The sequence below is a fragment of the Carettochelys insculpta genome, chromosome 1, assembly GCF_033958435.1.
Source record: "Carettochelys insculpta isolate YL-2023 chromosome 1, ASM3395843v1, whole genome shotgun sequence".
NCBI classification, from domain to species: domain Eukaryota; kingdom Metazoa; phylum Chordata; order Testudines; family Carettochelyidae; genus Carettochelys; species Carettochelys insculpta.
Window position 1 is genome coordinate 349,631,888 of NC_134137.1, and position 576,716 is coordinate 350,208,603.

At 44.4% G+C, this 576,716-nt stretch overlaps 5 protein-coding genes and 1 long non-coding RNA gene across 17 annotated transcripts; 3 read left to right on the forward strand and 3 right to left on the reverse strand.

The window, feature by feature from the left end:
- The first annotated feature begins 750 nt into the window (after positions 1–750).
- Positions 751–274,123, forward strand: CELSR1 (cadherin EGF LAG seven-pass G-type receptor 1). 4 transcript variants are annotated; one of them, XM_075015986.1, is made up of 35 exons: positions 751–4,844; positions 110,742–111,380; positions 147,069–147,291; positions 154,854–154,969; positions 164,608–164,696; positions 199,263–199,420; positions 200,775–200,938; positions 202,650–202,775; positions 212,306–212,472; positions 213,494–213,679; positions 214,031–214,144; positions 214,539–214,713; positions 215,259–215,400; positions 216,352–216,472; positions 219,301–219,484; positions 220,469–220,570; positions 229,085–229,179; positions 231,213–231,422; positions 232,923–233,106; positions 236,597–236,740; positions 238,527–238,728; positions 239,777–239,944; positions 242,668–242,794; positions 243,632–243,832; positions 250,421–250,595; positions 255,359–255,471; positions 256,012–256,091; positions 258,422–258,548; positions 261,334–261,459; positions 264,307–264,443; positions 264,810–264,913; positions 265,575–265,742; positions 268,405–268,647; positions 269,129–269,393; positions 271,859–274,123. In XM_075015986.1, the coding sequence occupies exons 1-35, from the start codon at positions 1,142–1,144 to the stop codon at positions 271,881–271,883; spliced, it is 9,303 nt and encodes a 3,100-aa protein (XP_074872087.1). In that variant the 5' UTR covers positions 751–1,141; the 3' UTR covers positions 271,884–274,123. The 4 variants fall into 4 exon arrangements, with proteins under 4 accessions (XP_074872087.1, XP_074872116.1, XP_074872096.1 ...); XM_075016015.1 differs by having other exon boundaries at positions 1,992–4,844; positions 264,307–264,401; XM_075015995.1 differs by having other exon boundaries at positions 2,022–4,844; positions 271,892–274,123.
- A 19,990-nt stretch (positions 274,124–294,113) lies between these two features.
- Positions 294,114–308,625, reverse strand: TRMU (tRNA mitochondrial 2-thiouridylase). 2 transcript variants are annotated; one of them, XM_075016057.1, is made up of 11 exons: positions 308,378–308,625; positions 306,100–306,265; positions 302,918–303,024; positions 302,332–302,454; positions 299,418–299,590; positions 298,598–298,651; positions 298,418–298,484; positions 297,004–297,104; positions 295,884–296,028; positions 295,553–295,635; positions 294,114–294,521 (listed from the first exon to the last, which is right to left on the reverse strand). In XM_075016057.1, exons 1-11 carry the CDS (start codon positions 308,496–308,498, stop codon positions 294,366–294,368), a joined length of 1,296 nt encoding a protein of 431 aa, XP_074872158.1. In that variant the 5' UTR covers positions 308,499–308,625; the 3' UTR covers positions 294,114–294,365. The 2 variants fall into 2 exon arrangements, with proteins under 2 accessions (XP_074872158.1, XP_074872166.1); XM_075016065.1 differs by lacking the exon at positions 298,598–298,651.
- Positions 308,626–311,095: 2,470 nt separating this feature from the next.
- Positions 311,096–334,684, reverse strand: GTSE1 (G2 and S-phase expressed 1). 3 transcript variants are annotated; one of them, XM_075016044.1, is made up of 12 exons: positions 334,628–334,684; positions 333,309–333,392; positions 330,224–330,281; positions 329,533–330,145; positions 328,155–328,304; positions 327,152–327,299; positions 320,827–321,204; positions 320,532–320,604; positions 318,888–319,139; positions 315,887–316,067; positions 314,848–314,982; positions 311,096–311,227 (listed from the first exon to the last, which is right to left on the reverse strand). In XM_075016044.1, the coding sequence occupies exons 2-12, from the start codon at positions 333,385–333,387 to the stop codon at positions 311,144–311,146; spliced, it is 2,151 nt and encodes a 716-aa protein (XP_074872145.1). In that variant the 5' UTR covers positions 333,388–333,392; positions 334,628–334,684; the 3' UTR covers positions 311,096–311,143. The 3 variants fall into 3 exon arrangements, with proteins under 3 accessions (XP_074872145.1, XP_074872129.1, XP_074872137.1); XM_075016028.1 differs by having other exon boundaries at positions 327,149–327,299; XM_075016036.1 differs by lacking the exon at positions 334,628–334,684 and adding an exon at positions 334,493–334,535 and having other exon boundaries at positions 327,149–327,299.
- Positions 334,685–341,547: 6,863 nt separating this feature from the next.
- LOC142007479 (uncharacterized) lies at positions 341,548–344,279 on the forward strand. Its single transcript, XR_012643946.1, has 2 exons — positions 341,548–341,731; positions 343,254–344,279. It is a non-coding gene; the product is annotated as an uncharacterized LOC142007479 (long non-coding RNA).
- A 26,124-nt stretch (positions 344,280–370,403) lies between these two features.
- TPRKB (TP53RK binding protein) lies at positions 370,404–379,012 on the reverse strand. 6 transcript variants are annotated; one of them, XM_075016100.1, is made up of 6 exons: positions 378,880–379,012; positions 378,014–378,128; positions 376,679–376,865; positions 375,733–375,855; positions 373,274–373,450; positions 370,404–370,884 (listed from the first exon to the last, which is right to left on the reverse strand). In XM_075016100.1, the coding sequence occupies exons 3-6, from the start codon at positions 376,820–376,822 to the stop codon at positions 370,798–370,800; spliced, it is 531 nt and encodes a 176-aa protein (XP_074872201.1). In that variant the 5' UTR covers positions 376,823–376,865; positions 378,014–378,128; positions 378,880–379,012; the 3' UTR covers positions 370,404–370,797. The 6 variants fall into 6 exon arrangements, with proteins under 6 accessions (XP_074872201.1, XP_074872192.1, XP_074872218.1 ...); XM_075016091.1 differs by lacking the exon at positions 378,880–379,012 and adding an exon at positions 378,664–378,845; XM_075016117.1 differs by lacking the exon at positions 378,880–379,012 and adding an exon at positions 378,648–378,845.
- LOC142024253 (dol-P-Glc:Glc(2)Man(9)GlcNAc(2)-PP-Dol alpha-1,2-glucosyltransferase-like) lies at positions 378,578–392,409 on the forward strand. The gene is made up of 3 exons (XM_075016077.1): positions 378,578–378,765; positions 383,740–383,937; positions 384,737–392,409. The coding sequence occupies exons 1-3, from the start codon at positions 378,601–378,603 to the stop codon at positions 385,790–385,792; spliced, it is 1,419 nt and encodes a 472-aa protein (XP_074872178.1). The 5' UTR covers positions 378,578–378,600; the 3' UTR covers positions 385,793–392,409.
- Positions 392,410–576,716: the final 184,307 nt, after the last annotated feature.

Sequence of the window (576,716 nt, forward strand, 5' to 3'; positions counted from 1 at the left end):
GGGAGCCAAACTACACCTGTCCCCTGCAGGGAGGGGAGGTGGAGGATTTCCCAAACAACACAAAGCTGACGCAAAAGGAAATACCGCCCTGGAAGTAACCCGCTCCTCGCAGCCGGCAACCCAGCCCGAACGGGCTTTGAGTTTTAAGCCCAGAGGCAGAGCGCGCGGTGCACCCGCACGGCTGCCCTGACAGCCAGTTAGCCTGGGGCGCTAACTGAGCCGCACGGCTGGAGACTCGCCCCGCTCACTTCCCCGTGGTTGCGCTCTCAGGCTGGGCCTGCAGGAGCGAGCAGGGCCGCAGCCAGGCACGCTGCACCGGAGCGGAGCTGGGGCTGGGGCTCAGCTGCGGGGCAGGTGAGGCTCCCACCCCTCCCGGGGGCCAGGAGCCAGCACGTGCGCGGCACCGGCCTTGCCCCGGCTCTGGCGCTGGCGCTGACCTCCGCGCTCGCGCCCCCGGCCGGCAGGGGGCTGAGCAGCCCGCGCCGCGCCCAGCCCAGCCTCGCCCCCCACCCCAGCTCACTGTCTCTCACATCCGCCCGCGCCCCAGGGGGCGGCCGCGCTGAATGGGAAGGGAGCGAACTCCGCCCCGGGCACTGGCTGCAGCCAACGCCGCGCGCGCTGGAGAGCCCGGGGGTCGCCATAGCGACCAGTCACACCCCGCCCCGCCCCTCCCCTCGCGCCGGCCGGCCGGGAACAGCCCCCGGCAGCGGGCAGGGCCGCGGCAGCTGCTGGAACTCGCTTTGAGCGCGGCGCGCACGTGGGGCTGCCGCCCCCAGCCAGCGCCTCCTGCCGCCGCCGGAGCGGGGCCGAGGGGCTGCGGGTGCGAGGGAGCCGCCAGGGCTGCGGGGGCGGAGCGCGGATCCCGGAGCCTGCGGGCGCGGTGCGGTGCGGCCGCGGCAGGTTTCTGCCGATCGCCCCGCGGGGCGGGGGGAGGCTGCGGCCAGGAGCCATTTTGAACTCCCTGTAAACTTCGGTGGGAAAGTTGCGGCTCCGCAGCCGGTGCCGAGCGCTGCCCCCGCCGCCGGGCGTTGAGGGAGCGGGGCGCGGGGGCCCATGGCCGAGGGCGGATGAGCCGCCTGGGGGGGTGGATGGATTGTGCGGGAGCCCTTCGGCCGGGATCGCCGCCGCCCGAGGCTCGGAGATGCCGCCGGTGCCCGCCACCGCCTGGCTGCCGTGGCTCGCTCTGCTCTGCCGGCTGGTGCCCGCGGCGGGCTGGGGGCTGCGCCTCTCCTGCGGCGCCGGGCGCGCCGGGGACCTGCTGCTGGACGTCTCCCTGGGGCCCGGCTGGCTCTACAGCGTGGACGAGGCGCTGACCGCGCGCCGCGTGCGGGAGGCGGTGGAGCTGACGGCCGCGGGGCAGTTGCGGCGCAGCGGGGCGGCCGGCGGGGGCTGTCCGGCGACCCCGGGGGGCTGCGGGCGGCTGGAGCGCCGCGCGCTGCCTCTCCACGTGCGCCTGGCCGCCCCGCGCTCCGGGGCGCTCTTGGCGCTGCGCCTGCCCGTGTACTGGTACAGCCCCGGCTGTGCCCGCCTGCCCCGGGGGGCGGGCAGCGGGGGCCAGGCGCGGGCCCGGCTCACCGCCCGGCTCTCCGCGGGGCAGCTCCCCGCCCCGCTGTGCTTCCCCGCAGCCAGCCGGCACCTGCCCGCGGGGTACCTGCGCTCGGCCCTCAGCGCCCTCACCAGCTTCCCGGCCTGCAGGTGCTCGGAGCTGCGCCCCCGTGGCGGCGGCGAGCAAGGGGCGGCGGGGAGGGCTCGGTGCTGCCTGCAGCCAGCCGGGGGGGGCCCTCTGCAGCTGGTCTGCGCCTGGAAGAGGACGGCTGGGGAGATCCTCCTCCAGCTGGGGCTGGAGCAGCCCCCCTTCGCGGGGGCTTGGGGGGAGCGGGAGTCCGAAGGTGCGAGGGGAGAGGCGAGAGGAGCGGTGGGGATGGGGCAGGTGGCAGCCACCCTCCAGCTGGGGCCCCAGGGATTGTGGAGAGAGGAGGGGGGCAGCTGGGACCCTTCTCTCCAGGGGGCTCGGAGGAGGAGAAGCGCAAACAGCCCCCCACAGTTCCAGTTGCCCAGCTACCAGGTGTCCATCCCTGAGAACGAGCCGGCCGGGACCCGGGTGATCGCCCTGCGCGCCCAGGACCCAGATGAGGGGGAAGCCGGCCGGCTGGTGTACTCCATGGAGGCGCTCTTCGATGAGCGCTCCAATGACTACTTCTCCATCGACCCGGAGACTGGCAGCGTGGTCACCACACACAGCCTGGACCGGGAGACCAAGGACACCCACGTGCTGAAGGTGACTGCGACTGACCAGGGCTCCCCCCGCCGCCGCTCGGCCACAACCTACTTGACTGTGACTGTGAGCGACACCAATGACCATGAGCCAGTGTTTGAGCAGCCTGTGTACCGAGAGACCATCCGGGAGAACTTAGAGCTGGGCTACGAGGTGCTGACTATCCGTGCCACAGATGGGGATGCCCCAGCCAATGCCAACATGCTTTACCGCCTGCTTGAGCCAGGAGCTGGGGCCGGTGTCTTTGAGATCGACCCCCGCTCTGGAGTAGTGAGGACCTGTGCCCCTGTGGATCGTGAGGAGGTCTCTGAATACCACTTGGTGGTGGAAGCCAATGACCAAGGAAGGGATCCAGGTCCGCGCAGTGCCACTGCGACGGTGTACATCACCGTGGAGGATGAGAATGACAATTACCCACAGTTCAGTGAGAAGCGCTACCAGGTGCAGGTGCCAGAGGATGCCCCTGTGAACAGCCAAGTGCTGCAAGTGCAAGCGACTGACCGGGACCGGGGCAGCAACGCCCAGGTCCACTACAGCATTGTGAGCGGCAACCTCAAGGGCCAATTCTATATCCACTCGCTCTCTGGCGCCATCGACCTGATCAATCCTCTGGACTACGAGACGATCCGTGAGTACACACTGAGAATCAAAGCCCAGGATGGGGGCAGGCCCCCCTTGATTAACTCTAGTGGGTTGGTATCTGTGCAAGTGGTGGATGTGAATGACAACGCACCTATCTTTGTCAGCACCCCCTTCCAGGCTACTGTGCTGGAGAACGTGCCCTTAGGCTACTCGGTGCTGCATGTTCAGGCAGTGGATGCTGATTCTGGAGACAATGCCCGGCTGGAATATAAACTTACAGGCTTGTCCCCCTTATCTGGCATATTGTCCCCAGAGGAGGACCCTGGCTTCCCGTTCCAGATCAATAACAGCACTGGGTGGATTACAGTGTCAGCTGAGCTGGACCGGGAGACTGTGGAGAACTATCACTTTGGGGTTGAGGCCAGGGACCATGGAGTGCCTGTCATGACTTCATCAGCCAGTGTGTCCATCACAGTGCTGGATGTAAATGACAACAACCCAACTTTCACCGAGAAGGTCTATCAGCTAAGGCTGAATGAGGATGCGGCAGTGGGCAGCAGTGTCCTGACCCTGATAGCAGTGGACAAGGACATTAACAGTGTAGTGACCTACCAGATCACCAGTGGCAACACTAGGAACCGCTTTGCCATCACCAGCCAAAGCGGGGGTGGGTTGATCACCCTGGCCTTGCCCCTGGATTACAAGCAGGAAAGGCAGTACGTGTTGACCATCACTGCGTCAGATGGCACGCTCTTTGACACCGTTCAGGTCTTCATCAATGTCACTGATGCCAACACACACCGCCCAGTCTTCCAGAGCTCCCATTACACGGTGAGCGTCAGTGAGGACAAATCCATTGGCACCTCTATTGTGACCATCAGTGCCAGTGATGAAGACACTGGGGAAAATGCCAGGATCACGTACCTTTTGGAGGAGAACATTCCTCAGTTCCGCATTGACCCGGACACGGGCACCATCACCACTCTGATGGAGCTAGACTATGAGGACCAAGCCTCCTACACGTTGGCTATTACCGCTCGTGACAACGGGATCCCTCAGAAATCTGACACCACCTATGTGGAAATCCTCATCCTGGATGCCAACGACAATGCCCCCCGCTTCCTACGTGACCGTTACCAGGGCTCAGTTTTTGAGGATGTGCCACTCTCCACCAGCGTCCTTCAGGTGTCTGCCACTGACCGAGACTCGGGCCTTAATGGCCGCCTCCTTTACACCTTCCAGGGTGGTGATGATGGTGATGGAGACTTTTACATCGAGCCCACTTCTGGCGTGATACGCACGCTGCGCAAGCTGGATCGGGAGAACGTGGCTGTCTACAGTCTGAGAGCCTTTGCTGTGGACAGAGGCAGCCCACCTCTCAAAGCCTCTGTGGATATCCAGGTGACCGTGTTGGACATTAATGATAACCCACCTGTCTTTGAGCAGGACGAGTTTGACATCTTTGTGGAGGAGAACAGCCCAGTGGGCTCCATTGTGGCACGTATCAGTGCTGTTGACCCAGATGAGGGAACCAATGCACAGATCATGTACCAAATTGTAGAGGGTAACATTCCTGAGTTCTTCCAGCTCGACCTGCTCAATGGTGACCTCACAGCCTTGATGGATCTGGATTATGAGAGCCGGACAGAGTATGTGATTGTGGTGCAAGCCACCTCAGCCCCTCTCGTCAGTCGAGCCACCGTGCACATTCGCCTGTTGGACCAGAATGACAACCCACCTGTGCTGCAGGACTTCCAGATCCTCTTCAACAACTATGTGACCAACAAGTCTAACAGTTTTCCTTCTGGGGTGATAGGCAAGATCCCAGCCCATGACCCTGATGTGTCTGACAGCCTGGCCTATGCTTTCGTTCAGGGCAATGAGTTAAACCTGCTGCTCTTGGACTCTGCCACTGGGGAACTTAAACTGAGTCGGGATCTGGATAACAACAGACCCCTGGAGGCTCTCATGAAAGTGTCGGTCTCAGGTAAGAAAGCTTGACAGAATAATAATGTATAATGACGTTGTTTATCACACTAGCATGCAAGTATAGACAGCAATATGCGGTGTACAATACACTGTCCAACTTTTAATTTCCTGAGTCAGAGGCTTATTTATGAAATTTATGCAGTGGAGCCACAAGTGTGTCAAAGCTATATGCTGTGGACCAGAATGAATGTGTTGAGGTGTGTTTAGCAAGTGATACTCGGAATCATAGAGAAAAACATTTTATGGGGGGCAAAATATATTCCCTGGGCCTAGTTAGCTATTTAGGCTGTAGCTTTTTGGTTGTGGAGCATAGAGTTAGTAAGTGATCTGGTGTTCAAAGATTCCAAGAGTGCACTGATTTCATTGATTGACTTGCATTTAATGTTTAGACTTACTCCTACAATTAGTTAAATGAACAGGGAAAAGTAAAGTGTGTGTGTGTGTGTGTGTGTGTGTGTGTTGGGGGTTTGCTACTTATTTAAAAAAAATGATAAAACAGATTTGTCTTTTTCTTTCAAATACAAGGAAAGTTGTCTGGTAAATCTCCTGATCAGGTTTCCTGCTAGTGTAACATGGGCAAAATTCCTGTAAGGTCAGTGGAGCTGTGCCCATTTGCAGCAGCAAGCAAAATTTTTGTCTTTTGTTTACAACTCATGCAGAAATAGTCCGTTATAGCTGTGCAGCAGTTACATTTAGTGGGGTTGCATTGATTTTGTTTAACTGAGGATGGATGTTGGCAGCAGTACTGTTAATATTAAAAAAGTTTTCTTTGTCTTTTGAGCTTAACTGATGTAGCATGTAGTCGCAGTAAAGTATTACCTGTTGTGCTAGCAGGCCCAGTGGCTTTAAATTATTCAGTGAATTGAAATATGTGCAAGTCCTAAATAGTTTCTGTGGTGTTTTGCAAGTGAAAACATCCTCCACTGGAGACTGCAATTTCTGTTTGATTCCTTGTTTATCATCACATTGTTCTTTATAATTCTGGTGCATACGGTGCATCAATAACGCTGTGAGTAATCTCTCCAAATTCCACTATGCTGTCTTCATCAGGATTGGATCCTGTGCAACTCCTGTGGACTTTGAAGGCCCATCATGAGCAACATTTCTCTTAATGCTAATATTTGTCCCCTTTTATGTGAAGTAGTGTATGTAGGTACTAAGTGGGAATAATGCGCTGCCTCTGCCCCGTCCCCAGTCCATCCCCCTGTACTTTTCTTCCTGGCTCAGTGCCTGGTTCTGTGCTGAGATGCTGCACAATGATGTAGGATGGATGTGGGCCCGGGCATGAGCCTGGGCAGGAGGAGGCATGCAGCCATCTCCCACCCCCAGGGCTCTGCACAGCCCTTCAAGGTGGAGCCCCACACTGGGGAGAGGGGCATGGTAGCGTGTGGGGCCGGAGCTGGGGTAGCTCCAGAGTGGGACCTCCCGCTGCCGGCTTTCCCCTTAAGGTGGAGCCTGTGCTGGAAGCAGGGGGGCATCAGGTTCAGCCCGGCTGGAGCAGCTGCTCCACAGTCACCGGAGAACAGGGAGGGAGAGAACAGAGGAGCCTGGTGCTTGTGAGTGCAGCAGGTGGGCTCCTCTGCTCTCTCTGGGCTCCCACCCGGTGTCCCTGACCAGAGCTACTTGGCTCTGAGTTATGCTGGTCATTTGAGAGTTACTCAAATACTGGTTAAACAAGCGTTTACTCTATATGTGATTTACATTGTCCGAATCAGGCTGAACCAGCTGACAGAAAGCAGCACCTTCTTATCCAACAGCAGGAGATAAAGAACGGGACATAAAGCAAGAAGGCTTGAAAGGTTAAAATGGGCTAGTTGGGAGAGCATGTGGGATAGAAGTAGATTAAAGCACTCCCTTCTCTGTCTAACAAAGCCTTCATCCATTTATGCAGATTTCAGTAGGTGAAATGTGTGTGAAACATGGAAATGAAGGCATGAATGTTTGGCTCACTAATTAAACTGCCGTTTTATGAGCTCTCGCCTTGTGACTATGCATTATTACTACATTTTGTGAAAATATGGATGTTGCAGAGACGTTTCAGTGCTCAAAGGTGCTATTACCTATCACAGCTGCGTTGCCTCGGGGGTATTTGAAAGAGGCATTTTCATCCATTACCATTTTGAGTAATCTTGGCCGGCATCAAAGTCAGTTTGTTACTGTTTTTGAAAAGTTTTCTGCGTGTGGGGAAATGATTGCTCCCTGGAGGTATTTCAGAGGGCAGAGGTCTGCAGAGCTCATGATTCCATTTAGGAAACTCTCACCTCTCCACTTTCTCCAGTTATCTAATGCATTCTTTCACAAGTGAGATGGAGAGTGGAACAGGCTTGGAGTGAAATGCTCAACATCCTTTATCTGTGGTTAACTGAAAAATTTGTCTGCTGGGTAATCATTAACCTACCCATCAGCTCAGTCCCGCAGTCCCATTGCAGGCAAAAGTCCTGGCAGAGTCTGGGAGTTTGAGCTGTATGTGCACTCTTGTGGGACACACAGAAATACTGTTATGCAATCACGTTTTCATCTACTCACATAGGATGTGTCTGAGGCCTGTTGGGAGGGTGGTGTGGATACCTGTATGTGTACGAGCAAAACATTAAATTTAGCAGGTGTGATTGTTGTTAGAAAAGTAAGAGGAGATTCTGTTGTACATGAACTAGGTACTCTGACCACTGGCTAAAATGGCATTCTTGTATTTGATTCCTTAATGATGTGAAAAATGTGGTGTTTTTTTATTTATTTATTTTTTTTAATTTGGCAAACAAAAGTCCACAGTTCCTGAAAAAACAGGAAGGAGAACTACAGCTTTATTGATACAGGAAAATGAGAGACCTACTTAATTTTAAAAACATGGTCACCTTCAACAGCATGGATATTTGCAGAAGCCATGTGAAGTCTGACCATCCAGAAAGAGGGGTTCCTCTGTGAGTGGATTTCCCTGTGCTGTTCTGTGATATTTTCTCTCCTTTCCATAGATGACTCTAGAGCTCATAACAAGATCTGGGATACATGCACAGAGAGGAAGCCTAGTGGGGTGAGATAGAGTGGATGGCTTTGTTACTAATGCACATCTTTTCCTGTGGCAATCAGCAGGGAATTTTCCTGAAAGGCAAAGTGGAAAATTAGTTGTTGAGCTAGTTCCCCCCATGTGTGAAAATTCCTGTCATAGGGCAGGGACCGGGAACCCGGACAGTCTTGGATCTCTGGGTCACAGCTTGTTCTGAAGGGAAATGAGAAATAATCCTCTCTCATCCACTACTGCTGGAAAGTTTGCAAAGAAATCTTGCAATTGTCTTCTATTTTGCACTTGCTGTGGGCTTTTCTTCAGGAATGGGTGTTCTGGCCATGTATTTCCCTTGCCTGTCTGGGCATAAGATGATGAGATGAGTATTTCTACCCAACTGTTCAAAGATTTATAACTCACTCAAGTTAGTGGGAGTTTTGCCATTGAGTTCAATGGGTCCAAGATTTCAGGCTGGCCATTCAGAGTGGGTTTTGAATTCTCAGAATCTGCTATTGCTTTAGTGTTGTTCAGTGTGGAGGTATTTTTTGTAAGGGAACTTTTAGTGCTTGGTTTTGTATCGCAAGTTCTTTAAGAGCAAATCATGTTTTATTTTTTTCAGCCCACTTTGTCCCTAGAATACACAATTTTAGATTCTGAACATACATCAGCTTGAAACTGCCAAAATGTATTTATCAGATTGTGAGAACTAGTAACAATTGTCTTGGTGAATTATGTCCTTAAAATATATTTTGAAACAAAGACAAAAGAACATTTCAGTATGTTTTTGAGAGTTTAAATATTGTAAAATTTTAAGCGTGCTGCTAACTCCAGTTGCAGAGATCTGTGAAGACTGAATATTTTTATCACATTCAATCATTCAAGCTTTCAGGAATGACAGGAAACATGGATACGAAATGAAAATAGGAAGGTTTATGGGCCTTTCAGCTGCTTGTTCTGATAAGCTTTCCTACTTGTTGGTGTTAAGTAAATTCAAGTTTGATAAATATTATTTAAAACGATTTCACTAATAAGCCTGTGATTCATCTTCTGGAAAGAAACAGGACCATGGGGAAAAAATAGAGAATTATTAAGTAAAAATATTTAGATGCCAGCAGTCATTTGACACCAGTTGATTGGTTTTTATTATGATTCATTGAAATATTTCTAGTCTGTTCTGACCATCACTTGCTTTGAAATTATTGCTGATAGATTTTTTTGTATTTTGTTTGGTGGTTATTGATGGTACCATTTGCTCACATTTGTAGAAATGAAGCAGAACGAAAGCCATTGCTTTGGGAAAGTAAGAGAAACTTTCTGAAAAGTCACAGAGAGTAGAAAGCAAAGATGGCTGAAACAAAAATTAATTGTAAATTAGAGGGAGTCTTCCACTTTTGATTCGTCTGAAAATGAGGTTGAAGTTTAGGGTCAAATTTTTAAAAACACCTGAGACAGGAGTGAAAATTCCATTTTCAAAAGTCATGTGGAAGCCTAAATTCCAGTGGCTTTCAATGAGTTAGGCTTCTGTGTGCCTGAGTCACTTTGAAAAATGAGGCTTTGGCTTTTAAATCAGGTGCTTTTATTGGCTGTGAATAACTTTTGGTAAATTATTTTTCATTAGGTGCTTGGTAATGTGGTGATGAATGTTACAAAAGGACCTAGGGGACAAGAATGATGAATTATTTCCTATATATCTCAATTCATTGCTAATGTAGCTAAGATTCTGATGCTGCAACTTAGTGTCCAGGTAGACTGCTGTGTCTTTGTGGATCCAGACTTTGGTTAAGAGATCTCTAGCAAGAGCAGTTGTTTTCCTGTCTGATGCAAATTGCAGGATTGGAGCCTAAAATCCTATTTTTCAATTCTGAATGCAAATACCTAAATTCAGTGTGTGTTTTTTCAGGATGGCATGCAATTAATTGACTGCTAATTTTGCACATCGCCTACACTTTTTAATTATAAGTGAATTTTGTTAAAATTATGATGAAATGCGGAAGCAAGGAGCTTCAGTGTTGTTTCCTGTACTATTGTTAGGGTGACCGTCCCTCCCATTTTTGACAGAAAAGCCCTGTATTTTGGGCACCAGAAGGGCGCCGCAACTTATTTTAACAAAGGGGCTAATTGACCCGTGTTTGGTCTCTGCTGGTGCGCAGGCACAGGTGCTGGCTGGAGAGAACGTGGAAAGCCACCTACTCGTGTTCTCTAGCCACACCAGAGGGAGCCAGGAGGGGACCCTGCAGAGGGAGAGGTATGTTGGGGCGGGGGTGGCTGCTTCCTCCTTCCCAGCTCCCTGAGTCACTGGGAAGCCGGGATTCCACCCACACAGCTCTGGCAAGGGAGGCAGAGGGGTCCTGGGCACTGCACAGCACAGCACCAGCCTGTGGGGACAGGGTGTCCCTGGCTGCTTTGTGCAGCTCTGTGCCACCCAGCAGCCCTACAAGCTGCTCAGGGTTCGGGAAGACCAGCACCCAGCCTGATGCGGAGCGAGGGCCACATGCTGCCTGGGGTCCCTGAAGCCAGGGTGCCTGGGGCCCCACACGTGCATCCTGCCGGGGCTGGGGTCATTCCTGCGGGGGCAGCTACAGAGTGTGACATGCCAGGCTCAGCCTGCCCCACAAGTGGGCAGCCCCTAGCCCTGTCCCGGGCTCAGTGCCCTGTGGGCTGTGTGCTGGGGCAGCACAGGCAGAAGCGGTGGAACTCCAGGCCGGGTCAGTGGGGCTGGGGCAGGGCATGGGCCTGTGCTCCAGGCTCTGGCAGGTCTGCAAAGGTCCCACCCTGGATACCGCCATGGGACCGCTCCTCTCGGACAGGGCAGTGCTGCTGTGAGCTGACTGGGAGCGGTGACGTGCCCCTGCCTCGCCCGTGTGCTCTGGGCATTCTGTGGGGTCTTGCCCCTGGAGCATGCAGCAAGCATCCCTCGCCTGGCAAGGATCTCTTGGCTTCTTCCAACCCCCAGGGAGCAGCTGGTCACAGCTCCCTCTCTGATGTGCTCCAGCCACTCTGCATGAGAACCTCCTCCTCCCACCCACCCCCCTCCCCGAGTATCTGAGAGTCTGCATCTCAGGCTGGTTGGATGGACAGGGATCTTCCCCTATACTCCCTGTCCCACATTTGGGATAGGGAGATATGGTCACCCTAACTATTGTCCAGATGGAAGATAAGAGCAGTTCGGTTCTACATGAAGTTGAAAGAAAATTCTTCACTTAGCGCACAGTTAACCTGTGAAGGAGACTAGGAAGGCTAGGACTAGAACAGAATTTGAGAAGGAGCTAGATAAATTCATGGAGGTTAGGTCCATAAAAGGCTATTAGCCAAGGGGAGGAATGGTGTTCCTGGCCTCTGATTGTCAGAGGCTGGAGACGGATGGCGGGAGACAAATTGCTTGATCATTGTCTTTGGTCCACCCGCTCTGGGGCACCTGGCACTGGCCACTTTGGCAGACAGGCTACTGGGCTGGATGGACCTTTGGTCTGACCCAGTATGGCCGTTCTTATGATGATATTGCTGACATTTTATAATTACGTTTAAAGAAGGAATTGCTCAGTTTTTCAACAATGTGCTTTTAATAAAGCACTGTGACCTAACAGTATTTCCTTTTATATTTTTCTTACTTTGTTATGTATGAAGGTGGGATTGAATGGAGTCACTATAACACCAACAAACCCAAATTAAGATAAGACTCGTATAGTGGCACAATAAACATTTATTATTCTAATTCAGTGATCATCAAGAGATAATTTTCATTATAGCAGTTAAAAAGTCATTAAGCCGATGTTTCCCCTTTATCAGTTGGATCACTCTGTACAAATAGAACAGCAGGTTGTGCATGTTTTTTGTTATTTGCATATTGGTGAATGTACGACTGCAGTTTCCTTACAGAGGGCGGCTATTACAAGAAAAGTACTGTATGAACACCAGTGCCTCTTCTTTTTTAAAAATGAGCCCGTACTCAGCTCCCTGCCCTCTACCTTGAGCCAGTCCCGTGGCTGGAGCTGCTGAGGTGCTGGTGTTCCATACAGGCACAAAAAGGTACTGCTAAACACCTGTGGTGTTTTGGGAGGTTTGAGGCTAAAGTAGTAAAAGGTGTGGAAGTACAACAGGAGGGATTGTGGATAACTTTGCCGAGATGTTTTGGGTTTACATGGAAGGTATGATCTGGCCAGAAGTGATGAGGTTCAGTGTTCCATTCCTTTATGGAAGTTTAGTTTGTGGAGGGGTAGCTCAGTGGTTTGAGCATTAGCCTGTTAAATCTAGGGTTGTGAGCTCAATCCTTGAGGGGGCCATTTAGGGATCTGGGGCAACTAGATTTAAAAAAAAAAGATGGTGTTTGGTCCTGCCAAGAAGGCAGGGGACTGGACTCAATGGCTTCATGAAATGTGATGTGGTATTGTTGGGAGTTTTGCTTCTCTATTATAAGGCTCATTTTGCTCTGTTAAATTCCTGAAGAGTTGTGCCAGTGACTTCAGTGATCTCGTATCCTACCCAACAGAGATGCTGAGGGCTTTGGTGTTTTTTGTTTCCACTATGCAGAGTAACCAGTTCCTTCATGAGTGATGTTTCTGCCTTTTTGCAAGAGCTTGCTTCCATTTCAGTCATTCACAAAGGTACTAGCACCCAGGGAAAAGGTCTGGTCTCAGGTATCAATAAAGGAGGGATTAACATGTGAACTGCATGCTGAGACCTTTCTGTAGCCTTTAGGGAAGTGAATTCTTTAAGTGTGGAACATCATTGACTATGAAGTCCCAGCAGGATATATACAATTACAAGATTTTAGTGTACTTACAAATGGATGAACTTTGATGCTCCCCATTCCTATCATGATGCGTAGATAAAGATGTACAGACACTTTGGCTGTTACAGAGACCTGCAGTGCTGACAGCTTCATAGAAGTGAGCAGTCTTGCAATTGCAAATGGCTGCTCATTAACATAATCTCCTGGCTAATTAGCATAGCCACCCAAGATCTTCCTGCTAGCAGAGGCTGCTGCTGGCAGTAAACAAGCTGTGTAGACATGCCTCTGCCAGCTAAAACCCCCTTTGTTGCCAACCCCTTATAGGAAGTTCATGGTACTCAAATGATAAAGCAGTCATCCACAGAGGTTAGAGCACTGGCCTTGTAAACCCAGGGGTGTGAGTTCAATCGTTGAAAGGGCCCTTTAGGGGTCTGGGACAGGTTTAGATTTAAAAAAAAAACAAAAAAGTGAGGGATGCTGGTGGGTCTGGCTGTGAGTGCAGGGGACTGGACTCAATGACTTCTCAAGGTCCCTTCCAGCTCTGTGAGATGTGTTTCTATCTATATATCACATTTTAGAATGTGGTGGTATCTAAATGGCACTTCATTTTGCTGGAAGTATTCAAAGAAGAAGGTGTGCAAGCAATCTCTGCCCTAAAGCACAACCTGACTGCATAATGACAGGAGACACTCCCTGGGGCCATGATCTGTCCCTCTCCTCTGCACATTTTCACCATCAGCTCTGCAGGGAGTGCACAGGTTGAAGCACTTCCTCTTCCCGATAAAAATACTCCCCCATGTTTCTCTGTGTCTCCTCTGAAACCCTCCTATTGGTCATCGGGTTGTCAACTTTCCCGACTGGACAGATCAGACAGCATTTGCTGCAATGGCACCTGGTCAGGAAGGTTGACAACCCTAATAGGCCAATGGCTGCTTCTAACTCAAAGTGTCTTCTAGTTTGGTGTATCAGTTTTGGGTGCTTAGTTTTAAACTACATGATACCTTATTCTCGGAGGTATGAATATTGTTGTCTCCCATTGACTTCACTTGAAGTTTCAGGTGCTCTGTCCTCATGTTGAGTTGACTTGGGTCTGAAACTGTAGCATCCAAAATCAGAGAATTTTGAAAACATTGGTCTCAGTCAGGAACACCTGAGCAAAGAACATCAGTGTTTCAGATCCCGGTATTCCATGGGCCATACACCTAGGCATGATGTTACAAACTTCATTCATTATAATATAGACTGATGCTCTAGGGAAGTGTTTGGGAGAGGAGTATCTGGAGGGGCAGCTCTCCCAAAGTATCCTAGGCTCCCATTGTTTTCCCTCCCCATCTACTTCCTTGGAGGCCACGTAGACATTAAGAGGTGGAGGGAATGTTAACTTCTGGAAATCTCACTGAGTAGACTGAGTGGATAATTGTAGAAAGAGTGGCCCCTTCCCTATCCATGGCGCATTGATAGAGGATGTAAGGTGGGCTCAGGAGAAAGCGGGGTGTATCCACTATGACTGTTGCTTCCCTCTTCCCTTTCTCATCAGTGCAGATTCACTGCTCTTCTGAAAGTCAAGAGGAGCTCTTGGCTCTTTATAAATTGTTTCATATACTATTAGTTTTGGTTGGTTGGCTCATGGGTGTAGAGTAGCACATTAAGACCATACTTTTGTTCTTTAAAAAGTGAGTATTTCTTTCCCTGGTGATCATAATTAATGAGAGAACTACAATAAACTCACTGTTGATATCAGTGAGTTTTCAGTCACTGTGCCTCAGGTTTTTTCACCTTTCTGTAGCGGAGGTCCCTTTATCTCAACACATTATACTATCAATATTTTTCCATGAACTGTTTTGCTCTGCTAACAGCAAATGTTTTCCTGTTTATTGAAACAAAAATATACCACTCCTATGAAATTCGGGAATTAAATGGAAGGAAAAACATAAGTAATAAGACAACAATAACTTTTTGCCAGTTGAAACAGATCATATGATGAGAAGGTTAATATGTCCATCATAATCCTTTTGAAAATAACTAGGGTTGAAGATATATTCATAGAAATATAGAAGAAACAAATATGTTTTATGTACATCTGTTATTTTTGGTACACATCTTTAATAAGACATTTTCACACTATATATCATTGATTGGAATATACTAAACACAATATAATTGTTTTTCTGTCATTCCACCAAGTCAAAACCTTATAACTAGGGCTGTCATATGACAAAAAATTAATTGTAATTATTCAAAATAAAAGGCAATTAATTTCAGTTTTAATTACTCAGTACCAATTTAAATGCATTATAAATCTTTTGGATGTTTTCCTACATTTTTAATTACGCTGATTTCAATTATAATATGACACACAGTGTACAGTGCTCACTTTACAATATTTACACTGTAAAAATAACAATAAAAGAAACTAATATTTCTCAATTCACCAGCGCTGTAGTTTTGTTCAGAATTACAAATAACCTCTGAGGCAGAGCTGTCACATCCAAAAGACAGTTTGGGGTAGCTGCCCCAGGCCCCATGCTTTCAGGGCAGCTGGTGCCTCAACCATCCTATGGAGGACACTATCTTCAATTAGCTGAAGGGCCCAAGGTGGACTGGGAGATTCCTGGGGAAGGAGGTGGTCCTGGTATAGGGCAGAAGTAGGGATTGGAGCCCCCACTCCTTCACCATGGCAGTGAGAATGGCATTGAAGTCTGCTCCACGTGACTGCCCATCTTCTAGCCTGCTGCACTCCTTTTTATCGCAATAGCGGGAAGCAGAGTGTTTGGCCCCAGCCCTGATGGGCCCTGCCCTGGGAGCAGGGGAACAGACTGAGGACAGGGTCAGGGCACTCTGCTTCCTTCTGCCATGATGAAATGAAGCTCAGTGGGCTGGGTGATGGGCGGCAGAGCAGAGTAGGCTGCTGGCTGGTCTGGCTCCCACTGCTTTGAGTGTTGGGAGCCTGACCTCTGCTGCTGTCCTGTGCCAGGCCCCCTGGTAATACCTCATCTTGCGTTGCTTGGGAGAAGAGGCTTTGAACAAGGGGTGCAACAGGGGCCAAACGGGGTGAAGGTTGGGCGAGGGGTGGAGTGGAGGCGGGGCCCGAAGTAGGGCATGTTGCCCCAGGCCCTGCGTTCCCCAGGGATGACCCTGCTCTGAGCTTCTGCTGTATATGGCACATTCTCAATCCCTCCAAATTAAAAAAAAAAAAAACAAAAAAACAAAAAAAGCGCATAAAATACATATTGTCACTCATCTTTAGATAAGAAAAACAGAGTGAAAAGTCAGCTTAGTCAAAATGGCCAATGAAGTACAGAGGTCTTTCCTCGTGAGACCTGTACACTGGCTCTCTCAGTCCAACGTGCTTTGTGTTGGTATTTTAGGACGAGGTTGGTTGTTGTTTAGAATTGTTGAATTGCGTTGGAATAGTTTGTCTCTGTTACTTGTGCTTGCAGAGGTTTAGTGCTCTTTTTCGATACTTTATTGTAGTGGATGCTCTAGATGCTTCTAGTTGTCTAGGCTTAATATTTAAAGGTTGTTGCTGCTGGAAAAGAGCTGCTGGTAACAACTTTAGGATTCATGAACTTTTAGTGAAGCAGATGTGCTGAGAAGAATATCTGAGTTTTTCACTTTTAAATTCACAGACATGGCAAGTGAATGCTTAGCAAACATTTAACTTTATGCAGATGTTTCCTCATTATGCCCATTCCCAGAGCTCAGAATTAAGTCTGTGGTTTGTGTGTTGATGTTGGACGTTTCTGCGTTGGGAGTCCTGACCCAAAAGGAGGTCATAAGGCATCTGGGGGGGGGGGGGGGGGGATGGTCACAAGATCATAAAAATATTGTTTAGGAAAAAACCTGGGAGTGGGGTCCAGCCACCTCCAGTAAGGGCAGCAATATCGTGAGTATATACAATAATTTGCTACCACAGGGCTCATTACAGCCTGAAATATTTGCAAGAAAAGCTTGAGAATCCCTGTTCTATGTGACACACAAAAATGACTGACACTTAAGCAGTTTTATGGGGGTTGGAATTAGGATGGCTTTATGCAGTGAATACGCTTCCCTCAGTATAACAGTGTTTATTTGTGAAGTGTTGACATTATACTCCGGGAAAATAAGGAAGGAGAGGGAGAAAAATGAGGGTAGAAATGTAATTGGTGTTGAGGTAAAGTTGTATAGGACTGCAGCTTTTCAACATCACATCAGGTGTGGTAGTTAGAACTGGAAAAAGCTTTATTGTGAATAATTTGTCTGAAAAATATGGCCATTTTTCTGTTCTCAAATTATTTGCAAACACATAGCAATTTCCAATACATTGTTTCTGATTAGAGTGGTAGTTGTGTGATCATTCATGTGAACAACCTTCCGGTGATGGAGTATTTGAGAATTGGTAGCTTTGTGTACTACGTGAGTAGCACCACATCAGCCATCTCTTAAGTCACATGCTTTTGTTTCTGCCCTTTTATCGGTGGAACTGGAAAAAACTCATATACTGGCTGAAAGCCATTGAACCAAACTGTAAATCCTGTCTATGGCAGAAACCATTTCAAGCCAGGATGTGCACCTTGTTCCAGCACCCTGCCCTTAGTTGCATGACTTGCACTTCTGAAGTAGGACAAGTCCCTTTTATTCTGCTTATGGATTTGTTTGCTGTTCAGAATTGTTTTGTGGGAATAAAATAGAGTGAGAGCAGCCATTTCACAATGCCCCCTAGAGCACATCAGGCCTGAAAACTTTTCCTTGAATTCAGGCTTTGCAGTCAGCAGTCAAAGCCAGTGTGACTTGCAGAGCCCCTGCACCTTTCAGTACTGACCCCAGGAGTTGCAGGGCAAGAGGCCCTCTTGACACTTCCCTAATACCTGGGAAATGCGCAAATGATTACGAAATATAAACATAAAAGGACCTTCTGTACCTTGAACTGCCATACTGTGAAGGTGTAGTTTGCTGTAATTTGGTTGTTGGAATGATAGTAAATTTGTACAACTTAGGGAGAAGCTGTCACATGGGATGTTGGTGTGGGATTGTATACATTTCGTTTTTCAAAATCTTTGATTTTATTTAGAGAAGCAACTTGCTGCTGCTGAAAACTCCTAATTTTACATTTGCTCACTGAATGGTTTATTCTTTTTGATTGTATTCAAACAATGGTGTAACGCCCTTTTTGGTGCAGATGCTGGTCTTTGGAATAAATTGATTTTCTCAGAGTTCTACCTGAAATATTACATTATTCAAGTCTGAATCGAGAAAAATGACACTTAGTTTTAAAGGCAATGGAAGCTCTCATGGTGGTTATTTTTTCCCCATGAGTATGGCAAGCACTCTGTGGGAGGAGAAGCATGTGGTCCCTGCCCCAAAGAGTTTACAGTCAGATGCAGCCCATGATTGAGGCAAGGGAGACAGTCAGAGGGTAAGAGTTGTGGTGTTGGAGGAAGAGTCACAGTAGTTAGACAATGTTGCTTCCCAGTAAAGGCAGAAATATTAACTTGAGGTTATTAAATACCATGTCCTGGCCTGGACTTTTGCCATCATTCAGGAACATAAAGGGAGCCCCTGCTTGTGTCCTTGGATGATCTCTCTGCATCTTGTGTGAAGGTGTGTGTGGTGGGGAGAGGAAGTGAGACCCCAGACCTTCTGTTACTCTTTCCTCCTTACTGTTAGAAAAGCATGAAAAGAGGGGTGATCCCTGGGCTGAGAGCTCCCAATGTACTGTCCAGCTGCTGAGTCACCAAGAAGAAAGTAAATGACTCCCCAGGGAAGGGTTGCTGCAGACTATTCCCTCCTGGAGCAAGGAGGAATCAAGGTCACAGCTCCTCCCTCTAGTTGTCCATCCACTGCCAGCCCTTGTAATATTCTTCCGGTTAACACAACGGTAGGCCCAAGGGTGCATGTGGCCCATCAGAATTCTGGGAGGCCTGTGAGTCATTTTGTTTATTATTGACCACAATTCCACTAATTTCTGTCAACTTAGGTTTTTCCTATCAGTATTACTAAAGTGACACTAACTTGAAGTGAGATGCGTGCTGATAGTACTCAGCGTTGACTGCGAGAGCCGTGTGCTTCCTCTGGTGCCTTTGGCCCATGCTGCAGATTCTAGGTATCCAAGTGTAATTAGCAAAACTACCCATCTTGGTTACAACAATCTTGTGGCCCACTAAGATGGAAGGCCACTCCTGTGCTACAGTTACACTACTTTTTTTTTTTTGGAGAAAGGACTGTAGTGAGAGATGTCCAAAGGCATAAATAGAGGTGAAGTACTTAAATCCCGTGAGTTTGGGTTGTATCTAACCTTTGCAAATCCCAGCCATGATCTTTTTTTTAATGTCTGCAGTAATTCACTGCATAACTGTTGGAGAATGACAAGGTTCTGATGTGCCTGTGGGGCCGACATACAGAACTGAACCTGTGATTTCTGGAGCTTAGTGTATGAGCCTCTACTGCTTGAGTTAAAAGTCCACTGGCTATTAGCTAAGGCTGTAGAGGAGATTAATTTTTTTACTCTGTGTGAGTGGTCCAAGTGCCACTACATGGGACAAGTATCAGAGAGGTAGCCATGTTAGTCTGTATCTTCGAGACCAACAAGAAGTCCTGTGTCACCTTATAGACTAACAGATATTTTGGAGCATAAGCTTTCATGGGCAGCAGGTGCGTGGGTTCATGATTACTGTCTAACAACCCTTTCTGTCAAATTTCCGTAGCATCTTTAGCAGCTTTTATCCATTTTACCTTTATTCTGTACTGATTTCTGATGAATGCATTCTTCTTGGATTTAAGGAAATACACCATTCTAGCTACATTGGCACCTGTGTCAGAAACATGCTTTTCATGAGTATATGGCATTCTTTTGGCTTTTCCTGTTTTTCAGGACTACCTTGCAGTTGGACCAAATAAAACAGAATGCAAGATATGTTGGCTTAATAGGCTAAGTTCTGGAAAGACATACAGTGTTAGCCTCCATTGGGATGCGGATTAGAAAAGTCACACCTTTGCCACCTGGTGTTTCTGTGGCTACTAGTGTATTTTTGTCTCTCTCTCTTTCCAGGAGTGGAAAATGCAAACGTATTTCCTGATGAGGTGAAAGTTTAAAAAACTTTAGCAACAGAATAAAAATGGAAACCGCTTGGAAAATATTGTCTTGTTATATAGAGATTTCCTGTTCATCTAGTACACTCTTGTAGTGTGTCAGGGGTATTTAAATAGAGGCCCAGCCTTCATGGGAATTGTTGACTTTGGTGGAATTCCTGCAGATTTGCAGGAGGCACACTGAGGTCAGAATCTGACTCATCTCTGCATACAGATAGTTGTGCAGATTCTGGGGGAGACTTCTGTCCACGTTTCTAATTATGATTGTCTTGGAGTACCAGTGTTGTGCCACATACTGTACAAAAATACAGTAAAAAATGGCTTCTGCCAGACAGAGCTTACAGTTGAAACAGACAACAGAGAGACTGAAGGAAAGGACTGTAGCATACAGAGGGGTGGTTTGTCAGTGCCCTGTTGGGTCTGTGACTTTTTGTGTGGGATCACCCCTCTTTTCATGCTTTTTGTTTGTTTTTGTTTATGAATTATGTTCCAAATTTCTCAATTTTTGTCACTTCATAGTGGGAAGAAAGAATCCTTTAGGGGAAAAATAGCATTCCCATGGGAAAGAAATTTTTAAAAAATATTTCGTAAGAGTTGTTGTAGTTAAACATTATGGGAGAGATCATCAGGATCCATTTACACTAGAGAAATTATCTGGTTTTAATTTTCTCGCAGTCACCAGTTAAAATTTGTATGTTACAACAGTCTAATGTATTCATCCAGTTACAAACCCAACCATTAACAACCAAAGCAGTAAAAAGTTAAGGACATGTTTAGTCTTATATCCCCTCAATCAGGGATCTGCAACCTGTGGCTCTGGATCTGCATGTGGCTCTTTAAGGACTTCTCTGTGGCTCCTGATGCTATAGTTACAAAGTAAAAAAAAAAAAAAAAAAACCTCACCACTACTGATTATTTTCAATAAACTGTGAATGTCTAAAAGCCACAAAATGAGCAATGCCTGTCTAAATAGCAAACGATATGTGATCGCAAAATGTTGAATAGTTCCCCCAGCGTCCTCCCGTGAGAGAAGAGGTTCGGGAGTGAAAGTCAGGAAGATAGTGGTACAAATGCACACATGAAAAGCGTGAGGGAAATAGAATATGTAAAAAGTTTGTGAAAGACTTGCAGTGATCATGCATAACAAATCACTGTGTGCGCACTGTCTTAAAATAGGATTTACAAAACATATGGTCTGAGGTTATTTATTAAGGATCCTCTCACATTCCCATGTTTCACAGCTCGTGAATTACTGAATTGGAAAAAATGGCTCTTCTTGCTGCTTTCATTGCTGACCCCTGACCTAAGTAATGACTGAACGCATTCTTAGTGAGTATGAAGAAAGTCCTACAGGGCTAATCTATTTACAACACAGTTAAGAAAGCATGAGAGAGACCATGTTTTGTCAGTTCACCTTCACAGTAAACCCTTTAGTTACTTGGGCGTTGCATTCGTGCAACCCCTGCATAACTCACATTTTTGTGTGTGTTGCGGGGGAGAGGGGAACCAGGCAGGTGTCTGGTTCCTGGCTACCCTGGGCTTGCAGGAGCTGGGAAACTGACCAGCTTACCAGGGCTAGTCAGTTTCCTGGCTGCCAGAATGGTGGGGAGCCAGGAACCAGGGACAGCCTGGTTCCTGTCTCCCCGCCACCTGTGGAACTTGGGAAACTGGCGAGGCATGTGCAAGCAGCAGGTAGATGGGAACCAAGTGGCAACCTGTTTCCCAGCTCTCTGCTGCTTGGGGGGGGGAAGGAGGAGGGGGCTGTGAAATTGACCAGCAGCAGCCTGATTCCCCTCCCCTTTCCGAGCTGGGAAACTGACCAGGGCAGCAACTTGCTTCCCACCTCCTCACCATGTGTGGGACCCAGGAAAGTGACCAGCCCACTAGGGCAGGTCATTTTCCTGGCTGCTTCTCCCTGCCTTCCTGCAGCCCTGCAGTCATCAGTCTGACAGCAGTGCCACTGGGGAAAGGCAGGGAGAAGGGGCTCTTAGCTAGGCAGGCTGACCAGCTGCAGAGCAGCTTCCAGTTGTGGTTAACTTGCATTAAAGCAAGTTATGCGCAACTTGAAGTTGTGTATTTTGAGTGTTTACTGTACACTTGAAATATTCTGACCAGATGGAGCCAAATCATCTTCAACACTACTTGAAAGCGGGATGACCCCTTGTTAACACACTGGGTCCCTTTCTTCATCTAGATGTTCTCACAGAACCTGTTGCTTCCATTCATTTATGTGGGGTGAAAAGCCAGGTGGAACTCAGGTGGCAGTTGTGGAGGAGGGTACAATGGGAGTTATCCTGCAGGACTGTGACTGTGCTGGTCAGGTAGAGTGGGCCCACTGCCAGCAATTTCAGGCCCCAGTGCAGGAAGAACAGTCAACGGGCTGCTAGTGGCACCCAGCGAGCCACTGGCTGCGCTGCTGGGCATGCTGTTTTCTTACGGCCAGGGCTTCCACATGCCTGGCCGACTTCCTTCGCTGTCACCAGTACCACCCTGGATATGCCTTTTCCAGGAGGTGCTCAGCCCCTTGCTTTGTCCTAAGCCTCTTTCCTGGTGCTCCACCCCTATTCTGCACTCTCCCCCATGAGGGCACCCCATATGCCTCCCCAATGGAGGGTAATGATCTACAGGGCAGATCATGTCTTCTGCCTCCTGTGCCCAACTCATGGCCACTGAGCTCTCCCTCCTCCATGTTACCTGCAGGGAGGGTACCTTGTCCCCATCTGTGCCTCCCCTCGCCCGGCACGTCCTGCTGCTCTCCCTGGTGGACCAAAGCCCAGGCAAGAAGCTGGAGGGAGCCACTTTGAAGACTGGCTGTGTCACTGCTCTGCAGCCCTGCCCAGCAGCTGCCTGAGAGAGCCTGGGTGAGGAGGAGGCGGCTTCTGCTCCCCTTCCAGCTCAGTAGCTCTGGCAGGGAGTGAAAGTCACCTCCCCAGCCAGGTTCTCTCAGGCAGCCATGGTGCAGGGCTGCAGAGCAGCTTCTTAGTGGCTGGAAGAGGTTGGTCCTGCCTCTTCCATGCCCAGCATCCAGGCCATGTGTCACCCTGGGCTGCCCCTGGCCTGCTTTATCCCACCCCCAGCAGCTCTCGCACACTGCTGAACAGGTGACAGTGGTGGGCAGGAGGCACTGAGGGATACTGGAATGAGCTGGTTGGCAGGCCCTGAAGCTGGCATGAGGCAATGGGGGAGGAGACAGCAAGAGCATGCCGGTGGGTGCTCAGCAACCACTTGGCGCCTAGGCCTAGCGGGCCTGTGAGCCACTCGAGTGATTTTTAAGAACACCTGGGCCTCCTGGCTGTTGTCTGGACCCCTAGGCAATTGCCTCCTTTGCCACCGCTGTCAATGGGCCTTGTATAGCGCATGGCACTTTCTCTTTGCAGCTCACTACCCCCAGACCAGAGGGATTTCTGATTAGAAATCTTCATGGGAGTTAATGCTGCTGCACAAAGGAATGTAGCAGCAGAGCCCCTCCATGGCTGTTATCTACTCCCTGTGGTGGGGCAGGGGGAGGGAGCTAGTTTAAAGACTGAGGAGTAGCCAGGGACAGCAAGTTTTGTGGTGTGAGCAGCAGCAAGTTGTGCATCTGCAGGGTTTGTAGGCTGGAGCATTGATTGCATGTTCTGCCACGCTTATTCCTACTGAGCAGAGCTAACTCATAGCATTAACGTTCACCTCCAAATTGGCCACAGCCTTGCGAAATTTCTAGCACGCACCCAGTCAGATTGTGGTAGTACATCGCCTCTTGCAGAGTACGTTGCCAAACACCCACCAGCCGGTGCCTTCTGTGTGCTGCCCCAATCCCTGGTCAACTTGCTGGGTTTTATTTATTTATTTTTAAATAAAGATTGTCAGAAATTGACTGAAGCAATAATGCACATGTTTTAGGAAGAAATAAACCATATGTCCTCCAGCATTCAGACACTTTTGGGCACAGCTTTGATTACTGCAAGTGCTGTCTATTTGGCATACTCACTCAAGGCAATCTAGTAACTTTCAAGATGGAGGACTAAGATTTTTTTAGAGTGTAAGGGCTGGTTTTCACACACGCATGCACAAAACTAACAAAAGGCACAAACAAATACCAATTTAATTATTTCAGGGCCAAGTCAGTGTGTAAACAAGGCTGGTTCTCTACTTCTGGGACTCATTCTCAACCCCAGTAGGTTGCATAGAAAGACTTCATCTGGGGCATTTTCATCCTGTCAAAACAGTTTTCCCCCCTCCCAATTTGCCCTGTTTGTTTATATTTCTGTTTGATGGAGCCTCATGACTTCACTAGTGGGTTAAAGGGTCTTTTACGAACGAATTCATGGGATCAGCCTAATGAACTCCTCAGCAACTAGAATTTAACGTTTCTTCACCTACAGTTAATCCTTCTCCTCAGTGAGTGTTGTCAGGATGATAGACCTGCTTGTCATTACCTGCATGTTGTTGCTTGTTTCAGAGAGCATGCAGCCTGAGTGGTTAGAAGTTGTCATGATACTTAGAGGAAGGAAGCTATGGCTCTCTTTTCAACTGTGGCTCAATGAAACCTTCTTGAAAAATAAACAAATATGCAATATGTGGGCACAGAAATCTTTAAAAAGAGAGGAGGTCGTTTGAATTCATAGTATTTTTGAGGAAGATGGGCATTTAACACTGACTGATCCGAGACTGTTAGGAGTATGTTTAATATGAATGGTAAATGGATATATCGTGGAAGCTGGCCTCTTTATTTACTGTTCGGTTGACACAGTACAGTGTAACAGTATGTGTGTTTTAATTGAACTTGCCATATGGCTGGTAATTTTTTGCAGATTCAAATCCCTCTTAACTTGAAGAATTTCTAGAATGAACAAAAGCTGCTGGTTTGTTCAAACTTCTTGTTTTAGATACCTTGTTAATCAGAAGAGGGATAATTTCGAGATCTAACATTCTGGTTTAATATATATATTGATGTATTTAAAGAAGAGATGACTAGCTTGGTAGCAGTTATGGTGGAATTGATTCCCACTTATTTCAGCTGTTTTCCAAAGATTTTTAGGGAGGAGTCTGTGCACCATACAAATAGCATAGTCTCAGTAAGTGCTCCAGAAATTGAAGTATGGAAATATAAGAAAGGTGTTGCATTAGATTTAGTAAATGGTTGAGGGATACTAAGAAGTAGCCATGAAGTCTGCTATTTATGTGTTCTTGGTCTCCAGGATAAACAATCTGGGAACTTTCAGAAACATAAAATTAACCAATTTTTTTAAAGTTAAATAATGTGGCAGTGGCAAAAATCTCAGTTTATCTAGCGATGATCAGGATGAAATTCATTGCAGCTTTCTGGTCACAATTCCCTATCCGCTGTGTGTTTGTGCAGCTGCTTGGAGAAACTCTGCCACCACTCAGCTGATTAGCAGAGTGCGGACAGCTAGGTCTTTTCTTCTACTGGTGGTGCACGTACCTCAGTGTACATAAAAATTATTCTGCACACAGATGGAAATAATCTGCACATAGATAGAAAAGATTAGTGGGAACATTGCTGAGGGTTGTCAAAGTGTCAGACAACCTTCCACATGCAGATTATAAATCTAAAATTCTCATTTGGGTATTGATATTCGAGCAATATTTGCAGGTACCATTGGAGGATGCTTCCTCCTGTAAACTTCACCATTACCTGGAATAATAACTAGATTGCAGGAACCAACTAATTTAAGAAGCTCGTGCCGTGTTTTGAATATTCATTCATTCTTTAGTTGATTTTTGTGAAGTACAGCAGAGTAAATATCCAGGCTTGAAAATGTTACCAGGCAGATTGGCTAACTGAAGACTCCTGCCTGTTGTGCAGAAATAAGCTAGTTTACTGCCACCTCATCCTCATCCCCATCCCGCCTGTTTTAACTTGCTGATATAGGTAGTTCTGTGTTCACCCGATTTCTGCCGTGCACTTGGCATGGGCACATACCTTTCTCTAGGTATACAGATCTTTGCAGAGTCAGAGCCCTGAATTGTAAACTCTGTGGGACAGGGTTTGCCTTGTTACTACATGTTTGTAAGAGCCTACAGCAAGGGATCCCTGACTGGGGCCCCTGAGGTGCTACTGTAATACACTTAATTAGTAACCTCGGATAGCGCTAACCAAAAACTCCTGAAATATGGGCAAATAGTGGGCTGGCAGCCTGCTGGGCTGCCCTGGAGCCTTGCTGATGGTGTTCTTGATACTGGAATGTTGAGGCTTGTTAGCTGTTTGCTAAAGTGGGTACTTCCAAGTCTATTGATTGCCGCAAGCAAGCCTGCTCTCCCATTCCCCCTTAGCCTTGCCTCTGGAAGGTCGGGCAGGTTTCACTCTCGCACCCCGCCCCCACCCCTTTTTCTTGTCAGCCTGTCACTCTATCTCCCACACTCTCTCTCTTCCATTGGTCTGTATTCACTCAGTGTATTTTTATGTGGGTTTGCCCTTCCTGGAGTGTGAGGGGGAGGGCAGGTGACAGATGGAAAACTAGGACCATCTGTATAGATTCCCCATTGCCCTGAGGTGTGTACAGGCTGAGGGTCAGGTCTCCTGCCCTGCATCTGGTACAGAAGGTGCAGTCAGTGGCTTTTGGGAGGGAATAATTCAGACCCCACCTCAGGGAAAAAAACAGGTCCTTTGTTTTCACTGAAGTGGTTTTGGGAATCCAGGATTTTTGTAATGCTTTTTGCAAACGGAAAAAAAAAATATATATTTTTTGTCACGGCCATTTAATCCCTACTTCTTGGTTATACATATTAAAATGATGTGTGCATGTTTGTTGGAATATTGCTCTGTAATTTTAATATGCAAATATCTAATGGGATTTCAAGATGCTGCTCTCTTGAAGACAGTGCAAGCTGCACCAGCATCTCTGAGTGCAAAATTTATCCCAGTATGTATTCAAATATTTACTTTGATGCATCCTTATTATATTTACTATTTTCAGTTGTCTGTGGGCTAAATCGCCACACGTATTCCCTGGCACCTCTCCAGTGTATCTGCTCCTTACAATGAAATTAATACTGGTTTTGTAGGTTAGCCTAGATTTGAAGAAGATTCTGAATTCAGCAGTTCCCGTTTTAGTATTGAACAATATTGGTGGGTGTGACTTATTAACATTAGTGAAAGCTAGTGGGAGCAGAGAAGGAAGAATTTATTTTACGCAGTATGCAGTCGCGGGGCGGAGAGGTTGTTTGTTTTTGTGTGTTGCCATTTTACAAGGTTTTAGTACAATTACTCCCAAGCACATGCATCATGTCAGATCATCAGGGATTTCTTAAGCCATGCTAACTAATTTAAGGAACTCTTTGTTGCTGTTGAGTATGTCTACACTTGCACTTGATGGACAAAGCTCATGTTATTCATGGATGCTTAACTGCCCCACTGCTATGCACTACCGAGTTTTATAGCAGCAAGTGGAATTGTAGGGGTGCTCTCCTGCTGAAAAAGTGACAACTCCTCCAAGTGGGAGGCGATATTTTGCCAGCAGAGGTTCTGACAAACTGCATTCACACCAGTCAACTTTTAGCTGCAAGGCTGTGTGGACACCACCTTGTTGCTAAAAGCTGAGTAGTGTAGACATACCCTTATACTGCTGCGGAGCCTATATGCTGAGCTGACATAAATTTATCAGATCCTTTAGAACTCTTAGTAATGGTTTAGTAGCAATGCCTTTGTTTGCTGTTGTTTCTTTCAACTGAGAGAGCTTTACCTGTCTCTGAGATGGTGTCAGTGATGTTCTTGTTTTTGCTGTTTGTCTCTTTAATCAGACTGCAGCCATCAAAACATCCAGCTGCTTTTTTTAAGGTTTAAAGGGAAAGTTAGGAGAGAACTTTGGTGCCCATTTTAAAACGGTTGCCTCACCCTAATTACTAGGTGTGCATCAGACTGAAAAGGGCTCTGTGGAGTAAACAACTAACTTACCAATATGCTGAATCACATATATGTCATTTAGGATTCCATTTTATGATGTCCTGTTGCAAAAAAAGTGGAGGCAGAGTCACATTTTCCCCAAAGTGTTTTAGCAAGTGGGTACAAATCAATGTTAGTAAGGAAGGAACAATGGAATTTTGTGTTGGTGATGCTGAATTTTAGGAAGTTTATCTAGTCAACCTACTGAGCTTCTAAACTACAAGTGTTTCTTTGTTTTATTATTATTATTTGGTCACACAATATCACATAATACACAGTGGAGTAAAGTAAATTACTTGCTTTTTTAAATGGGTGAAACTCCGTAAGACTCAATAGGTATACTTATTTACGTAGCATCTTGACAGCTACAATGTGCTGCTTGTCCATGTTCATGTTGTCCTTTTTCTCTTTTGCGGTGTCTTCCATTTTATAATCTGTGCATGATGCCCTGGTTACCTTTATCACTGAAGAAATTGTGGATCTGACTGTACTTGTACCCCAGGACATGCTCATGATTCCTATATGCTCCCCATTTCCTGCCCCATGCTGGTAATTTGCTGCTAGCCCAGGCGAATAGCTAATGGCTGTGCCAGGCCTTGTCCATCTACTGGGGGGTGTAAGGCACATAGGGAGAATTCTTGTGGTGCAGCCCTAACTCTTACTTGGACAATGTGGGACATGCAACCTGGGTCACAGTCTGCCCTTTAGAGATGAGTTCTCTGCTTGTAAAACCTGCTGGTTTCTCATGACAAGCTGATTCATTAAAGCTGCAGAGTAATTTGATTGCTTTGAGAAAGCATGATAGTTAATAATTTAAGAACACTGACAAACAGCCCCTGCTCCTGGTCTTTATTGGGGACATTTAAATGTTTTAAATGTAATTATAATAACTATCTTGTAGTTTTTAATTTTCTCTTAAATAGGTCATTGTCTTATGCTCTGCCAACCTCTAGAAGACTTTGAAAATAAATATTTTGAAGACAGAACACAAATGCATTTCAGAATCTATATTTATTTTCTCCTCTTCATCATTATGGTCCTTTGAATCAAGATTTGAATTTGGGACAAGAGGGTTCCTTTCTGCTCCCAATTTAGCATTTCCGGAATGGGGAAATACAAAAGTTGAGACAAAGTTGAAACTTATTTCCATTTTTAGGGTGGCATTCCATTTCCTATTCCTTTTTAAAAAATGTGTGGTGCTGGTATTATCACTTAGGGAAAAGGTATTGTTCCTTGGGAAAAGTGCCATTAGGTGCAGCAGGATCATACTGTCTCTTACTGGGGAACATCCAGTAGCTGATGTTTAGTAACTGAGAGGTAGCCATGTTAGTCTGTATTCTAACAAAACAAAAGAGCAGTCCGGTAGCACTTTAAAGGCTAACAAAATGATTTATTAAATGATGAGCTTTTGTGGGACAGACCCCACTTCCTCAGATTTGTCTGTCCCATGAAAGCTCATCCTCTAATAAATCATTTTGTTGGTCTTTAAAGTGCTACATGACTGCTGTTTTGCTTAGCTGATGCTTAGTTTTCCACGGTAGCATTATTTAATAAGGATGTGATTATGACATCACAAACAGGTGTATGATTTCAGGAAAGGAATAACGAACAAAGATCCAAATGTCTTTAATAATCAAAAAAAATTTTTTTAAAAGTGGGACAGTGTGTTACAAGGAGAAGCTGTTTCTATGCAGAAGACCAGCTTGTGTTTACCCTGTGTGTGTATGGGGGGAGGGGGAGGGCTCCCCAAGATTCCTCAAAGGCATCTGCAGTTCTTTAAAGGAGATATGGCAAAAGAACTGGTAATAATCCCTCAAGATTAGTAATGTCTGTGGTGTATCTAGATGATGATCTGAATAATGGGTCTGCTCAGCCTCTATGGGCCCTAGGAAAAAAGTGGGTTTTAAGTAAATGATGTACTAAGTGCTCCTCTGAGCCTGGCTACTGAGCCCATTCATCACATACTGATAAAGCTGAGGGAGCTCGGATAGCTCCCTCTAAGGCATGTGGTAACCCTATAGTGTCTTGTTCTGTATCTCTTGGGTCAAAACTAGAATGAAATATTTCCTGATATGCCCCTGCTCGTGCTTATCACAAGTTACTTGAAGTGTTTAACTGTTCAAACACTCTAGTTTACTTTAAACTTTCATTTCAGTGCTAAAGAGAACATTTAGTTTTGGTCTCAGTTCTGCAAACTCCTACATATGTTCTTAATGTCAGTGAGATTGTTTGCATACTTGAGCACAGACATAAATGTTTGCAGGACTGGGGCCTTAGGTATGATTTTACCAGCAGTTTTGTTTCAGTGTCACAGTGGTCATACTAGGCCAGACCACTTGTCTACCTAGCCCAGTATCCTGTTTTCTACCAGTGGAAAATGTCAGGTGTTTCAGGGGGAATGAACGGAACCAGACAATTACCAAATGATCCATTCCCTGTTGTTCACTGCCAGCTTCTGGCAGTTGGAGGGTTAAGGATACTCAGCACGTAGGGTTGCATCCCGACCGTCTTGGTTAATAGCCACTGATGGACTTGTCTTCCATGAACTTACCAAATTCTCTTTTGAACCCAGTTTTCTTTTGGCCTTCAAGACATCCTTGGCAATGAGTTTCACTGTTTGCCTATGCACTGTGTTAAGAAATACTTCCTTGTGATTTGTTTAATCCTGCTGACTGAATTTAATTGGGTGACCTCTGGTTATTATGGGGAAGGGGTAAATTCCCTTTCTCCACACCATTTATGATTTTATCGACCACCTCTTTTTTTCAGCTGAGCAGTCCCCTTCTTTTTAACATTTTGTTGTCCTCCTCTCTCTCCTTTTTCCAATTCTAATGATCTATTTGTTACTTTTCGTTTATCGACATTGAATTTCATTTGTTGCTTTATTGCTCACACACCCAATTTAGTAAGACCCTTTTAAAATTCTGCAGTCAGCTTTGGACTTAACTATCGTGAGTAATTTTTGTCTCATCTTCAAACTTTGCCACTTCCATGTTTTATCACTTCGTCTAGATCACTGTTTCCCAAGTGTTTTTCCACAGAAAATAAGTGTTCCATTACAATAACATTTTGTTTAGAAAATAATAATATTTAAGGATTTATTAAATTTATTAAAACAATTTTCATGTGCGTTTGCCACAATAAGTATTTCTGTGTAATGCCAGCTTAGCCAGAGGCTGGGGATGATGATGTCATCAGTACTCAGTTCTGCATGCACAGTCAATCAGTGGTGTGATTGCCTGTTATATACCCCCTAAATCCCCATACTCGCTTTTGGGGAGTGTGGATCGCTTGGGTGACTGAGTACAAATATAATACAGTTGTGTGATTTCTTGTATTTAGAAGTTTAACTGTGACAAATATGAAGTGCCTGTGGTCTGCTTTTTGAGCTTCATATATAAGATTATTATTAGTTTGTGTGTGTGTGTGTGTGTGTGTGTGTGTGTGTGTGTGTGTGTGTGTGTGTTTGAAAGGGTTCAGTGGCTAAATAAAATTGGGAAACGCTGGTCTAGATCGCGTAGGAATATATTGAACAGCATAGGTCCAAGTACAGATCATTGGGGGGGGGCCCTCTGTTTACCTCTCTCCATTGTAAAACCAGACTATTTATTCCTCTCTGTTTGGAAAGTACCTGATACACAGTGGTGCTACTGGAATCTAAATCAACAGTAGCTCTCTTCCTGAATTTAACATTGTTTCTGAAGAAGGGTGGTCAAGTAAAATCTGTAAGATATGGATAAAATACTTGCTTTCTATATGAAAAAATATTATTTTTAAATTCAGCTAAAGTAGATTGTCAGAAGAACTTTTCAAGACCGGATTAACAATCCACTTCTGGATTCCTGAATATGGTCATGAAGGAGTCAAATGATGACTGTCATGTTGGACTTTTGATTCCTGTACTCTAAGTAGTCTTCTCTTCCATCCTCTCCACTTCCCCTGTAGAGATAGTGATCTAAGTGGGGATTATAAGTGGGGTCTTAATTTTGGCATGGAAAAAAATTGTATACTGAAGCAAAATGAAGATGCAAAGAAAGTGAACTAATGAATTTATGCTTTATATATCAGTTTTTAAGCAAAATTCGAAAGAAATCTTATTTAAAATAGTTGTAGTTATATCGAAAGAAAGCATAGATGGATTTTTGAGATCTCCTAGTCTTGTTAATCAGTTAACTATTTTGATGTTCTGACAAAGCTCAGTGTGTACATAGGAAAGAAGCATTTGATCTATATAGCTTCATTTCTCATTGAAAGTATTGGGCCATATTATTATTTTTGTATTAAATTGGACATAGCAATTCCAGACATAAACACAGTACAAAGCTATTGATTTTTTTTTTTAAACAGAACTCTTTTACGCCAAATGATCCACTTAAGAATTAGGGTACAATATTGCTCATTATGAAATGCCTTTTAAAATAGTCTTTTGTCCCAGTATGACAACAAAGGGGTTAAAATGGGCATTTTTAGCAGCATCAGTCTGTTTCCATGCATTTATGAGTCACTTGCTGCAATGTGGTGCTTTTTGTATCCTTACATCTCTTCACCAAAGGATCTTAAATTAGATTTGGAAGAGATTAAGCTTTTAAAAAATATTTGAAAATCTACAAAGAGCATTTTGTACTGAAACATGAAAACAAAATAAGTGACTGGGACATATAAAATACAAGGAAAGGGAGAATGACTCCTGAAATGTTACAGTTTGAGCAACTTTACCATCATTACCAGTGCCCCTGGCCTGACCACTGATGCACTCTCTGTTCTGAGCCCAGCTGAAGGGAGAGGGCATGTGTAGAAGAGATGCCTTTTACATGTGGATGTCCAAAGGAGACTCTGGCGCTGATTTTACACATGTTCAACCTCACATAAGGGAGGGCAGAATTTATTCTGATTTGGTTTGCTTTACATGGCTGGCCACTTTCTTTCTCCCTTGTACAGGTGTGAAACCCTATAGCTTGAAGCTGCTGCACAGATCCAAGGACACCAATTTGTGTTATTCATGTCAGCACCATACAAGATTTAACTTGTGGAAAAAATTAAAACTTGTGCATAAATTAGAAACTTCCAGAGTAAAAGAGATCTGTTTAGCTGAAGTATGGATTCAGAAACAAGCAGCTTGATTGCAAACTCACTCCTAGTATGTGCCTGTGCTGCTAGATTCTTTTGTTTGATGTCTGGACCAATCTTTTCTGAAAATATAAGAAATTCTATAGAACCCGGAGCTCAGTATAGTAAAAGTGTGTGTGTGTGTGTGTGTGTGTGTGTGTGTGTGTGTGTGTGTACGTACTTGCTCTGGGTAAGTCCTGTTGTTTTGTCTAGGCACCACTGTAAATGATAAGCAAATGCTGAAGACCTGATAACCCTGGTAATATTTCAGTACTGGCGGTAAGAAGCAGCCAGAAGGGAGCTGTAGTCAGAAAAAGTGATTCTGATTTGAAAAGTCGTATTTCTACGAAGGCACGTTGCAGGACAGAGTTCTGATTTGCTGCACTATTTTGCTGCTTTTGTAGAAATGCAACTTTTCCAACCAGAGTCATCACTGACTCCCTGCTGCATGCTTCTTACCCACAGTGCTCCTGGTGTGTGCTGAAAGAGTCCAGGATTTGGTTTCACAATTCCTGAGCTGAACAAAAGGGGAAGAATAGAAGGAGCTGGGGTCTGACATCTGTTATGCTAGGGAAATGCCTCTGACTTCAGTGGGGTTGCACAAATGACACAGACTGTCTCTATACCTTGAAAGACTCCTACATTTGCAAACTCTGGGAACAGCGCCAGTAATGGTAATGCTGCTGGGAGTAAGTGAATGCAGCTCCAGACGGCCCCTGGTGTATTAAACACTGTGCCATCTAAACCTCTTCAGAGTTCCAGCAGCCTGAGCCTTGCCCACTCTAACACTGCCACTTGTGTTAGCTGTTGGTGGCGCTGAACCCATTCTGCAAGCCATATATGTTTCTCTGAATGTGGCCTTAAGTAGCACATAAGTGCCCAGGACAGCTGGACATCTGCTCGCTGTAATTCTCCCTGGAGTGAAAGTAAGGTGGCATGGCCCACTGCGCCGCTCCAGTAGGGAGGATCTGGACAGCGGGGGGCTCAGCTGCAGGGGAAGGGGTGGTGCGCTTCCAGCCCAGCTTCAGGCTTCCTCACAAAGCAGCAGGCAGGTGAAAGGGGGTGGCTGGGTGTGCCCAGCCCAGGTGCCGTTTAGTGAGGGAAGAGGGGTATGGAAACTCCCCTGCCCCCCATCCCAGACTGACAGAAGGAGGCTGCTCGCTGTTTCCCTCCAGCGCTGTCAGGGAGCAAGGGGAAAGTGCACAGTGTGCTGCGTTTTTCATTCTGGCTGGGGAGGGCAGGCGACAGGAGAGCTGTGCACTTTACTCTTGCTCCCTGACAGAGACAGGAAAGGGAACAGCAAGCTGTGCCTGATAAGAATCTCGGGGGGGGGGCAGCTTCCTGCACACTCCCCAAAATGCACGAACCCTAGCCCCTGCCTTGAGCCCCCCACGTCCTATTCCTTGCCTCGTTTCCTGCTCGCTCCGTACGTGCCCCATGGGACTCTCTGCCCTGAATCCCTCCTTACCCCTAGCCATGATTCCTGCACCCGCCCGCACTCCTAGCTCCTGCCTGAGCTCTTCCTCACCCCAGTGCTGACTCCTGTACCCTCCCACATCAACCTCCTGCCCTTGTCCTTCCACACTACAACACACCACAGTCCCCTGCCTTGAGCCCACCCCCTTACATTTCTTAAAAAGCATAAGGTGGCATTGGCATTCTCATACTTTTGTTGTCAGGCTCCAGGAAGGTATTGATCTCCCAGGCGGTGTCTACACCAGCCCCAAACTTCGAAATGGCCACACAAATGGCCATTTCGAAGTTTACTAATGAAGTGCTGAAATGCATATTCAGCGCTTCATTAGCATGCGGGTGGCCGCGGCACTTCGAAATTGACGCGCCTCGCTGCCGCGCGGCTCATCCCAACGGGGCTCCTTTTCGAAAGGACCCCGCCTACTTCCAAGTCCCCTTATTCCCATCGGGAATACTTCCAAGTCCCCCTCCCCATTGGAATAAGGGGACTTGGAAGTAGGCGGGGTCCTTTCGAAAAGGAGCCCTGTCAGGATGAGCCGCACGGCGGCGAGGTGCGTCAATTTCGAAGTGCCGCGGCCGCCCGCATGCTAATGAAGCGCTGAATATGCATTTCAGCGCTTCATTAGTAAACTTCGAAATGGCCATTTGCGTGGCCATTTCGAAGTTTGGGGCTAGTGTAGACGTAGCCCCAGTGTATGATGCACAACAAGTCATTCTTAACTGCTGCAGTGTAGTTATCACAGCTCTCTCCCATCCCGCCCCCAAACTCTGGCCCTAAGGCCCCCTTCCCCCCATGGCAGGGGTTGATATGCCAGTACTTGTGAGAAATGTTACTTTCACCCCTGATAATTCCTATGGGGCAATAACCACTGAGTAGGATTTTACTACAGGTTGAACCTCTCTAATCTGGCGCCCTTGGGACCTGCCTGATGAGAGTGTGCTGGACCACAGGAGGTCAGTATTGTCTCTCAGCATTACCGATGTTTCCACTCCTTATTGGGCTCTGAGAAGACATATTTAGAGGCAGATTACAGCTAAATAACAGCACAGAACACTGACAGCCAGGACCGGTGACTGTAAACAAACTTTATGGGATCACAGGAAACTTGGCCACACCCATAATAAGTGGTCATACAGCTCACAAATATCATGCCAGATTATGGATGTTGCCGCTCTAGAGAGGTTCAACCAGTAGCGCTAGCTTGCATTTTGTGGATGCTAGTGCAGGCAATCAAACCAAGTAAGACTCGTAAAAGTGAAAATCCTAGATTCAGACTTTGCTTATCCCATAGTTTATGAAATATGAGTACCAGATTCTTAAACCCACGTGAATCTGGCACTGCACTCTCTTGGAGTCAGTATTGTTTTAAAGTTTTGCTGTTTTTTTCAGTTTTTTTGGGACTGGCTGGTTAAATCCATTCGTTTGTAGTGAGAGGAGAAAAAGAAGGTATTGGCTCATTCAGTTAAAAGTATCTAATTATCCTGTATTCCAGCCAGGGATCTGATGTTACAACAAGGCAACCACTGAGGCTAAGGGTTCTCCTCTTTGTGCTAAAATCCTGTGTAGAGTTTGGCTCCTCATCAGAGCTGGTGGCTTTAAAAGAAGGCGGCGTTGGCATTCTCGTGCTTCTGTTGTCAGGCTTCAGGAAGGTACTAATCTCCCAACGTATGGTGCACTACACATTCTTAACCGTGTAGGTAGAGAAATAATTATGCTGTATAATTGTAAGAGAGCTTGGTGAAGCCCAACGAAAAAAAATCTGCTTTAACATCTCATGAGTGGTGGGTTTGTTTTAAATCATAGTGTTCTCCGCACAGAGATCTCCCCCAGTCTGTCCTTTTACAGACACGTCGGCTGACTTTGCAGCTACAAATGGCTGGCTTTGAGTGGGTCTTAGAATTCATGGACTAGCACAGTGACACTCAGCCGGGATACACGTACCTCTGTGGGGCACGCAGGGGTCTTCTTGGGGGTACATCAACTCATCCAGACTTGGGCCTAATTTTATAACAGGCTACATTTGTATGTAGTACTAGCAGAGTGAGTACAAACTGAAATTTCATTAAGTGACTTGTTTATACTGCTCTATATAGTAAGATATAAGAACAGTATTTGTATTGCAATTGACTTATTTTGTAAAAGTCAGCACTTTTTCAGGCCAGCATTCTGGTACTTTTATTATTTTTGTGTATAATTTTGCAAGAAAATTGTTTTTAAGTGAGGTAAAACTTGGAGGCATGCAAATCTGACTTCTGACAGGATACAGTAATCTGAAAAGACTGAGAACCACAGTTTAGATAGGGAGCAAGCTGCAGTGTACAGGACCAAAGGGCACTCACATCATGCTTTCATTGGCCCTATGGAGTTTACCAGGTATAAGTAATGTAGCCAGAGGCCCTCTTCCTTTTTAGTAGGTAAACTCAGGTAGTCTGTCTCCATTTGATCTGCATAGTCAGGGAGCAAGGCAGGTGGGTGCCAGGGTCCCAGAGCCACCATGGAGGCAAAGGCATCTTCAGGCATGACCCTGGCTTCTTGTGGACCCCCTAGAATCCTCAGGATTTGACGACTGAACGTGCAACTTGTTCGGTAGAGACTTATTCTTCCTAAATTCCACCTGCAGGTTTCCCTGTGGAGCGGTAATCTGGCTCCTCCTAAAGAAGTTATATAACTTTCACCAAAAAAAGATGGGTTACGTTAATTAATGCTCCCCAAAGAAGCTTCCAGGTAGTTTATCTAGTTGATCTGAATTATGCCTGGCACATTATACTGGGAAATATTTGTTAGTCTAAAGCAAACTTCCTTCTGATCCTTTCACAAGAACTAAGTTTGAGGGCAGTCAGGTAAACAAAGAGGCTTTTCCGGGGAGAGAGGGAGGGAGATACATAGAGATGATCTCAGACTGAGTGCACTGGAATGGGAATTTACTCTTAGTTTTTTTATTCTATGCTATGTATATCTGATTGGGAAGAACTGTTATTTCCTCGTATATGTGGATGTTTTGTTGAGACTTGTGTCTGACGTTTTTTTTATAGAACTTGGGAAGAGCTTTGCAAGACCACCCATAAGAAAAATAGTGGGAAACCAGCAAGAACGACTGTAGTTCATATTTTCCTGTTGTGGTTTGGAAGAGTGTTGATTGCACATTTAAGCACCGTAAGGTTATATATGGTCTAGTCTTTCTAATCTTCATAGGAAATACGGTTTGCCAAGGGTTGCCGTTTTTGCTGGTTACACACGTTCTCAAACACAGGCTGGCTGGCTAGCTCAGTGTGCTGTGAGTAAAGGCAATTCGCTGGGGAGGCATATATTTGTGCCTCAGCCATGTACACCAGTCACAAATTACAGAGGTGTTCACTGCATTGTTCCAAGATTCTTTGAACTTTGTGTCTTAATGTATCATTTTTACTGTGTTTACATCATTCTTCAAAAATGTCCATTGCAAAGCTTCTGTAGCTTTTCCCTTCGCACCTCCCATCCACTGACATCTGTTGCCTCTTGCTGATGCCTTCTGTCTGAAACGTGCCAGGGCCTTTTCATTTTCTACTTCCTTGTTCTCTTTGTTCATCCTTCAGAGTGTGCAGTTGGGATGTAGTTGCTGCCAGTTTTGGTACTTGAGTATTAACTATACCCCATGCCTCCACTACAGGTTGCATCTCCTTGGTCTAGCACCCTTGGGACCTTGGTGGTCTCAACCCCTGCACCAGGGGAGGCTAATGCCTCAGTGGTCCCTGCCCAGCACCCACTGGCATTCTGGCTCCAGTCCCCTATGGGAGGCTGCCCAGGGAAGCTGGCGCTATGGCCACGGTCTCTCTTAGGGAACTGCTGGGTGGTTGCCCTTCTGCACCAGCTTTCTGGTCCAGGAACATCCCTGACCCTGCCCGATGAGGGATGTTGCTGGACCAGAGTGTGCCGGTTTTAGAAGGTGCGATCTGTACTATGTTTGAGCAGCGCTTACGCGTACTGACCACACAGAGAAATAAAGAACCTGTTGGAGTGGAGGCATTTTTTTATATTTTGATTGGACCCATGGATGGCCAAAAGAAACCAGTGTACAGTCAGGTTATGCCTGGAGCAACAAAACCAGAGCTTCCAGTATCCTCTGTGCTCACTTCTCCAAGGTGACTGATGAGTCTTCTCCTTCTTGTGGATAAATTAGCAGTGACCTTAGCTCATGTCAAGGTTTTGGTGTTTGCTCCTCTAGTGTTTTTGTTTCTCCCACTTTCTTTTTGGTTTCCTTCACCCAGTGCCAGCTTATGTTCCACAAGGTGCTTGATCCGGAAAATGGTAGGGAGGAAGAAAAAGAGTGGCAATGTCTTGAATGCTGAAACTTCTCCTCCCAACCACGGGTAGCCCATTATGTGCCTGTTCAACTGACCCACTACTTTTTCTGCTGGGCTGATAACTAGGAGGAGGACCGTGTATTAATTTGTCCACCCGAGAATGGTTTGGTGCCAGCTGACTTGAAGCAGGCTGTAAAATTCTGTCCGTCCCATTCAGAGAAGTAAGACTGAATGACCTTTTATTTATTCATACCTTTTCTGAGCAGCTAGGCAATGAATCTGAACCTTGTGCAGGTTGAACCTCTCTTGCCTGCCACCCATAGAATCTGACCTGTGCCCAATGAGAGAATTTGCCAGACCACAGGAGGTCCATATTGTCTCACAGCATCACTAACACTGCTTGCAGGGCCCTAAGACATTTAGGGGTAAATGACAGCTAAATAACAGTGTGGAACACTGAGAGCCAGGACTGGTGGCTTGAAACACATTTTATTGGACTGTGGGAATCTTGGCCACACACATGATAAGTGGTTGTCCTGCTAACTAAAATCATGCCAGATTACAGATGTTGCTGGATGAGAGAGTGCTGGATGAGACAGGTTCACCCTGGTTTTTACTAGTTATATGAAGTAAATTTTGAATCACTAAGAAAATTCTCTGTGATTTTTCTTTTATACTCTGTATAGTTTCCCTGGTTGAGACTTCCGATTTGTCTAGATAGTGGAAGACCCTTTAGATGTTTTACTGAAATAGCTTTTCACTCTGAAGGATTCAGCAGTGCACTGTTACATTGCAGAAGTGCTGTATTTTACTAACGTCAGAGAAAACAGAATTTTTGTAGATTTCTTTAAAAATATTATGTAAACTGAATTAATGTAGGAAATCTGAGAGCTGGTGCTTTGGGAGTAGCTTTGTGTAGAGGACAAGTCTTTCTGAAAGTTGGAGCTCAAGGCTTGCTTCTAAAACCAATGGGGGCATGACTGGGTAGATCCTTTCCTTAAAAGATTTAGATTTGAAGCTGTTTCCATTTGCCAGAAGACATGAGCTAGAAAATGTTTGCCCTGCAGTATCTTCCTCTCATTACTGTGGGATATGGGGCTTATATATCTGTAGTGTCTAGTACAATCAGGTCCTGATCCTGACTGGGGCTCGTAGCTGTTTGTGGAATATAAATTCTTATAATAAACATGTTGCATGCTCTTAAAGAGGACATAACTGGACAGTTGTTTTGTTTACAAAACAAAATGCAATATATATGTTTAGCTTTTATTCTACCAGTTCTGTGACTAGCTTGAACGTTTAAAAACATCTTAAATTACATTGTTTACAGATGATCAAAAGCAGTGAATAATTAACTTAGGATGAAAAACTGACAGAAAAATCACAAGAATGCTCTTGACTATGTCAGCTTTGAGTGAAATGTGCTACTGCAAAAGCTGCAGAAAGTTCAGATTGCTCGAGACTCTGCCAAAGGGCTGTCAGCTTTGTCTCTTGATGGACATCGGCCACTTCAAACAGAGCTCACAAAGAGCGTCCGTTTTAGTTAAACTAAACTATACTAATTCTGTATTCTAGAGCTGTATCACAACAACCCCCTTCTAGATCAGTATCATGGCTAATTAAAACTGTAGACCATAATCTCCCCAGGAACAACATCTCCTTCACCCTTTGGTTCTGCAAATGTGTGATTTTTTTTTTTTTTTTTTTTAACAAAAACCTCATGTAGGACCTGCTCCTGCTTCCATTGCCATTAGTGGCAGATCTTAGGTTGTCATTATCAAGACCAGACCTAAACCCATAGTATGTACAAAAGTGATCCTTAAGAATATTTTCTGTGTGAGCATTGCTGCTCATGCAGTCTATAAATACTTACAGGCCCCTCACGGCTTGAATCGTTTCTACATTGTTACGCAGACTAAGATGCTCATGAGTTAGGATATTCTGAAAAGGACACAATAGAGCTGGACTCTCAGCCTACAAAGGAGGAGTATCAATGTATTCCTGTTGCATAGGAATCAGTGTGGAAGAAGGGAGTGTTGTGGTATGTTTATAAATTGCAGCCTCTCGTTTTGTGATGTCTGGCATGTTGTTGTGTTAATGAAGGATATACTTCCTGAAATGATTATTTTTGGGATTACAATGCGGACTGGAGTGCTAGAAAGCAGCCCTCCTAGCCAGAAGGGTTTCCGTAACTCAGTGTAGAAATTAGCAGAGTATTTAAGTCAATAATCGATGTACACTACAAAAACAATTGCCTTTCATTGGTTTAGAAATACACTAGCAATTATTTTGTTATTGCTCAACATACATACCCTATTGGTCTTAAAACTCATTAATTCATATAGGCTATGTCTACACTTGCCCCGTACTTTGAAGGGGGCATGGTAATCAGGCTGATGGGAGATTACTAATGAAGTGCTGCAATGAATATGCAGTACTTCATTAGGCTAATTCTCCCCTGCGGCAACTTCCAAGTGTCGGACTTGGAAGTGCTGGCATTCTGTGTAGCCGTGGGCGCTTTGAAGTGCCCACGCTACTTCAAAGTGTCCTTACTCCCCTAAATTTCCCTTTATTCCCTAAATTGTGGGGAGTAGAGGCACTTCGAAGTAGCACAGGCACCTCAAAGTGCCCGTGCCTCCATGGCATGCCGGCACTTCAAAGTTTGACACTTGCAAGTTGCCACGGGGGGAGAATTTGCCCAATGAAGTGCTGCATATTCATCGAGCACTTCATTAGTCATCTTCCATCAGCCTGATTACCATGCCCCCTTTGAAGTAAGGGGCAGGTGTGGACATATCCATATTGTATATATAATGTATATATTTTGGAGAAAAAAGCAGAGTTGAGTAGTGTACCACCAGTTATTTGTACGTACAGCAGGTGATCTGTCCACCTCACTTCAAGAACCTCAAGAGGTTCTTGCCCTGAATCTCACAGATGTTATATGATGCACAGCTGCACAAAGAAGTGTGAAAATGCTTAACTCATTGAGATTAAACCTTGTCATAAGACACGTTCACCCTTCCCTTCAGTCTCCAAAAGGCCACGCCACATTTATTCTGCACCTGCTCAAGTGACAGCCAAATATTTCTTCTCTTTTTATCTTGCTTACGATGTATTGCTTTGTGAAACAGGGAGGTAAAGAATAGCTATGGACACCCAGAATCACCATTGGCACAGAAGACCATCTGTATTAACTAGAAGGTGCAGAAAAGAAGTCCCTGCTTTGAGGTTTTAACAATGTCTGGTGTTTCTAAAAGCCAAAGTGCTGCAGCCAATATCCATGACAGAGAAGTTTTCAATCATGTTTAAGTCCTGACAAAATAACCATCTTAGTTTATAAACATAGAGGCAAGGTAGGTCATTGAGTGGATGTGCAGAAAAGGGACATACTTCTCATCTTTTGCCCCAGCACAGTTAGGGAAGCCAAATTCATTGAATCTGTTATTTCCTGTACGTTCTCCAGCCTGATGACCATGTCTAGAAGGGCATGCTTCGTTACCTTGCACACATTCATGATGACCACACTCTCCCCCACAGTGGATTTTTCCAACAGTAAATTGATCCCCCACCAATCTGGGGTCGTGAACTTTCACATATTGAATGCTACACATTTCTCCTTTTAGGCTACATCTACACTTACTGGGAATGTTGACGGCTGCTACTCAATTTTAGGTACCACAATTGCATATCTAAATTTGATTTTGCAGCTGTCACCAGTGGTCCCTGTCCTCACTGCAGAATGTCAATGGGAGTGCTTCTCCCGTCGGCCTTCCTTAATCTTTGTGGCACTCAATGAGTTCTGGGTTCGACATTGTTCCCACAATGCACTATTCTCGTATGCCCGAAATGATGCCCTGGAAGGTCAAACCTAAGTTTTCAATCTTCTGCAGCTAGTGTAGACCTAGCCTTAGTGTTTCTGTGCTGCAGGACTGGAACGGACTATGGCGAGGTATTTTTCCATGTCCATAAGAAGTGGAACTGTTGCTGGACATCCCAGAGCTGCATGCTTTTGCCCCTATCAAGGCTGTTGCCTACTCCGACGCTCCAAGTGCAGAAGGTGGCGGGCCTGCAGGAGACTTTAGAAATAACTTTCTCTAGGCGTCCGCTTAACAGCTTCCCAAGGTGTCGGGTCTCCTGACCTTGGGAGGTAGCTGCTATCACCCAAATGAGAGAACCCCTCTTGAGAAGACACACTTGGGATGTCTCTTTGTGGGGTAATCCCAAACTCTTAAACTCCCCCCCGTGCCTCCACCACCCTTAGTGGAGAATTTGGAAACAGAGGGAAAAAAAACCCAAAACTGCAATTTGATAGCTGACCTTTCAGTCTTTGGCATGCGTACATATAGCCCCTTCTCTAGGATACAGCAATCTAATAATTGCCTTCAAAAAGGGTGATTTATTACCAAAACAAAAGGTATATGTGATAAAGCATGCTTGATTGCTAGGTGCTACAGAGCAACTAAAAAAAGGTAGATTAAAGCACAGAAAATTGTCTTCTGGGATTCTGTTTAAAAGCTACAGTGTATGGAGGGACAATATCTGTTTTGAAATAGGCACTATTCCTCATACAGTGAGCTTACCAAATTTAAAATAAGCTGTCTGCTATTTTGAAAATATTTTGAAATAGCAGTTATGTTGTGTAGACACGAAGTTATTTTGGAATAGCTGCTGTTATTCTGAAATAACTTTGCTGTGTAGACACACCCTTAAGCTGTGTCTACAAGAGCCCCCTTCTTTCACAAGGGGCAAGTTAATGAGGGAGTTCAAAAGATGCTAATGAGGTGCTTCCATGAATATGCAGCGCCTCATTAGCATAATGGTGGCCACGGCTATTCGAAAGTGCCGCTTTCAAATCGTGTGCCACCCATGTAGCCGGGGGCCTTTTGAAACAACCCCCAGTCTTTGAAATCTCCTTCTTCCCAAAACAAATAGGAAGAAAGGGCTTTTGAAGTCCTGGGGGTTGATTGGAAAGGCCTCCGGCTACATGGGCAGTGCGCAATTTGAAAGTGGCACTTTCGAATCGCCGTGGCCACCATTGTGCTAATGAGGTGTTGCATATTCATGGCAGCACCTCATTAGCATCTTTTGAACTCCCTCATTAACATGCCCCTTCCGAAAGAAAGGGGCTTGGTAGAGACAGCCTAAGAGACCTTTTCTATTTAGGGCTTCTTGGAATTCTTCCCTACTCCTCTAACTTGATAAAGTTGTGTAATCAGCCTCCCTTCTGGAGGACTGGACGAGGTTTCCCTCTTAAACCCTTCAAGAGTTCTTGACTGGTGGCTCTGTCTTATGTGTACAATTGCTATACATAACCTATTGCTGGATATGTTGCTTACATGCTCTGCCTGCCCCACTGCCCCTGGAGCAAGAGGATAAGTTTCAGGAATGTAATTTAACTCTCTCTGATTCAGATAGGCCTCCTCCGCCAGGCCAGCCCAGGTTTGCATTTGTTCTTGCCCATCTTTGATAATCTGTATTAAAGTGCCTTTCCGCTTGGTCTGTGGAATTGAACGTGCAGCTCTTACTGGATGTCATCTTGAATTGAGGCCTTACTGCCTTTTTAAAAAAAAAAAAAAAAAGGACCAAATCTCTTTGACAATAAAGATGATGGCTGAGGGAGGGCCACGGCAGGAGTTAGGATGGTGAGTTAAAATGCTTACTCTGCAGCCTTATCTATACTACAAAGTTGTCCCAGTAAATTTCTGCCAGCACAGTGCCAGTGACAAAGTTATTTCTGGACAGTGTTCCTTCTCTAGTCCCATGGGGGCAATGTATACTAATGAAGATCACAAATATGGATGTAGAAATATTCAGATTTGAATTCTTGCTGTGCTAAAATGCCCAGGCTTAATATCTGTATGTGTACCTACCTGTTGCTTTTGCAAGAGAAGTTTTAGTACAGTATCACCTGCTTATCTCTCTGAGAATCAAGTGCCATCCAGAGACCTTGCACAATATGCTCTACGCAGAGACCTGGTCTACGCTAGGGAACAGAGTCGATCCTAGATACACGGTTTTAGCTACACCATTAGCTTAGCTAGAATAGACATATCAGGATCAACTTTGTTCCCTAGTGTAGATCAGAACTCTTTGGGCTTCTGCCAACATCCCTTACTCCATGCAATAACGATAGCGTGGAGTACGAGGGTTGAAGGCCAAGCCCAGAGAGATTGATTTTGCTGTGTCTTCACAGACGCAGCAAAATTGAACTCTGGAGGCTTGACTGTGGTGCATAAAACATGCAGTAAGTGTAGACATACCCTCCAGAAGATCTCCACCAGAAAACTGTGCCATTTTTTTTCCTCTAGTGTTGTCATGCCAAAAACTTCTGTCTTTATATTCATGAGCCCTCACTGAAATAAATGTTATACAGTTCTCTCTGGCGCACCTTTTTCATTTAGATCAGCCTGGGACAACAGCAATAGCTTGGATAACAATTTTCATACTTCAGATTTTAGAAGAACAGCTGGTAAGGAATTTTGTGATGGATAGAATATTTGAAATATTAGATGACTCACAAATTTTTCTGGTGTTGGTAGGGTCCTTACATCAATAATGATATTTAGGGGAAAAAAGGTGGTGAAATGTACATGCTCTGTGTAAATGATTGCATTGTTCAAAACTTGCCCCCTACCCAGCTCCTGAGCCCCTCCTCATCCCCCAACCCTCTGCCTTGAGCCCCCATCACATCCAGCCCCCGACCTTGACTCCTGCTCCCCTCCACACAAACCCCAACCTGAATACATTTGCTTGGCAAACTGAGATACTAACAAGTATCAGAGAAGGCCTCTGTTGCAGATTTACAGAATCTGTGGATTTTTTTTATCCCTGCGTGTACGCCTCATCTGTCTGTACACAGAACATTTTTGTTAACTTGCACACATTCAAGATATCACAAGTGTTACTGAACTAATATGGCTTTTTTAAAAAAATGTAATTTACTCTGATCATATTTTTTTCCTCATTAAATATTTTCCTTGCATTTTGAGCCGGGTTCTTTTTGCTAGCACTCACACTAATTTCCCAGTTTTCTTAAAGAACCTATGTTTGCCCAAACAGTAACCTCATAGATTGTTTTCTTGTCAGTAGTGCTTTTGACTGCAGTTTGGCAGAGCCTTGAAACATGCCCTTTCTCAAGAAAGAGCTGTCTGGACTAGGGAGGTATTGGCATTAGAAAAGCGTTGTCATGGTGACAGAAACTTCTTTTATAGACATTCCTCTGGAAAAGTAGGCTGCAAGATGCACCTTTGTAGTGCTGCTTTAAAAGTAAGGGACCCTTTACATTGAAGAGCTCATTTCATTGTCTAAATGCAGATTTCTGCTACTTGTAAAACAGTGATGCTCTGGAGAACTATTTGTGTGTCAATGCTTATTTTAATTACTTTCAACAAGGAGTGTCTCGGTGGGAATTAAGTTTGTTTCCACGCTAGTGCCAGGCTTAGGTTTTTAGGCCTATGTATGGATCACAGCTTGGCTCCTAGATTCATAGAAAAAGCCGCCAGAAGACACTCTGGTCTAATGCTTAGCCATGAATGACCAGCTATGAGCAGGCTTGAAAAGCGCAGCTTGGAAAATGTCCCCTGGTGAATGTTCAGTTGTTTAAGGAGAGCGAGTGAGGGTGCAGCATGGCTGTGATCTCTCAGGCGCACAGACAATGAGTTGGGCCAGAGAGGTGTGTGTGCAGTTTGCTTTCAAATTTTATTTAGAGCCGGAGGAGTCTAAACACCACCTTTTGTAGACTAAACCCAAATGTTTTTACCAAGGAAACACCATTTGGCTCAATGTGCCCTACATATATTTAAGTCCTTGTAACTTCTATGTTGTATTGCTTTTTATGGAAAAAGAACATAAAGATATTCTTAGGGCAGGGTCTTAAAATGCGTAATAACGTATATCTAGCTAGATGAAACAGGATGAGACAAGAGCAGTACCTGTAGCAGGAAAAGCATGACAAATGGGGATATAAAAATTCCGGCAGAGTGTCTGTCAGCCCTCGGGCTGGTATGACTTACTACATGCTTTTATTATGGGAGAAATCAGGACTGAGGTTTGTCAAGACTAAACACTGGTCAACCTGGCCCCAAATGCCAGGACCACCCCACAGAAAAATCCGATCCTGCCCTTTGACTTTGAGGACAATGGCAAAATCCCCATTGATTTGAGATGCACAGAATCAGGCTGTAACACTGCACCACCAACTCAGTCCAACCTGAGGTCCTGTTCCTGCTGACATGAGGGAGCGAAACAGATTTTTGTTGTATATTTAGTGATTTCTGGAAATGCTCAGATCCTGCTGTCCTGAGTATCTAATAAGAAGCTGGCTCTTGCTGCCTCTGAAATCACCAGAAGTTTTGCCCTTGACTTCAACAAGAGCAGATTAGTCCCTACTATATCCCTTGCTTTCTGAAAGAGTTTGTGAAGATTTTCTTTAAAAGTATGTTCTTGCAGGCGTGCCCAGCCTTGACTCACTTGTTTTACTTCCTTTTTGTACACGGAGCTTTGGCAAACAAAAGAGGGTGACTTCATTATTAGTGTGTTGGGGAAAATGCATCTGTGTAGCAGCAGGGCCTGCTCTTTCAACTGCTGTGGCACACAGATTCACTGTGCATTTGAAGGTATTAATAATTAAAGGATGACCATTAAGTGTTTCAGACTGTGCCACACAAGTGCCCTCGTGATAGTGTCTGTTCCCCTCTCCCTCTGATGCCTTTTGGCAATCCCAGTGTAGTTTCCAAAAACTGAATGGCCTGTGGCCAAGAGCATTGAACCTATGCTCCTAGAAGTTCGCCATGGGTCAGCAGAGGAGCATGTGGCGGTGTGGAGAATCTTTCATAATTGCTGCTGCCTCTTTTAAAACTCTACAAATGTCAGTCTGCATAATTGTCTAGCCTTTCTCTGGGGTTCATCAGTAATGCAGTATAATTTCAATGTGGTCTGCTTTATTATCTTAGAGTGCATCTGTGCTCTTCTAACATTCATTTCCTATTTGGTGCCCAGATACCACAATGAATGACTCGCCCAATGCTTAGATTACTATTGTGGTTTACCTAAATTAGTGGTACCCACCAGCCCCACTCAGGTTGCAGAGAAGCTGCTGTTTGTTTCGTTAAAGGAGTCGTGTATTCATAACACAGTAACTACTCTGGTTCCTGTTTTTATTTTACACTCAAAACTTTCGTGCAAGTTCTGTTACAATATTTAACAAGATTAAATGTATGGGTAAACTTAAATTAATTTCAGTGGTGGATTTTTAGGCTGCACAAGATGGTGGTATTTGAAGAAACCGCTTCCTCAAGTTGTTGCTGTAGATAAAATTAATTGTTACTCATGCAGCTCAGGTTATTCCAGACAAAACAGATCTTTCTGCTTCAGTTCCCTGATGTTAAGGAAAAGCCAAGTCTGGATCCAGTGCTGAGTTTTGTAGCCTGAGCATATACATGCTTTATTATTCCATTTATATTTACTGTCCAAATTTCTACCACTGTAAAAGCACCAAAGGCAGTCTGGCAAATCAGCTTTAACATGCTCTTTATTCCTGCTACCACCACAAGCACAGATTCTCTCCAGCTGCAGCTAAAACTTGTAGGTTTCCTTGTCTACCTTCACTAGTCACCATGTGAACACATGTATTTGTTTCATCCTGCAGCCTTTTCTCCATTTCCCTGATCTATCTGGTATTTGGTAATTTGAACAAGTGCTCACTGAATATCATTGTCTCCTTAGTTACTCATAAACAGTCTGATTGGCAGAACTGCTAAATAGAGGAGGACTGAGCCTTTCAGAAGGCTCACCCGTTACTGTGGTAACCACCAGTGCTGTGCTACATTTGTAAATGTGATCTTTGACCATACTGGAGGGGAGCGGAGGAATTTTCACAGCTCTAGAGAAGACAAAACTCTAATAGTTAGGATGTAAAAGGTTATCTGATACAAGCCAGATGAATGGAGACTTGTTCTGTAGAGAAGTATACACTCTGTTTTGCAATGAGAAAAACTTCCAGTGTTCCTTCCTTTACTTTTTCTTTTCTTTCAAAATATGAGTGAAGACTTTTTTCCTCTTTATAATTTTCTTAAACTTTTTTCCTTTAGCTCTAGAATGAACTTCCGGGATGATGATAATGCTTTTTCGTTGTCAATTAAATACAAGATATACAAGTCATCTAAATTGACCCTTATGCCTATGTGTATTAGAAAGAAATCTAATTCCTTTGTTCTCATCAGTACCACCTAAGTGATCTCCTTCAACAGGTGTGATGAGTCTAAGCCTCCAGAGGAGTTATCCTATTTAACGCACTGAGTAAGAAAGTAACAAGAAGTCCTGAGTAAGAAAGTGTTACGTTAAAATAAAAAAAGGCAGCTCAGGGTGGTGTTACCCACAGCCCGAGGGGCTAAATAATGCATAGAACAATGCTTAATTACTTCATGACTGATTCCGCAAACACTGTATTTTAGCATAAAAGATCTGCAGCTACTTCACCTTTGAAGTGTCACAGAGGGAAAGCCGTGCTAGTCTATATACTATCAAAACAAAAAAGCAGTAAAGTAGCACTTTAAAGACTAATTTTCTGTCCATTTTTAAGTAGCCATTGCTTGTCCACAGCAAAAGCACAGGCAGCAGGATAACACAAACCAGTGCTCTGGAATACTTTCTCTTGGACACACTGTAACGTCACTTTAATAAGCTGATCTTTGTTAAGCTTGGTCGTGTTCATTTGAGATAATTAATTACTCAATTTCACATAAATAAGTCTCTGTGTGGATTATTGTTATACCAAAACACCAAGCAGTCCTGTAGCACCTTAAAGACTAACCATTTTATTTATTTGGGAATGAGCTTTTGTGGGCAAGCCCCACTTAAGACCCATGAAAGCTCATTACCTAACAAATAAAACTGTTACCTAATATATAAAACTGCTACAGGACTGCTTCTTTTGTTTGGGAAACTACAGACAAACGTGGCTACCTCTCTCGATTATTGTTAGTTAAAGATAAAATAGTTAAGAGGCAGATTCTGGCTCAGCAGGTTTATAAGAGGCAGGCAGCCCTTGCTGTTCATTCTCTTAAGCCCTTGTAGAAGGGAGCTAAAATCTCAGGGCTTTGCACTCTGTGAGCGCAGAGAGTCCAGAGGGAACAGCAGCTGTGTGTGCAGTTAGCTCTGCCTGTCCCCTTCTGCATCAGATGGCAAATCCAAGTCTGGTTCAGGGATGTGTGAGTGCTTGTGAAAGGAATAGCAGTAACCATCTTGTCATGTGCATGAGGAGGCTTTCTGCGTGCATATGTTTTGGCGGGAGGAACATTTCCAGTCATTAGCAGTAGTGTCAGACCCTCTCACTATCAAGCTGTGCCATTTCGTTTTTAAACTTTTGGTGTAATTCACATTGTTAGTATTCTAATGTGACAGAACTAGTGAAGCTCTGCTGTTGCCTGCCATACACTAGGCGTTTTCAGCAATAATTAACTGCCATTTATGTGCATTGGGAATCCCCTACTTTATTTCATTGAGGACTTTCATCTACAGATAAATGGCAGGCTGTTCTTAATGTTTATTGTTGGGGAGCTCTTACGAATACACTCAGCACTTCAGAGAGAACACTTGAAAAGCAGGTCACTACTCCAAGGATTTTACAAGCCAAATGATGAATTAGATAGACAGACAAGGTGTAAAAGCAGTGCAGTCAGGATGGAGATAACTATGTAGGTACTAAATTTTCAGGCTTATGTACACTTTTGTTTGCTTTGTTGCTAAATGTATTCAGAACCCCGTCCTCAGTCCCCAATATGCTTCGTGATGCATAGGGTACATAAAAGTGCTGTTGCAGGTAAATAAGCATTCCCAGGGCTGCCAGCAGAAGACCAGGCCCCTGAGCAAGGTGTTGGGGGTGGTGTGGAAGGTGGCAGCTTTGGGCCCCTGGAAAAGGTGAGGCCTCAGGCAGAAGGGGTGTGGCAGAGGAGCTACCCCCCTTTCCCCCCAACCACTCCTGTAGCACTGCTTGGGCTTTGGCACCAATTAAAAGGATCTGGGGAGCTGCCCCTTTTCTCTGCTCCATCTATGGCCCTGGGTGTCCCACGCTGCTCCTGGCCCAGTGTGGCACTCTTGCTTGTGTGTGGAGCTTAGACCAAGGGTGATGGCTGGACAGTGCGTGCGTGCGCACGCACACACAAGCCACAGTTGTAATCATGATTTAAAAGCAGCAGGGAGCTTCGGGTGGCCCAGAGCTGCCCCGCTGTGCCTCTAATGCGATTTAAAACTCTTCAACAATCCACTTGGAAAGGGCCCAGAACAGTTTTGGAACACGAAGTACAATGGCATATTATTTATATTATCCCTGCTATGATGGTAATAAACGGGAGTAATTTTGGAAGTTCAAAGAAATCTCTCATGCCAAGAACCTTGTGTCTATACATAGAAAATAGAGGACTATTTTTCAAGCAGTCATGCTTTCATTAGTGGCAAATCTCACTTTGAAAGTTAAGTTTCAGCCTTAACAGTGGAGTATATAGTTCTGGGCCAGCTCTTCACTCAAGACAATTTAAGAGTGTGCTAGTGTGGATGCCTGGCAAAGTTGGCAGCATAAATCATGATTCAGCCTTACTAGTAGGGGTGCAATGCCTGGTTTCCGCTTAAATCAGCACACTTATAAACAGTGAAACTACTCTGTAGTGCAGAAAAGGACTTAGTAAAGATGCCTTAGCACTATTTCATAGTTGTAGAATTCTGGAAAAATTTGGGGTAACTTCCATCAACTTCATACTGAGATCTTGCAAACACGTGAAATCTTCATGTGAATGGTCGTTCTAACCTGAGCAGCGCCCTTAAATTTATTGGGACTATTGGTTTGCGTATACACTTGAAGAATCCTATAGTCATACTTCATATTCTCACAAGACCAGGGAATTTATTATGGAAAGCTGATTGTTCCACTATTTTCTTTCAATGATTCTTTTACAGTTCTGACCAGTTGCTGGCTTGTGGTGTTTTTAGGCTTATTTTGTCTTTTTGGATATTTCTCAGTGGTGATGCTGTTTTTGGTTTTATGGTGTTGTCAGAACTAATGTGGTGATTAAAAATGTCCTAACAAAAGTAACAATTTTTATACCCAAAGTACTAAGCTTACTTCTGCAATGATTCTAAACGACTGCTGTATCCAGTTTATTTGTCTCTGTTCAGGATTAACTTCTTTTGTTCATCCACCAGGAGCATCTGTTCATCATTTATACCCTGTCTGGTTGTTTTGTTAAGGATATTACAGTGAGAAAAATTCCTTGGGACAGGAACTAACTTTATTTTTTGTGCTGTACACACTACTGAGCACATAATAGATGTTGTTGTATTAATAAATTAATAACAACAGTAATAGCAAATTTCACTCAGAAGCCAACAGACTTAATAGGCAAGTTGTGGATTGACAGTTCTTGTGCTCTATAATGGGTTTCACTCAGGAGCTAGCAGGCTCAGGGGAAAGACCATGGCCTGTCAATTCCTTGGTGATGAGGGACAGAGGAGAGGAGTTTGGCAGGGGGACCTGGGACTCCCACCAGAACCTGGCCCATATCTGAAGGGGTAGAGGCATGGAATGACTGTCACCTCTCCCTCATGTACCTGTGGGCTTCCAGCTGCTTCTGGCCTCCCTGCTTTCTCTCCAGTTTGGGGTTTGTCATGGCCTGCCTTCCCTGCAGCAGGCATCAACTCAACATTTCCCCGCTCCCTGCCAATTGACCAGTTATTCTCCCTTAGTAGGGGAAGGGGAAAGGGAAAGGATCAGGTTCCCACCTTCTCAGGTACTGTCTTTGCCATGAGAGATTATGCCTAAATAAATCTGTTAGTTTTTAAGGTGCCACAGAACTCCTTGTTGTTTTTGTGGATACAGACTATCATGGCTAACCCTCTGATACTTACTTACCTTCCCAATTGGGTTTCACTACAATCCAGACCTTCTCCTAGGGACGAGTTTGTCCCCAGAAGCTGTAAACTGGCTTCCTCCCTTCAGACAACCTCGTCTTCACTCGCTCTATCACAGACCCCTTTTGAGCAGATTCTCCTCTTGGTGAATGTGCCACAGCTGCTGAAAGGCAGGGTCCAGTTGACCCAGTACTGTTCCTTCACTGCCTTTATCTCTGTGTGGGGTTTGCAGTCCTTATCGCAGTAATGATATACAATTCTAACTAAACTCCTGTTAAAAAACGTTGTTCTGGAGGTCACTCAGCCCTTTTCAACATCAGGCCTTTTGAAGTCTATTTTACACATGGAAGGTATGACTAGCTTGCTGACTGTAGTAGGCTGATAGATTTCCAGGTCAGAGGGGACGATAATGACCATCTAGTCTGACCTTCTGTATAATACAGGCAATAGGACTTCCCCAGAATGATCCGTAGAGCAGATCTTTTAGAAAGACATCTGGTCTTGATTTAAGAAGTGTCAGTCATGGAAAATCCACCACAACCCTCGTTAAGTTGGTGTGATGGTTAGATAATCTCACCATTGAACAACTTACATCTTATTTCCAGTCTGAATTTATATAGTTTCAACTTCCAGCCATTGGTTTGTGTGATACCTTTTTTTGCTAGGTTGAAGAGTCCATTATTACATATCAATTCCTCATGTAAGATACGTAGAGACTATGATCAAATGCCCCTTTAACCTTCTCTTTGTTAAGCTAAAAAGACTGAGCTCTTAATCTAACCCTGTAAGGCAGGTTTTCTAATCCTTTAATCATTGTTTTGTCTCTTCTTGGACTCCTGCCCCATTTATCAATATCCTCCTTGAATTGTGGGCACCAGAACTGGACATAGTGTTCCAGCTGTGGATGCAGCAGTGCCAAAACCAGAGGTATCCCTCCTTCCCCTTCTGCTCGAGATTCCCTTTTGTGTGCCTCAGGATCGCGTTATTGCTGTAGGCCACAGTGTCAAACTGGGAGATTATCTACCTTTGACCCCTAAATCTTTTTGAGTCGTGCCTTTCCAGAATAGAGGCCCCTGTCCTGTAGATGAACATAGGAAGTCAGTGGTTTCTGTTCTTCCCTGGTTTGCAATGTGTGCAGCTGCAGTGAAGTGAATGGAATTATGCGGTATGTACATCAGTTCAGAACTTGGCCCATTGTTTAAAGACACTAATCGTAATTTGCTCATTTATGGTTTGTGTGGTCACTCAAAGAAGTTAGTAACTCTTTCCAAAGGATTTTGCTTTTGCTTTTTAAAATGTTTTATTTTTTTCTCATAGTTTTTGTAAGAAATTTCTGAAAATATCAGCAGTAGGGTTCATTGGGTGTACATTGCATGTGCTTCCGTTGTCATTTCATATAATTGTCTTGCTAAACATCAAACAATGTTAAGAACCAGAAACCTTCATCAGGATACATTGTGCACTGGAAGTGTGTCTCTGTGGCATCTCACTGACATTTTAAAATATGGTATAATTTCAAGAGAATAACTTTTCTGCCTCAGACTCTTCATTTCAAAACTTCCATATTTCTGAATAGTTGAGACCCAGCAACTTTATGCACAGTGTACAATCCTTCCCTGTTTATTGTCGCCCCATGCAAACTGTGCATACGGAAAGGCAACATGGAAGTTATATGTTCGTGAATCTGGGAAAGTTAAGTTTAGATCTAAATGTCTGAAAGATACAGACTGTCCTCCAGGCTAAACTTTAGAAAAAGAAAGCCGTTTCTGAATTGGTGTGGGCAGAGCTGAGGACAGACATACCAGGCCCCTGGGAAAGGGGTGGTGGTGTCTTCGGGCTCTCTGAGAAGAGGAGCATCCTTAGGGAAGGGGCAAGGTGGGGTGCCAGCCTCCCTCATTAGCCCCTCTATGCTGTCTGGACCACATGGCTAGGAGCGCCAGCAGCAATTTAAAAGGTCCCAGAGCTCCAGCAGCTGCCACAAACCCCAGGACATTTTAATGGTCCTGGGATAGCTGTCACCTTTCTCCCCTTCTACCCCTGTTGGCAGCCCTGGATACAGAATATCCTTGAAGTACATTAATTGTTTGAGCTTGCTATTTTGTATGGCATTCAGGGAGTCAATAAAATGTTGCAGTGGGTCTGATACACCATCACCGAAAGAACCCATTTGAGGAGCAACGATGCTCAAAAAGCAATACAAGGACCTTGGTATAATATGGCTGTCATGTTGCTTCCCTACCAGAGGATGTTTATGGCCCTTTGACAGTCTGTCAATAGCGGATGTGCTATGTATATTGCTACGAGTCTGTCTTTCTTGCAGGACAGCACTCTTCAGGATCACATCCTGATTTAAGCGGGTCTGTCCCACAAAAGCTCATCACCTAATAAATTATATTGTTAGTCTTTAAGGTGCTACATGACTGCTTTTTTGTTTTGGTAGAATACAGACTAACATGGCTATCTCTCTGTCACAGTTTAAGATACTGCTATTTCATTAGTGAGACTTGGGCATCCAAATCTTCTTGGCAGCTTGAACTTCTACATTAAAAAAAAATAAAATAAAAAAAGGCTGCTAAGCTGATATTAAGGGTCTAAATTAAGGCCACAAAAACAAGAGGATTCAGCTTCTTTATGTGTTGTGTTTGGCAATCACTGCTAATATGATTCTTTACAAGAGGGCCTCAAACCACTGTATGTGATCTAGGCCTTAGATACAAAACTGATACTGTTCTGTGTGAGATTTCTCAACTCCCCGTGTTTTCACTGCAGAATCCCTTGCTTTTATTACAAAGATGGTTTAGCTGTGTAGCGTGAGGCTTTCTCAGCTATATACCAAATTGCACCAGTTTTAATGCAGAATCTAGGGCCCAATTGTGCTATACTTAGATTGAGGATTACTCTGCTCAACAGGTAGTCCCAATGAAAGTACTGGAAATAAGGTATTGCTCAGCATGACGCATTGTCTACACTAACCCTCTCTACATACCTCCCTCCCACCCTTCCCTGTTGAGGTCCCCTATGCAACATCACTGATGCAAATAGCATGGCTGAAATTGACATACTCACGGCAGCGCCTTCCATATAGTAAGGTTGGTGGGATCTGCTCTCCCATTGACTCCAGTTACTCATCTCCTCCTGCTGAATTACTGGAATCGATAGAAGAGCGCTTGGAGGTCGATTTATTGCATCTAAGCAGACACAGCAAATCCGTGTCTGGGGGATTGATTGCTGCAGTGTCAACCTACTGTGTAGTGGAGACAAGTCCTGAGATAATGTGGCTATCTCTAGGGGGCTGCGGGACCTGAGACAATTCCTCCTGCCCACGTCCAACCTCTTCCCACCCCTGCTCTGCTGCTGCCCTGCCCTAGTCTACCCCTTCCCCAGGCCCTGCCCCTACTGCACCCCATTCCAACCCCACTCTACCTCTCCCTGCCATTGCCTTGTCCCCTTTCACCTCTCACTGCTGTCCTCCCCCAACGGACTTAACCTGGGACTGTGGGGAGCTTGGCAGCAGAAAGGGTTGCCTCTCCCTCCCCCAAACCCTCCCCTCCCCCAGCTCACCACAGTGGTGGGAGTCAGAGTGCTTCACCAGCCTCCTCTGTTCTACCAGGTCCCAGCCAGGTTGCTCTGATTCACTGCTTCTGTAAGATGGTTGGGGCAGCTGCTATGGGGGCTCCCAAAACACGGGGCCCCGGTCGGTCGCCCTGAGCCATCCTATGGCCAGGCCAGCTCTGGCATTGGGAAATGTGTATTATGGGCTCGATCTTGCACCATTCAAGTTAAAGTGAGTTTTAACCTTACCTTGGGTGGGAGCAAATGCAAGCCTCAGACCTGATCTCCACTAGAAAACTAGGATAATTAAACTACATCAGTCAGGGGGTTAAAAAGTAAGGGGTGTATAAGTCAACCAAATTGTCTATAAGGACAGTCTGTATATTCTCAATGGAAAAGTGTTACACAGACCTAGCTACTGTCTCTTGGAGGTGGGTTACCTGGGCCAATAGGAGAACCCCTTATCTACCAGCACAGGTAATATCTCTGTTGAAGCGCAACGGTAACGTTTTAAATTTAGATAAGCTCTTCCTTGCTGATCCATCTCTGAGGGACCAACTTTGCAACTCTTATGGTAGTGAGCATTTACTCTTTGGAATAATCCCATTGACATCAGTGGGACTATGCACATGAGTAAATGCTTGCCAACTTGAAGAAGAGTTGCACAACTCAGTCTCAGTTAAAAGTCATCAACTGATTTACCTGATCATTTATTTTAAATGATGCAAGACAAGACTTGTGCACCGTATTTCAGCCTGATGAGATCTGAAGAGGTTTATGCTAAAACAGCAACAGATTATAAACTGTAGTAACACTGTAGGGGACAGCTATAATTAGGTGGAGCTGTGAAATGGTGTGCTGTGAGCATGCACTGCCAACATACTTCAGCTTGAGAATTTTAATTAGGGGCTTAGAAGTTTGCATTTTCTGAGCAAAATTCTCTTCTCAAGCTTAGACGCACAGGTCCTGTTGACTTCAGCAGGGTTTGACTTCAATGGGAGTTGCGTGCATGTTTCTGCTATCACACTTGGCTCGATGTATGTTGTTCACAAATCACTCCAAGAGGGAATTTTGTGCCAGAGAACACTTTCTAATCTGACTTCAAGATAAACCTACTTATTGTTCACATGGTTTTCATAACTTTTCTCACTGAGTTTTGCTAAATACCAGAGTTATTGTATTTGACTAATGTCTTTTCCCTGATTGCTCCTTCTCTTCCCAGTTGATCTTCCAGTAGAACTGTAGGGGTAAACTTTGACCTGACTGATCTCTTGGGCAACCTCCTTGACCTCAGTGGATTATGTGGTGTATAAATCAGTACAGAATTTGGCTTGTAGTCCTGAATTTGTAACTTGAATAATGTAATATGCTGAAGGGTAAGAATTTACTGCAGTAGCAGCAGTGCTTGAGGGGAGCATGCCCTAGGTGTCTGCAGTAATGGCAAAAAAGTCACAGAAAACTATTTGCCAAATACAATACATTCCTTTAAAATCACACTTTCAAATTTTTCTGCAATTTAAAAGTCTCTCCGTAATAGAAGCCATTCCAGACCTCAGGACAACTTTTGCACATTTTATACAAAGCTGGGGCACCTCGTTTTACTTTTTCTGTGTTTTTACTGTCTGTTATTGGGAGCTAGGAAAAGAGTGGGATGTGAAGATAACCTGTTTCCATTGTAATCAACCAGTGAGTGTGCGGCAGCGTTGGGATCCCCTTGCACATATTGGTTTGCAGTGACTCACATGTCACTACACCCTTTTCACTTCCATGGCATTGCAAAGGGAGGTATCCTCTGACCGCCATGATATGTAGGACAGCACAGCCCCTGCAGGTTGTCTGCTAGCTATTGCCCTGACTCTTCCCTTCAAAGACTTTGTGCTGCAGAAGGGGAGATTAAGGTTAGCGTTCTCTTTGGGATGGCCTCTGGAGAGGAAAGGCCTCTGAGAGCCTCTCTCCCTATGGAACTTGTTGACAGTTGATGTTATAAGAAGTTATTTCATTACTAGTCCCGTCTTTCAAATTTTTGTGGGGAGAGAAGAGTCCTTTTCCTGGAACGTGCTTCCTTTCTTTGACACAGTCTGGTTTGGAGACCTTCAGGGCATGGCATGAAGCCTTCTGTCTGCTCGGGTTCACAGCCAGCCTTCTGAGTAAGAAGAGCTTTTATACTTACTGGCACCATTTGGAGATACTGGCAGTATCTTGTAGACTGCCGTTGTCATAAATCATGTATTCTGGGGATTGGTTTAACTACTGCCAGTTTGTCGGTGGTGTATCGTTAATATTTATCTTAATAGTGCAAATATCACCAGACTAGTTAATAAAATAAGTCACACCCTCCAGATATTGATAGCCATTCTTTAGCAAAGGCTTCTCTGTGGGTTTGGTACGTAGCGCTAGGTTATTTTCCTTGTCAGTGACACCCATTATAATTAATCCAAATTTTAATCCAAATCACAAACCAGAGAGCTTTCAAGACTGGAGAGCGAAGGAATACAAGCAATTAGCTGTCCATTCAATAAAGAAACTTCTCTAACTTAATTAAAATCAAAACTAACTGTAACTGTCCCACTCTCCTATGGCGCGAGTAACTTGCATGCTAGGCATTATGTTTCTTAACTTTCTAGGAAAGCTGCCTTACACAGAAAGCCAAGTTTGAGTGTAACAATGAGATCCGATCAGGTAGGAGCAAAACCTCTCCAATGTATAGCAATACTTGCTGGTCCCACCTTAACAAAAAAAAAAAAAAGGCCCAAACATGACATGACCAGGATAAACAGGTACATCCGCCTGCCCTATTCGAGGAATGGGATTTGAGCTAAAAAGAGAAACAGCGATCTAAGTTTGTAGCCCTGTGAAAGAAAATCTAAGATGCTGTTTCAATGGAACCAAATATGTGGGTGTATATACAGAGAAAGAGAGATTGAGGAGAAATTGTGGTCAAAAAGGCAATTTTATGCATGTATAGTGGATATATCCAGTCATTAAAGAGAACTGGGATACCATCCGTAATCAAGTATCACAAAGTGTTGGCTATTTATTATCAAATAGCCTTTGGCACAGGTCAGGAGTCGGTAACCAAATTAGCAAGAAAAGCCTTTTTTTTTTTTTTTTTTACAAATTTGGTTTAAAAAAAAGTAATTAATTCAAGAGCTACAATGCATGTGAATAAGACTTTATTAGCAACACAATCAAAACATGGATAGTGTTATATCCCACAATGCACTGCACACATTAAAGGGGGAGTTATCCACCATTTCAAGATCACATATCGTTTGCTATTTAGGTATGAGTTGTTCATTGTTTAGACACTCACCATTTATTGAAAACAGTCAGGAGGGTGGGTTTTTGTTTTTGTTTTTGGACTTTGTAATTACAGCTTTGGGAGCCACACAGAAATCCTTAAAGAGCCACAGGTTGCAGACCCTGGCATAGGTGATACGTGGGAGTATACAGTGGGCCATATGCACCCCAGCCCCACACTCACTGTTAGCACTGCACCACTCCCAGCGAGTGCAGGAGCAGTCCTGCCCCTCCCTTGGCATGGATCGTGCAGTTTTTATGCGAGAAGCAGCCCTTCGGTGGTTACAGTATTAGAGGCACAGTCTCGACTCATCCCCTGAAGCCCCATTGCTATAAATGGCAATGGGCTAGTTCTTCACTCTGGGAATGAACGGGCAATCTCACAGTGCTTGAACTGGCATTGCACAGCTGCTGTTCCTGGGTATGTCAGCTTCCAAGTGCCCAGAGCAGTGGAAGCTGTATGGGGCTTTAAGAAGGAAGAAGTCAGTGCACCTGCTATTCATGAGCTGCTTAACAGTTGGAAAGAAAAGAAGCCTCGGGCTGAAATAAATAAATAGGGGCTGAGCCTGAGACCAAAGGCAGCCAGGAGAAGTACCTGACTGAGTGTGCCTTGTTGGGTGAGAGCTGCAAAGGCCAAGGGACTGAGGAGATCCCTGAAGAGCTTTTTTCAGAGATCTTCTGCAGGTTCCTGGTCCTTGATAGCTCACCAGTAGGTGATACAGGGAGGAAGGCAGCAGAGCAGCAGGCAGTTTGCCAGTCAGAGAGCACGAAGGCCAAAGGGTTGGAGAGGGTAGTAGAGAGCTGTAAAGGAAGTTGCCTGCTAACTTCTAAGCCAGGTAGGGTGCCCAGTTTTCTAATGGCAAAAAATGGAACACCCTTGCCCTGTCTCAGGGTGCACCTCCTGCCCTGCCTACTGTCGGAGGCCAGACCCCTGGCTCATTCCATCGTGTCTCTCTGCTTTGCTTGCTTTCCTCCTCACTCACTCATTTTCACCAGCCTGGGGTGGGGGGAAGTGGGTGAGGGCTGTGGCCTGGGATGCAGGCTCAGAGGTGGGGGAGTGAGAGGTCCAGCAAGGGGTGTGGATTCTGGGGAGGAGGAATTTGGGGTGTGGCGTGAGGGAATGAACAGGCTCCCTGTAAATTTTTCCATTCGTGGGTGGAATAAATTGTGTTATGTGCACCAAACACACACCGCTCACTGTGGGTGCTCTGCTAATCAGCTGGATGGTACCTGAATCTCTGCTGGGCGGCCCCCCAAGAACTCAGTTTACAGGGAACATTGGTGCAGGTAGTGGTTCTGGGCTTGGGCCCAGGGGTTTGGAGTTCAGGAGGGACTCAGGGCGGGGACTGGGGTACACGGAGGGGCTGAGGGATGGAGGCTCCAGGTGGTGCTTGCTTCAGGCAGATCCTGGAAGCAGCCCAGTATGTCTGATTCATAGAAACAGGTGCTCCCATGCAGCTCTGCCTGCTGCCCCAGCCCTGGAGCTCCCACTGGCTGTAGTTTCCAGCTACTGGGAGCTGCAGGGCTGGTGCTTGGGGTCTGGGCAGCATATGGAGTCCCTTGGCTACCCTTACACCTAGGAGCTGAACGTGCCAGCTGCTTGTGGGGTCCACATATTGCCAGGGCAGTCAGGGAGCCTGCCTTAGCCCTGCTGTGCAACCAACCAGAATTTTCAGTGGCAGACACAGGAACTTCCATGGTCTCTTTTCTACTTGGTGTTCCATTAGAAAACCAGTTGCCTGACTATGCCAATGCCAGGGAGCCAAAGCCAAGGGTCAGAGAGGGCTATGAAGTGAAGGGAACAACAGGGGAATTTACCTCCTGTCATATCAGTGCTGGAGAGGTGGAACCAGAGGGCCAGAGAAGGCCAAAGGCAAGTGATGGCTGCACTCTGAATGAGGTTGAATGACCCATTGGGAATCCCCATAGCTTCACTGCAGGAATGGCTGGTAAACGGACAGGAGAGGACTGAGGAAGAACTTAGGTGTGGTGGAAGATTTTGGCAGTGTGCTAGATTCTGTGTGCATAAAATAGTTATAGGATTTAAGGGGTACATGTGTTGGCGTTGCTACGGACTATTAATTTGAAATAAACTGGGCTATTATTGAGGCAGCAGAGTCTGGAATAGAGTCATTGGGACTCGTAAGGAGGGACAGTGAGGGTGGACCACTCGTCACTTTGCAGCTTGGTGTGGACAGGCCCATGCCGTGACAGAGTTGAAGAGGATGTAAATGTCAAAGCAGCACCTGTGTATTAGCCATTGGTGAACATTTAGCCTTCCCTGTGTTTTCTTGAGATGTAGTATTAGAAGTGCATATTGTGGGGCCCACTAGAAAGAAGAAGCTTGAAATAAAGGAGAGTGCTGAAAAAAGAATTACATTTTAAATCTAGTTTCTCTTTTCTTCTCCCCTTCCCTTCTTCCTTTGTATGCACATAGTACACTGAGCTCGGGCAGTAAGAATTAGTACAGCATAAAGACTATGATCTGAATTCGGGACATATCTTTCAAATTTCTGAATGCTGCCTGGAAGAAACTCTGTGCGTGCTCTTCCTCTCATGGGGAAATTCAGCATCTCTTAGTGCAGATGGGCCACAGAAAATGTAAATCAGGATTTCTGTAGTCAAAAAGAACTTTGGGGAATGCTAAGTTTTTAAGGGCCTTCTCTTGGTCCCATTGCGCAATGTGTACAGTTTTAGTATTTGATGGATTATTAATTAATTTCACTCTTAGCGTGCAAAGGGCCAAGTTCTCTTCTCAGTTACATTGGTGTAATCTCCGTCAAGATCAATACAATTACTTCATTTTCACACCAACGTAGATTAGAACAAAATTTGGCATATAATCTTAGTGTTTTAACTGTCCTCAAATATCCAAATGCACATCTAAAAAAAATAGGAGCTCTTTTTTATGTTTAATCTCAAACTGTGCAGCTAGCTTCTCTTCTACCAGTTGTAACTGGTTTCCTGGGACCTCTTTCCTTCTTGTTTCCTAGTGCGTTGTGTAACTGCTCTGCTCTTTTCTTTCCAAACAATACTATTAGTGGACTTATGAATGGTCTGCCTTGCCTGAAAATGTGCATAGACTCAGACAATGACTGCATTCTTCAGGGTCTGACAATACTCTGCCCAAAGCCAGTGACAAAAAGGGTTTTCCCTCCTAAACGTGGAAGTAACTTTTACTTGTGGCTTATTAGATAAATTCACATTCTTTAACGGCCGGTGGTAGCAACTTCACAATGATGTCTACACCTGTGTAACTGTCAGATTCATTCTTGATTGGCTTAGGGGAGCGAGAATATTTGGCAACAAAGAGCACTGGTTAGTGTTATGTAGAGAGGCCCACTTGTTTAAAACATTGTTTCTGCTCCTATAAGCAGCCGTCTGCACTAATTTTGCAATTCCTTTTGACAGACCTAATGAATTAGGGGAGGTGTAAAACGGCGAAGAAATCGTACTTATCTGGCCATGGTCTGGCCTTGCTAGCTGTGGTGTCTTTGAGGTCACTAGCATACATGGTATGCCACAAACAAATTTCAACGCTCACAGCTTTTGTATGGAACCCACCACTTAGTAATGATAAGCTTGACTTTTGGGACAGTTCAATTCATTTACTCTTATTTGTGATATAGTGTAACCTTTATGCCAGTTTTAATTATCCCATACTTAGGCTATGTCTACACTAGCCCCAAACTTCGAAATGGCCACGCAAATGACCATTTCGAAGTTTACTAATGAAGCGCTGAAATGCATATTCAGCGCTTCATTAGCATGCGGGTGGCTGCGGCACTTCGAAATTGACGCGCCTCACCACCGCGCGGCTCATCCTGACGGGGCTCCTTTTCGAAAGGACCCCGGCTACTTCGAAGTCCCCTTATTCCTATCTGCTCATAGGAATAAGGGGACTTCGAAGTAGGCGGGGTCCTTTCGAAAAAGAGCCCCGTCGGGACGAGCTGCGCGGCAGCGAGGTGCGTCAATTTCGAAGCGCCACGGCCGCCCACATGCTAATGAAGCGCTGAATATGTATTTCAGTGCTTCATTAGTAAATTTCGAAATGGCCATTTGCGTGGCTATTTCGAAGTTTGGGGCTAGTGTAGACACGGCCTCAGTTATCCAAAACATCTATTAATTATTCTGACAATTTCCTCCATTAATTGAAGAGCTCAATTATCCACGTATTTCTCAAGGTCTTCCTTTTATATCCAGGATACAGTATTTGGATAATGAAGATTGTATTGTATATCATAAGTTAGGGGATTAATTTGGCACCAAAGTAGCAATGGGGTAAATAGTGTTTTAAAGAATAATTGCAGTGGATGAGTAAGCGCTACCCTTGTAGATAGCTGTGCTTCGCATTCTGATTCACCCTAAACTGTGGTGGGAAAACTCTTCACACAGTTAATAGCTTAAAAATACCCCCCTCGCCCTTCTTTTTCACGAGAACAAGCACTGCATCCTGGTCATTAAGCAATAGTCATCAAGAGAATCACTGCAGAATAGTATCTGTTCTGATGAATAGAAGAACTGGGGAGAATGACCTACTGACTTGTTAGGGTAGTCAAAAGAGATGAAAGAGTTGATTTTAGAGGTTCTGACTCCCCTGAAAATCAGTAGGAGCTATGGGTCTTCGGTACCTCTGAAATCAGGACTCAAGTTGCCTGCAGACTGGTTCAAGCCCCCAAAGTTAATACTTAGTGTGGAGTAATGTACTGGTGAATGAGTGATAAAAAAACAGCTGTAGTATGTAGGAGCAGTAGGTGTAGCTCATAAGCTAACTGCACGACAAAGTAGATGAAGTGCTGTCCATTTCTGTTTTTAACAAAACTAGTCATGCAGTATGAACCATTACCCTGCTATTAATGTGCCTTTATTGATACAGCTAGAGTTGGTAGAACTGGATTTTTGTTTGTTTGTAATTCTGATGGTTAATATTGATTTTTTTAAAATAATATGCCTCTTTATATCAACTTTTAAATATTCACACTTACGGGAAATTGTGCGCATCTGTATTTTCAAAAGTACAAATTTTTAAATTTGTCTTTTCATAGCAATTTTTAAATATTGATACTTATGGGACAGACTATGTGGGGGAACATTTATTTATTGACAGTAGATATTGAGATTCAAAAATTTAGATTTTATAGCTGTTAAAACACAGATATCCCATGCAAAAACACACAAAGCAAATGTCCTTAACTCAAACTAAGAAGTTCTCAAGAAGCATTTCTTCTTACTTTGCCTATGAATAATTTTATTAATATTATTGGCAATATATTTTTACTGCATTGTGTATGTGTTGAATAAGGCATGCACTAGGGAAAAATTGATTCCTTCCAAGGTAAGTATAGTTTACTCTCCTTCCTATATAGAAATATTTATGCCAGTATTAGCACTTTTATATAATTGCACAAATGCATCCACACTGTACCAGTACAGTTATTGTGGTAGAACTTTTGTGTGCAGATAAGGTCTGACAAAGCATTTCCCACCCCTCAAGTATTCTAAATTGTGAATGGATGTTCTTGTAGTTTCGGGTAGATGAAGTGGAGTACGGTCTATCATTACAATGCCTTTTTAGCTCTGGCGAATATGAAAGTTGGTACCATTGTTTATGATTATTTTAAGAATTTCTGAAAAGACTAATGCTTATGAATTTCCCTTTTATTAATATTGTCAAGGATTCTCTGGTAGTATTATAAAGGGAGCTTTTAATGGTTGCTAGAGTGAAGGCAGAATGAATGGCTGTGACCATATCTTTCACTGTCATCTTGCCCTTCCAATCTTCCTTCTTTTATATAACAAGAAGGTTTCCATATAACTCTCTCTTTTTTGCTTGGGTTTATTGGTCATTTATTATTCCTTGCACACCAGGAGCCATGTTGCCTGTAAACTGAGAGTTTTGGCCACCACCCAGGGGAGATTCCCATACTGCCCGGCTAATTAACTGAGTGCCCACACTCACCTACCGCTGCCAGTTTGCATTTCTCTTGGTAGTGAATATCTGTGCATGCCTTGGAGCTCATAACAACATTTATTCCACACGTGCATGAAAAAATTAGAGGGAACACTGGCTAGGAAGTTTCATTCAGTCATCATTGCCCTTAATTGTGTCCCTCCCAGTTGCCAGTTTAAGGTCCTAGGGCTGCATATGCTTGAGAAATTCAAGGGCGCTGCTTTGACTAGAGTGTATTTTGTTTATTTTATGTGATTACTTTGTCCCCTTTTTTAATAAGTTGGCTAACAAAATTCTGACAAGTTTGGGGAGCTGTTCTGTCAAATGTGCTATAGCACTGCAAAAATGGCAGCCTGGGGTTAGTGCTTGGGTAAAGCTCCTTTTTGGCTTCAGTGGAGTTTTTCCCTGACCAGAGACTAGAACACTGGGTTCTTCATTGTTCATCTGCTGGGCAGCTGAAGTTGTTAGACAGAAACCAGTGAAAGAAACCTCCGTTCAGTTGCTGGTCAGATCATTGTTTGGGGTTTAGCAATTTTCTCTCCCCTTTTGGCAGACAAAGTGCCTAATCTAAGTCTATTACTTATTAACCACTCATTTGAAATGGCACTAGGCTTATCGTCTCTCCTTATTTACATAGCCCGGTATAAAAAAAAATCTGGCTAGTGGAAAGTGTTCAGTTAAGAAGAATCAAGTTCCCCCTCTCCCAAACTAAAATTTTATTTCAAAACACACAGAAAATTTTTGGTACAATATGGAGAGAAGAAAAGAAGCATAAAACTGGACGTCTCTCCTGAAGAGAGAGGCAGCAGAAGCTGACTCAGCCTTCTCCTTGAAGGCGCTTGCAGAAACAGTATGGCCCTGGCAGAGTAGGAGTGGGGACAGGGAATTGTGTCAGGGTGGAAAGCCTCAAGGGAAGCATTCTGCACACTGAGATCCTCGCAGTCATTTTCTAAAGAGAAATGGGTTTAGGAGTTAATGCTGCTAGGGTTCCATTCGTGTGTCTCACTGCCAACTTCCTGAGTGCGATGTGATTCTTGCTGACTTGTGCTGTGTGATACAGAACTAGCCATGTCTCCAATGTCTTGCTTGTTTAGTTAGCTCAGTCTGCACTTGTAATTATTTTTCAAGCACCCAAAGATGGACCTTAAATCCTTCGCTCTTAAAAAGCTGAAAACAAAAGTTCCTTAGCAGGTGAGGTTTGAAGTCGGAGAAATTGCTGAGGAGGATAAGGGAAGGCAATAATGCTCATGGCTGCGCGGTTGGTACAGTGGTGGTGATGGTTCTGCTTTTTTCTTTTTCTTTATGTATCATTAGCGTTGCCTGTCCTTGCTCTGTTTCACCTCTCAGAAGTTAGACAGCAGAAACAAATGTAGGCTGCTCCAAAATCTGGAAACACAAGTGGATTTTTTTTTCCTTCCACCTCTGCAGACTGAGGAGCATTCTGCCACACTCCCTTCTTTGAAGTGTGAAAAGTCTGCTCTGGAGGCCTTCTTTGGCCAGGTGTAGAATAGGGTTTGGAAGATGTTTGTGAACACATGTACGAACAGCCTAAGGTAGACAAATCAAGGCACGTGGAAAGGCCTGTTTAAAACTCGTTAGTTGATACCTTACAAATCCTAGTCTAGATGAAGCTGAAGTGTTCATTTCCTGCCTCTCCATGAGAGTGGAGGCATTTTGAATTTTGAATTTGGCTCAGAGAGAATCCAAGAAATAGCTGGTTCTTGTTGTCCCGGGTTCGCTCTAAAGTAATCTTTGAAGACTTGTGCCAGAAGTCATTCAGTTGCTAGAGAGGTAGAAAAGCCAGATAATTTGTTCCCATAGAAGACCACACAAGTAAATCTTACCTTATGCTTAATTTGTAGACCATGTCAAATTTTTATAGTGTCTCATAGTATTCAGTATGAGATCATTGAGTCCATTGCAGATAGATCAGATATTAAATTGAATAACAAAGGAAAGTCTCTAAATCTTTAGTAAATGGTAACACACTTGACATTTATTGAGTCTGTTTTTTCAAAATACTGCTTATGAAAAATAATTGCAGCAATGTTGACACAAAAGCTGCTGTAGGCTTCTTTTCTGGACAGAACTCAATACCTTGAGTACTCCCTCTTCCCCTGTGAGAATATCTTTTGACACTCTCTGTCTTAATCCTTACATGTATGGAGTTTAGTATTAGTGGGTTGTTAGTTGATTTACTTAGAAAGAGAGCTGTTGGGTTTTAATTGCATATTTTATGGAACTCAGATTCACTTGACTTCTCTAGTTTTTTCAGAAGGCCACAGTTTACTTTTCAAATATTTTACTGGATTAGTCAACCATTAGAAATGTAGCTACTCTATAACCACACAAATCTGTTTTTGTTAAGGGCTTGGCTACACTTGAAATGCTTCAGTGGTCCTGTGGCAGCTGCACCAATATAGCTCTCGCTTCAATGTAGACATTGCCTATACTGACAAGAGGGGTTCTCCCATTGGGGCAGGTATTCCATCTCTAGGAGAGGAAGTAATGCTGTCTGAACTAGAGGTTGTCAGCTTATCAGTGGTGCTCAGAGCTAAGTATTTTTCGTTCTCTTGAGTGACCTAGCTGGGTCGACTTAACTTTGTGATGTAAATCAGGCCTGTTCTCTGCAATGGAAGAAGCTTTAACTAGGACTGAAGTACTTGTGTAGTAGAGCATTAGTTGTTAGGGAACAGACCCTGGAAGTTTCTAATGTGGCCTGTAAGTTAATATCACTTTGTTTATTTATTTTATCACATTTGTGGGTGTCTCAGTTTCTGGGAAACTGCACTTGTATTCCTTCCTTGCAGTCCACCAAGGTCACTAACTTTAGACCCTCAGCCATCACTTCTCTTAGGTAGGGATTTGTGTCTGACTCCCTCCTGATTGTGATTTTTTTTTAATGGTTGTACGGTTTCCTGCCTACACTGTGGTATTATCGGCAAGCCAGACTGCTTGAACGGGCCAGCATCTGCCCTTTGCTTTCTCTGTAGAGGTGATGAAGAATGAAATGGTCTATAGTTATAAAGTCAACACACAGCTCTTTCTAAGCAAGCATATTTATTCTTAAGGCGAAAGCATTAAAGAGAAAACATACTAAAAACAATAAAAGGATCTCTGCATGCTAAAAAGCTTACCCAGAGCTCATGGTAACTCGAGCCTTAGCTTTGGTATGTGTCAACCTTTCAAAACCCACAACTGGGATTTTCCCACACTTACAAGTATGTAAGTATGTCAGACCGAGAATCAGAACATTCATGAATAGTTGAGTATTTCCTTGGACCTTGACCTTATATAACAAGTGATCATCAGATGGCATCCACTTCTTCATCAGAGGGTGGTCCCAGCTTTAAAAGGCTGGATTTTGGCATAACTGGAGGTGGGAAATTTACATTCTCCTCCTCCTGGATATTCTCCAGGAAAACCTCTTCATGCTTCTTGTTCCAGAAGTAATTTGTGGCTGCCATGTTGTTCAGTATTGTCCTCTGAATCTCCAGACCTCATATTCATATCTCTCCTTCTCCCCACCCCTGAGGTTGCAGGCAGTGTTGGATCACAATAACACATAAATCAATCTTTTAATACAATGGATGACAAAGATTCTTATATTTAATTCAATCAGGTATCCCAAGGATACTGCAGGAAATAGCCATATCAGTCACAGTAGGTTATAGTTCCTTCGTACATGACTTGTATGTCAAGCAAAACAAACTGATTTCAATCAAGCCCTTTCTGTCACAGATGCAATGCATTTCTTTTTCCAAAAGATGTTGAACAATACCAGTCCTAGAACTGATGCTTGGGGCACTCCACTTGAAACTGCCAAGTAGACCTAGCGCTGTTGATCACTACCCGTTGGGCCCGTCCATCTAGCCAGCTTTCTAGCCACATTATGGGCCATTTATTCAATTCATACTTCCTTAACTTATGGGCAAGAATAATGTGGGAGACTGTACAAAAGGTTTGCTAAAGTCAAGGTGTATCACATCTGTTAACTTCCCCATGTCCACAGGGCCAGTTACCTCATCATAGAAGCTAATAAGATTGGTCAGGTATAACTTGCCTTTGGTGAATCCATATTGACTACTCTTGATCACTTCCCCTCTTCCAGATGCTTCAAAATGAATTCCTTGAGGATCCCCTCCATGATTTTTCCAGGGACTGAGGTTAGGCTGGCTGGTCTGTAGTTTCCTGGATTGTTCTTTCTTTTTTTTAAACATGGGCACTACATTTGCCTTTTTTTCCAATTATCTTGGACCTCTCCTGATCTCCATGAGTTTTCAAAGATAATGGCCAAAGAGTCTGCAATGACATTTGCCAATTCCCTCAGTACCCTTGGATGCATTAAATCTGGACCCATGGTTCTCAACCTGTTCTTCCCCACCGAGGGCTGCCCACCTCCTTCCCATACTGCATTGCCTAGTGCAGTAGTCTGGGAGCTGACCTTGTCCATGAAGATAGAGGTGAAAAAAAGCATTGAGTACTTCAGCTTTTCTCACATCATCTGGCACCAGGTTACCTCCCTCATCCAGCAAGGGCCCCACACCCTCCCTGATAACCCTCTTCTTGTTAACATATCTGTAGAAACCCTTCTTGTTTCCCTTCACATTTCTTCCTAGCTGCAGTTCCAATTGTGCTTTTGCTTTCCTGCTTACTGCCCTGGCATTCTCCAGACATATATTTATACTCCTCCTTAGTCACCTGGCCAAGTCTACACTTTTTATAAGCATCCTTTTTGACTTTAAGCTCACCAAGGATTTTCCTGGTAAGCCACACTGGTTGCCTACTATATTTACTTTTCTTATTGCTCATCATGATGGTTTGTTCCTGTGCCTTCAACAAAGCATCTTTAAAATACTGCCAGTTCTTCTGAACTCCTTTCCCCTTCATATTAGCTTCCCAGGGGATCCTGCCCATCAGTTCTATGAGGGAGTCACAGTCTACTCTTCTGAAATCAAGGGTCTGTATTTTACTGCTCACCTTTCTTACTTTTGTCAGGATCCTGAAATCCACCATCTCATGGTCACTCAGTCCAGGTTGCCAACCAGTTCTGTTTCTCCTACTAGTTCTTCCCTGTTTGTGAGCAGCAAATCAAGGTTTGCATGGCCCCTGGTTAGTTCCTTCAGCACTTGTACCAGGAAGTTATCCCTGGTGTTTTCCAAAATCTTCCTGGATTGTCTGAGTGCTGCTGAATTGGACTTCCAACAAAAGTCAGGGTGATTTGGGATGTTCGGAGCCAGAATTTTGATTCAGGTCTCTTGCCACAATGAGAAGTGAATAAAAGATTAAAAAACAAAACAAAACAAAGCCAGCCAGCTGAGATCTTCAAGGAAGAATAACATTCATACTTTATGCTGAGGGGAGGCACAAATTAACTTACCTAAGGCAGGAAAAGTTAGGAAAAACTCATGTAAGTTTGGCTGCTGTTCTTTTGCCATTAAAATACTTCCTAAACTCATGTAAGTTTGGCTGTTGTTCTTTTGCCATTAAAATACTTCCTAATGGAATCTACACTCCACAGATCATCTCTCTTCCCATTTGCTCCACCAGTATAAGATCTCTCTGAGTAGTTTGGGTGCATCTGTTCTCTCAGAAGTTTGGTTACCTGTGCTCTAGAAGCTTCCATAGGTACTAAAATACAGAAACTCAGCTGCACCCTTACTTGTGAAGTGGCTGTTGGCTGCTATATGATTATGAGCAGTTTAAGTTAGGTGAATAGGCGTAACTTCAACTTCAGCACCATTGTGTACAATTATACCAAGTCTGCATGTTTCCCTTTTAATTGTAGATCCCCATCACTTACAGGCCTGCATATCAGTTATAAGCCGCGTCTACACGTGCCGGCTACTTCGAAGTAGCTGCGCCAACTTCGAAATAGCGCACGTGGCGGGTGCTATTTCGAAGTTGACATCGACGTAAGGCGGCAAGATGTCGAAGTCGCTATCCCCATCAGGAGATGGGAATAGCGCCCTACTTCGACGTTCAACGTTCAGCATTCAGCGTCGAAGTAGGGAACGTGTAGCCGTTGCGCGTCCCGCAACATTGAAATAGCAGGGTCCGCCATGGCAGCCATCAGATGAGGGGTTGAGAGACGCTCTCTCCAGCCCCTGAGCTTGATGGTCGCCGTGTGCAGCGGCCCCTTAAACCTCCCCGCCCCCTGCCTTACTGTGCAGGAAGCTGAGAGCGCGTGCAGGCGGCAGCCCAGCCATGCGGCCAGCCTGCACGCTCCTCTGCAGCCAGAACAACCCCACACCGCTGCGATGGCCACCCTCCCAGCTCCCTAAGCGCCCCCAGGGCACTCCCCCCAAGGGGAGCCAGGGCTCCCAGACCGGCAGCCAGGCTGGGAAGCGGCAGCGGGGCCCCTCCTGGACGGAGGCCGAGCTTCAGGACCTGCTGGGGCTCTGGAGTGAGGAGGAGGTGCTCCAGGTAATGGGGAGCAAGAGGCGGAACGCGGATGCATTCGCTTGGCTGGCCAAGGGCCTGCCCGCCCGGGGTCACCCTGCCCGCACTCCTGACCACGTCAGGAGTAAGGTGAAGGAGCTGCGGCAGGGTTACGCCCAGGCCCGGGATGCGGCCGGCTGATCTGGGGCCGCCCCCGTCACTTGCCCCTTTTACAGGGAGCTCAGGGCCATCCTGGGCCCCCAGCACACCACCTCCCCTCTGGCCACTCTTGGTACCTCAGCTGACAAGCCCCAGCAGGCCCTGGAGGCGGAGTCCGCTCCGGAAGTAAGCCCCGCACCCCAGGGGCCCCCCCCAGGAGCCCACCCCTGGGGCACCGGAGGAGGAGGGGGAATCCTCCTCCAGTGATGGGGGGGCTTCAGATCCACATCCCGTCCCGGAGCTCCAGCAGGGCATCCGCCCACCGGGTGTCCCCTGACCGTGGGAGGGGACCATCAGGTATGTACCCCCCCGGTGCACACCCCCGGGGTTGAGGGGCGGGGGTAACGGATATGACCAGGGCCCTCCCCATGCCCAGATGACAATGGCCCCAAGGACAGCAGTGGCATGTCCCTCAGAAGAGTGCATCAGCCCCTGCCCCCCCAGCACGACAGTGTCATGCCCCATCCCTGGGGATGGGGGGAGCGGAACCTAGGGTCCCCCGGGGGAGTGGGTGGGACACCCATCAGCAGCAGCAGCATCTCCCGGGGACGGGGATGGGGAACCAGCAGCAGAGGGGTGGGGGGACAAGGGCCATGGTTCGGGGGCCACAGTAACGGCTGTCTCCACTCTTCTTCCCCCCCGTGTTCCGCAGCTGCACCATCGGAAGGACCGGAGAGCGCCGGCGAGGTGTCAGTGGTCCCGGAGAGCTCACCGGGGCCATCACTCCAGGCCAGCCCCTCGGTAGAGCACCGACCGGCCCCAGGGCGGGGACGACGGTGAAGCCAGCACCACCCCCGTACGGCGATGGACCCCCAGCTGCTGGCCATCCTTCGTCAGCAGCTGGAGGTCTCCGAGCAGCGTCTGCGGGTGGAGGAGCAGCGCCTCCAGCTCCAAGAGCGGGCGCTGGCCTGGCGCCAGGAGGCATGGGGGGCCTTTATGTGCACTTTTGAGCACATAGCAGACTACCTGGACCCCCATGCCGCGCCGGCCGCCGCTCTGCCCACCCTGCCTGCTCCACCCGCCGTCGCACCGCCATCCGCCACCGAGGGCCCATCTGCCAAGGGGGACTTGGGGCCAGCTGACACCCGCCGGCCTTATCACCTGGTCCGCCTGGCCCCCAGCCAGCCCCGGCGTGGGCTGCGGCCGAGGTGTGGGTCGTGGCTGCCCACCCCCAGCGCTGGACATTAGGGGGTGTGGGGCCCAGGACGTGCCCCCCTCCTTTGTATATATCCCCCTCACCTATGTTTTGTAAATAGTTTGTATTAGACCCCTGTTCTGTTCTGTTATGATGATACCTGCCCCCCCATGTAAACAGTTCTCCCTTTCCTTGTCTTCCCCTTTTTTTTTTTCTTTCATCTTATAATACGTGTATATATATAATATTTATTTTGGCTGTACGTAGTTATAATATAAGAAGAGTTCAACATATATATTCTGGTTTGACGAAAAACATGTCTGTCTTTTTATTTACAAGAAAAGTAGGGGGGGTGCTCTTGGGTGCTCTGTGGTGTGGGCGTAGGGGCAGGGAGTGTTGTGGAGGTTGGGGGGTGCAGTGGGGGGCCTGCCAGCGTTCACCCCGCAGCCTTGTCGAACTGGGCCCGCAGGGCCTCCCGGACCCGGATCCCTTCGGGGTCCACCTGGCAACTGGGGGCAGCAGGTGGCTGCACATCGGCCCTGCCGGCCTCCACAGCCCAGCCCTGAAAGAAGGCTTTCCCCTTGCTCTCCACAAGGTTGTGTAGTGCGCTGCACGTGCCTACAATCTGGGGGATGTTGGTGGGGCCTGCATCAAGGCGGGTGAGGAGACACCTCCAGCACCTCTTGAGGCGGCCAAATGTGCGCTCCACCATCTGGCACACGTGGTTCAGGCACATGTTGAAGCGCTTCTGGCTGGCTGACAGGTGGCCCGTGTAAGGGTGCATGAGCCAGGGCCGGAGCGGGTACGCCGCGTCTGCGATGACGCAGAGGGGCATGGTGGTGTCCCCCACAGGGATCTCCTGCTGGGGGATGTAGGTCCCCGCCTCCAGCCGGCAGCACAGGCCCGAGTTCCAGAAAACCCGGGCGTCGTGGGTGCTGCCAGGCCAGCCCACATATATGTCCAGGAAGCAGCCCCGGCTGTCCACCAAGGCCTGGAGGACTACTGAGTGGTAGCCCTTCCTGTTTAGGTAGCGTCCTCCACTGTGCTCTGGGGCATGGATGGGGATGTGAGTCCCATCCAGAGCCCCGAAGCAATTGGGGAAGCCCAGGGTGGCAAAGCCCGCGATGGCAGCATCCGGGTCCCCAAGCCGCACGAGCCTGTGGAGGAGCAGGGCGTTGATGGTGCGGACGACCTGCAGGGGAAGCACATGGGAGAGCACCAATGAGGGGTGTGCAGGGTGTATGTGGCCCTCCCCTGCCAGGGCTGCCTCCCCCTCCCCCCGTGGGTCCTCTTACCTCCATGAGGACAGCCCCGACGGTGGCCTTGCCGATGCCAAACTGCTGCCCGACGGATCGGTAGCTGTCTGGAGTGGCCAGCTTCCAGACAGCGATGCTGACCCGTTTCTCCACACTGAGGGCACGCTGCATGAAGGTGTCCTGGTGCCTCAGTGCGGGGGTGAGCCACTGGCATAGCTCCAGAAATGTCTGCCGGCTCATGCGAAAGTTCCTGAGCCAGCGGTCGTCGTCCCACTCTCCAAGCACCAGCTGCTCCCACCAGTCGGTGCTCGTGGGGTAGCTCCACAGCCAGCGGCGGGGGAGGGGGGTGCTGCAGGTTTGGGGTTGCTTCCTCCTCCCCTGCGGGCAGCTCCTCCTCTGTGGCTAGGATGTGATCAGCTGCCTCCTGCATGGCATCGAGCAGGGTGAGCACTGCTCCTACAGGGGCGGCTGTGTGGACCTCTGGCAGCGGCTGCTGCTGCTGCTGGGGGTCCATGACTGCGTTGCTCGAGGTGTGCGTGCCTATGGCTCTGCAGACCGCGTGCTCTGCAGGCTTTGTGTGTCTGGGAGGGGCCTTTTAAGGGAGCGGCTTGCTGTTGCCCCAGAAGCGCTAGTCCACCCTGTGACCCTGTCTGCAGCTGTTCCTGGCACCCTTATTTCGATGTGTGCTACTTTGGCGTGTAGACGTTCCCTTGCAGCGCCTACTTCGATGTGGTGCTGCCCAACGTCAATGTTGAACGTCGACGGCACCAGCCCTGGAGGATGTGTAGACGTTATTCATCGAAATAGCCTATTTCGATGTCGCTACATCGAAATAAGCTATTTCGATGAGGCATACACGTGTAGATGTAGCCATACTGTTATAAAGAAAAATACATTTTTGAAGAGAAATATTTCATCTTCCTGAGATTGTGTAATCATAGATGAACAGAGAGAGAGGGAGAGCTCACTGGTTTGAGCACTGGCCTATTAAACCGAGGGTTGTGAGTTCAGCCCTTGAGGGAGCCATTTATGGGTCTGAGGCAAATAAATAAATAAAAAAAATCTGCCAGGGATGGTGATAGCTCCTACTGTGAGTGCAGGGGACTGGACTCAATGATTTCCAAAGGTCCCTTCCCATTCTATAAGATAGGCATAGCTCCATATAAAAGTACTTATGTATTCTTTGGGGCATATTTCTGTGAATGCAGTTTGCAGAGACTTTTCATACTATTAAATGGGGAGGAATTTGCTTTGTGCTGTGGGTATTCTTTTTCTGGCAGAGTGCAGGTTTGTGAGTTTGGGCCAGAGAGTGTTAGTTACTTTGGACCCCCTTCTATTCTCCCTTGTTCCAGTGTTAATCTGGAGTAACTCCATTAAAGTCCATGGAGTTATTCTGGATTTACACCTTTATTACTGGGATCAGAGGTCCCCCTGTTTAATTTCCCAGTTAGCTGTGACTGTTCAAGGCTGACCTTGAGAAGTGTTACAGTAAAATAAACAGTGGCTAGATTCTGAGTTTCTGTTGATAGCCAGAGGCCTGTGTAAATACTGTCTTTCCTGTAAATAATGCATTTGGGAAGATATAATGCTAGCTTGCAGGGGGAATGAGAGCCATGGCTCAGGGCAGGATGGGTCAGGGAGATTGGGGAATGCAATATGGTGGACTTGACTTTGTATTAAAAATACAAACCATTGTGCTCCCTTACGTAGTGCTGGGCATCCTGGGGACTCCAGCAGAATTAATTCATTTTAACTGCTGTGCATAGGCTGGAAGCAATGACCTTGGGCTTTCCAGAGCATTGGTTGAAATCCTAACCTTGGCTGGTTGGGGAAGGGAGACTAGAGAGGGGCAGTAGGGGCAGGTCTGTGTGGCCTTCTTTGTTCCTAAGCGAGGAGGAGCAAGCAGGTTTGTGCCTTTGGCTGTGTTGGTGTATAATTCCACAATCCTGTTTTTTTTCAGTCACAGGCTACATCTACACTAGCACACTACATCGAAGTAGCCTGTTTCAACGTAAGAACATCGAAATAAGCTACTTCGATGTGTATTGTCTACATGTCCTCCAAGGCTGGTGCCATCGACGTTCAATGTCGCAGTAGCGATGGAGAACATCGAAAGGAGTCAACCTGGAAGGAAGTCCAGAGCATCCACACACACAAGCGCTCCTCGTCGAAATAAGGGGCCAGCAAAGCCCCAAGCCGCTCCCTTAAAGGGCCCCTCCCAGACACACTTGGCCTGCACAGCACGAGATCCACAGAGCTGACAGGCAGTTGCGGACCCTGTGAATGCAACATAGACCCCCAGCTGCAGCGGCAGCAGCAGCCAGAAGCTCTGGGCTAAGGGCTGCTGTGCGCAGTGACCATAGAGCCCCACAGGGGCTGGACAGAGCGACTCTCAGCTGATGGCCACCATGGAGGACCCCGCTATTTCAAAGTAGCGGGACGCGGATCATCTACACATGCCCTACTTCAACGTCGAACGTCGAAGTAGGGGGCTATTCCCTTCTTCTGATAGGAATAGTGATTTCAATGTCTAGCCGCCTAATGTCGATTTCAACGTTGAAATAGTACACAGTACATGTAGACGCAACACATGCTATTTCGACGCTGTGCCGGCTACTTCGAAGTAGCCAGCTAGTGTAGATGCAGCCATAATGTTTGCAATGGGTATCATGCCTGTGAAAAGTTCCAGTTCTGGAGAAATTGAATTTTTCTGCTTATGCACAGAGGAGTTAACACCTTGCACACGCTACCTCAGCACATGCCTCAACCATGAGCCTGAGTACACCACCCATCTGAATGAGGAGCTGAGTTTTCATGCAGGCTTTGCCCTCTGCCAAGGCAACCAACCTGTGTCCAAGCGTCAAATTTAGTTGGATTCTTCTCTAGTAAGGGCGAAAGTTGGACTTGTTAGCAATAGCTTTGTATGTCTGGTTTGAGTCCTCCTTGCTATTGTGACTTTCTCTTTAGCTTGTGTTCCACATCTATTTGCCTTTCATTTTCCCTGGCTTCCAATCTGATAAGAATAGCTATTTTACTTCTCTTTGCTTCAGGATCTGTGAACAGTAGGAGGAGAGCTAAAAGGTCTGCATTTTTTTTTCTTTTTCTTTATCTTTTTCTTTTTTTATTGACTATCGTACCAGGAAGACTAACCTGCAGATCTGGTGAAGCAGGAGTTAAAAATAACAAAAGATTGCTCAGCGTTAAAGATTGATGAGGTTTGGACAGAAGCAATGAAAGAAGTCACTGCACTGTCTGAAAGGCTGTATGAGCTGCCACTTGGAATCCCAGAGTCCCATTGTGATAGACAGGGACTGTGATAGACAATGCTGCCGTTTGTATGCAATGACAACTTTCACTAGATAGGAGCTCAAAACAAAAAAGCAGTCCTGTAGCGCTTTGAAGACTAACAAAATGATTTATTAGGTGATGAGCTTTTGTGGGACAGACCCACTTCTTCAGATCTGGAAAGTTCTGATGAAAGCTGTGATGGGCAATGCTGTAATGACTCTACAGAGAGGGGTTTTTAAAAGGTAGAATAATTGAGAATGTCTGTCCTTGTTCTTTCAATTGCTGGATTGATCTATTGTAGGTCTGGCAACATGGATTATTTCTCACTTTTATGATACATGTACAAGATATCTTTTATAGACAAGAATTTAATTTTAAATTTGGAAACCATGTCAGGGGACTTGCTTAAGGTCAAAGAAAAGGAGCCACCGCTGTAGAACTGAAACACCACCACAAAAACGATATGATTTTACATTATTTCTGTGTATGAAATTAACCTGAAGTTCCGTAGCTTCTGGATGCATTTTAATCAAATACAATATGGCGTCTTTTCATAAAATAACGAAACAAAGCGAAAACAGAAGTTGAAACTGCAAGTTCCAGTTTGCTAAAATTGTTCAAAGCATACTTTGGTGACCATGACTGTTTGAATAATGATCCTGTGTACGCACTTCAGAAATCAGTCAGGTTATAGTAATTTTAATATCTTTAATCTGTGTTGGTCACTTGGAGCTGAAAGCCTATTCCCTGCTTTCACGAGATTGGCTGTTACTTAATTGTGGTGAACAAACCAGTGCTTTGTGGGGAAGCGCCATTCAATTCTAGAAGCTAGCAAGGGAAGACTGACATTAGCATTCTGCTGCTGCCTCATTGGCTGAGAAATCTGCCATTGGCGTCTGTTCCGGATTTGAAACGTGAATGTGCCTTCTCTGAATGACTTCATTAAGCACAGTGAGCCAAATCCACATCATGCACTGTAACTGGCTACAAAGAGAGAGAAATTAAACTATACAAGGGACAGTTAAAAGTAGAGAGGTGCAGCTCTTGCTGTCGTGTTTTCAACAGCCGCAGTTGCATACACAACATATTCAGGGCTTACATTCAGCTAGAGCCATCCAGAGTGGAGCCCGGGTGAAGATTTTCAAACCATGGGAGCCCTGGTTCTTACCATGGCACAGAAGCCCTGGTGCCGCGCTCTCTCCTGGCAGGGCTAAAGCCCCGAGACCCTTGCCCCACAGCTGAAGCCTGCAGTACTGAATGGGAGGGGTGCCAGGGGCTCCAGGAAATAGGTCTGTGTGACTTGTTGCTTGGTTTCAAAAAGTCGCCTCCTACTCTCTCTCATAAAATCTTTGATAACTACAATGTGTTCTTTAGGTCGGCTAGTAGTTTAGATATGTAAGAAACAATGTTGAAATACTTGTAAAGCTAAACTAACTCCTATCATCTTTGAATTTTCCAGCATCCTGGAATTAAGGGCTGGAATAACCACTACAATGATATATTTTACTGCTGCATTTTGTGAACCCTTTTTGAATATGCTGAATTCAAAGAGCTCATCATTACTGATACTAAGCTTTCCTGTTCCTCTTCTATTTGCTAGTTCTTTTTTCACATACGTGTATGTTCCAGATCTTTTCTCACTGGCTTTTCTCTCTCACTCGCTTGCTCGCTTTTAACATCATGAAGCTGTCTTCTTTTCTTCCCTAGGAAAAACAGTGTTCTGTTACAATGTGTTAGCTGACCTGGTTAATCCTCTACTTTTTTTGCCCAGTGCGGGCACACCCTTTGTAACCTATACCGATGCCTGTATGAGTGTATTTAATAAAAGACATTTAAGGTCCAGGGATTTTTCATTTGCTTTGTGCTCTATTGGAGTAGTCTGCAGCACATTTCCATTGTAGTTAATCCTTTTGTTTTTCATTTCTTTTGCTGTTACTAAACTACTTCTCCCTCAATCCTTCTCATTGTTATAGTTATCTTGTTAATAGAGCATTGACGCTCTACTTCTTGTTACCTTTTGTCTGTATGCCAGTTGTGAAAATTATTACTTTAAATTTCAATTATGCCTTCTGGACATAAATTGCATTATTTATTGACACTTGTGGATCATTATGCTTACTTGCAATACCCTCTGTATTTGCACACAAGCACTTCAGTAAGCTATGATTGTCCTTTATGTATGTTTCTTAACCCCTGCAACTTTATTATTATCAAGTTTTTTTTAAACAAATAGAAAACTGAGTGGATGTTTCAAAACCTACATATACAGATATTTCTTAAGTGCAGAGAAAAAACAGTTACTTAGAGCTCTGTGTGTGTGTGTGTGTGTGCATTTGTACATGCACGCACATATCTGGGTGAGCAAGCAGATGATGTATATGTAGGCCATCGGGATGCCTGAAATATTCTGTTGGTTTAAATTATACATAATAGTGTTTAGCTCCCCCATTGATAAGGGTGATGCACATTTAGGAAATAATTAAGAGGATGAACACATTCATGTTCTGCTTTATTTTTATGCTGCCAGTAAATGCCAGCTATTTGCATGAAATGGAAGCTGCCTCTCTTCTTCTCATTTGCAGCTCACCTACAATGCCTGGTCAGTTGTCAATCCAAGTGGTTAGCGCCCTACTCTTAAAGTAGACCCCATCTAATCCTAGCAGTGTCCTTTTAGGAAAGCCTTCCTAACTTCCACCAATTCAAGTCTTTCCCTGCTAAGGTTTTGCTGCGCCCATTGGGTGGCATGCAGCCTCAACCTGCTTCTTGTGTTTGCACTTGGCACCAGGAGGAACTCAACAGGTCACCAGCATCAACCCTGTGTTCACTTCCCTTCTCATGTCCCTAAAGTCATCCCTGATGTTACTGACTTTCTCTCCACTCATGTCATTAGCGCCCATATATGGATGAAAATTAGTTGAAATTCCGTTGCACTTCTCAGGTTATCCATTTTCCTTACTACCAAGTTCTCGTTTTCTGTGCTCAGAAGTCAGTATAAAATTCTGTTTTCTTTACTGTGGGTCATGGAGATCTCTGGTCAAGCTCCCTGTTAATCTGTCTTTCTTGTGGTTCCCATCCAGGGTTTGCCTCTTCATCAACAATTTAAAGGGTCTCTTACAGAAGTTTTTTCCATAGACTGACATATGCTGATGGCACAGTTTGATCTGTCTGAAGACAATTTCTACCTGTGCAATAACTTCCAGACAAATACTCTGATTGGAAATATACATGTTCTTTACAAGCCAGTAGTTCGCTGCTGTGGTGTTTGTTTTGTATAACAGCAATTCATGGAGACACCAAGCAGAATTACATGCACAAAAGGAAAAAGTGAGTTGGCTCTTGCACATATCAGCTGAATTAAGACACATGCACTTGAGTGTGTGAGAAAAATGGGAGGGGAGGACAAAGGTAACTGTTTGTATGTGCATGTACTGGATGGTTGGAACCTTTTCTATTTCTGAATTAATAAGTATTAAAGAGTCTAATAAAACAGGAATAAAATTGATCTAAGCCATTCTTACTGGGGCTCTACCTAGCCATTATTCATCAGTTGGCAGTTTCTTTTTGGTACCTCAGTAACAGCAAGTTTTGAGAGAGGATAGGAAAGAAGACTCTGGAGGCCAGGTTAAGGGAGCAGTATTCTGTGTCCAAGGGCATCTTGGAAGGTGGAGCAAAGGTGGAGCAGAAGGGTAAGTGGCAATACATTTGGGTGGCAGAATCTGGCCAGAGAAAGGAGAAAGTGAATTGACCCAGCCTGCGTCTCAGTCCAGGTACGTCTCCTGCATCCTCACAAAGCACAAAAAAGCAGTCCTGTAGCACATTGAAGGCTAACAATGTAATTTATTAGGTGATGAGCTTTCATGGGGCAGACCCACTTCTTCAGATCTAGATAATCCTGGTAAATGACAACTAAGACAAAGTGAATTTAGCAGAGGGGTATTAAAAATTAAATGAAAACTGATGAATCCCATAGCTAGATAGGACAGAAGGTAAGAGGGGAAAGCAGAATAGTTTCTGCAAGTGTCTAAGTTAAGTGGGCTGCCTGGGATCACTACGAATGTCAAAAGTGGAGAAATGTCCTTATAATGCGTAAGGTAACTGATATTTTTTGTTAAGTTTGAGGTGAAGAGTATCAAATTTGAGAATGAACTCCAAGTCAGATGTCTCCCTTCGTAATCTCATGTTAACCTCTTTGCTTTAGAATACACACCATTAAGTCCTGCTGGATTGAAATGCTCACTGACAGATTTATGCGTGTTCAGATTTCTAATGTGTGTTTTGTGTTCGTTCATTCTTTGGCAAAGTGATTGTCCAGTTTGTCCAATATGCACAGCAGAGCGGCATTGCCGGCACATGACTGCGTATATAACGTTGGTGGACGAGCAAGAATATGAGCCCCTGATCGTCCTGTGTCCTGTACATGGCATGCAGGTGGAACATTTGCTGCAAAACTGCTTAATGGATTGCTTTGCTACCCACTGCTGAACCAGTGCTGCCTCCTTTCTGCCCCACTTGTGTGGAGCCACAGCAGAGTAGAGAGAGAAACATTCCTGTATTCTGCAGTTCAGCCTCAGGCCTTGCTAGAATTTGTGCGCCCTTCCTCACCATTGCATCCCTGTACAAGGGCCTGCAGAACCTCTCCCTGACCCCAACAGCAGCAAACGTAAGAAGTAGTTATTGTGATTGCATGCTTACACTAACGTGATTAATTATTGTTGAATTTGTGGTTTTCCCCCACTGCTGCTTTTCAGCTCCACCCCTTTATTGAATATTGACTATTTGCATTTGAATTAGTTGGCTTCACTACCAATAGGCTTTGGTCACAGTTCATGATGCCAAACAGGGTCCTGATTCCCCTCCCAAAACTTGGATCTGTCTCCTTGCCCTGCTTTGAAAATCTGGCAGCTAAGAACAGGGGGATTAGCATCTAGACAGGGCCGTTTAGAAACAGACGTTAATTAAAGGTGCAGCATGGATTACTGGTGCAGATGCTTTAAGAAGAGAAATTAGAGCAACGGAGTATTAAGAGGTGGGTTTTCAGGTCTTTATTATCTCAAGCAATTCAGTCCTTAAAAAGTGATTGGGCCAAATTCGGATCTGTGACCCCAGTGTAAATCCAGTATAGCTCTCATGAAAGCAATGGAGTATCTCTGGCTCAGCCTCTGAGTACATGACATGGAAGGGAAGGGAAGGAATGGATGAATGTATATCCTTTTTGTTTATGTAGATAAGCATTAGGCTATATGCCATATGGAGGAACAATTAGGAAGAATATATTTTGCAACTATTAAACTTCGTCTTTGTAACTGCCCACAGGTGGATTTGAACCTGCAAGCTCTGGAGATTAGTGCAAGAGCCTCTACCGTTTTAAGCTAAAACCCTCTGGCTCTCAACTAAGGCTAATAGAAAACTCATTCTTTTTCTGTGTAAGTGGTCTAGGTGCCACTACATGGGACAGTGAACCTAGGGTGACTATATCTCCCTGTCCCTGATACGAGACAGGGAGATATTGTGGGGAGGGGCAGCTCCTCCTGGTTCCACCAAACCATGGGGAGCCGGGAAGGAGGTGGCAGCCACTTGTGCTCCCCAAGAACCCCGGGGAAGCAGCAGCCCCCAGTGCTCCCCAACCCCTGGGGAAGGGCAGGGACCTGGCAGCTACCCATGCTGCCCCTGCTTACCTGAGGTTCGGGAAAGTGACTCCCATCAGCAGGCAGCTGCTGGTGGAAAAGGTCAGCGGGCGAGGGCCCAAATATGGGACAATTTGTCCCTTTTAAAAAATAAGTCGGGATGGATGGGCATCCTAAGTGAACCACATGGTGCTTGTGTTACATCTGCACTGGTGGTGTAGCAGGCAGGCACTGTGTGTGTAGCTACATGCTTCAGTGAAAAGCTATGGCTCTATTTAGGAGCTAGGGAGTGGGTGGGCGCAGCCCACCCATGACTAAAAGGCCCCTCTCAGAATGAGGGGGAGTCCACTAAAAAGACATGGCCCCAAACAAATACAGGGGACAACTAAAGAGAAAAAACAGGGATGGGAGTGGGGGTCATGGCAGTGGGGAAAGGCTCTTTCCCCACTCCCTCATCCTCAGAGAGCCTTTCACTGCTGCCCCGCTCTTTCTGGCCGCTGGAGAGGGAGTGGGAATTTGTCTTCCTGCCAGAGCCTTTTCCTGCTGTGGGGAAAGGCTGTGGCAGTGGGGAAGCAATGAGACCCAACACTAGTAGAAGAGTGATGTGTACAGGGTTGGCAGCGGCTGGATGTGTAGACATCCATGCAAGGCGCGCAACCTAAGGGTGCAGGCTTGTCTTCACTTGCTGAAGTTATCCTACCCTCTCTCCTGCTGTGTGTGCCTGTTCTAAGGGGGCATGCAGTGTATGTACTCTGCATGCTACCATAAGGTGCATGCCTCATAGATGCACCCTTGGTCTATACAACTATTACAGTTTTTCTTGGAAGAACATTTTCACAGGTTTTCTGCATTAAAAATATCGTTTTGTGTTCCATGGTCTCAAAAAGTTTAAGAAACGCTGCTCTAGGTAACAGTGGCACTTTTAACTAACTCTGTCTAAGGCTCAGTAACCAGTGGTCAGCTAGGATGTTAAAATGTTGAAGTTAAAGGAGACCGACTGATGAAGCTCCTCTGTTTACAGTTTCTCGAAGAACTCGGGGCCTTTCAGTCCACTCAGTCAAATCCACTCAGTTGTACCTCTTTTGGAACCTGAGTGGTCCCAGATGAGGGGAGGTTAGGCCAGCTGTGTGGAGGGGGGCCCCCGCTCCTGCAGGGCTCTGCTAGAGGGCTGCCTGGCTTCCCCCGGCAGGGGTTCCTGCAGTTGTGGGGCTGTCAATGGGGGTCAGTGCCCAGCTGGCTCCCTGCCAAAGGGCTGCTGGGATCTGAGCTGCTGTGGGGCTTCTGGCAGGGCTCCATGCTCCAGCCAGCTCCCGGCCGGGTGCTGCCAGGGTTCTCCCCAGCCCCTACTGGGGTCCTGTAGTGTCCTCAGCTAGCGGCAATTGGCCTTTTTAGGCGGCGCAGGCCTCCACAGCTTGCCCCCTCGGTGTCCGGCCAACCCTGGGGGCCCTGTCCCCGTTAACGGACTGCTCAAGGCAGGCCTGCAGTTAGGAAGCGCAGCCCTCAGTTCAGGGTGGGGCAGCAGGCAAACAGCTAGCCACCAAAATTGGGTGGCTCAGGAGGGGCGAGGTGCTGTCTCTCCTGATGGTGGGGTAGGGGGACGCAGGCCCTGCCACTCCACTGCGTCCTGGCCTGGGGCCTTAATGATTGCTCTCACCCCCAGTGTGGTAGTGGGGATCGAGGCTGCAGTGCACCACCATGGGTTCAGGTGGAGCATCCCCTGGGTCACTTCCTACCTTGACCTCCATCGGTCCTGGATCCCAGTCAGATTGATCAGCATGTCCAGGCAGGTGGGTCTCCTCCGGGTAGGTACCAATCGGTAGGTCTGGCCAGTAGGACAACTCAACGTTATTTGGGTAGTCCAGCGGGGGCAGGACTGTGGGCTCCAGCCGGTTGAACGCCTCAGCGTTGCGGGCATCAGGCAGGACTCCAGGACTGCGCTCACCTGGACCCCGGGATAATTGGCCGTGGGCAGTCTCTCCAGCCCTGGCAGGGCCTTGCGGGAGGGGACCTGCCGCAAGCTCTAGGGCCCTGGTTGATCAGGGAAGTCAAGGTACCAGGTGGGACTGTGGCCCTAGGTGGCTCTCACCAGCCTGCCAGGGTGGCCTGGGTCCCCTGGCTCTGGCACCCAGGAGCTTGGTCAGGCAGATCTGCCCTGCTTGGAGGCCAGTCCTTTAATGGGCCTCGAGCCCCGGCCCTTCTGGCCCAAGGTGCAGCTCTCTGAGGGGCAGGGCACTGGTGTTCTGGCTCAGGGCCCACCCACCAAGATCTCTGAGCAGCCTCCTCTGCCTCTGAGTCAGGGGGAGGCCACAGCACCTCGCTACAGGTCCCCATGGCTGCGGATCCGCTGGACCAGGTCCTCCGACTGCCCCCTGCTCCAGGAACATCCATTGTCCTCTCAGATGAGGGAAGTTGCCAGATGAGAGTGACGAATGAGGGAGTTTCAATGTGTAGTACAGCAAACAGTTAAAATACAGTATGATTTCAGAAGTAGGGTTGTATATGTAGACCCACGACCGTTGTAATTTGAGATGGACAAGCAGCTGTTGGTTGCTGTGACAAATCAGCTTTTTACCTATGGGTCTTGAGTAATGTCCATCATAGAGCAGCAAAAGGAACAAATGCTACTTATGAATGTGCTTGTATGAATTAAAAGGTGGCCTGTTGTGCGAGATGAGAAAGGCTGAAGTGTTTCCACATTTGAGTGCTGCATTGAATTTAACCACCTGTTACAACATTTTCTATCCTCTCAGAAGAATTATCGAAAGAACAGATGTCTGCAGGGAATTGAGAAACCGACTTGAGAGCCTCACAACTTGAGCTTCTCTTAAAAGAGCAGACATCTTTTGAGGCATTTCCGGCACTGCGTAGGAGCACAGTATCAGAGCCCAGGCTTCCTGTTTCTGGGAAGTGGTTTCAAAGTAAAGTGCAAAAGGATTAGTGGTGGGGCATGAAACAGGCGACAATCCTGGAAAGCAAAGGGAGGGTTCATGTTTCATAACATCATCTGAGAGCTTGTAAGATGTCTTCTCCCCCAGTATGCTTCTGAATGAAGCAAAGAATTATTGCTAATGCCAATCTTTCTGAGGAGGAGGTTGCGTGGATAGAATATTTTCATGATTTTGGATCTGGCAAATTGAAAAGGTTTCCTGCTGTTAGTGTTTTTAAAATAATGTAAAGCTTGTTGAAGTTAGAACTTTGGTAAAATTATTTTTAAAATATTGGCCCTTATCTGATCTTGCAAGCGTCATGTAAGTAAATAATTCTTACACAGAGTCACTGTGAAATCCACTCCTTTTTCATTACTCACAACAGTCAATCTGGATGACTTATTTGTACTTTCCTTTGGATGACCTGCTCCTTTTGTTTAGAGTAGACTGTGGGAGGGAATGGCATAGAAAAGCCTGTTGCTGCTGAGGTAGTACTTGTGAATTATCTTTGGGGGGGGGGTTACAGGTCCTTTCCATTCTGTTAAGACTTGTCAGTCTCTGTGTGTGTGTGTGTGTGTGTGTCTGTGTCTGTGTCTGTGTCTGTGTCTCTACGCTATGCAGCTTTTAGCGAAAACGTTGTGTTGAGACAGCCTCGTTGCTAAAAGTCAACGTGTGAATGCTAAGAAAATAGTTCCACCCTCTGAATGAGGGGTTTTCTTGCCCGGGCAAAATTTCATCCTTTAGGATTTGAGCACCTGGAAATGGCAAGTTTTGTTGCTCAAGTGCAAGTATAGACAAACCCCTCAATGACTGACTGTCCATACCAGCAGTTCTCAAACTTCTGTATTGGTGACTCTTTCACACAGGAAGCCTCGGAGTGCAACCCTCTTTATAAATTTAAAATGCCGAGATTTGGGATGGAGGCTGACAGCTTGTGACCCCTCCAACTCCCCACCTCATGTAGTAGCTTTGCAATCCTGTGAGGGGTCCTGACGCCCAGTTTGAGAACCCCTGCATTCTATATACATGATGTGGGGATGATGCCCTGAGATACACTGTGGAACCATGAGTGGAGTTTATTATCACTTTTGACCCTGTCACCTCTACTCTGGGCACTAACCGACTTCTGCCCATATCCCTGGTAACATTCCAAACCTCTGAGCTGCTTCAGGCAGCCCTGGTTCCCTTTTTGCCCATTACACCTGGGCAGTCCTATCCTGAGAAAAATGTTTTCCTTTTCTATGCAAATGTGGAATCCATGCCTCCTCCCCACTCAGATATCACAAGTTTTCAATTCAGAGGTGGTTCTGCAATATTCTGTCCAGGAGCAATTAACCCTAAAAAGTCCTCTCTTGGGGTAGGGTTTATCAGTCGAGAAGCAGGTCTACACTAAACCTGAAAGACAATCTTAGATACACAATTTCAGCTCCAATGATTGGGTCATCGGAATCGACTTAATTTAGGCTCGACTTATCTGGCCATCCTCCCAGAGGGGGAGGTCCCATCAATCTCTCTTAGTCCTCACAATAATGAGCATAGGTGTCGACCATCAAGCTTAACGGTTCGATTTCATGCATCCCCATTAGGTGCATGAAATCAAGCTCTGGTAAGTGTAGATGTACCTTTAGGCACTTGTCTCAATTTTTAATTCTCATCAAATCCCCATGAAGCAGGGAAGCATCATTGATAGGAGGTGGTGATAGGGAAGTGAGAGAAAATGACTCACTCAAGTCTCATAGGAGATCTGGTGTTACATGGACTTAATTCTGGTGTCAGAGGATGGCATCCCAAGTGCTGGGTGAAATACAACAGTACAAAGCTGGGAATCCTCTCTTTCCAGCAGGATACATAACACTAGCTTCCAGGTCAGGAAGGTCCAAAGAGACCATCTCCTTTAAAAATAACATTATTCCATATGGAAAAAGTAAATTAAGGAATCGTTTTTTAAAAAAAAACCCCTCACATGTAACAATTTCAGTATTTTTCTTCTACTGAAGTCTGTGCAGCTAGACATGTGGTAGTAAGTAAATCTGACTTGATGGATGGATGGAGAGATGAAAATAACACTAGTACAATTTTGAAAACTCTTCCAAATTTTGAAGGAGTGTGTAAATTACATGCCACTTCACCCTAAGGGTAAGGTGTTTTGGCCTCACAGGTGTATGCATATGAGGTCATAACGAGATCGATGTTGGCAAGATGCTGTGTCAAGGCGTATTTATGCTGACTGACAAAGGCAGCATTGTAAAGAAACAGAAGTAGAAATGGTTTGGAAGCTAAGTCCTGTAGAACAGTAACTGTAGTTTTTTAAGACCCTGGAAGTAGGCCAGTAACTCCAAGTTCAAGCCAGCTGCTCAGTCATCAGCTTGTGGTAGAAATCTCTATGCAGTTTAGCTGTGGCCACCTCAGTCCCACAGTATCAGAGAAACAAGGTGGGTGAGGTAGTATGTTTTATTGGCCTAGCTTCTGTTGGTGAGAGAGAGATGCTGTTTCCAGCCACACAGAGACCCTAGCGTAATTGCAGGGCAGAGGTCAGCACATGGGACTCCAGCTAGGGCTCTGACGATATGAGGGGTTTAATTCTTGCTCCTTGTTTAACACTCGAATGAGAGAACCTCTGTGACTGACTGAAGCGGCTGCTTTCTGATGGGTCAGCAGGAGGGAGAGACTGTAAACCAAGACTGACAGTGACAAAAGGAATAAAGTGAAGGAACCATTGTCATGCCAAGGCAGCAGCTGAAATATCAGCACCAGTGAGCTCTGGAATGCAGCTCCTACTGGCTTCTTGTACTTAAGCATAAGAAAAGAAAGTAGTTTAGATGCACTAAGGTCATTCACAGGAGGCTGGTATCTGTGCATAGTTCAGGGGTATTTGAGGTTGCAAAGAATGTTCCAATGGTTATATGTGGATTTGCTGCAAACAAAATAGATTCTAGCAACATTTCTGCTGGGATGACAAAATATTATCTGTATGCAGTGTAGTTGTAGCTGTGTCAGTCCGAAGATATTAGAGACAAACGGTGAGTGAGAAGTAATATCTTCTATTGGACCAACTTCTGTTGGTGAAAGAGACAAACTTTTGAGCCACACTGGGAAATTTCCAGATTTGCAGAAGAGCTGTATGTGAGTTTGAGAGGTTGTTTCTCTCACCAGCAGAAGGTGGTCCATTAAAAGATATTACTGCATCCACCCTGTATCTCTGATACCCCAGGACCAGCAGAGCTTACAACAATACTGCTTACGGACTAGCATCATCTGCACTTCTTGGAAAACACTCTGTAGCATGAAGCACTGAACAGAAGTTCAGAGCCACTCTTCTCAAGGACTACCCTCACTTTAGCAAGAGCCATACTATTATTGGAGAGCTGCAACTCTGAATTTCCAGTGTAGCATAAACAAGTTGAATGGATTGGTTTTCATCCCTCGAGTTTTCTTGGTATGGCGAATACACCCAGTGAGCAGTACCACTATTATTTGTACGCTTGTTACTGACATTCATGCTTTTTATGATGTGACAGTGCTCAGAAAAGGACAGAGGGTCAAACAAAAATGCAGGGGCAAATCATGCAGTCCTTCCGCAGAAGGCACTGTCCTGTCTTGGAGTTGTGCTGGAGTATGGAACTGAGGGCTCAATCTTGAAAACAATATGTGAGTAAGTTTTACACACATTGTGGCTCCCTATGCTTCAGTGTGATTCCTGGGAGAGTAAAGACTCCTGCTGCGAGGGAGAGTTTGCCCAATTCACTGGCATTATTTGCAATTTAAGGTTAGAGCCTGCAGAGTTCACACTTTGGTGACTTTTTGTATCACATTTTTTTCTGTATGAAACAACTAAGGCAATGGAAATGTGCTACATTACTGATGGCACCGTGGTTTTGTATACATTACAGTTATTGGAAGATGTACAGATGTTGTAAGACTCAATAAGGAAGGGGAAGTATCTGTGAAACAATTGCTTGAGTAACAAAATTATACTTTGCCCCTTTGAAGGCAGAGTCACCATGAGCAGTGGTAATAATAGGCACTCCCCAGTGCTCTGGCCAGAGCTGGGGAAGGCTGGGGCTGTGCATTGCCCACTCCTCTCCCCTGTGTATTCTGCCCTGTGGTGAAAGTGACTGGCAGGTTTCTCAGTTCATGCATGATGTGGACTTGGTTATAGTAAGGGTTGCACCTCTGAAAATCCACATTATGTCATCTGGCAACATCCCTCCTGTGGCAGGAGCAAGAATGCTCCTGGACTAGAGGGCCTCGGCAGGAGGGCACCCAAGATGGCCTCCCAGCAGCCCCGCAGGGTCTGGAGGTGGCGTCCCTGGCAGCTCCCCCCGCTCCCAGGAGGGGGCAGGCCTGGGGTGTCAACATCCTCCAGCAGTCCGACTCAGAGCCATGGTCATGAAGCTGGCATGCCCTGGTGGGGAACCGGGGTAGGAAAGCTGGCATCTGCTGGCAGCCCGGCGCAGAGCCGTGGTCAGGTATCCAGTGTCCTCCAGGAGCCCAGCGCGGAACCGGGCCCGGGGAGCCCACTGGAACAGGCAACTGGGGGTGGCCCAGGACCCAGGGCATTTACCTTCTCTGGTCTGGCAAAATCCCTCATCTGGGGCCACTGAGGTCCCAAGGGTGCTGGACCAGGAACATGCAACCTGTACAACACTTCAATGGTGTACCTTACAGGAAGGGGCAGAGGAAGCTGCATACCAAATTTGGTGGTCCTAACTCTTACTGTTTAGGGGACATTCTTGAAGAAACTCGCAGGTGGCCACATGGAGAATCACTTCAACTCCCTCAAATATATAGTTGATCTAGAAATCAGCTTAGTAGCAACAAATTTAACTGGAGATTTGCAATCAGTGTTGATAGCCATTTTAATTTTTCATAGTTTGGTATGTAGTTTTCTGTATGCGCCATCAATGATTAGTTACGTAAGTGTGAATCTCTGGGTTTTCAGTTATTCCAGTTTTGTTATCTGATGGGCAGCTTTTCTCTTACGTAGTATGAATCTCAGGAGAAAAGTGCCCATGGTAAAGTGAAGGCTACAGAAACAGGAAACAAATGCTTTTGTCTTTTGATTAGTGTTCAGCAAACTAGCTTAAGGGCAAGAGTCCAGGAATAGCCTCAGTGGACTGTGCAGCCAAAAAAAAAAAGTGATTGCCAGTGGCTAGTGAAGTCAGGCAGGTTTTCACAAGTGATTGAGATGATTGCATCTGAGCAGGGAATTTAGGTAGAATTTAGAGATTTTAATCTAAAGCCTGCCTACGTTTGCAAGCATGGGCCAGAAAATGCAGAATGCAGGGGAAGATGTTTTCTTCTTGACCTTGTATGTGTGTATGTATTTTAATCACACAGGGTGAACAGATACCAATTACTGTCTTTTGTGATTCCGTAAGGGATTCAAGCATGTGGTTAATTTGGAAAATGTGAATAATTCCATTAACTTCCAAGGGGACCAACCCCTAGAATAGGGCTGAGCAAACTTTTTACGTCGGGCCACACTTTTTGTCCCTGCAGTTAGCAGGGCCCCCACCTCAACAGTCTAATGTAATCCAGTTATGTTCATATGGGTGTAGGGTGGGGAAATCTTCCAGCATTTGTAAGAAGACAAGTGTTTAGAATGTAAACACTTTAGTAATCGGTATATAAATATGAATACCCATAATAATAGTAACATATTTCAAGATTTTAATGAGATGGATGAGCCTGAGACCCAGCAGCCAATTGTGCTATGCCCCCACCTTATGAAATTTCACACACCCCCAAGGGGTGTCTGCCCCCCACTTTGCACCTCACTGCCCCAGAGTAGGGGACAGGATACAAACAACTCTGGATTACACAGTTCTCTAAAGTCAGTGAGGCTGCATCTGCTTGCTCACGTGGCTGAATTAGGGCCATGACCTGTTGCTTTTTATTTTTATAGAAGTGCTCCTGAAATTGACTTTCATTAGTACTGTCTCTGTCGGAGAAGGAAACTTGGGTGGTTGGTAAAGTAGTACAAGCACACTGGACAGTTAACTGTTATTTGAAAGGTTCATAAGTTACTTGATAACTCAGGTTTATATGATTTCTTGAACCTGTACCTCAGCATGTCACAGGGGGTGAGGGACACCTCAGAGGCTATGGGCCAACCTGGCTATGTAGGGAGAATGGCAGCCGTCTCCAGAAATTTTATGTAGGTCTTAATTTTTCCCAAAGGGCTTTCTTTCCTCCAGCCGGGTGAAGCATTAGGATTGGACCCAGTCCAGCAGAAAGAGTTTTGTTGACTCCACTGGGAGTTGGATGAGTTCCATTGTGAATAAAATACAGTCTGGAGAAAAAGGAAACATAAGCTCATATAAATACTTGGCTATATTAGAAAAGAATAGTGAAAGGCTCAGCAGTACGAGCACCATTTTGAAAAGAGCCCTCTTAGGTTACTTTTATAATTTTGTGAGCATACATTTCAACACAGGTGCTGCTCACTTCATGCCTGTCCTATTTCAGAAGCTGTCTCTCTGACTTACACTTTTCCTTCTATAGAATAGCATTAACCTAGCCTTGCTTTGAAACTGACAGAGAGATTGAAATTTATTCCTTGCCTTCTCAGAGAAAGTTCTATGTTTAATCAACCACCCTGAGAAAAATGTTGACACAGGAGCTTTAGTAAAGTAGAGAATAAAAATCTTTGGTGGGGACTCCCTCTCTCTGCTGTATTGATTGTGCCAGGTGAGGCAGCCACGCATTCCAAACATGGGCTCTTTCTTTTGAGGTGGAGTTAATGACGTAAAAGCAGGCTTTAGAGTAAACACACTAGCGTTAGCTCCATCTTTACAAAACACATAATTTACTTGGAGTGCCCACTCACAAAAGCAGATGACTAGTTGAGTAACCCAGGACTGTAGCTCACAGTTACTCTGCTGGCGTGTTACTTCAGGAATCCACTATTTACAGTTTCTGAAGGACTTTGTGGGACGGAGACTCATAGGGTGTAAACTGGTGACACAAGAAACCCCTGCAAATACCTTGAGAAACAGAAGCTGGTCTTGTAGCTTAAGGCCACATACTGATCTTGAAAGAAAACATAAATTACTTGAAGATAGGTTTATTTAAAAGTACGATGCTCAGAAAGGTGACTTACCAGAGAATAGGTTTAATCATAAGTGAAAGAAGACAAAGCTGTATGGAAGAGGTTTGAAAACTTCCCCCAGCCCCCCTCTTTCCCAGCAAGTTAACGTTTGCACCTGACATAGTTGTCATGGTGTGAGGTTTGTTTGTAATCTGTGCAGGTGTGGCTAATGTAGTAATACTTACCGTCACCTTAGACTTTAATGTGGAATAGGGAATATTGTCACAATTTCTTCAGCTCCAGGATAAGAGTGTATTAGAACTACCCTGCTGTGAGCCATCTTGTCACGGCAGTGTGATAGTGTTCAATTCCATGGCGAGCATTTGCTACCTTGTTTCCACAGCAGGAAATCAGCCTGGAACTGAGCCATAGTTGCACAAGCCTCCTGCATGCAGCCTCTGTGTCACTGTGGGGCAGGAGCTGGCTCAGCCTACAAATTACGTATGTTGGGATAACCTGGAGGTCCTGGCAGCCTGTGCCAACAAAATTCCTACTGAACACTAGCTGGAGCTTAAAATTGCCCTTGCTGGGTCTCCTGCTCAACCTTGGCTCAGGTGCAGGGAGGAGCTTAATTCCTGTGAGGTGATTCGACCTGTGTCAGTGTATGAGAGAGGAGTGATAATTAATGTTTGACTAGCTATGGGCATGTTGGTCCTCACGTGTACATCATGTTGGAGGTGGTAATAAGTACCCTTGTGCTCAGGACTTTGTCTGGACCCTCCTACTTGATCTCATGACCATCATTGAGGCCATTATCATTCTTCAACAACTTCACTGGGCTGGTCACATGAGTTAGATGTCTGATCAGCACTTCCAAAAGCTGATTCTGCTTTCTCAATTGGAGGAAGGATAGAGAAGCATTGGGGGCCAGCAGAAGCGATATAAGGACATCCTGATGGCACGCATGAAAAAGTGCAGCATTGGTGTTGAGACTTGGGAGAACCTTGCCCAAGACCATACCCCGCAGAGAATGGTAATCCGTGAGGGGGTTGCGCAATCTGAGGGGTCCCGCCAAGATGCAGGCAAGGACAGGCAGAGAAGAAGAAATGAGCATCAAAAGCTGCCCCACGCTCCTCCAATCGCTACTAACACCTACCTCTTCTGAAATAAGATCCAGAATTGGGCTGATCAGCTATCAACAGACTCACAAATAAGAGGGTGACATGAGGACATCCTTCTCATTATTGAGTGACCGCCAAAAAGAAGCAGCAGCTCAGGACTTAAAACTCTCACGGAGTATTCCCCAGAGACCTAGGAGTTGAGGCTTCAAACCTATGGGAGGTGCTGGAGCTTTCATGGTTTTGAAAATATTTACTGGAGCTCTGCTGCAGATGCTCCCAGCTGAATTTAAGCCCTGCTTGTGTTTTGGTCCTAACACCTCCCGCCACCACCTAAGACCACTGCAGCCCCTTTCCATTCAGTTTCTTCTTATCTCCTTTTTCCTGATGTACAGATATTTTGTTCCCATCTGTCTGATTTCCTGCCATAGCTTTCCTACTATTGCCCTCATCAATGTCCTCTGTGCCCCCCACCCCACAACTAACTTCCAGCACATCTGCCAACTAATTCCAGACTGAGCACCCGGGAGCAGGCTGCCTAGAAGTGCAAGTACAGAAAAAGCAGGGGTATTTCATCGGCAGCAGGGTCAAGACACAGGAGAACTCACTTCAGACAAAATATCCCACTTGAGCTGCTACCCTGTTTCTGGAAGTGTCCCTAAATATAGACTAGAATAATTAGTCCACTCTACCTCCCTAATGGTCAATTTCCACGTGTCTGTTTCGTTAGTCACAATCTTACCTGAACAATTTAAGAGGCATACAGGCAATCTTAATCTGGTAACAGGCAGCTAAGAAAATTTGTCTTCAAAGTAGCGTAATGTTTGAAGGACAAGGATTTTCAAGAAAGCATGTGCCCAGGTTTCTCATCTATACTTCAGGAATTGATGACTGAGTTCTGTACAATGCAGAAGATACAGTTCCCATCCCTGCTGTTTTATTTTTTTTTCCTTGAGTTCATCATCTTAATTTAGCCTGTATGGCCATGAATTCCACAGAAGGGAGTTATATGTGAGTGTTTCTAGAAGCTCCAAATTTCACATTGCCTGCCCTTTTTCAGGGCTTCTTGGGCCACCCTATCAGGGCAAGATGATGATTCATCTTTCAAAAATAAATCAACAAAAATTGCATGTTGCGTGTTCTCTGTGTGTCTAGTGCCAGTGTTCGCTGAAGTAGCTTTACCCGAAAGAGCTGCCACAGCCTACATAGAAGAAGAAAGTTGTCATTCGATAAGTGTTGTCTCTGAAACTTGCCCCTTGCTTTCCCTGGATTGACCCCTAATCTGTGTCTAACCATTTTTCATTTTCTCTTTGGACTCAGAAAAGTATTTATAACACCAGGAAAGCTTGTCCCATGATCTGTGAATGGCTAACTCTGTCAGCACAAATCTTGGTCTGTCCTGTTCTGGCATCTGTCTGCCTCCTGTTAGAACGACTGGTGCACTGAATCCCAACTGTTTTCTCTTCCTCTTCCAAGGACAGATACTTTCTCCCCACTTGTACCTCAAGTGACAAATCTAAAATCTGAATAACTATAGCTAGAAATCTGTACTGTGCTTTGGATCTGCACTCCTCTGGGGTTCAAAGCAGACCCCCAGCAAAATTAAGTCGTCTCTGGTGGATGTATTTGATTTATGGTGGTCTGTCTCCAGCTGCCAGTGGGTAGCAGCACTGCCCAGAGGTTTTACAGTGTTATGTGCCTTGTCCCTAACCCTGATAGGCTGGAGTCGGAGAGGCCAGCCCCCTACATCAGGCTTGTGAGGGGATCCTCCTCAATTTCTATGCCAAGAGGATTCTCCCTCAGCTGGAACTTGGATTTTTAGAATCCCTCTATGTTGCTGTGACCATTTTACCTGATGTAAAGAGCCTGGAGAAGGAGTTAGACTCTTGGCCAGTTGTCTAAGGAAAGAGAGAAACACAGAAAAAAGGAAGTGTTTAATTTTGTTTTCATGGGTTTGTGGAAAGCCATGTTAGTAAGGGCCATAGGATGTAATCACAAAGCAAAAAGGTTGGTAGATGCAGCCTTACGTGTTAGTAACATGGTCTTCTTGTCTCAAGCCATAAAGTTTTTGTCCTCTTAGTACTTCTAATAGCTCCTTGCAGGTAGCGCTCGTTAGCTCAGCTTCTGACTTTGGTTGATCTTCAGTGTTAAGAGTCCTAGTTAGGATGATCTAGACTAGAGGTGTCCAACAGGTGGCCTGTGGGCCAGAATCCAACCTGTGGAGCCTTTTTATCTGGCCCGCAGGGCCAGCTGTGGCAGGGCTGGCTGCTGCAAAGCCCCAGCAGCTGGGGCGTGGGGCCAACAGCAGAGCCCCAGCTGGGCCTCGAGGCTGGTGGCAGAGCAGTTGGGTGCGGTGAGGGGAGTTAAGCTGGGAGTGGGCACGGGATAGTTTGGGGCTGTGGGGGGGTTTAAGGCTGGGGAGGTGGTTTGGGGCTGTGGGTGGTTTGTCTGCAGGTAGGGGATGATTTGGGGTTGTGGAGGGTTTAAGCATGGAGATGGGAGGCTGGTTTGGCACTGCGAGGTGTTTAAGCCTGGGGGTGTGGTTTGGGCCTATTTTGTGTTTGCCCCCCTTTCCCCCAGAACACGTAAAAAAAATTGCCATGTGGTCCCTGATGAAAAGGGTTGGACACCCCTGTTCTAGACCAGGGATGGATAATCTGTGGTTCATGAGCTGTATGTGGCTCTTTTACAGATGAAGCAAGGAGGCCTCTACATCCACCTATCCGCTGCCTACCAGACTGGAGGGAGAGCACAGGGCTTTTGCCCTGTGGTGGGGTTTCTGCCAGAGATGACTAATGCCTGCTGGAAGTGTAGGGGGCACAATTTAAAGGTTTGCACCCCACCCCCCAGCAGCTAGAGTCACGCCCCGCCCTCATAGCCTCAGCACCTCCCACAATGCATTGCTTCTGGTTTCTGCCCAGCCGGATGGAAGAGTCAGGGTGTGCCTGCTGGGACCTGGGATTCATCAGGAGTGGGATTTCAGTTTGGAGGGTCATTAAGTTTGGCCAACACTGTTACAGACATTGTGTATTGAGTTTGAACTGAAGAATGAGACAATGTCTTTAACACTTCACAAAGTACTTGCCGGCTTTCCATTTCACAGTGTGAAACCATGGGCTCTATTGGAATCAGTTGCAAAACTCCCAATGCCTTCAGCAGCGCCAGGTTTTCACACACTGTTGCTTTTCCTCCCCAGATGTTTGAGCATTTTAAGTATCTTGGCCCATTTCAAAGTTCTCTGTTGAATTAAGTACCTCTGATACCTAAAGGATATCCTGTTCTTCCTTGAATATTTGGGGAAAGGCCTCTGGTAAGGCCATGTAATTTCATATGTAACCAACTCGCTATCCTATGGAGTTTTCCTATACCGGAAGCCTGCAGCTACTTTCCTAAATGACATTAATACTGATCCCACATGGATAAAAATACACAGAAAATTCAAGTGAGAAAATAATTATTTGCCATAGGATTTTGGCTAAGTTTTTTTTTGTTGCTGCAGATCAGAAAAAAATAACTTATCCTCACGAAAGTCACATGTGCTGCTTTAAAGGCACAAGCTGCTATAGCAACAAAACAAATATGGCAAGTTTGGTTTTGCCAAGTAACACTGTAGTCTTGAGGACCTCTACCTCGGGAACTGTTCAAAGAGAACTTTGAGGGTAAAAGATGATCTAAATCCTTGCTGCAAAAATCATCTACTCTGATACTTGGCACAGCTGTGTTCACTTCCTCCCTGCTGACTCCTCAGAGTCATTTGTGCCCTTTGTTCTTGCTTTTGAGGCTTCCCACAACTTAGCTGCTTCTTTTGTTTAGCATATATTTTTTTTATTTGGCACCTCCATGTTCACCACAACCCACTTGTCCAAATGGCGTTGTTTTCCCCTTGACCAATGTAAGCCTCGTCCTCTTCAATATCATCTTATAGACCAGTAAGCCACCATCTTAACACCATCTGTTATTTCTCCCCCTCTCAAATTTTGCTTCTGCAAGGAGGCTTAAAAATATGGTCAAAATTTTTCAGATTTGGATGTTTAAATCTGAAGTTTTGCACCAATAATCTTTGTTGAAGTCTGTGGAAGTTAGTAAGTCAATACTGCTGAAATTGTAGAGGTGCCCAAATATGGGTTTAGACATTGAAGCTTAAATACTGTAAAGTGCATTTGACTATGTGATCATAGTGTCTTCTTCACCCTTTTCTGCCTCAGCCCTCCTCTTTGTCAAATAGCATTGTCTTGTCCTAGCTAATAAGCCCTGATCCTGAAATAAGCTTTGGCTGTAGAAACCTCTGCATTCACTTGGAGACCCATTGACTTCACTGATGCTCTTTATGAGTGTAGGAGTCTGCTTGCATGGAGTCATTTTTGCATGAAGCCTGTTGAAGTCATTGGGAATCTTTCTGCTGGTTTGGATGGGCTTTGGATCAGGCCTTCAGGGTGTGTCAGGTGTAAATTCAAGATCAGGTAGAGGTATACATGCTAGTTTTGATCAAGGTAACGCTCAAAATAGCAGTGTCGCTGTGGAGACACAGGTTAACCACCTGAGTACTTTTATTTAGGGTCTCAAAAGGACTGTACTTGGACAGCTAACCCATGCTGCCTCCCATGCCCCAATGGCATGCTAAGTTCATCAGTTTTTGTACTGTAAATAGTCATTCCAGCCCCTAAGAAAAAACACAAAGCTTTGGAGACCGCAAATACCTGTTGGACAAGTATTATGTGAAGAAAGGAGCAAAATAGTTCCATTTACTTCTCATGTTGGTTAATGTACTGTCATGCATCTGACGAAGTGGGTCTTTTTTCACGAAAGCTTATGCTCCAAAATATCTGTCAGTCTATAAGGTGCCACAGGACTTGTTTTTGAAGATACAGACTAACTCGGCTACCCCTCTGACTCTTGTGCAGAACATGTTGCTTTTCAGCAGTATTTCTGACCCTTGTGCTGGAGACTGGTAGGCTACAGAAGAATCAGTTAAAGCGGTTCCCAGGGATTGTATTACGTTTATGTGGAACAGATTATGGTCTTCCAAAGGGAGATAACGGGGTATTTTTTAAGGCCCCTGCCGTGATCCTTTTATTTCATGTATTGCACTGTGTGACATCAACCTTTTTGAGAGTCAGATAGAAACTCCAACTTTAATTCATTCAGGCTACAGGATGTGGGCCAAACTCCTGAATTGGCCATGTGCATACACTCGCATCATTGAGTGCCTATGGCTAGTAGTGGAAGTTGGCTGCCCTGATAACCTGCCCTTTGAAACATTTGCAGTCTGTGGGACCTCAGAAAAGATGTTTTCAGGGCTGTGGCCTGGGGCCCAGTTTTTGATTTCCATGGTAATGACCAGCTATGCCTATATTTTTTTGTTTTTGTTTTTAAGTTTACTACCAATTAAACATTTTACTTAGTATCCAGTAACTCATTTTCTGTAGATTTCACCTTCCTTTTGAATGTTTCCATATTGTGGACATCTTAATAGAGAGATGGTCTCATGGATTCTCACCTACTTCCCATTTCTAATTACAGAACATCCCTGTAGAAACCACAGCAATTATCTGTAAGGAAGAAGTAATATTTGGCAAGTATGCTACACATTTTAGCTATATATGAATGGTGTTTGAAAGGTACAGATGCGGAAGGTAATCTTCACCATATGGCTAGCTGTCTTGGACTGGAGGAATATAATCTCTGGTGGATAGGATGCTGGGCTAGGATTTAGAAGTCCTGGACTGAGCCACTAACCAGCAGTGTGAGTTTGGGCATCTCTTTTCTTTGTCTGTCTGCCTTGTCTGTTTTGATTGTAAACTCTTGGCTAGGTAGCCGTATCTTGAAATAAGTTACGCAATTTATGTTGCATAATTTATTTCGAACCTGGTGCTGGCTGCACTGCGCCACAGATAGAAATAATACTTATTTTGAACTTTCCGCTACCCCTTGTACGATGAGAAGTAGCAGGAATGAAATACTGTGCTCAAAATAGTCCTGCTTTTCAAGTGTGGTGTTTGGCCTCAGGGTTTCTATTTCTGGATACATTTGTATCCCGAAATAGAAACCATAGTATAGCCTTAGCCTTTGGGACCCGGACTGTCATTAGCTCAGTATTTGTAGTATGCCTATCGTGGCCATGGAAGGCACTTGTCAGTGCTATTGCACTTCATGGACCACTGCTTGCTGCAGAGGATCGCTGCTCTGTTTGGTGTGGTCTTGTACACAGTATAAAGAAGGTCTTTTGTGTATATATAGTCATCTTTGAATGCACTGGTGTATGGAGAGTCACTCACTTGAAGGCATGTCATCAGGGCACATCTAGTGAAGAGGGATGTTTGCTCCTTTGCTGACAAAACTGAGACCATTTGAACAGCGGCTTCAGAACTAAAAGGTTCTTTTATTTTATTATGAGTCATGGGGTTTGCACAGCTGTGTTGTATACGCTAACATCCATTAGCGGATTCCAGCAGCATCAGAAGGGGGAAACTAGAACAAATGCAAAACTGGGACATCTATGAAAGAAGCCTGTGACACTGGGACATTGCTATGAAATATGTTGCTTTGATTATTGGTCAGACCCCAATACATTTTATAACCAATAAAGCAAAGAACCCACAGTGTTCATTTTATTTTTGCTACATTTAAAAAAAAAAATGTTGCTCTTAAGGAACTGCCAGAGCCTAGTGCACCTTTCAGTTAAATTTTGTTGTGTTTACACTGCTAGATAATAAAATTCTGTGTTTCATGAACTGCCCCTCAGTAGAGAGCTCTAATCCGTCTTTTAATAAAGAAAAGCTGTTGTACAATGGTGATCATTCAATAACTTACCTGCACAGGGTGTGACAAAGCGGGTCTTTGCCCACAAGAGCTTATGCTCCAAAATATCTGCTAGTCTATAAGGTGCCACAGGACTTCTTGTTATTTCTGAAGATACCGACCCCAACCAAGGGACAGCATGGGGCAGCCACTGGGCCATCTGCCAGTGCCACTAGGGCAGGGAGGCTGGGGCCCCTGCCTGCACTGCAGCCCTGCAGGATCTCACGGGCGTGCTGCAGGAGTGGCTTGCCATGGAGCGGCAGGCCTCGGACCGGGTGGCAGCCAACTTGGAAGACCTGACCCAGGCCATGACCAGCCACCTGCCCCTGGACACCGCTCCTTTGTGACCCACTCCCATCCCCCCACCACTATCATCACCCTGTCCTCCCTCCTACCTCCCCCTCTTCTTCCCACTCCACACCCACCTCCCCCGTGAGCCCCTCACTGCCTTGGTCCGAACCCACCTCTCCCTGGCTGGCCTCATGCATGCTGCTGGCCAGGGCTAGCCATGAGGAGGTGGCATCCCCCGCTCCTCCCTCATGCCGACCCCAGTGAAGCTGCGGGGGCTGTGACCCAGCTGCACCCCTACCTCCCTATGCTCCCAGCCCTGACCCAGCCCCCACAGGGCCCCCAGGCACAGGGGGGTAGGGGCAGCAGTGGGCGATGGGGATCCCATCCCTAGACCCCCATTGAGGGGTAAGGCCCCCTGCCTTAATCCCCGGCCCTCCCAGGGCATTGTAGTCTTCCCATGCTGGGTCGCACCACCCCTGTACATAGTACCTTCCAGCCCCCAGTTCACAGTTCTTCCAACCCGCCTGCACGTTGTACCTCACCATAACCATGGGAACCGATGGTTATAAAGTGCTCAGTAAACAGTTTATTGGTGTTTCACCTTGTGTCCTCTGTGCATGTGTGGGAGTGGTGTGGTTGGAGGTGTGTGTGCGTTCGGGTGGTGGTGGGATGTGTGTTCAGGGGGGTCACTATGACCCCTGTCAATGGCTTGGTGAAGGGTCTCCTGTACCCACACCCAGTCCTGCTGGGCCTGGCAGCACAGGACAGTGAGTGGCTGCTCATATCCACACCCTGTCTCAGTGGCCCACCCTGCATGAACAGCTTTTGTTTCGCCTCCACCAAGTTGTGCAGTGTGCAGCATGCCCCGACGACCACCAAGACGTTGGGGAGGCCCACCTCCAGCCGGGTGAGGAGGCATCTGAACTGCCCCTTCAAGCATCCAAATGTCCACTCTACTGTATTGCAGGCCTGGTTGAGACGCTCATTAAAAACGTCGTGGGTAGGCTAGGTGTGACCCATGGATGGGCTCATGAGCCAGGCCTACAGGGGGTGGGCCTCATTTCCCACCATGCAGAGCAGCGGTGTGGTGTCCCCGACTGGGAGCTCCCACCGAGGTGTGAAGGTCCCCATAACTGTCCAGGGGCCCAGCCCTGAGTTCCGGAATGCCCTGACACCTTGGGCGTGCCTGGACCAGCCCACACGGTTGTCCTGGAACCATCTCTTTGCATACACAAGCATCTGCAGGACCATGGCGTATTAGCCCTTGCGATTCGTGTAGGCCCCGCCACTGTGCTCCGGGGCCCGGATGGTGATGTGTGTGCCATCCAGTGCCCTGAAGCAGTTCAGGAAGCCCAACTCCTCGAAGCCCAAGATGGCATCGTCTAGGTCCCCGATGCAGATGAGCTGTCGCAGGAGGACCTTGTTGATGGCCCAGAAGACCTGCAGGGCGTGGGCGGAGAATACACTCTTGGGTGTGGGGTGGGGAGCAGTGTGTCTGCCCGTCCCTGCTGCCCCGTCTCCATCCCCATCCCCTACAGGGCATGCCTTCCTGGGGCACCATCCCCCTGCATGCCTGCCTGTCCCCTCCCCCATCCTTGGCAGGGGCTGCCCCCCTGTTCCCGATGGTGCCCCTTGCCAGGGAGCCTCCTCTCCTCTGCCCCGTCCCCCACCTGTGGTGGGAGTGTGACCTGGGCATGGCATACCTTGTTCAGGACAGCTCTGAGAGTGGCCCTGCCCACCCAGAACTTCTGGCCGATGGGTCAGTGGCTGTTTGGGCGGTCAGTTTCCAGAGGGCGATTGCCAACCTTTTCTGTAGGGGGAGCACTGATATGATGCAGGTGTCACAGTGCTGGAGGGCTGGGGCGAGCTGTTGGCACAGCTCCAGGAATGTCCCCTTGGTCGTCTGGAAGTTCTGCAGCCACCAGTCGTTGCCCCGGTCCTCCAGCACCAGCCGGTCCCACCAGTTGCTGCTTGTGGGGAAGCTCCACAAGTGCCAGATGACCTGGGGGACTGCGCAAGGGCGTTGCGCCCTGAGGACGGCCTCCAGGAGGGTGGCCACCTGGAGCTGCTGTAGCACTGTGGCCAGCACCGCAGCCAGCGCACTGGCCACAGCCTTGAAGTGGTGGCGGGGAGCTGCCTGGGGTCCATGGGCTGTCCGGGGTGCAGCCTCCACTCATTCTCCCTCTGCCTGCCTGCAGACAGCTAGCTGGCCCTCAGTGCATGCAGACCTAGGCTCCGGGGGGGAGGGGCCCTTTACAGGGCAGCTGGCGACAGGCCAGGAAGGGCTTGGCCACCATGCGACCTTACCCGCAGCATTTCCCAGCCCTGTGCTTTCGAAAGGGCACCCTGGGACATGTGACAGCTCTCTTTCAAAAGAGCAGTGGGGCCTTTCGAGGTGACGGGTCGCACCTTCGCTCCCTGTTTGCTAATGTGGACGCTCCTTGTCCAGAGGCCGTCTTCTGACATTTATTTTCGGAAGCCGTCCTTTCAAAGGGAGCTGTAGTGTAGAGGCAGCCTAACTGTTTACAGTGTAATGCAGTGCAACCCCATGAGCAATGAGATTTACATTTGTAAGAGGCACTGCTATTAGGCAAGAGCACAGGCCGTGTGCGTTTGTGCCAGGCATTTGTACATATTAACAGTGCTTACTTCTAAAACAAAACCAAAATACAAAAAAAAAAACAAAAAACCAAGGAGCCAGTATGACTCCTTGCCTCTTCCAACACCCCTGCCCCCCCCCGCCACCCGCCAGGTTCCTGTGGCTGGGGCTGCCAGAGGGGCAGTGGGGGATGGGCTTCCAGTCCCTGCTGCTGTGGGCTAAGCAGGGGATCTGCCTCCCAGCCCTGCTCTGCTGTGGGGCATGAGAGCTCCTGGCCCCTGTGCTGCTGCAGGGCCGGTGGTGGTGATGGGCTTGAGCAGCCCTGCTACTGGGAGCTGGTTGGGGCGCTGAGTCCTGGCACCAGTCCCCGCCAAGGGAATCCTGGTGAGGAAGTGCCAGTACCTAGTACTGGCACATACCGCCAGAAGAAAAGCCCTGTATATTAGGCATGTTATGTAGTACAATGACAGTTACGATGTGTATGTGTATAATATAACTGTATTTCATGAAACAGCCTTGTATAAAACAGTGTTGTATTTTGTAATGATAATACGTAGCAATGTCTTTCATGTGAAGATCTCAAAGCATTTTGCAAATATTTTGTGAGTTCAATCCTTGAGGAGGCCATTTAGGGATTGGGACAAATAGATGTCAGGGATGGTGCTTGGTCCTGCCAAGAGGGCAGGGGACTGGACTAGATGACCTCCTGAGGTCCCTTGCAGTTCTAGGAGATGTGTATCTCCAATTATTATATTTATTATTAAACAGGACTTAATTTGACTTCTGTTGAAGTTGAGGGGCAAATTCTCATTGATTCTATTGTGCTTGTGACTGCTCTCTCTATGCAGTTTCACTGATGAAAATAGAATAGATACTAGATACAAAAAGTGGCATTGGTTTTTAAAAAGAGCTCTCCAATGAATGGAATAAATCATCCAATAAGAATTTCTCTGTTCAAACTTGATGGTATGATATAAACACTTTGTTACCTTTGCTTTTAATCTTTTTGCAACAGCTCTACATATGAGTGTATTTGCTTTTAAAACTTCACTGGTGATTTCCAAGTGTCTGTAGCTATATGCGTGTCTTTGGTTTTCTTTTGTGCTCTCTTCAGAACAACAGAGCTGTGCTACTTGGAGCTTTTTATAGTGATTTATTAACCGTGTCAGAATGGTTGCTGTGAATGCTGAGAAGCTCTTGTATATTGTGGCAGTTGATATTGATTATGACAGTTTGTGAGCTCCAGTGAGTTATCAGACAGTAGATAGTATTTTTTCTTCTTAGTTCACATACCATGAGCTATACATCAGGGTTTCCATAAGAAAAAGGCCTTTTGTTTGACACCCTTTCCTACATGTTACAAGAGAACTTGTGGAATATATCGTCCAGCAAATCACAAAATAGATGAGGCACCCTATGGACCAGCCAACAAAAATGACAATAGCTGTAGAAACTTGCATGAGTAGTTAGTTCTGCTGCTTTTCTCTGGTGAAATAGACTGTATAGTTGACAGAAATGGTAAGGTAGTCTGATTCTGTCATGTATGAAAAAAATCATTAATTACTGTAATAAGTGTCCTGTATTCTGTTTGGGAACCTGCCGACTATGCACTGGAAATGTTTACAAGTAGGGTTTTGAATATTGAAAAGCATTGTAGGTGATGTATGGAGGCTTTGCCTCTTCTGCACAAATGCAAACAGGGCAGTCTGTCTGGAGGCAGTTGAGGAGGTGATGGAAAATTTCTGTGGAATACACTTCTTGGGGAAATAGAAGCTTAGGAGGAGTCCTACAAAAAGATCACTCTAAATAATGACCATTTGCAAGTAATTCCGCCACTGTTTGTTTTTAGCCATGAAGTAGTAAAGTAGCACCCATGAGAAAATATTTTATTTGCTTTGCAATTGCCTGATATCAAGAGAAAATCAATTAGCAGCTCAGGTTTTCTAGACTGCCCTGGTTGAGTGGAAAATGCTTAGTTCAGACCCACCTGCATGACCCTACTGGAAAAGAAATCGTCTACAGCAGTGGTTCCCAAACTTTTCAGCATCACGTCCTCCTTTTGATTTTTGAGAAAGCCTCACGCCCCCTTACCTCTTCTTTACCATCATCTGACCCCCCCTTTTAACAAAAATTCAATTAATAATTTAAAATAAACACAAAAACTTGATATAACATGTTATTTAAAATTAAAAATAAGCACAAATAGCTTTTCTTGGCTCCTGCAAGGTGCCTGGTGCAGCCCCAGCTGGCCAGCTGTCTGAGCCCCATGCCAGCCGCCAGAGCTGATCATGCAAGCTGCCTGCCCGCTTGAGACCTGCGCTGCCAGAGCTGCTCATCAGAGCCCTGCATCACCGGGGCCAGCCACCTGCCATCCGCCTGCCTGCCCACCGGTTGCCTGAGCCCCGCACTGCTGTGGCCAGCTGTCCACCCACCAGGCACCTGCCCCAGCCACTAGCCAGCTGCCTGAGCTGCACACCCAAGTCCCATGCTGCCAGGGCCAACTGTGTGCCTGCTATCCCGAGCCCCACGTTGCTGGGAACCAGCCACATGCTTGCCAGCCCAAGCCGCCCGAACACCGCGCTGCCAGGGCCAGCTGCCAGCCCAAGCCACCTGAACCCTGCGATGCCAGGGCCAGCTGCTCAAGCGCTATGATTCCCACAAGCCAGCCAGCCACCCAAGCCCCATGAGCGGCCCTTCTAAGCTCCTCCTATCCCACAAAGCCAGGCGCCACCGGCCTGCTGCTCTTACCCCGTCCGTAAGCCAGGCACCCCCAGCCTCCCATCTAACCCCATTCTTCTTCTCCCACCAACCCACATTCACTCATTTTTGCAGGAGGCAGCTAGCTTCATGCGGGTCTTAGCCGGCTGCCTGCTTTTTGTAGCAGCTGCGCCAGGGCACTGATGTGAAATGGCAGGGGCTGAGAGCCGGAAGCAAAGGCTGGGTCTTTCTGCAGGTGGGGAAAATGATAGGGAGGGGCTGGGTTGCCTCGTGCCCCCTTTGGAATTTCTTCACACCCCCAGGGGCATGCCCCCTAGTTTGGGAAACCATGTTCTACAGCATCTTTAAATCTAGATTGAATCACTAGATACCCAATGATGTTACTAGATAATAGATAGTACTTTGTTTTCTAGGTGGTTACTTTAAACTCATCTCAGCTTCTCTGCTTATCACTCCATTAAAAGCAGATAAAAAGAAAGGGGAAAAAATGGATTATTAGGAAGTGGTGGAACCTAACCCTGATCTTGCATTTGGTTTCCTATTGATTCAAATGTGGTTAATGCTGATTTTCACCAAAGTGATTCAAAAATCACACCTAGTGTGTTTATCTGGAATAGATGTGCATGGTATGTTCGAAAGGACCATAGATCAAGTAGTTTGTGGCTGAGTCTACAGTTGCTGCCAACTTTGGAGGGGGCGTGTTAATCAGGGCGATGGGAAATTACTGATGAAGTACTTCAGTGTGCGCACAGCACTTCTTTAGGTTAAATCTCCCCCGTGACAACTTCGAAGCTTCAAACTTCGAAGTGTCGCCATGCATGTAGTCGCGCATGCTACTTCGAAGTCCTTTTACTCTTCAAAATTTTGAAGTAGCCATTTGCAGCTCCTTAACCCTGCCACATCCAGCAGCCATCTCTATAAATAGAGAAGCAATTACTCATTACAAAAACAGCTTCTCCACCTTTGATATTCGCAGTCATCCCAGGCAAGCCACTTTATAGACCCTAACAGTAAGTAATTTCCCCCACCCCTGTCTTTTGCCCCCCCCCTTTTGTTCTATGTAGCAGATTTGTCATTTTTTGCTTGTATCTTACCACAGCCCCTGAGTGTGAGGTTTAAGCTGATGGAGCTGGCGGGGAGCAGTTTGGGGGTGAGGATCTTTCCCCCACCACAATTCAGATCAACTATAATAATATAATAATAATAAAACTGTAATAAACATAGTTGTATTATTGTATTATTATCAATGTATTTTCCCTTTTCCTATGAAATAGCTGCTATGAATATATAAACACAAGGGGGCGCAATTATATATTCTTGCCTCTGGTGCAAAATTAGCTAGTCATTGTACTGTCCCCCGGCCCTGTTTTTCAATTGCCTTGGGTCACCAAGTCTTCCTGGATTGTCAAAATGGATCCCCATCTGGAAAAGGTTGGGAACCACTGTTCTAAATAAAACAAGATCTGTTAGTGTAAAACAATGGCAAAGTCCCTCAAATCAGCAAGGAGACAGCCCCAAACAGGATTTGATCTCTGTTATGTAGCTGTTCATTTATGTTTGCACTGAATGTAATCAAAGCCAATTTTTAGTCATGGGTATTTTTAGTAACAGTTATGAACAGGCCATGCATGGTCAGTAACAAAACTTCAGGGTGCATGATCTGTTCATGACTTGTCCTATATGCCCTGACTAAATCTTAGGTTGGGGGAACTGCAGGGATTTTGAGGTGGGGGTGCTCAGGGAGGCTAAAGGTGCTCTGAGGAGCGGTTGATCTGTGCCCTCATTTGCGCATGCTCTGGTGAGGGGGCAGGCAGCAGCAGGTGGCATAGGACTCCCACCAGTGCGGGGGGTGGGGGGAGCATCAGTGGTGCATGGCAAGGGAAGCTGCTGGTGCTGGGAGCAGGACGGCTGGCAGGGCTGGCAGGCTCCTGGCCTTACCCAACTCCGCACAGCTCCCTGGAAGAGGCTGCCATGGCCTGTGGCTTCTCAGCGATGGGAAGACCAGGGGATTTCGCGTGTGCTGTATCACCACAAGCTCCCGCTCCACAGTTTTCATTGGCCAGGAACCACAGCCAATCACAGCTGCAAGGACAACGTGCAAAGGAGCTCCCTCCTTCCCGCTTCCTAGGAGCTACAAGGTTATGCTGGATGCTTCTAGAGATCTTCCCCCAAGGTTGGCGCTGTGCCTAAACCCCCCGCCTCTGCCCTGAGACCCCTTGCACACCCAAACTGCACTAGCAGTGGCTGGCATGCCTGCCTCAGGGGCTGTCTGATCTGCTCAGGCCACCCCAGAGCCAGCTGCACCAACTGCTGTGGAAGTCAAGGAGGTTACAGAAAGTCTTGGAATCCGTGACCTCCATGATACGTACCCTTGCAGATAATGGCTACGTCTACACGTGCAGCCAACATCGAAATAGCTTATTTCGATGTTGCAACATCGAAATAGTCTATTTCGATGAATAACGTCTACACGTCCTCCAGGGCCAGCAACGTCGATGTTCAACTTCGACGTTGCTCAGCCCAACATCGAAATAGGCGCAGCGAGGGAACGTCTACACGTCAAAGTAGCACACATCGAAATAGGGATGCCAGGCACAGCTGCAGACAGGGTCACAGGGCGGACTCAACAGCAAGCCGCTCCCTTAAAGGGCCCCTCCCAGACACAGTTGCACTAAACAACACAAGATCCACAGAGCTGACAACTGGTTGCAGACCCTGTGCCTGCAGCATAGATCCCCAGCTGCCGCAGAAGCAGCCAGAAGCCCTGGGCTAAGGGCTGCTGCCCACGGTGACCATAGAGCCCCGCAGGGGCTGGAGAGAGAGCATCTCTCAACCCCCCAGCTGATGGCCGCCATGGAGGACCCAGCAATTTCGACGTTGCGGGACGCGGATCGTCTACACGGTCCCTACTTCGACGTTGAACGTCGAAGTAGGGCGCTATTCCTATCTCCTCATGAGGTTAGCGACTTCGACGTCTCGCCGCCTAACGTCGAAGTTAACTTCGAAATAGCGCCCGACGCGTGTAGATGCGACGGGCGCTATTTTGAAGTTGGTGCCGCTACTTCGAAGTAGTGTGCACGTGTAGACGCAGCTTTAGTCCAGTAAACCCCTGATACGCACAATTTCAAATTGCGCTTAACTTGTGTTAACGTGAGCTCAGCGGAAGTCAAAATCCTGGGGCTGGCAGGAGCACCGCTCTCCCACCAGCTCCCTGCTCCAGCCCCTGACTCCCCCGGACACGAGACAGACAGCCACAGCAGTGTGGCTTCTTCCTGGCCGGCCTGGCCTTGTAGGAGCTGGGGAACTGACCAGGGCTGGTCAGTTGTGTGGGCCCCCTCCACCTGCCCACAATCTTGAACTAAATCTGAGTTATGTGAGGGTGCGCAGAAGTGCAACCCTCACGTAACTCGAAGGTCTCCTGTATACAGAGCCCATAGCATTGCCCCAGTCAGTAATTACGTTTCATCATGAAATGATGCTGTAAAGTTTTCAAAGGCGTTGTACTAAAATAAGTGTAACTTCATGCTGGGGGTTGTAGTGTCATCCATCACTTGCTAGTATCAGATATCATTGCTATGTATTCATAGAAATGTTTTGTGGCAAAGCAAACTTGGATATGTCAAAGACACAATGGAGCAGTTTGAAATGCCTCCTTGCATTAGCGATTGGCTTCGTTTGGCCCTCTCTCTTACTTTAATATAAGGTTCTTGAAGGAAATCAAATGTTTAGCTCTTATTCCTTGTGATAACCATTATCTAAAGCCCTGATAACCCTTTCTCGCTCTGGGTAGTTTTGGTACTTAAAGCCTGAGCCCACTCCGGGAGCAGATCATTTTGGTGTAGTGCTGCAGAAAGTGACAGTTTCACAGGCGAGTCGGGACGTGTGTAAGAGATGTTCGGTTCTGTCAGAAGTGTTCTGCCCTTTGCCCTTTCACAGGTATTTGTCTTGCTAGCAGTTTGTGTTTGGCTGGAATGTCCTTCCAGGTGTGCTGGGACTGTCTGGAATAGTGCACACCTGAGTGTCCCTCGTACTGTAGTTACGAGCCTTAGCTAGGTTCTTTCCAGTGCAGGTGCGAAAGCACTTTCCCTGGCTCACATTCTCCCATCCCAACAGGTTGGAACGTCTCACATCTCAGTGGTGTTTGCTGGAGAATGCCTGAGGAGCCCGGTCTGTGTGCCAGAGCGCTTCAGAGGAAGCTGTTTGAAATAACTCTTATCTCTTTCTCTCTCTCTTTCTTTTCTCTCTCCCCAACCCCGGCCCATAGATGGTGTTCACAGTGTGACAGCAGTCTGTACCCTGAGAGTGACTATCATCACCGATGACATGCTGACCAACAGTATTACAGTGAGGCTGGAAAACATGTCCCAGGAGAAGTTCCTGTCCCCACTTCTCTCTCTTTTTGTGGAGGGTGTGGCAACGGTGCTGTCTACGACCAAGGATGGCATCTTTGTCTTCAACATTCAGAATGATACAGACGTCAGCTCCAATATCCTGAATGTGACGTTCTCTGCCTTACTTCCTGGTGGTATTCGAAATAAATTCTTCCCCTCCGAGGACCTCCAGGAACAGATCTACCTGAACCGGACTCTTCTGACCATGATCTCTATGCAGCGGGTCCTGCCCTTTGACGACAATATCTGTTTGCGAGAGCCTTGTGAGAACTACATGAAGTGTGTCTCAGTGTTGAAGTTTGACAGCTCTGCTCCGTTTATTAGTTCAAACACTGTCTTGTTCCGACCCATCCATCCCATTAATGGTCTGAGGTGTCGCTGTCCCCCTGGGTTTACAGGTGACTATTGTGAAACAGAGATTGACCTCTGCTACTCCAACCCTTGTGGCAATAATGGGCTTTGTCGAAGCCGAGAAGGAGGCTACACGTGTGAATGTTACGAAGACTACACTGGTATGTGTTTATCTTATCTATTATGCTCATGATTTATATGTTAGGCCATCCGCTGCGTTGGTTCTGTATCAAGCTGAAATTGTTGACATTCTTACTCAAATGGAGAAAACCTGTGGCACTAAACTCTGGTAGGGAGAAGGATTTGATGTGTCACATTTGCGAGTAGCGTACATCCCATATCTTCATGCACAATTCAATATGAGAGACACTTGTTAAAAGTGACTTCCACTAAAGTTGGCAAGAGTTAAATAAGAAGGGCCTATGGCCACTGTAGTTACTACACTTGTGTGATTCTTTGTTTTAAAATATGTTGTTTGGACACATGTATTGTATATTTGTGTTTCTGGACAGGGCAAGAGAGTCCCTGATTGCACATATATCTTCTATCCCTTAAGTAATACTCAAGACAACCAACCGTGCTAGTAGAAATCAGTTTCATTTGAGTTCAGGATGTTATGATGAGTCACTCCTTAGTTTGAAGAACTATAGTTTCTTACTGTTTGCGTTGCGGTTGTGCTTAGAAGCTCCAGTCATGGACCAAGATCTTGTAGGGCTAGCTGCCGTACCTACAAAAACTAGAACAAAAAGATGGTCCCTGCCTCAAACAGCTTACAATAATGTAAAGATATGGGAAATACCCTATGTAAGCTTCATTTGCAAATACCCACCCAGGCAAATATAAGAAGAGAGAACTTGTCTCTCATTTCCACAATTTCCTTTGTAGAAACTAACAGATATTTTGGAGCATAAGCTTTTGTAGGCAAAGACCCGCTTCAGCACATGTATCTTAATTAATCTGTTTATTAAAAGTGTACTTATTTGCATTTTCATCTGTTCAGAAATTTCTTTGCTGGAGCTCTCTGGGGGAAAAGTAGGGTGGGCTTGCCAGATAAATAGAAGAACAGATAAAAATTCAAAAGTTTTTTTTTTAAATGCTTAACTCATAAACTAATTATTTTCTTTGCATAGACGCTCTGCATTCAGAGTGTAGGACAGGGGTCAGCAACCTTTCCAAGGTGGAATTTGACCTTTTGATCCCTATGTGCCACCAGGATGTCAATGATAATTTTTAAAGTCACTGATTCGCAGACGGCATGGTTTTGAGCAAGCTCCCAGCTGCATGGGGGTGGAAGGGCATGGCTCATGTGCCACTCTTGGTACACGTGCTGGGTGGCCCCCTGATGTAGGGGATATAAATATGGAAAGGATAAATTCACACACAAATTTTATTGCAACCTTAAGTTAAATTGTCTCACTTTTTGTATTTTCAAAGCCAGTTGTTATATTAGTTGAAGGTTTGTGCTAAAATGATCAACAGTAAAATACTTAAGTGTTGACATTTGAATAGGCATCAGTACTCTTCATATTAACCACACGATTAACCACATCTCTCAGATTTTATTTCTTCAGACTTGTTGCAGGCTTAGGGAGATAAGTAACACTGTACTGATTTATATTCGTTTAAGCTTTTTTTTTGAGATTTTCTTTAAAAAACATGAAGTCTGGAAGCGATTTCTTTAAAATAATAAAAGCTTGAATTCTGCAGCATCCTTCTGACTCACGGATTTAGCAATCATAATGTTTGACAAACACATTCATAATGTTAAGTAGTGTAAGTACATTTATTTTTGTTAAAATTTAAAGTAGTTCTTGTCTTAGATTTCATCCTCTTTTAGAAGTAAGCCTAGTTTCACATATGCAAAATAGAATTTTGTTTGCTGGATGGAATCGCAAAGGTACACATCAAACCAGAAAAAGTTGAGTCCAGTTTTCATTTATTTTAGCTTAGTTATAAAATTCATTCTGTAGAGTAAGAGCTGTAAGTTTGGAGAAGTTACACAGTAACAGTCACACATACTAAGGAAGTTTTTAATCCTTGCTTTTCAGTCTGCCCTGAGGTTTGCAGTTTAATGTGCCCCCTCTGTAGTATCGCCACAATATTTTTGGTTGCTGATTCAATAAGAATATCAACGTATTCCTGTTTGTTAATTGAATACAGTAAAAATACATTCTTTACAGCATGATCAAGTTGATACCTTAGGAGCTTTATGCCCACATAATATCGTAATATGCATTTCCCATTGAAATTGATGTGACTAACGTTGTGGTCCCCACACTTTTTATGTCATGCCCTCCTAGCTATAATCAGTCCAATCTCCTTACCCTGCTGCCGGGGTCTGGGAGCAAGGCCAGGGCCCTAGACAGGGGCTGTAGCTGCAGTTACAGCAGGGAGCAGGGCCAGAAGGTGGGATCTACAGCTGCAGCTGGGAGTCAGGCCCCAGTTGGGAGCTGAGGTTGGGGCCAGGGTTGAGCTGCGGGTGGGACTGGGAGCTGAAACCAGGGCCTAGGCTAGGAGATGGGTAGATGTCAGAGCCAGAGCGGAGATGGGGCAGAGCCTGGCTGTGTTGTGCTTCTCTCTCCTTGCCTCACCTTCTTCCAGTGGGGACTTCCTCCTCCAAACGTTTTTCTGCACCCTCCTATGGCAGTTCGTCCCACAGTTAGGGAGTCACTGAACTAACGTATGGTGGCCATTGGCCAGAGCTTGTTTCCCTCCTTTACCCACTTACAGGACCAGGTGGAAAATATTATCGGCAAATAATTGATTGTCAGAAATAATCTTAGAGATATTTTTACTGAGTAGCTTAGCCCCTGCCAGTCGGATACCCATCTCCTTGGAGGGGAAAAGTTTAGGTTTTATCATTATTATTGATTACTAGTATTACCATAGTGCCTGTACGCTCTAATCATGAACCATGAGTGTTTTGTGCATGGTGCTGTACAAACACAAAACACAAAGATGTCCATTGTCCCATTTTTTGTCTTAAGTAAAATAAGATTTCAGCCATTTTACATGTTTGACTTATGCCTATTAATATTCCATTATATTTTATTTTAAAATGTTAACAACATTAAAAATACACAACAAATTGTAAAATTTAATATATATTGTTTAAATAATACAGGTTTTTTCCAATGCTAGCATTGCCTGTGTACTTGAATGCAAAATTAGTAAATGTTAATAAATACCATTAACATTTACCTGGTGGTATGTTTGGAAAATGGCACAGGTTGAAAGTGGAGGAATGCTGGCTCTGCAGAAATGCCATCATGATGTTGATTCAGTGCAGTATCATATTAATATGAGCCATTGTTGAATATTTGAATAAACTTAAAAGTTGGATTTATCCCTTTGGAGTGGTGCTGCTCAGTGGAATGTAGCCTGCTCTGAAAGTTTTAAAATCTCTCTTTCCCTAGCAAGAGCCCTATTTACAGAAATAATTAGAATGAAATAGTCAAATCTGTCATCTCTTTGAGGAGCAGGAAATCTTGATACATCATAGAATAGACATAACTCAGCATAAAAGCACTATGGTTACCTGCTAAAATATAGTATTTATGTGCTATAGAAGATAATTATATCCTAATAACTTGGAATTTCCCTACATTTTTTCCTCCACTGCTTTGAAGTCCTCCATTTGTTTTGCTGTAATTATTAGTCATTTAAACTTGATGAAAGTTTCTCTGTCTTCAGGAGTCTTCAGTTACTAGCACAAATGTAAACCAAGCTTTTGCAAGGCATTTTTGAAATTGGAATACTGGCTAATTGTTGATTGGCTTCGCTTCCTGTGATAAAAGGACACGAGTGACAGAAGATCTATATTGGTAACAATCTCTTTGGAGTTGCTACCGACGATCTTCATTTTGTACAAATATGAGCGCTCCAGTAGCGTAAGCAATCAGTACACAATAATAACGCAACCACTGGTTTTGATGGGACTCCATGCATTATTGAGGGGTTGAAAGAACATGCTTTGTGACCGATGTAATTTCACTTAAGGAAACATTGAGATTAACTGGAGTAGTAACAGAGAGGTAGCTGCATTAGTCTGTACTCCAACAAAACAAAGCAGCAGAAATGTAGCACTTTAAAGACTAACAAAATTATTTATTTGATTATGAGCTTTCGTGGGGCAGACCTGCCTCATCTGTTCAATCTTATTTCCAATGCAGACTGACATAAGAACAGAGGAAAAAAAAATTGCAATAAAAACTGACAAATTAAGTACATAGGACTGAACTAGGTGGCAGAGAGTTGGGGGTTGTTAAGTGTCCTGTAGAAAAACTAGTTCATGTGTCTACTTCCATCTGTATTTCATCCTGTATATGTGCCTAATATAGGGAGCTTTGTTTGAGAGCTGAAGAAGCAGTTAAGATTGGTGGGAACTCAAGTGAACAATCCCTAGGTGTGAACATGAGTCGGGGTGTGCCAGATGTTAAAATGGTATTATAGCTCTTGACATACCTGGTGCTCTTGAGGCAGGGACCTAATCCTGGGGACCTGCCTGGTTGTTGGAGGCTAGATGAAATCCAAAGGAGGAGACTATGTTAAAAGGATTTGTCCCCACTGGTGTTCTACACTCCCAGTGGAGGATATTCCTTCTGCTGTTTCTTTGGCCATCCAAACACCAAGTGGGAGCAGTTGTTGGAAAAATTGGTGCTTCACAGTTTCCTGGGCCCTCTGCAACCTTTGTTTGGCTTTTATTTCAGAGAGGGGAATGTAAATCTTAACTCATCTGGGTAATCAAGTAAAGTGGTCACAGAGAGCTGATACATGTTGCGCTGCAGTTTTTCTCTGAGCTTCACTGTCAGAGTTACTGTAATGATCTGAGGAAACATGACATGAAACCTTATCCTCCTAGTGTGTGTCACACAGCTCATCCCTACTGTTATTTTTTTTAACATCTCTACTGTAGTAGCCCCCAAAAGCTACAACTAGGCTGGGTCCCGCTGTGTATAGTGCTGTAGAATTGTGTGATAGAGTCCCTGTCCCAAGTAGCTTTCTGTCTAAAAGACAAAACATAATAGGTGTGCGAGACAAACAAATGAGGTGGGGTAACAAAGATTGTAGAATATTTGCAATTCTTAGTAAGTTGCTCACAAATAATCACAGCGGTCCACTTGCCTAATCAAGGACACAGTCTCTAAGTATCACTGTTCACACTGTTTCTATATGAGATGTTTAATGCAGATTAAAACAAAGTGGTTTTTTCACTGCAGACGGTACCACTGTTGCACCATTAATTTACACTTTTGTGGCTCTTACATCGTTAGAGATAGCTAAGAATATGTCTACACTTGGAATGCTGCAGTGCAACAACTGCTGGGGTACCGCTGCTCCACTGTAGAGTTTTTCCTGTTGCTGTTATTAATCCTCCTCCTGGACAGGCTGTAGCTTGGGTAGACAGAAGACTGCTGGGGGTTAAGGTCTCTTAAGATGGGAATTTTTCAAACCCCTGAGAGGTGTCACTCTGTTGCTGTCAGTGTTTCATGCAGCCTATGCTTCACATTCTGTACAGTAACGCTGTACTGACATATTCAGAGCATCAGGATTTATTGTGTCCATCTTAGGCCTTGTCTGGGCTAAAACATTTGGTCGACCCAGCTGCGTTGCTCCAGCATGTGAAAAATCCATTCCCTGAGCAGATGTAGGCAAGCCAGCCTAACCCCTGGTGTAGACAGCAATGTTCTTCCATTGACCTTGCTACTGCCTTTTGGAAGTAACTGTGCCAAAGGAAGAGTCACTGTATGCTGAAGCACAACCACAGGGCAGTTGCAGTACTGTAGTTGTGCTGCTGCAGCGTTTGCAAGTGTAGCCCTGAAAGTTTGGCTGTTTAGTTTTGTTTGTGTTGCATTTGCTAGTGTTTAATAGCTGGTCTTTACTTAAGAGATCCAGATCATGCTGGAAGAACCACTCAGATTCTTCGCCAGATGCAAAATGCAGTAAATCCCTAATCCACTAATGAATCTTTTAAGCTATATACAAACAGTAAGAGAAAAAGCAGAGATTCATTGAGTTCTGTGATATCAGGAATTTTTGTTCTTTAGCCAGTAATATCCCTACTTGGTTTTCTTCTGACATGAGATTCTAATTTTTCAAGCCAGGTACACTTACCTGGGAGGTTTTCGGCCTTCACAAATGTGATGAGTCTGGAAATCAGGCAGTCAGACTTGCCATAATGAACATATTTTTAGGGGCAGAATGTTTTAAATTCTGTTTTAAATTGTGTGGCTCCATTTAAGTCAGAGGCATTGCTTGTGTGTAACAGCAAAATCTTGTCTTATGTGCCTTAATATGATTCCTTCATGCACCTCACTGTAGTCCTAAAGTCGGGTGTTGGTTATTAGAGGTGCTCCACTTTTCGTAACTGTTAGGCTCATCCTTACACTGCTTGGAGCCTCCTAGCTATACGGATTACAGCTCTCTAAAACAATTTTGATGATGACTAAATGAATCTCTGACACATAAGAATGACAATGAACAGATCCTGTTATTCAGAATGTTTCTCTAGCTCTTGAAATTGTTTAATGTATCATCTTTGTTACCAGGTGCAAGTGTTAAGCAATGACAACAATGTGGATGAATCTTAAAACATCTTTCTACTGTCTCCATCTCAAAAGAGTGACCATTGGCCCTCTATATATAGCTGACTGTACTGTTAATGTTGAAGTGCACATGTAATAGTATGGTGTCACTTGTGTGTGATCAATATACTGAAAATAGTGGAAACTCTTCCTGTAAAGGAGTCTTTTTCAACAAGCCGTGCTCGCTAAGCTGTGTTCTTGGCCAGCACCCCAAGAGAGATTCGCTGGCATCATGTGTTTCTACTGGCAGTGCACATCGCACATGCCTTGGTGCAGATAACAAAAAATATTCTGCACCTAGATGGAAAAATTAGAGGGAACATTGTCAATTATGATTATTATTTGATTCCAGACACCAAGAAGGGCAGTAATGGTTCACAATGTTTTGATAATGTGCATAATACACCCTTCCCCACTTCTAATGCATCTAAACTTTTGAAATAGCCTCTTAACTTTGTGTGAAAGTCCAGGCGAGTGTTGAGTGTTGCTCTTGCAATTCCTTGGATTGTTGCCTGAAGATGTGGAGGTACACTGATTAGTTTTACTTCTGTTCTCAGCATGGCATAGAAATAGGACAGCTGATTTTAAAACGAGAGCAATCCTTGAAGTAAGTCCTGTGTCCTATTAAAGTTCCACAAATTCTCCTCTGTTTGCCTGGCAGGGTGTCATGTTGTTATCATGGTCCAGTTTTAGTCCTTTGCTCCCTCTGGCCCTGGCTGAAGTGTTTGTGACTGTCATGCAGTTCTAACAAAGCATCCCTGTGTGCACATGGAAAAAAAATAATGTCTGCGCTGCTGCCTGCCTCCTCTGCATCACCATAACTCAGTCTGGTGTCTGCACCTGTTGTCAGTATAAATTAAAATGCCCTTGCAGAACCAGAACAGGCCCTTCTAGTGTTAGTGGTTCTAAGCCTCTTTACTGCTGTATGGCTGTTCTCTAGCTTCTCCTTCTGCCTTCTTTCTGTCCGTGAGGGAAAATCACCTCTTCTTTTAATTGAAATGAACTGAGGTTTTAACTGCTCTGAGGCTGATGTTGGAAGGCCTCTTATAGAAAGTCTGTACCAAAGTGCTCAGGGTGTAGCGAGTACACTGGTTGTTTCCCACTTGTGTTCCTTTTAAAACCAGCAACTCTAAAAGAACCATTCAGTGGGTTGAAACTTTGGGCAAACGGTAGCGTTTGGCTTCTACAAACAGCTTATGGGGTATGATCAGCACAAAAGCTGGAAAAACTATCCACTTCTTTCCTGTAATATCTATGCACGTTCTGTCTTCATGCCTTGTAAATCTTATTTCTTGGTGCTTTGAAGTTTTCCCTTATGACTGTTACAATTAACCATCTTGAGGAGCAATGAACCCCAGATGTTTCTTTGTGAGCAGACATAATATCTGGATGTGTGAGCAATCTCTACAACAACTTCTTTGCAATTAACCCAGCCAAGGAGTCTTCCTTCTGTTGTTCTGCATCCCAGTCCGCATTTCAGGAGGGCAGTGCTCATTTGTGATATTTAATTAACTTTCTTTCCCTTTTTGTACTGTTATAGCCTCTGCCCCTTTGTATCATATAGTCATGAAAGTAAGCTGATGAGTTTTCAACACTTACTATAAAAGGAATTTTAATGCTGATGTATCATTTGGCGAAAACTGTGTTTTTTGTAAAAAAACTTCTTTTCTTATAATTATATGTTGTACATACAAAGCTTCTTCCATCAATGGCCTTTGCAAATAATTAAGTTTAAAAAGCTGATCTTTGAGGTAGAGGAGAGGTGTTACCTTCAGTTTACAGGAGGGGAAACTGAGGCACAGAGAGGTTTGAACTTCCAAGGGTCATTCTTCAGTTCCAGGGAAAACCAGGACTATAACCCTCCCTTGCCTTCTGGCTGCCCCATGCTACTCTCCTCGCACAAGTGGCCATAAGCCTGGAGGATTTCACACATGAAGAGGCATTCGCTGGTGGCATAGTGTGTCTCTGTAAAGTCCCACTGTCTTTAAACCACCAGGGTTTGGGCTGTGGCCTCGACAGATAGTTTTCCTTTACGCTGGTAGTTCCTGGCTGGGACAAGAGGGATTCCAGTTGACCTAAGAAGAATCCCTGCAGGGTCTCTGAGGAAGCCCCCACTGAATCAACTGCAGCAATGTCTTTTCAAAGGATGCAGCATGTGCCCTGCTCCTCCCTGCATTCCTGGGGTGTTATTCCTAATGGTGGGGCTAACTAGCAAAGAGCAATGGCTTCACATCTTAGCCACATCATGATACGACCTAGAGTACATTGGAGAAGGAGGCAGTTTTCCCCAGTTATCACTCACACAGGACCAGCCCCACTCTTGCCTGGAGAACAGTCATTTTGTTATAGTCCCAGCCTTCACAACCTGCTCTGGCAAGGAGTTCCACATTTTGACTATGCGCTGCGTGAAGAAGAATTTCCTTTTATTTGTTTTAATGGGCAGCATTAAATAACAGGAGATTCTTCTTCAGATAGCACATGGTCGACCTGTGGAACTCCTCACCAGAGGAGGCTGTGAAGGCTAGGACTATAACAAGGTTTAAGAAAGAGAGAGAGAAATTCGTGGAGGTTAGGTCCATTAATGGCTATTAGCCAGTGTTGGTAAGGACTGGTGTCCCTAGCCTCTGTTAGAAGCAGGAGATGGATGGCAGGGGAGAGATTGTTACCTGTTTGGTTCACTCCTTCTGTGGCACATGGCATTGGCCACTATTAGCAGACAAGATACTGGGCTAAGTGGACCTTTGGTCTGAACCAGTATGGCCAGGCTTATGTTCTTATGTAGTGCAGATGCTTGACAACTCTCCTTAGGTATCCATCTACAGATTTAGTAATCTAATTTTAGGCTTCCCTTTTGACCATTTGAGTTCTATATATATTTTATTCATTACTCAGGCAACAAAATGCAGGTTCATTGTATTTATCATCACATTGAAGTTAATATTTTAAACAGTGAAGTTGATGCTATGGAAGGGGAAAGTAAGCTCATGACCTGTTTTTAAAACTTGAGATAAAACCAAGACAGAAGTCATTCTTACGCAGAGTTTCTATTTAGAAAACCTGCATCTGGCTTTCCTAAAATGTGAAACTGCGACATTTTGTATGCAGTGTTTGTCATCTGCCTACGTCTCCAAGCTGTCCAGGGACAGTGTTCCCTTCCCCTGTTCTTTTCTCCATTTTTACTGGTGCAATAGTGTTGGCGATGAAGGCTTTTTCACAGCCCTGGATTCTTCCTTTTTATACATACAAAAGTGTTTTGATTGACAGGGGTCTCCAGGAAAGAGCTCATTGAAGACTCTGGGGAGGAAACCTATTCTTCTGGGGAGGGAGGCTTTGACCCTCTGCAGCCAGTGAAATGGGCAGTTGATTTGCTCCCAAATACCACAGATCACAAGCTGCAGCTAGAGGCATGAGACATCTGTATTAGCTCTGGAATCCCTTTCCTTCACTTTGGTGCATTTCCCAGGATGCACTCGTAACAGGCCAGTTGTCTGGAACACAACATATTGGGGGGCTGAGATAAGGGTTATAGCACATCTAGCTGCACTGATATTTTGGCAAATTTCTTGCAGAGCCGAAAATACAGGACATACACATCTCAAAATTGAGAGGGCTTTTTATAGGTTCATCGTAGCTGCGACGGGGGTGTCTGGGAGAGGCTGATCCTCTTCTTCTCTTTCAGGCAGAAAGAGTTATCATAAATCATAGAACATAGGGGTGGAAGGGACCTCAGGAGTCCAGCCCCCTGCTTTAAGCAGGATCAACCCCAACTAAGTCATCCCAGCCAGGACTTTATCAAGCTGGGACTTAAAGACCTGTAGGGATGGAGATTCCACCACCTCTAGGCAACGCATTCCAATGCTTCACCATTCTCCTGGTGAAGTAGTTTTTCCTAATATCCAACCTACTGCTCTCCTTCTGTAACTTCAGACCATTGCTCCTTGTTGTGCCATCTGTCACCACTGAGAACAGTTTCTCTCCATCGTCTTCAGAGCTCCCCTTCAGGAAGGTGAAGGCTGCTATTAAATCACCCCTCAGTCTTCTCCTCTGCAGACTAAATAAGCCAAATCCCTCAGCCTCTCCTCATAGGTAGTGTGCTCCAGTTCCTTAATCATTTTCGTTGCCCTCTGCTGAACCTGCTCCAGCACTTCCACATGCTTTCTATAGTGGGGGCGGGGGGGCGCAAAACAGTACTCCAGATGTGGCCTCACCAGTGCCAAATAGAAGGGAACAACAACAACTCTAGATGTGCTCTAAATGCTCCTCCTAATGCTCCCCAATATGCTGTTAGCCTGCTTGGCTACAAGGGCACACTGTTTACTCATCTCCAGCCTTTCATCCACCATAATCCCTAGGTCCCTTTCCACTGTACTGCTGCTTAGCCAGTCAGTCCCCAGCCTATAACAATGCTTGGGATTCTTCTGTCCCAAGGGGAGGACTCTATAATTCTCCTTGTTGAACCGCATCATATTTCTTTTGGCCCAACCCTTCAATTTATCCAGATCACTCTGGTTCCTGTCTCTACCCTCCAACATATCTACCTCTCCCCCTAGCTAAGTGTCACCCACAAACTTGCTGAGGGTGCAGTCCAGTCTTTTATCCAGGTCATTAATAAAGATGTTGAACAACACCAGCCCCAGGACTGAGCCTTGGGTCACTCCTCTTGAAACCACCGACCATCCAGATATTGAGCAGTTGGCCACCATATAACAAATCAATACTTCCTTAACTTATGGGCAAGTTGGAGTGCCAACTTCTGCCTGTGCAGAGTGGCCGTGATGTATTTGCCACTGTCAGGTCGCAATTCTGCATGTATACTGAGGTTTTACCAGCCACACTGGGCATGTGTAAATAATTACACAAAGACAGTTGAGATTCAGACCCTTAGCCAGAGCCATCATAATCAGCAGAATCTTCAGAATCAGCAGAATCTTCATAGTTAGTGTGCAGCCCAGTGTAGAGTTTGCTGATATTTCTGATGCACGAGCATTGCAATTTGCTGGTGAGTGTGGATATTCTCTGGTTTTTTCCATTTCTTTCATTGCTACCAATGATTTAGCAGGATCAGTTATGTCCTATTAAACTCCTCTGTTTGTTTTAAGATACCTTCTCTTTCCCCTCCTCCTCGCCCCTGCAGCTGAGGATATACTTGGCCGGTGGGTGACCGTATGGCTTGGGATGGCAAGCTCTGCCAGCCTTATCACTTCCAAGCCTACCATAGCCCACTGTGGCTGCTGGACCAGGCTCCCTGCCCAAGGGTAGCATCAGCCTGGGGTAGCATGGCCCCAACCTGCCCCAGCACTGGAGAGCCAGTGGGTGGCTTGGCCACAGCCTGCCCCAGGCCAAGCCTGCGGGCAGTACCCCCTGACCAGCAAGACACCTTCTCCTCTCCCACCTCCCTCACCCCTGCGGCCGAGCCACCAGCCCCAGCACTGGGCAGCCACAGCAATCCCAGTGCTCAGAGGACATGCGGCGTGGCCCTCAGCCTGCCCCAGCCTATGGCATCACAACAGTAGGCTAAGGGAGGGCACCTGGAAGGCCTCCAGTGGCGCATGGGCATGGCCAGGTCAGGCAGTTTGGGAAAGCATTGCCGTCCCCTGCCTGTGACACCTGTGGCTCACGAGGATATAATGATAGATTCTGTATGATAGCAAATGAACCTGGCTTGACTGCAAGGCCCAAAGGTGAATTTATGGAGCGAGTAGTTAGCAAAAAATAATAATAGTTTTATTTGCAAAATGACCAAATATGTGGAAGTCAGTGAGTGACAGTGAGTAGGGAACCCTTGAGTTCATGTGTTTTTAGGACAAACCACACTGTAAGAAATAAGAACAGCACTAAAAGCCTTAACGTCTTCTTAGGATTTTACATAAATCATTAACGCTAATGTAAAATCAGAACGGTTTAATACATTACTGATTCTAGGCTATATTCACCAGCTATTCCACTTGTTTTGTTATGTGAAGACTTTGCAGAATTGTACCTTCATTCAAGAGGATTGAATTTAAAAGAGTTAAAAACTACAATTAAAAATGCATTTAATGAGTGAAGAGGCGGAATTTCCTGTACCTCTTCATCGTAGACACTAATTCTCCCTTTCACATAACACTTTATTTTACCAGAGCATCTATATCTATTATTTACTGCCATGGGGCAAATAAGGTGATTGATACTCCTTTAAAGCCTGAATGAATTGGCATGTATAAGTTCTGAGCTAACTTTCTAAATGGCTTTAAAGAGTTGGCAGCCTGCTAACCTGATCAGCTGTGTCTGTAATTGCATGGGATTGCTTAGTGCAGTGGTGTCCAATAGGAGTTAAAAGACTGCCACAACTGTGGTAGTCATGTTTCCCCATTCACCACATTCACCCCCTCCCTCAGAGCCAAGTACCCCCAAGCCCAGGGGTCAGCAACCTTTCTGAGGCAGAGTGCCTGCCTAGGCCTTCTCACCCCTCTGCCCTTCATCCCCCCAGAACGGTGGGGGATCCACTGCAGGGGGCCTGGACTCTGGCACTGGCACCACATTCTGGTAGTGGCCCATGGCAGGGGCTCTGGCTCTAGCACTACATGCTGGCAAAGGCGCCATGGCAGGGGCCTGGGCTGTGGCCCTGGCACTGTGTTCTGGTGGGGCCCTGTGGTAGGGGCTTGGGCTTTGGCCCCAGTGCTGTGTTTTGGCAGGAGCCCCATGGGAGGGGCTCAGACTCCAGCCCCGGCGCCATGTTCTGGCAGGGACCCCATGTCAGAGGCTCAGGCTCTGGCTCTGTGCTCCAGAGGAGGCCCTGCCCCATGGCAGGGGCTCAGGCCCCGTGCTCTGGCAGGAGTTCCACAGCAGCATCTCAGGCTCTAGCCCCATATTCTGGTGGGAGCCCTGTGGAAGGGGCTGGGGGCACTAGCCCCGGTCCCGCACTCCAAGAGCTCCATTTGCCATAATATGTTCTCCTATTTGCCACATGTGGCGAGTGGAGACCGTATTGGACACCACGGGCTCAGCGTTCCATTCTCACACTGGCCTTCTCTGGCTTTTATGGACTGTTGTGCAGATTCTCCTCATGGTTCCTGTAGATCCTTGTCATGTGGTTTCACACTGAAATTTTTCTGATTGGGAGTGACTGTCCAAATCATAACATTTATTTTTGGTTGATCCATAATGGTTGACCTATATTTTTTGTCCATACTGTCTGATGGGCAAAACTTAGTCAGAACGGTAGAAACTCACATTGGAAATCTGGACTTTTTATGGGTTTCACAGGTGTACATGGAGATTTCCTGCAGCTAATTCTACAATGAATGCTTTCTTGACAGAATGCAGGAATTCTTGGTGATGTCTGCATTGGTCACATCATGATTAGATTACTATGGTGCTGTTGTCCTTGACTGTTCATTCTGTAAACTGCCTCCAATTTTAACATCAATCTACCATGAGTTTTCCTAAAAGGGGGAAATAGATTTATCTTGTTAACCCCAGTTCTGATGTACCTCCCTGTCTAACCATGTGACTTGAAAGTTTATCAGGTTTATATAAAACTTCCCTTTATTTTCATCCATCTATCACAGAGCACTTCTTTTCAGCATGTTCTTTGGCAATCTTTGAATTCAGCTTGTTGAAAGAGCTTGAGTTTCAGACTTCCTCTTCTGAACCTTCCTGCTTTATGTGTTATGCCTCTTGCCAGTAGAAATACTTGCACAGATTTAAGTCCTTGGCTTTCTGTTAAAGTGAGGCTGAACACTTAATGTTTTGTTTGTTCTTTTCGATTAGTTTTATAGTGATTTGACAGGATTTCTGTTGTTACAAAGCATTTTAAAGTGCCTGTATTAAGGGTACTTTGTAAAAGAAAGTGATAGACCAAACACCAGTGTAATCACTTAACCTCTGCCCTGGAAGCTGTGTGCGCTGCCTTGATAACTGATCTACAGTCATCCTCTATCTTTATCTCCTAAATTGCTGAATGGTATGTAGATTCCACTTTACTTTCAGATTTTTGCTTGAGAAGGTGGGAACTTGATTAGATTTTAAAAGACATATTTATTGCAGGTATAAGAAGACTGAGGGGCGATCTGATAGCAGCCTTCAACTCCCTGAAGGCGGGCTCTAAAGAGGATGGAGAGAGGCTGTTCTCAGTAGACTAACAAGTATTTTGGAGCATAAGCTTTTGTGGGCAAAGATCCACTTCATCTTCAATGTGAATGAAGCGGGTCTTTGCCCACAAAATCTAATGCTCCAAATATCTGTTAGTCTATAGGGTGCCGCAGGACTTCTGGTTGTTCTCTAAGATACAGACTAACACAGCTACCTCTCTGATACTTGTTCTCAGCAGTGACAGATGGCAGAACAAGGGGCAATGGTCTGAAGTTCCAGAGAGAGAGGTGTAGGTTGGATATTAGGAAAAACTGTTTCACCAGGAGGGTGGTAAAGCAATCAAATGCTTTACCTAGAGAAGTGGTGCAAACTCCATCCCTAGAAGGTTTTAAATCCCAGCTTGACAAAGTCCTGGCTGGGATGATTTAGTTGGGGGTGATCCTGTTTTAGGCAGGGGGCCGGACTCGATGACCTCCTAAGGTCCCTTCCAGCCCTAGGATTCTATGATTCTGTGATGCTATAAGTGGATACAGTCAGGGTGGATTGATTTTTTTTTTTAAATTGTTGTTTTACATTACTATATAAATCACAAAAAAAAATCATTTATGTAAATCAAGTTACTAAAAAAGCTAAGACTGACTGGAGCAAGCCCCATTGAACCCACGGGCAACTCGTTTTTTTTTCTTTGCTTTTTGTTTGTTTTTGGTTTGTTTCTTTAGTTTTTGAGAAACCAAGTATAGAATGGGGTTCCCTTGGAAAAGCTCAGTTGCACTGAAGTAAAATACGGAAGAGACTTATAGCATCACCGTTATGGTTTGTGGCCATGGTGCTCTAAAATAGGGGATGTGCTACGTAATAAAATGACAGTGGCAACTGGCAACTCTAGATTCCTTTTACTGCAGCTTTCTATACTGTATACTTGAATGATAGAGTAAATCTAGCTAACTGATTAAACAAGCCATAAGGATTAGCTAAGCTAAACTTTTTTTTTTTTCCTAGCAACATCCAACACGCCAAACAACTTGGGAATTTACATTTCAAATGACACGTATACTAAAAGGCTCAAAGAGAGTTTTAAAGAATTGTGCATTGCAAAGTGAACTATTTAAGTGACTAACCACTTGATCTACTCAGCCATAACCACATCTTCGTTCATGTAGTTTTCTCCCAATAAGCAGTTGTCCTTGTGATGATTCATCCTTGCAACTAGGCCCTGCATCATCATCTTAGGCTGCTTACACTTACCACGTTTTCTGTTTTTATCCAGGAAACTAATATCTTTAAAAAATTTCCAGTTAGGGTCCATCTTTACACCCAGAAGCCATGACAGTTTTTCTGTTATGACTCTGTGACAAAAGTGGGGGGGGAGGGGAGAATATAGGAAGCTGTGTGTCTGCTGAATGATGTCTTCCCTTTTTCTAGTCCACTCCACTGTTCCTTTCTATGCTGTTGCATCCTTTCCTATATAGTGTGTCTCTGTTTTAAGACAATGTCTTAACTAACTCCTGAGCTGTGCTTGGACAAGGTCCACCATCACATAAGCACGGAACTAAAAAAATCTGATCTAGCTTGTGTCTTTCTTTGCAAGTTTCCTTTTAAGTAGGGTTACCAGCTGTTTAGAAAGATTCTGCAGGCTGGAAAGCCCTGCTGGCAGCCCTGGCCAAGGGACAGGGGGACTTGGGCAGCCCCTCAGCTGGGAGGCAGCTGAGGCGCAGAGCCCCACTCTTAGCCCCCAACCATGGACTCCCCAGATTTCAGTTGGCAGCCCCACAGGACATATTTGTGTAAATGAAGGACGTGGGACTGCAGAATGATTGAAATGCAGGAGGGATGTGTGACATCCCTACCTTTTAGTCTTCAGAGAAACAGAAATTGAAAACCCAGAATTTTCAAGAAGTAAGAGCTTGGAGTGAGGCTGAACAGACTAAGGCCGTTAATTCATTTTTATGAGGCTATATGTGTATGTGTAACATGTTTGTGATGAGATTTAATTATAACTGTTATTTTAAATGAGAAATTTTGTATTTTACTGGTGTTTTAAAAATAAAAATCTGATTTAAATTAAGAAAATCCAATTTTTAAATAAAAAATACATTTTTAAAATCCACCCTGGATGTAGTTTGCTTGTTCTAAGTAGAGTTGTGTTGCTTTGAATCTGGTGCAGTAATTTGATCTTAGAACACTGCATCTATCTGTGTAGGCCTGAGTTCCTGGCATTGGGACTAAAGGGGGCAGAAGTTCTTCAGCCATGTTGAGAATCTGATAGAAGGTCTGTTTCTGACTTAGGCTGGGATTTTCTAAAGAGTTTAAGGGCGGTCAGTGCACAAATGTCAATAAAATACAGTAGTGACTGATGGTCTAACTGGTGAAGGGGGTCTTTAAAAATCCCAATTTTAATGCATTTTTTACCCTCTCCTAGAAATCATGATAGCTTTTCTCAGTGCACAGCTGAGAGGGACAGTTTTGCATTATCCAGCACATTCAGTATATTTTAAAGCTGTATACATAAAGTTGCCTGTTTACTGTAATACCTGAGTTGCCTCAAAATGAAATATCAGGTACATAAGTAGGCAAGAGGACAAGAATATGTATAAATTCACACAAATAAAAACAGTGCAGGAGGGAGGGAATATGAACCAACATGAGGTTCAACTAATACACCTTTGATTTGAAATAAAATTATTAAATAACTCCAAATACAGTAATGTTCTGCCATAGCTCTTGAAATGCTTCAGGAGATGCCTTTGAACATGAAAAGAGAGAAATTAAGACAGCGGGAAGTAGGGGGAAGCAAATCCTAACAGTGTGAGCCCTGAAAGACATGTGGGCTGTGTCTACACTAGCAAGTTCTTTAGAATGATTTTTCAAAAGAAGGGAGCTCTTTGAAAGATCCCATGGAGCGTCTGCATGCAAAAAGCGTTCTTTCAAAAGTAAATTGAAAGAATGTGGTGGTCCTTTCGAAATCACTCTTCCTTTCCCATTTCAGGAAGAGCGCCCCCTCTCAAATGTGTCTTTCGAAGGAAAACGTGTAGATGCTCCACAGGGCCCTTCTTTAGAAAGAACAGTCTTCATTTTTGGTCCCTGGCTCATTCTTTCGAAAGACTGGGGGCTTTGCAGATGCTCTCTTTCAAAAGATCAGATCACTCTTTTGATATGCTTTCTTGTGTGTGGACGCACTCTTTCGAAAGAAGTTGTTTCAGAAGAGATCTTCCAGAAGAGCTTCTTTTGAAAGATTTCTGTAGTGTAGACATAGCCATGATGTGTGAATGAGATTCCAGAAGGAGGTTTCAGGTACATCGAAAGCTTTAAATCGGTCCACTTTTTGATAGGCTATGAGTATAGGTAATTTAGCATGCAGTCTGTGCTCACGAAAGCTCATGCTCAAAACTTTTCTGTTAGTCTGTAAGGTGCCACAGGACCCTTCGTTGCTGTTACAGATCCAGACTAACACGGTTACCCCTCCGATACTTGACATAATATTTATCATGACTGTTCAACCAATGAGGAAAAACTTATGTTTTCAACAAGTTGCATTGTGTGTATTTGTATATAATAGTAAATGCATATATATTAAAACAAAAAGCAATCAAGTAGCACTTTAAAGACTAGCAAAATAGTTTATTCGACCTAATAAACTATTTTGCTAGTCTTTAAAGTGCTACTTGACTGCTTTTTGTTTTGATAGTGTATAGACTAGCACGGCTTCCTCTCTGTTACTATTCAACACGTATATTAGTGTGTGTGTCAATGAATGTACAATATGTGTGTGGCTGTCAACAAACTTTATGGGGCCATGGGAAAGTTGACCACACTCATAAGTGGTCATTTGGCTAACTAAAATCATGTCAGATTACGGATGTTGCTGGAGGAGAGAGTTCCAGACTAAACAAGTTCCGCCTGTATTTTGTTTGTACTTGGTTTAATTTACGGGGTGATGGATGTGGATGTTATATTCTTCATGATTCAAGCTATGTATTTATTTATGTTGAAAGAACACCTTTTAGTTCCTATGGTGGTGGTGTGGGAACAATGCATCAAGACAAATAGAGGTGTATTTGTCATTAAAGGTGAATCAAAGTCTTTATATTCAGCTCAGTGATACTTTAGTCTCATTATGAGCTATGCATGTGTTTTCAAAGACTAGTAAGGATAGATTTCTGCAAGACCTAGATAAGATGCATCAAGCATTTTCCCAGAATGTTGTGTCTTAATGGTTTTACCCCTTTGTTTTGCATGTCATTACTTGCCCATTCTTGGTTCAAAAAGCTGGCAGGTTCCTGTATAGTGATGTCTGATATTTCCATATTAATTATTGAATGAATGTTACAAAAATGAGGGACCCATCCAGTTACAATTTGCAGACATATTCTTGTGAGTTTTGATGCATCGTTCTGTTAGCAGTTTGCTTCCATCTCATTGCTGTTGACATCAAGATTCTTTGAACTGTCACATCAGTGAGTGGCACATTCTATCATATATCATTAAGCCTGTCTCCAATAAGAGAGATTATCTCTGCCACCTTGTCTCATTAAGTCCTTTTTGCTCTTTGACACTTGCTTTCAGGGGTGACTCATGCCTGTGGGGAGAGGGGTGCAGGGAGAGCCCCTCCCTGCTTTTTGGCAATTGGTCAGTGACACAGGGGATCAGTGCACTTCCTGAGTGCTTGCTTTGCTTGATTAACAAATTTCAGCTGCTATCACTTTTTTCTGTAATTGTAGAACATAGCTCTGAGCATTCTTCTTCATTAAAAGCACATACTGGTTAGAGCCCTGCATGGGTACAAAATTGGATCCACATCTGCAAAAATGATCTGTAGGTACAAAGCAGAAACCCGCAGATTTGCTCGGCTCTAATAATGGTATTCCACAATATAGGTCCAACCCACTGTGATTAAAAGTAATATTACTGTAATATTTGATGTCAATATTATAGACAACTATAGTACTTGGATAAGATCTGTCAATGGCTGAAAGGAAGTGGCAAAGCTATCTTTAAAAGACTTGTGCAAAGTTGAAGTTTGGATGTTGCAGAACAGGCAGCGGTAAAGTGAAGACAGTTATGGGAGTGATTTGTCAGCAATACAAATTATTTATTACTACCAACTAGTGTAATTTGAATACAAATATGTCACAGCTTTGCCTTAGCAGAAGCTTAAACTTTCTCTCAGTATGAAACTTGCACTAATTTAATTAAAAATCAGTGTATTATTTTAGTGTAAATCTCTGTGTAGACTTCTATTGGTTTTGCAGCTGGTTATATTAGTTTAACTTTATTCGTCATAATATATTAATGTACACAACTGGCTTTTTTCATAATCGTCTTTAGAAGACATGTTCCAGACAGCTAGTTGCATGAAATTCTCAACTGCCTGTGGACATCAAAATGCTAAATACCTAATGAGGACGTCTGGAAACATAAAGAGCTTGTCTACACTGGCTCCCTCGTTTGAAGGGGGCATGTAAACTAGACCGAGCGGAGAATAGCAATGAGGTGCTGTGCTGCATAAGCAGCACCTCATTAGCCTAATTCTCACTGTGGGAACTTCGAAGTTGCAAACTTTGAGATGCTGGCAAGCTGTGTAGCCGTGGGCACGTCAAAGTATCTATGGAACTTAGAAGTGCCCTTACTCCCAAAATGTTTTGTCCCATCTCCAAGAACCGGGAAACAAAGTACAGTAAAAGCTTAGTTATCTGGCACCCAGATGACTGGCATGTGTTAACAGACATGCTGTAGGCTGGCCAGGGCCAGCTAATGCAGGGCTAGTTACCTGGCTGACTGGCTGGTAGCAGCGTGGCTACTGGCCCTGCTTCAGCATGCAGCACATTTGATTATCGGGCACCCTCAGTTCCCCAGGGTGCCAGATAATTCAGCTTTTCCTGTATCAATGAAAATAAAACAAAATTATGGGAACTAATAAGGGGCTTCTTGACATTTTTTCCCATTCTCGGATAAAGCGACTCCTTTTTTACCAATGGTCAGACAGCATATGGTTCACTATATAGGAAATCCAAACTTAGAGGTGAGAGATTCTAGTCTTCAAAATGCGAGGAAAGAGGTGATGATCAAGAAGTCTCATGTTAAAGAAGACAAAGTTTAAGGTAGTTTTGTGGGCATATACTATGAGTTACAGTGGCTGAAATTTTCGACCATTGAGCAACGAAGTGAGGCACTTGGACTTGAACATCAAGATAATTTGAATTCTGAAATACAGTTGTGTGAGGCATTGTGGGAACTGCATTTTCATTATTGCTGTGAACTCTCCTTTGTTAGTGTGTCATGGTTCAGTTACTACATCTAATTCCCATGCTACTCATACAGGTTGTTTTTGTTGTGCAAGAGTAGACTGAACTGTGCTATTGTTATGTGTCAAGACTGAAACTTCTAATGTAGTGTAAAGCAATCACTATTCTATATTTACAGTTTATTTTTTTAAGGCGAAAACTGAAAATCCCTTTCCATAAGTAATCTTTCAGATGCACTAAGCATATGGGAGACTATACATTGTTTAACAACACACTTGCTTGTTCCCTGAGGAGCAATAATTTAGGTAGCTATCGGCCACCCACCCTGAAGACAGCTGCACGCTGACTTGCATATTGTAAACAATGTAAACATGAATATAAAAGAGTGTTAAACTAATCATTAAAACTGGTCCAGATGACATAATAAAATACCCTTGCTGTAACTGCATATGGCAGTGATAATCCAGGTAGTATATTGTAGTTGAACTTTCAGAAAGCCTTTGATAAGGGCCTTTACCAGGGCTGTAAAGCAAAGAGGGAGGAGAGGGAAAGTTCTCTGGTGGATCAGCAACTGGTTAAGCAGTGATTCCCAAATCTTTTGTATGGGCCACTTTTCATACAGCAAGCTTCTCAGTGTGACCTCTTGTAAATTAAAACCACGCTTTGTATATTTAACCCTATTTTAAACACTAAATTTGGAATTTATACATTTTGAAATACATTTACCTTTTCTCCCTCTTTTAAATTAAACCCAAAACACATCTCTGTCAAATTATTGTGGTAAGCAGAAAAGGGAATTTTTTTTTAGTAGTTACTGTTTAATACTGGAAGAGGTGCAATGACATCAAAACCACTTTTCACAGCAGATATTGTATTCCATTTGCCCCCGCCCCTTCCCCGTATTTCTGAGCTACTGCTGGCAGCAGCACTGCCTTCAGAGCTGTGTGGCTCACCACCCCACATAATAACTGTGGAACCAGTCCTCCCGGTAAAGTGTGCACTCGTGTGACCACTCTGGAGAGATTTAAATGCCGCCCAGCTGATTAGCAGAGTGCCTTTGTTTCTATTGGTGGTGCACATTTGCACATGGCTCAGTGCACATAAAAATGTATTCTGTACATGGATGGAAGAAATCTGCACATGGATGAAAAAGATGAGAGGGAGCTCTGTTTGTGACCCCTGAGGGATCATGACCCTCTTCTGAGAATTCTGTGGGCTAAAGGATAGGAAACAAAGGGTAGAATAAATGGTCAGTTTTCACAAAGGAGGAGAAAATATAGCGTGGTTCCCTCAGAAGCAATACTAAGGCCTGTGCTGTTCAGTCTGTTCAGAAATGATTTGGAAATGGGCAATGCTTTTTTTTTTTGGTAAATAAAAGAGGAGCTGGTATTCAGACAGCTCCCCCTCCCATCCCCACACCCAACCAATCCTGTGGCTGGGATTGGTGAGGTGCCAGTACTCAGTACCAGCAAGTGATTTACGTGACTTAAACACTTGTACTCCGAGTGGAGAATAGGTCATTTACACATCTTTTCCACTTCACTCTATCTCAGGACAAAGCTTGTAGCTGACCCCAAGAGTACCCCAGCTGTTGTCCTTCAGTCTCCGTAGATCTTTTCCACGTTGTTCGAGGTCGTTCTCTTTTGCTTTTTCCCTGCAGGTTCTATCTGAGAGCTTGCCAGACTTTGCTGGATGATGGGTTTCTGAGAGTGTGGCCTAGGCATCCAGCTTTCTTCTCTTGATTTCAATGTCAATTGGTTCTGCTCCAAAGTTCCTTATTTGTGACAGTCTTTCCATTTGATGTGAAGGATGTACCTCAGGCATCTGTTTATCAGTGTCTGTAGCTTGTAGCGTGAAGACTTTTTAGTGTGCCATACTAAAAAGTACCATCAAGTGCTGGCACAAAAGAAGCACTGGAAAAGGGGGCAAACGGTTAGCGGGGAAGTTTGCAGAGGATACAAAATTAGTCTTACTCAAGATAGTTAAGTCCGTAGTTGACTGGGAAGAGTTAAAAAGGGATCTCGCTAAACTGGGTGACTGGGAAACGAGAAGGCAGATGAAATTTAGTGTTGTCAACTACAAAGTAATGCACGCTGTAAAACATAATCCCAGATACAGACACAAAATGATGGAGTCTCTTTTTTCCACTCAAGAAAGGGATTGTGGAGTCAGCATGCAAACATCAGCTCAATGTGCAGCCGCAGCTGAAATAGCTAATAGAATTCTAGAAAAGGGACAGCTAAGAAGACCGAAAATATCATACCACTATATAAATATGTATTTTAGTGTGTTCAGATGCTTGAGTTGTTAGAAAGAATGATAATGCAGGTACTCCAAGAGTAGTGTTATTTTTATTTGATTTCGTATTAAATAAACATCATATAAGCATTGATCCTTGTTAGTCATCCCTTATTTTAATATATTTTCTTCCACACCTATATGCTGTGAAGAGTCCATATTTATATCTAGGTTTTTTGTTCATGCTGGTGGTGCATATAAGAAATTTTCATGTGCCCAAAAGAAAATCCAACCCATCCAAGCATGGAAAATCTTAGCAGAAACACTGCTCCCCTGCCCTGTGCACTGTCAGGAGAGCCCTGGTGCATGCAGAGGCCTGGGGGCAGCTAGGAGAGCCCTGGGTGTGCAGCAGCCGGGACACCAGCAAACATGGTAACGTGAGATGAGAGAGGGGTAGGGCAGCAGAAGCCTCCGTGTGCACAGGCGCATCCACCAGCAGCAGGGATGCTGTGGGGATAAGGGCAAGGGAAAGGTATAACAGGACCAGCTGGAGAGCTGGGAGTTCCGGGGGGAAAGGCGGAGCCCAGGGAAGTGGGGAGGGTAGTCCCCAGAAATTCCTGTGTATGGATGTTGTGACACACTTATAGACAGCAGGGAATTACAGGTCTGATAATCCTGGTCTCCATGTTTTAATTATCCTCATAGATATCTTTTAAAGGTGTTTTTAATGACACCTGATTGATTATTTTATTGTTTATTTCACCGCTACCCACTATTCTTACAAATAGGTTGTGACCCTTCTTTTGAAGAAAGCTGCCAAAAATATTCAGGAGGCAGAATACTGCAAACTCAACAGACCTGTTTTTATCTGAGGTCTGCTAGTCTCCTAATATTACAGCTTTATTTTTATAGTCCTGTTAGGTTACATGGAACATTTGAAATTAAGCCTTTGTTGGGAAAAACTTTGAATTTCGCATTTCCCGCAATTTAGGCTCTTACCATCTTTTCACTTATTTATTATATGTGTGGAGAGAGAAAGAGAGACATAGAGAGAGAGACCAGAGCAATCTGCCTTGCTAATTTGGACAGAAAAGAGCAGCGGGCAGGTGAGGGAGCTGGTTGGAGACTTCTCTGTTGCTCTTCTTGAACTCTGTTATCCTAAATCTGCAGATGAGACTAGTAAGAGCAGCAGGAAGAGAAGGGAAGAAAGTAAACAGGCCCTTAGGAGGAAGTGGACTAAACTCTTCCAAAGAAAACAATAGGGTTTTCCTCTGAGGAGAAGAAACCAGGTCTCCTGTCTCCTAAGTGCTTGTATCACCTTTGCCCTCCTCATCCTGCAGCTGTACGTAGTCTGTTTGCAGGACAGGCTCCTACTTTTCACTTCTAAAGGGTGCTAAACCTTTCAGAAGTAGTTGACAGGCAGACAAAGCTCAAGAATTTAGGAGACAGGAATCCAACCCTGTAGGTAAAGCAGCGTTCACAAAATAAAGCGCCAGCTAGCTGAAACGCTGGGCAAAAAGCCTTTGTTTCCTGATTTATGCACCTAATGGAACATTGTTAACACCATACAAAATCACTGAGTGATTTGAAACTGGCAATTAAGCCATGTCTTTGTGAACTATATGGTGCCATTTTTCTCCAAGATAAATTGTCTCTATTTTTGTTGGATATGTAGCTTTGACCTCCATTACTGCTATCTGGGGAAATGTTTAAGAGTGAAGTAGTGCAACCCTGACTTACATTGAAGGCAGTGGGATTGATTGACTAAATGCTCACTAACGTGAGAAAGGGTTGCAAAATTTGGCCCTTAGGTAGCATGTCCAGTTCAGCAGTACAGTCAATATAGTTTCCCATTCTTTTTTCTCCTCCTTCTTTAAAGTAGCTATGTTTAATGAGTGTCAAGAAGGTGTAAAAGGAAGACACTAATGACATATCAACTGATCATCAGGCCCATGGTCTTCATCGCAGAGTAAGATTTCTTCTCTTCTTAACTCTATTATTTCCATTACAAATGAACTGACTAAGGGATATACCTGCAAACCATTCTGTAAGGCAAACCAGCTTTTTGTGGCACACTGGATGAAATGCCTCAGTCTCATCACAGAGAAGCTCATTGTTGATCACACCCTGCATCTGGACGTGCTACAAGCTAGCCAAGGTTCTGGACCCAGCACTAATGGCACATTCCACATTCTCCCTCATCTGTGTGTGTTATCCCCAAATCTGATAGCGCGTTGGTGTCCAATAGGAGTTCAAAGACCAGACACTTTTGGTAGTCATCTTACCACATTTGTGCCTCCCTGCCTCTAAATTAATGACCTGCACCTCCCCCCCAGAGCCAGGTACCCCCTAGCCCAGGGGTCAGCAACCTTTCTGAGGCAAAGTGCCTGCCTAGGCCTTCCCACCCCTCTGCCTTTCATCCCCCATTACTGGTGGTGGATGCGCTGCAGGGGGCTCAGGCTTGCCCTCTGGCCCCACGTTCTGATGGGAGCCCCATGGCAGAGGCTTAGGATCCAGCTCTGCACTCCAGAGGGGACCTTGCCCCAGCTCTGCGCTCTGGGGGGGGCCCCGTGGCATGGGCTTGGGCTCTGGCCCCGGCTCGGCACTCCAGGGGGAGCCTGTGGCAGGGGCTCAGGCTCTAGCCCCAGCACCACACTGCAAGAGCTCCGTTCTCCACAACATGGGCTCCTGTTCGCCCCATGTGAAAAGTGGAGACTGTATTAGATGCTGTGGTGACAGTGCCTTCTGGGGGGAAGAGATATGTTTGTTCATGCTCAGTTCCTAGCAGACCGGGAACTAGGTGGATAGTTTAGTTCTCTGCCCCGTGTGTTTTTTGTTCGGGTGCCCCGCAAAGGCTCTCTTCTTTGCGGCTGAGGTTAGAAGGGTCTATAATGTGCAAGAGTTTATAGGTATTAGTCCTACTATGTGACATACAAAACTAGTTCAGTTGCGAAAGCAAGCTAGCTTTTATTTTCTTAGCAGAGGGAGGAAGGATGGGAGAAGTCTGAAGTGGAACTGGCATTGGAGTGGCCTACAGAGGCTCATTAATCGCAATTTAAAGAGAATTCTCCCAACCCGTCAGTGAGATTCCATAAACTCTCAAGCTTCTGCCTTGCTTCTTGTTTTCTAGTACCTCCATTTTGGCCTCCAAAGTATTTTTTTCTCCTGCTGGACTGTGGTTGAGGCATGGTTACCTTTACCACCATCTCTAATCCCTTCTTTTTCAGCTCAGCCTGGTTACCTTTGAACGAAGCTTTCCACATTTCAAACTTTATTTTTCCTGACATGTATCGTTCTGAGCAATTCCTGATCTTATGGGTTCAAACCCTGCAGCACTTACTCAGGTAAGGTCCATATTGCAGTATCGGGGTAACTACACTGAAGTAAATGGAATCCCTGGGAATTTAATTGAAAATAGGTTAGCCTCCAGTGTTTTCTTCCTACAGCTTCCTATGGGCTTTCTCCTGTTGAATAGCACCTGACTGCAAAAGTGCCCTGAACTGCTGACGGGCTGCTTGTGCAGCACGGCATAATTCAGAAGGAGTAATGGCATCAGAATCTGCACGAAGGTGTCTGCATTTCTGCTAATTGTTTTCCATTCAGGAGCAGAATAAATTTTATGTGCACCCAGGCATGTGTGGACATGCACCACCAATAGAAACTCATGTGTCTCTCTCTGGGTGGCTGTGGGCACTCTGCAAATGAGCTGGGTGGCACCTGAATCTCTCCTGGGCAGCACTCAGGAGAGTGTAAGCACTCAGCTTACAGGGGACACTGTTAGCTGTCAGTAGCATGAAGGCACCCTGTGAAACCCATCTCTAGGTTGTCTGTTTAGAGACTTGTACGTAGCACTGCAAACTTGATCGAGCTAAATTGCCTGCCTTTATCGGACTGATGTTCCATCATGAATTTAAACATTGGCTGGTCTCGTAAAAAGGTGGCAGATAATGCCTTGATGGGTTGAATCTAAGGGTCTAATGCTGCTAATAACATCATTCAGCTACATAGTCTTGTACCCCCCCACCCAGCCCTGCTTGTACAAGTAAAATATCTTGCTGGCTTAAGTGTTTACAGTATCAAGCATGAGGACAGCAGGCAGATGCACAGAGAAGCCCAGAAGAATCAACACTTTGTACTGCTAAAGTTTGTGGGGTTGATCCAAAGTTCATTGGAATCAGCTGGCGGAGTGCCATTGATTGCAGATGGGCTTTGGATCAGGCTCTGTGTGTAATTTGGGTGACTTCCAGGCAGTGCGGAAGTGTCTGTCTATGAGGGGCTTGAATGTGGGGAGGTAATGAACTGTGATGAGGGCTGCATTGCATGTGGAAAAAGGCCCAAGAGACTAAGGTGTGAGGTGAATGGGTCTAATGCTGACCTACCTGTTAGAGTGACAGTAGTATTGCATACTTCATCCTTCGCTAGTGAGAGTTTTACTGCGCATCCTGTCTGCTACTACAGTGATCTCAGGTCTAGAGATGATATTGTGAGGAATGAGAGTACAGTACAGCCCTTGGTAGTTTAGTAATGGTTTTTGTGCTATATCTGTTACCCAAAACAATCCATAACAAGTTTGTTCCTTGCTCTAACTGTAAAGAGATCTCCCTGAGGAGAGGTAGCCGTGTTCGTCTGTATCTTCAGATCTGGAAAATACTAATAACCGAGAGGAAGATAGGGCAGCAGGAAGGGGGGCGAATGGGCAGAGAAAAATGCTGTACGTTTTAAAACAAAAAGATTTTAACGCCAGATTACAAAAGGAGACATCTGAATTGGAATTTATTTTCAAGTTTGGTACCTATCACCTCGGACTCAAAGGTATCAATTCTCTTTGCAGTGACCGAAGACTTAACTTAATAGACACTTGCAGAGGCTCTTTTTCTCCACCCACCTTGCCCCCGCTTCCTTCTGCCCTATCCAGCTGACTTGTCAGGTTTTTTTCTTTCACTTTTTTCTCAAATTCTCTTCTTCTCAGTTATCAATTATCACTGTTCTCCAGATCTGAAGAAGTGAGTCTGCCCCACAAAAGAGCATCACGTAATAAAGGTTCTACCGGACTCGTTTTTTGTTTTGTAAACGAAGTTGAAACCGAGCAAGAGAGTGTACATAGCAGTTCAACCCAAACACTGAAGTGGAATGTCCCCACACTTCAGACAGTTTGGATCAAGTCTCAGCTTTATGGACCAGCCCGGTCGTTAGGCGGAGGTGGGAGGGACTGGTCAGCTTCTGATTTAAATTTGGAATAATTTATCAGCTTCATTGAGTTATTCTGGATTTGCTCTATTGCAACTGAGATGAGAATCAGCCCCAAAGTGCTTTACAACTATGTCAATCTGAAAAGAAAAGAGAGAGAGAGAGAAAAAGGAAGGGGCAATTTTTTGACATATGGAGCAAAATTGTAGCTTCGATGAAGACAGTGAGAATTTTTGCCATTGACGTCTATGCGACCAGGATTTTACCCATACATTCCAGGGAAGACACAGTTGTGTGTTTTTCTTTCCTTCTGTTGTTCCGGGGTTATACATTCACAAATTCTCTGACCGTGTCTGCACTACAGAATCCAGAATCTTCTTCGTCCCAGCTGGCCGGTTTAGTCGCTTTCTCTGCTTCACTGCCATGATTTTTCCCCTAAGGTAGAAGATAGATTTATGCAATGTTTTAATTTGTCCGTGAAACATACCCAGAGCTAGTGCAAAATTATCCACTCCAATCTACACCGAGACCTATATTCATGCCTATTAGAGTCAATGAAATCACGAGTTTGGCTCTGTATATATTGCCAAACATAAATTTGTCTCTAGGTATCTCTTACCCCAGTTCTCTGGTACATTTTCTGCACTACTCCTGTAGATGAAATGAATGGAGAATATAGATTAGACACCTGCACAGTAGATTGGAAAGGGAAAAAAAATCCTTTTACTGGTTGCACATCACCTTCTTTGTTCATTTTGTTGGACATGGTCTTACTTGCCTCTGCAAAGAGCCTCGCTCACTTCTTAACAGGTATCAACAAGATTGGAACTGCTAGAAGTCAGTTTCCCTGCTCACTGTAACTGTATATCCCTAACTTCTTGTAGTGGCTATTCACACAGCCTATCAATGTTTAACTTGGAGGTCTGATGAGATTCTAATGGAATCCTAACCTTTTTTTAGTGTTGTATAGAATGTTAAGAGTCCTGCTTTGTAGATTTTGTTGCTTGGATATTTGTCCCATGAGTATTCATGTTACTTAGGCTTTCTGCCAACCAATACACAGTTCAGAAGTAGTGAAGACTTCACATTAATGAAGTACATTTTTAAAATAGATATTTATTACTTTTGGAGCATTTCCCCCTTTTATTTTTATGGTTGGTCTCTGGTTGTTTTGTGCTGTAGTCAGATTAATTTTTCAGTTGTATTTGTTGGAGGAGGAAGAGGGTTTTTTTTTAATATAATGCTTAACCTGTAAGGGAGAGTTATACATCAACGGTTGGTTCTCCTTCAAGGAAACTGCTCACTGGGAATTTCTTTTGAAGGAATTTTGATGCCCTATACTTTGGCGTGTCTCCTTTTTCACTAAAATACTGAGAGAATGTATTTCTTTTCAGACTTGCAATTGCAGTTCATTTAGCAAAGTGCTTGTAGCTCAGGTGAAGCATTTACGGATAGTGAGTAAAAAATTAATATGTATTGAGAGCATAATGAAAAAGAATGTGAAAAAAGCAATTCAGTGCATAGACTTGCTGTTTCAGCCTAGATTTGTCTAACACAGTATTTCCAATTAAAACAGTCGTGAAATGGTATAGTATTCAGAGATACCCGAATTATTCGGTTTAAACTTTTAGAATAATTCCTTATTTTTCTCAATGTCATTTAAGCTGTCTCTGGAAGAGTTGCTGACTTTATCCTTTGCCATTTTCGAGTCAAGCTGACTAACCAAACCAGGAGCATTTCTTCAAAGATTCATTCTTTGATTCAAATTAGTATATAGTTGGATAATCAAAAGTTAACTTTTCTGCTCACAATTTATTTGCAGTTATGAGCTTATTCTCTGTTTTGAAAAAAAACCTCATTTCTCCATGGTTTACTTCTTTTAATTTTTACCACTGATAGTACTTGTTTGTTTAAATCCTTTAATACCTACCATATCTTACAGAGAGATCCATCCAGGAAGACAAATCAGTAATTACTTGATTTCATTATAGAGTGGAACCCTTTATAGGAGATCAAACAACAGCATGCTGAAATTAGACACCTCTGGCTGACCCATATCATCCGACTCTGGTTTGCTTGTCTCAGGCTAAGGAACTGTTTAATTGCTTATAGATGTTTGGGTACAGGGTAGCACTCTGGGAGGATCCCAGGGATCTGGCTGCAGCCCAAGACTGAAGGTCTACACTAGTCTGCTTCTAAGAATGTTATGTGGGGTTATGCCAAATGCTTTATTAAAATTAAGATGTATCATGTATATTGCTTTTTTTTTTCTATCCACTAGGCAGGCCAGTCACCCTGTCAAAGAAGGAAATTAGTTTGGTTTGACTTGATTAGTTCTTGGCAAATACATTCTGATGATTTCTGATTATCCTCCGGTGTTTACAAATTGATTAACATATAGAGGAATGGTTGCTTATTAGAGATTTCTCACAGTCTGCATGAGAGATGATAGCCATACATAAGGCAGAATTATCCAAAGGTGCACACTTTAGGTTTCACTGTGGGGGAAAAAAAGAATTAACTACATGTTCTGAGATCAAAAGATCTGTGTAGCATTACAGCCCTTGCCTGGATTTCACAGAACTGTGCCACATTAGAAGTATGTTGAGTGATTTCCCCCAAGTACTAGCTGTATAGGAAATATTAAATTGTATTAATAGAGAAAAGGTTGCCAGTAACAGTCAGGGACAGACTGGCTGAGTAATAAGCCAGACTACTACCTATAAACACCAGCTGCGGCAGCTGTTCCTTATTGCAGTGCAGATCCCCTAGTTTTCTGATCACCATTGCCAATCCCAAATTTCAGATAAGATCTCCTTTTCTGTGGTTTATTAAATGAGTTTACGTTTGGCTGCTATACACAGGAATTATACCTGTATCTAAGTCACCAATCTTTGGTGCAGAACCTCTGGTACAGAAGGATTAATGAAAGCAGCCTTAGACTCGTATATTGTGAGAAACCTCTCTATTCCCTTCCCCCGCCCCATTTGTCATATTTGTACCTTGTTTGCTTACATCAAGTAAATTGTTCTCTTGTATATTGTTCTCTCTCGGCAGCCCTGGAGGAGTTCATCCCTTTAGAGTTGGAGATTTATATAACCAGACATCCTACTCTTAAAATGGGGCACGTTCCTGCTTAATCTTTTCTACAGAAAATGTGACATTCTAATTCTCGAAAAGTTTTGGTATAAGAGCAGGAGCGTGTGAAAGTTTCTTTGAGTATGTATCTACCAGTGGTTCCCAAACTTTTCAGCATCACTCCCCCTTTTTGATTTTTGAGAAACCCTCATGCCCCTCATCCTGGGGATCGGGGCAGGTACTTGAGGAGGTCTGTGCGAGGGGAGGGATTAGCTCAGCTGGTACCTGGGGATCCTGCAATTGCAAACCAGGTCCGGGGTCTCAGGAAGCATGTGCACTGCTTCCCCTCCCCAAACAGCCAGTGCGTTTCCTGAAAAGCCGGGTCTGTTGTCCACTGGCAACTTCCTTCCACCTGCTGCCTTCCTTGATGGGGAGCGAGTGGGAGGGAGTGAGAGCCCTGGGTCCGCGCTAGCTCCAACTGCTCAGGCAGTGGGCTCCCTGCTCCTCGCTCCCCATGCCAGCTGCATGCTGCTGCCTGAGCAGTTGGAGCTGTAGCGACCCAGGACTCCCACTCCCCTCTTCCCCCCCAAGCAGGAAAGCAGCAGGCGGAAGGAAGTCGCTGGAGGGCAACAGCCACAGCTTTTCAGGAAATGCACTGGCTGTTTGGGGAGGGAAAACAGTGCATGTGCTTCCTGAGACACCAGCTCTGGCATGCAGCTTTGGACTTCCCCCAGCAACACTGCAGGAAGCCAGCGCTACCTCCATTTTTGCAGGAGGTAATGCCAGCATGGGCTCTTTCTCGGGGTGGCGGGGAATTGATGAGGGGGCTGAGTCACCTTGTACCTCCCCTGGAATTTCTTCATGCCCCTCTGGGGGGGCATGCTCCCCCGTTTGGGAGCCTATGATATACCCTGATTATAGAAGCAAGCCTCCCTGCCTGGGTCAACAACAAAATAGTTCTGTCAACAGCACTTTGAAGATGTGACTCAGGCTGGACTTCGTTTTGTGGTTCTATGGGTGCGGAGGGATTGACTATGATTGTAAAGCAACTCTCCGGTAAATTCACTCCTTGATGTCTTCTTAGTCAACTTGTCAGTTTAATTATTTTGTTTCTTCATATCCAATACATCACCAGAGAGTTTTCTCATCAACTAAGCAGATTTATAGATGAGGGAACCATATTGTGTATCAGTGTAATCTACCTGACTTCCTTGTTTGGCTAATGCTGAGTGCCTGTTCAGATAGTTCTGGCTGAACTGGTATCCACAGCTGCAAGTCGGAAACAGGAATTTAAACAAAAAAAAAAAGTTTGTTAGAGAATTCGAATATTAACTTGATAAAACAAGAGTTTGGGAACTTGGGCTCTGCTTCAGAAAATTACATGCTTAAAGTTTAGCTCTAGCTTGAGTGATTTCCTCAGCCATGGTGCTTTTCTCTAGTAGGGTCAGTGTTCCCTTTTGGCTGAGCACTTGGGCTGCTGCCCAGAAGAGATTCAGGTGCTGCCCAGCTGATTGTCAGAGTGCCCACAGCCAGCAGCATGTGCACCTCTGCACATGCCTCAGTGCCCATAACAAAATTTATTCTGCCCATGGATTAAAAAAATGAGAGGGACCACTGAGTGGTGCTCTAATTTTTCCTTTCTGGTTGAGAGATGGTGGCTCTTGCTCTTTCTAGATTTGAGTGGAAGATGCCTTCGTAGGATTTCTACCTGTCCAGGTTTTACCCTATGTGTTGGGTATTTGGCTTCTGTGTCTGAGTGCTATTTAGGATTGTGAGGTGCCTGGTTTCAACCACAAAGTCCAGTTGAAGAGGGGACCTGGCAGTGTCCGGTCAGATGTGTTGGTGGGACACCAAGAGTCCCATTACCACAGAGTGGGGAAAGGCACCAGGTCAATAACCTACACCCGCCCCTACTACGCTGAGGGCACCTCAGGCAGGTTCATTGTCAGTCTGCTGCAGCTCCTGTCACTAACCTGGAACAGAGGGAGCCCAGCTGGGTGTGGGGAGAGGCTCAGAGAAGATCCAGTGAGAGAGAGGGGAAGAGGAAGACGTGGAATAGGTGCGGTGCCTTGGGAAAAAAGGCAGAGTGGGGCCAGGGCCTAGGGGAAAGAGGCAGAGCAGGAAGGAAGCCTTGATGGTGCGTGTAGCCAACCAGGCTCGGGTTCCCCAGAGACGAGGCTGCACCCAGAAGGTGAGAGCTATATTTGGTTTATTGAAAGCACGTGACGCCTGCGACGGGAGCCCCGGAGACGCCACAGTCACCAGTGGGGGAAAACCCAACACGCCGGAGCTTCGGTCAGGGAGAGGCTCTGTAACAGGCCTCCTAACAATAGCTGATAAAGCTGAACTCATTAACATAAGATTGCCTAAAATTGCCTATGCATTTCTTATCACTATCTCTTGTGGCCTACTGCCAGCGTAGCCTTGAAGTTTTGGCAAGCGCGGCTTGTTCTGCAGCTGTTCCCATGGCAGTTATTTTGCAGCTTTTCACCTTGCACAGACTGGTCTGTTTAGATTCTCCTGAGGATTCACAGAGGGGTCGGACTGCACTCTCTACCATTACGTCTTCTCGCACCCTACAGTACGGGTACCAGCAGTTAGAAAGGTGGAACCCTATTTGTTTTATAGTTCCAGGTTATACAAATATTTGACAGTGCTGGGAGAGAGTTGTTTGGTTAGCTCCAGCATACCTCACAGCAGGAACTTTTTAAGACACCCGTTTTCGGGCTGTTTGCAAGCACACTGCTACAGGTACCTACTTTAGACACCTGTGTAATATCTTTTATCATAACCAACAATACAGTCACTGGGCAACATTAAGATCTGATGTAGTAGGTTATACTGGAGCTGTGCCCTTTTAATACAAGTCTGGATTTGACTTGCTGTGTGATAATGGGTTGTGCATGCATGGGTGTTCTGTATGTGTGAGAGACAGTTCCCAAAATATTGGTTTGAATGCTCTAGGAATATGCTTGTAAAGTTTTCCATGAGGGTTGAAGTAACAAAATTGAGACCTGTGGAAAGTAATTATGCAAATATTCTAGTGTTGGCAACTTCTTTCTTCAGTTGAGTGGTGCCACAGCTTTGCTCTATATTTAGTTGTCTCACTGTTTCTTGGATCAAGTTAATTACATAAACCCACTTCAGTTTCTGTGAAAACTTTTTGCGTGGAGGCTCTTGGTAGATGGGAGGGTAGCTCAGTGGTTTGAGCCTTGGCCTTGGAAATCCAGGGTTGAGAGCTCAATCCTTGAGGAGCCTGTTTGGGGCAAATAGATTTAAGAAAAAAGTCTATCAGGGATGGTGCTTAGTTTTGCCGAGAAGGCAGGGACTGGACTTGATGACCTCTCAAGGTCCTTTCCAGTTCTATGAGATATGATCTGGTAATCAAACATAAAAATGGCAGTTATCTCACAACCCACATTCCTATATAGAAATGGTAAACAACAGAGAAAAAGCACTGGTTTTCTGTAGAGCAGTTAATTCTGCACATTTTATATGGTGTAAAGAGTTAAAGAATGTCTCCTAAAAACCTTATAAACTGGAAACTCGTTAAGCATTTTTGGTTGTCTTGACCAAATTTGAATGCACGTGCAAAAGTCATAGGGACTAAGGCTGTATAACTTACCTTTACTATTTCCTGAATTTTGAATGTATAAATGTAACAAATCTTAATACAGAGTTTGTTTGATATGGAATAAAATTACAGCATTTGTAGACCAAAATCTCCGGTACTTTGTAAATCGGTATACATGGTACTTAACAAGAGAATGAAATTACTGTGATCTTCTTTGGAAGGCTCGGCAAATGTCTGCGCAACACTGAAAATAATGGAAGTACTGTGCATGCCTTCTGTATCATGCCCATCTTTTATGTAATGCACATGCTGTAAAAAGATTATGTTCCTGGCTCAGCTGTGCGTAGTCAGTGACACCTGAAAAAAACTGAATTCCCGTAAAGGGGAAAAGAGCCACTTATCTATTTACACCATTCACGGTCTGTAGTGAGTATTTGCTCCTGGGTGGTTGAAAACAATGTCAAATGCTGGAACCGTTACCATATTTTTAGTTGGCAGGAAGTGAATAGGTTTATATGTAATAATGTCACCTCCTTCCTGATATATATTCATCACCATTTCTGAAAGCAGCCTAATAATCTAAAAAAATGAGTCAACTTTGTCAAGTATTTGAGAAAGAATCACTGAGGAAACAATATCGTGAACTATGCAGAAAATTAAAATTTGAAAAACGATGCAGCACATACACTCTGCTTTAATTACAACTACTTAACTTGATGTACAGATGCATAAAAACATGCTAGCTTTTTTTTTTTTTTTTTGGGAAAAAAACATAATAACTGATCTCTTTTGTTGGTATTTCTGGCAATTTGTTGTTTAATTGGAATTTAGCACCAAATCTTTCTTGCTGATCTTTGTTTCTCGTTCCTCCAGGCGAGTATTGTGAAGTGAATGCCCGCTCTGGCCGCTGCGTGCCTGGAATCTGTAAAAACGGAGGAACCTGTGTTAATCTTCTAGTAGGAGGTTTCAAATGCGAGTGTCCCCCAGGGGAGTATGAGAGACCTTACTGTGAGATGACCACAAGAAGCTTCCCTCCGCAGTCATTTGTCACCTTCAAAGGATTACGGCAGCGCTTCCATTTCACTGTTTCCCTCATGTAAGTTTGTTTCCTGTCTGCCTTGGTAGGAGAAGTTTCCAGTCCAGCCCTAACTTTGATTTGGATTAAGAGCCAAGTGGTGATGTGTATTTGTCACCCCCAGATTTAAATACTATGAGAATTCTGCCATCAACACCCCTGGGAGAAGAATCAGGGCCACTCTACTAGAGGCATGTCACTAATCATGTTTTATTATGGTAGTGCCCAAAGGGCAGCTAAAAGCAAAACCCCGTTATGCTCATCACTGGATGAGTCCAGAGTAGTTAGATGGTTCCTGCCCTGAAGAACGTTTTCTTTGAAAGCCAGATTGTAAGCAGGCGTTAAAAGCAGTCATGGTATATCTAATATGAAGTGACGACTGTCCCGCCTGCCATAGACTATTCAGAATATTCAGCTCCTCTGCCATACATACTTGTGTTTATATTGTGTAGGGGTTTTTTTTGTTTGTTTGTTTTGTAACTGAAGTATTAAAAAAATCCTGTAGATAGAGGGAGTGGGCTCCTTCAAGCCCTCACAGCTCAGGAGAGAACAGCTGTGGTATCAGGAGGCATGTGTCCAGAGACAGGAAATGGGAGTTCTGCTGGATGCAGGGGGGCATATTCAATTTGCAGCTGGTACAGGCTGTCGAGGGGATGGATTAAAACAGCAAGTACCACAGTTGGCCTTGTCGTGCCGCTGCCCAACTACTGCTGCCCACTTTTGGGTCTGTGCCGATCACTAGGTGAGCAGCCCTGAAGTAATGATGGAATGGTGTGGTGTTGCCACCCTTAGTTCTGTGCTGCTGCCTGCAGAACTGGTCCCTCAGTCAGCAGCCGCCACTCTCTGGCCACCCATCTCTGAAGGCAGCCACAGTGCTGAAATAAAGGTGACATGGTATATCCACCTGTACTTCTGTGCTGCTGCTGGCAGGTTGCTGCCAGCAGCCGCCCCTTTCCAGCTGCCCAGCTCTGAGGGCAGCGCAGCAGTAAGGGTGGCTATAACGTAACCTCCCTAAAATAGCCTTATGACCCCTTTTGGCTCAAGGACCTCCCCCCACATTTGAGAAATGGTCTGCCCCATGTAATCTGTACAGTATAGGGTAAAGCGCACACAAAGCCAGATTTTGTGTCATAGTCTGTCATTTTTCAAAGCTGTGAATTTGGCAAGACTTTATGTATAGCACAGGGACAGATGCAGCTGCATATCATTGCTGCCTTGGGCTCGGGACTGGGGATTGGAATAAAGGGGAAGTTGCGCAGGGCCTGGCGATTCATAATAGCCCAGAGTTCCAGGCTACCTCCACCACAGGGGTGGAGGCAGCCTGAGCCTCGGGCCCTTTAAATTGCTGACTGAGCACCACTTGGTACACTCGGGCCGGCTGTCAGGGCTGGGTGTGGGGAGGGGATCTGTGAGGCATGCTCTAGGCAGCACTGGGGGCTGGCAAACCTCAGCCCTGCCCCTTCCAAAGTTTAGAGCTGGCCCTGCCCTCGTCTTGCCCAGGAGCCTGGCAAGTCTGTTGGCCCCCCACTTGGGCTGCATTAACTTCATGGCAGAGTCCCTGAAGACTTTTGAGCAAGGAGGTGATGGCATCTGTTTCTGCTCCCAGACCTTTTGCCACAATCATCTTCAGCTTGCATCTACATGCACAGGCTCGCCCAGGGAGCTCTGTGAGCTCCAAGGACTGGGAGAATGGTTCTTTGGAAGCCCCATAAAGGGTGACTTCATGCAAGAAAGTTCCCTCCACAAATGTATCCTGTGGGAAGAATCCCCCATCTCCTCTCTGTTGTACCCACAGGTCTGGGAAGGAGACCTCCTCTCTTGTTCAGACTTTTAATTTAGATTAGAATAAAAGCCTGCTCCGGATTAGCTAAATTACTGTGTGCGCTAGCTCTGAAATAAGCACAATTTGCCCCTAGTGCAGTTGCAGGCTAACACTTTGTACCGTGATTTAGTTGACTTTGGCTGAGTCGAAGTAAAATGTGCTAAGCTGTGTCTTCCAGCAGTGAAGGACTAGGGTTAGTTAATACGGGTAAAAGCAACGACAAGAGGCTAATTTAAGTTGTTTGCTTAAATTAGAAAAAGATGTCTAGGTTAACTGTCATGTTAGCTAACTTCAGTCACTTTTTATAGGAAAACCTTCATAATTAGCTTGTTCTTGTTACACAACCCAGGCTTAGCTGCTGGTTTTTCAGAATGTTTCCATTTTACTCTTGACTTTGCCTTAATGCTACAATCATCATATCTTTTTGTGGAGTTGAAACTATAGTTAAAACAAAGCACTCAGTTACAATAAGTATAATTTATCAAGGTTAGTATGGAAGGTTGTGAAAATTGAAGAACACGTAGAATGTTCTTGCACTGATTCTGATCAAATTACATCTCAGAACAGAGTAGGAATGTTTTCAAGAACAAACTCTGCTGAACAAAAGAAAGCTGAGAGGGGGGGACAATAGACTTGGACCTGTCAGATTTACACTAAATGCAAATTAAGGCGTGTTGGAGGCACCTGTGCTACCAACTGCACAAGCCTATGAGGCATTTCCCCTTGCATCTGCTCCACCTCTGTTCTAAGGCCCATCCTGGCAGCAGGGCAGAACAGGCTGCTGGGCTGCTCCAGCTCCCGCCATCCACACGGTGGGGGAGATGAACCCAGCAACGGCTGTGCTCGGCACTTCTAATTTCCCAGGTCACATTGCTCACGGGTGAGGGCAGGGCTTGGCATTACAGCCTGCAGCAGGAGTTCTCTCTGGACTCCGTGGGCTGGGGGTGTTGTCCCAGGCCCCACGCTCCCGCTTAGGGTGGCGGTGGGGGTAAGGTGTGTGGGCTCCTGCTTGGCAGCACTTACCTTGGACGGTTCCTGAAAACAACCAATATGTCTGGTTCCTACACTGATGGGCACCCAGGTGGGTCTGCACACTGCGCTTGCTTGTAGGCACCACACCCCCCAGCACCCGCTGGCTATGGTTCCTGGCCAATAGGAACTGGCGAGTCAGCACTAGAGGGTATGGGAAGCATGTGGCGACCTCTTGGTCACCCTGGTGCCTAATACATGCCAGTTGCTTCTGGGAGCTATGAAGAGCCAGGGCAGGTAGTGAGTCTGCCTTAGCCCCACCGCACTATTGAGCACAACATATTAAAATCTCCTAGGTTGATTTCATCAGCCCCTGGGAGATGAATTCTGCTTCTGGGGGACTCCTGGCCAACCAGAAGGATTGTTGCGCATGGTGTCATTTTACAGGCATCCAGGAAGATTGTCAGAGGGTGGTGTGTGAAACAGTTCTGTTGCCGGCTAGCATGGCTCAGACTCAGCTTGTGGGACCTCTGGGGGAAATAGCAAACAATATGGCTTAGCCCTCATCCTTTTCACACCAGACAGCCACTTCAAAATCTGTAAAAACTCAGCAAGCATATTTAGTGCTGAATTAAATATGATGCAAACCCATTGACTTTATAGCATAGGCACTGGATGTAAATTAGCACAGAATTTGTCCCTGTGTGATCAGGATAAATGAAGAGTTTTTACGCTGAATATTTTCTTGCACCTTATTCTCCAACACTTGTGGGAAAAGTTACATCAGGAGAGTCAGGAAGTAGAAGTTTGGCTCGGCAAAGGGCTTGCCAGTTATATACTTTACTGATTTGTGAATGGTCTGATAATCCGAGATGTGGAACATCCTTCAGCCCCACTTTCCCCCATGAGATCAAAGTGTGGGATGTTTTCTGCTTCATCCTCATGACTAACATGGAATATGTTCACTGACTGCTGCAAGCTAATGAGGCATTTCAAGCATTTAAATGGTGTGAAACCTATAGCTTATACTTACCATATGCTCTTACAGAAGGGAAAAGGAACAAGAACAAGTAGTCAGATGCTTATTTACCATAAATCCTATTTCTGCATCTTAAACCTCGCTTATTTTGAGACACTGATGAGATGTGCACTGCCCACTCTCCATCTCTCCTCTCAACAGTTCTTAGTCATTCAGGCTCATCTAAAGGAAATTGTCAACTGAATATTTTTTAGGTTTCATTTCAAGTTGTCTCAAAAAAAGCACTCTTTAAGTAGTGTGTCCTGAACTTAAACAGAAGGAAGAACCCGAACCCTCCTATAAAAAAAAAATGGTGTTTTTCTTCTGCCCAGCTGAGGTGTGTAAATGGTTCTTTGCAGCAAAGACAGCCACATCAACATCAGCAAATTGCGAGTTCATGAGACAGGACATTCAAGTACCCATTAACAGAACAGTGAAACTGAATATACACAAAGTATTGTTAAATGCGCAAGGGAAACAAACAGGAAAATATAGAAAAATATATATTTTACCCACTTACAGTTATTGTACTCTTAGTACTAGTTCCTGGTAATGTTTTCAGACACAAATTTGAAGTTGACGCTGTTATGCAATTAACTAATCGTTTCTGCCCTCAAGGAAAGCAAGTGCTTTCTTGTTTCTTTCCTCTTTTCTTTAGATATATTCTGTTTTAGAACTGGTTGAAATAGTTGTGGTGGAACAGTTTTCTCTGAAAGTATACTTCAGTCAGGAACTGAAATATTTCATAGAAATGTGCCAGTTTTGAGATTTTTTTTATATTTTAATTGTCTTATTTTTATAATATAGAAACAATTTATTTCAGTGTTATCATTTTGATTATATTTAATTTCTAATTCTGTATTGCAATAAAATATTAATTTCAAAGCTGCATTAATCTTTAATATTTAATAGATTAATATAATTTAAAAGCTTGAACAAGTCTTAAAATTATAAAATCAAAATGATGCTTTACCATATCAAAATGATACATTTCAGTTTCTCCAATCAAAATTCTTCTGAATTTTTGTTCCATGAGAAACTTTAGAATTTCAGCTTTAGATTTAGATCTGATTTAAATTTGATTTCAATAATTCTTCACCCTTGAAGTGTCACACTTTCCCACAGAATAGAAATTCTGGTTTCCAGACAGCTCTGATTCCAGCATCTTTTTTTTTTTTTTTTTTTTTCCTAAGGGGGAGCATATGGTAAGTATACCTTGGTAACTTGTCTTGTTAAGAATTAAAATATAGTCTGGAAATAAAATATAGTCTGGAAACTAAAGATGCCAAGCCACAGTGCTCTGAAATACCTGCTTCTTCCTAATTTTCTGGAGTCAGGATTTAGAAGAATGTGGTCATTTCCAGTGGAGCCGACAGCCTCACACAGTGGGCGGGGGGGAGAGCTGTGGCCGCGGGGGGGCTGAGTCAGGCAGGGGACGGGTTGAACAGGGTGCACCAGGGCAGGGTGCTTGAGCTGGGCTGGGTTTGGAGCCGCGTGCTGCGCCAACCACACGGGGTTGGGTCTGGGTCCGTGGGGGTTGGAATGGAGCCCTAGGCATGCAGCTGGAGCCCCGTTCTGGGGAAAGTGATGAGGGGTGCATGGGGGGTTGAGCTGGGGGCAGGGGAGTTGTGGGGGTTGAGCCAGTGGGAGGGTTTAATGGGGATGAACCGACATGGCTGTCAAGTGGCGCCACTCTGAGAAGCAGAGGAAAGGGGGTTTTAGCTCACCTGGTTGCCCACAGAGGTAGGCAGGTTAGAAGCCTTCCCTCTGCCTTCCCATAGCAGTGCCTAGTGTCGCTCTGGGAAGGCAGGGGAAAGGGGCTCTTGTGCTGCCTAGCTGCCCACAGCTGCAGGAAGCTAGGCAGGCTGAGAGCCCACAGCTTCACATTGTGCAAAACTCGCATTAAAGTGAGTTTTGCACATAGTGAAGCCACGTAAGCAGGGGTTTACTGTATGAACCGGGGGTCAGCCACATAAGTGTGGAGTCGTGTACTCTGGATTTGTGTACTCTGAGCTGTTACTGTATCTGAGTGTCTGCAGATCCATGTAACTCGGACCTGTGTAAGTTGGGGGCTTACTGTACACATCACTCCTGGGCTATGTCTACGCTAGCCAAAAACTTCAAAATGGCCATGCAAATGGCCATTTCGAAGTTTACTGATGAAGTGCTGAAATACATATTCAGCGCCTCATAAGCATGCGGGCAGCCACGGCACTTCGGAATTGACGCGGCTCACTGCCGCGCAGCTCGTCCAGATGGGGCTGCTTTTAGAAAGGACCCCGGCTACTTCGAAGTCCCCTTAGTCCTATGAGCAGATGGGAATAAGGGGACTTCGAAGTAGGCATCATCCTTTCAAAAAGGAGCCCCATCTGGACAAGCTGCGCGGCGGCGAGCTGCATCAATTTCGAAGCGCCGCGGCCACCCGCATGCTAATGAGGCGCTGAATATGTATTTCAGCGCTTCATCAGTAAACTTCGAAATGGCCATTTGAATGGCCATTTCAAAGTTTTTGGCTAGTGTAGACATAGCCCTGATGTATTAGGTTGCCATCCTCTGACATTACCTAAATACCACCCATTACCTTGTACATAAAGATTCAATTCACTGTCTATCATGCTATCCTAAACCTGGGGCAGTATGTTCTTGTTATCTGTAGGGGAGGGAGCATGGTGGGGTTGATACCCAAATGTTTCTTACTGAGGTGTTCTGTTATGATCCATCTGAAATGTGTTTATGGCTTGTGCTTAGTACCTCTTAGTTATGAGTGTTTCTGTACTATTAGCCCTATTTGTGCCAAGTGTTGTGAGCAGGGACATGCCTCTTGCTCACAGCTTCACTTTGCCTCTGATACATGGGCTACGTCTACACGTGCACCCAACTTCGAAATAGCTTATTTCGATGTTGCGACATCGAAATAGGCTATTTCGATGAATAACGTCTACACGTCCTCCAGGGCTGGCAACGTCGATGTTCAACTTCGACGTTGCTCAGCCCAACATCGAAATAGGCACAGCGAGGGAACGTCTACACGCCAAAGTAGCACACATCGAAATAAGGGAGCCAGGCACAGCTGCAGACAGGGTCACGGGGCGGACTCAACAGCAAGTCGCTCCCTTAAAGGGCCCCTCCCAGACACACTTTCATTAAACAGTGCAAGATACACAGAGCCAACAACTAGTTGCAGACCCTGTATATGCAGCACGGACCCCCAGCTGCAGCAGCAGCAGCCAGAAGCCCTGGGCTAAGGGCTGCTGCCCACGGTGACCACAGAGCCCCGCAAGGGCTGGAGAGAGAGTATCTCTCAACCCCCCAGCTGATGGCCGCCATGGAGGACCCCGCTATTTCGATGTTGCGGGACGCGGATCGTCTACACGTCCCTACTTCGATGTTGAACGTCGAAGTAGGGCGCTATTCCCATCCCCTCATGGGGTTAGCGACTTCGACGTCTCGCCGCCTAACGTCGATTTCAACTTCGAAATAGCGCCCAACACGTGTAGACGTGACGGGCGCTATTTCGAAGTTACTGCCGCTACTTCGAAGTAGCGTGCACGTGTAGACGCAGCTATGGACTTACATTTTAAGCCCTTATTCTACTACAAGGGAAACAAAGGAGAATGACTTTTAGGACAATGCATTGCGCAGTTACAGTGGTACATTCTGCCTGGGGACCAGGGTTATTTTGTAGCTTTTATGTTACTGGTTTTGAGTGGTTTTGATTGTATGGTCTTCACTTCGTAGATCATTAATTATGAAATTTGTGTCTGCATGTTACAGGTTTGCCACCAGAGAAAGGAATGCTCTACTCCTCTACAATGGCCGTTTCAATGAGAAGCATGACTTTATTGCCCTTGAGATCATCGAAGAACAAATCCAACTAACATTCTCTGCGGGTAAGGTGTTCCTTGCCTGCTTAGGTTGATACCCTTTTATGCAAATAATAGCAGTAACTTTACGCTGATGAGAACATCTCACTACATTTTGAAATGGACCTCACTGAGTTTAAAAAGTTACCATTTTATTTCTCTTTTTGTACAAATGCCTGACATTGCACTGTTGTATAATATAACAGTTAATTTACCCAGATCTTTTTACTTTTTTTTTTTGTATGTTTTTTATTTTGTGGTTTGGTTTCAGCTGTCATTAGAACACAGGGCATTTATTAAACTATTTGAACTACAGAACACATAGAGGGCATGGTTCAAATCCCATTGAAGTCCACTGAAAAATTCCTTTTGGCTACGTCTACACTAGCCCCAAACTTCGAAATGGCCACGCAAATGGCCATTTTGAAGTTTACTAATGAAGCGCTGAAATGCATATTCAGTGCTTCATTAGCATGCGGGCGGCCGGAGCACTTCGAAATTGACGCGCGGCGGCGAGGCGCGTCAATTTTGAAGTGCCGCGGCCACCCGCATGCTGATGAAGCACTGAATATGCATTTCAGCGCTTCATTAGTAAACTTTGAAATGGCCATTTGCGTGGCCGTTTCGAAGTTTGGGGCTAGTGTAGACATGGCCGTGGAGACTCCAGAGGTCTAATTATACAGGCTCATGAAAAGGAGGGAGTCAAGAAGGCCAGAGATAACGAGGTCAATTCAGTCAGGAAGGGTATGGCCCACGTCCAGCAACTAACGTGGAGGTGTGAACACCAAAAGCAGCTGGGGCGGGAGGTGTCTTGTCAGATGGAAATCCCCCTTCCGGAAGACCCCTTATTCCTCAGATATTTGAGGAAGGGTGGTGCAATGTAGATGCGACCAGACATGTTGGGGGAATGAACCAAAACTTATCTGGTTGATCCCCACTAGCAGCCTGTGGCAAACTTGCTCTCGAAGAATCCTAGTTGCTGAGACCTATAGCCTAGGGCAGGAAGGGAAGCTGAAAGCCCAGGTGGGCAGACCCTGAGCCTTATCTCATCACAGACCTAGGGAAGTAGGTGGAAGAGAATCCAATAGCCCTGGTGAATGTGAGCACCCTTTTGCCATCCACGCTGAATGCTTTGTTTCTTCTCTCCTGCTCCCCTGAGTCCATAGCTTGGGAAATTCTCAGTATTAATTAATTGGAGCACAATGTTCAAAACCCTGGCAATAACTGTAGAGCAATTAGGCCAAGGCATCTCTACGTGGTAACTGTAGCAATGCAGCCTCCCTGGAGCTGCTTCTCCCAAACCCTAGGCTGGCTGGCTCCATTCACAGCTGGGTTGCAAACACTCTGCCTGCTCCCAGCCTGAACCCGCCCCCATAAGGAGAGAGCTTACCTTGCCAGTGAGTGGCAGTGCCAGGGCTGGCTGGCAGCAGAAATGCTGCCAGCTGGAGGGGCTGAGCTCCTGGCCTGAACCCACCCCCAAAAATGAGGGACTTTACCATGCCAGGGATAGCAGTGGCTTGACTGGCCGGCCTGGTTTGCAGCTGGGCTGCAAACATGCTGCCTGCTGGGGGGCCGAGGTCCCAGCTTGAACCCCCTGCCACCACACACACAGATCTTATTTCCGTAAACAGATAAAGGAGGGGAAGAAGCCTCCTACTATCTCCTAGTACAGCTCCGCTCCTGCCCACTTCGTTTCTGACTTTGCTCCCTGCCGACTAGCGCGAGTAGGTGTAACTTGAGCTGAGGCAAACAAAACCTGGAATGAACTCCTGGGCTGCAGAAGGGGCTGAGCAAAACCCCAGACATTTTCAAATTTTGTAAAACCTGGCCAGACAGAGCTAACTGGATGTATGGGAAGCCTAATTCCAGCATCCGGGGCTGCAGGGGAGTCAGTGCTTGGAGACTCCAGTGACTCCTCAAATAGCCGCATGCAGCTCTAAAGTCACCAGTTGCTGAGCCTGCCGTAGGGCATTTATAACTCTGTCATAAAGCCCAAAAGCCGTCCTGTAGCACTTTAAAGACTAACAAAATGATTTATTAGGTGATGAGCTTTCACGGGACAGATCCACTTCTTCAGATCTGGAAATTCTGAATGAGCAGAAAAGAATCATCAAGTCCTCTGCTGTCCAGTCCCAGCTTCTGGCAATCAGAAATATTCAGAATTTCCAGATCTGATGAAGTGGGTCTGTCCCACAAAAGCTCATCACCTAAAAAATCATTTTGTTAGTCTTCAAAGTTCTGCAGGGTGGCTCTTCTATTTTGTGAAGGTCCAGACTATCATGGCTTTCTTTCTAGGACTCAGCAATAAAGGAGTCAGTTGGCCTTTCTCCAATGTGTAGGGTTTTTTGTTTGTTTGTTTTTCTAGTTAGTGGTGGTGGTATCTTTTGGTGACTGAATACTGTTATTGATCTTATACAATGCACCACCAAGGCAACAAACTGTATACATCTTATCCAAAAATTATTCCCCTGAGAAAGGAAAAACATAAACATGAGATAGAAGGGGAAAAAATCACCCTTTATTCTGTTGTATGTAAAGTTCACTGGTGTGTACATATATCACAACTTCAGATGGTAACAAGTAGTAAACCGCAACTAACAAATCATTATCACAATAAAAATGGACATGAAACTGTCAATACGTGGCTTAGGGCTTCAAAAAAGGCCTACTGAGGATGCTGGGAGTCTTTCCATTGACTTCTGTGGATTTTGTCTCAAGTTCTAATTAAAATCTCCCATCTCTGTACTAGTCCATGAATAGGTTTAACATATCTGGCTGACAGGAATTACTTAAAGGTTTGCTAAATGCCACAGTACAGATAAACAATAAGTGACAAAAGGGTTAGGTGATGATTTTCATCTGGATAGCACCAGTTGTTTGGCAGTGCCTCAAACCCTTTCTTTATTGAGAGGAAGAAGAGAGTGGCATTAAAAATAGAAACAACTGTGGTATAAGAGAAGGTTGTTTATCTTGTTGAGTTTATTTTAGCCTGACGCTCTTCAGTATGGGTCGACCTGTTGTCCATCTAGCCCAGTATCCTGTTTCTTCCAACAGAGAGTCCAGTGTCAGATGTTTCATGGGGAATGAACAGAAGAGAATCATTATTGAGTGATCTGTCCCCTGATGTCCAGTCCCAGCTTCTGGCAATCAGAAATATAGGGAGGCCCCAAATAGGGGGCTGTGTTCCTGACCATCTTGGCTAATAGCTGCTAATGGCCCCATTCTCCGTGAACATAACTGGTTCTTTTTTGAGACCACTCATGTTTTTGGCCTTCACAACATCCTCTGGTGATGAGTTCCACAGCTCAACTGCATTGTGTGAAGAAACACTTCCTTGGACTTGATTTAAAGCTGCTGCCTTATAATTTCATTGCGTGACACACCACCACCACCAGCGCTTCCATGTAATGAAAGAGATGCCAGGGCTCAAGCAATTTTTTTACTTTCATACCTGATGGAGAAGCCCAGAGGTGCCGTGGGGGCAATGCACTACCAAGTCTAGTGATGCTGAGGCTCAGCCCTGGTACAAACTAAGCACTGGCAATGCTTGATTTGTGTGTTGTGTGAAGGGGAAAGCGACACTGCCTTATTTCTGTTCCCTACACCATTCCATCATATCACTCCCAAGTTAACTCTTTTCTAATCTGAAGGCTCCCATTCTTTTTAAAAATTCTTCTTATATGGAAGCAGTTTCATAACCCTGATTATTTTTGTTGCATTTCTCTGTACCTTTTTTAGTTCTCGTAGTATCATTATATCGCCTGTCTTATTAGTTATCCTTTTTCCAGTGGTTCCTCATATTCTGTTAGTTCTTTTAACAGCATCTGCACACTGAGCAGATGTTTTCTGAGAGTTACCCATGATGATTCCAAGATCTCTTTCTTGACTGCTAGCACCTTAATTTAGACCCCATCATTTTGTATGTATAGTTGGGATTTCAGTATGCATTACTTTAACTTTAATTTCATGTGCCATTTTGTTGCCCCATCACCCAGTTTTTGAGATCCTCTTTAACTCTGCACAGTCAGGCTGGGACTTAACTGTCTTGAGTCATTTTGTATTTCCTACAAACTTTGATATGAACACCACAAGTTGTAGTACAGATTGTGGAGGGATCTTCTGTTTTTCTTCTCTACGTTGTGAAAACTGACAATTTATTCCTATCCTTTCCCCTAATTCTAACCAGTTGCTGATCCATGAAGTCTCTTTTAACTCATGACTACTTACTTTCCTTAAAAGCCTTTGGTATGGGACCTATTAAAGGCTGGTTTTGATAGTCCAAGTACACTATACCAACTGTATCATCCTTGCCCACCCCTTCTGAATTGAATTTTAATAGATTGGTGAGGCGTGATTTCCCTTTACAACAGCCACGTTGCTAGTTTCCCAACATACCAAGTTTCACTGTGTCTGATAATTCTGTTCTTTGCTACAGTTTCAGTCACCTGGCCTGGTACTGAAGTTAGGCTTACTAGTCTGTAATTGTCAAGACAGTTGCTGGACACTTTAAAAAAAATCAGTGTCATATAATCTATCCTCCAGTAAGCTGGAAAAGAGGATCATTTAAGCAGTAGTAATATACCACAATTTAGTAGTTCTACAATTTCATATTTGAGTTCCTTCAGAACTCTTGGCTGATGCTATGTGGTCCTAATGACTTATTTAACTTACCAGTTTGTTCCAAAACCTGGCCTCTATTGCCAACTCAAGTGGGGACAGTTCCTCAGATTTGTCACTGAAAGGAATGACTCAGTTGTGGAAATCTCCCTCCCATCCTCTGCAGTGAAGATCTATGCAAATAATTCATTCAGCTTCCCCGCAATAGCTATATCTTCCCCGAGTTCTCCTTTAGCATGTTTGCATATATATACACACATATGCACATGTAAAAACACACATTTTCTAAAGGAAATAATGCTATTATTTTTCTTTCTTCTACCGTAAAATGGGTGTTATTGGATCACATCTGGCTGCAATTTGGGTTATATTTAAAATAGGGTTGTACAGCGTTAGACCAATGGAATTCAAAACCTAACTTCCCCTGGAGTCTGGGTGCTCTCAGATGCTGTAAATCCAAAATGACTCCATTGATTTACACCAGTTTATTTGTGAACAGACATCAGCAATTTGTGTTCAAAGACTTCTACTTTTATTTCTTTATTATTACCTACAGAGCTCAGAAACATGTTCTACAAGGACATCTGTAAATGGGTGTTTTATGAAATACTGTGTTTCTGTCTTGAGAGTTTTGTTTTATTCTGTATTGTCTGTCCTTCACTTGTCTAAACAAGAATTGGGTTGTTAGGAAGACCCTCTGAAGATGAATGAGAATAGGCTAATTTCAGCTGTTATTTATACTGGTGTAAATTCAGAGAACCCATTTAAATCAATGAAGTTTCATCTGGATTTGCACCAGTGCAAATGACAACTGAATATGGCTGAATATATTTAGAGATGCAGTTCTCTTTTGAAGGAGAATGGTTTGTTTTGTATCTATGGGTAAAAATTAACAGGAAGGTTCTAGTTTTAGAAATGCTGGCAGTCACTTTTCCCTGTGTCGTAACATTTCACAACAATGTCTGTTTTTAAGGAGAGATCAAGACAAAATAATTAGGGGTCAATGTGTCTTTCTTCCCAAAGCGTGTTTATGAATTTTTAGCATAATGCTGTCATGGGGTTCTAAGGTCCCCAGGCACTGCACCCAATCCGCAGGCAGGAGTGACTCTTAACTCAGCAGGCAGAAGGAGAAGTTTATTAGTCGAGAGAGACGCAACATGGTGCAGAGGTGTTGGTACAGCAGGCAGAGACGTCATTCCAACCCATCTTGGGGAGAGGAGCCTGAAGGATGCCCCTTATGGGGTTTAGCCTCCCCTCATTCCAGGCTGGCTGCCTTCCTACTCATCCCCCTGCTTCCCGCTGCTGCCTCCAATTCAAAATCCAGCTTGGCTCCTCCTTGCTCTTTGTTCAGGGACCGGTGTTACCTGACAGCTTATGTTACGCCCCCAGGGCGTCATCCTTAGCCACTGTGAGCTGCTCCACCTCTCACATACACACACAAGAATGTAAGAACGTCCATACTGGGTCAGACCAAAGGTCCATTCAGCCCAGTAGCCTGTCTGCCGACAGTGGCCAATACCAGGTGCCCCAGAGTGGGTGGACCGAAGACAACGATGAAGTGATTTGTCTTCTGCCATCCATCTCCAGCCTCTGACAATCAGAGGCCAGGGACACCATTCCTACCCTTGGCTAATAGCCTTTTATGGACCTAACCTCCATGAATTTATCTAGCTCTTTCTTAAATTCTGTTACATTCGTAACCTTCACAGTTTCCTCTAGCAAGAAGTTCCACAGGTTAACTATGTGCTCAGTGAAGAAGAACTTTGTTGTATTAGTTTTAAACCTGCTACCCACTAATTTCATTTGGTGTCCTCTAGTGCTTGTATTAGGGGCACAAGCAAATAACTTCTCCTTACTCACCCTCTCCACACCTGTCATAACTCTATATACCTCTATCATGTCCCCCCTCAGTCTCCTCTTTTCTAAACTGAAAAGTCACAATCTTTTTAGCCTCCATCCAGCCTGACTCTCCCACTCCCAGCCCACCCCATCCCATCTCTCCCCACTTCCAGACCAAACTGAGTGGGGCCACTTAGCTAAGAAGTTCAGGGGCCTCCCTGCATGACAGGGCATCAGCTATGATATTGTTGTTCCCCTTGACATGGACCACCTCCATGTCGTAGTCCTGCAGGAGCTTGGCTTTGGCCCCTTTCATGTGATGCAGCCAGGTTGGGGTGAAGGATCCGTGTACACGGTAAAACATCATCCAAACAGGTATGGCTACAGCTTTCCCAGAGCCCACACCATGACCAGACATTCTTTCTCTATGGCCATGTAGTTCTGCTCCTGGGGCAGCAGCTTCTTGCTCAGGTACACAATGGGGTGTCTCTCTGTTGTTGATCACCTGCATTAGCACAGCGCCCAGCTGTCTGAGGCATCAGTGAACACCATGAAGAACTTGTCAAAATCTGGGTTTGCCAACACTGGGGCCTTGCCCAGGGTCTCCTTCAGTGCACAGAGAGCCTCCTGACGCTGCTCAGTCCAGACCACCTTGTCGGGCTTCCCCTTCTTACACAGCTGCATGAGGGGGGCTGTGATGGAGCTGAAGTGGGGCACAAACCTCTGGTAGTACCCTGCCATCCCGATCAAGGCCTGGACCTGCTTCTTAGTCTGGGGCACCGGCCAGTCTCTGACTGCCTCCACTTTAGCCAGGTAGGTCACCTCAGCCATCCCCACCTTGTACTTTCCTGCTTTGATAGTCAGTCCAGCACCTGGCTGACCTGAGACACATGGTCCTCCCATGTCTTTGTTACTGATAATTGAGGCCCTTTTTGAGGTAAATTTAGACCACATACAAAACTGTAGTGTGTGCTGTTTGAATAATCAAGGTGTATTAGCAGTAAGGCATAGTCACAGACGCAGAAGAGAAGAGTGAAAGGTTACTTGTGAAAGTAGAGGAGAATGCACACTTGCTCGGTGTGTGGAACTATCAGCTTTGTTAGCTTGTGGGAAGGGAGGAGTTTTTTCTGTGAGTTGTTATATAGGTAGTTCCTCTAATGTTCATTCTTCTCTTCTTCCTCTGTAACTGGAATGTTTGTCCAAGCGTTTTTTTTTTTTAAAAAGGGAGTGCGGGGGCTGGGGAGTAAAGAAAAGAAAAGGAGAGCAGGAATCCAAAACACTTTGCCAGGCCCTTATGTACACTTTTGCTGTAAGTGTTTGCTATGTCATTACTCACATCAGCAATGAATAGTCACTGTGCTAGTTGTTCTGGTTTGCATACCTGACTTAACATCTCCTACACTTAATACACAAAAAAATCCTGATTTTAAACAATGACTGGCTGCAAACAGTACAGCTCAATCACAAGGTTAGAAATAAAAAATTCTTCTGAGATAAGTGTTTTGTCTCCATCCAGTAGGGCTTTCAGATTCTAGCTTCTTGCCTTGACCATAAGTAGATTTCACTGATATGCTTTTAGCCAGCAAGACAATGTTCAAACCAGAAGTCACAACAGATTTTAACAGATAGGAAAAAGAATGAAATAGAAACTGATGAATTAGCTAGATAGGACAGAAGGAGAGTAGGGGGGAAGGGCAAGAAAAATAGTTTCTGCAAGTGTCTATTAAGTGGGCTGTTTGGGATCACTATGAATATCAAAGCTGGAGGCATGTAGGTAAGAGTAGCCATCAGTGGGTTTCCAGTGGAGAATGGTATTGACTTGACCATCAGTGATTTGTACTGTGGTATCCAGGAAAGGGATCTCTCGTGTGGAATGGTCAAGGCTGAGATTGATGATGGGGTGCAGGTCATTCAAATCCCTGTGGAATGGTATTATCCATTATCCAGCACATTATCAACAATCTACAACCAATACTGAAACATAATGCTGCACTCTCACAGGCCCTGGGTGAGAGGCCAGTCCTATTCTACAGACAACCACCTGACCTCGAGAAAATTCTTACTAGCAACCACATGTAACACCACAGAAATACTAATCCTGGAACTTTTCCTTGCAATAAACTCCGCTGACATATTTACGCTGAAGACAACATCACTGGACCTAACCATGTCAGTTACATTATCAGGGACTCATATTCCTGTACCTCCACCAACATGATATATGCCATCATGTGCCAGCAGTGCCCCTCTGCTATGTACATTGGACAAACTGGATAGTCACTTCACGCAAGGATTAATGGATGCAAATCAGACATTAGGAATCCGAATACACATAAACCTGTCAGTGAGCACTTCAGTCTAGAAGGTCATAGCATCCAAGACTTAATGGTGTGCGTTCTAAAACAAAGAGACTTGAACACCAGATTATAGAGGGAGGCATCTGAATTTAAGTTTATTCTCAAGTTTGTTGAGTCCAAGGTGAAAACTATCAAAGTTAACAAATACTTTATGCATTACTAGGACAGTTTCCCCACCTTTCATGTTACTAGTGACCCCAAGCAGCCCACTTAACTTAATAGACACTTTCCTCTCCATTCGGCCCCTCCTCCCCCCACGACTTCTGTCCTACCTGGCTGAGTCGTCATTTTTATTTCATATTTTTCTATCTTTCTGACAAATTCTCTTCATGTCAGTTACTATCAAGATTTTCCAGATGTGAAGAAGTATCTCTGTCCCACTAAAACTCACTACCTAATACATTATATTGTTAGTCTTTAAAGTGCTTCAGGACTTCTTTTTTTACTTTTGTTGAAGGCAAACAAAGCACCAAAACGCATGTCAATACTTTCTAACTTGACAATTTTTTCGGTAGCTCTGTTTGTCCTGCACATCTCCTTTTACATTCAACAGCAGTGAAAAAGAAATGTTTCACTGATGTGTTACAAAAGTCACTCTTCCATTTGTGCACCCAAAATAAACTCTAGTAAAGCTGTGAGTACTTAGCAACTCACAGACTCGCATTCCAAATTCTTCCATGTTAAATTGCCATTAGGACGTAGTGTATTAGGCCTGGATGTCATGGGTGGGTGGTAAACTATTGTCTTTTGGGCGGGACTGTCTTTATGTATGTGTTTTGTGCAGTGCTGAACCGGTCACTAAATCCTGGTCATTTTTTTTTCCCCCTCCTCATGTCCCAACTAACCTTTCAGGAGAGACCACTACAACAGTTGCACCATTTGTTCCAGGAGGGGTCAGTGATGGACAATGGCACTCTGTTCAGGTGCAGTACTACAACAAGGTAAGGCAGAACATTTCAGTGATGCTCTATGCAAGGTGGTAAAGACAATGAGCTAGCTAGTGTGTTCTCAAGAACAGTTTAACTAATTTGAATGGAATAACCCCAATTTATACTACACAAGGATCTGGCCCAGGATGTGCAGTTGCTCTGAGATTTCTGTTTTGTTTTCATTTTTCACAAACCCTGGCACCAGTCCTGCTCACCTGGGGCAGAATTCCCTTTGAGGTTCTTCTAGAGGCTAGTCATGGTAGGAGCACAGGCTTGGGTCCAGAATGTCTTTTGAGGAAGAATAAAATTGAAAATACTCAAGTTATTTTGGGCTTTTCTAATTTTCCATTCTTTTAAAACCACTAATGGTTCAGCAAGCCCCAAACTAACCGTTCGCTAACTGGGATCCCTTTGAGGCTTAGAAATCATGAGTGATGCACTTGCTTTCAATTTACTGGCTGAAAACCAGTTTACGAATTTTAATAAATTAAAGGTTTGTTTCCAAAAATTGCCATTTGTAATTATGAGGAAACAATACAGTTGTTGCTGGCTTATTTGTAGTCACCTGTCAGGAAGTGTGTATGTTACATACCTGCTTTTAATGATATGTTATCCTCATGCATTTTCTCATTCACTTTCTGGCATTATCACTCTCATTCTCTCATACAAGGTGTTCCCATGTGTGCCTGCATCTCCAGCAAACACGCTGCTGAGTCCCTGCTATGCTGAACCCATTATAACCTTTCTTAGAAAAATAAACCATCCCTGAAGAACTGAAAGTCCTAACACACACTTCTAATGAGCCTGAACTGCAATTACTTTCTTGGGCTGTTTGATATTGAGCAGAAACTTTATTTCTTAATAAAACAATGGTTAAGCTCTGGCTAGTGCTCTATAGAAGCCATACTGATAGAAGCTGCTGGGGGGATGCCTCCTCTTCATGCCTTTTGCATTGTCAAGACCACTCACTTTGGGGTTTCCTCAGACTCTCAATGGAGGGAAGACCATGTCTCCTTTGTGACTGATAGACTTTCTTTCTGCGAGCCCTCTAACAAGGTCTGCTATCGCCTTTTATATTTTTTACCAGATTTTAATATTAATATTTTTTGTAAAAGCTAAACACTGAAAAAGCAGGCAGCACTGCATGCCTTGGTTTTCTGTTTTGGTGCCTTCTCCTCTGAAAAGTCAAGTAAAAGAAGTGACATACTGTTGTATATAGAGAATTGGAAAGTTAAGGTATGATGTAGTAATTTGTACCAATCAGTGATGACCCTACTAAATAATTTTCATTTGCTGTGTAGAAAGTTACAAGAGATTAGGTTTGATGGGGAAAAGCCTATTCCATACACTCAGCAAACTAAAGGGATAGTTATGTGCACTGTGGATAGCTTACAGGAAATGTTAGTTGCTGTTTGATTACATCAGGGATCTAGGTGCGCAAGCCATTTCAGTAAAGAACAAAGGAGGCTTTGAGATTAAATTTTCAGTCATAGTTTAGACAAAAATTTCAGAGCTCCAGTATCTGAAATGGAATTGAATAATTTGTATGGTTATTCAGAATTGATGCTTTTTAGTCTAACATAATAGTAGTATGAAGGATAAATAAAGACACAAGAGGAGTACTGTTGGTTGTGTTAAAAAGGACAAATGAGACTACAGTAAACCCTTGATTTAACAGACCTTGATATAACGGACTTCAGAAGTAATGGGCGCTGTCTGCCAGCCTCCCTGCCCCCCCACCCCAAATAAATGCCAGAGACTCGCCAGAGACTCACCAGAGCCACTGCTGGGGCTGGGGCTGGGGGAGCTGCTGGAGTAGCTGGGGCCATGGGGGCTTTAGTGCAGTGGCTGGGGCCAGAGAAGTCTGGGGAGAAGCTGTGGGGGGGCTCCGGTGCTCTCATCCCACCCAGCCCTGTGTGTGTGGAGCATGTTGGTGCTCGGCCACTGCTGCCTGGAAAGGTGTTGTGCAGCTGCCATGGTGTCGGAGGCTGCTGCCTGCTGGGGGCAGCCACACTATACCTTAGCGCGCGCGGCTCGGAGCCAGGGGCTGGAGGAGCTGCAGCGCTGAGAGCTGTAGGAGGTGGAAGGAGCCAGGCTGGTACTCAGCTCCTCTCCTGGTAATTGGGAAATGGAGAGGGAAGCATGAGGGGAAGAATGGGGCAGGAGGGGGGAAGAAAAAAGTGGGGTGCTGAGGACAAGAGTGAGTGATGGGCTGGGAAGGTCAGTGCATCGTCATACAGTATAACCATTTGAATATAACGGACTTGCAGCCTTAACAGAAACCCCTTCCCCCATTAGTCTATTAAATCAAGGGTTTATTGTAATGTGAGAAGAAAAATAGAAGATGAAGGATTAATATAGTCAACAAATTCTTCTTCCCATTGCAGTGTTCTTTCAGCACTATTTTTGTGCGACTTTGAATGAGAAGATTAGGATTTTCATCATATACCTGTCTTCTCGCCTAAGGATGTGTTAGGGAGAAAATAAAATCATATCCAGTAATACACTCATCTCCATATTATGTGCCTTTATTTTCACTGTCTAACAGAGAAACAAAAGTGTAATTCATTGTATGTTTGTGATCCTGGGCACAGTGTAAATTGTTCTCGTAATCTGTAAAAAAAAACACTGTTTCTGCATGCTCTTGGCTTTTTACCCCCCAGTAAATAGCTTTAATATAAAGAGAACTAGTTAGTGAAATGATAAAGAAACCTTTAACATCTTTCATGGTGAGCCATTTCTTTTCATGGGCCAGCAAGCATGGGAAAGGAACATGCATCAGCGAAAGGCTGGATTGCATAGCATGTGTACTAGTTTAAAATTCTTAAGTGCAGCCAAAAAGATAAGGAGCTGAGACAGCTCCAGGATAGTCTTTAAAAGGAAAAGTGAGCCAATGTAGCGGTTAAAAATAAACCTTTGCTGCACTTTCAGGGTTTGCTTCTGTTTTTTAAAAGGATTATATATGTTAATTTGCTGGGATAGTGTAGGACATTTTATTGTTTTAAAGCATAAGCATTTGCTTTTTTCTGTCTCTCGGACTATGGAACCCCACCCTCTGAGCTAGGGTGGAGGGATCCCCACTGTAAGAACAGCCCTCAGTTTGAGGGGAACTCTCCAGGCCTATGCGCTGTCCTGTTTCTTCTAACTGCAGATCACAGGCTCATTGGCAAGGGAGGACAGACTGACCTCTGTCAGCTCTGCAGTGCCAGGAGGAGAGCATAGGGAACTCACCACTCAGGCCAGGGGCAGTAATTGGCCTGCTGGGCTTTCCTGAAATACCCTCCCTGCTTTGCCATCTTCTTGGGAGGAGATTCCTGGAGCAGGAAGGGTCACAGCTTCTTGGTTCTGAGCCCTTCAGTGTGTGCACAGGTCTTTCCCCTTCTACCTTCCAGACTGTTCCAGCTCCTTGGGGGAAGGGGATACTCAGGTGTTCCCTCCTGTTTCTCTGATGCTATTCCCTAGGGCGTGATAATTCCCACCCCACTCCTAGTCTTTTGATAAAAATGCACCATTGTATTTCTGGGGTAAGCAGGGGACCAAAGATGGGACTTTTCTCCCTTCCCTGATCAACTGAGAGCTATTAACATTAAAAGAAGTGGCAGTCTCTTCAGGTTGGCCCTGCCCTGTGAGAATGATGTAGGATTTTGCCTGCAATCAAGTGAAATGAGAGGTCCAGCAAGGGGCAGGGTGCTAGGCTAGCGCAGTTGATACACATTTTTGTAAAGAGAAGTCAGCATTGGGCATTGGCCTCTGCTTTTATAGAAAGTGGTGGCTGGAAAAAGAGCAGTGAAATTTAAGAGTAAAATTGAGCACGGGAGAATGCAATAAATGACATGGTTCCTTTTACTAAATTCTAAGACAACAATATAGTTCAACAGTCTGATGTGATAAAGTGGGACAATGAGGAAGGATGATTGAGTTTTTATAGGCAAAGGCAGAAGGAATCGAAAATTTTCACTCTCACTTCTCAGCCAATAGTCTCGTCTCATCTTCTATAAACAGACCAATGGGATAGTGAACAGAAGACATCTTCTCTGGCTCATACTATTGATTTAAAGGTCTGATATTACTTTTAATCACCCCAGTCCTGTACTTTTGTTTTAGGAGCCCTGACCAGTCACTCTCCCTACAATGATTCCAGGAATGGAAACTTACTGCCATGGTTATTTTTATTGATTTTATAACCCTATTGGAGATCATCATCAGTCCCTTGACTGAGGTCGTTGGGGCGCCTTCATGACAACGTTCTTTATAGTGTCTCTCCATCTTTGGCGGTCACATGCCAATTCTTGAGTTGCGGCCAAGCTCATCCCTGTCCATTCTTTAATGTTGTCTATCCATTGCTTTTTCTGTCTGCCACGTCTCCTTTTGCCATTGACTGTGCCTTGCACTATGGTCTTGGACAGGCCTGATGATCTCGTTGCGTGTCCATACCATCTTAGTTTGCTCTTTTTCACTCCAGATAGTAGGTTGTGATGAGGTCCTGTTGCTGAGTTGGTGATGTTTTTGACCTCTTCATTACTAATATGTGCCGTGTAGGGGATGTTAAGAAGCTTGCGATATAGCCTCATTTCAAGGGCCTTGATCGTGTGCTCTAGTTCTGCTGTCAGAGTCCAGGTCTCACAAGCATATAAAAAGATAGAGTGTACAAGAGCTTGCATGAGCCTTACTTTTGACTTTAGGGATATGTTTTTGTCTTTCCAGATTGGTTTTAATTTTGCAATTGCTGCAGTTGTTATTGCTGTTCTGGCGAGTAGTTCTGGTTTAGTACCTGCATCAGAGATGAGCAACCCTAAGTATTTAAATTGTTTTACTTCTTCCAATTTCTGTTGTTTTATGGATGTTTGTGCAGATATACCCCTAGGATTGTTGGTCATGAGTTTTGTCTTTTCTGCGTTTTATTTCCATTCCATATTTTGTTGAAGTTTTATCTAGGCATTTAACAAGGTTATCTAGTTCTCTTTCACTCCCTGCCAGTCCAACAATGTCATCTATGAAACGTAAGTTGGTTATAGATTGACTGCCAATACTTACAGTTCCAGAGTGGTCATCTAGAGCATCCATCATGATACATTCCAGAAAGATGTTGAAAAGGGTAGGAGAGAGTATGCAGCCCTGTTGTACTCCTACAGTGGTATGGAACCAGGCACCAACGGCACCATTGAATAATACCGCGCTACTGGCCTTTTCATATAAATTTTTCCGTTCTACAGGAGGAAGTTGACGCAGCCATTAAATCGCTAAAGGCAGGCAAATCACCTGGCATAGATAACATCCCCTCTGAACTTGTAAAAAATGGAGGAAGCAGTATGGTTGACATACTCATGATGATTTGCAACAAAATATGGCAGAGTGGAGAATGGCCAACAACTTGGACTAAATCACTAATTATAACGCTTCCTAAAAAAGGAAACCTACAGTTATGTGAAAATTACAGGACCGTCAGCTTAATTAGCCACCCTCGTAAGGTGATGCTGAAAATCATACTGAACAGACTAACACCCCAGGCCGAGAAGATTATTTCTGAAGAACAAGCTGGTTTTTGATCAGGCAGGAGTACCACTGAACAGATTTTCAACCTATCTGTACTCTGTCAGAAATATAATTTACATCAGCAGGACCTGTACCTTATTTTTATTGATTTTAAGAAGGCCTTCGACAGAGTTTGGCACACAGCACTGTGGGCAACAATGAAGCAATTTAACATCAAAAGTAAACTCATTGACATAATTAAAAATTTATATTGGAGATACTAGACATCAAAATATAGGGCCTGATTCATCACTTTGCTCCTATTTTGTGCCAGCTTAGCTTTGTTGACTTCTGGGTCTTTGAACTGACATAAAACACAATAATGAAGCATGCATACAGTGGGGTAACCACTCTATTGAGTGGTTGTATTGCAGCATTTTAATATAAAAGACTGATGCCATCTTATTGTGGTAAATCAAGCTTTGGTTTCTCCAGATATTTATCTGGGGAGCCTCTAGCACTGGAGTTGGGGAGATGAAGTAGCATACACATTTCAAAATTAGTTGCATGCAGTCGCACTCAACAAATAGTGCAGATAGTGCAGGCTCCGAGAGTACTGCTCTGAGGCAGCGTCGGGAGTGCACATCTAGCATTATATTTCAAGAATGCTGTAGCATGCTCTTCAGCAGCCAGTCCTGCTAGGCATTGGTGGCAAGGTAGAGCCATGGCCCTGTCTTCCCCTGGACCTCCCTCTTGAGGCCACCCTGGTTTTACTGAGGGGAGATTTAGGTCTTTGCTTCTGGTAACATTTATTTGCAGACAATTCCTTGGCAGGCTTATGTTTTAGCAAGGTTTGAAGATAAAAAGTCCCTGTGAGGCGTTTCCTAAGGCAGATAATTTAGGGATTTGTGTTATGCCAAGATAAATGGGATGTTATGTCTAAATTCGATGCAACTCAGACATGTCTGAGAAATAGACTGCCTAAAACTTATGACTTCATTTGAATTACACACACAATCAGGTTTTGAGGGGCAGATAACAACACCATATTGTTTACAGGACAGTGTATGTTTTTCAGCTTTGAACCACTTCCAAAACTCCTGCCTTTTCTCCAGCCACGCTACACAAGCTCTCATCCAGCACCTCAACATCTACTCTCTTGACCACTGAACCCTCCTGCTCTCTGGTGTCTCAAAAACACACATTACCTCCCAGCAGAAGGCCAGAACGTAGCTACTTAGCTAATCAGCTTGCCTGTCATTTGGATCATCTCCCTCACCAAATCCCTCTACAGGCTCCCCCTTCACTGCATCAGACTCCAGTGTTGTGTTCTCATCGTCAAGGCCCTCCCTGTTTATTTGCTGTGGGATCTTGCTGAATTGCAGCTTACCTTCCCAGTCTGCTCTGCCAACAATAGCAGCCTCTAAACTGTCTTCTCCCCACACTCCTCTTTGCAACTTCAGCGCTGGTCTGTGCCCATGGAACTCTCTCCATGAGCTAGTCTGTGTAGCTTCTACCAGGTCCTCTTTCAAATCCCTTCTCTTTTGAGTCCTACCAGGGTATTTTGTGGGAAACTTGCAAGTGATAAATAAATGCATAGGTGGCCATTTGTAACTCCTGGTTTCTTTATTTTACAGGTCAGTGTTTTAGCATTAAAAACATTAAATGTCTCAATTCAGCTTCACCCTACTTATTCTCTCTCGATGAGCTTATCGTCCACCCTTCCATCACCCTTGTCCCTACCCATTTGCCTCATTCTAGTCCATCCATTTGTTGGTCCTGTTTTATGTACCTGTTTCCGTTCCCCCCACTCCACCCTCTTTCACACGCAGTGGTGTTATTAAAATTATGCCATATAGGGTAGTGATCAACCCTGACATCACTCTCTTACAGAGTGCAGGTGAGGGAAATAGAAAAGGGTAACTGTGCTTCAAGCTATAGCACATGTTAACCACAATACTTCTGAATGGTACTTAATGCCTCCATTACCCCAGTGACCACTGAACAGTGTAAATCCACAACAGACTTTGGCAACTTGCAGCTGTGTTTGCTAGGAAACACCACAGCAGCTCTGCATTCATTCAGATGTTCACCATTCTGCTACAAACATTGTGTTTGTGCAAAAGCATCACAATAGCAAACATACAGTTATCAGAGGAGAGACAGGAATAATGTTTTAATTGACGTTTAGTGAGGAAAATGATTCTACCCCTTCCTCCCTGCCTTTGGCATCAGTTGACTGCTGCCTTGATGTCAGTGTAAATGCCTGAGGATCTCTTAGTGGTGGCACTGTGATTCTGAATTGAATTTCCTGGCTAACAAAACACTGAAGAGAGAGAACGAGGAGTTTTGAGCCAGCAGAGGTGATCCAGAGGTGTTTCACAGCTTTGCTTTAGTTTTGATCTCCTATTTAAAGTCTTGTCAGAAACCCATTAACAAGATACATGTTTAGCTGCCAGTCAAGTTTCTTGCAGTAATAGAAGTTTGGTGAGTTTTTGAGGGGAAGGGTGGGTGGGAATTAACATGCTTGAAAGTCTTTTCACTTCTTCTCTACCAGTTCAACTGATGAATATGTGCAAATTGTTTATATGCAGGGGCTCAAAGCTTGCTAAAGTAAATGGGAGTTGTGCTGTTGAGTTTAACAATGACCCGCTGTAAACCATATTATTTTAAAACACTTTTAATATCCTTTTTTTTTGTTCCTTAGCATTGAATAAAGAAAACCTTCAAATTTTGGGGGGGTTTGCTTTAACTTTGCATATTTTTGCATTATCACTTCAGGTCTTACCTACCTTCTTCTAGCTGGAAGAATTTTTGGACATCTAAAGAAGTGGTAGGAATATGATAGTGGTAGATATCAAGCAAGTAAAACCTGGTTGGTTGTGATGGGAGAGGTGATTTTTATTCAGACTGTTGAATAACTGTTGCAGTTTTTGTTGCTTTACACCTGTTCAGTTGACTGGTGAAGCAATCTTCATTGTATTCCTGTGTCCAATATGGCTAACAGAGATTTGGAAATCAGAATCCCCCTACTAGATTCAAGTGATAGTTTAATTAATAATACATTGCAAAAGTCTCTACTTACCTTATTTAAACATCAAAAAACCTCTATTTTCCAAGGATGGTATCTCTGACAGGCCTTCTCAGAAGATAGTTTGCTGTATTTTAAACACCAGCTTGGAAGTGAGCTAGCTGATCTTCCTTTGGATTTCGTAGTTTCCAACTATCACATCTGCTTTGTGTAATTTTTAGGTAATTGTTGTATTGTCCTATTGCTGTTTCTTTCACTTATTTGCGCTTTCAATCTGGACACACGGCTTGGGAAGGAGGAAAACGGGTGTGTCTTTGTGTCTTTTTTTGCCTATTTGCTTTTTAGTGCTGAACATTCTTTCATATCTTCCATGTGATGGGCATGGCCAACTTCCCCACGACTGAAGTTTTCATATGTACCAGGGCTTCTCTGCCTGGTGCAGTTGTACCCATCAGTGGGCTGTGAATTCTAATATACAGCAATGCATCACTAACTGGCCCATTTTGACCTTTCTGTCATGTACTAAAACACTCCCTACTGTAAGCTAATACAGTCTTGTATCAAACAGAACTACGTTAATGTGCACTGGGGAACTTTCACAAGCCAGACTGTAGGACAGTGAGGTTTTTAAGCAACCCTGACCTCGTTTGCATATATGCACATGCTTTTCACACTTTCAGTGTACGGTCTACACAAGCCAGCTGGTGTACATTAAAATTCTCACCTCACTGATGTGCACCACGTCACCATGTAGAGACGCACTCTGATTTATTTGTTTCTTAGGTAGGGTGATCATCCATCCTATTTTGGATGGGACAACTCTGTGTTTGAGACGCCTTCCCGGCATCCCGTTTTATTTTAACAAAGAGGCTAATTGCCTTGTATTTGCCCAGGGAGCTTGGAGTTCAAGGGCCCGGCTGCTGCCTGGTTCCCTCATGTACCCCTACCCTAACTGGAGGGAGCCCAACTAAGGTGAGGCATTAGTTTCTCCTTCATAAATACTAAGTTCTTCCCTCTGCCAACATGAAAGGCAATGCATCAATTTAGTAATGTTGATGCTCTTCCATCAGGAATAGGAACAAAACCATCAGACCACCCAATGATAACTAATTTCAGTAATAATAACGTTGATTTCAGAAATCCAGGGTTAATTTTGCATGCAGCACCAGACCTGATCACAGCTTATGTTAGTCTAAAGAGGTATTATTAAATCAAATAATAGATTGCTTTTGAAAAAATCAGCCTTCTCACCCCCCCCCCCAGGTTTTTTATACAAAATGCAGTTTTATTCAGAGTTCAGGTTACATCATTAAATTTATATTCAGTTATTCCAGACTGACTCATCACTTAAGGGTGTTGTTCATCATTTGTCAGGAGATAAAAATGTTTTTAAGTACAGACATGTTCTTGGATTCTTGCAGGACATGTATATGTATATTTATATGGCATGTACATATATATTTATATGTAAATGAGGCCACGGTTGCTTAAAAATCTTACAGGCTGTGTGTGCTTTTTCAGCTGCTCAGTAAAACATAAGGTAATTTCCCTGCAGGCCAGGAATCCTGCATAGAACAGAAAATCTTTATGGCAATTCTGAGTGTGTAGGTACAGCGTATGTAACAATACTTCAGTTAAACCACAGCATGACTGGAGCATTTCACTGAATGACTCATCAAATGAATCACAGAAAAGAGGGGAACAAACTATGGCCCGTGGGCTGCATCCCGACTGCCAGCTGTATTAATCCGGGCCTCAGGCTCCTATTGGGGAGCAGGGTCTGGGGCTTGCCCTGCTCCATGTGGCTGCTGGAAGCAGAAACATGCCCCGCTTCTGGACATGTCCTAGGCACAGGAGCAGCTAAAGGGCTCCATATGCTGCCCCCACCCCAAGCACCACCCTGCAGCTCCCTTTGGCTCCAGTCCTCTGACCCCTTTGGTCCCAGCCTGGAGCCTCTTCCTGCACCTCAGAGCCCACACACTGAGCCAGAGCAGTAATCTCCCCACGCTACAACCTCCTGCCATAGCCTGGAGCCCCCTCCCGTCCTCCAAACACCTGGGTCCCAGCCTGGAGGCACCTTCTGAACCCCAAATCCCTTATCATTGCCCCCACCCCAGAGACCACACACTCCTCCACACACTCTAATCCTTATCCCCAGCCCAGAGCCCACTCCCACATCAAGAAGTAATTTCTGACTCCAACTTAGAGCCGGAACCCCCCAGCCAGAACCCTCACCCCCTTCAACACTCCAACCCCAGTCTCATGAGCATTCACGGCCCTCCATGTCATTTCTATACCTTGATATGGCCCTCCTGTCAGAGTTCGCTCAGCCCTGCCTTAGAGTTACAAGATCCAGCCGTGTCTCTGTGAGAGAAGCTGTTCAGTCCTCTACTAGTGGTCAAAGATTTGTTCTTTGCAATTGCTCAGGACCCCAAAAATGTAACAGCAGGAGGAATAAATACATACTGGCCCACTGACATGGGGGAAGGGGGCCAACGGGGTCAGTTGCCCCTGGGCCTGACATTTCAGCGGGTCCTGGAGCTCCAGCCACTGCTGCTGCTACGTTGGCTGAAGCTCCCAGCTGCTTTGAATTACCACAGCGGCGCTGCTGCACCACTGTGAGGGAAGGTGGGTGGGTCTAACGCTGCAGTCTGGGCAGTACTGAGGAGCAAATGCCATAGGCCCCACCCTTTCTGGTGTGCTGAGCCAGGCCCGCCTGCCACCTTGCCCTAGGAACCATGGCTGCTGTCAACACCACTGAATACTTAAGAGAGAATCTGGAATGTAAGTGTTGCTTGAGCCATAAGACTTCCAGTAAGTAAGTGTGTCTAATACCAACACCACACTCCTTACTGTAAATGGGTGAAGGATGTTGTGGTATTCTCGATAATATGCAGTAAGGTGTCAGTCCTTGGTTTCTTTAATTCACATAAGTCTTAAGACTTTTCTCTAGTCTGGCTTTTCCTATCTTTATCCAGCTTGCAGTCACTTGGCTCAGTCCTGCAAACTCTCACATAAATAGCCTGCGCTCACCTGTGTAATATCCTGGAAATATTATTTTTATTGGACTACCCTTTGTGAGTAAAGAATTGATTGCAGCTCCCACCTCTTAGAGACTACTGAACTTTATTTCTCTTTATTTCCAAACTAAACATGCAAATTCTTTTATGCAAGATAAGCTTAAAAGTAGGCATGGCCAATTACAGCTTGTGTTCACTGCAGAGTGAGCAGTTTTCTTTCTCCACTGACTCCTGTTCACATTGAGAAATCTGTAGCTGGAGTTAAGTAGCACTTGAAGTTCAAAGTAGCAGGTCTCTCTAGGGCATTGGAGGGAGCTTTTGTGCCAGTTAAGCTTGTGTGGGTAAAACAGTGGAGACTCAGCTTAAAGTTCATTTGTGTGTTGGAAGTCCCTCCAGTGCCTTCCCAGGCCTCCCACCAAGGGGTGTTTCTTGTCCTCTCAGCCTCCTGATTGGCTGTCTTTCTGTCTAGTACTAATACTTCAGCATTTGGGCCATGCCTTGCATGCATCTGTCTGCACCTCTGGTCTTTGTCCTAGCTCTGGCTCTGTGATTGTGCTTGGTCATTCAGAGGGTGCCTTATGAAAGGAGGGGAGCTTTTTCCCAGCATGCAGTTAGCTGGTCTCAGGCTGACACCAAGCTGCCTGTTCAGTTGTGAAGCACTTCCAGCAGGGCTTATGGATTTGGATCCAAGGCCCCAGGTGAGGAGGCGTATGGTGATACTTCATCCAAACTAAGCACAGGATACACCACATTGGCCACCATAGATGGTGGGTGACGCCACAGCTTGGGGAGGCAAGACCCCCAGCCATGCTCCTTCCACCCCAGGCGCTGTGCCCACTATGGCCACAACCAAACCTCCCCTCCCATCCCTCGCCCCACACATAATGGGGCCAGTGGGCGGCACAGCTGCAGCTGACCCTGAAGCTCCCAGGAGCAGGCAGGCAGTGTGGCTGCCCAGCCTGCTTTCTCTAGCCCCTACCACCCCACCCACAAGAGCAGGCTGTGGGAGGGAGCCTGGAGGCCTCCGGTAGAGGGTGGGCAGCACCAGGTGAGGCAGTTAGGGAAGGCAATGCCCTACTCGGCCTACAATACCCACCGCCCATGCTGGCCACCTGTGTCAGGACAGGATCAAACCCCTGAAGACACCACTGCTGGGCAAAGGACCAAATCTCCCAGTTTGGTGAAACCTCTGCCTACTTCAAGGAGCTCAAACAGGTGCCACAGAATGCAGCCACTTTACACCCTGGACAGCTCCAAGGCCCCCAGGAAGTTTCTGTGTGATCAACCATGGATGGAGGACCCTGAAGTCAACCTGGGGCTGTCACCAGCTGCAGAGTTTTGGTACGTGGCAGCTTCACCTCACGCAGTGGCAGTCACAGCCACTCTTCCTAGTCTGGGACTCTGGGGAGAAAGTGCCAAATGAATCGGCCTTGCCTTAGGCAGACAGAGGGTGGCAGTTGCTGGATAGAGTGGGAAGACCCTTTTTGGCATAGGTACCACCATTTCCACCACAGCTTCCAGAGCGTTTCTGATGGTTTTTCTTTAATACATGTAAAATATTTACCACTGTAACTGTGGTCAGGAGCACTGGAATTTAGGAGCTGCAAAGTGGAGGAGTTTCAGTTATGGGGCACATGAAGGCCTTGAGATAAGTTGTAAAGCACCTCTTGTCATAATGGAGAGTGTTAAAGGGACGATACTTTTCTTATCCGGAACAGGGAAGTTTTACAAACTTCATTCCCAGGCTTCATCCCAGAAAGTCACTGACCATCAGCACTGGGTGCAAATTTGAACCAGAGAATCAGAAGGAAGAGGGCATGATAGGGCCTTTTGATAGAGGCTCGTAGGGACTTGTGCAGGAGATGGCTTCAAAGAAGGATTTTGGAGCATGAATAGCAATCCTACCAGTTGCAGCTGAGAGGATGCTGGAGTGGGAAGAGCTGTGTTCATCACCCATGACTGTGCCATGCAAGAGCATGCAGAGCCAGCCGAGAATGGCAATGTTTGAACACTCCCTGGGCATTACAGCCAACAAGTGCTAGAGCAGCCTCACCTCTTCACTGACCTGCTGTTAGGTCATCCTCCTCCTGCAGTTGTGAATTCTTCTGTCTGAAACCACAGGCTGCAGCCGGCGGTCACCGGGTGGAGGCTTAGCCAGTCCATGGAAGGATTGCTGTCATCCCTGCCCCCTCCATGCAGGGTCAGTGGCATGATGGCAGGTACCCTGACAACGTACACATCCCATTCAGTGACATCACACTGTGCCAGTTGCGCGTTACCCCTAGGTGAAGTGAATTGCTGCCCTTGCTCGCTGTTTCAGTGTCAACAGTTCTGAGCAGCAGTGGGGAAGGTATTTTTCTCTTCTAATACATCTGTACCAATAGCATTGGTCACTAATGCACAGTGTTAATGTTAATTCGGCCACACTGCAACTGCTTTTACTGCTGTCGCTGTTGGATGCTTAAGTTGATATTGATAATGGTATGTATTTTGAACCTTTCCTCTGTTCAGTCCCTTTATGTTGTGTTTTGACTGCACTAGAGACATCTGGGACACTTAACACAATTGTACTTCAGCCTCACCGTCGCAATAAGTGCATGCGTGGAGAAGGATTTCTGATATTGGAATGCAGATACAGAGCCACAAGCTCACCCTGATCCTCCAAGCCAGGCAAGGGGATTAGGATCGGGGCAGGAATAAAAAAAGGATCAGTACCCAAGAGCTGTTGCGTCTGGCTAACTAGAGAGGAAGAATTCCGGTGTAACCATTTGAACTAACAAGGCCATGAAGACAAGCCCTTAGCTTCACTCTCACGTGATTCTTACTGTTATTTCAGTAAGAAAAATTATTCTGCTTGTAATGGCCCAGCAGGACTTGGTTTCACCCTCTCCCTGGACGGTGAACAGTTATCTTTCTTCACTGACGAAAGACTTGACGTGCTAAGGGTTGTGTTTTGGCTCTCAGAGCTTGTGCTGTGCAAGAGTGTACATGGAGATACAGGCCGTGTCTACACGTGCCCCAAACTTCGAAATGGCCATGCAAATGGCCATTTCAAAGTTTACTAATGAAGCGCTGAAATGCATATTCAGCGCTTCATTAGCATGCAGGCGGCGGTGGCGCTTCGAAATTGATGCGCCTTGCCGCCGCGCGGCGCGTCCAGACGGGGCTCGTTTTCAAAAGGACGCCACCTTCTTCGAAGTCCCCTTATTCCCATGAGCTCATGAATATGCATTTCAGCGCTTCATTAGTAAACTTCGAAATGGCCATTTGCATGGCCATTTCGAAGTTTGGGGCACATGTAGACGTAGCCGCAGTGTGTGAGTGGCAAAAGCCAGAGAGAGAGTGCTTCCCCGGGAATTGGGCATGGTCAGCCTCAGAGATCAAGTATATGCAGTGCGACAGGGACCTGGTCATGGCCCCAGTTCACTTACTGAGAATGTGAACATCTCCAGCTCTGCCAGCTGCATTCTGCTCTCTTGGAGTCGGGGCAATGAGTGTCTGGTTGCCCATTGCGCAGGTGTGCTGATGGGGCACAGAGGCTTCCTGAGCATGCCTTCCCCACCTAAGGGCAGCCCAGGTCCGACCTTTCATCTAAACTCCTTATACCAGGGTAAGGAGTAAGAGATGACAGATGTACTAGCCTGCATTAGAGAGGTTAATGTTGCCGCTTGTTTTGAGTAGGATTGGATGAAATATGTCTCTACCACCACAGTCTGCAGTGGAGATAGTCATGCGAGTCCCATTCATTGTGGTGTACGTGTCCCACAGTGCTGGCTGCTGGTGGAGCTGATAGATGGGCTGTCATGTTTCCATCTGCAAACACAGGCCTTGTGTGGCGAGAGCAAATTCACCTGTTATGGAAACAGAATAATTCTATGCCTAGGAATGATGACTGACCTCACCCCCATGATATCCCACTGCTACCTTTGGAAGAACAAAGCAAGCTGTCAAATGCCATTACCATTAAACTCAGATCACAAACTATACAATTGCTTCAAAAGCTGTTGATGGCAGTGCTGGATCTTCTGTCTCTCTCTTTTAAAGTGAATTTAATGCTTGTGAAAATTGCTGGCTTGACAGCCCTGCAATCTGAAGTCCTCTGTTCCCACATAACTGATGCACAACTACAAAAACAATGCCCACTTCTCTCTGCTGCCCTAGCAGTGCACCTCGGTCCTGTCTGGAGAGGCCCCTTTTGTGAGTGAAAGCGGAGTTTGCTGTCCACACCCTTTCACTCCATGTTTTCTTTACTGAAGCTGCCAGTTGTGATAGTGACTTTTTCTGATTCAGCTACAAGGGATTGAACAGAGATTGACTCAGAGGTAGGCCACCAAATAGCCATCAAAGAGCGTCACTCTTCAGTCGCTATTTGAACCTACAATGATAGGTTTTTTAACAGTTCCTTTTGCTTGGTAGTCTGCACGTGTCATTGGAAATGTTGTAGGCAATTATAGTCTTAAATAGAAATTAACAGTTTTCAATAATATGATGTGTGCTTGGAAAGGCCACAGGTACACGTGTATTGGGGAAGGAAATGATTGTTTATTATCTTCGTAAGTATCTTTTATGAATACCAAATTAGACCCTTATTGAAAAGCATACTTCAGAAGAGAAGTCTGATCATTAGTAGGTGTAATTTAGCAGAAACATTTAGTTATGTAGTTGTCAATCATTCATTACATTTGATGAGAGACAATTGTGACCACAGAGAGAATTCATGAAATAAATCCCAATGGTGAAATGAATCCCAATGGCTTCAGAACTAATTTGTTAAAGGATTAAGAGGGATTCTCTGCATAAACAATGCGGTTGTAGAAGATTATCTTCATGCCCTTCTGAACAGAATCCACAATTAGGATCAATGGGATTTTTTTTACCTTGACTTTAGTAGGAAGTGGAGCTCCTATTACAATAAAAATTAGGAAATTTTACTAAACTTGCCAAGAACTGCAGATATTAAATATGGAAATTTACAACCTCTTGAAATGTTTGCTCAAGATGGGCCCAAAACAGCTCATTTCCCCCAACTAAGCGAGATCCGAAACCAACCAGGGAAATCCATGGAAAGCTATGGACTAAACAGCATGTGCCAGATTGTGACTGGTTTTAATTAGGGGCATGAGGAGCAGGGGGAAACCTGAATAGGTCTGTCCCCATGTCCCAAATGGGGACTTGTCACATTACCATTTCTGTGCATGGGGGTATGAAGGGATAGCTGCTAACTACCTAGTGCCCCAAAGGGAGCAGGAGAATGCAAAGCTATGGACTCACCTCCTTCCCTTTCATCTCAGCTCACCGGAAACAAGGATAAGGCTGCCTGTATAGTTCCCCTGTGCACTCATCTGAGAGATGGTGCAGTGCCAGACCTCTGCTCACTCTGCCAGTGGCTAAGAGAGTGTCTTTGCTTGGAGCCGGGGCCATGATTTTGCGCTCCAGAGACATACTTGTGTTAGGTTTTACACAGCTAGAGTGTTAGCACTAGAATGGAGTCAGGCCGGTGGCCCAGAGTATGGACTAATCTGAGAGCCTGGGCATTTCTTCCGCATAGCTAGTGCCTCCTGCCACTTGCGCTGCCACAGCTGTTTTTAGCAGGCTAGCGTGATGGAAGTGACATATCTAGCTCAAAGTATAGACAGACCCTTAGTGGCCCAGTTTGGCGCCACGCGGGTCAATGTTGTATAGGTACTAAATAACTCCATTTCAGTCCTCTGACTTTTGCTGGCTATTGGTGAGATGCAGCTCAGGCTCAAAAGATTAACAATGATATCAAGCAATATATTTGTGGAGAAAAGATATTTGAAAAGTGGGAAATGACATGCAGTCAGGAACACCACAGCTGCTTTGAGTACGTGTCTGCAGCAGCCTTCCCCATCTACTGAGTCCAGGCTTCTAAATGTACATTTGTTTTGGCTCCAAGGCTTACAGATGCACACAAATCCTCTTTCTAGACTGGAGCATGGTACTGAAATAGGTGGACAGGATTGGTTTTGTTCAATTCATTTCCAAAATGGACTTTTATCTGGAACAAATCAGATGTTCCAATCATCAGTAATATAGTATCCAGTGACCTGTGCATCTTGTGTCCCTTGTATATCTCTTCTCATTGTTAATGGTTAGTAACCAATGAAATGCATTCTCAGACTGTTGGGGTGAGCTGTCCTGCCGCAGGCAAGCTGGCAATCCTCAGCACAGCACCAAAAGAGCTCTCAGCAGGAGCCCGTTCGTACTGAATGACTTTTCCTCTTCAAAGCCACAGTGGGATCAAATTTGTTGCCATGGATTTCAGATAAGGAGGTTTACAAGACACAAAAAACGTGAAGAATTTGACTGAGTTTGAAACCATCATTTGTAATTCTAGAAGGGCCCCTTCTGAGGCTATTTGCATAAGGGGAGAGCCTACGCTTCCCGGGGAGACTTGTGGGAAGCCTTTCAGATGTACAAAGCTCAAATGCAACTCAAGTGATTCAGCTAAAAAGCCACTTTGTTGACTTATCATGCACAATGCGTTTATCAGAATCCTGCAGGGGCCTGTTAAATTTACTCTCACACTCAAGCACCCAAGGAGTTTTTGTCTCGAGTTAATGATATGGTAGTCAGATAGGTTTATGTTGGTCCTGGGGAGCCCCTTCCAAGAGCAAGATTATTGTGCTTTTTATTTGGGTGAGTTTGTGTCAGCTGTACAATTACTGAACAGCATGGCGTTTAGAGTGTGAGGCACGCATACAGCATCTGTCACATGAATCAGAGGAGGTTATAGATGTCATAGGTCATTTGTATTATTCTGTGGCACTAAGTGGCATTGCTCTTTTTGAAAAATGTGTAGCTGTTACAATTACAAGCCTATGGAGGAGAATTTAGATGCTCTATTGTTGAATGCATTTCAAGGAAATTCGTTAAGAACTGACTGAAACTTCAAACCATTTTTTGGTTTATCAAACACATAAAATGGTACTCTGAGTGCAAAATACAGCTAATTAAACAGTGTTCAAATATATGCTCGCAGACAAAGTGATATTTGGTTTTGTTCTCTGGCATTCCAGTATGGAGGCCCACCCTCAAATCTGCCCGATCCTAGTCCCTCCAGACAAAAGCCCTGGGACTCTATTGTAATTCTATAACCAGCCATTTCTATCACCCAGCAAATGAAGGGTCCCTGAGAATTCCCTTAGGCTAAAGAGACATAGCGGGATTAGTGGGAAACTAACGTGAGACAAATTCAGGTATGAATAAGAAGCAGGAAGGATAATTATCTTCTAGAATAATTTACCACGAGCTGTGATGGATTCTCCATCACTTGTAATCCAGAAATGCAACACTGCATGTCTTGCCTGCAGATATGTTCTAGCTCAGCCACGAGTTATGGACTCAATGCGGGAATCACTGGTGATGCTCATGACTTGTACTACTTAAGAGGTCAGACTAGATGATCATAACAGGGACCTCTGGTGCTGTAGAGGCAGGTGTTCTCCATTTCTGTGTGATGGGAACAGCCCATATGTGAAGTACCCCCTTTGTCTGTAGAAGGCCATCTATTTCACGGAAGCTACGTCTACACCAGCACTTAAATTCAAAAAAATTGGCTCTCTTTCAAAAGACCACGTAAAGCATCTATGCACAAAACACTTTCTTGAAAGAAAATAGGAGGAACGCGATGCTGCACAGCCAGGAAGAGGAGGAGGGGTAACGGTTACCACCCCAGCACCAAGAAGAGGGCTTGCAGATGGAGGTTGACACGGCAGGCGAACACCACAGAAGCACCCTGCTAGCTCATGGAGGTTGCTGAGCGTTGCCCCCAAATGGACCATGGCCAGTACACCTAGCAGAGGGAAGCAGGGGAAGACATGGGAGGCACCTCAGGGATGTAACAGAAGTCCTGAGGGAGCACACTGGGCTCCTTGGACAAATCCTGGCCTCCTCCCCCACCACACACACTCCCACCCATGTCCCCCACTCTGTGCGCTCCACCAAGCAGGCCTCCTCCTCTGTCCCCACAGCTGACTCCTCTGCAGAGCCCGCTCCCACCAGACCACCCTCCTGGCCCTGCCTCCCTGTGCTGCCCACTCCTTCACAGCCCAACTGGGGACCCTGTACCAGAGGTGGGAGGGGAGCATGGAGCCAACAGGGTTTGCAGCCATCCATTCCAACCCTGGTGTAGCATATGCTTCCCGCCTCCTGGTTAAGATCCCCACCATAATATTCCCTCCTCCCCACTCCTGGTTAAGGTCCTGAATTCCCCCCATCCCTGTTGAGATCTCCCCTCCCCACTACCATTGAAGTCCCCCTCCTCCAAGTTTCAGTTCTCCACTTTCCAGTCTGGCTTGAGGTTCCCCCCTTTTTCCCCCAACCCCCACTGCATAGGCCAACCTTGTGTATAGTTTTTCCCCGTTTTGTACAGAATGTTTTTACAATTTTAAATCAAACTGTTTTTATTCAAATGTAAATGGATATTTTTGGACCATCCCATTGTCCCATAATGTTGGTGGGAGTGGATATGGGTGTGTGGTGGGGTCGGGGTGAGGGGTGTATGTGTGTAAAAGTCCTTCGGGGACATGGAGCTGTGAGGTGTATTCTGCTCTAGAGAGCTACATTGCTCAGATATTGTGCATACAAGGTCAAATATAATCCATAATAGCTTTAAAGGACCAATTATGCTTTTAGGTAAGAAATGGGCCATACAAAATCATAATCTTTTAAAGTATTTCTCCTCTTTAAATGCTTTTTCATTAATTATTGTCTGTGACGTACGCTGGCTTGCCAGCATCTAAAGGATTTTTTTCTTTTATTCTTTATGCACAAATAAAAAAAACTTAAGGAACAACGTTTTCATTTAAGAGGTCTGTATATTGCAAGCTAGGTCAGGACCTGAAGCCTTTATTCGATCCTAAGCAGACAAAACTGTCATTGAAAGACTGTGCACAAAGAGTAACTATTAATGGTTTGCTATCTAGTGGGGCACTGTAGGGGTCAGGCTGTATGGTACTAGTCAACATTTGCATTGGATAATGACTTGGATAATGGAGAAGAGCACATGCTTATAAAATTGGCAGATGACTCCAAGCTGGGAGGGATTGCAAGCACTTTGGAAGATAGGATTAGATTTCTGTACAATCTTGAAAAATTGTAGAATCAGCCTGATATCAACAAGACGAAATTCAGTAAAAAACAGTGCAAAGTACTTCACATAGGAAACGTATCAAATGCACAGCTACAAAATGAGAACAGTGGGTAGGTGGTAAAATTGCTGAAAAGAATTTGAGGGTTATGGTGGATTACAGGTTTAACAAGGGTCATCAATATGATGCAGTTGGAAAAATGGCTAGGATTACTGTGAGGTATATTAATAAAAGTGGTTGTATGTAAGATGTCAGAATTGGTTTTACAGTTTGAACTTCCCTAGTCAGGCACTCTCTGAACCAGTGACATCCGTAATCCAGCATGATTTTAGTTAGCTGGATGCCACTTATTATGTATGGCCAAGTTTCCCAAGGTGCCATAAAGTTTGTTTACAGCCACCCATCCTGACTCTGTTTTCTGTGCTGTTTTTTAACTGTAATTTTCCCCTTAATGTCTTCTAAGAGCCCTGTAAGTAGTGGAAGTGAAGATAATGCTGCTAGACAGTATCGACCTCCTGTGGTCCAGCAAATTCTCTCGTTCTGCACAAGTCAGGTCCTGAAAGTGCTGGACTTGAGAGGTTCAACCTGTACCTCTTTACTTCACAGCGATGGAGTGCTGTGTTCAGTTCTGGGTGTCACGCTTTAATAAAGATGCAGACTAATTGGAGAGAGTCCAGAAGAGAGCAGTAGAAGTTACAAAAGGTTTAATAAACCTGATCTGTAAGGAACAATTAAAAAAAACTCTGGACATTTAGTCTTTTGGAACATCTGGAGAAAAGACTGAGTGGAGACCTGTTAACAGTCTGCAAATATATTAAGAATCGTTGTAGAGAAGGTGATGATCAACTATTCTCCCTGTCTGCTGAAAGTAGAGCAAGAAATAATGGGTTTAATTTGCATCAGGGTGATATAGGCTAGATGTTAGGGGAAAATTACAATTTAGAAAGTATCGGAGGGGTAGCCATGTTAGTCTGGATCTGTAACAGCAACAAAGGGTCCTGTGGCACCTTATAGACTAACAGAAGAGTTTTGAGCATGAGCTTTCGTGAGCACAGACTCGCTTCATCAGATGCTGACCAGCATCTGATGAAGTGAGTCTGTGCTCACGAAAGCTCATGCTCAAAACTTTTCTGTTACTCTATAAGGTGCCACAGGACCCTTTGTTGCTAATTTAGAAAGGTGGCAAAGTTCTGGAATAGGCTTATCAAGGGGTTGTGGAATCCCCTAATTGGGGAGGGGGGTTAAAAATAGCTAGATGAACACCTGTCCTAGATAATCTGTTTATTTGGTCCTGCCTCTGTGCAGGGGATTTGACTTGATGACTTCTCAAGGACCCTTTCAGCCCTTCTGTTTCCTTTTGGAAAGTCAGCTCTTGAGTAGGCAGACACAAGCATATGGCAACGTGCACCAAATGTGGGTGTGAAGGATTAAGGTTTTAGCCCTGGTCATTCTGTAGCTACTGTATTAGACGGTATTCTTTTATTGACTATTAGTGGTTTTTTTCCACATTAATCCTGGCTGAACATTGTCTCTTATAAACATCAAAAACCAGGGCTGGAAGCCTTTGGCACTTCCAGTCCTTTCAGACTACATTACAACTTTTTACCAAGTGCAGTGCATGTAATAATAAAAGGACATTTAAAATAGTAATCTTCAATTTTACTACTCTTCTGTTTCAAAGCAGGTGTGACCTTTATTGCAGCAGGTCTCCTTGCTGTTGTAATTAGAGCAGATCTTCTTTGTAATCTACTTTAATGAGAAAAAAAATAGCACTGTGCATGGCTTCTAGAAGAGTCATTTAAATGGCACCTCAGGAATTCAGTGCAGCACTTTGAAGTGCACTCTTATCTGTATTTAGTCGCACAGAAACCTAGAGGAACTCACTGATTTACAGAGGAGTTCTTAAAGTATTTCACATCTCTGGCAGTGAAGATCAGTGTGTTAGAGAAACTGTTTTGCACCTGGCCACACAGGAATCATCCTGAACTGCTCTGGGACCCTTCCAAAAGCCATTAATGTGAAACAATCATGGAAAGTACGTTTATTGAACCAAGAGAGAGGGGGTGAGCTCATTTCTGAAGGCCAGACTGTCACTTTTACTCATACTGAATGATACTTAGCAAACAAGGTTGTCACATGATTTTTAAAAATAGTGATTAATCACATGATTTTTTTTTAAAAATCACAATCATGATTAATCATACTGTTAGAATGCCATTTGTGTGTATATATATATGTATATATATATATATAGAGAGAGAGAGAGAGAGGATGTTACCTACATTTTCAAATATTTTTTATTTTAGTTACAAGACAGTACACAAAACATACAGTGTTCACTTTATATGTATTTTTGATTACAAATACTTGAACTGTAAAAAAAAAAAAAGTATTTTTCAGTTCACCTGATACAGGCACCCTTTATGGTGAATTCACTGAATTTACGAATGCAAAATGTTGTACAAAATAATGACATTAAAAATAAAACAGTGTAAAACTTTAGAGCCCATAAGTCCACTCAGTCCTGTTTCATACTCAGCCAGTCTCTCAGATAAAAAAATTTGTTTATATTTGCAGAAGATAATGATGTCTTCTTCGTACTCAGAATGTCACTGGAAAGAGAGAACAGGTATTCACATGTCACTGTTGTAGCCAGGGTTGCAAGACATTTACATGCCAAATTCATGTGTCCCTTAATGGCTCAGTCATCATTCCAGAGCACATGTCCATGTTGGTGATGGTTTCTGCTCGATAACAACCCAGTGAAGTTCAGCTCAACTCTTGTTCATTTTCATCATCTGAATCAGATGCCCCTAGCAGAAGGTTAAATTTCTTCTTTGGTGGTTCCACTTCTGTATTTTCTATGCCAGAATGTTGTTCTTTTGACTTCTGAGAGCATGCTCCACACCTCCTTCCCCTCAAATTTGGGAAGGCTTGTCAGATTTTTAAATCTAGATGTCAAGTACTGGAGCTATCTTTAGAAATCTCATATTGGTACCTTTGTTGTCGTTTGTCAAATCTTCAGCAAAAATGTTCGTAAAATGAACATGTACTAAGTCATCATATAAGATTACTCGAACATGAAATAAATGGCAAAACAGAGCTAGTGACCTACAGTTCTTCCCCAGGGTTGTTCAGTCACAAATGTAATTAAAGCGCTCTTTTTAATAAGCATCTTCAGCATGGGAGCATGTCCCCTGGAATGGTGACCAAAGCATGAAGGAGCATATGAATGGTCATTATATTTGGCATGTAAATACCTTGCAGTGCCAGTTACAGGAGTCCCAGGGGATGCCTTTTCTCATTTTGTGGTGACATTGTAAATAAGAAGTGGGCAGTATTATTTCCCATAAATCTAAACAAACTTATTTGCCCTAGTGATTGGCTGAAAAAGAAGTAGGTCTGGGTGGACTCGTAAGCACGACAGATAAGAATTGTTTTGGTTCTGAGTGCAGTTAAGTTACACAAAATTCCACATTTGTCAGTCGCACTTTTACAATAAAGAGATTGCACTATAATACTTTTAGGAGGTGAATGAAAAATATTATTTTTATCATTTTTCCAGTGCAATTATTTGTAATCAAAAGCAATAATATAGAGAAAGCTGTGTATTGTACATGTACTTTGTATTCTATGGTGTAATTAAAGTCAATATATTTGAAAATGTAGAAAAACATCCAAAATATTTAATACATTGCAATTGGTATTCTCTTATTTAGCAGTCTGATTAAAACTGTGATTAATTGCAATTAATTTTTAAATTGTAATTAATTTTTGCGTTAATCACAAGTTAACTGGGATGAATCAATAGCCTTCTTAACAAATTGGTCTATGGAAGGAAATGGAACTATTCCTATCTCCTAAGTGAGATATTCTTCAATGTGAATAAGAGTAGCACATTTTGCTATTTGTAAGTATTGTAGGACACTGATACAGCAATGGTTGGGCTCCAAACCCACAATGATAATAGACAGCAGCTTCTCATGCAACTTGCCATCCTGCCTGCCCCCACAGTTTCTACCTGCTATGATTCACAACCTGCTTGTTCCTCTCCTCATGCTTCCCATCCTTTCTAAGCTTCCTTCCTAGACCAGCAATCCCTTCCTCACCCCCACTTCAGCCACAGCCTCATTTTCATTCTCTAAGAATCCCATAACGTGGTATGAATTGTAACTCTATAAATATACAGACAAACATCGTACTATATAAAGGTTCTGTTTTAATATGTCTTTTGCTGGAGGTTTGTCATACCTGTGAGGATGTTGGTCATTTGTTCTGGATAGGAAATGTACAGTTTAGTGCCACCAGAGCATGAGTGGCATTGCAAAATTTCTTCCCAAGATGTCACGTGTTGAAAAGGAGAGAGGACAGAAATAGTTCTGGGGGACTCCATAGGTGAGAGCTTGTGAGGATGAGAAGCTGCTGCCTATGATCATTTTTGTGTGTGGTTGGAAGATTTGATGAAAACCAGGGGAGAGCTACACCATTCACTTCAGCTCGATCCGCAGTGTCCTGTTCACCACGTGTGGCACACAGGACACCACGGTGTGGAAAAATGCAGCTCATCAGAGTCGCACATGGGGAGTGTCCGCTATCCACTCTGCGGATGCGCCCCACCACTTGGTGGGACAAGCACGTGGTGGCGGCAGCAGAGACGGCCCCTGCAGCTCTTTCCCCAGTGTGGCTTCTGCAGCTCCAGCTAGGAGCAGCCCTGCTCCTTCAGCCCCAGCACATCCCCGCTGCTCTTGCAGCTGCTTCCGCCCTGGCACAGCTGCACTGCTCCTGCAGCTTCTCTGGCCCTGGCATGGCTCTAGTGCAGCTCCTCCGGTTCCTGCTGCCCTGCTGCTTGTGGCCGAGCCTGGCTCTGGAGACCTGGCGCAATGTCTGAGGCCCCGGAGACCCCAGCCCGGAACAGCACAGTTCCTGCGACCCTGGCGGCCCAAACTCCAATGGCAGCAGCTCTGGGGGTGCCTAGCTCTGGGGGAGGGCATTCATTTAGAGCTGGGAGGGGGGCTTGGTGTGCCTGGCCGTGGGGAAGGGGGAGGTCACTGATAGAGCCTGCAGGGAGGGGACCTGTGGCAAATATAGAAGGATGACAACCTCAAGTGTGGCAGTCCTTGAATTACTGTTGAACACTGCTAAGCTAGATCTTGTAGGGAGATGAGCAGCATCTCATAATTGACCATGTAGAAAGCCACCAGTGAGTCAAGCTGTATGAACTTCTAAGTTCAGGCTCTGTACAGAGCCATAAGGAGTTGACCACTCCATGCAATCTGAGGGTCATGACCCAGCCTGAACCCCTGGGTATGCGGCATCCAAAGACGTCCCTATGTCTTTGCCTGGGAAAAGGAATAATATGGTTATTTGGTCTTTGGTTTTTGCAGCCTTTGATCCATTGACTGGAAAGTGCTTTTTTGCTATCAAAAATTCTTACAGATGTGTACAGAATCAAAATGAAAATCCAAGCGTGTGCCAAAAATTGCCTTGTTGATGAATGAAAGAATAATGCACATCAAAGGAGTGACAAGTGTGTGTGTAATAGTTTGTCGTACTTGCCCTTGGTGACTATTGGAATGCATTAGCGTGGAAATATGTGATGACTTCTCCATTCTTTTTACTGGCTTGTTTTAAAGGCGCTGTTCATTTTTTCTCTACAAATCACCAGTTGGTAGTTTTCCAAAGCAGAAATTAACTTTAGTTTGTTTGTCCGAATGTGGCCCAGTTTCTGGTTGCCTGACTGACTTCTGATCAGTGCAGTCTATAAGTCCAAGTAGCAGCATTTAATTTGTTTGGCATTCCTCAATTTCTTTCCCCCTGTGTTATAAATGTCACACTTTTTTGGTTCCTGCTGCTTTATTTGTTGTTTCAAATTTGTTTATTTGCTGCTGCCTTACTTGGGGAGGGTTGAGTCCCACTACTGTGCCCAACAAGATGGTGTCCATAGCTGGCAGTTAACGAGCTTTTTGACCAATGAAGCAGTGAAGCATTGCCTGGGAATCTGAAGGGTTTCCCCCCGCCCGACTTTCCTGGGTAGATAGTTGAACTGAGGCCAATAAGCTAATGAAAGGATTCTCTCAGCATGGCTAGCTGCCTAATGAGACTGAGCATATTTAAACCAAAACAGCACCACAAACCTTCAGCGTCTGCAGAAGACTTTGGAGGGTGCTCAACTTTCTGCTGATTATTACTAGGGCTAGATTACTGGGAAATAAGTTGGTTTGAAAGTATATGAACATGCTGCATTTCACCCTAGAAAACCACTAATATTTTTTGAGCTAAAACAAGTCTGGAAAAATGTTAATTTAAAAAAGGACAGCTAGGAAGCAGATTTTTTTTAACCTTTAGCCCCGGAAAACTCTCAATATATCATTAGCTACTCATTAACAAAAACAATGTGTGACTTATTGACTAAAAGGCAAAAAACTTGGAAGCTTTCATAGAGAAAAGATAGTGTTGTGTTTGGAATGGCTTTTCTTTTTAAAAATAAGTTGTGATAATGACAAACAAGTTAAACTGTATATTTAGTCTTGACACTGAAAAGCACATAGGTCTAATAGCTTCGCTATTTAAAATAGATGTTTTTGTGCAGTGAGTTAAAGAAAGAGTATGTTTATAATGTGCACCATCATATCTGTCCTCTGAGAAGAATGGATTGCCATATGCCAAGCTTAACTGGGTTTGTTGTGTCTCCCTTTCAAGGGTACTCATTTATATTTTTCAGACTGTTGTTCTTGTCTACAGTTTGCTGTAAAGTAGTTTTCCACTGTTGTCAGTTGCTTCAAAGGAAGCCAAGAGGCCAGAGCAAACTGATGTATTTATAATAGAAATGTTTATTGTTGAAATGAGTCTGGGTTGAGTTCCTGAAACAGCCATGAAAGTGGAGAAGTTTTATGAGGTTGAGTGAAAAAATATTTTTTACTCTTGGGATGTTTGCGAAAATGAAGTGGGCACTTCCACTCTAAAAGGTACACATCTGAATTTTGTGAAAGGTGACACTAATGAAGGAAATTATGGGGATTCCACCATAAAAGCCAGGGGCTCTGGAGAGGCTTAAGCACATAGAAGGAAATCTAGAGTTGTGGTCCAACCTCTGCCACTCACTCTCCAAAAAATATGGCTTTTACTTTGCAGACATTATTGTTAAGTACAATTTTGTGGATCTCATTTATTTACAAATAAATAAATCCACAGAAGCTTGGACTATTTTGTTAAACTAGACATTGAACTGAAGTTGTGACATTTGAGAAATATAATTGATACTTAAAAAAAAATTGTAGCCATTAAGTGTTTAAGACAGAGCCTGCATTATCCCTTAATCTGTGCATCTCTTGTCTACAGTATTTACTGTGAGACCATCTGTACCCTTAATGGATAACTGACTGGAACATGAGTGATTTAAATGCTTGCATTCAGTGGCTGGAACTTTTAAATCATACTGAAATACATCAATTAGCATAGTTTCTGACTTTTAAAGTGAGATGCTGACAGAAAAGACAGCTCATTTGCAGACTATAAAACAGACACACATTCTGATTACACTATCGCTGCAAAACTGAAATTTCACCCTTTCAGATTAACAGCATTTTAGTGTCTGAATATACATCTGTGAGAGTACCTATATGTATATTGAAAAATAAGGGGGAGGGCCAGATCGAGTGCTACTCCTCAGCTGGCTCTTACTAGAATCTGACCTACATCTTGAATAGAAAATGTGTGGTGTTGTCTCTTACAGTCTGTTATAGGCCCTAGAACTAGAAAATTGGTACCTAGAAGAATATGATCTTTATCTCTGGGCCATGAGAAGATGGTTCCTCCAGATCACATTTGATGTCATTTATTGAGCCAGAGGCATCTCACAGGTTCCTTCATCATGGTCTGAAGAAGAGAGGCAGTCTGATTAAACAGGCCAGGGGCTTGGGAATGTGTCCATTATAATCATAGGGCTAACAATCATTCCCTCTATGTTATAGGGAATGTCGTGAATTAAACCCTAACCCTCAGATAGCCTCTCCTTAAAATGGCTACATAATATTTATTTCCCTCGAATAATGGCAATTAGCATACACAATTTCCACAGAGCTTTAAAAATGTGAACAGTGCCACTCAACATTCCATTGCTGATAATTTGCATTGTTATTGCTATTTTACAGGTGGGGGGAAGTAAAATACATGGAAGCTAAGTGACATGTCTAGGCTGTAGAGTGAGTCATTGTGCCAAGTGGGATTAGAAATGAGGGATTCCTGGCTTCCAAAGGAATATGGCTCATTGCTTAGTCAGGGCTGCTCTTAAACTTGTGTAATCAAGATGGGAATCTGTAAGGTTGTTCACAAATAAGAATTGGTGCAACACGTTTGAACATGGGACACAATATTGACGAGAATACTCTGTAAACTGCAGCTTTTTGTTATGAAACCAGGAAGAATCAGCTTCTTTCCTGATTTGTGTTCATAGAATGAATTCTTCTACATAGTTTTTTTTATTTCTTGTGTTGTTGATACTTCTGCACATTTCTCACTTTTACAGCATGTGGTCTTCAAAGGTTGAACCCCAGCCTATCTCCACACAAACACTATGTGCAAAGGCAACCCTTAGGGCTAGAGCAAAGGTACATTTTCAGCTCTGTGAGCGGGGACTTAGTTACATGACTTCTATTAACATTAATGGGAGTCATGCTGGTAAATTCCTGCACACCACACTGGACATTTACTCATGAATGCAGAATTACTGAACAACAAAGCTAATGCAACTTGGCTTTTAGGTAGCAAGATATTTCAGGGGGAGATTTTCAAAGGCACAAAGGGCAGGATGTTGTCCAGTTCCCTTTAAAATCATGGGAACGGTGCACCTAGCTCGCACTTGTGTCCTTGAAAATCTCCCTTCATCATGGTCCTAAGAGAAGTCAGAGAATAATAGTTTGGCTATTGCTATTTTGTGCCAAATGAACCTCTCTTTGGTAAGGCTCCAGCCCAGCTCCTGTTGAGGTCAATGGCAGAACTCCCATTTCTCTTCCATAGGAGTGAGGTCCAAACCCAAATGCTTTTGTTTTCTGTCATTTAGTCTCACCAGTTTACCTTCTCTTATTCCTGACATGTTTTGCTTTGCACCCTTCATAAAAGGGAGCAGCTTAAATATTTACTTATGATTTTAAATGTTTTGTTTTAATGTACGCCCCATGCTTGGTGTTGGGCAGATGGGTATTATAGCCATATTGAAAAAGGAAAAAAGGACACCACATATCCCACTAAATCACCTACAACTCTGTCTCTTTAAGGCCAGCTAACCTGGAGTGGGTTTGAGGAGGGCAATTTCCGCCAGGCCCAGCAATTCATAGGGATCTAGGGATTCTCTGCTGTTACTGCAGCAACATCTGGTGCCTGGGGCCCTTTAAACTGCTGCTGGAGTGCTGTGTGGGCAGCTCTGAAGGCTGCTGGGGGACAGGGGACAGGAGGAATAGTGCACTTCTGGCAGTGCTGTAGGCTGGCTGCCCCAGCCGTTCCAGCTGAAGGCCCTGCTCCTTCCAGGAGCTCAGAGCTGACTCCTTCCCTCTGCCACACGCACACCTGGCTAAGGGCCCAGCCAGTCTGTCAGATATCCTGCCCCTTCAGGGGAAGTGTGGGAGAATAAACAGCGTAATGAGGAAGTCAGAAAATTCAGGCTTCCTTGAACTGAGGTGAGAAGCAAGTTCTGTAATTGGGGACCCCTCGGTAACCAAAAGCCTGCCATAGTCTGCATCAGTTTAAGCTTCCAAGCTCTTAAGGACTTAAGATGTAGCTCTAAGAACCGTAGTAGAGTATATGTCGGTCATCTGATCTTAAGATGTCAAAGGTCAGGTTCATTGTGGCAAAGTATCAGTTAAAAGAAGAAGGTGCAACTCCTAGTCAAATACAAGGGACAAAAAAAGCTGCGGTGGCCACTGGAGCCATCTGATATCCAGAGGCAGCTGTGGATTCAATAGGAAATCAAGGTTGCAAGCCTGGCTAACTGTTGGCAAACTCCTCCAGTGGAGGGAGATGTCCTCTCTACCAATTTCTCTGGTGCTTCTAATTTAATACAAGACTTGTTTTAAGAAAACATCTTGAACTTAAATATGAAGTTTTTCCTCCAGATGTGTAACATTAGTACCAAAAATGTAAATTATAATTTTGTAGAAGGCGGCCTTGCTATTAGCTAGAATATTTTTATTTATTAATTCCTTACTTTTGACCATCTTGTTACTAACATTTTCAGAATCGCATCAATGTGTGCTCCCAATCAATTGTGAATTAGACTGCCATGTATCTTACAGAATGTAGGAAACAAAGCATGCCTTAATATCATGTAATCTTTCTGTAAACAGCTGCCAAACTATGTAGTCATGTTAGCTGGTGACAGAGGAAATGGAAAATACTTTTCCACCAACTGGAATTGTTTGATACCAGGAAACTTAGTTTTAAAATGTTTTTGTGCACCAGTATATTTAACTTCAGAACTGCTGTTCTTTGCAGATGATGCAACTGGTAGTCATTTCAGTACCTTTATACATACAAAACCTGAAATTGACAGAACTGATCTGTTATCCCATTGTTCCTTGCTAGGTGGCAATATAAAGGGGGAATAGAAGTCTTGTTTTTTAAGGGTCAATACTATATTTAATCCCTCCTGTAGGAGTCCTTATTTTTTCTTAAAAATGAGCAAATTGTCCCATATTTTCTGTCTTCTCCCCAATCTCTCTCATCATTACTGTCATGTCACTGTCCAGATCTGTGCTCGCCAGCCACCCGCCCAGTAGTTTTGAGAGGGGAGGTTCAGTGGCCAGTGGAGTGGGGTGTGTGTGGCAAGCTTGTGGCAGGGAAAGATGCAATGTGTGGGATCAACCACTTCCCTGCTGCTCCATTAGCACAGCCCTTGCTACATGAGGGCTGTCCGCCAGCAAGGCCCTGTCCTTTCTCTGGACAGCCTGGCTATGCCCTCTCAGCTGTGGTGGTTAGTTAGTATCGGCAGGCACCAGATGGTGACCAGTTATGTGTCTTCTCTGTGCCACACCCATCAGCTCTTTAGACGCTGTCCCCTCTCACTGTCTTCTCTCTGCTTTGCTCCTTCCCTCCAGCCCTGCTGTTCCTCCATAATCTCCATCCCACCCCAACAGGTGTGTCCCACTCACTCACAGCAATGTTCAGAGAACTAGTCCCTGCTCAGAGCACTCAGTGCACCAACAGCCTGGCCAGCAGGCTCATTACTTCCCCTACTGCCTCTGACTGGGCCGGCACCCCAGGAAAACCCAGGATCCTCCAGCCTGGGGCACTGGCCCAGAGCAGTTTAGCCCTGCATGTGCCAAATCATCACTTAGCACTGGCACTGAGTTGCTTCTCTGCCCCTCAGCTAAGCTCTGAAGTGTTGTGGGTTCAGGGAAGCAATTTCCATCCTGTTTGCACCCATGAAGGCTCTACAGCAGTCCCCAGGACACGGCCTTAGCATCTTCTTTGCCTGCGCCCCACTCTGGATCCCAGCACTTGGGAGAATGAGCTCTGTCCGCTAGGCACCCGTCCATGCTGCCCACCAGGTTCACTAAAACCTGGTTCACCAGTCAGGCTCTCTGGGCCCTGATTCACAACATATCATTTAACCCCTTACCACCTGCACTGTAGTCAGGGTAGAGAAGGCGGCTGGGTTAAGTTGTTGGCCAGCAGCTTCCTAGAAGTGTTAATGCCTTTGGAAACTGGAGGCAGGAAAAAAACAAGCTGCTTCCAGTCGCACAGGTGCAAGGAAAGAGAAGATCTCTGCAAAGACACGAGCCAAATCCCTTCCCTGCAGCTGAAGGCATCTGCCATCTCCTCCCTTGCTGCACAGTGTTGAAAGGCTGCTGCTGGCCTCATCCTGGGGGGAATGTGTCTTGGGTAGATGCATTGCCAGGTAGCATTAGAGGCAGGTATAGTCCAGGGGCTCAGCCAGGCATGGAGGGTGGAGAGCACCAGGCAGGGCAGGCTGGGTCAGTCGGTCTCCCCACTGTGTTAGAGAGGTATATGGGAGTGTGTGCATGTCACCCCTCCTCGTGTTTGTATGCGGGTGGAGTGCGGGGGTAGTAATGTATGTTGCCCTTCCCCATGTGAACTTTAAAGATGAGAAGGTAAATGAAAAGACTCCAACTTTGCAGTATTTCTTTTTAACAGGGTCTCAGTCAACTTGATGTTAATTTGAAGGTTTGTATGGCTGCCATTGAATTCACCTGAATAAGAGTAATTTTTCCTTATTCAGCATAAGGAAATGCAGTCACCCTATAAATTCAGTACTGGAAGAAAGGTGTCATGACAGGAGTCCATCTCCGGTTAAAGCATCCTTATTTTTTTCAACAGTTGCTAATATTGATGATCAAAGGATCATCAGAATAGCTGTCTGATTTCAAATATGTAATGTGGTGGACTTTAAATGCTAAGTAGCCCATTGACCCAACTGGGACATGAATAAAATTATTTGGCTCATTCTGCACAGCAGCTTATATACAGTTTTCACATAGAAGATGTAAAATTAGAGCACTAGGATTCAGTTGCTTTTGACAGGTATGAAATACGAAAAATGACTTTATTCAGTTGTTGTTATTTGGTTAGATGAATAAGATATTACCTCCCTCACCTCATTGCATTCTTACTTTGTATCTTGCAAAGATGTATTCCTCTGTCAGTCTGTACCACAAATCTTTAACTTTTTGTGTTCTGCTCTGAGTTACTCAGAAGTCAGACTGAACTAATTTCTTTGAAGTTCATGGAGCTATAAAGAGACAAAGGATATTTTTGTGGTTGGAAACTGAAGCTGGGCTTTGTGTTCAGTTCCTGGTGTTACCGTTGACTTTTGTGACTATAAATCCTTTAATTTCTCCCTCCCTCATTTCTCTGTTTACAAAGTCCCATCCCTCTGCCTCATGGGGTGTTGAGGAGAAAGTTATTTTAATGCTAGTGAGGAGCTCCAAGCTGTAGTGGTGAGGGCATTGTGAGTATCTAGATAGACAGAAATGGCCTTACAGCGTGTTGCCAACCCTGCAAAATATTTTTGATCAGTCCTCCCGGCACCCACAAAACTATTTGAAAACATTGGTCTGTGTGATTGAAGCAAGGTGGTTGAAGGACTGATTGTCAGAGCTGGGAGAGGTCCCCAGCCCAGACCACTACACACCATGCTGCCTCTATAGAACTGCCTCTCCTTGTGGCCAGAGGTCATTCTGTCTCCTTGCAGAGGGGCTAGCTCAGCTGCTGGCAGGAGCTGGAGGGACTCTGAGGTAACCCTAGTGCTATCAGCAGTAGTTGGGTGATGCAGTGGTATACGATAGTGACCCTGATCTGAAATTTTCCCAAAATCAAAGTAACTGTCACTGTGAGGGTTTGTTCTTTGTTTGTTGGTGTTCGCACTCTAAAACCCAGTGCTGGGTTATGGCAAGGGGGCCATCAGTAACTTTTTAGGTGCAAAACTGATGTCATGTGTTTAACTCTACTAAGATGTATCGTGTCTGTTCATATTATGGAAGCTGTTTTTGCAACAAAAAGAGTGGACCCATACTATTTTAAGTGAGCCCTTCAATTTAGATGAGAGGAGAGAGTTGGTGACAGGAGTTAAATTGTTTGGAGACTGTTCTGCATTGGTGAAATGGAACTGTTTGAAGTGAGCTTGGCCAGATCTCTTCAATAGAAACGAGGCATAAGTAGCTTTTGGCCAAGCTACCCACCTATTTTTCAAATTCAGACAAGAGTGAAAAATCATCATCTTGCCCTTCTGCATGCTTCCTACTATTCTCAGAGGAAGTAAGCTGTTTTGTTTGAGTTGGAAGTGAGATTGCCTTAACTAATGCATGCTTGGTGGCACAGCCTGCTTTAATAATCTTAAAAGCAGGAAGACGCTTCCCTGGGTATATTGCAGGTATACTAGTTCATCTGAGCATATAGCATTATTTACAGACATGTTGTTTATGTTTTGAAGCCCCACATTGGACGCTTAGGAATTCCTCATGGGCCTTCCGGAGAGAAGGTGGCAGTAGTGACTGTGGATGACTGTGACACAGCAGTGGCTGTGCGGTTCGGAAGTCTCATTGGAAACTACACGTGTGCGGCCCAAGGGACTCAAAGCGGCTCTAAAAAGTAAGGTCTTTTTACAGAAATGTATTATTCCTTCTCATATGTAAAAAGAGTTGAGCAATCAAAAGGCTACCGCCTGGACAGTGAGAAGAAAAGAACGCCTAGCACAGAGTTTATAAGAGAACAAATTGACTATAATTTGGCAGATGAAATTCAGAGCACAGACAGAAGAGGTAGTGCATATCAGAAGGGAGTATTTGGATGGCTAGACGTGGTTAGGTCTAAAATAACAGTAAAGATACAAGAAATATGGTTGGGAGTCATTGTTGAAAACTCCCTGAAAACATCTGTTCATTGTACAGCAATAGTCAGAAAAGCAAATAACGTGAAATTGCATAAAGAAAAAGAAAACAGTATGGAAAATATTACATGACTCATCATTCAAATGAATTGTGGTACATCGTTCTGTCTCAGAAAACAGTAGCAGAAATAGAAAAAAATCTAGGGGAAGGCAATGGAAGTCATTAGCTAGGTGAAAAGGCTTCTGTCTGAGGCAGCATTGAAAAGATTAGTTTTATTTAGTTTAGAGAAAATATGAACAGTGGGTGACATGATAGAAATGTATAAAATAATGAATTGTATTGAAAAGGCCAGTCAGTGAATAAGATTATTATGCATAGCTACACCAACTAGAATAAAAGTGTATATATCAACCCTCCTTCTTTAGTCTATAAATTAACATCTCACTGCCTGCGATAAGGAAAAAACTTCCATAGATGCCTTTTTTCAGAATTTTCCAAGTGCACCTTTTGACATGGCCAGTACTGACCACTATCAGATACCAATACTAGACCCTGTTGGCGTGGTTCGTATGGCAACTCCTACCTTCCTAAATTACAGATTTGCAGCTAATTTTATAATGATTCCTTTTGATTATTGAGATCAATTCTTACAGTCTTGTGAAGGTAAGCGCTGCCAATAATCACCTTTCTGAGTTAGTATAGGGGCTCTTTTGCATACTTGGCTTAATCTAACCTACTCCCCACCCCACTCTTCTGCTCCTCTACTCTCTGATTTGCTCACCTTGATAATTTTCTTCTGATTTGTCAACCTTGATTACTTTTTTGGTTATCTGTGCCTTAAATATTGAGTCTGTTTTGGTATGGCTATGGTCTGAAGAAGTGGGTCTGTCCCACGAAAGCTCACCTAATAAATTATTTTGTTAGTCTTTAAAGTGCTACTGGACTGCTTTTTTTGTTTTGATAGTATACAGACTAGCACGGCTTTCTCTCTGTTCCTGTTCTAACAGAAAACAGATATCTCAGGGTTCTTTCCTCAGATTTGCCTGTAAATAAACTGTAAAAGAGGCCAAAAGAAATAACATTAAAATAATCCAATTAATATCTTATTTCTTTAGGTCTTTGGACCTGACTGGACCACTCCTGCTTGGGGGTGTTCCAAACCTTCCTGAAGACTTCCCTGTGCACAACAGAGAGTTTATTGGCTGTATGAGGAACCTCACCATTGATAACAAGCCGATCGACATGGCTAGTTTCATTGCCAATAATGGCACTCTTGCAGGTATAAAGTCACAAATATTCAAAAGGTCGCAAGAAAAAGCTTTCTGTCATTCTGAGCGTGCTTGTTCACACCAAGAACCAGATTTACAAAAGAAGGTGTCTGGGGTGGGCATGAAATCTGCAAGTGAAGCCTTTCCATGTGAAAATTGCTGCTTGATTGGCAGGGCACAAATTGGTGTAAGTCAGCTAATTGCACGTGTAAACCTCTGTGAGACCTATGCACGTTTGAACCGCTACAGTCCTTGCAAAGTTTCCCCTCTGAAGAAAATCTGCCCTCCTCCTTCCTTCCACTCCCTCATCACTTCAATGCTGCCACTGGGTACAGAAGGCTCAGCAGGTCTTCAAGTTATCTCAGCTCAGCTGTGAGTCGGGAGGATTTAGGAGTATGAGTTAGGTATCTGCCACACCTTAGTGGGCAGCAGGTTGGATAGGTTTATGAGGAGGAGGAAGCTTTTTGTCTTCACTAGCTAACCCTCAGCCATCTTTCTGGGAGGAATGGGACAACCACAGAAGCGGTTGCACATGTGGAACTGTGGTAGCCAACATGGAGTAGCTGAGAAAATAAAGGAGAACTATCCTGTCTAGCCTGATCACTGTGTAAATCCTCTATATGTGCCCCATTTGTTTGGCACTTGGTCATGCAAGTGCCAAAGATCTACACAATGTCCTGCAGCCCAGTGTACCACTTGAAGAATTAAAAGGCACATAAGAGGCGCTAAAAGCTTCTCTGGGTCTTCTGAATGGTGTAAGATGTCACCTGGAGATATGCACATAGAATTTAGCCCTAAGTGAACCTTGCTCTAAGTTGTTTCATGCAGTCTGGTGGCAAGATGACTCCCAAGGGACACATGTGCCCTGACCCATAATAGTTGAACCACAATTTCTCTCAATAACCTTGTATTTCATGTGTTCGCAACTCGTCTATTAAAACTCTCTACTCTGATGCTGAGTGAAAGGAGGTCAAGAAGAGTGGACTATTTTAATCAATTCTGGTTGTGCATTAGAACAAATGCAGTGCCTCGCCAAACATCAAATGCAAGCTGCTCAGAAGCATGTACATGTTTATCATGAGTTTTTAAAAGAATATGTGGTTTAAAAATGAAACATGGGCTGCACTTCTGGTCTGCTGTGTACTGCTGGACTGCCTTATAAACAGAGCTAATCACTGTTGTGTAAGAGTGGTTAGCTTCTTCTCACAACCTGGTAAAGGTCTAGTTCAGTGACAGAGTGGAAGCGATGCTGAGTGTTCTTTTCAGGTACTATCAAGTACAGGATGGAGCTTCAGCACTAACATTGAATTACTTAGCTTTTACCAGGTTGTGTCTTTACCTTAAAATTAGCTGAACACAACCCAGTTTTCCATCTGTATAAGTAAGTTCTTGTTTCAGCGGAAGCAGGTGAAAGGAAGATTTCAGTTTGGTTGCTTTCTTATCAGAAGGTACATTCCTACATACTATAACTCCACTGGCTTCAGTAGAGTTACATCATGATTTTAATGTAAGCCCTTTGTCTTCATCTGAGAAGTTTCTCGGTCTCTTTTGATCATGTGGCTCTCGAATGCTATGATAATTTTCTTTCCCTTCTATATTGACAAAACCCCAGAGACTGTCACTCTCAGACATAGTTAGTCATTTGAAGTCTCTTTTGGTGCAGCCAGCTTTACCAAATGCACAAATGGTTTATGCTAAATAGCTCTGCTTTCTAAATTCCAGGTTGTGCAGCTCAGAAGAACTACTGTGGTACTAACTGGTGTCAAAATGGAGGAACATGTGTGAATAAATGGAACACCTACACTTGTGACTGCCCCTTGCGGTATGGTGGGAAAAACTGTGAGCAAGGTAGGTCCAGCAGGCTTCCGGTGCATGTGTCCCCAGGCCCACCAAAAGGGGAAGGAGCAAAGATGACGATTGCCCCCAGGCCTGACATTTCAAAGGGGTTGGAGTGCTAGCCACCGCCACAGCCGAAGCCCTGTGTGCTGCTCCACAAGTGGCTTTGGGACCATGGGAAGGGGGTGGCCCAGGGCTACCTGCCACTTCCACCCTGGGCCCTGCCCCTTCCAGAGGTGGAGAGCTGGGCCCCGCTCCCAGCTCCTGGCCCATGGCACCTGTCAGTGCCTCCATGTATCCTCCAGTTTACTTGTATGTTTTGGCCTTTTGTTTTTAGTAGTTAACATCTCATAATAATGTTTGAGATACTTTAGGGGGCAGATTTTGGAATATTGCAATTAAGCATAACATTCATCCTTTAACAGCAATGAAGGGTCCTGTGGCACCTTATAGACTAACAAAAAAGTTTTGAGCATGAGCTTTTGTGAGCACAGACTCACTCCTTTATATATTTAAAGTATCTGTGGGCTCATCTTTATATTAAAAATGGTTTCTGACTTGGTTCAAAAATCAGGAAAATCAGAAATCCTGTTGGGACAAACTGCAACAGCTCTTACCTTTTTTCCTATTATCTATTTGCTAACATTAGTAAATTAGTTCCACAAAGCTTGGCAGTAATCGTAAGTTGGTTAAAGTAAAATGATACGATCCAAAGCATCCTGAAATCAAAGGAAGACTCCCTTTGACTTTAGTGGGCTTTGGATCAGGCCCAAAATGAAAGTGGATTTAATTACCACGTCAGTGGAAGGCAGTCTGTCTTTAGTAAGAACACTTTACATTTTATTGAGCTTTACTTATGACTAGAAAGTCTGGGTAGATGTCTGTAAAACATAGGAAAGGGTAGAATGTGTGCACTGAAAAGGAATGAAAAATAGGGACCCAGTTCCAGAGGTTACACATGGGAGGTGCACAGGGGTTCACATGCACCCCTAGCATCTGGGGTTCCCCCATACACACACTCACCCTCAGCACCATGTCACTTCCTGTGAGTGTGGGGGCAGTCCCACCTCTGCCCCAGAGTGCTACTCTGTGTGTGTGGGAGGGAGGGAGAGAGGGAGGTACTGTCCCCGCACTGACCAGAAGCTGTGTGGTGCTGCCTCAGGAGGAGGTGGGCAGGAGCGCAGCAAGGAGAGCGGGCAGAGCTGAGGTGGGAGAGGCACATGGGCAGTGAGGGAATGGAGCATTGTCAGGGTAGGGGCCCATGGGCAGTGCCTCTCCTGGAATCCCCATACCAGTTACCTCTGCCAAGTTCCTTTTTTGGGGAAGTAATTGTAGTTCCTCATTAAGAAAACTATAGCAGGAGGCTGGGATTGAGTTGACGTTACACACCCGTAGACTGTACGTCTGTGTAGTGCCTAGATTGGGTTAGTACAGGTTGCTACTTTGTAGTGATGCACCATAGAAGCATTCTAAGAGGAAAATCCCAGCAAAACTAATCCCAGTTAGTTGCTTTCTAAGAAATAAAAGTTCAGATACTGTCCTACTCTACCTTAGTGAATATCTGGAGTGACTCCATAGAAGTAAATGGAATTATTCCAGGTTTACATGGGTGTAATTTGACTCAGACTTCTTTGCAGTTTGAGCAGGGGTATCCTAATTATGCTGTTACCAAAGAAATTACACTCTGGCTTCCCACTAGGATGAAATACGTGCTGAAGTGGTGATTGTATAATGGTTTCTCAAAAAAAGGACCTCATTTGTCATGTTGTCTGATGACAAGTTGTGTTATCAACCCTTTGCTGGTTTCCATCATGTGGTGTTTAGCATCTGACTGGTTAATCTGTCAAGGGAGATTAACTGTGCTGAAACTACAGGATAGGACGATAGGTTAAACTGCTGGGGGTCTAATTCTGTTATCATTCATACTGGTGTAAATGTGGAGTAATTTCATTGAAGGCAAGAGGCCTGATTTTCTTCTCTCTTTCTCCTGGTTTTGGTAGAAAGATCAGGAGTTGTATTGTATCACATTAATATTTTCTTGACCAATTATACCAAGAAAAAAAGTATCCGATCATTAGGTTTTTGGAGTAAAATGAAATTAACCTTATTGGTTATCTCACATCATAAAAAGGTATATTTTAATATCTAATCATGATTTGAATCAGAACCAGTATGATTCATAGTAAATGCAACAGTATTATCACCCATTGGAAAGTTTTCTCATGCATTAAATACAGTTCTGTGATGCTTATTCTTGCAAAAACTTCCATTTCTTGAAGAATTTTCAGTCCGTAGGCAACAGGCCACACACAACTTATTTCTCATAATATAGCTAAGGGGCAAAATATCCATTAAAGACCATTCAGAAATTCAAAATGAAAGCAACTCTTAAGTTGTGTCTACATATGACCCCTCCTTTCGGAGGGGACATGTTAATGAGACAGTTTGGAAGATGCTAATGAGGCATGGTCCTGAATATGCATTGCCTCATTAGCATAATGACAGCTGTGCACAATTCAAAAGTTACACTTTTTGGAACATATGCTGCCCATGTAGACAGGGGCCTTTCAAAAGGACACCCCAGTCTTCGAAATCCCCTTCCTAAAACTAAACAGGAAGCCTTAGAGAATGTAGGCAAGGATTCAGAAGCCTAAAATCAGTGGTAGCCATGGATGCTCAGCACTTTTGAAAATCAGGCCACTCATTTGATATAAAAATAGACTTGGGAGGCTTCTACTTTTGAAAAGCTCAGACTAAGTGTAAAACCCTTTTTTGAGCTTGCTTGGCTAAGATATCCTGAACAGCCATTTTAGCCATTTTGCATCTCTTTTAACCTCACTGAGAATATTTCAATGAAGTTGGCTAGGCCAAGAATCTAACTTTAATAAGCTCTTTAATAAGTGTTAAGCTCTTCCGAGCCATACCTACGTCATCTTGCGTGTTTGTACCGTGTCTAGCACAATGGGACCTCTGCTCCTCATAGGTACTTTTGGACGCTAAATTAATTATACCAATAATTAGGAATCCCCTGGTTGGTTAGGGGAGGACAAAGCATCAATGGAAGAAGAAGCCTTCATCTAGCTCCTTGAGTGTGTGGAAATCCAAAAGGAGTATTAGCAAACCCAACAGCAAACCGGTATGTTTACATTTGTCATCTGTCGACAAGGCTTTGTGTCCTCCATAGCAGGCTGGTATTAAATTCCGCAGCAGTGTCTAGGTTCTGTGGCCCTTTGATGAGGCAGACTGGATGTTTGGAGATAGCTTCATTTAAACTACCGAGTTATTTTAACAAATTAATTATGAAAAAGAATGAAGGTAGCATAAAAGTCGCCCATCTATTGTTTACATTCCCCATGTTTTCAGATTTCCAGAAATTATAGTACTGACCCACATACAAGTGTGCACAGAAGGGAGGGAGTTGCCGGATAGGGGGCATTTGGAGTTTTTGACATACATGGCAGTGTGGGAAGCCATTTGAGGTGGTGTGCTAAATGATACTCCTAGATGTTTCTGCAAAAATGATTAGCAGTGAAACTGTTATCAGTGCTGATATTTAAATAACCGTGTTTATGGTACAGTATTAGCTGCCCCATTCCCTGGCACCCCATGATGGTGACCCCTGCTGCTGGCAAACTCCACAATGGGGCAGCTGCCTCGTTCCCTGGTGCCCTACACTTAGGGGAGGCTGCTCCTGCTGCCAGGGAACCCTTCCATGGGTCAGCTGCCTCACTCCGTGGTCTCCCATGCCTCAGGAAGGCAGCTCCTGCTTCGTTCCCTGCCCCCCCACCAACACCACTGGGAGGCTTTGGAACATCTCCCCCACTGGCGGGACTCAGTGTTTCTGGAGCCTCCATCCTCCACTCCTCTTCAGCCCTGGTGCCCCCACATTGGAGGCTGCAGAGCCCCCCTCCCTTCTGCCTCAGCCTGAAGCAGCAGCCCCCATCACCAAGGAGCCCTGACATGGGACAGCAGCCCCACCCCCAACCCCGGAAGCTGGTGTCCCGTATGGTGTCCCCTGTCATGGAAGGGTATAAACTGCTCAGGGAGGACAGGCGGAGGGGAAGAGGAGGAGGAGTGGGGATTTATGTGAGAGAGCAGTATGATTGCTCAGAGCTCCAGTATATGGAGGGAGAAGAGACAGTTGAGTGTATTTGGGTTAAGCTTAGAAGTGGAAGCAACAGAGGCGATGTAGTGTTTGGTGTCTGCTGTAGGCCACCAGGGCTACGTCTACACGTGCAGCCAACATCGAAATAGCTTATTTCGATGTGGCGACATCGAAATAGTCTATTTCGATGAATAACGTCTACACGTCCTCCAGGGCCAGCAATGTCAATGTTCAACTTCGACGTTGCTCAGCCCAACATTGAAATAGGTGCAGCGAGGGAATGTCTACACGTCAAAGTAGCACACATCGAAATAGGGATGCCAGGCACAGCTGCAGACAGGGTCACAGGGCGGACTCAACAGCAAGCCGCTCCCTTAAAGGGCCCCTCCCAGACACAGTTGCACTAAACAACACAAGATCCACAGAGCTGACAACTGGTTGCAGACCCTGTGCCTGCAGCATAGATCCCCAGCTGCCGCAGAAGCAGCCAGAAGCCCTGGGCTAAGGGCTGCTGCCCACGGTGACCATAGAGCCCCGCAGGGGCTGGAGAGAGAGCATCTCTCAACCCCCCAGCTGATGGCCGCCATGGAGGACCCAGCAATTTCGACGTTGCGGGACGCGGATTGTCTACACGGTCCCTACTTTGACGTTGAACGTCGAAGTAGGGCGCTATTCCTATCTCCTCATGAGGTTAGTGACTTCGACGTCTCGCCGCCTAACGTCGAAGTTGGTGCCGCTACTTCGAAGTAGCGTGCACGTGTAGACGCAGCTCAGATCAGGTAGATGAGGTAGACAAGAATTTCTTCAGACGACTAAGAGAAGCTTCCAAATCACAGGTGCTAGTTCTCATGGGATACTTTAATCGTCCAGATGTTTGTTGGGAGACCAATACAGCAGCACACAGACAATCCAGGAAGATTTTTGGAGAATGTTGGGGATAACTTCCTGGTACAAGTACTAAAGGAACCGATCAGGGGCCATGTGCAGCTTGACCTGCTGCTCACAAACAGGGAAGAACTAGTAGGAGAAATAGAAATGGGTGTCAACCTGGGCTGCAGTGATCATGAGCTCATAGATTTCAGGATCCAACAAAAGGAAGAAAGGTGAGCAGTAAAATACAGACCCTTGATTTCAGAAGAGCAGACTTTGACTCCCTGAGATAACTGATGGTCAGGATCCCCTGGGAAGTTAATATGAAGAGGAAAGGAGTTCAGGAGAACTGGCAATATTTTACAGAGGTCTTATGGAAGGCACAGGAACAAACCATCCCAAAGCGCAGTAAGAAAAGCAAATATGGTAGGCAACCAGCTTGGCTCACAAGGGAAATCCTTGGTGAGCTTAAACTCAAAAAGGATAAGTGTAAGAAGTGGAAACTTGGACAGATGAGTAAGGGGGAGTATAAATATATGGCTGGAGAATGCCAGGGGATAATCAGGAGAGCAAAAGCACAGTTGGAACTGCAGCTAGCAAGGAATGTGAAGCGAGACAAGAAGGGCTTCTACAGGTATATTAACAATAAGAGGGTTATCATGGAGGGTGTGGGACCATTACTGGATGGGAGAGGTAGTCTGGTGACGGATGATATGGGAAAGGCTGAAGTACTCAATGCTTTTTTTGCCTCAGTCTTCACAGACAAAGTCAGCTCCCCGACTATGGCACTAGGCAATGCAGTATGGGAAGGAGGTGGGCAGCCCTCGGTGGGGAGAGAAGAGGTTAAGAGCTATTTAGAAAATCTAGATGCACACAAATCCATGGGTCTGGATTTAATGCATCCAAGGATACTGAAGGAATTGGTAGATGTCATTGCAGAGCCTTTGGCTATTATCTTTGAAAACTCATGGTGCTCAGGAGAGGTCCCGGATGATTGGAAAAAGGCAAATGTAGTGCCCATCTTTAAAAAAGGAGAGGATAATCCAGGGAAATATAGATCAATCAGCCTCACCTCAGTCCCCAGAAAAATCATGGAGGGAGTTCTCAAGAAATCCATTCTGGAGCACTTGGAAGATTGAAAAGTGATCGAGTAGTCAACAAGGATTCACGAAGGGCAAGTTGTGCCTGACCAATCTGATTAGCTTCTATGATGAGGAAACAGGCTCTGTGGACATGGGGAAGTCAATGGATGTGATATACCTTGACTTTAGCAAAGCTTTTGAAACGGTCTCCCACAATATTCTTGCCCAAAAGTTAACGAAGAATGGGTTGGATGCATGGACAGAAAACTGGCTTGACAGACGGGCCCAGTGGGTAGTGGTCAATAGCTCAGTATCTGGTTAGTGGTCAGTTTCAAGTGGAGTGCCCCAAGGATCAGTTCTAGGGGCAGTACTGTTCAACATCTTTGTTAATGAGCTGGATGAGGGGATGGATTGCACCCTCAGCAAATTTGCGAATGACACTAAACTAGGGGGTCAGGTAGATACGTTGGAGGATAGGGATAGGGTCCAGAGTGATTTAGATGAATTGGAGGATTGGGCCAAAAGACATTTGATGAGGTTCAACAAGGACGAGTGCAGAGTCCTGCATTTGGGGCAGAAGAATCCCAAACATTGTTACAGGCTGGGGACTGACTGGCTAAGTAGCAGTGCAGCGGAAAAGGACCAGGGGATTACAAAGGAGGAGAGGCTGGTTATGAGTCATCAGTGTGCCCTTGTAGCCAAGAAGGCTAACGGCATATTGGGGTGCACTGGGAGATTCATTTCCAGAAGATAAAGAGAAGTTGTTATTCCCGTTTATTCAGCACCGGTGAGGCTCATCTAGAGTATTGCGTCCAGTTCTAGGAGCCCCAGTATAGAAAAGATGTGGATGCATTGGAAAGGGTTCAACGAAGGGCAACGAAAATGATTAGGAGTCTGGAGCACATGACTTATGAGGAGCGGCTGCATGATTTGGACTTATTTAGTTTGCAGAAGAGAAGACAGAAGAGCAATTTGATAGCAGTCTTCAGCTTTCTGAAGGGGGGCTCTCTAGAGGATGGAGAGGGACTGTTCTCAATGGTGACAGGTGGCAGAAGAAGGAGCAACTGTCTGAAGTTACAGAGGGAGAGGTGTAGGTTGGATATTAGGAAAAACCATTTCGCCAGGAGGATGGTGAAGCCCTGGAATACGTTGCCAAGAGAGGTGGTGGAATCTCCATCCCTAGAGGTTTTTAAGTCCCAGCTTGACAGAGTCATGGCTGGGATGTTTTAGATGGGCTTGATCCTGCTTTAGGCAGGGGGCTGGACTAGATGACCTCCTGAGGTCCCTTCCAGCCCTACAATTCTATGATTTGCCATAGTACAATGCGGTCACCCTACTCAGAGCTTTTGTTTCAGGATGTCTGCAAGGTCATCAGATCTCTCTGAATCATTTACATGTGGTTCATACTGCCAAGATGTCTTTGCAAACATGAGATCTAGAAACCTAAATTGTTGTTTTAAAAATGAAAGCTTGGATGTTAGAGCACAGTCCTGTAACAAAGGGTAGGCAAAGAGTGGATCCTGGGGCAGATGCCACAACTGGAATTCGTGAGGTTCTGATTGCAGACCAGTGGTGCTCAGAGAGTTTGATTTTTCCCTCCACTGCCTGCATTCCTGTGGAGCTTTGACCGAACATTAAAGCTGCTCTCTAGTGGTGGCTGTAGGAGCTGTGAGCGGTGCGAATATGTAGACAGGAGGGAATCGAGTGTATGCAACTGTAACTGTGGAGTGCTGATTATTTACAGAAAACCATTAAAAATAGTGAAGCTACACTGAGTTCTGTAATCTGCTTCTTTCCCCATCTGCTTGCAGTGAGCGTGCACCATATATTGCTATAATGCATGAAAAAAATAGGTGTTAGAAATGAAGCGTGACTAATAAGAGGATTATGTTTAAAATGCAAGCAGCCTTTAGAGCCGTATAGGCTTAATATCCCTTGACCTGATCTTGTGCCTCTGTTGTAACTGACTCCAGGTCACAGAGCTGCTGCTCAGCCTGGGGTGCAGAGCTGCCGTGACCAACCCTGGGGCACAGAGCCACAACGGACCCAGGGGCATGGAGCTGTCACTGGCCCTGAGGCAGGGAGGCCCGTCTGCCCCCAGTCAGGCTGCCAGCTGCCCTAGTGCCATCTCACCTTGCCAGTTCCCTGGGTGGTCAGCCCATGTCGCCCTGGATGGGCAGCCACCACCAGCTTGCAGGAAGTCCAGCTGGCCATGGCCAGGAGCTGCTGCTGGGCCTTGTGGGGCTGCCAGCTGCACAGTGCTGGGAGAGATTATCCAGCTCCCCAGTTATCAAACATATGGTTTCATCCTACACGCTCAGGTTAACCAGGGGTCAAATAACTAAGGTTTGTCTGTATTATGATACAATGTTTGTATAGTATCAGAGGGGTAGCCGTGTTAGTCTGGATCTGTAGAGCAACGAAGGGTCCTGTGGCACCTTATAGACTAACAGAAAAGTTTAGAGCATGAGCTTTTGTGAGTTAACTCACTTCTTCAGATGCTGGGCTTCCTCGTGAGATTGCATCTGAAGAAGTGAGTTAACTCACGAAAGCTCATGCTCTAAACTTTTCTGTTAGTCTATAATGTTTGTATAGTTACATCATGCACCTCTTAAGAGTTTGATAACACATCATCAAAAGGAGGAAAAGACCCTGTTTAGTATAAAATGTTAATGAAGATCTGCTTTCCATGTTGAGCTGAGCCCTTGAGTTGAGACCAAAAAATAGTAATTTAACAGACAGCTTGATTCTCTATCACTTTTTCTAGTTTTTAGGGCCCTAGTTCAAAACGTAGGCACACTTTTGGCATGGGTTTAAGTTCTAATGACTTCAAAGTATGTTCATATATGCCCTTCCTCAGATAAAGCCTATAAGGACAATTGTGGCCTTTTCACTCTAGGACAAAACATGTTTACAGTATTTTATTTTTGTATTCCATAATGAACAATGATATACACAAATGCGGTAACACATTTGATTAAAATCAAATAAGCAATAGAACTTTATTTTCAATAGACATGGAGAAATCATTTTGCAAGAATAATCTAAACTTATTTATATTATGATTTTAGGATTTAATTTTTTATTTTAAGCAAATCCAGCTGTCACCATTATGAAGACAACATAAAGTTTTCTGAAATAAATGTTTTCTATTTAAAACAGGAAATAACTGTGATAGCCGTGATATTTGCTGTGTGGTATCTTTTGGCAAATGATGCCATAATTATTGGGATAATTATAGTATCCCTGGTAATTGATCGGTTGTTCACTATATAAAAATATGGCCAAATTTAGCCCTCAGATAAGCAGGAACAATCCCAATTGGCTTCAGTGTTGTGGGTATCATCCTTAGCCAAGCAATGAATATAGTCCATTTATTAAAACAAATTACAAATGAAAAAGTCATGGGAAATTATTGTTTTTCTTTAGTCCTTGCGTCAAAAAACACATTTAAAAAAAAAAACCTCTTGTCTGTTGATTTTCAGTAATGCCTTCTCCCCAGCGTTTCAGTGGTGAGAGTATCATTGTTTGGAGTGACCTTGATATTACTATCTCAGTACCGTGGTACATTGGACTCATGTTCAGGACCCGGAAAGTTAATGGTATGTTAATGCAAGCTAATGCAGGAACTTCATCCAAGATCAACATTCAGGTAAGGGTGTCATATTCTTCATCTGGAACAGAATTTAGAAAATCCCCCCAAATACCAACTGACAGAGCTAGGCTGAATATGTATTTTAATGCATGTAGCTGTAATATCCTATACTGTAGATTGGCCTCCTTGGTCACTTTCCAGTTAAAAAGATTTGGGTAACAAGATGCATTTCTTGAAAATGCAAAAACTTAGGAACCATAAATAGTCGTTAATATAAACTGCCAGAACATTGTTCTGTGTATCATAGAATACATGTAGTCAGGGTTAGTAGTCAACCAATGATGTTTGATGTGTTCACCTGCCCACTGAATTTACTCTTTCCCTGAATAGGTCAGAAACCAGAAGTATCTACTGAAGCTTAATATAAAAACTTATAGTTTTAAATTGAGTCATTAAGAAAGGTGTCTTAGGCCAGGTCTATAGGAGACCTGAAAGTCGATTTCAGATATGCGCTTCTAGCCATGACAATTGCGTAGCTAGAATTGAAGTAACAGAAATCAGCATAAGTAACTGTCTTCACTAAGGGAGGTCAATGGGAGCATTTCTCCTATCAACCTCCTTTACACCTCACAACAGTGAGGCGTACAGGGATCAACTGCTAAACCCAGGCAGATCGATTTTGTGCAGCTGTACCAGACGAACTCTGACTGTGTCAATCTTCCCAGGAGTGTAGATAAGCCCTTAGCCTCCCAGTCCCAGATGTGCCAACTTCTGTCCTGATAGAAAGACTTGACCTGTGTCTCTAACTCAAACTCTGTATCATTTTTATTGTCTGTCATTGTCATCATCTTCATCTTTGTCATCGTCTTTTCTTTCTCCTTCTTTGTGGGTTAGATGCAGAACTCCCTAAACTGTGTTGGGAGGTGTTGCAGCTTATGAGTTTGAGTTTCTTGAGTTTTTCCCAGGTTACAGCTCGTTACTCTAGGGGGTAGTTTGCCTGCACATGTTAGTGGCCCATTGTGAGCTTCATTTAAGAATAGTTTCGTATTTTAACATTGAATTTATTTGTTTCCTACAGATTTTGAACAGCTATGTGCAATTTGATGTTTACAACGGCCTGAACCAAGCTGCTAGTTTGAGGATGACCCAGTCACGAGTCAGTGATGGTGAATGGCACCATTTGTTAATAGAGCTGAAGAGTGCTAAAGATGGCAAAGATATCAAGTACCTGGCTGTTATATCCTTGGATTATGCGATGTATCAGGTGAGAAAGCATCAGAACCAAACCTTTATTTCACCATTGAGAATGTCCGTTTAAAAGAAAGGAATAGGTAACAGATGATAAACAAATACCATATAGTGCTCCTACTGCAATCAGTATATGGTCCAGATTCTTCAGTGACTTACACGTTGTGTGAACCCATTCAAATCAGTGAAGTTTTTATCTTTTGACCATACCTGTGAAATAAAAATCAGATGAGCAGCTCTTCATTTCACTGGTATTTTTGTTTCTGTTTTTAGCCTGATAGTGCATCTGTGAGGAAAGCACTGCTCTGTGTTAGAAAGAGTATGTAGTCCCCTTACCCACTGTCCTTTATGATTATATTTTTCACAGAGCACTGTGCAGATTGGAAATCAGCTTCCTGGACTCAAAATGCAAAGCATCATTGTGGGTGGTATATCCGAAGATCAAGTCTCAGTGCAGCAAGGTTTTTATGGGTGTATGCAGGTGAGAATGAAAAATAATAATTAAAAACAAGAGTAGCTTGCATTTATGAGAAGATACCTGAAAGAAATAATGCATTTCCTCCCAAATTTTGTTTTCTGCATAACTTTTAAATCCTTATAAGATATTCAAGTACTAAAATATTCAAGATTTTCCATTTCTTTGTGAACGAACCCAGTCTCTTCTGACCAAAAAATGTATTCTTTCCCTTCTTGTTTTAAATCAAAGTCCAGCACTTCAAAAAAAAAAAAAAAAAAAGTCTGGTGCCTGACAAGCCATATTGCTGTAAAAACAGGAAAGATTAAGGAGTTCAGTGAATTGTGTCGTTTGGTGCATGTACTGCTAAATCGTAAAGGAAAAATCTCTTAGCTGAAGGTTACTGTTTTTCTTTGCTCAGGGAGTAAGAATGGGGGAGACCTCTACAAACGTAGCTACATTAAACATGAAACAGGCAGTCAAGATCAACGTAAAGGAAGGCTGTGAAATAGACAACCCTTGTGACTCCAGTCCATGTCCCCAGCACAGCTACTGCACTGACGACTGGGACAGCTACTCCTGTGTCTGTGACCCAGGTAAAGGAGTCTGCATGAAAATTGGGTATAATAGATCATCGGAACAGTAATTGGTTTTAGTTATGTTGCAAAGGGCTTTGATATTTTTGGGCATTTTTTAAGTCCCTCTTCTGTGTGCTCTCATATTTCTCTCACAGCCTTTCCTAGTTTTAGATTTATGTTTTACACACCAAGTCCCCTAAGGGACATTTGGAAACTTTTCTCATCAATCTTCATCTTGAGGTGTGTGCCCTGCATAAATTCAGTGACCTCCTGAACTCACAGAAAGAAAATATGAGAGCTATTTGTAATGAAAGATTTGAGCAAACAGTCAGAAGCCGCTGATCCAAGGGCACCCAAGGTGTTTTTGCAAACTTTTGAAAAGCATACCCCGTCATGTTTTCTCTCACAGTAAGAAACTATCTTTCTTGACAATATCTGTGGGAAAATCTGTGAATTATCCAAGATGTGTTATTAGGGTACAAACTTAAAATATATGGTCTTTCTGAGACACGCAAATCGTAAATTACTGTCGGTGCTGTAATTATATAACTTTGTCTCTCAAGGGTATTTCGGCAGAGACTGCATTGATGTGTGTAACCTAAACCCATGTGAGCACATTTCCACCTGTGTCCGTAAACCAAGCTCATCCCATGGATACACCTGTGAATGTGGACAAAGCTATTACGGGCAGTACTGTGAGAGCAAGTAAGAGAATTATTTTAACCGTTCAATTTCTTGGTCTTTCCCAGTTCCTCCATTTCTTCTGTCTTTCTTTTTTTTTTTTTTTTTTTTGGTTAATAAAAATTCTCTTGATCATTTGAGAGCATGAAACAATCAAGCTTGGCAGATCTTTTGTGCCGCAGAGCTGCTAAGGAGAGCAGGAGTACAAATCTGTTCCTGCAGGATTTAGGAGTTTGACAGAAGCGATGCTCCTTGATATCCTACCCTTACCTATGGTGAGGAGCCAGCTGGCCTCTCCAAGGCCAGCAGCAGCCTAGCACTTCTCATCTATTGTCCTATTAATGTGTAATTTGGGTAATTCATAAACTCATAGGAAAATGGGAAATATCATATAATGTACTGTCTTGGTCCCCTTTTGTGTGTCACCTTGGAGTGGTTTTTATCTGATTCTTCTGTCATCTTGGAACCTGCAACCCTCTCTGTTGTTGCATTGTAGCTACATATATTGGTGGCACTGTTTCCAAAACCAGCCCCATTGCTTGGGCTGGAAAGACAAATACTCCATTTAGCATCACTTACACAGATGGCTGTTAGAATCCTTTAGTCCTCATCATTTACATTTTACTCATAACAATATTTAGGAGTATGGGCTCTGTATTTGCAGTGAATAACAGAATTCAGCTTGATCTCTGACGTGCTTTGGAAGCAGCCTGTTTTACCATAACTGAGCACCAGGTAGGAGATCATTGTGATGCACAGAATCAGGAGTGTGGGTCTGTGGACGCAACACCAGTTTGAGAAGGGATCCTGCAGCACAAAAACCACTTCTGTGTTTTATTATATGTGCTGAATTTTAGCAACTGCAGGAGGATAAATTGTATGCTCAGTAATGTAACTATGAGCAGATTTTGGCCCAATTTCTTTTTCCTCTTAGAAGTGAACATAAAAGTGCTTCCTTTTCATTTTATTTTGTAGAATTGACTTGCCTTGTCCCAGGGGCTGGTGGGGAAATCCTATTTGTGGTCCCTGTAATTGTGAGATCAGTAAAGGATTTGATCCTGACTGCAATAAAACCAATGGAGAATGCCAGTGTAAGGTAAGTGAAAGAATTTCCGTGTTTGCGGGAAATATTCTTCAAGTTAAAACATAATTGTTTGGATAACTAGAACATACAATATACGGTCCTGTACGTATGTGATTTGTATCATATCGAATATAATTTTTGTCAGAGAAAATCATGTGTTCTGATTTTAGTCACATAACAGCTCTTTTTTCCTTGTTTTCATGAGTAACTATTATTATTGGAAGCAAAGGCAATAGAAAAAGGGGCCAGATTCTGATTTTCTGTTTTACAATTGATAAGATCAGAATATGACCCTGGTCTCAAAAAAGACAAGGTGGGTGAGATGATATCTGTTAGTGGACCAGCTTCTGTTGGTGAAAGAAACTAGCTTTTGAGCTTACACAGTGAACTCAGACAGCTTTTGAGCTTACAAAGAGCTTCTCTTCAGGTCTGGTCTGATCGTTATTGGTGTCTCAGGATCCCTTGTGCAAGATGAATGGGACGACGTAAAAAGCATTCTTATTGGTTTACCCTCTCTTCAAATTAGAGCAAAATCAGCAGGTCAGAAAATGAGAAATGTTGTAATCGTGTGCTGATTGACCACATAAACTGAATGCGGGAGAAATAATTTAGGCATATCCTTGGTCTCAGCTCCATTTTATTTGTCCTAACTCAGCTGCACAGCAGCATGAAGCAGCTAGACAGCTGCCCTAAAGGGGCAGGCCAGGATTCCCCTGACCGAGCTGGGTATGGCAGTCCTATATCAGCCAAGCTCTTGGCCTGTTGTAAGTTAGGCAGGGGCTATATCACATGCTAGCAATCCCAGGGTCAGGAGACAGGAAGGTGGCCCTCTGCTCTACCTCTCTGAGTTGAATGTAAACTCAGCAGATTTGAGGATCAGACTCTACATCATGACATGACATCGATTGTAGATTTGTTCTCCAGTGCAGAGCTAATGTCCAGTCAGTATGCCTATCTAGTGGGATCCCTACTCTCAGAAGTACCCTGCTACTCACAAAACCTGCTTCCAGAAGTGGAAACATTTCTATTCCTGATGTCCTCTTCACTTGACTCATCAGCAATTCCCTTCTCCAAGATCCTAGACTGCCTATTTAACTTAAAGGCACTGGGTGCTTCAGTGAGTAGCTGAGACAGAATACACCTTGCAGCTATCCCAGACTTCCAGTCACTCACTGTGAACAGATCAGTTTTGGCCCATCTTGTCACTAAGAGATTCCTTAGGGCCTGCACAGCTTGTTCCCCCTGTACGAAACCCTGCTCCTCCATGAGACCTTAATTTAGTCCTCTGTGCCTTGTGAACATCCTTCCTTCCCCTGAACCAATGGATTTCTGTTCTCCCCTCCACCTCTCCCTCCAAGCTTCATTCCTTATAACTATCGCTTTAGATAGACGAATGAGAGAACTGTGTGTCCATGAGAGATCCACCGTTCTGCCACTAAACCTTCATGCTTACTTTGTCCCTAAGCTCTCTTTGGATTAACACGTTAATGAGGAAGTCCATCCAAATCCTCCTACTTCCGGAGAGGAATCTCGTCTACTTGCAACAGATGACAGATGGGCTCTTATCTTCTATTCAGACAAGACCAAGACCTCTAGGATCTCTCCCAGACTCTTTCTGTCCTTTGCTGAAAGAGTGGTGGGACAGCCACTTTCATGCAGAGACTGCCACAGTGACTCAGTTGCATTTTAACAGGCTAAGAGACTGCTCGGATAAAGCTCCCTCGTAGAGTGACAATACAGCTCGCTATGGCTCCCTCCTTATGTAGATCCCTTCTGAAAGATGTTTCATAGCATCGTTTTACCTGTGTTCATGGCTGGTGCTACCTTTGGTGATGCAGTCTTTCCAACTGTCTTGGATTTGCCTCATCAGCTCCCACCTGAAGGCTGAGTTACTGGCTGGGAGCCTCTAACAGTGAAGTATTCATGGGGATATACATATGGAGAAGAAAACCCAAGTTATTTATTTGCACAGTGACTTGAATTCTTTGAGATGTTTTGTCCCTAGGGTGCTCCACTCCACCACTCCTTCCCCTCTGCTGCAGTTGAGAAGGAAATGGAGGTTGCCTCCCTCCTATGGGAGCATGAGGAGCTGCTCTGCATAAGCACAGGCCCACAGGGGCTGTGTCTACACGTGCCCCAAACTTCGAAATGGCCATGCAAATGGCCATTTCGAAGTTTACTAATGAAGCGCTGAAATGCATATTCAGCGCTTCATTAGCATGCGGGCGGCAGCCGCGCTTAGAAATTGACGCTCCTTGCCGCCGCGCGGCGCGTCCAGACGGGGCTCCTTTTCGAAAGGATGCCGCCTACTTCGAAGTCCCCTTATTCCCATGAGCTCATTGGAATAAGGGGACTTCGAAGTAGGCGGCGTCCTTTCGAAAAGGAGCCCCGTCTGGACGCGCCGCGCAGCGGCAAGGAGCGTCAATTTCGAAGCGCGGCTGCCGCCCGCATGCTAATGAAGCGCTGAATATGCATTTCAGCGCTTCATTAGTAAACTTCGAAATGGCCATTTGCATGGCCATTTCGAAGTTTGGGGCACGTGTAGACACAGCCAGACGCTGCTTTGCCATCTCTGGTTGAGGGTGCACAGACACATGAACATCCTGTTTTAGTGGCTCACAAACTGGGGAAAAACATCTCAGAGAACTCAAGTTACTGTACAGCTAAGTAACCTCTCCACCTGTGCACTCTTTAAGTCCCCGACGTCATAGTATCTAGGCACTCAGTAATTCTTTTCAGACTTACAAGCCATCCAGGAGGAATTTAAGAAATATAAGTAATAAGGGGATATAAAAGTGTGGCAGAACTAAAATACTATGTTTCTGTCTTTATTTTTCCAGGCAAACTACTACAGGCCACAAAGCAGCGACACCTGTTATCCATGTGACTGCTTCCCTTCTGGTTCTCATACTCGCTCTTGTGACATGGAGACAGGGCAGTGCCCTTGTAAACCTGGGGTAGTTGGGCGACAGTGTAACCGTTGCGACAACCCTTTTGCGGAGGTGACCATTCAGGGCTGTGAAGGTATCCTACGTTTTAGCCATCAACTGCTTCTAACATTTTTTTTTAAATCTACGAGTGTTGTCATTACAGAAAGAGAAGAAAATTAATCAAAACTAATATTTTATCTGAATTTTACCATATGAGTTAAGGAAAAAGCAAAATATTCTTGTCCTATTTTTTCAAGACATAGATACATGAATCAGGCTGCTAGCATCATAGTAACTTCAAATCGTGAGGCTATGCAAGAAGACCTTAACAGCTCCTGCTCCCAATGCCTGCTAAGATCAGTTGCGTGAAGAGTCTGTAGAAGAGAATAACAAGAAGTCTTTTGGCACCTTATAGACTAACAGATATTTTGGAGCATAAGCTTTCGTGGGCAAAGACCCGCTTCATGAGATACATGAGTGCCACTTGTGCATCTGATAAAGTGGGTCTTTGCCCACGGAAGCTTATGCTCCAAAATATCTGTTAGTCTATGAGGTGCCACAAGACTTTTTGTTGTTATCAAAGCTACAAACTAACACGGCTCCCTCTCTGATACTTGTCAGTCTGTAGAAGGACATGATTGCACCATGCCTGTGGTGCTCTCTGCTGATCTAGCCAGGAAGCCACATTGACAGTGGTTTCCAACTTTTATTTATCATTTCACCTGCCCACACAGGTGCTTGGTCTCACAACCATGTTAGGGTAAGTCACACCAAGAATGATAGCTAAGGCTCTGAAGTGTGTATGGTCTGACATCCACAGTCCAAAATTCATAATGGTCATTCCATGGAACATGTGTCTTTGATTGCAAGAATGAATAGCCCTCCAGTTAAAGGTTGGGGCACGCTGGTTTTGAAAAGAGAACAAATATAGATGGTTCCCTGTGGAAACTGTTGGAGATTCCAGTAAAGTTCTAAGTTCAGGGAAAGTTTTTCTGTAGCAGTAAATGTTTTCTTGCTATTACTTCCCTGACTTTACATATTTTAAAAAACTTGCATTATTTCTTTTCTCCTGTCACAGTGATTTACAATGGGTGTCCCAAAGCATTTGAGGCTGGCATTTGGTGGCCGCAGACCAAGTTTGGACAACCAGCTGCTGTGCCATGTCCCAAGGGATCAGTGGGTAAGTTGACTGGATAGAATATTGACATCTTTATCTGAGGCTATAGCACGGGAAAAATGAGAGTGAAAACGTGTGTATATGCATACATAAGAATTTGTTTATAAAGTCTGACTAGTAGCCGGTGGCTGTCACAAGCTGAAGGGTTTATCTTAGTGTAACTTCTATATCAAGAATTAATTGAAGCACGTTCAGGTTAACCATTGAAAGGTAGAATATTAGAATGCAGTAAATAGGTAAACAAGTGAATGTAGTACAGAAAAAAAGAGTCTAAAATGGTATCTGCAAATGAGTACACTCAAAATTTTTGCTTTCCATTCATTCTGTAAAGTAATAATATGTTTTGTTTTCAGAACCTAATGGCTTACACATCACTTTTAGCGATGTAACCCATGTAGACAGAGATAAAATGCTCAGAGCTATTTATATGGTGTTGGCTTTATTACATTTCTGGTAATAGCTCAAGAGGTACAACGTAACTAACATTTTCCATCAAGAACTTTGCCGTTACACATTATTTTAGATTCTTGATGATTGCCTTTTATCACAAATATAAGCGTTATTTCTCCTTCTGTATGAGCATTAGTAGCTGCAGGTTTTGGCTGCACAAATGTTTCTAAATAAAACATTAATTCTAATGGACACATCTCTGTTTCCACCATTTTGTTATGACTACTATCCTTTGTATCTAAATAGGATGGATCACGTGTGACAAGAAAGTACGTGTGTGGGATGAAGGAGACAAGTGAATGATGATCAAATATGAAAATTAAACAATACTCTAATGCACGTTTCCAAGCAAAATTCTTTTATTAAAATCCATTCTATCTTTGGGGACTCTGAGCTAATTTCTTAAATAAGTATTATTGAGGAAGAGAATAGGCATAAATCGAGGCTTCTGAACAGCAAACATTAGCAGCTGTTTAGTCTGAGTGTTTCACTGTCTGCTAGACTACAGCAGTGAACGAAAAATTTAAAATTATTCACCCATAGCTCATGGAGACTATTTAGTGGGAAATGAAATCCTTGTAGCTACTTATCTCATTTCTCCACTTGACGACTCTCATCATTCTTCTTCCATTCAGCATAGGTGTGTGTACTCGGCACGTGCACCAGTGCCAGAAGGTTTTTCCCTCAGGGGACCCTGGAGTGGTGCACGAATACCCTCTCCCTCCTCGTTTCCTTCTAGCCGCCAGTGAGCCAGTGACGGTGCTTGGAAACTGTGCACTCAGCTTAGGCTTTAGTCTTAGCGTAGGGCTCCCTTGTTTTTCTCTTGTAAATAGTTTTGTTTTGTTAAGTCCCTGTAAACAATTCTAGATTGCTGGAGATTGGTGCTGTTATTCCCCCTTTTGGGACTTACCCCAGGGATGGGACGTGCCTCTCTCCCCCGACCCTACTTCAAAGCCCATGCGTTGTGTTGCAGGCCTGGGCTCTTCAGAGATCCTGAGTGCTTTTGTTGTGTGGGTGAAGGTCATATCTCAGATAACATCAAGTCCTTTCATTCGAGGACAATTAAAGATAGCGTGACCTGCTTAAAGGCCCTGCTCATGGAGTCTGCACTTGCATTGCAAGACAAGCAGTTGGACTCAGGGCCGAGCGCAAGTGCTTCAGTGCAGAGTGCCAAACTGGAACCGTGGGCTCAGAAGTGTACGTTGTGGGCACCGAGACACACGAAGAGCACAGAGAAGGACAAGTCACTGGCTCCTGGTAAAGAAGGAGCCAAGACAGCAGACTGTGCCATAGACCATGCACCAGGGAAGACACCAGCTTTGGCGGAGCAGCATAACCCACACGCTCACCGGCACCTTCCCCAATAACCCGTCCATGCCCGAGGCCTTCAAAGTGACTCAAGACACTATGGAGATGCAGATGCCATTGACACCCGTACTGATGGGCCTTAGGCATAGAGGGAAGCCACCATTTGTCCCTCGATTACCAAGCGCCCATCGCTCTTGTACTCGTGTGAGGAAAGAGAGGAGAGCCACCCTTAGCCCCACACAGTCTGTGAGAGAGAAACCTGGGCTGGATGCCATCTTCAGGCATCATGGACGTGGAGTGCAAGCCTGTGGCCCCATTTCCTGCCATGCTGTCATTTGAGGGAGGGTTCCCCAAGATCTCAGTGCTCCTGCTATTCACCAGTGTCATCACATCGGTGCCAAAGAAGCAGCTCATGGAAGTCAAGGACGTCTGCCTAGCACTGAACGTCTACTTCTCAGTGATGCTTCCTGCTGGACAGGGGCAAGTCCTGGGACCAGAGGTCTCCATACTGCAGACGCAGGCATCCAGGGCAGCCGCTGGCATGGTCCATCTCAGATCACTCCCCATACCGAAGGGGTTGGAATGCCCAGTCTTCATCATGGGCATTGCACATCCGCAACTTGGCAAGTGTGGCCTTGGAATCCATCTCCATTCCACCACCACAGCCCTTGGCACTGCCCCCAGCACTGCTTTTGGTACTGTTGACACTTCAGCATCCCATGGGCTGAGGCCCAGTGGCTGTCTTAATTGTCCTCTTGGACCCCATGGGGCTTCCCCAGTGGAACTGCAAATGACCCACTTGGCCACTGGGGCCTCGGAAGCACTCAGTGACCCACAAAAGCCATACTCAGGGCTCGGAGGCAGCAAAGCTGGTCACCCCACTAGTGGAGGAAACAGGAGACCCTCCACAGGGATTGGAAGGACAGGTTGCCCCTGATAAGGGCCACTATGATGTCCCCTCCTGTGGTCCTCCAGGAAGGATGCTAGGGCTCACCAGGACTTTTTAAAAAGGGTGGCCCAAACCTGGACCTCCCCACAAAGGATGTAGAGGAGCTTTCGGACTTGGTCTTGTGAGTGTTGGACCAGGCACCTCTAGCAGGAGTCACACTGCCGCTGCAGCGAGTGGTGGTTAAGACTGCCAACTCCCTCTGACATATCCTGTCCTCAATTCCACAAATTTCAAAGAGGATGGAGAGAAAATACTTTGTGCCTGCAAAAGGGCACAAATACAGGTTCATCCTCTCTAGTCCAGCACCCTCAGGACCTGACTGGTGTTGAATAAGAGAATTTGCTGAACCACAGGAGGTCAATATTGTCTTGCAGCCTTACCAACACTTCCACTGCTTACTCGACTCTTAGAAGATATTTAGGGGTGAATTACCACTAAATAACACAGGACACTGACAGCGACTGGTGGCTGTAAACAAAGTTTATGGGACTGTAGGACACTTGGCCACATCTATGAAAAGCAGTCATGCCAGGTTATGGGTGTTGCTGGACAAGAAAGTACTCGACTAGAGAGGTTCAACTTGTATCTGTATACCCACCCAGCACTGAACTGACTAATCATGGAATCCGTAAATCACAGGGAACACCAGGGCCAGCCTGCTCCCACCCCCAAGAATAAAGACTCAAAATGTTTAGACTTGTTTGGTCACAAATTTTATTCATTGACCAGTTTCCAGCTACAGGTGGCAAACCAACAGGCTCGTTGGCTGCTTCCCCTTGAATGTCTGGCAGGCAGTGTACAAGTGTGAGGCAGTTCTGCCCAAGACCTCCAAAAAGGAATTCAAGGTGCTCAGAGAGGAAGGCTCCTCAATGGCCAACTCGACACTGCAGGCGGTCTCTGGTGTGGCAGACTCTGATGCCAGATCTATGGCCTCTGCGATAGCCACGAGGAGGGTTTCATGGTGCCTTCTGTCAGGGCTGTCCCCAGAGGTGCAGAACTCCATTCAGGGCCTCCCATTTGATGGTGTGGCCCTGTTTCCACAAGATATGGATACTAAACTACATGGGCTGAAGGGCTCCCGTGCCACTTTGAAGACCCAAGACCTCTATATCCTGGGTCCAGACAGGAAGAAATTTAAGCCCCAGATGTTTCAACCTAAAGGTTCTTATCCCCAGCATGAGCAACCTGTGAGGAGAGAGGGGAGAGCCACCCTTAGCCCCACACAGTTCACGATGCATGTGAGGTGTTGCTGCTTTGTCAGTCAGGCAAGGTGGTCTGAGTCTTTACAGACAACATGTCCCCCATGTACTACATCAGCAGACAGGGAAGGGCCCTCTCAACATTTGTTCGGCACCTTAATTAGCATGGTGGCTCAGCAGCACTACCCTCTCCTCCTGCTTGCAGATGTCACAGGATGAAGGGCATCTGTTTCATCCAGACTTTCAGACATTCCATCTCACAGCATTGCTGATTCAGGGCTGAACCCTGACGAACAGGCATGCTCATGAGTGTTCCAACATGTGTGCCTCGAAAGCAGAAGGCCCTCCACTTGTGCTGCTTATGCCACCAAGGGGAAAGTAGAAAAAGCAGTGAAATGACTAAAGAACAACAAGAGCCCCGGAAATGATAAGATCACGAGAGAGATGATCAAATATGGCGGAGAAAGCATGATTCAGGAAATACACCGACTATTTAATATAGCATGGAAAGAAGGGAAGGCGCCTAAGGAATGGACAAGATCTGTGCTAGTGACAATACCCAAGAAAGGACATACATTGGAGTGCAAGAACTACAGAATGATTGTCCTAACAAGTCATCTGCGTAAGGTGCTGATGATGATGCTGACTGAGAGATTAAGATCGCAGCTCGAGGAACATATAGCAGACGAGCAAGCAGGGTTCAGAAAAGATAGAAGTACCATACAGCAGATATTGGCACTAAGACTGATAGTGGAGAAAACTTGACGAAAGAACAAAAACGTATACGCTTGCTTTGTCAATTTTCAAAAGGCATTTGACAGTATAGAGCAGGAAGTGACTTGGGCGGTGTTGGAGTCATACAGAGTGGATAGCAGACTAATACTGTTGTTGAAAGATATCAATGATAATGCGGAGGCAGCGGTGAGAATATGCAGGGAGTTGGGAAGTTGGTTTAAAACAAGTAGGGGTACAAGACAAGGAGATCTAATATTGCCAAGTATCTTCATCGCACATCTGGAGAGAGCGATGGACAAGATCAAGGAAGAGAGAGAAGGGATATCTGTGCACGGGAAAAGAATTAACAACTTGAGATTCACAGATGATATAGTTATCATTGAGGAAGATGAGGAGAAGCTAGTGAAAACGGTGTGAGTGTTAAACGAAAAAGGGAAGTGGTATGGACTGATTATGAACATCGATAAACAAAAACAATGGTATTTGGAGATAAGGAAATAGAAAGGAAGATCAGTGTGGATGGTATTGAACTAGAAAATGTAGAGAAGTTTGCATATCTGGGGAGCAACATAACGTATGATCTAGACTATAAGAAGGAAATAGTGACACTAGAATAGCAAAAGCAAGAGTGAGTTGGAAGGCAATGGATAAGATCTGGAAAAGCAAAGCAATTAGCTTAAGAACGAAGCTGGGTGTCTTGAAAACGTGTATTCAGCAGCATGTTGTACGGATGTGAGACATGGGTGATAATGAAAGATTCGAAAAGAAGAATATTAGCGTTCGAAAGGAGTTGTTATAGAAAGATTCTGAGAATAGGATGAATGCAGAAGGTCACCAGTGAGGAATTATATAGAAAGATACAGTTGAAAGAGAACCTGCTGCAGAAGGTTATAAAACGGAAGCTACAACTATTTGGACATGTTTGCAGAATGAACGACGAACGAAAAATCAAGACTCTAGTATCTGTCATAATGGATGGTTCGAACAGGAGAGGCAGACCCCACAGAGAATGGATAGATGAGGTAGTAGATTGGTGCGGAGCTAGTCTACAGAAACTAAGCCACTCTGCCCTGGATAGGGAAAGATAGGAGGAAATAGTGAGAGAGGCATTAGACACCAATGGGTGGTGAGCCCACGGTTCCTGATGATGATGATGGTAATGATTTTCCATTTGGGTCTCTCAAAGGTGCTTAAACCCGATGAAGGCCTCACTTCCTTCCATTTTGAGCTACCTCAAGCACAAGGGCTTAGCATTAGCCTGTATTCCTTTTGCATCAGATGGCCATTTCCTCTTTTCATCCCTGGGTACAGGGCTGTTCCATCTTCTCCCATGAGATCACAGCCACCTTTCTTAAGGGCCTGAAGGAGCTCTTTCTGCAGGCCTTGGCCTCATTTCCGCACTGTGATCTCAGTCTAGTCCTGTCTAGACTTACAGATTCTCCTTTTGAGCCACTGGCTCCTTGCTCCATTTCAATTCTCTTGGCAAAGGTCGCTTTTCTAGTGGCTATTACATCAGCCACTTAGGTCTTGGAACTCTGTGCCTTGACATCCAAGTGTCTTTATATGGTCACCTGTAAGGAAAAAGTTCAGCTTTTACCATGGCCTGCCTTCCTCTCAAAAGTGGTTTCGGCTTTCCACGTCAATCAAGACATCTTCCTCCCAGTTTTCTACCCCAAGCCGCCGAGAACCAGATGAGACGACTCTACGCCCCCAATTTTCATAGGGCACTTGCTTTTTATCTAGAGTGGACCAAGCCCTTCTGCAGATCACTGCAATTCTTTGTAGTGTATGCAGAGTGAGTTAAGGCCTCCTGAGATCCTGTGAGAGGATTTCTAAATGGGTCACTGACCTCATCCACACTTGCTTTGAGTTAACAGGAGTTCAGCTGCCTGCTATTATGAGGGCCCACTCAACTAGGGCTCAGGCCTCTTCTGCAGCCTTCCTTGCTCATGTGACCATCCAGGATACCTGCAAGGCAGCAACATGGTCGTCCATCTGCATGTTTACATCCCATTGTGCCATCATGCAATGTGCAAGGGACGGTGCAAGCATTGGGAGAGCAGTATTGCAATGTTCATGTTTTTAAGAAAACCCCTCCTACCTCGGGACTACTTGCAGCCCCCTTTGTTGAATGGACGCGTGCACTCACTCGAAGAAGAAAGACTGTTACCTTTTTTTGTAACTGGAAGTCTTCAAGATACGTTGCTTATTCCATTCAAACTGCCTCCCTCTTCCCCTCTGTCAGAAGGAACTGAGGAGGGAGGGGGCTGGAGGCAACCTATAGCATATGGCATTTTTGTGCCACTCCAGTGAGCCCCTAGGACAGCTCTCCTATGAGTAAGGCTGAGGGAGAACCTTTTGGCACCGGTGCACGTGGCGAGTACACACACCTACGTCAAACGGACGTGGTCGTTAGCCCACATGAAGTGAACTGTGAATGATTGTGTAACTCTTAAAATGAGCACCATGGAGTATCAGCATGATATGTTTTGGGAAAGTTGGTAGCCCTTGAGTTCTGACTCACTTCAGAGGCCCCACGGGTGGGATGGGGGAGTAAATTTAATTGTTTAATATTAGTTAAATTTTCAACTAAGATAAATTTTTTGTATAAAATAAATTTTCGTCGGTGATATTTGTTCTCTTGTGATTGTTCAGTCATTTGCTAGAAGATACATATACAGATAGAGATGTCTGTGGAAATAGCAAATTTTAAGTGATCATTCTAGAACAGCCACAGAAAACAAATTTTGTACTTGCAAATGTGGCTATTTGAACTGGAAATCTCAGCATGGGATAGGGTGACCATAACTCCCTGTCCCAAATACGGAACAGGGAGATATGAGGGAGAGGGGCAGCTCCTCCCAGCTTCACCAAGCCCCTGGGAGTTGGCACTTGTTCACCCAGGCCAAGGAAAGTGGTGGCCACGGGCGCTCACGACCCAGAACCCCAGGAAAGTGGTGGCCATGGGCACTCCTAGCCCTGGAGCTCCAAGAAGCAGCAGCTGCAAGCACTCCCGGCCCCGGGACCCTGGGAAAGCGGTGGCTACAGGCGCTCCCACCCCAACCCCCAGCCCCTCATGGAGTAAATATGGGACAATTTGTCCTTTTTAAAAAAAATTAGTAGGGGGCACCTTTTTGGCGTCCCAAATACAGGACCATCCTGTCCAATATGAGATGGTTTGTCACCCTCACCTGGGAAGCACTCAGTCAGTCAGGAAACAACAACGACACAAGATTATGTATCCAATCAGAGATAACAAACATAGCTAAAATTATGAGAAATGGATACCCACAATCAACTGTTCACAAGGAGTCTACAAACCAAGAATCGTGTAGAAATTGGCAAATAATTTCAAATCATGAATAAATTAAATAAAAAGCTGCATTCAAACAAGTCAAAATGAAGCTACATTTCCTACTGAAAGTACTGACTATGAACTGTATTCTTGACTGTACTACTGTCAGTGCTCACGTGTTGTGAAGCCCAGCGAGCATTTATCCAAGAGACCCACTGGAACGATTGATGAATTCTCAAGTATGTAGGATAGATGTTTCTCTCATCCTAGGTGTTTAAGAATTGCATGATCTTTCTTAGATTTGCTGTGTATAAGTTGCTTAATTCATCAGATTGTGCTTTGGCAGCTAGCAAGAGAGGTTTAGAAAGAAATTTAGAGGCAACATAGAGCAAGAAGAAATCTATTCATGAACAATAAACTGTCTAATTTTCCTGAGGCTGACAAATACTAGTTTGCAAAGTGAAATATGTGCTTTTCTTTAAGAGATTTGTAAGTAAAAAGCTGATTTTTCTAACAAATTCTGTGTTGGTTTATGCTGAACTGTTGTAGGCTTTGTTAATCCTTTGTTTCCTTTTCTTCAGGGAATGCAGTTCGGCACTGCAATAGTGAGAAGGGCTGGCTCCCTCCGGAGCTTTTTAACTGCACCACCCTTAGCTTTGTGGATCTTAAACTTATGGTAGGCAATGTTTCTTTTTACTTAGCAGGCCAGAATCTTATCAGTGTGTCCAACGCATGTTCGTGTCTGTGCATAATGAACATATTTTGGACAGGAAGGCTAGGGTTACGCTGTAGCTATAACCCAAAATAACTTACACAATTTGAGCAACACAAATTGCATAGTTTATTTCAAGTTAACTTATTTCAAACGTGGTGCCAGCCATATGGCACTGAAGTTCGAAATATGCAGCTATTTCAAAGTCTCTGCTGCCGCTTGTACGAGGAAGGTTACCAGAACCAGAATACTATGCTCAACATATGCTGCTATTTTGAGCACAGGGCTTAACTGCAGAGTTACTATTTCAGGATACATTTACAGCAACTGTAGTATCGGAGGGGTAGCCATGTTAGTCTGGATCTGTAACAGCAACTAAGGGTCCTGTGGCACCTTATAGACTAACAGAGAAGTTTTGAGCATGAGCTTTCGTGAGCCGGATGCATCTGATGAAGTGAGTCTGTGCTCACGAAAGCTCATGCTCAAAACTTTTCTGTTAGTCTATAAGGTACCACAGGACCCTTCATTGCAGCAACTATAGTGTAGCTGAGCCACAGAAATTACTGAATATATAGTTTCCCAAAAGTGATGATAGCTGCTACGTCAGTATTCATATTTGTTTACATCAGTGTTCAAATACTGAGACATTCACTGTGGCACAGAGTCACACTTCATTAACTTCAATTAAGTAATACTGATTTACAACTGAATAGAATTAACTCTGTCTTGACCAGTATTCTGTCATTTGGAATTCTCAAATAACCGGATTGTAGCCATAAGTAAATTTTAGTTATGTTTTCCATAAGTACCCTATAGCGACAGAAAACGCAAATAAATACAGCAAATACAGAATAAGTGCACACTACAGTAAACCCTCAAGAAGTATGACTTTGATTTGTGCATAACTCACATTAATGCAAGTTGAGTACAAATCGAAACTGCGCCCCTCCTCCCCCATTCCCTGGCTCTCCCAGCTGGCTGAGCCCTGAGGGCACACAGCTGCTTGCAGCGCAGTTTCTTCCAGCTTGGAGAAACCATGTCGCAAACAGCTGTGTGTCCCCCCAAGCTGGGAGAAGCCAGGGGCTGCTGGCTGCCCCCTCCCCGACACCCTTCTCCCAGCTGGAGAAAGCCGGCAGCTGGAGCTGGTGGCTGTGCATCTTCTCCCTGCCAGGGGAAGCAGGTAGCTGGAATGGCAGCACAGCTCTGCAGAGGCTTCAGCTGCCCACTCCCCCAGCCAGGGGAATTCCAGGGATATCCCCAGCCCCTGCCCACCAATTTACGTGAAATTTGATTGATGTGGAGGTTGCCCATGACTCAAGCTCCATATAAATTGAGGGATTACTGTACTACTGTTGTTGGTAAATAAAGTACTCTGCATACATTTTTGTTTGTTTCTTAATATCTAATCTTGTTTTTCTTTAGTGTTAATGAAATTGCTATATGTGCCGCTCTATTATCCAGAATACTTGAATATCCTGTAACCTCCTGGTCCAGAGCTGCTGGACATGAGAGTATACTGTATCAGGCTCAACATTTTCCTTGGGATTTACTGCAGTTTCCCCTGAACTTTAGTGTTTTGTTGGTAAAGGCCTTTGGAGGTGTTATCCTATTAAATACTCATCTTTGGCAAATTTTGAGTTGCATGCTGGGAAACTCACTCTCCAGTCCCTGGTATCTTCTCTAGTTCCTTCTTCTAATGTTCATCATCTCAGACTCTCTGACACCAAGTTTACACCACCAGCCTCTATCTTGCCAGCTGTGGAACCTTCAGACCCTGTATTTCCCTTTAGAACCTTTTACCTTCTCTGACAGTCATGCACTTTCCACCGTAATGTCCTCTCCACTCCTTTCCCGGTAGTACTGCTGTTTGGATCAGATGATTCCGCTGTGCCCTAAATCCCTAGGTAATGGAAAGCAACAGTGTCTTTGTAACTGGAACGACTGAACTAAGACTGTTTAAATTGTTTTCCCTTATTTGTTTCTCCTTTCCTCTTCAGAATGAAAAACTACACCTCAATGAGACCAAACTGGATGGAGACAAGTCTATACAGATTGCTAAAGTGCTGCAGAATGCCACCAAGTACACAAAGTCCTTGTATGGGAATGATGTGAGGACAGCATACCTGCTGATGATCCGGGTCCTGCAGTATGAAAGCCAGCAACAAGGGTTTGACCTAGCTGCAACAAGAGATGCGGAATTTAATGAAGTACGAGAGAGATTGCGCACTAAGTTGTGCTCATGGGTTCTCACAGATATGTTTATTTAGAAATCCATAAATTAATTCACCTCCAACCCAGAGGGGATGTGTCAATGAGTTGTTTAACCTGTCTAACAAATTATTCCATCTTCTAAACAGTTTGAAATGAAATTTGAACTGGGTAGGGAGTGAGATTATGGGTAAAGTCTGTTATACTACCATCCAAAAAGCAGAATTCTCCAGACTAGGAAGTCATGGAAGGAAAGTGCTAATATTGAGTAAAACAGCTTTGTTTGTCATATTTTACTCGTCACTGGAAAACCAGCCAGATATTACCAAACTTTTATTTCAGTACATAATGTATAGAACATACAAAGGTGAATTAGCTCTGAAAGTGAGTTCTCCTGTTGTCCTCTGACTGCATTTAAAAATCCTTTTAACTCAGTGTGAAAAGAGTGAATAGATAGTATCTGGCCTATAATGTCCAGTGTAGCTTTTCCTTACAGAAAATTCATATGCACTCAGAATCCTTTATTTATGTAATACAAACAAAATTATAACTGGTCTCTTACTGGCTCTGGAGTTTTATACATTGTTTTCATTAGAATGGAAGTAGCATTTTGACCAAAGCTCTCCTGCAGAATTGCTTAAAAAACTTTTCTGATAATTGGTAAAGATGACAAATAGGGACTGCTTCCCAGTGATGTATCCTAACCATCGTAGCCAGCAGCCCCATCTCTGTGAAAGACAAATCCCGTATGGTTAGGTTTCCCTTGTTAGTTGTCTTGGGGGGCTTCCTGCTTTTAAAAAGAACATCTTTCTTGTAATCTCTGATCAGGTTTCTAATGAAAAGCTTGAAGGGATTTCTTCTAAGTAAACAACCTGAGGGTGACTATAAAAGGTGTGCATTTTTTTGATAAGGCTGGAACAGAACATGTCTGAAGCAAAATGTTTCATTGTGTGTTCACCGGAGGCAGTATTGCAAATAATTTACAATATTCCTCACTTGAAACCTAGCCCAGCTAAACTCTCCCAGTTGCTTTGTATTGTAACAGACAGATAGCCGTGTTAGTCTATACTCTGTCAAAACAAAAAAGCAATCCAGTAGCACTTTAAAGACTAACAAAATAATTTATTAGGTGGTGAGCTTTCGTGGGATAGACCCATTTCTTCAGACCATAGCCATACCAGAACAGACTCAATATTTAAGGCTCAGAGAACCAAAGATAGTTACCAAGGTTGACAAATCAGAAAAATTGTAATTAAGGTGGGCCCTTGATTACAATTTTTCTGATTTGTCAACCTTGACAACTAATTTTGGTTCTCTGTGCCTTAAATATTGAGTCTGTTCTGGTATGGCTACGGTCTGAAGAAATGGGTCTATCCCACGAAAGCTCACCACCTAATAAATTATTTTGTTAGTCTTTAAAGTGCTACTGAACTGCTTTTTTGTTTTGCTTTGTATTGGGTATTCTAATCATTCAAGGTTATATTTATTTTTGTTTCTAGAATATCATTAAAGTGGGTAGCGTTCTTCTGGACCCCAGCACCAAGGAGCACTGGGAGCAGATCCAACGAACAGAGGGTGGCACTTCCCACCTACTGAAACTTTATGAGGAATATTTCAGCACCATAGCCCAGAACATGAAGAAAACGTACCTGAAACCATTTGTCATTGTTGCCACAAACATGAGTGAGTAGCTGTTGGAAGTGGTTATTTGCTGTTAGATTAAATTCACTGATGCTTGAGAGCATCAGGTTATTGTCCATCCCCTGACCCAGCAATATATTCTGCAGAGAATAGCCATGTAAGAGGGAAGCTCCAGGATGCTAAATCTGAGGGAAATAGTCCCCGTCTTTTTTCTCCAGACATATTTAACTCACCCCTTGACAATGCTGCATGGGCATTAAAAGGGTTTCCTGCTCTCTGACTTGGAATCCTGACCCAAGAAGGCAAGCCATGAGTTTTTAAAATTATAAATGGCCAGAGCATATATGATTATTTGAAGGGCTTATGGAGCGAAGTTGAGCATTCTATTGCAGAGCCAGAAAATATTTATTTTCATGATATCTTGGTGGTTCTTGACACCCTTCTAATAGTCAGCCTATTAGAGTGACACCAAGTTAAATTATTTCATGAATATGGAACCACACATTAATACACCCTCCTCATGCACTAGAATTTCTAAAATTTCTCTGAAAACACAGTTTTCGGTGGAGAACTTCTACAACCAAGATATTAGCCCACATGAAGCTATCAACAACTATGCAGCTTGATCTAAAGCAGGGGTGAGCAAACTTTTTACATCAGGCCCCACTTTTCAGCCCTGCAATTAGTCGAGCCCTGCCCTGCCCTGCCCTGCCCTGCCCCCCCCACCTGTGGAGAACTACAGGAATGGATGCAGGGGTGATGCTCAGGAAGAGGGTGGGACACTCTGGAAGTGGGTGCTGGGAGGCTCCAGGGTGTGCCCCAAAATGGGACAGGTACGAAGGAGGTACCTCAGGAGGGTACCTTACCAAGCCAGGAACTCGCTAGGTGCCCCTGCTGCTTGACTCAGAGCCTCTGCACAGTCTGGTTGGCCCAACAGCAGCGGGGGGCATTCCCTTGGTGATGGCAGCAGCAGAGGCTGCATGGGAGAAGGCAAAGGGTTAGCAAGGCAGCAGAAGTTGGAGGGGGGCGATTGCACTCTGCCCCCCTCCCATTACAAAGTCTCATACCCCCACTGTGCATAACCCTAATCTAAAGGGCTGAGCAGAAGACTAAGAGAGAACCTGTTGCTTTCCAGTGCCAATTTTCACTCTGATCTTGGCATGTGAATTTGTTGTATCTATTTCTATTTTTATCTATCTCTATATCTGTATCTATTTCTAGTTTTTATTGACAACCAAAAGTGAGATGATAATTCTTGCCAGTCTACCTCACAGAGATTGTGATAAGTAATGAGTTGACATTTGTAGAGAGATTTGAAAATATAAAGTGGTGGATGAATGCTAAGTATTCTTATTCTTATTCAAATAAGCAGGATAATCTAATTTTGAATTACTTGAATTAAAGCCTTATACTCCTGGTGGAGCATAGGCTATCTACAAGTCTCCTCCACTTCACTCTGTCTTAGGACAAAATTTCTAGCTGACTCCAGGAATACCCCAGTTGTCCTTCAGTGTCAATAGATTTTCTCCATGTTGTCCAAGTTCTTCCTCCTTTGCATTTTCCTTGCAGGTTCCATTTGAGAGCTTGATGGGCTATGCTGAACGATGGTTTTCTGAGTGTGTGGCCTGGCCATCTCCACTTTTTTCTCTTGATTTGAAAAAGTGGTAGAAAAGCTTATCAGCAAAATGTCAAGTAGAGGGAGAGAGAAACACAAAGAAATATCCTGATCCACACTATATTCCATTCATATACCAGGAGAGATTTTATTTTGTGTGGATGGTTGAAGGCTAGAAGCGAGAACTGGGCTGGAATTTTCCATCAAAATGTTTTTCCACCCCAGTGGAAAGTGCTGTTTCCATAAGAACAAAATGTTTTATAAGAAAATTTTAATTTTGCCAAAATGATTTTATTTTCCATTGAGAAAATTGACACACAGTGCTTTAGGTCTAATCAGCCCTTTTGTTTTGAGTCGGGTCAGCATTGATTTGTTTCACTCTTAGCTTTGTTTCACTCTTAGCTGCCATAGTGACTTGTTGGTCTTGTAGTTCAGTTGTCTGATACCACTACCCCCGTTTTCACCTATAGGTCAGGCTAGACTACATCTCCCATGAAGCACCATGTTATTTCCTGTGGTCAATCGGATCCAGTGCATCATGGAAGCTATTTAATTTAAGCACAGTGGATGATCATATGAAATGCAGTCTGACTGGGATACCTGTCCATAGAGAAAAATGGCAGCACACGTTACTCGAACTACAGTTCGGACAACGCTGCAGCAGTGCACGGGGCAACAGATTAAAATTGAATGAGTCAAGCTAGTTTGTTCAACAAATTGAAACAAAATGTGGCAATTGTTTAAATGTTTTGTTATTTCCAAATCATTTTTTTCCAATGTTCCTCAAAAATTTTTGCTGTTCCAACTTTTCATCTCAGATTGCCATGTACCCTCATTTCATAATATTCATAATAAATTCATCTGAATTTCCTGCTGGATGAAAAATCTGTTTTTTCACCACTGTGCCTGAGATCAGAAAGATAGAGCTTCTAAGGGGCAAAGCAATTTTTTGCTGACTAGTTTGGTTTTTTGGTTTTTTCTGGTTCTTTTTTTTTTTTAAATCCATGAGCAGTTTTTTTCCAGTTGAGCACTGCATTAGTAGGATTGGCTAACAACTCATCTGGGTATTTTTTAGGAGCTAGGGAAAGCATGGGAATTGGCAGTGCTTAACTTGGACTTTTCTTCACACAGAAACTTCACATTTGTCTCTTGACAAGCCCTGGAGCAAATTGGCTGTTTGCTAGCAAAAATACATTTTCTGCCTGCTAGCTTTGCATGATTAAACTGAGAGAGACTAGATGGGAGAAGTGATATATTTTTATAGGATCTGTTGGTGACAGACACCAGCTTTTGAGTTTACACAGAGTTACAACACTGTATATAAGGTAGGACATGAAAATTGACCTGGGTTCTTTATAGTTTGTTCATAGCCAGCAGCAATAAAGAGCGTGCAGTACAGATTCTAACCTCAGGCTCACATGCTCAACTCACTTAAAGGCAATGATGAATATATCTGAGTATGGCTCTACCATGAACACTGAGCAAGTCTGTTGATGCTTGTGTACATAAATTGCATCCAGCTCATTTTCTTTGTTGTGTGGTTTCTCCAGTACAAACAGGAGTAAAAAATATTTTTTAAATAGCAGATCTGGCTGTTTGAACATACATAACAGTTGAGTTGGAATCTGCGGTTTTTAAGGTAGTTTACGTTCACAGCAGCACTTTATTCATATGAAACCTTTTTTAATGAAATTTGTTGCCATTATATTATAGTCTATAAATATGAAATCAGGCAGGAACATATGATTTCAGCCTTCACTGGAAATAATTACCAGATTACATTTGTCATATTTTTCTGTTCAGGTTTCTTAATGCCATGGATTTTCTAAGTGATCGGTAAAATTTCGTTTTGAATAATACCATGTTTGATTGAATAATAATAATAACTAATAACATGAGGAACTTGATTTTTTGCAGTTATTGCTGTTGACATCTTTGACAAATCTAATTTTACGGGCGCTAAAGTACCACAGTTTGATAAAATTAAAGAAGATTACCCTAAAGATTTGGAGTCATCCGTTTTGTTCCCTAATACTCTGTTCAAGCCTTCAGATAAAAAAGGTAAAACAACTCTCCAGACATTTTGGAAACTTTTAATAGTAATCTTCCAGTCAACTCATAGGAATGGGTTATGCCTCTTAAGAAGCAGAATTGTCCCAGGGGAGCTGCGAGGGTGGGGGCAGGGACAGTCATATATGTAAGTGAGTTTTATGTGGAGATAGAATGAATGCGTGTACCTATAAGACGTAATGCCTTCAGGACATTAAGGGGAGCATGATGGGCTGTGAAACTTGCTATACCTGATTATCAGTCTCCTCACATTGTTCTGTCATTGTGCAGAGGAATAATCCTGTCATGTATTCGACACAGGAATGGCCTTTAGCACGTCTGGCAGTACTCAAGGCCTCCCCACACTCACGGGCTCCCTAGCACATCCATCCAAATTATAGATGGTCCTAGTTCAGTCGTATCTTGTCAAACCTGCTTGAGTAGGGTAAGCACTCATAGACTGGCATATGTTCCAGGACTAGACAATTATCTGAAAACCTCACAGCTCACATTTTTGTAGCATATGCTGCTGACGGTTTGAGGAGCTACCCTTTTTCAGTTTCTTGTCTAAAAGGGAAGATGCTGAAAATCTTTGTATCAGGAACTCTTTGAATATAATTGTTAATAGCTGTTCTGAGATTAGCTGTTCATTCCAGACGGGGAAGTTGTTTCTTTTTCACCCCAGCACAGCAGGAATGTGAGCCTGTGTCTTTAGGAACTCAACAAAATCCACAGTATATAAGCGGAAACTGGATATTTAGATGAACTTAGTCTCCTGTGAAGGCATAAATGAGAATTTCAGCAGAAATGGATTCAGTGGTGGCATAGATGAGCAGAGCAGGTGAAAGAGAGATTTACAGACAGCGTGGTATGAAAGACGGAGAGGCCAGAATTGAGAATGGTGCCAAGTTAGCAGACAGCAAAGGCAAATAAAAGGCCAAACTGACTCAGGCAGGTGAAGGATATCTTTGAAAGTGCACTTCTTACAACCATGGAGAGTTCTAGCTTTGAGGCATTTGAAGTAAGTTGAGAAGAAATCACAAGATAAGGTCAAGCCAGGCAGAAAGAGTAGCCCAAATGTAATCATTGAAAGTGTCAAACATTATGTGTGGCTGAAAACACTATATAAAATAGATCAGCACAAAATATATAATACATAAAGTAATACGTTTGTAATATGGACTCATGCTGTCTGCTTCTTATTCTGAAAAGGAAAGCAAATGATAAGACATGCTGCCAAAATTTGAAGATCATGTGGTGGTGCCAGTTCAAAGTAAATACTCTGAGGCCCATTGTTGTTGTATTCCCAAAAGCCATATCATTTACGGTACAGGTTATGTGCCATATAATAAGGATAATATATGTGGGTCTTAATGTTTCTCATTAAATTGCACATCTTATTGAAATGCATGTGCGTGGGTTAGTGCCAGGACTGCTCATCTTCTAACTAGATAGAAGGATGGTATCAGTTGTATGAAACACAAATACAGAATATGTGATACAGTCATATAAAGGACACCAAAGCATAGTATCAAAAGTATTCTCAGTGCTGAGCATCTAACGTGACCTGGGCATGAGTGTTAACTTAGGCAACAAGGTATAAACATCAGTTTTCCTCTCAGGTGTGCTCCAGAATCTGAAGGAGTTGGTCTTTCCCAAAAAAAAAGCTCATTACCAAAGAAATAATGTTTGTCTTTAAGGTGCTACAGGACTGCTTGCTTTGTTTTGCATAATTTTAAACAGTAACCCAAACTTATGGTGAAAGAGTAAGACTTGTATGTTTGTGTTGATTTGGTAGTGGCACCCACAATGAAGCCCTCAAACCAAAAATTATCCACTAAGACGGACAATGGCATTTTAAACCCAGAGAATGCACTTTCAAAGAGAAAGAAACGACACCCAGATGAGTCTAACCAGTATGCTGTTGCCGTGGTGATTATATACCGATCTCTAGGACAACTTCTACCTGAACACTATGATCCCGACAGAAGAAGCTTAAGGTAAACTTTACACACCTCTGTGAACAACTCGTAGAATCCTTGTGACTTGCTTTGAAGGGTGGGTGGTCAATGGTGCTATTATGTGACCATTATACTTCCCTGCTCTCAGTTGGAATCAGTTTCTTTGTGTAAAAGTAATTGTTTGCCTATCAATCCTTCTGTTGACATCGATCTTTGATATTCAAAGCTGCTGTGTGAGAACAATCAGTTCAGCAATGTCACATATTAGAAAGTTAAGCACTTTTGGTTCTGAATTTGCTGCCATTACGTCTTGATTTGTGACACTCATAAGCTGTGTCTACACGTGCACACTACTTCAAAGTAGCAGCACTAACTTCGAAATAGCGCCCGTCGCGGCTACACGCGTCGGGCGCTATTTCGAAGTTAACTTCGACGTTAGGCGGCGAGACGTCAAAGTCGCTAACCTCATGAAGGGATCGGAATAGCGCCCTACTTCGACGTTCAACGTCGAAGTAGGGACCGTGTAGATGATCCGCATCCCGCAATGTCGAAATTGCCGGGTCCTCCATGGCGGCCATCAGCTGGGGGGTTGAGAGATGCTCTCTCTCCAGCCTCTGCGGGGCTCTATGGTCACCGTGGGCAGCAGCCCTTAGCCCAGGGCTTCTGGCTGCTGCTGCGTCAGCTGAGGATCCATGCTGCAGGCACAGGGTCTGCAACCAGTTGTCGGCTCTGTGGATCTTGTGTTGTTTAGTGCAACTGTGTCTGGGAGGGGCCCTTTAAGGGAGCGGCTTGCTGTTGAGTCTGCCCTGTGACCCTGTCTGCAGCTGTGCCTGGCACCCTTATTTCGATGTGTGCTACTTTGGCGTGTAGACGTACCCTCGCAGTGCCTATTTCGATGTGGTGCCGCGCAACGTCGAAGTTGAACATCGACGTTGCCAGCCCTGGAGGACGTGTAGACGTTATTCATCGAAATAGCCTATTTCGATGTTGGCTTCACGTGTAGACGTAGCCATAGGCAGGAGCTGAAAAATTGGGCTGTTAGATTTTAATGTTGAAATCTTTCTTCAATTTTGTTTTATTTCCACAGGTTACCTAATCGACCCATCATTAACACACCCATAGTGAGCACAACCATTCATAGTGAAGGGGAACCGGTGCCAAACCTTCTGGAAAAGCCCATTATACTTGAATATGCAATGCTGGAAACAGAGGAGAGAACTAAGCCGGTCTGTGTGTTCTGGAACCACTCAATCATGTGCGTTGGTGACATCTTTAATATTTTGGGAGGGAGATATGGCATTGCAGGCATGCCGTCTGGAAATAATGACATGACGTCACTTCCCACTAGGCCTGATCAATATAAAACTAATTAGAATAACATCTGAGAACAAAAGGAAGTGACTCTAAAAATGTGGTTTTCTGACAAAATCACACTTGCAGGCTACATAATTGTCTGCAATATCTTACCACAGTGAAGTCTGAGCCCCTGGAAAGACAGTGATTTTACAAATTCTGCTGGAGCTTTTCCCCCTCTTGTGTTGAAGCCTGCGATTGAGAGCTCTGGGAAGGAAGGCTCTGTAAGAATTTGCTTGCTGAGGTCCTTGCCTGTTGCTCCATCTTCCAGGGCTTTCAGTTGAAGAAGTGCAAAGACAAGAAGACTCGGGTGCCTTCCTATACTCTTTATGGCTTGGCCAAACCCGATTTAGCTATGAATGTGTACAGTTAAAGCAGCTAGCTCCTCTTCTTACAAGAGCGAGTGGAAAAATGCTTCTTAAAAAGAGTTGATGAGATTATAAGACTTAAAATGAATTACACCAAAATCTAAACTCAAAATACTCTTTTGGAATAAAAACTTGATCACAAGGACAGTTGTGCTAATTACTAGCAACTTAGCTTTCCTCCCATCCCCCACTGCTTCTTGTCCTTTCAGCAAAAAAGGAGAGGAACTTGTGAGTGCAGGGGAAGGGAAGTGTCTATTTTGGAATGTTTGGCCCCTTCCCATTCCGCCTTTCTGCCCTTCATGATCAGGCAGAAGTTTCTGTGTCTGATTTTCATGGAAGATGGTAATAGGGAGACAAGTGAGAAATCATCTGTCTAATTGAGTTTTTCAAATACAGTAGAGAGGGAAGTTGAAATCACAGTTATTCCTTGAAGATGCAGAGAGTGTTATGAATGATATCTACAGTGTAAGCATTTGAGAATTCTATAACGTTTTTTAAAAAATGCACAGCAATCCTCTTTGGAGTATTGTAAGGATGTAGGGAAAAGGAATGAACATTTTATGTTAACTAATCATTCATCATTTAATAAATTTCATACATTAAAATTAATATATGAATATAATCAATGAAAGTCCCAAATCTTGATATTGCCACTTTACTAAAAGGATTATAACACCAGTCTGTCTTTAAGGAAAAACACATCAAGGGTGCATTTGTCAGAGAGACATCAACAAGGCAATGGAAATTAAGACACCAATTAAGTTTAGAAAAGCAATTTCTTACCACCTTAGACAATTGCTCATGTGAATAGCTCATAAAGGAGAGTGACAGGTCCTCCGTTCCTAAAGTTTTGCAGTTATAGTATTGGTTAGTATAACTTAATAGTTTTAAATAGTTCGATCATTTGCCTCTTTTGTTCCTGACTACTTCATTGGTACTGCAGTCTATGTTGTCACTTCTTCACAGTTGCCATTAAAAATCAACTTTGTTCATTGGCTTTATAATTTCTTGTAGCAAAAGAATTTTAAGGAAGCTGGTTAATTTTCCAAGAGGCTAGCGCCCCCCGCCCCCCGAAGGGCACTTGGTGGGGGGGACAGGGGACTTAGGGCTGAGCCAGTCCTGGCTGGGGTGGGAGGTGCCACCCCCGACCAGGCCCTTTCATCTGTCTGGTGATTGTCTCTTTTCTGTATGATTTTATGAGAAGCAATCCCATTCCAGGCACATCCCATTTTCCTGGCACAACCAAACTCTTGCCTTGTTTTAACTTAGGATAAGAGGAAGCTGCATACTAAATTTGGTGGTCCTTGCTCTTACCGTATAGGAGGTGTTCTTGAACAGACAGGCAGGCAGACACACAGACAAAACCTCTCTGACGTACTTAGTAGGCACCTGTCCCTTTCTCCACTCCTGACCCCTTCTGACCCAATTGGCTTATAGCTGTCCCAGTACCTCTGGTCTCTTGCTGCTCCTCTTTGGCCAGTACACAGTATAACTGTCCCTGCTTTCTATCCCTTATCCCCTGTTGCTCCCATTGTACAGCCATTATATAGCAAAGCCCTCCCTTTCCATTTTGTGGGACACAGTCCCACCCCAAGCACATTCCATTTTCCTGGTGCAACCAAACCCTTATTTTGCTTTTAAATTAAGATAAGAGGAAGTTGCATATCAAATGGTCCTAGCTCTTACAGTTTAGGAGGAGTTCGAGAACAAGCAGACAGGCATGCAGACAGACAAACTATATATTAAAAATAGTAGATTATTGCCTATAGTGTATTTTGTTATATTTTATCCAGTCTAATTTTAAAAGAACGCGATTTAAAATCTTACACTTCTGTTTGAAAATACTTGTACAAATCATAGGTGAAAGAGTACCCAAGATTACCAAGACTGAGAAATTAAAGGGAAAAATATATTTTCAGTTTGTTTGCTTTGCATAAGTGACATCACTTTGTTTTGCCACAAAAATTGAGTACTGGGACTTGGGGAATACACATTATACCTGAAACCATTTCTGACTCCACTTTTGAAACTGACTAGATTTCAGGGTGATAGTGTCGGGATAAATAAATGCAGGGAAAGGCTGCCAGTGTTCATCTTTGTCTAGGATGGTGCCTCTTCTCATCTAAAACTGAGAGCTGCAGTAGTGATTAACATCATTGATGAGGTGAGGTGGAAGGAGGAAGTAGGCACATACGGATGCTGCAGAAAAACAAAAATTCTTACATTTTACTATATTTGTGATCTCTTTATTCAACAGAGCTGGTGGGACTGGAGCCTGGTCCTCCAAAGGCTGTGAGCTTTTTTCCAGAAACCAGAGCCACATTTCTTGCCAGTGCAATCACATGGCCAGCTTTGCGGTCCTAATGGACATTTCAAAGCGAGAGGTGAGTAGCCCTATTCATGTGGCCACCAGGCGAAGGTACTTTATAAGGGGCCTCGGGTGTGATATTTCTCAATGAATTAATTCCTGCTTTGCTTTTTCCTGCAAACAAAGCCAACAGCTTGTCAGAGATGTATGCCTGTGATCTCTGCCAATGCTGCTGCAATGAGGCCAATGTCCAAATTGTTACATGGTCATAAAAATGACGTCCTGGATCAAAACCTAATGCACAAGACAGCAAATTAGAATGTCAGGTCCCAAGATAGCTGGTGCTGAGCTAAATAATAGGCTGGACCACCAGAGGACAACCATGACTGCTGGCACCTGGTTCTTGGCCACCGGCCCTTCTGCTGCCAGCCCCATTGCTGCTGGTCCCAGGGTCCTGTCCACCAGCCCTGGGGCTCTGCTCCTGGCCCTGTCCCGGGGCTCTGCAGCCACACACAGCTATGGTCCCAGCCTGGAGCAGTGAAGGGCGCAGACAGGGTAAGGGGATGGGTGCAGGAAACTTGGCCCCACCACCAGTTGTCATGTTAGACATCCAGCTAACTAAAATCAAGTAAAAAAGTAAAACTGGTTCAGTGGTTTGAAATTCACTAGCTGGTGGTTTTGTGTTTTTAAGCACCAGACTCTGTTAATTTTACCTGACACTTAAAAGAGCTTGTGATATATTTTCTTCATGGCCAAGAGGTTGAGTCACTGTCTCCACTTCCATCTCTTCAGTAGTATCTCTGCTGGCTGGATATTAGCTGAAAGTTTGATTTTTTTTCCCCAAGGAATCACATCAGACAAAAAACGTAATTGCAAAGCTTCACAGAGATGTTTCTAATCTCTCACTCCACAGAATGGTGAGGTGCTCCCTCTGAAGATAGTCACTTACACAACAGTATCCATCTCACTGGTGGCTTTGCTGATGACCTTCATACTGCTCGTTCTGATCCGAACGCTGCGTTCTAACCTGCACAGCATTCACAAGAACCTGGTGGCTGCCCTTTTCTTCTCTGAATTGGTCTTTCTTATTGGAATCAACCAGACAGAAAACCCGGTAAGAGCCAGTTCAGTGCTTTTAAGGTACCCGCTGCCATTCAATTACTGAAGCTTTGTGTAAAGGTATAAATAGTGTTCACACATTATCTATTTCACTTTTTCTCTTTGCTTTATGCAGGGCTGCAGGGGGCACCAAGATTTCATTTGTATGAAACCTAGGCCTTTTTAAAACAAAAAGCAGTCCAGTAGCACTTTAAAGACTAACAAAATAATTTATTAGGTGATGAGCTTTCATGGAACAGACCCACTTCTTCAAACCATAGCCATACCAGAACAGACTCAATATTTAAGGCACAGGCCTTTTTATATACCACTCTTCGGGATAAATAGCAGTCACTTAGATAGGGTCATCCCAATGTATGTATTTCTCTCTCTCTCTCTCTCCATTTCCCCTCCCCTTGGGTAGCAAATGAAAACTGCCCTCTGTGAAGGGCAAATGTGATATAGGACTTGAACCCCAAATATACTGATTTGCTCCTTCGGTTCTGCCTGATAATGTTCTGCCCCACTTGAGCTCTTTGGTACTGTGCACAACAGACTTCTGTACAAAGCCACACGGAAGCTGCTGGGCATGTCACTGAGCACCTGTGCTATGCAGGAGTAGTGTCCGTGTTCTGTGCTGATGTAAGTCACACTGGGCAAGCCAATTCCCTGGCAGGGGTAGCTTGCTACATCTTGTCACCGTAGGGAAGCCTATTGCCTAGCACTGTGCTGTCCATTCACAGTGGTTTCTGGCTTTGGCGCAACATGAATATTTTTATAGCCTCCTACTGGCATCTCCTGCAGTGGCCAGAGTGCCTAAGGAAATACAAGCTGGGCTGAAACTGTAAATGTAGAAAATACAATACACAACATTTTTAGGTTTTGTAATTGGTACCTCACTTGTAGCCACTTTTGTGCAGTAATTAGTATTATTAATGGCATGCAGAGTGTACAGGGTTCAGTGCAGATAGGCGAAAGGCAAGATTCCCAGACCAAAGAAGTAGTAGTCTACATAAATAGTCAACATACCGATGGGGTGTGCAGCTGCAGTAAAAAGAATATAAGATCATACAACCAAGCTTTTACAAAAAATTAAGGCCATTAGAAATATTCCAAAAATATTATTTGAAAATTCTATTGGAAACATGTCTTTCTAAAGAGCCTTTATTCTGAATCCCAGACAAGTAACTGGAGAGAGAATCTAGCTATAAACCCAAGTGATGCTGAGTGCACTGATTTTTCCTTGTCCTGGGGGAGAGAAGTGCAAAAGACACGTTGATTTTCAGACCAGAAAGTTCCTTTGTGATCATCTAGTCAGATATGTTGTGGGATAAGAGGCCAAAGAGCTTCACTGAGTATTTTCTGCGTCAAGCCCATAACCTCTGTTGGTGCCAAAACATATATTTTAGAAAGATGCATTTCTTGATTTAAAAACTTCAGGTGGTATATTCGCTATCATGTCCCTGAGGAGGTTGTTCCAAAATACCCTCACCATTAAATATTAGCACCAACTATAAATGTGTCTAGTTTCAGCCTCCAGCTGTTACATCTTATTATGCATTTTCTGCTGAATTAGCATATCTATAGGCAGAAATCTCTTCCCCCTCTTGCTGCTTCCAGACCGTGATCAAATCACTTCTTACCTGTCTTTTGGATAAACAAAATAGATTGAGCTTCATGAACGTCTTGCTATATAAGGCACGTTTTCCCAGATCTCAAATAATTCTTGTAGTTCTTTACTGAATAAGAACATAAGAACATAAGAATGGCCATACTGGGTCAGACCAAAGGTCCATCCAGCCCAGCATCCCATCTGCCGACGGTGGCCAATGCCAGGTGCCCCAGAGAAGGAGAACAGAAGACAATGATCAAGTGATTTATCTCCTGCCATCCATCTCTTGCCCTTGTTCTGAAGGCTAGGGGCACCATACTTTATCCCTGGCTAATAGCCATTTATGGACCTAACCTGCAAAAATTTATCAAGCTCTTTTTAAAACCCTAATAGAGTCCTGGCCTTCACAGCCTCCTCGGGCAAGGAGTTCCACAGGTTGACTGTGCGCTGTGTGAAGAAAAATTTCCTTTTATTAGTTTTGAACCTACTACCCATCAATTTCATTTGGTGTCCCCTAGTTCTTGTATTATGGGAAAAGGTAAATAATTTTTCTATATTCACTTTCTCCACACCATTCATGATTTTATATACCTCTATCATATCGCCCCTCAATCGCCTCTTTTCCAAACTGAAAAGTCCCAGTCTCTCTAGCCTCTCCCCATGTGGGACCCGTTCCAAGCCCCTAATCATCTTAGTCGCCCTTTTCTGAACCTTTTCTAATGCCAATATATCTTTTTTGAGGTGAGGAGACCACATCTGCACGCAGTACTCAAGATGTGGGCGTACCATAGTTTTATATAGGGGAAGTATGATATCTTTTGTCTTATTATCGATCCCTTTTTTAATAATTCCTAACATCCTATTTGCCTTACTAACTGCCGCTGCACACTGCGTGGATGTCTTCAGAGAACTATCCACTATAACTCCAAGATCCCTTTCCTGATCTGTCGTAGCTAAATTTGACCCCATCATGTAGTACGTGTAATTTGGGTTATTTTTTCCAACATGCATTACCTTACACTTACCCACATTAAATTTCATTTGCCATTTTGCTGCCCAATCACTCAGTTTGCTGAGATCTTTTTGTAGTTCTTCACAATCCCTTTTGCTTTTGACTGTCCTGAACAACTTGGTGTCATCTGCAAACTTGGCCACCTCATCCTTTACAGTTTTTCACCGTCCCTTTTTCAAGCATGGATGACAGCACTGGATGCTGTTTTAGTAGTAACATCACTGATACCATATACCGAGGTAATACAACTTCTCTTCTCCAAGAATTGTGTTAGCCTTCTTTAGTTACAGCATCACACTGGGGACTCATGTTCCAAAGATGATCTTCCATTACTACCAAATCATTCCATGGGTCGTCCCACTGCAAATGTGACCTACCGCCTTTACTCTAGAAGTGTGACCTTGCATTTGCCTGTATTAAAATGCCTGCTGCTCAGAAGACGCCTTGCCAAAGTGATCCACTGATCTTTCCCTATCATCATTTACCACTCTGCTGATCTTTGTCATCTACAAATTTAACCAACAATATTTTGATATTTTCTTCCAGGTAGTGGACAAATGCTTGTGGGAACCTCATTTACATTTACTTTTGTAAACAAAGTGCCAAGTTAATGTATATAAAAAGAGTAAATTAGCTCATTTTTACTAGGTTACTTCAGGATCGTTGTTAATAGCATCAATATTATTTTCTGGTATTTTCGTACTGCCCTGTCCATTGTGTCAATGTGCCAAGGGCATGACCACCTTTTTTATTTTCCTCTCCCTGATTCAGTGACTATAATTTACTGTAACATCCTTAACCTTAATCCACATTAAAAAGTTAGAGAACACATTTTATATCATGCAAGGCCACTCCTTGCAACCTCCCCAATCAACTTAAGAAGCCAGGGAGGACTGTAAGCTATGTGTGTTTGAGGCAACTGTTCATCCATCTCTGTGGAATGAGAGTTGTCGAACGAGTCATGCACTGATGAACATAAAAAGAAAAGGAATTTTGGAGCACAAACAATAATGAGGGTCTGGCAGTGGGCCTAGCTTTTATGGGTTTCTGTAAATGAACAATTACATCTCAGAGAGAGGTTTTAATCCCCTGAAGCCTATTGATAGACAATGATTTATGTTCTCTGTTCCTTACCTGAAAAAGGCAGAGTTTCAATGCTGCAACCGCACAGATATGTGCCAGCGGAAGCATAAAGAACCACACCTTTGTTAATACAGCAAACGCTTTTTACGTTGAGGGATGAACTTGCAGCAGTGCTTGGTGTATTACATTTGATGGAATTTGACGTTAGGGGTCAAAGAGAGGGTCAAAAGTGTTACATGTCTTTATGCAACAAGAACAATTATACATATTTCTGGGTTCCAAATGCAGAGACTTTGGTCTACTGAGAGTCCTTGTAAATGAGTTAGAAAGGTCATGCCAGGAGCTGAAAATGCATTGATTGTAATGTACAGAATAGAAAGAATCCAAAGTAAAGCATAAAGCATTGTCCAATTACAAGTGAGAGGTTATACAAACCAATCTTAATCAAAACTTTTCAGGGGATATCCGGTAGAGTTCCTTGGTTTGTGAAATGTCCCTTCTTAGGAAGGAAAATATTAGTTCTGTTGTTGTATTTTTTACTCAGCTCTGGGTGCATCTGGTTATTCCCACTTTTGCTCAAAGAGACAGAGAAATGGGGGTGGAAAGATTGGACAGCAAAGGTGGGGGAAAATACAACTTTCTAAAATTCAGAGGATCAAGACAGTCAGTCATGGATGGATGCATTGGGTTAGCAGCTCATCCATGATGGATGTTGCTCTGGGGTTTCTTTCCAAGTCTGGGACATCATCTAACTGCTCTTTGCACATCTCTCACTTTCCCAAGTCCATCAGAGGGTCACCTCATTGTGCTGGTGTCATATAATGGATGTGGTCCTCTTTGTTTGGTCAGAAGCTGAGGGAGAGGAGAGGAGAAAGATAATGTGGAATGGAAAGGCCTATATGTGGGAAAGAGAAGACAGAGGAGGATCTCACATGTACCAGTCCTTGGTCATTGCTGATGATAGTTAGGTATCTTCATTGCCAGATTGAGGGTCTGGATGTCTCCCAGGATCCTTGAGGTTCACTGGCAATGGGCAGAGTCTCAAGAGTGAAACAGCTGCTTGTGAGCCAGTCTCAGGGAAGTCTCCAAAACATCCATGTTTTAGTTCTTTGAAATATTTTTGACGGGGGGTGGGGAGTCAGAAACAGATATGGTGTAGGGAATAGACCAACCCCTCATTATCTACCTCACCAATTAGCTTAATTATCAGCATCTCAATTTTGTCCTTAATTTTCTGGTTTCAAACTGTGACCCTAATATAGTCATTGGGTCAGATCCATGGATCTTTTTAGTTTATGCCCTATCTGCATTCATTATTAGTTGTTGTTCATTCTGCAAACTTTGATCCATCTTCCAAAAATTGAACTTTCAGTTGTGATAGGCCTGCTTAGATCCCAGTTGTTACACTATTGGAAAATCAGCTCTGGTATCCAAGAGCCTTTGAGTGAAATTCACCTTAGGTGTAAGCAGACCTTCAGTGGTGCATTATTCTAGTGCTGACCCTTGCCTAGAGTATTTTTCCTTCCGCTGCTTGTACCTTTAACAGTGCCTCAGAAACAGGCAAGACTTAACTTTTAGAAGTACATAGATTGCATAAAACTCTGGAATGAACACTGTGCTCAGTAACTGCCTCCCTCAGGTATAAAGGGACTTTCTGTACTGCAGTTAAAGGGGTGGGGCAGAGCTTTCTCAGGATACAGTTGAAGAATTGAGATATGACCTCCCAAAGTAACTCAGAAACATCACAAACCTGGTGATCATCCTCTCCTGTGCAAGGTACACTTGTTCAGCTTAGACTACTCTAGTATAAACACACAGCAGCATGTACGTGAAAAAAAACCCCAAACCCTACCAAAACAAACACTCCACAGCATATGCAATCCTCCCATTAGGAAGAGGGATTGAAGAGAATGAACTTCACGTGGCAGATCTTAGTTGCATCATTTTAGGCACTGTTGGGAGGTTCTCAGAAACCAGTTAAGGAAGTATATGTAGAACCTAAGTAGAAAAGAGAACAACAAGAAGCCTTGTGGCACCTTATAGACTAACAAGTATTTTGGAGCATAAGCTTTCGTGGGCAGAGACCCACTTCTTTGCCCATGAAAGCTTGTGCTCCAAAATATGTGTTAGTCTGTAAGGTGCCACAAGACTTCTTGTTGTTCTCGAAGCTACAGACTAACACGGCTACCTCTCTGATACTTGTCACTATGGAGAAAAGATGTCTTAAGAGATTTTAGTTGTAGGTTGGCATCAGTCAGCCCCATAAAGCTGTAATGTACCATCTCTAAATAAGGCCATGTGGTCACTAAGCCTGCTTTGTGGAATCCATTTGACTCTTTGCCATCGAACATGCATGTACGTTGTCAGGAGGACGACCTATATGATCCCTCTGACTGTGAAATGGCGCAAAGGCTCAGCAGTTACAAACAGCAACCTCTCTAAGAAACGTTTTGCCTCTTGGCTTTCATTTTGGTTTTGTGAATCTTAAATTATTAAAAGTACCAGGGGCTCCATGCCTTGCTGTTGCAAAGAATACTGTTTCCATAGCAAATTAAGTGTTGCACACAGAACAAGCAAGCCTTCAAAGCAAATATGCACAAAGAAATTAACGTAAGCCCCCACCTCCAGCACTTTTTCTTAATAAGTGAAAGAATTTTAGACTGAAATGTAGAATTCTCAGCAGTCAGGCCGCACAATCTAAAAACAAAAGGTTTACAAAATAAGTTTTTCTAAAGCTCCTAAGACTATGACAAAACAATTAAATAAATTGTAAAGTGTAATTTTTTTCAGACTTTATTCATATTTTCTTTAGCATCCCGTGAAGATCCAGCCTTGTGTATGTTCCAAGGGTCCCCCAACAGTAGCAGCTCTAATCTCAATATCTTTTCTTTCCCCAGTTTGTGTGCACTGTGATAGCCATCCTCCTGCACTACTTCTACATGAGCACTTTTGCCTGGATGTTTGTGGAACAGCTCCACATCTACCGCATGCTGACTGAAGTGAGGAACATCAATTTTGGACATATGAGGTTCTACTATGTAGTTGGCTGGGGCATTCCTGCTATCATAACAGGTAAGGGAAGCAGGCCGCCAGTGCTGAAAAACCAAAAAAAGTTGGGGTGAGAGGCATCACTCCTTGATTAGGAAGTATATTGAATAATTTGCAATTCAGAACATACTACTCTAGGTTGCAAATTTGCAGGAAAGATTTTCGGTTTAACTGTTCAACCTTTCTCACATTGTTCTAAAGAGCATCTTACTTGGATTTTAAACACATTAAATTGTGTCACAATAGCATAATTGTTTAATTTAAAATAATAGAAGCCACATTTTTCTACTTAGATGTTATTCTATGGAATATTAATATAATTTTTGTTATTGAAACGAAGACTGTCATCTATCATAGCCCCAGACTGGCAGCTGTTGTATGTGTGAGGCTAACATTTGTCCTAACAAGAGAGGATCAAGAATGAGCTCTCTCACTTTGAAACTTTCGTCAATAAACAAATTTCCACACAAAATGCCACACTTCAGGACTTTAATAATACTAGATAAAACACCTATAATATACACTTCTACTCCCTACAGAAGAGAGAGGATGATTAACTACTTCATACCACAGGATACTACAACTGCGACAATCTGAACTCGTGATAATTTTGTTAACATTTCCAGTTACAGACTTAGCTCAGCAAAAGAGTCTGTCTTATCCCAGGGACTTTCTTTCTGCCTTACTACTCTACAAACTTGATACAACTTTGTGGTGACCTTTTTTCGCTGTCTCCGTCTGACGAAATACTTCCAACACACCAATGAACATCAAGCTGACCTGCTAGATCACCCCCTACCAACACCAAAAGAAGAAAAATTCTATATGGACTCCCCCCAACAATTGTAATGACAGTCTGGACTTCTACATTCAATGCTTCTGCACCATGCGCAGGATGACGTGTGCAAACAACACCAAGGCCGTGTCTACACTAGCCCCAAACTTTGAAATGGCCATGCAAATGGCCATTTCGAAGTTTACTAATGAAGAGCTGATGGGAATAAGGGGACTTTGAAGTAGGCGGGGTCCTTTCGAAAAGGAGCCCCATCGAGATGAGCTGCGCAGCGGCGAGGTGCATCAATTTTGAAGCACCATGGCTGCCCACATGCTAATGAAGCGCTGAATATGCATTTCAGCACTTCATTAGTAAACTTCGAAATGGAAGTTTGGGGCTAGTGTAGACATAGCCCAAGTGACACAATCTCAGCCATGTTGAACACAATACTATCCAGAGTCTCAAAAATAACTCTGACATTATAATCAAACCAGATGACAAAGGGGGTGCTGTAGTCGTTATGAATAAGTCAGATTATGAACAGGAGGCGGCTAGACAACTCTCCAACACCACATTTTACAGACCTCTTTCCGCTGATCCCACTAAGGAATACCAAAAGAAACTACACCACCTGCTTGAGAAACTCCCTGCCTGTACTCAGGACCAAGTTTACACAGACATGCCTTGGGAGCCCTGGCCAGGATTATTCTATTTGCTACCCAGATCCATAAAGCTGGAAACCCCAGACACCCTATCATTTCACCCTTACTTCAGGACTACCCTGCTACGTGGACTCCCTTCTCAAAACCTATACTTCCAGCACTAGAGATATCACTGACTTCCTGAGGAAATTACAGAACATCCAAAATCTTCCTGAAAATACCATCCTTGGCACCATGGATAAAGAAGCTCTTTACACCAATATTCCACATGAAGATGGACTACAAGCCATCAGGAGCACTATTCCAGGTGTTACCATGGCACATCTGGTGACTGAGCTATTTCTGACTGGGGACATTTATACCTCCAGATCAGCAGCACTGCTATGGGAACCCACATGGCCCCACAGTATGCTAACATTTTTGTGGCTGAGTTAGATTAACATTTCTTCAGCTCCCGTCCCTTATTATGCCTCCTTTACTTACACTACATCGATGATACCTTCATCATTTGGACCCATGGTAAAGAAACCCTTTAAGAATTCCAAAGAGATTTCAACCACTTGCACCAGAACATCAATGTCAGCCTTGACTATTCCACACGAGAGATCCATTTCCTGGACACCCCAGTACGAATCACTGATTGTCAAATCAATACCACTCTATACCTGAAACCCACTCACCGCTACTCTTACCTACATGCCACCAGCTTCCATCCAGGACACATCACACGATCCATTTTTTATACTCAAGCCCTTAGAAACAACCACATCTGCTCCAGTCCTACTGACAGAGACCAAAAACTTCAAGATCTCTACCAAGCATTCATAAAACTTAGTTACCCACCAAGAGAAGTTAAAAAAAAAAGATCGACAGGGCTGGACCCAGAAACCAGTTACCTGTAGATAGGCTGAAGAAGGTTAATAACAGAAGACCACTTGTCATCACCTGTAGCCCCAACTCAAACCCCTCCAGCGCATTATCGACAATCTACAATCTATACTGGAACATGATGCTGCACTGTCACAGGCCATGGGTGACAGACCTATTTTTTTTCCTACAAACATCTGCCCAACCTCAGGAAAATTCTCATTAGCAACCACACACCACAGCACAGAGATACTAATCCTGGACCTTCTCCTTGCTACAAACCCCCGTTGCCAACTCTGCATGTGATATATGCCATTATGATATATGGCATTATGTACCAGCAGTGTCCCTCTGTACACGTACATTGGACAAACCGGGCAATCACTTCACCAAAGAATGAATGGACACAAATCAGACATTAGGGATCTGAATACACATAAACTTCTAAGTGAGCATTTCAGTGAAGCAGGTTATAGCATTGGAGACTTAATGGTGTGCGGTCTAAAACAAAGAGAGTCTAACACCACATTACAAAAGGAGAGCTCTGAGTTGATGCTGATATTCAACATAATGGATGGTTCAAATAGGAGAGGCAGGCCCCACAGAGAACGGATAGATAATGTAGTAGATTGGTGCGGAGCTAGTCTCCAGAAACTAAGCCACTCTGCACTGGACAGGGAAAGATGGAAGGAAATAGTGAGAGCAGCATCAGACACTAGTGGCCGCTGAGCCCATGGTTGTTATTCATGATGACATCTGAAGTGGAATTTATTCTCAAATTTGATACTTATCACCTCAGACTCAACAAAGATATCAATTACCTTACACATTACAAGGACAATTTCCTGAACTTTGATATTCTCAGTGACCCCAGGCAGACCACTTAACTTAATAGACACAAACCTTTTTCCTTCCCTTTTCTCCCCTCCTTCTGTTCTAGCCAATTGATTTATCAGTTTTTATTATTTTTTTCTATCTTTCTTTTAAATTCTCTTCATCTCCATTATCACTTCTTCAGATTTGAAGAATCATAATAAGTAGGTCTGTTCCAGGAAAGTTCATCACCTAATAAATTGTAGTTAGTCTTTAAGATGCAATAGGACTGCTTTTTTGATTTGTGAAGCTACAGACTGACATGGCTACATCTCTGAGACTATTGGTCCTATAAGTCTGTTAAAATTTAGTACTCATTTACATGAAATAATAGACAGTGGTAGTAGGAGAAGTTATGTTTTGTGTTGAGTAGAAGATGGAGATTAGTAAGCAACTCAGTTGATTTCAGTTTTAGAAAAGAGATTGAGAAAGTTTTTTTTTTTCAAGTCCAGTAGCACAGTGTTGAGAGTTTCATGCTCCATGAAATAAAATGATGGTCTCAGTCATTTATGCGTGGACAGGTGTCAACATAAGGAAGTATCAGAAGGGTAGCCGTATTAGTTTGCATCTGCAAAAGCAATGAGGGGTCCTGTGGCACCTTATAGACTAACAGAAAAGTATGAGCATAAGCTTTCGTGAGCAAAGACCCACTTCATCAGATACAGGACCCTTCGTTCCTTTAACATAAGGAAGTTTATCATCGTGTTTGGCATCACTGTAAGGCAATGTTCCCTCTAATCTTTTCCGTCTACCTGCAGATTTCTGCCACGTGTGTGGAATACATTTTTGCATGCACTGAAGCATGTGTGCCTGTGCACCGCCAGTAGAAACAAAAGACTGAGCTGTGGGCCCTTTGCTGATCAGCTGGGTGGCTTTGAATCTCCCTGAGTGGTCACACAGGTCCTCAACATGCAGGGAACACAGCTGAAAGGTGTTCTGAGCAAAGAGCCTAAGGACTGAATGGGCATACAGAGTGTCCTGCAGATGCTCCCTCGCGTCAGGACTGAAGCAGATTGTGCTGTTTCTACCCGGGCTGAAACCTCCTCTGTAGAGGTCCATCTGTGGGAAAGTGTGCCTCCTTGCCAGAGCTCTCATTCCAGTGTTTGTCAGAAGCACTACGTTCACAAACACAGCTTTTTTCAAAATGAGGTGGAATTGCTTTAACTGTTAGAATATTTGTTTCAAGCCACTGTCAAAGGAGGACCTCATAGGAAGGGACTTTTATCTCTGGTTTATAAGAGAAATAATTATGTATGTCATCATGGAGCACTGACTTACTGAAACTCCTCAAAATGTCTCTGACCCAAAAGGCTTTGGTACTCTCTGTTAATTGTACCATGTAAACTTAATTGAAACTGAATTATTGGTGCACACCCATTTATTCCAGCAGTTATATAGTCCAACTTCATACCAGTCAGCAGAAGAATTTGGATTAGTATTTAATATAGAATGGTGGTTGATTTTGTGTTTAGACTTAGGAAAAGTGCATGTGCAGTTTTCTATTTCTGCAATTTCTTATTACCCACGTTATCATTGTCACTTGGATTGATTATAAAACCTTGTGATTGATTAGGCATTAACATTCCCTTTCTTTCTGTTCTGTGATTTAGGTCTTGCTGTGGGTCTGGACCCCCAGGGTTATGGGAACCCTGATTTCTGCTGGCTTTCTGTTCATGATACCCTTATTTGGAGTTTTGCAGGCCCTGTGGTGATTGTTGTGGTTGTAAGTATTGTGGAGTTTGCCTCTTGCACTGACTGTTCTCCATTACTGTCTTTCTGTTTTTGTTTGATGGCTATCTATTGCTAATCTTATTTAAATGTGAAGCTGTTGTATCCAATCTAGCATCCCTTGTGAAAGTAAGTGCCACTCACTTGAGTTCTCTCGTTCAAGTCAGTGGACTACTTGCATGAGAAAGGACTGATCATATGAGCAATGGCTGTGTGGTCATGCCCATGTTTTCTACTTTTTCCTACCACCCTAGTAAGAGTTTTGTGAGCTGTTTTATCATGTTTTGTATAATGCAAAAACTCACTGGCGTAGCATCCCAAGAAGGTTGCTAATGGATTTTGGCTTAAACTGGGTGAGTTTAGAAGTCTGAAGAAACCCATAGCTACAAGAGACAAGCTCTTGGCACTGCAGACTTTTGATGTAAAAAAAAATAAAATAAAAAAAATAAAAAAACTGTATAGTCAGTAAAAAACAGACTCCAGCAAATTCAGAAAAAAAAAGATCTATTTTGTGTTATCTACATTTCTGTTTCAGACCAACACAGTCATCTTTATACTAGCAGTGAAAGCATCATGCAGACGAAGACAACGCTCATTTGAAAAATCTGGAGTCAGGTAAGCTTTCAGTCAAGGCTCAAAAACTAAAGATAAGATCCCTGACCAGGAACAATAAAGGGAGAGATCATGTCCTCTCTAAAGAGAGCCGTGAAGGGGATGGGGAAGGAAGCAGAGTGTTGTACAAAGAGTAGAAGTTTGTACTGGGCAAAAGAGACTGGAGTCTGTGTGTCATCCTTTCTCCCCAACCTGAGTTCTATAGAAACCTTTCCATGGGCCTGTGCAGCTTTGGAGGGGATATAGCAGGACATAAGGTGGGGAGAGTTGAGAGGTTGGCCACTCCACAGGACATCATTGGAGAGTGAGAGGCAATTTGAAAGCAGCCTTCAGCTTCCTGAAGTGGCGGTTCTAAAGAGGATGTTCTCAGAGTGATGGATGGCAGAACAAGGAGCAATGATCTCAAGTGAAAGTGGAGGGAAGTGTAGGTTGGATATTAGGAAAATCTGTTTCACTACGAGGGTGGTGAAGTGCTGAAATGCGTTACATAGCGAGATGGTGGAATCTCCATCCCTAGAGTTTTTAAGTCCCAGCTTGACAGAATCTTGGCTGAGATGATTTAGTTGGACTGATCCTGCTTTGGGCAGGGAGCTGGACTTGATGAATTCCTGAGGTCTCTTCCAGCCCTAGGATTCTATGATTCTTATCATTCCAATCTACTGCAGACTTTCTCTGCATTGCCTTCTGTGAAATCTCCCACCACAATATACATCTTCATGAGGGAGGTTAGAGCTAGGTGTTGGCAGATTCCTCAGGTTCCTGTGTGGTGAGTTAGAGAAGAGGCTCAGAGAGCTCTTGTGTTCTCCCTCATGCACCACTGAATTGGTAGGTGTGCCTCCAGGAGTCCTCTTTCCTGCTGCTGTCTTGGCAAAGGTCTTTTGAGGCAATATGTCCATTCCAGTCCACAAGAGGAGATGTTCTCTTTGTCCCTGTTTGAGATGGGCTGAGTCAAATAGTTGCTGAATCTCTTGCCTGTGTGATAGACTGTTCCTGTTTAAGCCATGTTTTTGCCCAAAGCTTGTAATTTACTTGTGACGTACAATGTAATTAGCTAATGGCTAGACAGCTCAATTTTTCAAATAAATAATCTATATGAGATTTGTCAAGGCATCCACTTGACAAAGCATCTGCTTGAATACATGGACAGGTGGGGCACTATAAAAAGAATAAGAAAAAAAGTGATTTCTCTAAAAGTTGTGTGGTTTTTTTTAATCTCCTTAAGTGAAGACAGTCTAATTGCCATATAATGGCAGGTCAGATATGTCCCATAATCTATATTCTAAGAAAAATAACCCTTTACCAATTGAACTATCTCAATCCTTTTTTTAAACGTAAGTAAAAATAGTGTTTTTAAACAAATGACTGCTTCTTGGGTATCTGCAATGCAAACCTCGCAACGCTGTGCTCAGGTAGGAGAACCTGAAACAAACCTGACAAGCAAAACTGAAATAGAGTAGACAGATTTTATTGTCCATTGGGAAGAAATTCTAGAAGTAAACAAACAGCAGAGTGTCAAGGAAAGTGGTCTTCTCCCGTGTTTGTTTGAATGTTTTAAGGGATGCGTGGTATGAGAGTAGTTCTGAGAGTGAGAAGCTACTGGATTGTTTCTGTTCAAGTACAGTAAAACCCTAATTGTCTGACCCCCAGTTCTCCAACATTCCATTTTGTCCTGTTTCTGACACGGCCATTGTTGTGAGCAGCTCATTTAGCATGTCCCCAGCTGCTAATAATAATACGTGGAGGAACGTGGCCTCTGAACAGCCTCACTTATGGGGTGTGTGAGTGATGGCACTGGGGGAACTTTTGGAAAGCAGGGCCAGTTGGTGGAGCTTAATGACTCTCACAGCACGCAAAGTGAGAGCTGGGAATGTATAAACACCGTGCTGCTCAAGCCAAAGTTCCTCCTTTCTAGGAACTGTCTCCTTGTCAGCAGTGATCATTTTTACTTGGTGCTTACAGACCACTTTATTTGCCAAAGTGCTTCAGAGACGTTGATTAATTAACACCAGTATCCAATGAGGTACATCAGCAGGCATTGTTAGCCCAATTTTACAGATGGGGAAACAGAGGCACCAAAAGATTAAATGACTTGTCCACAATCACAGTAAGTCATTGACAGTGTCGGGATTAAGCTCTGGCAGTTGTCACCTAAACTCATAAATAGTTCATTGGGTCATGTTACCTCTTCAAGCTAGGCCCTGTGCTCTTTATAGTGCATGTGCATTCTAAGAGCAAAGTGCATTAAAAACTGTAGCTGGCACCTGGCATGTGCAGAGTGTATGATACGTGTATTCTTCTGTCTCAATGCAAGTAACTTTTTGTGTTTACTTCAGGTCTGGGCTGCGAACTGCTTTCCTCTTGCTGCTGCTGATCAGCGCCACATGGCTACTGGGCTTGATGGCAGTGAACAGTGACGTAATGACATTCCATTATCTCTTTGCTATCTTCAGCTGCCTACAAGTAAGTTGTAGAACATGAAGTTACTGTGCTTCTTCAGATCTAGAACATGTTGCATGTGGCACAGACATCTTCCTGCAATGCCGCTCCATTTGCAGAGGAAATCCATTAAATCCAATTTCCAGCCAGAGCAACTACCTTTTAAATCTGAGTGTCCAGTGGAAGAAGATGGAAGGTCCTAGAGGCAGTTTTCACCTCCTTAATTTCAAAGCAGGGAATTACCACACCCTTCAATAGTGGAGCTTTCTGTTCTCTCAAGGTTCCAGGTGTACTGCTCATGGAAGTCACGGTGGCCAGTTTCACCACTAATAAAAGGAAACTGTTTACTTCAGGCACAGCCTTTTGCCTGACATGGTTGAAGGAACAAAGTCTGGACACCGTGTAGAATCAAGCAGGAGGGTTTATTACACACAGTGCTGGTGGAGTGCCACCTTGTCTGTCAGGCTAAGTTCAGTGAAGTATTGTTACAAATGATTATGTAGCATATCAATCAGTGGTGAGGAATGAAAGGGTGAGAGGTCCCAAGCCCCTGGATAAGTGCTGGCAGCAAGACATGATGAACACAATAAGCCAATAAGCTAAAAGGTTTACACAATGACTCCTCCTGTAATTCACATATAACATTTTATACAATACACAGGTGTTTTTTTCTTTAGTCATCGCTTTAAACAACATGTACACTGATTCTAGTCCCACTTATATATCCATGGGAGTAATGATGCCTTTGTTTGATTGGGTATGATCCACAGGTCTATATCTGAAGGAGTTAAAATAAAACAATGAGAGTACATAACAAACATCACTTATTTGTAACACATTGTTCTTGTGTCCAGGGCACTGGGTTAGTGAACTAAGGACATGCCTTGTAGAGAGTACTGAAAGGGAGGAGGGTATCTCATCCCTGGCAACTCAGGCTTATCTTACAGCCTCTGGACTTGGCCTTGGAGCACAGTTGCTGTGGTTATTATCTCTTTCTCCAGACTATGAGAAAGCCATGGTCTCGCTTGTAAGCTTCTTCTCACGCGAGCTGTATTTGTAAACCATGGCACATGTTATGAGTTAGTTAGGTCTTATACCAGACTATGACATTTGGGTAAAGTGAACAGTCTTAATAGAAACCATAATATGCATCAGGAACTTGGGATTTTCACCCTACAACGGTCAAACTCTAGTTATTGTCTCCTCTGTATTAACACTGGTTATCTTGCTAATGGTAGCAAGAAGTTGTGGTTTTCTGTCACCTGTGGACAGCTTATGGTTTGTACAATTGAATTCACCGTAGGAAAGACAAATGGAGGAAGTGACTTTCAAGCTCTTCCTTTGTCTGAGGGAAGCTGTTAACCGGGTGAAGGTCATAGCACTACATCAGCTAATGGCCTGGGACCTAGTGAAGAGATAGTAATGGGATTCAGAAGCCAATCACTCATCTGAATGTGGCCCAGGATGGTAGTAACCAAATATTGCTTGCATGTTGTTGGCCAGTGTGAAATGAATTAATGGACAGGTATCTGCCCCCTTTCTTCAGGTTCCTTCAGGTCAAGGAGGAGGCACATCTGAGGGCCGGTATGGGGGATGTTGCCAGTACCACTGCCTGTGTTCCAGCTGGTCTATAAGGAAGTAGATTTAGTGGCTGTGGATGTAAATCCTTTCACAAGCCTGAACAAAAAAATCTTATGTAAAACAATGTTAAATGCAACATAAGTTCAGAGGGAAGCAAATTAGAGACTGGAATGTTCTTCCCTTGCCTGGAGAGTCATAGAGCTACATCATTACCTTCTTTGAACTTTTTTTTTTAAATAAAAATATTTATGTGAAGTGTATTAATGAGTCATCCAATAGGCTGATGTCAGAACTGATTCGATTTAATGCTTAGAAGGGGGGTGCCTTAAGCTTTGTATTATTCTACTTCAGCTGATTTGTCAGCGCATATGAAATGCAGGCTTCTTGGGGCATTGGTACTGCTGTAACTTCATGAGTGATGAGTTCACAACAGTACAGCTGCAACCTAAATAAATAACAAATTTGGCACCTGCACCAAATGACCCCAAACCAAACACACCGCTGCAACACAAGCAGCCCATAGGTTATCATATTTCTGCCAGCAGTATGAATCATCTGCAAAAAGGCTATATGTAGGGGTGACGGCTGGCTCAGAGGAACATACACTTGTTAACATATGATCCAGCCCCATCCTTAATACTCCTCTGCCGCTCCTGTTTTGGAGGCTTTGCAAAGCTTGTTCTTTCTCCAGCGTGTTAAGGGGAACTAAGAAGTGGCCCATTTCTGCTATTTCCAAGGCTTTCACTGCTAGCTGTGATATTTTGATGGGTTCCAATGTACCTGTCAGGATTTGGACCCATACTCCATGTATAAGCTCAAAATATTAATGTTGATATGACACAAAACCAACCTACGGTGTCTTGAACCATTCAACAGGAATCTGAACTCTCTTGTGCACATTTGAATAGAGTGTTTCCTTCCCAGGGGGCTAACTACTATCTTCCAAGATGCACCATGCAGTTCTTCAGGGAAAAGTTGTGTTTTTGCAATCTTTTTGTGGTAACACAAGTAGCTGGTGGCAAAGCATGAATCCCTGAGGGACCGACCTGTATCAGTTCACTGTGTTTAATGTATGGTGGTCAATCATTGCCATTAAAAGTACGTATCATATGCTAGAATTAAGATCTGGTGTGACAAAGACTATTCACTAATTTCCAGTGGTATTTTCAGCCCAGTGGTAATAAATCATGAATTCGACTTAGATTATTTTCTCTCTCTAACAATCCAGGGGCTCTTCATTTTCTTCTTCCACTGCATTTTTAATAAAGAAGTCAGGAAGCACCTGAAGAACACTTTAACTGGAAAGAAACCCCTCCCAGATGACTCTACCACAACACGAGCTACATTATTAACTGTAAGAGGTCACCTTAAAAAAAAACAAAACTTGTTTATAGTTGTCAGACAGCCATACGTATAATTTTAACTAACTTGCCCATAACAAAATTAATTATTTCTCCTTGCTTGGAGTGGTACAGTGAAAACCTGTTTATTTTAAAACAAAAATGAAATCTTGAGGGATAGGAGATTTTCTTCAAGTAAAAGGGAACATTATGAAGCTGTTAGATATTTGCACAAGTGGCTTGGCTTTTTACTAAGAATTTCTGTTTTATTCTCACGAAGTTGAAAGTAAAAGCAGTGTCTGTTAACTGTGACTTTGCATTTCATTTGAAACTGTCCAGTTTATAATCTTGTTAACTTGTATAATAAATATTTTAAAGCTGTTAAATGGAATAGCTAGCTGCCATTGAAATTATACTGCACATATTTTCAAGTAAGTAAAACTAATTTCTTGTTCATAAAAAGATTCTTGTTTACAGTTTCAGATATTTCCCCCATATGGTAATATGTAAAGATTTGTTCTGAACAGTTATTTGGCAAGTTCGCGTTCATGGTAGCCTGTGTCACACTGCAATGTTCTATTCAAGTTGGCATTTCATAGGCGATGAAGCTCTCATGCCCCAGTGTAACTCATTAGTGTAGTCCAGCCAAGCGGTGATGAAGGCATGGATCAGTGAGGCCACGTCTTCATTTGCCAGGATGGGACTGTGGCTGGGTCTACACTTGCTGTAGAAGATCTCACGCTTAGGTTCGATCTTCTGGGGTGCTGTTTCACGCATGTGCGGAACGGTGCATTCCAGGGTTAATATGGACCCCGGAACTCGTTGCGAGTGGCAACGATTAAGGAATGCTGACAGGAGGAGCGCTCCCATCGGCAATCTGCAGTGAGGACAGGGACGAATACTGATGGCTGCAAAATTGTTTTTCTGGTACGCAGTTGGCATACTGAAAATTGCATAGCAGCCATCAATATTCAAGGTAAGTGTAGACCCATCCTAAGTCTCCTAGCCTATTGAAAAGGGTAGAAAACATTACTAGCAGGTGCTTTTATGAGAGAGCGTAAAGTCAGCAAGGAATCCAAGAATACTCGCAAACTATGAATTGAATTTATCCACAGTGGCTATGCACTTTCAACCACAGGAGACCACGCTGGCTCTGCAGACGACTCAGTGTGCTTTCTTCTGCCCATCTGTCCTGTAGCAGTCTCATTTAAACCAGCTCTTCTTTATCCCTGAGCTGATCGTGTCAGAGCACTGGCCATCTTGGTGATAATGGTGTGGTCAGAGGTAGTGAAGGATAAGCAGAGCTTTGTATCACCTGTATATCAAGCCCATGTCATCTTACTAGTTCACCTAATGGCTGTGTGTAAGTGTTAAATAGGACTGCAGAGAAAACTGATCCTTGTTGGGACTCCACATGGAAAGGGCCTAGTGGCAGAGGTGAAGTTTTCTGTCACCACTCTTTGGGGGCGACTATGACTGTTCAGTATTTTTGAGGATCAGATATTTAATTTCTCTGCCTCAGTTTCTCACCTGTATAACGAAGGTGATGAAAGCCACCTGTCAAGGAACTAAATGATGTTCTTAAAGTAGGAACACACCACATCTGTCCTTTAGTACCTGCATTGGCTTCTCATAGGCTGTGTCTACACTAGCCCAAAACTTCGAAATGGCCATTTTGAAGTTTACTAATGAAGCGCTGAAATACGTATTCAGTGCCTCATTAGAATGCCGGCAGCCGCGGCACTTCGAAATTGACGCGGCTTGTCCAGACAGGGCTCATTTTCGAAAGGACCCCGGCAACTTCAAAAGCCCCTTATTCCTAGCTGCTGTTAGGAATAAGGGGCTTTTGAAGTTGCCGGGGTCCTTTCGAAAATGAGCCCCGTCTGGACGAGCCGCATCAATTTCCAAGTGCCGCGGCTGCCGGCATTCTAATGAGGCACTGAATATGTATTTCAGTGCTTCATTAGTAAACTTCAGAATGGCCATTTCGAAGTTTTGGGTTAGTGTAGACACAGCCGTAGAATATCAAGACAAATTTAAGCTCATGGTCTTTATCACCAACCTGCTCATTGGCTTGAGCCCACAATATTTAGATGATCACCTGAATCTTCAGGATAAGTACTGTGGTCGTCTACTCTGTTCCTCAGGCACAGTGGAACTCATTGCACTCGGGCTAAAGCTTGTCTGGACAGATGATTGCGCTTTCTCAGTGGCTGGTCAGAGGCTGAGACAAACTCCCCCATACCTCTAAGAATCATCACAAACCTCACCACTGTCCCCTTCCAAAGCCAGGTGCACTTTTTAAATCTACCTTCTTTACTAAAGAAAAGAGCGGTATATATGTAAGTAGCCAACCAGCCCTACTAAACCAAACCAAACCAAGCCAAACCAGCCCACTGTACACACAGGAAGCTGTATGGAAAGGATGAGAAAGAGATGGAATCATGCATGACAGATAGTCATGTTGCTTAATGCACTGCTGGAAAGTGCTCAGACACTGCAGCAATGAGCATGTGTAACAGCCTATAGGAATAGAAGAGAAAGTCAGTGGGAGCTGAGTTTATGGTGCCTTTCTGAAAATCGGGTGCTGCGTGACTTGTCTGTGGCTAGGGAAGAAGCCTGCGTCAGGCCTGGGATTGTAACCGTGGGGTTTCTCATTCCCAGTCCTGTGCTCCGGACACTCGCACTGGGATGCTCAGGAACTGAGACACACAGTTTGCAATGGGGCAAAGCTGTTTCCACTCAGAATGTGCAGTCTTGGGGTTTGTGTATTTAGATGTTCTCTTGTGTAGCAATGCTGGGGGCAGCTGAAGGAGAGAGGTTTATTTGTTATTATTCACTACTACTGTTTTTTTCCTCAGCGATCTCTGAATTGCAACAACACATATATAGAGGAGCCAAATATGTATCGCACAAATATTGGCGAATCCACAGTCTCCTTAGAAAGCACCATCAGGTCAGCCAAGAGCCACAATAGCTACCTTGCTTACATTCTCAGGTAATCGGGTGGTGGATGCATGGCTTGCAGGCCTTTATTTTTCCCTTCTTGTTGCTTTTGTGAGGAAAAAAAACTAACAAAAAACAATTAATGTCTTGGTTGAAATGCTGCTTGTCCTGTGCTATCTTTGCATCTTCCTTTGTTTATTTCTCATTTGCATGCATCTTTAGTGGGCAGTGCAATCTATAGTTAGAATGAAATACTATAATGATTCTTGCTATTAGTCCTATATAGCTTGCCTGTTAAAATGTTACATTTGACAGTACATCGTGGAGATTTTGAGCTATCTCTGTTTCTCTCTGGTCACTCAGAATAGCATGTTAACCAAAAATGTTATATCCTCCCTCCCTCCCCTGCATATTCTAGGGATGAGGCTGCTCAGAAACTCAGTGGGTCCTCAAGCCAAGCAAGGGCAGGTCAGACAGAAGCAGATTCTTCCATTTTTCACAGGCATCCATCAAAATCCAATGGTAAGAGTTTTTTGGAGACCTGCTTAGAACCATCTGTGCATTTCTTTCCCCTCAGCGTAATAAAGATAACTTTCTTCAAAAATATCTTACAGTTAAGATAAGATATGGTGGCTCGCCCTCTTACTCCATTTCACTCTCAATTTAAATAGCTATATTGGATAATAAGTTGTAAAGGTGTTGCTGTAGTTATGGAGTATCTAAGAGAAGATTTCATTGTAGAAATATGTGTCTTTTGTGTTAGGGTGTACTGTGGTCTGCTTACTGCCACAGCAACTTCTGCTGGTTGCACCAGGAATTAGCTCAGGTTATGGAGTGTGCTACCTTCTGGCTCATGTCTCAGTTGCTATCTGTTCCACTTTCCAGCATGTCTCCATGAACCCACGCCACCCCCTGGCCCACAGCGTCCTCCCCAGGACACTGCCCACCAGCGGTGCCTACGTCAAAGTATCCTATCCAATTATGTGTACTATGCAATTATGTTTCACTTGATTTCCTCAGATGAAGACTACCACACTAATAATCTAATCTCATCCATTCTGAAGTATCTGTCACTATGGGATCTAGGGACCTACAGTGGTTTTCTTTCACCCTGCTCCTTTGGCATGTATTTTTACACAGCTGCCTCTCAGGTTCTAATTTCTTGCCTCCTCCACTTCAACAGAGAATGATTCTGATTCTGACAGCGAGTTGTCTCTTGATGAACACAGCAGCTCTTACGCTTCCTCCCATTCATCAGAGAGTGAGGAGGATGGGATTGAAACAGAGAAAAAATGGAACACGGCCACTTCAAAAAACAATGAGCGGGGCCCAGTCCACAGTACTCCTAAAGGTAAGGCAGCTGCTCATGTGTAGGAGTAGGTTTCATTCTCATCTGGTAAAATGAATTGAGTCGTGAACTTGAGCAGGATAGTGACAACTACTTTGAATCCGTTTTCTTATTAAAACAGAAAAGCAGTCCAATAACACTTTAAAGACTAACAAAATAATTTATTAGGTGAGCTTTCGTGGGACAGACCCACTTCTTCAGACCATGGCTGTGGAAGTGTGTGGAAAGATACAGCCCTGGTGGGGTATAGCTGGGGTATGGTGGGGTGTGGGGTATGGCCATGGTCTGAAGAAGTGGGTCTGTCCCACGAAAGCTCACCTAATAAATTATTTTGTTAGTCTTCAAAGTGCTACTGGACTGCTTTTTTGTTTTGATAGTATATAGACTTGCACGGCTTCTTCTCTGTTACTGTTTTCTTATTATGGGTGTTATCCAAGAGATCCTTGTTTCCCCAGTCTGGGAGTGTTTTGCCCCCTGTGGTGCATGAAAGCAAGAACAAAGGACACTTGAGCAAGTGTTCACCAGTTACTTTGTGTACCAAAGTAGCATGGCTGCTAGAATTGCTGGGGAACCCCACCAGGGCTGTATCTTTCCACACGTCTTGGGAATGGGACTACACAGTTATGTAAATATCAGCAGAGGAGGACAGAAAAAGGAGGAAATAAAAGAGCAGGATAATTTGGGGGAGGAAAGGAACATCAGCCCCTTTTCTCAAACGTTAGAATAATGGAGATTTCCTGGGGTTGAGGGAAGTACGGCACAGAAAGGTTTGAAATGAAAACCCCGTTTCAGTCATGTGGATGTTCTGTGCACCATGTCCCCCCATGACTTTTGAAGATAGAGGTTTCATTCTTCTGTTACGAGAGACTGGTATGGCCAGAAAAAATCTCAGTGGTTTTTGACTCTTGGGTGTTCATTCAAACTTGCCCTTGTTTCGCCTTCTTCAGGTTTGTAGTTCCACTATCATTTTTACATTTAAACAATCCCAGTGTAAAATTCAGCCCAAATTGCACCGTTTTTGCACAAATGTAAACTGATGTGATAAAAACTCAGTCCAGCCTGGAAGCAAGCTTTGGTTTAGAGAGTTTTCTACAAAATCCATTTATTAGCCTAGCAACCAGGATTATGGCTGAATTGATGGTGGTGGTTTCAAATGCAGCTCTTTATAATTATACCAGAGCAATCGTAGATGCTTCCATCACAGAGTTTGGGCAGTGATGTAAATTTTTGCTTGAGCTAGGTATCCTGTGTCTGCTTTAATAGCTTCAGGCATACAAGGAAATTCCTGGGTTCCCAGGGAAAGGTGCTGCTGCCGAGGTGCGTGAAAGACCTCCCTTTTCTGACCAGAGAAATGCACAACTGTAAGAGTCCTTTTTGGAAAGGTTTAATCTTCTGGGAAGAGCGTTGCTGGTTAAGGACCAGACTGTGCTCCACTGCTGCGGGGGGAGAACACAAGGGGATGTGCTCCCACACCCTAAGCACTGCTGAGCATCAGCGGAGCCCAGCTGCTCTACCTGCGCTCCCTCAAGCGTAGGCAGCGCTCCCTCTACTCGAGACGAAGGACGCAAGATATCTAAAAGTACAGCGCAGAGAAGGCAGGGCCAGGCTCCAGCACAGGCTACTAGAAATAGTCAGGCACGTAGGGGGTGAAGTGTATGCTGCTGCGGCCAGGCCTGCTGACAGGGGCTAAGGGGACACTTACACTGGGGCCCACAACTCCTGGCTGCCACCACCACTACTGTGGCAGTAGCCAGAGCTCCAGGCCCCTTTGAATTGCCACCAGCTCTGAGGGCTGGGGAGGTGGGGTGCACTGCAGCCTGGACAGTCCTAGGGGCTGAGTGGCATCAGCCTCGCCCCCCTCCAGTCATGTCCCAAGACCCACGGTAGCCGTCGGCCCTACAGGCATCTGTCAGCGCTGCAGGTAGCATCTCCCTCTCTGTGAAAGGGAGCTCCAGCAATGATTCTGCCTTGGGGAAACAGAATTCTTCCCAGAGCTCCACCTGGAGTGCAGTGTACCTGCACACTGTCCCCATGTAACGGGTCAGCTTGCTGCCGTGGCGCCTCCTGCTGGTTGGTCTGGGAGTTAGCTGGTTTTCCTCAGTGGGGCACCATCTGTCTGGTTAGTTGTCCACCACCACTTCCTTTGCACAATCAGTCCTGTACCCATGTCGCTGTCTCGATTGTGGTGTCTTCTTCAGGACCCTGCCCTCTGGTAGTGCCCTCTCTACTAGTCCCTTCTGCTGCAGTGCTGCTTTCTCTCTGAGCTGGTCCTACCCCTTTCTTGACCAGGACCTCACTGAGTCAGCTCTGCATGAGTAGCTCCCTGTATGCTCCAGCAAGCTGTCCTCTGATTGGCTCCCTCCAGGACCCCTTCATTTATTGACTAGGGGAGCTGCGCATGCTCTTTCCAGCCTGCCAGAGCCCTTCTTTCTGCAATACTGGGCACTTGTCCCACTATACCACAAGTAGGACTGTATTTTTTCTGGTGGGATAGCACCTTACAGTATCATGTTGGCTTGCAGATCTTCAGAAATTATCTGCTGCAAGTAACTGTTGCCTGAAACTGTTGCAGAGCATAGGACTAGTTGAACAGGAGCAGAGAGAAGAACTTGGATGTTTTGTGGAAGGATGGTTTTCAAACCCGTGCGGTTTTTTTGCATTGCAGTTGATTCTCTACCCAATCATGTGAAACCCTATTGGCCCACAGAGTGCGTAACGACAAGCGATGGGGAGGATCCAGGTGGGAAGCAGAAACTGAAAGTGGAGACAAAGGTCAATGTAGAGCTTCACAGGGAAAATCAACTGAACCACAGCAATGAAGCACCTCAAGAAAATGAGAATGAAGGGCAGCAGAAAGAGAACAAACCTGTACAACAGCAGAATAACCAGCAGCCAGAACAGAGGAAAGGTAACTCAGTACCTTAGAAAGAAATCGGTAAAAGATGACATGTTTTGTAGGGTCCGTGTTGATAATTCAGAGCTCTCAGCTGAAGGACTCTATTGCCACCTTAGGAAAGTGGAGAATTTGCCAAGTTCTCCCTTTAGTTCTGCAATCTAATTGTTCAAGCGTTACTGAACATTGCTAGAGAAGCAAGGTCAGGCATGAGCAGTCTTGGCCATCAGCCCATTTATGTTTTGACAGCATATGGTTGTTCTGTAGGGGCATAGTATGCGGCCCAAAGGCCATTTGAAGGGTAACCAATCTGTGGCAGAGGGGCAGAAGCTGTAGGCACTATTTTTGGGTGGGTCTCTCTATTTTAACATGGAAAGACACTGGAAAACTTGAAACAGTCTGCCCAATAAAGAATAAATGGAACTTTCCCACTTAAGTTTTAAGTAAAATTGTCAACATGATTAAAAGGTCTTATCTTTCCTCCTTTCTGTACCAGGCATCTTGAAAAATAAAGTCACCTATCCTCCCCCTCTGATGGATAAGAATATGAAGAATCGACTGCGGGAGAAGTTATCGGATTACAATCAGACCACTGTCTCGTCCAGGACTGCTTTCTTAGGGACAAATGATGGGGTCCGTTCACCCTCTGACACTGGGGTGACAATAAAAAATCCACAGAGGGAGCAGTCTCGAGATCAGCTCAATGGAATGGCTATGAGCATCCATGTGGGAACAGTGAATGCTGAGACCTCAGATTCTGAGTAAGTGCCAGTTTGGGACTGTCTTCACACAATCACCCGCGTCTAACTTCTGCTCCTTTCTCTTCCCTGCTCGAATTTGCTACCCCACAAGGCCACACTTTCTCACGCTTTACATTTTCTGGGCTACTGGGCTGAAGACTTCAGACAGTGGTTGTGATAACTTGGTATTTATACAGTGCCCTGTACCTAAAGTGTCTTGACATCTCGCTAAATAGAAATACAAAACATGTTTTAAGAACCTATTCCAGCTAAATGTCTGCCCTAAACTAAAGCAACTCTCTCTTTGCCCTCAACCACAGACAGGAAAAAAATACCTCTCAAACAGCCGCCAATTAAAAAGATCAGAATGGCTAGGGCAGCAAGGGGTGTGGGGCTGGGACTGCAGGCAGTGAGCTTGTAGGGCTGGTGGCAGAGAGGAAGTGGTCAGAGGACTGGGGCATTGGTGGGAGATGAAAGAAGGTGTGGGGTAGCTGGAGCTGGGGGGGTGTGGATCAATAGCCTGGAAGGGCCAGTTGTAGGATTAAGGGAGGTGGGAGGGCTGCTGAGATGGTGGGAGGGCTGAGGGGTTGGAGACCTAGAGTTTTGGAGGAAAAAGGAGTTGGTAGGGCTGGCAGCAGTGAGAAGGAGAGACAGGGGACACTACTCAGAAAGGGCTCGTGAGGAATAGGAAACTTGGGGGCACAGGAAGGGATGTGAGATGCTGTGGGCACCTGGGGCTACGGACAGGAAAATCAGGGAATCGGGAATAGCTAGGAGCAGTGAGAGAAGTGAAGGCGTATGGTGAGCGGATATGCCAGAGAGCAGGGTAGGTCAGAGGCTATGAGGAGTCTAATGCAGGCAGTGTAGAAGGTTGGTGGCAGGAGCCTCAGGGAGCTGGAGGCATCAAGAGGCAGAATAGGACAGGAACTCCCAAGAAGTGAGAGAGGGATAGTCCCAGTGGGAGGGAGGGAAAGGAGGTGCAGGGAGTGGGAGGGCTGAATGTGGTGGGAAGAAGAGGATAAACTTAGGGAATAGGTGCACTGGAGACCTAGGAACATTTGTGCCCACCAGCACATGAATGCTCTGGGGAGTTGAGAGTGAGGAGAGCTAGAGTAGCAGGGACAGGGCCGGTGGGTTCTAAGTATTAGGGTGTCAGAAGGGCTGAGTTAGGGTAGTCCAGGGAGCTAGGAAGAAAAGTCACATCCAATACTACAGTCCCTAAAAATACCGCATGTGCGCTTGACAGAAATAAATCTGTTGGGTTGAAGTTGGTGCATATATTTGCTGTTGTGAACTCAAACTAGATGGTAATCCCAGGTGCAGCATAGACTCCCTTCAAACAGGCTTTCAGGGACTGTTCATTTCATTAATAATCATGTTTAGCAGCCTGTCCAAAGTTCAGACTGTGAAAAGAACATACCTATACATGCCTTCTTCACCCAAACTTAACTTTACCTGCTCAGATTTCCTTTAAGCCCCACAACAACAATACATGTCCTAATTCTTTTCATAAGGAAATTTCTAACACAGCCTTAACCATGACGTTGTGACCATCTCCCGCGTGTACCCTTTAGCTGGTACACAGAATTCTTTAAGCTCCACTTGAAAATGATCTTTGGAAGTTGGCTATTTGGAATGTTCTCCAGCTAGTCAAAAGCCTAAATATTACTCACTAACAGTACCTAGCGTCTGCTATCAGCAGTATTGTTCATTCCTGGTCTGGGTCTACACTATACAGTTTTGTCGACCAAAGGGGTCTTCTGTCGACATAACTCAGGGAGCGCCTATGCGCTTGCAGCGTTCTTGTCAATAGATTCTCGACAGAACTCTGCATTTCCCTCGACGGTATTATCCCTCAAAAATTTGAGGCATAACAATCTCTGAACGTAGTACTATCGACAAAGTGCAGTGTAGACACTTCTGTCAACAGAGAGAACTTAACGGTTGCTGAGCAGCCCTCTTTGCAGAGCTGCCAAGTGCAGTCTGGCAGTTCTCTGTCGACGGAGTAAGTTGTGTATAGATGCAAGCTGTCGACAGAGGCTTTAGCTAACTTCTGTCAACAGATGTTTCTAGTGTAGACATAGCCCTGGGGAATAGCTGGCCCGCTACAGTGCTAAAGAACATAGCATTCTACATCTTTGTGCCTTTTATGTATGAGCCTTTGGCATGAGACCTTCTGAAATGCAAAGCTTTTAACGCCTTTTAGGATTTCAGTAGTTTATGAAATGCACGCTTCCTTCTAGACATTAACCAGCTACCTGCATTGTATAGGCCTTCCTTTCTCAATGAATTTCTCTCTGTGTCTCCTGGAAATAACTTTCTTATCACTTTTTTTGTCCTTTGTAACAAGAGTGGCCTCTGTCTTGCAAGAATTTCATTGGTGAAGCATGATGATTTACTAAAATGGAGTAGGTAGTTTCACTTGGAATTGTTTGCCCATCTCTGTTTAACCCTAAGCCTGCATGGTTACTTCTTCTCATGAACAGAGGCAGTAATGAAACTTCAATTTGAATCATCAGGAAATAGCGATGACTTTTCCACCCTGGGACAGCTTGCTGTGATGTCACTTCCTTGGTACCTCAAATATCGCAGGAGATGCTCCATACGGAGAATGAGGACGGAATTGGTTCCTGTGCTGTTACATATTATGGCTATCTTCTGACAGTTCGTAAATGGAAAACCGTGCCCAAGACGTGTGATACGGCTATGCTATAGTACATTCAATGGCTGTGTGAATATGTAACTGTGCCAAATTGCATGAAGACAAAATAAGGACTCATTATGATGGATGACTAACTTTAGGAAGTGTTCACGGAGTCACAGCAGTGCTGCAGGGACTGCTCATGTGTACAGCCCAGATTCGTGACTTACACAAGAACAAATTGTCTTTGCTGCAGTGGACCTACATAAAGTGAAATGATCAGCCTTAAGAAAGAACTAGAAGATGCCTCTTGCTGAGGTCTTGCTCTGTTACCATGAATCACTCAGCTTTCTGAACTCTGGGGAGAAGACTATCACACCAAGTGTCCTTCTGTATCTATGCCAGCATCTCTACCAGCCTTTGATGGACACGGTGTCTTAAAATGTCCTTTATATATATAAATATATAAATATAAAAATTGTAGATAATTTTATATATTTTGTATGGTGACTCTAAAGAAGGAAAAGTTCCTTTTGTATATTTTACATTTATACTGATATTCTTCAGCTGATGCTAGGAAATCAATGGAAAGATCTCTTGATTATTTTTTATATTAAAAATTGCACAGTTGTACTTGAGTTTGATAAAGTAACTGATGTTTGCATTAAAGCCACCCTAAAATGTAGTGCAGTTTTTAAAATACTACAGTGAAAAGATTGACTCTAAATTTATAAATATAATGTATAGATTTCTGTTTCAAGAGTATAGAATATTTTAAGGATGCAGTATGTATATCTGATAACCTCTACTAAAACCAACAAATGTGTTCATTTTTTTCTAAGGTGTTTTGCCCTCATCTCCCATATTTTTAAATTTAGTGTTTACATTAAGAAGAACACATGTAAAATTTCAGTTGTATGTTCAGCTCGTCAAAGTTTTCAAAACCATTCTTGAAGAGAAATCAGTTGATTTACGATGTTCCCCCTCTTTAAAATAATTGTGTAATTTACATGCTAGCCACCTTCTACTTAGCTTTTCAGCACATTTTTTCTTCTAACCAACAAACCAGGGACTTGTTCTGACGACACACCTGTGCGTTTCCCCTGTTTTGCTTAAATACTGTGTAAGGCTTGTTTATTCGTTTTCCTTTTTATGTTTTATTCTGAGTCCAATTTTGCCAGTTGGAACAGAAGCATGAGTCTTTAAGTATGTCTGTGTTTCATTTCTTAACTGGGAAATTCCTGTCTATCTTGTTGCTCTTTCAATATAAACACATGCATTAACCTATTTCATGTTTCAAACAAATTAAACATTTTCAGAAGTGTGGGAAACATGGGTGGTGTCTGCCAACCTCATCCTCTTACAGTGTTTACAAACACAAAGATGTGAAAAATAGTCGTCTACAAATAAGTGTATAGGAAAATGTTTCTGTTAGCAGTTCCTTTTGGCTTGAAAATATGACTCAAAATGAGTCCTTAAAATTTCACTTGTGAAAAAGACATATTTAGCTACCTTTTCTTGGTGTTATGTATTTCAAACTATAGTAATTTTTCATAGTTACCATTTTGAAAAGCTATTAGCTCTTCTTTGGATGAATGTGCATGTGAGAGAATAAACAGAAATAATTTGTCAGGCTGGATAAAATACAGGAAGTTAACGAAAAAAAGCATAAACTGTAGTAATATTGTTTTTTATTATATCCTTAAGCATTTTTTATATCTACTTGAGGCCTTTGGAAAGGGGAAAGGATTCTGTCTCTCTAAAATATATACTGTGTGAAATTTTCTGGTTGAAAAAGTTTTAAGTGTCTGTCACACTGGAGGGTGTGCTCAGATATCTTGTACAACCTGTGTTAATCATTTTGTATCTGTGTATGTATATTTTGCCCCAGTGAGATGTAGTTAGTTTTTTATTTCAATCAGAACTGTTGCAGTAAATGTGTCAGTTGTATTAATGATGAAAAAATTAAAGCCTATTTTTATGATGTTTTAAAACTTTATGGCAGGTTAGACACTGGAGGGTTTTTTTTAACAAATGTATATTTATTAATGTGCAGAACACTGGAATTGCAGCACAGATGAAAGGAGAATAAATTAAGATTTTAAATTTGTATTCCTGCTCTGGCTGTTTATTTTCCATAACAATGGTAATGGAAACAGATGAACTTTTGAGTAGCATTTCTGGTCATTTGTAAAGGAATTTTTTGAAAATCCAGGTAGCATCTAGTCTCATTTTGAATATGCCAATAAGCATATCTGTCAGCTGGATGTTATATATTGTGTTCTTCCTATGATGTTCTTTCCTGAAACTATATGTCTTTTTAATGCTGAAATCTGTGAATCCATTCTGTACTATGAGCAAGTTAATAGGGCTCCACAAAAGTGGAAGGGAGAGTCTATCCATGCAGATGAACTTGCTGAATCAAGGCCACTGATTGCACCCATTTTATTTGAGCGTGTGTGAGCATCTTACCATTCAATTTCATTTTACAACCTCTAGACTGACTCCCCAGTTTAATATCAGAGAGGTAGCTGTGTTAGTCTGTATCTTCGAAAACAAGAAGTCCTGTGGCACCTTACAGACTAACAAATATTTTGGAGCAGCCATTTAGTTATCTCCTATGGTTCTTCCTTCTAGAATATTCTGAGCTGCAAACCAATATAAGCTGATTTCTTTTTCTAGAAAATTGTTCCAGATTGAACCTCTGTAGTCCAGCATTCTCTAGTCTGGCAACATCCATAGTCCGGCATGATTTTAATTAGCCAGGTATCCTTGGCTAAACTTGGGTGTGGCCAAGTTTCCCGTGGTTCCATAAAGTTTGTTTACAGCCACCAGTCCTGTCCTTCAGTGTTCTGCGTTGTTAGTTAGCTGTAATTTACCTCTAAATGTATTCTGAGAGCCCTGTAAGCAGTGGAAGTGTTGGTAATGCTGCTAGACAATATTGACCTCCTTTAGCCAGCAAATTCTTTGGTTCAGCACTGGTCAGGTCCTGAGGGTGCCAGACTAGAGGGTTTCAACCTGTAACAGTTATTCTGAATGCCTTTACGAGGTGCTGAAATATCAAATATAATGTTAGATAAGTTCTTCACAGTGGCTAATGTCCACAGATCCCCTGCAATGGGCACTTCAGCCTGCTCGCAGCAGCCAGATTATCAGCCACTGGCAGAAGCAGAGACAAGCCTCTGCAGCTCCTTCTAGATTTGCTTTGCACCCACAGTGGCTCTGCCAGTCCTCCCTGCTGTTTTACTGAGGGAAGTTCCACACAGTCATTTCAAATCTCTGCTTATTGGGCTCCATAACAGGACAGAACGCTGAGAGCCAGGACTGGTGGCTGTAAACAAACTAGGGGACCGTGGGAACCTTGGCCACACGCATGGTAAGTGGTCATCCAGCTAATGAAAATCATGCCAGATTACGGAGTTTGCCGGCCAAGACTGTTCCAGATTAGAGAGGTTCAACCTGTATTTCCAAACAACACACTGCAGTTCAGTCCCCAAACCCGTCATTCACACTCCGCGCGTAAGTCCTTTCCAGTAGAATTACAGCCCCCTACCACTTAACCTGAAAGTAAATTGTGTCCCTATGGTGAATATAGATAGACTTTAGCAAGGAGTTATAAGGCGTGATGCAGAAGCAGGTTTCTGCTCACATGGCTGAGCACAGGCAGACAGAATTTATTTAAACCTTAAATCTTAACTTCATTTTCCCAGGCTTTACTGTTGTGAACCATCTTTGTAGTATGAGCATTGAGGAGCAAGAAATGCACCAACCATAGAGTTCTGAAAACCTCTCTTGTAAGGAATAGCCTCATAACATCGGCTCTGCTCTGTAAGAGATCATATTCCTAATCCTGTCTGTGGAAAGCCTTTTATACCAGTGATATTCAAATCTCATTGGTTCAGGAACCAAATTAGCAATCAATATGACTCCAAAGAGCTACAGTAGTGTGAATTCCTTGCTCCCGTTACCATGCAGTAAACTCTTTCATATCCAGCGTTCTATCACCCAGAACTCTCAAATAACCACCATTTTAACCATGAGTGAATTGTAGTTATGTTTTCCATAAGTACAGTATTGTGAAAGTAAACACAAATAAGTACAGCAAGTACAGTATAAGGTTACTACTATCGCCCCTTTTCATCTTGAGAGATGGTGGTTAGCAGCAGCGGCAGTGAGGATCTATGGACAGTGTTTGAGTCTGCAGCTTCTCTCATGGCTTAGCTGTCCAATATTGGATTTGTATGGTATATGTTTAAAGTGTGCAATACTCCTGTTAGTAAATAAAGTACCCTGCGTACATTTTTGTTTGTTTCTTAGTAGCTAACCTTGTTTTTTTTGCTAAGTATAATCATCTATTATCCAGAATATTTGAATATCTGGCAACCTCTTAGTGCCAGGGCTGCCGGATATGAAAGAGTTTCTTGTATTTAAACAGTATGATGGGAAATATGTACAGTCTCATAGAACATAAGTTGAGCCAAGTTGATAACTCAGTTGATTAATAACACAGTGAAAGCATCCTGAGCAGTTAATCAGTGGAAGGTTGAGTGAAGATAGGCAATTGCAGCTACGCTAATTATGTAGCTAGAGTTAATTTATATTAATTTGGGCTTCTGTGCCATCTCCACTAGTGGAGGTCACTGGGAGCTTGTTCTCCGGTCAACTTCCCTGACTTGTAATGGCACTCAACAGAGGCTCCCTGAAAGCTTGATTTAGTGCATCCCCACAAGGCAAGCTAAATCGAAATCCTGAAGGTCAACCACAGCAGGTTCGATCTTCCCTGTGATGACCACGTGCCCTTAGTAAGGGCTGAGTCAAACCAAAGTAAGGTCCTGAGGTTTTCCTTGCCTTTGAATCATCTTCAGCACCAGGGACCTGCACTATCCTTTCTTATGTAAAAAAAGGCATATTTCCCACACTGTTAATGATGAAATTGTATCTCCCAACAACCTGCTCATCTTGAGCTGCTTCTGAGCAAACTCCCCATCAAGCCAAACAGTACCACATTTTGTAGCCATTCATATTAGTTAGGGGGAAAAGCTCTGTTTTCAAAAGAGCTATGGGCTTGTCTACACTAGCTCTGTACATCGAAGGGAGGATGCTCAGGGTACTTCAAAGTCCCTTTACTCCTCAAAATCCCAGGCACTTCGAAGTACCAGCGGGTGAGCCATGGCTACGTGCGAGCCAGCACTTCAAAGTTTAAAACTTCGGAGTTGCCACGGGGGGAAATTTGCTTAATGAAGTGCTGTGTATGCACCGCAGCACTTCATTACTAAACTCCCAACACCCTAATTACCATCCCCCTTCGAAGTAGGGAGGTAGTGTAGACACAGCCTCTGGCTACGTCTACACTAGCCCCAAACTTTGAAATGGCCACGCAAATGGCCATTTTGAAGTTTACTAATGAAGCGCTGAAATGCATATTTAGCGCTTCATTAGCATGCGGGCGGCCGCAGCACTTCGAAATTGACGCACCTCGCCACCGCGCGGCTCATCCCAACGGGGCTCCTCTTCGAAAGGACCCCACCTACTGCAAAGTCCCCTTATTCCCATGAGCTTTATGAGTAATGAGGCGAGCTCATGGGAATAAGGGGACTTCGAAGTAGGCAGGGTGCTTTTGAAAAGGAGCCCCGTCGGGACGAGCCGCGCCAGTTTCGAAGTGCTGCGGCCGCCTGCTTGCTAATGAAGCGCTGAATATTCATTTCAGCGCTTCATTAGTAAACTTCAAAATGGCCATTTGCGTGGCCATTTCGAAGTTTGGGGCTAGTGTAGACACGGCCTATGTGTAGCAAACTGAATGTGGCTGTCATTAGTGAACCAAAGAGTGTGAAGGCGTTTTAGTATAATAAATATTATTTTCCATTCCTTAATGGTAAATAAAATTAAGTGGGGGTTTTTAGTACACTGATGCAAGTATTTGACTCCTTCAGGAACCTGATGGGCAGAATCCCCTGGGATGCTACCATGAAGGGAAAAGGAGTCCAGGAAAACGGACAGTATTTTAAGGAAGCCCTTTTGAAGGCGCAGAAAGAAACCCTCCCAATGCGCAGCAAGAGAAGTAAATATGGTAGGAGACCAGACTGGCTTACTGGGGAAATCCTTGGAAAACTTAGGCACAAAAAGGGAGCTTGCAAAAAGTGGAAACTTGGGCAGATGTCTAGGGAGGGATATAAACGTGTCGCTTGAGAATGTAGGGCAGTTATCAGGAAGGCGAAAGCACAACTGGAATTGCGACTCGTGAGGAATGTGAAGGATAACAAGAAAAGTTTCTACAGGTCTGTTAGCAAGAAGAAGGTGATCAGAGAGGGTGTGGGGCCCCTACTGGATGAGGGAGGTAACCCAGTGACAGATGGTGTAGGGAGAGCTGAAGTACTTAATGCTTTCTTTGCCTCTGTCTTCACAGACAAAGACATCTCCCAGACTAATACGATAAGTGAGGCACTGTGGGATGAAGGTGGACAGCCTTTGGTGGGGAAAGAACAGGTTAGGAGCTATCTAAAAAAGCTAAACGTACATAAATCCATGGGCCCGGACCTAATTCATCCGAGGGTTCTGAGGGAGTTGGCGTCTGTCGTTGACAAGCCCTTGGGCATAATCTTTGAAAAGTCATGGAGATCAGGAGAGATCCCGGATGATTGGAAAAAGGCAAATGTAGTGCCCATCTTTAAAAAAGGGAAGAAGAATGACCCGGAGAACTATAGGCCGGTCAGTCTTACATCAGTCCCTGGAAAAATCATGGAGGGGCTCTTCAATGAAGTCATTTTGAGGTAGTTGGAGGAGGGGAAGGTGATCAGGAATAGTCTGCTTGGATTCATGAAGGGCAAGTCATGCCTGACCAATCTGATTAGTTTCTATGATGAGATAACTGGCTCTGCGGATAGGGGAAAATCAATGGATGTGATTTATCTTGACTTTAGCAAAACTTTTGATACAGTCTCCCACAATATTCTTGTCAGCAAGTTAAAGGAATGTGGATTGGATAAATGGACGGTAAGATGGATAGAAAGCTGGCTAGAAGGTTAGGCCCAGCGGGTAGTGATCAATAGCTTGATGTCGGGATGGCGGTCGGTTTCTAGTGGAGTGCCCCAAGGTTCGGTTCTGGGTCCTGTTCTGTTCAACATATTTATCAGTGATCTGGGTGAGGGGTTGGATTGCACCCTCAGCAAGTTTGCGGATGACACTAAGCTAGGGAGAGAGGTAGGTAAGCTAGAGGGTAGGGACAGGGTCCAGAGTGACTTAGACAAATGGGAAGACTGGGCTACAAGAAATCTGATGAGGTTCAATAAGGACAAGTGCAGAGTCCTGCACTTGGGCCAGAAGAATCCCAAGCATTGTTACAGGCTGTGGTCCAACTGGCTCAGTAGTAGTTCTGCAGAAAAGGACCTGAGAGTTGTAGTGGACGAGAAGCTGGACATGAGTCAACAGTGTGCCACTGTAGCCAAGAAGGCTAATGGCATATTAGGTTGCATCAAGGGAGGTGTTGCCAGTAGATCCAGAGAAGTGATTATTCCTCTTTATTTGGCTTTGGTGAGGCCGCATCTGGAGTACTGTGTCCAGTTCTGGGCCCCCAATTATAGGAAGGATGTGGATACACTGGAGAGGGTCCAGCGGAGGGCAACCAAAATAATTAGAGGGCTGGAGCATATGACCTGTGAAGAAAGGTTGAGGGAATTGGGACTGTTTAGTCTGCAGAAGAGAAGACTGAGGGGGGACTTGATAACAGCCTTCAACTTACTGAAGGAAGGTTGCAAAGAGGCTGGAGAGAGGCTGTTCACAGGGGTCGCGGATGGCAGAACACGGAACAATGGTCTCAAGATGCGGTTGGGAAGGTCCAGGTTGAACAGTAGGAGGGTGGTGAAGCACTGGCATGGTCTACCCAGGGAAGTAGTGGAGTCTCCATCCCTGGAGTTGTTTAAGTCTCACCTTGACAAAGCCCTGGGTGGGCTGATCTGATGGGTTTGGTCCTCCCTTGGGCAGGGGGCTGGACTCTATGGCTTTTTTAGGTCTCTTCCAGCTGTATTGTTCTATGATTCTATGATTTGTTTCATGTATCTTAAGCTGCACAGCACTGACCTGTGGGAATGTGCCAGCATTTTTAATTGAATTACTTCTAAATACCTGGCCACTTTTGCAATAAATTAATCTGAAACTCATGAAATAAACTGGCAGGGTGTGAGGTCAGTAAAAGAACCAACATTTATAATAATGACTCAGGGCTGAAATGAAGGGAGTGCTACAAGTTTTAAAGCCAAACTGCCAAAACAGCACAGTACAAGCCAAAAGGATTAAACCCAGAGAAAAACCGTATTTTTTTAAATGATTGTGTTGCTTGTTTTTAAGTGGTGCAGTAACATCTTGGGGGCTGAGACTTGTTTACAATGTCTTAATGCAAATGAGACCTGGGTCCTTTAAACTTTGGTCTAAGCAAATTAACTCTTCTCACATGTTTCTTGCAGAAGCTAGAGAACAGACAAAGCTCCCCAGTGTGTTTGTCTGGGCTAACAGATTTAGCTGTTTAGATCCATGTTGGCTGTGGATGAGCACAAAAACCACTAACCAAAAGAGTACTTTCAACTAAGGTAATGGTAGAGTTTCAGGAAAGAAAAATTACCAAGTCTGAGAATTAATTATTTTATTTTAATTGATACCAAAATTATATCTGTGCCAACAGCATTTTGCAAAGGCAAAACAAGGAGCTTTCTAAACTTTTGTGTTTAAACTGAGAAATGTATGTTAAACAATGATCTTAAAGAGACATTACGTAAGAACTCGGTTAGACCAAAGTTCCATCTAGCCTAGTATCCTGTCTTCCAACATGGCCAAGCCCAGCTTCCCCATAGGGAGTAAACAGAACAGGTAATCGTTCAGTGATCCATTCACGTTGCCCATTCCCAGCTTCTGGCAAACAGAGGCTCGGGACATTACCCCACCCTTCCTGGCTAATCGCCAGCCACTGACGGACCTCACATCCATGAATTTACCTGGTTCTTTTATAAGCCCCATTGCAATCTTGGCCTTCACAGCACACTCTGGTGAAGAGTTCCCCAGGTTGAGTGGGAGTTGTGTGAAGAAATACTTCCTTTTGTTTGTTTTAAACCTACTGCTTATTAATTTCATCTGGTGACCCCTAGTTCTTGTTATGAGAAGGAGTAAAATAACACTTCCTTATGTCCTCGCTCCACACCAGACGTAGTTATAGACCTGTACCCTGTCCCTCTTTAGTTGCCTCTGGCCCAAGTTATAAAGTCCATAGCTTATTAATCTCTCTTCATTTGGATGCTGTTCCATACCCCCTCATCATTTTTGTTGCCCTTTTCTGAACCTTTTCCAATTCCAGTATAGTCAGTTGCTGACTATTTTATCCATTCAACAGAAATGAGTTTTGGAAAAACTTGAGAGGTTCACAGTCTCTCTGCAACAGCATGTCTGAGTCACTCTGTGATCTGGTGCCAGGTCTATGAGTTTAATTGGGCTTCTTTAAGTGCTTAATAAAAAACTGTATGTCAAATCCTGAAAGAGGCCGATCAGGCTGAAAAGTGTTCCATGGCGGGTTTTAACGCTTCATGCATGCCAATACATGAGCAGTGCCGTTGAGGATTTGACCTGTTAACGATGGTGTTTGGCCATGCATAGTGGGGATTGCAATCCATCTTTAGCGTCTGTTCCCCAGTGCACAAAGACTACACCTTCCCGAAGGATTGCACCCAATCCAGCACTAGGTGGGTGTGCTTGTTAGATTGTTTATGATCAAATCAATTAGTCACATGAAGACAGAACACTAAGTTAAGGAGAACTCATTTCTAGATGCTGGCACTCTCTTTAAGGGTACAGGTATGAAGTATTACATGGGGCTCTGTTCAGTGGGATAGTAACTAACAGCCGACTTTTTCTTACACGTGTAACAAACTGAAGAATATGCTCATCTTCAACTAATAAGTTGCTCTTTCTCAGTCTGTAGTTCCTCTTCATGGGTCTTTGTTTAAAGATCTTGTCAGTATTTTGATGCTCTTATTTCTTGGAAATAAAGACACTGCAATGTTTTTTGCCATTATGTATATCTGTGCACGGACAGAACTAGTGCTGACAGGAAGAGCTTTGCATTTCGGGTACAACAACTCAAGCAGAATAGTGGCTTTGTATTTTGAAAGTTAAAAGTTGTTAATGATGAGACCACCTCCAGGAGGATTCAGTCCTGCATAAAGCAGGGCAGAAAATATGGTTCCTGCCCCAAGAGCTATAACTAGTTGCCTGTCAAACCACTGACTAGCTCTGAACATTGTTTATTTTAATGATGGCTCTTTATTGCTAATGTCTGGGACAGGGTGTAATATACTACAGCATCAGCTGACCACAAGGAACACTTAGGAAAGTGCCAGGCTGAATAATGAGAATAGCAGTAGTTCTGTTCTCTTAATGACAGGCCGGAGGGAGGGTGTTGTGGGGGGATGGTATGGCTTTTTGTTCAAGCAAGGACAGCTTAGGTCACTGTTGCTGCAATGCACTCATGCGGATCATTCTTGAATAAAACAGAAGTGGCCAATAGTCCTATTGTTCGCAGTGGCAGCCACATAAAGGCAGCAGAGGACATGGCCAATAAAAAAAAAAAGAGAGAGCCATGAAAGCATTTTAGCAACCCAAGTATACCCAGGAGGACTGCCAGGTGGCTAAGAAACTGAATACAATCCTTTTCTTAGGAAAAATTAAAGTAAATTTTGGAATCAGAGTTGAGTACAACAACAAAAGCCTTTAGCTCTTGAGGGGGAACAAAGACAGAGCTATCTTATAGGTACCACTTTTGATATTAATTAACATTTAATATAAAATCTAAAGACGTTTAAAATATAGCAGAAAAGGGAAATGACACAAATCTCTCTCTCTCAGATGTGTTTAATTCCTCAGTGCCACATATCTGCCCAAGCTCATGAGTCTCATTTCCTCCAGTTGGTAAAACAAAATTAAAATCAAATTGTCAGTGTGCAAAAAATGTAAAACTGAGCAATGTTTGGTGCCTGGATCTGCCTGTGTAAGTTGTACTTAAAGCTGCGTGCGTGTGTGCGTGCGTGTTTTCTGCCTCTGAAGCACCGAGCGCGGCTTACTCTGGGTGGGCCCAGGATCCATTGATCATGGCAATGCTGCACTCACTGAGAAAAAAAAATTACTGTGAAAGAAAAAAGTGTGACTGTATGTCATGCTTTGACTCAAGCTGGCCAGTAGTCCCAGTAAATTTATGAAGTAAGTGTTGCTTCTCTCAAGTTTGATAAGACCTGTCTTCCCTGAATATCATCTATTCCTTATCAGCTGGCATTTGGTGCTGCCAGCTTACCTTGCTGTGGTTCAGAACTGAGTTTTTACCATCCGGTACTGAGGCAGGTAAATGACCTGTAGAGAAACTATCCAAAGGTTTACTAAGTTAAAAGAATTGTAACCAAGGTGAATTTTCAAATGTGCATGATTGCAGTCCTCTGACTTTCAAAAGGCCATAAGCGACTTTCTGTGGGCCTCAGAAATTCATTAAGATTTACTGGGGCTCTGGGCACAAAGAACATTTGGGTCCCCCTATCTCCTCCCCCACAACCCTGGGTTCTTTCCTCTGTTCTTCATGGTCTCCCAAGACTCATACCCCTGCTGGAGCCATGGTAAGAGCTGTCCACCAATCCTGGGCCATTCTGGGGTTTCCTAGTTCCTTCATCTGCCCTGGGCAGTGCATGCTGGGGGCAGGGATGTGGGACAGGGATGTTTTCAGGCACTCTGCTCCTCTGCCCGAGGCAGGAGGAGAGTCCAGGGATCCCCACTCTTGTGGGAAAGCGAGGAGTAGGGTGTCTCTTTAAGCAGCCTAGTACAGTGGGGCCTCAAGGACTGTTTGGGGGGTCGTAGAGGTTCCAGATCATCCCCCATGGAGGGTGGGGTGGTGGCAGCACCCAGCACTGCTCTGCTCCCAGCTCTGCTCTGGCCCCACCTGACATAGGGTAACCATATACCCCATTTTGGTCTCAGATGTCCTAACTTTTTTGGCCAACCTGAACATTGTCCCAGATACTCTGGTCAGCTGAGCAAATGGTACAAATGCCCCAAAAAGGAGCTCCAGGGGGTGTGGGTGTGGTGAGTGGCAGGGCTCAGGCCCGCTCTGCCATGGGGAGAAGGGGGCTTGGGCCAGCTCCAGTGGGGCCAGAGCCAGGGAGAGAGGGGGCGCTCGAGCCAATTCCATGTGGGGAGGAGAAAAAGAAAGCGAGCAGGGGCAGGTGGGTATTTGGCCGGCACCATGGGGTAGGTCTCAAATAGGGGAAGGGAGCTGGGAGCTGCTGCTGTGTGCAAAGGATGGAGGGGGCTGGAGGAGGGGGTTCAGGCCAGCTGTGAATGCGGGGAGGGCAGGGGAGATATATTCTCCTTCCTATCAGCTCCATCTTTTGGCCTGTCCCAGGACAGGGCCTCTGGGGAAATGGAGGCACAGGGTTGAGGGACGTGAGGGCGGGTGTGTGGAAGAAAGAGGAGCAGCAAGGGGTGGGCACCTCCGCACTCTCCAGACCCCCAGGGACCCACGTGGTAATCTGCTACCAGTGGGCAGTGAGCTCCTGAATCGCTTAGATGGTGCTGAAAATCCCACCACATAGTATCTGTAACCCATACAGTAAACGCTTTCCTCTCCGGCATCCTACGGTCGGGCTTCTGTGACCTGAATGATCTGATCAGGGGCTGGGCCTCTGCACAGCTCCATGAGTGGGAGGTGCCCCCCCCCCCAACCCCAAGGTGGGGCAGTGGGGAAGTAGCGGGACTGGGCAGGATGTGAATGAGCACAGGAGGGACAGGACAGTGTGTGAAGTAGCAGGTACATGGTCAATGGGTGGGCAGTGGCATGTAAAGACTGGTCACCTGCACACACTCACCAGCCATCGCAGCAGGCAGAGCTGGCTGGAAAGGTGGCTGAGATGTGGCATGGGGGTGTGGGGGGAGATGGGATGGGTGAGGGGTGGGTGGGGGAAGGGAGCCTGCTGGGCAAGAGCCAGGACACAGCAGGGACTGCACTGACAGCCTGTCAGGGGAGTGGCCAGCCCCAGACACTGCAGCTTTGCCCAATCAGCAGCCTTGCTCACTCACCCCCACCCAACCAGCCACAGGATGCCACTCCTGCCCCAGCACTGCTGGTGGGTGGGTGGTAAGTGAGCAAGAATCCGGCCGGGACCCACCCATGCTGATGGGAGGGGAGAGACAGAAAATACAGACCAATTTGCCCATTTAAAAAAAAAGGAAGGACACTGCAGGAGAGCTTAGCTATGGGACTGTCTCTTTAAAAAAAAAATGGAACATCTGGTCACCCTATTAACATTTCCTGCTCTCACGGTCTGTTAGCTGATGTTATGCAGTTAATAAAACACAATATAGCTTGAAAGAGACTTAAGGAGAACCCCTTCCAGCAGGTCGAAAAGCTTTGTACAAGCCAACCTGCTTCTCACCAATGTTAAATCTAATTAAGACTGCATGGTCCCATGTTTGATGTATGGACTTATGTTTCACCAGACAGCCGCATAGGCATAAAAAGTTATCCGCATTCTCATTTGTAAACAAGTCTCATGAGCCACAATGGCTCCAGAAATAACTGCTTTTTAAGTTAACAAACATGGAATGTCTGTACTATCGCAAACATTTTTTTTTCCTCTTACCGATGAGCCGCAGAATAGTTAAAGGAACTAAAAAGCTGATCGCTTAGTGCCATCTGGAGCTGAACCCTGAACCTGCATGCATTTTTGCACCTCATGCTTACAGTGCAGCATGTCTGTATAACCCAGCATTTCATGCTAGAGTGGTACCTAAACTGCTGTGACTTAAATGACTATTCAGGAAAAAACACTAACCGACAAGAAAATATAGTCAGCTACACTAGTAAAACAAGGTAACACTATTTTACTAGTATCTAATTCAATATATGCCATCGAAAGTTTGGATTTCTGTTTATGAGCCCTCCGCCTCAAAATTGCGCTCAGGCATCTGTATTCCCCTAATCATCTCTGTGCCAGCCATATGCACCTATTGGCTGCTTGTCTGGAACAACCACACTGCTCAGCTAAGTTCCGCTTTAAGATTAATTTAGTAGGCTTTTTTTTTTAAAAAAAATTAGTTAAAGGCCAAACGCTGAAAACTCAGTAGCGGGCCCAGGTGATTGGAAAAAGCCAAAGTTGTGCCCATCAATAAAACAGGAAAGCAGGCCAAGCCAGGGAACGATAGACCAGTCAGCCTTACCTCATGCCCTGGGGAAAAAAATCATTCAGCGCTCCTCACGGAATCCATTTTTGAAGCACTTGGAAGAGGGGAATGTGTTCAGGAGTAGTCAACATGGGTCACCAAAGGCAAGTCATGCCTGACTAATATGATTAGCTTCTATGATGATGCGGTAACTGGCTCTCTGGACATGGCTTGTGATCCAGTCTCCCACAACATTGTTGCCCATAAGTTAAGGAAGTATGGATTGGCTCCTTGGACTGCAAGATGGCCAGAAAACTGGTTAGTCAGGTTCAATGGGTAGTGGTCAATGGCTCTGTGTGGTTGGCAGGCTGTTTCAAATGGAGAGCCCCCCAAGGCTCAGCCCTAGGGCAGCAACTGTTCACTAGCTTTATTAATAACCTGGGGGGGTGGTGCGCGCATGTGTGTGTGGTTTTTTTGCACTGTCAGGAAATTAGCAGTTGATACTAAGCTGGGCAACAGGGAGATTTGTTGGAGGGTAGGCCTAGGGTCCAGCGTGACGTAGAGAAATTGGAGTATTGGGCCAAAAGAAATCTGATGAGGTTCAATGAGGCCAAGTGCAGCATTCTGCACTTGAGATGGAAGAATCCCAAGCATGGTTATAGGCTGGGGACCCACTGGCTAAGGGTAGATGAGAGGCTGGATATGACACACCAGTGTGTCCTTCTAGCCAAGAAGACTAATGGCCTGTTGGGGGGCGGTGCATTAGGAGAAACATTTCCAGCCGACCTAGAGAAGTTGTTACTCCCCTCTATACAGCATTGGTGAGGCCACAGCTGGAGTACTGCATCCAGACCCCGCACCACCCTGTATATGGACACATTGGAGCAGGTTCAGTGGAGGGCAACGAAATGAATAGGGGGCTGGAGCACATAACCTATGAGGCGAGGCTGAGCGATTTGGGGTTATTTAGTTTGCAGAGGCGAAGACAGAAAGGCAATTTGATGGCAGCCTTCAACCTCCTGAAGCGGGACAGGGGTTATAAAGAGGATGGAGACAGGCTGTTCTCAGTGGTGACAGGTGGAAGAACAAGGAGCAATTGTGTGAAGTTACAGAGGGAGAGGTGCAGGTTGGCTATTTGGAAAAAAGTATTTCAGCAGGAGGTGGTGAAGCACTAGAATGTATGACCAAGCAAGCTGGTGAAATCTCCAGCCATAAGAATTTTTAAGTCCCAGCTTGACAAAGTCCTGGCTGGGATGATTTAGTTGGGTTCGAGCCTGCTTTAGGCAGAGGGGCTGAACTAGATGACCTCTCGAGGTCCTGTCGAGCCCTAGGATTCTATGGCTTGAACACGAACGATGGCTACAGTCTTAGCATAGCCATGTGATTTGTTGTTCTTTACACAAGCCCTGGCTTCTCTTTATACCCCATTATGAAGTTTCAGAGGTTCTTGAGACCACCCCCACCCCCAAAGAGATCAGACTGGTACATCCTTGAGTAAGCTAATGGACTCAGCAGCAAAACACAGGACCTCCCCCTCCAACAAATAGCATTGCTTATGTGCTCCTGAGCAGCCACTCATGTCCTGCTTTTACAAACCACTGAGCAAGTTTATTTGGTACCCTAGGCCCAGCCAGGAGCAAGCTGAAAACCATTACAGTAGTACCTGAGTATCTTTCACATTAAATCAACAGCCACAGACTGTGAATGTGGCCTTCATTATGCTTCTGACTGAGTGAGACATTATCCTTCAAAAGAAGTGGGGGAGGAGTTTGAAAGTAACTCTGCTGTGGGAGCAGAACCTCTTACAATAAAGCCATCCTTGGTCCAGAAAGATTGACCTTAGTGTGCACTGAACTATCTTTGGACGGTTTTGCTCCCTTGGGTGGTTGGCCAACTTCATGCTGTGAGCCTCTAAGGAAATGCACATGTACATCGTGAAACGGGAGATGGAGTAGGTGCAAGGCCAAAGCATGATGCTACCGTGCCCCTATTTTACAGTCTCACTTCATGTGCCCCGCAGACACTAGTTCAGGCATGCCAGGTTTGTTTAGCAGCTGAACCAGCTGAGAAACCCCCCACCCGGTATGCAACTGAATCACAGAGTTGGGCAGTACCTATTCTGTGGTACTTCCGCCACCTTCTTTGAACTATAAAATCTTTATTTACTACTACCAGCCTCAAAACAAAAAAGCAGGCCAGTAGTAGAGACTAACAAAATAATTTATTAAGTGATGAGCTTTCGTGGGACAGACCCACTTCTTCAGATCGTAGCCAGACCAGAAGAAGTGGGTCTGTCCCACGAAAGCTCATCACCCAGTAAATTATTTTGTTTGTCTTTAAAGTGCTACTTTACTGCTTTTTTGTTTTGATAGTATATAGACTAGCACAGCTATCTCTCTCCTACTACTACTGCCCTGCTGGTCAATGGCTGGTGATAATCATCAGTGCCTACCAGGGTGCTAGTCACTTCCTTTGTCCTTATCATTGGAGAACTAGCAAGCTCACCACATATTTCACTAAGAGCCATGCAGCAAAACCTTATAACTTAATAAATGCTGAAGATGGACATGTTTTGGGTTTCAGCAGCTCACATGACCTTTCATGTGCTATGCTACATGTCATGCTTTGTATTAAATATATCATAATTACATGGTGGGATGAATATGTTAGTTCCTGGGTGCTGTTATGAGATGCAAATGCTGCATATACTTTTAGGGAAAGCCCACATACAGACCAAACACCAGTGGCAAGGTTGAATAGTAACAGAGAGGAAGCCGTGCTAGTATACACACTATCAAAACAAAAAGCAGTCAAGTAGCACTTTAAAGACTAGCAAAATAGTTTATTAGGTGAGCTTTCGTGGGACAGACCCACTTCTTCAGACCCTATCCAGACCAGAACAGACTCAATATTTAAGACACAGAGAACCAAAAACAGTAAGCAAGGAGGACAAATCAGAAAAAGATAATCAAGGTGAGCAAATCAGAGAGTGGAGGGGTTGGGGGGAAGATCAAGAATTAGATTGAGTTAAGCATGCAGACGAGTGGCAAGGTTGTCATGCATCTACTCACAGGCTACTGTTACACTACAGTGATCTGCCAACAGATGTCACTGTCGGGAGTTTTCCTGAGAAAACTTCTGTTGACAGAGTACAGCCACGCACCAAAGCCAATTGGGAGAGCGCTCCACTCTGCCGACAAAACAGGCACCCAGAAGCAAGCAGACAGGGCTACTCACTGTTCTGGATGCGTGGTCTGTTGAGAGAAGGCCCCCTGCAGAGCAGACACACAGCTAGCAGTGTTATCCCCTGAAGTTTTGAGGCAGAACGCTGCTGGCGAAAGTGCTGGTTTGGCCAGATAACTGTCAGTAAAATGCATTTTGTGCGTGGACGCTTGATGAGTTTTGCCAACAAAACCAGGGTTTTGCCGGCACAATTTGCTAGTGTAACCAGTCACAGAGTGCATCTCGACTTCGGGCACCAGCAAGTGAATGAAAAGTAGGCTGCCTCTACACAGCCCCTACACAAGAGTGGGCCCAGAAGCCTCCTCTTCCCCTTAACTGAATGGAGTTTTCTCTGCTGTTCTTGCACCTCTAGTGGATGAGGCCCAGCTCAGTACTCCCTTGCTTGGGCTGGCAGCTGGAAGTCTCTTAAGAGACTCTTCTCTCTGCCTGGTCCATTCCTCTATCAGAGTTTCACCCAGAACTAGTGTGGGCACTCTATTCCAGAAGTTGAAGTTACTAATTTCTCTTTGAATTAATTTTTTCTATCAAAGCCCATCCTCTATATTTCCCAATGGTGAGTAAATGTGCCTGTACAGATGCCTCAACAGAACTGTAGAGTATTATCTTCAGACTTCAAAAGAGGGTTCAGGTTTCTACACCAGAACTGTCTCTCAATACCTATGTACAACCACAAATACACTCAAACATTTCCTGTGACATGTCCTTTGAAGTATAGATGTCTTATGAATGAAGCTGGGTACTCCAAATTTCAGTTGCAAAACTTGTCGCTTGCAACCAAATATAGAGCTGCACTTTAATATTTGCACTTGTACTTGATATTTTATGGATACATTTGATTATGCATATGAATAGCTCAAATATTCCTTATGCAAAATAGAAAGTATAACCTATCTGGGATGACTTAGATGGGGTTGATCCTGCTTGAAGCAGGCTGGACTAGATGACCTCCTGAGGTCCCTTCCAACCCTATGATTCTACCTCTGAAGACCTTGTAATCCCGAGTGTGTATATTTATATGCATGTATCATTTTTGTATTTGAAGTTAGAAAAATGAAGTACAAACCTGTTACACATCTAGGTATCCTAGTGAAAGCCATTAGTACAAAAGGAATTTAATGGCCTGGTGCTCAAGACAATGATCTGTGAACAATCTTGTGCTTCCTGCAAGCCTGGATTATTGTGAGTTCTGTGAAGACATGTGGCCAGGTCACCTGATGCTGGAACCCATTTTATATGAGATACTTCTCCACAGTGTGTGTGCACACACGCGCGTGTGAGAGAGAGCGTTGAAGCAAACAAAATGGTTTCCCGTCTTGGGGAAAATCTGTTTACAGGCAGAGAACCAAACAAAAGGGGAATCAGCAGATACTAAACATCAAGGTACCCTCTGTTTACAATCAAAATGACTGCTGGAAACAACTAAGACTCAACTACTCAGTCACTTCCCTTCTCTCTTTAGTCCAAAACAACATAATTGGGCCAGAGAGAGAGAGAGAGAGAGAGAGAGAGAGAAACTCAGCCAGGGAGAAACAGCTTTCCTTTCCTCAGTGCACCCTAAATCACAAGTAATAAGAAGAACAAGAAGTCCTGTTGCACCTCATAGACTAAGATATTTTGGAGCATAAGCTTTTGTGGGCAAAGACCCACTTCATCAGCTGTATGAGTCAGAGGCATCACTCTTTGCCCACGAAAGCTTATGCTCCAAAACATCTGTTAGTCTAAAAGGTGCCAAGGAACTTCTTGTTCTCAAAGATACAGACTAACACAGTTACCTCTGATATAAGTAATCAAAAGTTAACTCTGAAGAAACACTAAGATCATCAGAATGGCCTTCAATCAAAAATTGCTGTATTTTCTGTATCTAATTCATACTAAACGTGCACAAAAAAGAAAACAAGGGAATCCAAAGTAGTTTTGCTAGTTGAGAGTGCACTTCTCAAGAGACTAGCACGTTTCAAGACAGACAGAATAGTCATTGTAAAATGGAAATGAATGTCCCCCTTCAGCCTGAATTCTTGTCCTCTTCAGGGTAAGTACTTCCTACTAATCAAGTATAAAATTTCAAACACACGTGACTAAGAGCAAGTGAAGCTAAAATGTTTCCAGGTGACAGACTCGTAAATCATATTAGTATAACACAAAACTTCAGTAAAAATAGATTTTATTATGTATTTCACATTTACTGGATAAATCAAATTGGAAAAACATGGACCATTAGCGTCTTTATAATTGTTCCATATTTTGCAAAGGTATGGTTTAAGGAATGAAGGACTTATGTGAAGAAAAACCATAAAAATCATTACCTGTATCCATTACAGGAATAACAGTATCAAAATAATAGAAATGAATAGATGTAAGGAAGAATAACACAGCCACAGTCAAAAGCAAACTTTATAATAAAATTCTTGTCTGACTAGCCAAAGTAAACCACTTTTCCCCATTGAACTTATCCTGTTTTTCCTTACCTACCACCTCTCATAAGTGACTGTGTTTCTCTCCCCACAATCCCCCCAAAATAGAACAAGTAATTATTTCTGACAAGTGGTGCACATTTTTTTTTTTTTACAGGAAGAGCAATTTGCCTGCTTCAAACAGTACACTTGAAAAAAAGCGTCCTTAGCAAATCCACAGACTAGCAAGTGGCAGTTAGCAAGCAGAATATTCTGTTCATTTATCTCTCCTCCTAGAAGAAAAAGGCACAGCTTTATTTTCTTTTGTTACTCTGAGCAGATGGACAGCTTTTAGACTGGCTATCAGGATACTAGAAAAAGAGGTATGTTTGGGAGTGGGAAACAACATGGTTACATGTAATGTTACTTTTACTTTCAGTGAAACAATGTCTTCGTGGCACAGCCTTCTAGACTCTCTCCTTAAGCGAATAAAGAAAGGATTCTATACTCACCAAACTTCTAGAGTCATCAAGAGTGTTTTACTTCTGTGCACCTGTGCTAATGATAGCTTGCTCCAACTCACTGTATCAACAGTCTTTGGAGGTTTTTTCATAGCATCTTCCCATGTAGTATTACACACACACTGGATTTTGCATTTGATGTATTTCCACAAATGCCAGCCCTCCCTCCCCAAAAAGTCATCTGTATAACAAGCTTTAAAGTAACAAAAAAGTAAATATGAACTTTGGTCTGGTTTTTATTTACATACAATGTATTCACAGTGCTTCAAGGGTCCAAAGTCCCTATCCTGATTAGTTTACAAAATTACTTAAACTGCAGTAAAATGGCACAACATTATTGAGTTTTATAAGAGATTGTTAGATGTACCAACACATTACTTTCAAATCATTAAATTTCAAAACTTGAATTACAGTAAAATCTTAAAACATACCTATTAGCAGCATAACATTCAAATATAAAATAAATGTTAAATTAATTGCAAGTGAAAAATAAATACCTATTGTTTGTGGTTCATGCAAACTGCTGAACTTTAATGTAAGAGATAACACATCTTCCTCCTAAAACCCAACAAAAATTTAACATAAATCACATACGCATTTTACTACAAACATATCTCTTAAATACTTTCACTTGTGCCTAAGAGAGAGGTTTGGGGTTTCAGGCACTTTTTTTTTTAAATACTAATAATTTTATATGCTTCTACTATTACAGAGCAATTTTAGGAAATTAACAGTTTTATTACATGTTAACAATTCACCAGTAAGGATTTCTCTATCACAAGGCTGACCCCATGGCACAAGAGGGAAAAGCAGCTTTTCTTCAAGCTGTAGAGACATCTGTGTATTTCTAGACCAGAAGAGTACATAAACAGTGTATTTATATTACAAAGTCTCTGACACTAAATACTTGGCTTACAGTTAACGCCCCCTCTGAAAACATGAAAAGTACTGATCTTGAAACTGCCAGAATGTCTCATGTACAGCATGCCAACCTTTTTGTGTACTGTTGCCGTCACTTACTTGAAGTAATTTATTGATCTATTTTAATGAAACTCTATTAATGTGTACTTTTTTGTCCAAAACCTCTCTTAAGGCAAGGGGTGGGCAAGATGCAGCCCATGGGCTGCATTTGCCCCACCAAGCCTTTGAATCAGGCCTGTCACCCACCCCACTTGGACCATCAGGCAGGGAGCAGTCCCAAGACACTCAAAGTGGGTGGCTGCTCCATGTACCTCTCTGTGCCATGCACTGGGTTGGAGGCTTTGCATGTTGACCCCACCCTCAACACAATCTCACAGCTTCCACTGGCTGGTTCTGGCCAATGGGAGCTGAGAGACAGTGCTCGGGGCGGGGGCAGCACATAAAGCCATTCCTCCCTTGTTCACGGTGTAGAGGCGCATGGGACAGCCAGTTTCTTTGAGTGGTCTGGGGCGGCAGGAGGGAGGGAGTCTGCCTGAGGGTCCTTCTGGGCTGTTGGCTGAGAGCTGCATCGCTGCCAGCGCCTGATTCTAGCACCCCACCCTCTCTTGCACCCCACTCCTGCCCCTAGTCCCCACCCCCTCCTGCCCCAAATCACCACTCAAACTCTCTGCACCCCCCTGCCCCAGGTTACAACTCCTTCCTGGACCCTTTCCTGCAACCCTTCCCCAGACCACATTCCTGTGCTGCGCCCCAATCTGCTGCCCCAAGTCGCAATCCCCTGCTTTACCCAAACTCCCCCTCAGACCCCACACCCCCTCCCGAACCCTAAATCCCCCACCCCAAGCTCCCTTCTGCCTACCATCTTGTACCCCTTCATGGAAAAAAGGAGCACTTGACTACTTACCAAAATTTTGGAGTGCCCTTCCCTCCGCCCATCAAAATTATTGCCCACCTCTGCTCTAAGGTACCATCATTCAAATAGTATGACAGGACTCTCTTAATTCACCATCTGAAAGTTACAGTTTATCTGAGGAAACATGTTTGTGTATGTTATTGCTCATCACTTCAAGGCTCCAGTTTCTCCAAAGTCTTTCAAAATGTGTTATGTTGCTGGTTCTAACTTCTTGATCTCTTCATCTAACACACGGCTTGAATCCTGCTCTCTCCTTTTTCCCTGTTGTAAGGTGTAGACTGAGGGGCCCAGCCTCATGATTTTTCCACTGCCAAGGCACTCATCACCCTTGTAGAAGACAGCAAACTATCAAACAAATACAACATTCTTTAGAGCACTAATCAAGTGCACGCTCCAAGATGGACAGGTCAGATGGTAAAACTTCCTGAATATTCAAGGTAATATTAAATGTATTCCTTTGTGCTTGTGCTGACCGCATTACATAAAATGGGAGTGTAAACAGAATGAACACATGGATACAACTGTCGACTTATATGGGTACAAATATAAAATAGAGCGAAAATTTCATCATGCAATGTTACAGTATTACAGGAGAAATACACAATAAGACAGTTGCTTTAATTATTTACAGTAGTACACGAGAAATCAGTGTAAGAATCATTTTAATTATTTTCCTTGGTGATGGAATCTCTCAGTTACTATGTAGCACTTTCTGTTTGAAAAGGTTTTCAATAATGGGCTGATAGTCACATAAGTAGAGTGTCACTTTCAGAGACACCTCTTCAAAAGGCTGAGTTGTACATTCGATAGTATGGTTTTGAATTCTTTCAGTTCAATTCTACTGTGTGAAAGGCTGTCACGCTACCTACCAATATGTAATTCTTTTCACTTGTACATTGTAGCACGTGAATCTGTCAGAAAGAGATAACCTTCTGGACATATAAAATCAATAGTACTATCCCAGTCAAATATCAAATACGAAAATCAGTATCATAGAGTTTCTAATAAGCAAATCACTAACCAAACTCCCCAATTCATGTATGCAGACCCATAACAGATTGGATCAGCTCCTATAGGCAGAAACCTAATGTCCACTAACATTCAAGGGAATATTTACAAGAAGTGCAGTGAGTGTTAGAGAGATTCCAAGTTCATAAATCAAGTTTCTTGTATTTTGGTTTTTGAAGAAAACTTTCTGAATGCTAGTAAAATAACTGACTGATTATTTCGATAACCTGAAACAGTTCTGTAAAATTGGGTTGATGAACTTTCTGAAGGTCTTCTAACTGATTTATGTTAATAAATGCTAATAATGTTAATAAAACATAGGATGCTAGTAAACAAATTATAAGAGAACCAATTCTGGCATCACTTACTTGTCCTGGGGTAAGAGCTCTTATTGGCTTGACTAGTGACACCCACACTGTCCCATCTTGGTTTAGAGTTAACATGCAGGGCACTAAAAGAGAAAGATGTTAAACAACCAACTAGCTCACACTATATTCCCAATGAATTAAATTGTTTTTTCCCCCCCACTGTTTTTTTCAGCAAGTCTAATGACTGAAGATGTGTCCAAAAACAATACTTTTTAAATCTTTAAAAATGAATTAGCACAAATATTTTTACCTACTGTGAGAAATTATTAGACAATATTTCAATCACTCATATCAGAATTTGAACAGATTCGGATATCCAAAGTTTAATCACCTAGTGGCATCCGATGTTGAAACCTGAAAGAACACCCCATCATTTTGTCTCTAACTAGCTCTGCAGGGGGTTCCTCTGCAATCCAGTGCACGCGGTCTGTTCGCAGTAGGTCTCTATACAGAGCAGGGTGATCTGTAGATGGTGCCTTAAAATACAAAAAAGTGTTGCATGTACGTTTATGCCAGATATTACATAACGGTTGTGAATAAAAGCACAGATTTAAAAAACGCACCGAGGCACAGCAAAATAAAGGCTAATCCACCAGTAAAGAAAGAACTTGTTAGATTCCAACCAGCTTCCTAAAGTCTTTTATGAAAAAATATGCCACAGCAAGTCTAAATTATATTCAACATTATGTTCCCTTCACCCCCATGTTTATGCCAGCTCAGTTGTGATCTTCTCACACAACCCTCGCCTGGCATTTCTCTATGAAACTGCTCATGTTCAATATTTCATTTTCTAGCAACTTGCTAAACCACTATAGCAAATTAGATGCTTTAGATAAAATATTTTATATTGTGCTGCAATAGCTATAAGAAAAACCACCTGCATTTTGGGAGTAGTACATTGCAGGTTGATTGCCAATAGTTTGGGACACAGTTCATGCTAAAATCTCTAACACAGTGGTTCCCAATCATTCCTCCAGTGTGGACCCCCAAAACATGCCCCCCCAAACTGTTTGCAGGCACCCAATCACCCCCCAAACCATTCGTGGACCTACAAAGCCAATTCTAGCTGCAGTGTACACTTCATTAAATGAAAAAGGAAATCACCATATAGATTTTTTCAGACAGCAATTAACAACGTTACTGGAAGATACTTAATTTAAAAATAATAGATTGTAACTTTGAAATTTATTTAAAACTTATTTTCTCTGATCATTTTTACTTATCTTTTTTCCCCCATGGACAAGCCTGCAATAACCTCAGACCCCAGGCTGGGAACCATGGTTCTAACAACTTTGTACTTCTCAAAAGCCAGATTTCTGGACAAGATGTAGGAGATATATTAATGTAAACGGAAAGCCAAGACTTCTACATGAATTAGATCAGAATCTTTGCAGCAGGAATCACACAAAGCCTGCATTAATCAAACGCAGTATCAGTGTAAATAAGCTTACCACGAAGATATTTCCTGAAGCTATATCTTTCTCAACAACAAACCAAGCTTCAGTGAGGTCACTTAGCTTAGCCCTCTGGCCTATTGTATACAGGAAATAACCTATAGAAATATGAAAATTTAACACTGGTAACAGACATCAAAATATTTCCAATATACAAACCTCTCTCTCCAGAAGTATAAACACTGAGTAAAAAATGTCTAGTTTTCTCATACCTTGAAAATTAAAGTGACACCATTGGAAAAACTCAAAAAGGTTTTTATCAAAGAAATCTGTACCTACCATTGCTATAAATACCAGAAGACTATTATAAATGAAATAGATTAGAGAAAAACTGTCAGTATTGTAGACTATTTAGTTTGTGCATTTGATAAATGTAGCTTGTTAATTACAGTTCTAATGAGTCAGTTTCACTCCTATTACATTCACTAAAATAACACCAGTTTTTCACATACTAGTTTGGGGATCTTAGGTTCAGACTCTTTTGCAGACCCAGAATAGTATTTATCAGTAACAAAATCTAGAATGGAAGAGGCAACTAGCAGATGTGTGCAGAGAGCAGAGGGCAACTCTGCCCCCAGTGCCCCAGGCGTGGGGCCTTTGGGAACAACCCTCAACCCCATGCCACAGGTCCTGCCCTTCCTCCACTTCATCCCACCCTGCTTCCTTAACACCTCCCCAACAAACCAAGCCAGGGACTATTTGGGGCAGGGTGTGGTGATGGCAGGCAGCAGCAGGTCACCTGCCACTTGCATCGCCTGCATGGTGAGCGCAGGAGATGACCCCTGCTGCTGCCAACTGCCGATACCCTGCCCCCAGGCAGTTGTCCCCTGTCCTGTCCATAGGATGGCTGGGGTAGCCGCTGCGGGGCCCAAAAATGCAGGGCCTGTGGCAGCTGCCTCATCTCATCTTCTGGACGGGAAGACTCTGACAGAGAAAAAGAGAAGGAAAAGGAGGGATGAACCTTGATATATTTGGTGCTGATGTTCTGTCACTGCCCGAAAGACCTTGTTGTGCACGACAACCTGTACTATTTTTAAAGGAATGTAAAGTTTCTGAATATGTAAAGGATGCTCTACCCAAAAATGGAATTGAAACCCAGTCATTTAAACAAAAATCAGGCCAGCAGTGTTGCAGTTGCATAAAAGTAACCATGTCCTGGTGGCAACAAAGTGATCCTCACCTATCAGTGGTACTAAGCAATAATTATGGTTTATTTCTTTTTATTGCAATATAAAACTAAGAGGAAAACTAGAGACAGACCAAAGCCATAGTAACTTGGTTTCATGATCAATTAGGCATAGGATTATGGATCTTATGGATTTTTCAGAACAAGTCATTCCAAACAGCATGGTTGTATATTACACACATATAATCAATTAGTATCATGTATAAAGGAGAGGCAGAGGCTTACCTTTGTGTGTTCCTATCTCCCTGTTATCCTCAATGGAAATAAATTTACCCGGACAAGGATCTAAGTACTAGCAGAAAGAAAAAAAAAACTGAGTAAAAGACCTTTCCTGGGTCTCATTACAAACTACTGGGGAAAATCAGACCTGGGGAATTTATAAACTTCAATTCTAACATTACTTACTTCAAGAATGAAGTTTTCAAAGTTTCTTTTACCAATGAAACAAATTCCCATACTCTATTAAAAAAAAGTATAAACACCATATAAAAGCAGAATGAACAAAATGTAAACAAACTTGTTTTTCTGAGGAATCCTGTGGCTCCTTGAGGTCTAACAGATTAGCTCGGCTTGTCGTCTTTAAATTGCCTCAGAACTCCTGACTGTCTTTATAGATACAGACTAACAGGACTAGTCCTTGGATACTTGTTTGTCTGAGTAACTAACTGAACAAGAAACCAGGACTGAGCAGACTTGCAGGCTCTAAAACTTTACATTGTTTAATTTTTGAATGCAGTTTGTACATAATTCTTTATTTGTTAATTCCATTTTCATGATAAACAAACTGCACTACAGCACTTACATTAGGTGAACTGAAAATACTATTTCTTTTGGTTTTTACAGAGCAAATATTTATACTCAAAAATAAAGTGAGCATTGTACACAATTTAGTCTCTGTTGTAACTGAAATCAATATATTTGAAAATGTAGAAAACAGCCAAAATATTTAAATAAATGGTATTCTGCTATTAACAGCGTGATTAATTATGACTACCTTTTAAAAAAAAAATCACCCAATTACACTTTTTAATCAATGTACAGCCCTAAGGTATATTCTATTATGCTACCGAGAAGTAATTTTATTTAATCTGATGGAACGTGATTAAAAAAATCACCCATGACTATATTTAAAGTTTACCTAACAAGCATTAATTTTTATAATTACGTTCAAATAAAAATGATGACAGATAATTATATATCAAAAGTTTAATAAGGTGTTACATGCCTCTTTTCTCTTTAACACATGATGAAAGCCATGTTCTGCTGCTATCTTCTTTACAAAATCTTTTGTCAAGCCTCCTAAAGGAAAAATTGTTCTCCTCAAAGCATCTTGTGAAATCTGAGAGAGGAAGAAGGTCTGATCTTTTATGAGGTCAGCTCCTTTAAGGAGTTTTACAGCTGCACAGGGTAAGAATACACAAGTTGTTTCAATATTGCATAACTTGACTCATACTACTCACATACCAGTTTAGTTACAATTCTATATAATTTAACACATGGCCTGTGTCTAGAACCCCGCCCCCAGCCCCAACTACCTTCTCCTGGGCTTTCCTGCAGAGTCACATTGTTCTGCACCCCCTTTGCACTTCCCTCTCCTCTATAACTTCTAATATCTGGAGAGAACATGACCGAGGCTTAGCAGAATTAATTAATTATTCTGGGTCTGGTAGTCTGATGATGTAAATCATTTCCACTGAAGGCAAAGAAGCAACATTTTTGTCATACACGGAGGATCTGGCCTTCTGTTCTTAAAACAAAAAAAAGAATTTTGTTTTGACCTTTAAAAAAGCATTACCATAGGAAGTTTGACTACAGAAGTTTAACAATGTCAAGATGTTACCTGAGATGGTAACTTGATATGTATTTATTATTGGGAGCAACTGTTACTGGTTGGGAATTGGGGTCAGCCTCACTGGTGATGCGGCTGCTATCCCACTGCTGATCGTGACCTGATGGCTTGATTATTATTAGTAACCACAGTTGTAAAAGGATGAGTGATGACTGTTGAGAGAGAAAAAACCTTCAGGAAAAAAATGGAGCGGTGAGATACTTCTCTCTTGAGTAAGGAACTAGAAAAGCTGTACTGGAAAAAGGCTAGAGAGATGGATTTAGTCCTGTAAAGGGCCTTTGAAAAGGAGAAACAGCCAGGGATGCAGTCCTGAGGTCAGCATTACAAGGGAGGATCAAGGAGATGGGATGACGTAGAGAGGAGCCTGAGAGACCCGGAAATCAGAGAAGATGCTGTAACAACAATAGCCTGCTAGGAAACAGCAAAAGGGCCCTGGGGGCAGGAAGCAGCCCAGAGAAACAATAGCATGTCTAAAGGCAAAGACCCAGCTTCTTAACATAGGGTGCTTGGGCTGGAACACAAAGTAAAAGTAGGGTCTGCATTCCCCTACCTGTCCCAAAGAAAGTGTACAGAAGCTCCAACAGAAGGACCATGAAGCCCAATGTGGAACTGAGAACTGAACACAGAATGGCATAGTTGCTGGAACTGGGCTGGGGGTTATGCTGTAGCATCCTGTAGCTTGAAGTGGTTTCCATTATATAGAGGCTTTATAGTTTGCTTCAATGGCTCTCAGCACCCCACTATACAAATTGTTCCAGCACCCTTGCAGATGGGTTGAGGATCAGCCCAAGAGGGTTGTTTGGATTTCTAGTTGGATTTTTTTATCTTGAAAAGATCCAGATCAGATGTGATTTAGATGGAGGGCAAAGTTGTGGACAGAACAGGGTACTGTAGCGCAAACGTGACCTTGGAAGCAAAGACCCTTGAATACCATGACTGAATGCTAGGGGCAAGGCAACACTGCATAAGAAAATGTTAAGCTTTAAGCCATTTATGTACAGGTAAAGCCTGGTTATCCAACACAATTGGGACTGACCCATGGTTGGATAACCAAATATGTCAGATAACTGGGGAGGAGGAAGGGACATGGAGGCATAGGGTAGGGTAGCTAGCTATCAGGGAAGCTGGTGCTGACTGCCGTGGGACCAGCTCCTCAGCCAGCTGCTGGTTCAGCAGGTAGCCACCTCTGGCCCGGGGAGCCCCAGGCACCCCAGGTGGGGAGCCTCCAATGGTCCCAGGGCATGTAGCTGGCGCTGGGGGAGCTATATCCGACCCTTGTTATCCTACATTCTATTTTATCTCATTCCACCCCAACCCAGGCAGTGTTAGATAAAACAGAGTGTTGGATATTCGGGAGTCAGATAATGGGGGTTTTGCTGTATATAGTTTCTTTAATGTTTATAAATATAACTGTGATTAAGGAGAAATCTTAAAAAGTTATTTGAAAAACCTTAACTAAAGTGCTCATGTTGCTTTTAATGACTGCGTAAGACCCTGTGACAGAGTGGAGAATCTTCTCAATGTTTTACATGAAAAGTGAGCTTGCCTCAGTTTCCCGTTTGCTGCATGTTTAACTAAGTGGTGGAAATTGGTGTTTATTGTCGCAAAGCACCAGGTGTGACCCCAGTTAGAAGCCTTGGCCCCAGATAATGGCCAGGACACTTTTGTAACTTAGTTACTGGTGACCCAAAGGCTCTCTAAGACTTGAAAGCCATCTGGTTTTAGCTAGGAGGAGAACAAAGGACTGAAGAGAAAAACCCAGGTGATCTGTTTGCCCAAGAAAGAAGACAAAGGATGGGGAAAGGGGTTTTAGGAATGTAATACACTGTGTTTGGCTGGAAGGAGGAACACTCCTGGACTAGTGACAGAGGTGTCTGGACCCACTTGAACTCAGAACACCCAAACAAACTATGCTGTAACTTTCTGTTCTAAAGGCTACTCAAGACCTTTCTACGCTGTGCTCCAGATTTCCAATAAATCCATTTGTTCTACAGTTCTGGTTGAGTGTCACCACAATCTAAAGAGCTCAGTGCTTCTTCTTGGTGGACAAGTCTTCTCCCAAGGGTCCAGTTCAAGCGGACTCACTGAAGGACACTCAAAGTGTGACCAGGCCATGGCGAAAGCTTAGAGGTGTGATCCATGAAGTGAAGGAGTCAAAGGGCTTAACCCCAGAGACAAGTTGTCCTCAAGGAGGGGAAGAACACCTTTCAGATGTCTGCCAAGAAGCCCACAGACCTGAGAGAGAAAAATGGGCCTGTGAGTCTGTGACAAAGTCGTATTAACCACTTACCATTTCTAACTTCAAATCGGTTTCTGAAAAGCCCTTGTGGTCTTTCAACATGTTTCTGTTGGAAAATTTCTTCATCTTCTAGTGAGGTCCTTGCATAATGCCCAGTCGCAACTGCATCTGCTCCTATACCAAGTTTAATATATATTGCACTTGAACTTCACAGTATTCAGAGTATTAAAGATTACAGAAATATTTAGAAACCAATTATTATAGGAACAAAAATGAAGACCAATTATATCTGAGAAGCTTACATAGCCAGCTAGTGCTCTCTTAATCCTTATACAGCCCCAATATTTAATGGAAAATAATATTTCCTGCTGTATCCCATCTTCATTTTTTGTGCTTCAAGGAGCACCTTCAAAGGTAAATTTTAAACATCTCTTCACAAAAGAGACAGTTCCCAGAAATAAAATTACATCCCAGGAAACACACTAAAAGAAAACTTTTACAAAAGTCGATACAGGCTACAAAGATGTTTAAATTGTTTCTGAACATGAGATCAGACTCGTTGTCCAAGATTTTAAAAAGAGTTCGCTCCACTTTAGCTTTTTTGCGGTATATGCAAACATACCTGAAGACAACTTACCAAGGTTATTCAGGGCATACTGGAAAAAGTAATTGAATTTGATATGTTTGTTGCATACTATATCAGGATTGGGAGTTCTTCCCAATTCACATTCTTGTAAAAGGTAACTGTAAAATAAATGTACAAAGACTATAAGCATTTATTAATGTCAAGTAATTTATTCAAGTGTGGAGGAGTACTTATTAATTTTGAGAGCATAAGACTAAGTGCATGCATTGTGAAAGAAACAAACATGTAAGGGATTCATTACTAGATTTTTCTCAAATTTAGTCTCAACATCTTTGTATTGTAGAATAAGAAGAGCCCTTAAGTACTTATATTTTTAGGTAGGGGCAAACATGACCTCATCCCTATAGTATCTGAGTGGCTCTTGTATTAGTCTTTATTACATACTCAAAGGCTACGTCTACACTAGCACACTACGTCGAAGTAGCCTATTTCGACGTAAGAATATTGAAATAGGCTACTTCGATTTGTATAGTCTGCTCATCCTCCAGGACTGGTGCCATCGACGTTCAACGTCGAAGTAGCGATGGAGAACGTTGAAAGGAGCCACCCCGGAAGGAAATGAGGAGCATCCACACACACAAGTGCTCCCCGTCAAAATAAGGGGCCAGCAAAGCCCCAAGCCGCTCCCTTAAAGGGCCCCTCCCAGACACACTCAGCCTGCACAGCACGAGATCCACACAGCCGACAACCGGTTGCAGACCCTGTGCACGCAGCATGGACCCCCAGCTGCAGCAGCAGCAGCCAGAAGCCCTGGGCTAAGGGCTGCTGCACGCGGCGACCATAAAGCCCCTCATGGGCTGGACAGAGTGTCTCTCAACCCCTCAGCTGATGGCCGCCATGGAGGACCCCGCTCTTTCGACGTAGCGGGATGCGGATTGTCTACGCATGACCTACTTCGACGTTGAACGTCAAAGTAGGGTGCTATTCCCATCTTTGGACAGGAATAGCGATTTCTACGTCTCACCGCCTAACGTCGATTTCAACATCGCAATAGCTCACGGCACGTGTAGACGCGACGCGTGCTATTTCAACGGTGTGCCAGCTACTTCGTAGTAGCCAGCTAGTGTAGACACACCCAAAGTGCCTAAATAATGGTCAACTAACAACAATGGCTAAATACCATGATGATGGACACATATACTGAAACACCCTACGGCCTGATGCTGTAAGGTCTATCTTGCCCGCAATTCCCATTCAAATGATTAAAACTGACAGCACAGGATTGTGCCCTCAAACAGTAGATGCTCATTAAAAGGTCTTTACACTTTTAAAAAAATATAGTTATAAACACAAGTGTTGAAACAGTCTCTCAGACATGCCCTTACATTTTTATGTTAGATAGACTACTTTAAAAAGACAAAGAAATATGGCTTTTCCTTTGTTTAGTATACCCTTAACAAAGATGGCATGAGTTAAGTCAGGTGGCTTATCCACACCTACATTGATCTTGTTTTAATCCTTTGGCATTCTAAGGCAAGGGCAAATGGGAAATTTATTTATAAGAGTGTACTGTAGCCAGAAAAGAAGGCTACAGCCCCAAGCTGAGTTCAAGCCAGAAAGGAATTGCTGGAGTATATAGTTCCCAGAGAGAGCTTGTGAAAGTAGGTAACAGCAAAGCTTGTTGTATTGGTACAGCTGCTCCACTGATACATTTACGGTAAAGGTGCTCTGTGCCAATGGGAGAGAGTTCTCCCACCAGCATAAACTATGAACACAGAAGCTCACTGTGCACACGAATGTTTATGTCAGTGTAAGTTACGTTCCTCAGGGACTGGAATATCTACATTCTTGAGCAACATAAAATCCCTTTGTGTCAGTTAGAGGAAGTTCTAATAAGAAAGAGTCACCATCAGGCATACCAGTGGCTGCTGAATCTTTCCACCACAGGTGAGAGGTCACAAAAAATGGCAAGAACTAAGTGATTCTCTTGGTTAAACAGGCCTAGGAAGAAAAGGCCTGCAGAAGCAGAAACTGTGGGAAGGGGTAAATTTATGGTCTGAGGAGGCAGAAGAGAAAGTCTGAGGGAAGGGGAGCTGCGGTAAAAAAAAACTGCACGTGAGCCCTCCACTGAAGGGGGAAGATACAGGGCAAGCAGATGGAAATTTCTGAACAAAGTAGTAACATAGGCTTAACGTCTTGAGTTGCAATCTCTCTTATTTAGAGAGCCCAGGCAGGACTCCCAGAGAAGCTTTGAGAATGTCTCTCTTCACTCTTCTCTATCAATAAGGAAAATGGGGAGACGACCTCTGGGCAAAAGACTGTTTCCTTGCTAGCAAAGTGAGGTCCTACGTGCAACTTGACTGTATTTCTCTGCTGAGAAGACTGGGGGGGTGGGGGAAGCTAATGATGCATGAAGTGAGAAGAGGAAAGCAAAGCAGGTGTCACAAAGGAATGGAGGATGTGAAGTAGTGGTGAGGAAGGAAGCATGGACCCATAGTTGGGGAAGTGAAGATGTCTAAGATTGTTATATTATTGTAGATTAAATAAACAGGTTAAAGGAATTAGCCCAATCACTGTCCAATACTAAACAAGGTGCAGGGCTTGGTATACAGTCTTACCTTCCAGTCAAATACATTTGTTTCAGAATAAAACAACTCTTGCAGGAAAAAAAAATGAAACTGCAACAATAATATTTGTAATAAATATGGCATTGGCCTACAAAGCACAAGAGAGGTTGAAAGAAGGAAAGCCAGCTTTTATGAAGCAGGTGGTGAGTGGATTTCAGAGTAAAAGTCATTTAATATGCACATTTATTTCTCCAATTTTATGTGAATTAAAGTAACTGAAGTACCTATTAAAAATATCCACCCTTAAACTGCACCTAGTTGTTATGGATGGAGAGAGGAAGAGGGAGGTATTGGAACTGCATGACATACTGTAAATGAATTAACTTAATTTCAGAGAAATTCCACCTGTCAATTCAAAAAGTGTACTTAAGTATGCCAACAGACCCATATCTATCTTAGTCAGTATATATATACACTCTGATCTTAAACTTGTAAGACAATGAATAATAATTTTGACCATATTAAGTATTTCTATACCGTCTTCTGACTCCACAGACACTAACTTGTCTTGTCAGTCATTTGGCATTCTTGACCTTCTCCTGTACACATATGAACTCTATATCAGACACTACACATCTAAAGACAATATCTCTAAAAGAATCCTACCTGAAAACTTCATTCCAGTACTCCTTGACATAGGAAATCTGATGAAAAGGGATATCCAGTTTCTGACAAACTCTATAAGCATCTTCACAATCTTTATCAGCAGAACAAACTCCTTGTTCATCCAGAATGTCCCAGTTCCTCATAAATACCCCCGTCACTTGGTAACCTAAGGGAGAAGGAAAGGAATTATTCATATACTGAAAACATTCTTTAGGGATCACGTCCAAACTATATATCTTCCATGTCCTAACTAGTCAATAGCATTTTGAGTATTCCCGTAAAGAAATCTTCCCACTACATTTTCTCACTACAGATAGCACAACACTCAGACAAGACATTAAAACATATTGATGAGTGCTTGGTGAACAGTTGTGAGGCTCCTTCACTTCTTCCGAATAGCATTATTTCCCCTCAGCATTCTTAACACTAGACACCCCAAGAAAAAATATGGTTGCTCACCTTCGTAACTACATATGTTAGGGGTATGTGCGCTGCACGCACAAACTATTGGAAAGTTTTACATTAGCTGCTACTCATCGGGTTCGCTGTGGAGCCCCCAGGAGTGGTGTTGGTGTGGAGCCCTCTATATGACCCCTCCGACCCAACGGCTTCTTCTTGCTGGCTACTCCAACAGTGGGAAGGGAGGGTGGGTATCAAATAGACATGAGCAACATCTCAAATAACAGTTACAAAGGTGAATAACCATTTTTTCTTCTTTGAGTACTGGCTCTTATCTATTCACATTAGAATGAGCCAAACCGAGGAGGAGGGGTGGGAGTCAATGCGTGGTTGACTCATGGACAGCAACTCTTTTCAACAGCTTTTCAGGTTTGAAAATAAGGAATTCTTTCTTACTGTGTAAGTACAGAAGGGACTTCACTAAGTCTTCAACCTTGGTATCAAAACTTTCATATAAACATTGTCATAATACAACAAGAAGTCCTGCAGCACCTTATAGACTAACGGATATTTTGGAGCATAAGCTTTCGTGGGCAAAGTCCCGCTTCATAATAGTCTCATGTTAGTCTATAGTTTCACAAAAAAGCAAGCAGTCCTGTAGCCCCTTAAAGACTAACAATTTTAATAGGTAATGAGCTTTTGTATGGGTCTTACTAAATCAGCAAGGAATGAATTGGTATAACCACACACATGCAGGAGATGTGGCGTCATGACAACAATCACGATGCAGTGGCAGGCAACAACTGATTACAGGGGCACTCCCACACACTCCTAAATCCCCCCCATCACAGGTTCCAAGCACTCCAGCATTTCTTCCAAATCACAAGCCCCAGACATCATAGCCCTCCCATCCATCAAGCGTCAAAGCCCAGAGGCACCTCTTCTCTCCCTCTCATTCTCCCCATCCTACACGAGGGACACCAATCCTTTTATCCCACTCTCCGTGTCATTAGCCTCAGGCACCCCAACCCTTCTCCTGTCTCCCCCATGTCACTGGCTACAGGCTCTCCAGCTCTTCTCTCCTCCCATCCTCTGTGTAACCAGGCACCCCAGCCCTCTCCCTCCCTGCCCTGCCACCAGCCTCAAACACCTCTGCTCGGGGGCCAGCAACCAAAATAGCAGAGAGAGAGACATTTTTTTCACATTTGGTAAAAATTCAGTAATTCAAGAGCTGCAATGCATATGAATACAAAATGCTCCTTAACTAATAACATCAAACCATACTTTTTGTAACCCCTATTTTAAGAACAGGACAGACACACAACGATTTGTAATGCAATACACGTTTGCTACACGATGTCCACAAACTTTTTACACATTCTACTTCCTCACGCCTTGTGTGTGTTTGTACCACTGTCTTTCCAACTGTCGCTCCCGAATCTGTTCTAGGGATGCCAGTTTTACTTCATACTTAATTTCAGTTTTCATTCTGACAACGTGCGCTGCCCGTCACCGCAGGACTGCCGCCAGCTCCCTCTCCCTTTTCGAAATCAAGACTTCATTAGCAACAGCACCAAAAGACAGACGCCGTCTCATACCCCGCAATGCACCGTACACAGTCAAGCGGAGTTATCCGACCTTTGGAGATCACGCAGCGATGGCTACTGAGATCTGAGCTGTTCCTTGCCGGGCTTTTAGACGCTCACCGTTGATCGAAAGCAACCAGGCCCTTTTCACTTTGCAGTTACGGCGACGGGAGCCACACTGAGGTCCGTAAAGAGCCGCAGGCTGCTGACCCCCGCCCCAGCCCTCCTCCGCGCCACCGGACGCCACCCACCGCTCCCAGCCCCCGCACAGCACCGGCCGGCGCACGCCTCACCTCTCCGCCGGAGCAGCAGCGCCGCCACCGCGCTGTCCACCCCCCCGGAGAGCGCGCACACCACGTGCCGGGCCACCGCCTGCATCCTCCCGGCCCGGCCCCGCTCCCAGCGGCCCCGCATCCCACTTCCGCTTCCGGCGTGGCACTGAGAGCGCGCCGCGTAGGGCTGGCGGGAACGCGGCTGCCGCGAGTGCGAGCTGCAGGGAGCAGCCCTGTGCGGGGCTCGGGCCGGGGAGTCTCGGGGTGCGGAGGAAGGAGACTCCTCGGGCAGTGATCTACCGGCCGCCTCGCGCCAGGACCGGGGGGACCGCTTAGAGCAGCGCGTGACAGCTCCCTCCGCGGCCTGGCTGGGGTCCGTTCTTCCGCCAGCAGGCCTGTGCGGCGGGAGCAGGGAGCGAGTCTAGACCACGTGGCGCGATAGGAGGTTCCCTCGGAGCATCCCTGAATGTGAGAGTCCAGCCTCAGGCAGAGCTGCCCTGTGGCACAGGAGCGCACCAATGAACGGCGTTCGCGTAGGGCGCAAGTGCCGAGGTCTACCTGCAATAGGCAGGGGGCCCGCTGTTCTCGCCTCTTCATTTCAGGCAGGTTATTTTAAACTATAATACTGCACATTAAAAATGGCCCTGGGTCCTTTCACTTTAAGGAAAAGGATGATGATAGAAACACGTTCAAAGTACTCCAACAAGAGATTTAAAACCAATGTTTTAATAAAATACCGTAAAAACGTTGAGAACAAAATGCATCAAAACAGGGAAAAAAAAGTGTATAAAATTGAACAAACATTGTTAAATGTGTTTAAAAACAAAATAGTTGTCCAACTTTAAACTATTAGCGTAAAATTTGAATTTCTGTGGTAAGCAAAGACCCACCCTATATCTTGTGTAATTAGAAATGAATCTAATATAAAAATATATTAAAAACACCCCGTTGGCTACCAGTCTCTTGTAACTATTCTTTGAGGTGAGTGTGCACTGCTTGCATGACTGCTGGAGTTTCCCCTAGTGGTACCTGTTGGATTGGCTGTGGAACGTAAGCCAAGGCATGTAGGACATCTACAGAATGAAGTACCTGCTCCCTATCAGTGCTGTGGGGTTTTTGGAAAAAAGACAGACTGATGTCCTCAGTTTTGTGAAACTACTTTGGGTAGGAAAGTAGGTGTAGATGGAGCTGAACCTTGTCTTTGTGGAAAAACCAATATATGAGGGCACAAACATCAGTGGTCTTAGCTCAGAGACCCACACCCCCAAACAGATTATAGCCACCAGGAAAAGTGTCTTACAAGAGACATAAGCAAGAAGATAGGTAGCTGTGGTTCAAATAGGGGGGGGGGGGGGGGGGGAGGTATCAGCTTGTTTAAAACTAAGTTAAGGTTGCCCTGCATGCCTTTTCAAACCCTTAAGGAACCAGCTGGGCAAAACACTAAGCTCTGGCCTAAGCTATATTCTGGGAATCAGAGATCCACCTGTATCACAAGGACAAAGGGTAGGGAGGCTACAGGCAGCCAGCAGCAAGAATTTCCACAGTTGTAGGTCTGCAGGGCTCCCCGCTGCTAGTGACCCCCACACCCAACTAGCCCCTCCCTAAAACAAGGTAGCCTCATCCCATAACAGCATGAGACATTTCAGTGATTTCAAGTGTCCTCCATTTCTAGAATCCATGGTTTACTAGGACCCTTAAAAGAATCTTTATCAGGAGTTTTAAACTAAATAACTCAGCTTATAGCAGACTATGTTTTCAACTTCACTTTTATATAGTTTTAAATACTGAGTTGGAGTTGTTATGGACTATGGGCTAGTTAGCTGAAGGATTTTTTAAAAAAACAAAACAAAAAAACAAAAAACTTCCAGGCCCTGCCAGGGTCCTCTAAGTAAGACCCTCCAGCAGAAGGCTTCAGATGTGATTTCTTACACATCAAATGTGCTTATTTTACATCTTATTCTTGACTTCCTATTTTTTTGCATCTAGAGTTACTTCTCTTATACAGTGGACCAGATGGCCCTGTCAAATCCTATCCTTGACCTTGCTTTCCACAGCTGATCTCATTGTTCTAGCTAATGCTGCCATGTTCCCCTACATTGAAGGCATCAGCAGTTAAGATTAGTATAAATGCATTTTTCACTCTGATCCAATTTTCTGAATCTGTTATAAGCCTTTGTCTGTGAAATGCAAACAAATGGTGGAGCCTGCAAAGTCCTGCCACTACCCTCTTTAACATTAGCCTGATTATATTTCTATGAGCCCTTAAGAGCCAGGTGCTTTTATTAAAATGTAGATATTTTAGCCTGTTGAAATACTCCATGGTACACTTGTATAACACACTTAGCCCAAAAAACATTTCCAGACTATACTTTTCAACATATACAGACCACTTCTATCCCTCCTTTGACACACACACACCTACTACATTAGCTTTAAGTTTTCCATTTAATTTCAGTACATTAGATAATTTTATTTAGTACAAAACCCTTTGAAGGTTAATTTTATATATTAGACAAAATAATTTCACTAAAACTAAACAGCACTTTTTTTTTTTAAAAAAACCCTACACATCTGCAATAAAGCATGAAGACAGTTGCATTAATGTTTCCAATGTGGTTTTGCTGAACAGATTATTCTAGTTCCACTGTGTACATTGTACATTCAGTAGTACTTTAAAGAGATTCTATTGCAGGATATATCATTCACTCCGAACAGTATTAAGATGGCTAATAAATCAAATCGAGATTGCAGATGCTCGTACCAAGATGCATTTTGGTTCTGGTCATTTTAGAACTTCAGCAGAGGGGAATCCAGATTCTCTTTGTTCACTTCAGGACTCAGAGTGATTAGAGGGGAACTCAAATCTATTAGCTGAAAGACAGGAAGTGACAACAACATTTAGCTAATCCTGGCTAGATACTCTGCACATAGGTAACTGCATCCAGTCATCCCAATAGTAGTCCAGTTACATCTGGAACAATAGCAGTGTTGTTAAAGATTCTGCATATGCCTGAAGACAAAATATTCAAGATGTTCAGTTTAGAACCTCTTTACCTATATGTAAAAGTTTAAATTACAGCAACAACCAGAGACACCGATCAGAGTACTTCATGCTAGGTGTTATAGAAAAGAAGCCTAGTCTCTCCTGCCAAAAAAAAAAAAAAAATCTCTGATCCAAGGTATCAAAAAAATGCTAGTCTACCAGGACCAAATTAGCATCTAACAGTTAAAATCAAAACAATTTTACTTAGTGTAGCAACAAAACTACAGATCAAACACCCAAGAGTTTATGCAGAACACAGGAGGACTGAATCTTGCAGCTAAAGTCCATTTGGGAATCTGTTGCTGTCATACTGAGCATTGCAACACTGAGCTTAAGGTTTTTTATTTTTGTTTTTAAATAATCACTGGATTTACATCTACACTATTGAGTTTTGTTGCCACAATGGGGGTTTGTCAATAAAACTCGCAGAGCATCAACACACAAAGTGCATTTTATCAACAGAAACTATAAACAAAAAAGCTACGTATAAGCTCAGGGGGCCTTTTTGAGTGGGCCAAAAGATCAATCTGCTTTTGTGTGTCCACGCAATCTGTGGACAGAAGTTTTGTCCGATCATATCTTCCAACAGTAACTTCTGTAATTGGATGCTTCTAGTGTAGATGTAGCCTGTGATTCAAAGTCAGAGTTAGGTACTCCTATTTCCTGTACCACATAGGGAGAGGAGAATAAGAATGGGAGTCACAAAAGCCAGGACAGTAGGTGATCCGCTGCCTCTACTTGCTGTTGGGAGATCCCAGAGAGAAGCATGTGTTCTACTCACCCCTTTTCATTCCTAATACTCTCCCTTCCTCCCCGACCCACCAGTTACAGTCTAGTCCCTACGTTCACTTCTTTGGTAATACAACTATAATTAATTTTGTATGAAAGTATGCCTTGTCAGGTATCATATGAAAACCCATTCTGTACTTATTATTTTCCTTGTAAAATACATATGCCAACATTATATGGTAGTACTAAGACATGTTCCGTGTTTAGAAAAAAAAAAGGGCAAACGGATGCCTCAGCCAGTTGTCAACTAAATAAAATGGACTAACATCTGGTTAAGTGCCCATACTTTAGCAAGCAAAAAAGGATGCGAGCAAGAACTTTACACCTTGGCAAAGAAACAGCCAGAAATTCCCATCTCCACAGACTTTCAGTCTCCTGAACCCCAGCTGGAGATCATTCTTGAAAGAGAAGGAAGAGATGTAAATACGGGGAACATTCACTTTCAAGTGCTGTTGCTGCTTGGTGTGTAAGAAAGCATTATACTGTGGAGGGATCCTGGCTGAAAGATTCAGCCAAATCATGTAGTGAGAAAGCTTTAGCTTCGAATTCATTACGTTAGGGGTTAGTCACATTTTACTTCATTCATCATGCTTCATTCATTCTGCAGTTAGTAAAATTGGTTTTGTTTTATCTATCAGTATGTTTGGATTTAAGTGTTTGGGGACACTCCATTTTAGAGAACAAGATTAATGCATATCAGCGTCTATTAATTAGATGGCAGCCTTTATATAAGCTTGGATTGTCCAGCGACAGGAGGACAGTATTAGACACACATTCTGGGGGGCTTTGGGGATGGAAGCTTGCTAGTGTTGCCTTACAACATAATTCCAAGGTGGGTAGCTATAGAACTCTTACAGTATACCTGGGAGTGATTTACAAGCTAGAGGCTGTGTGTTTGCAGACCAAGAGTGGTTGCACTCACAACAAGGCAGTATAAAAGGCACCCCAGGACGGAGAACAGCAATTAATTCAGATTGTATCCTGGGAAGTGTCACACACCCCTTTAACTATTTATCCAAAATGGAACAGTTGGGAAAAAACTGACATCAGAATATCTCATAGCCCTGAGATTAGAGCATTAATCTGAGAAGTTGGAGAGGCCTGTTTAAATGTGTGACTCAGGTGGGCAATACGTGGCCTGCGGGCTGGACACAGTTCACCACAGTTAGCCCCTGGCAGCTCACCAGATGCTTTATTTACCTGACCATCTGCACGTACAGTCACCTGCAGTTTGCATTGGCTGTGGTTTGCTGTTCTTGGACAAGAGCTGCAAGAAGTAGTGTCATGGCCTGCATTATTTCCTGCGGCTCCCATTGGCCAGGAAGGCAAACCCACTGCTCCCCTCATCCAGGCAGAGAGGAATACTTAAACTGGCAAGCTCATCCTAGATGAGTACCCTAACCCTTGTGCACGTGTGCAGGCACACATGCACATGTGTGCTGTACTCTTCCTCCCCCATTCCTTGCATAAAGGATAGAAATGTTTAATTCAGACTTTGCAGATCTCAGTTGTCTTACAATTTTTCTGGGTGCTCATGTCACAAAGCTAGGCCCCTTTGTGAATCAGCACTTTCAATAGATGTTTTTATCCAGTTATTGTTCCCCTAAAAGCATCATTTGCTTCAGGGAGTCGTAACAGATTTAGGTAATAGCTTATTCCCCTTATCGCTCCTTCCCAATTTTAAGTCATGAAATGACTTAGTTAAATCCTACACCAATTGTATGCAAATGAGTCTTGAGCATCAGAATATTTTCAGTGCGCACTACCACATTTGCTTTTCTGTGCTGGCAGTGGTAGAAAAACGAGCAAACTACTCTTAAAGCAAGCGTCAGTGTCAAGCCCGGACTTTGAAGAGTGGTGGCCAAAGTCAGGAGCAATGGGCCATTTTACACACAACTCCACATGCCAAACTTGTCTGAATTGGTGAAGTGTTGAAAAAACCAGAGCTGCAACTGGGGCTTTGACGACCATAACAAGACAGAATACGGTCTCACGGCAGAGAAGAGTACCAGGAACATATTCTAGCCTCCACATTATTGGTGTACATGGCTAGTAAGCAGTAGTGTGCCATTTATGCATGCAATGCATGCCCCAGAATTAATTTCTGCAAGAATCTGAATGCTCTGAATATGACTTCCTCACCAGCTGCATCCGTGGGGCGAGTCTATCCAGCCCCCTGTACACCATCACAATATATACTAAAACAAATGTCATAACATACTGCTGCTATTAAGAGAAGTTTAGTGAGCCTGCACAGAGCTGCGTTCCTACAATAAATAATTGATGCAGCTAACTTTGACTTTCAAAAACAGCACAGAAGGAGTGAGCCATGCAGGGCTGAATACAGTCAGGTCCTTGATTCATGAACTGAGATGCTCAGTTGTAGCTCTGTTTTACAATAAACCATTCAATCTCCTCTCAATCTCTAGGATAAAAAATTGCCAGAAAAAGACATTCTATTTTACTCCATAAATTGGATACAACTTGACTAAGGATGCTGAATTAAATATTTGATACTACTGCCAAGCACAACTCATATACAATAGATTGTTACATGGGAGAAATAACTGTTCTACATACAAACCCAAACAATTTTTTGTGCAATTTTATGCTTTTATGGAAAAACAAACAACCAACAGAAAAGGTTGAGATACCTTACCTGTCCTACCACCATAGGTTTTAGAGGAATAACTTTATTCACTTCTGGAGTATTAGAAAGGTCAATGAGAGGTCTGCTTTCACATTCCAAAGCTGCAACTGGAGTTTCAATTATTCCAATATCTACCAGCAAGACCTAGAAATAGTAAAGTTTATTTTTTTCCATTTATTGTGCTTCCTTCAGAAGCATTCCCTATTAGTGTGTAGGGAAAAGCCATTAAAAAAAAAAAAAAAACAAAAAAAACCACCAACCACTTTTAGGTTTGTAGGTTATACGAAAACCATCCTAAAGGTAAAGCAGCATTGTCTGGTGGATATAGGGAGAATCAGTGTGTAAAGCAGGGGTGGTTAAGTATTACGGACATGCTAAAATCAGATTTGAAAAAAAATATTCTTAAGTTTCATATTTCAGTTTTGATCTTGTAACTGCAATTGTGACCTGATAGTATTCTGATAAAGAAACAGCTCAAAAAAGATCACCACCTTTACTTGCACCTCTATTCAGTTAGTTAGCCATTAGTCACATGCACTAAATAAAATCCACAGCAAGCTTCCACCATTCTGTAAATAGGCTACTGGAGAAAATAACTACAGCTGAACCAATAGTTTTTAAGTTTGGTCTATGCCCAATATTTGAAAGCAAGTTGCTATTCCAGTAACTATGAGGTTAGCCTTTTGTCTTTTCCAACTATGGTTTGAACAGTTCTCTATTTTTGATACGGTCCAAAAATATTGTTTAATGGCAATTGGAATTACTTCATGTGTTTCATGATTAATACATAAAGGCTTCCAAGTGCAGGTAACAGAGAAAATTTAAATTTAACCTCTATTTGTGCAGGTCCCTTTGAAATTACTTTTCCCCCGGAACATTTAACCCAATGAAGAAACACCAGTCCGTGGTATGATAAGCAAAACACCAGAGGGTGCATATACACTCGCGTCAAAATTTGAGCAAGTTTTTTTTGTAGAGTACACATTTTCATACAGTTCACTGAGTGGCAGATTTTAGAAGAGGGGACAAATGGATTCAGTGTACCCACCTCATTAGTTTGTGCTTCTTCAGCTGGCTGTTTTTGCATTTCTTCTTGTATTTCATTCTCTCCTATTTCAGTTGTCTTTTCTGGTGAAAAGACAAGTGTAAGAGGCATCACAGGTGGAGGAGATAAATCATCATCTTCAAATGATGATGCCTGTGTCTTGGAATCCTTTGTCTGTTTAGAACTGGAGGGAAAGTTGGCAAGTATTTAAGACCATTACTATTAAATATCAACAAGATAAGGTTCATGTCATTTAGCTGTTGTACAGAAACTAAAATGCAACTTGCAGCTTTATTATTTTTCATTTTGTGAGTACCCTCAGTCTGAAAGTAAAGTCTTACTTATTCATTGTCCAAAAGCATGCAAGGTACTAGACAGAACTTAAGAAACTGCCCCCACCTTGAGGGATTACAATTCAGATGGACAAGTCAAAGTTGTCTACAGCGTACAAACAAAACTGGCAGTCCATATCTGGTAGATAATTTTAGCATAAATTTGAATATTTTAGCTTAAATTTCTGGAAGCTTATCCAGAGAAGTGAGAGTTTTGCACGTCACTGTGATTGTTCAGTCCAATCCCCAGTAAAGTGAAAAAGTACAGGGACAAGTCGGAGGATTCCTAAGCTGCAAGCTTAACAATCAAGGAGCCAATAGGAAAGTTGTGAAAGAGAAGAGTTTTAAGAAGAAAGGACATTTTGGATGTGTGCTCTGAGGAAGTAACAATGTCTGAGGCATGATGATGCTTGGGTTATACTGGAACAAAGAAGTTTTTTTCTTTTATTTTTGGCACAAGGCGAAATTTAAGATTAGTTAAATTTTACTCTGTGAATCAGCACCACAAGGCTGCCATAATTATTAGCTTAAGATATATGTGCATATTTGGAGCTTGTGACAAGATGGGAGAGAATGCATCCTCTCCACAGGGCAGGTAAAGAATTGTGGTGGTGCTGCCTAGATTCCCCATGCTATGCAGTCACCGACTCAACTACGGCATGGAAAGACCACTGTAGTTAGGAAGATTTACTGCCATGGGGTCTTCATAGGTCTCTGGCTCCACTGATGATAACCAGAAGGCAGCCTGCATGTGCGCTCAATAACTGCAGCAGACCCTGAGAGGGCTTCTAAAGACAACTAACCAGAAAAAGGATCGAAGGTGCCAGGCCAGGTTTATTGTTAAGCAAAGTACAGTAACTGTTGTCAGCAGACCCTACCGAACCACAGCGCACATGTACTTGCCACAATGCAATGACTATCAGTGGGAAATTTCCATTGCCCTCCAGGCCATAGAAGAAGACTGCCCCCACAAGACACCACTTTATATATGGTGGAGTGGCCAATTTTTCACGTGTTCCAGGGGCCAAACACAAGCTAGCCCCAAACCACCATGCCACCCCAATTTCCAGGCTTAAATCCCTCACAGCACCAAATCACCACTCCACCCTGTCCCCAAGCTTAACCCCTTGCAGCCCCAAACAGAGGATTAGCTTTCCTTACACAGGACCTCTGTGTGCTGCCACCCCCTCAACTGTTCCTTCACTGGGACATTATCTCATCTCCTCCTCACTGTGGCCACACAGCTCCCCGCTCAGCCCTCCTACTCCCTTCCCCCACATACAGCATGGCAGGGGCAACTCCCTGCTGTGCGGATATAACAGAGACTCAATTTAATTGGCTTAATGGCCAGATCCCTCCTGCCAGCCATTAAACCAATGAAATTGAGTTCTACCTTCTCAGTGTGCTAGGGCAGGGAGCCAGAGGAGGAGCGAGTGGCAGGAGTTGCAAATGGCCCCTTAAAAAGCCACATGCCATTGTAAAAGTTGAATGGGAGGCTCCATGCTGTGCCACGGATAGGTCTGTGGGCCAGATGAAAAGGCTCCACAGGATAGATTGTGGCCCACAGGCCATATGTTTGTGCTTATATATTGGGGTGGCAAACAAATCACACTCACTGCTGACATATCAGGTTGCCACCCCCTGATGTCGGTTACCACCCATCATCCTGTACCTTGTGGTTTGATTAGATCACCTCTGTCCATCATGCCATCATTTTAGACCCTTTTCTGAACCTGGATCTGGATCTGTGGAGTTGGTACCAGGCCTTTTTTAATGAGCTGACGGTACCACATGATTTCAGTTTACCACCTGTACCAATTATTGTTCTGTATCTGGGCCGATTCCCAATCGGTGTTTTGCCAAGTTCCGTTATCGGGGGCCTGCCTCTTGCTCACAGCTTAGGTTTGTTTTATGTTAGCCATGTTTTGTCCATTGTCAGCTAAGCCTCAGACCAAGCCTGTGCTGCACGGGAGTAGGCCTTCATCTTATTACATTCCTCCACTGTTTTCTTCTGGGGATGATGTTTACTCATTATGCTGGAAAAGCATAATGCATTGACTGAAGGTGACCCAGTGGTCATCTTACTACAACCACCTCATGGAGCAAGAATGGTTTAATTTTTAACAATCCTTGACCTCTTAGAATGTCAATTTTTACAGTGGTGACAGCATAAGATTGGCCAACACCTTACAATGTAATGTATTAAACAGAAGGTAAAAAGTACAGCATTTGAACTAACTGTCTAGGAAGTATAGAAGTGTCACTGTAACTTTGTGTTCCAACACTCCTATGGTCACTGTGCAATCAAGTTGGCTGAAAGCAGGATAATTCCTCAGATACAAGTTCTATGATGTACATAATTCAAGCTGATTCACAGGTAGTGTGAAGATATGATCAAGCAATGGATTAAGATGTGCTAGGGAGTCCAACATTAGCGTCTGATTTAAGGATTCATGCAAACCAAACCATAGAGAATTAAGTTTGTAAGAACCAACAAGAATAGCTGTATTATTTTGCTGGTTACCTGGATATGTGTCTATTCAGCAGTACATGAAATCTCTTACCTGTGACTATACAGCATCTGTACATCTAGGACAAAATACTTCCCTCACTGAAGTCAATAGAAATTTTAATAGACTTAATAAGGCCATGTTACATGCACGATATCTTACCCAGCTGCAAGTGTCTTTTTGGCAGACATACTGGAGACACGATGTGCAGACATAAAACGTGGAGAGGAGACAGATCTTGGCATAGTTTTAGGAGTCATTGCTGGAATTCCTGAGATACGACGACTAGCAGGTGTAGGCAGAGCAGAACGTTTTATACTGGCTGGAGTAACTAAAATAGACCTGGAACTAAGACAAGAGTTCTGTGAAGCCCCATCTTCTGAAGGTCTGAGAGGCGTGCAGACAGCCACATTGCTAGAGGGGAAAAAAAAGTGGTACTCATTTAACTGACAGCTTCTAGAAACTTGTTACAACTTCACTCTGAATACTACTCAAACAGAAACACAAGGCAGGCTTCATAACACAAACAGGAATGTGTTGGGATAACTAAATTTGAACATTAAAAAAAAAAAGATTACTATATTATGTTGGAACTGGTCACATCATCACAGTTAAGGTTCAGTTAGAGGTTTTAACCCTTCACGTTATGAAAAATTCAAGTTAGTTTGAGACAGAAGCAGAAATATAACTCAGTGTAACAGATCTTGGAAGTGCTCTCAAGTACAGGGTATTATGTAAAAACAACCGAAAAATAGATTTGCTTCTTGAGTATATTCACAATTTAACTTCACAAAAAACACCACCCCATACCTCATTAGTTCTGCAGGGCCATGTCTACATGGGCAGCTTCTGTTGACAAAACAGCTTTTGTTGACAAAAACCCATGGTGCATCTACACCCGTGGTGTCCAACATGCACCCTGTTCACCACATATGGCAAATTGGGAAGCATATTGTGGTGAAAGCAGCTTTGGGGGGCTGGTGCATCGGCTCAGTGGCTCCTTGGGCACCATGCAGATGCTCGGAAGCCGTGTGGCTGGCTTGGTGGCTTCTTGGATGCTACGTTGTGTTCCTATGGCGAGTCCCCAGGGGCAGGGGAGTAGGGTGCAGTGATCAGGTGTCTTGTTTTTTGGACACCACTGGTCTACACGGCCAAAGCACTCTGTCAGGAGTTTAAAAATCAACAAAACTCAGCTGTTCAGTTGGCAGCGTTATACCTCTCCATTACCAGGTATGGCACCTCTTTTGACAGTGTTTTGTTGACAGAGTGCTTGTGTAGACAATTCTGTGGACAGAGAGGGCTCCGATTCACCAGGGAGCCCTATTTGCAGAGCTTCCGGTCAGCTGTTCTGTCGAGAGGGCTGGGCAGTCTGGCAGCTCTCTGCGTCTACACATAAGAAGATCAAAAAAAGCAATCTGCTCCATCTGCACTCTCTCAGAGGTATTGTCAAGGTTTCTCTGTCAACAGTGACCTCTGTTGACAAAGGCTATCCATGTAGACATAGCCCAGAACTATCACTGCTATATGAGAGCTGATTCAGGTCTCCTGCACTTGAGAGTTGTCCACGAACTGCAGTTACATATTTCTGTTACCCAATCAATTTTCATATCCCAGGGTAAATTAACATTTTTATTAGCAGAAGTCTGGAAGTCATCAGCAGACTACAGAAACCTCCCAATGTAACTAAAAGTAACTAAAACTGCACTTTTAAAATTCAGGTTACCTAGTTAATACACCTTTCTCAAAAAGTAGGTCTACTTAAGGAAAACATTCAAGTGATCCAATGAATTTTAATTACGACATTACCTTCCCAATGTGCCACAAGATAGTAATCTGATTGGCTCTGCTACTTTTGGTGCTGTGTTTCCTGGTGATGAACCTAAGGGAAAGTAAAAATGTTAGTCTATGCTATTACCTATTTTTAATCTGTATTAGTTTAATTTTCAGCTATAAACATCAACAAGTCACATCTCAAAAGCTCTGGAACAATACACAGATAAAAATATTTCAGTCTATTAGCACACAGTGCAAGGAATGTTCAAAGTGTTAAAAATCAAAAATCAAGTTAACCCAAGAACTGCTTTCCAATATATCTTCTTACCTCCATATTTCTTAGGGACCTTAATCTGATTAGTAGGTGTGAGTACAACTTTAGGATTTCCTTTTGGGCATGTGTTTCCTTTTGCTGCACTTCCATCTTTGTTCTGCTGAGATATCTTCTGCAGATTAGGAACTGAGCTCAGTCTCTGAATTCCACTGGCTAGAATTTGGGACCCTGTCACAGAAGCTGAAGATCTGGCTAAATTCCGAGCAGTAGATATTTTAGGAGAACTAGCAGATCTTGTTTGTTTGCAGGACACATCAGAATGGACAGCCTGCACAGAAGACATTCTGATAGGTCTAACCGTAGCCAGTCTTTGTGTGGTAGATGAGAGTTTGGAGTTGCTCACAGAAATTTTTGAAGAGACACTTGATTTAGCTAAAAGATAGAAAGTGCAAAGTTAACCAGCAATTCAGAGGTTGTTTCGCCTTCAATTACGCACACTTAATTACAAGAGCATCTTATTTTACTCAAGTGCAGCTGAAGATACAAGCGATTTGTGGCGAGTGTTCAGGCATCTGCGATTGTCAGCTGTTACAATTTTAAGGCTTCAAAATTTTGTTAGCCTCTAGTTTTGAAATCCTAGAAGAATGAAAAGTGGGAGGCTGTGTGTGTGTGTGTGTGTGTGTGTGTGTGTGTGTGTGTGTGTGTGTGTGTGTGTGTGTGTGTGTGTGTGTGTGTGTGTGTGAGAGAGAGAGAGAGAGAGAGAGACAGAGAGAGAGAGAGAGACACTCTACAAAATGGCTCTCTTTGATACTTCAGAAAAGCCTCCTTGACATGGATTTAGAATGAGGTCAAATGAAACAAGACATTTTGAGAAAAACTTAAATATGCTTTCTTTAGTTATATTTAAGCATAATTTGTATTTTCAATATAGTTGGCCTACCTATATAAAATACACATTTTAAGGGACAGTCAATGAAGTTTCTTTACCTAACTAATCCAGTTAAGAGTATTTTAAAAAAGTTATTTTTAAGTGACAAGTTTCAGTACACTACATATTCACTTAATCTTAATTTTTCAATTAAACTAAGTAGATTTGCTAGACAGTTATTAGAAATTTGTATTCAATATTTCCAGGACACATTAGTTTTCCCATTGAATTAAGATCATGAAGTTTAGGTTACTTAAGACAAGTTTGTTTTTGTTATTAAAACTAAATTTTCAGATAAAAGTTCTTAACAGTAGGGGAGACCTATGTAGCATAGATGTGTTTAAAGCTGTGGGCAAAAAAGCAAGCCACAACAAGCTTACAACAGTATTTTCTTGACCCTTAAAAAGGTAATGTATTATTGACTAGGTTACCTAGGATATGTCTACACATTAGCTTTATTTTTAAATAAACTATTCCAGGAGAACTTACACTCATCCCTCACTATACGAGCACAATTCCTTCCCAAATTTCTGCTCGTAAGTGAACTCACAAGAGCGACACTAAATTCCCATTAAAACACATGTAAAAGTCTCCAATTCATTCCAAGTGCTTGTAACTGGACATAAACCAGTTGAGTTTAGGTACTGATGTATTTGAATAGTTTGGCATCAGAAATAGGATGTAGTGTATGTAGAACAGGGATTCCCAACCCATGGGTCCCCATTAGATTTGTTAAAGGTCTCCAGCTGGGCAGTTCCCAGCTGCATGTGGCTGTTAAAGAAGTCATTTACAGCTTCTTAACACTGCTGCCTCAGGCAGATATCAACAGAGATAGCTGCCATCTCCAGCAGCTCTCTCTGTCATTAAGGACAGCAATTACCTTTTGCCTAGGTACTGAAACCTTAACATTTGAGTTAATTGCTGGGAGAGCCACCCAGCCTAGCAGCCCCAGTGAAGAGGCTGCAGGGGGAGGAGGAGGAGTGTCTAAGGCTGGGGCTGTTGAAGAAAGCAGACAGTGGGTAAATCTGGGGGCAGTTTGGTGCTGCAAGGGGGGGGGGGGGGGGGAGGTCTAATACAGTAAAAGTGTCTCTGCCCCCTCAAAAAAAAAAATGGGATAAAAATAAGATTAAGAATCGTGAACAAAGACTTGCCCCTTTGTGGTACACTGCATTTTATGACCATAGGCCATAGGATAGCAGTAGTCAACTTACATATGCTGGTGTAAGTAGCAGTTTTGCCCCTATAGTAGGTGTTACCTAGCTGTGGCCTCGCTGAAGTTGACCTATGCTATACTACTCCAGCTATGTCTATAATACAGCTCTAGTTGATGAAGCTTAGGTCAACTTCCTGTTGTGTCTAGACCATGCTGCATCAGTGGTACACACAATCAACTTGCCATAATCTTTTTATTCAGCAGATTATTGGAGAGTGCTTTGAGGTACAGACCTGCTAAAATTGACCCCTGCTGCAGCATGGATCCCCAGTTAAGTTCAGACATGGCCTGTGTTATGCTAGTGGTTTATAAGACATCTCGATGGAGGTATGCAGGAGAAATTGTGGGCAGATCATTTTATTTATTGCATTTTTACAACAGGCTACTTATCCAAAGCTTTAAAACTGTGGAAATTGTGTGTATAAAATGCAGTAGTTGATTTACTACAAGATGCAGACACACACAGATCTCAGTCACCATATATTGTGTGTTCAGCTAACCAGCAACTGTTCAGTCTAAGCTCCAAACTTATAATTTTTTGGTGGGAGGGTGTGGTCTGTATGTGTTACGTTGTAATTATATCCGTATGTAACAGCAAAATATGGGCAAATGGCTGGAGAAAGACATATAGCCCCCTTTTGTCTCTAGCAAAACAGAGATGATGGATTTCAGGAAGGCAGATTTTGGTAAACTCAGAGAGCTGGTAGGTAAGATCCCATGGGAGGAAAAACTGAGGGGAAAAACAACTGAGGAGAGTTGGCAGTTTTTCAAAGAGACGTTATTAAGGGCCCAAAAACAAGCTATTCCCCTATGTAGGAAAGATAGTAAATATGGGCAAAGACCGCCTTCGCTTAACAAGGAGATCCTGCATGATCTCAAACTAAAAAAGGAATCCTATAAAAAATGGAAACTGGGACAAATTACAAAGAATGAACACAGGCAAATAACACAGGAATGCAGGAGTAAAATTAGAAGGGCAAAGGCACAAAATAAGCTCCAACTAGCTACAGGCATAAAGGGTAACAAGAAGGCCTTTTACAAATATATTAGAAACAAGAGGAAGACCAAGGACAGGGTAGGGCCATTGCTCAGTGAGGAGGGAGAAACAGTAATGGGGAACTTGGAAATAGCAGAGATGCTTAATGACTTCTTTGTTTTGGTCTTCACAGAGAAATCTGAAGGAATGCCTGACAGAGAATGCTGGTGGAAAAGGGGTAGAGTTAGTTTTTGAAATAGAAAAAGAACAAGTTAAAAACCATTTGGAAAAATTAGATGTCTGCAAGTCACCAGGGCCTGATGAAATGCATCCTAGAATCCTCAAGGAGCTGATAGAAGAGGTAGCTGAGCCGTTAGCTCTCATTTTTGGAAAGTCATGGGAGACAGGAGAGATTCCAGAAGACTGGAAGAGGGCCAATATAGTGCCCATCTACAAAAAGGGGAATAAGAACAACCCAGGAAATTACAGGCCAGTAAGCTTAACTTCTGTGCCAGGAAAGATAATGGAGCAGGTAGTTAAGGAAGTCATCTGCAAGCACTTGGAAGGTAGTAAAGTGATAGGGAACAGCCAGCATGGTTTTGTAAAAAACAAATCATGTCAAGCCAACCCGATAGCTTTTTTTGACACGATAACGAGACTCGTAGATAAGGGAGAAGCAGTGGATGTGGTATACCTAGACTTTAGTAAAGCATTTGATACGGTCTCACATAATATTCTTATCGACAAACTAGGCAAGTCCAACTTAAATCGCGCTGCAATAAGGTGGGTGCATAACTGGCTGGCAAATCGCACCCAGAGAGTAGTTGTTAATGGTGCTCAATCCAGCTGGAAAAGCATAACAAGTAGGGTTCCGCAGGGGTCTGTTTTGGGACCAGTTCTGTTCAATATCTTCATTAATGATTTGGATATTGGCATAGAAAGTACGCTTATTAAGTTTGCAGATGATACCAAGCTGGGAGGGGTTGCAACTACCTTGGAGGATAGGGTCATAATTCAGAATGATCTAGATAAATTGAGAAATGGTCTGAAGTAAACAGGATGAAGTTTAATAAAGATAAATGTAAGGTGCTGCACTTAGGAAGGAATAATCTGTTTCACGCATACAGAGTGGGAAGAGACTGTCTAGGAAGGAGTACAGCAGAAAAGGATCTAGGGGTTCTAGTAGATCACAAGTTAAATATGAGTCAACAGTGTGATGCTGTTGCAAAAAAAGCAAACGTGATTCTGGGATGCATTAGCAGGTTTGTTGTGAACAAGACACAAGAAATCATTCTACCGCTCTACTCTGTGCTGGTTAGACCTCAGCTGGAATATTGTGTCCAGTTCTGGGCACCCCAATTCAAGAAAGATGTGGAGAAATTAGAGAAGGTCCAGAGAAGAGCAACTAGAATGATAAAAGGTCTGGAGAACATGACTTATGAAGAAAGGCTGAAAGAATTGGGCTTGTTTAGCTTGGAAAAAAGAAGATTGAGGGGGGACATGATAGCGGTTTTCAGATATCTTAAAGGGTGTCATAAGGAAGAGGGAGAAAACTTGTTCTTCTTGGCCTCTGAGGAGAGAGCAAGAGGCAATGGACTTAAGCTGCAGCAAGGGAAGTTTAGGTTGGACATTAGGAAAAGGTTCCTAACTGTCAGGGTGGTCAAGTACTGGAATAAGTTGCCAGGGGAGGTTGTGGAATCTCCCTCGCTGGAGATATTTAAGAACAGATTAGATAGATGTCTATCAGGGATGGTGTGGATAGTGGTCGGTCCTGCCGTCGGGGCAGGGGACTGGACTCTATGGCCTCTCGAGGCCCCTTCTGGTCCTAATGTTCTATGATTCTATGAAGAGGGGCAGCATTAAGAAAAATATACAAAATATCAGTGATGAGAGGGTTAGGAGTATGCAGGAAGTTGATATGCAGTAAAAAAGCTTAGCAACCCCTGCTCTTGATGTAAATCGGACAGCAGTGCTAGGCCTTTGTCATTAAGTTTTTAATAGGAAATACAGTCTGCTGACATATGCAGTGAACTCCTGATATGCGCGATTCCAACTTGCACTTAACTTGTGTTAACATGAGTTAAGCACAAGTCTAAATTCTGGGGTTCCTAGGAGATGGTGGTTAGCAGGAGTGCAGGTCCTTTGCCAGCTCCACACTTCAGTCCCCAACTCCCCCAGCTGGGGGAAGTTGGGCAGGCAGCTGCACCACCTCAGCTTGGAGAAGCCGAGCTGCCATGGCTGTATGCCAGGGAGAAGCTGCACCTGGCTGCCGCCTGTTTCCCAGTTCCCCACAACTTGCATGAAATTTGAGTTACACAAGGGTGCGCAGGAGCACAACCCTCACGTAACTCATGGTTTTAACTGTATTCAGAACAGAGTGCACAGCTACAGGAACAGAGACTTGGTACGTATATATTTAGCATGAAAAACTAATACAGAACTTAGAAACGTAAAGCTTAGAAAAGCTCCCAAGCCTAGACTCCTTAGGCAGAATTTTCACAACAGACAGATGTTTAAATAAAGAATATTAAGAGATTTGTACTTTAGCCTTGCTTTAAAATGGATCAAGAAGCTGTAAGCAATTGTATTCCACTGCTGTTTCTAGTAAGTCCTGACAAAGCTTTAACAATAGCATTATTCTCTTTTTATGTTAACCATAATCTTTGTGATATTACTGTTTCGTTTGCCATGAGTAAACATTTAGAATGGGGGACTTTGGAGTCCAAAATTGGGGTTGAGAAACAGACATTTCTACCTACCCTTTATTCTCCACTTCATAAGGTTTGTTCTCTAAATCAGATGTACCACTGTGGCATTTTGAGGTTCTTGCGACTAGATATAATTCTAACCAGAAAAGAACTATTATGGACTACTTTAATTGCATCAGATCCTATTTTGCACATATTGGCCTCACCAATTTTAAAGTGTCTGGTTTAATTCAAGTGCTAGAAGTCAAGACCTTGAACTAACTACTACACTGAGTCAACTTAAATGAATTCTTAGTCTTTTCTTCTCAACCCCAAAGAGATACAGTGGTTCAGATAATATCTTTTATTGGACCATCTTCTATTGGCAGAAGGTACATAGACCCCTGTGTAACTGGAGAGCTTGCACCTTCCTGGACAATTAAATATAGGACCTCACCTATTTTGCCATTCATATCATGGGAACAATACTTCAAACTCTGGAATCTACAGGTCAAAAGCCCACACTAGTTATTTTAAAGTGACAGGAGTGCTGCATTTCTATGCAAAATTACCACCATTTCCTCCTATGGGAGAGGCAGGCAAGCTTGAATTCAAACTGGAGTTCATGCTGGAAGCAGATGATGATGAAGATGATGAGGTGTTCTTTCTTAGAGGACCATTAGTAGTACCAGGAGGTTTTAACTGGGTCTTCCTTAACCCAAACTGTGAATAAAGATGATAAATAAATAAATAATCTGGCAAAAAAAAAAAAAAAAAACTTTAAGCAAACACAACATTTTCCTTTGCTAGATTTCTAGATCATTGTGCATGACTGTTTTTGGGTTCATTTGTCCCAGGGATAAGTTCCATAATCCTCTTTTAAAATGCTTCAGTAAAAAGCAGACTGTTGGTAAGGAAAAAAATTATGACACCTAAGTTCTAATGTAAAATTGGAATAGGATAGGTCTTGAAAATGATTAGCCCAGTGGTGTCCATCTGCCCTCTTCCTCCATCCTGGCTAGCTCAAAATATATCCTTAGTATAGATTCTTTAAGTATCTAGAAATCAAGATTAATGGGACAGACCACCAGAGTCCATTTTTGAATTGCTGTACCTCCCTCCCTGCTCAATATTCCACATTATTACCTTTTCTTAGAAAAAGCAATTGGGCAAGTTTGACTGTAATAATTAAGACTGTTCCATTAGCGACAGAGGTGGTGAGAACAGCCAATATTTCATTTAAGTGTATTCCTTACCATGAGATTAGGCATCTCTTATGCAAAGGAGTGAGGAGAGGCGAGATGTGTGATAAACTGCATGGGCAGTAATAAGTGGCTAACAATGGAGTTTTAACAAAACTGAGACAAAATATATTCCATGAGCTATTCTTGGCTGACATGAGTCCTTAAATTGCAGTGCTATGATTCCTAGAATTTGGCTTCTGTCACCGCTATTCCAGTAAGACACAACGATGGCATTAAATTTAAGTGAGAAAGTTAGGTTTGTCTTCTGCATTTAAGAGTCACCAGTACTCTAAGAATATTTTCACTCTGCAGTTGAATTAGCACTTGCTATTACCTTGCTTTGAGAAGAAAGAGCTCTCTTGTCTTGTAATGATGAGCTGCCATTGAATGATGAATCACATACATCTGACGCAACACTGGATTTATCAGAAAGTAGATCTTCAGATGATCCCATGCTGTTCAAATGCTTTTCCCCTGGTTTTGGCTGTAAGATTCAATTTTTACATTTATTTGAAAGCTATTATAATTTCTGTTGATCTGAAGATTTTGCGTAAGCTGAGCTGATCTATTCAATAAATTATCTTTTAATACCAGCCAACAGAAAAGCTAATTGCATCTACCAAGTGTGTGGTTTGCTAAATATTAAAAGTTCAAAGTTCTTAATTTAGACTTTAAAGTTGTTAAATACAATATAGACTATGTCCCCACTTACTGAAATTGGCTTTAAAGACAGACATATCATCATAATGCAATCCCTCTGCAGCAAGTTAGTCTCTATGGGATTTTCAATCCACGTACATCCCCTTAGACTGCAGTGCCTGTTACTTATTTTAAGGCAGGTAGGTTCCACATCTGCAGGCATAACGTAAGGCACACACAATCCCTTGTTTCCAATGGTCCAACAGAGAATGGATTACTGCCTGATTAAACCTTTCATGGCTAGCAGTTGGAGTCAAAATAAACAGCTCACAAGTCTATTCAAAATAGCAATTCACACAACCAGCTGTAATATCAATGCTATGGGATGGGAGACCCAGGGGGAAAAAATGGCACACACTACAGAAGCTTTCCCACCCTCTCCCCTATAGCAGCATTCCCTCACCCTCCTCCTCAGGAATAAAAAGCTAGCTGTTATTACTTCTATATCTACAGAACTATGCTTATTACTGCCAATTTTGAAGAGCTCAATATATTCTATATGGAGTTACACATCTCATAGAACTGAAAGGGACCTTGGGAGGTCATCAAGTCCAGTCCCCTGCCCTCTTGTCAGGGCCAAGAAGCAACCCCGCCCCCCACCAAAAAAAAAAATCACTAAATGGCAGCCTCAAGGACTAAACTCTCAACCCTGGGTTTAGTAGGCCAATGCTCAAACCATAAGCGAAGAGCCTGTTGGCACCAAAATCAATAGACAGCAAACATTTTATCAGAGGGATGAGAAAATATCAAACATTAATAAGACTTCAATAATTAATAACTTCAATTCAGTTAATGAAAAAAACGCAACAACCTTTTTCCATTCTAACCACTACTTCAATAACTACTGCTCTGCTAGCATTAGTATTGCAAGGTAAAATATACCTTAATTTTAACTTTTCTGTTTGCCAGCTTTCTGGATAAAGTCAGCTTCCTATTTGATGTTCTCAATGGAGAGATGCATTAACTCATGTCAACCCCTTTTTTATTAAGTTGTCTAGAAGAAAATTCTGTACCTTTTCTGTCAGCTGATTACTTTTTCCAAGAGCAGATAAAGCCTGTGTGTGCAATTTACTTATTGGCTTTTTATGTTTCCCATCAGCTTGTTGTTCTTGGACTAGAGGTGAAACTGGTATTTTAGGAGAATTATGGATTTTAAGAGGACTAGATGTATTTGGAGGAGTTTGAAGGACACACGTTTTGTTAACTGCTGTCACAGGTAAATCTGAACGCTTCTGAAAGGAAGGTGGCAGTTGACAAATTGGGCTGTCCCACACACAGTATGTCTCCCTTTTAATAGCCCTAGGGCTTTTTTCTATGCTTCCTGTTTGGAAAATTTTTAGTTTTGACTTGGATTCTTGCACAAATTTTTCTATAACTTTGGGTTTTGGTCCTTCTGGTTGGGAGACTTTGTTCTGTTCATTTTTGTTACCACTTTCCAGCTGCAGTGCTACCAAGTGAGCTTCTTTAAAAATTTCCACAAATTTCTCTCCACTAAGAGGACTCCACATAAGTGTATCAGGGGTTTGAGAGCTCTTTTCTTCAGCATCTTTCCTTGCTTCAATATTAACAGCAACACATTTTTCTTTGTGCCCTAGTGGTCCAACAAAAACTTCATCTTCATTTCCACTGTAAGACAGACAAAACAATTAAGATGCTGTAAAAGCATTTGCATTTCCAGTATGTATATGATCTTACTTAGCTTACCTTGCAGGAGACAGTGAAAGGTCAAAATCAAATTTTTCATCAGTTAGAAAGGGCAAGTCTGAAAAATAGAGTGATCAATTGTGACCATTGCTGTAGATAAAGATTTACTGCAATACTAATATCTGTTTGAAGTATTAACAGTCAACATTATTAAAACCTAAAGACTAGGAAAAATATCTTAGTGTGTATTTGACACTAAGGAGTTTTGTCGACAAAAAACCTCAGAGCATCTACACACAAAATGCATTTTGACAACAGAGACTGTTGACAAAAGAGACACAAACGCTCTGGGGCGGATCTTTTGTCAGAGCAAATCAAAAGACTGAGCCACTTTTACGTGTCAACGTGATCTGTCAACAGAAATTTTGTTGGAACATCTCTTCTAACAGTAACTTCTGTAGACAGATGCTTCTAGTGTAGATTTACCCAGTCTGTGTTCTTGTTTCAGCACAAGGTTTCTGTTTGTAGAAGTCATACAACAAGAGGAAGAGAAACATTTAAAAAATGTTAAACATTTAAAAAATAATGTTGTAAACACAAAAGGGTTATTGAGAATCCTCAAGGAACGTGACTAGGATGACTTTTAACACTGAAATGGAGTCAATGTCAAGATGACTGTCAGAAAACAGTCAGTTTAAAAGGTGCTTAAGTAATCACCCATTACTTTTGCATTGCACTTAACTGAAAATTAAAATAAGCTACTAAATTCCACTTTGGAAGTTTACAGCTGAAGAAAAGATGATTAATTATGTTTAGAGTCAGCAGAAAGACGAGAAAATGAGAAAGTTATTTTAATTAGAGCAATTCTGATGAAATGGGAAAGCACCGGATTGGAAGGGGTCAGAGTTGGAAGAGAAATAGAAGGGTGAAATATAAACCTGTTGTCAGATGTTTAAAGGCAATGGAAATGAGATAGTAAATAAAGAAGCTAGGACAGACTTCCACCCTCTTAGTAAGAAAGAATAGTAACAGAGAGGGAGCTGTGCTAGTCTATATACTATCAAAACAAAAAGCAGTCAAGCAGCACTTTAAAGACTAGCAAAATAATTTTATTAGGTGAGCTTTCATGGGACAGACCCATTTCTTCAGACCATAGCCATACCAGAACAGACTCAATATTTAAGGCACAGAGAACCAAAAAACAGTAATCAAGGAGGACAAATCAGGAAGAAAGGATCAACGTGAGCAAATCAGAGAGTGGAGGAGTGGGTGGCAGGGGGAAATCAAGAATTACAGCAAGCCAAGTATGCAGACGAGCCCCTATAGTGACTCAAAATTCCCATCCCGGTTCAAACCACTTGTATTCATCTGGCCCTGTCTATTTGTAGTACTGGAGTGTACTAATCAAGGATGGCCTTATCAGTACCACGCTGTACCAAAAACCTACTTATCTACACCCTTCTAGCTTCCATCCTGCACACATAACTAGATCCATTGTGTACAGTCAAGCTCTTAGATACAATTGCATTTGCTCTGATTCAACTGACAGAGACCAAAAGCTACAAGATCTTTACCAAATAGTCATAAACCTGAATTACCCACCAGGAGAAGTAAAAAAAAAAAAAAAAAAAAAAAAAAATTGACAGGGCCAGACGAATACCCAGAGACCAGCTACTCCAAGATCAGCCCAAAAAAGCCAAGAACAGAACACCACTGGTCACCACTTACAGCCCCCAACTCAAACCACTGCAACAAATTATTAAAGACCTACAACCTATCCTTAATCAGGATGCCACACTCCAGAAGGCCCTAGGTGACAGGCCTGTTCTCTCCTTCAGACAACCTCCCAACCTTTTGAGGATCCTCACAAACAGCCACAGTCTATACCCCACGAATACCAGTCCTGGAACCTTTCCTTGCAACAAAGCCTGCTGCCAGCTTTGTTCACATATCTTCTCTGGAAATACCATCACTGGACCTAACCAGGTTACTCTCAGAATCACAGGCACTTTCTCATGCTCCTCTACTAACATCATATATGCCATCATGTGCCAACAATGCCCAGATGCTTTGTATATTGGACAGACTTCTAACTCCCTTAGACAAAGGGTTAATGGGCACAAAACAGACATCAAAACACTACAGATCCACAAACCAGTTTGCCCCATTCCATTAAATGTTGACTTTCTGTTAATGACTTAAGAGTATGCGTGTTACCGAAAAAAAATTTTCACATCGCTATTCAAAGAGAAGCGGTGGAGCTGTCTTTTATATTCAAATTCGGCACATTAACACAAGGTTTGAACTGGGATGGGAATTTTCTGAGTCACTAGAGGGGCTTGTCTGCACACTTGGCTTAATCTAATTCTTGACCTTCCCCCGCCCCCACCCCACACTCCTCCACTCTCTGATTTGCTCACCTTGATAATTTTTTTCCTGATTTGTCCTCCTTGATTACTGTTTTTGGTTCTATCAAAACAAAAAGCAGTCAAGTAGCACTTTAAAGACTAGCAAAATAGTTTATTAGGTGAGCTTTCGTGGGACAGACCCACTTCTTCAGACCATAGCCAGACCAGAACAGACTCAATATTTAAGACACAGAGAACCAAAAACAATAAGCAAGGAGGACAAATCAGAAAAAGGTAATCAAGGTGAGCAAATCAGAGAGTGGAGGGGTGCGGGGGGGGAAGGTCAAGAATCAGACTGAGCCAAGTGCTACTTGACTGCTTTTTGTTTGTTAGTAAGGAAGAGCGTAAGAGGACTTGCTTGAATAAGACACAGAACAAGTCAAGAGGACAACAGCTAGGTGAAAACAAGGGAATGAGAAGGCCTGTCTGGAACTAAAAGGCAGCAGAAAACAAAAAGCTCTTAACTGGGATACAGAAGGGAAAAAAAAAAAAAAAGGAGGGGGGTAAGGAATGGATAAAGTGGATCTCAGGCAGAAAGCTCCTGCTGTCTGCACTGCTACCTGCACTACTGTGACTAGGCTGTTATTTTTAGCCTACTAACAGCTCAGTCAAAGCTAGCATGTGTATGTCTATCCAAGGTGGAAATTATACCCTAAGCTGCAGCGTAGCTGTACCTTAGGAAGTACCTCCAGCTGGTCTATCCCAAAAAAGATGATGAAACAATATTTGCCACCTACCTCTATTCTTGGAAACATCTAGTTTTTCTTCAGTCATATTACTTGACCTGCCCACTGACATTGCTATTCCTTCCTCCATAACATCTGCAAAATAAGACATTTCAAAAAAGCTTCACAATTTAATAGTAACAGAGAGGAAGCTGTGCTAGTCTATACACTATCAAAACAAAAAGCAGTCAAGTAGCACTTTAAAGACTAGCAAAATAATTTATAGGTTTATTATTATTTTGCTAGTCTTTAAAGCGCTACTTGACAGCTTTTTGTTTTGACAGTATGTAGACTAGCACAGCTTCCTCTCTGTTACGTTCCAAAAATATGTTAGTCTGTAAGCTGCCACAGGACTTCTTGTTGCTTTTGAAGATACAGACTAACTCGGCTACCCCTCTGGTACCTGTCACCCTATGGCTACATTTATACTTACTAAAAGCTTCAAAATGGCCATGCTAATGGCCAAAGGGAAGAATACTAATGAGGTGCTGAAATGCATAAGCAGCACCTCCTTAGCATGCCACCAGCACCACGGTTCGCTTGCCCGCGGCTCATCATATCGCCTGATAGGAATAAGGGGATTTCGATGTTGGTGGGGTCCTTTTGAAAAGGACCCCTTTGTAGACGAGCTGTGGGCAAGCAAACCACTGTACTTTCGAAGTGCCATGGCCAGTGGCATGCTAATGAGGCACTGAATATGCATTTCAGCATCTCATTACTATTCTTCCATTTGGCCATTTCGAAGTTTTTAGTAAGTGTAGACACGGCCTAGGTAAGTAGCTTCTGCGGCCTACCGAGTTAGAGCTCGGTAACAAAGACCACAGCGCCTTAACACAAAGTCTTTTTTGAAACATGTGGATGAGCGAGAGCAAAGTTCAGTGCGTTTCCCCGGAGCAGATTCCGTGTGACCCCGTCACAGACCCTGGGGGCCGGGGACCGCCTTTAGCTCAGGGAAGGAAGCAGCCAATGTCTCGCTCGGCTAAGCAACGTTAGCACTGCCCCCAAGTTCAACTAAGCAGACTAGAAACACCCGCTGCGGGTGGCTGCAGGCTCTTTGCCGAGGGCCTGAGGAAGTCGGGGAATTTCAAGCCCCCTCCCGTGGGCAGCTCTCGATGCGGCTGAGGCAAACAGCGCCTTAAACCCCGCACCCTCTGCTCGCTCGCCGCTCCCATGGCAACAGCGGTCCCCGCCCTCACCCTCGCGGCTGGACAAAGCCCCCGTGTCCCACTGGGCCGGGGCGAGCCGCTCCTTCACCCCGCGCTTCTCCCCGCACCGGGCCCCTCCTTCGCCCCCATGCGTCTTGCCGCGCCCCTCCGTCCCGAGCTCCGCACCTGACCGCTCCCGCCCGTGAGGCCGTCCTGCTGACGCGGCGACCGTGTCCCGTCCTCGGCCCGCGCTGGGCCCCTTATAAGAGAAGCGATGCGCGACAGCACATTTGAAACACTCGCGGCCAGCAGCAGGCATCCCAGTCACCCATCACGCCTCCTGATTGGTTGGTTTAAACTAGGTTGCAGCCTCGTGACCCAGGCCCGAAGACATTGGGGCGGTGCAAGAGGAGCCCAATGCATGCCGGGAATCGTAGTTCCGGAGGGGTGATTCCTCTGAGAGGCAGCGCCCCTTGGTCCTGGCCTGCTCCAGGCCGCTGACAGTCTGGCAGGGCCCTGGGGCTGAGGCAAGCTCCCAGCCTGCCCTGGCTCCGCATTGCTCCCGGAAGCGGTCAGCGCGTTCCTGTGGAGCGTGACGGTGGGAGGGAAGCGAGGAGTTTCCATGGGCTGCTCCTGTCCCAAGCACTCACTGTGCAGCTCCAAGGGGCTGGAATTGCAGTGCGGAACCAGGGATCCTGCCGCCCGCCCCGCCAGGCGCTGCCCGAAATAAAGCACTGCCTGACTGGAGCCTGCACTCTTCACCTGCAGCTGAAGGCCCCAGTCTGAGACCATCCTTCACGGTTATGGGGCCCTACAAAGTCCGCTCAGACTGCTGCCCTTGTGCCTGACTGCAGCTCGTGGGCAGGGGCAGCAACAGTTTTTTAGAGACGTGGTTTTATAATAGTCAGCCGCACAAGCCACATCTGTATTAGCCCCGTCCTTTCAGAAGGGGCATGGTAATGAGCGAGGTCGGAAGATGCTAATGATTAGTAGGTAGTCCGTCGTGTCCGACAATGATATCTTGAGTGTGCCTGGGCTCATTGGTTGTGGACTCACAAGGGGCTGAGGAGTCCAAGCTTTGTATGGCATGGGCATTCACAGTGGGGGCAAGGGAGTTGTCCTGGCTCTGTTGGTGCAGCTGCTGCTGTTGCTTTTTTCCTCTCACGAGCATCAATGAGTCGTAGGCGCCGCTGCTCTTCAAAGTTGTCATACGTGTGTCATACAAGAGACGCCAGCCTGTTCGGTCTTTTGCATGTTGCTCTAGCTGATCTGGTTTTAATGAGGCACTGCCATAAATATGCAGCACCTCATTAACATAATGGCAGCCATGGCGATTCGAAAGTGCTGCTTTCAAATCGTGCCCCGCCTGTGTAGATGGGGTCCTTTTGAAAGGACCCCTAATCTTCCAGAGCCCCTTATTCCTATTTGGTTTTAGGAATAAGGGGCTTTGGAAGATGGGGGGAGGTTCTTTCAAAAGGACCCCATGTACAAAGGCGGTGTGTGATTCAAAAGTGGCACTGGAATAAGGGGCGGACTGGGGGTTCCTCTTGAAAGGACCCCATCTACACAGGCGGTGCGTACTTTGAAAGCAGCACTTCCAAATTGCTGTGGCTGCCGTTATGCTAATGAGGCACTGCATATTCATATCAGCGTCTCATTAGCATCTTCTGACCTCACTCATTACCATGCCCCTTTCTGAAGAAAGGGGCTAGTGTATATGCAGCCACAATAATGACATATTTTAAAGCAAATGTGAAACGCAAGTCCTGTAGAGTAACATGGTAAATGTAAAGTGGGTCTGTCCCATGAAAGCTCATCACTGGATAAACCATTTTGTTCGTCTTTAAAGTGCTACATTTCTGCTGTTTTGTTTTGATGGTAAATGTAGAAATTGAAAGTCTATACCTGGGGATTCCAAATCTCTCGGTGGTCAGTTGATAAGGAGTAGGACGTCTTCCTGCCACCCTCCTGTTTGTGAGTCCGTTGTTGGCTGATCAGCCACTTGAATGACTCACGGGTTCAGTGGTCTGCTAAAGTCTGGCAGGCTTTTTCGTTTTTGGTTAGCTAGCTTCTCTCTGGAGTTAGACTCACCAGGCTGCAGCAGCCACAAAACAGGAATAGGAAGAGTCAGGTGTGTGGGCATTAAGAACCAGTGATGCTCCAGGTGCCCTATGCAGCTACATATTCTGGATATAAGGACAGCCCTGATCCACCTCCAGCACCCAAACTCCCTCCCTGAGCCTACATCCACTGGAGCACCTTGACCCCCTGCCCTAAGGTCAGTCTGAACCCCTATGCACACTCTGAACCCCTTGGCTCTATCCCAGGGCATGCATCCCAACCCCCTACTTCAGCCCAGTGAAAGGGATATTCCTGAGGCAATTCTGCACCAAAATTTTTAAAAATTGCAAAGCTCTACATATCTTAATTGTCAAAATAACAATATACTGTAATCTCATTTTCAATTAGTTGCTGATATTTATTTTATTTATTTGGGATAGAAGGGTAGGCTTGACATGGTGGGATCTGATAGGGAGGGTCTGAGTGGGGTTGGGTCCTGATAAAGAGGGAGTTCAGGTGTACAGGTGAGGACTGGCATCTCTGTACGCCGGGAGTTGCTCCCACTGTCTTTCCCATCCCCATGCATCTGGACGCACCCAAACTCCCTCCACACCTGAACCCCCTTACCCCACAGAACAGAGCTTTCTGCAGCCAGGGCAAGTTTCTTGGGCTTGATATGACCCAACTCTTGCTGTTCTGTATAGGGGAGGGGGAAGAGGGAATTCCATCCCCGTCCTATTCCCCAGCTTGGACTATTATGCCTGGGTAGTCAGGGCATCCCAAAATCCTCCTGTCTCCAGTGATTTTCTCCCTCGAGCTGCCTGAATAAACTGCGGGGAGGAGTCCGTGAACACTGGCTAACACAGCTTTTCTTTGTTTCCCCCCAGAAACATTTGCTGCAGTGAAGCAATGTTATTCCATGGGGAGGTATTCTTCTGCTGTGCTGCAAGTGTGCAGAATTTCCCAGATGTAATTACTGAGTGAAGGTGTGGGAGAGGAGTGATGGAGTGGGTGGGGTGGAACCTCAGAGAAGCGATGGGGGCAGGGCAATTACACCGCTGGCAACACTAATCAGCATCACTCAGAGGTATTAAATTTACTAAAACAAAACTCCTCTAAATGGTATCTCCACTGACTATACCTCTTTGTTTAAGGTAAGGCTATGCAGGGGGACTATGTTTGACCTGTATAAATGTTCACTAGTGATATACAGCCAATATTTTTCAAGCAGTTCCCACAAAAGTGCTTCCTTACCCTGCTTGTGGATGCTGCAGAAAGAAGGGGTGAACGATTGGAAAATCTACCTTTTGAGTTTTGAGTTGGCATAGTAAAGGAGCAACCTGTAAAATTTTGCAGCTTCCCAGTTATCTGGATATAGCTGCATTATTCTAACCCTGCTGCATGCTAATTAGATTGGAAAATCTACCTTTTGAGTTTTGAGTTGGCATAGTAAAGGAGCAACCTGTAAAATTTTGCAGCTTCCCAGTTATCTGGATATAGCTGCATTATTCTAACCCTGCTGCATGCTAATTAGCAATAGGTCATAAATGTCAGTTTTTTAAATCTGCTGAACAGCTTGCTGTAGAGATGTTTCTTCCCCACTTTGCAAGTGAGGGGGATGACAAAAGCAATGGCTGTGGTGTCTTTCTACAAGCTCAAAGTTTCCCCCATGTCTGGAAGATTAACTGGCCAAGTCTGTTTGATTTCTGCACTAATCCCTGCACTGCAGAGTCTTTCCCACTCTTCCTCTGCTTCTGTGACTTTTACACTGTAGAAATACTTAAATAGACATTGGGCTATAGAAAAGGGAATGATTCTACAATCCAGCAATTAGGGCACCTACCTCAGAGGTGGGACACCCTGAGTATAGACCCCTTGTTCCAATCAAGCTTTTATTATTTATCCACCACAGAACAGCTTCACTGGGGGTGACCGAGAATCACCCATATCAGAATAGCCATAGCTTAATTGTTAGAGCACATTCCTGAGGGTGGACATTCCCTGTTAATCTTTTCAATTGAATCTGAAGTGAAGTTATAAGGCTGGAAGTTATAAGGCAGAAGCACTACCCCTCCCTCTTTCTTTAGCCATTTTGCGGGGCGTGAAGCAGGTATTTACCTCCTACCTACAAGAATTGCCCTAAGTGCCTAAACTTACGTGTCTTCAGGAGGGATTTCAGTTCATAGGTTGCTAAACAGAGATAGTCATCTCGCTGGATTTAAGTGCTTACCCCCAGGAGAGTAGCGGGGCTTAGGGTACAACCCTTTATCGATGACTACTGTGGATCCCATTTTTAGGTGCCCATCTCTCCACGTTATTTTACAGAGAACTTAGGCACCTAATTCATCTTTGAGGATCTCAGTGTTGTTCCTGTGGTTTTCTCGTCATTTTAAATTAGGTGCTGAGTGACTCTCAGCATTGGAACATCCAAATCCCTTTGTGGATCCCCCACCCTTAAATACAAGCTTAATTTCAGGCATGTGAATTATCTAATTGAAATCATGAGACTACTCACATGCTTAAAGGTATGAATGCACTGAAGTATCTTGCTGAATTGGGATCTAAGCCAGTAAGTTAAGTTCAGTCAGATTGGTGTTAGAGGAGAATCCTCATGAGGCATTTCTAATCCAAGTTTGAAAGTACTGATGCAGGAAATTTCAAAGCATGCACTGTGGGGAGTTAGTCTGCCTAATGTATGACTCGGTCAGTTCAAAACTGCCTCAAACTGAACTTTATCTGTGCAGGTTGTCACAAAGCTTCAGATATATGGTATCCATCAAAAAACTTTGTTTCTACAGATCTAAGTCACCAGGATTTTGTCAGCACATCAGGAGACCAAGAGATTAATCCATCTGCTCTGCTAAGGCATTATGGTATGCACACATTTATCATCTCTATAGGTTTCACAGACATTTATTCATAATACTTCTCAGTATGTAATTTTTCTGTCTGTAAAAGCGGGATAATGATACCACACTCCTTTGTAAAACACTTGACAGCTGCTGATAAAAATTACTAAGGGCCTCTGGGCAATATCATCATACAATTAAAAAAAAATAGTAGTACTACTGGACATGTGTGCTGGACTTCACTGTCCTGAATGGTATGTTTTTGTGAGTGGTAAAACGAAGTAGGTGAGGTTAGCAGTACAGTTCCGGACCTTTGACTTTCCTTGCAAAATTAAATTTCATACAGGAAAAACATGTATTAGAATCAATGAAGAGAAAATGTACTATTCCTGACAGCTCATGGGGGGGGGGTGGGAAAAGGAAAAAGTCATCAAATTGTTTCTGCTGTGTTTCATCAAAATTAAATAAAACTTTGATCAGCCTTAATTTCTGTCTAATTTTTTTAAAAGTTATCCCTAATAACAATGAAAAATCAAGTCTTTTTTCAAATGATGAAGTAATAGAAAAAAGGCATAACCTCTATTTTTAATTTTATTTTTTTAGGTCTCCTTTGAGTTTAGTGGCCAGCTCTAAATTACTTAGTCCCACCCCAACAATTTAAGTGTAAAAACAAATATAAGGGACTTAGATCCTATCTTGTAATAAGCTCTGTACAAGTGTAGGGATCCACCTATACAGAATTTATTGGTAGGATTGTAGTGCGAAACTGCAGGGAAACAAATTTCTGATTTTCCTTAACTTTCAATAAACAATATGGAATTAACAATCCATGCAGAAATACAATTGCCATAACAATTCTTGCTGCATAGGGTTATTTATTATGTTCTTTCTTCTCATACCAAATCCTATTTGAATTGTGGAACATCAAGGAGCCCCAGTCACAAATCAGGATCTCATTGTACTAGGTACTAAGTAGGTACTAGGCACTAGGCAGGAACAACTATAGGACAAAAAAATGGTCCCTACCTCCAAAAGTTTACAAGCTAAGTATCAGATGAGAGACAGGCAGCTGGGGAGTATAAACAATGACCTAATGCCGATAATCATTTTAATAGTTCAGAAATGACCTCCAGGGATATAATAGCCTAATTCTTTGGGGTTTTGCATTTTAAAATGCAATATTAAAGATACTAAAGGTGTACTGAAGAATAAAGTTGGTAGACCTGAGGCACAAACACAAGAGGAAAATCCACATTATGAGCTTACATACTGCTATCCTTTCGGTTTTTTCATTTCACTGTTTGCTGTTTTTCCTACTGTCATCAGGTAACATTTTTTTACTGTTAACATCAACTTCCCATTCTTCCTCCTGCAGCCTTCTGCACTTCCTCACACTACTGTTTGCCTTTCACCTTGTGTTCTTGATCCAAACTTCTTCCACCATCTTTTTGTCTGGTACCATCTGTTCTATTTTCTGTCCTTCTTCATCCTGTCCAATGTTCTCCATCCTGTTGTCTTCTTCCTGCTACAATCTAACCATCTTTTCCTAGTTACCTATTCCCTTATCTTTCCTCATCACATTCCCCAATGCTGTTAATTACTGAGTACAACAAAGAAAGAGGAGCATTTAGAGTAGACTATGCTACAGATTTAAATGAAAGAATGCCTAAAAACAGGAGAATGAATTTGTAAATGTCTCAATAAAACACACACAGTTCTTCCTCCCAAAGCATGACGGATTTTAAAAGCAAACTTCAGCTGCTACCTAATACGGGAGTCTCCTTCACCCATTACCTGATAGTGAATTTTGAGACAGGTCTGAATGATGATGACTTAATATTTATTCTCCAATTCCATTCAACCAAATGCTCACATTGCAGGAAACAATCTAGCTGTACATAAAATACAAGCTGTACTATATTAGAAAGCTATGTAAGTTTTCACATTCTGTGTTTGGTTGGACTAAAACAGCTTTGAGTTACACTTCATCCCTCTGCATTTTCAGTTTCCAACCCCCTCTCCTGCACACAGTTCCGTGGGGCGGGCTGCTTCTGCTTTTGCTTCTGCAAATTTGGCAGCATATTAGCTGCTTCTGTTTATAAGGAAATATCCCAGCAGCTAGAAGGAGGAGAAAGTACAACTTACTTTGCTCATTATGATATTCCTCTTGAGCAGCTCTGGACCATTCTAGCACATCATTGATTTGCTAGGCTGTCTTTCTGTGTGCCCACCACAGATCTTTCCCTCATTGAAGGGCACAGAGGAATAGAAAGGACACCTTTGCCCACCTATACCATAAACACCTTCCCCCACCTCCAAGGAATTGGAAGCCTGTCTCTTCAGAATCCAATTCCTGTGATATCATGAATGTTTCCAGGAGGTAAGTTACATGTTACATTCCTACAGGCAGACAAGTATTGGGGAGTGGAAGGACAAACTGCTCAATAAAGATCGCAGTTTTTTGTGATCCTAAAAATGCTACTGCTAGATATTATTAATGATATTTTATTTGTTTCTATATAATATATGACAGCCCCAGCCCTAAAGAGCAAATATCACAAAGTTAATTTCAGGGTAATAGAATTACTTTTCATCGAGTGGAGAATAATGTAGGCAGAACTCCTGCTTCAATAGTGGATTTCCTTTGGCAGACTGCGTTTTCTATTAGCTTTCTGTCTTTAACTGTCAGCTCTAAAAGCTTTTTCCGAATGTATGACAGTTACGTATGTATGTGCTTAAGAGCTTTTTAACTCTGCATGTGTCTGCATTGGCATTTTCTTAAAGTTTCTCACTATTGTACAACTACTGGTACCAGTGCTCAATATGTAATGAAATAGATGTTAGTGCTCAAGCAATTTTTTTTTTAAAATTTCATCACTGATGTGGCAAGCCCAAAAGTGTCAGTGTATGAAGTGCCAAACCTTGAGGTGCCAGAGGACTGTCAGGTGGTCTCTCACTAGTGCTAATAGTGCTGGGAAGATTACCTGAGACTGCAGTTTTACCACCCTATCATCTAGTCTCAGAGCATTTTTAGGCATGATGATGGTTAAAATACAGGTGGTTAGTCTACTGTCTTTTCCATTGTATTCAAATAGAATTGTGGATGTTCACATTTCTCAAAATCAGGCCTGTTATGTCTGTCATGGCCACCTAACACTGAGGCATCACCAGTCATAAATGATCTATGAGAACTGTCTTAACTTCCCTTTGCTTCAAGTTCCTTCTCTATAAAACGGGGTCAATAATACCAGCCTCACAAAGGTGTTGTGACATTTTGATGTGTGCAGAGTGCTTTGAAACTAGATGCAGATGGTGATATAAAAGTGCAAAATATTGTCGTCATTATCAACATAGTTACCAGTGGACATATGCTCAGATTGCAGTTGCCACTGATTGGTACCTCTGGCTAAGGATTACACTGGCATGGAAACTGAAGTATTTTTTGAGGAGTATGCTGCAGTAAAACAGAGTTGGAAATACATTGCTAGGACAATGTGGGGAAGCTTAAAGGGCGATACTGTTCCCATGGCTAAAAGAGGATTTTAGTTTTCAATGGTGTCCATCTGACACCTTGGATGAAAAATGAAAAATAAAAGAGAGAAAAAATGTTTCACAAAGTGTATTTGTATCAAATAAATGAATAATAATTTTTGCCAAGAGTATACTATGTTGATTAATATTCACTCAGCCTCTTGTGCCTGTCCGTGTTAGAGATGTGCCAAATGGCTGGCAAACGTTCCTTATTTCCAATTATGGAGATTCCCCCACTGACCCTGTGCGGTTTGGAGAGCTGTTTGAACAGAGTTGGCAATGGTTCAATTTTCCTCCTGGACATTACTTTCATACTGTAATACTCACATTAAAAAAGAGCTGTTTTTAATCCTAGTGTTTTTGTTTGGCAGAATACATTCTCTCCGGGCTCACAGACAGAAAGCTCCAGCACACACTGGGGAGAACTGGCAGAATTCCTGTGGCTCAAAACAATGGTGCAAAGATGAACTTGCTACGCTCCATACACTCTATACAGTGATCATCATGGTTATCCTAATGGCAATCTGGGGAGCCTGGGCAAGGAAAGATGCCTATTCATAGCTGGAATATGTTGTCTCTGATAAAAGCTTAGAGACACTCTCATGGATTAAAAATACAAAGGAAAGGACAGAACTGCTGTGTCTTTGTGTCAAGTACAGCTTTCATTTAAATACGGAACTGATTCTCCCAGTGGATTTGAACCAGCGAATCCACTTTGACTTCAGTGAAAAAGTGGAATATTAGTAATGTAACCTTAATGTACTAGTGTAACCTTTGTATAACTAAGTAAATTAAGCTCTATTTTCAAAATAGTCTGATGGTGGGGAATGTGAGGAGTATTTTTACATGTCCCACCTTCCACTTTTGACTTCAGTTGCTTGTTCGCATGTGGTTTTATATTATGGCAGGGGTTTGTGACAAGGCTGGTGCGGGCCTACTGGCTTATGAGAAAGCACTTTGATCTAGCTGAGTTCCCAATACAGTTCCTAGAGAGAAAGATTGTAGTTTGATTTTTTTTCAATTAAGTTTGATTTAATGTTTATGTAAAAATTACTTTTTGTTAAAATCTGTACAGGCCCAGAAATAAACTGTGGAGAGTCTCTTGTTAATGAATCAGCCAGCCTATTACCAATTTATACCAGTGTGTGTAATCTCATCCTTAACCATTGCCAGCTCCAGACCAATGATTTAATTTCTCAGCCAAGTAATACCACCAACAGACTGATATATTATATGACTGCAAAGTATTTTGAAAATTTTACACACAAAACTTTGGAGATAAATTGTTATGTAAGTAGTTTGATTATTAGTAGCTATTGACAATTTTCTTCACAGATCAGACATGCAAATTTACCTATTTTAAAAGTATGACATTAAACTTTCTGCTTTCCCTGTAATTTGTCCTTTTTTTATTAGGTGTTAATTAATTTGCACAGTGCATGTATATCAAGCAGTATTACTGCAGATCCATGGAATTCAATGGCACATACATCTTAGACATCTGTCCATGTGATCGTACAGCTGTTGCTTTGCTGGAAGCATGTCATATCCATAAGTACACTGAAAAGGAATGTACACAGGAAGTAGGCAAAACCTCATCATGAAAGAGAATACATTAGGAAGAATTTACTGAAACAGAGCTGCTGAAATGAAAAGAAATATTAAGCAGCTGTGACGAACAAATAAAGTGAAGAAAATAAGATTGGTTCGAAGATCTTTATTGTTACTCTGCAAACATAAATAGGCACGTGAAAAGTTACTGGGCAAGCAGTTCAGCTTTGCATTTAGAATAAGTGAGTGGAGGAAAAATTTCTAGGTAAAGTTGTCAGTTTACAGGTATAAATCCTGTCTCAGAGGTACTGGAAGTTGGTCCACATGTCCAGAGAATACTGCAAGAGCTGCTCGTGCTTCAGAGAAGATGAAGTTTCTAGGATTGCCTCTTTTCTTACTTCTGATTGGTCTTTGAATAGGGGAGAAGAGTAGGGGGTAGAGGAAAAAGCAGAGGACCAGCAAGGTGCAGCACAAGCTTCCAGATCTATCTCATTGCAAGAATCTCTTTGCTGATGCTGTAAAAGAGATAAAGGCCTCTGGTTGTGTCTGTACATTTCAGGGGAAATGGAGGCAGTACCACAAGTCACTTGGTGAGGAAAAGAGTGAGAATCAGCAGGAACTGCTGGTGGATGAGATTTGGAGTCTGTGGTGAAAGAAGCATGGAGTAGGAAGAGGAGAATTTCCAATTTATGCAATGAAGGCCTACAATTCTCCATGCTTTCTGGCCCATGCAAATACTGCTACATCCATGTGGCATTTCTACTGCTGACTTACTGCACGGCTCATGGGAAGTCCCTTAACCTTTATGCTTCAGATATCACAAGACTGTTGTGATAGTAAATTATTGAACGAAAATAACTTGAATTTCTCTGAAAGCTTCTTTTAAGGGTGTTGTTTGTTTGTAACCCTTCTGCCAGGTGGAGCCAGCAGCAGCTAGGACCAGGTTCAATATATAGCGGCTCCTCTACATCCATCCAACACAGAACTGGCTCAGACCCCCACCCAGTAACCTGGAAAATTCACACATCACTCCTGGGTGCTTGTGACAGGCAATACTACCCACCTCACAAGCACAGAGTCTGAATGTAGAAAAAAGACTTTTAATAAAAGGGAGTGGAGTAATTTGCCATTAATTTGGGAAAACACCCACAAACAGAGTTCATAAACAGAACCATGAGGAAACATCCAATCCCAAGTGGATTGGGCAATGTCCTTTTCCTCTTAGGTTCTTAAAACCAGCAATCTGAATGTCTCCTTCACATGTCCAACCCTTTTCTGCACCCTGCTCACAGTGGCTGCCCTTGGTCAGGGCAGACCCAGAGTTCAGAGGTGCATCTATACCATTCACCAACCATCGGGAGTGGGGGTGGAGGGAAATCACTTGCAATTCACCTGCTTACTGCTCTCTCTCCGGCCCTGTTGGCCTTTCATCTCACCTCTCCGCCACTGCGCTGCTGGCCTGTTGCAGAACCACCACCACTCTGCTGGCCACTTGCATCTCTCTGCTGCTACCCTGCAGGCTCTCAGTTGCCATTCAATTTTTGGCTGTGACAGCTGCCCATTAGTCTCAAATGATTTCAGTTCCCCAAGCTTTCACTGCTGGGCAGCAGAGTAGAGGAAACACAACTCCAACACAAATTTACGTAAGAAAAGAGGCACCTAATGATGGCTATTTAGATCTGTTCTTTGAAGGTCAAAACAGTCCAGGCAGGGTAAGCCCATATAGCCTCTTGACCAGAATAACCTTCTCTCACCCTTTCATTGAAGGCAATGGATAAGATCTGGAAAAGCAAAGTGATTAGGTTAGGAATGAAGTTGAGTGTCTTCAAAATGTGTGTATTCAGCAACATGTTGTATGGATGTGAGACGGGTGATAACAAAAGATTCAAAGAGAAGAATATTGGAGTTCAAGATGAGTTGTTATAGAAAGACTCTGAGAATAGGATAGATACAGAAGGCCACCAATGAGGAATTATACAGGAAGATGCAGCTGAAAGAGAACCTACTGCAGAAGGTTACACAATGGAAGTTACAGCTATTCAGCCTGTGGAAGCACAGACTTCTCTGTGTTTAGGCAGCTAACATTCAGCTTTATTGAATTCAATAAGGCGACAGATGAGCCAAACTGGACACTAGTAAAACCGGGTCCAGCAAGGCTGCTTGATGCAGCTAACTCGGGTATTTTATACCCTTACACAAATAAAGCCCAGTGTCAGAGGCAATTTAAATCACTTCTCAAAGACAAACCATTATCAGCAAAAAGAAACGGGTACTGGGGAGCTAGAGCCTTGACTCCAAACAGTTCGTTAATGCATTCCATAGAGCTCATCCTCCCTGCCATTCCCAAATAGCTCAAGGACAGTACAGGCTCTTGTGTGCGTGCAGAAGTAAGGGATGTGAAATGGCTTCTTATACAAGATGGTTTCCACAACTCCCCCCTTTTAGCCTTAAAAAGGATAACTCAGAAGCCATTTCATGGATACATGTTCATTAAAGTATTTACATATACCTCTTGTTCTTTTCTTTGCTCATCATGCCTTAAAATCATTAGCTCCATTTCCCTATTGGTAAGGACCTGTTCTGTATTTTTCAGAGCACAGGAAAGACAACATTTGATTAACAAGAAACAGAAATAGACACAAAGGATTATTGCCAATACTAATGCTATTCCTTGCAAAATCCAAGTTCCCACATGTTCAACCCAACCTTCCAACCAACCCCATAGGGTTCAACTTTCCTCTTGCTTAAGGCTTATCACAGCCTTTTCAATTTCTGAGGCATCATCCTCTACTATAGTGCTGGTGTTTGTAATATACACACAGCATTCCTTTCCCACCATGGCACAAACCCTGCCCTTACTTGCTAGGATGTAATCTAGGGCCATTAGGTTTTGGAGGACCATTTGACTAACTTCTCCTAATTCCTTATTGATGGCTCGGAGGACTTTGGCTGTCGCATTGGCTACTTTCTCAAAAGCTTCCTCCAGCCTCCGGATCTCCTTTATCGCAAAGGCCACACCCAAACCTGCGGTTGTGACTCCCCAGTACCATTCCATGTTCGTTATCTCTTGGTAGTTTCGGACTCTGCTACTGGGAAAACGGTCTACTATCCGAATGGCTGGGAAGGCTGCCCCAGTATAGCAGGTTCCACTCCAATTTATGGGCAGGGTTTTATATGCCCTTCGGCCACATATGAAATAATGGCCAACCTTAGCTGTTCAGGCTTTACTGCATTGGGGTTTCATCATCCACTGCATATGGTATCCGAAGATGTCAAGGTTGGCAGGGCCTTTATCTTATACCAAACCCCATTCTGGACAACGCTTATCTCGCACCTGCTTTTCCCCACCTGGGCTCCTGTGCCATTGCATGTCCAACAATATTCTCCAACTGAGGTTATGTCTAAACGGACATATCCTAGGCCATTAAACCCTTTATCATACCATGTGTCATTCTGGCCCAATTCATCAAACCACGTGCCGTGCATCTGAGTGTTATTTAGTGGGACTGGAATCATTGGGACACCTCCTTCTGAATGTACAGGGCTATGAGCACATATCCAACAATTTGTGGTGTTAAATTCTAGGGAAACTTGGTTCATTAAAAGCATAAATGTATTTGAGCCATATAGGCTATAGCTACTAGGTATTAAAAACAAAACTAAACATAAGTTCAGCAGGATTTGTTTGGCCAGCCCCATTGGGCTGTTCTTCAGGACTTTGTAGCTTTCTTTACCTATTGCTGGCAGGTTTCCTGGGCTGCAGTTGGTACCTTAGTCTTGGTCCCTCAGGTTCGTCCGCTTCTTAAAATACAGATTACATCTTAAAATACTCCATTTACAAATATGCTTAGTTCCTTGTAAACTCTGCAAGCTACTTTGATTTTTTTTAAGATTCTTCAGAGTTAGTGATTTACTCTTTCCCTTTAATCACACGTTTGCTCCCTTAAAAATGAAAACTTTAGTAGTTTTGATTTCACCATATGCAGGTGTTATTACAGGGATCTGACTTTCTCTTTGACTTTTATTACTCCCCTTTATTAAAAGACAAGTATATACATTGCACCTTATTACAGGGTCACCCAAGTTAAGTGCATACTTTTTTTTTTTTTTTAAAAAAACCACCCATTTCACTACTCTAACTAATTTTACAGTGCTGTACACAGCTTACATTCCCTTTTATACATTTGGGGCGGTTAAATCCCAATAGAAACCCTTTATCTTCTTTTAGCAAGTTATACTGAATTATGGAGATTTAAATTTGATTATTTTTTTTTTAGAACGGGCCAAATTTGGGCTACTGAAGGGGCTCTGGGTCTTCATGAGTACTCCTTCCTTTAGTAAATCTTGGATTAACTATAAAGCTGAGAGCTATTGGCAGATCAGTATTAAACTTTTCCAACTTGTATATTTGGTTTACCACACTCTACAGATCCCTGTGGTCCTTCTGGGCACAACCCTTAGCAGGAGATTTCAAATACATCTCACCCATTATTTCTATATATTTATGTTACCTCTATAATTTATTTAACTTTACAACAGAAGAGAAATTTTAACTTTATGAGCTTATTTAGGTTTTACACAACTTTTGTTCTCTGATATTGGAAGGTGTCCACATCGGAAGGTGTCCTCTCCTTATCCGCAGAATGAACAATAAATGAAAAATCGAGACCCTGGTTTGAGGCATAATGAATGGTTCAAATAGGAGAGGCAGACTCCTCAGAGAATGGGTAGATGATATAGTAGATTGGTGAGGAACTAGCCTACAGAAACAAAGCCACTCTGCATAGGACAGGGAAAGATGGAAAGAAATAGTGAGAGAGGTATCAGACACCAATGGGTGCTGAGTCCATGGTTGTTGTTGTTGATGATGATGATGATGATGATAACCCTTTCATAGAGCTCTGAAAGTCAAGCCCCTGCATGTGCAAGATCCTTTCTACCAACTGTGACCTCTTCCATTTGGAACAATTTCGTACAGTCCTACTTTTCTGTATGTCCACAAAATTACAAACGTGGGCAACTATATTTTAAGCATTCCTGCATTTAATACAGACATAGCTGGCATTGGATCACAAATTCATTTGTTTAAAGCGAGCAAAATACCACTCCATCTGCTGAATATCTAACAAATTTAGAAAAGCAGAAACAAACTGTATTTACATAGACACATAGGCTGTTTTTACACAGGCCACTTCCTTTGAAAGTGGCATGCTAGTACACACAGCGAAAGACGCTAATGAGGCGCGGATGCAAATTGCCTGTGCCTCATTAGCATAATGTCATGTGATTTGGAGTCCAGAAGACCATTCTTCCGGAGTCCAAAATGTCGTATAGAAGCATGGCCTCCGGAGGAGCTTGCGGAAGGAAGTCCTTCTTCTGGAGTCCCCTTCTTCCTGAAAATTTTTGGGAAGAAGGGGCCTCCAGAAGGAGGACTCCCTTCCGCAAGCCCCCCCAGGGCTGCGCTTCTACACGGCATTTTGGAGTATGGAAGAACGATCTTCCAGACTCCAAATCACATGACGTTATGCTAATGAGGCATGGGGAATTTGCATCCATGCCTCATTAGCATCTTTCGTTCCATGTATTAGCATGCCACTTCCAAAGGAAGTGGCCTTTGTGGAAACGGCCATACAGGGTTTCTCTCCCATTCCAGCAAGATGTAGTGGAAGTATTATATCATTAATATATTTCTTTCTGTAGAACATGCTCTTCATTTGCTGTCTGGCTTTTTATCTCAGCAGGTCAGGCAATGCCCTTTACATTAAGTAACTTTTTTTTAGAAATTAATGAGCAGGGAAAGACGACTTGGTATTAGTATGATGATGAAATCATGACTTTACCCTAATGCTCTGGGTGGAGCATAGGTCATCAAGTCTCCTCCACTTCATTATGTCTCTGGACAAAATTTCTAGCAGACCCTGGAGTATCTCAGTTGTTGTCTTTCTATTTTTTCCTTGTGAGTTCCATTGGAGAGCTTGACTATGATGGATGATGGTTTTCTGAGAATATGGCCTAGCCATCCCCACTTTCTCCTCTCTTGATTTGAACATCAAGTGGTTCTTGTCTTGCTCAGTTCCAAAGCTCCTCATTTGTGATCAAGTCTTGCCATTTGATGTGGAGGATGTATCTCCGGCATCTGTTTATGAATGACTGTAGCTTGTGATTTGAAGGCTTTTTAGGACACCAGGTCTCGGATCCATACAAGAGCACACTTATACTTGGCAGTAAAGCAAATTATCGCCAATGAAAAGATATGTTGTCTCAAGACGAAGCCTATTCATCTCAGTGTATATAATTTAAAAGAATACATTCAGAAGTACCATAATAATAAAGAATAATGTACTAGCTCAAATTCAGTTCACAATTACTTTATTGCAATCCCATCAAAGCTCAGGGAATTCCATCTGTGTGAATGAGAGCAAAACTGATCCATGATTTTCAGTGCTGATATGACAGTCTCAAATTAAATAATACAAATATTTTCAGATGGCCTGCCTCAGGGTGTCTTATTTTTCTAGTTGCCCTATTTCAGACACTGATGAGGATTAACAACTCCATCTGAAGTAAATGTTGAAATACCCAAAACATGGCACTAAAATAATTTCTGGTATGGGACTCTTCATACAGTTTAAGGCCACTGACTACACTTTTTATGCCTTCATTCCAAACAAAATTCATTGAAAACAAATGAAAATCTGAGCCCTAAATCAGTAGGTTTGCCATCTTCTTTCATGTCATATTACCACTGAAATTTAACAGGCCCATTACTGATTAGATTCAGTATCCTTTTTCTGCTCTTGGGCTCGGGGATAAGGCAAGATTTTTAGCTCAGAAGATACATAGATTTTTAAGCCCAGAAGGGATATTAGATCATCTAATCTGACATGAGTGACTCCAGCCAATAATATTCACCCAATCACTCTACACTGAGACTAATAACTTGTGTTTGAAGTAGTGGTTTTCAAACTGTGTGTTAGGATCCCAAAGTGGTTCGCAATGTGTTTTAACAGGCTTGCCAGGGCTGGCTTAGACTTATTGGGGCCCAAGACTGAAGCCAAAGCCTGAGCCTTACTGCTCAGAAGTTCTGGTTACAGACCCCCTGTCTGGACATGAGTTCCCCCTGTACTGGCTGGTGGGGTTAGACTTCAGTCCCACTGTCGTGGGGTGCAATCATAGAAAACCCCTTGGGAATGTTCCTTGGTGTACTGTTCACGCCATTGAAACTTGCCTTCTTGCCTTCTGGGGCTCCCCACAACCCTGTCCTATGGGGCCAGGTCCTCTGGTCTCTCCCAGCCAAGGTACAAAGTTGGGGTTACCGTCCCTGATTGCAGCAATGCAGACACTGATTAATTTCAGCTCTGAGAGAATGCAGCTCTAGGGTGCAAAACCAAAATAAATGGGTCTCTGTCTCTGTCTTTTGTACAGAGAAGGCTCATCAGGCAAGCCCCCTTTATCAATGAAAGGGAGATAGGCCCCCTGGTGCCTCCGCACATCAGTTAATAATTATTTACACTGGGCTTGACCATAAAAAAATCAGTTTTAATTAAGCATAAACAGTAGCAATGATGTTTGCTTTGTTTGAAACAGTGATACACTGACTCGTATTTAGTTTGTGGTCCACTGTGGCCCCTAGATCCCTTTCTGCAGTGCTCCTTCCTGGGCAGTTATTTCCCATTTTGTATGAATGCACCCGATTATTCCTTCCTAAATAGAGTCCTTTGCATTTCTCCTCACTGAATTTCATCCTGTTTACTTCAAATCAGTTCATGAGTTTGTCCAAATCGTTTTCAGTTTTAATCCTAACCTCCAAAGCACTTGCAAACCCTCTCAAGCAGGTATCATCTGCAAACTTTATACATGTACTCTCTACGCCATTATCTAAACCATTGATGAAGTTATTGAACAGAACCAGACCCAGAACTGATCCCTGTGGGATTTCACTTGTTATGCCCTTCCAGCATGGCTATGAACCATTCATAACTACTCTCTGGGAACAATTTTCCTATCAGTTCTGTAGCCACTTTATAGTAGCTCACTCTAGGTTGCATTTCCAAAGTTTGCTTATGGGAAGATCATGCAAGAAAGTATCAAAAGCTTTACAAAAATCAAGATATACCACATCTATCTTATCTCCCCTCTGAGCCATAGGCTTGTGATACATCAAAGAAAGCTATCAAGTTGATTTGACATGATTTGTGCTTGACAAATCCATGCTGGCTATTACTTATTACCTTGTTATTTTCTAGAAATTTGCAAACTGATTGCTTAATTATTTGCTCCCTTATCTTTCCAGAGAGAAGAAGTTAAGATGAGTGGTCTGTAATTCTCCAAGCCGTCCTTAAACCCCTTTTTATAGATGGGCCTTATATTTGTCCTTTTCCAGTCTTCTGAAATCTCTCCCATATTCCACGATTTTTCAAACATAATTGCTAATAACTCAGATAGCTCCACAGTTAGCTCCTTGAATAATCTAGAATGCATTTCTTTAGGGTCTAGTGACTTTAAGGCATCCAAATTACGTAAGTAATTGTTAACTAGGATCATGGGTCATAGATCTTTTCCTGTTTTAGCCTGTGATCCTACTCCAATTTCACTGGCATTCACTATGTTAGATGTCCAATCACCACCAAAGTTATTAAGCACCTCTGTCATTTCCATTTCCATTTTCTGGTGTATCCTCTGCCTTATTGAATAATGGTCTTACCTGTCCTTGGTCTTTCTCCTGCCTCTTCTATCTGTAGAGGGTTTTCTTGTTGCGTTTTGTCTCTAGCTGATTTAACAGTGGTAATGTTCTTCACCTCTCAGCAACTGCAAGAAAAATGTTTTGAGAACAACAAGAAGTCTTGTGGCACCTTACAGACTAACAGAGGCCTCTCCAGCGCATCATCAGTGATCTGCAACCCATCCTGAACAATGATCTTTCACTCTCACAGACCTTGGGAGGCAGGCCTGTCCTCGCCTGTAGACAGCCTGCCAACCTTAAACAAATCCTCGCCAGCCACTACAAATCACAAACCAGTGACTCTAGGCCTGGAACCAGCCCCTGCAACAGACCTCACTACCAACTCTGCTCACATATCTACACCAGTGACATCATCACAGGACCTAACACCAACTATACCATCAGGGGCTCCTTTACCTGCACATCTACTAATATAATATATGCCATCATGCGCCAGCAATGCCCCCCTGCAATTTACATTGGCCAAACTGGACAGTCTCTCTGTAAAAGAATAAATGGACATAAATCAGATGTCAGGAATGGTAATGTACAGAAGCCTGTGGGGAAACAGTTCACTCTCCCTCGACTCTCAGTGGCAGATTTAAGGGTGACAGTCCCGAAACAAAAAAATTTTAAAAATCAAATGGAGAGAGAAATCTCTGAGCTGAAATTTATTTGCATATTTGACTCCATTAACCATGGATTAAACAGAGACTGGGAGTGGCTCGCAGCTTCCAAAGACAGTTTCTCTGCTCTGGGTGCTAATATCTCCCCATCAGACTCTGACAAAGGCTCACAACCCCCTGTCTGATCTGACTTGTTTTTTCCTCTCTTGATATGTACTGTTGATACTGGGCCATTTCCACCTTGCTGAATAGACCTTGTCAGCTCTGGTCGTTCCTCTTACTGTGACCCCACTCTTTAAATACCCCTCTGAAACCACCCCCCCACTCATGCATCTGATGAAGCGGGTCTTTGCCCATGAAAGCTTATGCTCCAAAATATCTGTTAGTCTAAAAGGTGCCACAAGACTTCTTGTTGTTCTCAAAGCTACAGACTAACAAGAAAAATATTGTGAACAAAAACAAGCCTTATACATGAGTTTCACTGACCTGAGTAAAGTATTTGACTCAATCATAGCACCCCATGGATCATCCTTTCAAAGACTGGGTGCATCTTGATGCTGCTTCACAACAACATGACTTTGTAGTTCATCCTTTGTAATTTGACTGAGTTGCCACTATTTGTAGGACTGTTCCTTTTATTTTTGGATCACTGACTAGTTGGTTAAGCCAGGTTGGTTTCTTGCCATACTTCCTATCTTTTCTGCCAGCTGTCTCCAATTCCCCTTTAGACTTGCTTCCCAGGGGATCTGGCCTACCAACTTCCTGGCTGGGTCTACATGAGAGAATTTTGTCGAAAGAATGCATTTGCCTCGACCTTATTATCCCTCAAAAATTTAGAGTACTGTCGACAGAAATGCAGTGTAGCCACCTCTGTCAACAGAGAGCTCTTTTGCAGAGCTGCCATTCTACTTTGTGGCATCAGAGGGCAGTGCAGCTGGGCAGTTGTCTGTCGACAGAGCAAGTCGTGGGGTAGATGCAGTCTGTTGGCAGAGTTTCGGACGTGATTTTCCTGTCAACAGTAACTTCTGTGGATAGATGCTTCTAGTGTAGACATAGACTCTGAATTTGCTAAAATCTGCCTTCTTGAAATCCACTGTCTTTATTTTGCTGTTCTCCCTCCTAACTCTATAATTTCATGACCATTTTCACTCAAGCTCCTTTCCACTTTCAAATTCTCAACCACTTGCACTGTATTTGTCAAAACGAAGCCTATAGCAGCCTTTCCGCAGTAGCTTTGTCCACCTTGTGAAATTAAAAATTGTCTTCAATACATTCAAAAAATTTGTTGGCAAATCTGCCCTGCTGTGTTATTTTCCCAACAGATGTCTGAGTAGTTGAAGTCCCCTATCACCATCAAGTCCTGTGCTTTGGATGATTTTGTTAGTTGTTTTAAAAAAAAGCCTCATCCTCCTGGGAGTGGTGGCTGTGAACCTCCAAGACTTAGGGGTATATGCCTTTGCAGTGGGTGAAGGTGCTGCTTGGGGAGGAAAGCTCTCCAGCCTGGGCTCCACCCCTGCTCTGCTCAGGTCCTCCCACTACCTCACATCCTGTCCACTTTCTCCCTCGTCTGCCTGCTCACCCACTCTAGTTAAATCCCTGAGCCCTAATGTAGCAAATTATCTTTGGGAAAAATATCCACTCTTCTATAAATTTCTTTCTAAAGAAAATGGAGTATATCTTCCAGAGCATGCCTGATTGTGAAGACTCACCATTCAGAAGTTACCTAACTAAAAGCACAACATTTGTGAACAAAAAATGTCAGTCACAGGTTCTTTGATGTACCCAGAAGTGTGTCAGATATTTATTTACAAAAAGTTATTAGTATGGGTAAGTCAGTTGTCCTGCTGAATACAGCCTGAAAAATATTGTGGAATACATGATGCAGCTCTTTCCTGGTTTACATTTTCTTCATCAAAATTTCTAAACTGATTTTATGTATCATCCTTGTGACAGAGCCATATCCTTCTCCTTGGTGGTGTGACAGTAGTTTTCTGTAGCTGGATGGCTTTCTCGGCCTTGCATGTCTTAATCTGAATACTTTATAAAGTAATTATTCCAGATTATTATATATTTAAATTCACTGAAGCAAGGACATAATTTTAAATTAACCAGTCAGAGCAGCTTATTGTGTTCATAACAAAGTTCATTGTTCTTTTGGAAAAAGGGAACATGAATTTATTTTGTATTATTTTCAGTACGGGACATGTTTATGAAACGTAACTATATGCTTATGTTAAAATATGCCTGCAGATCTAATCATTCAAGGCTAAAGATGACTACTTAGATTGTGTGTTTAAATATCTATGCAAGGATTTTTAGAGCTGTGATTTTATAATCTTCAGCCACAAACTAATGAAATATTTAAAAGCAAATTTTAAACTAAGGTTCTGTAGACATAGTAATGTACATCTGTTTCTGTCAGTAAATAGGATTGGCACATGCATGTTAAATGGTTTCTTTACTACTAAAATGACTCTTGTACAGGTTCAGTGTTATGCTAGTAAGTCTGGCCAGCTGTAAGGCTTTTCACTTTTCAGTTAATGGACTCACTTTGGAGGAAGAGTCACCAGTCTGCAAGCTGCAGCCCCAGAGGGGCATTGCATCCCCTTGCCTCTTATAGCTACAGCCCTTGGGCATATGGGTTCTCTGTCTTCCTTTCAGGGGCTGACAAGTGTCAGAGAGGTAGCCAAGTTAGTCTTTATCTTCAAAAACAAGTCCTGTGGCACCTTACAGACTAACAGATATTTTGGAGGATAAGCTTTTGTGGGCAAAGACCTGCTTCATCAGACACATGAGTTGGGGAGGTTCAGGGGAGGAGCTCAACAAGAGGAGGGCCAGAGCTGACAAAGTCTATTCAGTCAGGGTAGATGTGGCCCCTTATCGGCAGTTAATGTGGAGTTGTGAACATCAAGAGAGGAGAAATCAAGTCAGTGCAGTCAGGGGGGGATGTGGCCCATTGTTCACACCTCCACATTAGTTACAGATAATGGGCCACATCCCCCCAACTGAATTGACTTACTTCACGCCTCTTTGTCACAATAACCAGGACTAACTGGGAAGCAGTCACAAATTAGGACTGAGTATGAGATACTCTTCTCCTGGAGCTGAGGGGACTCCCTGATTAATATCCTCCCTGTTTCTTAAAGAAGCCAGCCTGCCAATGTTCCCTATAAGTTGTGTGCTTATTTGGTTGCTCAGGAGGCATTCGAATACTGCCCAGCTGACTAAGAGAGCACCCAAAGTTCAGTTTGTGTCTCTACTGGTGGTGCATGTTCTTTGGTGCTTATAACAAAATTTATTCTGCACATGTATGGAAAAAATCTGCACAAGATGAGGGGGAACACTGGCGCTGCAGACTGATGAATGACGCCTGTTCTTGTTCCACTCTACTGCATCACTCCCTGCTGGATGGGAGGCTGGCAGTACAGCAGAAGGGCCAGAAATGTTGATTCTCAAAGGAGCCTTAGAAGTTGCTGGTTCTCATAGATTGTGACCTTTCTATGTTTCTCCAGGTCCCACAGCACAGCTGTCTGCTCTGTCTAGCAGCCACACATTTATGCCCTCACCTTTTACGCTGTCCTGAAAAGGGAACATGTGTTGGGCATCTGGTTCCTGACTTTTCCCATAATGGACAGACATGCTATGTAACGTGCAGAGATGAAATTTTCACATGACTGAGCTTGTTACCTAACAAATAAAGCTGTTATGTTACATCTACATTAGAAGCATCTGTAGACAGTAATGTCTGTCAACAGAGACTCTATCAACAGAGTGCATCTACACACAAAAGCAATCAGCTCTGTCTATAGAGAGCAACCAGACTGCACTGCCCTCTGTCGACAGAACAATTGACTGGAACCTCGGCAAACAGGGCTGCCTGGTTGAACCAGAAGCCCCCTCTGTCGACAGAAATGTGTATACCGCACTTCTGTTGACAGAAGCGTTATTCCTCACATTTTCAAGGGATAACACTGTAGCGATATAGTGACAGAGAGATAGCCATGCTAGCCTATACACTATCAAAACAAAAAAAGCAGTCAAGTAGCACTTTAAAGACTAACAAAATAATTTATTAGGTGGTGAGCTTTCATGGGACAGACCCACTTCTTCAGGCCATGGCTATGGTCTGTCCCATGAAAGCTCACCACCTAATAAATTATTTTGCTAGTCTGTAAGGTGTTACTTGACTGCTTTTTGTTTTGATAGTATATAGACTAGCACGGCTCCCTCTCTGTCACTATTTTATTGACAGGTGCTTCTAGTGTAGACATAGCCTTTATGTGTGTAGACGCTCCCTGAGTTATGTTGACAGAAGGCCCGTTCTGTTGACAAAACTCTCTAGTGTCGACACAGCCTTAGTCTTTAAGGTTCTATAGGATTGCTTGCTTTGTTTTGCAAAGACGCAGACTAACACAGGGACCCCTATGAGGCTGTGTGACACCTAGTCCATTCTCCTGACCAAACAGTCCTTTCCCAGGTTTTGTGAAGGGGAGATATTAGTCTCTTTAGGAGAGTTCCAACCCTGTACCCAGACAGTGCAATCAAATCTAAGTCACACGGTGTAAACCATCTGTTTTGGATTTTTGCATGAGGGGATCAACAGGAGGTGTGTGAAAATCTGTGTTGTGTTTAACAGCTGAATTTTGCATTTGAGGCTATTCACATTTAGTGTACTCAGCCGCCCAAAGATAACTGTGTTGGTGTATTTCTTTTTAAACTGAAAATTAAACAAACTGGCTAATAAATCTCCTGCCCCACAGTGCAAAAATTTCCACTGGGTTTTAACACTTGAAGGTATAAGGATTTATTGCCTTTTTCTTGTTTGTTTGTTAAAGGATAGAATACATCATTCAGATCTCAGAAGAAATCCTTGTATAGTTCTTAAACCCAAGAGACACAACAGCAGCATAATTTAAATATTATTAAAACAGTTCATGTCAATGCACACAATCATAAGCTGTTTATACTCTTCACACCTATGGACATGACTGACAAAAAAAGAGAAAGCACGAGAACAAGTTTGGAAAGTATGCGTCAGTTATTACGTAGCGGCTTTTTAATTAATTTATTTGTTTGTGTTAAACAGGCTCGGACTGATTTTTGCACATGTTCAAAAAAGGATGTGATTTAAACATACCTGTCTGCTGTTATTTTAAACCAGCAGAAACAATGTCAGCACTTCAGCCAACAAGCCTGGTGATATATTCCATGTACCATTGGCTTTCTCAAAACAGGTCTTTAATTTTCCATGATAATAGCCCCAGGCTGCTCTTGTGAATGTTTTATTTCAAAAGCTTCAAACTCTTCCTTACTCCCTCTTCAAATACTGTCTTACATCTTCCTTTTTCTGAAGGACAGCATGTTCCAAAACATAATATTTAGCACAGAAGTAGGCATTGTCCTTTTCTGTTGGAACCGTTTCTTTTGCCAAAACTTTGTTGTCATGTTTGTCTGTGGGTCCTAATTTTTAAATATCATCTCTCAAGGCCCTGTGCATTTCTGTTTGTTTTCTCAGACCAAGATTTTTTAAAAAAGGAGCTTAATTTTTTCTACTGAAGTGTACAGGAACCATGTCACCAGTGGAAAATCACTTATTTAGGTGCCTAAATAGGGACTTAGGAACTTAACATTAGACTTTCTTTTTTTTTTTTTTTTTTTTTTTAAATCTTGGCTTTAGTTTCAAACTACAGATTGAACCACTCTACTCCATCACTCTCTTATCCAGCAGCATCCTTAATCCGGCGTGGTTTTAGTTAGCCAGATGACCACTTATAATGGGTGTGGACAAGTTTCCCGTGGTCCCATGAAGTTTGTTTACAGTCACCAGTCCTGGCTCTCAGCATTCTGTGCTGTTATTTAGCTGTAATTTACCCCTAAATGTCTTCTAAGAGCCCAGTAAGCAGTGGAAGTGTTGGGAATGCTGATAGGCCGGGGTCAGCAACTTTTCTGAGAAAAGCCATCTCAACCATACTAATACACAGGTGAATGAGAGAAGTTTACGGCACTTGGTTTCTGCTTTTTTGCTGAAATTTGACCATATGACTTCTATGTATGGTTGAGGTGTTGGTGAAACTTTTTAAAGTCACTAATAGTTCTAACTTAAAACAGCTTCATGAATAAATAAATAAAGATGCAGAGCTTTACCATTTAGGTGGTGGCTGGTAGCATTAGCTGCATGGGTGAGGTGGAGCGGGGTTGAGCTTCTCCTTGCATGTCAGTGAAAATCAGCTTGTATGCCACTCTTGGCATGTGTGCTGGGGTTGCTGACCCCTGTGCTAGACAATACTGACCATAGTCTGGCAAATTCTCTTGTTCAGCACCAGTCCATAACCTAGACTAGAGAGGTGCTTGACTAGAGAAGTTCAAGCTGTAGTATGAAACAAGTTTTGACCTAATGTAATTTCATTATACATATTTGCTTTGTCTAAGTGGGCATGTCTTTCATGCACCTGAGCTGTGATGCAAACCACATCAATGAAAAGTTCAACTAAAAGGAAGTCATGCTATGCTTTTCTTAATTAAAAGGAGGAGGAAACCCCAACAGCTATCAGACCACAAAAAGAGGAGAACTGTCAGAAATCTGGAAGTTAGAGAATTCCATATTAAATAGAGGAATAGAAGATGCACCCAAACCAGATCAGGACATTACTTCTGTACATTTGGCAGCAATGAGCACTCAGTATGGGGGGCAGGGGAAAGGGGAGAGTAGGCTTCATATTATTCCTACCTTCTCCCTCAACACATACATCCACTTTCAACCATTAGTTGAGGCATGACCCATTTATCTGCCCCTTCTTCTCCTGTCATTCTCCACTTTGGAGTTCCTCAGAGAATGGGAAAAATGTGCAGTGCTATACACAACCATTTCCAAAGGAAGAAATACAGCTAAACCATACTCAGTGGGAAGGACAGCTGCACAGAGAGGTGTGCCTCCATGAGATTACGTGATGTTAACATAGGGACTTGGTAACTATTGGAAACAAATGGTCTTTCCTCCAAAACCCTTTCTAATACAGGGTCAGTTAAACAAAATTACTTCAATGACCTTTTCCAAGCATCATTTAAAATCAGCTTTCCTTAAGCTGCTGTCATCAGACTTCTCAGGTACTTTTTGGTGGTGGATTTCTCTCCTTCAAACACTTTAAGAGTTTTGTCAGTGCGAGACCTTTCAGCCAAGTGCCAGGAATTGCAGGAGGCATCTGGGGGTAGAGCACGGGCAAGGCCACTCCATGCTGTTTGGGGAGACGCAGCCTCCCCCAGCCTGTGATACCCATGTTCTTGGGGGAAGAAGGCAGGTTTGCAAGCTGTAACCACAGAAGGGATTACTGGGGTGTGCCTTCCCAGGCTGCAGGACTGCACGCTTGCTTGCTGCTGGTCATCACCTGTCCCAGCACTTCTTTCCAGGGCTGTGTGATGCCAGAAACCAAGTGCCAGAAACTTGCCTCATTCATCTGTGTATTAGTGTGGTTGAGATAGCTTCTAAACTTGTAACAATGTATTTAGACTTTATGAAATGCTTGTGTAACCTCAGTGACAGGAGACCATTACTAGGGTGAGTGAAGTCGGTGCTCAACAGCTAGCTAGCCTTTGCTTCATGTGGTACAGCCTAGGACTTTAGCAAACCCTATAGTTACAGGTTCAGTCCCTTCTACTGACAACCTGGGTCTGTCAGTGTTACACTTGTAAATTGCTACATGCATTAATCTCATAATTTCTTTATCACATTATAAGGTATTTATGTTCCTGCTTTGTAACTGCAAAAAAAAGTTTGCTCTGAAACTGGGTGAAGCCAATCAAGAGGAATTGTCTTCTAACCATCAAGGAAGAGTATTGAAACTAAAAGAACTGCTGTGGGACATCAGAATATAAAGACTTTGTTAATTGTCCTTTCAAACTCAGGAAGAAGCTATGTGCAAAAGGGTTCTTCCCACCAGCTTGCATTCTGGAAGAAGGAAATAATAACAGCTAAGAAGATACTTGTAAATCTCTGTTTGAACTCTCACCGGGCCAGATCTATGAAACAGAAGCAGAGACCCTATACTCCTAACAGAGATTTAGGTACATCTACACTTACTAAAAGATCAGTGTGCTGGCGGTTGATCTTCTGGGGCTCAATCTAGTGTTCCTAGCGGGGCTGCGCAAAATTGAATGAACAGAGCTCCACCGTCGACCTTCGCACCCCTCGCTGTCTCAAGGGCTTCTCCCAGTGACCTTCTGCTATGAGGACACCAGGAGAAATTGATTTAGGACACGTCAACGCCATCTACGCAAATCACATAGTTGGAGCTAAGTATCTTAAATCAATTTTCCCCCCATACTATAGACCTGTCCTCAAACAAACAAATGACTATAGCTGTCAGCTTTTAAAACCACAAAAAGTATCTCATGTGTGTATATGTTTACATGCTTCAATCTTTTAATAACCCTCTAATTTCTTTTTCCTAGTTAATAAATCTTTAGTTTGTCACACGATTGGCTACAAGCATTGTCTTTGGTGAGAGATTGAAGGTACAAATTGGCTTATCTGGCATGACTGATCCCTTAGGACTGAAAGTAATATGAAAGATTTGTGATCTTTGGTGTATAACAATCATCCAGTCACCACATCCAGCTTGCCTTGGTGGCAAGGCCTCCTTGGGCATTCCAGTCTCTCTGTGACTCTATGGTAAAACTCTTTTGGTGCTTTAGGAACAAACTCTAGTACTGGGTTAGTGAAATCTAATTACAGAACATACAAACAGCCTGGGGTGTCTGGTCTTCTTTTTGATAGTCCGCTCAGCAGTTGGCACGCATTCTTATGAATCACTCTGGACAGCATGGCAATTACTGCAGTCCAGCAAACTTGCCCATGCATAGCACCTGGAGAATGGGTAAAGAGAGGGAGGGGAGGCTGAGGGCAGGGCAGTAGCAGGAAAAGAGGCTGCAGCTTGGCTGCTGAGCATGGTGACCCTCACTTTATCTTGCCAGGAGACTGCATGCAGGGGAGAAAGTGATGGGACATGCTGAGCACCAATACCTATAGACAGGGACGACTGCTGCAGGGAGTCTGGGGGGCACCAGGCACATGCCCCACCCCTGCTCAGATCAGGCCCTGCCCCTGCTTTGCTCCCTCCTCCTGCTTGCCTCTTTCTGCAAAAACACTGTTGCCTCCACTGAGTGTGGGGACAGTTCCTGCCCTTCCTATGGAGCAGCCTGGTGCTCTCAGGGAGAGGCATGATCACCCACCACACTCACCAGATGCAGCACAGAGCTAATGGGGGTGGGGGGGCACATTGGGGGTGCATGTGACCCCATGGACCCCTCACGTGGCACCTCTGCATAGGGAATGTAAGGAAACCTACTGTGCTTCATGGGGCCCCTAGCAACTCCACTCCCCACAGAGAACCCTGGCAGCTAGGTTGCAAGCCGCCTTCCTACTGCTGCTTTGCCTGAGCCAATTGGGAGCAAAGGAAGCACTTCCCAGAGTTACCCTCCCTGGTTCAAGTCTTGCAAATTGGCCTTCTAATGAGCAAATGCTTTAATAGCAAAAATTTTTGAAGCTTCAGGACTTGACAATGTATGGAACCTACAGTACTTTATAAAAAAATCAAAACCCTAAAACTCTGCCAAAACCAGACAGTCCCCTGGGTGTGCTTCTCCCCAAAGCGTGGAATAAACAACATGTGATAAGCTTATAGTCATGTTGCTTAATGCAGGACTGCAGGGTGCTCAGGCACTACATCAGGAGTCCAGCATAACAACTACAGAGAGCACTTAAAGGCCGTGTCTACACTGGCAGATATAAAGCACTGGTAGTTACAGTGCTGCAGGAAAATGCTGGTGTGTGTCCACACTGTACTCCTTGTGATGGTGGAGCACATCCACATGAGCAGCTCTGGCAACATCAGAGAGAACAGGCGGCATATTGTGCAACTAACCCCAGAGTGCTTTGGAAAGGGTTTGCAATGCCACACAGGGCAGTCAGCATCATCTGATGCAGGTTTCCCCATGACATTGCTCCACTGACAGCTGCGTTTCAACAGAAGGCAGGGGAAGAGAGCAGAGTGACAGGGAGTGTGGAGAGGCAGCAGAGAGACTGTGTTTCTGGGGATGACAACCTGCTGTTTTGTAAGTTCAGACATCCACAGTAAATAACCCCTCCTGAGGTAGGGGGAGGGGGAGACCCTGTCATTTCAGCAGCACCCACTCCCGCCTGGCTCTTTGCAGGGCAGTCTCTATCACACATACATACAGACAGTAACAGAGAGGAAGCCGTGCTAATCTATACACTATCAAAACAAAAAACAGTCAAGTAGCACTTTAAAGACTAGCAAAATAGTTTATTAGGTGAGCTTTCGTGGGACAGACCCACTTCTTCAGACCATAGCCAGACCAGACCAGACTCAATATTTAAGGCACAGAGAACCAAAAACAGTAAGCAAGGAGGACAAATCAGAAAAAGATAATACAGCACCTGCGTCTGTGATCAACAATAGTATTCCAGCTGAATGGTTTGCTCTGTGTCCGGCAGCAAATCAGCACAGCTTGCAGGCTATCCCACAGCTCTGAAAGGGGATATATGCATGCCTGCTGGGCAGACAGCCCAGTTCCAAACACAGAATAGAGGGAACTTGAGGGATCGTTGGCCATTTCTGGAGGTCACTCAGAATGCAACAAATTGTCCACACTGGCCCCTCCAGTGTTGCATCCAAGCTCTACACTTCTGGTCCAAGTCATTTATCTAGAGTGTAGAAATTGCATCATGCACACTGCATGCCTTGCCAGGGTGGACACCTCAGCAGTGACAACATTGACAGCTGATGCACAGTAATTTGCAAGTGTAGACTCAGCCTTACTCAAACACCAAAAGAAAGGCAGAGAAGGGAGTTAATGAAGGATGAATGATGAGCAAGATGCCTAGGGGAATCTGACAGCGTGTCTTCATTTCAGTCAGACACCCTTGGAGAAAAAAAATCAATACTGGAATGCATGGGAGGAACAAAGTTGCAACTGTGGACAGTTCATAAGGGAATGGGGTTAGAGAAATAAATGGTCAAAGAATGATATGGCAAAAGCATAGGAAAGCAGCTATTGAAAAGCAGCCTAGCAAGCAAACGTCATGTGAGAAACTGCAAGCCTTCTTTGAAGTTTAGATGGATTCTTTGAAGTTTACTATATGCTATTCTAGTTTTGTTGAAGAAAACATCTTGGTGGCAAGAACCCGCCAACTTTCTTTTCTTCTGATTCTACATTCTTCTGCTCCTTTCATCACAAGCTGATGGGAAAAAAATCTTTATCCAAGTCTATTCTGACTACTTTGAGTTCTCAAATTGCGGCTACAGTTGTAGTATTGCTGGATTGTTGATGGTGGTGTCAACTCCTGACCTTTCACCAACACTAGCTTCAATGCCCACTTACATCTCTTGCAAAGAGTTCTGTGGCTTCATCTTTGCTGGCCATTATACTTGGAATGTTTTCCAAAAATTATTTAAACCTCCACAATTAACTTAATCAAGTCCTTCCTAAGAAATAATTTCAGCAACATCACTATAAATAAATGAGCGAATTTACATTATTTATGAACCTAATAAATATGTATAACTAATACAGAATAGCAATGTAAACACATCTCTGTAACCTGTCTCCTTCCTCAGCTCTCTCTGGCTGCATTGACACTATAAGCTAAAATTGACTTTATTAAAATTGTCTTTTTAATGCTGGGTTTTATAAATTCAAATTTGAACATCCTCACCTTCACACAGGCTCCCCACAAATTCAACTTATTGCTGCCACACACAAGTTGCCAAACGTTGACTCTTACAGCAGTGTGTTGTGGGAGTCTCTCTCACAGTTCCCTGAGCATTCATAGCATTCTGGAAATATCCTCTGGGACAGCATGGGGAAAAAAAAGCCCTGCAAGTGGCTGTGGGTATGTGACAACATCTTCCTATGTTTCATTTCCCTCACTCTTCTGCTGTGTTAAGCAAATGTCCCTTTTTCCAGGTGGAATCTTGCTTGTATAAGTGATTCACTTTTCCTAGCAGAGGGGTAGCAAAGCAGTTAGACCATTTACCTGCTGAACCCAGCGCTGTGCATTCAATCCCTCATGGGGATGTTTAAGGATACGGGAAAAAATTGATTTAAACAAAAATCTGTCTGGGACCTTGATAGGTCCTGCTGTGAGTGAAGGGAGCTAGACTCAATGACTTAAGCATGAAGTTAGGACGCACGAAGGGTTAGAGAAAAAGATTTCAGGCTTCTCCCATGACAGATTTTCAAAACAGGGATGCAAAATCACTTGCACAGACCTGGAGAGGCTGAGGCCAGAAATTCGTGCATCTTTGCAGTCTGCCCTGAGTAGCAGACAGCTCATAGCTCTTCTGCTCTACAAGCAACCTGGAGACTGAACTGGGGGGGCGGGACACATATGAGACATCTCTGGAGGCTAATGAATTCAGTTTAAAGACATGGGCTTCCACCTTAGCCTGCAACCAGAACTTCAGATTCACCCTGAATGCTACACCTGTCAGGTTCCAATGATATATGGATACTACATTGCTTTTAATGCTCCATAAATTGAGCTAACGGTATTTATAATGAAGACAACTAAATGCCTTAAATTTCTTTTTATCATAGTGTAGACACACCCTCCCTCACCTAATATGTTATTCTCATTTGTCAAATCTCTCAGGCTGTGGCCACACTAGCAAGGGACATTGAAAGGGGTAATGCTGATCCACTACTTCAAAGAGGGTCATGTCCAAACGAGGTGACTACACACAAAACATGGATTGACATTGCAATCTGCAACATCGAAGGGACACCCCCCTGCCTCCGGCCGTCCTTTCAAAAAGGAGTGGCTACACAGCCCAGAGCCTCCTTTCAAAATAACAGGACAGAAAATGGCAAGGGAAGGGTCAAATTGCCGACAAGCCCATCCTGGACCATGGGCCAGCTGCCCCTTAAGGGGCCCCTCCCAAACATCCCCCACACCCTGTGCACATGCTGAGGGCTCAGGCTGCTTGCATCATGCAACCTGCAGGTCAGCACTGGCAGAACCTTGCTCAGCCCCAATACTGCAGCCTGGCCTGGATCTGCAGCACTTCCTGGACAGGGATGTTTTGGACATCATGTCCAGCCTGATGGCCATCCTGGCAGCAGGCCACGAGAGGCTTCGTGCTGCCTGCCACGTGGCCAGCCTCACGCAGGCCCGCCCCATGGTGCATCCGGAGCACCACCCTGTCACCTCTGGTGGTACCCCATGAGCCTGGAATGGTGGGACATCATCATCCTGGAAGACTGGGATGATGAGCAATGGCTCCACAATTTTAGGATGACCTGGGCCACCTTGATGGAGCTGTGTCAGTGGCTGGCATCAGCACTTTGTCACTAGAACACCTGCATGAGGCCTGCACTCTCCCTAGAGAAAAACGTGGCCATTGCCATAAAGCTGGCCATCCTGGACAGCACTGCTCAGTCAACCACCAATTCAGGGTGAGGAAGTTCACTGTCAGGGTCGTCCTTCTAGAAGTAAGGCATGCGGAGTCACGCACCCATGACAGGGCCCTCCACCGCGTGCAGGTCATCAGCACCATCAGCTAGATCCTCCTGCACCAGCTCATCTGCCTGGGGGACATGGATGCCGTCATGGCCAAGTTCCAGCAGCTGGGATTCCCCATCTGTGTTGGTGCCTTGGACAGCACCCACATCACCATCCACCACACCCCCCACAGCCGAGGATGGTACTTAAATCGGAAGGCTACCACTCGGTTGTCCTCCACCAGGCCCTTGTGGATGCCATAGGATGTTTTACAGACATTTGCATGGGCTGGCTGGGCAGGGTTCGCGATGCCTGCATCCTGTGTAATTCATGGCTTGGGTGCAGGATGGGCGAGGGAACCTATATCCCCCCACCGGAGCTCCTGGTTGGGGACATGACTATACTCCCATGCAGAGTTGCCAGTGTGGCCTACCCCCACCAGGCCTGGCTAATGTGCCCCTACATGGGCCACTCCGCCGAGAGCCAGGACCACTACAACATCTGGCTCAACCAGGCCAGGAACATGGTGGCACGGTTGTTCGGGCATTTGAAAGCGTGCTTCAGGTGCCTGCTGACACGCCTAGAGGTGGGCCTCCCCAGTGTGCCCGTGGTTGTGGGTGTGTGCTGTGCTCTCCACAAGCTTGTGGAGAGTAAACACAAGCTCTTTGTGACATGCTGGGTGGCTGGGGCCATGCTGTGGTATGACCATCCAAGTGCGGTCCCATGCTGCCGGTGCACTGGGATGGGGTGCATGTGCAGGAGGCCTTCGACTGGGGGCCCCTGTGATGTGGCCCTGGCGTGCCCCGCCCAACACCCCTGCACACCTGTCCCCAACTCTGCCCAACCACCACCCCTGCCCGCCCGCCCGCCCGCCCATTCCTCACCATCCCAACCTGATACATGACACCGACACTGTTAATTGTTCGAACCCAAACAAGCCTCCAACTATTTACAAGGGGAAGCAAGGGGGTGAACTATTTACAAGGGAGGTTGGGGTCCTCACTTGTCCATAGGAGTGGGGGGCAGGAGCCAAAGCGCCCCCTGAAATTATGACCGCCCAGGGTCCGGGGCCCTCTGCAGGGCCGGGACGGCACCGGGATCACCAGTAGGTGGGGGCGTGCTGGGGGTGCGATGGCCTGAGACTCGCAGGGAGGGGCCAGTGGAGCCACAGCCAGGCTGGGTGTGCCTGCTCGCAGCCACTGCACGAGCTCCTTCCTCTGAGTGGTGGTCATGCTAGGTGGGAGCAGGGTGGTGAGGACTGGGAAGGGCAGGCGCAGCGGGAAAGGCCATCCATGGAGCAGGTGGCTGGGCCAGGCAGGTGGGAACAGCCTGGGTTAGGGTATCCAGGTACCCCGATACCTGTCCCAGGCTGCCCACCCCATGGAGAGCCATTCCCACAGCAGGGAGTTTTGCTCCCACCATGCGGCTGTGTGGGCTGCCGCTAGGTCATTGGCTTGGCTGCAGCAGTGGGCCCGCCTGGTACGACACCTAGTCCTGGGGTGTGGGAGTCTCTCCTTCTCCCTCGCTGGCCACTGCAGGGCTCCCTGGCACATCAAGGGGGCTGGGGTGGCCCGTGGACGTCAAGGCTGTGAAGACATATAATGGGAGAGGGCGGCACCCTGTCAGTCATGCAACTGGGTACCGTGGGCCAGTGACCACATTCCCATCAATGCCCCTCCCTCCCGGTTGTGGGGGTTGGGCCTGGGGCATCCTTGCTGCTGTGGGGTCCATCCATGTTGCACCTTTGTCAGGGCTGGTTTGTCAGGGCTGGCCCCCACCACCCTTCCCCAGCCACATACCCCACCTGGATGTCCATGGCCCTATGCAGGGACCCCCCACATACTAGCCCCCCAACAGTGACCACAGCCATCCCTGGGGCCCCGGCCCGTACCCCATGCCATGCCCAGAGTGCCGCATGCCTGGTCCCACCTAAGGGTGCCTTGGGGACGTTGAGGGAAGGCCTGGGCAGAAGTGTCATATCATCAGAGGGCGTGAGCTGTGCCAACATATACAGTCCCCTTGCTCCCACCCTCGCCGTACCCATCATTGGCCAGTGACTCTGGGTGTGGGGTCTGTGATGCTGCAGTGAGTCCCAGCTCTGGCTCCTTGCCCTCCCCCTCTGGTTCAGCCATGCCAAGGGTTCTTTCTGGCAGTCTGGTCTCCCTGCAGCTGAGGAATTGGTGCAAGTTGTCAAAGTAGGAGCGGGTGACAGGTACTGCTCCCGACCACCTAGCTGAGTCCCTAGTCTTTGCATACCCTGGCGCATCTCTTTCACTTTCGATCGCACCTGGTTGGGGATCGGGGGGGCGGGGTCGCTTGCCACCAAGGTCTTGGCCAGCTGGGTGAAGGTTGCCACATTCTGCTTCCACCTCTCTATTCTCAGCAGCATGTCCTGGCCCCACCACAAATAGCCAGCAGGTCCTGGACCTCAGCCTTCAGCCACAGGGCGCTCCTCCTCTTCGATGGCTGCCTGGGGTCCTCTGAGCCCTGCCTCCTGGTGACTTGGGATCCCTGGAGCTCTTGAGGGTCATTTCTGCTGGCCATGGCTCTGGCTGGCTGGATTCCTGCCATTCTGAGGGGTGCTGAAGAGTGTTCTGTAGGGAGCACGTGCTCCTATAGCTGCCAGCACACACTCAGATTCCTGCATGGGGTTTTCTATGCCCCTGCAGCTTTAAGGCAGACAAAGCTGATAGCCATAGAGTGCTGGTTGCTGGCCAGGGCATCTCTGTACTCCAGGGAGGGGCCAGCACCATGGAGGACTTGTGATTTCAAAATGGTGGCCAGGGGAAGGGCTACACACGTTTCCTTTTGAAACCGATGTGGAACTGAGGTGTTGTTCCCAAGCCGAGAGTAGAACAATGCTATCAAAATGACCACCTTTTTATGTCAATGTTGATTTCAAAACAAGCAGTTTGTGTGTAGTCACTCTGCTACTTGTTTCAAAATCTCCCCTCCTTTTGAAATCACTTGCTAGCATGGCCACAGCCTAATTTACATTGTAAGCTCTTTGGAGGAGAGGCCAATTTTCTATGTGTTTTTGATGAACACTTCATGATGGCTAGGCAATTATGATGCACACATAAAAACTAAGCAGCTAAGAATGTCTTGGTAACATCCTTTATTCTCTGAGCCCAGGCAAATTAAGTCATTGCAGGCCTTTGAATAATAAAAAATAGTTTGCACTTTTAGTGGCAACCCTGATTATCTTAAAACACTTTACAATGAAGGTCAGTAGTAACAGGTTCTGAAGGTTTATGTTTATGATTGGTTAAAGATACTGGGAAAATTATTTTAAAATATTTGTAAATGAAGCAATAGGTAGAATCTGTACAAGTTGTGAGAATTTAAACTCTACTCAGTATTGCACTATGTGATGTACTTCTGAAGCTGAGGAAGCTTAAGAAAAAATATTGCTTCAGTGTTGTTAATATTGAGACAGGGTCCAAAGCCAATAAGAATGATTGCAGTAGCTGCTCCAGTAGCTTTGAAGCGTTCTATTATGAAATATCTTTTGTTGACATTCTGCAAATGATGCCATCCAGTAATGTGCCAAGTTTTTCCTCCTGTGCAGTAAGTTTATACATCTGTAGAAACAGAAGTATATAAACATGCAAAGATTATATGAAGAATAAAAGTTATGTACCTCTTTTCTTTAAAACAACCCCACATATAATATTTCTTCATAAAAAAGATGACAAGTTTTTTTTTGAAGATTTTTCCCCCCCTTTTTTTAAACATTAGAAATGTAGATCTTGTCTTTCAGACTAGACTTGGAAACTGAAGAACAAGACAAATTTTCACATCACAAAAGGAGAGAGAGAGTGAAAGGTGCAAAACTGAGGGAGAGGGACTTAGCCAGGCACTCAAGACCTCTGTGTTTTGCTTTCTTTATATGGATCTAATTAGCTTTATTAACATAATGAGCATTTTGGAAATTGGGACTGAAATCTTGACCTAGGTAAAACCTCTACTGACTTCAATGGGAACAGAATTCTACATATGTATCAAAGATGTATAAAAGGTTCTCCACCAAAAAGCAAGGAAAGCTGGACTTGACATTCTTGATAATTCTAAAGGTAAAATGAGTAGCACAGCCCCTCCCTACAAATCCTAAACTCTTCTTTACATATTATACAAAAGCTTTGAAAAAGTCCTTTGCTGGTAATGTTTACATATGAAAGTGGATTTGCAAACACTACTTTAAATAGATTTACTATATGATGAAGAGTCTCAATCACTGAGCAGATATTTTACACTCTAACACAGTTAACCAGACTCATGTTTTGGTTTCCAGAAGTCTATAACACATATTGAACAGTAACGGAGAGTAAGCCATGCTAGTCTATACACTATCAAAACAAAAAGCAGTCAAGTAGCACTTTAAAGACTAGCAAAATAGTTTATTAGGTGAGCTTTCGTGGGACAGACCCACTTCTTCAGACCATAGCCAGACCAGAACAGACTCAATATTTAAGACACAGAGAACCAAAAACAGTAAGCAAGGAGGACAAATCAGAAAAAGATAATCAAGATGAGCAAATCAGAGTGGAGGGGTGGGGGGGGGGAAGATCAAGAATTAGATTGAGTTAAGTATGCAGACGAGCCCCTATAGTGACTCAAAGTTCACATCACGATTTAAACCATGTGTTAATGTTCCGAATTTGAATATAAACGTCAATTCGTCCGCTTCCCTTTCTACAAAGGAGTGATAATTTCTTTTCAGTAACACACATACCTTGAGGTCATTGACAGAATGGCCCATTCCATTAAAATGTTGACTAACTGGTTTGTGGATCTGGACTGTTTTGATGTCTGTTTTGTGCCCATTGACCCTTTGTCTAAGGGAGTTAGAGGTCTGTCCAATATACAAAGCATCTGGGCATTGTTGGCACATGATGGCATATATGATGTTAGTAGAGGAGCATGAGAAAGTGCCCGTGATTCTGTGAGTAACCTGGTTAGGTCCAGTGATGGTATTTCCAGAGAAGATATGTGGACAAAGCTGGCAGCGGGCTTTGTTGCAGGGAAAAGTTCCAGGTCTGGTGTTCCTGGGGTATAGACTGTGGCTGTCTACATTATCGCTCCTTTGTAGAAAGGGAAGCGGACGAATTGACGTTTATATTCAAATTCGGAACATTAACACATGGTTTAAATTGTGATGTGAACTTTGAGTCACTATAGGGGCTCGTCTGCATACTTAACTCAATCTAATTCTTGATCTTCCCCCCCACCCCTCCACTCTCTGATTTGCTCATCTTGATTATCTTTTTCTGATTTGTCCTCCTTGCTTACTGTTTTTGGTTCTCTGTGTCTTAAATATTGAGTCTGTTCTGGTCTGGCTAGGGTCTGAAGAAGTGGGTCTGTCCCACGAAAGCTCACCTAATAAACTATTTTGCTAGTCTTTAAAGTGCTACTTGACTGCTTTTTGTTTACATATTGAACAAAGTAGCAAGTATATGAAGTAAAGGCTATGCCATTACTGCAAAATCTTTTTATTTCTAAAGCAATGCTAGCAACCTGTCAACTCATCATTATTATTTTAGGACCCTCCAAGGGAGCTATTCACATGGTAAAGCTAAGAAATGGTGTAAATCTTTGCTGTATTTGGACCTCATTTTTAATTCCATGCATCTTCACCAGAGAAGAATAGAAAGTGCAAACCTGCTGTAGCAAGACACCTCTAAGGGTTCAATCTACCATTCCTTGTCTATCCAAAAACCTCTGCTGAAGCCAGATTTGGATGCTGCTGATCAACATCCACTGAAAAATGACATTCCATGAATAGCAAACAGAAGATGCAGAAAACAAATACTCCATTTCCACTTAAAACAAAACCCTCCAATAGCTTCCACAAAAGTAACGAATGCTCACACTACAAATTTAGAAGCCAGTTTGGATTTAATGAGCTAGTTAAGTAAAATATTCTAGCACCACTCTTATTATATATATTCCTTTATATAAGCCTTTACAAACCTTTTTAACTTTTGCTATGTCTGTTATTTTGTGGAGTTCTTCTAGAGAAACCTGCTGGCCTTCCACTTGAGATATTGTGCCTTCCAGATTTACAGTTTTTTCTTTGTCTTCAATGAGGACAATGAGCACTGCAGAGTCATTGTCTGAAATACCGAACTTTTTCAGTGCATCTGAAATCTAGAATAAGATGAGAAATATTGACATGTATTGGTCATTTTCTTATTGTGTGGAAGCAAGTTTCCAGTTTAACCTGTTTAGTCATTTTACTAAATTTTCCAATTGTATAAAATTGGCATAGTTCAACAGCAGTAGGGCAATACGAGTTTATATCAGCAGATAATATAGACCCAATTTTTATTTTGGCAAATATATGGTTTTGTTGTCCCCAATATCTGTGGGTGTAAAGTGTTTGTTAAGACATTTTATGATACTATTTGTCAACAGGACAGCATTCCCATAAATTATCAGACAACTAAAGTATTTACCTTTGGCTGCAGATCAAAAAGGTCTACATGGACAATAACCTCTATACTGAAGAAAATCAAGCCCTTTTCATATACGGGCATTTGTTTTACATACAGTGGCGAATAGGATAAGTATATACAGATGTTTAAGGGGCATGCCTTAAAGTCTACACATGCTGTTCTTTATTTTTATCATATGTAATGAGACAAATGAACCACTTTAGAGCTTAGGGTATTACGGCAAATTCCGCGCTCATAAATTGTTCTTAGGTCATTAGAGAGAATGTAAAAATGTATTTTTGAGGAAAATTTTGGTTTTCCAAACTCTGTCTCAGCTCTTTTACTTACAGCAGAGTGAGTGAACGCTCTGTCTCAACCAAAAGTACAATGCCTCTACAATAATTACTAGTTATGCACTCAGAATATGAATTTACATTAACAAGTTTATGTCCAGAAAAACACTGTAATAAGTTTAAAATTTTAAAATTGCCCTGGCTTTAGCAAGTCCACTAATTTTTCTATTCCTGGTGTTTTCTGGAATTTACAGTGTTGTAGAGAAATAAGTGAAAATCTTAATAAGAAGCAGCTAATTAGAAACACTCAATTTTCAAACAATATATGTAACTTTCTTAAAAGGAAAGTGAGCTTGCACTGAGAGACAACTGCTATGCTGAGGTTCTGCCACGTTTACTTACTATTTTATAATGTTTATTGCTGGACAATTCTTTTCCCTCAATTTTGGCTCAGAAGTCCTCTGTCTTATTCACCCAAAATTAGAATATTATTTACACAATTATAATAGTTTGGTTATATGGACAGTTGTTATATTTGGTTGGTGGCAAAAATAAAACATACAACATTAATTTTTGCTATGGACAAAAAGGCTCAATTGGATATTAGTTTTATGCAATGTTATCCTTGTATATTGTTTTACATACTGTTTTAAAAATGTAAATTGAAGCAGAAAAGACAAAACTGTATTGTCAGTTCTTGTTATTGGGGCAATTTTTAAGATCTGAACCTATTGTCATGAAGATTATACCTAGCTCCCAGGATGCTATGTTAATAAATTATGTTATTACTTTGATAAATCAAACACCCAATATCAGACATTTTAATAATATTACAGACCTCAATTTGATTTCAAATACTGGCAGACACTGGTTATATTTCCTGAAGTTACTCCTCAGAAGTTTAGTGCTCATTTTAGTTTTGTCAAATCAATGTATTTCTGATAGCTTCAGCCAGGATCTGGTGGCAGTTACAGGTAATTTACTTTTTGGCATTAAACAAAAAAAAAATCCACAGGCTCACAGTAAAGGCTGCTTCCACTGGCAGTCCATAAAAAGAGAAAATTGATCCATCAAAAGTATTTTTGGATTCTCAGGGATGAGCTAGAAGTCATAGCACTGAGAGCTAAAAGGGCACCAAAATATGACCAAGGAAGTTTAACCATTGTAGTTGTGTAAGGTTATGTCTACACAGAGGCCTAGCTATTCTGGAATAGCTATTCCGAACAGGGCTGCGATACACAAAAATGCATTTCGAAATAGCACTTCGCTATTTGAAATACACAGTCTGCACATGTAGTGATTATTAAGAAACAGTTATTTTGAAAATATGCACTCTTTCAAAATAGGTGCTGTTAAGACCTTAACAGCACCTATTTCAAATGTGGTTATTTCAAAATTGGTAAACCTCACTGCCTAAAGAATAATGCCTAATTCGAAATAACACACCCACTATTTCAAGTTTATTTTGAAATAACAGCTGTTAATTTTGAAATAGCATGTGTGTAGCGTAAACGACAGCAAAGTTATCACAAAATAACTTGGCTGCGTGGCCATCGCTGAAGAGAGGAACTCAGTACCTCACAGAATTGGGCCCTCTGAGACAACCAGAATGTTCAATTGATGCTGGTTTTCCGCTTGGCTGGGTGAATTTTGGAAAGCACACCTGGCAACAGAGATATTTGCTCAGCAAAGTAAATCTTACATTGTTGTTTGGAGAAAGGTTGAAAATGATTTCTGTATAAAGAGTTCTAGTCTTCATTTTGCCAATCCTGTAGAGGTGAACTGCTTTGTTTGTTGCCACAAGAATCTGAAATGGATCAATAATCTGCAAAATAGAAGAAGAAAACATTAAAATGATAAAGAATTAGTTTTTCTCCCCTCCATTCAGAATAATATCTTAGTAATATTAATTTTCTCTCTGTATTACTTCCCTTCTACTTGTCCTAAAATATGCCATCCTTGCACTGAACAACAGATTATTATCTGAGCTGTCCTACTGAAGGCAAGGGAACTACTCATTGAGATAGGTAATACTTCACCCAAGGATGACTGACTCTGCTTCTTAGTGATGGATAAATATCACCACTGATTAAACTGTCTCAAATCAAATAATTTAAAGGAATCAAATCCTGCAATGTAATGTCTCAAGGTTATTAAATAAATTCTCTCTCTCTTCCACAGCCATTGCTTTGCTATTTATTTCTAACAAAAGGCAATGACAGGTTCTGAATATAGTCAAGGAGTTATAGAAAAACAAGGACTCCAGATACTAGATATCAGGACATGGAACTTATTCAACTATTTCTGAAATTAAATATTTAAACAATTAGCTTTTATCTTAGCAGATCCATAGTAAATCAATCAAACGCTACATCTTTTAGGAAGTGAAGTAAATCAAAGATGGGAGGCTGTAACTCTTAAGACCCAATCCTACAATCAGATCTGCATGGGGCGGATCTTTACACTTGCATGAAATCATGTAAAGTCCAGGAGGCTGTAGATAGGCACAGAAGTCCAACCATGTGCAGAAACTTGCAGGAATACAAACATATCCACTTTTGTATACCACTCTCAACAGAGAAAGAATTATAGCCTACAAAACTGTAGTACAATATAAACAGGTACAGAGTACTTGGTGGTTTGCTTACCATTGCAGGATTTATTAATGCTCCATCGATAGATCCTTCCATTGCTTTTTTTCTTAGAACAGCAGCATTTTTGACATTGTTAAACAAAACAAGAGTCACCCAACAGTCAGGAAACAGCTCCAGTTGATGGGTGAAATGCTGCATATTGTAATAAAGTTTGTCTTGAAGCAGTATACAACAGCCCAACCTAGAATGTTTATAAATATAATTAATTCACACAAATGGAAGCATAACACTTCAGACAACTTTGTCTCTTTCGGATTAGCATTCCTGAATGATGCTAACATGGGCAAATACCACAAAATATTGGCAAATTCACCTTGAATATACTCTTAAAATATATAACTACTTATGACAAACTAGTAGTTTTCAATCAGTTTTTATTTGTAGACTCCTAATAAATATTGAATGGATGAGTTTGACCTTTTTAGAAATCTTAGGCATAGCGTACAGGTTGAAAAACACTGTGCTATGGACAACCTTTTGCAGATACCTTAGATATGGTCTGTGGACTCCCACACGGCAGTGGACCACAGACTGAAAATCACTGAGCTAAACAATCTGGTCCACCTTGTGTTTAATTGTTTACATTCTGATTAAGTTTCCCACAACTGAAGAAAGCTCTTGATAAGCTAGAAAGTTTGTCTTGCTCATAAAAAAGTTGGTCCAATAAAAGATATTACCTCACCTACCTTGCTTCTCTAATTTCCCAGCCCAAACACAGCTACAAAATACTAAAATAACTATCCATGTCTGTTAAGAAATGAATTTGCAAATATTTTCCTAGTATGGACATTTTAATTAAGAAATTGTCTCATTGATCACCATTTCTCCTATTCAGGATCGTGCAAATTACTTCCCCAATCAATCATTCACAATCAGATGGCATCCTAGTGGTTGATATGGAAAAAAATATTAAGAAAACACTAGCAGATGGAAGTTTGGAAATGTAAACAAGGAAGTTGAGGCAGCAGCTGAAGACCATTCATCCATCAGCTATCCACTGGCAGATCCCAGACTTCTAAGATGCTGTGCATTTTAACAAGGTTTTGCCTTCCCTTTCCTTCTCCTACATGGAAGCTGAAAGCACTTTGGTACCTTGCCAGGAAGGCCACTGGAAACTAACACCTGACTCAGATTTACACATGCCGTCCTTCCTCCTTTTTGCTCTCACTTAACAAAGTAAACACAATCATTTTGCAAAAGTTAATACTTTGCGAAAAGAGCTGCAAAATGTTCCACCGCTTATGTTTACTGATGACAAAAAAATTACTAAAGCTACTGCATCTGATTACTCTGCATATATCCAAGTCACATTACTGATATTTTTCTTACTCTCAAAAAGTTTACACATTAATACTGTGTTTGTTCCAGCGAGCCTCAGCTCCTTATCGCCAGGGGCTGAAGGTGTGTCTGAAATAGCGTGGGCCGAGGAGGAGGCTCTGCAATGCTGCAGCAAGGACACAGAGAAACACATTAGGTCACCAGGCTGTTGCCTGCCCCCATTCGCCCGCGAGCTCTCCTGCCACCTGATATACAACGAGGGTCGGCCTAGGCCACATTCCTCTGCCCCTCCCGCCCGGACCTTGGGGGGAAGTGACCCTCTCCTGTACCACTCCCACAGGCCATGGGGGGGGGGGACCTAGTCCTGCCCCCCGCCATGGGTGCGGATCCCGACCTGCCCAGCCAGCCCCGCTCCAGGCTCCTGCCGCCAACCCAGACTAGCACGTCCCCCCAGCACCCCCGAGCCACCCGCCGCGTCCGGCTCAGCAGCTCCCTCCCCGCCGACCTGCTCCCTGCCGCGCCCCGCCTCCCGCCCGGCTTCTTCCTCCTCCTTCTCCGCCGCCGTCGCCGCTGCCAGCCAGTGCGCCGACAACCCCGTCCCCGGCAGCTCCGGCTCGGCGGGCTCCGTTCCGGCCGCCATGGAGCGCCCCGAGGCCTACGGCCTCCCCGCCGCCATCAGCGGCACCTTCCTGCTCTCGTGCCTGCTCTTCTGGGAGCTCAGCCGCCAGCAGCGCGCGCCCTACATGGACGAGACCTTCCACGTCCCGCAGGCGCAGGCCTACTGCCAGGGCCGCTTCGGGCAGGTGCGTGGCGGCCCCGGGCGCCCTCGCTTCCCTGGGCGGGGAGGCCCGGCCCGGCCCGGCCCTTCTCTTCCCCCCGGCCGGGACCGCCTCTGACAGCCCTGGCCAGGTCGCCACCTGCCACGCTAGGTGATCCCAGGGCTGATTGCGGCCTGGGCAGAGCCGGCTGCTGCGGTGGGTTTGTCAGGGGGCAAATGCCCTCCGAGCCCCGCGCTCGCCCTCCAGCGCTTGCGCGGGTGCGGCCCCGGGAGGGGGCGCGCGCGCACGCACGTGCACAGGAGCCCGAAGCAGTAAGGAGTCCTGTGGCCCCTTATAGACTAGCAGGTGTTTTGGAGCGTCAGCTTTGGTGGGCAAAGACCCGCTTCATCCGATGCATGAGACACGAAGTGGGTCTTTGCCCACCAAAGCTGACGCTCCAAAATACCCGCTAGTCTATAAGGGGCCACAGGACAGCTTGTTGGTTTTGAAGATACAGGCTAAGATGGCTCTCTCTCTGATACTGGTAGCCAGAAGATTGTCCTCTGGCAGTAGCACCATCGTGGCATCTAATATAGGACCTGCTGACCCAGCTCCTCCTCTGCTCCTTTTTACCGCCAGTGGTGGTACCTGGAACTTCCCTGTGTGTGGCTGTTGCCTCATAAGTAGATAAGCATGTTTCTTCTGTTCTTGCCTATAGGAAGGCTGCCTTTTGGAGGCTGGTGTACCACAGCTGTCTGCAGACCCACCCTGGCTCACCTTTTCATTCCAACAGTCCTCTTTTTACTGCGCATGGGTCCCATGTCTCCACAGACCATTGGGTACTCAGCATGTTAGAGAAGGGATACATCATCCAACTGTCTGCTCCTCCATCATCTCTTGCAGGAATCTTCTCAGGAGCAATGGGTTATCTTGGAGGGGCAGTCACTCTGAACTTAAAGGATGCAGGTTTCCATGTAGAGAATGGTCAGACTCACAGGAAGTACCTGGCTTGTGGTGAACGGGATCCACTACCAAGTCAGAGTAGTATCGTTCGGCCTATCAGCAGTTCCTTGCATTTTTACCAAATGCATAGTGGTAGTAGTTGCATTTTTCCACAGACATCAGGTACAAGTGTTTCCATATCTCAGTGACTCAATGATCAATGAGCGAGGCTTGTTCCAGCACTCAGCTGGAAAGTCGGCTCACTCATCAGAGCCACCTTTGATGATCTAGATCAAGGGTTGGCAACCTGTCGCTCTTTAAGGAGCCAGCTGTGGCTCCAGATGCTGCTGGTGCTGACTCCTCTTGTGGTTTCCTGCCTGCCACTGTTGAAATAATGGAACTATATTTTATTAGTTTAACATCTGGCAGGGCAGGGGGAGTTTGTAAGGGCAGTTCTGGATTCAGGCAAGGCCAGGACTCAAGCTCCTGACTGATCTCCTCCAAGGTCTTTAACAGTTCGCCGCTGCTATAGCAAGAACCTGCCGAAAGCTTCTTGGCAACATGTCAGCATGTATATACATGGTGTGACATGGCATGCTCAGGAGCAGGCCATTTCAGATGTCCACTGCCATATTGCCCAGCCCAGGACTCCTTGGATAAGGTAACAGCAACGAAGGGTCCTGTGGCATCTTATAGACTAACAGAAAAGTTTTGAGCACAAGCTTTCGTGAGCACAGACTCACTTCATCAGATGCATCTCAAAACTTTTCTGTTAGTATATAAGGTGAAACAGGACCCTTTGTTGCTGTTACAGATCCAAACTAACACGGCTACCCCTCCGATACTTGGATAAGGTAGTAACTCTACTTTGCCTAACTCTTGATTTCTTCCTCTGGTAGCCAAACCTGCAGGAGGTCTGTCCCTTCATGACCCTGCATCCTTCAGTGTTGTTAGTCATGGATACATCAGACTTGGGATGGGGCACATCTGGTGGGCCAATGAGATGAAGGAGGGCCACTCATGCTACCTACCCACTAGCCTAGGTTGCCCCTCACTGCTGTATCATCTTAACACATCTCATTTTGGATAGTCTTCTGTACCTGGGAATGCTGTAGCCTCGCAGGTGTACTGCCATATCTGTTCATTGTACACGCCACCAGAGTCCAGGTCTCTTCCATAGTTTCTGGCTCAAATTGCTAGCCAAGCGATTTGTAGAGCTCTGACCTGGTTGTTACACTATGCACTTGTGCACCAGCCTAGAGATGATGCAGCATTTGCATGGGCAGTGCTCTAAGCAGTGCAGAATTCTGTCCCCACCAGCTGAACAAGGGGTGATTGGAATGCACAGGAACAAGCACTTGAAGAAGAAAAAACACTCACCTTTCATAACTGTTGTTCTTCGAGATGTGTTGATTGTGTCCATTTCAATACCCCACTTCCCCTCTGTCGGAGTAGCCAGCAAGAAAGAACTGAGGGGTGGGTGGGCAGGTCCTGTATTTGGGGCCATGATGATGCCGCTCCAGGCTGACCCTAAAGTTAGCTGCGAGGGGAGAATTTTCCAGCTACTGTGCTCATGTGTATGCACATGCCTGATTGCAATGGACGTGAATAACACATCTCGAAGAACAACAACATGAAAGCCGAGTAACCATTTTTCCCCATTATCATAAAATATGTGTGGAAATGTAGCCCTGCTGGCTGAAGGAGTGTTTATGCTGCAGGGTCTGTGGCAGGGTCAGCCCCGCTATGGTGCCTGCTGTATGCTAGGAGTTTTGCAGTTCTCACAGGTCTGGGAGCTGGGGCTCTTGCATGACTGCAAGGCTCCATGCACTGGAAGCCACAGCGCCAGGCTCAATCTGAAGATGTCCTGCTGCTTTCTCCTTGTCTACCTGTCCGATTAAACTGAAGTGAAGGAGGTGACAATACTAATACCAAAGAGCCGGTGTATTGCTCTGTCGTCTCCTGGTACTGTATAGTGCAGTGAGTTAGTATCCCCAAACGTGTTGGAAATGGGGATGCTTCACTAGCTTGAAGTAGTTTCCATCATACACAGGATTTACAATTTGGTTCAGTGGCTCTCAGCCCATTTATATAGCAGCCATTTGCTCCACAGGGATGGGGGAAGGGGTTGGTGCTGGTGCTGGGCTACATAGGGCACCTGCAGTGTTATGGATGACCCTTCCATTTCAGGTGTGTCTTCACTTGCCTAAGCTGTATCTTTCCATCTGTGCTGCTATATACAGTAGTCCCTCGAATTTTGCAAGTGTTGCTGCTTTCCCACGCTTACTCGCACAACTCGAATTTTGTGTAAGTTGGAGGGATAGAGGCTTTTTCCCCAGCAGAACACACATTCTATAGTCAGGGAAGCAGCAGAAGTACCTGGAGCTCCTTTTAAAGGTAAATCTTGGGGTGGCAGGGTTAAGCCTCATGGTGGACTGTGGCTGTGGGCTGTGCCTGGGGTGGGTTAGGGCTGCAGGAAGAGCGGAGGGGTGGGGTGGTAAGCTGGAGCCGTGCATGGGTGGTGAGCCAGACCTCGGGGGTTGAACTGGGGGTGGGGCTGAACTAGGCCATGAGGGGCCGAGGGGTTTGAACCAGGGTGTGAGGCGTTTAACCAGGGCCAGATTTTGAGTTGTGCTTAGCTCATGTTAATGCGAGTTAAGTGTAACTCGACATTGTGCATTTCAAGGGTTAACTGTATACCTTTTCTCGAAGGACTGTGTCTTCTATGTACCACAGAAAGAAATGTGAAGTATAGATGTAACCTTTTTCTAAAAAAATGCTTCCTAACTGCTGGAGCAAATTAAACTGGTTTGGCACTCAAATGATGTGATAAGTGAGGGTGAATTTTTAGCAATTCTTGGACTGCTCAGGTTATTTCTGAGGGGGATCAATTGTCACACTTTACCTATCAACAGAAAAGTGTGATATTGTCATTATAGTGATAAGTTCTCAGTTAATACGTGCATGTTAATAGCAATAAAGTGAGGGATGCCTGTACAGTTTTACTTAGGGCTTTTTTTTAAAAATTATGACATTTTTCGTACTTGTTCTTTTCACTTAAGATAGATCAGCAGTGCCAATATTGGTCTGCTTGGAGTTTGGATAAGCTGGGGAAATAGATAAAAATTGTTTTCAGAGATTACAGAAAGAAAGAAGAAAGAAAGAAATAAAGGGGGGGGGAAAGTAAAAAGTAAACAGAATAAATCTACCCTAGACATCATTCTGTTGTGCTCAGTGGCAAAGAATAGAATAGAGGAAAAGTTGGAGGGACTGAAAAGAAAAACAAACAAAATCAAACCATTCAGTCCACCACCTGCCAGGATTATGACATTATTCCATTTGGAAAAGTCTGTCTAGCCTGTCTCCCAAGCAACTAAGCATCTACCACTTATCTACTCCTTTTCTTCTAAGTAGCATGAACAAAAACTAATATTTTAGACAGCTTGAATAGATGTCTGGTTCATACTTGCAGTCAAGTTTCACTTGTTGGTAAACTTGATGACATAGTCCTCAGATTTGTCAGTTGGTTGTCCATAAAGTCTTTTTTAAGAAAAATAATAGGGTAGAGAAACCTAAATGTCTAATCATATTTAAAATAAAACTAGCCCAAAAATAAGCATTTTTAGGGAATGTTGAGTGAAGGGGAAAGCATCTGTACATGTCATAAAGAAGCATATAAGGGCATGGGTGCAATTTATTTTTCTTTTTAGGTTGTATTTAGCTCTTGTAGACACAAATGATTGTTCTGGATAAACCAAAATCCATAGACCCTTAAAAAACTATTTTTTGTGATTCAGAATATGATGAGACTGTGTTTATTTAATGGTCTGAGTAATATTGAATATAATGTTGATGACCAATAACTTAACAGAACTACTTGGATGAAATAAGTTAGTTATGTGCGAACATGTTTTTCAGGATTTCTACTCACCTTTACAATATATGTAAATGGAGAATCAACAAGTTGAAGTGTAAGATAGAACTGCTTATCAACCTATTATTATTAATTATTTTTGTAATGCATCACTAGGCATTTCCAATCCTTTAAGCCCCTGTTATTTGTGTTTAATTTTTCAGTGGGACCCCATGATCACTACATTGCCTGGCTTATATTTGATGTCTGTTGGAATAGTGAAACCTGCAGTTTGGCTATTTGGATGGTCTGGAAATGTTGTGTGCTCTACAGGAATGCTCCGTTTTATTAACCTCCTTTTCAGTGTTGGGAACTTCTACTTGCTGTATTTGCTTATATGCCAGATACATCATAACAACAAGGTATGACCCAAATCCATTAGAATTATATGTGGTAATACGTACAAATTTATGAAGAGCCTATAAACTATTCCAGATGATGTGAGATATTCAGCTCTCTTCAGTGTCACTGAGCTAGAATTTACTGTCTAGAGAATTATCTAATCTTGATATAAAGATTTCAAGTCACATCCTTAGGTAAATTGTGCTAGTGGTTAATTTAATTAAAAACTTGCACCTTAGTGCTATTCAGAATTTGCTTTACTTTAGCTTCCAGCCTTGAGATGAGTTTGTGCCTTCATTGGCCAGAGTAAGGATTCGTTTATCCTCAGAAATCATCACTTCACGTCGATTATGTAGGCTTAAATGCTGTTCTGTGACCAGTTTCCCAGAAGTTACGGTAACTGTACTGTCAGAGAATAGTGCATTCGGGATGTCATAGGGAACTGGAATAAGATGCTTGCAAGATAGGGGAATTAGATATTTCATGACAGACACTATATAAACACCTAAGATAGAATTGAAATTAATGTAATTTTCCTATTTTCTTCACAGCTTATTCTTAAATCACCAGCAGTGCTCTAATCCCTATTATCACTTTCTCTAACACTTAACTGTCTTATGTTCCATTTTAATGTAGCAACAGGTTGACAATAAAGAGTGCATTGAGCATTCTAGTGAAATATAAACAAATGCAATTGATGAGTTGCTGTTTTGTAGTATTGATAATTCTAAAGAATGGTACCCTTTAATTAATTGTGATTTTTTTTTTCTTTTGTGCAAGTAATACTACTAATATTTTGTTTTCTTCCTCTCTCTCTAGACTGTGTCTGGTTTCCAGAGAATCTTATCTACGTTAACTCTTGCACTGTTTCCTACCCTTTATTTTTTTACATTCCTTTATTATACAGATACAGGGTCAGTGTTTTTTACTCTGTTTGAATATTTAATGTGCCTTTATGGTAATCATAAAACTTCTGCCCTTCTTGGGTTTTGTGGCTTTATGTTTCGTCAGACAAATATTATATGGACTGTTTTCTGTGGAGGAAGTGTTGTTGCACAACAGCTAAATGAAGCCTGGAAGACAGACTCCCGGAAGAAGAAAGAAGAAAGTATTTCAGCCATGAGGGGATCATTTTCAGAATTAATCAGAGGATTACAATTCCTTACTGAGTATATCATGTCACTTAAAAACCTAGTAACTCTTATTATTTTGGCATGGCCCTACATCCTTTTAGTAATTGTGTTCTTTGCTTTTGTACTAATCAATGGTGGAATAGTTGTTGGTGACAGAAGTAGCCACGAAGCCTGTTTCCACTTCCCTCAGCTGTTTTACTTCTTTTCTTTTACTCTCTTTTTTTCATTTCCTCATCTAATAAGCCCTAATAAAATTGGAAATTTCCTTCGGTCAGTATGGAAACATTTGATTCAATATAGCATTCTCATAGCCATCTCTTTATTCTTGGTTTGGAAATTTACATATGTTCATAAATACTTGATTGCAGATAACAGACATTACACATTTTATGTATGGAGAAAAGTCTTCCAAAGACATGACCTTGTGAAATACATATTTGTTCCAGCCTATATATTTGCTGGCTGGAGTTTGTCTGATTCACTGAAATCAAAATCTATTTTCTGGAACTTAGTATATTTTGTGTGTGTCTTTGCTGTCACAGTTCCTCAAAAACTACTAGAATTTCGTTACTTCATTTTGCCATTTTTAATATTTAGGCTCAACATTGCAGTTCCACCTCTTTCCAGGCTTCTTCTTGAGTTGGCTTTATATGTTGTTGTGAATGCAGTAACATTTCATCTTTTTCTGAACAAAACATTTCAGTGGCCACATACTGAAGAAATCCAGAGATTTATGTGGTGATATGGTATACTGAAGAAGATTCAATTCTGTGCCTTTTCTGCAATGAACATGTGATGACAAGCCCTGAAATCAAGTAGAAAGTATTACTTTGTGTAAATTTTCTGTGGATGATGTGGGGACTGAAGTGAGCTGGACGTTTATATTCTTGGAGATGAATGTGATATCTGATTTACTGTTTCCCCCACATGATAGGGTATTGCACCAAATTTATAAGGCTTTAGGGTCCTGGGTTTATTAAATGTGGCATCAGGGAAAATTAGAATTGTTTCCAAACATTCTGCAATTAATGTGAAATGAGGGAGATGTTTACAGTCATTTTTCATAATAATACTGTTGTTCTGTGGTAAATACTTTATGGATAGCTTTTGTGCTCTTTAAGTGAGAGAGCTCAGCTATGTTTCAGCTGAAAGGAAAAGAGTGAATTTAAATATAGAAATATTGTGATGTAGTCATTACTCTTTTGCTCCTGCAAAGAGAAGGGACTTAGTATGGAAGCTGCCTGGAAGGTAGAACACCATGCATTTTTTGATGAGCATTTTAGTACAGAATACTAGTATGCAAGCAGTTCATGAGTGACTTATACATAGGTCTTAAAAACTATTTAAAATAAAAAGAATGGAAGTTTGCAAATTGAAATATCTCAACATTTTAACACCATGAATTTTCTTTCCCAATAAAATGTATTCATTGGCTTTTATGGTAAATACTTTTAAATGCGGTCTTTTCTCCAGTGTTGACTCTAAAGAAAGTGGCATGTACTTTTGAACACCAAGGAAAAAAGTTAACAGTAGTACTCAGAAATGTTGGAGTAAATGTTAAGTTCTTGGTCAGAGACCAGTACCAATAAAACTTCAACAAAAAAATTGCAAATGAATTGGTAAGCATTCTGGTTGCGGGTTGTAGCGCTATTTTCAAAAGTGTTTTAGCTGTTAGATAAATATTTAACAGTTATGAAGAATTACATAAACAGTAAAAATCTGCAGAATAGGTCATTTCCATCCTCGTGTGTTAAAGATAGGGGTTAAATCCAGTGGAGCCAGGATTTCACCCCATATTCTTCAAGGATAAATTTTCAAAAGTTCCTGCTTCTCCATTACTTTCAATGAGATTTAGATTGCTAAGTGCCTGATTCTCTCTTGAAAATGTGACCGAGGCTCCTAAGTCACTTAGCTGTTTTGCTCTTAGGACCAATATTTATAAACTCATAATGCAGATCTTACGTATGAACTGTCTTTTTGAAAAATATAGATTATTGTACAACAAAAGATAATTTGCATTTGATAACGTGACATGTTTAAAAAAGGAGCAATTTCTAAAACACATCATTACACTGTGGAGCTTAGCATAATGAACACTCTTTAAAATAATAGGCTTTCTGTGCCCTGAGGTTATGTGCTTAACAAGTTTGTTCTTAAGTGGGATGTAAGTGTTCTCTCAAGTAGAGTTGGTTGTTTCTAAGGTCTGACATACAGTCTTAAAAAGTACCAATGGCATTATTTAAATGTACTTTTAAATATTTTCCATGTATACTATTATTTTCGATACTAGTACGTTTTCATACAAAGGAGTACTGTATGTGGAAATGTTGTTTTTGAAAAAGCACTTTGTATGTTTTCAGAATCCACAAATGCTGTCTTTTTCCCTCACTAAATTACTTTAATTATATTGCAAGTGTTCTTTGAACGTATCTAATACTTATAAAGCAGCTTTATAAATAAAACGCCCTAGAGTGAAGTGCCTCCCAGCAACCCTTTGTTCTGGGACTGAAATGTTGCAGTCACTGCTGTGCACTCACAGCAAATTCAGCCTATAAAATTGATGTGGTCATCATTCCAGTAATTCTGAAATGGAATTGTTCTCAGCAGGTCAGAGCTGCGTAGTTACTGACCCACAGTTGTCATTTCTCTGCTGTGTGGTGTGCAAAACAATAGTCTCTGGTTTGGAATCCCAGCCATACGTTCACAGCATACTCACCCACCACTTTCTCTGCAACTCTTCAGTGAGTAATTTGAGTATTGTATTTAAAAGAACTCTCCTGCTTCTTGCTTTCTTTTCTTGCCCTGCCTCCATTAATAGTATTTTATTGTTTAACTGTATATAGCTTTTGAACAGAGGAGCCCACTCAGATATTTCAATGTGATAGGGTCAACTGTAGATGGTTACCAGAAGCATGAAGTGGGTTGCATTTCAAGCACTTCCAAGTATCATTGTCGTAAAGTCTAGCCCATTGCAGCATCTTAGTTTCTGATGTATGGAGAGAATCTCTCCTGGCTCCCATCTTTCTGATTGTTTGTTTAAAGCAATAATTAGTATTATTATGTAAAAGTTGAGTGTGTGAGTTTTTAAAACAACTTTAAATGTCCTCTCTTTAATTGTTGTGTGTGGGAGAATGGAAGGACTAACCAAAGTGGTTCCAGTAGCTTTATGGCTAGAATTCTGATCTCTTCCTGATTGAACTTTTCTGAACACGTGAGTTATGGGGAAGCTGTCTTTTGCTTTATTAGATGGAGGGTCGGACTTCATTTAAATGGTACGTGTACACTTATTTCCTTTGTAGGTGTCTGATTTTGTGGTATCTGGATGCCTCTGAGACAGGTATAAGGATGGATAGCTTTTGTGCTCTTTGATTGAGAGAGTTCAGCTATGTTTCAGCTGAAAGGAAAATAATTAATTTAAACATAGAAAAATTGTGATGTAGTCATTACTCTTTTGCTTCTATAAAGAGAAGGGACTTAGCATGGAAGCTGCCTGGAAGGTAGAACACCATACATTTTTTGATGAGCATTTTAGTACAGGATGCTAGTATGCAAGCAGTTCACGAGTGACTTATACATAGGTCTTAAGGACTATTTAAAATAAAAAGAATGAAGTTTCAAATTGAAACATCTCAACATTTAGCACCATGTATCTTCTTCCCCAATGAAATATGTTCATTGCATTTTTGAATTAATACTATAGGGCACTACTTCCTGTTAACTTGGTGCTCTGAAGTATCCCTAGCCTGTGTTTGGCAGATGCCAGCAATGGGCGATAGGGAATGGATCCCACATGGTGATTATCTGTTCTGTTAATTCCCTCTGAAATGTCTGGCATTGGCCACTGTTGTAAGCTAAGTTACTGGCCGAGGTGGACTGTTGGTCTGACCCAGAATGGCTGTTCTTATGTATCTTACCAATTTAAAAACAGGATTGAATTGCAACACTTTTTCATTAAGGAAGAGGCATTTAGCATTCTTAACAGCTGAATGTTCTTTTTCAATAATGTTCCCAAACAGGGAATTTTGGTAATTTTTATGCATTAGTAAGTTACTACAACACAGAAAATGAGAGAGAGAAAGAGAGAGAAAGATGTTAAGGCTTTTAATATACACCCTTTTGTGTGCGTATATATACACATATACACCACTTTTGCTGATGAGCTAGAGGCTCATTATTGGATTTAATTCAGTTTCTTCCAGTGTGGCAAATTTAGAAAACAAATGCAATATTATTTTAGCAATAATGTATTTTTTCAGGAATGGAGATGACCAGAGTCATGACACTATTAGTCATAAGGAAAGGGTTCAAGACTTAAATTGTATTTGAAATTCTGTGACTGCCATTAACATTGGCACTGTTTTAATTTATTTTTAGTGGGCCAAAGTTCTGTGATTTTATTCTGGAAAAGAATAGTTTCTGTTTTGGAAAATTCATATCTATATCTTTTACACCTAAAATATTTCAGTTTTAGAAACAGATTGAGGGAGCTAGTGCCAGCCTGTTATTTTTAAAAAAGAGGCACATCCTCAGCCCCAGTATGTCATGTAGCTAAAATGATTTACTGAAGCATTATAATATTGAATTACTGTAAATGTTTCTAATGAGGCCTCAATTTAAAAATAATTTCATCGTGCTAATGTGAAGCAGGTGGCATTGCCCAGGGTAGCAGCTCAGGTGTTCTTTTTAATGACATTCAAAAGCAATAGCTCTAGATAGATTGTGGAATATCACCCTTCACTTTCCTATTAAAAAAAATCTATCTTAGAAAAATCATTATTATTTATATCTCACACAGCAGAGAAATTTATAGAGAAAAAACTGAATTTTGACTTTTAAGGTTACTTCAGCTGAATTATATATGAGAGAAAAAATGTGGATTCTCTTGGTTCCACATTGTAGTTTAAAGTCAAGAGGAGAAAAGGTAGAGTTGATTTTATCATCACCAATAGATGTGGGCTCAACGCCCGTTGGTGTCTGATGCCTCTCTCACTATTGCTTTCCATCTTCCCCTGTCCACCTTTGTTATAACATGGAAAAATTACAACATTTTACATACAACTGTGGGGGTCACCAAATAGAGGCTGAGCTACATGATGTCTTTGCATACAGTACTTAATCAGAAATTGAGATTGTTGTTTAAGAAGTTTTAACTGGTGTGGTCTTTTAGACAACAGCGTGTAATTAGCTCTGTAGAAGAAATTCTATTTTCTGTTGCTTCTGTTCTTTATTGGGGACTATACTAATAACAAGTAGCTCATATATGTGTCATATCTGTTCAGAATAATTCTATGAAAATGACATAGGCCAGTTTTGTGGGATTTGAGGAGGGATGGTTTATTTTGTCTTGAGAGGCACACTTTTAAAATTACTCACAAGGTGGCAGTCTGGAACCATCTTTTTCAAATGGCCAGTTCTTTATTTTAATGATACAGTATTATCAGAGAGGTAGCCGTGTTACTCTGTATCTTTGAGAGCAACAAGAAGTCCTGTGGCACCTTATAGACTAACAGATATTTTGGAGCCTAAGCTTTTGTGGACAAAGACCCGCAGTGCCATGTTTCCTTAGTTTGTGTTCAAGAGTTAAAGCATGTAAAGTACTTCAGTGTTTATCCTCACGTAATGTTTTCAAAAACTTCTGCAGCTACACTGTTTGTGTTTTAATTTGTCTTTTATGTTATAACTTTAAAAACCATGTATTTTTATTTATTATTTTAAAAATATTTGTTGCAATTCTAGATGAGACATTTTTTTCTGTGAAGTCCTTGATGTATTTTAATATTTGATACTAGAAAAAAAACCCCAGAAATTAAGCTGGAAAGCACACTGTTGAAATGAGGTACTTACGTTTTGTGTTGTGTAATGTCAACAAAGATTTTTTAATAGGAAACCTGTTTAATTTCCTAACTGTTTTAGACAGAGCACTATTTTGCCATACCTGAGATAGAAATCCAGCATATGGACACATTGATAAAAGAAAGCAGAATAATTGTTTTTGTGAGATAGGAAGTGTCTTTCAAAAACAGGGATTCTCAAACTTCATTGCACCACAACCCCCTTCTGAAAATAAAAATTACTGCATGACCCCAGGATGGGGGGACCAAAGCCTGAACATGCTCCAGCACAAGATAGGGGCGGTGGGGCAAGGCCCCACCCTTGCTGCCTATAGAGGAAGGGTCTTTAACCTGAGCCCTGACACTTGGAACTGAACCCCTTGGGCCGTGGTGCTCAGGCTTTGACTTCAGTCCTGTGCCCCACCAAGTCTAAACCTGCACTGGTCACCTCATTAAAACAGTTCTCAACCCACAGTTTGAGGACTGCTGTTCCAAAATATTCACACTTTTTGGTTGGTCTATGTGCTTTTGAAAAATATAATACTCAAAGGGCTTTGAGCCATATGGTAGACTACTTATATGTTAAATGTCACTGAGGTTTTGGTGTACTTGAAATATGTAGAGCCAGGAAGTTCTCAAGAATATTTGCCTGCAAATCTCTAATGCTTGTGCTGTCCTCACAATTTTTAAACAATGTTTTGGCTCACTAATATGTATTTTTTGCTTAGTGTTTGCCCTTTTTGTGCATTTCAATGACTTGTACAGGTTTTACTTACAAAATCTCTTTAGTAAGAGTGGGTTAGAGCTAATACAACATAGCTGGCTTGTTTCTTCTCGCCCTTTCTAGCAATAAAATATTTGTTTATAAAGCATGAACGCTTGCCTCACCCAGGCATATTGACATTTGAATCTGGATAAAATGCCTGTGGAGCTTCACTTTTCATCTCAAAGGATTTTTTCTCAGTCCTTCAATGTGCTGAACTCTTTGAACTTCCTTTGTCTTTAGTGAGAGTTAGAGATACTCCTTGTAGAAGCTAAAAGGAAAGAATGAGATTTTCACAAGGAAAACATTATAATCTTATGAGAATTACTAGTAGAGCAGCAGTGGAGGGATGTGATTCATCCTGGGATAACTTACTTTGTGATGCACAGTAATTGGGTCAGGAGTATGGTCAGAAATGGGGAGCTGTCAATGTGCGTGGAGGCAAGAGCATCTGGAATTATTCCTGGAACAGGTCTGTTCACTTGTCTGACTGACCTCACCGAATTACTGTTTTGTAATAGTTCATAACATTATTTTTCTTTTATTTAACTATCTGTTCAAATAATCTGCCTGTTTGCTTTCAAGAAAAAATAGTATGCTAATTGGATTTGTGACTGCCATGTTTGTATATATTGCATTTTGCTCATCATCCAAAGACTAACGTAGATGCTTTATAAAATAATTAATAAATACAAATTCTATGTCTATTTTTACATCTAAAAGCTCCCTTTCAAATATATCTTGCCATGAATGTGTTTATTTCTGTGTTTTAAAATAAATGGTTTTGTATATTTTAACAGCTTTTGGTATTGTGTGCACTGTGTATGTGACACGAAATGCATTGAATTCTTTAAAAATAGTGCTATACATCTTTTCAGTGATATAATCAATCTTTAGCTACCTTCATATTTGTTCTAATAAGCTGTGAATTCCATTTGTCTCCATTAGGTCTCCTTAATGCATGTTGTGATGGGAGAGTCTGCCCCATAAGGGTAGTTCTGCATAGCATTCAGTGCTCTCTATTGCTTGCATGGGGATTTAGGGCTAGTCTCACATATAAGGACTGAAGAAACATGGATGGAGAGGAAAAGAGTCCTGGGGAAAAAGAGCAGTTAAAAGGAATCCCATTAGTGTGTTTTGCAGGAGGCTTGTAGAGAAGGTGAGGCAGGGCTCTGCTCTCACCCAGGCAGTAAGAAAAGAGCTGAGTGCAGGACCAGCATATTGCTGTCTCCTCCCACCTAGTAGGGCTGGGGACTAGCTACTGCAGGGAGCAGTAAGGCTCCTGCAGGGACCCTGAATTACCAGAGGTAAAATAGCAGCAGGGAGACATCTGTTTCATCCTTCCAGCCTGAGGGGGAAGGACTGATTTGTAAGTGGGCCCAGCTGGAGAAGAAACTAGCTTGAGCCAGGGCTTGTGCTCCATGGAAGAAAGTTCTGGAAAACTTCTAAGGACATTTGAAGACAGCCTAGCAGGTGCCAGAGAAGCTGAGGGGGAGGTCTATTTTTTGATGTTGTGCTTTGGGGGTTGAATAAACTAGACCCTGGAAGGGTGCTGTTCAGTATACAAATTGCATGGAACTAACTAAAGACACCTGGGAAACTGAAGTAGGGGTGCAGTTGCAACCCTGTATTTGGATGGTGAGGGGTGCTGCAGGCATGAGGTGCCCCCTCTACAAGTGCTGTAGAAAATCTTGTCATTTACTCAGTGCAAATAGAATATTTTTTTATGATTACTATCTACAAGGGCTGTAATTTTAGAGTAGTACTTAAAACCCAGCTTGATTTAGAATACATCAGTTTTACTGCAATCTCTTCAGCTATCTAAAACTGAGCAGTGGCTGGTGGAATTAGTATTTAGATGAGCTTTCAAGGAACACCCAGGGCATCTGTAAGGGATTTTGTTGCTTTCACAGCTGGCACTCTGTTCTGTGAATTGAAGAAGTGCTATGGCATTGTGTTAGAGAGCATGCTTTTTGTAGGAGTAAGAACATTAACCTCCTGTCTTAGGCTAATTGCAACGTGGGTAATTAGTCTTTTTAAAATTACACTTGCAGTTAGTTGGCTCTTTTCAGTTCCTGCTGTAAGCAGTTACTTACAGTTAAATTGCTGACACATTTCACCCCAGAGGTTCTGCAATTCAGTAGTGTGTATTGTAATGGTGCTCAAAAGTGCTAATCAGAATGTAGGCACATTTGGTACCCATTAAAGTAACATGGAGGGAAGACATAGTCCCTTCCCCAGAGAGTTTAGGACCTGATCCACTCAGGAATTTGGGTACCTAACTACTAGGGATGTAAAATGCTGCATAATTAGTGAATTAGTTAAACACTAGTTTTAACCAGTTAACCAATGAAACAGGTGGAGGGACAGCTGGGGAGGCAGCTACAGCCCAGATGGGTTGGAGAGCCCCCCCCCACCATAGACAGGGGCTGCTCCAGCTGGGCTGGAGTGTTCCTGTTAGTGGCGTGCTGGGGGTAGGGGCTGCTCCGGCCCAGCTGGTCCATCCCTGCCTGTGGTGCTACTGTGGGTAGCTGGAGCAGTCTGCTGTCCTGTCTGTGGTGGCTCTGCATGTGAGATGGGGCCGCTCCAGCTGGGATGAAGCAGCCCTGGTTCCTGGTATACCATTGGTGAGGATGCTCCAGCTGGGCGAGAGCAGCCCTCAGCTCTGGTGTGCCATGGGCATGAGCGGTCCAGTCCACAGTTGGAGCCTCATCCATTTAGGGTGAGGCTTACTAGTTAACAAGTTAAACATCCCTACTGAGTACCAGATGTAGCTGCAACCCAGAAGCCTGTTATTCAGCTGCTGCCTGACCCTTCTAGGTGCTTAAAGTCACTTGGGGCCTACGTTTTTTTTTAATAAAGTTCCTCAAATGCCTAAGTTGTTGCAGCTGGGCATGTGCAATGCTGCCTCATGCTAGATGTCTAGATGCCTTTCATCTGCCTATGTCCCAGTGCAGTCCACAAACAAGCCAGGGAAAGATTAAATGTTTCTCTGCCTAACTCACGGGTGATCTACTAGGTTCAGTTTTCCTCTCTGCTGGATTGGGAAGAAGGCTTTTGGGCAGAGGTTTTCTACCTCTTAGGCAAGGGCTTTAAGCACTGAGCTATGGGATGTTCTGGAATGGGAGTTCTCCTGGTCCAACCTGTTGAAGCTATTCCACTGCGTATGAATTATTTCTTGGCCCACAGAAGGAAAGAGAGATAGAGAGACTGACACTCTAGTCCAGTGGTTAGGGTACCCACCTTGAGATGGGACAGCAAGATTCCAGACCTCCTCCTCCAAATAGGGTTTCATTATTTGTCTGTAGTGGAACAGCTTAATCAGGAGAGACAGAGGGAGCTCCACATCGGAGTATCTCATAGTTCAGAAAGGACAGCACCTATCTGCAAGGGCTGGGAGCAGAGATTATGTATATCTGTTGACAGCACGGGAGGGCCCAATATAAAGGTTCTGGTGGTACACAGCAGGGTTCAGGAAGGGATATAAACCCAGCACGTCTCCATCATTTCTGTCTGGGAGACCCCCTTGTCAAGTCCCTACTCAGCTGGTAGGGATTTGAATTTGGGTCTTGTATCCTGAGTGAGTGTTTAGCTACTTGTACAAAAGATATAAGGGCAGTAGCAGCATCATTTCTCTGCTCCTGGCTGTTTTGCATGCAGTGAGATAGGGGCTCAGCTCAGATTTTTCCCAGTAAATGACTTAGGCACCTAAGCTGTCTGATGTCAGGAGGGGCATTCCTGGCTGTTGATTGCAAGCAGAGATGGGCAACTCCTTGCATCCTGGATTTTGTAGACACTTAAACACATGAGAAGTGGGCCACACCCTTCCTGACATCTCCCATTGACTAGTGTAGGCAGCTTCCTACTGAGCATGGTGGCATTTGTGAATGGCATTCCCAGGGGCATGTCTCTCCCTACTATGGATCTCGTTCCAGTTAGGGGCCATGGTGCTCAGCATTGCAACACCACAGTTCCTTTGTGGATCTGGGCCTTTCAATGTGATTTCAAACAAGCTTCACCAATTAGGAGGAAGAAAAATTGGGGGAAAACTGGAAAGATTACACAGTCATTTCTCCACAGTTAAGGCTATGACCAGACTTCTATGTATTAACACCCTTCTAACTTTTCATAGAAATAACGTTTGTCTCTGAAATGTTTTACAAAAAGCAGGATAAGATTTGTTTTTGGCTATAAATTTTAAATACAGTAAACTCTTTCCTATCCAGCATTCTATTACCTGGAACTCTCAAATAACCTGCATTTTAACCACAAGTAAGTTTTAGTTAGTTTTTGCATAAGTATAGTATAGTGAAAGTGAATACAAATAAATACAGGAAATACAGTATCAATTTACAGCATACAGTACTACTGTTGTTGGTAAATAAAGTACTCTGCATACATTTTTGTTTGTTTCTTAATATCTAATCTTCAAAACAAAAAAGCAGTCCAGTAGCATTTTAAAGATGAACAAAATAATGTATTAGGTGATGAGCTTTAGTGGGACAGACCCACTTCTTCAGATCATAGCCATACCAGACCAGACTGAATATTAAAGGTACAGAGAACCAAAAATAGTAATCAAGGTTGACAAATCAGAAAAATTATCATCAAGGTAAGCTAATCAAAGAGCAGAGGGGCAGACGGGGGAGCGGGGATGTCAAGAATTAGATAAAGTATGTAAAAGAGCCCCAGTAATGAGCTAGAACCATCCTGGTTCAAACCACGTGTTAATGTGTCAAATTTGAATGTAAAAGAGAGTTCAGCAGTGTCTCTTTCCAAACGGCTGTGAAAATTCCTTTTCAGTAAAACACAGACTTACAGGTCATTAACAGAATGGCTCACTCCATTAAAGTGCTGGCTGACAGGTTTGTGAATCAGGAGTGTTTTTATGAGTGAATCAGGAGTGTTTTATAGGGGCTTTTTTACATACTTCAATTTATCTAATTCTTGACTCCCCCCCCACTCCTTCTGCCCCTCTGCTCTCTGATTTGCTCACCTTGATAATAATTTTTCTGATTTGTCAACCTTGCTTACTATTTTTGGTTCTCTGTGCCTTAAATATTGAGTTTGTTCTGGTATGTCTCTGATCTGAAGAAGTGGGTGTGTCCCATCAAAGCTCATCACCTAATACATTATTTTGTTAGTCTTTAAAGTGCTACTGGACTGCTTTTTTATGTTGATAGTATATAGACTAATATAGCTATCTCTCTGTTACTATTCAATATCTAATCTTGTTTTTCTTTAGTGTTATGCTAGGTATGCTAGTTATGCTAGATATACTTCTCTATTGTCCAGAACATTTGAATATCTGGCAACTTCCTGGTCCCGGGGCTGCCGGATATGAAAGAATAAACTTCTCATTTTTATAAGGAACTTTAATGTACCCATTAAAACACCACATGTTTCTCAAGAAGATTTTTTTTTGTCTGTCGAAGGGATGCAGCTGTTTTAAAACTTAAAAGTCAGATGCATATATTTTTGTGGTGGAGCTCAAAAAGGTGGCAGGATAAGGGAACTGTAGAGTTCCAGAGAAGGTTTTACAAGGGAGAAGAGAGTTATAGGTAATGCTTTGCTGCAGATGGGGCCGTAAGGCTGTCACAAAGACAGCCTGGACCGTACTAAAGAAAGAGGAAATTCTGTGATGTCTGTGAGAAAGAATTATATACTTATGCTGAAAGAAGACAGTATACAATTTTTCTTCAACAGTAGTAGACTGTGTTTAAGTCTGGTGAAAAGGGAGTTTTTTGACTGTCCTTTCCTGAAGCAAGAGGAGGTGATAGGATATTAGTAGAAAACATTTTAGATGGTATTATGAATGTTCCAATTACTTCATAGTTTGGGTTTCTTTATTCATGTTTGTACGTTTCCTCTTTCCCAATGAACAGGAGAAACCAGAGGCTTTGCTTGACACTAAATAAAGGCTTTGGGTTTTATTTATTTATTTATTTTATTTTATTTCTCTCATTCTCAGAAGGGAACTTTAGGCTTGTATTCAGGTTAAATACTACAATTTTTCTTAATTGTAAAATGTATTTGTTTGAAAGACCAGAAGGTAGTGCTTAGATTGGGTCTTACTTTATGCATAACACTGGATCCTCTAAATGTGAATTATTTCCACATTATGTAAGCACATACGTGAAGCTGACAGAACTGAACTTCTATAGGCTGGATCAACCCTGGTATCCCTGGAGCTCAGTGTATGAGCCAAAAGCCACATGGCTCTTAGCCAAGGCTGTAGCAGACTCCTCAATCTCTTGGTGGATGGGTGCCACTAGATTGGGACAGAGCACCACACCAAGCAGACATGGCTGACAAGTACTGAACTTTAATGTCTAAGCTAGAGCATATCTTCTAGACAGGCATGCACTCCATCTGAAGACTACAAGTAATGATGAATTCACTGTACTATGTAGCAAGACAATTCAGTTACCTTTTCTGTGTAAAAGCTTGCATCTTTTCTCCAATCAGAATTTTTTTAACTGAAACGTCCAGCCTCTGGATTTTGTGGTGGCCCCTCAACTCTAGCATCAGATAACTTCTCATGAGCCACTGCTCAGATCACTTCCCCTCTAAACTCTCTGTCTCCAGTGTTGTCCAATGTCTATTTCAAAAGTCTGGTCACCAGAGCTCTACATGGTATTCTAGGGATGGTCTCTCTGGTTTCCTTGGATTTCTGCTGATGAAGACGCTGTCTGAAGATTTGCATGCCAGTAAGTTGCAGTGGCAAGGGCAGTTAGGGCAGATGATTCTGTGGAGCATATTGCCATAGTTAATGCCCTGCAGAACTATTTCAGATCTCATTCACATCTTAGGCTATGGCTACACTATAGTTGCTATTTCAGAATACTGCTGTATCCCAAAATAACAATTCAACAGCTAAACACCATGCTTGAAATAGCAGTGCTTTTTTTGAGCATGGTATTCAGGTACCCCTCAAACATTTGAGGCATAAGGGACGGGCGACAGAGGCGGGGTTTAGCCAGCAGAGGCACGTCCACACGACCTCTGCAGTGCCAGCACCCCCCTTCTGCTGATGCTGAACTCTCCCAGGGCTATGGTAATGAGCTTTGGGAGTATGCAAATGGCACACCATTTTGCAGTCCTGAGAAGCTCATTTTGCATAGCTCTGCTGGCAGTGGCCCTGTGTGGACCGCTGTGTAGACCCAGCCAGGCAGTCTAATAATTTTAATGCTGACTCACAGCATCTGCTTCTGACTTGTCATGCACATTCATTACATTATTTGGTGCAAGATCTGAAATGTAAGTCCAAAACTCAGTTTTGCTTTTGATGAATTCTGTTAGTTATTTATATTGGCCCCTGAGCTGTCAAAACATTTTTAGTAAGTAATATAAAAGTTCAAGCTGGATTTCTTTATAGTTGATTAGTGTATCATCTTCACTTTTTACTACAAAGATATTGGAGACTTGCAGAAAGCTATTACCTTAGGAAGTTGGACATAATTTGCTGTGCAAGTCATGCATTATAGCCAACTTAATTCATCCACATTTCCTTGCCAAACTTCTAGCAGAAAACAAACACATCTTTAAAACTTGATGTATGAGTTTATGTGGTCTGCTGCTGACTCTGAAAAGAAAAGCTTAAAAGCAGCTTCTTATAGTGAGTGACTACTTTACTTTCAGCAGATAGGTTTAAAAGATTTGTGACTGCTTTTGCTATGATGGTTTTTCAGTGGTGGATATGCTTTGATCGTTCTTTTGAGCTGTTTCACAGAACATGACTTTTCTTCCTGAAGTTCTGTATGATGCCTCTCAGATGAGTATACAGTTCTTCTTTTTATTTTTAAAGTCAAAAACTTAAGTGCACCTGTACCTATGGACAACACATTACTGTGTGGGCATTTTAGAATCATTAGAGCTATCTTTATGCATAGTGCAAGCATACATAAGACAAAACATTTAATTAAAATAATACTAATGGTCCTATGTAAAATGCAAAGGATATAGATAAAGGTGCCTTCTCCAACTGTGCTTCAGTGTATTCACAGACACAGCATAATGTTCTTACATTACATTATAGACCCTAATCTTGCTGCTTTTCAAGTCAGTGATGAACTTAGAATTAGGCACATAAGCTGCTACAGGGAAGAACAATGGTGATCTAACAGGTTAGAGATACCTTTCAAAGCATCGGTTGGGTTTCAAGTTGTGTAACTCTCATGAAAATCAATGGCAATCATGGTTAAAATTTTGTTACTCTGGAAACATATGGTCATTTTTAATATGAACCATCTTCTGGAGCCCTGAACATTCACACCAAAGCAGGGCAAGAAGTAATACAAATTAAGCTGTCTTTCCCAGCATCCTCACACTAAGTCTACTGAAATCATATTGGGTCTATCATATGTGTGGTAACTGAGAATGCATGTTTCTCTTTCTCAAATTTTTAACTGCAGCAAACTGCCCATGGATTTCCCGTAAAGGTTCCATGGATATTCACTACTTTTCCTTCTAGAAAATCCTTCTGAAGGAATGACAGAAACTTGCAAAATTTTAGTTCTATGCAAATTATGGGATCACAGGGTCCAGTCAGAAAATGTCAGTGCAAGTCTACTGTCATTTGTAGTGGTTTCTCACATTATATGGATTTATTTTCATTGGAATGCTGTCTTCACTAGTGATGTGAAAATCTAAATTAATAGAAACTTAACTACTAAAATGTAATGCACAACACTGTCAATTCCCCTTTTGGCTATCCCTTCATATTCTTAGATGCATGTCCAAAGCTGCTCCCCATCACTGCGCAACAGAGGCAGACCTTAAAGACTGTGGATTTATTGAGCCCAATACAGGGAGTATAATGCTTTTTCTTTGGGTGATTGCTCATGTGCATTCCAATTTGGTGTAGGCCGAGCGCATGCCCCATTGCCAGAAGCTTTTTGCCCTAGCCGGTAGCCCTAGGCTCGGTGCAGCACCCCCTGGAGTGGTGCCCATATGGCCGCCCATATATGCACCATCTGCCGCGCCCCCTGCTCAGTTCCTTCTTGCCGCACTGTTGGTTGCTGGAGCTCCCTCGTTGTTGAGAGTTCACTGGTAGCCTTTAGTGTTTTAATTAGTTGTAAATAGTTTAGATAGTTATCTCCATAGGTAAATAGTTCCTCTTAGCACCTAGTAAGCCGAGGTGGGTCTTTAACCACCTCAGCGCCTCCGCGTCAGGGGATGCCTGGCTCCCTGGGGTTTAAAAACTCTTCAAAATGTGGCAAATGTATGCCCAAAGGTGACCCGCATAGGGCGTGTTTGAGTTGCCTCGGTGAGACTCACCTCTGGGAGTGCTGCTCTATTTGCAAGGCCTTCAAGCCCAGGACTTTAAAAGATAGAGCTCAATGGCTGAAAGTTCTTATAATGGAATCAGCCTTGCCCCTGGGCATTTCCCCAGCGGGAACTCAGAGCGCCACATCGTCAGTGCAGAGCAGTCGGGCACTGTCCATAAGAGCCAGTCCCCAGTGCCACGTAAAGAGAGAAGACGGGACTGGGGTCGATCACAGGAGAGAAGAGGGCGAAGACAATCTTCGTGGGAGTCCGCCAGATTGCACCGTGACCGGGTCATGAAATGCAGGCGTCAACTCCAGCGTGAGGCGGGAGCCCGTAGTCTCCCAGCCTGCCCTCGATGCCGGAGGCCTTTAGCGCTGCACGAGGTCTCCTGCAGATTATAGTGCCGCCACAGATGCTGCACCAGGAGCCTTCCTTGCCCCTGTTCCAGGTGCCTGGTCAGGCTCTGGGGACCCCAGCATGGTTCCTGACGCCAGTGAGACCCCAGCAAACGGTCACCTCCCTTGGTGCCGTGCAGGTGGTGCAGAGTGTACAGGAACCGGCGGGAGCTCCGGGACCCTCGGCACCACCATGGTCATTGGCGTCAGGGTCCGTGTCGGGAGTTGGACTCATTTTACTCGGCTTGGAGCGGGAGTACGAGGTCATCCTGATGCAGAGGGCACCGACACCATTCCTGACACCCCTCAGAAGGGGAATGGCAAAGGCCCCCCCCAAGGGGCACCTCAGTGGCCCTTCTGGACCCCGTGGGTGATCCACGAGGCACAGGCGTGGGATGCAGGATTCCCGTTCAGGGCGCCTGGCACCCCTCAGGTGCCGAGATTGGCACTGACTGCTGCCTGGGAGCCCAACCAAGAGAGCAAGCGGAGTCATCAGCACCAGCACCAGCGACAGCACCGGCACTGACAACGGCACCAACATTGGCACTGGTGTGCTTCTACTTCCCATTGCCTATCTTACACCAAAGCCCCAGAGTGAACCACAAACTGGAGGAAGTAACATGGAGGATTGCCTGTCTCCCCCATGGGGTCTGGGCTGGAAAGTATGCTCAGAGCTTCCTGGAGCTCTACAAAACAACATGGAATGGAAAAGAGACTGCTCTGTCTTCTAATATTTAGCCTACTAGTTAGAGTACTCAGCTGGGAAGTGAGTAGTCCGTAGTTCAAATCCCCCTTTTGCCTGACGAGAAGGGATTTAAATAGTGTTGTCTTACCTCTCAGGTGAGTGCCCACGTCACTTGACTATAGAGTGATTCTCACTCCTCTCTGGCCCATTAATATTTTAATTGTTTGATTGCAGTGGAACACCTTAAATAGGAGAGATTCAAGAAACTCTTCACCAAAATGACTATAGGGAAGGTCGGACATTCATTGTAGACATAGCAGACAACTGTTCATAGCTCTTCTTATGGGGCAGAAGGAGAATGGAATCTGGGTCTCCCACATCCCAGCTGAGTGTTCTGACTATTAGACTACAGGTTTTGAGAGAGGTTGGTCTCCTCCCTCTTCCCCTAGCTGCTTTGTGTAGTTCCAGGCAGGCTCTGCACATGTCTCCTGGCACTGGTGGGTTTAGACTTGATGCCGCCCCATGCTCAGCTACATTTTTTGCCCCCTCCCATGGCTCCTTCCAGACCCAGACAAGAAAAAGAAAATTTTTCATATTTCCCCTGTCGTTTCATTGTTTTTTCTTCATTCTTCTCCTATATTATAATTAATAGGAAGTAAATGAAAATAAAGTGAGGTACCTTGACTGAGGTAAGAGAGAGGGATACAGGGGGCCAGGCTCTAGACTGGCACGTGGCCCTGGGATGTGGGAGGGAATAAAGGGGTGTGTCACTTGACACTCCCCTCTGGCAGCAGCTCCTAGGTGGGGAGGGCTGAGAGGGCCAGGGAGGTCTCCATGTGCTGTTTCCTGCAGAAGCCACCTTCACTGCTCCCATTCGCCTCAGTTCCTGGGCAATGGGATCTTCAGTGTGGGTGCTTGGGTGGAGGCAATGTGTAGAGACACCCCCTCAGGGGCCCCAGGGACATGCTGGCTGCTTCTGGGAGTGGAGAGAGGGAGTCAGAACAGGCAGGAAGCCCCCTTAGCCCTGTTGCACCGTTGCTGGCATGTCTCTGCATGCTCCTTGGGGGAGGTGGACAGTGGATCTCCATACACTGTACAGGGTGAGGGCAGCAGGCAGAGTCACCTTCAACCTGTCAGAAGCACACAGAGATGTGCCAGCAGATGGCTGCTTCTGAGAGTGGCATAGTCACCAGCTACTGATGGGGGCTTGGCGGCAGGTTGTCAGATGAGATTTGTCCTGTGTTTGGGAGCCCCATGTTGGTCTTCCATGGTAAATCTGCCCCTTCCTACTGGGGTGGATGCCACGCACGAGTTAGGTAGTTAAATGAGCAAGTTAGTTAGTTAGCAAGTTAGTACCTTGGTTTGTGGGTTGCCAGCCGAGATTGGTGTCTCCCTGCAGCCTGGAATTTGGCATTTAGCTCTAGTAGAGTTTAGGACATAACCTTCTTGTCTTCACAACCCTTTTGCTAACTTAGGCTACATCTACACTTTGAGATAAATTCAAATGTATTTATATCGATTTTCTAATTCTGGAATTTATAAGTTTGATTTTGACCATCCCCTCTTCACGCTGTGCTCCCCACAAACTCGAATCATTGCTGCCACACACACATTGGCTAACGTCAGCTGTTGCAGTAGTGCATTGCGGGAAGCTATCCCACAGTTCCCTCATCCCTGTGATATTTTGGGTATGCTCACTGGTCTTGATGTCATCTTCCCCCATTGCTTTTTCATCATTCCCCTCCCAATCCCTGAAAATATGTTGACCCTGGCAATAATGCAGAAGACACTCAAAATTAGAAGAAAGAAGAAGAAAAAATAAAGTACTCTTCATACATATGTCTGATTTGAAATATCTAATCTTGTTTTTCTTTAGTGTTATGCATTGCTAGGTATATCTCTCTATTACTCAGAACATCTGACTATCCAGCACCCTCCTGATCCTGGGGAAATAATGCAGAAGACACTCAAAATTAGAAGAAAGAATTTTTGGTTTCCCCACACATTACATTGCTAACACAGGTGCAGCAACTGTATTTTCAACTGTACATACACTGATGATTGCATGCATGTTATCCCTGAAAATAATGCAGGGGCCCGGAATGCATTTTAATTTGAGAGGAATGTAGAAAGAAGGAATTTTTGGTTTCCCCATTCATTATCTTGTTAATGGAAAGGGTATTTGACTTTCCAGTGCATTATAAGGTTTCCATGCAATGACTGTATTCACAACTGGCCATCCACTGAGTATCCCACCTCCCATCATTGCAGAAGTGTTATCCCTGAAAATAATGCAGAGGCCCAGAATGTTTTTTTCGTGATCCCTGAAAATAATGCAGGGGCCCAGAATGTTTCTTACCTCGAGAAGAATGTAAGAGTAAAGAATTTTTGGTTTCCCCATACACTGTACTGGTGGGGAGAGTCTTAATGCAGGGTCCTGCACTGTTTTTTAAAGTAAGAAGAAAGAGGATAAAAAGTGCAGGAAAAAAAGGATTTTTGGTTTTCCCCTGGCAGCAGCAAGCCTAGGTATGGGCCAAGTGGGGTAGCAGCACTGGATAACCAGTTGAAGTGGTCTCTCTAGTGGCAACAAGTCCAGGTATGAGCCAAGGAGTGGGGATGGTCACTGGATAACCAGTTGAAGTGGTGGTCCCCCAGCAGCAGCAAGCCCTTTAGCCACTGAGGGAGACTTTTCCCCAGTGGTAGCAGCAAGCCTAGGTATGGGCCAAGGATGGGGGGTCAGTGGATGACCAGTTGAGTTGTTCCTTCCCTGTTGGCAGCAGCAAGCCCTTTAGCTGCCGGGGGAGACTTCCCCATGGCGGCAGCAAAGTCCCCAGTATCTTAACTGCCGGGGGAGACTTTTCCCCAGTGGCACCAAAGCCCAGACTTTTTTTCTGGCACAACTGGCAGCATTGTCAGCACCAAACAGCAGGCACATCCTTTTATTGGGTTGGCGGCTACCCGCATGATATGGCTGAGTGTGGGAAAGACAAAGATTATGTGGCACCTGTGAGGGAGGGAAGGGGGTTCGCACACAAATGTAAACCATCAAGAGGAAGTTTCTTAGCATGTTATGCAAGCACAGCCCCCAGCACAGCCTTGTTGACACATGGTATGGCGAGGCAGGGGCTGGCACTAGGCAGCACAAAAAAGAAAAAAAAAGTTGCAAGTGTACAGACAGAACCTCAAACTCTCTGCAGAGGCTATTTGAATGGGTAGATGCAAGCACACTGCTAACAGCACAGAAAGAAAGAAGCCATTTCTCAGGCTGTCACACTAACATGAGCCCACAGCTAAAGGCTTGCTGCTCCTGCTTGGAAATTCAGGCTTTTCCTGTTACTGGACAGCAGCGGCCAGAGTGGAGCACTGAGAGGGACATTGTGGTTTGCATATGGGACGCCTCTGGAGGCTAATAAATTTGCTTTTAAGACCTGGTGCTTCCACACTTGCAGGTAATCAAATTTCTGAATTTGAGCTTGACGCTATACAGCTCCCAACCTAGTATGCTGACTTGTGGATTATGTTGCAAAGTACTTACCTCTCTCCACCACACAGGGAACGTAAGTGTCTAAATTTGGCTTTGTGGATCACAATGTCATTTTTATGACTTTTTTTATTCCAGGACCGTGTCTACATTACGGAGATCTTTCAAAAGAAGATCTTCTGGAAGGTCTTCTTTTGAAAGAGCATGTCCACACACAAAAAAACACATTGAAAGATCAATCCACTCTTTCAATAGAGAGTGTCCACAAAATCCCCACTTTTGTTTGAAAGAACAGGCCAGGGATCGAAAAATCCAGCACCATGAGGACTGCTCTTTCAAAAAAGGGGCCTGAGGAGCATCTACACGGGCTTTTTTTCAAAAGAAGCTTTTGAAAGGAGGTGCTTTTCGTGATCTGGAAATGGAAGATGGCTTCTGGAAGAAGAGCTGCGTTCTTTCGATTTTGGATTGAAAGAGCATATTTTGTGTGTGGACGTTCCATGTGTTCTTTCAAAACAGGGCCAGATTTTCCAACGGAACTTGCTAGTGAAGTTGCAGCCCAGGTGCCTAAAAGCATCTCAACACTTAACTCCCATCTGGAACTTTGAAAACCATTCCTTTAGTCCTCTTTGAAAACCTCAGCCCTAAGGCCTTAGCCAAGGAAAAAGCAACTTCTGGGTCTCCAAAGGTCCACAAAACTCCATTGAAAATAACAGCAGTTTTGTGGCTAAATCTCCTAGCTGGGTGGGATAATCTCAATTTATAAATAAGACATATCTGAAATTCTGTTTTCAAGTCTTTGGTCAATATAGTTACTATTATAAGACAGCTCTATCATCAGTAACATGGTAATATTTCATCTCAATAATTCCAGAAGGGATGAATAAAGAGAAACTATAGACCAAAGGGGACGTGGAGGACTGTGAGGGCAGTGAGGGAAAAGAAAAGCTAAAATAAATTCCAGTGGCCCCAACTTTCTCGGAGAAAATAGAGAATTAGATCCTGATGCTGTTGTGTTTGTGTTTTTGCGGCCCTGATGTTATAGGAAATGTAGGGAAATCTCCCTATAATGTTCATGAAAATCAAAGGAACAAACAATTTTAACTGTACCTTTGCTTAATATCTCAGCCTAAAACACGCTATGCTAAATGCAGCTCAAATAAGAGTGAAAATGGCTATGGGAGGCAAAGATATGTCAAGTAAGCACACGATGCTTTTGTTGTGTCTCATTACTGTTATTATTGTTTGAGTCCCACTTTGTTTCCTACTCCAGAGCTGATACTAGATGGTATTTATGCACACAAGGACATTTTTTCATTGAAAATATTAATAAAAAAATCAAAACTACTTTGCATTGCTACATATAAACATAACCCTATATGTGGAATAAAAGAAAATAAACTGTTTCTCCTATATCAAGATTCTATTGAGTGTCTCACTATGAGTTACTACCCTTTACAATTCTTGATTGCAGAGCAGGCTGACTTCAGTAAACAATGGGTTTTTTTGTTGTTGTTTTTATTTTGCCAGCTTCTTTTTCTTACTCTCCATCGTAATTGCCTGATTCTTTAGTATATTTCACTTAGGCTGTATGGCAAACTGTTTTCCCGGCATGTATCCTTTCCTGAATATATATTCTTACTAAGGCTCATACTTTCCCAGATGTTTTTTTTAACACTAACTTTTTTTTTTCCCTTATTGATCACAGCAAAAGCACATCCTGATGGGTGTAGCTGGAAGATTGGGGCTAATTATACAGAACTTTCCCTATTGCTCTTTATCTTAACTCTTTGCTAAAGCACAGGCTGGAGTTTTGTCATCTAAGGACTTTCCAAAAAGCACTAAATAGAGTGCGGGTGCTACTGATGCTTTTCGTCCTGGTGCTATTTGGCCTGATGCTATTCAGCCTGATTTTTCAGAAGTGCTAGGCACCTACAATTCTATTTAAAGTAAAAATGTGATCCATTTTATCTAAACACTGGTATTTTAGGTCTCATTCAAAGCACTCCCAAAGAGAAATTATCGCACACCTGCTTAGTATAAAAATATTCATGTTAAGTACAAATAAATAAAACATTACCGACAATTATCTCCAACCCAGTGCAACTGAGTGGGAGTCTCCTTATGCAGACTTAAAGAAAATATTGGCTCTTTGGTGCCAAAAATTTTAGAGTTGATCAACCTGTTCTTTATTCATCACTGCATATCCATTGTGTATTGAAATATATGTGTCACAGCAGCAGTGCTGGTAAGACTGAGTTTTAGCCTTCTGTCTTGTCTTGCAGGACAAAAGTCAAAGTTACCAAAAATTCTGCACCTCTCAGGTGGCAGGAATCAATATTCCCTGACTCCTAAATCTTCTGGTGCACCTGCCCTTTTAAAATATATTTTAAACAAGAAATCCAATGCAAAGAGAGCATATCAACTAGATGAAAAGCATGCATTTTTAACAGTGAGAGTAGTTAATTATTGAAACCATTTTCCAAGTGTTACAATGAATCTACCATCACTGGCAGTTTTAAAATCAAGATTGGATGGTTTTACTAAAAGATATGCTCTAGGAGTTATTTTAAAGTCCTGGGGATTCATCTGGGAGGTCAGATTAGAGAAGTACATTGGCCAAAAATAACAAACACAAACCAGTACCTTCAATTACTAAAGCAAACAGAGACTTCTAAGATCAGTGGCACTGACAGTCACTGTGGGCCTGGGGGCAAGGTGGGAGGAGACCCAGCTCACCACCCCCAGACGGGGCAGCGTTAAGGGTGGAAGAGGAAGGGCTTAGAGTAGTCAGCCCTGGGCCTTTCCATGCTCCCTCAGAGTCACATACAGAGTGGCAGCATAGCGCTCCATGGTGTTTCAAAGGGGTCTGGAGCTCTGGCCCCTTTGAAATGCCAAGTCCTGGGCAACTGCCCCCCTTCTGGCTCCCTCCACTATCAGTGGGTCTGCCTAGGATAAAAGTCAGGGTACGGGACAGCTGTCAATAAATATTTCTGAACCTCAGTGACTTTGTGGTCATTACTTGGTCTCAAAAAAGCTCCTGTTGTGGTAGTTTGTTCAGCTACTGTTGTGGTTGTGCCGCCTGGAGCCTATTTTCTGCTCCTGCTTATGTGTATGATCTGCATGCAGTCAGGTAGTTTTGCAGGTTGACAGCCATTTTTCTAGCTAAAATGTTGTATTTTCTCCTACTTGCAATGGGGGTAATCACCCGTTTGGCCTCTTTGCTGTAGGGTTTCTTCTGACCTATCTTTATGGCATACAGAATAGCTCTTCTACAGCTAGTTTACGATTAATTGGGTTGGTGCAAGAAGCTTAAGGAACTGTACAATTCATTGGCAACTGTGAAGCATCCCTCCACTTTGTCTGGCAGAAATGATTTCATGTCCACGTAATTTAAAATAACCGCTGACAGCTCAAGTCTTTGTGAGGGTAGGAGGCATATTGCTGAAGGCCACAGGCACGCCAGCCATTTATTTCAAACCTGACACTTCATTTCGTCTCCTCTGTGCAACTGTAATAATAAGGGATAAACAGAGATCATACAACAAACCTGTCAGCCCAGTTGTCCAGTTCATTGTAAAACATGCTGTATTACCTTAAAGGTACAAACACAGACATGCTATAGAGCTGCTATGCAGTCTCTGATTTTTCTCCAACAAAAAGCAATCCCTTGCTCAAAAAATGGTAATATTTTGGTCCTATTGTCAATGAGATCGTAGTATCTACTGTGTGCATTGGAGCCCACCACTCACTAAATAGGACCCTTGAATGGAACTCCTTAACAGCACTGATGGTTAGGGTTTTATTCTCCCACAGAGAACAGAACTGTGTAAGATTTTCATTTAACATGGCATGTGTTGTGATAAGCCCTCTCTGTTCTGCAGCTATGTTGTTACTCAGAGGCCCAAAGTATATTATTTAGACGAAATGAGCTTGTCAGGCAGAGCTTGTCAGTGGAACAATGCTAGGCACTCATTGGAATGTCACAAGTGTCAGAGTCCTTCTTGATGCCACTGTACCTGGTCTTCTTCAGCCTTATTTATTAAAAAAAAAAAGAAAAATCCATGGATTCATGGAAGGTAGGTTTGTCACGTCTCTGGTCAGAAGCCACATGTAGATCATTTAGATGTCTGCAAGTCACCAAGGCCTGATGAAATGCATCCAAGAATACTTAAGGAGCTGAGAGGGGAGGTTTCTGAGCCTTTAGCTATCATCTTTGAAAAGTGCTGGAAGTGAGGAGAGATTCCAGAAGACTGGGAAAGGAAAAATTTAGTGCCCATCTATAAAAAGGGAAAAAAGAATAACCCAGGAAACTACAGACGAGACAGTTTAACTTCTGTGCTGGGAAAGATAATGGAGCAAATAATTAAGAAATTCATCTGCAAACATCTGGAAGAAAATAAGGTGATAGGTAATAGCCAGCATGGATTTGTAAAGAACAAATCATGCCAGACCAATCTGATAGCTTTCTTTGACAGGATAACGAGTTGTGTGGATATGGGAGAAATGTGGTACATCTAGCCTTTAGTGAAGCTTTGGACATGGTCTTGCATGATCTTCTTGTCAATAAACTAAGCAAATACAACTTACATGGGGCCACTATAAGGTAGGTGCATAAATGGCTGGATAACCATTCTCAGGCAGTAGTTATTAATGGTTTGTAGTCATGCTGGAAGGGCATAAAAAGTGTGGTTCCGCATGGCTGTGTTTTGGGACCACATCTATTCAATGTCTTCATGAACGATTTAGATACTAGCATAGAGAATACACTTATTAAGTTTGCAGATGATACCAGTGTGGGAGGGGTTGCAACTAGGGATAGGCTTATAATTCAGAATGATCTGGACAAACTGGAGAATCGGTCTGAGGTAAACAGGGTGAAGTTTAATAAGGACAAATGCAAAACACTCCACATATGAAGAAACAATTAGCTTCATACGTATCGAATGGGAAATTACTGTCTAGGAAGGAGTACTGTGGAGAGGGATTTAGGGGTCATAGTGCACCACAAGCTAAATATGAACAAAATGTTTTATTTGGTGATGAGCTTTTGTGGGACAGATGCACTTCTTCAGATCAATTTAATTTCTAATACAGACAGACTTATATAACACAGAGGACAAAAAAGAAAAAAAAATTGCAATAAAAACCAGACCACTTCACTTCTCACCGCAGCTGGTGAGTGCAGAGGGGACCGGCCTCTACTGCCGGAGCCAGGCTCTCTGCTAGTCCTCTGGGCTGCCCAGAGTGGTTGGATGAACATTTCATAGGATGGGATGGCTTTGCCCATTAGCTGCTGGCTCTCTGCCATTCTCTCTACAGCATTTGGGATGGGAGCACATGACCCATCATAGCCCCCTGTATGTCACCCGTGCTCTGAATAGATCTGGAGCCAGTTAATATGACTCTGGAGCAGGTAAAAAGAAAGGAGAAGGAAACATAAATTTGGAGACCCTAAAAGCTGAATCTCCCTTTTACCCCTGGTGCCCATTACACCCCGCTGGCTCTTGGCTGTGTCATTCCACTTCCCATGTCAGGCAAATATGGAGATGGTTCATCTCTTCCTCTAAGCCTCCTCTGCCAGTGACATGGCCCAGAAGGCTACAGGGAGTCTGGTGCTGGCAACAGGGATCATCCCGCCCTCCCACACCCATGGGCATCAGGAAGCAGAGCAATGCAGCTGGGAGCGGGGTGAGCAGAGCGATGTGGGGGCCGGTGGCTCTTCTTCCCCTGCTGCCTCCAGTGAGTAGTGAGAGGGGAGGGGCAAGACATCTTCTGCGAGTTTCGGGATCCACTCCCACTAGTGCCTCAGGCCACACTGCTTGCAATTGACCTTAACAGGACCAAAATTTCATGTTCCCTATTTACTCCATTGTAAGTGACACGAGAATCTCATTGTTGGCGTCTAATTTATGTGTGATATAAGGTAGGATATACCATAACCTGTATATGTGATATAAAGAGCTAATTACATGACTTTTTTAAGTCTTGTACATTGAAACCTCGCACTAGCTCTGTTCAAGACAGGTGCCTTTAATTCTATATTCCAGCAGCACTGCATGTTTTCCATTTTATTTCTCTTTCAAAATTAAAGTTTATCTTAACTATAGTGCAAATTAAATCTTTGTATCACTCCTGTACTAAAATTCATGAACTGGTGTTTTCTGTTATGTTCACTTTCCCAAATATTATTGGGAGGGAGGGAAAATAATGAAAGATTTGCCTAAAGTATCAGGTTTAAAGTGAACACTTTCCTGGACATTTACATAAGAAAATATCTGTGACACTGAATTCTTTTGAAATTATTCTTAAGAGATGGGAACTGCGCAATGCCTCATCTAGGAATTGAGAGCCTGTATAGTCTAAGTAAACCCAAACTGATTGGAAGATAAAGTTGCCAAAGATTCTAGTATGCATGCTTCAAGAAATTGATTTACAGTTTTAGTAACAAGGCCTGTAATTTATATTGAGGGCTGAGAAGACAAACAACCGTGTGTAGGAGGTTAAAATTATAGTGAGTAGCACTTTAGTCTTTCTATTTTTATCATCTAGAAAATAGCTTGGGAAGAAACCTTGCATCATAATATCATCACAATTGCTAGAAGGAACAATCTCTGAGCTATTTTTAAAGGCATATAGTGGGGGAAAATACTCTTTTGAGGAAGATGCATAGGAGAGATAGGAAATAGCTCATAAGACTAGACTTTATATTTTGTAATGTTCTGATGTTTTGAAGTTATCAGAGTGGGAAGGTGATTTATTTCCCACTTGGTGCTTATTACTACGGTGACTGAATTCCTTTGAGATGGTCACTTGATGGGCTGGTCACTGAACCTGCCTACCTGCCCTCTGGGGCACCCCACCGCTCTGGTCTGCTAAGTCAGATACTCTGATCTCCTTCAGCAAAGGCACATAGTTGGGGGTCACAACCCACAGCAGAACAACAGAAATACTGAGAGCAGTTCAACTTTGGGAAGGCTTAGTCACAGGGACTTGACACAGCACCCAGACACACAGCCCTAATGGGAGCAGAACCTCAGATAAATCCATCTTTCCCCGCATAAAAGTTTTATCCAGAAAAAGCTGAAAAGTTGTTCATTCCCTTTATCGGTGAAAGACAGATATGCACAGCTGTCGTCCCTCCACGTAACAATTACTTTCATTGGGTTTGATAATGAAAAAAAATGATTTAAATGTAAAAAGAGGATTTAAACAGTTGGGGTGACAACAGATCAAAGTAAGTTACTAAGCTAAATAAAACCAACACATTAGCTACCCTAATACTCTTAATACTTAATACTTATTAATACTCTCAGAAACTTATTACATGCAATTTCTTACCCTAACAGTAGTTCTAATCATCTTCCCTCACAAGTTAGGCAGCCCCCTAGCTTGGGTGTAATCTTTCCCGTGTTCAGTTTTAGATGTTTTCAGTAGTCATCTTAGCGGTAAGCAGGAGGTGTCTTGGTATCTGCTAGTCTGCTATTACATGTTGAGCCTCTCTCATCCGGCAGCCTCAGGACATAACCATGGGAGGTCAATATTGCCTAGCAGCATTATCAGCTCTTCCACTGCTTACTGGGCTCTTAGATGACATTTAAGGGTAAATTACAGCTAAATAACAGCACAGAACGCTGAGGGTCAGGACAGGTAACTGTAAACTAACTTTACGGGAACACTGGAAACTTGACCACATCTGTGATAAGTGGACATCCAGCTAACTAAAATCATGCCAGACCACAGATGCTTCCAAACTAGAGTGGTTCAGACTCTATTTGTTTTCATGTCTATAAACGGATTTTGCCCAAGGCAGGAATCCTTTGTGTTAAGTTTAAACCCTTTTACTCTCCCATGGAAAAGTACCACATCCAAAGTTGTTTCTAGCACCATGTGATCTGGGCACATATCTTGCCAGGACCAATCACAGTCCGCATTCACAGGAAAAGCAAGAATATTCACAAATGATTGTCATGAGTACTGGGCCATTAAGTTCCTCATGTGCTACAAATGGTCTTCATTAGCCAATCTAGATCTATAAACAGGTTTATATTTCATATGTCTAACTCAAAATATAGGAATGATACATGCACACAAATAGAATATACACATTCAAGCTCTCCAATGATAGGTTACATGCCACATTTTACATTTGAGTTAGACATATTAATATTCAAAAACATATTTCCATAAAATATGGGGGCACAATGCAATTTTCTCTTTAATCTTTTTCATCCATGTGTGGAATACATTTTTATGTGTGTGAATGTGCACAAATAGTAACAAAAAATCTAGATGTGGGCACCCTGCTAATCATCTGGGAAGCATTTGATTTTCTCCTCAGCAGCCACACAAGAGCCCAGCTTACAGACAACTCCAGCACAATGTCACAATTGCTACCTTTTTTCACTTCCCACAACACATAATTCTCCAAGGATCTTAATATTGAAATAGGCAGGCAACACAAGATGCATTTGGACTAATGACACTAATATCACCCTGAGAATTGCACATGATGCCAAGTTTGATATAGTCCCTTTTCCCTTTGCAGAGTGTCAGGAGAGAGGTCAGCCATCACTACAGTGCTGGCTTTTGCTATTTATCCCCTACTCCATGAAGAGTTGGGATCTGTGCCTAGAATGGTGGTCTGTTTGGGCAGAAGAGAGGGCCTAAGGTGAACAGCAACTTCCCCAGTGACGTGGGGAACTATTAAGAAGCAAGAGCCTTCAATTCACTAATATTTTCAGTCACCCTTTGCTTTGTGGAACTAGTCTACTCAACCAGGCAGAGCTCAGATGAGGAAAGATGCTGCTGGACAATGGCAGTGGGAGGAGTCCTCTTGTCACGGCTGGTGCAGGAGAACATGGCACCATCACTGATTATCATGTTTTCTGAGGATAGAACCAACTGTGTTCTGTGAGAAGGAACATCTGGTACCACAATGGGACAATTTGGGAAACCTAGTTTCCCCTACCTCAGAGTCTCTGAGGTAGTTATTTCCCAGGTGCAGTGGGGAAAGGACAAGGCGAGTTCTTGTTTGTTTTTTGCTTACAGAACTTTCACTGGCTGGTTTATGATCTCTAGGCCTTGATGAAAGGGTGAATTTTAAATAGAATTTGATAATTTAGAAGAATTAATAATATATTAGTCTTGCCTGGTTTTTGCACTTTCCAAGCACTGTTTAGGGTTCTTTATTGACTTAAATTGGACCCACACGCTAAACCCCTGAGCACCACTTTGGAAAATGTCATGGTAAATAGTAAACGAATGGGTGAAACAGGTACAGGAAAAATAGCCACTTCAGTAAATTTCCCCCATTTTGGGAGCCCAGTTCACTCCAAGCTGTCTTTGTGATTCTGAACTCTTTAAGTAACTTCCCCCCCTTTGCCAGCCCCATTATTTGTGTCTGAGCTCCTGCATTCTGGATTGCTGCCAAAGCTGAAAGTGCTATTACACCACAAGAAGTGCTATTCTTTTGCAAGAGGAACAGGCGTGGGTATTTCACAAGGAAGTTCATTGTTGCGGAAAGCGGCTGAATGTTTGTCAGGCTTCACAAGTTTGGATCAGCTTTGGTTAAAGATCCAGATTTTGATGCTTATCTGAACCAAGCCCAGATGCCAAACCGTTTTGAAACCAAATGCACAAATACACGTGGTATTTCTATGGAACACTCTAGGACGCTTTGGAAGGCTGTAAATGTTCCTTTAGCTGTTTTGGCTATGTTCATGTTGAACATCTAGATATAGTGAGAGATGCAATATGATTTGGATTCACGTCTGAATGCTTCTTGCTTTCAGTTTGTTTCAAAGCAGCCTGTGGTTCCACATCACTGATAAGTGCTTAGAAACCAATGTTTCCCTCTTCTGCACTGGATTGTGCAGGGAGGGTTCTGTGACTTCTAACATGTTACAAAGCACCAACTCAATCAGATATGACATCAGTTTTCTTTGTAACTTGGTGGGGGAGGGGAGAAGAATACACGAATGAGAGGAAAAATAGCTTTTGCCACTAGCTGTTTCTTCCTTGTAAAATTTCCTTCACTGAACAAAGCAAAATATGTACTTCTTATTGGGAAGGTAGAAGTTACTCTTACTGATGTTCGTATTTCCTGTTTTTCAGGATGGTATGAAGTGTGTGTGGGGGTGGGGGGAAAATCTCTGTCTACATAAAAATCACCCTTTTCTGAACCTTCTCCTAAGTGGTTGTAACCAGAGATTGAGATTGCTGTAACAGTGATCAGAATAAAAGAATTGAGCCTTGTGTTTAACAACAGTGTGTGTATAGTTAGATTCAGTATTGTCTTTGCATCGTTTCCCCTGGTTTTTCACAAAGGCAAAGACTGAACAAGAAGATGTGTTTTATAAAACCACACATTTTGGCAGGGGGATTGTGGGATAGCACCTGATTTCTGTACAGTCTGTTTGAAGTGACACTGTCAAGAAGGAATGTGTTCCTAGGCATGACATTTTGGAGAAAAGCGACTATTAGTCAGTGGGAATCTACACTTGCTATACTGTTTCAGAGCTTTAATAGCCATATGTGGCTGTTGTTTTTTCACCCCATTATTTTGCTAGACTCCATAGTTAAATGATGGAACAAATACAAGGGCTTTCACAGCTAAGTTGGGGAAACATAAGGGCCGTGTCTACACAGCGTTCCCCTTTCAGAGGAGGAATGCAAATGAGGGAGATCAAAAATGCAAACGAAGTGCTAATTTACAAATCTTGAGCCTTATTTGCATAATCTCCTCCTATCGCATTTCTGTAAGTGCCTTTTCCTGAAGCAAAAACAGCCATGTAGATGGGGTTCCTTTGGGGAAAAAAATCCCATTTTCAAAAGAACCCTTCTTTCTGAGGAAGAAAGGTTCGTTTGGAAATGGCATTTTTTTCTGAAGACACGCAATTGGAAGTGATTATGCAAATGAAACATAAGATTTGTAAATCAGCACTTCATTTGCATTTTCAATCTCCCTCATTTGCATTCCTCTTCTGAAAGGGGAATTCTGTGTAGACAGGGTGAATCAGAACTATTAAACAGAATATCCAAGAGGATTGGTTTTACCGAGGAGACATTGTAGCCCTTTTAGATGAAACAATTGGATAATAAGACAGTGTGATTGAACAATTTCCCTTCTAAATAAAATTCCTTTGGTTTTTCAATATGTCATTTCATTGAAAATAACAAGTTTGGAGAAAACATGGAACTTGGGAGCAGCCGGAGTAGCTAGTACTTGGCTGAGGAGCTTCTGATCCTTTGAACCATGATGCAGCAAGTCTGGGTTGAGAGCTAGTCCAGGAGCAAGTCCTCTGTCTGCTTGTTCTCCTCTCAGGACATTCTGTACCCATGCTGGCTGGGTTGGATTACCGTCTGGGGTGGAGAAGGAAAATGGGAGATCCCATTCTTTTGTCTGGGTGACTTGCAGAGACCTCACCTAATCCTAATTAAATGGTGCTATGATCTTCCTTTCCTCGTCTCATGTTGGTGAAGAGGGGAAAAATGTGAGGGCTCATCAGGTGTCTTGGTTCTGGTGACTTTGATTCTTTAATGAACTATAACTTGTCACTAGCTGATTAATGCCTGGGAGTGGGCCATACTGGATCCGATCAACTATCCGTCTAGTCCAGTAGCCTGCCCTCTAGCAGATGTCAGTGCCAGATGCTCTGAAGCGAGAGGACAGAACAAGGCAATCATTAAGTGACCCATCTCCCCTCATATAGTCCAAGAACCTTGCTAGTCAGGAGCCTGGGGACACCCAGAGCGGGGAGTTGCATACATGACTGTCTTGGCTAATAGCCATTGATGGACCTCTCCTCCATGAATTTAGTTCTTTTTAAATCCAGTTATAGTTTTGGTCTTCACTACATCCTCGGCAACAAGCTGCACAAGTTGGCTGTGCATGCTGCAAAGACATCCTTTTGTTTGTTTTTAAACCCACTGCCTATTAACTTCTCAGGTGATTTTTGTGTTGTGTGTTTTGCAATGGGTAAATGACACTTCTTAGGCCCTCTCTGCGGATCACTGATTTTAGATGTCTATCATATTCCCAGTCTGAAAAGTCCTTGTCTTTTCACCTCTCCTCGTATAGAAGGTATTCCAACCTCTTAATCATTTTAGTTGCCCTGCACTGTTCCTTTCCCATTTCTAATACATCTTTTCCGAGATGCAGTAACTGGAACTGCACGCAGTATTGGAGGGTCCTGTGGTACCCAGAGTGGCCTGGGAGATTACTGGGTGGCCTGGCATTTGCATCAGGGGTTGGGCCAGCTCTTGCACTTAACAGCAGTGGGAACCTGAGCTATACAGCCCAGACTGTTCCACAGTGCGAGCAAAGTGGCAGGGAGCCAGGCCTGGGGGAATGCAGTGAGCTGGGCCAGGTCACTTTGATTCTCATTGCTGCAGTGAGAGTGGGGGAGGGGTGACCCCTGCTGCTGATGTCAGGCCCCTCCCCGCCCCAAGCTTCCAGGTCATGTGGTTTAAAGGAGGGGGTTTTTGGGGAGAGCAGCTTTCCAAAAGAACTCCAATGCTTGCATGTTACCTTGGGCAGGAATAGGGATAGAGACAATGCTTATCACAGGATCACAATTCAATTTCCAGCTACAGGTATGTTGGAGTGTGTGTGCATTCAGGCCCACTGACATGGGTGGGGCAAAGGGGGCAGTTGCCCTGGGGTCCAGAATTACAAAAAGGCCCAGAGCTCCTGGCTGAACAATAGCAGCAGTCAGAGCCCTGGGGCTTTTTAAATTGGTGCTGCAGCACCATGCAGCATGCTCTGGGTGTCTCTTTTGGCTGCCTGGGGAGGAGGGAGTACCACATGAGGCTTTCCAGGCTGAGGGATGGAGCGGGAAGAGGGCTGCACTGTGGTCTGGGCAGTGATGAAGGCTGGCTGCCCACAGACCCCCCACTTCTGCCCAAGACTTCACCTGTTCTAGGGGCTCAGAGCAGGGGACCCTGCCGTGCCCAGGTGCTGGGCCGGGCTGACAGCCCCTCTATGTCTTGAAAGGGGCGTATTTTCATTGCTGATTGAAATGCTGTCAGAATGCCAAAAGTTCACCTCATCAGCATTTCAAGTGATGTATTTATCTGAAGTAGTTTCCACCAAGCAATTTTATTTCATGAATGGAAAACAGAGCCTTTAAGTTTCAAATTAGTGGAAGCTGAGCCAAGAATTTCTGGAGAACATTTATAAACAGGTAGGTGGGTCAAACTCTGAGTCTTGCTTGTTAGTGGATGTTTTCTTTCCCTTTTTCTATTACCTCCTTAAAGAAGCTCATTAAATTATACCATCAGCTTATTTACAGTTCAGCATTATATATAATTCAACTACCTTCAGTGGAAATGGACCTATTAAATGAAGACACGCAATCACTCAAAGCTTTTGCTTCTAAATTGCCAGCAAGAGGGTTTTGTTTTGTATTTTTGTCGCCACTGGGAACCAATTATTTGAGTGCTCCTCAGTCCCTCTCTTTCTTAGTTCTCAGTGTTGTACTTGAATTTTTTTTTCCTCCATTGATTCTGCACCACCACCATATCTCAGACAAGAGCTTCCAGCATTCCCCACAGGTTTAATTATCCTCAGCTGGGGGAAAATAAACATTTTTATCTTCTGTATCTGACGTGCAGAACAATGTGTGGGCTGCACAGCATTGGGAAAAAAAGAAAAAAATGCTTAGAAAGGGTAATTGAGCAGATCAAGACCATGATGGTCCTTAAATATATTAAGCTAGAAAGCTGAAGTTGCAGTACCTGCCTGGGCAAACAAAAGTAGTGAAATGTTTTGGGCAGCTGACTTAATTGCCAAAACAACCCTACTGCAAAACTTTCTAGACATGTTCCCATTTAAAATGACATCCAAGAGGGACCAGCAGCTGGCAAGAAAATAAAATTATACTAAGAATATGGGAACGTTTCCCTATCAAAATGCTCTTATGTTACTAGGAAAGATCACCATTCTACTGGAATCTTAAACCTCTTTCAGCTTATGCTGTGATCAGCAGCACCGAGAGGTGCCACAGGCCATGGAGCAAGGTGGGAGAGGGGCCTGGCTCTGTGCCCCAGAAGGGACAGGGCCAAGGGCAGAAGGAGCAGGGCCTAGGGCATTCAGCCCCCAGTGCTGCCTGGCCACAGTGCTGTCTCCACCACAGCCACAGAAAGCAGAACTGCTGCAGCGATTCAAATGGCCCTCTTTGCCCCACCTCATCAGTGGGCCTGGCTATGATGTACTCTGCAGAGAACAGTATCAATAGGTCTTTTTTAAAAATGAGAGCAGCAATATCTGCAGTAGGGAGGAATGTAGGAGTCTGAAGCACGAATATAATCTACATTCCATAAACCCATGCTATTGGATTAATTATATTTATCCTCCCTTAAATAGTTATCTATCACATGTCATGTCAATTATTCCATAATTTTGCCTTCGATCAAAGTCAGGCTGACAGAGCAATAGTTATTCAGGACATCCTGTTTGCTTTTTTAAAATATTGGCACAACATTAGTTTTGTGGTTACCCCCACTATGTTACCTGGTAACATTAATATCTTGCCTCTGCCCATTCTCGTACAGACAAAAGACTTCATCTTCTCTTACCCATTAACTATGCTAAAAAACACAACTTACTCCTCATATACACTTAGAATAACACCCTTCTGCAGCCGTCATTTCTCTCAGAGGCAGAAAATCCAGTCTACTCATTCATTCTCTTTTTGGACTATAAATGTATTATTTTTTATATTTGTTTTACCATAGCATGTAGGAGCCCTAATCCTGCACCAAGGATCCATCATACTAGGCACTGTGCAAACACAGAACAAAAAGGTAGTGCCCTCTCCAAAGAACTCATCAACCTTCTCTGTTACCTTTCTGGTGCAAGTCAAACCACCTTCTAGATACAAACCACAGATTCACCTTCACTGAACAGAGAGTCAGTCGTCCCGAAAATAAATGAACAATATCTATCACCACAGAGAAGAGAAGGGAAGTGGTACGTTTCTCTACCATTCCTTAAATATTTAAGATTATTTGTAAAGTCATAACGTTTTATAATAAAGTTGGCATCCATTTTTTTGTGGGCAACTACAGTTGTGACTATATAATTGTGGGCAACCATAGCTGTGAGGGCAACTATATTTGTGACTTTATAATTAAAAAGGACAGAAAAAAATCAGAACCAAAATTCTATCTTCAGCCTACAAAATTAGTTGAAATCTTTGAAAATTCAAGATTTTAAATTTTAAATGTAAGAATTTTGAATCTTGGGAAAAAGATTGAGAATATGGGAAATTTAAGATTTTTTTTGTTTTGTAGAAAGCCTTCTCTGTTCCTTGTTATACAAGCATCATAGCATAGATTTATAACATGCTCAGACTATGTCTGTCATCTTGTGGTTAAGATACTGGATTGAGCCTCAGAAGACTATGAGTTCACTTCCTAGCTCTAGTACAGACTTCCCCTGTGGTCTTGAGACACATCTCTTGATTTCTTTGTCTCAGTTACCCATCTCTAGAATAGGAGTAATAGGGTTATCTGAGGAGAAAGTCGTTCACACTTGTGAGGTACTTGAATACTCTTGGTGGAAAGAACCATATGACATACCCACATGTGCACACAATATATACATAATGGGGATGGCTCGCCACACTAGAGGGCAACAGCTTGGAGTTAAAGACCGGAAGCACTGCAGTAATCAAGATGCAGGCAAAAGCATATTTACATAAGCATGTGACTGCTTTTAACTAGAAATACTATTGAAGTATCTTTCAGCAGGAAATGTCAGAATATTCAGTAGTAATGTTAGTGCAAATGATATATCATTGTTCATCATTCCCAAATCGTCTGCCGATTTATATTGCATTTATGGTAGTCTATTGGCTGTTTCTTTTTGAGTGCCAAAGTAATGGGTGTTATGTTTGATTTGTTAGTGTCCCATTGTGTTATCAGCTAACAGTAAATGGAGAAACAGATGCAGCAATTAAAAATGAAGAAGTGACAGTTATTTTTAGCTCAGATAGTTCTATGAACTGACATGTTACAGTTTTCTTTAAGCCAAAAATATACGCTGCAGCAGAACAACTATTATTTCCCTGCTGTTTATGAAAAGCTTATGAATCACGACCAAGACCCAGCCACCTGCTTACCTCCATTTCAAATGCTATTTAAAATTTGCTAATATTAGAAACATGAACATTTTCTTAGTTTACTTTCAGTAGTTTAGATTAGTTTTTGGGGACTTGTTTGGCATTCTTGATCAAGACCAAAAAAAAAAATAGAAAAAAGAAAAAAAATTAAAATGTATCTTGGCTTCAAAGAAAGAAACCATAAGAATAACTTAAAAATAAAAATTCCCCAGGTTAAGTCCTGGACTTGGAAATATTGAAGATTCTACACACAGACAAGAAACTGAAATCTTAACCAAATTGACGGATAAATAATTTGTATAGAAAAGGACTATACATTGAGCTAGTTTTAATATTGTTGAAGGCATTCATTTTTAGTAACTGGAGCTCAAGCAAACTAAAATTGGTGAATGTGGTGTGGAATAAAGTAGATAGTAAACACTGAAAACAAGAAGCAATAATAACAATGCTGAGCATGTCTAATCTGCAAAGACCTTCACAACACGCAAAGGGCTCAGTCTGGCAAACCCCCTATCCATGTGAGCTGCATTTGGAACAATTCCGCATACTCACTGCACGAGACGGAGCTCACCCCCCTACAGACTTTACACTCCCCCTTCTCCTTCCCACTTACTGCTTCTCAGGCCACTGAGCAGCTCTCTGTCTCCATGGAGCCTCTGTGGGGCAGTGGGCATGTCTTCATGGCTGTTTCCCACCCTGAGGTTGTCCAGCCCCCTGTTTTCAGTCCTCCCCAGCCAAGATTTACCCATGCAGGAGGTTCTTTGTTCAATTTCCATGAAGACAAAGAGGGAGAATTCATGATGGAGAGGAGGTCCTAGAAAGACCGCAGACCTTTGTGTCTCATCCATGCTACTGCACCTTCCACGGTCTACCATAGAGAAGGAGTAAAAGGGAGCCAAAGAAAAAGGGGCAAGAGTCTGTGACCAGAGATTGGTCAGAATAAGGGAGTCATTTCATTCCATCATATCACACTGAGTTCATGTCAGTTCTATTACAATTTTAGTGTGACTTCTTCACATTCATCTTTGCACCTTCTGTCCTAGCCCTTGAAACTCTCCGTCTGTCTCCTGATGCACAATATTCTTATTCGAATTTCTGCATGTATGCACACATAAACAGATACACCTTATCTCTTCTGCAAAGCCTGTATGAAAAGGAACATGCTTTCTAAAAATATAAAGGGAACAAATACCTGCACTTGTTCAAGTTCAGACTTTCTTCTGTAACCTGAAGTCTGTATCTCATTTGAATTTAAAGTCCAGAGCTGGCTGAATAGTGCAAAAACATTTAGCAAATTATTTTGTGCATAAAGCAATATTGGTCAAACTGAGCTTTATTCCCAAGGACCAGAGGGAATCAGTGCAATTCTGCCAGATTTGCCTTGAAAAGTGTAGAGTAGATAAGAATTTCTTTTTGGGAAACATTTGAAAAGTTTATGTGTAGACAAAGTTCCTACGTCAAGGGAGCAAATATTAGACACATTTTTTCATGACTAACTCAAGTGTCACAGGAAGAAGCCAACAAGTTTGCATGCAAATTATTTGCTTAGAATTCTATATGAATGCTTACATAAATTCTGTGCTTTAAAATTTGAGAGAGAGTGTACATTTGTTACCATTAGTCATACACACTTGGTTCTCTGGGGTGTCCTCCTACAAAGTTGGTGTGATCCCTTTGTGTCAGAGCAATTGCTGCCAGCTAAAAATGGAGGTCCCACAGTGAACATTTGATTTATTATCTTTATCCCTGGCTTCTTGAAAAATGCAGGGATAGACACAGAAAATGTTTGAAAAGAAGAGGCAAATGTTAAGGTTAGGTTAGCAAATGGTATCTATTATCCTGGTGGTCCTATTATAAGTGTTACTTTGTTAAATGTTAATTTGAAAAAGTCTTAAATTCCATTTAATAGGATTAGATAGTTAACTAAATTGGTTTTCAGATATAGCTTACGATTGGAGTAAGTATTTATTACATAGCAAATGCTTTAAGAAAAGAAGATACAGAATCATTTTGGGATCATAAAGAGATTAAATGTCTTGAACCTGACTTTTTTTTTCTCTTAATTAACCCTTCCAATTCCCATTCCTTACCCCATCTTTCATCACATTAAAAATCCCCAAGAAATTAAACAAAATATCAGTCACCAAAGTCCTTGCCATTGTGTAGCTTTTGTGATAATTTAACTCTTTACAAATAGTGAGCAATTATGATGTAAATGCTTTTGTTCTGATCAGGTAGCATTTTACACCCACTTCATACCCCTGTAGTGCAACTTGCATCTACTGCATGTGTTCTGAAATGTCATTGCACTGCGATCCCCTTCTGACAACAAAAATAACTATGTGACCTCAGGAAGGGGAGGGACAAAAGCGTGAGCCTTTCCAAGTTCTCCCCCACTGCAGCTTAAGAGCTTCAGGGGGCCTGTAATCCAAGCCCTACCACCTATGCTGAAGTGTTTGGGCATCAGATTTGGCCACAGGTGATGGAGTTTGGTCTTCAGCCCTGGGCCCTGGCACATCTAAGCCTAGTCCTGGTGAACAGCTAGGTTAGATATTAGGAGAAATTATTTCACCAGGAGGGTGGTGAAGCACTGGAATGTGTTGCCTAGCCAGGTGGTGGAATCTCCATCCCTGGAGGTTTTTAAATCTCAGTAGCCGTGTCTACATGTGCACGCTACTTCGAAGTAGCGGCACTAAGTTCGAAATAGCGCCCGTCACGGCTACACGCGTCGGGTGCTATTTCAAAGTTAACTTCGACGTTAGGCGGCGAGACGTCGAAGTCGCTATCCTCATCAGGAGATGGGGATAGCGCCCTACTTCGACGTTCAACGTCGAAGTAGGGACCGTGTAGTCATTGCGCGTCCTGCAACTTCGAAATTGCGGGGTCCTCCATGGCGGCCATCAGCTGAGGGGTTGAGAGACGCTCTCTCCAGCCCCTGAGCTCAATGGTGGCCGCGTGGAGCGGCCCCTTAAAGGTCCCCTCCCCCTCCCTTCCTGTGCAGGAAGCTGAGGGAACGTGCAGGCAGCAGCCCAGACACGCGGCCAGCCTACACGTCCCTCAGCAGCCACAGGACCATCAATGGCCGCCCGGCAGACCACCCAGCGCCCCCAGGGGACCCCCCCCAAGGGGAGCCAGGGCAGCCAGCCCAGCCAGGTGGGCAGCCAGGCTGGCAAGCAGCAGCGGGGCCCGTCCTGGACGGAGGCTGAGCTGCGGGACCTGCTGGGGCTCTGGAGTGAGGAGGAGGTGCTCCAGGTAATGGGGAGCAAGAGGCGGAACGTGGATGCGTTCGCTCGGCTGGCCGACGGCCTGGCTGCCCGGGGTCACCCTGCCCGCACTCCTGATCACGTCAGGAGTAAGGTGAAGGAGCTGTGGCAGGGGTATGCCCAGGCCCGGGATGTGGCTGGCCGATCTGGGGCCACCCCCATCACTTGCCCCTTTTACAGGGAGCTCAGGGACATCCTGGGCCCCCGGCACACTTCCTCCCCTCCGGCCACCCTTGATACTTTGGCCGACGAGCCCCAGCAGGCCCTTCAGCCGGAGTCCGCCCCGGAGGTAAGCCCCGCACCCCGGGGGCCCCCCCTGGAGCCCACCCCCGGGCCATCGCGGCAGGAGGAGGAGGAGGAGGAGGGGGGGGGAGGGGGGCTCCTCCTCCGCAGAATCCGGGCTGCAAATCCTCCTCCTGCCATCCTGGAGCAGCAGCCGGGCCTCCGCCCCCCGGGGATTTCCGGACCGTGGGAGTGGACCAACAGGTATGTACCCACCTCTGGTGTACACCCCTGGGCTTGAGGGGCGGGGGTAATAGATATGTGTCCAGGGCCCCCCACATGCTCACATGGCCATGGCCCCAAGGACAGCAGGGCCATGTCCCTCACAGCAGTGCATCAGCCCCTGCCCCCCCCCCAACCCCGCACGGCAGTGCCATGCCCCATCCCCGGGGCAGGGGGGAGCGGAACCTCGAGGGGCCCCCGGGAGGAGGGGGTGGGATACCCCGCAGCAGCAGCTGCAGCAACAGCAGCAGCAGCAGCACGTGATGGAGTGGGGGGAGTGCAAAAGGGAGACTCAGGCTAGATATGAGCAACAAGAGCCGAATAGCTCCCAGGGGCAAAGGATGATCGTGGGGCTACAGCTGGCAGGTGACACCTCTGCCCTGAACAAAGAGGAGGGAGGAGCTGAGCTGGCTTTGAAATGGCGGGGGAGGGCGGGGGCCACAGGTAGAGGCTAGGGGAAGGGAGAGCTGGAAGGCAGCCAGCCTGAGGAGGGGGAAAGCTGCATCCCAGAGGGGCACCCCTTGGGGTCTTCTCCCCAGGACGGGTTGGAAGGACTGTCTCTTCTGACAGCTGGTGCTGTCACTCCTGGGAGAAACTGGGCATCTCTGGCCTAAGAAACCTTTCCTGTCAGACCCTGCGGAGTGAAGTGACAGTCGCTCCCACCAGGGGACGGGGTGCAGGGCAGGGGGACCCCTGAACCCCATCCATCACAGCAGCATCTCCCGGGGACGGGGATGGGGAACCTGCAGCACAGGGCTGGGGGGACAAAGGCCATGGCTCGGGGCCCACACTAACGCCTGTCTCCATTCTTCTTCCCACCCTCCTCTCCTGTGTCCCGCAGCTGCACCATCGGAAGGGCCGGAAGAGAGCGCCGGCGAGGCATCAGTGGTCCTGGAGACCACCCTGGGGCCATCGCTCCAGGCAAGCCCCTCGGCCGAGGACCGACCGGCCCCACGGCGGGCTGGACGGCGGACCCCGCGCCACCACCAGCCAACGGCGACGGACCCCCAGCTGCTGGCCATCCACCGTTGGCAGCTGGAGGTGGCGGAGCAGCGCCTGCGTGTGGAGCAATGCTGCATAGAACTGCAGGAGCGGGCGCTGGCCTGGCACCAAGAGGCATGGGGGGCCTACATGGACACTTTCAACCGCCTGGTGGTCTACCTGGCCCCCCATGCCACGCCGGCCACCGCAGCACCCGCCCTGCCTGCTCCACCCGCCGCACCACCAGCTGCTCCGCACGTAGCCGTCCCGTCCGCCGTCACCCCGCCACCCACCACCGAGGGCCGGAGCGCTGAGGGACCCCTGGAGCCAGCTGAGACTCGCCGGGCATATTTTCCGGTCCGCCCCTCCCCCAGCCAGCCCCGGACAGGGCTGCGGCCGCGGCGGGGCTCCTGGCCGCCCACGCCCAGTGCCGGACTTTAGGGGCGAGGGGCCCGGGACGTGGCCCCCCCCTTGCATATAGTTGAGACATTAATTTGTGCCCCCCCTTTGCCCCGTCCCCCTCATGTAAATAGTTCTCCCCTTTATCATCCCTGGTTTTCTTTTTGTTAGTGAACAAACTTTTTTATTACTATTGTTTTATTTGTACACATTACTTTTGTTCCACACATGTTGTATATAGTTTGTTCTTGTTTTATTTATAGTTAAAAAAAAAAGTTCTAAAAGAAAAAGCGGTTTAAGTTCAGCCACAAGTGCGTGCTGTCATTTGTCCAGGAAAAGTGGGAGGGGGGTGCGGTTGGGTGCTCCATGGTGTGGGCATTGGGGCAGGGAGTGTGGTGGAGGAAGGGGTGGGCAGTGGGGGGCCTGGCAGAGTTCACCCTGTGGCCTCATCATCGAAGTGGGCCCGCAGGGCCTCCCGGACCCGGGTCCCTTCGGGGTCCACCTGCCGACTGGGGGCAGCGGGTGGCTGCACGTTGGCCCTGCCGGCCTCCACAGCCCAGCCCTGGAAAAAGGCCTCCCCCTTGCTCTCCACCAAATTGTGCAGGGCGCAGCAGGCACCCACAATCAGGGGGATGACCCGCATCCAGGCGGGTCAGGAGACATCTCCAGCGTCCTTTCAGGCGGCCAAATGAGCGCTCCACCACCTGGTGCGCGTGGTTCAGGCGCTGGTTCAAGCGCTCCTGGCTAGCGAAGAGATGGCCTGTGTATGGGTGCATGAGCCAGGGCCAGAGGGGGTATGCCGTATCTGCGATGACGCAGAGGGGCATGGTGGTGTCCCCCAGAGGGATCTTCCGCTGGGGGATGTAGGTCCCCGCCTCCAGCCGGTGGCACAGGCCTGAGTTCCGGAAAACCCGGGCGTCGTGGGTGCTGCCAGGCCAGCCCACATAAATGTCCTGGAAACAGCCCCGGCTGTCCACCAAGGCCTGGAGGACCACAGAATGGTAGCCCTTGCGATTGATGTAGCGTCCTCCAGTGTGATGTGGGGCGCGGATGGGGATGTGAGTCCCATCCAGAGCCCCGAAGCAACTGGGGAAGCCCAGGGTGGCAAAGGCTGCGATGGTGGCATCTGGGTCCCCCAGCCTCACGAGCCTGTGCAGGAGCATGGCATTGATGGCACGCACAACCTGCAGGGAAAGCACATGGGAGAGCACCAATGAGGGGTGAGCAGGGTGTGCGTGGCCCTGCCCTGCCCTCCCCTGCCCTCCTCTGCCCGGGCCCCCCTCCCCTGCCCTGCCCTCCCCCCGTGGGTTCTCTTACCTCCATGAGGACAGCCCCGATGGTGGCCTTGCTGACACCAAACTGCTGTCCCACGGATCGGTAGCTGTCTGGAGTGGCCAGCTTCCAGACAGCGATGCCGACCCGTTTCTCCACAGGGAGGGCACTCCGCATGGCACTGTCCTGGTGCCTGAGTGTGGGGGTGAGCCACTGGCACAGCTCCATAAATGTCTGCCGGCTCATCCTGAAGTTCCTGAGCCAGCGGTCGTCGTCCCACTCCTCAAGCACCAGCCGTTCCCACCAGTCGGTGCTGGTGGGGTAGCTCCACAGCTGCCGGCATGTGAGGCGGGGGGGGCGGGGGCGGGGTGCTGCAGGGTTGGGGGTTGAGCCCTGCTGCCCTGGGGGCAGCTCCTCCTCCGGTGTAGCAAGGAGGTGCTCAGGTGCCTCCTGCATGGCATGGATCAGGGCGAGCCCTGCTCCTGCTGGGAGGGCTGGGTGGACCTCTGGCTGCTGCTGCTGCTGCTGCTGCTGCTGCTGCTGCTGCTGGGGGTCCATGCCTGCGTTGCCCGGGGTCTGTGTGCCTATGGCTCCTCAGACCGCATGCTGTGCAGGCTGAGTGTGTCTGGGAGGGGCCCTTTAAGGGAGCGGCTAGCTGTTGCCCCGGAAGCGCTAGTCCGCCCTGTGACCCTGTCTGCAGCTGTGCCTGGGATCCCTATTTCGATGTGTGCTACTTTGGCGTGTAGACATTCCCTCGCAGCGCCTATTTCGATGTGGTGCTGCCCAACGTCGACGTTGAACATCGACGTTGCCAGCCCTGGAGGACGTGTAGACATTATTCATCGAAATAGTCTATTTCGATGTTGCTACATCGAAATAAGCTATTTCGATGTAGGCTTCACGTGTAGACGTAGCCAGTGTGGCAAAGCCCTGGCTGGGATGATTTAGCTGGGGCTGGTTCTGCTTTCAGCAGAGGGTTGGACTTGATGACCTCCTTAGATCCTTTCCAACCTTAAGATTCTATAGTTCTATGACCCCATAAAATTGAGTCACAACCCACTTGGGGGTCCTGACCCACAGTTTGGCTGGTGGCAAAAATGGACGCTACTTATTTTAGAATAACCTAAGGGCTGCTCTGAATTATGCTAACAACTGTTGTCCCCTAGGGCTGTCTGAGGATTGATAGGAGTGCACTGAGCTTTTCCTGATCCTTCCAGCCTCTGGTATATCTCTTCCCTGCCTTCTAGGAGCTGCCAATGGGTTCAGGGGAGCAGGTTTGTCTGTACAGGGGAGGAGGGCACAGGCCAACCCCTCCTTCCACCACAGGTCCCTCTCGCCACCTCTTCCTGCCCTTGCTTCATCCTCTCCCACCCCCACTGCATCCCTTCCCTGAAACTTTCTCCCCCCAAATTAAATGATACAGGGAATCATGGGAAGTGGAGTGACCCAGCAGCTTGCTCCCTTCTGCTGCATTTTCCAGCTGGGTGACTTTGCTTCACGGTGACCCTGACCCCAGCCTGCTCCACTCACCCTGGCCCAACACACTCAGGGGAGCAGAGCTGGCTGGGGCTGGGGTGTTCAGCTTCCTCTTGCTGCAATGAGTGTGTGGGTGGGGCTGACCCCTGCTGCCTTCCCATACCAAGCCACTCAGGTAATCCCCCACTGGCTAAACTCAGTATGGGGGACTGTCTTATCCATACGATGGTGGGGCATCTGCCAAGGGACCCCCCACCAAAGCACAGGGCCCTAGGCAGCCACCCTGAACTGTGCTATGGATGAGGCAACTCTGGGGCAGGGAGTGAGTGACATTTTGCCAGTGATTCATTGTCTTCTGTCAGGAAATCTTGGCTTGTCACTTTAAGGCTGTCAGGTGGAGCTGAAGGAGCACAGAGCAGGCAGGTTGAGAGCTAAGGATTAGGTTCATTTTGTAGAGGGGTAGAGATTCTGAAAAGCACAAGGTAGTGTTGAGTCATGTCCTAAGTCTACACAGGGCCCATAATTGTTTTTCTTTGCTGCTCTTGGGATATGCAGCAGAGAGGACTAATTCTTTCTTTCTTTCTTTCTTTCTTTCTTTCTTTCTTTCTAGTATTTTGATTGTTGGTAAACAACATAAACCAATAAATGAAGTAGTTCTTTATGAGGAAATGTGTGATTAATTAGTGCAAGATGACAAAATGTTAGTAAAAGAAATAGTCTTTTCCCATTTCTAAGAGGCTGTTGCAAGTTAAGGAAAATGGGAAAAAGACAATGTAAAATGCCTTCACGTGCCTTCAAGTGGAACACTTCTGAGCAGGACACAGTCAAGATTTGACCTATTAATATTTTTCTTACATTTGTTTATAACTATCAGAGAGGTAGCTGTGTTAGTCTGTATCTTCAAAAACAAGAGTCCTGTAGCACCTTACAGACTAACAGATCTAATAGATCTGTTAGTCTGTAAGGTGCCACAGGACTTGTTGCTATTTGTAACTGTACACATGGTCCTTTATATACAAAGCAATCCTTTTCTTATTCTTTTCTTTAAATCAGCACTAGTGGCCCAGCATTCTCAGACAACTATATAATAGCAGCTGAGGAAGAAGCAAGATTCACTTGCATTGTAAATGGGCAATATATATCCCAGAAGGCTTCTATGTAACAGGAAACTCAGTTCACACCATCATCCCTGGTTAGTACCTTATTGCTGTGATCAACTGCTTTCACATTTAATGATGAAAGATTTCTTATTGGAGACTTCTTGACTTCCTGCCCAGTCTGGCTGCCTTCATTCAGACAATCTCCCACTGAACTTACTGGGAAAAGGCTCACGCTGTCAGCTGGCTCAGAGATGGCTGGGAAGTTCAGAGTATGCTGCATTTATATCAGAAAGGTGTCTATGACCAGCCATAAGCAGGGCCAACTGTTCTCGCTGTGTGAAAGACCCTTGACCAGAAGGATTGAAAAGAGCACCACCTGCATCCCCAGCTCCTTTACCCACACTTCCAGGGCCCTGTAGTCACTTCTGATCTGGTGAAAGTCATACCTCACAGTATCTCTAGTGCCCACATAGATGAGTAGCACATGGTAATAGTCAGAGGACTGTATGATATTGACAATCCCTCCGTAATGTTTTGGCTCTAGGCCCCTGGCAGGCCGCATGCCTCCCAAGATGCCATGCCAAAGCAATAGACTGGTGCTCTGTTCCCCTCAGAAGAGACCCTCCAACTTCCTATGTCTTCTCCTGAGAATGGTGGCTGCAAACCTCCCAGCCTGGGGGGTACATGGGTCTCCTCCTCCACCTTCAGGGGTGATCCCTCATTTCTTAACTAATTTGAGGTACAAAGACAGAGCCAGTTGTCATAACTTGAGATACAAATATGATACATGGATTTAACCTGGATAATTATACTTGACAGACTGTAATTCTTCCATTGACACTTTACATGATCCACTTTGTACCAAATGTAGTGCCACTCTGCAATAGTGGTCACAACAATGATACAGATGGTTATCTTCAATCCTACAGCACCACAGTGTGGGTAAGAGCATCTGCAGCGGGGAACCAAAATCCCCTGACCAGGACATGTGTGAGTGGGCAACTCTGTCACACGCACACATCTTGGAGATGCACAAGCCGAGTTCAATGCTCAAGAGGCAATATCTTTAAAAAAATCTTACATTGTTAGGCCAATCTCATGATTTTGGGAGTTCTAACTGGTGATTTTTGATTTTGTGAAGTTATAAATATTGTAAATGCTTCAAGTGTTTCCTAGGGTGTGATCAAATTAAGCCAAAGGACAGATTAATGCAGACAAAGTTTGGGTAAATTGAAATTTTTTTGCTACCACTCCCTCCTTTTCAGGAATGTCTAGTCCTGAATACTGGTTAGTGCAGCACCCTGCAAGCATATTTCACATCTGTGCTCTCCTTATTCTTGAAGATGAGTGCTAAAGTGATTTATTTACCAGTGTTTTGCACACTACTAAATTATTTCTTTTTCTATAATTGAAGTTCACAGCAGTACAGGTTGGACAGCTCTAGTCTGACACTCTCTAGTCTGGCAACATCTGTGGCCTGGCATGATTTTAGTTAGCCAGAAGTCCACTTATCATGTGCGAGGCCAAATTTCCTGCAGTCCCATAAAGTTTGTTTACAGCCACCAGCCCTGGCTCTTGGTGTTCTGTGCTGTTATTTCATTCTCGTAAGAGGATAAACGTCCTGTAAGAGCACAGTAAGCAGTGGAAATGTGGGTAGTGCCGCTAGACAATGTTGACCTCCTGTGGCTCAGCAAATTCTCTGGTTCAGCACTGATTGGGTGCAGAAGGTGCCAGATTAGAAAGGTCCAACCTGTAATATGCTACTGTATGCGCTAGAGACTTGCTGTGCTGGCAAAAATAACTAGATTCCTTATGATCCCTGCAAGAGTCTTACGGATCTGATTTTATGGCTGCACATTTATTATTAGGTGGTGAACAGGTCTGAAGGGACTAATGGATTCTCCAACTTCCCCCAGCTGTGGTTTTCCTTGAAAACTTTGCATTTACTGATCAGTTTCCCCAGATTTAGGAAGATGTCTCATGCCATAGCATATGTCTGAACATTTGGCTAAGTGCATTACTGAAGCAGTTCCATCTGCCTCGGAAACATCTCTTGAGCTCTGAGAGACTCAGGCTAGCAGACTAGAATGTCTGTAGGTCAGCTCCTTTGGACAATTTGCATGTTAATCTTGCACACAAAATGCTGCTGCTGACACTGAACACGAGAGTGGTTCCACAACTGACAGCTTCGGTGCCGAAGCTGCCAGCTGAAATCAGCATGAAGAGGAGGAGGCCGGCCACTGGAAGAGGCTATTTTTAGATACTTAATCCTGTCACTCAGAGCACACATGAGAACTGCAATGGGTAGAGCCATGTTTTCAACCTTGTAAAAATGCAGTTTAAAGTGATAGAGGTGAAGGTGGGCTTTTAGAGTGGGCACAAAGGAGAGAGTCTCTGTTTCTTTAAATCAATGCATTGTTAGGGAAGGGAGTGGAACTGTGCAGCTGGAAAACATGCATAGAAGACAGTGGTCAGGATGGCTTTATTCTCTGGGTTTTATTTTCGTACTGATCCTTTGTTATAATACCAGGTCTGAACACTAGATGAGTCCATTCCTGCAGTGACTAGGCTGAGTACAGGGACATTCCATAGGGCTGAAGGAAAGGTGCTTATCCATCAAGACTCTGGCAGCTACTGCAGCTTGTTACATGGAAATGGGGCATTTGGACTATGAGCTCTACCATCCTTGTTCTACTTCATCCATGAAAGGCTGCATGCAGTGGCTGTCCCTGCAGAAGACATCTCTGAAGAACACAGAGTGTTAGCCTACACTGCAGTGTGAGCTCAGGATACAAACTCATGCTCAAGACTAATCCCCATTAGATTAGCACACAAATTGTACTAACCCAGGGCTCAGACCCAGGGTTCCAGACCTCACAAGGGTAGGGGCCAAGCCCTAGTGAAGCCAGGAACCAGGATTCAAGCTGTATTGCTTTGCCATGTAGACACAACCCCATTGGATGCATACACTGGAACTCCAACAGGAGTATTCCCAAATCCTCTGGGCTGACTTTCTTGGTGCTCTGGGTAGTCATGTTTTCTTGCCCCGTGAAGAAAAGCCTACACTGGCCACAGTTTGGCAAGGTGCTAGGAAGGGTGCTGAGATATGGGGGTTTGGGTTCAGGGCCTCATAATGCAGTGGAGCTGCTGGAAATTCTATAACAGTTTGCTTTCCTGGAGAGACTTTGATGAGGGACCACATGAAAGGCTTTCTGAAAATCTAAGTCTGTGGGATTCTTCTTCTCCACTTGATTGTTGACCCCCTCAAAGAATTCTAGTAGATTGGTGAGGCATGACTGCCCATTACAAAAGCTATTTTGACTTCTTCTGGAGTAAAGTATGTTTATATATGTATCTGACATTTTTTCACTATAATTTCAACCAAGGTGAAACAGATTGCTTGGCATAAGTAGTTAACACATACAGTAGACCCCTGACTTATGCATGGGTTGCGTTCTTGTAACCCCTGTGTTAGTCAAATTTCCTGCACAAAGTGGAGGAGCCAGGCAACTGATGAGGGCACCAGCCTTGGTCATTTTCCTGGCTCCAGGGGACTGGGGAGAAGCCAGGTCAGGTAGACAGATGTGGCATGGCTGCTCTTAGCTGGAGAAAGCTGGAGAGAAGCCATGCTGCCACAGCTGCTTGCCTTGCTTTCCCCATTTCAGGGAAGCTGAGGAACAGACAACTGCAGCAGCCTGTCTGTCTGTCTGCACGGCTTCCCCCATCTGGGGGAGCCAGCTGGACAGACAGCCATAGAGTGGCTTTGAGTTGTGTTTAACTTAACTTGCATTAACAGAAGTTAAGCGCAACTCAAAGTCGCATATTTCGGGAGTTTACTGTATTTCCAAGAAGCATTCCAGGTGAAGTAGCTAATTAACTGGCCAAACTTAAATGGTCCCTTGAAGTGTGTGTTGAAAGATATTACCTCAGCCAGCTTGTCTCTCTAATATCCTAGGTCCGACATGGCTACAGTAACAGTTGCCTGAGCAATGACTGTACAGAACAAAAGTGCATTAATTATGCCTGCGCTGTTCCTTGAGTTTTTTGTTGTGACTACTTAAAATAAATTCCATCACCCGGGAATTTATGTTTCAAAACACAGTGAAGTGCCTTTTGTACAAAGTTCTGCCAAGCATTCTGATAGCAGAGGTGCTAAGTAGTGGTTCTGAGCTACCCAAGAATATTAAATTAAGCTGATGACTTGTATCATCTTAAAATGCTACAATTAGATTAAAACTCTTTCTTCCCACGTATAAAAAAAAAGATTTATGGTGTGCCCAATGCACTGGGAAGCTTTTTATCAAACATTAAAGAGAGTGCCTACTGAAAGTGGCAATTTTCTGAAGTATATTAAAGTTTTATAAAGGCACTAATTGCATCACAGATTGTGCATGATTTTTAGTTTTCATTGGGGTTTACACAACTAGATAAATATAGATAAATAGTGGAACTCCCAGGGAAAAGGAAATCTCTGCGTGTCTGGAATTTACAAAATCTTGGCTGACTTGCACAGCTTTCAGAGAGCTGTTTCCTTCTAGTAGAGGACATTTGTGCCACCATTAACAATATGTGTTTTCTGCTCTTGCCCACTTCCCAGACTAAATGAAACAGAAGTTTTAAAAAAAAACAAAAAACAAAAAAAGCCAACCCCTGCTCAAATCATAGAGGTCTTGCCAATAAGTAGAATACTCTTTGGTTTATCCTGTTTATCAGGTGATTCTACTATGCCTGTACCCATGCCCACTCCTCCTGAGCTGCTTGATTTTGAGCCATCAGCTAAGGCAGTTGTTGCAGAATGTTGGTAAGTGTCCTTTGGGTAACTGGTTAACATTGTTGATGCTTGTTAGTAGCAACATATCAATGCCCGTTTGCTTTGTTGTTCCTAAGAGGCTGTTGCTGTGAGGGAGTGTCTGACCAAAGACAGCCTGCTGTGGGTGTGTGTGGAGCAATTATCCAGGAAGCTGGCAATCCCATCTTCCAGTCTATTGAGTGGTAGCCAAAATCTCACCCGTCAGTCAGTGAACTGACATAATTGAGGGGGAGTTTACTGAAATCCTTCAGAAAGTGTCTGGATCATTTTTGACTTCCCAATCAAGAACAGCGTGTCTGCTACTCCCATCCAGGCTAGCACAGATGAGCGCAGTCACCCTGTACTTTGGAACTTTCCCCCCTTCTTGACATAGGTCCTGGAACTAGGAGTGCAGGGTGGAGGTGCTGCAGCACCTCCTGGCTTGCAGTGGTTTCCATCATAGACATGGCTCACAGTTTGGTACGGTGGCTGTCACATCCCCCACTATAAAAAATGTCCGAGCATCTCAGCTTCTAGATTTTCACTTTGTGTCCTCTGTTACAGAGCTCTTCCGGACAAAGCCCTGTTTCATCAGCATCGTTGATGTCAGCTGGGGCAAACGTTTCAAGCATGCAAGGCCGTGTTTCGCACTACCACTGCTCAGTAGGTTTGTCCAGTGACTGTTTTGCACCATGTTCTTTTTTGAAACTGACACTAAAGCCTTTCTTCCATCTGATCAACTAATCATCAATTGCCTTAAAATAAGGCCCACTGATAGGGGTCGTGGGGGAGGGGACAACTGCCCTAGGCCCATCAGTTCTGACGGGCACAGGGATTCCAGGCACAGCCACCACTATTGTGGATGCTGGAGTGCAGACCCTTTAAATTGCATCATGTTCTGGAGTGAAGGGCTGGCTGTGGGAGCTGGCTGGGTCACAGCCCTTCTAGGAGTGACCTACTAGTTTAGCCCATCAATCCCACTGCCCAGACCTCCTGAGCCAAAACTGCTTGCCCATCCTGTGAAAGCTATCCATTGCTGAATAGCGAAGAACTCAATAGCTAGACTCTATTTATAAATTCAAAGTGTGATTGATGTAGGACAGTAATTTTCAATCTTTTTTTCATTTGAAGACCCCTAAACATTTTGAGTGGAGGTGGAAATCTCAGACACAATCTGTGGACCTCCAGGAGTCTGTGGACCATAGCTTGAAAACCACTGTTCTGTGATAATAACAGTTGGGGTGCATCTACACTAGGAACTAACTTTGAAGTTAACTTCCAAGTTAGGTAGTACATAGAAGTAGCCAGCAGAGAGTCTACACACATTTTGCCTTGTTTTGAAGTTAAAGTTGGGAGCCCACCTCTGAAGTCCTTACTCTATTCCCAGGAATAGAGTGATGCCCTACTTTGAAGTTTAACTTCGAAGAAGGGTGTGTGTAGACGCTCTATTTTGAAGTTACTTACTTTGAATTTGTACTTCAAAGTAAGCAACTTTGAAGTTATTTTTGTAGTGTAGACACAGCCTTGGTTGTGGATCTCTTAGGCACAGCCTGCAGAGCTCAGTGGTCTGCCATCCACGGGTTGAAAACCACTGATGTAGGAGACATGGGTTAAAAACCTAGAGAATAAATAATCTGTTAGAGAAGTATCTGCCAGTTGAAAACTTAATTATGACTTTTAAAAGTAAGTTTTTACTACTGTAAACTTTTTAAACAGTGTACAAAATCAGAAGTGGCAGGATGTCAAATATACTCTGGTTTTACTTTGGTGTGATGCTACACTGAGAAGGAGGGTTCGGAGCCTTGGAGAGTAACAGAACTTGGCTATTCACCACAGGGCACTTTTGCAGGATAATTACTTGTCCTAGTGTGTATGTGTTAACTCAGATTGATGGGCTTGTCCACTGCAATGGAATTGCTCAGAGTGAATTTTCAGGACACAGTATCTGCCACGTCTATCAGGCCAGGAAAAGAGAAATATTTTTTCATAATTATGTATTGATAAGGTTGTCTTCTGTTCCTTCCGGATGCTGACTTTGCCTAGATTGCTGGCCTGATAGTGCTACAGGCAGTCTGGATAACTGGCTGAATTAGAATCACTAGCCAAACAGGCTGGATGCCTATATTACTTGAGAAGAAAAGACAACGTTCTGAGACTGGCCATTCTTCACAGGTTAAGTGGTAGTGTGATGGGGCAGACCACACCCCAAAAGGCCCCTGCCAAAGCTTATGGCCTTGCCCTACCCTGAAAACCATAGAGGAGTCCTCCAAGGAGATTAGAGTGGTGGCCAGAAGAAGTGGCCAATCAGGAAGTGGGAGGGCTTGTAAAAAGGAGTTGCAGCACCAGAGGCAGCTCAGTATGGCTGAGGGCTTTGCTGGGAGTGGACTTACCTTGAAGAGCTTGGTGTGGCGAGATGGTGGGTACTGAGGACTGCGATAGGTGCTGATGGACTGCAGGTAGGAAAAAGGACTCTATTGGGAGACATTATAGAAAGGGCACTGAGATGGGCCCTGTTAACGGTTTACCCCAGAAGGGGTTTGCATCTCCACAGTGTGGCTCAGCCAGAGAGCTGAGGCTACAAAGACAACTGGGACTGATATGAACTAGAGCTCGTTGGGGACGGCTGATCAGTTGAAATACTTGTGTACAGGCTGTGACACAGATGAAGGCTAAGTAGCCAAAAAACTTTATTGAACTTTGAGGGAGTGCAGGCAGCTGCACTCCACAGACAGGGGCGCTCATGAGAAACAAGGCAAAGACTGTCACGGATGGTTCCTGCTACAGCCAGGCAGGGACAGTGATTTCCTTATCCCCACAGGAGGTGTAAGCAGGGAGCAACTGTCTGTTTTGCCTTCTGTGCCCACGGTAACCATTCTTCCATCTAACTGCCTACTTGCCCTGGGGTAACCTCTTGAGGCCCAGCTGGTATACAAGGAGTACATGTGGGCATAGGCACTCTACAACACTCCTTTGTACTCCCCTGACCTCATGCAGGTCTCTGCAGGGCTGCCCCCTTTGGGATTTGATAGCAGAGGTCTAGGGCTGGGTTAACTTACGTGAGTACAGCAAAGGAGGAGACAGAACTGCAGATAGGCATCCATGTGCCATGCCTTGATTCTCCCCTCCCTCACCTCTTCTGGCCAGGCTCCCATTTCCCAGCTCTACAACCTGCCAGAAAGTGGAGTGATGCCACTGCAGGACCACCCTTATGCTGTACTAATCCTGGTCTAGCTGGTGATGCTGGCTGCAGGGCCAGTTAACAGTGGCAAAGACATGAAGCCGCTGCAGTGCCTCAGAGAAACCAGGCCTGTGCACTGGCTTAAGAGACAATAAAGTGTCATATATTGATCACAGTTGAGCAGATCGTATAAATGTGAGGCCTATTGCCTTTTCAGTCCAGGATGTTGTCATGATCTCCTTTGTGGCAGTGTGAACATAAATATTTTTCCGATGCACAAATGCTCTTAGTTACAATAGAGATCTAACAGGATGACACTGAATTTACAGTTGTGTTACTGTAATTAAATACACATTTACATCCTGAAAAAACCTGTCACTACATCTACATAACATCTTATAAACTTGTAGTAATAAATACACAATGCAAGCGAAACCCTGTGCATTGAACAACTTTTTTAATAGACTAACACTCAGAAGACAGCAGGCTGACAGTGACATATTACCATCTGGCAAGTGTCTTGAGACAAATGAATACACTTCTAAAAAAGTAACTTGAAGCTCAGACAAAGTATATTAATTTAATATGGAACTAAATTTGCATAAGACACGCCACTACATTTTTCAGGAGCCCAGCACAACACATTAACAGCATATGAGCAAGAGTATGTTGCTGTGGTTTAAGTAAACAAACAGTGGAAAGAAGTGGGATGACTAAATTTGAGTGTCACTGGAATTTGAGAAGAAAAGTTGTTGGAAGAAGCAAAGAATCACTTTGTGGGATGCTTTCCTCTAGGAGGAAATAGACAGGAGTTATGGGAATCAATATATCATTGGCAAACATGCGATGTCACTTTGCTTAGGGGGTTATCTATCACGTTTTAGGATGGAACGAGACACGTGGCTCATTTGAGTCAAGTCCATACAGGGTCCATTATAAGTTTTACTTCAGTCTTTCTCTGAATACTTTTCTTTTTTGCCTAGATAAGTTAAAGAATGGCAGCACTGCAGTCATGGAATGATTGCAGCCCATGTAGACAGACCCAGGCTAACTTTAATCTAGCTAGCTCAGGAACCACTTGCAGTGAAGTCACGGCAGCATGGGCTTTAGTGTGGTATATACAACCCAGGGTAACTACTTTTAGGACTAGCCCATACTAATGCCTGTGCTGCTGTGGGGGTACTGCTCCAGTGACAAAACTGGTTAGATTAAAACAAGCTCAGGTATGTCTAGATGAACTGCAGTCAGACTCCGTGACGTAGACACACCCTTAGTCTCTATTAGTGTTCCCTGTAAGCTGTGCATTTGTGTAGCTGCTCAGGAGAGATTCCAATGCCACCCAGCGACATTGGAACCTTCCTCTGTCACCAGTCCCTTATGCTTCAGATGTTTGAGACATAAGAGAGTGGTGACAGAGGGGGGATTTAGCCAGCAGAGGCACGTCCACACAGCCTCTGCAGTGCCAGCACCCCCTTCTGCCAGCACTGAACTCTTATGGGGCTATGGGAATGACCTTTTGGAGTATGCAAATAGCACGCCATTTGCAATCCCAAGAAGCTCATTTTGCATAGCTCTGCTGGTAGCGGCGCTGGGGGTGTGCCATGTAGACATAGCTTTAGCGAAGAATTAGTGTGGTGTATCTTATTAGCGTGCTGTAGTCTTTCCACTCCCGGTGATTGTTTGAAATAGAGAAGCCATCTATGCCTGTTATTTAGCCTTCTGCTCTTCCAGCACTCTGCCTGATATTTTCCTCTTGTATGTACACTCTATTTGTTGGGATGCCTCCTGGCTTTCAATCTTCCAGTAGCTAAATGGCACACACACATTTTAGCTCCAATTAGCTTAACATTTAATTCTGTGTACCTGGTTCTCTTTTGTTCTGTGTGCCTTTTACAGGCTATGGTTACACTGACCTGAACTGCTGGCAGCAATAGGTAAATGAGAGGTTTCGATATTCGTTTGCCAGCAGAGGCTGCTGCTGGCACAAAAACAGCAGTGTAAACTTGGTTCTGATGGGGACACCCTGCTTTTGTTGGTATCCTCATGCCTGGAAATATATCAGGCATAAGAGGCTTCTGACAAAAGTGTGTGTGGTGGGGGAAGGGCGGTTTGCTGGCAGAACCAAGTTTACGTTGCTGTTTTCCTGTCAGCAGCAGCAGCCTCTACTGGCAAGCAAATATGCAAATGAATGCCCATTTTCAAGACCATCCATTTGCATACTGCTGCCGGTAGTTCAGGTCAATGTAAACATAGCCATACTGTGTGCATAACTACAGTATCTGAGCAACTTGCAGCAGTACATAAGAAATGTGACTACATGGAGTAAGGGCCTCCAAGCTTCTGGCCCACAAGGGCCAAGTCTATTGTTTTCTTATACAAGAATAAAAGAATAAAATTGCAAGGCATGTAGAAGAGCACAAATTGTTGGGCAAAAGTCAGCATGGTTTCTGCAGAGGGAAGTCGTGTCTAACTAACCTATTAGAATTCTTTGAAGGGGTTAATAAACATGCAGACAAGGGGCACCCAGTGGACATAATATACTTAGATTTCCAGAAAGCCTTTGATACGGTCCCACACCAAAGGCTTTTATGTAAATGAGGCAGTCATGGGATAGGAGGAAAGATCCTTTCATGGATCGGGAATTGGTTAAAAGACAGAAAACAAAGGGTTGGAATAAATGGTAAATTTTCACAATGGAGGGGGGTAGCTAGTGGTGTTCCCCAGGGGTCAGTCCTGGGACCGATCCTGTTCAACTTGTTCATCAATGATCTAGAAAATGAGGTAAGCAGTGAGGTGGCAAAGTTTGCAGATGACACCAAGTTGTTCAGGACAGTCAAAACCAAAAGGGATTGTGAAGAACTACAAAAAGATCTCAGCAAACTGAGTGATTGGGCAGCAAAATGGCAAATGAAATTTAATGTGGGTAAGTGTAAGGTAATGCACATTGGAAAAAATAACCGAAATTACACGTACAACATGATGGGGTCAGATTTAGCTATGACAGATCAGGAAAGGGATCTTGGAGTTGTAGTGGATAGTTCTCTGAAGACATCCACGCAGTGTGCAGCAGCAGTTAGTAAGGCAAATAGGATGTTAGGAATTATTAAAAAAGGGATAGATAATAAGACAAAAGATATCATACTTCCCCTATATAAAACTATGGTATGCCCACATCTTGAGTACTGTGTGCAGATGTGGTCTCCTCACCTCAAAAAAGATATATTGGCATTAGAAAAGGTACAGAAAAGGGCGACTAAGATGATTAGGGGTTTGGAACGGGTCCCATATGGGGAGAGGCTAGAGAGACTGGGACTTTTCAGTCTGGAAAAGAGGCAATTGAGGGGTGATATGATAGAGGTATATAAAATAATGAATGGTGTGGAAAAAGTGAACATAGAAAAATTATTTACCTTTTCCCATAATACAAGAACTAGGGGACACCAAATGAAATTGATGGGTAGTAGGTTCAAAACTAACAAAAGGAAATTTTTCTTCACACAGCGCACAGTCAACCTGTGGAACTCCTTGTCAGAGGAGGCTGTGAAGGCCAGGACTCTATTAGGGTTTAAAAAAGAGCTCGATAAATTTTTGCAGGTTAGGTCCATAAATGGCTATTAGCCAAGGGTAAAGTATGGTGCCCTAGCCTTCAGTACAAGGGCAGGAGATGGATGGCCGGAGATAAATCACTTGATCATTGTCTTCTGTTCTCCTTCTCTGGGGCACCTGGCATTGGCTGCTGTCGGCAGACAGGATACTGGGCTGGATGGACCTTTGGTCTGACCCAGTAAGGCCATTCTTATGTTCTTAAGAAGCCCACATACCATCTTGTTGCTGTTGCATGTTCTTGTTGCTGTCTCTCTTGTCCTGCATCTTCAGTTTCTTCTTCTGTTTGATATTTTGCTGTTGCACCATCTCTTAGATGAGATTGTGAGTTCTCCGGGGGGGCAATAGGTTGCTATTCTATATTTTTATGAAGATTAAGAAAAGGGGCTATGATCCTATCTAGCATTTTCCAAACTATGTTCTGTGTGGTGCGAATAGGTGTTCTGTGAAAAAATGTTGATGCTAGAGTTAAGTTTCCTTCTAAAGTATTAAATATGAAATTGTGTGTATCAAAAATAGTAAGGTATTTGAATAGTATTTAGATTGTAGGTATATTTAATGTCTGTAGCAATCGTAATAATATAGTTGTTGTGACTCGTGCTGAAATAATAAGAGTTGATTTGGATTGTTTCAGGATAAGTTGAGTTCAGAGAAATCATGTGCTAGGGTTATGTTTAGACCTGACTTGAGAATCCATCTCTTCAGAATCTTTCCTAATATTAAGCGGATTTGTGGTTAAAAGATGCAAAACCACTCCTCCAATTAAACTGTCAACTGTTACTTATATTTATTTTACATTAGTTTTTTGTAAAAATAAATATATAAACACAAAATTTGAAAATGTTTATCCATACCTAATTAGTTTTGCATTTCTTAAAAAAAACAAAACCAAATCAAAAACGTTTTTAAGCTTTAACGAAGGACAGTCCTTTTTTGAACAATATTGTCCTTTCTATTTTTGTGCAAAAGAATGACATTAACCATCCTTCTTTCTGCTGTTACATTGGATGTTTTTGTTTTGGGTTTGTACTTAATTTTTAATTTTTATTCTTCGTCATAGGGTTAATACCCATTATTAAAAAAGGGACAGAGAATAAGACAGAGTATCTTATTGCCCTTATATAAAACCATGGTACTCCCACTTCTTGAATACTGCATAGAGATGTGGTCACCTCATCTCAGAAAAGATATATTGGCATTAGAAAAGGTTCAGAAAAGGGCAAATGAAATGATTAGGGTCTTGGAAGGGGTCCCTTATGAAGAGAGATTAGAGACTAGAACTTTTCATCTTAGAAAAGAGGAAACTAAGGTGGGATATGATAGAGGTGTATAACATTATGAGTGGTGTGGAGAAAGTGAACTAGGGAAAAATTATTTACTTGTTCCCATGATATAAGAACTAGAGGACACCAAAGCCGTGTCTACACGTGCACGCTACTTTGAAGTAGCAGCACTAACTTTGAAATAGCGCCCGTCACGGCTACACGTGTTAGGCGCTATTTCGATGTTAACATCAACGTTAGGCAGTGAGACATCGAAGCCGCTAACCCCATGAGGGGATGGGAATAGCACCCTACTTCGACGTTCAACGTCGAAGTAGGGACCGTGTAGTCGTTGCGCGTCCTGCAACATCGAAATTGTGGGGTCCTCCATGGCGGCCATCAGCTGGGGGGTTGAGAGATGCTGTCTCTCTAGCCCCTGCGGGGCTCTATGGTCACCATGTGCAGCAGCCCTTAGCCCAGGGCTTCTGGCTGCTGCTGCTGCAGCGGGGGATTCATGCTGCATGCACAGGGTCTGCAACTCATTGTCAGCTCTGTGTATCTTGTGCTGTTTAGTGCAAGTGTGTCTGGGAGGGGCCCTTTAAGGGAGCGGCTTGCTGTTGAGTCCGCCCTGTGACCCTGTCTGCAGCTGTGCCTGGCACCCTTATTTTGATGTGTGCTACTTTGGCATGTAGACGTTCCCTCGCTGCACCTATTTCGATGTGGTGCTGCGCAACGTCGATGTTGAACATCGACGTTGTCAGCCCTGGAGGACGTGTAGACGTTATTCATCGAAATAGCCTATTTCGATGTCTCCACATCGAAATAGGCTACTTTGAAGTAGGCTTCACGTGCAGACATAGCACAAGTGAAGTTAGTTGGCAGTGGGTTTAAAACAAATGCAAGGAAATTCTTCACACAGTGCACAGTCCAAATGTCAAGGTCCTTGCCAGTGAGGGCTGTGAAAGCTAGGACTCTAACAGGGCTTAAAAAAGAACTAACAGCTTCCTCTTATCATAAACCAACAAAAGGGGTTAGCTGTGCCAGGAAAATGGGTTGTGCCTGGAATGGGATTGCTTCTCTTAAAACTGAACAGAAAAGAGACTATCACCAAATCAGTACAGTCCTCAAAACTGACATGACTGAGCCAATGTTCAGGGAGACTGACCCAGAGGTGAACATAAGCCAGTGCACTGCAATGCACTGCTCTGGTAAGGAGGAGCCGGCCAGCTGGGGTGCTTGTTTGTAGGAGGAGGGCTTTTAGCTTGGCTCCTGGGGCTCTTCAACAGGCTGCCCCACTAAGCAACAGGCAGCCAGGTAGGTGAAAGGATCTGGCTGTAGGTGCATAACCCCTCATCTGGGACGGTTCCACCTCTGTGCCTCCTACCCTCTAGGTGTCCTTTAGGGAGGGAGGGGAGGTTGAAGCTCCCCCACAGATTTGTGCGGGGACATTGCTTGTTGTTCCCCTTCACCATTGTCAGGGAGCAAGGGGAAAGTACACAGTGTGCTGCTTTCCTCGCGCTGGCTGAGGAGCTCAGGCAAAAGGGGCTGGCAGCAGAGGGGCTTTTTGCCGACTGGGGCACAGCCACACGGCCTCTTTACTGCTGGCACCCCCTTCTGCTGAGACTGAGATCTTGTGCGGCTATGCTAATGAGCCATGGGACCATGCTAATGAGCAGCCACTTGCAATTTCGAGGCTGCTCGTTAGCATGGAGCTGCCAGGAGAGCGGCTCATGTAGCCCCAGCCTCAAAGTCCTGTCCCGTCCCAAGCTCAAGACCAACACCACCTAAAAACAACGTGGTTTTAATTTGTCTGACCCTTTTACTGTCGGTGACTCTTACCTTTCTTTAACTGCTCTACCCATAGAATTCAGCTTCTGTCTGTCATTCTAGGTTCTACATTAAACTCCAATCATTCCTTTCTATGAAAAAATGTTTTTTTATGAAATGTTATTTCACAGGATGGCAGTATGACTCTCAAAATGACCTGCACACTCATACTGTTATTTCCTCACCTCTTCACAAAGGAGCCCCCTCTTCTCTCCATTTTAAATACAATTCTTCAGCTATGTAGGTGTGTAAAAAAGTTATGCATTAGAAAATGGAAAGAGAAGCCAAGCTCCAAAATAAGAACAAAATGCAATGGAAAAGATGTCAAATCAGCCAGCACCCATTCTCCTCCTACTGTTTCTACATATAAGAAGTACCAGCTGCACCTGCTTATTCTCAACAACTGGCAGGTATGCACATGATCAAAAGTATCTGAATAATCCACTTTCGCTAATGCTCTTAGTAGTTCCATGTAAAATTACACCTCCCTTAAGTGCTCTTTAAAATCAGCCAGAGATTTTAAAATACACACGTACACAAAAGCTGCAGGAGAGAAAAATTTAGAAATGTAACACACTGTAAGGTCAAACAATGAGTGGGTTCAAACTCCAGGGGCTAGAACAAGGTGTAGTTCAGAAAAAACTGAAACTTCCACTGTGGTTGTGGACGTGAGAACATTGTTAAGTACAAGCCTCCCTTGCACTGGTTACTACTACAGTGCTATCACAGGCAACTGGCCATCCTTCTTTTAGCTAGACGTAAGGTCAGTAAATAGTTCCTTGATTTAGTTATCTTAGCAGAGTAAATATTAAATGTGAGTGGAAATGGAATGTAGCATATAAGTGCTAAGTATTCATACCATTACCTGGGAACGGTGGAATGATTAAAATGATATAACAATGAAGAAAAAAATAAACATAGAAACATTTACCAAAAAAAAAAAAGAAAAAAGGAAAGTAGTTGAGCTTACTGAAGTGAAAAACTATCATCTAACCAATGAAATGCTCCATTAATCCTTTTTCTAAGAATTAGTGTTTGGAATGGAGTCCAGTTCTGAGAAAGACAGGCATTTTAGTCAAGCTAACCAGGGCTGCAATGACTGGCACAGATAAAATCTGTCCGACACAAATGAAAAATAAAGTCTGTTCCAGCTCACCAACTCACACTGGAGCATAGGATGACTGCCTCCTTATGTGCCCGTCGGTAACGTACAGGGCTGTGTCTACACAAGCATGAAATGTCAAAATATGTGGCCCTCTTTCGAAAGAATGGGAGGAGCATCTACATGTGCAACACCTTCTTTTGAAAGAAAATCGAAAGAACGGGCCGCAGATGTCAAAATCCAAAAGCCAATCCCGTATCGGGAAGGTCGCTCCCTTTCGAAAAACTAAATCAAAAGAGCACATGTAAATGTACCACATCCTGCTTTTTTGACAGGAGTCTGCCATGGCGCTGGTCAGCTGGAGCGCGGGGCCGCTCCAGCCAACAGCAGTGGGACTCTGATCCCTGCATCCAGCCACCTTTAAAGAAGGAACCCCATGGCCGGAAGCTGAGAGTGTGCTAGGAGCAGCTCCAGCTGCATGCTGTGCAACACTATGATGGCCAGTAACCAGCTGCTGCGTGAGCCTTATGGTCCCCCTTCTGAGCCCTCACAGGGCTCCCAGGGTTCTGGGGGGAGAAAAACAAGAGACCCCTCCTGGATGGAGTGGGAGCTGTGGGACCTCCTGGGCCTCTGGAAAGAGGAGGAGGTCCTCCATGAGATGGACATCCAGCAGCAAAATGCTGCAGCATTTGCCTGCTTGGCCCAGGGCCTCCTCACAACGGACCACCTGGAGTGTACCACGGAACAGGTACACTCCAAAGTTAAAGACCTGTGGAAGGGTTATGCCCAGGCCTGGGACCAGGCTGGTCACTCCAGTGCAGCCCCAGATCTCTGCCCCTACTTCTGGTAGCTCCGGGGCATCCTGGGGCCCTGGGACAGGTTCCCACCCCCTAGTGGTCCTGGATACAGCAGCAGATAAGCTGCAGCCAGAGGTGGAGGAGCAGCCTGCACCAGGGACCCAGGAGGGCGAGGGCACCACTGAGTGGTCGAGCAGGGAGGGGGACCTCACGATCTACATCCCCGCCCTGCTCATCCAGCCAGGTGGCTGGGAGTCAGGCATCCCCAGAAGTCGCCGAGCGACCCTCCAGTATGTACATGGTGGGGTGTACACCCCTGTCCATAGGACAATGCACCGGCCAGCTGGCCACACACAGGACCAGAGGTCCCGGCTGCACACGTGCTGGCCTGCCGTAGAACATAGCACTCTGTGGTGGCCTGCCAGCGACAGCCAGCACCTGCCCCCAGTGAACAGCACTGCCAGCTGCACACAGGGTGGCAGGCAGTCAATGCTGGACAGCACCTGGGGACCACACACCATGGGTTGGGAAGGCCCACCTGTCTGAATGAGACCCCTGGCTGGTGCGCTGTCAGATGGGATGTCCAGCCCATGGGGGAGAGTGTCCTGAGAGGAGGGGTGGACCATGGCCAGACCCCCCCAGGCCATAGTACATTACTGACATGCTGTGCCCCTCTCCATACAGATGCACCATCTGTGAGCTGGGAGAGCACAGCAGTGTCCCTGGTCCCCGAGACCCCCTCCTGGTGAATGTTGAGGGCGGCCAGGCACCGCCCCACACCATGCACCATCGGGCTTGCTGCTGGAGGGCCCACTGCTGGGCCAAGGAGGACCCAGCCAGCCAGTGCCAGGCCTGTGGCTCGTGGAGGCCAAGCTGGAGTGGTGGAGGGTGTTTTGTGAGAGACTGCTGAACACTCTGGAGGGCGTTGGCACAATGCTTCCGGAGCATGCGGCCAATGTGGCCCCCCAGCAACACCCCCTGGTAAGCATGCTCCCACCCCTCCACTGATCTCTCCCTGCCCTTACCTGCCAGTGCTCCCCGGTCTCTCCACTCCCCACCAGGGACGCACATCTGGGGAGGTAGGGGATCCCAGGGCTAATAGGGCTTGTGGCCCCCCACCCCAGCCCCAGAATGAGCCTGCCCCCCACCCCCTCCAAGTTCAGAGCCCCTCTTACGCCCTTCCACACCATGTCCCCCCAACCTGTACATAGTTGCACATACTGTCCAGATGTTGATAAATGCTTATTTACCATACACCTCCTTGCGCTGTGCTCATCAGGAAGAGATGGTGGATGGTGGATGTGCAGGTGCAGTGCTGGTGGGGGTGGGGACGGCGGGTGGTGAAATTGCATGGGGGTGGGCCACAGGCAACCATCTGCAAAGGCCTGCCTGAGGCAGCCATCCTGGTAGGCCTGGTGGATGGGGGCGGTGCCCGGCTGCTCATAGCTGGTGCGGTCCACATTGCGCTCCCCCCAAGACATAGGCATCCCCCTTGCCCTGCACAACATTGTAGAGCATGCAACCATTGCCCACCACCTGAGGCACAGTGAGGACCCCAACCTCCAACTGTGTGGAGGTACCTCCACCACCTCTTAAGACACCCAAAGGCCCACTCCATGATGTTAGGGGCATGGATGAGGCACTGGGTGAACACCTCCCGGGTGGGGTCAAGGTGTTGTGTGTACGGCTGCAGCAGCCACAGCTGGAGGGGGTACGCCGCATCAGTCACCATGCAGAGTGGCATGGTGACCTTCCTCCCACTGGGATCTGCCACTGTGGAATGAATGTGCTGGCCCCCATGCGCTGGCAGAGCCCGAAGTTCTGACAGGCCCAGGTGTCATGCGTTAAGCCAGCTCAGCCCACGTAGGAGTCCATGAACTGGCCCCTAGCATCGACCAGGGCCTGGAGGACCACTGAACGGTAGCCCTTTGTGTTGACATACTGGCCAGCACTGTTTGCTGGTATGCGGATGGGCGTGTGCATGCCAGCCAATGCACCAAGCAGGTCGGGAAGCCCAGGTCCTCAAAGCCCATGACAGCAGCATCTGGATTCCCCAGGCAACTGACCCTGTGTAGCTACATCGTGTTGATGGCTTTGACAACCTTCATGAGGGTGGAGGGAGATGTGTGCTCCCATGAGGGCATGTTGTGCCATCCACCCCCTGCCTGCCCCCTGCAGTCGGGGGTTCCCCTTGCTCTGCCCCCACTCCCAGGTCTGCCTTACCTCCATAAGTATGGCATCGATGATGGCCTCACCAACCCCAAACTTTTATCCCACAGAGCAGCAGGAGTCCGCGGTGGCCAGTTTCCAGATAGCTATCGTGACCCATTTCTCCAGGGTGAGAGTGGACCACATGCAGGTGTCCTGGTGCCGGAGTGCAGGGGTGAGTCAGTGGCAGATGTCCTGGAAGGTCTGCCTCAGCATACCGAAGTTCTGCAGCCACCTTTCCTCATCCCACTCCCCCAGCACCAGGTGCTCCCACCAGTTGGTGCTACTGGGGTGGGTCCAGAGGCACTGGAGCAATGGGGGGAGTGGGGCACTGGAGGTGTTCTGGGTGGAGGGGCCCCTGGCCCTGGGGAGACTGCTCAGCCACCTAAGTAGTTTGGGTGCATGTGCAGAGATAGTGCAGGGCAATGACAGCAGGATGAGGGTGTCCTCATGAAGAAGCTGCTGCTGTGCCTCCATCCTGGAGCAAGAATGGGCTCTGCCGGGCTGGGGATGGCTGGGCAGCACTCAGCTCATGAGGGGTGGAAGATGGAGGGAGAGGCCCTTCAAGGGAGCATCTGGCTGCAGCCCTGGAAGGGCTTGTTGGCCATGGGACCCCATCCGCGGCATTTCCTGCCTTCATTCTTTTGAAGGAGATCTTGGAGCCATGTGGATGCTCCCTTTTGAAAGACCGCAGTGGCCCTTTGAAAGGGTGGATCAACCCGTCAATCCACTATTAGCATGCAGCCGCTTCCTTTTGATGGCCATGATTTCAACTGCCCAACGTCGATTTTCGCCCTTTCGAAGGGGTGCTCACGTGTAGACCCACCTAAGGGGAAAAAAAGCTAAATGATGCTGGGGGCCTCACTTGGAATGACTTATGTTGTAGCTCTTATGCCACCAGCACTAAAACAGCCTCAGCAGTTTTAGATATTATTGGTGACAAGGTCCTAACTCAGAAAGTGTTGCAGCAAACCTGGGGGAATTCTATACTTGAGCTTATCCTAACAGAGAAATGGAAAGAGCTCACAGAACTAAAATGAATGGAAGGTTAAGTAAAAATGACTATGACTTGATTACATATGTCGTATACAAGCAGAATAAAGTCCAGATCAATTATCTAGGTGTATAGCTATAAACTTATATCAACTTCTTGGTCCCTCCTACTCCCTTGTGAGTCCTGGGGGAGGGATTCAAACACTCTCCCCCCTGCCCACTAACTGCCACAGTAACTGAAATTCAAACAAATTGTCCAGCATACTCACTCACGCAAAAAGCTCTCACCCAGTTTGTTCAGTGGGTCGGCGACAGGGATAGAAAAGGAAAGATAGGAAGTATGGTACCCTGGCTAATCAGGAGATCTTGAATGATCTAAAAAGAGTACTACCAAAAGTGGAAAGTAGGTCAAATTACAAAGGATAAATATAAACAAATAACACAAGTAGGTAGGGACAAAATTAGGAAGTCCAAAGCACAAAACAAGCTCAAACTAGCTAAAATCCTAAAAGGATAATAAGGAAATGCTCTACAAATATATAGAAGAAACCTTCTGTCACCTTATAGACTCAAGATTTATTGGAGCACAAGTTTTCATGGGCAAAGATCCACTTTGTTTACAAAACACCAATTTTAGTTGACTGAATCATAGAACCATAGAATTCTAGAGCTGGAAGGGACCTCAGGAGGTCATTGAGTCCAGACTCTGCCTGAAGCAGGATGAACCCTAACTAAATCATTCCAGCCAGAACTTTGCCAAGCTGGGACCTAAAAGTATCTGGGGATGGAGATTCCACCACCTCTCTTGGTAATGCATTCCAGTGCTTCACCATCCTGCTGGTGAAAGAGTTGATTTCTTATTTTCTTGTTTAGTAGCCATTGTCTTTACGCAGTCCTTGAGTTAGTTCAATAGGCCTTTTGTCTGGACTAATTCAGTCTTCCTCCTTTGCACCTTTTCCTATCAACATTTGTGGTTATACATTTTTGTGACATTTTAGAAACTTTCACTCACTACTTACAGCTGAGTTCAATTAGGGTAAACTCCAGGCCTAATTATCACAACAGGTGAGAAGAGTCCATATCTAATAATTGGTCTGTTTTTGTATGAATTGATCTCTTCTAGGATAATTAGATAGCTATGCTTCCTGGAAATCTAAAAAAGTGCATAAAATGTACATGTAAGGTGAAATTCTTGTGGTTAATGCTGTTACCAGCAACTCTCAATAAAAACTAATCTAAAAACACATGCAGTTCTCAGGCTCTCATCTCCATAGTATTTAAGTACATACAACAATGAAACACAACAGAATATGCATAAATGACAATTTTGTCACATCCTCCTTTGTTCCTTGTGTTTTTTTTTTCTTTCCTCTCTGGCTCTTTCTTCCTCCCTTTCACTTACACTTGTTCTTGGCTGGTGTGAAGCTCTGGCGTTCCATGCAGACTGAAAAAGAGCTGTGTGACAGCCTGCTCTGCAACTCTGGGTGCCTGAAATGCTACACCACTATGTCTCAGAGGTCTGAGGCCAACAGCCAGTACACAGGCATGCAGCTCACACCTTGGTGCAGTTATTGTTTGCAGTGATGCCTAACTCTCTGTCCATGCCCTGAATTTCCCCCAGATCATCTGCCACTGTGACAATTGGCAGAGGTTCCCAGAAATGGGAGCTACTGTGGTAGCTATCTCAGCTAAAAGGGGGAGTTTAGCCACCGCTAAGCTCTGACAATTCCCTGTCACACTAGAGGGTTGTTTGCTTTGCCAGCAAACTCTTCAGCACAGTGCCAGGCCAAACCTTGCCTTGTAGGTAACAGTGAACCCCAGCTCTGTGCTCTCCAGAGCTGTCTCCTTGCATTGTCCAGCCCTCCCCTGAACTACTCGCAGAAGTTATTCAGTTTGTTGCTCGTTCATTTAATTGCAGTTTGACACTTATTTTGTTCACAGGATTGTTGTGGTTTATTGTTAAGGTAAAATAAAATTATTTCACAAAAGGACATAGATTAAGTGATACCAAGTAATTGTAAAACACGGCAACAAATTTTTCTGTGCTTGTAATCTTTTCCTGAGACTAAAAACTAGTTTCAGTAAGTTAGAATCTTTACTTAGGCAGATTTCTCACATATGTTCAGTTCCCAGCTATTTCAACCCCCTTTCTTCAAGGAGTTACTTTTCTCAGATGAACAAAGCTATGGCTCAATTAACTCCCCTCAGTGCTTGATAACAAATCCAGAAGGGAGGCAAAAAGTCAACCACAAAGTTCATTGTCTTAGTTTCAAGAGCCAGGAAACTTGTGGACTATCTGTCCCCCTCCTGATTTGCGTGAAAGTGGGTGTGCCATTGTTTTGATTCCAGTGTTGCTTAATTTACATTCATTCGATAGGTAGATGACTTCCTTTCCTCCTGTTTGGAAGAAAACTAATTTCTCCTTGTGTTTGGTCACCGACTTTAAAGCATATTGTTAGGGAGCTGCCATAATTCCTTGTAGAGCGTTGGCTACATCTACACGTGAAGCCAACATCGAAATAGCTTATTTCGATGTAGCAACATCGAAATAGGCTATTTCGATGAATAACGTCTACACGTCCTCCAGGGCTGGCAACGTTGATGTTCAACTTCGACGTTGTGCGGCACCACATCGAAATAGGCGCTGCGAGGGTACGTCTACACGCCAAAGTAGCACACATCGAAATAAGGGTGCCAGGCACAGCTGCAGACACGGTCACAGGGCAGACTCAACAGCAAGCTGCTCCCTTAAAGGGCCCCTCCCAGACACAGTTGCACTAAACAACACAAGATCCACAGAGCCGACAACTGGTTGCAGACCCTGTGCCTACAGCATGGATCCCCAGCTGCCGCAGCAGCAGCCAGAAGCCCTGGGCTAAGGGCTGCTGCCCACGGTGACCATAGAGCCCCGCAGGGGCTGGAGAGAGAGCATCTCTCAACCCCCCAGCTGATGGCCGCCATGGAGGACCCGGCAATTTTGACGTTGCGGGACGCGGATCGTCTACACGGTCCCTACTTTGACGTTGAACGTTGAAGTAGGGCGCTATTCCGATCCCCTCATGGGGTTAGCGACTTCGACGTCTCGCCGCCTAACGTCGAAGTTAACTTCGAAATAGCACCTGACGCGTGTAGCCGCGACGGACGCTATGTCGAAGTTAGTGCCACTACTTCGAAGTAGCGTGCACGTGTAGACACGGCTGTTAATAGCTATATTTCACAATGGTGGAAACCTCAGGGTGGCCCAGACCTTGCTCAACACATTTTGGTAATACAGTAACATTATAGACAGTTATTTGAGATCCAAGCTTCTCTCATCTGCTGGGTGCAGCTGCCCAGGCTGTTTTCTCAACATTCACTGTCAGTGTTTCAAAATGCAAAAGGCTTCCTGCCAGGGGTGGCGGGGTAAGTGGGGAGCGGGTGGGGGGGTGGGAGGGGAGATGGGGGTAGAGGTTGTCTCCATTCCCCACAGAGATGAAGTGGTCATCTTCCCCATTTGCTTGCCTCTTGGCTTTGTTTACCTTGCACATACACGTGCTCTGGTTTTTACCTTGCCTAATGAATACGAGACACACTTGAGCAGGTGGAACCACATTCTTTGATCTGGAAAAAGGGAAGGGCGAGACACTGCTGCTCAACTGCCTTTTAAGAGCGTAATTTCATGATGTATTTGTGGCTAGTAACATGTATTGTGCTCCCATCCCACAGTAATCTCTTTCAGAACCAGTGTGTTCCCAGTTTGTACAAGCTACCGTACCAAACACCTTTTTCTGACAGAGATTATGACACAATGGCTGTGGCTACACAGGGAAGTAACTTCGAAAGCGTTTTCGACAGGAGGGATGATTTCGAAACGAGCAGCAGAGCGACTACACATGACATGCTCGTTTCGATAGCAAATTCGAAGTAAAAAGGCGGACACTGCGAAAGCCTTCTTCCACTCCTGTCTTGGGAACAAGGCCTCATTTCGATGTCAGGTTTGAAAGGAAACGTGTGTAGTCGCTTGCCTGGCCGCTGTTTTGAAATCACAAGTCCTCCACGGTGCTGGGCTCCCCAGAGCACAGAGAACCTGGCCAGCACGAGCAGGGCTCTATTACTGTCAGCTCCGGCTGCCTTAGAGCTGCAGAGACACAGAAACCCCACACAAGACGCTGAGAGGGTGCTGGCAACCACAAGTGTATGTGTGTGCAGCAGCACACTCTCCAGCACCCCCCAGAATGATGGGAAAGGATCTGTCTGCAGCCATGACCAGCATGCAAGACCCCTGGGAGCCCCAGGGATCCCAAGGCACCAGGCGACAGGGCTCCCAAGACCCTGGGCAGCTGGCGAAGAGGAAAGGTGCCCTATGGCTGGAGGCCAAAGTATGTGACCTCCTGGCCATCTGGGGGGTTGAGGAGGTCCTGCTCCATATGGAGGTGTAGAAGCAGAATGAGTCGCCTTTGTCCGGCTAGCAGACAACTTGGAGGACAATGGAATGATAGCCCTTGCAACTTATATAATGTCCGCGTCTGTGTGGTGGGGCCCACGCAGTGATGTGGGTGCTGTCCATGGTGCCGAAACCGTTGGGGAACCTGTTTGTGGCAGTGTCAACATCCCCAACACAGATCAGCCAGGACAGGAGGGTGTGGTTGATGGCATCAATGACCTGCATGGAGTGGAGGGCAAAAGTGCCCATGAGCGTGTAGTGGGATGCATGGGGGGCACCCGGCCCCCTTCTCGGGACCCCTCCCTGAGGCCTATCATAGGTGCATGACCCCAGCCCACTTCCTTCAAGAAGGATGACCCTGATGGTGGCCTTCCCCACCCCGAACTGGTGGCCACTGAGTGGCTGCTGTCCAGGGTGGCCAGCTTCTACATGGAGGCGGCCACCCTTTTTTCCAGGGGGAGCACAGGCTGCATGCATGTGTCCTGGTGATGTAGTGCTGGTGCCAGCCACTGGCACAGCTCCATAAAGGTGGCCTTGCTCGTCCAAAAATTTCAGAGCCACTGCTTGTCATCCTACTCCTGCAGCTCTGTGTGGTTCCACCATTCCCCACTGGTGGGGTACTGCCAGAGGTGATAGTGGGCCAGGGGAGGAGGGTGCTCTGGGTGCACTTTCGGGGAAGGGGCAGCTGGCCACATGGCAGGCAGTCCAGAGCCTGAGCTGGACTGCAATGAGGATGGCCATCAGACTGGCCATGATGTGCAGGACGTCCTTGTCCTGGAGGTGCTGCAGGTTCACAGTGTGCTGCAGTGTTGGGGCTGAACAAGGCTCCACCGGTGCTGTGCTGGAGGATGCATGGAGCGTGCAACCTGAGCCCTCAGGATGTGCACGGGGTGTGTGTGTTTGGGATGGGCCCCTTAAGGGGGTGGCTGGCCCGTGCTCCCGGAAGGGCTTGTTGGCCATTCAACCTTTCCTGAACCATTTCCTGCTCCATTCTTTTGAAAGGAGGCTCTGGGCTGTGTAGCCACTCCCTTTCGGACGGACTCTGTGTGTGTGTGTGTGTGTGTGAGAGAGAGAGAGAGAGTGAGAGAGAGAGAAATAGCACCTGTAATCTGTATCCAGTTTGGGCTGATGAGTCATTGCCGCAGTTTGAACTGTGTGCACTTCATCATTTCACAGAAAGTAACTACCTGTGGGAAAATTAATTGGATACATTTGAAAAAGAGGATGTTTTTATTGGTCTCTTCTGGTACCTATGTACTTGCTTCAGTAGTCCTCCACCGTTCAATAGCCTGCTGTCTCATGGAGACTTTACTTTTGTGGTATCTCTAGAAATAAAATTTAGTCATTGGGATGGAAAGCACATGATTCTGTTTGGGAAAAGAACGAGAGAGAGGGAGATAGATGACAAAAGTGGAGAAGGTGGCACTGACACCAGCATTCAAGTGCTTTGTAGATAAACCCTATATAGGACTGAAAGAGCCAATCCAATATAAACATTAGAGTCAAAGGACAGTCAGTGAGCTGGAAAAGAATTGTCGTCTTTGAGTGATTAGAAAATGAAGTCAGATTCCATGTGAAAGTTGTGTCAGACCAATATGAAGGTCAATAGGGCTGATATAAGAGGCAGAAGAAATGAAATGTAGGGATGTGGCAACAGCTGGTATGCTGCGAAAATAATAGAATCAAAAGGCCTGGAAAAAAGGATAGCAGGAGCACAGCGTGTCTCCTCTTACATGCTGCATCATCGCTGCGCACAAAATGGCAGACACATTAGGGAATAAAAATGCTAGCAGTGAAATGTGTGGTGTATAGATTCTCCTGCACAGCAAGTCCCACATTGTGTCAATGTTATCTGATAATAAATTGGTACATTCTTTTTGTCCTGACTGCAAAACAAATCCTATTAAATCTTATTCTCAAGAGTTTGAACTAGGCAGGTCCCTCCTGATGGGTGCAGCTGTGGTGTGCTATTGAAACCATATGATGAATCACTTCAGCTCTTGCTGATATAGTAGCATATCTCAAAACTCAAAGCTTTTCTTTCAGTGCTGGGTCAAAAGATCTTGAAGTTGTAATAGCTCAACTGGGCATTTACCAGCATTGAAGTGCTATCTCAGCTCACGAGACAGCTGTATGGATGAAATAGTCTTTTAAACAGTAGGCTCCTCATAAAGTAACAGTAAATAGGCATAACCATTCTGCCAGGCATGGCTGGTAGTGACCAGAGCCTTATTCAATATCTAGGGTTCCTTTTTAACAATAAGACTGGAATGGGGCTGGTGACCAACAGACACCATCACAGACTTTGTGTAACTATAGCTGGGATGTTGTACATTATTGCTATTTTAGATGCCTGCTTTGGACTCAATGAAAGCAAGGATTTTTGAGTGTGAGCACTCTTGTGTATACTAATAATTCATCAGCTTTATGAACTGTGCCCACTTTGATTTATGTTCTGACATGTTACCTGGGATTCCCTAAATCCAAAGCTCTCAATAACTTTTATTCTCTGTGAGGTGCTGTCAGGGAATAAATATATGGAGACACATCCCATCTGTTTGCTATATGGTTCACATAAATCACACAGAGTCAAGTACTTCTGCTTAGAGCCTTTACTCATCTCCAGTACTCTCACCAGAATGTCTTTACTCAAAGGGCCTGCTTTATTTAATCTCAAACACACATACACAGTATGTTACAGAATACCCCAAACAATAATCACCCACAGTCTGGAGGGGTCTTGACTGGTTCAGCAGCAAGACTTGACTGGACAGTTATCTGCCAGTTGCTGGGGATTCCAAGAGATGTTTAGAAAGTCGATCCAAATTTTCAAATCTGTCTACCTCTTTTATGTTAGTAACTACAATGATTATATCAACAATGCAACAGACAAAGAACAACCATTAGGCAAGTACGTTTGTAAACTGTTAGTTATACGTGTGTGTTTTTACTGCCTGAAGTCTTATAGGTGCCCACGCACATGCAAACACACACCAGATAGATAGATAGACATCCTGTTTTCATATACCCTTACCCCAGTGGATCAGGGAGGACGCAGAGTCAGGCTCATTCCTTGTGATAGCTGTCCCATCCCTTCCAGCTTTGCCTTAGTTATGCTATGGCCTATTTGCTTAGTTGCTTTGGAAATAAGTATAACAATCAGTATTTCAGTACTAGCAGTGGCCCCAGCATTCTGCTGTGCTGCCAATGTCTTCCCTAACAACAACACCTGGAGAACAAACATTAGTTATCACATCTTTAGGTTCAAATAACCCCAGGTAAATGTCTGCCCTAGTATAGCTGTCCTTGCCATCTTAACTTACCCACTTTTCAGAAGCTCATGTGTGATGAGTGCAATGTAAGACCATAAATAACAAAGGATGGAAGCTATTGAGGGCTGTGAAGTGTACGTACCCCATGCTAGATCTGATGGAGTTAAAGAGGTCCTAAGAAGCCAGTGAGCTTACCAGGCATCACATGAGAGAGGGAGGGCCAGGATTATAACTGAGAGTGACACCCAACTGGGAAAGGGCTGGTCAGCCCTATATAGGCAAGAGGCTAAAAAGAAGAAGGAGGTTACAGGGGAAGGAGCCTATAGCTACTGCCCAGTGGGAGGTCATCAAGAGAAAAGAAGCCCACAGAGATAAAGCATTGGGATCATGGCTGGAGTACAGAGTCTCAACAGAGGCTAAGAGTGGATGGAATAAGTATGGGGATTAGAGTAGGTTCAAACAGTAAATCCAAAACCCGGAAAGATAAGAAAGAGACTGGACAGTAGGAGTCCTGGGAAACAGCAAGAGGGAGGATTAAGCAGACCTGGACTGCTGATTGTAGAATCTGGGGTAGTGGCACTGTTGGAAAAGCTGGGGATGAACACTGTTTGAGAAGCATATGGACAGTGTTCATGTTGGACATTGTAACCATAGAAGGGGTGGACTGAATGGTGACCTGGCTTGAGGTCAGAAGAAAGTCTATTGCAGAGGAAGTAACATGTAGAAATTTACAACAAGAGCTATATTCTCGGACATAGGCAGGAGGTGTATTAGCAATGAGTTGAAAACCCATTACAAGATCCACTTGTTCTACAGAAACTACACAAACATGGCAAAACATTCTACAGGACATTGTAGTATGTCACAAATGGTGCTGAGGGAATTGATATTGATGACAAAAATTCCTGTTATACGTGAGTGGGAAGCAATATGACATCCTCCCGTGACAGGTATGACATGAATTTTAAGATAAATACTCACGACTATAAATTGATCTCATTTAACTCTGGCCTCCCATTCAAAAATACAAAACATGTTTTAATTATTTTGGTGACAAGCAATCCAATATCATACATCAGATAAATCTATTCCAGGAGAGAATTAGAGGAGAAAACAAGATGACAGAGAAAGGACCATCACAATGTGACTTGAAAAAATGACTTTAGTAATGAAAATATTTCATTAACTAGAAGGAAGTCAGGGCTGAAGCTGTTGAAAATCAGACTGATCCAGGGGAAAAAGTAATTTATCAAAATGGGGTTGAGGAGCAACAGAATATCACAGGCTTCTTGTTTGATATTAATAATGTGGAGGAAACAGATAAAAGAACAGCAAACACCAGTAACAATAATGAATTTGTAACTCTGCATAAAAATGTATGGGAAAGTTATATTTATGATGATACGCCTCACATGAAAGTGATGTGAGGAGAGATTTCAATTGTTCTGCTAATAATTTTTGTGAATTACATGATTGGGTGTCATTCACTGGAGAAATAATATTTTATTTTGTACAGTGTGTTTCATTTTTAGATTTCAGAGTTTTATAAGGAGTTCATTTTTATCTTAATGATTAAATAACAAAGTAATTTGTTAAAGTTAAAAGCAGTTAAATTCCTCATAGTTTGTAGGTACTGAATATATTTTTAATGTTTAAAAATATAAAACCTTTGAGTACTATCACCTACATAGGTGAATCTGTATACATTCTCTTCCCTCATCTTTAGCAATAATTATTTCCACAGGGTCTTGCTGCATTTACGTATTGCTTAAAGGTTTTAGGTCATTTATGTTAAGCATGCATGTAACTGCACATGCAATTTTGCATACCCAATGAACTCTGGGCACAACTGGTAATACATCTCACTGTCTGATTTATAGATATGCCACAGTGGTCTGAGTGCAAAACAACTCTTGCAAAATCTGAGGGTCAAAATTAGAATAATAGAAGATTAGGGTTGGAAGAGTCCTCAGGAGGTCTAGTACAACCCCCCCTGCTCACAGCAAGACCAACCTCATCTAAACCATTCCAGCCAGGGCTTTGTGAAGCCTGCTTTAAAAACCTCTGAGAATGGATATTCCACCACCTTCCTAGGTAACCCATTCCAGGGCTTCACTACCCTCCTAGTGAAATGGTTTTTCTTCCATCTCTAAAGGAGAAAAAAGTATATTGCTTACACTAAATTTATCCATTGTGTGGTGTCACTTATTTTAAAATGTGCTTTGTAATACATTAATTTATAGGGCAAACCCTTCAGTACCTTCTCAATACTTTTATGAGAAATATGGCCCACAGTATACCAATTACTTGAATTGTTTACAGTTAGTTACAATATACTGGTATGGTGTAGATGACAGCTGTGTATTAAAAGTGGTAGTAAAAGAGGAGGCAGTGGTTGGTGTCCTGAATTTCTGAGCTTGTTGCGTGTTCCCTGCAATATGACGTGGAAATTCTTCCTTGTTCTATTGTGGGTCTACTTTTAAAATTTGCTCCTCTCAGAGTCCACATTTGCCCCCCAAAACCAAACAATCACTAGATGTTACTGTTGGTATGAAATACAGGTACTAGACCTGTAGATCCTCCAGTTTCAAATATGCTGATTATTAAGTCTCATTTTAATTTTAATTTTTAACTTTAAATTTAATTTTTAATTTTAGGAAGGGCCGTGAGATTATTGTTTAGAGGCTGTTCTGAATTTATCCCTTCATCCCAAATAGTCATTTTTAAAATAAAAAGGAGAAGTTAAAAAGGCTGATATCCTTCTTTTCTAACAGCAGCTAAGAGGTGAACTCCTCTGTGCCAACTCCAACGCTATTATGTGTGCAGAAGAGCAACGTTGGTGTTTATAAAGCAAGAGAGGATGATGTAGTTCTTGATTTGTCATGGATGAGAAGTTTGGCTGAGGGGCTGGAAGGAAAAGGGCAGATCTTGGAAATTTTAAGAAGAAAGAAGCATCAGGAAACTTGCAGTTGAACCTAGAGCATAATTCTGGGAAAAAAACCACTTTGAATTGTGGTTGAAATATTTCAGGTAATGAAAAATGCATCACATTCTTGGCAAGCCATATTAACTGTCAAAAATGTGTGCCTCATTTCTAACATAAATTGTCTAGTTTCAGTTTCAACCCATGGGTTATTATGTCTTTGTCTGCTAAAGTAAAGAGCTCTGCACTACCTGGTATCTTTTTCCTATGCAGTGTAGATAAAAATCAAGTTGTGTCGTCAGCGAGATAGGTTGAAATGCAGGATTGGATGCAAGGTGACAAGTTAGATAGGTATTTTGAGCTATCAAAGAAATGTCACTCTCAAAGACATCCTTACTGCTGTGCTACTTACAGCAAATTGACAACTTGTACATTAATTACATTTCTCTTCTCTTAAAACCTATCTATTTGCCTCTGGGTCTGACTTAAGTGTTTGATGGGTACCATTAAATAAAAAAGTATGGTAAGACCAGACATACTGCAGCATTCCTGGTTTCAGGGCAGACCAAGTATTGCATACTTCAGAGGCAGATAAAATTCTGCCTAACTCAAGTGTTCAAACCTCATAGGGTATATATCCATTGAGGCATAAAGCATAAGAAGTACATACTCTTGAATTCTATTCATCTGTGACCAGATCAAACAGCGTGTGGATTTATTTTGGCTCCACTAGAGTGAAGAAACCTCCACTCTTTAGTCAAACCTGCATTCATTGTACACTTATTTTTCGAAGAGCTAGATCTAACACCCTGACAAAAGACGAGCAGGATAGGGCATATACCAACTTAACAGCTAAATCTGATAATGAAATAATTAATAATTGTAACAAGAATGGCAAAATATTGCAACCACAGCAGATCTTTTTGGTAGAGAAAACACCAGGATTCATGGAAACAGAGAAGAGTAGAACTGGAAGGGACCTCCAGTGGTCAAGTCCAGTCCCCAGCACTCACAACAGGACCAAGCACCATCTGGACCAGGGGTCTGCAACCTGCAGCTCTTTAAGGACTTCTTCATGGCTTCCAATGCTATAACGGCAAAGTAAAAAAGCCCTCCTGATTATTTTCGGTAAACAGTGAACATGTAAAATCCCCAAACCTAAATAGCAAACAATATGTGATCTCAAAACGTTGGATAACTCCCCCAGTATCCTCCAGAGAGAGAGAGAACGTTGGGAGTGAAAGTCAGGAAGACAGTGGTACAAACACACACATTTAAAGTGTGAGGAAATAGAGTATGTAAAAATAATATAATATATGGAGATACACATCTCATAGAACTGGAAGGGACTTAGGGAGGTCATTGAATCCAGTCCCCTGCCCTCTTGGCAGGACTAAGCACCATCCCTTTTCCTTTAAATTAATCTATTTGCCCCAGATCCCTAGATGGCCCCCTCAAGGACTGAGTTCATAATCCTGAGTTTAGCAGGCTAATGCACAAAGCACTAAGCTATCCCTCCCTCCAACAAGTTGTGAACATCCTGCAGTAAACATGTACCACATTATGAATCATTCTGTGTCCGTGCTGTTCTTAAAATAGGGGTTACAAAAAGTATGAGTTGACATTATTTATTAAGGACTGTCTCGTATTCACATACATTGCAACTCTTGAATTATTGAGATTTTTACTGCATTGGGGAAAAAATGGCTCTTCTTGCTGTTTTGATTGCCGATCCCTGATCTAGACCATCCCTGACAGGTGTTTGAATAACCTGCTCTAGAATATCTCCAACGATGGAGATTCCACAACCTCCCACGGCAATTTATTCCAGTGTTTACCACCATGACAGTTAGGAAGTTTTTTCTAATGTCTAAGCTAAACCTGCCTTGCTGAAATTTAAGCCATGACTTCTTGTCCTACCCTCAGAGGTAAAGGAGAATAATTTTTCATCCTCTTCCTTATAATAACCTTTTAGGTACTTAAAAATGGCTAACATGTCCCCTCTCAGTCTTACCTTTTCCAGTTTACACAAACCCAGTTCTTTCAGTCTTCCCGTATAGGTCATGCTTTCTAGACCTCTTAACATTTTTGTTTCTCTTCTCTGGACTTTCTCCAGATTGTCAATATTTTTGCTGAAATGTGGAACCCAGAATTGGACACTATACTCCAGGTGAGGCCTAATCAGCAGGAAGTAGAGCAGAAGAATTGCTTCTTGTGTCTTGCTTACAGCAGTCCTGTCATGCATCCCAGAATGATGTTCATTTATTCGCAAAGGTGTTACAACATTGAATCATATTTAGCTTGTGGTCCACTGTGACCCCTGGATCTCTTTCTGCAGTACTCAATCCATGACAGTCACTTCCCATTTTGTGTGTGTGAAATTGATTGTTTTTTCCAAGTGCAGGAGTTTTCACTGATCCTTATTAAACTTCATCCTATTTTCCCCAGGCCATTTCTGCTGTTTGTTCAGATAATTTTGAATTATAACCCTATCTTCCAAAGCACATGCAACCCCTCCCATCTTGGTATCATCTACAAACTTTATAAGTGGATTCTCTCTGCCATTATCTAAATCACTTATAAAGATATTTGACCAGAAGTGGTCAGTCCCCAAAGATTAAAATAATGGGGCTGATTCTGAATTCTGAGAAGTCCAGATCCAAAGCCTATTGAGGCAATGGAAACTCTCCCACTCACTTCAGTGTACTTTGCATTAAGCCGTTTTATATTTTATTCCCCTGTTACTGATTTAATGTCAGCTCAATTATTCCTGAGTTACACTAGTGTAAATGATATCTCAGTTGAACCCACTGACCTTTATGGGAAAGTCCAACTGACTTACTGAAGAATGACAGACTTTTTCTGTAGCTTTGTTTTTATCCATCCTACAGAAGTTCACTGTGCAGTTAAATCTCTCTGTAGGATCTAATAGTCTATTGAATTCTTTATATTTCTAGAATACCATCTATGGAAGTCTATTAAATTTCTCTATAACCCCATGGGGTTCATCGCTATTAAATTCTATAGGACTTTCATATGGCGTACTGTTGGTGTCTTGAAATAAACAAAATGATTTGTTCTTAATGTTGCAAATAAATCTGATTTTTTTCGCACTCCCCTATTCCTGTAACTCTGAGGTGCTATTTTTTCCCAGTAAGCACAAGACACAAGGAACATTTTAAAGATGCTCCTGAAATCAGAGCTCTTATTTGTACTTACCCCAGTGGTGTATGAGACGCACTTAGAAATGGAATGAAACATAACATGCAAAACCCACTGAACCACTTCATGTTGCTATCTAATTAGATGAACAGACTTACAGCGACAGGGCACCATTAAAAAAGTCAGATATAAAATCCTTCAGTGCATTCATTCTGTGTTTCTTCTTATTACTTTCAGTCTCCAGTTAGAGTAATGGAAGTGAGCTGAATAATGAATATTGTGAATGCAAACTGAAGGCACTTTTCAGATTTTTCTCTGCTGAGCTGAAGGTTATGTCAGTTCAACAGAACAAAAAGTAGCAACATGATTCTTTCTTGCCTCCTCTTATTGTGTGCAGGATCTAATAAGGGATAGGAAGATATGGATATTTTTAAACACTATTTGAATAGTAAAGTAACAGATTATGACCTTTAATTTATTTGGGTGGTAAAGTCAGCAACAGAAGAAACTTTGCAGTTATTACACTTTGAGTTGCACGACCCAGATTAGAAATATGGTTCTAATATATAGAAATGTCCCCAGCAGACTTCATATTCTGCAATATGTAGCATTTTGACTGCCCCATTGGGAAGTGGAGATGAATCCAGCTGACCTAGTCATTTACAACGATCAGTCTTGACCAAAGGTACATTTATATGGCAAATGAAAATGTGATTGTAGTTCAGGCATATCTAACTAGCACAGGTAACACATTCTAGTGAAGAGGCAGTAGCATGCGCTTCTGCATGAACTAACCACTCCAACACAAACCAGTTGTAGACTTGGGTACTCTGATTGCCAGGCCATTGTATCATGTCTTCAGTATTACTGTTAGCTATTGTGGGTATACGTACCTGTGCTACAATGACACTGTTAGAAATACCCTTAAGTTTGTTGTCTCAGAATAGCAAATTTAGCCAGTGTTAGCAGAGGATGGCATGTCTTTGTGTCCCTTACTAACATGGACAGAATAGTCGCTGCACCAAGATTAACTTTGGGACTGAGCTGGGCTTCATGTATTGCTGTCATGGAGATTTGCTTGCTGTATTTTGCTAAAGAATGTGCAACAGAAAAAAGTGACTTTTAGGAGTTTTCAATCAAAGGATATCAAAGCAAGTTACAAGAGTGGACATTGGTATTCCCACAGTATAGGATTGGAAGCTATGGCACAGAATGGTTACACATTGCCTAAAATCACTCAGCTCATTGATGGTTTGCTTCTTACTTTCCTAGTCTAATCACAGGACAATGCCACCTGCCAGGCAGTTTGGAATTTAGAGCATATCCAAATGACATGGATGAACACTTCCTCTGCTTTACATTTTCAATACATTTATTGTGTGTTAGATCACATTGTGAGACTTACTGGACTGTGTCTTTCTGATACAGCCAAGGTGCATCACCAGGCCGGTATGCAGGAATTTTTTGGGGCGCGTGTGCTGTTTTTTTGTAAATGTGGACTGCAATTTTTTTTGGATATAAAGGAGTTCAAAATAGTCATGCAATGAGTGTGCATAAGAGAAGTTAATGAAAAATTTGAGATAAAACAGTGATTGGTAAAATGATTGATTTTGTTTAATATACTAAAAACTTATACAGTAAGAAAGGTTTTGTAGAAATTACCTTCTGGGATCTTGCTGTAATAAAGTAAGGGGAAAAACAATATTCCCAAATATTCCAGTCTTTGTCTTTAGAGTTTTTCAGTTAAGTCTATAGTAGTGATTAAATATATTTAGGTAACAGCAATCTTTTCATGACAGTAAGTTCACAGTAGTGTCTAAGACACATACATAGCTAGTTTCCATCTTTCCTCGTTCCCCTCCCTTTCCTGTTGTTAGTAGCCAAGTGCATGAGGCAAATGTTGTCTCTTCCCTGTTCCAGGGCCAGTTCTCAAGGCAGGAAGCTGGCCAAGGAACTACAGCTCCCACGGTGCCTTGGGTTTCTCCATCATGCCCTGCAGGCTCACACTGCACATTGTATGAGTTTTAGTGTCCAGTACAGTCATGAAGAATATTACACTTCTTTACAATTTTTGACATAATTAAAAACCCTTATATTCCAAATATCAGAGAGGTAGCCATGTTAGTCTGTATCTTCAAGAACAACAAGAAGTCCTGTGGCACCTTATAGACTAACAGATATTTTGGAGCAAAAGCTTTCGTGGGCGAAGACCCGTTTAATCTGATGCATGAGTGGACACTCAGTAACATATTTAAAAGTAGCAGTCCTAAAACAAAGAAATTTCAAAAATCAAATGGAGAGAGAAATCTCTGAGCTGCAATTTATTTGCAAATTTAACTCCATCAACCAAGGATTAAACAGAGACTGGGAGTGGCTGGCTCCTTACAAAAACAGCTTCTCTGCCCTGGGTGTTAATATCTCCCCATTAGACTCTGACAATGGGACACATCCACCTGTCTGATCTGACTTGTGTTTTCCTCTTTTGATACATACTACTGATAATGGGCCATTTCCACCTCACTGAATAGACCTTCTCAGCTCTGGCCCTCCCTTTTACTGGGACCCCACTCTTTAAATACCCCTCTGGAACCTGCCCCATTCGTGCATCTGATGAAGTGGGTCTTTGCCCATGAAAGCATGTGGTCCAAAATATCTGTTAGTCTGTAAGGTCCCACAGGACTTCTTATATTCCAAATAGTCTCATGGTGTTAGCTGGGTTAATGTGCAGCTTAACAAATAAAAAGCAGTTATGTAGTACCTTAAAGATCAACAAATTTATTAAGTCATGAGCTTTTGCAGTATGACTCTTTTTCTTCCAAACATCTGAAGAAGTGGGTCTTACCGAGGAAAGCTCATGACCTAATACACTCATTAACCTTTAAGGTGCTACAAGATTGCCCAATATTCCAGTTCTGGTAATGAAATAAGGGATCTAACTTCAGTTTCAGCCCCACTGACTTACCCTGAACACCAAGCAATTTTGTCACTGAAATTTTTAAAAAATATGTACAAATGGGAAAAATAACCCTTTCCATGTCTGAGAAGTGACTTGTAATTAGCAGTACTAGTTGCTCCAATATTCTATGCTTGATTGCTGCAGAATCAAGTCCTCCCTTTCCCAGGAATAATAATTTTGTTTGTCCTCATGTTTCTTATTGGGAGCACATCAGACCTCTCTGTCTAAAGACACCTACTATATTAATGATGTTTTTGTGTGATTAGGCATAATAGCAACAAGCTTATAGATATTTCCTTGTTTATCTGAGTGGCAATGTATCATTCAGAGGGTTACCCCTGGTATTTCTGCTTCATGGGAAATAGAATGGACCTAATTCTGCTCCATGTTGCATGTAGGCAATCCTACTGATGTCCTCAGGCTTGCAGGCCTATAACTAAGAGCAGAATTTTGTCCTTTGTATGTGCTGCCTGGTTTTTGAAAAATGTGTATGGTGTTACGGAGTGGTACATCTCCCCATAGCACAAAACACTGTAATGAGGCTACTCTAAACCCTTAGTGTTTTTCTAAGGTCTTTGTGTGTGTGTAAAATTTCCCTTCCTCTTACTCTCAAACCCAAGGTCAACGTTTTGTAGTGAAGGGCTGGTGCCTTTATTTGAAGCGGTAGTTTCCAAAAATACATATGAGAGCTAAACATAACCCCTAAACTGAAGGAAACTTGTCAAGATGCATTCACAATGGGTGTGTGATATTGAACAACAAAGGGAAGCAGCCCTGAGTAGGTGACCTGTGACTGCATATTAAATATTTAATCAGGCTATATTAAAACAGGAATGCACAGCTTGCTGTTGGTTTCTACTATGCTTGAGAGGATTTTATCCTGTGCTATTTGGAACTGGAAGTTTTGTTCTTTCAGAAACATATCTCCTGACTTGCCAAGGGTGCAGAGTGGTTAAAACATTCTTTTTCGCTTTCAGCCATTTAAAAATGTCATTACGAAAATGAAAATACTAACACATTTCAGACCATCTGAGGACACTGTTGCCCATAAGGAACATGTTGAGTTTTAAATAAATGGCTTCCTTCCAGTGTGTTTCATTTAAAAGGTTCATTTCTGTAGTGAATGATTAAAATAACTCTGTGTAGCTGTTGCATGAATCCTGGCTTCGACATTAATAATTAATACAAAGTTTTCTTAATGAGATGAGTACAATATGTCTTTCATGTGCCACCCTGAAATGGAACCATTTGCTTTCCCTTAGACAACATACGCCTCTCTGCAGATCATGACTACCTCTAGCTTGATGATTAAGACATTCTGTTAACAAGGAGACACTCACTGCACAGCTTTTCATATTACTGTAGGATGGTACCAGTCTATTCACCCCACACCTTGTCTCAAATGTCATGGAAAATGTTTGATGATGCCCTTCTCTTAGAGCTCTCTAAGTCAAGTGGAAAGGATATGAAATATTCTTATTGCCTCCCCGCCTGTGCCATCCGGGCTGGTACTTGTTCTTCATATGCCTCATATCTTCTGTTTCAGAAGGCAGATCACACTAACTTGGCAAAGTTAATGTATGAAAGAAGATTTGTGATGTGATGAGAGCTGCTAAAGGCATTTGTGGTTTAGTTGGTGAAGTAAATATGCAAGCCCCCTCCAAACCAAACTAATCCCGTTGAGGTCTGATCACAAAACAGGGGCACATGACCTGCCTTTGACTTTAGGAGTAACCAGGTTGATGTTCCTTGGGGAGATTCCCAAACATACCTGAGCCATTTAATGCAAGCATATGTGTCACTGGGTGATGTGGTAGAAGAGAATGGAACTGAGCTGCCAGCAGCTTCTTTGCCTGAGAAATGGGTCCCAAGCCCTGCCCTGGGTCCCTGCCCATCTGTCAGTATTTAAAACAAAGTAATCAAGAGACAAGTCACCCCAAAGCTAGCAGTTGGAGCTGTCAGAGCCGTATTGCTAAGGAGTTTTGCATGCTTCCCAGTGAACTGCAGGATGCTTTCTCAGACCTTTTCACCAGGAATTTAACTACAAAATGAACAGTAACCAGTAGTAGAGAAAATAGTTGTCCCATCCTTGTCCCTTGAACTTACAGAAATGCAGGATATCTACTGGGGAGCCACAATAAAATAAAGGAGTGTAGATAGGTCAAACGGTGCTTACTGGCTCATAAAGGCTATGAATCAAGGTTGGCTTCTCTGAGAGAAGGTGCTGGAAGCTCTCTTCATGCCAGGACTCCAGCACTTCTTGTCACTGGGCACAAGCAATTGGCTCATACGCATGGTAAAGGGTCAGAGTGGAATGGGTGGATCTATGGCTAGTGAGTGAAGCTGGTTTCAGCAGCAGCCGTCTCTAAACATCTCTTAAAATGGTGGAGAGGCAAAAGGGAGGAGCAGAATGTGTGTGTCAAATTTCCACTTCCCTCGGTGCGTTCTGCTCTGCTGTGCTCTCAGAAAGTGTCCAGCCATGGCTGTGAGGGAGTTGCCTCATCCCCACTCACCCTCCATGACACTTCCATTCTGTCCAGCTCCATACTATCTTCTCTCGTCTCACCCTTTGTCTGTTAGTGAACTCCTTCTGTGCCTTTCTCTGAAAGCACTTTGGCCTACGTGTGAAAAAGGAGTTTGGGGCGTGAGGAGCTGGGTGCTTAAAAAGGAGATTTAACCACCCAAGTCCCAGTTTTGGAACCGTGGTGACTCACAGAAACCCACTGAAACCCTGTCAGCTCCTAAACTCTCTCAGCACCTATGTGTTTGCAGTATAACTTCCCTAGACAACTATGTCTCTACCTTTGACATGTGTGGTGCACCCTCCTGGGGCTTGCCATGTGCCCTTTTCATCAGTGTCTATTGGCTAGATTAGGCAGCTCGATGCCTAGCCATCTGGCTTTTGTCAAATGCCCAAATCCTTGTTTCTGTTCACCTCATCACACTCGTTCTCTTAGACAGTCCAGGTGGGATTTCTCCAGATGCTCTGCGGCCACAGTCAAGAAACACAAAAGCTCTAAATAATACAAGTAGCACAGTAAGAAAAAAAGCTTATGCTAGTAGTCTCCCTTTAACATTACTTGTCTTGGGAGCAAAATAAAGAAATAACTCATCATGACAGAGAACTGTGTTCCCATCCTCTGCAGTCTTTGTAAGGAGAAGATTTTGGCGCTAAAGCAAAGTTATTACTGACTGTTATTCACTAAATGAAAAATCTGGAAAATCTGATTTATTTTCAGTTCTAGTTTATACTCCTGTACAATGAAAACATTTACATTTCAATGATTCGTTTAAGCAGTGGCTCAGAATACAGCATGCCAGGCATTGGGGCAAGATGGAAGAGGGGCCTGGCTCTGCCTCTGGAAGGGGCATGGCCAAGAGTAGAAGGGGTGGGGCCAAAATTCAGTCAGCCCTCAATGATGCCCAGACCATGGAGCTGCCCCCCCACTCTGCCCCGTGCCACTCCGTTACAGCCACAGGCAGCTGGCGGGCGCTGGCATGGTGTTTAAAAGGGGCCCAGAGCTCTGGGCTCCTTTGAAAGGCCACGTCTGGGGGGTCATTTGGCTCCTTTGCCCCCGCCACAGGTGGGTCTGGCCATTACGATTACATGCCGGGAGGACAATGGTAGGCTCATCTATGTTGATTCTGTGGTTTTGCTCTTTTATGCTTAGAGATTGATAGTACTGATGTTCAGCTGCCATCAGTAGCAGCTTTGCGTAGGCGAGGACTTCAGGATGGGACCCAGAATATTCAATGAAAAATGTGCTTTAACCAAAATAATGACAAATAATCAGTACTGGGAGATGCAATATCTGAATGATGCCTTAAGCGTATGGAATTTAATAGCAAGTAAAAAATGTGTTTGGAGGAACACAGACGCTCACAAAGAGCAAGTAGAAAATAATCAGAGCTTTGATGGATGTTTCTCTTCTAAACAGGAGTGGGCTGGGGTGGAGGGAGGGTGCAGGATGGGGTTGGAGGCGTGGGGTCCGGAAGGGAGGGGTGCAGGAGTGGAGCGGGGTGGGGTCTGGGTCGGAGGTGGTAGGGGATGCAGGTGCAGGTGCCTACCAGTTGCAGCTCCTGTGATGGGAAATGACACGTGGCTCTGCGTGGGTCCTGTGCTACAGGTAACCCCCCCCCACACACACCCCAGCACCATCTCAGGCCATTTCCATTGGCTGTGATTCATCCAATAGGAGTGACCTGGGGCAGTGCCTGCACTGAGTGCTTCCCTGTAGCACAGGAACCACTTCTTCCTGCCAGGCAGGGCCCACAAGGCAGATTTGATCATGGCTTGCTTGGATCAGGCCCATGAGGCAGGGTAGAGCGCTCATGCAGAATGCAGAAGGCCCATGATCCAGTACCAACTCCACAGTAACTTTGTTTATCTAGAAATGGTGCAATGTTGCCAGTGCAAGATACCTGAGGGAGCCCTGCATCTGAATGGCCAAGACCCCAATGTTAGAGCACTCACCTTAGGTGGTAGACCCCTATTCAAATGCCTTCTCCCGCTCCAGCAGAAAGGAATTTGAACCAGGGGGTTTCTGCATCCCAGCGGAATATCACAACTCCTGGGCTTCGAGTCACCAGAGAGGTTCTTCTTCTTCCCTCCCACCCCCCTAGATGTTTTGTGTAAACTTGCCTTGGGGACCTGAGCTGGTAGACACCCCCTGAGCATCGCTGCTGGATTGTCCCGCCCCCCATGGAACTTAGGACGGTGAACACCTGTCTTTCCCTAGGCTGTGGATTGCTCTGGAATGTAGGGTGCCTAGAGGGAGGCAGCAGTGCCCATTCTCACAAACAGGAACATAGGTGCCAAGGGAACTTTGACTGCAAAAACATAGTTGCGGAGTGAGGTTAGGTGCGTGCAGGGTTCAATGGGAGTCTTGCGGATCAAAGATCCCAAAACAGCTGCTTAGGTACCTAATTCCTTTTGTGCATTCAGGCCATGGAGCTTTCAGCAGCTCGCTGGGATTGTCAGCACCTGATTTGATCAGGCTCTTAAAAAGGATTTTCATCTTGACATGAAAATTATGTGTTTCAGGAGCACTCCCCTACCCCAGTGCTTCCTTTTGCATGATCTTACTGTGAACTCATAATCCTGTCTGTGGCATCATAGACAATGGCCACTGGAGTGAACAAGATCTCCTGACGGGTGAGAGGGAAGTGTTTTCAAAAGTAAAGGACAAAGACATTTCTGAAAACCACCAAAGAGACAAATGAATCTGTGTTAGAGTTTTGTTAAAATGTTCCTCACTGAGAAATTCCTTTTTTTGTTTCAAAGGTATTGGGTGGGATAAATAACCTGTGATTGCATGAATAATGTAACAGTGACGCAGTGACTCGCTTAGTTTAAAAAACATGTTCTTCACTTCTTCTGTTGCGATAATGTGTCCCAGAGCTGGCCATAGACCACCAAATGGTGCCCCAGGCAAGGAGTGTCATCAGTGTCCCCCCTCCATTTGTTAGACATTTGAATAACTTATTTTTATAGCATTTGTGGCCCATTTCAGGATTTTGATTCTTGGTTTGCATGCATAATTTATGATAAATTTGCACACTAGGTTCTGTAAATCTATATTTATTCATGTCATATATAAGCATGTAAAATCCTTTCCTTTAAGTATATAGAAACTTTATTAAATTTTAAAAATAATTTAAATGTACTAATATTAAGAATTTGTACTGTGTACCAACACTGGGTGAACCAGTATTAAACAGTATTACAGTAGGTGACAGACTTTGAATATTAACCCTAGTTCATTAGCTCCAAAGACTGCTTGTTTCTTATCTTTGCCCTTGCGAACTCAAGGACAGCACCAGAGAAGCTGAAAGAACAGACACATCTGAGTAAATCAGCCATTGTGGATTCTGTTTTTCACCACTCTTGAGTATTCCTTCACAGGGTGACTTTGAGAAGTGTTGTTTCTGCATGTTTTCTATCAATGCCATAGCTTTGATTTCTGACCAGCCTATTCAAAATCCGTATCAGCTGAGTTCAGGATCGCCAGCCATAAAGCAGGATCTTTTGTATCAATTTTTGGTGTGCAATTTTTTCTTACTGCTGTTTCTGTCAGCATGCAAGACTGAATCTTCTTCTCCATTACTCTCCTCATATGAGCCTCAGTCTTCATTATCATCACTCTCCTTTATGCCACCAGGAAAACCGAAGGATTCTCCATCACTTTACTTGTACTTACATTTCTAATCTTCAGAGAAATCCGTTAATTCCTTAATAATAGGACTGCCATCATTTATACTTCCCTCCTTACTTTCTCCTGCACTGCAACAGTTGCGACTGCCGAATGCCTGGTCTGTGTTCTGTTTCAGATATTTTTCTTATCAAATTTGCCCCTGGCTGCAAACTAGGTTGCAAATGAACTTTTTATTTCCTATACTGCACTCCTGAAGGCTTCTTTCATGGCATCTTTTATTTTATATGGAGAAAAAGACGCTACAAGGGAGAGAAAAATCTATGTTCCATAGTCTTAGAAAGTGATGGTATTTCTTTTACGTTGTTGTGCACATAGGGGCTTGATATCTCTGGTGTCTCATTAAATATGTCCTTTATTAGTCGATACTTTTCAACTCTTAAATCACAAGTGCACTTTCATAATTACATGGTAAAACAAGGTTCACAACAGTGCAGCTGGGCTTTCACTTTGCTTTTATATCTGACTGACTGGAGATACCCAGCCCCTTACACACTCATGAGGGTATGGCTGACAATATTCCAGGAGGTTCAAGGAAAATATAATTCTCCAAGTCTGGAAGGTTCTGCCAGATTCTACAAAGGTCTGGATCTAGAAGATTAGCAAAAACTGAATCCACATACAGAACAGGTGAAGCATTTTTCTCCAGACATTCTGTTTCCCTTTTGTAACTAATGGTAAAAGGAGCAGCCTGAGCCTGGTGACCTCCAGTGCCAGTACCCCAGGCGTTCACTTGGGTTGTCTGCCCCTAAAACTGGCCCTGATAAATCTCATTCATGTTCCAGTTCCACTGAAGCCACAATGGCCAGCAATGGTCAAGGAACGAACTGGGACCCAGAGCCTGGACAGCATGTGGCACCTTTTTTGTGGTTAAGTAGGTTCTTTATGAAAGAAAAAGAGTGAATGGTACGATAAGCCAAGATTCTCAGCATCCTCAATCCCACTGAATGAAATGGGAGCTGCAGGCAAGCTGAAGCTTTGAAAATAAAAGCATAAAGCTTAAATGGGCCCACAGTGACTTAAAGCAGTCTAAGACAGACACAGTAACTAAAAATATCCAGGACGAGTCCATCCATGACAACAGTCATCCATGTGTAGTGTTCAACTTCAGCACTGATTAAATCTATGATTACCATATAAAAAAGAGGACACCCCTGAGAGGGAGCATATCAGTATCTACCAACTCAGACTGTATTAATGTGCCATAGTATATATAGTCCATTAGTACAATGTGAGTTGGTAGCTACAGATACTTTCCCTCTCAGGCACGTTCTCTTTTTTGAAAAGTCAGATATGGTAATCCTATTAAATCTCGTGTGGAACTCTTTGTACTCTTATTGCTGACTTGTCTTTTGAGAGAGCATTAACACACTAGAAAGGAGAATAAAACAAAATAATTATGCAAACTGTGGACTCATTTCTATACTCGTGAGTATGAGTTGGAAGCATCAGGCTCTAATAAGAGATTCCTGGTGCAACAGCTAAGTAAATATGATACCATTGGTTAGTGCTGCCTGCCTGAGCTCTGGCATTGTGTAATAAAAACAGCTGTGTGCTTTAAATTGGGCCTGGCAAGTGCCAGAGCTCTGAGCTTCGAGCTTTCCCACAAACCTCTGTCCAAGCATCACAGATGTTCATCACAGCAGCAGGTAGAAATGTGACGGTGACAAGTGTTCTGACCACTCTCTGTTCTTCATGTACATTGCTACAAACGCACTTTTATACTTGCTGACTTACACTATGTGGCTAGTCAGCCAAGGTGTGTGGGAGTGCAGGGGCAGCTGGGGTGGGAAGTGAGTGAGGCAAGGGAAGTTTTGTGAGGAGCACTTATGCTAGAAAAAGAAGATTAACTAGCAAACAGATGTCAAGTAGTGTGGTGTTACAAAGATGGCTCTTCATAAGTGAGTGACATTTTGAGAACATGTTCTCCCTCAGCCTGTTGCATATGAAAAGGAATCTGACCCACTCAATGCAGTAAGGGCAAAAAGGCAGATATCTGAATGTCGCCAAACATAAGTGATTGTTGGTAATTTTTCTCAGGCTCACACCATGTATTGGTTTGGAGGAAGGATCAGCAAGTGGCACTTTGGATGAATGTAAAGTGACAAGCGCTTTTTGCAAAAGCACTTTTTTTCCAGTACACTGCTAGAGCAGTTCCTTGGATGGTGTAAATCAGCTTAGTGCTGTAGAAGCCAGTGGAGTTATGCTGGTTGTAATCAGCTGAAGATCTGGCCCAATATGACTTAATCGAGCAATGCAGGAAACAAACTTTCGTCTTTATTTTCAAGATATATGACAGTGTACTGCAACACAATTAAGCATTGTTTAATATGAAACAGATGCATCGAATGGACTTAGTTTAGGTCTTTGATAAATACAGCCTGGGCTTTTAAACCTGAGCAAGGGATATGTTGTGCCTACTGATTTAATGGAAGCAAGTATCAGCATTAGCCATATTTTTTTCTCTCAAGAAGTTAATATGTCATATGTGTGCTCTAAGAGATCAGTGTGGAAAATGGGCCAGCAGAGCATTTTTTGTGCACTTTAAGATCCAGTGCACAGTGGTGCCATGTGAACAGAGAGCACACGTTGACTGAAGTTAACTAAAAGAAAACACAACAGCCTTGAGGACAGCCAGGCCCCAGGATATCTACAATTTTTTAGGTAATATTTATTCTTCTAGTTCAGGGGTTAGCAACCTTTCCGAGGCAGAGTGCTGAAATTTGACCTTTTGACCTCTATATACAAGTGCCGGTGATACTTTTTAAAGTCACTAATAGCACTTACAACAGCTTCATTGATACACAAATTGAAATGCAGAGGTTTTCCATTTAGGTGGTGGTTGGTAGCATTAGCTGGTCTTTTGTTAATCCATTGGCAGCGTTGCTTTGAGCAAGCTCTTGGCTGCATGGAGAAGGAGGGGTGGGGCTGAGCTCCCGCCTTGTATGGCAATGATAATTTGCTTGTGTGTCACTCTGAGCACCACAGTTCTAGTTCTTCTAATTCTCCAAACAGCAGATTTCTAGTCTAATTTTGGCCTCACAGTTTTAAAGTCAGGCAATCAAATTCTGTGACGAAAACTTAATTTATTCTTCTGCCCACACCATCAGCATCACAGCCAAACTAGTCTAGCAGTTGGGGGTAGCCTGGTAGATCCAGACAACTTCCATTAAGATACGGAGTCAAGTAAAATACTCACTCTGAATAGTTTTCCATGCGCTCTTCAGGGAAGGTGTGTGATATTCAGTATTCACTCAGAGAGGGAGTCCAAGAGAGGTCCACTTCACTGAGTGCCTGAGTTTTGTCTGATCAGCTCTGTGTAATATGAGACTCTTTCATAATATAACTGGCTCTTCCCAGAACTCCCTTAAAGCACCATTCCCCACCAGGAGGGTCAGGCTGTGGCAGTGGGTCTGGCACTAGGACAGTTTTTGAACAGGAAGCGGGTAAAAGGTGTCTTCTAGTCTCTGCTGGGGCTTCATTCCATCTCATTCATAGATGCTCTGAATACGTTAACTTAGCCATTAGCAAAATGAGAAAGTGGGTCAATCAGCCACTTCTCTAAGGTGCTTGTACACAGATGCAAGAAGCCTGGGAAATAAACAGGAGAAGCTGGAGGCCCTGGCACAGTCTAAGAAGTATGAAGTGATTGGAGTAATGGAGATTTGGTGGGGTGACTTGCATAATTGGAGCATGGTCATGGAAGGGTATAAACTGGGGAGAAAAGGATGAGGAGTTGTGCTCTATGTAAGGGAGCAGTATGCTTGCTTAAAACTCCAGTATAAGGAGGGAGAAAAGCCAGTTGAATGTCTTTGCCTTAAGCTTTGAGGCGGAAGCAATAGAAGGGATGTTGTAGTTGGTGTCTGCTATAGACTGCCAGATCAGGGAGATGAGGTAGATGAGGATTTCTTCAGACAGCTTAGAGAAGCTTCCAGATCAGAGGCCCTGGTTCTCATGGGAGACTTTAATTATCCAAACATTTGTTGGGAGACCAATACAGCAGCACACAGACAATCCAGGAGGTTTTTGGAGAATGCTGGGGACAACTTCCTGGTACAAGTGCTGATGGAACCAACCAGGAACCATGTACATCTTGACTTGGTGCTCACAAACAGGGAAGAACTAGTAGGAGAAATAGAAGTGGGTGGCAACCTGGGCTGCAGTGATCACGAGATGACAGATTTCAGGATCCTTACAAAGGAGGAAAGGTGAGCAGTAATATACAGACCCTTGATTTCAAAAGAGCAGACTTTGACTCCCTGAGGGTACTGATGGGCAGGATCCCCTGGGAAATGAAGATGAAGGGGAAAAGAGTTCAGGAGAATTGGCAGTATTTTAAAGAATTCTTGCTAAAGGCACAGGAACAAACAATCCCGCTGCATATTAAGAAAAGCAAATATGGTAGGCAGCCAACTTGGTTTAACAGGGAAATCCTTGGTCAGCTTAAACTCAGAAAGGATGCATATAAGAAGGGGAAACTTGGACAGATGACTAAGGAGGAGTATAAATATATGGCAGGAAATGCTGGGCAGTAATAAGGACAATTGGAACTTATTAGCAAGGGATGTGAAGGGTAACAAGAAGGGTTTCTATAGGCACGTTAACAATAAATGGGTTATCAGGGAAGGTGTGGGGTCATTACTGGATGAGAGAGGTAAGCTAGTGACAGATGATGTAGAAAAGCTGAAGTACTCAATGCTTCTTTTTGCCTCAGACTTCATAGGCAAGGACAGCTCCCACGCTGCGGTGCTAGACAATGCAGTATGGGAAGGTGGAGGGCAGCCATCGGTAGGGAAGGAACGAGTTAAGAGCTACTTAGAAAAAACTAGATGTACACAAATCCATGGGTCTGGATTTAATGCACCCAAGTGTACTGGGGGAATTGGCAGATGTCATTGCGGAGCCTTTGGCCATTATCTTTGAAGACTCTTGGAGATCAGGATGACTAGAAAAAGGCAAATATAGTGCCCATATTTAGGAAAAGAAAGAAGGACAATCCAGGGAATTATAGACTGGTCAGCCTTACCTCACCACCTGGGAACATAATGGTAGGGATCCTCAAGGAATCCATTTTGGAGCACTTGGAAAAGGGGAAAGTGATCAAAAGTAGTCAATATGGATTCACCAAGGGCAAATCGTGCCTGACCAATCTGATTAGCTTCCATGATGAGGTAACTGGCTCTGTGAACATGGGGAAGTCAGTAAATGTGATATTCCTTGACTTCAGTAAAGCTTTTGATATAGTCTCCCACAACATTCTTGCACATAAGTTATGGAAGTATGGACTGGACACATGGACAATAAGATGCATAGAAAGCTGGCTTGATGGTCGGGCCCGATGGGTTTTGGTCAAAAGCTCAATATCTGGATGGCAGTAAGTTTCAAGTGGAGCGCCCCAAGGCTCTGTCCGGTGGCCAGTGTTGTTCAACGTCTTTATAAATGACCTGGCTGAGGGACTGGATTGCACCCTCACCAAGTTTGCAGAAGACACCAAGCTAGGAAGAGAGGTAGATACATTGGAGGGTAGACATAGGATCCAGAGTGACCTAGATTAATTGGAGGATTGGGCCAAAAGAAATCTGATGTGGTTCAATAAGGAGAAGTGTAGAGTCCTGCACTTGGGAAGGAAGAATCCAAAGCATTGCTATAGGCTGGGGACTGACTGGCTAAGCAACAGTACAGTGGAAGGGGACCTAGGGATTATAGTAGATGAAAGGCTGGATATGAGTAAACCATGTGCTCTTGTAGCTAAGAAGGCCAATGGCATATTGGGGTGCATTAGGAGTAGCATTTCGAACAGATCTATAGTGGTTGTTGTTCCCCTCTATTCGGCACTGGGGAGGCCACATCTGGAGTATTGTGTTCAGTTTTGGGCCCCTGAGCATAGAAAGGATGTGGATATGCTGGAGCAGGTTCAGCAGAGGGGAACAAAAATGGTTAAGGGTCTGGAGCATATGACTTATGAGGAGAGGCTGAGGGATTTGGGCTTATTTAGCTTGCAGAAGAGAAGACTGAGGGGTGATTTAATAGCAGTCTTCAACTTCCTGAAGGGGAGCTCTAAAGAGGATGGTGAGAAACTGGTCTCAGTGGTGTCAGATAGCAGAACAAGGAGCTATGGTCTTAAGTTATAGAAGGAGAGGAGTAGGTTGGATATTAGGAAAAACTACTTCATCATGAGGGTGGTGAAGCACTGGAATGTGTTGCCTGGGGAGGTGGTGGACTGTCCATCTCTGGAGGTTTTTAAGTCCCAGCTTGACATAGTCATGGCTGGGATGACTTTGTTGGGGTTGATCCTGCTTGGGGCAGAGGGCTGGACTCGATGACCTCGTGAGGTCCCTTCCAGCTCTGTAATTCTATGATTTATATCTTCTTTTGAAAGCTCCTTGCAAAAGATTACGTCTACAGACTCAAAACAGCTGCTGGGAGGAAGAGTAACAATGGAGAAGATTGTCATTAAGCCAGCATATTAAGTAGCAGTGTGGCCACTGTGGCAGCAGAGGTAACTTAGGCTGGCTGCCCTGGTGCAGTACTTTCTGGCCATCTGGCTATGTACTTATGCAGCTGGCTTGAGCTGTCCCATTGCTCAAACTATCCCACTAAATACAAAGCAAAGTGGTGCATGTTCTCTGTGGGGACGAAGAACGTCTCTGAAGAATGTCCCCCTCCTCCCTTTGTCTCACTTACTTAAGATCATATTAAGCCTTTAATGATCTTCAGTGCTGTGGTGCCAATGGTGGCTATAGGTCTATTTATCAGTTTTGACTATAAAGTTGTATTAGCCAGGGATTAGGCCAGGCATGGGGAACCTTTTCTCTATCAGGGCCATTAACCCACGGAAAAAAAGTCACACACAGCCTCCATGGGGGTGGGAGAGGTGGTGGAGTCTTGGGGCTTCCTTCAGGTTCTGGGATGGGGCCAGAAATAAGGAGTTCAGGGTGCAGAAAGGAGCTCTGGGGAGCTACCTGCAGAAGGGGTTCCAGGTTAGTGTGTGGGAAGGGTGTGGAGCTTGGGATGAGCCAGGTCTTTGGGGTGCAGAGTTGGGGACCGAGTTAGGGGGTCGGAAGGGGTTCTGACTTGGATCAGGGGTCATAAGGAGAAGCTTTGGGGTGTGGGCTCTAGCTGGGCAGCTCTTGTCTCTGGTGACTACCAGTCAGTGGTGCAGAGACACTAAGGCAGGCTTCCTGCCTGACCAGCTTGGCACTGGAGGAGCCAGGAGCTCCGTGCAGCTTGCGCTGCCAAGTCCTCAGGCGCCATCCTTGCAGTTCCCATCAGCCGCTATTTCCAGCCAACGGGAACTGCGGAGTCAGCATTGGAGGGGTGGGAGCAGCATACTGAGCTTCCCTGATTGCTGCTCCACCTAGGGGTTGGTGTGTGTGCTCCAGCCCCATAGGGGACACCAAGGCTCAGGGCTTTCAGCCTGGTGCAAATACTTGCCATGGGGCAAATAAAAGAAACTGCAGGCCAAATGTGACCTGTGGGCCTGAGGTTCCCTAGTCCTGGCCTAGGCAATGGGAAAGGACTGAAAGGTGTGCATAAAAGTTCTCTCTCCTGCAGCAGAACCCCAGAAGTCCATTAAAATATGGAAGTACCATTTTATCTCCATCCTTTATTCCCCAAGATAAAGGCAGAACACTGCAGCTGATGGTTTTTTTTTTCCTGAAATCCATTTTTATCATCATGACAAGGTGTAATTTCCTTCCCCACTCTGTGGGCTAATGCATAACCTACCTGTCTTTCATGTCAAATAATGGCCAATCTCCCCATTCGGTCTCTCCTGTGTCTTATTTACAGAAAAGAAAATTCTTTTTCATTCACTCTGCAGCATGATAGTCTCCTATGATGGCCTCCTTCCAAGATAGTGAACACTGTCCCTGTTTCTCGCTGGCTTTCGTATGCTGGTTTCTTTTGTCCAGTGGAGAAAAGGCACAGTTCTGCAGCCTGAAATGGGAAAATGTCTTATTGCTCACAAAAACCATTCCCACTTGGTGTCTAGTCTCACTCCCAGCTGATTCTCCTGCAAGGCGAGTTGTGGTTTGTGAAGCTGGCCACATGGCAAGTGAGAGTGCAGCAAGTTTTCTGAGTATCTTTCAGGCCATCTTTAACCAGGCAGGCATTGTGTGCCTTTTCAAACTGGTCTGTGAGCCCCTCTCCCTTCTTTTACCTGGCGTGCACTCCAGATGACAGGGAGGGATGATTATCTAGGGAGAGGTGCTGTAGATGAAGGTTGGCTGAGTTCTTGGTTGGCTGCATGATGTTTGCACCTGTGAAGAGATGATGGTAGCTGTGGGGACTTAACCACTGTGGATGTCACTTGAAAAGGTTTTAATGACAGTGGAACGGGGTAGGGCTTCTCCCCGCTTGCTAGGAATTCCCAGCCACACCCCCAGTCTTTCATGCAGCTTTCCTGTCAAACTTGGGTCAAATCAATACTGTCACAGTTCCTCAACTCACCATCAGCAACATCTCTGAGGGCTCTTCCCTGTCTCTTCAGTTACATTTTGTTTTCCCTTCCAGCAGACTCTTGCAGTCCTTCTCTCCTTTTGTCACGCCTTCCCCTTGTTAGCCGGTGGCCGGGTAATGTGCGGTGAGGTACTCCCCTGGGTCCTAAACAACCCAGTTTTTTACTGTTAGAGCAGGCAGCTCCTAGCACTCTCACCCACGGCCAGGCTGTGGTAACCAAACGGTTAAAGTTCTTTTGTTGTGCTGGCTGTGTTGCAGTGACAAAAGGGTTAACAGCAGGGTCAGGCTCAGAGCTTAACTAGTTACAAGTTTATTAAGCTACAGTTATAAGCATGCGGTTACAAAAGGCTATTGTTTGCTTCTTATATGCTAGCGAAGTACAGGTGTTAACAAGTTACATTACAATCCAATACAAAGATATCTGTTACCATCTAACACAATGATATCGTGACACAACGACATCTAGTTACAGAGCTCTAATTCTTTAGCTATGCACAAAAAGTCGGAGACCTAACATGGGTGTATGGGTGTACACCCCTCCCAAAGTCCTGGGCAGGCCTCTCTTTCCTTGGGACACTCTTGGGCAGCGAGAGCTCATCTGGGATCATCTGACCAGTCTTTGCTGCACAGACCTGCTTTCAATGAAAGGGCCAGTGCTCACAATGAATACCCCTCAGCCTTGGATTGCATGCACAGCTTTTCCCACAGCAGCCGGCAGGTGCTGCGTCTGGCAGAAGAGAAACTGAGGCAGAGAAGGGTGGTGATTGGCTGGAAGGGGCAGCAAGGGAAAGAATTATCAGCCATCCAGAAGCTAGAGATGCAGAAGAACAAGGAAGAAGGAGCCTCCCCACTCAAGTCTCTTAGCATGCTGTACAATGGTGAGCAGGGAGGAGATATTCAGGCCAGGACATTGGGACAATGCTTGCTTCTGCAAAAAGCACCATATAGCTTTAAATCCATATGGAAATTTGTTTAGATTTTATTTGGGTCGAGGTACAACAACTCACTCAGTTTACCTGTCTTGGAAAGATACAGAACTGAAATGGTCCTTTCGGAATCCAAACTTTTTTGCTCATCTACCCTTTGAACCACAATTTTTTAAACATGGAGGTCAAGAAAAAACGAAAGCTTCACATTAGGTGCCTAAGTCTTTACGATCACAAATCAATAAGTCTGATATTCAAAGTGCTGAGCATCTAGTAGCTCCCCATGCTTTCAGTTGGAGTGATGGCCACTCAGGGTGTCTGTTTACTGATGATCATAATGAGAGATTTAGGATCTAATGCCAGGCTCTGTCTGAGCGGAATAAGAAACTTGAAGCCTTTCATAAGGGACAACATCAGTAAAGGGAGAGTTACAAATTTGCAAACACAATTGGAAAGGAAGAAATATAAAATCTGCTTGGCCTTGATCTTTCCTTTCTCAAGGCTAAACACTGTCTCCTGCTTTGCAATATTCATGGCAGTATTATGTTGAACTAATAACGTCCAGCCTTTGGGGAGCCATCATGCAAATATAAGATGGCCTGATGGCTTAACTGTTCATTAAAATGATGGAAGAATTGAGCTGCAAAGTAAACTGTTGGATAGCGGCGATAACTAAGTGTGAATAATGCCAAATTATTGCATAATGAGAGTCGGAAGGCAATAATCAGAGTTCTCAGAGACAGAGGCCATGGGAGCACCTTCATGCTTCAATTAAGCCACTGGAATTGTTAGCAAACAGCTACTTCAAGGGATGCTTGCACATGGAGCTGGGGCGATTGCTGGCTGCTGGAGACACAGCTGCGCTAGCTGTCCTTGAGGGTACCTAGGATGTCTGACTGACAGATACTCAGAGTCGCTGCTAGCTCCCTCCACTGTTTATGTTGCCACTGCTACACTACACTGAGCAGGCTCACTTCATCAGTGCTACCACCCGTCTCCTCAAGCAGGGAGTCACAGCCCAGCCTGCAGTGTAAATACACTCTAAAGGCCGGGTTGCTGCATTTCACTACAGTCCTGAACAGGTGGCAGTACGAACACCTGAAGGGCATCTTAAAGAAAGCCCTATCCCCTGACTGTTCGGGCGAGGGTACAATTGTATCATCCTTTGCACCACTGAAACCTGTGCTCCCGGGAATGGTTCACTAGTTCAGTAGCGTTGGAGTAGGGAGAGGCTACGGCCGTGCCTCCTCCTCCTTGACCTCATTGCTTCTAGAGTGATTGGTTTTGTTCCTCTCCACACATGGAGGAAGCAGCTCCAATGCTCTCCTGACCACAGGGCTACAGTTGTCCTTGGTCCTTATGTTCTGTGGCTACGTCTACACAGCATGCTGGTGCTGGCAGGGTCATGTAAACGAGGGCAATGGACAATGCAAATGAGGCGCTCATTTACAAAGTGTGCACCTCATATGCATACTCTCAGTGTGATCGCTGTCCCGGCAGAGGCTTCTGTCACCACAAAACAAGTCGTGTAGATGGGGTTCTGTTGACCAAACCCCCACTGTCGACAGCCCTGACAAAAATGAAGGCTAAGGGGCTGCTGACAAGGAGGGTTTTGGTCGACAGAACCCTGTCTGCACAGCTTGTTTTTTGGCGACAGAAGCCTCTGCCGAGGCAGTGATCACACAAGAGTATGCATATGAGGCATGCGATTTGTAAATGAGCACCTCATTTGCATTGTTGAGTACCCTCATTTGCATGACCCTGCTGACAGCAGCATGTGGTATAGATGTAGCCTATGTGAAGTAGACTCCTTGCACCCTCCTCTCCCAAACCTTCACATCCAGGCTAGAGCCAGGATCAAAACTGGGCCTAAAAAAGTAGGAAAAATAGTAATATACCCCCTCTCTGCCCACTGCGAAAGTAAGAGAGTTACCAACTTCATGTTGCAAATGACAATATATTTCCTTCTAAATCTAAATTTTAGCATAGATTAATAGATTCCAGGACCAAATGTTCAGACCATTATGACACTGGTCATTGAACCGCGTTAAAATAATTGCTTTTGAATTAGAGATTTATTTTTTTTAAAAATCCAGTCTAGTTTTCAAAGTGAAGCTTCTCAGTCAGGTCTTTTTGGACATCTAGTAAAGTGTTTTTATATTCTCATGTTTGTACATGTATTGTTTAGTATAGTATGTATGTTAATAGATACATTATGCGAGTTATTACAATGCAAATAAAGAACATTCAGTTTTATTACAATGCAGGTAAAACATATGGATCTAAAGCCATTTCCTGCATAACTGCTTGTGAGATAAAGTACATTTGTTTTACTATAGGCAGAGATTGTCAGTTAAATATAAAACATCACCCAATTGCAAACTGGGTATGTTTACCTCTTAACTGGATATATTTATTCTTAGTATGGCTCCAGGAAAGAGCTCAATATGGGTATAAACCATTTTAATGTACCCAGACAAAAACAGGATGAGAGTATGTATCAGTAATGTACAGGAAAATACATTACTAAGCTGCTTCATTTATTTCCAAACCAAATGTAAAACCCAGAAATTTCACAGTAAGGCTTACATTTTAAACATGTTACATGTGGATGAAAATGAACAGTTATTTAAACTATCCTACAACTTAAATGGGAAGTGCTGTAATTTTGGGGAGATTATATATGGCAAAGTGGTTGAAACCCAGTTTTAAGTGGAAAACTTAACTCACCCCTAACTATAGACTCAATGACAATAAACTTAATTTATAGTTAAAATTGCCTAGTGGTAGCTCCTTTTCAATAGAATTTATCTAAAAACAAAATTTTGCCTTAGTAAAGAGAAAGCATTTAACTCCATGCTACAGGCAGCTGCCACATACCCTGCTGCCTGAGTGATATTTATTATTTGGAAAGGAAGAGTGCACGTGTGCTATGGTTATATTGGATCATCACTCAAAGGCTACGTCTACATGTGAAGCCTACATCGAAATAGGTTATTTCGATGAATAACGTCTACACGTCCTCCAGGGCTGGCAACGTCGATGTTCAACTTCGACGTTGCGCAGCTCAACATCGAAATAGGCGCAGAGAGGGAACGTCTACACGCCAAAGTAGCACACATCGAAATAGGGATGCCAGGCACAGCTGCAGACAGGGTCACAGGGCAGACTAGCGCTTCCGGGGCAACAGCTAGCCGCTCCCTTAAAGGGCCCCTCCCAGACACACTCAGCCTGCACAGCACGCGGTCTGAGGAGCCATAGGCACACAGACCCCGGGTGACGCAGGCATGGACCCCCAGCAGCAGCAGCAGCAGCAGCAGCAGCAGCAGCAGCAGCAGCAGCAGCAGCAGCCAGAGGTCCACCCAGCCCTCCCGGCAGGAGCAGGGCTTGCCCTTCTCCATGCCATGCGGGAGGCAGCTGAGCACCTCCTTGCTACACCAGAGGAGGAGCTGCCCCCAGGGCAGCAGGGCTCAACCCCCAACCCTGCAGCACCCCGCCCCCACCCCCGCCTCACACGCCGGCGGCTGTGGAGCTACCCCACCAGCACCGACTGGTGGGAGCGGCTGGTGCTTGGGGAGTGGGACAACGACTGCTGGCTCAGGAACTTCAGGATGAGCTGGCAGACATTTATGGAGCTGTGCCAGTGGCTCACCCCCGCACCCAGGCACCAGGACACCGCCATGCGGCGTGCCCTCACAGTGGGGAAACGGGTCGGCATCGCTGTCTGGAAGCTGGCCACTCCCGACAGCTACCGATCCGTGGGGCAGCAGTTTGGTGTCGGCAAGGCCACCGTCGGGGCTCTCCTCATGGAGGTAAGAGAACCCATGGGGGGAGGGCAGGGCAGGGGAGGGGGGCCTGGGCAGAGGAGGGCAGGGGAGGGGAGGCCAGGGCAGGGCAGGGCAGAGGAGGGGAGGAGAGGGCGGGGGAGGGCAGGGCAGGGCGGGGGGGGGAGGGCAGGGCAGGGCAGGGCCACACACACCCTGCTCACCCCTCATTGGTGCTGTCCCATGTGCTTTCCCTGCAGGTTGTGCGTGCCATCAACGCCATGCTCCTGCACAGGCTCGTGAGGCTGGGGGACCCAGATGCCACCATCGCGGCCTTTGCCACCCTGGGCTTCCCCAACTGCTTCGGGGCTCTGGATAGGACTCACATCCCCATCCGCGCCCCGCATCACAGTGGAGGACAATACCTGAATCGCAAGGGCTACCATTCTGTGGTCTTCCAGGCCTTGGTGGACAGCCGGGGACGTTTCCAGGACATTTATGCGGGCTGGCCTGGCAGCACCCACGACGCCCGGGTTTTCCGGAACTCGGGCCTGTGCCGCCAGCTGGAGGCGGGGACCTACATCCCCCAGCGGGAGATCCCTCTGGGGGACACCACCATGCCCCTCTGCGTCATCGCAGATGCGGCATACCCCCTCCGGCCCTGGCTCATGCACCCGTACACGGGCCATCTCTCCGCTAGCCAGGAGCACTTCAACCAGCGCCTGAACCATGCGTGCCAGGTGGTGGAGCGCTCATTTGGCCACCTGAAAGGACGCTGGAGATGTCTCCTGACCCGCCTGGATGCGGGCCCCAACAACATCCCCCTGATTGTGGGTGCCTGCTGCGCCCTGCACAATTTGTTGGAGAGCAAGAGGGAGGCCTTTTTCCAGGGCTATTACCCCCCGCCCCTCAAGCCCAGGGGTGTACACCAGAGGGGGGTACATACCTGTCGGTCCACTCCCACGGTCTGGAGATCCCCAGGGGGCGGAGGCCCGGCTGCTGCTCCGGGATGGCGGGAGGAGGATCTGCAGCCCGGATTCTGCGGAGGAGGAGCCCCCCTCCTCCTCCTCCTGCCGCGATGTCCTGGGGGTGGGCTCCGGGGGGGGCCCCCGGGGTGCGGGGCTTACCTCTGGGGCGGACTCCGGCTGCAGGGCCTGCTGGGGCTCGTCGGCCGAAGTATCAAGGGTGGCCGGAGCGGAGGAGGTGTGCCGGGGGCCCAGGATGTCCCTGAGCTCCCTGTAAAAGGGGCAAGTGACGGGGCGGCCCCAGATCGGCTGGCCGCATCCCAGGCCCGGGAGTAACCCTGCCGCAGCTCCTTCACCTTACTCCTGACGTGATCAGGAGTGCGGGCAGGGTCACCCCGGGCAGCCAGGCCGTCGGCCAGCCAAGCGAACGCATCCGCGTTCCGCCTCTTGCTTCCCATTACCTGGAACACCTCCTCCTCGCTCCAGAGCCCCAGCAGGTCCTGCAGCTCGGCCTCCGTCCAGGAGGGGCCCCGCTGCTGCTTGCCAGCTTGGCTGCCCGCCTGGCTGGGCTGGCTGCCCTGGCTCCCCTTGGGGGGGGTCCCCTGGGGGCGCTGGGGGGGCTGCCGGGCAGCCATCGCATGTGGGGTGGCTGGTTTGGATGGCTGAGGGGCGTGCAGGCTGTCCGCGTGTCTGGGCTGCCGCCTGCACGTTCCCTCAGCTTCCTGCACAGGAAGGGAGGGGGAGGGGACCTTTAAGGGGCCGCTCCACGCGGCCACCATTGAGCTGAGGGGCTGGAGAGAGCGTCTCTCAACCCCTCAGCTGATGGCCACCATGGAGGACCCCGCAATTTCGACGTTGCAGGACGCGCAACAACTACACGGTCCCTACTTCGACGTTGAACGTCGAAGTAGGGCGCTATTCCTATCCCCTCCTGGGGTTAGCGACTTCGACGTCTCGCCGCCTAACGTCGAAGTTAACTTCGAAATAGCGCCCGACGCGTGTAGCTGTGACGGGCGCTATTTCGAAGTTAGTGCCGCTACTTCGAAGTAGCGTGCACGTGTAGACACGGCTAAAGAGGGCAGAGTTAAGGCTGTGTTGGTGAATAGTGTAGCTTCATCTTTCCTGCTGTTCAGAGGCCTGGGTTTGGCTGAACTTGACATTCTGGAAAACAATGAGATGCCTAGGCGACAGCTGTTAAAGTTCTTTTTTGGTTTGGTGGTTTAAGCAGAGCAGTGTTTGTACAGGAGTTAGTGTTGTTAGGCAGTTGTAGTTCTAGGTTTACAGCTGAGGCATTGCCACAGCTATGTAAAGGTGAAGGATGTGATGTGATGTGATTCCTAAGCGGTTCTTCCCACTTCTGTACACTCTGCAATGAAGGTTAGTGACCAGTATTTGGCGGGTGGAGCTGCTGACAGGGCAGGAAGAGAAATCTTCCATTTTTTTATTTCACCTTGGTTATAGTAGAATGCAAGCGAAGAGTGGTGTATCTCACCCTTTCTCTACTAGCCTGTCCCATCTGCACCCACAATATATTGCAGATCTCTGTCAACATATTCAGCTAACCCTGCTCTTCCCATCCCATTAGCACTTTAGAACTCATGAGCACATACAAAGTTGCACCTTGCTGTCTCGCCTCCTCTGGGACTTGTGTACACTCACTGGCAGCAGCTTTCTGGAGGATTACATATGTCTTTGGTTATGCAAATTTGTACACTGAGCTGGGAATTCTGGCCCTTCTCTGGCCAAGCCTTTCCAGCCATGCCCTAGTCCACCCTTGCATGCCAAGTCAGAGTGTGCATACCTTAACTTTGTATTTCCTGACTTTTAGAGGTTTAAGATTAGTGCCTTTCCCTGCTCTGGAAGGCCATGATGCATCAAAGAGCAACATTAACTCTGCCTGAAATTTATTTTCTTGGCCAGGTCGGGGGAAGGATTTTAATTTCCTTTTGGCAGGAGAAATTCTAAGCAACTCCATGTATCACAGCCCACCACCTCCCCTTGTGGCAATGATTAATGTGGCCACAGAACATACTGGATTCATGTTAATCCCATCACTGCCTCTGCAATGTTTCCTCATCTCTCTCTCTTTCTCTGCCTGTCCAGTGCAGCCTGGTTCTCCTTCTCCAACTTCTCTCTATATATTAGCCTATAGTATATGTCTTATGCTTGTCGCCTAAGCCTATATTATATATATTATTTGTTATTTTCTTCCACCTTCCATTGTTTTATTCCATTTTAGCCGTAATGCAAAAGGCCTACAGAGATCATACTCTGTAAGGCATTAGCTTGATCTAGGTAGGTGTGGGCATCTGGACATTTCCAGTCAGACATAGAAAAGTGGGAGTGCATCTGCATTGCCAGATTTCAGTTTAGCTTGTAGATGGCTTTTTTATTTTGTGTGGTCCCAAGATGGTATAGCTCCATCAGATCAACCATCCTGTTGAGCAAAGTGGAGGCCAAAGTCACCAAGGGGTGTTAGGTGGTGTTTTGCTCTAGTGCCAATTTTTGGAGGTTGTTTATGAGGCTGCAATGTGATATTTTATGCATATTCAAAGAAGGGAGGTGTTAGTTCCATTCTCCAATCAGGTATGCATACCCTCAAAATCTTAGTGTGTGGAAGTCTAGTTTTGGCTTTGAAAGGCTGGGCTGAAGTGACACAGGGAAGAGGGTTGAAGTGACACAGGGAAACCTATAACATCCCATGGCTGATGGGGTCTCAGAAGAACTTTTTTTTCAGTTCTCTGTTTTCTTTTCTTTTCTTTTTCACTACATTAACACTGCTATAACACTATCTCGCCTCTCACCACAAACTGAGTGAGACTGGTCCTTCGACTCCTTGAGTCCATTGGGAGAGAGTTTGAGTGTGGTGTAATTCTAGGTATATTTATACTCATACACTGCTTTTATGTAACGAATCTAGGTGGATTAATCTCTTTGTAAGCACTGTCTCAGGCATGTGATTGTAAACTGCATTATTAAGTGGAATGCAATGCATTATTGGCTCATTCAGTGAAGGATGCACAGGAGCTTTTTGATCGCTTTGTTACTTCTGCTCACCGCTTTGGACTCACAGTGAGCCTCAAGAAGACAGAAGTTATGCCTCAGCCTGTTTGGAAAGAGCCCAGCACTCCAATGATCACTGCTGCTGGTAAGGTTCTTAACATCGTCAACAAATTCTGCTACCTTGGAAGTGTACCGTCCTCTAGCGTAAACATAGATCATGACATATACACTCATCCCTCGCTGTAGGAGCAAAATTGGTTCCTAACTTTTTGCTCATAGGTGAAAACTCATAAGAAAGACACTAAATTCCTATTAAAATATGTGTAAAAGTCTCTGATTGGTTCCAAGTGCTCGGAGTGGCAGCAGGTGGCGCTGCTTTTGAAAGGTAAGTGAACGTAGGGTTGGGAGGGGGTTAAAGGCTGGGGGCAGTGTGAGGCCATGAGCGGGAGGGAGGGTTAAAATCTGCAGGTGGCTCAGGTGGAGGAGGTTGGGGCTTGTTCCTCCTGGCTGCAGCAGAGGTACCTGGGTGTGTGTGTGCAGGGGGTGTGGGGTTTGGAATGGAAAGGGATGGGGTGAGTGTTGGGAGTGAGCTGTGGGGTATTGTGTGGGGAGCTGTGGGCTGGGGGAATGTTGGGACAGGGCGGTGGGGTGTGTGGGGAGTTGCCACGGGGGAATGGTGGGACCAGGCCCTGAGGGTCTCCCCCCGCCCTGGCCAAGGACCCCGTGGCTGGAGCTCAGCCAGCTGCGGGGCTGCGGGTCAGCCTGCCTGTGGCCAGGGACCCCATGGCTGGCTTGGCTCCAGCTGCAGGCCTGCAGGTCAGCCTGCACCCCAACCAGGGACCCTGTGGCTTGCATAAGCAGGGAAGTTCACTCACATAGGGAACAATTGTAAGTATATGTGTCCCTCGTTTTAGTGAGTACTCATAAGTAAAGTACTCATTAAACAAGGGATGAGTGTATCTGCTTTATTTGTCAAAGCCACTGCTGTTTTCGGAAAACTGACCAAACATCTAAGGAATGATTGTGGTATTAAATTACTCCTTTGGGATGGAGTTTATCAGGCAGTTATCCTGAATATCCTGCTGTATGACTCGGAGTCATGGACAATATATCACCGCCATGTTTTGAAACTCTGTCAATTCCATATGTGCTGTCTGAGGAAGATTGCCCATGTGCATGGGTGGGACAGAATTTCTAACACGGAGGTTCTTAAGCTGTGTGGTGTCTTAGGCATGGAAGCAGTGGTCATGAACAAACAGTTTTTCTGGATTGGTCAAGTTATGAGGATGGATGATACACGGATACCAAAGATGGTCTTCTATGGCCAGCTTGCTCATGGAAAGTGCGATACTGGTGGTCAGTATAAGCACTTTAAAGACATTTTAAAGGCCAATGTGAAGTCATGCAGCACATCTGCCAGTGATCTGGAAACTCTACTTCAGGACAGACTGTCCTGGTGTCAAACCATTGTACACGCTCTTAATTGCTTTCAGAGTCAGCATATACAGGACTACAGGAAAAGCATACAATCTGAAAAGAATGTACAACGCCCACAGCTGGTGTTTTTTTATGTGACATCTGTAATCAGTTCTGAGGCTCAAGGACCAACAGTGTTGAAGAAGATGAGATCCATTGATTGATGGCTCAGTCCAAGAAGAAGTTTAAGTGCAATAAATTCTATGCTACTATTACCTCGTTGGCAGTGTTCATGCTATTGCTGCAGGTCCTGCGACCTACCTTTAGATAAGAGCTGCTAGAGCACCTCATAGCTGTGTCTATATGATATAAGTCATCATGTGCCAGCAATGTCCCTCTGCCATGTACAATGGATAAGTCAGACTGTGTCTACACAAAAGAATAAATGGGCACTAATCAAACATCAAGAATGGTAACATTCAAAAACCAGTGTGGGAGAACTTTAACCTCCCTGGACATACGGAAGCTGACTTGCAAGTTACCAATCCTAGGCAAAAACAAAACAAACACAAACAAAACAAAACAAAAATCCAACAAAAACCCCAAACCTCTGAAAAAACCTAAAATACCAACCTTCAAAATGAGACTGTAATGTGAACATGATCTAGAATTCATATACAAATTTGACGTGATCACAACGGGTTTGAACAGAGATATGAAATGGCTCTCTGATTATAAATGGTCATTTCCCCTGCTGGTACGCCCACCTTCTCATCACTGTTGTAGGTGAGCCACAACCATGCTGATTTAATTAGCACTGATGTTACACTCCCATCTCTATATCCCTGCCTTCCTTCACTTCAGGCATCTCATGAAGTGAGTTGTATTCACAGAAGCTTATGCCCTAATGCATTTATTAGTCTCTAAGATGTCACCGCACTGCTTTTTGGATTTGATGAAACAGACCAACATGGCTATCCCTCTGAAATATATCTAAGCATGGGAGCCACAAAAGTCAGCCGGCTAGGTGGTAAACTGCCTAAACTGGCCAATGAGAGATGCCAACAATATGTGTAGTCCTAAGTCCCACCTCTGACAGGAAGTTTGATACCTAAGGTCAGGCTATAGGGAGGCTTGTATCTCTGTGATCCACTGCTGGGAACTCATCTCCTGGAGTTAGGTGGCTTAGGCACCTAAGCTATTTCACACACCAAATCTTAGGTACCTGCCTAATTCCATGTAAAATGGCCAGAGGGCAGGGGAAGGGGAAGAAGCCTCCCTTATAATTTTTAGTTTGTGGTTAGGGTGCACACCTGGGATGTGGAAGATCTCTGGGTCAATGGCTTCAAAAAGAAAGAATGAGAGAGTATTTCATAGCTTAGTGGTTAATACAAAGTTTTCCTCAGTGAACAAATTTAGAATTAGGTGGCATCCCAACCATGCACACCCTCCTCAGGCAGCATCGACTCCGCTGGCTTGGCCACATCCACAGGATGAACGATGGAAGGATTCCAAAAGACATCCTGTATGGTGAGCTAGCCTCTGGCAAAAGACCTCCCGGACGCCCCCAGTTGCGTTACAAAGATGTCTGCAAGAGAGACCTCAGAGAGGTAGACATCGAGCTGGGCAACTGGGAAGATCTAGCAGACGACCGCAGCAGATGGAGGCAGGGGTTACACAAGGGCCTTCAGAAGGGCGAGTTGAAGATCAGACAGCTAGCAGAGGAGAAGCAAGCGCACAGAAAGCACAATAAGGACTTGCCAGACACCCACTACATCTGCAAGAGATGCAGCAAGGACTGTCACTCTCGTGTGAGTCTTTATAGTCACAACAGATGCTGTAAATGAAGTCCTCAACTGGAACTTTGAAGGGCGCGATCCATAGTCTGTACAGACTGAAGGATGCCTACTACTAAGTGGATGTTTTCTAGACTGCTGTGGGACTTAGAACTGGTCACAAAGGGAGATACTTAAATCACTTTGTGGATCTGGACCTAGACACTTAACTTTCATTGACTTAGACCTTAGGCATGTGATTGGCATGCCAGAGAGAGGCACCTGTCTCCTCTGGATTCTTAGCTGTAAACCCTCCCTTGAAGTTAAGTGCCAAACGAGGTCAGCCCTTGCAACAACCGAAGAGAGCAACTCCATCCCATCATGGCCAATAGCTTAACTCTCACTGGGGATAAATGATGAGTGCTGTATCCATGTCATGCAAATGAGTCAGCCTTCTGTGTCAGAATGTTGCTTAATTTAGAGACCCTGTATTGCAGCTCCTTTCATCCAGGTTTCAGCTACTCTAAACATGCTACAGAAATACATTTGTTTTCTTGCTGGTTCCCTGATGTCCTCCTGTGAGTCAGTGAGAGTGACTGACAGCATTATTGTGATACCTGCAGGTAAGGAGGAGCTGCAGCATAAAAGGAAATGTTTCCACAGCATGAGCAGACACGTAATGCAAATTGCCAGAAACATTATCATCAATGCCAGGCACCATACCCTGAGGCCACACATGCTACTTACATCTCTGAAGTGTCATCCCCTTTTTTGCTGGCTGCCTAAGTTAACATGCTCTTCTTTAGGACACAAACCTATTCTTGTATTGTAACTGTATTTTGTGCCACCTGTTAAATGGTTCTAGTGTTGCAGGTCACACTTACTAATCATCGTAGCATAAACTAATGAATTCCTTTTTGTATCTAAATCATTATAATTTAACACAAAGGATATAATGAGACTCATAAAAAGCCCCTTGATCACTGTTTGACATGGAAATTTCAAATGTTCAAATGTCCACATAGTACAGCTTGTTCCCTGTGTAGCAGTTGCTGCATTGTCATAACCCACAAGAAAGGTTAATAGTGGAAATTACAGGTTCAGCAGAGCAAGCTGGAGAAAGAAGCATTATCTGAAAGCTAAACACAGAACAAAAAGCAAAGGAGAAAAAGACGTATGTTGTTGTTATGGAGGCAAAACATTTTTGCATCAGTCTTATGGTTGCTTTCATAGCACAATAAACTGAGCAAAGAATATAGTAGTGGTGAATGAAAATAATTTCCTATGGCAGTCTTTTTCACTGTAGCATTCTCCGTCTTTCACTGCCCCCTCCAATAGGCACCAGTTTCTTATAAAAGTGATATTTTAGGGGTGGAGTAGTGGAACTTTTGGGACAGACAAATACTATGGCATTGGGGGGGCATACCAGGGCAGAATGTAGGACTCTTCTCTTGAATCAGCTTGGGCACAAGTGCTAAATTCAGGTTCTGAGTCATCAGCACTGACATATAAATGAGGGTAGGGGGTAGTTGGTTCAAGCCATGATATAAAAATGGTGGGAGTGTTTCCTTGGCGAGAGGGAACTAGGGCATTAAGAAATCCTTGTAAGAAGCCTTAAAACTGGCTGAGCCAGAGAAGAACATAAGAACAGCCACACTGGTTCAGACCAAAGGTCCATCTAGCCCAGTATCCTCTCCTCTGATAGAGGCCAATGCCAAATGCCCCAGAGGGAGTGAACAGAACAGGTAATCACCAAAGTGATCCCTTTCCTGTCATCCATTTCCAGCCTCTGCCAAACGGAGGCCAGGGACACCATTCCTACTTATCCTGGGTAATATACATAGATGAACTTAACCTCCATGAAGTAATCTTGTTCTTTTTTGAACCCTGTTAAAGTCTCGGTCTTTACAAGAAGGATGCTTATGCTGCTAGTCATGCTGTGTTAGGGTTTGTGACTTAATGATGAGAAGGTAATTTTCAATACTGTTGTCTGAGGCTCAGGACATGGGTAGTGGGGATTAGGAAAAGACTCACACTGTTCCCAGTCCAGCGGTTCAGGTAGACATTGTATTGATGGGGACACCTATTTGCCAATACAGACTACACTTCTGAAAATATCTTTTAGAATTCTAAACTCTCCTGGAAAAAGAGGGAAAAAAACCATGTTGTGAAGAGGGAGTCTGAGATATAAATTCTTGTATCCAAGGCCTGAAGTAAAGTAGTGGTCAAGCTCGGTTAATGTAAAGCAAAGCTAGCATGGGGCAGGCTGTGAACAATAAAGAACAGGCTAGTATTGCAAGAACACACACTTTCCAACAAAGTAGCAGGCACAGGACAATCACAAGTACCTTCCAGAAGGGTGGTACCAGAACACCGTGACATGAAGTATGGTACAGGTGTCCCACCCAACGATAAAAAGGATATGCCAACCCACCTGAAAGATAATGCCAGGAGACCAGTGTGGCAGACATAGCAGTTCTGATCAAGCTAACATGTACAAGGTAGAGGGTAGTAGTTCACATCAGAAGATGGTAAATGACCATGTCAATGGGATAACATGTAATTTGTTTGTATTGATGTATAAAACAGAATCTCAGAGTTATTGTCTTTGACCTGTCTGGGGGGGGAGGTGGGGGTGGAAAGTCTAGCTGTTCAATTGTCATGGCTTACATATACGAGAGTAAACGTAGACAAGGATTTGGGGGAAGTAGGACTATGCTTTGCTTGCAATAAATCTGATTTTGCTACTAAACCAAGTCTTGTGTTCTCTGTGGGCTTTCATTTGGAGCCAGCTGTGTGGCCAGAGCCAGCATAGTATGCAAAGAGAACAAACACTTGCAGCCAACATCTGACAACAAACATTACCCCAATTTTGTCAATATTCTGCTTTAAAAACATCTTTTAACAAGAAAGTGCTACCAAAGAATTTCTTAAAATATATGGGGAAAATGACTTTCTAGTTTGTTGAATCTCCTATGGCAGAGTAGCAAAGAATATTTTATTAACACAATAAAGTCCATCTGTGGTGTAACCCTCTACTCTAAATACTTTCAGCATTGATGAGAAGCCTTACATGAGGGTGATTCGTGCTCTAACTGGCTAAAGCATTCAAATGATGTTTGGTGTTGTACAGTAGCATATGTCAGCTGTGGTAGTGGTTTGGTTGTTGGATCTGAATCTGCTTATTTAATTCCCTGAAATCTATTTGGCCAGCAGGGAAAAGGCAGTAATGCAAATTTCAGTTTTGTGGCACAAAAGCAGAATTCTTCATTTACTGCTGTCCATGTATTGTTTAAACATTTATCATCTTGTTTTTCTTAGAACTAGTTCTCATCAATTTATTATGTGATTCGTGTTTCACTACTTTTGCTGCATCTTTTAAAGGTGACCTGTAACGGTAAAGGAACAAAGACAAGCAACTCTGCAAATCTGGATTGACTAGTTAACTGCATTTTTTTAAGTGCCAGAGTAAGTGGGAGGCCTTGACCAAGTAACATTTTATCCAGAAGTTACATTAATTCCTTCTTTCTGATGGTAGAATATCCATCTCTACATGTCTGCCTGACTCCTCCTCTGATATGATGTTTCAGCATAACCCAAGTGCTGGCATGGGGGCTGGTTGATACATCAGGGGGCATTGGAGAAGAAAAATAAAAACAGCTTTTAATTTTCAGTTGTCTATTTAGATTGCAAGCTCATACTCTCTTGGCATGTTCAGTGGCTAGCAACCCAGGGCCCTGACCTCAGGTGGCCTTAAGAACATAAGAACGGCCATACTGGGTCAGACCAAAGGTCCATCCAGCCCAGCATCCCATCTGCCGACGGTGGCCAATGCCAGGTGCCCCAGAGAAGAACAGAAGACAATGATCAAGTGATTTATCTCCTGCCATCCATCTCCTGCCCTTGTACTGAAGGCTAGGGCACCATACTTTACCCCTGGCTAATAGCCATTTATGGACCTAACCTGCAAAAATTTATCGAGGTCTTTTTTAAACCCTAATAGAGCCCTGGCCTTCACAGCCTCCTCCGGCAAGGAGTTCCACAGGTTGACTGTGCGCTGTGTGAAGAAAAATTTCCTTTTATTAGTTTTGAACCTACTACCCATCAATTTCATTTGGTGTCCCCTAGTTCTTGTATTATGGGAAAAGGTAAATAATTTTTCTATATTCACTTTCTCCACACCATTCATCTTGCATCTGCAGAAGCCTTACACCAGTCTTAACCAGGAAGTTCCCCTCACCTCCACTGCTGTGGAAACTACTTCTTCCCCTGATGATGACCCTCATTGAGGAAGGGGCCTCTCTGCAATTCTGGGGCAGCTGGTGCCCAGGGCTTCCTTCTATCCTTGGCAGCTGACACCTGTGCAGCAGTGGACACCTGCCCTCCCAGGTTCCAATACCTTGTGTCCCATGCCACACTGATGACAGCAATATATGTTCCTGCCCCTTCTCTGGGTTGGATGTCTTGGCTTGGACCCATAGTGGCTGGAGGGTGGGGAAAGCAGAGCTGTTCCTACCTGCTTTGTGGTAGCTGACCCAATGTCATGTCCCTAGAGGTTTTTAAGTCCCGGCTTGACATAGTCATGGCTGGGATGATTTAGTTGGGGTTAATGCTGCTTGGGGCAGGGGGCTGGACTCGATGACCTCTTGAGGTCTCTTCCAGCTCTTTGATTCTATGATTCTATGCACCATGGTGTCCTCTCCAGCCCCTCCTCTGACTCCTGCTCTTGTCTGTGCTCCCATGCATGTAGCCAGTCCCACTTTCAAATCCATGTGGAAGTGTGGGGGAGGAAAATGTTGGGGAGAGCAGATACATACATCAGCCTCCTCCCCACCCTACATTTCCACTCACAGGAACACTCCCCCTCCTGGCTCCCCTAGTTCTGCAGCCCCTGCTTAAAATGTCAGCTCTGAAGATCTAAAGGCAAGTTATTTGATTTCACACAGCAAGGAGCTGCTCATTTCTTTCTAGCATATGATTCATTCGTAGCATGGCATTAACATTTACTATAAGAGTAATTCAGATTCTGAGTTATTACTGCTTATCATCTTAACATTGCTGGTGGTCTCTGGGACTCATGAAGAAGCCCTGTGTATAGAAAGTGCAATAAAAAGGTTCCTCTTCTTGCTTATAAACATGCAAATTCATCTGGTCCTTTTGGGATGCTACATAATAATGATGAAATGTCACTTATTCCACAGAACAAGCCAAACACTGCTCTTTACTCTTCTATCTCATCTGCGCATGGTTCATAATAGATTCATTTTATAATCAATAATTGAAATGAGTTATGTAAACATACTTCTGGAGAACAGATTCTGTGGCCTGTGCTCATGTTGAGTAACACTTACACACTTAGGGTGAAATGCACTCTGCTCACAGAGAATGTGCTTATGTAGGATTACTGTGTGTGAGGGATGGTGGGGAATGAAATTCTCCTCATCCCTTAACCAAGGCCAGATGAGATGTTGGAGCAGCTGTCACAGCCTCTCCTGTGAGTTGCATGGGATATAGAAGCTGTATAAATGAAGATCTGTGGCCCTGTCCAAGGCTTACTGCTGGACAACCCACCCCATTTACCTGTAATATAACCTTCCACCCCAGATATGCCCAGACTGTGGGACTGGTCTCCATGCTGGTGTGTGGTTGTTCTGCCAGCACATCCTTGTCATGGCCCCCAGGAGGTACATCTGTGGCAGAGAGGGCTGTGGGCTGGCCCTGAATTTGGAGAGCTAGGCTTTTTGTGTTAAAGGAAAAAAAATTTACATCTAATGTCTCATCTCAAATGCAGTATTTTTAGAGCCTCATTTTCAAGCATTCTTCCTCTTCATTCAGACAAATCAGCAACGACTTGCATTTATGCAGTGACTTTCAGACAAAAGAAGCCCGAATGCTCTTACAGCTCAAAATGGCTATTTACATCATCTGCATTATTTAATCCTCCTTATGCTTCAATTAGAGAGAAACCTGTATCAATCAGTTCCTTCTGTACTTATGCTTTCACAAGCAGTGAGTGACAAGCTTAATCATCTTCATACAGCACAGACAGCATCTACAGCAGCACCTAAATGGTCCCCAAGAGCTGTAATTAAAATTAAGCAGTCTATGGGATGCTTTTGATTACAAAAGGCCAGGCCAGCTTAACCTTCCATTTATGCTGACTTGAAAGACGGCTCATAGAAGATCAGTATTCCAGTCTTATTTTTGAATTAATTGTGCTGATTTTTTGCTTTTATTTAACCATCTGATTAGCTTCACACGTTACCCTGGGCATGATCTGTGGGTGCCAATGCCAAATCCAGTGGGAGGCTCCTCCCCATTCAAAAGAAAAGTACCACATTTGCTTTGCAGACTGCGGGAAGGGGTCACTGGAGCTCCACTCTCAGCTTTGGAAACAGCTCCTATTCACTTGCGTGGAAATTGTGCATGAGGCCGTAAGGCCATTGATCAAACACTCGGCCGGTGTCCAACCAGCAGCTAACCATGTTCAACCTCCTGGTGCTTCATTTTGGTTTTCACAAAGAAGCCAGGCTCTATGGGTTATTCCACATTTTACCATGATCTAAAATAGTCTTCTAACTAGGGCTAAGAATAAAGTAATGCCAGTCTCTGGAAGTAAAAATCAAGTGTCAAAGCCCTCTCAATTTAATGATATTGGACTTCAAAATAATGAGTTAAATAGTGTTTCAGTCTGTCTTTTGACTTTTCAACTGCCCTCTACTCTACTGGCAATGGGTGCGTGATCATTTTAGGCTGCAAGCCAACCTTGAAGACAGACAGAAATGTCCAACTCTGCCTGGCTGCTCTGATGAAACTCCACTTCAAAAACAAGGAGAAGTCCTGTGGCACCTTATAGACTGACAGATATTTTGGACCACAAGCCTTTGTGGACAAAGACCGAATTCGTCAGATGCATGAGTGGGGGTTCCAGAGGAGCTCCTTACATCTACAAATCATTCAGATAAGTGATAATGCCTCCCTGAATGCAATATGGGCAGAGGCAATACAGGTGGGGTTGCGTGCCCCTCAGAGCTCCTCTGGAACCCCCATTCATGCATCTGATGAAGCGGGTCTTTGCCCACAAAAGCTTATGCTCCAGAATATCTGCTAGTCTATAAGGTGCCACAGGACTTCTTGTTTTCTTTTGAAGATACAGGCTAACTTAGCTACTCCTCTGATACTTGTCTCCACTTAACTTCTCACTCTTAACTACCATCCTGCCCCTGTTACTGTCTCTGTTCTTTCCCCCTACTAGTAAAAAAGAATGGCTGGACAGTAAATAGTTTGAAAAGCACTAATCTAACTAACGCGCTGTGAGTCATTCTTGTAGAGGGAAATTATATGACTTTTTAGGGTTGATGAGTTACAGATACGCATATTGAATAACTTTAAATTGTATCTAGGTTGGCCGGTCATCCAATTTTATGCTGTGCAGTCCTGTTTTATAAAATTTACCCTGTCCAGTTTTGTTATCGTGGTTGATGGTAGATACACAGATGACACCATTTTGCAGTGTGTGCTGCTCCATCTCGCACTGTGTATGTGAGGTCCCAGCAGCGAGAGTGGGGAGAGGTATGCCATAAAAAGTCATCCTTTGTGAGGTACAAGTGTGTGGGGGGAGGTCATGATAGCAGGGGTGAGGTCACACAGGCAGGGCCAGCCCACACTGACCTGGAAGTTCATGCAAGCAATGCAATGTCCTCAATTCTGTGGATGTTTCAATGGCCACCGTACATACATAAATCATTCAGATAAGTGAAGTCTCATTGGATGCAATATGGGCAGAGGCAATGTATGTGGGGTCATGTGCCCCCTCAGATTTTTTGCGGTCCCACCCCCTGACACAGGCAGGCTGGGTGACACACTGAGGTGTCCCCTTCCATACAGTTAGGAGGTGGTAATCTCTCCACAAACCCCTGCTGTGTGGGGTCTGGGAAGAGCTGCCTGACATCACCAGCCCAAGCCACTGACATCACTGATCCCCTTCAGAAAATTCCTCCATCCACCTTAGGGGAGTGCTTTCTACAGTTTGAAAATGCCTGTGGGGTGTTATGTGCCCCTCCCAAACCTTTAAGTTGTTGCCCCAAAAGGTTCATATTGCCTCTGAATATGGAGTTGGTTTAGTTTGCAAGAAGCAACACTTTGGCAATTCCCTCTACCACCCCACAGCCCATGTTTCTTTGCCTGAAACTGGGAAGCATTTCCTTCCCACAACTTCTGTCTTACTTCCCGCTACTTTGGTCTCTTTCTGTTCCCTAGGTCTTGATACTGCACCCAAAAGCTGCATTCACCTTTGTTCTAACCCCTCCCCAAATCTTCCTTCACCTGCGGGCCCCCCAATATCCCTATCCACTTCTGAGTCTCCGCTGATCCTTGCCATCCCTACATCCTGTACAGCCCTCAGAACCACAGGGTGGCAGCCCTTTTACCTGTGGACATGGCTCCTCTGTCACTGACAAACGAGAGAAGTGTCAGGGAACTTTATTAAGGGCAGGCTCACTTTCTCCTGCAGACAGATTGTAGGAAAATGGTGGCCATTTTGCTGGCTTTGGCCTCATTGACAATAATAAGAGAGGTTAGCCAAGTTCATAGAATCTTAGAATCATAGAACACTAGAACTGGAAGGGACCTTGAGAGGTCATCAAGTTCAGTCTCCTGCCCTCACAGCAGGGCCAAGCACCATCTAGGCCATCCCCAATAGTATAGCCATGCTAGTCTATATACCATCAGAACAAAAAAGCAGTCCAGTAGCACTTTAAAGACTAACAAAATAATTACATAATTTAAAGTGCTATTGGACTGCTTTTTTATTTTGATGGTATATAGACTAGCATGGCTACCTCTCTGTTACTATTCAACATGCAAGGCACTACATTCAGCTGTTTGGAATGGAGATCATCCCCAATAGATGTCTATCAAACAGGCTTTTAAATATTGCCAATAATGGAGATCCCACAACCTCCCTAGGCAATTTAGCAGAGAAGGGTTAGGGTGTAACATGATGCAATGGCTGGAAGTTGAAGCTAGACAAAGTCAGAATGGACATACTACAAAATAACAGTGAGATTAATTAACCATTGGAATAATTTGCCAATTGTTTGTGGTGTCTTCTCCATCACTGACAACTAGTACATCAGGACTGAATGCTTTTTTTTAGAGATATGTTCTATGAATTATTTTGAGGATGTTTTATGGCCTATGTTATACAGGAGGTTAGATGAGCCTTCTGGCCTTGGAATCTATACATATTATTACTACTACTCAACATGGCATTAATGAGACTCTTACAGGAATACAGTGTCTCACACATTTTTAAAAAGTTGACAAATTGGAAAAGGTTCAGAAAAGAGTTACAAGAAGGATTTGCGTTCTGGAAAACATACCTTTAATAGTGAGGGACAGAAGATGCTCAATCTGTTTAGCATGACAAAGAGAGGGTTAAGAGATGCTTTGTTCACAATGTACAAGTACCTATGAGGGGAGAATATTTCTGAAAGCATAGGGCCCTGTAATGTTGTAAAGTGTAATCAGCTCCTGTAGCTGGAAGTGGAAGCTAGACAAATTCATATCAGAAATAGTGCTCCATGTTTATCAGTGAGGGCAATTTACCACTGGCACAGCTCTCCGATTGATGTGGTATGTTCTCCAACACTTGAAGTTTTCAAATTCAGACTGAGTAACTGTGTAAAAGAAGTAGCTTTCTCAATCAAAATCTATGAGTACGTCTACACTACAGCTATGTCGACAGAATTTACTTTCAGAAGAGATCTTCCGACAAAACCTCTTTTGGCAGAGTGCCTCCACGAACAAGAGCAGATCGAAAAAGTGATCCACTCTGTCGACAGAGTGGTTGGACTGCCGTGCCCTCTCTCAACAGAACAGCCAACGGGGAACACAGCAGACAGGGCTGCCCGGTGACCCAGAAGCCCTGTCTGTTGACAGAGGTCTCCCCAGAGCATCCACATGGCATTTTTGTCAACAGATTCTGTTGAGAAAAGCATTTTGCCTCATGGGGATCAGCAGAAGGCTGTCAACAAAAGTGACAAATTCTTTTGACAGTATGTGGATGCTCCGTGGGTTTTGTCAATAAAACAGCCATTTTTCGAAAAATATCCTATAGTGTATACATAGCCTATGGGTATAAGGTAGGAACGACTTGGTGACATCCTATGGCTTGTATTATGCACAATATCCATCCAGAAAAACATAATAGTCCCTTATAAACAGTGATCTTAGAAACTAGGAATTTTTAACTTTCTTCAGAACTGATGGCTTTTTATTTATTAGTTGATTCCAGAAACTCTTCTTTTGACCCATTGATTTCTAATAATAGTTATCTTGCATTATTAAAGAGCAAAGATTAGGACTGGGATGGGTGTCTTTCCAAAATCTTCTGTGGGTAAGACTGGAGCGAAGTGCTCAATTAACTTCTCAGCGTGTCTTTTAGAAGAACATTCATAGGCAACACCAGGTCTTATATTTAGCAAAATGGTGTAACCTTTCTCCCATCTTGAATGTGTGTAAGCCAGAGGTGGGCCACAATTTTTGATGGGGCAGGGAAAGAAGTTAGTGTGTGGTCAGGGACCATACTTTTCTATGATATTAATAAAGGTGGTGCATGGTCTAGGATGGAGTTTGGACACAGACAGCTCTGGGTAGGGAATTGGGGTTCAGGAAGGAGTGTGGGGTTTGGGAGGGAGGACTCAGTGCAGGAGGGGATTTTGACCTGGGGCAGTGGTGCAGGAGGGGGTCCAGAGGGTTTGGGTGTGGGAAGGAGTTGTGACCTGGGGAAGACGGTGGGATGCAGGAGGCAGTGGGGTACCAGGTTCAGGCTCTGGCTGGGAGGTACTTACTATAGGCAGATCCCAGACAGGAGACCAGCAGGAACCTTAGACAGCCTCCCTGGTTGCCACTGATGCCTTCACCACTCATAGTGACTGGCTGGTGGGGCCAATGTGTATTTCTCTGCAGAAAGCACCCCTTGCAAGGAGAGGGGTGGCAGGTCTCTGCATGGTGCACATGCCTGCAAGCACTACCCCTGCAGCTCCAATTGAGTGTTTTTCAGCCAATGGCAGCTGCAAGGGTTGTGGTGGGGGGTGTGGACAGGGCACAGACCTCCCTTCCCTCCAAGGGGCACAGTGTGCAGAGACACACGCACAGTCCCTAGCAGCTAGCTGCTTTGAGTGTCCTGTGGGGCTGCAGCAGCCAATTAACCTGCCAAGGGTCCTGCTGGGACATAATGGGCCAGATCTAAATGTTTGGTGGGCTGGATCTGACCCCCTAGGCTGTATTTAGTTCACCATGCCCTAACCCATGAGAAGGGTCCTCTTTCTATTCATGACTTACTTGACTTAAACCCTTGTACTCTGAGTGGAGAAGAGGTCGTCAACAAGTCTCCTCCACTTCAGTCTGTCTCTAGACAAAACTTCTAGCTGACTCCAGGAGTACTCCAATTGTTGTCCTTTAATCTCCATAGATCTTCTCCATGTTGCCTGAGGTCTTCCTCTTTTGCGTTTTCTTTGTAGATTCCATTGGAGAGCTTGACAGACTACGCTGGAAGATGGTTTTCTGAGAGTGTAGCCTTGCCATCTTCACTTTCTTCTCTTGATTTGAATGTCAAGTGATTCTTGTCCTGCTCTATTCGAAAGCTCTGAATTTGCAACAAAGTCTTGCCATTTGAAGTGAAGGATGTACCTCTGGCATCTGTTTATGAATTTCTGTAGCTTGTGATTTGAAGCCCTTTTAGTACACCACGTCTCACATCCATACAAGAGCACGCTCTTCACATGTGTGTTGAAGATCAGCAGTTTTGTCTTCACAGATATTATTTGTGAACTCCATATGGGATGAAGAGTCTTGAATGCAGGTGTTGCTTTCCCTATCCTAGCATTGATATCCTTATCTGTTCCTCCACCTCTGCCTATAATACTGAACAAGCAGGTGAACTGCTCCACATCTTCCTGGTCATCCCTTTTCAGTCTGATGGTGTTGTTGTTGGACTGGTTGATCAACATTGTCTTGGTCTTTCTCTTGTTAATGCTCAGTCCATTCATGGAGGCAGTTTTGCCTAGTGTTGTGACCTTTTCTTCCATGTTTTCATGTTGGTGTGAAAGGAGGGTGATACTGTTAGCAAATTCAATGTCCTCTAGCTGTTTGAAAAGTGTCCACTGAATGACCCATTAATGGCCATCTATTGTCCTGCTCATAAACCAGTTCATTGTGATCAAGAACAGGAAAGGTGACCACAGGCATCTTTGTCGCACTCCTAACAGGATGCTGAAGGATTCTGTAGACACCATTATGAACAACTTGGCATGTCGATGGTTTGTACATCGAATGGATCAGGTTAATAATTTTGGATGGGCTGCCTTGGTGTTGCAGCAGTTTCCACAAAGTGTCTCCATCAACACTATCAAAGGGGTATTTTTTAAGTCTATGAAGGTTATGTACAGGGGGAATTCCACTCAAGTGAGTGTTCTATGATCACTCTTGAGTTGCTATTTGGTCTGCACAGGAGCTCTCATTTTGGAAGCCAGCCTGTTCTTCCCTGAGCTCTCTATCAATTTCTCTCCTCCTTTTCGCCAAGGGAATTTACGCCAGGAATGAATTTGACCCAGTAGGCCTCTGTCTATGCATGCTGGATCAAATTCATTCCTGGTGTAAAATAACTTCACTGATTTCTGTGGCACCTTATAGACTAACAGAAAAGTTTTGAGCATGGGCTTTCATGAGCACAGACTCACTTCATCAGATGCTGGTCTTGGAAATCTGCAGGGCCAGGTATAAATAAGCCAGAGCAAGGGTGGGGATAACAAGGTTAGCTCAGTCAGCAAGACCCTTGCTCAGGCTTATTTATACCTGGCCCTGCAGATTTCCAAGACCAGCATCTGATGAAGTGAGTCTGTGCTCACGAAAGCTCATGCTCAGAACTTTTCTGTTAGTCTATAAGGTGCCACAGGACCCTTCGTTGCTGTTACAGATCCAGACTAACACGGCTACCCCTCCAATCCTTCACTGATTTCGTTACCATCAGAGGTCGGGATGAATTTGGCCAGCGTGTTTTTGAATGATGAATTTCACTAAACTTTGACTACTACAGCCATGTCATACCACTTTTGTTCTGTGCACCTCACTGACATGATCAAGTCTATTGCTCAGTTCCAAAAAAGGGTAAGTAGAAGCTAAAGCTCCAGCTGTTACCATTAATTACCTGAAAATATCTTTTCGGCAGGTAGGCTAAGTTTTAATTTGCCCCCTGCAATGCCACTAAAATGTCAAGAGGAGAATACACATTAAGAGGTTTCACAGTGTGTAGGAACAGCATAGGAGGTCAGTTAATAGTTCGCATCATATTGAAATTGTTTAGCTTGTCTTTTTGATACTTAATTTAACAATGTCATTTCCAGAACCAATTTTACTAGTTTGGTACTTCATTGTTTCCCTTTTTAATCTCTTCACCCATTGTCAGTTTGTGCAACCGAGGTTAATATTAACCACCAGGAAAAAATAAGATTGTTTCTGATCTTTTCTGTCCTACTTCCAGCATATAATGCAAGCCCCATTTAATGAGTCGAGATGAGATGGCATCACCCACAATTCAGTCTTGGCTTATATTACCTCACATCTCTGCAGTGTGTACTTGTCATATACGAAGTTAGGGCTCATCTATACCAGTGATTTAGCCATTTTGGGGGGTTCATTTCATAGCTAAATAGTTTCCAAACTATGTTATTACATTATTTCGTTCTGCCAGTTTAGAAAGAACCAATAAATATATGTAATAATCATCTTACCAAACCATGCTAGGGCTCTGCACAATGTAGAGATAACACAGGAAAGACCACTTTATATTAGCAAGCAATACTCCATTTTGTTCTGCTTAAATCATCTTTCACCCATCCCTGGCTCGAGTGACTGCTTATTCCAATGATACTCAGATCTCAGTGATTCAGGAGCCAAATTAATACTCAGTAATGTCCTAAAGCGCCACAGTAATGTGCGTTCATTGTTTCATTTACTTTAGTGCTATATAGTCAAAAAGAGTATGCCTGGAAATGTTTAGTGTGTGCATGTATATAATTCTCACAGCAAAAAAATGAGTATCTTTATCATTTTATCAACTGCAGTTGTTTAACACAGTAAAAGTATCCTGGCTGGTTAATACATGAACTTGGTTAATAATTAAATCATGCAGTGTCTTAACATCATGTGCTGCAAAGAGCTGCAGGAGACCCATTAAAGGGCCACATATGGCTGTTTCACCTAAATCTCAATATCACCGTTCTTTTTTTCATACTACTACTCTGTCTCTCACCATATCTTTATGGCTGTGGCAGGCTATGAGCTGTACTGTAAACAAGGTCCTTGAAGTTAGAATCTTAGAAGACTACTAGTTCACCTGCATGGGTTAGAGCCCATAGAGACACAGTCTTCAGGACCTTCCTCATACAGTAACCTTACTCTCCCAAAGCAAATGAGAGGGAATCATGTGCATGAGAGGGTGATTCCCCAAATCCAACATGTCCTAGCCCATCCATGAAGCTTAAACTCTCAGGAAGACCGTTTCCTCCCTGTGACCTATGAAAGATGAAGTGTGAATTATTCTAGTTTTCATGGTCACTGACAAGCTGAGTGAGTTTGTTATAAATAGATAAGGTTATGGATTTTCTCCTGGCATCATTACAAGGTTGGATGTAAAGTAACTTCCACCGGAGTGCAACTTACTTGACTCAAACCCTTGCACTCATAAGCTGTGTCTACACGTGCACGCTACTTCGAAGTAGTGGCACCAACTTCGAAATAGCGCCCGTCGCGGCTACACGAGTCGGGCGCTATTTCGAAGTTAACTTCGAATTTAGGCGGCGAGGCGTTGAAGTCGCTAACCTCATGAGGGGATCGGAATAGCGCCCTACTTCGACGTTCAACGTCGAAGTAGGGACTGTGTAGACGATCCGCGTCCCGCAACGTCGAAAGTGCTGGGTCCTCCATGGCGGCCATCAGCTGGGGGGTTGAGAGATGCTCTCTCTCCAGCCCCTGTGGGGCTCTATGGTCACCGTGGGCAGCAGCCCTTAGCCCAGGGCTTCTGGCTGCTTCTGCGGCAGCTGGGGATCTATGCTGCAGGCACAGGGTCTGCAACCAGTTGTCAGCTCTGTGGATCTTGTGTTGTTTAGTGCAACTGTGTCTGGGAGGGGCCCTTTAAGGGAGCGGCTTGCTGTTGAGTCCGCCCTGTGACCCTGTCTGCAGCTGTGCCTGGCACCCTTATTTCTATGTGTGCTACTTTGGCGTGTAGACGTACCCTCGCAGCGCCTATTTCGATGTGGTGCCGCGCAACGTCGAAGTTGAACGTCGACGTTGCCAGCCCTGGAGGACGTGTAGACGTTATTCATCGAAATAGCCTATTTCGATGTTGCTACATCGAAATAAGCTATTTCGATGTTGGCTTCACGTGTAGACGTAGCCACCGTGGAGCATAGGTCTTCTACATGTCTCCTCCACTTCATGCTGTCTTGGGAGGACACTTCTAGCTGACTGCAGGGCTACATCTACACGAGAGAGTTCTGCCGACAACACTTGCAGAGCATTAACACACAAAATGTGTTTTGTTGACTGTCTGTTGACAAGACTCGGCATTCCTGCTGGCAGCATTCTGCCTCTCTGCAATGAGGAATAACACCTTTGACAGTTTCTGTCAACAAAAAAAGCCTTGTAGATGCTCCGGGGGGCCCTCTGTCAACAGACAGGGTTTCCAATTCACCAGGCAGCCCTGTTTGCTGAGCTTCTGGTTGGCCATTCTGCTGAGAGAGCAGCTGGGCAGTCAAGTCACTCTCTGTTGACAGAGCAGATTGTTCTTTTGATATGCTTTTGTGTATGGACGTGATCTGTTGATAGAAGTTTTGCCGGAAGATCTCTTCCGACAGTAACTTTTGTCTATAGATGACTCTAGCGTAGATGAAGCCCAGGAGTATCCCAGTTGTTGTCCTTCAATCTCAGTAGATCTTTTCCACGTTGTCCGAGGTCTTTCTCTTTTGCGTTTTTCTTGTGGGTTCCACTGGAGAGCTTGACAGACTATGCTGGATGATGGTTTTCTGAGAGTGTGGCCTCGCCATCCCAACTGTTTTCTCTTGATTTGAATGTCAAGTCATTCTTGTCCTGTTCTATTCCAAAGTTCCTTCTTCATGACAAAGTCTTTCCATTTGATGTGAAGGGTGTACCTCAGGCATCTGTTTATAAATGTCTGTAGGCTGTGATTTGAAGCCCTTTTAGTACACCAGGTCTCGCATCCATACAAGAGCACTCTCTTCACACTTGTGTTGAAGATCTGCAGTTTTGCCTTCACAGATATTATTTGTGAACTCCATATGGGATGAAGAGTCTTGAATGCAGGTGTTGCTTTCCCTGTCCTAGCAATGATATCCTTATCTGTTCCTCCACCTCTGCCAGCAATACTGCCCAAGTAGGTGAACTGCTCCACATCATCCAGGTCATCCCACTCCAGGGTGTTAGTGTTGTTGATGGACTGGTTGATCCTCATTGTCTTGGTCTTTCCCTTGTTAATGCTCAGTCCGGTCACTGAGGTAGTTTTGCCTAGTGTTGTGACCTTTTCTTCCATGTTTTCATATTGGTGTGAAAGGAGGGCAACATCATCAGCAAATTCAATGTCCTCCAGATGTTTGAAAAGTGTTCACTGAATACCCCGTTGATGGCCATCTATTGTCCTGCTCATAAATCAGTCCATTATGATCAAGAACAGGAAAGGTGAACATAAGCACCCTTATTGCACTCCTGACAGGATGCTGAATGATTCTATCAAGATGCCATTGTGAACAACTTAGCATGTTGATGGTTTGCATGTTGAATGGATCAGGTTAATAATTTGGGTGTGCTGCCACAGTGTTGAAGCAGTTTCCACAAAGTATTTTTACCAATACTGTTGAAGACTTTTTCAAATTCAATGAAGGTTATACACGGGGGGGATTCCACTCAAGTGAGTGTTCTGTGATCACTCTGAGAGTTGCTATTTGGTCTGTACAAGATCTTTCATTTTGGAAGCCTGCCTGTTCTTCCATGAGCTCTCTATAAATTCCTTTTGTCATTCTCTCAGACAGAATCCTATTGAACACTTTTCCTGGAAGAGACAGTAACGTGATTCTCCTTCCGTTCTTGCATTCCTTCAGGTTGCCTTTCTGTGGCAGCTTGATAAGGTAGCAATGTTTCCAGTCTTGTGGGATCACTTTGGTGTCCCAAATTTTCCCAAATAGATTATACATCATGTTGACTGCCCTAGCTTCATATATTTGGGTTTTGTGAGTACAGCCCTTTTCCTGAACTGTTGAGGTTTGTAACTTTTTCTTTATATAACCTTCAAGGGAGTATCTGCTCACCATACTGATGTGTCTATAACCTTAATCTCACTTTTGCAGATGGACATTTTCTTCCTTGTTTTAAAGCGTAGGTTCCCAACCTGGGGCGCATGCCCCTCTGGGAGGGCATGAAGACATTCCGGGGATGGGGGGTGCGAGGTGACCCAGCCTGCATCAATCCCCCCCCCATCCCAAGGAACAGCCTGTGCTGCTGTTACCTCCTGCAAAAATGAAGGCGGCACCAGCTTCCTGCACCATCGGGAGGAAGTCCCACAGCTGTATGCCACAGTTGGCATCTCAGGAAGCACATGTGCTGCTTCCCCTCCCCAAACAGCTGGTGCGTTTCCTGAAAAGCTGGGTCTGTTGCCCACCAGTGACTTCCTTCCGCCTGTTGCCTTTCTGCACAGGGGGCATGTAACTCCCAGATCTGCACCAGCGCATGGCTGCCGGGGGGAGCACGGAGCAGGGCGTGCGCTGCCTGAGCATTTGGAGTGGGTGCAGACCTGAGACTGATTTAAAAGATTATTTAGCAGAAACAGTCCCTCCACAGGTATGGTTACAGCTGGCTGAATTTCAAATTAAAGTAGGTTAGATTGGCTGGACCAAGGTTCTAATAGTTACTAGTCAGAGACCGGTCTATATATTACAATTTATTTAATCTTCACTGTAGTCAATTTCTTTAACAGTGATCTGAATTAATTTTCACATGGCATACATTAATTTTTGCCTTAGCAGCTCTAGCTGAATTGTTCAGCTTTTGAAAGTTTAGTTTGCCTAAGATTTACAGAAACAGGGCTGCCCGCCAGTGGACTCGGATACTCTAAAACAGTGGTTCCCAAAATTTTTGGCACCACTCCCCCTTTTCGATTTTTCAGAAACCCTCATGCTCCCCACCTCTTCTTTACCATCATCCAACCCCCTTCTTAAAAAAAATTAAATTTGTAATTTAAAATATAAAATAAACACAAAAACTTGATATAAAAATTTATTTAAAATTGAAAAAAAAAGCACAAATAGTTTTTCTTGGCCCAAAAATTCAATACAGCAGTGGTCGCCAATCGTTTTACACCAAGATAACTTCTTAAATGTCAGGGCAAGCCCTAAGATCCCACCCCTTTCTTGAGGCTCCACCCTCTCGGTTTCCCTCCTCCCCAACATTTGCTGTACCCAGCCCTTACTCACTTTCACTTGGTTGAGACAGAGGTATGGGCTCTGGGATGGGAATGAGGAAATGTGGGGGGAAGAGGTGAATGTTGCAAGCTCTGGGAGGGAGTTTGGATGCAGGAAGAGGTGGAGAAGGCTGCTGGCTCAGGGCAGGGGTCCAGGCAGGAGAGTGTTGGAGTCAGGTGAAGTGTCGGGGTGCTGAGCAAATCACAGGCTTGTGGATGTGAGGGTGCAGGAGTTCAGGTTGGGGTGTATGAGGGGCTCAGGGCATGGGGTGTGGGACTGTGATGAGCACAGGATACAGATTTGCAGTGTCTGGATTGTGTAGTAGTGTTGTAGCAGAAGACTGGGAATGTGAGAGGCTCAGGACAGTGGGTTATGAGAGGTTCAGGACTGATATGTGGTGGGGGTGCAGGGTGTTATGATGCTGTGGCCAGAGGGGGCTTAGCCCCGACTGGGGGCTTGTTGGCCAGGCTTCATTTTTAAATAAAATACATCCAACAAACATTTCAGCATTGTAATGGCAGCACGAATTCTTTCTTGGGATGTGGGGGTGGGGGATTGATGAGGGGGCTGGGTTCCCCCCCCCAATTTCTTCATGGCCTCCCCCAGGGGAGGGGCACAACCTCCAGTTTGGGAACCTATGTTTTAAATAATCATAAATGCACTCTGTTTTCTAAGCACCATTGTAAGCCTCTGAAACTGTTGGAGATTAAACCAGCAAAAGCTGAACAGGTCAAGGCAGCTAAGAATCAGAGTATGCAGTGTGAAAATAAATTCAGGATCACTGTCAAGGAGCTATTATAGGAGACTGAAAGAGTTTTACATAGACCCTTCTCTAACATATCTTAAAACATTGTTCTTTTCTGTCTCTCCAAGAGGAACATTCTAATGGGTTTCAGTTTCTGAAAAATGCATAAAAAGCAATTATCTCTGTAATTACCATTGTGACTCTGTTGACCTCAGAAAGCACATTCCTGGATCCACTACTAGAAAATTTTTCTTGTAAAGGATGTCTGGTTAAATGGGGTCAAATATGGGAGACATTTTAAAATGGTTTGTGGATAATAGAAAAAAAGTGCCCAGAAATACACTATATATATATATATACACACTCCCTTTGTTTCCCGAGGAGAATACTTACACTGAGGCCAAGAAAGCAAAAGCATTTCTCATTCTTGCTGGCAAAGTGGTTCTGTGCAATCTATATTTCTTTGCCAGCGCACAGGCAATATTGATGTTATCTGAGTGCAGCAGCAATTCTAGTTACTTCCAAACACTGTATTATTTATGACTGCAAATGAGTATATGCAAGAAATGGAGATTCACATCCCTAATTACATTAGTGCCTGACACTAAGGGCTGGGAATTTACCGCATCAGTAAATTAATGAGTCTGAAGGCAAACACCATGGAAATCAATCTGGTAGAAAACAAGAGCTTAGCTGATATGAGTCTACTGAGTTAAAAAGGCACATCACCTTTTAGATCTGAGCAAAGATAATGGCTGTGATAACTGGCTCTTAAATCAGTTCTTTAAAAAGTCCTGTTTAACCAAGGCTGAGTGTAAAGGGTACCTAGGGCTGCCTGGAGCACCTACTTAAAAATTCTCCATTATGCTGAAGGAAAGACTGGGAAGATTTCTCTGCTCTGGGAAATGATCTCACCCCTCTCTGGAAATTGCTAGGAGGGCATTTACAGTTTTGAAGAGGCTAATTATTTTTTGCCTTTGGAATGCACCAGCCTGCAGAAACTTCCCTATTTATTTATTTATTTTAAAGCTCAGGGGAGCATCCTCACACTGGGTATTCAGCTCTTCCCCTCTCCGAGTTTCAAGTTGCATCAGCTGAACTCTGCCATATGAATTGCACACTGAAATGCTGTTGAACATGATTTAGTCTTGTCTGGATTTACAGTTAATCTGTTTTCAACATGGGTTTGGTTGCACCTACTGCTGCCCTCTTGTATCAATCCTAGGTACATTTTCAACTGTTGACAAGGATCAGGTGTGATTAGGGATTCATAACATGGTGCTCAAACCCATTAGTCAGTGCGTGCATACCTATATGGTCACTTTGGCACTGCACAGGCAACTTCGATGTTACCTGAGTGCAGCAGCAATTGTAGTTGCTTCCTAATGTTAGATTTATGACTACGAATGAAACTATGCAAGAAATGGAGATTCACATCCCTAATTACATTGGTGGTGAACTGGGAATCCAGAAAAGTAGGAATCTCCAATTCCTGTTTGTATTTGTGTCTTTCAGGGTACTTTCAAGGGACTTTTCTGTTCTCACAAGCAGGCTTTTGACTTTCCTCAGTAGATTACCGTGATCTCCTTCAAGCTTTTCATTCATTTTCCTCCATCTCATTCGTCCAAAGCATCTAAAATGAATGCAATATTCAAGGCCCCATGTTCCTTGATTTGCAGCCATGGAATTTGCTTTGGGATCCATCTCTTGTGAGAGAATTGTGCTCCAGAATATAGGGGAAGATTTTCAAAGACACAAATGGGCACAAGGCAAAAACTATGCTACCAATCCTTACGGCTGTAAAGGAAATAATGAATACATGAACCAGTTTGAGCAATGTATTGTCATCTCCCTGCATCTGCTGGTAATTAAAGACAGGATCTGTGAGACATGAACTATTACCTTCATCTCAATGGGGTACTAAAGCCACGTCTACACGTGCAGGCTACTTTGAAGTAGCAGCGCCAACTTCGAAATAGCGCCTGTCACGGCTACATGTGTTGGGTGCTATTTCGAAGTTAACATCGACGTTAGGCGGCGAGACATTGAAGTCGCTAACCCCATGAGGGGATGGGAATAGCGCCCTACTTCGACGTTCAACGTCGAAGTAGGGAACGTGTAGTCGTTGCGCGTCCCGCAACATCGAAATTGCGGGGTCCTCCATGGCAGCCATCAGCTGAGGGGTTGAGAGACGCTCTCTCCAGCCCCTGAGCTCAATGGTGGCCGCGTGGAGCGGCCCCTTAAAGGCCCCGCCCCCTGCCTTCCTGTGCAGGAAGCTGAGAGAGCGTGCAGGCAGCAGCAGTAACACGCGGCTAGCCTTCACGCTCTTCTGCAGCCAGAAAAAACCCCTGGCGCTGCGATGGCTGCCCCCCAGCGCCCCCCAGCGCCCCCAGGGGACCCCGCCCAAGGGAAGCCAAGGCTCCCAGCCCAGCAGCCAGGCGGGGAAGCGGCAGCGGGGCCCCTCCTGGATGGAGGCTGAGCTTCGGGACCTGCTGGGGCTCTGGAGTGAGGAGGAGATGCTCCAGGTAATGAGGAGCAAGAGGCGGAACGCGGATGCTTTCGCTCAGCTGGCCGAGCGCCTGGCCGCCCGGGGTCACCCTGCCCGCACTCCGGATCATGTACGCAGTAAAGTGAAGGAGCTGCGGCAGGGTTATGCCTGGACCCAGGATGCGGCCGGCCGATCTGGGGCTGCCCCCGTCACTTGCCCCTTTTACAGGTAGCTCAGGGACATCCTGGCCCCCCGGCACACCTCCTCCCCTCCGGCCACTCTTGATACCTCGGCTGAGGAGCCCCAGCAGGCCCCGGAGGTGGAGTCCGCCCCGGAGGCAAGCCCCGCACCCCGGGGGCCCCCCCAGGAGCCCACCCCCGGGGCACCGGAGGAGGTGGAGGAGGAGGGGGACTCCTCCTCCAGTGACACAGGCCTCCAGATAATGCTGCCATCCTGGAGCTCCAGCCGGGCGTCCGCCCCCCGGGTGTCCCCCGACCATGGGAGTGGACTGTCAGGTATGTACCCCCCTGGTGCACACCCCCGGGGTTGAGGGGCGGGGGTAAGAGATATGACCAGGGCCCTCCACATGCCCAGATGGCCATGGCCCCAAGGACAGCAGTGGCATGTCCCTCAGAAGAGTGCATCAGCCCCTGCCCCCCTCCCCAGCACAACAGTGCCATGCCCCATCCCCGGGGCTGGCGGGAGCGGAACCTCTAGGGTCCCCCGGGGGGAGGGGGTGGGACACCCAGCAGCAGCAGCAGCAGCAGCATGTGATGGAGTGTGGGGAGTGCAAATGCGAGACTCAGGCTAGATATGAGCAACAAGCTGAAGAGCTCCCAGTGGCTAAGGATGATCCTGGGGCTACAACTGGCAGGTAACACCTCTGCCCTGAACAAAGAGGAGGGAGGAGCCGAGCTGGGTTTGAATTGGGGGCGGCAGTTAGAGGCTAGGGGAAGGGAGAGCTAGAAGGCAGCCAGCCTGAGGAGGGGGAAAGCTACACCCCAGAGGGGCACCCCTCGGGGTCTTCTCCCCAGGACGGGTTGGAAGGACCGTCTTTGACTGCTGTACTGTTGCTTCTGTGAGAAACTGGGCATCTGTTGCCTAATAAACCTCCTGTCGTACCTGCTGAATGAGTGAGAGTCACTCCTGCCAGCGGACGGGGTGCAGTGCAGGGGGAACCCTGAACCCCATCACAGCAGCATCTCCTGGGGACGGGGATGGGGAACCTGCAGCAGAGGGTGGGGGGACAAGGGCCATGGCTTGGGGCCCACACTAACGGCTGTCTCCACTCTTCTTCCCCCACTCCTGTGTTCCGCAGCTGCACCATCGGAAGGACCGGAGAGCGCCGGCGAGGCGTCAGTGGTCCCAGAAAGCCCTCCGGGGCCATCACTCCAGGCCAGCCCCTCGGCGGAGGACCGACTGGCCCCACGGCGGGGAAGACGGTGGACCCAGCACCAGCAGCCGACGGCGATGGACCCCCAGCTGCTGGCCCTCCACCGTCGGCAGCTGGAGGTCGCCGAGCAGCAGCTGCGGGTGGAGGAGCGCTGCCTCCAGCTGCAGGAGCGGGTGCTGGCCTGGTGCCAGGAGGCGTGGAGGGGCCTACATGCAGACCCTCAACCGCATCGCAGACTCCCTGGCCCCCCAGGCCGCGCCAGCTGCCGCAGCGCCCGCCCTGCCTGCTCCATCCGCTGCTGCAGCCGCTGCGCCATCTGCCGTCGCACCGCCACCCGCCACCGAGGGCCATTCCGCCAAGGGGGACCTGGGGCCAGCTGACACTCGCCGGCCTTATCTCCCGGTCTGCCCGGCCCCCAGCCAGCCCCGGCCAGGGCTCTGGCCAAGGTGGGGATCCCGGCCGCCCACCCCCAGCGCTGGACTTTAGGGGCGTGGTGCCCAGGACGTGGCCCCCCCCTCCCCCTTTGGATATATTCCCCCCAGTTTATTGTTATTTTGTTGTAAATAGTTTGTATATTTGACCCGTTACTATGCTGATCCTTACCTCCCCATGTAAATAGTTCTCCCCTTCCTTGTCTGCCCCTTTCATGTTATCCCTATTTTTATAATGTATATATATTTATCAGTTAGATTTCCCCTGTAAATAGTTAGTTTGTGTTGTTCATAATAATAATAATAATAATAATAATAATAATAATAGTTATCTAGTAAAGATGTTTGAGTTGACACACAACTGTCTGCTTTTATTTTTACAAGAAAAGTTGAGGGGTGTGCTCTTGGGTGCTCTGTGGTGTGGGCGTAGGGGCAGGGAGTGTTGTGGAGGATGGGGGCGGGGTGTAGTGGGGGGCCTGCCAGCGTTCACCCCGTGGCCTCATCGAACTGGGCCCACAGGGCCTCCTGGACCCGGGTCCCTTCAGAGTCCACCTGGCGACTGGGGGCAGCGGGTGGCTGCACATCGGCCCTGCCGGCCTCCACAGCCCAGCCGTGAAAGAAGGCCTCCCCCTTGCTCTTCACCAGGTTGTGTAGGGCGCTGCACACACCCACAATCTGGGGGATGGTGGTGGGGCCCGCATCCAGGCGGGTGAGGAGACACCTCCAGCGCCCTTTGAGGCGCCCAAATGTGTGCTCCACCACCTGGTGCGCGTGGTTCAGGCGCTGGTTGAAGCGCTCTTGGCTGGCTGACAGATGGCCCGTGTAAGGGTGCATGAGCCAAGGCCGGAGGGGGTATGCCTCATCTCCGATGACGCAGAGGGACATGGTGGTGTCCCCCACAGGGATCTCCCACTGGGGGATGTAGGTCCCCGCCTCCAGCCAGTGGCACAGGCCCGAGTTCCAGAATACCTGGGCGTCGTGGGTGCTGCCAGGCCAGCCCACATAAATGTCCAGGAAACAGCCCCGGCTGTCCACCAAGGCCTGGAGGACCACTGAGTGGTAGCCCTTCTGGTTTATGTAGCGTCCTCCACTGTGTTCCGGGGCGCGGATGGGGATGTGAGTCCCATCCAGAGCCCCGAAGCAACTGGGGAAGTCCAGGGTGGCAAAACCCGCGATGGTGGCATCCGGGTCCCCAAGCCTCACGAGCCTGTGGAGGAGCAGGGCGTTGATGGCGTGGACGACCTGCAGGGGAAGCACATGGGAGAGCACCAATGAGGGGTGTGCAGGGTGTGTGTGGCCCTCCCCTGCCAGGGCCCCCCTCCCCTCCCCTCCCCTGCCAGGGCTTCCTTCCTCCCCCTCCCCCCCGTGGGTCCTCTTACCTCCATGAGGACAGCCCCGACGGTGGCCTTGCCAATGCCAAACTGCTGACCCACGGATCGGTAGCTGTCTGGAGTGGCCAGCTTCCAGACAGCGATGCCGACCCGTTTCTCCACACTGAGGGCACACCACATGGCGGTGTCCTGGTGCCTCAGTGCGGGGATGAGCCACTGGCACAGCTCCAGAAATGTCTGCCGGCTCATCCGAAAGTTCTGGAGCCAGCGGTCGTCCCCCCACTCTCCGAGCACCAGCCGCTCCCACCAGTCGGTGCTGGTGGGGTAGCTCCACAGCCGGCGGCGTGTGCGGCGGGGGGGGCGGCAGGGTGCTGCAGGGTTGGGGGTTGAGTCCTCCTCCCCTGCTGGCAGCTCCTCCTCTGTGGCAAGGAGGTGCTCAGCTGCCTCCTGCATGGCTTGGAGCAGGGCGAGCACTGCTCCTGCAGGGGCGGTTGTGTGGACCTCTGGCTGCTGCTGCTGCTGCTGGGGGTCCATGCCTGCGTCGCTCGAGGTGTGCATGCCTATGGCTCTGCAGACCGTGTGCTGTGCAGGCTGCATGTGTCTGGGAGGGGCCCTTTAAGGGAGCGGCTAGCTGTTGCCCCGGAAGCGCTAGTCTGCCCTGGGACCCTGTCTGCAGCTGTTCCTGGCATCCTTATTTCGATGTGTGCTGCTTTGGCGTGTAGACGTTCCCTTGCAGCGCCTATTTCGATGTGGTGCTGCGCAACGGCGACATTGAGCGTCGACGTTGCCAGCCCTGGAGGACGTGTAGACGATGTCGCTACATCGAAATAAGCTACTTCAATGTAGCATTCACGTGTAGACGTAGCTTAAGTCCTCATCATTCACAGGACATGAAGAGCTAGGCTGACTATGGTTCCAGAAGAGAGTAGTATTTCTAAGTGATTCTTAGATCACTGAACCATCCCCTCCTTGTTTGGTGAGGGAAAGAATGGTAGTAGCTAAAAATGCTTTCCCTGAAGCATGGGAAAAGTTTATCTGTCCCCGAGGTGATATGAGTGCATGGTATAAAGCTTCGACAGCCTCTTTCTCACCAGGTGTGTCACAGCTCCTAAAGGCGACTAGCTCTACCAAAGCTTGAATTCACTGTCAGCAAGAAGGCCAAATATTATCTGGCAACATTGCAAGGTAAACTGAGGAGAGAGGACAGTATTATCAGTTCATTGATTGTTTCCCACTAAAAGTACAACAAGTAAGTTTTCAGTCTGATAATACCTCTTATGGTTCATATGCAGAGATATAATTATTTACTTTCATCTTGCTTTGTAGTAGAACAATCAAGGTGACTTTTGCAGGCATGTTATTAAAATAGGTTCAATTCGCAAAACCTTTTCTAACTATTTTCTCTTGATTCATTATGGGCTTTATTTTTGACGGTTAGAGACAGCACACATTCACTGTCTTTTTGTGTTGGAAGCTCTAGCAAAATATTTCAGCCTCCAGTATTTTTGCTTTCCTCTGTGGGATTTTGTTGTATTGTAACACAGCCTATTCTATTGGAAATATGCCAAATTGCTTGACAGAGCTCTTGACTAGATTAGCATTTTTATAGCCACTTTTCTCATAACTGTACTGAAGTAGAACTATACAGTCTGTTCAGTTGGTTCCAGGACAACAGTTTGTATCATGACATAAGCTCTGGTTTTACATGAGCAGACCTGGAGATTAGAACTCTTTCTTGGGGAATTATAGAAGGGAACTACTCAGTAACATTCCTTCACGCCAGCAAATTGTGTGCCTCCAAACAAGCCCACACTCCTGGGGATACCGCAGGTAAGATGGAAAGGATAACTAAAAATGCAGGAGAATCTTCTAAAGTACATAACAGTCAAACATTGATCATTATAGACTAAATAGATGACTAAAACTATTCCATTAAAGATCATCGAATACACATAAGGTTAAAAACTTTCTACCATAGAAGCACTAACTGAAGAAAAAGCAAATATTCTGAAGGATTGCCCTAGTTTTCTGCTTCTTGTATTAGGCAATTCCCTCTATTTAAAATCTTGCTTACATTTGTGACCACACTCAGTTTTAATCAGTTAAACACTATCACCCCCCGAAACTCTTTAATTCAGCTTTAAGGCTGATTTGGAAAGGAAAGTAAAATGTTTACACTTTGTTCTATTAAGAAGTAAAAATGCCTCGCCTTTGTTTTAATCACTGGGGCTACATCTACACTAGCCCAAATCTTCAAAATGGCCATGCAAATGGCCATTTCGAAGATTACTAACGAGGCACTGAAATGCATATTCAGTGCCTCATTAGCATGCTGCTGGCCGCGGCTCTTCCAAATTGCCGCTTTTTGCTGCCGCACAGCTCATCGAGACAGGGGTCCTTTTCAAAGGACCCCAGGAACTTTGAAATCCCCTTATTCATATCAGCAGATAGGAATAAAGGCATTTTGAAGTTGGCAGGGTCCTTTCTAAAAGGACTCCTGTTTGGACGAGCCGCGCAGCAGCAAAAAGTAGCAATTTCGAAGGGCCGTGGCTGGCGGCATGCTAATGAGGCACTGAATATGCATTTCAGCGCCTCATTAGTAATCTTTGAAATGCCCATTTGCATGACCATGTTGAAGATTTGGGCTAGTGTAGACATGGCCTGTATGTATAGGCTTCTCAGAATTCAGTTTTCATCAGTAAATGTCAATTTCATCAAACACAATGGCTGGGTCTACGCTAGCACCTCCCTTTCAAAAGGGGAATGCTAATGAGACACTCCAGAATATACTAATGAGGTGCTGTAATGAATATGCAGTGCCTTATTAGCATAATGGTGGCCACAGCACTTCGAAAGTGCCGCTTTCAATTGAGGGCGGCTCATCTACATGGGGTCCTTTTCTAAAGGACCCTACGCATTTTGAAATCCCCTTATTCCTATAACCAAATAGCCTCAATAGCATATCCCAAAGTGTCTCAATAACATCCCCCTTTTGAAAGGGGGGTTGCTAGTGTAGACCTAACCAATGACTAATGAAAAAATATTTCCACTGATAATCCAAATTTACAGACATACAAAGTATAAAATTGGTTGCTGGATATTTCAGGATATTTGCTTTGCATATTGTGATATATGAAATTGACAATCTGTGTTTTAACAGTTATAAAGCTTTAGCTTTTCAAATCTTGAAGTCTACTGTCATTATATAATTACTCCCCCACCCCTGTATGTTGGTGTTCCCTATAGTGTCCAAAGATAAATATGTAAAATAGATAAAAATATAACAACTTTAAATAATCATTGCTATTGTCCATCAATGTTATAAAATATAGAGATGTAGGTATATATCTTTGTGCGTTATTTGTGATTTTGAGGTTCATGTTGTCTTTTAGCTGCCTTAACTGTGTTTTACAAGGAATTTTTTAATTTGTGTCTTTCCAGATGCAAATAATATACAAGTCTTGTCAATCAAGTCTTGTCAATTCCGTTTTTACTGGAAGATTGCATGGACAACTGGAGAACAAGTAGGATTATAACATCACAAAAGACTGACATTTGAACAGCTGGGAGAGATGAGATTTTTAGTCAAACTGATTAAAAGCCTTCAGTTTTATTTTTAATGTATTCATATTTAATATGAAACATCTCACACTCAGGAGAACAGCTCGATTCTTCTTGAACAATATGTCCCTATGGGTGCTCTGCTGAAGGTTAAGTGCATGCACCTGGGCAGTCTCAACTGGATACTGTAGATAAAGCCAAAGCTGCAGGCCTGTATCTGTGCAAAACAGCTGCACTTGTCCCTACATGAAGATGTAGGGAGGCTGCAGCCACTTAGTTCCTTCTCAGCCATCCATGGCTCAACATTTGTTCTCTGCTGATTGACAGCTCCCTGCCTTTCTTATTTACCATATCATCATTTTAATTTTATTTTATATCTGCACAGTTGTGCTTTCAAAGGGGTTTTGCTCCTCTTTTTTTTTCAGGACTTTGGTTAGGGCTTCAGCACACTAGGTCATGACAAAGACACCAGGGTTTAAGCACACACAGACTGACCACAGGTCTTTTCCCCACAGTGCTGGGCACACTAGTTGTCATGGATTACAGTGCAGGGTTTGCTCAGGGTTTGAAAGCTCTGCTAGAAAGAATAGAGAGGCTAAGCTGCTGCTTCTCTGAATGGAATGCTCCCTATCTTCTGGCCAATCCACTTCCTCTGTTCCCATACACTATCCCTAACATCTCAGGACATTTGGGGAGTGTCTACACTTGCATTCCTCTTTTGAAAGAGGCATGCAAATGAGGGAAATAAATATGCAAATGAGGGGCAGGTTTGCATATCCGATACCTCATTTACATATTCTTATTTCAAAAGAGCTTCTTTTGAAAGAAGAAAACCAGTGCAGACACTGTTGTTTTGAAAGTAAATCCCATCTTCGAAAGAATCCTTCTTCCCAGTTTTTATGGGATAAGGGATGATAGGATGATAGGAATAAGGGGATTTTGAAGGGATGCTGATAGGAATAAGGGGATTTTGAAGTTCCCAGGGTCCTTTCAAAACAGACCACCATCTGGATGAGCCACCTGGGAGCGAAAAGCAGCAGTTTTAAAGAGGGCAGCCGGCAGTATGCTAATGAGGTGCTAAATTTGCATTTCAGTGCCTCATTAGTAACCTTTGAAATGGCCATTTGCATGGCTATTTTGCAGATTTGTGCTAGTGTGGACATCGCTGTGGAGAAATACTCTATTCGCAGGATAGCTTCCTGGTACCAACTGGCATCTCTTGGCACAGTGATGGAAGCAGGACTACTCAATGGGGCTTGGTGCCGTCACCTTACAACTTTGCGGTCACTCTCTATCAATCTTTCTGGTAGCACAGTTACCTTCTCCCCGTGGATCCATATTCACAGCTCTGATACAGACTTAGAGCCCAGTGGAGCAGAGTTGTCCCTGGTAAGGAAGTCTACTAGAGTCCCTTCTCCAATGGTGTCCCATTAGTCACAACCTGATGCTCATTTGGGCTGCCAGCCCTTGGTACTGCCACTGAAATCAGAGGCTCTTTTTTTAGCTCAGAGGAGGATACTTCCTACCCTGTGGCCTTCATTCAGGGCTGCACCACAGTATTGTACCATCACACTCCTGAGTCTGTTTACTGACGACCTTCTAGAGTTTACCAGTTGTCCTAGACCTTGGGGATATGAATATCCTTGGAATCCCTGCCTCTGTCCCCCCACTGAGAGGATTTACTGAAAGTATGGGGGCACTTTGGTGAGCAGTTTTTCAGAGTGCCAGTTGGGAAGAAACCTGACCACCCACAGGTACCACATCATACATAGGCATGGACGGACCATCTCCCACCTTTCACCCCCTGAGTCACCCGTGTTGGAACCAAGGGAGGGGCACACAGGAGGCTATACCCTTGCTTTTTAACAAAAGAAACATGGGCTCTCTGTGGGATATTTAAATATTTTTCCAAAATTTTGGTCTTGACCTTCCTTTTTACACAGAAGTTGGAGCCCAAAGCTCTCACCATTAAAATCTGGGTGAGAGGGGGAGGGAGTGCCTGGTGACCTGGCCCAATTGGCCAGCACAGGATCCATGCTGTACTGAGCCATGTGCAGACACTTGGCCCTCACTGTTGGCTACCAAAACTGCACTGGAGACTTCTCTTGATGCTGGGAACCCACAGGGTCCAGGAAGCAGGAAGGACACATCACCTAAGGCTTTGGACTAATCAGCAGGGAGAGTAAGGTAAGGAGTGGGGCACTGGATGGGAGGGGTGGGGGTTCTGGATGGGTGAGACTGGGGAGAGGCTTGGGGTTCTGGGAGGGGTGTTGTTGGGGAGCATCTTTGGTCTGGAGGGGTCGGGGACTGCAGGAGTGTAAAGCTGGTGGGAGGGGTGGGCTCTAGTAGGGTGAGACTGTGGGGGAGCTGAGACTGTGGGAAGCTTGGGCCATTGGTGAGGGCTTAGCCCTCAACTTTTAGCAGTCCTTCCAAAGTGCATGCCCTCAGTACCAGGAGACGTAAAGAGAACAAGAACCACAGACTGAGGAATACTTGCCTCCTTCAGCCAAATCATCCTCTGATCCAGATGGGCTGGCAATGGCACCACTCTCTTGTGCAGATAACTTTAGGGCTTTCCAGGACCTCATGAAATGTCTGGTGCCCTGCTTCCAGAGGACTCTAAAAACACCCAGGAGTCCCTGCACTGTCTAAAGGACATTTTAATCACCCTCCTTCCTCCCCTGAAGAGTAAAGTTGACCTACCAATTAACAAGGCAATGTTATTGCCTACACACACTTTACACATAGCGCCTGCCACTATTCACCTGATCTTAAGTGGGTAGATAAAAATATTGTATCCCAAGTAAAGGAGTGGAGCACTTCTCATCCCCTCTCTATTTCCCCAGTGGTGGATGTAGCCAATGAAAGAAACCATCAGACTCACTCTAGATCCTCTCCTTGGGACAAAGTAATTAGGCCTACTGGATAGGAAAAACTATTCATACTTAGGTGTCCAATAGTTGGACAATTAGCTCCCTAGGGGGGCTGCTAAATTCTAGAGTTCCAATCGGCAGTCTGCAAGAAACTAGTCCCATTCCAATCTTTGGGCCTTCATACCAATCTGAAAATATTTACACTGACTCTGGTCCATGGGATAGATTTCATTAGAGCTACTCTAGGCTAGCTAACCAGCAGAGGCTACCTGTTCAAGGAGAGCTTCTCCACTATGTTCAGTCTGCAGATAACTTCAAGGTATTGCATGCAATACAGGGGCCACATGTTGGCCTCCATGTTTGTCACACCTGATGCAAGACTTCACCTTCAGAGTCTTCAACAGTCTCTACAAACACTGCCAAAAGTTCTGAATTCTCTCAGGTACTGGAAGGACTGCACTGCAGATCTGCATTCTCACCTTCTCCATTGTCAAGGATCCTCATAACAGAGCCCTTCATTTTGGAAAGGGGGACTCAACTTCAAGGGACCAAAGCCCAGGGCAAGTGGCACATCAGTCTTCTAGAACTAAGAGCAGTTCAATATACTTGGTAACACTTCCTTTACATACATAGTCACTCCATCAGGTTCATGCTGGACAACTGGGCAGCAATTTTTTTATAGAAATTAGGAGGGCAGAATAAGAACTCAGTCCTTATACACAGAATCTCTCAATCTCTGGAACTGTTGACTTTCACTCCAGATAGAAATAGCAGCAATCTCTCTACCAGGCCTCCAGCATACAACTGAAGAGTCCTAGAGCAGAAATTTCCCACTAGGACCATGAATGGGAGGGAGCTTAGCAATTCTGTCTTCCACAGCATCTGTTAAACATGGGATCCTCCTGGATCAGACCTTTTTGGTACCCCAAGCAGCACAAAATGTCATTTTCTGCTCCAAGGGAGAATACAGCCTCAACTCCTTAGGGCTGTTTCTACACATGCCACTGTCTTTGAAAGTGGCACGCTAATAAATGGTCTGAAATATGCTAATGAGGCAATAAGTAAATTCCTGGCACCCCATTAGCATAAGGTCACATGATTTGGAGTCTGGAAGACGCTCTTCTGGACTCCAAAATGGCGTGTAGAAGCACGGCCCCTGGGGAGTCTTCCGGAGGCCCCTTCCTCCTGAAAATTTTCCAAGCATGCTTTCAGTTCTGAACACTTTCACATACTGTTAGCCGGTGGCCGGGTAATGTGCAGTGAGGTACCAACTGTGCCCTTGTTACCATCCAAGTCTTTAACTGCTAGAGTGCTGGGCTCCTAGAACTCTCATCTATGGCCAGGCTGTGGTAACCAAACGGTTAAAGTTCTTTTCTTGTGCCGGCTGTGTTGCAGTGACAAAGAGTAACGGCAGTCAGGCTTAGATCTTAACTAGTTACAAGTTTATTAAGCTACAGTTATAAGCGTGTGGTTACAAAAGGCTATTGTCTACTTCTTATATGCTAGCAGAGTACAGATGTTAACAGGTTACATTACAATTCAATACCACGAGGTCTTAATGCAACAGCATCTATCTATAGAGCTCTAATTCTTTAACTGTGCACACCAAAAGGAGACCTTAATATGGGTATATCTTGCCCTCCCTGCGTCTCTCGATACCAGCGTAGCCAAGCCAGGATCGGTCACTCAATTGCACGGAAAGACGAATACGAGGTTGGGCGTCCCCAGTTGTGGACCTCGGGAGACAATCACCTGACCCGACCAGCAGGTAGTTGGTGGGAATGCACTCAGAGTCAGAGTGCTGCTGGGCCCATCTTTATACCCCCTGGGTCACGTATTCTCTTTCTTATCTATGGTGCCAGATCGTACTGGTCTGTCTTTTGTGATGCGAGTTTTTACAAGGGCAATTCTTACTTAATTTGCACTTGTAAGACAGGAGATAAGCAATTTTGGGAGTACAGGACATTCTTTTAGAAGGGCGGAGATTTCTCTTCTGGGATAACTGTGTGGGTGCATCACGCCATTAATACCAGCCAAGGACAGTTCTCTAAGGCCCTTCGTTAACGGTTAGCCTGCTAGCCCTCTATCTGTGTTTTCTGTTTCTCAGGGTCACGATGAGCCAGCACATCTGGGCCCCATTAGGAAGGCATCAAAGACGGTGCTGTTTAACTGCTGTTCAGTGCCCTGTGTGCTCTACCTTAGAGGGGAGGCAAAAGCTGGTATGTAGTTGGGAGATTTTGTCTGGCTACACATACGCAGCCTTCTGCTCATCCATGGAAGTTTCTTAATTTTCTCCTCAACTACTACAACCAGATTGCTCAAGGGCTTATACACCTTGTTTCTGACTGTATGGAACTCAGCTCCTTAGTGGGATTTTGGTTCTCACTGCCCTGAGTTAACCACCCTTGAACTGATGGCTACCTGCTCTCTCCTCCTCCTCTCCCACAAGACTTCATTCCTTGAAGCAGTCCCTTCAGGTTAGAGAATGAGATGAGTCCATTTTAACTCTTTCCTAGTTGGAAATGGTTCCAGTATCTTTTGCTACAATGCCATGTTTCCTATCTGCAGCTGAGTCTACTGCATGACATTATAACCAGTCTACTGTAACAAACCATTTCTGAAATTACACTAAACGAAAAGAGTATCAAAGTGAGGCTATGCTACCCTGAATGAACAAATGAACAGAGTCAAAACTACATTCATATTTACTAGCTCTGTATTCGAGAGCTTTAGTAAAGCAAAAAAAGTCCAATAGCACTGTAAAGACTAACCAAATAATTCATTCGGTGATGAGCTTTCGTGGGACAGACCCACTTCTTCAGATCATAGCCAGACCAGAACAGACTCTCTGTGCCTTAAATATTGAGTCTGTTCTGGTCTGGCTCTGGTCTGAAGAAGTGGGTCTGTCGCACGAAAGCTCATCACCTAATAAATTATTTTGTTAGTCTTTAAGTGCTACTGGACTGCTTTTTTGTTTTGATAGTATTAGACTAGCACGGCTTTCTCTGGCTACGTCTACACGTGAAGCCAACATCGAAATAGGCTATTTCGATGAATAACGTCTACACGTCCTCCAGGGCTGGCAACGTCGACGTTCAACTTCGACGTTGCGCGGCACCACATCGAAATAGGCGCTGCGAGGGTACGTCTACACGCCAAAGTAGCACACATAGAAATAAGGGTGCCAGGCACAGCTGCAGACAGGGTCACAGGGCGGACTCAACAGCAAGCCGCTCCCTTAAAGGGCCCCTCCCAGACACAGTTGCACTAAACAACACAAGATACACAGAGCTGACAACTGGTTGCAGACCCTGTGCCTGCAGCATGGATCCCCAGCTGCCGCAGCAGCAGCCAGAAGCCCTGGGCTAAGGGCTGCTGCCCACGGTGACCATAGAGCCCCGCAGGGGCTGGAGAGAGAGCATCTCTCAACCCCCCAGCTGATGGCCACCATGGAGGACCCGGCAATTTCGACGTTGCGGGACGCGGATCGTCTACACGGTCCCTACTTCGACGTTGAACGTCGAAGTAGGGCGCTATTCCGATCCCCTCATGAGGTTAGCGACTTCGACGTCTCGCCGCCTAATGTCGAAGTTAACTTTGAAATAGCGCCCGACGCGTGTAGCCGCGACGGGCACTATTTCGAAGTTAGTGCCGCTACTTCGAAGTAGCGTGCACGTGTAGACGCAGCTTCTCTGTTACTATGAAAGCTTTAGTGCACAGCATGCTAACACCACACCCTCTCCAGCAAGTGTTTCCCTAGTGCTGCATCATTAGTATCTATTGCTAACTTCCACAGTGCAAACGATATGTAAACTGCCTTGCAAACTAAGGGGCTGAATGTTCTGAGAGCCCATTGACTTCACTGAAGGCTTATCTCCAAGGCACAGCAATGAGCACTAAAAGGGGACCATTTCTAAAGTGTACCCCTTCTGGCATGTTCACTGGCCTGTGTGGATATTGCTGGGGTAAACTAAAAGTTCCTTAGGCGTATTAATATAGCACTCTTTGAAACAAGCGCTGAGGCACCCAAGCCCGTGCAGGATCGAGCTCATTGTTATAAACTATGTGTAACACTGACAGACCCCAGGTTGCCAGCCCCAGGGATAGAACCTCTCTGTGTATACGGGCTAAAGCCCTGCACTCTACCACATGAGCTAAAGGCCAGCTGGCTCTCAGCTGAGGCTGTAGAGCAGAGACTTCACTCACCCCAGATGAGGTCTCTACCTCTGGGTACTACATATGCTACATTGTTCACTCACTTTCTCGGGAGGACTCCAGTCAGGGACAGCGACGGCTTTCAATGGGCCCTGGGCAATATAGGTGTATGAAGTCAGGGCATGGTACTGGCTCTCTGGAAGGGGTGGGGCCTTGGACAGAAGGGATGGGGCTGGGACCAGCCAGCCCTCAGCACTGCCCAGACAGCCCTGCTCCTCCCTTATGCATCCTCAGTGCCACCCAGGGTTCGGATGGCAATTTAAAGTGCTAGGGGCTCCAGCCATTGTTTCTGCTGTGGTAGGTGTGGCAGCAGCCCTGAGCCCTTTTAAATTGCCTGGCTCCAGAGCAACTGTCCCTCTGTTGACAGCCCTGACTAGAGTGTCTTTTAGAAAATATTCAAGTGACAGTGCCTGAACATTCTAGCTGAGAGTTTCCATTGAAGGCAACAGTGACCCGATCTAACCAGATTTCCCCATTTGTGGAATTCAGGACTGTGCTCTTGTTCAGTTTCACTACCACTGTGCTTTAGAATCTGTGCAGGAGATTTGTTTATGTCCATGTCCTTAGTTATGACATTTTTTCATGCAGCTTCTTATCAACAAGCCACACTGCTCCCTGATAACTGTTTGAAAGGGTGAGACTGTGAGTCCTGAAGGAACAAAATAAATAGTGTATGTCCAAGCACCAGCAGCCTTCAGAAAGTAATCTGCCTGTTATCACTATAAACCAGTGGTCTGCGCTCAGTGAACCTTTTCATTGTCTGAAGGAAACCTTTAAGAGGTTTTTGATTAGGGAAGCGGGATTGAAAATAGATGCAATCAGTAATTTAAAGGCAGTCTGCAGGCTTAACAAAAAGTGATCACTGGTCAAATATGAGCGCAAGAATTATGTTCACAGTTGACTAATGACACAAAAACAGAACTGGATTGGACCGTCTAATTCAGTACCTTGTGCATGATAACGGTCAGCTCCAAATACTTAAGATTGAAGTATATACTAGATAATAAAGAAATAAGTTATCCATATGGAAGTTCCTCCATCAATTACAGTATTGGTTTATGCACTAGCATATGAGGGGTTATATCTCTCTTTAAAAACCCTACCAAATATAACCAAAGAGCTCTTGTTAGACATTATATATAGACTATATATATTTCTTTTTTGAACTCTACTAACTCTGGGTTCCATTAATACTTTGTGGCAAGGAGCCACACAGAGATAGTCTGTGTGCCTTTTATGAGTTTTAAATTGGCCGTCTTTTCATTTTACTGAAAATCACTGTGTTCGTGTATAAGAAAAAGTAGATGCACTGGATTTACCTTCTTTGTTCTACTTATGATTACATATTTCTCCAACACACACCTTTTATTTGTCTCAGCTCTAAACTAAGCAGTTCCAGCCTTTTCAGTTGCTCCTCACAAAAGAGTCTGTGCATACCTAGGCTATAATCTAAAGCAACAGTACTTTTGTTTTTTTATAGATAAGGGGACCTAAGGTGAAAAGAACATTTTAGGTAAGGGAGTGGTGTTGTGTTGAACTATGGCATTATAGTCAATCTCTGGTCGCTGGATTAATCCATATTAGAAACAAAACACTTGTTTAACAGTGAGTGTAAATAATCTGTGGAACAACTGAACAAAGGTGGTGGTAGATTCTAAATTAAATGCTAAATCAAAACTAGACGCCTTTCTGACGAGATTAAATTCTTTTCCCTGGGTTATGTAGCAGGTCAAACCAGATGATCATAGTTGTCCCTTCCACATTTAAGATCTACTAATCTATTAACTGTGTCAGTGTTGTTTTCTATCCCATTCTTTATATCTCCAAACATTTAGGCTTTTTTTTTTTTGACTATCACTGTAGCTTTAGTAGATGCGCTAATTGACTGCTCCCAATTAAATGCAGGTGTTTAGTAACCCAAAGAATTTTGAACCCAGCAATGTTTACAGGAAGTGTAGATGTCCATAGGCACAAGCTGTTAGGGCTTGGATAGCATGTTTAAATATATCCGCAATACCTTGGACTCCTTTGAGAGAGTTAGATCTGTATTTTATATTATGATATTAGGGAAGCAGAGAGGTTACACAGGCCAGGATGTTGTCGATGGGTTGTTTGGAGTGTGATTTTGCAGTGATGGAATGCTAAAGCAGGGAAGGAATGGAACCAGAGCGGTGAGCTAGCAGAGCCGGGTACAGCCCTGTCCCGGAGGTAATAATTCCTGTCTAAGATGTGATTTGACTGGATATGTGCCTAGTGTATGCGTGTCACTACAGCTCCTTACATGGGGTGAGGTTGAACTGCTTATTGTACTAGCACATCTCTTGTGGTACCCTCAGTTTCTGCAGAAGAGAAGTTTATAAAGAAAATTAAGATTTTAGCCTCCTGATTGCAAAGATCTCATTCTAGCCATGCTCCTGCAGAGGCTGCAACCAGACTTATACCTTGCTAGTAAGCCAAGGGCTAATGCCACCTTCATCCTTTCTGTAGGCACAGAAGAGGGTAAGTACAACAGAATCAGCTGGGTTCTTTCACAGTGGACAAGGAGACACCAGCAGCAGAGGTGTGTTTGCATAGTGGAGTTAGTTACAAGGTAAGCATGGTTCAGGCTCGTGGCAGCAGATGCGATTCTACATATCAAGAGGGTAGCAGAAGCAGCAACGTCATGACTGCAGACTGAAGGAAGGACTTCTGTAAACTTTGCTCAAAGCCTGCTTGCCTGCACTGTGCACGGCACAGCAGAAGGCAGCATTAATGTAATGTAAAGAAGAAAACTGCCCCATTCATATCAACATGTTGATTCTGAAACCTAATGGGTAAATATTGTCATGGTTACTTTTTTCTGTGCCTGGCTGTTTAACAGAAATACCTAGTTACTAGAAATACCTAGTTTATGGGTGAGGGATGGAACTGTGGCTGGAGTCTGGGTAGGATAACAGCACAAAAACTTTCCCAAACGTGACCCTAACTGTACTGAGTCCAAAAGAAATACGCATGTGCTCAGTTTCTTGCTTGCGCTTGGTCCAGCACTGCACCACTGAAGTCTGTGAATTTGCCATTAGCTTCAGTTATGAACGATAGGTCAATGCACATACAGAATCTTCTGTTACATTTACAGGAGCTCCAGTGAGCTCTGAAGAGCCAACATTTCTCATGGTTTGGTGTTTTAATCAGCTGGTGCTACTGGGATTTTATTGGAATCAGAGATGTTTATTCTTGAGACTTGATCTAAAATTCTCAGGCCAAATTCTTTCCAGCCTGTATAATTACACTGAACGTTATAGAGTCATGCCCAGGGTGCTGAAACAATTTTATAGTGGGGGGTGCTGACAGCTGCTGTACCAAACTAGAAACCTAGTACCTAATGGAAACATTTCAAGCTAGGGGGTGCTGTGGTAACCCTAGTTCTAGCTCCTATGGTTATCCCAGTAAAAATCAGGGCCTAGCTGGTTTGAATTTGGCCTTTCCATTTAGATGGAATCACTTCCTGAACTAAAACAAGGTGTATTCATGGTGTCAGGCATATATTGGATTCTATTTTAATTAATTTAATTAACTTTAATTAAATTAATGTAATTAATTAAAACAGAATTAGAACTTTAAAAATGTTAAATGAGCAAACTAGGGGTACACAGATGCTCTAAAATTCTGATTTCTTTGGGTGTCTGAGCTATGGAGATAACAAGCGTAAAATACCTCAGGGCTAGCTGCAGCTGTATGTTTTGATCCTTAAGGTTTCACTATTAATCCCCAACTGCTGTATTGGAAGGGAGTTGGATTATTTTCAAACTCTACAGCAGCGTTCAGTTAAATTTCCACAGACTTTCGTGGTAGACTTTGAGTTGCATCATGGCAACTGAATGTTATTTTTATCTAAATCCTGCATAGGTGCAAAACAATTAGCCACTTCATAATGCTAGACAGGTGACAAAGTTAGTGGTTGCATCGTTAGTTATTTGAAAAGTTCACCTGAGCCTGTTTAAAAAAAAGAAAAAGAAAAAGAAGGAAATTGCCTTTTGTAGCAGTGACATTTAAAGTGTCCGTGTGTGTGTGGCCGTGTGTGTGTGTGTGTTAGACACATTATAGAAGTGGACTTTTGTTGTTTCCCCTTTGTGCTCCCTCCATGATTTTCAAATCAGGTTTACTCAGATTACTAGTCAAAACAAGCCTTTTCTTCCATTCACAGTATAAATTTTCTGTTGTTGAAGAAAAGACCTTTTCTTTTGCTGGAAGTCTCATAACAGACAATAGATAATAAAAACATGTTCTATTTCCTTTGAAATACAAGGGCTAAGAAAGCTCATAGATCTATCTACAGAACCAAAAATTAACACTGGAAAAGGATAGAGATATTTTGTGCCTTTGTGCTGTTTTTATTTCTCACTGTTTTGTTTTGGTCTTGATCTTGGCTCACCAGCTGGGCTTTAAGAACCTATCCCACTTCATTCAAAAGCCTTCTTAATTCCACTAAATAGTAATTAGAACATGGAAAAAATGTCTTTTTTGCTATACAGATTAGATATTGAAAGAATGTCTTATGCCATTAGGCCTCCCAGTCCTTTGTACAGCTCAACTATTAATAGTATATATTTTTCTTTTTTTTAGTAACATCACTTGCTGGACCCAAGTTCAGTCAGTGGATCCTGGGATGCTGGTCCCAGTGCCAGTGTAGCTAATAAGAGGTTAGATACTGACTGATGGGAACAGGGTCAGACCCCTGTGAACCCTCGCAGATGGATACTACAAGATGTGATAGAAACTTTCAGAGATTTTTCAGGCCAGAAGGGATGATTACGGCAAAATAGTTTGACTTTATGCATTACTCAGACCATAGGATCCCCTCTATGCCAGTAACATGTGGTTGGGCTACGGCATATCTTAAGAGATGTCCAGTCTTAATGTTCAGACTTTGAGTAGGAACATAAGAACATATGTGATGGAGTGATGGAGAACTTACCACAACCCTTGTCAAGCTGAAAGCACAGCTATGGTCTGGTAAGGCCATTTCACATTTTGTGTTCTGATTTGGAATACCTCTCTCTGAGGAGCTGATCCAATTCCCTCATTAGTCTCAGTCATTTGAATCTTTAGTTATTGGTGATCCAAGGGTCCCTTCTTCAGCATCCTTGACTCATGCACGTAGTCCTGTTGACATCAATGAGACAGCTAGCGTGAGTGTGTGCATGTAAAGGCTTACAGGATGGGGCCCCTGACAGCAGTATATTCCCTCTCTTTATGGTCATTCAGGGCATGGGAGGCTTGAATCACAGGCAAGGCATGCAGCACGTGGCAGAAGGGAGGCCAGTCAGAAATCGCCTGGCAGGGCTGACACAGCTGTGCTGATATTACTGTAGAAGAATTGGGGAATGGAGTGGGGGTTGGAACAGAATGGGAGAAGCCTGTGGGAACCAACTTTGTTTTCCCCCATACATCTCTGCCTGCACAAGCGCTGGCTGCTCCTGGAATGCAGGTCCCCACCCACCCGCCCACCCAATAACCACGGACTGGTCCTAATTGCCTGTGCCAGTTATCAGAGGATCTGACCCAATGGCAGCAAAGTGATGCATGGGTGCTATCTTCAGTTAGGACCTCATTCTTCTGAAATAATGACCTTCCTTCCAGCCTGCTCTGCTGTGCTGATTTGTTCTTACATACGAACACAGCGGCAATGCTTCAAACACAGTTAAGGGTCTGAAGGAATCTAACCTCACTGCACAATTTTCTGTAAAGATGGTTACCTGGTGCTTTAAATTCAGTAGGCCACCATTACATTGGAAGAGCAGCCTGCGTCCCTAGCCTGCATGCTACCCATGATTGGGACTGATCTCGACTGTGCTGGGTGGACCCAGACCTCAGCAATTTATGGCCAAGCACTGGTGCAGTCATTCTGTCCCCCTCTTCCACTCAGCTCAAATGCAAGGTTTGTTGGTCTGCGAGGCTACCCAAGCTGCCGCCTCTCCTTTGGTTTTATTTCTAACTAAACTCCCTCTGCCCCCAACACACACACCCGAACTACAAGAAAATGAGATACACAGCTCTACGGCTGCACATATGTCTATTAACAGCAAGGGATGTTTTCCAGCTTTGATCAGCAGGCTAGGGAGTGTGAGACAACAAAAGAAAACAGCTGAAAAAAATCAAATAAGAGGTCACAGGAACAAGAAATGAAGGAGGGGGAAGTAAGAGGAACAAAAGTGTTGAAGGAAAAGGAAACTTCCTGAAAGTTATTGTTTTTACAAGAAGAAATATAACTATATTATTTAGAATGGAGGCAAGGGGCTGCCTGTCCTAGACAGACTTATCATTAGAAACCTTCTGGATATTAACTCTTACTATTGTTTATCCTTGCATATCCAATTTGCATTCCATGTGCTCGTTAACCCCAGGTATAAGAGCATCACTGCTCTTTCATACCATGCATAAAGGTATTTCTCAGGGCAAACATTCCTACTTGAGGGGTGGTCTTTCTTATTCCAATGCTAAGAGGGAAGTGAAACTAAAATGAACAAAAACAAAACAGCTGGAGGGGAAAACACAATAACTGATAGAGTAGTGGGAATTGGAGTTATTGATTAGTGGAAAAAACTCTTTATTTAAATCTTAGACATAGAAGACAATTGCAAGTTCAGATGTAACCACTGATGTTTATCAGACTGAGTAAGAAATCAAATAAACTAGATTGTTTGAAACTCAGCTGTCAAAATGAGCAGCCTTGCAGAAACACTTAAATTAAAATGAAATGAATAATTTGTTCATGGTTTTGTTTCTGCTTATTGGTATGTCATCTCTTCTCTTATTCTCTCAATTCAGTCATTAAAGGAATGATTAAAAATATGCACAGTAATTAAAAACAAAATCAGTTCTGCTTTCCCAGCACTTTGAAATGTCATTAGCTGTATTAAATTCAATTGAATGAGTGATAAGCCCTTTCCCCTCTGATCACACAGAAGTAGTTTCTAGGAAGGCTTGTTTTCTATCCCTCTGCTCAGGTGATAACAACTGCTTCCTTTTTATAGGTAATATCTTTTATTGGATCAACTGCTACTGCTGAGAGAAACAAGCTTTCAAGCTTCATAGCCCAAGGAAGAGCTCTGTGTAAGCTCAAAAGCTTCTCTCTCTCTCTCACCAGTAGAAGTTGGTCCAGTAACAGCTATTACCTCACTCACCTTTTCTCACTCATATCTTGGGACTGACGCAGCTACAACAATGCTGCATACACCTTCCTCATAGGTAAGTATCTGAAGTGACAATTAAGTCTGTGACAAAGATGAGAATTTAACCTGGGATCTGGAGTCCCAGTAAATTGACTTTCTACTGACTAATGAGGAAAAACCAGTCCTCAGTTTGCGTGATCCTGTACTGAAGTCAATACTGGACACCACCCAGAAATCACCAGTGACACAATTCACCACTTGAGCATCTGTGAAAGGGGAGAACAAGAAACAAATGAAAGGAGAGGACAGAATTTACAAACAGGATATAGAAAAACAATACCTCAGTGTAACAGATTGAGCACTCACTGGTGCAGCACCTCTTGTTGGTGTATCCAGGAGTTAGCTCTTCCAGCCCTGGAATGCCCTCCATTGGTGGATGTCTCACCTTCAGTCACCTGTCTTCTTTTCTCATGGTACTGCTCCATAGCAGTGACCCTACACTGTGGGGTCCTCCCCTCCCAGCGAACCCCAACCCATATACTAACCTTACCTCGGTGATCCACTGCCAGTCGTCATCTAGCCCCTACCTCAGGGCAAACCGCAGGCTGAAATAACCACGCCTCATTGACAAAGGGGCATGGATCTACAAACTCTAGCTAGATGGATGGGTGAAGCTGAACGCAGAATTTCTGAAGTCGAAGAAGATATCAAGGGAACTTATTACAGGTTACGAAGAAGCGTAATTATATAAGACCAGCTAATTGATCTGGAAAGCCATTCACAGTGCTATGAGAGTAGGATTTGAGCATCTGAGTGACCACAGAAAGGTATCAGAGAGGTAGCCATGTTAGTCTGTAGCTTCGAATTTCAGAAATCAAATGGAGAGAGAAATCTCTGAGCTGCAATTTATTTGCAAATTTGACTCCATTAACCATGGATTAAACAGAGACTGGGAGTGGCTCACAGCTTGCAAGTGCAGTTTCTCTGCTTTGGGTGTTGATAGCTCCCCATTAGATGCTGACAATGGCTCACATCCCCCTGTCTGATCTGACTTGTTTTTTCCTCTTTTGATAAGTATTGTTGATACTGGGCCATTTCCACCTTGCTGAATAGACCTTGTCAGCTCTGGTCCTTCCTCTTACTGGGACCCCACTCTTTAATTACCCCTCTGAAACCACCTCCCCCACTCATGCATCTGATGCAGCGGGTCTTTGCCCACAAAAGCTTATGCTCCAAAATATCTGTTAGTCTATAAGGTTCCACGAGACTTTTTGTTGTTGTCATAGAAAGGTAGACACTCTTAATTTGTCCCTAAACTGCTAACTAAAGGCAGCTCATAAATTGATTGCCTGAAGCAGATATTGGGCACAAGGTGATGGATCATGCAGTAAGTTGCCCTGTTCAGTTCATTCTCTCTGAAGCATTTGGCCCTGACCATGGCTGGAGGACCAGGATACTGGGATAGAAGGACTATTGATCTGACCCAGTATGGCTATTGCTATGTTCTTTAATAAACTGTTGGATCTGCCAGTAGATTTTTGTTTTTATATAGAATGGGCACACCAGGCCCTTGTACCCAAACTATCTCGAGGAGGTTGGCCTACAGCATTGATTATAAAGTTTCCGAAGTTTGCCACTAAGGACCTCATACTGCCAAAATCCTGAGGGACAAGAACTGTTGCAGGGAGAATCAGCAATTAAAGTACTGTTCTTTCAAGATTATGCCCATGATGTATTTGCAAGTAGGGCTACTTTTTACTACGAGAAACAATGGATCAGGAAGATGGACTTGAAATATTTTATGAAATACTTATCAAAGCTCCGTGTTAAGAACGGTGAGAAGACATATCCCCTCAGAAGGCCAAAAAAAAAATAAATCAGAAATCTGCATCTCTTTCCTCACAGGAGAGAACATTTATGGACTGCTCCGACTGTATGGTCTCTATGTAAAGTTCTCTGAGTTCTGAGATGGCTCCTTTAAGCAAAGAGATGGGTGCTAGTTGATATGCTGTTTTTCTTTTTTTCTCGCTTATTGGGCTTAAGGGTTATAATGAATTTTATTCCAATTCCTAATTCATGAGAAAGAAGAATCAATGTGACATCAATAATTTGATTAGTTTTATACACATAATTGGTTTTTTAGATGCTGCTGCCTTATAGACTACTATTGGTAAAAGATTGTACTATTTGGGAGCCCAGGGCCTGTGAGGATCTTCAAGCTGCACTGTGGATGTCACAAGTGTATTTTTGGACAATTTAAACGATTATTCTGTTTGACTTTAGGATAGTAATGAGTATTTGTCTCTCTGGTATATTTTGTGTTTTTGTTTTTGTGCTAATTTAATTTGTCTTTCTGTTCTCCTCTACTTGCTCTTTTGTGCTGGGAATTTTCTTCCCACGCCTACAGAATATGCATGGGAAAGGAACACTCTACCTCTGATATATCTGTATCTATATCTATGTATCTTTTTCTTCTTAAATATGCAAGTTCTATGTGCTGATCAGGAAAATTTGATATTTTGCATTTATTCAATGTGGCATCAAGGGTTGGTCCTGGGGCTGGTGTTGTTCAACATCTTTTTTACAGACCTGGATGAGGGACTAGATTGCACCCTCAGCAAGTTTGTGGATGACACAAAACTAGGGGGAGAGGTAAATACATTGGAGGGTAGAGAGAGAATCCAGAGTGAGCTGGATAAATTGGATGACTGGGCCAAAAGAAATCTGATGCGGTTCAACAAGGAAAAGTGTAGAGTCCTGCACCTGGGGTGGAAGAATCCCAAGCATTGTTACTGGCTAGGGACGGACTGGCTCAGCAGCAGTACGATGGAAAGGGACCTAGGGGTTATGGTGGATGAAAGGCTGGATATGAGTAAACAGTGTGCCCTTGCAGCCAAGAAGGCTAACGGCATACTATGGTGCATTAGGAGGAGCATTTCAAGCAGATATAGAGAAGTAGTTATTCCCCTCTATTCAGGACTGGTGAGGCCACATCTTGAATACTGTGTCCAGTTTTGAACCCCCCGGTATTAAAAGGATGTGGATTTGCTGGAGCAGGTTCAGCAGAGGGCGACAAAAATGATTAAGGGTCTGGAGCACAAGACCTGTGAGGAGAGGCTGAGGGATTTGGGCTTGTTCAGTTTACAGAAGAGAAGACTTAGGGGTGATTTAATAGCAGCCTTCAACTTCCTGAAGGGGAGCTCTAAAGAGGAGGGTGAGAAACTGTTCTCAGTGGTGTCAGATGGCAGAACAAGGAGTAATGGTCTGAAGCTGAAGAGGGAGAAGTGTAGGTTAGATATTAAGAAAAACTACTTCACCAGGCAGGTGGTGAAGCATTGGAATGCGTTGCCTAGAGAAGTGGTGGATTCTCCATCCCTGGAGGTTTTTAAGTCCAGGCTGGACAAGGTCCTGGCTGTGATGACTTAGTGGGGGTTAATCCTGCTTGAAGCAGGGGACTGGACTAGATGACCTCCTGAGGTCCCTTCTACCCCTATGATGCTCTGATTCTGTATGACTATTTTAACAATGATGGCTCCAATATTTAAATGTGTCTCCTGTATTAAGGGTTTTTAATAACCCTATGACAAGAAAAAAATACTCAGTGCTTTAAAAAACAGAGATGTTGACATTTGCCAGAAGTGAAGTTCTGAGAGATGTGTCACTTGAATTGCAATTGGGTAGGCTTCTCACTTTCTAAAAGCTTTAACTCTGACGTGAGGGATGTTGCTACTCTACTGCACAAAAAGTTGAATGTTAATATTTGGAACACAGGGTCTGACAATGAAGGCAGACTTATTGACCTTGAGGCTGAAATTGTCACTTCTAAAATTATCTTTGGTAATTTTTATGGCAGTGTTTTCCAAGGTGTGTGCCTTGGCACACTGGTGTGCCACAGAGAGTTGTTAAGTGTGCTGTGGAATTTTTGCCATCCTTATGGAATTTTTATTTAGTAGGGTAAATCTTTTATTAATTAATGTGATTTTTTGGATTTCATCTTTTTCTCTATATTTTCCTTGACACACTAACAATTTTTGCCTTTTTCAGTCCGAGTGCGCTCATACCAAGCCCCATCTTCAACCAGTCAAAATGTGCACCATAGAGTAGTTTTAATGACATATTTGTGCATGATTGATTCTGTCTTAACTTGATTTCATAGCACTTGGCTTGATAAGAAAAGTTGACTTCACAGCGTTTTGTATGAAAAGTTCATTTCACAGCAAGAAAAGAGGCTCACTTTTCCTCTTAAAAGAAAGGTCTCATTACTTTGGGTGCTATGATGAATCTGTTCTTTTGATATAGCTGTAGTATTTGAAAAAAAATTAAACTCATAAATGTTCAAGAAAAAAAGGCAGAAAAAAAGTGCTACTGTAAGACTTGCAATACAGTCATAGGTTGGTAACACGAACATTGCCAAGTCAGTGCCTGAGAACTGCCTTGTCAGACAGAAGCTGAGCTGATGGATGATGGTGGTGATGGAAAATCTCTTTTTCTCTGCATTCTCATTCTTGAGAGGTCACATCCAGAATTAGTGAACAAAGACGAAAAATTTGGTGTATTTCTTGCTTAGACTCATTCCAAGGAAAGCCCCTGTGTCAGGCATGGTATGGAAATGGTTCTTTCCACAGCAGTATTTATAGCAGCTGCACCTGTATGTCTCTCCTGGGGACCTCACAGCAGCAGTACATGCCCTTTTGCTGTGAAGGTGCCTCTGATGGACGCTACCTCAATTCACAGTGTGAAATGCTGTTGTCTGGTTTACGCTGGTAAGTCATTTTCACTACTGTCTCTGGAGGACCCATGTTTTCAGCAATGGTTCCCTTTTCTAGCATAACCTGGACTTTAGGAATAGAACTCTGCTCAGATAAGGCTGTATAGGAGCACTGTATAGTTGCGTTGGGAGGGATAACTGTATTAAGGAAGTACTCATGCCGGTGGTTTTCATTCACACTAGTACTGAAATGGGTTGAATTTAGGAGACAAAGGCTACGTCTACACTACAAGATAAATTCACATTTATTAATATTGATTTTGTAACTCTGGATTTTATAAACTCAGATTTGACCATCTTCATCTCCCCATGTGCTCCTCACAAAAGCGACTTATTGCTGCCCCACTCAATCAGCAAACATCGACTGTTGCAGCAGTGCATTGTGGGAACATATCCCACAGTTCCCTCATCCCTGTAGCAGGCTGGACATTTTCAGTGGTATATGACATTATCTTCCCACATTGCATTGCCCACATTCCCCTCCCATGTTAAGCAAAAATCCATTTTTCCAGTCAGAAGGAAAGAAAAGTAGGACGTCACCAAAGATGGCCAAGTTAACAGGACTCTCTTTCTTCTGTAACTGAATTCTCAAGGATTTTATACAAATCAGCAGGTGTGTATCTTCTCAACTGGCCATCCACTGACTGTCCTACCTCCCTTGATTGCACCTGATCCCTGAAAATAACACAGGGACAGTGAAAAGCTTGAAGAAAGAGTTCATAGTAAGGTTATTGAAAAAAGAGAGTTGCTGAGGGGGAGGGTGTTTGGCTTTCCCTGTTCATTATACAGCTTCTGTGCACCGTCTGTGCTCTTAATTGGCCATCCATTGACTGACCCCCCTCCCTTGATTGCATCTGATCCCTGAAAATAACACAGGGACAATGAAAAGCATGAAAAAATAATTGATAGTAAAGATCTGGGGAAAAAAAGAGTTGCTGAGTAGAGCATCTTTGGGTTCTCAGTTCATTACACAACTTCTGTGCAGTCTGTATTCTCAACTGGCCCTCCACCCACTTCCTCAGAAGGTCTTACCCACAACAGCTCATTACCTAATAAATGTTGTTAATCGTTACAGTGCTACAGAACTGCTTGTTATTTGTGAAGAGGCAGACTGACACGGCTGCCCCCCTGAGTTTTTTATAAACACAGGACTTACATAAGTAGTGTCTGTTACAGGTATTTATGAGCATGTCAGGGGACTGCGTTATAGAGCTTTATAAGCCATGTTTACAAGTATAATAGTGAGCTGCTGGACTTTATTACAATTGATTAATCACATATTTGTCTATTAATCTAGTATAAATTATTTGTAAATGTATTCTTAATATAAAGTGTGACCTGTTTTTGTTTGTTAAAGTATTAATTCTGTTAAAGCATGTGTGTATACTCACGGAGAATGAGTATGAAAGGGTTGTGCCCATGGACAAAATTGCAATTCACATAAGAATTCACATGAATAGGCAGGAAAATGTTTCTACAGTTCACAAAAATATATCTAATACCATCTGCTTTAGACTCCACTGTTTCTCTCTTGCTAACAGACATGTACAAAACCAAACCGGACAACATACAATATGTAGAGGTTCATAGGCTGCAAATGTCCATCCCAGGGGTACTAGCTCAGTAGAATTCGGTGTCCTTATTTTAATTTTCTTTTCATAGTTTCCAGAAGCACTGATATTTCTTTTGGGAATTGTATTGTATTAGATTTCTGTTCCTGTCAGTTGGAAGATATTGGTTTTCTTACCTCCGTAAACTCACTTTCTCCAGAGGGTTGTCTTTCTTCCACCATCTACTATCTTGTTCCTAAATTTAGTAGATCAGTTGGTTGGGAAGTTTAATGGTGATTCCTTCTAAACTGAATTCAGCCTGAAGTAAGTTCTGACACAATCTCTTTGGAGCGTCTAGGCCTCCAGGAAGCTATGCTGTTAGTCTTATCTTTAGCCATAAAATAAGAACATGTTTGATCCAGTATGCTAGTTATTTTTGTTTGGCTTTGAATATTAAATTGCTAAAACATGGATTGGTTAAGTTCATTCAGGAATAGTCTTTGAGGTTCCGGAGGAGTACAGCATATTACAAAGATGAATTCCAGACTGATGATAACACTGAACCCATCCCAGCCCCTCCTGCCTCTGAATGTGCAATCAGTATTCATCAACATTTTAGGAAATCTGACAACCTGTCAAAAATCATACTCAGCTATGCCTGCCAGAAGATGCAGTGACAGTGTGATGGAAAGGAAGGGTTGTTTCTGAGCTGTCACGAAAGGGTCCTGCAAACATGGCTGAGCAGCAAACCTTCTTGTCTCTGGTTATAGATACAATTGGCAGCAAAAGACACTTAAGAAGCTTGTCAGTAGGCACTGATGGCAGCATTTACAATATTGCTGCTGCTTATCCATTTTTACTACAAAATAGCCAACATACTGTCATAATTTGAAATGAAGAGCTTCTCTGGGAGGCCATATACAGGGATCATATGCATACCTGCTCAGTGTCACCTCCTTCTGGACATTCTCTTTTGCACTGAGAAAGCTAGCACACATAAACACTAGCATGCATGATATGGAGGAGCCCTTTTGTGCTTTCTGCACTCTGGGCAGATGATGACCTACACAGGTGGGCTTTTTTAGCCTAGTTCCTGCCTTGGTGGTCTGTTGTCTATTTCAGCTATTGTCAGTGATCTAACATGACCATTGTTATTTCTGGAAGTTTTCAATTTAACACTCATTTATTGTTTGGAATCCAGAACCCTAACACTAAAGAATCAAAACCAGAGAGAGACAAGGCAGGCTGCTCCCTAAGCAGAAAGGCTGAACATCCCATCTTGTTCTGGGCTGGTCCATTTCAGACTCACTGCTGAAGAGACAGATTGCCGGCTTCCATACAGACCCCCCTCGCCTGCAAGCAGGACCAGGAAAGCCCATAGAACTTAAAGTGGTAGCTTGTAATGTTAGCACAGTTTTCAGTACACCGCAACCACGAGGGCAGTGCAGAGCCACACACACCTTCCCTACTCACCAGTTCAGTCCAACTGGCTAGATAAGTTTCCTGGTACATACAGTAAACCCTCAAAATATGTGGCTTCAAGTTGCATGTAACTCACTTTAATGAGAGTTAAGCACAACTTGAAACTGCTCTGTGGCGGTCAGCCTGCCTCGCTGCCTGCAGCTGGGGGCAGCTAGGCAGGCTAAGAGCCCCTTCTCCCTGTCTTCCCCCCCAGTGACACTGCTGTCAGGCTGATAGCTGCATGGCTGGGGGAGGGCAGGGAGAAGCAGCCAGGAAACTGACCAGCCCTGGTGGGCTGGTCAGTTTCCCAGGTCCTGCTAGCGGCGAGTAGCTGGGAACCAAGCGGCAGCCTGGTTCCAGGCTTCCCACTCTGACTTGCATGAAAATTTGAGTTATGTGGGGGTTATGGGAACTCAATCCCTGCATAACTTGAGTTTTACTGTATGCAGGTTTCTTAGCTCAGGCAGTTGCATAACTCTGGTCCTGCTCATCAGTGTCTGTGATCAGCAGACCTAATCCATGATGGCTTTTCGCTGTTTCTGGATCCTCTCCATAAGCTGTAACTGTAGGCTTCTCTTCCATGTTGCACCTATTTGCTTATTGCACAGTCTCCCTACTCTGCTATTGCTTCCGCCTGTGCTTTAAAGCAGCACTGAGCCCATATGAATCCTTTCCTATGTGTGCCTTGGGAGTGCAAGGGGGGAAAATGAGGCCAGGCTAACCAGTTTCCTTTATTCCTTCCTCTCCCCTCCCCTGCCTTGACTATGCCCTCTGAGCATAACCTAAGTGCATGAGTTATACTCAGGGACGGTGATGGGCAGACACTGTCAGGTATTCACTTTGTGCATTTTCTCACTATGGGCCCATTGTATCAGGCTTCACCTGGGTCCCACTAGCCTAGTGGACAGGCTCCATCCTCTCGCAGAGTCTTGGGATGGCCTTGTCAGGCAATCTAAAGGCCCACTGCTGAGTTACATCCACTGCCCCCTGATGCTCCCAAGGTTCTCCTGCTAGGGTGGAAAGAGCAGGGAGAAGGAAGACCCAGGCTCTCACTCTTTACCATGCCCTGGCCCAGAGCCCAAGGGGCCAGTGTGGGGAGAGGCTCAATCCCCTCAGGCTGGTACAACAGACCAGCCTCCCTGGACCCCTTCATGCTTGAAACCGGAGAGGACATGAGGAACCCAGGTCAAACAGTCCCTGGATCTTCCCAGTTTGCTTTCCAGTGCCCACTTGCTCCCCCTTATGGTGAGCGAAGGGGTGGAGAGGCTTTGGAGGGGAAGAGTTTAAGACCTGGCCTCCTGATTGGGTCTTGCCCACAGTCTAGACTCTTGCCTCTGTCCCTGCCTGCAGACAGTCTGTCCTTCATTCTCCTCCTGTTTACCTGTCAGCCTCCTTTGAAGCAAGCCTTCCATTTGCAGCATGCCCTGCAGCTGCTGAGAAACAGGGCCTTCTCGCCTAGTGCAGCTCATTGCTCCATTGGGTTGACTCAGGGGCCTGTAACCGCCATTGCAGCCCGGCTCAGAGAGTCACTGCAGCGGGGTTGTTTGGATGTGCTGGTGTGCACTTAGGTACGTCATATCACACAGCCCCAAGGGCTACGAATGCAGTTAGGTTTCACTGTTCGGATTCTGGGAAGAGTTAAAGTGCCAATTTACTTGAGGCTAGAGAACCTTCCGTGAGTTTTTGCACTGATCACCTCCCGCCTCAAACCCACAGATGTTCTACAAGACTTCCTGCTCCCAGACAGCCTGCGCCTCGTCTGACCCTAGCAACAGAAATCCTCTGGAAGCAGAAATGGATTTTCTTGTATTAAGTGTCAAGGATGAACTTAAAGGAGAGGACAGATTTTCCTCAGCTGCCAGCATGAAGTGTGGAGTGCTTCCTTTATAACTGCTGTGGCTCTCCGAGCACTTCCTGAGAAGACTCCTTGTAGCAATACCATTCCTTGGAGGGCAGCTGTAGCATACAGAGTTTCATCTAAAACTCATATTTTAGCCTCTAGTATTCATAGACACTAAATATGCTACCTCTCAAACTCCCCCTTAGCTCAAACCCTACAGTGCAGATGCTTTGAGAGTCTGCTGTTTGGCATATACTTCATTGAATCTTTTTCTTTCCTTATTTCATTCCAAGCCTCCAGAGCTTGTTGACATCATCAGTCGTGCTTGAAAAGGTCTTGCAGAAAGCAGTGAATGATTTCATCAAAAGCCTTTTTGTTATGAATGGTTGCATTGCAAGTGCAAATCCTATTGCAGAGGGCAGATCTTGGCTCTGTGTGGAGTGCTTTAGGTTCTTATTTTGCTTGCAATTCTTCAGATCATAATGTTAAAAAAGGTACATTCCAATAATATGCAGGCGAGATTCGTCATCCATCCACAAGCAAAAGAGTTCAATTGTTCTGTAGGTTTACAAAGTGTCAGTAATGTCAAGGATACAAAGGGAAAATAAAATAAAATAAAATGTCCGATTTTTCTATAGCATTTGTATGATTTGCGTTATTGTTCCTCGTTCTTGTTATATGATTATTTTAGTGAATACAGGATAGTAATGATATCTTGCATTTCTCTCAAGCAAAGCTTTTTATATTAAGAAGGATATTGCTTGTTCTTGTTGTGAACAGAACAATGAGTGCACTCACTTAATGCCACTGGGGAAAAAACCACTGTGTTTTATATAACTGTGCACACAGGAGATTAACCAAGCTAATATTTTCTTGTTTGGGGGGAGGGGGCTTAATGGGAATATTTTTAATTTGATGGGAGTTCAGTCTTCACTGACAAGCCCTTATCCAATTAATCAATGGTTCCCAAACTTTTCAGCATCACGCCCCCCCTTTTGATTTTTGAGAACCCCCACAGCCCCCCTTCTTCATCATTATGCTACCCCCCTTTAACAAAAAATTCAATTCATAATTTAAAATAAACAAAATCTGGATAAAAAAGGTTATTTCAAATTAAAAATAAGAGCAAATAGTTTTTCTTGGCCCAAAATTTAATAAAAACTTAATTTAACATCAGAAACAGCAGCAAAAAATGAATTCAATGCGCAAGACGCTGCTGCATTTTCTTCTTAAGTTGGGAAATCCTAGGACACCCACTATGGATCATCCAGCCTATTGGTACATGCCTCACCTTGTGGGTTCCTGGTGCAGCCCAAGCTGGCCAGCTACCTCAGTCCAATGCTGCCAGGGCCACTTGCTGGAGCCCCTCCCCTCTCCAAAGCCAGGCACTGCCAGTCCCCCATCTAACCCCATCCTCCTCCTCTCCCCTCACCCACACTCACACACCTTTGCAGGAGGCAGCTAGCTCCACGTTGGGCCTTCGCTGGCTGCCTGCTTTTCATAGTGGCTGAGCCGGGTTGCCCAGGCAAAATGGCAGGGGCTGAGAGCTGGAAGAAAAGGCTGGCTTTTTCTGGAGTGGGGGAGAAAGATTGGGGTGGGGGGACTGGGTCACCTCACGCTCCCCCTGCCCCGGAATTTTTTCATGCCCCCTCCGGGGGGGAGACATGCCCCCCCAGTTTGGGAAACCCTGCAACAAATCATTCTCAGCAGCTCTGGAATTCAAACTGTCGGCTAAGTAAGGAGATACCATCTTAGAATCTATGGCTAGGCTGCAGGAGTGGTATTCACAATGATGCGTTAGCTACTCTTTCAGAACCTGCTCAAGAGTTCATTGAAATCAGTGGAATAACTCCAATGATCTCAGAGTGTACATAGATGATAGTTATTATTATTTGTAGGACAGTATTGACTGACTGTTCCAACCAAAACTGGGGGCTCCCCAGTGTGCTAGGCATGCTACAAACAGATAGCACCTGCCCAAAATTGCTTACAGCTGAAATAGACATAGAAGGAAAGGAATCCAGCATCCAAGCAGAGCAAACAGCATGAGGGGTTGATGTAACACTTTATGGCCATTTTTTGTGCATGGCAGGATTTTGTATTAAACAGTTCTTTGTAGGTTTATGTTGTTACCTGCAAACATGTCAGAACATGTCCAATACGTTTTATGGCAGAGGTGTGTGCAGTGGGAAAGCCATGAGGAATTAATTAAAAGGAAACATGAAGGGGGCAGGAGGTCTGAGCTCTCTTGAGTTTCATGTTGATGTTCACAATCACTAGACTGTGGTCTGAGTCTATATCCACTCCTTGGAAAGTTCAGCACCACTGTACTGATATTAAGCATCTTCTTTTTATCAAGATCATATCTATCATGTTCTTGGACTTCCTGTCATTCAATCACCATGTCCACTTTTTACAGACCTTTTGTTGGAACCTTGTGTTGCAGATCACCATCTCGTGCTCATTAGCAAATTCTCATAATTTCTCACTGCGTTCATTCCTTTCTCCATATCCAAACCTTCCCATGACTGTCTCCCAGCCTTTGTTTATTTGTTCCAGCCTTTGTGTTCTAATCTCCTCCTATGATCAGCACCTCTATCTTCAATATCTCCTCCAGCATCTTTGTCAAGTCTTTATAGAATAGTCTTTTCCTCTGTACTGTCTGACATGTGCATACACCTGAATGACCGAGATGTTGAACAGTTTCACTTCAAATCTCCCTACGATCATTCTCACACTCACCACTTTGTATCCTAACAATGCTCCTCTATCTCTTTTGCTAAGAAGAAATCCAACCCCTGCCTCATGCTTTGTTCCATTCCCTGACCAAATGACTTCGCAACCACATACCTCTCCCAATGCTGTCCAATGCAGCTCCTCCAGTCCATCGCATCAGTATCTCTCCTTTCAAAGCAGCTCTAAGTTTCCAGTCACCCACAGTGTTCAGATATTTCATGTTCCAATTCATAGTATATGTGTAATTGTAATTTTCTTTCGGCATCCAACTTACTGACCCAAACCGAATCTCTTGACTGGTATTGTGGACCTCGTTTATCTGGGAGATGTTGGAGCTGGCATCTTTTATCATTTAGTCATACTGACATCAGATCTCATTTGTACTGTTGTATGATCAGCAGAGCACACGGTCACTCACTGGACCAACTGTCATCCTTTATCCAGGTTTGGGACTGGCATGGAACTCCTAGAGGCTTTATGGTGGAGTTAGAGCTGTTTGTAGCGTGCCCTACCTATCATGCCCTAACCAAATCTGAGTTATGTGCCAAATTAAAAATGGGTGCATTTAGAAAAGAATAATGGTACAGTGTTAGAATGTTTTAAACTGCTGTCATAAAACTTGCTAAAATGGACTGATGAGGTGTTTTTTTTGGCAGAAAATTGACAGAAATTCCATTACTTGTTCTCCTTATACCTGAATTTCTTAAAACTTTATAGCTTGACCAGTAGCTCAACAATTTTGTAAGAACAGGCCAGGTTATACGGGAATGTAGTGTTACTGTATGAGTTTCTAACACTTGCAGGTGACCAGAGTCTTGCTGGCAAATATTCTCATGCAAGCCTTGTTCCTGTGCCTGCCTGCAGGAAAAATCCAGCAGTTTAAAGGGACACCATTAACACGACTTGGCCAACAAATTGGAAGAGCCTGTTCCCAAAACCTTGCTGATAATATCCAGGGTTTTAAATATGGAGACAGCCCATCTATTAACACACAGGGAAGTGGGGGAGGTTTCAACAGGGAGAAAACAGCTCAGCATAGCTCAAAGCACCTGCACTATTGACAGCTTGTCTAGAGCATAAATCAAGACATCCAGGGCTGGTATATCAAGTGAATTGTTTCATGGATATTAAAAGGTGAAGCATCAAAACAAAGTAAATGAAGCAGCAAAGTTCTGTAACTGGATGAAACACATTACACTAACTACTAGGAATATGCTCTGCAGGGGAAGGAATATTAATGGGTACAATGGCACGGCTGCTCTGAAACCCCTCTCCAAGCATGGCTTTATTTCAGAGGTGCAACATTGTTAGCCGGTGGCCGGGTAATGTGCGGTGAGGTACTCCCCTATGCCCTTGTTATCATCCGAGTTTAAAACTGCGAGAGCAGGGAGCTCGTCGCTGCAAGCAGCCAAGACAGGCTGACGGATTCCCCTGGGTCCTAAACAACCCAGTTTTTTACTGTTAGAGTAGGGAGCTGCTAGCACTTTCACCTACGGCCAGGCTGTAGTAACCAAACAGTTACAGTTCTTTTGTTGTGCTGGCTGTGTTGTAGTGACAGAAGGGTAACAGCAGTCAGGCTTAGATCTTAACTGGTTACAAGTTTATTCAGCTACAGTTATAAGCATGTGGTTACAAAAGGCTATTGTCTACTTATATGCTAGCAAAGTACAGGTGTTAACAAGTTACGTTATAATCCAATACAAAGATATCTGTTACCATCTAACACAATGATATCTTGATACAATGACATCTAGTTACAGAGCTCTAATTCTTTAGCTGTGCACAAAAAGAAAGGAGACCTAGCATGGGTGTATCTTACCCTCTCTGCAGCTCTCGATACCAGCATAGCCAAGCCGGATCGGTCACTCAATTCCGTGGAAAGACGAATATGAGGTTGGGCGTCCCCAGTTGCAGACCTTGGGAGGCAATCACCTGACCCGACCAGCAGGTAGTTGGTGGAATGCACTCAAAGTTAGAGTTCTGCTGGGCCCACCTTTTATACCCCTTTTGGTTACGTATTCTCTTTCTTATCTAAGGTGCCAGATCATACTGGTCTGCCTTTTGTGACGCCAGTTTGTTACAAGGGCATTTCTTACTTAATTTGCACTTGTAAGACAGGAGATAAGCAATTTAGGAGTACAGGACATTCTTTTTGTGTGGGCGGGGGACTTCCTCTTCTGGGATGGTATGTGTGTGTGCATCATATCCATCAAGGCCAGCTGGGGTGATTTCCTGAGGTCCCTGCCCCTCTCTCTTGTTGACAGTTTGGCCTGTTAGCCCTCTATCTCTACTTTCTGCTTCTCAGGGTCACGATGAGCTAGCACATCTGGGCCTCAATGAAGGGCATCAAAGACTGTGCTGTCAGCAGCCATTTCCGTGCCCTGCGTGCTTCTCAGTGGGGGCGGGGGCAGCGAGCAAGCTGGCTTGTAAGGGGGAAACTTTGTCTGGCTACAAACATTCTACGTCTTGTTCAGATTCATAACAGAGAAGCTCTGTTCAAACTCCTGAATTCTTCTAAAGTGGCTGGTACAAAGGGCAGCCTTTTCTGTAGCTCTACATATCTGCTTCTCAACTGGCACTGACAGCAAGTCAATGCTTTCCTTTCATTCAGCTTTGAGGAAGAATTGTATATCCTCAATTCCAGCTGACCTCAGACCTGACAAGGGTCTGTAAACAACCTGAAAATTCTTTTTTGTCCCTGTGTTTGAATAATGAATCAAACCTTAAAGCCTCCTGCTCCATCCAGCATAGGAATGACTGTCACAGTCATATTTCTGCAGCACAGGTTGACAAGTCAGTAAGTGGAAAAGATCAGGCCACTGAAGACCTCCACTGAAAGGTTGCAGCTGCTCCCCCGTCATGATACAAACAAAGCCCCCTCTTTGCTGCCCTGACTGCTCCAAGTAAAGACCTCTATGCACTAGGCAGCTATAGTTCATTCCTCCAAAAGGTTTTAGAATCTCAAATATTTGTAAATAATCTTGTTGGAGCCAAGTAGTACAGTAAATTCTTTCATCTCCAGCACTCCATTATCTAGAACTCTCTAATAACTGACATTTTAACCACAAGTACATTTTAGTTACATTTTCCATAAGTCCAATATAGTGAAAATAAGTACAAATAAATACAGGAAATACAGTATAAGGTTACAGTGTACAATACTCCTGTGGTTGGTAAGTAAAGTACTCTGCAGACATTTTTGTTTGTTTCTAAATATCTAATCTTGTTTTTGTTTAGTGTTATGCATTGCTAGGTATACCTCTCTATTAGCCAGAATATTTGAATATCCAGCAACCTCCCAATCCATCCCAGGGCTTCCAGATATGAATGAGATTACTGTAGCTGCATGACGACAGCCGAGTCTGTCCTGAGCCTTGCTGTAAGGATTTTATGCAGCCTATGCAGGGATTGTAATTACTGTGGAAGTATAAATAACATTGTATAAGTATAACGTTGTATAAGGGGACATGCTGGATACATTGTATATGAGAGGGCATGCCAAAACATGTTACAAAGTATCTGAGGGAGCACACGTAGGGACAGTTAGCTTTTGAATGGAGAAGCAATTAAGATGGAGCCAGCACGTCTAAGAAGCAGGCATCAGAATGGAAGGTATGAAGGGCAATTAGTTAAGTTAACTGGAAGCTGTTAAAGGAGATTGTTAAGGGTGGCAGGTAATTGAAGATAAGTGACTGGTCTCAGGGATCTCGAAGGGTGGTGACTAAAATCTTTTTCTTCTTTTGTCTGTAACTTCTCTGTAACTTGTTCTCCAAAAAACTGTATAAATTAAGAGGCACAAGCCCCACTCGGGGGGCTCACTTCTAAATGTATTAGCAGAGCGGCTTTGCTAATAAAACAGAGTGGTCTGATAAATTGTGAGTCTGAGTCAAACTTTGACAATTTGGAGGTCCCACCGAGATGGCAAGCGGCTTCGCTGAGGCTGTGTGATCCCTGACTGCCTTGCAGGACAATCGTGGCAGCCGGCGCCTGGACGCTTAGTCCAAGCGATCCTCCACAAGACAGAAAGGTACACAGCAGCAGCGCAGTCTACGCCATTGAACTTGTTGGTTCCCACTCTGTTCGGGTAGGGGTCTTTGGATCCAGCTTCTGGAATCAGACGTCTCAGGTAATTAGAACAGTTCCCTAAGGGAACTCTGGCTTATTTTATTTTTGTGCTTTAACCGGTTTGAGGACTGTCTTGTCTTTGTGTCTATCCGTCTTCCCTGTGGTGTGTGTGTGAATCTGGGAGCCATCTCTGTCCGGAGACTGGCTGACCAAGGGGTCCCCGTCCCCACGGTCTGAATAAGTGGAATCTGCACAGCTGCAGCCGCACCACACCTTGGGTATTAACCCCTGGTGTGAAAGCAAGGGCAGTTGAGGCAGTAGCCTGTGGGCTCCTTTCTGTGTGTTGCACCGGGTACCGCTCTGCCGAGCCCGAATTTCCTTCTTGTGTGAGTGCTGTGTGAAGTCCTCCTGGATGGGTAATCAGAAGTCTAAGGTAGAACAGTTCCCTAAGGGAACTCTGGCTTATTTTATGTATTTTAGGAGGGGTCCGGACTCTTGTAGGTTTCTTGAAAAATGGTCCAAATTAGCTCTAGAGAACCCCAAATTACAGTGGCCACTGTTAGGTTCTTGGGACAAGGATCGAGTGGACGCTTTAAAAAGCAAACTCGTCCTCCCAAAAACCAAATTGGAGAGAGGAGAAGTAGACTGCTTCATGCAGTGGTGGGAAGAGGCAAATCGTAGATGGACTGAGTCAAAACTCACCTCTCTCAAAAAAATTCTAGCAAAAAACTAAAAGTTCAATTGGATGCAGTCTCTCCCACCACTAGTCCGAGCGCTCCCCTTTGCCCAGTCCTGTGCAATGATCCGGATCAAACCCGACCCCCACCATACTCCTGCACAAATAAGAAATCAGAAAAAGAAAAATCTTCAGTGACTACAGATAATGAAAGTAAAGAAGATACCCTCATTGGCCTCGCAGCTCTGCAAAATATTATGAAGAAGAAATCCAAAGCAGACTGCAAAGATTCTCTTGACATCTCTTCTTGGAAAAGAGAACCTGATGGGAGGTTAATGAGAGACTCTGATCAAACTGTTGTGGCACCCTTACGAGTCCTTAAGATGGGAGATAGTGAGTCCATATGGGATTATAAGCCCTGGACTCGTACGGAACTTTTATCTATAGTTAAAGGTTTTCCCAAACCACAGGAAAACTCTGTCAAATTTGCTGAGGAGTTTCTGTTAATCTGTGAAACCTATGAACCCTCTGAGACAGATCTCCTCCAACTGTGCAAATTGTTAGCTCCTGCCAGTTATTATAATAAATGGTTGGCTGCTGCAGACTGGCCAGCTGAGGCATGCCACTCAACCATAAAAAGTACTGGCCCAGATTCGGTGTACAGAGACCGGTGTATGGCTCTTTGGAAGCGCCTGCATCAAGCCATTCCCAAAGTGTGGTCTCCTAAAACAAACTGGACAGCAATACGTTGCTGTAAGCAAGGGCAAGGAGAAAGCCCAGGTGACTATAGGTCCCGGCTAACTGATATTTTCCTACAACATTCAGGAATTCAAGAGCCTGATGTAAATGGGCAGGGGGCCTTGGCACATGCATTTGTTGATGGTCTTCTCCCTGCCACAGGCAGCATGTTAAAACGAATAAGTGTGGGATGGCAGACTGAAACCATGGACAAATTGCTGGCAGTAGCAGAGCATTGCCACCGCACTTTAAAAGGAAAGGAGGAACAGTCCTCCCAAAAGTTAATGGCTCTGCAGATACAGCATTATTCAGGGCTAAGCAGACCACACCGGGGACAGGGACGGGGTCGCGGAAGGGGGCGGGGGGCTGGATTAACTGGGGTTTGTAACTACTGTAAACAGCCTGGACACTGGAAAAGAGTGTCCAAGACGACCTAATAATTGTATGGGAAATCAAGTGAACCCCCCGCTGGTTCCTCCAGCTGATCCCCAACCCTATTTTTCACCCCAACAATGACGGGATGCTGGGGAACCTCAGAAAGTTTTAGCTCCCTTATTACCTCTGTCCCCTACTGGAGAATGTGTCCTGACTGTAAATGATCTCTCTCCCTTTCCTTGTTGATACTGGAGCTTCTCTTTCTACAATCCGCACCACTGACTTGCCTGTGGTTCCCCAATCTGGAAAATCTGTGTCTGCTGTTGGCATTACAGGGATCCCTACCTCTTTTCCCCTCTCAAAACCTTCGTCTGTTCAGGTCGGTCCCCTCTCTGAGGAACATGCATTCCTCCTCTCTGATTCCACCCCTGCAAACCTTCTGGGACGGGACTTGCTATGCAAACTTGGCTGTTCTATTTACTGCTCCCCAGATGGTGTCTATCTGCAAATCCCTCAGTCTTCCTTATGTGATTCTGTAGCCTCCCTGCTGTCTGAAACTTCCCTCTCCACTCCGGTCCCTTGCTGTCCCTGAACTCCGTCCCTAGAGCACCTAATCTCTCAGGTTCCTTCCTCCCTATGGCCATCTCACCCATCTGAAGTGGGCCGATTAAATACTGACCCAGTTCGGATTACTGTAGACAATTCCAAACCTCTGTCTCGCCTGTCTCAGTATCCTTTGAATCCTGAGGCAGAGGCTGGGATTGCTCCAGTTATATCTGCATTAAAAGAACAAGGAATTATTGTCCCTTGTTCCAGCCCCTGTAACACTCCTATCCTCCCAGTTCAAAAGGCTGATGGCAAATCGTGGCAATTTGTTCAAGACCTTCGAGCTATTAACCGTATTGTCATACCTTCTTTTCCAGTGGTCCCTAACCCCGCCACAATACTAGCGTCTACTCCTCCAAATGCAACCCACTTTACTGTTGTAGATTTGTGCTCCGCTTTCTTCTCTGTCCCAGTTCACTCTGAATCCCAGTATCTCTTTGCCTTCTCCTACAAGGGTCAGCAATATACATGGACTACCCTTCCCCAGGGGTATACAGAGAGTCCATCCTATTTTTCTCAAGCCCTAGCCAGGGATCTCGCTGATCTGGTTTTCCCATCAGGATCCACACTGATCCAATATGTGGACGACTTACTCCTGTGCCCCCCCTCTCTATCTGCCTCAGAAACTGATTCACTAACACTTCTCACAGCTTTAGCGAACAAGGGTCATAAGGCTTCTCGCACAAAATTGCAGCTCTGCCAAACCTCTGTCACATACCTAGGCTTCCTTCTCTCCCAGGGCTCCCGTACACTCTCTCCAGCCCGGGTACAAGCCATCCTTAGCTTTCCCCGGCCTTGCTCTCCACGCCAGGTCAGAAAATTCTTAGGCATGACAGGGTTCTGTAGGCAACGGATTCCCCAATATGCTTCTCTGGCTAAACCACTCCAAGAACTCACTCGATCCTCTGTACCTAACCCCATGCCATGGCCACTTGAAGCAAATGCTGCTTTCATCTCCCTTAAGCAGAATTTAGCCTCTGCCCCTGCCTTAGGGTTACCTAACTATGACAAGCCTTTTACCCTTTTCTGTCACGAACAATCTGCTTGTGCCCTTGGGGTTCTTACTCAGGAGCACGGTGACAGAAATCGCCCGGTGGCTTATTTCTCTGCAACCTTGGACCCTGTAGCCCAGGGTTTACCCCCTTGCCTACGCGCTGTAGCTGCTGCAGCGCGCCTGGTCGAGATGTCTGAGTCCCTTGTCCTCTGCTCTCCTCTCACTCTCATGGTTCCCCATTCTGTGGAAACTCTCCTTCTGCAACGCAACACTGCTCACCACCCAGACAGCAGTGAAATTATCCGGCATCGCTGCATGGATCCATGCCTCACAGTGTAAGCCAGCGCCACCTCCAGGGGACCAAGCACCTCTGCAAGACCACGCAGAACCAGCTTCAACCCCAGAAGACAAAGAGGAACAGCCTGCAATACCTTACAATCTGCGCTCTCGTAAGGGTTGCCAGAAGCAGAGGGTAAGCAGACAGCAGGACCCAACAAACAAGAAGCAGTAGTGAGCCTAGCGCCTGCTGCCTGGTGGACGTAAAACCGTGACTGCGATTCCCTCGAAAGGGGTTGTCAGAACCAGAAAGGGTCCTGCTTCGAACATGTGTCCTTTGAGAAGCTTAATCCTCAGCTACTGTGTCCTGAGGGTCTGGGGAATCCAGAGTGACAGTGACAATTCTTTCATCCAACAACAGGTGCAAATAGCCCAGATCCTAAATATTTCTAATTGCTGGGTCTGCAGCCACATCCCAGCTCACTCACAAGCTAGTATCCCCACCATGGCAATCCCTTTGAATTCCTCAGAGCTTGCTGGAGAACCATATCCACTTAAAAGGACATGGAAGGAAAATGACACTTGGGGGCTGGAAAAAACTTATGTTCCTAAACTTATAAGTGTGGTGAAAGGAAAGGGCCACTGGTACTGGGTGTGTAATGGGACAGGGCTGAATCTAGGGAGGAGCAGCTGTCTCCAATACATCCTGTCCCATGGTGTATGGGACTATTCAAACAAGGTTGGAGAATGGCGAACCGGGTATGGAAAGATAAACTTCCTCTCAACCTGGGATCAAACCAGAGTGCTAATCTAATGTTGTTAAATGTCACCAGTGAAAGAAATGAAAAAAAACGATTGATGTATGGAATCCAGTAAGTTGTTGGTCATGGGCGTAGCCTTGACCAAAAGGGGGGATTGTGGAAGTATAAATAACATTGTATAAGTATAACGTTGTATAAGGGGACATGCTGGATACATTGTATATGAGAGGGCATGCCAAAACATGTTACAAAGTATCTGAGGGAGCACACGTAGGGACAGTTAGCTTTTGAATGGAGAAGCAATTAAGATGGAGCCAGCACGTCTAAGAAGCAGGCATCAGAATGGAAGGTGTGAAGGGCAATTAGTTAAGTTAACTGGAAGCTGTTAAAGGAGATTGTTAAGGGTAGCAGGTAATTAAAGATATGTGACTGGTCTCAGGGATCTCAAAGGGTGGTGACTAAAATCTTTTTCTTCTTTTGTCTGTAACTTCTCTGTAACTTGTTCTCCAAAAAACTGTATAAATTAAGAGACACAAGCCCCACTCAGGGGGCTCACTTCTAAATGTATTAGCAGAGCGGCTTTGCTAATAAAACAGAGTGGTCTGATAAATTGTGAGTCTGAGTCAAACTTTGACATTACAATAGCTTACATTCTGTTGGAGGATGCCCATGATGGTATATAAGAATGCAGGGTGTTTCAGATGTTGTCTGTCAGTTCATCAGCTACCTGCCTCCTTACCTGCTAGGGGCTGTTCTGTGTTCTTAGAATAAAACCTGGTGCTGCTTCAGCTGCACCTGAGTTTGTTGTGGGTATTATCTTGGTCCACGATACTTGCCAAGTTAGCTGCACCATGAATCTTCCCTAAGCTAGTTTGCCACTGATGGTGCACTACTGAGCATAGCTGCTACATATATACTGTCCTCCACATACCTGCTCTCACCTGAACTCTGCTCCCCCTGTGAGTGCCGGATGGGTCTTTTCCGTATCTAATATTTGTGATGTCTAATCACACCAGATAATCTAACTAGATGAATTGTTCTGCCCCACCAGTGAACAGTGAAATACATTAATCATTTACATTAGGTGTCAGGGCAGGCATCGCATTGAGGCATTCATCTACCAAGGTGCAGTGCAGAGATCTACATCAGATTAATGAATGGGGAAGTTCACACGCCACTGAGGGCAGTTTCAGGCTCAATGCTTGAATGAGCCTTCTGGGCAAGCAAGTAGACCTTGACTCACTGAATCATTCATGCAGGCTTCGTAATCAAAATGCAAAACACTATGAGGGTGATATGTGCTCTTTGGGGAACCTCTTATTAGAGAAACCTCCTTAGTTGATTCACATATCGCAGAGATGAATTGTAGAAGCAGGAAGAGTCTTACAAGGTAAGAACTCTCATGAAGAAAAACAATTAAGCAGCATCTACACTAGCAAGCTCTTTTGGAAAATCTGGCCCTTTCTCAAAAGAACATGTGGAGTGTCTACACACAAAACGTGTTCTTTCAATCCGAAATCAAGAGAACACAGCTCTTCTGGAAGCCCTCTTCTGCTCCTAGATCAGGAAAAGCACCTTCTTTTGAAAGATTCTTTCAGAAAAAAGCATGTGTAATGCACTGCAGGCCCTTTCTTTTGAAAGAGCGGTCCTCTTGGTCCTGGATTTTTTGATCCCTGGCCCGTTCTTTTGAAAGAGCAGCGGCTGTGTGGGTGCTCTGTATGAAAAGAGCGGATCGATCTTTCAATCCACCTTTTTTGTATGGATGTGCTCCTTTGAAAGAAGTTTTTTGGAAGAGATTTTCTGGAAGAACTTCTTGTGAAGGATCATTGTAGTGTAGATGTAGCCTTGCAGTGTAACAAAATAAGAGCCTTTTTTCAACAGCTTGAATTTCAGAGGCTTCTGCGTGTTTGAGAACCACAGGTAAGCAGAGAGAAATTCCAGAACTGCATAGAACTGTTATTGCTCGGGCAGTTGACCAGAAAGATGACTGTTACAGCTGGCCAGTAACCCTGAAATGAATGTAGCTTTGTCTTCCCAGATTTGGGTCCTATTTGGAGCAGTACAAAACACCTGCCAGGCACCAGGAACCACAAAAGAGAGCCTGCCTGGTTTCTACGCACTGTGCTCAGTCAACTCTTAATCGGTCACAATTAGTTTAACTGGAGGCTGTTTTTCATTGTCATCTGGTCTCAGCATGTTGGTGCCTCTTTTCTTGTGTTGTTCCAAGCTGTGTTATCTGGATCAACCCCATCTAAGTCATCCCAGCCAGGACCTTGTCAAGCCAGGACTTAAAAACCTCCAGGGATGGAGAATCCACCCCCTCTCTAGGCAACGCATTCCAGTGCTTCCCCACCCTCCTGGTGAAGCGGTTTTTCCTAATATCCAACCTATTCCTCTCATTCTGTAACTTCAGACCATTGCTCCTTGTTCTGCCATCTGACACCACTGAGACCAGTTTTTCTCCATCCTCTTCAGAGCTCCCCTTCAGGAAGTTGAAGGCTGTCATTAAATCACCCTTCACTCTTCTCTTCTGTAGACTAACAAAGCCCAAATCCCTCAGCATATCCTCATAGATATTGTGCTCCAGTCCCTTGATCATTTTTGTTGCCCTCTGCTGAACCTGCTCCAGCACATCCACATCCTTTTTATAGTGGGGGACCCAAACTGGACACAACATTCCAGATGTGCCCTCAACAGCACCAAATAGAGGAGAATAACCACTTCTCTAGATCTGCTCACAGTGCTCCTCCTAAAGCACCCTAGTATGCTGTTAGCCTTCTTGGCTACAAGGGCACACTCTTTACTCATATCCAGCCTTTCATTCACCATAACCCCTGGGTCCCTTTCTGCTGTACTGCTGCTTAGTCAGTTAGTCACCAGCCTATAACAATGACTGGGATTCTTCCTTTCCAAGTGCAGGACTCTACACTTCTTGTTGTACTGCATCTGATTTCTTTTGGTCAAGTCCTCCAATTTATCTAGGTCACTCTGGATCTTATCTCTACCCTCCAACTTATCAGCCTCTCCCCCTACCTTAACATCATCTGCAGACTTGCTGAGGGTGCAATCCATTCCCTCATCCGGGTCATTAATAAAGATGTTGAACAGCGCTGGCCCCAGAGCCGAGCCTTGGGGCACTTGACTTGAAACTGACTGCCATCGAGATATCGAGCCATTGACCACTACCCACTGGGCCTGACCATGAAGCCAGCTTTCTATCCACTTCCTGTAGAGGTGGAAGCCTGAAATGTCCAACACATCAGTTGATTTCTAGTGGCAATACAATGAAGGCTGGATACTAAACAGGGTGAACTAACTAGTGCGTGCATTTATCTGAAAACTTAGCATATCATTATTGACATGCACCCTCACTCAAGATACTGCAGATATCTTTAAGTTAAAAATCTATTGTACAGGTTAGCCCTCCCTGGTCTGTCACCCTTGGGACTTGATCAGTCCCAGTTAAGGGAATTGGCCAGACCAGGGGAGGTCCTGGCTCCATCTGGGCTGCCAGACACCAGCCCTGTGAATACTGGCCCCATTGTCACCACTCCAGCACTGGCCCTGGGACTCTCTGGTCCTGGAATATCTCTGGCCCTGCTGGACCATGGAGGTTGCCAGATGAGCGAGTCCCGGTTTTGTGTGGTGCAACCTGTATAAAGCTAATGGAGTGGCTGGCATAATGACTGCATGTTCTAAGGTGGTGACTTTTTAGCTGCATGCTCTTTGCAGCTGTAAAAGTATCTGCTTAAATGATATGAGTTTTGATATAGAAGCATTCACTTGCTCTGTATCAAGAAGATAAGTCCGTCAAGTCAGATTTTGTTCTGGGATTCCTGTAAGCAAGGCAGCTTCTGCCTCACCTCTGTTTATGGCTAACTTGCTATGGTGCTTGCGTGTGTGTGTCTGCAAACAAGGCCCTAAAATAGCTCAGCCCTAAAAAGCATTTCTACAGCTAATGCCATCAGTTTAAATGCTGGTGCCTAGCTGCTGTTGTGATGGAATTTCAGCAGGTGTTGAGGTCCTGAGGGTTTTTTTTACAGGGGCATTTGCTGCTGCTGGGTATGTAGGGGGTGCTTAAATCATGTTTTTGATTATTGTCTGGGCTGCCTGCAGTCCCAAAGCATGCCCTGCTGAGCGAGGTTTCCACCTGACACCAGAAAGAGGCTTCAGATCCAGTTGAGATTATATGAAAGAGAGGAGGCCAGATCTGTGTCGCTGGGTGGTGGTGGGGAGCAATGTAGTTAAGCCAGCCTAACCCCCTCTGCTGATGGGGAGGAGTGGCTGAAAGAATTCTTTTGACCTCCAGGGGTTATGGATTACCCACAGAATGAGCGAACCCCTCTCATCACTGTAGTGCTACACTGAAGTGATCCCATGGTATAGGCATACCTGAGGTAAGCTGTGCAACTCCGCAGCTTTTATTGTTATGAAAGTCAGCTCTACACCTCCCACCTCCCTCCAGTCCTGCATTGAGAGCAGGAACAGGCTGGAGAAGCTGGTCCAGGAACTCTGCCTGGAGATAAGATAGGAAGTGGTGGTGGGCTCCTTTTGTCCCTGAAGCTCAGGCACTTTGCAAGAAGAAGAGGGGCGGTAGCCGCCATCAGTTCTTCTGAGCCCTTACTTGCCACCAAACCATCGTCTTTTCCTGTGAGGCAAAATTATACACGTGCAAAGCCAAGTGCTTTATGGAAAGTTTTATGGAAAGCCAAGTGCACAAGAAGCACTCTCTGTGCTGTCTATGTGAGGAGGCTGTGTGTCTGTGTGGTCAGGAGCTGGGGGACTGTGTGGGCAGCAGGTGTGGGAGCAGCAGTGAAGTAGGGCCCAGGCCACCAGTCAGGCAATGGCTACATTATGTGCCTTTCAGGTGCACTAGAAAAAGCCTCTGGTCCCTTGCCTTCCCTGGTCCTGAGCAGCACCGTCAGCACATTTCCCCAGAATGCCACATGAAGCCCCAACTCAGGTCACCTGAATCCCATGTTTCAGACACTTACCCTGGCTCACTCTCTGACAACCCATAACACACATGCCGAGCTTCAGAAAACAAATTCACTGGCCGTTGTTTGATGCGCGCTGGTTAGCTTGGCCCTAGAACTGAAGATAACAGAATGTGAAACTTTCACCCCAAGAAGTGGGCCTGTCATGCAATCAGGATCAGTGGCCTATTAACATTACTGTGGCTCAGAAATCCACAGCTAAATTGAACCCTAAAATTTATGGCTGGATTAAGGCATAAACTAACCAAGTTGCATTTTAGGGCCTTGCAGTATGAGGAGCTTCGTATTTCAATGCCCTAAAACAGCTGACTCTTTCAAACTTTATCAAACTTGGCTGATAAATAAAGGAGCAAGGGGGAAACAATTTTCTCTAAAATATAGACATTTTCATTTAAACATGACAAAAATATACACATTTGCTACACAAATACCCTTACCCTAGCCTTACCCTTCTCTAATTGTTCATTATTGACAAGCAGGAAACCAGCACTGAGGGGAAAAATAATAATAATAAAATTAGTATCTCTATGAGAAGTCTGATCTCAGTCTCTTAAGAGGGTATTTTTGTTGCCAGCTGCTACAGATTAAAATTCTGACCACACCTCCATAACTTATTTAAATAAATAATCTTACGTCTGACAAAATCAAGAAAAAATGTGAGGCCAGAGATGGCAGGGTTGTGACGGTATCTTGCCAAGCTCATACTTGTATGGGACTTGTCCTACAAGTGACAGCACATATGACTTGGCTTGGCTGGTAATAGCTGGAAGGCTGCCATCTTTTATTTAGAATCCAGCACACTCAGCTATATAGCGCCTATGCTCCTGGTTCTCTTCAGTGTTAATGTGTTCTTTTAGTTTTTGAGCTGTAGCTGCGTACAATGGTGTTTTTAGTGGGCGCACCTTCTTGCTGCTTTATAGCTGATCCATGCCTTGGAGGGGGAGTGAAGGAGTGAATGGACATGTAATGAGAGGGTTTGAGTGGACCATGAGGAACACACATCTGTGCTGGCTTCCCTCCATCAGTGGCAGGAACCTTCACGGTATTTCTATAGCATGGCAGAAGAAAAATCCCCACAATTCATTGTTTCATAGTGAAAATCAAGTTGCAATGAACAGTTGTAAGCATATTTTAAATATAGTCTGGATAAACTTTGTATTTCCCTAACAAAATTAATCAAATGTCTTTTCATTTGTTCATATGAAAAAGATGATTTTCCTTATTACTGGTGCAAAAATTATATATCCTCCCTTGTTTTCCAGAGAGAACATAAAGCTTCTGAGTTTACATATTTCGTGTTCTTTCTGTGAAAATAATACATTCATTTTTTTATAATATGGGGCCTCTTACATAGTTTAGGGCCTCAGAATGTCATAATCTGGCCCTGCTAAAACTAGTTCTCTTGGTAACAAAATGCTTTGCAGTGTGCTGCCTTTCCAGAGCAAATTTTAGCTCTCTCTCCTCCAGTAATTTATGGTATAAATCTTGTTCTACTGCAAGGAAATGCAATAAACATTCCTCTTTATGATTTAATTTTAAATTACTGTAGCGTTTTCTAGGCCTGCCATCTGTCCACAGTCCAAACAGCATGTCAGTCCTTCCACTACCCCAGATAAATATATGAGAACGATGCACAGTGTCACAGGGGCAAGTAATATAGCCTTCGCTCACTGACTATGATTTTCCTATTGTGACTGGGCTAACAGGCTCACCCAGCAGGATTTCTTCCTAAAGATGCTTTCCCTTTATTCTCAGTGGAAATAAGGAAAGAGAGAAATAACTTTACAAGTACGTGTTCGATTGTGGCCCTGCACCCCAGCACCACTTATTTTCCTGCTGAGTCTGACTTTAAGCAGTGGCAACTGCTCAGGGAAAGGACAGGTTATTACTTCCCCCTGAGAATAGATTGTCCAGAAGCAGAATAGACTTGTTTCATAGCATTGCAATCTCTGTGCAGAATGAAAAAAAGAAAGAGCAGGTGAAATGTACAGCCTGAAATGAGAAAGTTAGGCTTGGCCCTCTCACTGGGCTCACCTCAGGCAGTACACACAGCACAGGGGCTCCTAGGAGAGAAATGATTGACGTGTCACAGGCAGTGAAGGCTTCACACAAGCAGAGAGCACCTTAGTGCTAGGCTATGTCTACACTAGAGAGTTTTGTCGCTAAAAACCTGTGTGGCGTTCACATTCCCAAGGCGTTTTTTGTCAACAGCAAATTGACAGAACGTGGCACTTTAGTCAACAGCCTTTTTGCTGCTCTCCCACAAGGCAGAACACCTCTGTCAAAGGAGTCCATCAACAGAAAGCCATGTGGCTGCTCTGCAGTTCCCTGTGTTGACAGACAGGGCTTGGAGGCCACTGGGCAGCCCTGTCTGCAGTGCTTCCAGGTGGCTGTTCTGTCAAGCGAGCAGCAGGGCAGTTTGGCTGCTCTGGCGACAAAGTGTATTGCTCTTTTGAGCCAACTGGCAGTCTGGCCGCGATCTGTCGACAGAAGTTTGGTCAGAAGATATCATCCAACAGAAACTTCTGTCAACAGATCGCTCTAGTGTACAACAAATCAACTAATTAATGCAGCCAGTTAATTAAAAAAGAGAACCAGAGATAACCTAGGAAGGTGGTCAGGCTAAATGGGAAGTGCCTCACACAAATTAAAGAATTCCTTTGCGTCTCAATGGCGCTCTAGAAATAGGTCCTGCCCTACCTCCAAACCGCTGTGTCTTTCCAATTACATGACAACTCTTGCTCTCTGTCCTGCTCCTGCTGGTGGGTTGGGCTTGGCTGTGGTAATAATAGTGCTCATGGGAGCCTGGCTTTACTGCTTCCAATGCACTTTGTCATCAGTGACTGGTGGAGAGCTGTCATTTTTATCAGCCCAGAAACCCTGTTAGTAACATTCCAGACATCGTCACGAACCAGAGGCCAGCATGCAGCTTGGCTTTTTAAAAATATGACATTTATTCCTGACCCTCTGGCATGCAGGTGGTTGCTGCTGAATTAGGACCCCTTGCCAGCTGTTTGCTGTGTGAAATTTCCCAGCCTTACTTGCTGTGAGGCTCACTGTTTGCCAGTCCTGTAGCATGGCTTGTCTTTGAGTTTCTGCGTGCCCTGCTCTTTGCTGACTACTTCTCTTTGACGCCAGAGGCCTGGCACATGGAACCTCCCTCAGGATTTTTGTTCTCCTGCCGCCCAATGTAAGTCTGAGGAAGTGCTGTGACTTGTGAGAGCTCCCCAGTGCTGGAAGTAGCCGTAACAGACCAGGTGTGCCCACACGTGAAAGTAAGCCAGTGTGGTGCACCTGTGAGAGACCGGCCAGCTGCGGGATGGGGCTCTGGATGTTGCCGGCACTTTAGGCAGTGCAGACACAGTCATTCCAGGAATCCAGCAGCCAGGCAAACATGGGCTTCTGCTGCCTTGGTGCTCAGATGGCTGGGCAAGCTCAGTGGCTGCACGCTGAGCCTCCCCACACCATCCACACCCCTTTCCTGAGCCCCCATTCCCCCATCCCACCTTGTCTCCTGCAGCTCCCACCCTGAGCCTCCCCCGCCCTGCTCCCTGACTCCTGCACGCCCCCAACGCCAGTCTGCAGCCCTGACCCCTGAAATTCACATGCTGACATTTGCCCTTTTGACCCCTATGTAGGGTCCACATGCTGGTGATCCTTTTTTAAAGTCACTAATAGTCCTACTGACAACAGCATCATTAAGAAACAAATAAAGCCCATCAGTGACAAGCCTGTCAGGCTGAGCCTGTCTCCTTGGGCTGGTTAAAGACTACAGCGGCTGCATGAGGGAGCGAGGAGGGTGTGAGGCACCTGGGGAGAGGCTGTAGTGTGGCTGGGTGAGTGTGAAGTGAAATATTATTTGCTACCTTGGCCAATGTGGGGGGTGGAGGGGTGTGCAAATTGTCCAGCATATTACATTTTTCTGTATGCGACATCTGGCCTATCCTCTTGCCGGCCATCAACACACAGTCGCAAATGCACAATTACTGATGTAGCAGTACCAGTCAGTTCTTCTACTTTATCCTGTTTGGCAACATCTGTCTGGTCTCTCGCCCTGCCCCTGCAGGTACACCTCTCACTGACTCCTCTGAGAAGCTAACCCACCTCCTGGTCACCTGTCTGCAGGGTGTGGATGTGCATGATTGACCAGGGCATGGTGACGCAGGGCTATGGGCCTCAGGTGCATGGCCACAGTGGCCTTGGGAGGGTGGGAAGGTGAGCTGGAGTGGCCAACACTGGGGCTTACCTCCCTTGGGCCCAGATGTGGTGGTGGGTGTGGGCATTATGGGGCTCCCTCTGCAGGGAGCTAGACTGATACATACAAGTGCATGTCATTCAGTGAACCAAGCATCTGCCAGCTGCTAGCAGACATGTCCTTCTCATCCTCTGGCAGGACCTCAGTTAGATATTGGCATAGAAAGTACGCTTATTATGTTTGCAGATGATACCAAGCTGGGAGGGGTTGCAACTGCTTTGGAGGATAGGGTCATAATTCAAAATGATCTGGATAAATTGGAGAAATGGTCTGAGGTAAACAGGATGACGTTCAATATGGACAAATGCAAAGTGCTCCACTTGGGAAGGAACAATCAGTTTCACACATACAGAATGGGGAGAGACTGACTACAGCAGAAAGGGATCTAGGGGTTATAGTGGACCACAAGCTAAATATGAGTCAACAGTGTGATGCTATTGCAAAAAAACCAAACATGATTCTGGGATGCGTTAAGAGGTGTGTTGTGAACAAGACACGAGAAGTCATTCTTCTGTTCTCCTCTGCGCTGGTTAGGCCTCAGCTGGAGTATTGTGTCCAGTTCTGGGCACCGCAGTTAAAGAAAGACGTGAAGAAATTAGAGAGGGTCCAGAAAAGAGTGACAAGACTGATTAAAGGTCTAGCGAATGTGACCTATGAAGAAAGGCTGAAAGAATTGGGCTTGTTTAGTTTGGAAAAGAGAAGATTGAGGGGAGACATGATAGCGGTTTCCAGGTATCTAAAAGGGTGTCATGAGGAGGAGGGAGAAAACTTGTTCTTCTTGGCCTCTGAGGATAGAACAAGAGGCAATGGACTTAAACTGCAGCAAGGGAGGTTTAGGTTGGACATAAGGAAAAAGTTCCTAACTGTCAGGGCGGTCAAACAGTGGAATAAATTGCCAAGGGAGGCTGTGGAATCTCCATCACTGGAGATATTTAAGAACAGGTTAGATAGATGTCTATCAGGGATGGTTTAGACAGTACTTGGTCCTGCCATGAGGGCAGGGGGCTGGACTCGATGACCTCTCAAGGTCCCTTCCAGTCCTAGTATTCTATGACCTCCATGTCTCAGTGGCCATCCTGGCTACCCCAGAGTCTTACTTGCTCAGGTCATACAGCCTTGTCCTTACCTCCCCGGGTGCATTGGTGAGACAAGACTCCCTTCTCAGTGCTGCAGCAGGGACTCCGCAGCAGGGGCTCTGGCTCCAAGCCCATACTGCAGAGGGGCTGGTGGAGACTGTGGCTGTGGCCCCAACCCCATGCTGCAGTAGGGAAGGGTGAGGGGTAGCTTGGTAGTTTGAGCAATAGGCCTGCTAAACACAGGGCTGTGAGCTCAAATCTTGAGGAGGCCATTGAGGGAGCTGGGGCAAAGAGATTAAAACAAACTTTCAGGAGGTGGTGACAGGCCCTGCTGTGAGGGCAGGGGAATGGACTTGATGACCTCTGAAGGTCCCTTTCAGCTCTATCCCATACATATATCTCCAAATAAGATTCGGGAACAGGCACCAGCTGATGCCCTGCAGATGTGGGTTTGGCCCCAGGCCTGGGATTTGTGTGGGAAGAGTGGCAGGGCTGGCTACTCTAGTGTGCCATTGAAAACTGGCACGTGTAGGGAGTTGACAATCCCTTATCTAGTTGGTGCTTGGTCCTGCAGCGGGAGCAGGGGACTGCACTTGATGACCTCTGGAAGTCCCTTTATGTTCTATGGCAGGCCTGACATTCTGAGATGTTGGTATGACTTTGGTTAGCAGTCCCTCACAAGTGCTCCCCGGACTGTCCTGAACCTTGCCATTGCCTCTTGGGCTGACCCACAGAACGGTGTGAATGATTGTGCCCATCTCAAGTTCTCTGCTGTGCCACTTGCATCCAGGAACCTTCTGTAGAGCTGCAACTGTAGTTCTGAGCCAGGCTCCCCTGTAACTTGAGGGAGCCAGCTGGCTTTGTTTGCTCCTTTCTGCCAGACTCTTTTACTCCTGACATCATGGAATAAAGACAGATACACCCAGGAAGCTGATAAGAGAGTGGCCTTCATTTCCTGGACATAGTCACACAACAGGTGCCAGGGCTACACAATTAAGTATCCACTGTTGAGCTACTACCATAAGCAAGTAGCTTTCATGCAATGGTACTGCAGCCCTTTGTTTTGGGGGTGTGCGGTTTGCACTGGAAGTCACCGAACAGCGCTGTCAGCCCTGTGGCTGCTGGAAGCAATGTATGTGGGTGCTATTATTAGTTTAAGACAGCCTGTCCACAGTCTGTTTGAATTAGATGGCTTTCGAGGTTGGTGTGAGGAAGGCGGGTCCTGAGAAATGAGGCTGTGGAGGCAGAAGGGTTGTAGGGTGCGACAGGAGGGGAGAGTAAAGGGAATGAGAAAAGAGGAAAGGCGGAGGTAGGAAAAGGTGACTGAGTGAGGGCAGAGGATGTTCCTAAGTGGGATTGACAGAGAGCAGAGGGGAGAGAAATATAAACAGAGAGTGAGCAAGGGGTGGGGGAGGAGGGAGAGGCTGAAAGGGGAGTAAAGGAAGTGTGGTTCACTGTCCCATGTAGTGGCACCTAGACTGCTTACACAGAGAAAGAATGAGTCTTCTCTATGGCCTTAGCTGAGAGCCAGCCCCAGGTTTAAGTCTGCTAGTGGTCAGTTATACAAGTGTAGCCTAGAGTGGATGAGGAGACACATGACTATGAGGAAAAGCCAGTCAGGCAATGGGGAAAAAGCCATGCTAACTTTGCAGGATCACATTCCTCCCTCCCCAGGTCCCACCTAATGGCAAAGTGTATGAGAAATGTACAGTAAGGAAGGATCAGGTATGCAGGTAAAATGCAAAAATTATGCCTTATTAATGACATGCTGTACCCTCCACACATTGCGTACATGGGAGCCTGGCACTTTTGACAGTTAGAGCCCCAAAAAGAAGCAGGACCTTTTATTTGCTGGGGCTGTCCTGAGGAAGGATGCCAGACCTCCTCATCCACTTCTCCTCCACCCAGCGTCTTCCTGTTTTGTATCTTTGTGAGGGGACTCACTGCCCATTTTCCAGACTGTCAGGTTATAGACAGCTCTGCCTACTAGGATGAAAAGCCTGGTCAATCCTGGTCTGCCCCTGGAGGAGGGAGAGCTGTTACTGCTGTAGGAAATGGCCTAGGGCTTGAAGGACCCCAATGAGACAGGAGGCTGTGGGGAAGGGCCACAAACAGCTCGTGAGTGGGGAGAAGTACAGAGGGAATTCCACGAAGCTCTTGGATCTTTAAGATAAGCAGGCTGAGCTCCCCCCCCGCCCCAGCCCATGGCGCAGAAACGCCTGCAAGGCTTGCACAACTTTGCCTAGAACAGTAGTGGCCTCTTCAGAACTGACTGAGAGGCACCCGGCTCCCTGGGAATGTGCACAGTCACCTTCCATGCAGCACTTCCATGCAGCCCACATCTCTGCTGGCTAGCACGGGAGCTGACAAGGAGGGGTGCAGATGACACAGAAGCAGTGGGATCAGGGAGGGAGCACGGTGCAGTCAGGACTTAGGCTCATAATGAAATTGGCACTGTTGTCAGAGTGGGATTAGAGCTGCTAATTTTTTCCTCCACCAGCCACTGCAGCCTGTCTAATGGGAGCATCTAATGAGTTGCTTGGAGGATACAATCATTTAGCTGTCTTTGTAATAATCATCATTCAGGCTTTTCATAAAGGGTACTGAAGCAGACTGGAGAATAGCAAGTGAAGTCTTTGTAAACTCATCATCACTGATGAGCCAGCAGCACGAAGGCTCAGCCTCACCGTGGCTTAGCCAGTGAATTAATTGTAATGTGCAAGACACAATGCTATATGGCTATGATCAAGCAAAGCCTGCTGTACCAGGCCGCCTCTTGCACAAAGTGGCCTGAGAATGACAATTCTGCACCAGACACCCATGTTCCTAAGAAGCTCCCCACCACCTCCAGTACAGTATGCAGTACTGCCACTGATATCCCAGTCGGCATTTTTACAAGTGACTAGTAACTTCTGGGATCCCAGATGGAGACATTGTCCTGTGACCTGATTACCAAAGGTGGGTGCTCAGCGTTCTTGCAGGTTGGGAACCCAAAGTCACAAGTTGCTGTTGAAATTCTTGGTCTGTGCACAGAGATTTACTATAGTGCTGCTGTGATCTGGCCTGTGTGCAATAGAACCTAGCACTGTACATCTACCTGCCTATCTCACATATCTACTTAACTGCTAATATTCCAACAGAAGACAAATAAAACCCCCACACCAACATGGTGGCTGTGAGTAATGTGGGTATAAGGTACTCTTATTTATCCTGTCATTTGGCAGTATTTTAAGTCTGGGAAGATGTGCATCCTTAATCACTTTGGCTTGGAAAACAAATTACTCTCAAAGTATGCTTTGCTGAAGTAAAGACAGAGCCAAGGATGACATTTCTCATATTAGCATTCAATGCCAGACTAGATTAGCTCATCTGTTTCCCTAGCAAGGACTGGGAAAGTCATGGCTCTTTGCCTGTTCCCTTTCTAGTTACAAATCAGAAGAATATGACAAGACCCAAGGAATGATGAAAAGAAAGGAAACCCCCTTGCTGAGCTGTTGCATGCTGAACAGCTTTCTGGACATTTTAAACCTTGGAGAAAACAAAACAAAACAAAACAAAACCAGAAATCGGTGAGAATCACGTCATGTAGCAGGAGAAGCCAAAGGACATGAGGAGAAATACACATGAGCAGAACTATAGACAATCCCATTTGCTGATTGTCTCAATCTCCCTTGAAGGAATAAATGGCATCATCTAATGTAGAAGTGGACAATTTTTGGTGGCTGGGCCTATGCCAAGAATTTAGTAAATGGTCAAGGGCTGCACTCTTCTCTGATTATTAATGGAGGAGGTGCTGGGTCTGGCATGGAGGCTGGGTGCAGAATGGAGCTTGGGGCAGAGAATTAGGGTGCAGGGGGGCGTGGATCTAGAAGGGAGTTTGGGTAAAAAAAGAGTTATGTGAGTCAGGGGACTGAGCTGCCAGGTCAAAAAGGGGGTATGAGTGCAGGACAGGATTCTGATCTTGAGGAGGGGTGTACGAGGTGGTACATAGGCTGGGAGGGGGTATGATGTGGGACAGAAGTGCAGGGGCTTGGGGTGCGGCCTGTGGCAGGAGATTGGGCAGCAGAGTTGGGGAGGGGAGAGAGATGTAGGAGACATAAAGGCAGGTTGCAGGAGAAGGTGCAGAGTCTGGGAGGGGGTTGTGACCAGGGGCAGGAGATAGGGGTATGGGTGCAGGAACAGGAATGCAGAGGGGTTGGGTTACATGGGGTAGGGAGGGAGGCAGGTGCCACCTCTGGCCAGGGGGCACTCACCTTGTCAGCTCTTGGCTGGCAGTCCAGCAGGGCTCCTGCCCTCCATACCCCTGCATGTGCTGCTTTGAACAGAATGCTGCAAGCCCAGGGGAGGGGTATTTCACATGCTGCCTGTCCTGCAGCAAACAGTTTCTATTAGCTAAAAACTGGTCAGTGGGAGCTGTAAGACTTGGCTGGGGGGTGGGAGCAGTGTGAGATGCCCCCTCTCCCTCCTCCAGGCTCGCAGTGTTCACAGAGCCCCACAGCTGGCCTCTCTGCATGCTGAGGGAGGGCAGGGCAGGCAGGGAGCTGGCCAAGGCTCCTGCTGCCACAGACTGTACTTTTGCTGGCTCTCAGTGCTGTAACGAGGTAATTTTGTGCCCGAGGCAAGAACACAAAAATCACACACCCTCCCAGTTATAAATTCATAGCGGTTATTGCAAAGAAAAAGGGAAAAATAAATTTAAAAAAAAATGACAAATAATAAATGGTAACAAAACCATGTTTATTTGTAATAGGTACGAAGCCTCACGCCCGCCCAGGACCCAAAGACACCAGCTATGTAAAATCCGTCTGGGGGTTAAAGAGCAGGTGCGAACCATGCCAAGGCAGAGGCGGTTGAGGAGAGCACCCGGCCTGCCCAGGAGACATGGGTAGGGCAGGCAGCACACTAAGTACCAAGTGAGCTGGCCGACATGGTTCACAGTTGCAGAGAAGGTGCGTTACCCAGGTGGGGAGACAGCAAATTGGACATACTGCCTATGAGAATGAGCCTGCCATGAGTAGCGCTGGGACAGGCCATTTGTTTGAGGGAGTCACGCAAGGGAGGGATTGAGCTCTGTTTCCAGGTGGCACCTTGGGGAGGAGCGTTAGAATGTTATCTGTGTATTGGCTCTAGGGAGGGGGCCATTACCGACTCCAGAGACTAGAGCAGGGGTCTGCAGCCGAAATAGCGAGAAGAGCTATTTTTGCAAATTCAGTTACAAATCAATCCTTCAAGAGCCCAATGCCTGGAAATACGAGGCAGTTCTTAATTAATAACAGCCGACCGTATTCTTGTTGTATCTCCTTTTCTAGGAGTGGGGGGACAAGCTGGTAGCTGAGCCATCCAGATGTTGCCACAACCTCCCTCACTCCCAAAGAAATCCTACTAAAGAGATATACTGGAAGGGACCTTGAAAGGTCCTCAGGTCCAGCCCCCTGCACTCACAGCACCCCCGACACCCCCCAAACCCAGCTTCTCTCCTGAGACCCACTTGCCCAGCAAGCCCCCGGCACCCTTACAAACCCAGCTTCTCCCTCAAGCCCCATTCATCCTGCTACCCCTCCCCTGGCACCCCCAAACCCAGCTTCTCCCTCAAGTCCCATTCATCCTGCTACCCCTCCCCCGGCACCCCCAAACCCAGCTTCTCCCTCAAGTCCCATTCATCCTGCTACCCCTCCCCCGGCACCCCCAAACCCAGCTTCTCCCTCAAGTCCCATTCATCCTGCTACCCCTCCCCCGGCACCCCCAAACCCAGCTTCTCCCTCAAGTCCCATTCATCCTGCTACCCCTCCCCCGGCACCCCCAAACCCAGCTTCTCCCTCAAGTCCCATTCATCCTGCTACCCCTCCCCCGGCACCCCCAAACCCAGCTTCTCCCTCAAGTCCCATTCATCCTGCTACCCCTCCCCCGGCACCCCCAAACCCAGCTTCTCCCCCAAGCCCCATTAATCCTGCTACCCGTCCCCCGGCACCCCCAGACCCAGCTTCTCCCCCAAGCCCCATTCATCCTGCTACCCCTCCCCCGGCACCCCCAAACCCAGCTTCTCCCCCAAGCCCCATTAATCCTGCTACCCCTCCCCCGGCACCCCCAGACCCAGCTTCTCCCCCAAGCCTCACTCACTCAGCAGCCCCTGACATCGCTACAAGCCCAACTGGTGCGTTCCTAGGATGGGAGGTTTACAGGGCGGGGGCTGCCGTGAGCACCTGCAGCAGCTGCGGCCAGGGCAGAGTCCCCCGACTGGAGCAGCACAGGCCCTGCTGTTGCACCCGCCCCAGGGGGCAGCAAGCGGAGCCAAGCCAAGCTCTGCCCTGCCTGGTGAGCCAGCACAACAGCCACCTTTGTCTCTGTAGCAGCAGCAGCAGCCAGCAGCAGAATGAGCTGCAAAAGGCTCTTTAAAAGCCACCTGCAGCTTGGACAGAGCTGCCCAGCCAGCAACCTGCGCCCCCCTGAGGTGTGGCGCCTCAGGCAAGTGCCTCAGTCACTGCACCCTTGTTATGGCCCTCCTGACCCTGATCTACTAAAACAGTCCATGACCTCTCATGGCAGGGCTGTTAATAGACTATCCCCGGTTTCATGTATATCAGTGCACCCAAAGCCGACCACAAAGAGCTTCTAAAGGATCTTACAAAACTAGGTGACTGGGCAGCAAAATGACAGCTGGAATTCTTCCAGTGCTGATACATGCAAAGTAATGCCTATGGGAAAATGGAATCCCAACTAGACGTATAAAATGATGGAGACTAAACGAGCTGTTACCACCCAGAAAGAGAGCTTTGAGTCCTCATGGCCAGTTCTCTGAAACCATCGATGTGCAGCAGCTGTCAAAAAAGCTAGCAGAACATTGGGCATCATTCAGACCAGGATAGAGAGGATGACTGACGATATCTTATTGCCTCCATATAAATCCATGGTACCGTGCCTGGCCTTAGGACAATGCAAAAGCAAGCAAGGTGGTTGCCCACAGCCCCCTGGGTTCAGGGCCTCGTGCTTCAAATATCCAGGCCCTGCTGTCAGCATGCTACTTTGAATCCTACAAACTCTTTGGCTAGATTGGCATGGTACAGCCGTATCTTGAACACTGCATGAAGATGTGATTGCAAAGATATTTTGGCATTGGAAGAAGCCCTGAAAAGGGCAACGAAAAAAAGGATTAGAGTATGGAATGGCTGCCAGCAGGCGAGCTATTAATAAGGCTGGGACTTTTCAGCTTAGAAGAGATGACTAAGGGGAGATATGGTAGAGGTCTATAAAACTCATGCCTGGTGTGGAGAAAGTGAACAAAGAAAAGTTATTTACTACTTCCCATAACACAAGAACCAGGGATCACTAAATAAAATTAGTAGACAGCAGGTTTAAACAAAAAACAGGAAGTGTTTGTTTGCACAATGCATTGTGAAGGCTGTAACAGGGTTCAAACAAGAACTAGATAAATTCATGGAGGATAGATCTATCAATGGGTATTAGATATTGTCCAACTTCTGTCAACTCCTCTCTGTATCTAGCCACAGCCCTGGAGTCTTTAATTTCAGATGTTGTCTTTTGAAATATAGATTCTAAGTTAAGTGCAAATGGACTTTGCACAGGAATGCAGGAGGACCATAAAGGCCCTTTCTGGCTTTTAAAATCTAGATGCTGCTACCATGGCATTTAGAGACCTACTTATTTGGCTTTTGAAATCCAGCCCCTCCCTTGTGACGTTCATTAGCTTTACAACAGTGACCTGTAACTTTCAACAGAATTAATGACCCTAGTCCCTAAGATACTTTTGAAAATTGTACCCAGCGATTACTTTGGGACAGATTTCTAAAAGAATTTAGGCACCCAAAGCTGAACAGAGGCACCTATTGGAATTTTCAGAAGCGCCTAGGCATCTAACCTGCTTTAAACTATTAAAATCCCATTAGGCAAGGCCATATAAGTTTGCAAGGGCTGACTATCCCATTCTCCTCGGATGTGCTCTGTTTGCGAGAGTGTGGACCTGTTCACCCGATTCCTGGCTGGGAAGAGCCCAGCCCTGGGCAGCCTGGGCCCTGCAGGCTAATCCCATTGGGAGGGAACTGGCAGATGGAGGAAATGGAGTACCGTAGGAGAACACAAGTAGCAGACTGATAGGATTACTGAACTATGCCCCCATCCCCAAAGACTAATCCTGAGAAACAAGTGTACCGGAGAATAACAAGCCAATTTGGCAAACACCCTGGGGAGCAAATTTGGAGCTAAAATCACTTCTCTCTTCCTGTGTTAAGACTCCCCTGGTTATACACTGAGGGGGCCCATTAGCCCCTTCAGCCACCGTGTCACACGGGGACTCGTGTTTCAGGCTACGATTTTGTCATGAGTATTTTTAGTAAAAGCGAGGGACAAATCATGTGCAATAAATACAAATGCACTGACGCCTGCGACAACATGGGGAGGAAGGCATCCCCCACCCTCGCTGCTGCGGTGCTGGGATCCCCACCCTCGCTTCCCCTGCTGTGGCTCGCAGCTGCGGGGTCTGGGACTCAGAGTTGCAGGGTCTGCCCATAGTGGCTTGGAGCTGCATCATTTGCCTGCAGCAGCTGGGAGCTAAGGGCCCCTGCTAGCTGACAGCTCCAGCTTTGCAGCCCTGGGGCTGAGGCAGAAAATACCACAGCAATCTCTGGCTTTCAGGAGCGCTGCGCCCTTTCTAACCCTATCTTAGCATTACCCTGTTTAATCCCTCATGGCCCCAAATCTTTTTCAGAGCCTCTGCTTCCCAGGAGCGAACCCTCCTGCAGCAGCGCAGCCTGCAGTCTTTGTTTCTAGCAGTGACAGTTTTCCTACACAGAGTGAAATTACGCACCTTGTCTAGAGTTCATTTTAGTGTAGCTTAAAGCAAAGCATCACGAAAGAACAGAAACAAACTCCCCAAGAACACAGCTGTGTGCCTCGTCTTCACCAGCTCACGGCACCTCGGAGCCAAGCTGTCCGTTGCCGCTGTATGCTGGGGATGAATTGTTGGACTTCAAGGGCATCGTAAAGGCAGCACAGCCAGGCTATGTGCATAATAGGACGCCAAAGGAGAAAAGTGATAATGTTCACATTTTAGTAAGAGCTGCTCCAGGTCTTATCAGACCCCAGCAAGAGAGTCTTCCTGAGGGAGGGAAGCACTGAGATGTTACTGACTCCACAGCTAACCATACTGCCGTTTATTTTGATTATAAGAACATATAACAGCCCTGGGCAGAAAGGGGAGGTG

What these genes read in the sequence shown, in the direction of transcription:
- CELSR1 (XM_075015986.1), top strand. Translation starts at nt 1,142, where the DNA reads ATGCCGCCGGTGCCCGCCACCGCCTGGCTGCCGTGGCTCGCTCTGCTC. An exon ending in AGGTGCAGTACTACAACAAG is followed by an intron (nt 164,697 to 199,262) that starts GTAAGGCAGAAC and finishes TATGTTTTGAAG; the next exon opens with CCCCACATTGGACGCTTAGG. An exon ending in ATGTCCCAAGGGATCAGTGG is followed by an intron (nt 220,571 to 229,084) that starts GTAAGTTGACTG and finishes CCTTTTCTTCAG; the next exon opens with GGAATGCAGTTCGGCACTGC.
- TRMU (XM_075016057.1), bottom strand. Translation starts at nt 308,498, where the DNA reads ATGCGGGGCCGCTGGGAGCGGGGCCGGGCCGGGAGGATGCAGGCGGTG. An exon ending in GTATGCCCTGAATAACCTTG is followed by an intron (nt 302,455 to 302,917) that starts GTAAGTTGTCTT and finishes AACTTGGTATAG; the next exon opens with GAGCAGATGCAGTTGCGACT. An exon ending in TCAACATCGGATGCCACTAG is followed by an intron (nt 295,636 to 295,883) that starts GTGATTAAACTT and finishes TTTCTCTTTTAG; the next exon opens with TGCCCTGCATGTTAACTCTA.
- GTSE1 (XM_075016028.1), bottom strand. Translation starts at nt 333,387, where the DNA reads ATGGAGGAAGGAATAGCAATGTCAGTGGGCAGGTCAAGTAATATGACT. An exon ending in GTAATCAGCTGACAGAAAAG is followed by an intron (nt 328,305 to 329,532) that starts GTACAGAATTTT and finishes TGAATCTTACAG; the next exon opens with CCAAAACCAGGGGAAAAGCA. An exon ending in AACCTATGGTGGTAGGACAG is followed by an intron (nt 311,228 to 314,847) that starts GTAAGGTATCTC and finishes CCTGTCTTTCAG; the next exon opens with CTAATAGATTTGAGTTCCCC.
- TPRKB (XM_075016100.1), bottom strand. Translation starts at nt 376,822, where the DNA reads ATGCAGCATTTCACCCATCAACTGGAGCTGTTTCCTGACTGTTGGGTG. An exon ending in ACCTTTCTCCAAACAACAAT is followed by an intron (nt 373,451 to 375,732) that starts GTAAGATTTACT and finishes ATCTTATTCTAG; the next exon opens with ATTTCAGATGCACTGAAAAA. An exon ending in ACATAGCAAAAGTTAAAAAG is followed by an intron (nt 370,885 to 373,273) that starts GTTTGTAAAGGC and finishes CTGTTTCTACAG; the next exon opens with ATGTATAAACTTACTGCACA.
- LOC142024253 (XM_075016077.1), top strand. Translation starts at nt 378,601, where the DNA reads ATGGAGCGCCCCGAGGCCTACGGCCTCCCCGCCGCCATCAGCGGCACC. An exon ending in GCCAGGGCCGCTTCGGGCAG is followed by an intron (nt 378,766 to 383,739) that starts GTGCGTGGCGGC and finishes TTAATTTTTCAG; the next exon opens with TGGGACCCCATGATCACTAC. An exon ending in AGATACATCATAACAACAAG is followed by an intron (nt 383,938 to 384,736) that starts GTATGACCCAAA and finishes CTCTCTCTCTAG; the next exon opens with ACTGTGTCTGGTTTCCAGAG.